The sequence below is a fragment of the Stegostoma tigrinum genome, chromosome 25 (genome assembly GCF_030684315.1).
Source record: "Stegostoma tigrinum isolate sSteTig4 chromosome 25, sSteTig4.hap1, whole genome shotgun sequence".
NCBI lineage: Eukaryota > Metazoa > Chordata > Chondrichthyes > Orectolobiformes > Stegostomatidae > Stegostoma > Stegostoma tigrinum.
The window spans coordinates 34,914,672-35,464,320 of NC_081378.1; the positions used below are offsets into that span (position 1 = coordinate 34,914,672).

At 40.2% G+C, this 549,649-nt stretch overlaps 8 protein-coding genes across 19 annotated transcripts; 1 reads left to right on the plus strand and 7 right to left on the minus strand.

The window, feature by feature from the left end:
* Positions 1–634: 634 nt before the first annotated feature.
* Positions 635–61,150, minus strand: slc26a4 (solute carrier family 26 member 4). Of its 5 annotated transcripts, none has more exons than XM_048554400.2 (22): positions 61,004–61,150; positions 60,656–60,735; positions 53,552–53,735; positions 45,926–46,065; positions 41,825–41,935; positions 40,586–40,767; positions 40,018–40,182; positions 35,782–35,934; positions 34,118–34,200; positions 33,820–33,967; positions 30,209–30,322; positions 27,794–27,871; positions 20,672–20,767; positions 20,067–20,173; positions 19,899–19,968; positions 19,712–19,804; positions 19,529–19,624; positions 17,171–17,401; positions 13,340–13,394; positions 9,996–10,141; positions 8,676–8,759; positions 635–3,804 (listed from the first exon to the last, which is right to left on the minus strand). In XM_048554400.2, the coding sequence occupies exons 2-22, from the start codon at positions 60,705–60,707 to the stop codon at positions 3,781–3,783; spliced, it is 2,412 nt and encodes an 803-aa protein (XP_048410357.1). In that variant the 5' UTR covers positions 60,708–60,735; positions 61,004–61,150; the 3' UTR covers positions 635–3,780. The 5 variants fall into 5 exon arrangements, with proteins under 5 accessions (XP_048410357.1, XP_048410360.1, XP_048410358.1 ...); XM_048554403.2 differs by lacking the exon at positions 61,004–61,150 and adding an exon at positions 58,284–58,334 and having other exon boundaries at positions 60,656–60,857; XM_048554401.2 differs by lacking the exon at positions 61,004–61,150 and having other exon boundaries at positions 60,656–60,857.
* A 10,899-nt stretch (positions 61,151–72,049) lies between these two features.
* On the minus strand, positions 72,050–112,835 carry bcap29 (B cell receptor associated protein 29). Of its 2 annotated transcripts, none has more exons than XM_048554634.1 (8): positions 112,771–112,835; positions 105,470–105,574; positions 102,104–102,204; positions 93,543–93,693; positions 86,901–87,036; positions 82,022–82,130; positions 76,622–76,722; positions 72,050–73,602 (listed from the first exon to the last, which is right to left on the minus strand). In XM_048554634.1, the coding sequence occupies exons 2-8, from the start codon at positions 105,559–105,561 to the stop codon at positions 73,567–73,569; spliced, it is 726 nt and encodes a 241-aa protein (XP_048410591.1). In that variant the 5' UTR covers positions 105,562–105,574; positions 112,771–112,835; the 3' UTR covers positions 72,050–73,566. The 2 variants fall into 2 exon arrangements, with proteins under 2 accessions (XP_048410591.1, XP_048410593.1); XM_048554636.2 differs by lacking the exon at positions 112,771–112,835 and adding an exon at positions 112,455–112,749.
* A 6,180-nt stretch (positions 112,836–119,015) lies between these two features.
* dus4l (dihydrouridine synthase 4-like (S. cerevisiae)) lies at positions 119,016–138,926 on the minus strand. Of its 2 annotated transcripts, none has more exons than XM_048554632.2 (6): positions 138,624–138,926; positions 138,402–138,523; positions 136,787–136,904; positions 131,377–131,499; positions 126,661–126,887; positions 119,016–123,494 (listed from the first exon to the last, which is right to left on the minus strand). In XM_048554632.2, exons 1-6 carry the CDS (start codon positions 138,731–138,733, stop codon positions 123,247–123,249), a joined length of 948 nt encoding a protein of 315 aa, XP_048410589.1. In that variant the 5' UTR covers positions 138,734–138,926; the 3' UTR covers positions 119,016–123,246. The 2 variants fall into 2 exon arrangements, with proteins under 2 accessions (XP_048410589.1, XP_048410590.1); XM_048554633.2 differs by having other exon boundaries at positions 138,638–138,713.
* A 248-nt stretch (positions 138,927–139,174) lies between these two features.
* Positions 139,175–263,746, plus strand: cog5 (component of oligomeric golgi complex 5). Its single transcript, XM_048554284.2, has 22 exons — positions 139,175–139,299; positions 140,566–140,705; positions 143,232–143,289; positions 148,052–148,106; positions 149,461–149,530; positions 161,509–161,629; positions 188,426–188,556; positions 207,601–207,766; positions 207,954–208,063; positions 210,039–210,116; positions 214,311–214,392; positions 223,052–223,256; positions 224,737–224,898; positions 226,323–226,422; positions 243,218–243,328; positions 244,605–244,667; positions 250,718–250,821; positions 251,005–251,236; positions 252,918–252,994; positions 261,084–261,210; positions 262,430–262,509; positions 263,182–263,746. Exons 1-22 carry the CDS (start codon positions 139,212–139,214, stop codon positions 263,294–263,296), a joined length of 2,475 nt encoding a protein of 824 aa, XP_048410241.1. The 5' UTR covers positions 139,175–139,211; the 3' UTR covers positions 263,297–263,746.
* gpr22a (G protein-coupled receptor 22a) lies at positions 173,368–181,165 on the minus strand. Its single transcript, XM_048554285.2, has 3 exons — positions 180,904–181,165; positions 178,534–179,478; positions 173,368–175,388 (listed from the first exon to the last, which is right to left on the minus strand). Exon 3 carries the CDS (start codon positions 175,357–175,359, stop codon positions 174,118–174,120), a length of 1,242 nt encoding a protein of 413 aa, XP_048410242.1. The 5' UTR covers positions 175,360–175,388; positions 178,534–179,478; positions 180,904–181,165; the 3' UTR covers positions 173,368–174,117.
* Positions 263,747–268,301: 4,555 nt separating the features above from the next.
* On the minus strand, positions 268,302–318,132 carry hbp1 (HMG-box transcription factor 1). The gene is made up of 11 exons (XM_048554081.2): positions 317,966–318,132; positions 308,107–308,299; positions 304,263–304,503; positions 291,567–291,699; positions 288,391–288,502; positions 287,929–288,044; positions 283,852–284,014; positions 283,576–283,720; positions 279,526–279,855; positions 272,013–272,154; positions 268,302–269,226 (listed from the first exon to the last, which is right to left on the minus strand). The coding sequence occupies exons 1-11, from the start codon at positions 318,038–318,040 to the stop codon at positions 269,209–269,211; spliced, it is 1,668 nt and encodes a 555-aa protein (XP_048410038.1). The 5' UTR covers positions 318,041–318,132; the 3' UTR covers positions 268,302–269,208.
* Positions 318,133–337,153: 19,021 nt separating this feature from the next.
* LOC125463301 (cAMP-dependent protein kinase type II-beta regulatory subunit) lies at positions 337,154–436,471 on the minus strand. 6 transcript variants are annotated; one of them, XM_048554422.2, is made up of 12 exons: positions 436,294–436,471; positions 425,909–426,204; positions 399,913–399,948; positions 376,993–377,045; positions 374,572–374,655; positions 367,838–367,944; positions 362,952–363,105; positions 359,462–359,563; positions 357,484–357,558; positions 348,284–348,349; positions 347,473–347,605; positions 337,155–338,750 (listed from the first exon to the last, which is right to left on the minus strand). In XM_048554422.2, the coding sequence occupies exons 2-12, from the start codon at positions 426,171–426,173 to the stop codon at positions 338,617–338,619; spliced, it is 1,209 nt and encodes a 402-aa protein (XP_048410379.1). In that variant the 5' UTR covers positions 426,174–426,204; positions 436,294–436,471; the 3' UTR covers positions 337,155–338,616. The 6 variants fall into 6 exon arrangements, with proteins under 6 accessions (XP_048410380.1, XP_048410379.1, XP_048410378.1 ...); XM_048554421.2 differs by lacking the exon at positions 436,294–436,471 and adding an exon at positions 426,446–426,562; XM_048554420.2 differs by lacking the exon at positions 436,294–436,471 and adding an exon at positions 426,391–426,467.
* Positions 436,472–489,498: 53,027 nt separating this feature from the next.
* Positions 489,499–493,527, minus strand: LOC125463383 (coiled-coil domain-containing protein 71L-like). Its single transcript, XM_048554631.2, has 2 exons — positions 489,996–493,527; positions 489,499–489,901 (listed from the first exon to the last, which is right to left on the minus strand). The coding sequence occupies exon 1, from the start codon at positions 493,191–493,193 to the stop codon at positions 492,630–492,632; it is 564 nt and encodes a 187-aa protein (XP_048410588.1). The 5' UTR covers positions 493,194–493,527; the 3' UTR covers positions 489,499–489,901; positions 489,996–492,629.
* Positions 493,528–549,649: the final 56,122 nt, after the last annotated feature.

The window sequence follows — 549,649 nt, forward strand, 5'->3', positions numbered from 1 at the left end:
TGGTCCTCTGCATAGTTTCAGTGGCTGCCTATCACCCACATATGCCAATGCCTTTACCAACAGACACCTCATAAGATTCGCCAGCACAACAAATACATTGGAATTCGCATGCTTTGGAATTCATATTGACTAAAGAGAAAATAATACTTGGCAGTAGTGAGGTGTCATCTCACAAGTCTGATGGGCGAGGCACTGAAATGTTCCCACTAGCAGATTAAATTCAAGATATTTCACTCACAAAACATCACAAGTATTCACATCGGAGAACAAGAACAATAAAAACAACCCATTAGCGCTGTGGATTTTGTAGCTCCCAAACGTAGATGTCTAGAAATTAAAATATTGCAGAATAATGTTCAACACCCAAAATATTAACCTGTCCACTATTTTAACGTTGGTATTAATCAGTTGTTTTTAAACCTGTTAATGCTACTAAGCAAGCAGACTGATTTATAACTGAGCACTAATCAACTACTATTTCTAGAAATTATCAATTTATGCATTCTACCAAATACGAAATTATCTGGAATCATTTTTTGAAGAAAGTTTCAATAACAGCAGATCATGAAACCTGATCTGGATCATTATCTGTGATTTAACTGAAAAGTTGTTAGAATGCTTAAAACTAGTAAAATTAAAGATTCATAAGTTCACTTTATTATTGAAACAACAAAAATATCAATTTCACATAATTCAAAAATCCAATTTTCTTTCATTAGAGCATTTAAAAAATAATCTTTGACAGTAAATACAACATTAATCAGAGGTGATCAATAATCAGAGTTTCTGGAAGGAATGAACTCATCCAGCTTGTCCTTATATTTCAGTTACATTTAAAATGTGAAGAAGTCATACAACCACTTCTCCAAATTCTTAACACAGAAAACAAGGTTACAAATGATTTTCAGCTGTCAATCTCACAATGTCCAACATTTGGGACTTACCCAACCAACTAATCACCAGAGGAACTTCCAAGTGATTAACACTCCTAATTGTCTCAAGCACAAAATGGGATTCAAACATATCAGCGGAATATTAATCCATATTTTAAAACCCACACCTTGTTTCTCCAAAAGGCAAGCTAGATATGCTTTTATCCACACACAAACCATTGTTTTTCAGTGAACATGAATATCTTAAGTGTGTTAATAAACAGAGCACAAACTGCTTTTAGTGGAGTTTAGTCCATTCACTATTCAAAGAAAATGCTCTAATCTCTAGTTTTATTCAGGATTTATTAACTTTGTATTACTTCTACCGTCAATTTTCTAACAGTCCTACTTCTAGTCACATTCTCTGTCAATCATCATTTCAAGACTTCAAGTTATTTATGCTTGCAATTTTCTTATCTTGAATGAAAATAAATTCAGCTCAAAATTCTCATTAGATTTTATGACTGTAAGCCCTAGAATGAGGCTAAATTATGTTCTTTGAAGGCTCTCCAATGTCATTTGGAAGTTGGTGTGCTCAGAATTATATATAATGTTGTAAATCACATCTTAAAACAGGTTTGAAACTGTTTGTTTTATATGCATCAACATACTTGTTGATAATACCACAGATTGACTGAACCCCTCCAAATTGTGATTGAAATGTCACATTCTTATCTTTTAAATGTTTTGAGCTAAGGAGCTCATGAACAATAAATCAAATATAAAACTAGCCATAACTGGTTACAAATGCATACTGGTTTTCATGTTTAGATTGGATTATATTGTTGTCAAGTTCCAAATTACATAGAAGAGATACAGTTCTCAGCAGCTGTCTTGCAAATTTATTTCCTTATACCAGCGAGAATTTTTTTTTGTTTTTACAAAGCTTTCTTGGAAAGATAGCACCCAATTAGGTGCCTTACGCTACATAATTAGACTATAAAACTTATCTTAGAATTCAGTTAAGAATATAGTGTTCAGTTAGATCTCAATGCTTCTCAAAGTTCAGACACCTGGCATTCTATTTTGTGGGTAAACCAGAAATAAAAACCAAACAAAATCAGATCCCACTTAACCAGTTACATCATTAATGCTTTCCAAAGAAATCTCGCCATCACTACTGCAGACAAAAATCATTTGACAGTAGCAAAAACTCCCAAATTAACAATTGTTTTCAAAATTTTTCCTTGATATTTATTGCATTTTTTTCCTACTGTATGATTAAAATATTATTTAAGAAAGACTGGCAGCAACTAAAAACACCACTAACAATCAAATTAACCCCGTAAGGATTACAAAGTATATTCTGAAAATTCAAAGAATCAGAATTTATCAAAATATAAGTTTTTACAATTCAATAATTCGATTTCTTCTTACCCGGCAATGTTCCATGCTGTGCTTTGAATTCAGTTCTGATATGTAAAAAAAGGGTCCAAATTGTGAACAATTCACTCAACCTACTGTGCAGAAAAGCATTTGGATTTGGATTCTTTGTATAAAATCAAAATCTTGTGTTTGGAATGTATAGAGGTCACTGGGACTCCCCTCGGTCAGGAACCTGGAAATCATGATGGGACAACAGTTGCAATCTTCCTGCAGATGGTCAATGAAGAAGCTCCATCTAATTATGGACAGCAGGGTGACCAGAGAAACCACAAACCTAAGCAGAGGATCTGCAGTGATTTCTGGCTGGCAGGCCCAATGAGATAAGTGAGTGCTACCAATGCACATAGGAAACAGAGGTCTGAAGAATTGAAAAAAACGTGCAAAACAGTAAGTGAGGCCATATCTTTCAGGCCATCATCATCATCAAGGGTAGCCTTTCCAACAGGACAGGCACGCTCCTCTTGAACCTGGCTCAGCAGCAAGTTGGAGAGGGGAAATAGAAGGAAGCCACACCAACAACCCCCCCACCCTCGTCAGGAGGCTATCTCTATTCACTGACCAGGACTTTAGACCCCAGCTGGCAACCTGTCTGCTGTTCGGAAGATCCTGACAGTATCACTGATTTGCTCCCCAGTGGTATTTAATTGACCCCACCATTTAAACACTGCAGCTAGTGCCTGTCGGACCTATCATTCAACATTTGGAGGCAGGATCAGCTGGTGGGCCAAATCAGACCTGCAGGGCTTGGAACATTTCTTAGTGTATATAAACTAAACTAATAACACAGAGAGGACAAAGCTTTTAGAAAGTAGAGTTCTATACCTAGTGAGAATTCATTGGTTAGATATCACAATGAAGGGTAATGTTGGTTCTTGTCGATTCAGGGCTCCTGGAGAGGTTGTTTTTGATATCTTGCTAGTGTGGCCTAAAAGGGTTTGCTCCTATGGACACTGTAATAATGACAGCAAGCCCCTCGTGATATTATAGGAAATGTGAAAGGGTGTTGACTACTTCTGCAGTTTTTTTTTCTTGAAAATGTTTTTAAAAAATGAAGGAATTACGCAGTCAGAAGACAACTGGATACTGGCAACTTGTGATTGCTGTTACAGCAGCTTTCTTTAGGTTACTCTACAGTGTAGCTTAATTTTTTGCTTGTTGATATCATGCCTCTAGTACCCATGCAAATGTTGTCCAGTATAATCAAGAAACAGTGAACAGCTAACCAGACAAATAACAACAAATTATAGTTACCATTACAGGAAAAAGTAATTCTTTTCCATACATGATGTACATAAAACTAAATTCTGAGGACTAAGTAGATTTTACTAAAAAATTACTCATGTTCCAACTGCGTAAGAGCTGCATATCATTGAAAACAGCACTGAATCAGTGTGTTAAATAATAACTATGTATAGATGGCCAGGGTATTCTCATTGGTCTGGGACATCTGGATGTGTGTTCTTTAATAGCTGAATCCACGATGGCCCTGGAAGAAATATTTGGAATACAGCATTATAATTCTTATCTCAGGGCAGTAATTTGAAATGCAACAGCCAAAAGAAAAGTCTAACATTACAATTTGATAGAAGGTGAAACATTCAGAATTTTAAAAGCAATTTACAACTGTTCATGACTACAAACTGATTTTCTAGAACAGTCTCATATCTAAGCCACCAGGCATAATGTAGCTAAATGGGACCCTTTTTTTTGTTTAGGAAGGGACATAGCACATATGATTTGCAGTCACAGGGACACTGCATAAGCTTGAGTAGTTTCATCCTTCTGCACATTTCGATAAGATGCTAAGAGAATAATTTACATGAATATAGTAAAATGTGAGGCTGGATGAACACAGCAGGCCAAGCAGCATCTCAGGAGCACAAAAGCTGACGTTTCGGGCCTAGACCCTTCATCAGAGACTTCATCAGAGTCTCTGATGAAGGGTCTAGGCCCGAAACGTCAGCTTTTGTGCTCCTGAGATGCTGCTTGGCCTGCTGTGTTCATCCAGCCTCACATTTTATTATCTTGGAATCTCCAGCATCTGCAGTTCCCATTATCTCTGATACAATTTACATGAATGTTATTTTTGACGACTATGTGTGCTCTGTTTCCTTGGTTACTGCTTACTGGTTCTGCTAAACTAGCACAGAAAAAAAGAGTGTAAACAAGAGGCTCCAACAGCAGCTCCACAAACTGAAATAACTGCTGTAGGCCAGCAAGAGGATGGTTAACCAATAGAGGTAAATTAAACTAAGCATTTCATGGAGTAAGGCAAGCAACTTGAAACTTCGTAAGTTGAGAACACAGGTTGTTCATATCTTGCTGTATAAGTAAACATTCATAGTATATTACTGAAGAAGTCAATGTATCACTTGTAACTGCTGGAAAGGAAGTTTAGAAACTGCATTCATACACACATGTTGGACAAATTCTTACCAGAACGCCAAGCTTTGCAGAAAGCAAGCCTGTTTCGAAATAATGCTAGATATCTAAGTAAACTCACACATCAACTACATTTCCTTGTCTTGAAGGGATTTTCCAATAAAGTTAATACATCTGAATTGTCATTGTAGCAATCAATGTAGCTAGTTAATCAATGATTTCAGGTGGATAACATTAAAAAGCAAGGATGCCTTGTCTATTAAACTACAAAGCTCTGCTTTTGCTAAAGATCATCAGTGCATTAATTATAAACTCTCTTAGAAATTTAGACAGTTTACCAATCTTATTTCTTTCAGAGACAGTTTGACACTTCTCAAGGTAGCTATTCATCAAACGCCATCTCAGATAGTGATTGATAATAGGCTGTGGAGGGCCTCACAGGGCCTTGTTAGCTTGAAAATCAACATTTGCACTATTCTCCAGGTAGCATTGGATAAGGTGATGAAACAGAAACCTTGACTCAGTTTATTGTTCAATAATGTTTGTTGGGGTTTCAGATCTCGGAATCTGAGGCACACTAAAATCCTGCTTCAGACACTCAGGTTGGCAAGGATTCTTTGATGCCCTGATGTGTTTGAAAGACAAAAGCTGTCTTCCACCTTATTCGGAAACTAGTTCAGTCATGCCCAGGTTATCATTCCCTCAGCATCATTTGCCCCATTATAGCTGGTTAGATAGTCCATTCTTCATGGGCAGAACAAGGTAGTTGAGAATCACACCTGGCTGTATCTTCACCCAATGCCCAATTACATAGAATAAGAGTGAGACACAAGGATATGGAATCCTGAATGATTTTCCTCCTCTTGGCCAACTGTTAAGACTTGTCACCTTTGCTGAGATCAGGTAACAAAAATCACAGATGAAAGAATTTAATCAGGGACCCCCATTTGGATGTTACGTGTTGCCATTAATAAACAGAGGCTTTCAGGAATAGAGAACTCAGCAAGGTTTTCAGAACACAGAATGTTAATGGAAAGGGGTTCTTCAGCACTTAAATTCAAAGCACTGCTCAAAGGATGGATTTTGGAAACAAAATGCAGGAAGAGAAGTCACTAATAGACTTCAGCATCGTAAACTGCCATCAGGGTTAGGAACTGACAATAAATGAGGCATAGCTTTTCTTATACTTCAGCCAAGTGATAACAAAGATACTGCTCCTGCTTTCAACCACCCATGAATTGAGTTTAGTTCTGGGTGAACGTCAATGTAAACACTAGCTATTGTAATACTCAGTTCTTGCAAAACAAATGTTTAATTGGATTCAAGTTGCCTTGCATAAATGGGCTTGATCTGTATATCAGGTCAATCCAACCTTTCCAAGTTCAAGAAACAGAAAAAGGATATTAGACGTAATTTTCTGACTGTGCACTCCAGTTGGAAGCTTTGCAGCTTGGAGATAAAATGGACCGTCATGTACAGCATACCTGTACAAATCACTTAAAATTGTCAGAAAATTAAGCTTCACACGAATTAATTTCCAGTGTGCATTCTGTGGTAGGAACTTAAAATTGGACAGTGGCCACAATTTATCCTGACAGTTCTAAAAACAGAGTAATGAGTATTATGAATATTCTCATTGCAGCTACATTTATTAACAATATACCACGCTACAGATTGTGAAAGCTAGCACAATTATGATTTTTGGCTTATTTGGTTTATGTTTGATTTATTTTCTCCAATTGTTTTATTGAAAATTTACTGCCAGGCTTGTGTTTCCCAGTTGCTCGCTCTCCTCCTCTTGCCTTCCTCTGAAGGAAACTAAAACCAAAATCTGACTTTTCCTTTCAGTGAAAGTTGACCTTTATTTCTGTTAGTAACAGCTATTTCTACACACGTGCTCTGTGACACCTCTACCATAACTACCACTTCCTTTGCCTTTGTTCTAAGATACCAGAGATCGCTATCTCCCTTACCGTCTAATGTTTCCTTTATTCTTCTTTCAGTTAGGTTTACCCAAGCCCAGCTTTCTTTTAATTGCAAAAACAAAATCAGACTTCTACTTCTCTTCTGTATTAAAATATCATATCAGACTCAAAACATTAACTGGTTTTCTGAAGAATGGCAATCTCGTGTCCTCAAAAAGGAACCTCAAGGCACTCCGATTCATATTTTAAAAGAAAGAGGAGCTTTGCATGTCTAACGTGGCATAGAACTGTCACGAGGAAGACAAACTACATCCCCTTCTCATAGCACTCAGCTGTCACATTGACACTTAAAAAAAGAAGGTACTGCCTGCCACTTTGACAGCTGCAGTCGAATTATAAGTTCTGTAAAGTCACTCTAAATCAAGTGTGATGTTAGGGTGTCAGGGTACCAGCTAAGCATGGTACAAGCTGGAGGGGTAGGGTGCTGGGGTAGGGTACCAGATTGGTAGGAAGTATAGTACCAGCTGGAGAGAGAAGAATGTGCCAGGGGTAGGACACCAGCTGCAGGGGGAGCATGGCATGTAAAGTGCCAGGTGGGTGGAAGTCCATGTAGGAAAGGGGTGGGTGCCAGGGTGCAGGGTGATAAGGTAGGTGACGCAGCATTCAAGCTGTGTCAGGTTGGTGGTTGGTTAGGTCCAATGGTAGCATGGGGAGGAAACTGGAATATCAGGTTGGGTCTACCTAATCAATTTGGGCTGGGTCACGTCCAGAAGAATGAGGACGTGGGCAGCATTGGGACTGATCCAGCGTAGCAGTAGCAGGTCAGGTGGGGTCCAGATAGGGGTGCTGGTGCTGATGCTGATGCACCCACATGTTTGAGCTGGGGGTTCAGTCAGGGTCTTGGGGACTGGTGAAAGGGATCTGGGGCAGGTGTAATTAATTAGAGTTTAACTATGTATTTAACAGTTTAACCTTTTGCTGATTAATTTTTTTACTTAAAATTTCATTAAAAGCCTCCAAATTCTGAGTTAAAGTGGAATGTTTCAAAGGTTTTCATGTGCAGGGAGAATTGCAAATGAGAATCTAGAAATTTCCCAGGAATTCTTTTATAATCTGCTGTGACAGCAATTTTGCAGAGTCTCCATGCACAACTCCCTTCTGAGGGGGGATTGATAACTGTGTTGCCAGCGGAATATCAGAGCCATTGTTACTTTCTCCACAGATGCTGCAAGATCTTCTTTGCTCATTCCTTCACTTTTCCTTCCCTCACTTCAATCTCTCATTCTCTCCTTTTCATTGTCTTTTATATCTATTTTAATTTTCCCTCTGCATCGAAAATTGCTGTCTCTTATTCCTAGTTTCCTTTCACCGTCCCCCTTAATACCTCCTCTCCCATTCACATTTAGGATTACAATGCATTATGTATAATACAGATAACAGCATCTAGCTTATTTTCCCCACAGCACCAGGAATCGCTGGAACCTTTGTTCTGCTACATTTTTTGAAGTTGGTTGTACTCTATTTAACTCAATTGATCAATCTTAACTCCACTTTCCTCAAGAGACTTAACTAACCAAAATCCAGACCAAAACTGATCTCAGTTTTGAAAATTCCAATTGAACATACTATCACACCTACAGGCCTGTGCATGATGTCTTATTTGTACTACACTTTAAATGATCTGTGGCCTATATGTTTAAAGTTCAAATTTTTGTTGTACGTCCTCATATGATGATGCATTTGTTCAATAAAAGTTAAGGTTACAATGAAACAAAGGTAGCTTTGAGATACAAGTGGCTGCTCTGGTGACATAGTGCAATATTATTTCCTGCATGTTGTGCACAATGTCACCAAGACTGTACTGTATAGTAAGCAGCTATATTTGCAACTTTCTCAATAAACTGATTCATTCACCTTTGAAACTTAGGTGCCAGCAAAGCGAGGTATGAGAAAAGGCTCATCATTCCAGAGGAAATTGTGCTCCAGGGAATGGACAGAGAACTCAGTTTAAGGCTACCATAAACAACTGACTTTAAAACCAAGCATTTACCTGATTTTGATCTTCCAATTCTTCCACATCATCTTCCTGATCTGACAATGGAATTGGTTCTTTGGATTCTTGCATGAGTGATATCTAAATAATCAAATTAATAAATTGTATAATTACAAAGCAGAAAAAGGCAGAAAATGCAGATATCAATGGCAGAAAGAAGGTTTATTATATCTGACAGAAATGGGATGACTACTTTTAACATCATATTTAGTACTTTGCGTTTTTGTCCTAAACTATACTCAATATAGCAAGGATATTTTTCTCAAGCATAATGGATAGAATGTTTAGCAACTAACAAAGCCTTACAGATTACAATTAATGACAGCATTCCGTGATAGATCTGCATCTACAGTACCATTGAGACTTTCTGTTATACTTTAGGCTTGTACAGCATCATTTGAGGATTTCAGTGACAAGAAACAGTGTAAGGCTGTCTCAATAATCAAGTACCTTCCAGTGCCACAACCACATCCTTGTAAATTGTTTCAGCCAAATGCAAGAAATTGGGTGGGGATCAGAATTCTCTCCATCTGTTGAGAAAGCTTCTAAGCTCTGGGTAGGGTTCCTAGTTAATTCAGAACTGTCACGAGTAATGAATTCTAAATGGTACTAGGAAACTTCTTCAAAACTGTTGGCTTTTTTCTGATAGTATCCTTATGTTTGTTTGTTTACAAGGGTTTGGCACACTTGAGTTAGTACGTAAAATGCTGATTCAAAAGCTGTTGTATTTTAGCCCAAAGACTTAATTTGTTGCTCACTAAACTTCCAATACATAGTGCCCTTTTGTTTCTTTCAGTCTGCATTCCTTTCTTTACAAATGTTCCACCTTTCACTATTCTACTGGTACAGGAGATCATGGGGTAATCTTACAATTATCAGTCCTAATGGATAGTCTCCATTGTGTTTCCTTTTTTCTCTGTAACCAGGTGCTCCTATCTGACTGTCTGCACTTTGCAGGATTTGGTCCAAAATAGCTAGCCTAAAAAGCATAACAAGAGAAACACACAAACAAAGCAAAATTCTAGTTCAATACGCAATTTGCGTTCCTCCCATAATCCAACTCTTCATTGTCTTCAATTCACTAATTGTCCACTGAATAGTAAAGGAATATTACTTCATGAAGTGAAATTAGTCAACAATAACCGCTGCAACAACGCAGGAGAGGATGAAGAGATTGGTTTTGCTCTACAGGAAGTACCTGAACAAGATATGCAAATAAACAGTTTGTGCTCCACAACACCTCGTATGGATCTGCTGCAAGATTCCAATCAATAGGACCAGAAAACCATTAGCTAATAGAATACAATTTTCTCCCACCTTGTCAAAAATAGGATCTTCTATATCTTTATACATAGTCTGAGTATGTATGTGAACAACAGCATCATGAACTGTGAGGTACAAGATGTCCTTTTTAACATTGTCATCAAAAAATCCACAGCTCTCCATTTTCTTCACAACATGGCCTGAAATTTAGAATGATTAAAAAGAAGTTAAAGTCGCAGATTCAATTTTAATCATAATACTTTTCAGTTTAGGGATTCTCTCGTTACACTAAACTTATTGGCAACAGTCTGAATATTGACCCCAAATTGATAGAGATGATAGTAAAAAACTAATTAAGAATCAAATCTTAGAAAGCTTTCTACAGATTAGTAATATTACAACACATTACAACACAGTAATTTTACAAAAATTGAGAGTATTAACCACAATAACTACCAGCAAATCTTGTGGGGCGTGATTGCTGTTCTAATGCACAGTATTATACTTACCTGACTCAGTCAAATTCAGGTAATTGTGATTGCTGTGGCTGCTGAGGACAATGCTGCATAATTCCTTGTAAATGTCAGAGTCCAGTTGAAAGACAGACTCTCTTTCTCTATCTGCTTTAGAACACAATCCTACTTTTCTAATTCCAAGGAAGCTGACAAACATGGTTGTTCAAATCTTTCATGGGATGTGGGTGAAGCTGGCAAGGTGGATGGGCTATACAACTGACAAATACCCATGTACTGAGAGGTTTGCTAGACCATTTCAAAGGACAGTTAAGCATCAACCACATTGCTGTGGGTTTGGCATCACATGCAGGCATGACCAAATGTGGCTGATTCCCTCCCACATTAGGGAATCAAATGGGTGGTTACCACAGAATCACAATCGATATGATGCAAAAAGAGGCTATTTGACTAATTGCACCTGCATCAGCTCAGAGCATTTTGTGTTTATGCCATTCTCCTGCCTTTTCCCCATCATCTTACACATTCCCTGATGACACTAGTTATATAATGTCACACATTCAAGATTTATTAGTTGAATTTAAATTCTACCAGTAATACGAGCAGAATTTGAACCCACGGCCCAGAACTATAAGGCCCTGGGTTACCACTTCAATGGCATCACTGGTGCATCTCCACAACGGTGGCCAAGTCTCTGGATAACCTGTGACTTCACCAAAACCAGCGAACTCAAACTGATCAGAGAAACAGGCAGCAGTGAGGACACTGATATTTCAGCAGAGTAATAGGTTTTGTAATTCATGATATAATGCATTTGCTCTCCAGATGAGAGAAAGGTTGTAACATAACAGGTGATAGCAATAATATTTCACCTTTCCAATTCTCTTACTGACTAAGTCTCCTGACGGGAATCTTCAGAAAAATCACATACAGATACAAGGAAACTAACCTCAGTATATTTGCTTTTCCACTTCAAAAACAATATTTTCAGGGAAGTACGTACTAAGATCAGCATCTTCCAAACCTGCAACATCCATTAACTTACAGAACAAGGGCAACAGATACATGGAAATATCACCATCTGCAAGTTTAACTCCAGTTCACTTGCCATCCTGACTTGAAGGGATATTGCTGCTATTTCTGTCACGGGAACTAGATCCTGCAAATTCCTCCTCTGCAAACCCATGCCCTATGAGGTAATGGTGAGATAACAAGGTGTAGAGCTTTATGAACGCAGCAGGCCAAGCAGCATCACAGGAGCAGGAAATCTGACATTTAGGGTCTAGACCCTTCTTCAGAAAGGTCTAGACCCGAAACGTCAGCTTTCCTGCTCCTGTGATGCTGCTTGGCCTGCTGTGTTCATCCAACTCTACACCTTGTTATCTCAGATTCACCAGCATCTGCAGCTCCTACTATTTCTGAGGCAATGGTGAGTTGCCTTCTTTGTCCAATATAGCTCAAGAATTCGAAAATGTTGGTTTTGCTAGTTGCACTCTCAACCCATGAGTAGATTAATAGAAAAAATCCTCCCTACGCTTTTTGAAGGCACTGATTCTCTTAGAAATAATGCTTTCATTGGCACTGATTGCAGTTAGTACTGAATGCATGCAGCTATTATTCATGCATTAGCCTCAACAGCTTCAGCAAGCTGTCCAAATACGGGGGACCTCACAGCTGTGCACAGTGCAAACCTCAGCATTTACACAGACACCTTCCAGATTGATTTTCCATTTAAGGCTGGTATTCTCAGCTCGCGTCTTCAATTTCCACTTAGCACTATCATGCATTACTTTGTTTCGTTGCGTATTATTTTTGAGAAACGACAATACAGTGCACATTAATATGATGTTGGGTGCCATGACACTAATTGGCATCATTTTGAGGCATTTTGTAACCACAGGTCATCATTCAAGCTCCAACAAATGACAATTGTAATTTTAGATCTTAAAGAGAATGCAACCCAACAGATTTATCTGCAGGCAAGCTGAATCCTGAGTTGCTCATTCCATTGCACACAAAGACAATTCTCAACTGGCTGGAGGAGGACAGTCAGACAGACAGGCAGACAGAGAGCGAGCGAGAGCGAGAACAAGTAAGCCAGATATCAAGGCACTGATCACTTAAAGATACTTTCACTGAAACATCTTTAGGGATATCCTCGAAACATCCTGAAGACAAACATCTCCACCGACTCATGATGACCAAACAAACAGGGAATTAATTCCTTCAGGAAAACACTAAAACACAGGAAGTCGGGAATATTCAGAAACGTCAAGGTGGTCGAGAGGCAGCACAGGCCTCTAACCAACTCACTGAACATACCTTTCAAGCAGCACCTGCTCTACATGTAGCAGAGTCTGCCATTTGTGCACTGGTCCAATCAGCCATGAAAGGCCCTGCAAACTGAGGTGAAAACAAGGTATCCTTGAAGCAGAGGGTCTGCCTGAGAAGAGACTGATAAGTGTATCCTATTTTGCGTATTTCTTTTACATTTATATTTGTGTTATTTGGCACGTTATTTAATCTAGAAACACTTGGTGCTGTACAGTTACACTAGTGCAACTTGCACACTAATGTCTGAAGAGGCAGTTTTAACAGAGATTCCCATTGGATTTCCCTCATTCACAAATTTAACTTAAGTCATGATTTTCAGGAATCCAACTACATCTTTAATACTGAGATCACTCATTGCATTTAGAACAGAGTGAAATCTATCAGTTTCAGGGTTGAGACAGGCACAATTCTCTTTCCTTCTTAGTCATTTCAAACCAGTTTGAAAAAAATAAAAGAAGCATAATACAAAGAAGAGGAGATAATGGCTTTGTGGATTTTTAAAAAATACACAAACTTTATTCCAAATGATTTCTCCTGCTAATAATTTAAAGATTAAGTGTCAATGAAAATGGAGTAATGAAAACTGATTACCATCATAGGCTGTCAAATACACCTTCACACCTATTCGTTCAAATTGTCTGATAACCTGAAAAAGAAAATCAGCAACATGTCAGCAGGAGTCAGTTAACCTGTGCAACAGCTAGGTTTTAAATATTGCTCAGGTAAAAAAAAATCATGCATTCAACACACGAATATAGTTGTATGAAATTGATGAGCTCATAAATTGGTTCCTTAGTACGAGTGCATAAAAGCAGTTAATAGTAATCAACATTTATACATTGATGACAACTAATTCAAGGCAATTAGACTTAATCCAGTTAGTTATACTCATCTCGGAGGGATATCAAGTAGTTAAAAACTTAGCAGAGAACTGTAAAAAGAGAACAGACTGGTGAGCCTATGGAATTCTTTGCCACAGAAAGCAGTTGAGCCCAAAACATTGAATTTTCTCAAGAAGGAGTTAGATGTAGCTTTTAGGGCTAAAGGGATCAAAGGATAAGGGGTACAGAGTACCAAACTGGAGGATCAGCCATTATCATATTGAATGGGACAGCAAGTTCAGAAAGGATCGAATAGCCAATTCCAATTTTGCAAAATTTTACAGATTATGCAAATGGGTAATAACAGCAGATGCAACTTAACATAAAAATTAATTGGGTGTAAAAGTGTGGAAATGAGAACATACAGGGAATCTTTGTTTTAGATCTCCCCTTTTAAATTTTTCTGTTTCAGAGTGATTTTGCCCTTTTGTGTCTTCTCTCCTCCTCTAGTTCCTGTTCCCCATTTTAACATCTCTTACTTCCTGGTACCATTTCCGGGCATTGTGCCTCTTATGTCAATGCATCATCAGCAGGGCTCTCGAATCAAATTGATGGAATTGGTGCAATTGTGATTGTACTCTTCAGTCAAAGATCATTCTTCTTTCATAAGAACAGTGCTTTAAGTATTGAAGCAAATTTTGTTCTCAATCTTTGCATTTTAAATTTCTCTAGTGTTTGTGCCTGCACTACTGGTAGAGGAATTCCTATGGACTTAGCTTTCTTAGTACTGTACTCCATAGTACTTTACCTGTACAAGTACCATAATTGTAAAACATATACTATATCTATGCAGTAATTTAAATGTCTTTAAGCTTCCTTCACTAAAACTTTCCTCGTTTTGATTTTCAAGTTATTTCGGTTAAGAATGCATATGGGATGGTAGCTCAGTGGTTAGCACTGCTGCCTCACAGGGACTCGGGTTCAATTCCAGCCTCAGGCAACTGTCTGTATGGAGTGTGCATGTTCTCCCAAGTGTCTGCGTGGGATTCATCCCACAGTCCAAAGATGCGTAGGTTAGGTGGATCTACCATGGGAAATGCAGTGTTTCAGGGATAGGGTAGGGATTGATTCTGGGTGGAATATTCTTCGGAGAGTTGGTGTGGACACATTGGGGCTGAATGGCCTGCTTCCACACTGCGGGGATTCCAAAATGTGGCACTAAGAGAGCTGATTCATAAAGTAGAGTGACGCAAATACCATGGATTCAATTTCTACACTGGCTGAGATTACTAAGAAGGACTGTCCTTCTCAACCATTTCCTTTTCCAGAGGCGTGGTAACCCTCAGGTTAAGCCATCACCAGTCGTCTCTCTCACTCTCCCTCATTTGAGAGCAGCCCTACGGTCTGGTAAGACTATGGCACGATATTTCACTTTTTATTTGCTGGGCTTCCCTCAGAAGCCTAACTCTATTTTTAACACAGACTCTATGGGAAACCCCATTTCCCTTACAAGTGTGCTTTTCAGGAACACAACCTTGGCTAAGTGAGGTCACTCTATAGCCTAAATGGGGAAATGCTAAACATAATTAAAAGCAAGAAAAGTTAATCCAAAAAGAAGAGTTGAGGTGCTGAGTTACACCACAACATTATAGAATCTAAATGCACACAATGTTATCGATACACAATGGTAGGGATGCCTCATTTGATAATGATTGGAATACAGATCTTATGTAGTTTCAACTCTCAAGCCTGCTGCATCATTTGAGATGATAGCTGATCATCTACCTCAATGCCACATTCCTGGGCTTTTTCCATATCCCTGAGGTTGTAAACGACCAAAACCTATTAACCTCTGCTTTGAATGTCATGACTGAACTTCCCAGCAGTCTAGATACACCACTCCATGTAGATTCCTCATTTCAATCCTAAATGGTTTGCCTGTGTTCCTGTGATCTAGGCCCCAAAGGGAGGGGGAAACATCATTTAAAGTAGCAGAGCAAATACAGGAAGGATTTTGTCAGTTTTCAGAAGAAACTCAGTCTTGAATAAATTTAACAACCCAGGCTCCATTGATTTTGGGGAAGAAATTTAGTAGATTAATGACATTAAGAGAAAACATTTCTCCTCCCTCTTAAAAAGGCAGATCTCTTATTTTTAAACAGTGTCCATTATCCCAGTCTCGCCATGCTAGGTTGCTGAGGAAAAGTACAGTAATGAACATTTTAAAGCTATACTTAAGACCAAGCTTTTTAGTTTACAATCCATACAGCTGAGAAAGTTAATGAGTGAAGCAATGGAGATGTTTGAATGCAGGAAGCTAAAATTTTAACTGCGAGTGATCCTGGCTCAAAACAAAACCAGAGCAAGATTAAATTTAAATTAACCAACAAGCAAATTCAGCACAACACCAAAGAAACAAAATAAGGAACAGTGGACATTTCAGATCTGAAACAGAGACAAACTGCTGGAGGGAATCAGCAGATCTGATAGCATCTGTGGGAAGAAAGCAGAGTTAATGTTGAGTCCCACCCAAACTGTCTATCTTCTTTTTTCTCTCAAGTGTGTTTTCCATTTCCTATTAAATGCATTTATCTTATTTTCCTCAGCTACTCCATGAGGTAGCAAGTTCTATGTTCTGACTACTCTCTTAGTAAAAAAAGATTGTCCCAAATTCTTTATTAGATTTGTTAGTGATTAGCATTCAGTTATGGCATTTAAACTTCACAAGACATAAAATACACTACCCTGAAAAATATATACAGCATCAATTGGAGTGCAGTATTCTAGGAAATAGGGTTAATAAGGAATATTCAGATTTTGTTTTAATAGAGATACCATAGTGAACAATATAGCAGAGCAGACTCAATAAGCTGGATAGCTTATTCACGTGCTTATCTTCCTATTAGAGGATTCAAAAGTACATTCAAAAATCCAAAAAGAACATTCAAAGACAGTGATTATCATTATTACAAATATACTCGTGCCAGGTTCTGAAGTAGAAGGTACAAGATAAATCTGTGTTAAGCTATGCTCAAAAGGGATGCAAGTCATTGAATTGGAGTTTAGTCTGCAGCCCCAATTCTAACAGACAATTCTTTCTAAATGACTCAACAATGTGAACAATGGATCATTGTATAAACATACAAATGGTTTCACCCTTCCAGGTAAGCATGACTGCATCATATGTACTGAAAATTTAAGAACTTTTTAGGAGTTTAGGGAAATTGCACTGGAAGTAAGAAATCAAGACGTTATCCCTCAAATACTTTTAATTAAAACTTCCCATATTTGAAGGAGAGAAAGTGGTCACGTGGCAATCAATAAATCTAACCGAAAATGCAGCGATAACTCACTGAACTGTTTCTAAAACCACATTACAATACTAGTTTTACAAAGGCAAACACTCAAAATCTGAATTAAAAACAAAATATGCAGGAAATATATATCTGTATCTGAGGGAGAAGAGGTTAAGTATTTTGGGAAGTACTCTTTACTGGATGTTAGAAGAAACCAAAAATTTTCATATTGCAATACAGATTGATGGGTGCGGCATTTCAAGTATTTTCAATTTTCACTCCGATATCAACAAATATTTACTCACCATTTTCAGGATTCTCACTCCTACAAGATCCATAAATGACACTGCACTAAAATCAAAAATAAGGCTATGAATGGTAACTTTTGGAACCAGGACTTTGATAGGGAGATCTGAATTCCAGTCAACTTTAATTTCCACTTCTTTTGAAGGAACATCCTGTTCTAATTCTTCTTGATATTCCTCATCATCTTCAAATGCCTCATTAGAAACACTTCCATCAGTAACAGTGCCATCCTAAAGAAGGACAAGCAAATTTTAAAAATTTTCTGGACAACCTATTACGTAGAACATTGTGAAATTCATCAAGTAAAAAAAGTAAAAAAAAAACTTTAAACTGCTAGATCAGGAGTTTGTTTTTATAAATAGCATATTCAAGTTCGAATTAATAAAAAAGTAAAGCAATCTTGTATATAAAACATATACATACACACAATATGGGCACAGTTTTTATTTAGCAACGTGCATTAGTACACAGGATTTCTAAAAAGGTGCTCAAGATCAAGAACAAAGTAAAAAAAATGTAGGGGATGCCAAAGCATAGAAAGCAGAAGATCTTGTTTGATCTGCAAGGTGAAGATGTTCATCATTTGTGGAGTTAAGTAAGTTTCTGGCGGGTGTAACTGCCACGGCTGATCAGTATCTGAATGATTTTGGTGCAGTTTTCAGCAAATTGTTGGTTTTGAATTTCCTCTGCTGCCATTTTATCTATCTTTTCTGTCATACAGTTGTTTTCAAAGACGGCAACACTGTTTTAAGAGAAGAACAAATGAAAAACTGAAAAATCTCAGGAGGTCAGGCACAATCTGTGAAGAAAATAAAGAGAGCTGACATTTCAAGTCGAAGACATGTCATCAAAATGGAAGGCTATCAACTTGAAATTTGACTCTGTTGCCTAACTTGCTGAGCTTTTCCAGCTAAGTTCATTCTTACTTCAGATTTCCGGCATCTGCAGGACTTCTCATTGCATTTTTCTTGAGGTGGTTGTGCCAGGTGTAGAGTTCCTGGAGTGAGCTTCTCCCAGAACTCAAAAGATGGTATCAAAACTCCTGGGTGAAACTTTTAGATTATCCTTCTCAGTTTAATTTGTTTCAATTAGAGAGGCCCAAACTCACTATAAAATATTCAATTTGGTGAATGAGTAAGGCGCATTCTGGCTGCAGCTGAATTTATTGTGACAATTTCAATATGGTATCGAGTGAGCATCACTGTGCCTTGCCTTCCGATCATCTGAAGGCAGCTTTAGTGGAAGTGGTTAAGCTTCTTAGTAGGACATTGGTACACAGTCCAGGTTTGACATGTATACAGCAGAGTGAGCAGAAGTATTGCCTCTATAGATATTCAGTGTAGGGGTATGTATTTCCACTCCTCTTTGTTTTCACACTGAATTAAAGTCTGTCAATAGGTTCCACTTGCTCTGATGGTTCTTTCACCTGTCACAATGTCAATTTTGGTTGCTCAAGAAGTGATAAATCAGAAGCAGAGTTAGCCATGAGCGCGAGAGAGGTTGTTAAAATAGGGCCATCAAAGGCTATTATGAGCAAACTAGTAGCTACCCATGCTGGGAGACAGGAAACTGAAACACATTAAAAAGCCCAGTGTTTGTAGAGGGGACATGTGGTACATAAAACAGGAGGTAATCACAGAGACAGGTCAGTGTGACACCATGGAGAGATCAGCAAACAAATGAAGAACTATTCAATCAACCAACTGTGGGAAGCCAGCAAAAATCGGCTGTGCAAAATATCATGCAGTGGAGAAGAATTTGCAGCATTTCGACTGTGTTGACACACATAGACAGTTCACTTTGACAGTCAGCAAGGAGAGTGCTACAGGAAATGAGACATTGGTGACATGGATAAATTGAGGTGGAAAAAGGGGACAACTTGGTGAAATAGGCTTGAAGTAGAATAAAATAGTGCCACAAATTGAACGCACACAAAGGCTTCACACTTACATGTTAATGCAGTCAAGCCAGAGATACATTGGTGCTAGTCAGAGCCAGAAGCAATCAGGATGGCTTTGGCACTTATATAATAACGAACATGATAAAACATTTGACCTACTTAAAGTCTACCATATACTGTTAATTAAGGATTCAACAATAGGTGCCAATAATGTATATATGAAATAGTGATTGGAAAGATGAGAAGCCATTGGTGGCAAAGTCGTGCCTACATTATTGCAGTAAAATGTACAGTCAAAATGATAGCAATCTCACTGAAATAGTTTGCAGGAGAGGCAATAATGAAAGATGGAATGTCTAACAAAGTTACTGAAAATAGAAAGGGAGTTAGAAAGCAGTGTTTACATAAAGAAAAACTTTTTTGGTTGCATAATTACAGCACCAAAAGTGTGATTTACCTTTGTGGTTTTTAATTGACCCTTCTTTATAAGCTTCTGAATCTTCTTCAATGCTTTGGTTCGTTTATTAAACACTCGAACTGGATTAAATCCAACCTGAAACAATTGCATTCATTGAATTTTTTTTGAGTTGACCATTTAATCTATTGACTATTGCACATGCATAATTGCAGATTTACTCACAGCAGCATTCACTTTCTCCTTAAAATAATCAACACTTCCAAAATATAAAGGAGATGAAAATTTGAAGATCTTCACTCCTGGTGGTTCAACAAGCTACAGAGTAGGCAGAAAATATACAGTTTTCATTAGTTTGTGTATGCATTCTATTTTAGAACAGCTTCTTGGAAACAAATTTAAATGTTCTTACATTTTTGTACTCCTTTAAGTTCTTGTAAATGTCAGTGCTTGGTACATTTCCGAAAGTAGTAGTAACAGGGCTAGAAAATTAATATTGAATTAAATAAATGAAGATTCCTGACAGAAAAATGATACTACTTAGTTTATCATTCTAATAAAATGCTATACAAATACTTACAACTGGGTTCGAAGTACAACAGTTAGAAGCTCAAAGCACACACCAACTAAAAGCCCCAAATCTAGTCCGAGAAGGATGGATGCAATCCACGTAACAACCCAGATCAGCTACAGAAAGGCAAGATAAAGAGTTAAAGAACATTGTTTTCTTAAAGTACAGGCTTAGTTTTTGGAAGACTCCTTTAGTTGACAATAGTATACCATAAATCTTGCAGCCATTTTATGATTAGAGTGACACATACACTACAGAAATAATGCACGAAATCCATTCGAGAGCACAATACTCCACTGAATAACATTTCTAAATATTACTGCAAATTTATAGTTTTTATTGCTTGGAATCTGCATGTACAAAATACCATGTGCAATCACTATTCACATGATATCCTGAAACTCCATTGCAATAAATGTGACAAATCAAGGTATTTGCAATATTCCTTATTCAAGATATCACAGCAAGGAGAATTTCTACAAAGATCTGCTCCAGTTAAAAGTCGAGGGTAAATACATACCACATACCAGGACAATCTAATTTTTAAAATAAATATGAAGTTTGTTTCTTTTTTTAAACAAAAAAGAAGTAAGTATCATTCATTAAATACTTACACAATCAACTTTGTTTTGTCTCCACAACACTGGAACATCAAAGGTTTGCCAGAACATTCCTTTCAGATTGGCAATGACAATTGCTGCCAAAACAGCCTGAGAAATTAGTTAAGAAAATGCATTTCAGGTATTCTGCTTCAGCATTTCAAAACACTAAGCTATCCAGCTGAATCATGATAACTGCATATTTATTCAGACACATCTTTCCAGTGTGGTGATGTTTTGCAACAAATCAATGGAAATAACTCATCATCAATATGATAATCCAATCCAATCTATTATGTTCATTAATTCTCAGCCATCAGTTACAGATATAATGCCAATTTCAGCGATCCTGCCTAAGCAGGTGGTGGTGAAATCAAGAGACACAGGTGGCCAACTGACTTCAGAACCAGTGAAATTAGTTCAAGAATTCAGTCCAAGGGGTGGCACAACAAAGTGGATTTGAGGCCACAATCAGGAACCGGTCATGAATGGGAAGGCAGGCTTGTTGGGCAATATAATGTCTGCAATATAAAATTTGACTAAATCCTTGGTGTATCTGCTGGTAAAGTAAAAGGACACTGATTTGCAGAAGGCAAGTTTTCTCTAGGGAAACTTCATATAAACAAGGAACAAGACTAAATTACTCCATGCTTTGGACCTGATCCATGATTCAATAAGGTCCTGGCTGATCTGATTTTAAACCTCACCTCTATATTTCCACATACTCCTCAATCTTTCATCCTCCCGGTAAATCGAGAATGAATCAATTGCAGCCTTAAAAAAAACACCTACTGCCTTTTGGGGAAGGGAATTCTAAAAGCTCTCAACCCTCAGATTTTTTTTGCATCTACCTTAAATGAATGAACCCTTATTTACAAAACAATGATCCCTAGTTCTTTTCTCAGCCACAAGAGGGAACATCCATTCTACAGCCCTTCCCCTCAGGATCTGTGTCTTAATGAAGTCATCTCCGATTCAACTAAACTCCAGAGAATACGGCTTATTTGGTCTTGCGTGTTTCATTAGACAATTTGCTCATTCCCGCGAACAGTCTAGTAAATTTGTCTGATCTGCTGCCAGCACATCAACATCACTCTGCAATTACAGTGACCAGCACCGAACACAATGCCCTGTATAATTGAATCATAACCTCTCCACTCAGGCATTCAATTCCCCTCACTATAAACCATAACATTTTATTGGCCCTGCTAATTATTTTCTCACTAAGCTCCTTCCTCTTTTACAGAAACCATTTTCAGAGCAAAAAAAAACGATTGTAAAGTTGGTTCCTCTCATCAGCAGCCATTACATATACTAGATAAATACCAAGTAATTCACCTATGGAGAGTGGCACGAGGAAGTCAGGGGAAATCACCTGATGAAGCATACAGCATAGCGGAAGGGGGAGGAGCAGCAAATGGAACACACAGAGGAGCAATACCCTACTGACTGGAATCCTGTCCCACTCTTCCTCGCGCTCTCACTGCCAAACACATCTACAAGGGTCAGAATTTTGTATCTGGCATTGTTGCATTAGTGGAATAGTGTCTGTTAAATGCCAGAAGTATTTTGTTCAACCCTACTGTTCTTTCAGAATATTCTTGCTGGTGTATCGCAGAATCTACAGGTATATATTTTTTCATTAACGGGATGAGGGGCATTGTCAGCATTTATTGTCCATCCCTAATTGCCCAGAGGGCAGTTGAGTCAACCACATTGCTGTGGGTCTGGAGCCACATGTAGACCACACCAGGTAAGGATGGCAGTTTCCTTCCCTACAAGACATAAGTGAACCAGATGGGTTTTTCCTTGATAATCGACAATGGATTCATGGTCATCATCCGATTTTTAATTCCAGATATTTATTGAATTCTAATTCCATCATCTGGCAGGATTTGAACCCAGGTCCCCAGAACGTGGTCTGGATTAACAGTCCAGCAATAATGCCACTTGACCATTACCTCCCCATACTAGGCCACTGACTCCCCATGTAATTCCATAATGAATGTAGAACATTCTTCCACAGAGCACAGACCGAATTTCACAGCCTCTACAAGATTGTATCAAAGTCAGAGATCTAAAGTTATGACTGCAATTGTTAAAATGTGAGACTCCAATGGACAGAGCTTTCCTTCACATAACTGGAGAGGCTAGATCATCACTTTGTGGGAAATAACACATTAAGCTTCACATCTCTCAACGACAATCATTATTTTATTCCCTGCTCATCCCAGAGGAATTCATGTGAGACAGATGACAGCCAAAGGTACATGGAGTAAGAAGATTGAGCAAGTACAATGCCAAACCCACCCCACCCTTTCATACGGGCACAGGAACTGACAGGCAAAGTGCTGGATGAGAAATATTGGGCCTCAGTAGTCCAAAGTCACCATTTCATTTACTCAGCCCAGTAAGGCAGCAGCAAGAAGAAGCAGACAAGTTAATTGTTAAAAGATGTTCTCATACACAATTACTAATGCAAAATACTAAGAAAACTAAGAAAACAGTAATACCACATTCACAGATCACAAACAGGGAATAAGCAAACATCCTTGTATTTTCTTTCATTCTAACATCATTAAATGTCTAAGAAGGACATATTCAACTGGAGACATGTAGGACAGTTTGCAATACAAGGCATATTGCTCGGCAACCAAAGTGACACTCAAGATCCTAGGAGCTTACAAGCAGGGGATGGCGGAGGGATGTTAGGTTAATTGTCAAGCTTTCTTAATTACAAAATGCATTTACCCATTTCTTTCTTCTGCTGCTCCTCCTCTGCTACTGCCCAAACCTATCCCTCTTGATTATATCTCGCTGATGACACATTTCTACAGAAAGCAGTAATTGTCTAACGCTTTTGGACATTTTGGTTCAGTCACAGTTCATGAATTTCTGACCTCTCCAAACAGTGGAATAGCTGCCTAAGCTTATGGTAAACTCCTTCGGCATCCTGTTCAGTACACAAGCCTTGGGTCTGTTCCACTTTCTCAATGTGGTACTTAACCAGGGCTTGTTGTCTCCTTGTCCCTCCAGAGACCTTCTGTCGAATCTGCCTGTCCCAATGGTGACATGATGGACCACTAGGAAAGTATAGGCACTGTGACCTTTACTAGATATTTACTGGTGTGATTCAGATCTTGTGGTCAAAGGCATGGTGGCTCAATGGTTAGTCCTGCTACCTCACAGCGCTAGGAACCCAGGTTCAAACCCACTCTTGGGCGACTGTGTGGAATTTTCATATTCTCCCCGTCTCCGAATGGGTTTCCTTCCGCAGTCCGAAGATGTGCAGCCTAGGTAGATTGGCCATGCTAAATCGCCCGCAGTGTTCAGGGATGTGTAGATTAGGTGGCTTACAGGGGGTTGGGTCTGGGTAGGATGTCTGGAGGGTCAGTGTGGATTTGTTGGGCCAAAGGGCCCGTTTCCACACTGTAGAGATTCTATGATCTATCATCTGGCAGTAATGAAACTGAGCACTTATCTCTCTGCTTATGGCTGTAGAGTTGCGTGTGTAAGTATGAGCTCATTATGTCAGGGATAATAGAGGAGTAAGCCATTCAAACTTTAACTCTTTTTCTACCATTCAGTAAGAGATTGACTGATCTGCCTCTGAACTACATTTGTCCATCATAGGTGCAAAATCCTAGATTTTTAAAAAAAAATCTAACAACCTCTCAGTCATAGAGCTGTATAGCATGGAAACATACCCTTTGGTCCAACTCATCCATGCCAACCAGATATCCTAAATTAATCTAGTCCCATTTGCCAGCATTTGGCCCAAAGCCCACTAAATCCTTCCTACTTACGTACTCATCCAGATGCCTTTTACATGTCATTGTACCAGCCTCCACCAGTTTCTCTGGCAGCACATTCTGTACATGCACCACCCTGCTCATGAAAAAGTTGCCCCTTAAGTCACTTATAAATATTTCCCCTCTCAACTTAAATCTAAGCCCTCTAGGTTTGGACTCCCCCACCCTGCAAAAAAGACCTTGGCTATTCACCCTACCCATGCCCCTCATGATTTTATAATCCTTTACAAGGTCACTCCTCAGTCTCCAACACTCCAGGAAAAATATCCCTTGACTATTCGGCTTTTCCCTGCAGCTCAAACCCCGGCAAGAACTTTGTAAATCTTTTCTGAACCCTTTCAAGTTTCACAACATCCTTCTTATAGCAGGGAGACCAGAACTGAATGCAGTATTTCAAAAGTGGCTTAACTAATATCCTGTACAGCCGCAACATGACCTCCCAGCTCCTATACTGACCAATAAAAGCAAGCATACCAAATGCCTTCTTCAACATCCCAATTACCTGTGATGCCACTTTCAAGGAACTATGAACCTGCATTCCAAGATCTTTTTGTTCAGCAACACTCCCCGGGACCTTACTATTAAGTGTATAAATCCTGTCCTGATTTACCTTTCCAAACTGCAGCACCTCGCATTTATCTAAATTAAAATCCATCTGCCACTCCTTGCCCCATTGGCCCATCTGATCAAGAGCCCATTATACTCTGAGGTAACATTCTCACCATCCACTACACCTCCAATTTTGATGTTATCTGCAAACTCAATAACCATAGTTATGATGTTTAAATCCAAATCATTTATGTTAAACAAGGAAAAGCAGTGAACCCAGCACGGAGCCTGGTGCACACTGTCACAGGCCTCCAGTCTGAAAAGCAACACTCCAGCTCCACACTCTGTCTTCTTCCTTCAGGCCAGTCTGTATCCAAATGGCTAGGTCTGCACGTATTCCATTTGAGCTAACCTTGTTAATCAGTCAATCATGCAGAACCTTGTCAAATGCCTTACTGAAGTCCACAAACATCATGTCCACTGCTCCACCCTCATCAATCCCATTTGTTACTTCTTCAAAAAACTGAATTAAGTTAATGAGACATGACTTCCCACACACAAAGCAATGTTGACTACCCCTAACCATCCCTTGCCTTTCCAAATCCACGAAAATCCTGTTCCTCAGGATTCCTTCCAACAATTTGCCCATCAACGATGTTATGCTCACTGGTCTATAGTTCCCTGGCTTTTCTTAATTACCTTTTTTAAACAGTGGCATCACATTTGCCAACCTCCAGTCTTTCAGCACCTCGCATGGCTATTGATGATACAAATATCTCTGCAAGGGGCCCAGCTATCACTTCCCTAACTTCCATCAGAGTTCTAGGGTCCACCTGTTCAGGTCCTGGAGATTTATCCAGCTTTATGCTTTTTAATGTGTCCAGCACCTCCCTCCTCTGTAATATGGACATTTTTCATGATGTCACTGTTTATTTCCCAACCTTCTCTATCTTCCATATCCTTCTCCACAGTAAACACTGATGCAAAATACTCATTTAGTGTCTCCCACATCTCCTGGGGTTCCATACGTAGGTGACCTTGCTGATCTTTAAGGGACCTATTCTCACCCTAGTTATATTTTTTATCCTTAGATGTATTTGTAGAATCCCTCTGGGTTATCCTTAGCCCTATTTTCCAAAGCTAACTCATGTGCCCTTTTTCTCCTCCTGATTATCCTCTTAAGTATACTCCGACTGCCTTTATACTTTTCTAGGGATTTACTTGATCCCCGTTGTCTCTACCTGACATAAGATTCCTTCTTTTTCTTGATGAACATCATAATTTCTTTGATCATCCATCACTGCCTACACCTATCAACCTTGCCCTTCACCCTACCAGGAACAAACTGGACTCTCATTTTTCTTTTGAGGCCATTTTCCAGCTGTCCCTTTACCGGTGAACATGCGCACCGCCCCAATGAACTTTTGAACATTCTTGCCTAATACCTTCATAGTTGGCCTTCCTTCAATTTAGAACTTTAACTTTTAGATTCAGTCTATCCTTTTCCATTTCTGGACTTTCAAAACTGACACCTCAATTTGATCATCAGTTAAATCTCTTCAATATGAGAGGAAATACACCTCTAGTCTGTGCAACCTGGTCCTCGTAATCCAATCCTTTTAAAGCCAATATCATTCTTGGGGTATATTTGCTGCACTCGGTTCACGGCTAGCATATCCTTGAAGTACAGCATCCAGAATGCTGTCCAAGCAGCATTCTGAACAAGTAGAACATAACTTCCACCTCTTTGTATTCTCACTCGTTTGAAGTAAAGGTCAAATACCAGGAATTCAGTTTGTGCTATTTATCAGTTAGTGCTGTGGTCCCCAATGCTGCTTTTTGTAGTTTAAAGAGCAAATAATAAGACCTGCTCCCAGGTAAACAAAACTTCTGCCATTTGTGTAACGCAGCAAAGCACTTGGGCAAAATGTTCCAGCAGTGATTGGAAGGGATCTAAATCACACTAACATTGAATGCTGTGGTTATCTTCATAACTGCAGCAGAGCAGTGCTCGTGGTGGACTTTGTATGCAGCTTGGGCAATAAACCAAGAGGAAATCAAATGCTAGTGACCAATGGAAGGCATGGTGGTTCAGTGGTTAGCACCGCTGCCTCACAACACCAGAGTCCCGGGTTCAATTCCACCTTCGGGTGACTGTGGGAAGATTGCACCCGTGCCAGCGTGGGTTTCCCCACGTTGTCCCCATGGGTTTCCACCGGGTGCTCTAATTTCCTCCCACAGTCTAAAGATGTGCAAGTTAGATGGATTGGCCATGCTAAATTGCCCAATGTCCAGGGATATGCAGGCTAGGTGGATTAGCCATAGGAAATACAGGGTTACAAGGATAAGGTAGCAGGGTGTGTCTGCATGGCATGCTTTTCAGAGTCAGTGTGGATTTGTTGGGCTGAATGGCCTGTTTCTACATTGTAGGGATTCTGTCATTCTAAAGTCTGCAATACTGATAGTGAACCGCTACAGGCTGTACTGTAGGAACAACCTGAATGAATCTTCAGAGGGATTTGAGAAAGCAAGAGGGAGGGGGATCAAATTAAGAAGCGGCATTAATTATGCTTCTGGTCTCTGGCTAGAAGGCTTCAGACATCACACTAAACCTTAACATTACCGAATTTATAGCTTCTGAAATTAGGCCATCAGGCCTGCCTATCCAGTTCAGTGAGAAATACGCCCAGAATACAGTGGCGAGCTTTGCTGGCAGATCTATGCTGAATCATCCCCACAGCTCTGTATGTGGCATGCCTTGAAATAATCAAGTTACCTTCTGCAGAGGTTCAAGTAGTTTTCCAACAATTAGGATAGCAATCATCACAATTACAGCAGATAAAAGCCCAGCAATCTGCAAAAACAAAAGAGAAATGTAAAAAACGTCAATGCTAACAAATAAAATTTCTGTTGCAGAGCAATAGTTAAAAAAGAAAACGGTACAAGTTTTGTGATGCTACATTTAACAACCTTTCAAATGGCTTCACAAGGTTCAGCACACAGTCAATTAAAAATCACAAGGAATTTGTTACCAACAGTGAAGGTGGTGTTTAAGCCCTTTCACTGAATCTCAGTGATACAGCATAGGCAACTATTCAGTGCACAAACTTGCACTGGCTCTTTGAAGGGGAATCCCATTCCCTTGCTGTTTCTCCATAACCCTGCAAAGATTTTCTGCTTCAAGCACCTTAGCCAATCCTCTTTTGGACTTTATTAATTCACTTGCTTCCACCATCTTTTCATCCATTGCATTAAACTCACTGCATAAAATAATTTATCCTCTCCTGCCCTCTGGTTTTTCTGCCTATTACTGTTGACCATGGAAACAGATACTCTATAAAAATCCTTCATGTTCTTGAACGTCTGTCAGTGCCCTTTCAGAGGGGTTTCCCAGCTTCTTAGAATCTCTACAATGTTGATACAACCAATTAGCCCACTCAGCCCACACCAACCATCTAAGTGGCATCATGCCCACACCCACGCCCCTACCTTACTCCTGTAGACCTGGATTTCCCACAGCCGATCCAACTAACCTGCAAATCGCTGGACTGTGGGAAGAAACTTGCACAGACACAGAGAACATGCAAACTCCACACAGACGGAAGTGAACCCGGGTCTCTGGCGTTGTGGGGCAGCAGTGCTAACCACTAAGCCACTGCCACTCTTCTCCCTCCATGTAAATGAATTCCCACATCTCAGATACCTTACTGATAATTTTACTTCCCCCTGCCCCTGCTCCAAGATTATGACATCCTTCTTCAAATACAGTGTCTAGAATTGGAACTATTGTCTGGCTGGGTTCTAACCAGAGCTTTGTAAAAGGTTTAGCATAACTTCTCATTCAAAGAAGAAAGCTACTCTGTGCTGGAAAACAAATTATGCTGGTTAGGCTGGAGAGAAACATAGTTAACATTTCAGGTTGGTAATGTTTCATCAATACTGAAGGAAGAGGACAGGCATGCAAGTGTTCTGGACAAGGATTAGGTCTTGGATAGGACAGAGGGCAGGAGAGATCAACTGAATATTTCATGTAAAAGCCAAAAAAAAATAGTAAATAAACAAAGATGGGTTCTGCAAGGTTAAAAAGCATCAACTGAATCAACATGAGGGGATAAAGAAAAGAAAACAAGCCAACAAACAAAATACCTAAAAAAGAACAAGATGTAGGCAGAGGTTATAATCCAAAGTTGAACTCAGAGTCTAAGAGGCTAGAGAATGCCAAGACCAAAGACAAGATGTTGTTCCTTGAGTGTGTGTAGAGCTTCACCAGAACACTGTCCTTGGCCATGGATACAAAATATCAAAGTGGGAGCTCGGTGCAGAATTATAATGGAGATAGCAGGAACTGCCGATGCTGGAGAATCTGAGATAACATGGCATGAAGCTGGATGAACACAGCAGGCCAAGCAGCATCAGAGAAGCAGGAAAGCTTGATGTTTCGGGTCAGGACCCTTCTTCAGAAATTTCTGGAGAAGGGTCCCGACCCGAAACGTCAAGCTTTCCTGCTCCTCTGATGCTGCTTGGCCTGCTGTGTTCATCCAGCTTCACACCGTGTTGTTGCAGAATTATAATGACATCTCCTAGCTTCCTGTTGCCCATGCATGGGCTGAGTGGAATTGTTTTGGAAGGATGACAGAAGTGTGCAAAATCAAATCAGGCACAAATGGGGGCTATGTCAACCGTAATGAGTAGGAGACTTTGGTCTAGGAAACAAAGTGATAACTTGGAAGGCATTACCAGAGCAGATTGAGAACTTGGAAGAAGGGAACAGAATCCTCACAGGAGGAAGGGTGTGAAGATATGTAGTCAAGGTAGATGTGGGAGTTTATGGGCTTTGAATAGAGTATTAAATTTATTATATCATTACAATCGTTGCTAGCATTCAAGCAACTGCCACTCATCATTCCTTTGTTTTCTCAACCAATTTTACATCCATGTGTCCAACACTCCTTTAATTCTGTGTGGTTCAATTTTGCTAAAAGTTGAGAACATGGTATATTATCAAACGGCTTTTGTAAAGCAACTCATTTCTCAAGCTTGTCATGTTTGTTCTTTATTCTTTCCATCATGTGCTGAATTGAATGTCCTCTGAACTGGCCTAACAAGTCACTTAGTTGTAAAATTGACAACATGGGCCATGAGATTTGCTGACAAAGTACAAGCGCGCATGTAACTTTTATTTATTCTTTACCTGAGTTTTGCCACCAGTGCTTTCCTGTACAGCTGTACGGGACAGAGCAGTGCCTGCCAAAAAGCTTGAGAAGCAACCAGCGAAAATATTCGAAATTCCGAGAGCAATGAATTCCTGGAAGATTGCACAATTAGATAAATACTCATGCAAATGATAGTTCAATTGGTGTCAACAGTCTTATCTTACTACTTTGATACAACTTGGTGACACGTTCAATGTGATTAAGCAGATTTTTCTCCTCAGAAGAACGTATATTGTCAGTTCACACAGTTGACAAGTGTTCACTTCTTATATTGAACCTGGAAAATCTCTACATAATTCTTTAAAATCAGTCACATTCACTTCTGTAGCACTCATGTAGGTTTTGGCAGATTCTAATCTTTGTTGTACCTGGTATACCTTTTCCAGTATATGAGATCCAATAAAAAATCCACATGCTTTGGGCCGACAGCAAAAGAGAGGCAAAATAACCGCATAAGTAAAACTGACTGCTTTACTGTCAATAAAAAGCTTCCAAAATTGAAGATGAGCCCAAAGATACTGCAGATCAAGTCTCTGTCAAGATACTCAAGAGACTGCAGGACTGAGGAGGTAACAGCCAGGATGGAAAAAGAAGAAACACTAGATGGAATATATTTGGATTTCCAAAATGAGTATGATAAGGAGTACTGCATGTAAGATTACTTCATAAGATAACAGCCCACAGAGTTGGTTTAAGGAGGTTAGTATGGAGAGGGGATTCGCTAGCTGTTAGAACACAGTTTTGGGATAAAACAGACATTTTCAGGATATCTGTCTGTAACTAGGAAATGCCACGGCAATCAGTAATATATGCTGTAAATAATCATGGCCCCAATAATGACTTGGATGACATAAGTAAACGTATTAACTGCAAATTTGGCAATAACAAGAGAAAGCAAGTAATGAAGTTGACAGAGTCTACAGAGGGATACAGCTGAAATGAGTGGGTAAAAACTCTGCAATGAAATACAACATGGGAAAATGTGAAATTGGCAGCAAGAAAAGAAGATCTGAATATTATTTAAAATGGTGAAAGACTGTAGAAAGCTGTAGCATACAGGGATTGGGGATCCTTGCGTATGAATCACAGAAGTGTCTAAATTCAGTAAGTAATAGGGAAGACAAATAGACTGGAATTCTCTCCCTATTGGCATTGTGGCTGTACCTACACCAAATGATGGCAGCAGTTTAAAAAGGCAGCTCACCACCACCATCACCACCTCCTCAAAAGCAATATGGCTGGGCTATAAATGCTGAGTCATGGCTGAATAGGCTGGGGCTTTCTACCCCCCCACCAACCCCGGGGCATCGGAGACTGAGCGGTGACTTATAGAGGTTTATAAAATCATGAGGAGCATGGATAGGGTGAATGGCCAAGTTAATTGTCTTAGGATAGGAAAGTGTAAAACTACAGGTGAGAGGGCAAGATTTAAAAGGGTCCTTAAGGGCAATTTTTCAGGCAGAGGGTGGCGTATGTGTGGAACAAGATGCCAGAAGTGATGGAGGAGGCAGGTACAGTTACAACATTTAAAAGGCATGTGAATGGGTACATGAATAGGAAGGGTTTAGAGGGATATGGGCCAAATGCTGGCAAATGGACTAGATCAGTTTAGAATATCTGGTCAGTGCAGACAAGTTGGACCAAATGGCCTGTTTCCATACTCTGTAACTCTTGGCCTTTATTTCAAAAGAAATGGAGTATAAAAATAAGGAGATAATGCTAAATCTATACAAGATCCTACTCAGATCACTGTGAATACTGTAAGCAGGTTTGGTCCCCTTATCTAGGGAGAGATATACTGACATCGGAGACAGTCCAGAGAAGGCTTACAAGATTACCACTGGGTATGGAGGGATTTTCTTTTGTGGAGAGGTTATGTAGGTTGAACTTGTACTCACAGAGGCGGCTTCCCTTGAGAGAGTCTAAGACCATACGGCTTAATCTCAGAATGAAGGGGTCATCCATTTAAAACAGATGAGGATTATTTTCCACCCTCTCAAAAGGTAGCCAATCTGAATTTCTTTTAAAAAACCACAGAAAGCTGTTGATGCCAGATCACTGACTATATTCAAGCTGAGATGACAGGTTGTAAATCAGTTAGTCAAGGAATAAAGGACTTGAGGATAAAGATAGGAGAGTGAAACTGAGGATTATCAGACAAATCATGATCTCATTGAATGGCAAATTGGACCTGATGGCTAACTTTTCCTCCTACATGTTATGGTTTGCAAAATCTGCAAGGAACCAAAAAAAAATGAACAGATGAAGCGTTACTTATACCTCCCACCCTGGTGGCTATCGAGAAAGCAATTGCAAGACAATAATGATGGCATGAAGGGCGGGTACGGGCTTCTTTTGTCTGCAGCTATGCACATGTTTCCAGTCCACTTACGATCCCAGCACAAGGTTGTGCCAGTTGACAACCAGGTAATGCAAGTGATTCAGGTCTGGAAAACTGAATGTCATTGTGTGAACTAAAGACTGCTAACTGGGAGTGTTCTAGGGTCATTTCCAACCTAGTCTCAAAGCCCAATTGGCTCCAAAGCTATGTTAACTTGAACAATCCAAAAGTAAATTGCAAAGTCATATTTTAAGGCCATGTTGCGTTAATAGATTGATATTGCTCAACTGACACAACTAACAAATCTGTGTGTTTGACTAAGTTCCTGCTGGGCTATTACAATAGCAACTGTTTAATTTATTCTCAAGAAGTAACATTTCCTGTCTTCTGATTGACTTTAGGATTATCACTCAAGCCTATATTTTCACTTTGAAAATATACTGGGTAGAACTTTGAATGGGGAATATGAGGATGGTAAACAGGTGGATATGCAAAACATCCATAACAGTTGGTCTCATTATACATTCCTGCACATGCTAAGTTCCACTGAATCTCTCAATCAAACGGCAATGACTCATCTTAAGATGACTGTTAGCTCTCAAACTGCTGTTTGAAACTATTCTGACTTGCAATTTTGTCAGGCACGACATTAGTTCATATTCCATCAAACTCTATTAATGTAAGGATTAACAACAATTACGAGAGAAAACAAATTTCGATTACTGAACTTGTTTTTAAAAAAAAGATAGATGGGTAAGTTTTTCAACACTTTAAAACTAAGCATCGAACTATAGAGACAACAGTAGAATCTTGCGTACTAACCATATCATGTACCTAACTGCTTATGTGTTAGCTCTACAGTTACCTTAACTTGAAATATAACTCAGGACTTTCCATGTGTCTTGTGACACCACACTTTGTTCGCTGTTTCCATGCCTATTTTTTCCTGGAACAGGTCAGCAAAGTCATAGCTTGAGCAGCACCATGCCACATCATGAATGACTTGCCAGGAGAGCCTTCCACTCTCTACTGCCTTCAACAGGCAGATTGGGAAGATTCACAGGTCATTAATCATATTTTATGGCCATATTATGAATACAGATTCCATGGCCATTGTGCCCTGGAGGAATAATCAACCCATGGATTCTGGCTCAGAGGCAAGGACACTACCCACTAAACCATAGGGTCTCCTTAACATAACTAAGACACCAAAAAGTGAATTGACACAATATTCAAACCCTCTTTTACCTGGTTTCCATCAATGGGATAGTCATGTTTGCTGCCAAATACTTTAGCAACTGAAACAGCCACAGCATATCCTACTATAGCAATGGAAAATGCTGATGCACCCACTTGACCAAAAATGCCCACATCTGGGCTTACTGGCGGCAAAAATCTGTGCACAAGAGCAAAATGAAACAAAAAGTTCAAACATTTCTGTGCTCAATCTGTCAAAAGCTTTCACATTCGTAACAAATACAAACAGCAGATTTAATGAATTGTGACATCTTGAAAATGATGTAATCTTCAAATTTAATCTTCTTACCCTGTTGGAATGTTGTTAATAATTCCAGCATTGTACTTCTCTTTCAAGTTAGCACCATAGGAGATCCCTGTAGCTATAATAGTCTGGAGCAAGCAAACATATGTTCAAAAATCAACCATGTTTATATATTGCTACTTCTCCCAGTATGTTCACCAATCATGTTCTAACTCTAACCTAATCTACACCAAGATCTCAAACTCCTAGGGTTGTATTTTAACAGCCTTCTGGAGACATTGTGGGAATGAGAGGCAATAAGATGGCACTGAGAGGAGACATAACAAACTTTTCACTGCACTCATTGGAGTGCATGTGACGAGAAAGGCTATTCTAATTCTAATCCGGAGGAGAGCTCAATGTATTCCCACTGACCTGGGATATTATCACAGGCTGGAATGACAACAGCGCAGCTGGCCACTGACCAGAGATGGACAGTCAATTCATTGTAATTAAAATAACTAATAAGCTAATAGAGGGTTATTTTGTGATCTTGTCAGGAATTTTTTTGGCACTTGAATTACCCCCTGCTGTGCAGTGAACAGTGACAGACTCCCAGGGAATCTTTCTTTCTGTGGACTCCATTAGTCACAGAGGGGACCGCTGGTCGCAATGACTGGTCCCTTGGTCCCAACAGAAGTGAAAGTCACAAGAGTTCCAGAGAACAATCAGCTGCTCTCTCAGTGGAGATACATAACTGGAAAGGACAAAAGTTGAGAAAACAGAGCTAGTGGAGAATTCATTCACTCCAAAAGCTCACCATGTAGACGCAATACCCCTCAACTGGCAGGTGGCCACATTTCCCTTGCAGCCATCACAACAGTAACCATTGGCAGTGATGCTGCTGCAGCTACAGATCTTCCCATGATCTAGCCATCACCTTCTTGCTGTTTGTGAACCAACCTGTTCAAAAGGGGATGCAAAGAACTTCATTGTCTGCAAAGAACTTTTGAGGTTGTAAAATGTTCTGCATCAATCTAAATGATTCCTTTATTTTTCCCAACTTAGTTAGGCAAGTAATTTTTGTCTCCATGAGCCTTGCACAGCCACATGGAAAGATGTTTTTAGCCAAGGAAAAGTTTGAAAAAAAAAACTGAACTTTTAAAAACAAGTTTATAAATGTTATCTACTTGGCTGCACAATGGAATCTACCTCATTAACAAACACACACGGTTGGTCAGAACACCACAGTGATCTGTGTAATAATGAGTAACTGAATTCAATCTTGGAACAAAATTCTCTGTTCAGAAAATAGACTAAGTTCTCCTTGCATTGTGAGGTACCAAGCCAAAGCATTTCACAGGTCAAACTGGATCATAAGGTCTTAATGAATGTAATAAAGCAGCAGGTGGGGAACAGAATAGATGTGACTGTCCCCAGGATTAGATGAAGTGAAAAAAAGGACAATTATTCCAATTGCCCTAGGGTGAACATGTGACAACAGTATTAGGTGATCTGATTAACCCTTCTATATTTGGGCATTCAATGTTAACATTTCTGTAAATAACAGGCACATTGGTGGAGTACCTAAGAGCTATCATTGTTACAATGAAACCAAATATCAGTGCGTTTAAAAAGATGAAAAGCCAGAAAAAGCTGACACTCTACCCTTACCTAAGGGGTTGACTTAAACTACTTCTTTGGTTTTACGACTGATTTAATTTACTTACCACTATCACTTCGATAGGAATAGGCACTTTAATCTTATCTTTGTAACGATTGTTGATTTCTTTTACAATTATACACACGACAAAGGTAATCAAGCCAGCAATGAAGTCTGCAATATTGGTTTGTCGAATATTCCGGAATATATCAATCAAAGTCTACAAAATAAATTTAAAAGCAGAAATTATAACAAATGCAGAATCTCAGCCAGAAAAGCAATTTGATACTTATGCCAGAGTTAGAGAAAGTGATATGAATTAAGTTTTCTTAATATGCTTACCCACTCAGCTGGCAACATTTTCTCTTTTTTGAATAGAAAGTCATGAATTCTGACCACATCACAGACTTGAAAATATATGTATTTACTGCAGTAATGAGGGTTTCCTGCATTGTTAGAAGTATTCTTTTTCAGATGTTAAGCCTACACCCTAATTGCTTGCTCAGCAGGTCATACAAGCTTCCATGCAACTTTGTAAAAAAGTTTGAAATACAGGAAGATTCCTAGGTATTTTGACTAAGCTCAGCAACATACAAACATGTGAATACATCAGGCAGAATGAGTGCAGCTATTTGATCAAGTCAACCTCACAACACAATAGCTGGACCAAGATGATTAAACACTATCCCTCCCCTGAATATGTTTCCACACCTAACAAATACCATGTTAGACTTTCAGATAATCGGATAATTTATTTTCTATTTATGAAATCTTGTCACGCACAAATTGATACCAGGTATGTCTGAAATGCCTGCACTTCAAAATAGTTAATTAGTCACAGATTTGAGAACATATGCAATTTGTTTGATAAATGGGCACCAGGTACTATCACATCAGATTGGGATACGAAGTTCTCCACAGTCAGATTGCCTGCCTGTAGTCAACATCAACACTAATGCATGATTAATGCAAGTTGGGCTTGGTTTCTGTACAGTTGCACTCATATGGAAGTATTTTCCATGGACAATAAGTGAACAGCAAAATTATCCTATCAATATTCATCATGCAAAATAAATGAAATGCATGCCCATCTTCTGATGACCAGCACTATCACCTCTCCTCGCTAAAAAAATTAAATTTGCTGTTCTGGACTGGTTTTCCGCCATTTGTCCATACACAAAAGCTTTCTTCGTTTTGACATTTATAGAATGGCTCATTGGAAGCTTCTTTATAGCACAGGTGAAATTAATTGTTGGTTTTGTGGTTGTGGCTAATGAATTTGTCTTTCCCTCTGTTCTGATGGTAATGAGGCCAGCCAGGAGGCCCTCAAAGAACTAGTTCCCTGCTTTGAACCAGGTTAACAGCCCCATCAGGGAGCCCTGGCTGACAGATATAGACAGGACAGTGACAGCTTCAGTCCATGCAGCTGGCTCTGAGGACGCTGGACCAGTGTCAAGTACTAAGCTTGTGTAAATAAACTGTGGCTTTCTGGCAGGATACCAGCCTCTGTTGAGTTATTTCAGTGGCAACGATAGAGAAAAAAAAAACTGTCCTGATGAAATTCACTTGAAACAGTCGTCTTTGAGTTGCGTAAGCATTTCTGGATCATGCTGTTATTTGGGAAGCTTGATTTGCTCAATCCTTCTGAAGACTGGGCCCAATATGTGGAAAGAACACTTTATTTTTTTCTCCCCTGGGCAAATGACATTGGAGCAGACAAAAGGCAATGATTGATTCTCCTGGCAGCTTGTGGATCTGCAGCTTTTTTCATTATTAGGAGCCCAGCATTTCCTGAGGTAGCAGAAACTAAAACCTTTCAAGAGTTGACTGATTTAGTTAAGGAATATTATGACCCCAAACCTCCAATTCTGAGACGCTACCAGTTTTACTCTACAGTTCGAGAAATAGGGGAATCCAAGTAAGGATCTTGGAGGTTAAGATGACAGGCAAAAGCATGTGACTTTGGCTAATCCTTAATAAGATTATAAGTGATCATTTGGTTTGTGGGATTAATGATGCAACTATGCAAAAGTGCCTACCAGCTGCAGCCTGACTGGATTTCAAACAGGCACTATAACTGGCTTTATAACCCACTCCCCCTCCCATTCTTTAGATGACATGTCCATCATGGGCCTCCTGCACTGCCACAATGATGCCACCCGAAGGTTGCAGGAACAGCAACTCATATTCCGCCTGGGAACCCTGCAGCCTAATGGTATCAACGTGGACTTCACCATTTTCAAAATCTCCCCTTCCCCAACTGCATCCCTAAACCTGCCCAGTTCGTCCCCTCCCCCCACTGCACCACACAACCAGCCCAGCTCTTCCCCCCCACCCACTGCATCCCAAGACCAGTCCAACCTATCTCTGCCTCCCTAACCTGTTCTTCCTCTCACCCATCCCTTCCTCCCACCCCAAGCCGCACCCCCATCTACCTACTAACCTCATCCCACCTCCTTGACCTGTCCGTCTTCCCTGGACTGACCTATCCCCTCCCTACCTATACTCTCTCCACCTATCTTCTTTACTCTCCATCTTCGGTCCGCCTCCCCCTCTCTCCCTATTTATTCCAGAGCCCTCACCCCATCCCCCTCTCTGATGAAGGGTCCAGGCCCGAAACGTCAGCTTTAGTGCTCCTGAGATGCTGCTTGGCCTGCTGTGTTCATCCAGCCTCACATTTTACTATAACTGGCTTTGTTGACATTAGAAAATGCCACAATTGGAGTGTATGAGTTACAGGCTATGCCAATGGAAGAGGACACATTGACCAGACCAACTGAGCTTGTGGGACATCATTTGAGGAGAGGCAATTACATAGCTTCACCTCAGGACTTATCCTAAACAGGTCAGCCCACAACAAAGCCCTAAAACAAAGCCAAGCCTTGGCCAAAAGGGTAACATTTTTGCCAGGATTCGGGTCAGTAGGCCAATGTGGTTGCTGCCAGTATGCAGGCTCAACATAGCGTAAGAGTCCCATTAGTCCTGAATTGGGAAAGAGAACCTCATAGACTAGCATCCACAAGCCAGAAGGGAGAAATGTGGGTTCCAGACACCCCAAGTGACCTACTTAGAAAACAGAGTTGACACGACCAAGTTACACCTAGTGGAAAATAAACTGAGGGCTCCCAGGTCTGTAATGGAGCTCAAGTCTTTCCTTGACCTGCTTAATTATTAAGGAAGTTCATACGTAAAATGGCCACCCTTACATTTGCTACTGAGAAACGGTCAGCCTTGGAAATGATCTCATAGCCAAGACACAGCCTTTAGGAAAGTGAAGCAGCAGCTGTCATCCTCGAAGGTGTTGGCACATTTTGATCCCAAACGAGATCTAGTGCTGACATTCAATGCCTCACTATATGGTATCAGGGTAGCGTTGGCTCACAGATGGCCCAATGGAAAGGAACATCTACTGCACGGACCTTTGGCTGACACAGAGCGCAAATACGCCCAGATTGTGAAGGAATATTTGGCAGTCATCTTTGGTGTGAGAAAGTTGCAACCAATTCCATTACAGACATAAATTTTCAATAGTAATAGACCACATCCCCTGCTAAGGGGTTAAACCCATGCTGCTCATAGCTTCAGGTCGAATTCAGCAGTGGACTCTCATTAGAAAATGTACAATTATAAGTTGAAACACCATCCAGGAAGCCAAGGACCAAATGTGGATGCCCCAAGAAACCTCCCACTGGCAGATATACCACTGGTGGTGCCACCAGGGGAAAGAGTTCATTCCAATTTTAAACTTTCTGGACACTCTTCCAGTCACTGCAGACAATAATAAGGACCTGACAAAACTAAAACTGGTGGTGCTAAGGGAAACAAAAGAACCATCACAATCAGCTCATAGAATACGAGCTCCTAACTGGGGCTGTTAATCTGGTCTAATCAGGGAGCCTTGACTGACAGCTATGAACAGCAGTGTCAGGGGTTCAGCTTACTCCGAGCTGGCTCTGAGGAAGCCAGACCAGTGTCACATACTAAGCATCTGTAAATAAGCAGTGACTCAGTGACAGTGTAGTGGCCTCTGTGCAGTTATTTCACCTCATTTAGCAATGTTTCTATATGGCTTTGCGGGTCTCTTTATGCAATGAGGATTATTTGTCTGTTAATTAGACCCAATTACCTAAATCTAAGTTTGATTTTGAATCAAAATCTGTTACAAAAAGGGACAAGGGCTTAAATTTGAGCAGTTTAAATCCTTCAATTCCTACAATTTAAATTATTACTGTCATTTTAATATTCAAAACAATTTCACATAATATAATTATTTGCTCTTGAACAAGCACAAGCTAATACTCACATATATGACCGAGAGAACACCCATGTAACTCTGTGTTGGTACGCTTAAGCATATTTTCAATTGAGACACAAAAACGTGAAATGCAGCAGCTGTTGTAAATCCTCCCACTAATGGAACGGAGAGGTATCGAACAATGAAACCAACTTGCAGAATCCCAAGCACAAGCTAAAATATCAAGGAAACAGCTGTTAATAACATTGTTTAAATGGTACATGAATAAAGCACAGGTGGTGGTCATTCGGCCCACTGTGTCAATGCCAGCTGTCTGAAAAAAGCAAACATAGCTAGTCAAACTAATGTACAGGTCCACAAATTCTCATCCACTAATACCCTTTTGAACGCTGTGATCAACTCAGCCTTCGCCACAGTGTTAGGCAGTGTATTCCAGTTGCTAACTACATGCTTTAAGGGAAACATTTTATCCTCATTTGCCCATCACCTCAAATCAGTATCCTCTGGTTCTCAATTCTTCTGCCAATAGGAATCGATTTTCCCCATCTTCTCTGGCCAGACCCCTGTGAGCTTTGTTCGAGGAGAAATATTAAGACAATTAAAAATAATATATTACCTGAATAATGCCAGCAAGAACAGTGACTGAAGATGCAATTATAACTCTCTGGCCATCTCTGGCAACTGTATCCACAAGTGTAGCATTGTCATCTGTCATGTTACTTGAAATCAGGAAATTTTCATCAGGTGTCATTGATAGAATCAAAGACCCTATCATCAAACTGGTAATTGGAAAAGGTCCTATGCAAAGTCAAGCAAATAAATTTATCTAAGACAGGAACAGAACTCATTCATTTCAAGTTATGGTGACTGATATGATATAATGGGAACTTTTAAACAGTAACACACCCATAATCTACAACGCTTTTCCTGATATAAAAGCTTTTCTTGAAGCTGCAAACTTGTTCTGGAATAAGATTTCACACATGCCTGCTCCCATCTTGTAGCTTATCCATATGATCATTCTTCATGCATGAACCTACACTAGGTATTTGGGACTTCCCAATGGAGTGTCATCCCAATGTTCACATGACGATTTTGCACTCTTGTACAGGAAATGTACAATAATATTTGATTATTTGAGCAATAATATTTTTTGTATGTGCATTCACTGACACTGATGTAATTAATCTAAATATAGATTTTGTTAATTTATTCATAAGATGTGGCGTGGCTGGCCAGGTGCCCAGCCCTAATTGCCCAGAGGGCAGTTAAGAGTCAGCCACATTGCTTTTTCTGGAATCACACATAGGCCAGACTAGGTAAGGACTACAGTTTCCTTCCCTAAAGGACATTAGTGAACCAGTTGGATTTTTAGCCAAAACCAGTTATGGTACATGGTCGTTTCATTAAACTGCAGATTTTTCTATTGAATTCCTGGCATAATTTGAACCTGTTTCCCCAGAACATTATCCAAGTCCCTGGATTAATGACCTAACAATAATCCCAATAGGCAACTGCCTCCCCAAGATTCGTGTTAGGGATGGACTTATTCTTGTTTGAGTTTAAAACTGACCTACCCAAATTTTGTCTGATCCCATAAAAATCAAAATGCCTCTATTAATTTAATAGTTGTTCAATTGAAGCTTTACCTCCAAAAGTACAGTTGAAACAAAAGACATCAATAATACCTGTAAAACACCAGCTTTACAATCAAATGTGCTCATTAACTGAGCCTTGATGAATAACTTCTCAATTCAGCATAATGTAGGAATTACATACTTTTATTTGGGTCTTAACATTTCTAGACCCAAGATCAAAACTAAAAGACTCAGAGGTTCAGCCAAAGTGTACTCACCAACAGCTAAATGTTTTGAAGTTCCCAAGAAGAAATAGGGCAGAATGGGGAAAAATGCTGAGTAGAGACCAAAACCAACAGGGACTTCAGCCAACAGAGCAAATGCCAGGCCTAAAAAAAAAGAAATATTTGGTATAATACTAACTTTCATCATCTTAAAGTCATAATGCAATTATAGTCTAATTGCAAGAAACAAAATAATTTGAGCTAAAATTTGTTTCTTTGACAAGTTGTTTGAGGTCCAGTCCAGTTTCATCACATTTCGGACTGGACCAGTTAGTAAGCTTGTTATGAAGGACCATAAAAATTTCTTATAAAATGAAATCTTACTCTGAGGCTAGTAAAATTTAGGTTAATACATGTATCTCATATTTAGTTTATTTTTATGGCTGTTTCACAGCACAGATTTGACATTGGTCTTTATCACTCACTCCCCAACTAAGAAGTTTTAGCTGTCAGTACAATTAACAAAAAAAAAGTGAATTTCGCATGACAAGGATCAGCGGAAAAGACAATTTGCAAAAGTATTGTACATCAGAATCCATCTGACACTATATATGGAGTCCTTACCCAATGCACCTTGGAGCCATAAGCCTTCTGTAGAAGTAATAATAATATGGTATTCTCATCAAGTTTTTTTCCATTTGCCACTTTTTTAATCAAAGTAAAACTGCTGGATTAACTCAGTCATGCAGCAACTTTGGAAAAAGGAAGAATGTGAACTTTTCAGGTTGATGGCCTTCTTTGGTACTGGCAACAGTTGGATATGTAACACATTTTAAGCCCATACCAGAGAAAGGGCAGGAAGGAGGAATGGAACAAGTGGATTGCAGAGGAGGAAAGTACACAAGGGAAGTTTAGGATAGGTTGCAAGATGGGGTGATTAAATAACAAAATGAATCATGATGCAAAAGAAAAGAGGTGGTAAAATAGAATAAAACATAACAGGTCTATCATCACCATAAACAACAGCATTACGACAGAATCATTCCCAGAATATGCTGTATGAACAATATTGGAGTAATGATTTCTGATCTGAGCTTGTTGAACTCATAAGCTGAGTCTGGAAGAACGTAAAACACCCGACTGATAGGTGATGTATTGTTCTTCAGGCTTCCAGTGAGATTCATTAGAAAAAAAAGTATAGGAAGCAAAGAGTTCAAAGTAGGATTGGAATGGAGAATCAAAATGACAAACAACCAAAATAGGTCAAGATCGAGCTTATGGAATTGTGGGAGATGTTCCAAAGTGATCATCAAAACTAAATGTGGCCTCTGCAATGTAGCAAAGAGAGTGAACAGCTAAAACATTAAATTGTTTCAACTTGAAAGAATACTTGAGGTTTTGAGCATTGGTAATCATGTAGGAGAAAAAGGGTGGGTGTTGCACTTGCATGGAAAAAACAGGAGATTTTGTGATAACTGCAGAGTGAACTATGGTGATGTGTTTGATCATATCAATGCACTGGAAAATAAGATGTTTAATTTGGAAGCTAGTGAGGTGGAAAGCAAGGAGAAAACAAACTCCATTGTGATTCTGGGATGGAGGTGAAAGTAACAGGAGAAAAAGTAGAAAGTTAGGTAGACTCGGAGCTAGGGTCCTGTTGACGTGGTGGAGGGGAATTCTCAATGGAGGAAAATATATGGAGGCCACAGTGCAAATAATGAATGCAGTATACTAACTGGAAAGTCGCATTATCAAAACAGATGTACCTAAGTTTGAGAAACTGGGACAACCGAATAGAATCTTTACAGAAAAAGGGACAGGAAGATTTTTTTCAAAGATAACTGTGGCTGTAATAGTGCTTATAGTGGATTTTGATCATTTTCCATCTGCATTTGAGGATTGACAAGTTAAATGAAGAAAAGGAAGAGATGGAAACAGGTAAATTTAACAATGTGCCAGTTCAAGGGGAAAGCAAGAAACCGCACTCATACAATGTGCTAGAAAAGTAAGTCAAGAAGAAGACGATCATTCTGGGACTAGAATAAAGAATGTCCCATGCTGTTGGAAGCATAGAATCATAGAGATGTATAGCATAGAAACAAATACTTCGGTCTAACTCGTCCATGCCAACCAGATATCCTAAATTAATCTACTCCCATTCACCAGCCTTTCGCCCATACGCCTCTAAATCCTTCCTATTCGTATACCCATCCAGATGCCTTTCAAATGTTGAAGTTGTACCAAGCTCCACCACTTCCCCTGGCAATTCAGTCCATACATGTATCACCCTCTGCAAGAAAAGGTTGCCCCTTAGATCCCTTTTAAATCTTTTGCTTCTCACCTTAAACCCTTGCCTCTAGTTTTGGCTCCATCCACTCACTTATTTAGATTTAGACCCATAAAATTTCCCACAGCAATACCTGTCATCTGGGAGAAATAAGGAAAGAGTCATAGAGGGAAGCTATTCAAAGTGGATAGGTTGTGGTTAGTCTTCTATTGAAGGAAGACACAGAGGGCCTGCAGACTTTGATGACTGAAGATTGAGAGGAAGCACTAGTTGTCCATAATAATAATAAAGAAAGAGATAGTTACAATAGGAATCAGGAAAACAACTGTCAAAGTGACAAGGGCATTGTGCAATTCACAGATGTGGAGATGTAGATGGAGAAGACAAGGCGTTTTCAGACCAAAAGGCAAGTTCCCTGGGACAAGAACAAGCTGAAACATTGGGTATGCCAGGCAGCAACTCCAAACAAAGCAAATGTAGGCATGCAGGCAGAGAATGGGGTCCAGGTGGGACAAAATTTCTGCATGGAGGAAGAAGGGTCCTCTGTGCTGGGAATGGTCTGGTGCAGGAATATGTTGATGGTGATGACCAGACTTCCAGCAAATAAATTAGAGAGAAAGGAAGAAGAGTTGAACATTGTCTCAAGCTCAAAATTTTGCTGGAGATAGGTCTAAGGGGATAAAGTTGGGCTTTTACTGGGAATAATTGTTGGGTGTGGTGTTGGGGAGGTCAAAAGATTAGATGGTATACTGAAACTCAAAAAGGTGAGACCGAAAAAGGTTAGAAGTGAAGGAGAAGGATGTTGTGAGGGTTATTTTTCAACTGTTACTGGTTTCAATCGGACTTTTTTTATGACTACAAATATCATTCTCAGAGAATTCTCATAACAGATCCAGTTCATGATTTTGCAAATGTAGGTCTGCAGCTAGCTTAACTGATGGTTGCTCAGGAGTAGGCTACACTGAATAACTACTAATCCATTATTAGTACCAGGGCAAAGCACATGACCGCCACTCAACATCTCCTGTGATGCTACTGTAAACAGTCCTGCGTCAAAAAATGAGCAATTTTATTAGACCGGACACTTCATAGATAAAAGCTATTTTGATCACAATATGGTACATAAAGTTATTCATGCACAAAATTAGGTCCCCACATGTGAACCCATTTTATTCATACCTTTTATTAACAAGACCTGAATTGATCATTTGAGGCCACCGTTAAGGTATTGTTGGGACAGTTTTAAAGTTGAAAAACTTGGTCTGTCAGCCACATGCCATCATTAAGTAAAAAAATGCACAATATTCAACAAAGAGACGAGTGTTATCCACTGTTCTAACCGGTTGATGAGAATGGACTTGATGCTATTTTGTGGGGCCACAGAAATGTAAAATTTAAGACCACCATCTTAGTTCCATTAGCTCAAAAAGTATTCCTTGGCAAGCTGTTGGCCTCAACCAAATTAAGACCCTTTTAGTTGTGATGAATGGAATGTTTACATTAGATTTCTTGTTCAGTTGCATATTAAGGACCTGCAATATTATTAGGGGAGGAAAATTGGATTAGATTCCATGTTCAGTAATAGATCAAGCGTAACTATACTACTCATTGCATTTAACCCTGTCACAAAGCGGAACAAAAACTAAGTTCAAATATAGAATATATACCACAGAGAAATTTGTTCTACTTCACTAGTTTGAAATTATCAATGTATCTTATTCAGTGAAGGAAACTAAAATTCTTCACCATATCCAGTCAAATGAGCAAAAACCAATGGTTACTGAAACTGTAGCTGCACAGAGCAGGTGCGTTATTATTTCAAAATATTCAACAAGTTAGATGTATTTGTATCCTGGAAACAAGCTTACCTTGTAACGTTGCCACCAGGCCAGTGCTCAGTCCAGAAATAATATCACCAGGCAACCATTCCTTCAATCTGTACTTGGGCAACCAATCCAATATGGGCAGAAAGCCTTTAATTATGCCCAGAACCCTTTTAACTGAGCAACTGCAGAGAAACAAAATCAACAAATAACCTACCTGAATTTAACAGATATCAAAATCATTGCTGTTCAGTTATGATAGACTCTAAAGTTGCCCTATCAAATCATGCAGTGGCCCTCACAATGATCGCCAGATACAAGATAAACAAAAAACAAAAAAAAACCCATCAACAGAATCCAATGGTATAAAGTATGACAAATAAAAGAAAAAGACATCTTGGGGACATAATTTTGTTATGATTCATAAAACACTGAAAAATAATAACTTTATCCCTTAGGTTTGTTTTAATTGGAAGTAATATTGAAAAGTAATGGAAGGTCTAGTTTGAGTGTAACATGAATGTTATTCTATTTAATTTCCTCTTTAAAACTCCTATTCTTCTATACTTTGTTAAACCAGAAATTGTTCAAGATCAATTCTGAACACCACAAGAGAACCAGCAAGCAATCTACCCTAAAAGTTTGGATTTTAGCTACTAGTCATACTCATCGGCACATTGAGCCTCACTTCCAAAAAATAATTCCCATATTCATGTGATAATGGGAACTGCAGATGCTGGAGAATCCAAGATAACAAAGTGTGGAGCTGGATGAACACAGCAGGCCAAGCAGCATCTCAGGAGCACAAAAGTTGACGTTTCAGGCCTAGACCCTTCATCAGAGAGGGGGACGGGGAGAGGGAACTGGAATAAATAGGAATAAATAGGGAGAGACGTATCATCCTCTGACACTTCCGCCTACAACGTATCATCCTCTGACACTTCCGCCATCTACAATCCGACCCCACCACCCAAGACCTTTTTCCATCCCCACCCTGGTCTGCCTTCCGGAGAGACCACTCTCTCCGCGACTCCCTTGTCCGCTCCACACTCCCCTCCAATTCCACCACACCCGGCACTTTCCCCTGCAACCGCAGGAAGTGCTACAACTGCCCTCATACCTCCTCCCTCACCCCTATCCCAGGCCCCAAGATGACTTTCCATATCAAGCAGTATGTTCATCTGCACATCTGCCAATGTGGTATATTGTATCCATTGCACCCAGTGTGGCTTCCTCTACATTGGGGAAACCAAGCGGAGGCTTGGGGACCGCTTTGCAGAACACCTCCGCTCGGTTCACAACAAACAACTGCACCTCCCAGTCGCGAACCATTTCAACTTCCCCTCCCATTCCTCAGACGACATGTCCATCATGGGCCTCCTGCAGTGCCACAAGGAAGCCACCCGAAGGTTGCAAGAACAGCAACTCATATTCCGCTTGGGAACCCTGCAGCCCAATGGTATCAATGCGGACTTCACAAGCTTCAAAACCTCCCCTTCCCCCACTGCATCCCAAAACCAGCCCAGCCTGTCTCTGCTTCCCTAACCTGTTCTTCCTCTCACCCATCCCTTCCTCCCACCTCAAGCCGCACCTCCATTTCCTACCTACCACCTCATCCCGCCTCCTTGACCTGTCCATCTTCCTGGACTGACCTATCCCCCCCCCATCTCCTCACCTATACTCTCCTCTCTACCTATCTTGTTTTCTCTCCATCTTCGGTCGCCTCCCCCTCTCTCCCTATTTATTCCAGTTACCTCTCCCCATCCCCCTTTTCTGATGAAGGGTCTAGGCCCGAAACGTCAGCTTTTGTGCTCCTGAGATGCTGCTTGGCCTGCTGTGTTCATCCAGCTCCACACTTTGTTATCCCATATTCATGTCATTTGTTTCTTTGTATCTTTATTATTCAAAAACAAAAAAATGTTCTTTGCTCCCAAAAATCACCTTGCATCCAATAATAATAATTGTAATTGTAACTGTTCACAGACCTCAAATTCTGGATTGTTCACAGATCCACCAACTACTTCACAAAGTTAAGTGACCCAATACAGAATCCATCCTATTCTCTCTGTGGCATTCCAAAACTGAATTTCCTATTTTATGTATTTATTTTTAAATATAATACGTGCCCTTTCAACTGACAGTACACAGTTGAACATGAGAAATAGAAAATGCTGGAAATATTCATTTTGGCATGATGATCTGTAGACAGGAAAACAGTAATACTGTTTCAGGTTGATGGCCTTTCATTACAAGTACTTTTCAAGCATTTCCTGTTTATTTATCTCATGTTCCCACAGTTCAGTCAGACAGGTGTGTGCAGTTTTGGTCTCATTAAGGATGGATGGAAATACTTTGGAGGCAGTTCAGAGGAGGTTTACGAGATTGCTACCTGAAATAAAAAGTGTTGTTCTAGATGAAAAATTGGAGGGGTTGGGCTTGTTTTCACCAGAGTGAAAAAATTGATTTTCTTGAAGTTTACGAGATCCTGGATGTCTGGACAAGATGGGCTTCTCCTTCTCTCTTCTTGTGGGAGAGATCAGAATTAGATGGCACAACTCAAAACCTGGGTCACCTGTTTAAAACCAAGATGAGGAGGTTTTCTTTCCTGAGAGGCTACGCAACTCTGAACACTGCCTTTGAAGCAGAATGTTAAATTTATTTGATTGGTGAAGGTAGAATGACTTCACACTGAACAAGAATTGATGATTAGCAGGGATAAATAGGAATGTGGAATTCAAAAGACAAACCTGCCATGATCTTATTAATGAATGGCAGGGCAGGCTTGAAGGGTCAATGGCATATTTCTGCTCCTAATTTGTAGGTCTGTATGTTAGTATTAAGCTCACACAATGGTTTAAAATACTTGGCTGATCCACATCTTTTCTTTTGTGCTTTATATGACAAGGTGGCACACCAAGAGCATTTGTATTTTGTGTTTTTGAGAACATCCATCTTTCCCAACCAGTTTATGATCGACATTTGACATTGAGTTGGGAGATTTGGTCCAACACCAGGGCCTTAAATCCCAACAGAACTGATAATGTAGATATGAGGGGTGATTTAGTTAAATTAGATTGAAAAACATATGACAATGGATACAGTACTGTCTTCTAGAGATTTGGAGTCCATCTCAAGTGGCCAACAGTGTCAGGATAAGAGGGTCAGGCATTCAAGGTTGAGAAGATTTGTAGCTTGGGTTGTTGGTGTGGTTGTTAATTTGCTCACCGAGCTGATAAGTTTGTTTGCAGATGTTTCATCACCATACTAGGTAACATCATCAGTGCGCCTCGGTGAAGCACTGGTGTTCTGTCCCACTTGTTATTTGTGTATTGGCTTGCTGAGGTGGATGGCATCACTTTCAAGTTTGTTTCTTCGTGGTTGGTATATGGGGTCCAGCTCCACATGTTTGTCAATGGACTTCCGGTTTGAGTGCCAGGTCTCCAGGAATTCTCATGCATTTCTTTGCTTGGCTTGTCCTAGGAATGGCTCCATTAATTGGCCTTATTGATTGGTGGTGCGTGTTCAGTGGGCTCCAATGGTCGATTCCTGCTTCAATTTCTTATAACCTAGTTTGTAAAGTCAAACGTGTTCCTTTTTATAATGCGTATAGAGCATAAGTGATGAGCTATTTTCTGTTGTTCAATCAGTGGCTATAAACATCAAAATGCTTCTTATAGTCTTATTTCCTTGAATTTTTTTGAAAAAAATCATTTCTTCATAACAGTATTCAAGTTTAGCAGCCACCAACCCATTTAAGGGTCTCAGTCATACAACAGAGAAACAGAACTTCCAGTCCAACCAGTCCACACCAAACATAATCCCAAACTAAACTAGTCCCACCAGCGTGCTCCGAACCCATACTGCTCCAAACCTCTCCTATTCACGTATTTGTCCAAATGTCTTTGAAACATTGTCATTGTACCCATATCCACAACTTCATCAGGAAGTTCATTTCATGTGTGGACCACACTGTGCAAAAGAACTGCCTCGTGTCTTTTTTTCCAAATCTCCCTCCTCTCACCTTAAAACATGTGTCCCCTAGTCCTGAAATTCCATATCCTAGGGGAAAGCCAACTACCACTCACTCTATTTACACTCCTCAGAAGTTTATAAACTTCTATCAGGTCACTTCTCAATCTCCTATGTTCCAGTGGAAAAAATCTTAGCCTTTCTCTACTCAAACCTTCATACCCAGCAACATCCTGGTAAATGTCTTCTGAACTCTCTACAGTTTAACAATCTTCACTATGAAATTTAACATCCCACAAATCACTCAGATTTTGCCCTTGCAGTAAGAACCATTTACACAAGGACAGAAAGTTTAGATGCAAGTTGAAAGGGAAGGAATTAAAGATACCTTTCTCTTCCCCTCTCCCAAACCCATTATCACCCAAGCTAGTGCCCCTGAAGTTTAACTGGCATCGCTGTACAATTTACCAAAGCCATTTTCTGCTGTTTGTCTGGTTACGACTACTTACCTTTCAAGTAGTTGGTATGCAGGGTTACCTGGAGCTAAATAAGAAGAATTCTTGTTGTTACTGACAGCCCTATCCATCCAGATTCTCTATGAGTGAGCAAGTCTAAACGAGTTAAGCACTACAAAACTCCAGATCACTGCAGAGTTGCCTGGTTGAGGTACTGAGTTATTAAGTTTACGAAAGAGGACATTTGCTTATAAACCACTATCATCAGACATGTAAAGTTAAACTACCTGAACAGGCTTTGATTTTTCAGTATGGTAGAAGAGCCTGCAGCCAATCTAACCTACCTTTTGTCAAAGGCTAATGTCATGTAAAGTTAAAGTTGCTATTGTTTATGGTAATCTCAGTCAGTTTGGGAATTGAACCCACACTGTTGGCATGACCGTGAATCACAAACCAGGCATCCAGCCAACTAAGCTAATCAAACCCCTCCCAGTCTTCAATGCAGTATGAGGCCAACAGTGCAGATTTAATACCTGCACTGGCCAATGTTGCCATGCATGTTCCTCTCAACCTCTCCCCTTGTCTAAGCTGAGGTGACTCTCAGGTTAGGCCACCACCAATTCGCTCTCTCTTAAAGGGAGGGCAACTCTATGGTCCGAAAGACCAGACTTAAAGATTGCTCATTTAAAGTTTTAGTAGGCAATGAGGAACAAAGAAGTTAACTTGCACACAAAGCTAGATAACTAAAAGTGTAGATTGAAATAAACCAGAAAACCAGAGGCTTACAATACACGGCTGGTTCATAAAAGAGGGGAGAACTTAACAAGGAAACAAAAAAGGGCCCCAAAAAGTGTATGGAAATAAATTAATAACATTCTAATTTAATCAACATAAATACCAGAGTGGTCAATAGTTAAGTAAATGAAGGACTAGAAGAGATCTTGTGGAAGCAAAGGGCATGACTAGCTACAAAATGAAATACTGGTAATATCACATGAAATTATTTACAGTGAATCTGTGTGTCTGTGACAGTTTCCACCTACTCTGTACCTAAACACCCTTGAAATGTAATATTAATTTCCTTGCTCTGGATATAGACTACGAGTTCTGGCCTCCTGTACAACCCCAACAACCTCCACATCTGACCACTTTTCTGGTTCCTACTATATATTCTAACCAGATACGCAGTAGCACAAATGGCAATTTGATGGAAAATTATCAGGGTCTGAGCAACGTAGACTACAGCAAGATTTGTGGCAGGGTCAGACAAGCAGTCCGTAAAAGGTCTATCGTGCCCCATCTTTTATGCATTTCTCTTACAACGAGGCAAAATTCTTGCTAGGCAGTGGTGAGTTACCAATTAAGGGAGAGTCGCTTTTCAAAAATCTCATTATCAACACAAGTCGCCTCATCACTATTCAGCTTCCAATCTTACCAAGTTCCCCAAACAAGCTAGACGTCAAGAATTCTCGGTGAGAACGCAAGTGTAGGTACCTGACACCTTAAGGTCACTGCTTGCTGCAGAGGAACTCAACTTTAGACACTGGGCAGCAACATCTCTGAGCATGTTCCACGAACACCAGCCACATATACTTCATGTTCGAGGGAACTTGCATCAAACATGTACCAGCCCATTACAATTCAGAGGACACCTCCACTTACAGGATACATTTGCACTTTGAGCTGCATTGGTAACTATCATTGTACTGCCGCTGCTGCTCAGGGTCATGCATCCAGCTCGTGGACTGGACCAGGGCACCTCCAGACTCTTCATTTGCTTCATATAGTGCTCATTCACTCAAACTACTTGGATGCTCATAGCATCCCTGTCATGCATTGTCTTTTTGCACTTTTACCTCTCAGCCAGATACGCTAAACTCATTTCACTACTGTCTTGCCTTGTTACTAAGTGCAGTCACAAGCCAGGAAGCTTGTCATGGTTCTCAGCAGTCGCCAGTCAAGTCAAGGGGATTAACCTTCAATCGAGGGTCTCAACAAGAAAGTTAAAGGTAGCCTCTGATACCAGTCCAAGAGCTTGGACAATCAGGGTAGTCAAAATCAGGATACTCTCCACAAAAGGTGTGAGAAGCTGAATATTAGGCAGCACACCATTATGTGGAGTCTTTCTGGCCTATTGTTGGGTGTTTTCCTCTTAAAATTAGGCATGTATTTGGGAAGGAGAGCAGCTGGCATAACTGTTACTTTTGGTGCAAGTGGGGAGATATCTCAACTGAGAGGGCAGGCAGCACAGAGTGTGACTGGTAGAACATGAACTTTGGCAGAAGCCGGCGCAGTAGCAGAGACTGAGTGAGTGTGACACTCAGTGGAAGAGGTCACTAGCTTCCTTTCTCCCATGTTGGGTGTTCCTCCGGGTGGCTGAGGCTGCACTGACCTTGGTGGTAATCTCAGACCAGGCTGGGAGGGTTTGGTATTGTGGCTTCCATTGCTGGTCCTAAGGGAAATGGGTGACCCACATCTGCACCCTTCCATCCAGCAGGGCCTCCTAATCCCCTACCCACAAATTGGGGGGCAATTTCCCCCATCTGCCATGTCCTGGTTCAATGTCAGGAAGTGTGCAGGGCAACTCCACACTGACAGTCCTTGCTGGGGTACACAATGGGATTTTAAAGATGGCGGGAGCACAAGGGATGCTGGTCTTTGGCTGACTTATCTGATCAGCGGTGAATTGTTCTGGAAAGGTCCACTGGAATATAAGAATAGAATTGAATATGTAGGATGCCACAAGCAAAGAAACAGGTAGTTAACAAGATAAATTTGGTAAGATACAATGAGAAATCTCATTGGGCCTTGCAGCAAATATTCCTCCAAAAAAAAGACAGAACTCAATGCAACTCTCTCCTAGCCAAACAAAAATCTCAAAATTCAGCCTAATTGTTTCTGAACTCCATTCAGCCTTTTCTGTTCATAACGTTACACTAAAATGCTTCAAATCAAATGTTTCTTAAGTGTCTTTACAATCATTACTTCCCATTATTAGGTTGTTTGAAAACTGCCTACTCAAATCAATTATTTCTTCAGATGTTCTTTCCAAATGACAGTATTAGATTTTTTAAAAAAGCTTTAGATTTAGTGGCTGGCAAATATAGATGACGTGTTACAGAACGCTGCTACTGAACTGAAGAGCAACAGGAACCTGTTTTGCTTTAGATTCGAGAATAGCGAGAGATTAATGGAGGTTTTACAGCGGCTTGCTCGGGACGTGGAGAGGCGGAAAGCTTCCTCTTACCTACATCTCTTGGCCAGTCGGTCGCGTACAGTCTTGGGGACCTTTTCTTTTTTCTCATTTTCCTCCAGGAAACTATTCTCGGAATAAACCGAACGCGCCACGAAGTAGTTGTGATTGGCATTTTCTGCTGTCGGCATTTCAGTCGCTTCAAGGCTGTCCTGTTCAGCGAACAGGTGACTGGACACTGAAACACAATGATCTTTTGGTTATAAACCAAGAGCATCCCGAGTTGGCTTAATTGAAGGCACTTCACTGCAGAGACTCTCAAAAGGATTTGCAGCGTGAACTCTTCCAGTATAGATTTGCAGTAAAAAAAAGTTACTTAGACTTTGCCATACTATGTAACCCACTCAAGTAACTAAAAAACCATCGCCCCTTCTCCCTCTCCAGTTAACGAGCGATGATTTTTGTTTTTTTTAAAAGTGGGATCATTTGAACAGCCACGTTCTCTATCCAGGAGTTTGTTTTAAAAAAATTGCAGCCCTTCCGGATAAACTACTTCTAGTGCAATGAACACAAGAGAAAACAGTCTGAACGTCTGCCATACCCAGAAAGAGCGCGTAATTGTGGGAGGCTTGTCTGGACTTTCCACAACACGTCAATTAATACTTGTCAAGTCCCACAGACACGGTGAATCCCAGAAACAATTTGTCTTCAATCAAACACTTGTGCAGCATATTCACGCTGCATCCCGGTGGAATTGAAAATTCTATTTCACTCCCGTACCTTTTTGGGTGAAATCCCTCTTGGAAAAATACAGTCACACATCGGCAAAGTAGGATTTTTTTTTAAAAATCCCCTCTACCTTCCAAACAAAACGAACACGTGGATGTCTCCCACCTCATGGCGAACGCTTTTAAACTTAATTCGTATTGTCGGTTTTGAGGGACTATTCTTCCGGAGAAATTGTTTTTCTTTTTTCTCTTCCCCCACCCCAAAAAAAACCCTATGCACAATTCCGACAAAGATTATCGACCCAATTCACTACGAGGCTTGACAGCTAAAAAGTAGTTACTGATTAAAAAAAATACAAACTGTGAAAATGAGTCAAGTAACAATCAGTTACAGAAACATAACGGGAGTAACGATCTTTTTTTTCTGATTCTTTGACATGATACATTTAGAAACTTTCTGTATTTGGTAAATATCTGAATGTGTTTTTAGCAGCTGTTCAAAACCCAAAGATATGTTTATATAAATTAGCACATTACCGCTGCGGTCTTGAACCTCGTTGGACGTTTTCATCAAAAGGGTAGATTTTTCTGCGGGTTTTTATATGGTTATTACATTTTTCTGTTTTATTTATAATGCATACACAAAGCAGCCTGCTCCGGATCAGGGGAGATTGGCTCAGGTCTGCGAGCCCCGCTCACTGCCAAACTTACACAGAGTAGCAACATGTTTACTCAAACTACTAACTGAAATAAAACACGTCAAACAATGGAAATCTGTTTAGGGGTAAAAATCATGTTGTTAAAAATCTGAAGTTTCCACCCAAATAAAAAGCAAAATGCGGTAAAAGGCTGAGACAGAAATTGCTCGAAATATTCAGCAGGCCAAGCAGCACCAATGGCGAAAGGAACAGGTTTCGTCAGGTGGATGATCTTCCGTTGGTTCTGATGATAGTAACATTAATCTGACTTGCTTCCTTATAGATTATTTCAGCATTTGTAGTCTCCCCGTTTCACTTCCCTTTTAAAAATTTATAATCCGCAATAGCAGCACACCAATACTTTGATAGGATTACATATGCTAAAAAGGACAGAGGAGTGCACAAAGGAAGAAGGCTCTCCCAGGTAAGGTTCTTAAATTTTGTGGATAGAACGGGGTTAAAAGGGCAACTGAATTTTCTAGATATGGTATTGGGTTGTATAATCAAAGGAAACAGCTACCTGTTCATAATAGCCAACAATGAAACAGAGGGTCATAGATTATTAGAGCTCGGTATGGAGAATTGAGAAAATCATGAACACCTAATCCAAAGACTTAAAAGCAAAATTTTATTAGAAAATTTCAACCACTTAGTGACAATTGCTTAGAAGTCCCCTTTTGAACTGTTCCTACCGTGTTTCTTTAGTATCCTGCACTTTTCACAGATAATTCATATTTTTCAAAACTATAATCTGAAACTATCTGTACTTAAAATTTATTTGCCGTATCTTGAATTAGTTATTCCAATTTAGCACTGAAAATTTTGTTGGTAGAATTTGTATATGTTGACTCATGGATCTGACTTTGCCTAATTTGATTTAGATATTGGAGGAAGTATCTTCGTTAAATCTGCCTTGGCAGTTTAGCTGGACTGTTCAGATCTCTGCAGTTACAAGGATTTATTGTCCTTGGATGTGGAGTGTAGCTTTGATGATGTGCAGCTTAGGGGCCCGTGAACCCTGTAGCCCTAAATTCCAAGAGCCTGTAATCAGTCAACAATGGTTAATTAACTATCATTCTTCTGTTCAAGAATTACTGTTCCCATGACAAACTTTTACTAACAATTTATTCTTAAGTTATTTCCCTCCAAAAAATTGCTCAAAAAACAATTTTCGGCATCTGCAGTTGCCCAAAAGAATAAATCAAAGTTATTTATTCTACATTTTTGAAGAGATTGAACTGACTTTCATCTTGTAAAAAGCTACATTTCTCTTTTCCAACAACAATTTTAGAAACAAAGTGCGAAACTTATGTAAATATGGTGATAAGGAGCGAAATTCTTTAAACAGACAAGTGAAATTATTTTATTCCATTTGTCTTTCTTTAGAATTGGATTCTGTTTGTATCAACAAATTCTAGACACTGACTTATACTTCTTCAGTTTGGAAATTTGGCTATAGTTTTGAAAAATATGAATTATCAGTGAACAATGGTAGTGTACAGTATAAACACAGTAAGAACAGTTCAAAGGGACCTTGTCAGCAAAATTTCCATGCCTTTTAATGGGACTTGTTGTTAAAGTGATCAAGCAGCAATATGTATATTTTAAGATCTTTTACCTTGTCAATCAGTTCTGTGAAGAGTGACAATCAAACAATTCTCATTTCTTCACCACACCAATGTAAATTATGAGCAGATTTCCTACCAGTGCAGCTGTCTGTTTTTAAGGAGGTGTTTTATGTGGAGAAACTTGGCATCATGAGGCAATTTGAACTGTGTCATCACAACTGTAAGGTAGGTGGCTCTTAAATTGATGTGGAACTGGTTCTAACTGTATGTGTGCTTGTGTCATGCTGCTATATAATGGATGTTATCAAATAACCAAAATAGTTTCTAGGTGTTTCATGAGAGGAACGGAGTGTATTCCAAAGAGAAGAGATTTTGGAGACGTAAGATGCACAACAACATGATACTGAAAGACTTTCCCAACATTAATAACCTTTAATATTACTTAAATATAGATTAGACTTGTATGTTAAGAAGGAATTCTGAAGGACAAGATCATTTTGTTGCTGCTTATTTCCTTCATTTCCAAATCTTGGCATTATTAATAAATGGTACACTATTGTAAATACTCTCCTCCAACATGAATGCAGTTGGCATAACCAAATTCCTGAGCAAGTTCAGACAGTAGTAGACTGAGTTTTATTCGATTCCTATTACCAATAAAGTTGTCAATTTAACTAGCTAATTTGCATATTAGTAATACTGTTTGGAATTGTTATGGATACTTTGAGAAAACTTGAAATAAATTATATTTCCAGGATAGCTGTCATACAAACATAAATGTTACAGCACAGAAGGAGGTCATCCAGCCTATTGATTCTGTGTCAGGAACTAAAACTTGTGAAGCTTTACCTAACCTTTTAAATCCAACCAGGCTTTGCCTTATGGCCTTATTATTATGCCACATAAATTAAGCAGTCTACCTAACTTCTTGAATATCAAGATGATTTTCACTATCCTCTAGACCTTTAGCACAGACCTATCATTCTTACTGCTTCTGTAGTCTATGTTTCCTTCTTATTTTCTTGTAAATACTGAAGTGGACAGATTTGTTATTTCTCAATATTCCATTTATCAATTTCTTCATAAATCTTTTATTACTTTCTTTGTAAGAGATTTCTGAGGAAATATGGCTGTACTTGGAAACTTAATGTAGTCATTTGTGAAGGCTAGTTTGCAAATACATTAAACATGTTTTACAAAATTTTGATACTCACTTGTCTCACTTCTGAACCTATTTCTTGAAAAATCTACCTGGTCTATCACATTAGTTACAGCTAAAAATATTGTTTGTATCCATATTCCTGTGCTTGTTTTCTTTTATTGAGAGGTGAAGACCTATAGTACAAACCAATATGTCTGTTACCGAAAAAGATAACAGGAAAGACAAAAAAAAAGATAAACTTGTTGAAACTTTAAGAAATGAAGAGGGATGGGTATGAAGCACAGTGCAACATAGTTAGTATCAACATTTGGGTTGAAGGGAGGAGGAGGAGGAGGAGCATTATTTGCAGTCAATCTTTTAACTCTCAGCTTATCATGTTGAGTATTTGCCTGACCAACCTGACCTCATCAAGGGCATAAAGCATGTTGGGCAGATAATTAGGTTAAAACTAAATTCCAATACTCAGGACATATTGCATTGTTGGAGGTACCACCTCTTGAATATCACATGGAGTCCTTGTTAGTATGCTTAGAAGGTCATGAAAAATCCGACAACACTATTCAATGAAGAGGAAAAATGTATTCTTGTGGGTTGTCCAACACCGCCAAAACAAATTATCTAATAATTTACCTTATTTTCTGTTAATGGTACGTCGTTGCACAAATTGGTTGCTGTGTTGTCCTGTAAAATTATGATGATTACACCTAAGATTAATTAGTTGTAAAACACTTTAGTATATGAAAGAAGCTGTACAAAAGCAAGGATGTTCTCTCTCTCTTTAGTATTTCCTCTATGGGTTGGGGATGAGCAATTTCCTACTTCAATGTGCTATGTAAATACAAGTTATTGTCGTCCAGTTCATGCTGAGCATTTAAATAAATACTTCAAAAATAGACCAGAGATTGAAAGTGTCAAATTGAAGTGATTTACTGTGAAAACTAAGTTGACAAATTTCAAACTGTTACAAGATAGATATAACCACAGTTCAATTGACCAACAATTCATTGACCTTGTCACAAGTTTTAATAAGTTTGGATATCATTGATTCTCATAGGTATTGGTGTCTGGATTGATCTGTTTTCTGTTGTGGATAGATCCAAACATAATTGACTAGGGCAGTTGAAATAAATGGCTAGGTTAAAGCTGCCATTATCAGTTACCAGGAATCAGTGGAATTATTCGGTTCCGTTTTTGTTCTTTAGTGAGAGAAACCAGAAAATATTCTTAACAGGCAGGGTCTGTCCAATGTTGGAGGAAGATGTTTTAGTGGAAAAGGTTTTATTAAGATCAAATTATATTAATCATGGCTTTGAAAGAATTCTCTTTTATGGAGACATTGCCTACCTTAATTATTTCCTTTGCTATTTTGGCTGGAAAGGAGAAAAAAAGGGGGAATTTTACATGCTGACTCATAATAACCGACAATAAGGGGGTGGGGTGGGAGCTGAGTTGCACACAAAGTAAGATTTATTGGTTTGAAAAGAAACGAAAGCAATGTTATAATAGAATGTTCCATGGAAGTAATCCATGTTCAAACTTTGGATACTTTTAAAAAAATGTTTAAGCACTCCATATTGAAACATTTAAATGCAGACTTACAGGGCTACGTTTTATAATTTAATAACATATTAAACCATAAGTTATCATGCATGGAACATCAAAATTCCAGGAATAAATTCTGTTCAGCTGTTACACTGATGCCACTTGTGATTTTACATCTAGCCTTCATGTGTCTTTACCAGCTCTTGAACTTCTTTCCAGAACTTTGAAAACCATCTCTTTGGTATACATTGTGTGCCCATTCCTAGCCTCTCCATTTTTCTCCCCAATTCTCCATGCTCCTGTATTGCTTTAGGTAGTAGTTGAGTGTGCTACAATAGGTGAAGTGTACTGTAAACATACACCACTGATGAATGACTTTTTTTTCAAAATTCTATAAATTTTACAATGCCATAATATGTATAAGCGTTTTGAAGATACAATGTGGCTATTTTCACTCAAGCAGGACATGAAATGTCAGAATAAATCAAGCTCCTCTATTAACCAGTTGGTAAGGGTATTTTAGAGCCAAATTAAGAATTCTTGGAGTCCTGTGCACGAAGAATGTTTGGTCTCCTTTCACATGCTCCTGTACAGCCCTCTCCCATAAAGTTTACTATATTTTAATAGATTATGAGCAGGCTGCTAGAGTGATTATACACTGCACTAATCAAAAAAAAACCCACTATTTTCTGCTGAAATTAGGTATGGTTACATATTTGTCTGGGGAACTGTATTCATTCGGCCATAATTTGTGAGCATTTCCACATGTAGGATTAGTCCGTTAATTTGAGAAGCTTCAAACTTAAATGCAGTAGATGGTAAGGATTCAATACCTCAGCAGGAACAGCAATTGCAGAGAGTGGCAATAAACAGGGAATGGAATAAAGATATTTAACAAGTTCCCACTCCTAAATGCAATCCAGCAAGCCTGGTTACCAGGCAAAAAATAGGATCAGCTCCACAGTCAATTTGCCTCTACTCAGATTGCTTTGGTAAAGTACTGGGAATTAATAATGCCTTCACAATTGTAACCTAGCAAGTATATCACCCCTCCAGCAGAAAAAAATGTTTTGGAAATCCAAAACTTTTAAAAATCATGTTTTTGCTTTATACATGCTATATTGGCTTAACAGTGCATTTTTTTCCTCCTAAAACAAAACATAGTGAATAAGTAACATTCTTAATTTACAGCATCAAATATCTGTGCAAGAATATCATAAAGTATTAAAACAATTGAAGAACATATGTAGAACGTGCACATATAGATTATTTTAAGTTACAGGATGTCAGTTAGTTTCAAAATTATCCATGAACTATTATTTGCATTACACTGATTTTAGCATAATATATAGACATTACAACTATAGCGAACAGTTTTATTTTAGTTGCTTAAACAACTGATGAAGTAACTATAAAAGCACAAACCTCTTTGACAAACCATATAAATATCAGGACTATACCTTGACTGTCTGTGGAGTCACGGTAATGTAAAGCGGTGACTGTCTGGTCCATATAAATTGCAGCGAAGTATTTATTTGTGCTGAAATTAAATGATGGATGAAATAAGGTTTAGCAAAAATAAGTACAGTTTATTTATTTCAGCACACAGGTTTATTTCCTTTCTGTACACTCTACATCATTGCAAATCAGCAACGTAACAGAGTCCTGTGGAGTAACACATAGTCGTGTGATCGCCAAATATATATATACACATGCACAATGTCCTCAAATTTCAGTTTTGATGCTTTTCAGTCAACCATGGTAGTAGAAGGGAGGGAATACAGCCACAAAAATACACAGTGTTGTACCTGAAAAATGCTGAGTTCAGTTGTTCTCAGGTTTACCAAATGGCCAAGGTGCCCAGGGTTGTTCAATGACTTCGACTGTTTCTTCAGCCATGTCAGAAGAATAAGTTGCTTGGAATTCTATATCTTTGTCAAGTTGAAGAAGACAACATCATCTTACTTTTTCAAGTAGGGGTGGATCTATTTTTAGGAATGCCACTAGTGCAGTTGCCGTATCCTAAACTGGTTCAGCAACATTCTTCGTCTTGAACCTCTTTAAGCTATTAACCCTTCTACCAATATGAAAAACTGAAAAATGCTGGAGAAACTCGGCAGGTCGGGCAGCAACTGTGCAGAAAGAAGATGCTGCCAGACCTGCTGAATTTTTCCAGCATTTTCAGTTTTATGTCAGATTTCTAGTTTCCATGGTATTTTGCTTTTACACTGACAGAATAATTGCCTTTTTTTCTTTCATTTGAATGGCAGAAATGGAGCTCATCAAAAGGCAGGTTTGACTAACACTGCAACATTTAATGGATTATTTTTGATAATATAAGAAGAATGACTTTCTGAGTTGCAGAACTAAGATTAAACATGGAGGTTATTGTGGTGATTTGGCATGCTCATTCCTTAGAGGTAAAATTGAACTGTCTCTAAAGGCTGTTCCTAATGTCCAGTTAGCACTGCAGCCTCACAGCGCCAGGGACCCAGGTTCGATTCCAGCCTCGGGTAACTGCCTGTGTGGAGTTTGCACATTCTCCCTGTGTCTGCGTGGGTTTCCTCCGGGTGCTCCGGTTTCCTCCCACAATCCAAAGATGTGCAGCCTAGGTGGATCGGCCATGCTAAATTTCCCTTAGTGTTCAGGGGTGTGTGGGTTATAGGGGGTCTGGGTGGGATGCTCCAAGGGGCGGTGTGGACTTGTTGGGCTGAAGGGCCTGTTCCACACTGTAGGGAATCTAATCTAATCTAATCTTAAAGTGGCCATTTTTTTTCAGTATTTAAATCATGAAAAATAAAGTCTGGAATGAACTTTTCTCCAAAACTACCCAGCCTTTTATAACAGAAGAAAGCATTTTTGCTTCTAAATAATTTCCATATTGTGGACATACCTCAAGCAAGCCTCTTCTGGTGACCGATAATCAAATCCAGCATTTTAAAAAAAACATACTTGTTAATTTGACATGAGCATCACTTCTAAGATCAGTGTGTAATGCATAATACAAATTGAGAAGATGAAATGAATCTGTTCTCTTAGACAGTTGTAATCCACCTGGAATATGATTATGCTTTAGAATTATTTTAATAAAACATATCAGCTTCCTATAAGAGTGGAATTTAAGTCTCAAGTGCCTTATCATGGGTTTGGTGTGATATTTAGGTACCACAGAGACCCTTGTTTTCGTTACATTGCAAGGGCACTGCTAGAGAATTGAAATAGAAATAGAAATTGCTGAAGATAGTCAGCATGTCTGGTAGCGCCTGTGGAAAAACAACTAGGTAAAACCATTTGTTTCAGACCAAAGGCCACTCAAACAGAACGATATTCTCTCCAAAATGCTGCCATACACAGCGCATTTCCAGCATTTTCCATTTTTTATTTTCAATAACCTGAATCAGGCTGGTTAGCTCAGTTGTCGAGATGGAGGGTGTGCAGTTTGGAATAACGCCAATAATACCAGCTTGATATTTGCTCTGGCTGAGATAGATTTGACGCCTGCCTCCTCTCTTAACCCCTGAAAGTGGAGGGGATGAAAACCATTATTGACAAAAACCTGCCAAGACAAATGCCTTTAAATGAAGCATCAATAGATAATGAGCCAAGGAACTACCTTTGGATAGACTTGATAAGCAGAAATTGAATGTTGTTTAAATAAATCTACCAGCTTGCTAAGTGCGGAATGACAGGAGGTGATCAGGATATCAGAATTCAGCTTGCTGTCACAAGAGGAACATGTTTTTGAAGAGAATTCAAATTGTTTCTCTATGGCTACCACTGCCGGCAGCACATTCCACGTGCCCACCATTCTCTCTGTAAACAACACACCTCTGACATCTCCCCTATACCTTCCTCCAATCATCTTAAAATATTATGTCTCTTCGTAATAGTCATTTCCGCCATGGGAAAATGTCTCTGACAATCCATTCTATCTATGCCTGTCATCATCTTGTTCACCTCTATCAAGTCAACTCTCATCCTTCTTTGCTCCACTGAGAAAAGCCCTAGCTCCCTCAACCTTTCCTCATAAGACCTGCTGTCCAGTCCAGGCAGCATCCTGGTAAATCTCCTCTGCACCCTCTCTAAAGATTCCACATCCTTCCTATAATTAGGTGACCAGAACTGAACACAATATTCCAAGTATGGTCTAACCAAGGTTTTATTAACCTGCAGCATAACCTTGTGGCTCTTAAACTCAATTCCCCTCATCCCAATGAAAGCCAACACACCATACGCCTTCTAAACAACTCCATCAACTTGGGCAGCAACGTTGAGGGATCTATGGATGTGTACCCCAAAATCCCTCGTTCCTCCACATTGCCAAGAATCCTGCCACTAACCCTGTATTCTGTATTCAAACTTGACCTTCCAAAATGAATCACTTCACACTTTTCTGGGTTGAAATCCATTTGCCACTTCTTTGCCCAGCTCTGCATCCTGTCAATGTCCCATTGCAACCTGCAACAGCTCTCCACACTGTCCTAACTCCACCAACCTTCATATCTTCGGCAAACTTACTAACCCATCCTTCCACTGCCTTATCCGAGTTATTTATAAAGATCACAAAGAGCAGAGGTCCCAGAACAGATCCCTGCATAATACCATTGGTCACCAAGCTCCACGCTAAATACTTTCCATTTACTACCACCTGTCTTCTATCGGACAGCCAGTTTTGTATCCAAACAGCCAAATTTCCCTGAATCTCATGCCTCCTCACTTTCTGAATGAGCCATGGGGTACCTTATCAAATGCCTTGCCAATATCCATATACATCACATCCACTGCTCTGCCTTCAATGTGTTTTGTCACATCCTTAAATAATTGAATAAAGCTTGTGAGGCATCACCTGCCTCTCACAAAGCTATGCTGACTATTTCTAATCAAACTGTGCTTTCTCAAATAATCATAAATATTATCTTTCAGAACTCTCTCCAATAATTTGCCCACCACAAATGTAAGACTGACTGATCTGTAATTTCCAGGATTATCCCTATTCCCTTTCTTGAACAAGGGAATAACATTTGCCACCCTCCAATCATCAGGTACTACTCCAGTGGACAGTGAGGACGCAAAAATCACTGTCAAAGAGGCAGCAATCTCTTCCTTTGCTTCCTGAGTAACCTTCAATATAATACGTCTGGCCCAGGGGACTTATCTATCCCCATGTTTTTCAAAATTTCTAGCACATCCTCCTTCCTAACATCAACCTGTTTGAGTATATCTATCTGTTTCATGCTGTCCTCACAAACATCAAGGTCCCGCTCACTGATGAATACTGAAGCAAAGTATTCATTAAGGATCTTCCCTACCTCCTCTGGCTCCATGCACAAGCTCCCTCCACTATCCCTGATTGGCTCTACCCTCACTCTGGCCATCTTGTTCCTCACATAAGCATGGAATGCTTTGGGGGTTTCTTTGATGCTACCTGCCAAGGTTTTTTCTTCCCCCCTTCTAGCTCTACTAAGTCCATTCTTCAGTTCCTTCCTGGCTACCTTGTAGACCTCTAGAGCCCTGTCCAATCCTTGCTTCCTCATCCTTTAGTAAACTTCCTTCATCCTCTTGACTAGATGTTCCACATGTCTTGTCATCTTCACCTTAGCATCCTTTCCTTGCCTCAGTGGAACAAACCTATCCAGTACTTGTAGCAATTGCTCCCTAAACAACCTTCATATTTCTGTCATGCATTTCCCTGAGAACATCTGATCCCAATAGGTGCTCCGTAGTTCTTGCCTAATGGAATTGTAATTCCTCCTCCCACAATTGAATACTTTCCCATACCATCTGCTCCTATCCCTTTCCATGACTATAGGTCAAGGTCAAGGAGTTGTCATCACTACTACCAAAATGCTCTCAATTACAAATTGAAATCTACAGAGAGATATTGATGGGTTAAATCAGTGGGCAAAGACTTGGAAAATGGAGTATGATAGGGAAATGTGAAGTTGTTCACTTTGTAAGGCAGAACAAATGAACAATATTATTTAAACAGAGGAAAACTGTAGCAAACTGCAACACAAGGGACTTGGGAGTACTTGTACATGAAACACAGAAAGCTAGCACACAGATCCAGCAGGTAATCAAAGGCTAATGGAATATAGGCTTTTATTGCAATGAGTCTGGAGTATCAAAGTAGGGAAGTCTTATTGCAACTGTGCAAGGTGATTGAGAGATCATATCTGTTGTACAGTAAGTAGTTTTGGTCCTCTTATTTAATGAAACATTCATTTCATTGGAGACAGTACAAAGAAGACATAACAGGCTGATCCCTGGTTTGAGGGATTGTCTTATGAGCAAAGACTAAACAGGTTGAGTTTCTACTCACTTGAGTTTAGAAGAGTGACAGGTGATCTAATTGAGATGTATAGGATTCTTAAGGGGCCTTCAGGGTACATGCTGAGGCCATTTATCCTCATGAGATAATCTCAGACCAGAAGGCATAGTTCAGAACAAAGGGATCCTTTGTAGAAGATTGTGGTAAGGAGCAGTTTCTTCTCTGAGAGTTGAGAATCTTTCTAACTCATTGCCACAGACAGCTGTGGAGCAGAATCCTTATGTCTATTTAAGGCTGTGATAGATAGGTTGTTGAGCAGCAAGGGAGTCAGGGTTATGGAGAAAGGAGGAAAGTGGACATGAGGAATATTGGATCAGCCATGATCCTATTGAATGGCAGAGCAGGCTCACAGGCCTGAAGAGTCTATGCCTGTTCCTATTTCTTATAGTTTTCCAAATTGTCAGAAAATAATTATGGATGAAGGCAATTCTTAGGTCAACATTGAATTGCATCTTGATTTTACTGAGTGTAAACAATTATGTCTTCATCTCTCTTACCTAAGGATGGTAAGTATGGTAGAATTCCTGCTCTTGATTCCTATCCAGTAACTCTACTGTAGGCACATGTGTACAGATATTGGATGGGCATAAGATCAGCATCAATTGCAATCCCCTTATTATTAAATAGTCTGATGGCATTCATTACCAAGATTTAGATGAACATAAAGGCCAATTTGGCAAGGCACCAAAGAGTAAACATCCCCTGCAAAATGATGTTCCTTCAGGACAGAAATGGTCTGAGGGGAAAAAAGATTTGTTGAAAATAATTTAATTTGCCTACAGGATCAGGATAGGAATTTCAACAATATTGCAGAAACAGTTGAGACAAATGGCAGAAACTTCAAATCATAGTTATAATCACAGCAAATACGACTTCTGATTTCCGATTTGTGTCCAGCGGTGGTGGAATAGTGATGCCCTGCATTGCTTCTAGTTCAATCTCTTGGGAAGAACAGTGAGTTAAGACAACAACCATTGCTTAGAAAATGTGACTTAGTTACCTCAAACAGCCTTGAGCATGATCTGGAGGTAAAGCAGTGGAATAAACTGCCTGCCTGGAGGACAAGATTATTTCACATGGATTGTAAATTAATAGACAGATATTTGAGTGCACAAGTCTACTTGTGTCCCTCCTGTTTTTATGTTTTATTGATGAAACACTGCTTAGACCTAAAGTGTCATTTCACTTCTTTTAGTATATGGTGATCGTTCCATTTTCATGTCAGATAGCAATGACAACATTTAGAACTGGACGCAACAAGAGTTGACAAGGAGCAAAATAAAACAAGATGTTCTCAGTTTGCACTCGAGTACCATACAATAGCCACTTCTGGACAGTTATTCAGAGAACAGGAAGATTGATTGCGCCACAGACCTGATTTTGGGGGGAAACAGTTTATTTCTTTCATGAAAGATGATCTGAGAAGTTATACATATATTTAAAACAGTGAATGTGAGAACGACAAAGCTAGAAGATTTTAAACTGAACTGAGAGTGTAGGACTAAAGGAATGCAAATTCATAGTCTATGATTAACACATTGGATGTCTAATCTCTATGTTTATTCCATCTGGTATAAAGGAGAAAATTCTCTTGAATCAAACTTATTAACAAATTGAATATTGCAAAAGGGGAAGTTTAGAATCTTTCTATTTGGATGAATTAATCTGAATCGTGATCTTTTTCATCTGTAACAATCATGTGATTGAGTGTTTCAGGAAATGCTGAGTCAGCAGATAGTTATTATTTAGGACTGTAGTTTGTTTACTATAGATTTGGACACTGATTTGAGCTGTCCAATAGTTCTATGAGGCAGTCAAATGTTAAACTGCTTTCACAGGGAACTTTTTTTCACAGGGAACGTCCAAACCCATGACAACCATATATTTAACTGTCAAAAACATTAATTCATTATCCAATTAAGCTGCATGGAAGGAAAATAAGTTTCCATAATTTTGCTTATATATGTCTTGTCAAGAGGTTTTTCAAAATAAACTGGCATTAATACAGGTCATTCAGATAAAATATGAACATTTTAAAATTTGTGAAGTATCGAATGTTTACAACATCCTCAGTGATAGTTAACCCACCCAGTGGGGCACTTCAGTTTAAGGACAGGCAGGTCAGTGATTGGTTTTTTATGAGGGGGCAGACTCAAAAGGAGACATTAATGAAGGATAGAGAACCATTGACACTAACATGGGCCAGAAGGGAAATTAGGGACCAGCAGTTTAAGACCATAAAGCATAGGAGCAGAAGGAGACTGCTTAGCCCACTGAACTTGTTGCGCCATTCAATGAGATCATTGCTGATCTGATAAACCCGTTGGTTTTTACAACAATCAACAGTGCCACCATGACAGAGTTATACAGCACGGTATCAGGTCACTATTAAACTCATGTTTTAATCTAGATTTTATTGAGTTCCAATTTCACCATTTGTCATGGTGAAATTTGAACCCACGTCCCCAGAGCCTTTGCCTGGGGTTCTGGACAGATTGTCCAGTGACATTATTATTTTGCCATCAGCTTCCTCCAAAGTGAACATAGAAGGGAGTAAGATTGAACAGAAGAAAGGGGTTACAGGTAGAGCCTGATACGAAGATGTGATCAGACAGGTAGGGGCCATCATGTCTCAAAAGCCGATCTTATGACCCCATTGGGGATTAACATCCTAATTGGATGTATTCTGCAAAGAATGAACAAAGTACTCAACAGATACATGAGTCCAACTGTTCTCTTGTTTTTAAGTTTACACTTGCTGTTAAATTCTAGACCTACTTGAATTGCCTACTTATTCTTAATTACATCCACATTATTTCAAACTCTTCATTATCTCTACCCTCCAAAAAAGACAATAAGATACAGGAACAGAATTAGGCCATTCGGCTGATTGAATGGTGGAGCTGACTCAATCATGACTGATATGCTTCTCAACCCCATTCTCATGCCTTGTCCCTGTAACCCTTGATCCTACTAATATAGAACCTATCTATCTGTCTTAAATACACACAATGACTTGACTCCCACAGTCTTCAGTGGCAATGAGTTCCACAGATTTGGCACCCTCTGGCTGAAGAAATCCCTTCACATCTTAGTTCTAAAGAGTCGTTCCTTCACTCTGATGCTGTGCCCTTGGGTCCTCGTCTCTCCTATTAGTGGAAACATCTTCACCACATCCACTCTATCCAGGCATATTATCAAGGGGATCAAAGGTAATGGGGAGAAAGCAGGAGAATGGGGTTGAGAAACTTATCAGCCATGATTGAATGGCAGAGCAGACTCGGTGAGCCAAATGGCCTAATTTCTGCTCCAACGCCTTGCAGGCATCTCAGTATTCTATAAATTTTAATTAGCTTAAAAATCTTAAAGTAAGGGAACACTTAGGAGGCAGTGATCATAATATGGTAGAGTTCAGTCTGCACTTTGAAAGAGAGAAGGCAAAATCGGATGTAATGGTGTTACAGTTATGTAAAGGTAATTACAGGGGCATGAGAGAGGAACTGACGAAAATCGACGGGAAGCAGAGCCTAGCGGGGAAGACGGTAGAGCAATAATGGCAGGAGTTTCTGCATGTAATTGAGGACACAGGACAGAGGTTCATCCCAAAGAAAAGTAAGATTATCCGGGGGGTGGGGTTTAGACAGCCATAGCTGACAAAGGAGGTCAGGAAATGTATCAAAGAAAAAGAGATAGCCCATAAAGTAGTCAAGAGCACTGGGAAATCAGAAGATTGGAAAGGCTACAAAAACGAACAGAGGATAACAAGGAAGAAATAAGGAAGGAGAGGATCAAATATGAAGGTAGGCTAGCCAGTAATATTAGAAATGATAGTAAAAGTTTCTTTCAATGCATAAAAAACAAACGAGAGGCAAAAGTAGACACTGGGCCACTCCAAATTGATGCTGGAAGGCTAGTGAAAAGAGATCAGGAAATAGCTGAAGAACTTAATAAATACTTTGCATCAGTCTTGACAGTGGAAGACATGAGTAATATACCAACAATAAAGGAGAGTCGGGGGCAGAGTTAGATATGGTAGGCATTACAAACGAGTAAGTGCTAGAAAGGCTAAACGGTCTAATAATTGATAAATCTCCTGGCCCCCATGGGCTACATCCTAGAGTTCTGAGGAAGGTGGCTGAGGAAATAGCGGAAGCGTTGGTTGTGATCTTTCAAAAGTCACTGGAGTCAGGAAAAGTCCCAGATGATTGGAAAATCACTGTTGTAACCCCGTTGTTCAAGAAAGGATCAAAACAAAAGATGGAAAATTATAGGCCGATTAGACTAACCTCGGTTGTTGGTAAAATTCTAGAATTCATCATTAAAGATGAGATTTCTAAATTCTTGGAAGTGCAGGGTCGGATTAGAACAAGTCAGCATGGATTTAATAAGGGGAGGTTGTGTCGCACAAACTTGTTAGAATTCTTTGAAGAGGTAACAAGTAGGTTAGACCAGGGAAACCCGAGGGCCCATGGTGTTCGAGATGAGCTACTGGCATGGATTGAGGATTGGCTGTCAGACAGAAGCAGAGTTGGATAAAAGGCTCTTTTTCAGAATGGCAACTGGTGACAAGCAGTGTCCCGCAGGGTACAGTGTTGGGGCCTCAGCTGTTCACTTTATATATTAATGATCTGGATGAAGGGACTGGGGGCATTCTGGCGAAGTTTGCCGATGAGACAAAGATAGGTGGGACAGGCAGGTAGTAGAGGAGGTGGGGAGGTTGCAGAAAATTTTAGGCAGTTTAGAAGAGTGGTCCAGGAAATGGTTGATGAAATCCCACGTGAGCAAATGCGAGGTCTTGCACTTTGGAAAAAAGAATACAAGCGTGGACTATTTTCTACTCAGTGAGAAAATTCTTAAAGCCAAAGTACAAAGGGATCTAGAAGTGCTAGTTCAGGATTCTCTAAAGGTTAACTTGCAGGTAGAATCCGTGATTAAGAAAGTGAATATAATGTTGTGACTTATCTCAAGAGGGTTGGAATATAAGGGCAGCAATGTGCTTCCGAGACTTTATAATGCTCTAATTAGGCCCCATTTAGAATACTGTGTCCAATTTTGGGCCCCACATCTCAGGAAGGACATAGTGGCACTGGAGCATGTCCAGCGGAGATTCACAAGGATGATCCCTGGAATGGTAGGCCTAACATACGATGAATGGCTGGGAATCCTGGGATTGTATTCATTAGAGTTTAGAAGGTTGAGGGGAGATCTAATAGAAACTTACAAGATAATGCATGGCTTAGAAAGGGTGGATGCTGGGAAGTTGTTTCCGTTAGGCTGTGAGACTAGGACCCGGGGGCACAGCATTAGAATTAGAGGGGGTCAATTTAGAACGTAAATGAGAAGACATTTCTTCAGCCAGAGAGTGGTGGGCCTGTGGAATTCATTGACATGGAGCACAGTGGAGGCCGGGACGTTAAATGTCTTTAAGGCAGAGATCGATAATTCCTTGTGAGATCAAGAATTTAAAGGCTATGGGGAGAGTGTGACTAAGTGGAGTTGAAATGCCCATCAGCCATGATTAAATGGCAGAATGGACTCGATAGGCTGAATGGCCTTACTTGCACCCCTATGTCTTATGGTCTTATGATAAAAAGTAGGAATTAATGGAAATCCAGATTCTAAGAACCAGAGCATCCAGGGAGAGACCAGTATGTTTAAGATACTTCCAGAGAGAAGTGTTATGGAGGAACTAATGAATTACTTAAGTGGCAAAGATAATTATGATGGGTATTATTGGCACCATATAAGATTAGTCCCTAAGATGAGGCTCTGGAGGATATGATTAACTGCACATATGTTACAGAAGCCCAGTAGGACTATATAAAGCACCATGATCATAGTTACCTAAGTGTCCAACTTTCTCAGTTGCTTCTTCTGACAGATGACTGTTATTTGGCTTTGTCCTGCTCATTTTGTACTACACCATCCAAAAAAAGCCAGGTGTATCCTTACGGATGCCTGTGGTTGCACAGCAGACTGCCTCTGCCACAGGCTGATAGAGAACCTGCGAGGGGAAGCAATTTGAAGGAAAGGAACAGCTGTGGTGGAAGCAAACATTATGTTTGATAAAAGAACCCAAATAGAAGTCATAGTGTTTTAATCAACCAACGAAACGGGGAAGGATTTAACAGATGATGATGCAGTTTTTATTTAATTAATTAATCTTATTTATCACTACTTGTTTCTCAAAACATTTCACTTCTTTTCCAGTTTACATTCAAATTTTCTCCCTACTTTGAATATGGGGAAGTAGAAAACCATAGCTGTAACTTCCATTATTTCCAAGTTTCAATACTGATTGATATAAGCGTTATTCCATACCAGCGAGATGATTCTGAGTGACACATTAAAAAAAACAAGTGAAGACTAGCAGTCCCAAGAGCACTCACCTGCAATAAAACGCTATTAGAAAAGATTTTAGATTTTTATTGTATGAGCATAAGACGCTTAACCAAAAATAATGCAGATTGTAAAAAACAAATCGACATGCACTTACTGGCAATTTGTATATACACCACAATGATCATGAAAATAATTTATAGTTTTATTGATTTTATATTTCAAACAAAAGCATCAAATCTGTTTTTTGTTTGACCTGTTACAGTCTATGACGGCAGGAGACAATAAGTATGTGATGGCAAAGAACTTTTCAGTGCACTGACTTAATTTATATTTACACCCAGTGGGAAGCCCCAACCTGAACTTCGTAAACAAAATTCTGTCAAGATACTTTGAACTTTTCAGAACAATTCTGGTGAAAGTAACATTAATTAATGAGATTTACAAAGTTTTTTAAAGAGTTCAACACATTGATTCCAACGAGGAAATTAACTATGTGTTCACATTATTATAATTACTAACTTTTCAGTTCAAGAGATTGAACTCCAAACTAAATTTTCACAGTATAGTGATATTTGTTTTCTCATATCCATTTCTGAATTATCTGCCAAAAATTTCAGGACAAAGCCCAGCATAAGAAGCTGCTTTAACACACATACCATTAAAGAACCACATCCCCTGACTAACATTAAACAATCACTTAGCCCAAGAAAGATTAATTTGAAGTTGCTCATGTTAGACACATCTTCTTGCATGCTGAGGGTTTTTGGGTACCATAGGTGCAAAACAAATTGCAACAACAAATATAAGTAATTTATCTGTAAATATCATCATTACTCAAGGGTCTCCTTTCCATTCTGGACAGAATGAGACAAATAAAAAAAGTTCAGCAACGGACATGAAAAGATTGCCTTGTTACTATCTATTGCTTTAGATAGTGACATTCTTAAACATACAACATACAACATGAACAAATTAAGACATGTAGTAAATGTGCCAAGTATAGTATTATGACTTTGTACCGCTTTGTGAACATTCACAAGGTATTGTCTGGAAAACAGAAGAGACATCTATCCCAACCAATGAACTTAGAGTGGTACCTCAGGGCTCTGATGGACGTTACCATTGTTATAGTTCCACAGAAACATTGTAAAGAGGGGACAAAAGGTGTCGTCCTCTTTCTTTAATGATAACAAGAGTCCCAAAGTGGTGTACAAATGTAGGTCCAAACAAAGTGGAGGAAGTTAGGATAATGGCACGTATACCTCTTTGGTCAAAACCTCTTGCATGAAGAATTTGACTGGGCCCTATATATGACATTGGATTTGGGTAATTAGAATTTGAAAAGGGATGGCATTTCAAATATGTAGTAAAGAAACTCAACTTGGGAAAACAGCTATATGAAAATGTTACTTCAACGTCAGGTATGTAAATGCACACATATACAGATTCATTGCATTTCTAGCAGATATCAGTTGTGAATGAGCCATATTCCAATTACTGTGTTATCCATATTCCCATTTTTCATGTATTAATGGAATGATGCACAACAAACTGAAAATAACCATCAATTTACTTTTTTTTTGTAAATACTGACTCACTTCACTTCTAGCTTCATTATGCTGTTAAGGAAACAAACAAATACAAATATTCTGTTGTTACAGATGATATCCAAAGGCACAAGAGAATACTTTTTGCAGTTTAGTTGCTCTTCTTATCAGTGGTGTCAACAAGACTCTGAAAGGGGTACAAGTAATAAATGTTAATAATTATTCAGTTAACGACAATAAATTAGTGTACACCTTTTCTATAAATTTTAGCATTAATTATATTATAGCAATCAGGAAGCTAATTGTTTCAGAAAATTTATAATGTTGTATTGTTGCTGGGAATTAAGCAACATTACTGTCAGGAATGGCTGGCTGTGTATTGACACTCTGCCTCTTTTCTCCTTGTCAAGTGATCACCTATGTCAGTACTGTCAACCATGGACACGTGGGAAAGCATCAGGCTCTGAACTACCAAGACTAAGGAACTAGCAATCAGCTATTCCAGAACACCATCACAGAACTTACAGCAGTTAATTATTTGCAGGAGTCTGGGAACATACCAAATAGTAGCAATGTCTACATCGAACAGCCAGATAATCTGTTGGCTCAGACTAAGTGGAGGATGGGAAGGAAGTTCCAGAAAAAGCAGAAAACACAGTTGAAGGCTGCCAAGGTTTTGGGGATATAGGAGGGGATACATTATATGTTAATCGAATTACTGAAAGGTTGATAAGAGGGTACTAAACTTTTCTGATGAAGGGTCTAGGCCTGAAACGTCAGCTTTTGTGCTCCTAACATGCTGCTTGGCCTGCTGTGTTCATCCAGCCCCACACTTTGTTATCTTGGATTCTCCAGCATCTGCAGTTCCCATTATCAATGAAATAAACAGCTATCACTGTTTTCTTCTGGCTGGAAGGTAATCTGTTTCTGCTTAAGTTGTAAGAGCATCACAGACTAATTATATTCTACCTATATTTGTCAATGCTTTTCAAATCTGTCTCTCTATAAATTGTTAAGGACAGTTCAAGATCTTTATAAGTCATCTTTTATGAACAGTGTCACTGTTGAATAACTGTAGCATGGAAAATATTATTATGAACATGATACCCAGAAATGAGATTCTTCCTTAAAAACACCAAATGCTTATTCACTGTTTAGGACATAGCTAAATGCAGTTCTACTGTCCCACTTCTTAACTCATTGTCATGGCTGTTTCATTTTTCAATGTGGCCCCAAAAATTAAGTCATCAGTCAGAAATCATACATCATATACTTTCAGAAGCTAAGCAACAGTCTATAAAATTGTACTGTGACACGTTAAAACTTAAAACGTCAAGGCAGCAAACAACTTTGAATATTTTGCTTTTTCTCCAGGTTACAAATGGCACAGTGGTTCAGTGGCTAGCAAAGCAGCCTCACAGCGCCAGGGACCCGGGTTCGATTCGAGCCTCGGGCGACTGTCTGTGCGGAGTTTGCACATTTGCCCCGTGTCTGTGGGTTTTCTCCGGGTGCTCCAGTTTCCTCCCACAGTCCAAAGATGTGCAAGCTAGGTGGATCAGCCATGCTAAATTGCCCGCAGTGTTCAGGGGTGTGTGGGTTATAGGGGGATGTATCTGGGTGGGATGCTTCAAGGGGCGGTGTGGACTTGTTGGGCCGAAGGGCCTGTTTCCACACTGTAGGGAATCTAATCTAATCTAACACAAATTCACAAATGATTTAAAACAAAAATCTCAATCATGAGGTGAAATTAAATCTTAAACCTTCATATATATGTATAACTAGAGTATTTTACTGGAAATATTTCACTTAGGTTATTGATCAAAAGTGATTTGAGAGCAGGAGTTCTTGCAGCATAGGATACCATGGATCACAGTTTGGATAAGCTGTAATCTTGGAGACTGTGATGGGTTGTTAGCAAGGACATTGGAAAACTAGAAGTCAAAGAAGCATAGCTAAAGTTTTCAGCTGCAGTGGGGTTACAGCAGGGGTTAAAATGGGCAGTTTCTGAAAATTGGAATAACGTAATGAGTATGTCACATATCAGAATTTCGTAGTAAGATCAAAGAGGATGACAGGAAATATAAATAAATAATATAATCCATAGTTCTAGACAAGGCTAGCTCAATGTTATGCAGAAGCTAAACTGAATTTACAACTCTGAACAAGGAATCTGCAGACAGATTGCTTTGGAGCTGAAAATTAATGGTCTGTTTGAGATCTTTCGAAGAGAAAAGTGAAAATGGTGACGGAAACTAGTTACACAGGACAGATTTGTCCATGGTGGGAAGGATGGTGGCTGAAGAGGGGAAAGCCACTGACAATGTCAAAAAGCATTCTGGTCAGACAGAACAGGTGAGAAGATCAGAAAGGCTAATCAAAAGTCACATATTAGGTGTTTTTAGCTGAAGTATGCAGCAACATAACTTGATTAATGGCTGACCATAGTGGATCTAAACCAGAAAGCAGAGTTAATTGGTTTAAGTGGAAACATGGGCATAAACCTTTGATCAAACATAAGTAAATGCATTTTGAAGGTGTTGACCATTTAAATTGAGACAGGGTATTTCTAAAAGGACCACACCATCACTCCATCAGAAAATATAAAAAGGAAACAAAAAAGTTTCTCTAAAACAAAATGTAAGTCTCTCACCATAGCATAAGCTTTAAATGATAATGAAAACTGCTAATTTTGTTTCCCATGTCTCTATTTTGTGGCATGCTGTTTGTTCCTGACTTCCTGCTTTGATTTCAATGTGGTAACTGTGTTCTGGGCTCAAAAATGTTACAAGTTATTTATGCTGCCAAAGAGAAGCAATGATGGAATAGACCCATAGCAGAAGTTGGTGCCTTTCTTCTGTTCTAATGCTTTACTACAGTTGTCAAAATATGAACCTAATTAATGACTAGAGTTGATTGACAGCTGTCACTATAAAGATACTTCTCTGCTGTTAGCCATATTCCTTTCTGCTTGATGCCAGAATATCTAGTCAAGGAACTGGTTCTGAATTCAAAGACTGCCAAGTCGTGACACCATTACTGTCAGTAGGGAGAGCAAAAGATTGTAAAGAGAGACAATTCAAAAATAAAAAGTGAGAAGCAAATTAGTGGTAATAAAAGTTAATAAAGTAGTTTCGATCTGGAAGTTAAGATATCTCTAATACTTCACTGTACTACTGTAGTAAGTAGGAGAACAAGTTTCTTTTCACCTGCATCTTGTCATGCTCCTGCAGAAGTCGGTCATATTCCCTAGTCAGTCCATCATATTGTTTTTTGATTGAAGCCATTTCAATCTTTGATTTCTCAAGGGCTTTGCCACAAAAATAAATAAGAAGGAAAAGTTAGCAATTAAAGTACAGAATGAAAGATGTTACCTGATTTTTGACTGAAATATACACAAACTGCAGTTATTTAATTCTACTTAGAAAACTTTCAATATGTTGCATAAATTGTCAAAGATTATGCAACACCAGCTTCTTCTCTGGCACTATTTTACGGAAAAAGAGTTGGGTTGAAATATTTAGATTAAAAATTAACTTCATGCTTATACCTTTTAAGTTATTTCTGCAAATAGATTCAATGTCTTGGTCATACCATTCTGATAACTCACTTCAGAAGAACCATCTTGAATGCTTACTGGACTTGACTGCCTTCTTTTAGAGTACTACATAGTTATTTGGTTCTGATGGCATTTTTTTAAGCAAAACACCACTGATTAGTTGATCACAAGGGGTGATGACCGAGAGGTATTGTTGCTGGCCTAGTAAACCAGTGAACTAGATAATGTTCTGGAAACCTGAGTTTGGATCCCACAATGCCAGATGGTAAAGTGAAAATTCAATAAAACCTGGACTTTAAAGCCTATTGACCATGAAACCATTCTTGATTGCTTTAAAATCTCATCTGGCTTACTAATGTCTTTTATGAAAAGAAACTGCCATCGTTCTCTGCTGTGGCCTACATGTGACTCCAGACCTACAACAATACGGCTAAGCAAGTTATTTGGTTGGAGTAACTGCTTAAAAGGTAAACAAAAAGAAATGAGATGGGGCAGGCTAACTGATACTGACTAAGGCACCAGAACAATAACAGCAAACAGACTCCTGTTAACCTTTTTAATCTCTCCTTATTAACATCTCGGGGCTAGTGTCATAATTGGGAGAGCTGTCCTACAGACTCGTCAAGCAACATCCTGATATAGAAAAAAGTCTCATGGAATCATACCTTATGCACAATATTCCAGACAATGCCATCATCATCCCTGGGTATGTCTAGCACATTGGTATACAGTCTGGAGGGAATTGCCCTAGGAGTCCTAAACATTGACTAAGTCTCAAATCACACACTGCTATTCCTGCAATCTCCTTGCCGTGGCTGATGTCAGTACTCCTCTATGTTGAACAGCACTTGGGTGGAAGCACTGAGTGTGGCAAAGGCACAGAAGGGCACAGTCTGGATGGGGCACTTAAATGTACACCACCAAGGAGTCTCAACAGCACCAAATGATGCCAATATCTAGTGAACGAAATTTAAAATAAAACCTCCATTGTGTTGTGCGGCACTATCACCATGCTAAATGGATAAAACTTTGAACAGGTCTAGCAACTCAAGACTAGGCATGAGTTAAACATTGCAGTTAAATATTCCAGGCTTCTTAGTATAAAGTAGAAAATTAAAATAATAAAGTTAAACAGTTAAATACAAAACACATAACATAAAAGTACACAAGATTGCAAATAAGTACTGAATTAATTACCTGAGTTGGCATTGAGAGTATACCTACACAACATGGGCTGCATCAATTCAAGATGGCAGTTTACCATCACCTTATCAAGGGCAACAAATGCTGGCCTAGCCTGTAATACGCACAGCTCAGAACAGATTTTTTTTAAAGACTGTGGAATTCTCCTTCCCAGGAACCTGAGGAAATTATGTCATTGAAAATTTTCGAGGCACAGTTAGACTTTTAATAGGCAAGGGAATCAAGGACTTCAGTGGGGGAGAAGAGGGAGGCAGGCAGACAGACAGGAAAGTGAGGTTGAGACTCCAATCAGATCAGCCATGATCTTGCTGAATGGCATGGAGCAGGCTTGAAGGGCTAAATGGCCTAATCCTGCCACGGCCTCTGTTCCCATGCAAGGAAAACTCAGAGAGTTCTCGCTTATTCTTTGCGACTGTCATATAGAAAAATATCTTCAACAAAAATGCAGGTAAATTACCAGATTAGAACATTCAGCACATATAGCAGGGAAAGAAAATACATTTGTTAAAGCTACATGGGTGATTGAAAAGCTGTCCAATTTTTGGATGTCAAATCTTTTTGTAACACTGGAATATTTTCACATTTTTGGACTGGTGATGTAAAGACATTGCAAATTATGCAAGTTTCTTGGTCACCTTTTGTCAATCAAGTCTTTATTACATGACCCTTAAATGCTTCCTAAATCAACACTATGCAACATTTTTCAACAAAGCTTTATCATTCAATACTGAAAATACTGACAGCAAAAATGGTAAACTTGTATACATTAACTAGGTAGGGACTTACTGGTTATTAACATGATCATAGTAACTGATAATATTTGACCTTCTGAAGGATAAATTGTTATCTCAAGAAAATCATTCTCTCTATGCAACACAAATAAGATCATATGTAGCTCACAACTTTTCCCTACACCTCCAAACAGGTAGGAACTACTTATTACTTGAATTGTTGATCCCTAAATAGATGCCTGTAGTCAATGCAAAGCTTTCCCTAAATCCCTTTTTTAAAAAATATAAACCAGTTCTTTTATTTCACACAACTGGCATTTGTAACTGTTATATTTGGCAATTTTATTTCTATTATAAATTACATATTTCATTTATAAAACTTTCCTACTCTAATACAAAGATCAAGATTTGAAGCTTTGCTCAGACAGTTCAAGTCAAAATTTTAACTTACTGCTATTGGCTAAAGATGATATAGTTAGAATAACACATCTATTTCAGTTTTTCAAGGAATTGGCAGCCAGACATTTGGCCAGCCATTAAAGCATGTGAAAGTGTGACAAAATACTTGCTCCAAGGGGTCCTTTTTGGGTTCAATGAGCTTATTCAAGATGAGCGCTATCAGCCAGGAAGACTGCACATTCAATCTTCAGACTTTGCTAAATTAAGTGGACTCAGCCTGGAACAGCAGTAGGGTTCTGTAATTGGTTTCAGCGTCACTGGAGCAGCTAGATTGATCAAAGAAAACTGAGTTCGCAGAAAGTCCTTTGGGTTAAGTAAATCTTGGATAAACCAAATGGAAATTATATTTATTTCAATTATAATCTTACAAATTCCATTGTCCTCTCTTAGTTATTCTTTTTCATTAGAATCAATACTTAAACTGATACAGACAAAATACAAATTCTTAAACTGATGTGTGTTAGAGGCAGAAACAAAAATACAAAATAGTTGCTGCACAAGCTACATCCAGTCAGGTCATTGTTCATTATGTCAAACTAACTCACAAGTGGACCAAATACTGCCAACTTTCTTTCTTGAAATAAATCCGAGTCTGCCTGAAATTAGCCCTACTTTGCAGTAGCAGCACAAGCGCTTTTCTCTACTTGTAAGATGTCATTATCAAGCCAAAATGACTTTCTGTGTACCGCACATGGGAAACAAATTTTGTGCTGGTGTGATATCAGGTAAGTTGGCCATACTTCCCAAAGACTGGTGGATGATGTCAAACAGCAGATCCACATAGCTAATCATGATAGGCAGAATATGAACTGTCCTTAACCAGCCTGTGCTTGCAAAGTCAAACTTAACATCTAATGTCAGACATGATTCCATGATGGCATGGCACTGGCTGAACAGTCAAGAGTGTACTAAAAATTACATGAACATCCAATTTAAGATCACCTTTCAGGCTTGCAATATGCAATCATTTATACTTGCTTTCTATATATTCGTACTCAGGACCTTGCTATCTGCAAGCAGGAAGAATATGTCCAAACAGTAGAACTTTTCTGAATTAGAGAAAAACATGGAAGGCAATAGTTCTTTGGTGCATTCTCAATGGTGACACCTCAATCAATCATGCAATTTGACAACTTGTTAGAACTCTTTTCTCATGCAGTACACATTATTGCTCCTTTTGAAACTTGGCTTTCTTGCATTTGTCCTGATGAGTGCAAGATGAAAAGCTTTAGCAGCATGTCCTTTGTTTTAGTAACACAACATTACTTTAGTTCTACTTGTAAATAAAAACAAAATACACTGATATAAGTAACTGGGCTGTCTTCTTCAATGGATTCTCATCAGCTACCTAACTGTAAGTCAGCTTCCATCATAAAACTGCTTCCTTCTTCCACTGAAAAGCAGCCTTCATAGGAACTGTGCCTGAACTTCTATTTCCCTTTGACTTTTATTCACAATAAGTGGAGAGAGCAACTCAAATTTCAAACTGTCCCCTCCCCTAGATCTGCCAATTAGGTTCCCTCCTATACTCAATGTGTGATTGTGAAAAAGTTAACTCTCTCTCATAACCTTCGAGTTCTCTGAAGCTTTTGGTATATTTGAATGCATCATCTTCCTCCAGTACTTCTCTTTTAGCATTAAGCTATCTGGCACTGACCTTATCAGGTTGAATTCATAGGTACCCTGCAGAAGTCAAAAGATTATCTGCAGTGGCTTGTCTTCCCAACCCCACAGTTACTTTAAGTGTTCTCCAAGCATTTATCCTTGGTCCCAGCATCTTCATTGTGGAATTGCATTTCCAGATTGGATATGCACGCTGATATTTATCAACAAGTACAACTGCCCCTCTTAACCTCTCAACTTGCTCTAAATTTTTAGACTGCTTGTTAGGCATTCACAACCAAATCAAAAACTTCCTTCAACTAACCATTGAAAGACTGAAGCCATTGTCTTTGGCTCCTGTCACAAACTCGATCCCTCTCCTTGATGACCATCTAAGGCTAAATCAGACCAACTGTAACCTTGGTGTCATATCTAAACATCAGTTGAGCACTGAATAATATCCATCTGTAAGGTCAGTTATTTATGTTATCTGACACTATTCATGCCTCAGCTCATCTGAAACCTTCACTGTGTCTTTGTTTGTTGATTATTTCAACGTCTACTTGGCTGGACTCCTATGTACACTTCATAAATTTAAGTTAATCCAAAACTCTGTTGCTCATAACCTCCCTTACACCAAGTCCCAAACACCATCATCTTTGTGCTTGCTGACCTCAAGGTGAAGCAATGCCTCAATTTTAAATTATGACCTTGATCCTCGCAACTCTGTAACCCTCTTATTGCTGTATTTTACTAATATTGGCCTCTTGGGTGGGCATTCTGAAATTTAGCATTGGCAGCCAAGGTCTCAAACTTTAGAGTTCCCTCCCTACACTTCTCCATGTCTCTTGCTTTCTACAGTGTTGCTTTAAACCTACCACTAAGCTTTTGTTCACCTGTTCTAATAGTGCCTTATGTGCTTAGTGTCAAATTTTCCTTGATTGTACTCTTGTAAAGTGCCATGTGACACCTGACCATGTTAAAGGTACTGTAAATGAAAAGTACAAAAGTAAATGGAAAATTGATTTTAAAATCTCAAAACAGAATAGTCCTACCTTCTGTGGTTTTCTTTAATTCAACCTTTAGATCCTTGATTTCTTTAATCAGCTGATTATTTTCCTCTTCCAGTTTCTTAATTCCATCATCTTTACCTCTATTTAAAGCCTATTGATAAAAACAAATCAGACATAAAAGCTTTAATGAGATGTGAAGTGTAGTGAAAAACAGAGATAACGGGAACTGCAGATGCTGGACAATCTGAGATAACAAAGGATTCTTAGGAAAAGGATTTTCTGATGAAGGGTCTAGGCCCGAAATGACAGCTTTTGTGCTCCTAAGATGCTGCTTGGCCTGCTGTGTTCATCCAGCTCCACACTTTGTTATCTCTGTAGTGAAAAACAGTTTGCGTTACATATCTTGCTTATCATGCAGGAAAATAATTACAGATGTAATGGTGATAAGGTTTCTTTTTGCCTTTCGATCTAGTTCTCTGGATCAATCTGGCAGCTGGAACCATCTATAAAGTTAGGACAAGATAGTAACTGGAGGATGTCAAAATCTAATAGCTGATTATTTTGGAGTGTAAGTGCAAATTCTTGCAATGGATTAGTATGCAAATACTTCAACTGGCATAACTGAATCAAAAAAACCATACTTGTTTCTAAGCCTATGACATTGTCAGATTTGAGCAAGGATAGGGATACTAGAATTTCGACTCAGTGTCCCTGGAATCTAGAATTATCTATACTTACTGAAGAATGTATGCTTTGAATAAAGATGTGACTAGGTTTTCAACTGTGGTAATGCTCCAAAATTCCTGCATACACTCACTGATTTGCAGACAATGTACAGGATCCTGCAGGCAGCTGAGGATCTGAAGTCTATTTAGTAGTTTTGGAAGAGTAAAACAAATTAATAAGTAGGAAGAGATATAGTTAATGTTATCATTCACACTGCACTGTAGTTATTAAGGGAGGGGTCTCGTGGCACAGTGGTAGTATCCTTACCTCTGAGGTTCAGGTTCAAATCCCACATACTCCAGAGGTGTGTGATGACATTTTGGAACAGGATGATTAGAAAATATATCCTTGTGTAACGAAGTTATCAGTCTCAGTTTTGATATTTACAATTGACAGCTTTTTGAGAGAGTTCCTGATTTGCACAATTATTTTTGTGAAGATACACTTCCTAAACCAATGTGCTCTTATTATGCAGGTGTGCATCCTTATTCGGATTATCGCACAAGAGGAAATAGATTCCGGTCTGCACTCTTAAATAGTTTGGCCATCTTGAGTAACATATCTAAATCACCACTTAATTTTCTACTTTCAGGCGAATACAGGTCGAGGCTTTACAATTTGTCATGTTATAATCCCGTAATTCCCACAATTTTTCTGGTCCATATGCACCATTCTAACTCCAGCACAGGTGATCTTCACAAACATTGTGCTGTTTAGCTTTTTCTTTAATATTGGGAAGTTTTTAGGGCCTGTAATCTTGTTGAACATTGTGTTGTTTGTTTTAATGTCATGACCTATTTGGCAGAATTTTTGTGTGGTCTGCCAATACTTGATGCCATTTCCCCTGTTGCACTGCTGCCCAAGGTCTGCACGGGGGAAGCTTCGCTCATTGGGCTCTGGATCATAGTATGGACACTCCCTGGTGGCATCTTTTTGAGAGGCGGTGGTGGCCCTTCTTGCAGGCAGTGCCACCTCCAGGGTCTACTTGGATGTAATGGAGTTGCTCCTCCTAGCTGGTTTCAGGCCTTGGCTGACCTCCTTTACAACCCAGTTGACAGTTTGTTGAGTCAAGACTGAGATTGGTGAGCTTTCCTCACCTCAACCTCTCCTGCCGAGGTGTCGGCGGGAACTATGGGGCTCCTGCAGTAGATCAGGACTCCAAGTCTGTGGAGCAATGCGCTGGAGCTGCAAAAGGATGAAGGCTATGGCTGCTCAGCACTTGAAGGGGAACATCATTAAATGGGTGATGAGATCATTCAAGAGGAATATAGACAACTTGAGCCTGTAGAAAACAGCCTGAGCAGGATTCATTCTACAAACTGTTGACTTCAGTCACAATTAGCTTTTCAATCCAAGTACTACTGAGCTTCGTGCTAGCCAGCATCTTGTGTTGAGAGGACAGGGACCACAGTGTGTTTGGATGATCCTAGAGGGGATGCCATGTTTTTTTTTTATTCATTCACATGGTGTTGGCATCATCTAGATAAGTTTCATTGCACATCTCTAATTGCTCATAAAGAACCATATTGCTGGATATCTGGATTCACATGTGGGTCAGATCAGGCTCCTAAAGGACATTAGTGAACCAGAAGGCCTTTCCTGACGATCAATAATGGTTTCGTGATCATTTTTAAATTGAGTAAAAATCTGGAATGCAAACTCCATCATCTGCCATGATGGAATTCAAACACAGCTCCCCAGAACACTAAGTGGTGTCTGGATTAATAGCAACAATACCACGAGGCCATCAACTGCGACCAACACCCCACTCTCCCTGCCACCCCAACCCACCATCACTGGCAGTGTCTGCATCATGAACAGTAGTGGGCAGCAGCTCAGGTGGGCAGTCTGCAGCCTGGTGAGTACAGGCCTGCTGGTGCTGACCTCAGCCTCCACTCTCAGATCAGGGAGGGGTAAGATATTCAGGCAATCATGAAGCATGATTGGCAGTGAGCAGAAAATAATATACAATGAAAGTTACATCTTCCTTTTATAATTTATTTCAAAAATTATTTCATTTACAAAGACGTAAGAATTTACCCTTGTGGATTATTTCAAATTCCAGGAATTATTTGTATAATAAGCAAGTCCCAACGGAGTCCAACTCCAGTTTTAATGTTGATTCCTACGGAATCTGTTTCACTTAAAGTTACAATTTTCAGGAACATGCAGTAAGACTTTCTGTATCCTCTTTGAAGTGCAAAGTCTAGAACAGATGGGGTCTAACTGGAAGGTGTTCGAGATATAGCATAACCTTTAGACCACTGTATTATCTGAAACTGTCTGGATAGTCAATCTTTTAATAAATCTTTCAAAATATTTTTAATACCTGTCCACCTGCTTTTTGATCATTTCTGTAAATTGGCCTCTAAATTACACTATTTATAGCTCTTGCATATGTTCTGGACTTTCTTGGGTCCAAAGTGAATGAATTCACACTTATCACACTGAACTCTATCGCTTCACTCCACCCACTTAATCTAGCAAAGCCCGTTGAAAGTTCAGAATCAATCTATCCTATTTATTGTGTTACACAAAATTACACACTCAACCCTAAAAATAAAAAAGACAACTTGGACAGCCATAATTAAAACAAGGTCAGAAATCACACAACACCAGGTTATAGTCCAACAGGTTTATTTGAACACACAAGCTTTCAGAGCCTCAGACAAACCACTAGCTCATCCAATCCTCAATATCCATGAAATGCCACCAGAAAGAGCTGAAGACAGCTGTCAATGCATTTTCGTTGAATATCTATGTATTGTTTGTGGGAATAACCTAATTGTATGTCTTCTAGGACCAAGGGTCCAAAAGCTTGTGCTGTCAATAAATCTGTTGGACTATAACCTGGTGTCATGTGATTTCTGACCTTGTCCACCCCAGTCCAACACCAGCACCTCCACATCATAGTTAAAACAAATATAAGATTCTTAACTTAAGTTATTCTCACAAACAAAGTATACATAGATATTCAATGAAAATGTATCTGCAGCCGCCTTCAGCTCTTTCTGGCGGAATTTGATGGATATTGAGGAGCGGATGAGCAAGTGGTCTGTCCAGTGGTCATCTGCACTGTCATCATTTTGGTAATGAGGACATTGTTTAGGTCTCAGGATCAAATGACCATGTGGTTGATCATGTGCCAGTGCTTTGATCATGGATGCCTCATGAATCTTGCACTTACTTTTTGTGTGGACCAAGTTTAGAAGGTGCTGTTGAAGTAGTCTCAGTGAGTCACTGCTGTGCATCTGAGGATTTGCAAAATGTGCTGAAAGTTGAGAAATCATCAGTGGTGGTCCATGCTTCTGACCTTACAATAGACAAAACGGCATTGATGACGGAACTAAACATGGTTGGGTCTAGCACACCACTCAGGAACTCCTACCATGATGTCCTGGGATTGAGATGGGAGCCAAGTGTTTGCAGTTTATCTGTCATACCTCCACAAGGTCCTGCCTGAAGATTCTGTAATGCTTAACTTCTAAATTAATATGGATTCTGTCTTTATTGTAGATTTCTGCAGCTAGCCAGATGGTGCAAAGGGTCTTCTCATTATCAAATGGATTAGTATGTCTTAACATCAAAGCAGAAGCCAGTCTATCACGTGTAAGTGGGCGAGGTGAAGAGAAAATCAGGATAGAATAGGTAGGGGCTATAGATAGGGGGGGGGTTGTTTTCACTGAAATTATCTTGTGTCATAAATACCAAACTGACTTCTTAGATTGGTAACTCATACATAACACCTGAGAGTTCTTAACATAATTCTTCCATTATGGGAAATTTACACCTTCAAAGCTTGTCAATGTGCAAGTTATTTTTGTTAAACATCAGTTATTATAATTTCAGATTCTACTAATGTCATTCTTGTTCATTAAGTTACAAAGACGAGAATGGCTCCGTCAGTAACATGTCCAGAGCTACGATCAAAGGTACAGATCTATTTCTGTGGGGTACTTCTCCTTGCTCAATGGGCCAAACGCTAAACGTTAATTCAGGCATTCAACATTCCAAACTAAGAACTTGCAAAACTGGTTCATTATTGCTAGGCTGGAACTTACATTGTGTGTTTGCAGTGCTCAACTTCAATGTTACTAAATGTCTAAAGATACCATGTACGAACTGCGTTCTGAATATCTTGCAAGTAATAGGTCATAATAAAATAAAGACGTTACAACAAATCTGAAAACATTACCTTTTTCAGTTCTTCATTTTCCTCCATGTACCTCTTGGCAGCATTATTAGTATTATCAGTTTGAACCTGAAGTGCTTGATTTTCTCCCATTGCAATTGCCAGTTCTGAGATAAGAGTGATCATACGTCTAAGGACACTATGAAAGAAAAGTAGGTCATTGTAAGAAAATGCCATAATTTTCATCCAATGGAAAGCTTTCACAGTTCAATGCAAGAACTGTTGTTTTAAGGCAAGAGCCTTCAAACTAACAAAGTCATGATGATGTTTCCAGCAGCAAATTATGTTTGAAAATTTGAGTGATGTTCAAGGTAGAAATCAGAATCTTAGAGATGGTATAAATAAGGTCAAAAGCTTATCTCAGGATGCCTCTAAATTTCCTTGTGGCTGCAAGGGTCTCTGAAGTCCATACAAAGCACCAACTTCCAGAACTGCTGCCATGCCATTTGCTAATTGCAGACACTGAGTGCAACTTAGAGAGAATGTTGCTCAGAATCATATGTGACACAAAGGTTGTATGCAGGCTGGCTGAATCACAGGTTACCTCTAGGGAATGAGATGGCTCAGGATTTGGAATGGTGACTGGAAAACAATGTTTTTTCAGTCTTCCTAATATTAAATTCAATAGGAATAACAAAAAAAAATTGAAGGTGGCAATCAAAAACTCCCAAACATATTTGTTTATAATAAGACTTAGTTCCAAGCCTATATAAGAGGGGGATGTGCCTTCTGTAGATTCGTGAACGCCATCTTACATTAGCTAAAAGGGTGTCTGGACATTTCTGAAATGGTGCCAACCTAGTGAAATACTATGATGTCTGTAGCAGGGCTGAACTTACAGCTCTGGTTCAGATGACTGAACTAACTAAAACTAAATATCAGCCTTCTTACAGCAGATATTAACTCATATAAGAAACTAACTTAAATATGCGCAATTCCCAAGTTTCCCATAAACAAATATATGTTGGTATTGAATCCAAAGTCTTTATACTTGCCTGAAAATTGAGGCCCAACATGAAAGGAACAAATGCACTCCAGGTCTAGTATGCTATTTTGTTAATGGTCTAGAACAGTTACTGGAAAATAGTTCAAAGGAATTAGGCTTAATTCCTTACGTATTTAGTACTATGTATACATCATGGGAGGCATCAATAGATTTCATCAACACTGTCTCCCAATGGTAACACCATTAAAGAGATTGAGAGAGTTGTTAGAAGTTCATTAAATTCCTGTTGAGTTATACAAGTTCCAGCAACCTCATTAGCCTTATTCTGAAATAATACGTCCTTTTCTAAAGGCAGCAATCGAATTGGCGTAAGTGTGATAAAAACACTCAAAGGAACTTCCATGTTTGTACTGAATGCTAAGTAACTCGGGTGGGGAGAGGAGAGAATTCAACTGTTGATCTATTGAAGAATACCATAGATGACAGGCATTCTTTCTCATTATTTTAACCTCCACAGTTTGTCAAATTATGACAACAATAGGAAGATATCATTACTTGCATCACAGGTTTTTCAAACTAGGTTCCATGGAGTCCAATGGATCAGCAAGTTGTCAGATTTATTCTGAATGGGGCAGAGCATGCCATATTGTCTAAGCACATACCACAAGTCATTTTATATTTTGCTTTTTTCCCCCTTTTCTTTCATATATTTTTAACTAGAAGATCCACATGCAGAAAAAAATGTTATTTCAATGGGTACCTGTCTTTTCCTTAGGGCAACTAATCAGGTTTCTAACAAATTAGGATAAGCATTTTAGGAGACATGTCAATAAGTGCAAAGGGGTGAGCTGGGGCAGACCTTAGTTCACCCAAAACAAGGAATTATTCAAGCACTACAATTAAGAGTTATCAGACTAAGACAACAATGCTGTAAAAAGACTGCATAAACTATTTCACATTGCTGCCTTACAGAAAGGTGGTTGCATGCTGGTGCAAAAGATGGATGCAGCACAAGCTCAACTTTCCCAGATTCTTCCAAACAGCAAAGGAATAACAATAAAATGGATTATGCAGTTCATTTAGCCACACACAGGTGTTAGAATTTACTGAAATTCCTCCAAGCAAAGTCAAAACTGTCACAGTAGACCGTGCATTTGGGATATACGTATGTAAAACTGCTGCACCTAAACTCCTAAGAAAGATAAATTTAAAATTATAAACTTGAAATTCTAGTATAATTGTTTGGTTGTCATGCACAAAAAGTGAGTCTGCTAAAATAATAGCTACCACGTGAGCAAGCTGAAATGTATTAAAAATCTAAAAAGAAGTTTGGAAGCACAATGTTGATTGAAATTAAACTTGATTATTGAAGTTTTTTCATTTTGCTTGAGAATATTCATTAATATTGGTTTAAACATTCTGATAGGTTGTTGCTGTTTCTACAAGTAACTTGTAATAGCTGTTCTTCATTTGTTGATTTTTGGAGATAAATCTAAACAGAAAATGGCATTAAAATCTTTCAAACTGCGATAAGATTAATCAGAAATAGTCTACAATAAAAAAAGGAATGATTATTTCTGATTGCATGGAATACAGCAAACACCTCTGAAATCCACCTTTCAAAGCCTTCTGCAAAAAAAATGCAGTTCTTTTAGCATAATGTACTGAAATAAAACATGCCAGTAAGTAAAGTTATTAACAGACATGCCCATTAATTAACAGCTGAATGTTAAAAATATTTTGCAAAATGCTGCAGACTTCATAGGTTTCCATCAATTGTAAAAGTGAATGCCATTGCATTCTCTCACTTCAAACTCAGAATTCACATCAACATTTATAAACTCCTGTTTAACTTCTGCAGTGTATGCAAGCAATAAAAACGTCACCTTCATTGTTGGGAAAGTAAAACAGACATTTCATTTTGGCATTCTACAGATGTAACACTTAAATATTCTCCCTTCTGCTTGTACTGAATTTCCTATATTTAGTCTTTGCATGGAACCTCTGGCTAAGTAGAATAAAAGACCTCCCTTTAGTTTTTGCGAGATTCTACAACTGGCGGGAGTGTTTGACCTGATTAAACCCTTTCATATCCCTGAACGATTAACTATGAACGCAGTGAAAGGAAAAAAAAGTGAAAAATTAGATGAATCAGTTTCTTATGAAATAAGTAAAATGTCCAACTTGATGTAGTTCATTCTTGTATTAAACTCAGGGCCAAATGCTATATTTATTGTTTGTGCTATAACAGGCTTTAAAACTAGTCTAAATTGGACTAAGATGCAGTGACAGAATACTAATTAATGTTGATGATTTGACATCTTTTACCCTGTCATGAGTTAGCACATGACCAATTTCAGGTCAAAGTTTAATGATATAAGTAACTGACACAGATGCCAAAGCTCTGGACAACTAAGCTGGTGTAAAACTCAACTAACTGATGGAGTTAATTTGATAAATCCTTGACAAGTTTTACTCAACTCTGTCACTGCATTAATTGTTGAGGTGGAAATCAAGATAGGTTTATACTAAGCAGCAATCTGAAGAAGGTATTTCTGACATTTTGAACACTTTGGAGAGGCTCATTGCTGATCTTGGCGCAGTTTTGGAAATTTTGTGCTTTCAGACAACAGAAGCACTTTATGAGATTACAGTCACTGGGTAAGATTTATAACAGAGACAATAGAATTTACAGATCAGAAACAGACAATTCTATACCATTGTTTATGCTTCATTCAATCTTTCCCCCAACATATTTTATGACACCAGCCATGTGAGCCTCAGGAAGCTATGGATTGTACACTGGTGATTGTTGATGTTGATATGTCACTTCTAATAGAAGATTGGTGAGTCTGTAAAGGTCAATTGAGATTGGCTGTCCCTTCAGCAACTGGCACAGTTGAGTTACTTGACGTGAGGTTGACTGATCTTTGTTCTTCACGTTGGGTTTCATTTTTCACTTTCTTGTCATTTTCTTTAATCCTTCGCTTTTTCCCATGCCTTTCCTGAATGCTTGCTAGCTGGCACTGCAGTCAGTGGTGAGGACTTCTCAATTACTGACTCTGATCCCAGTTAATCTGAAGTCTCATAAAAACATAAAAAATAGGAACGGGAGTCTTAAGTCTTCATGTGGCGCCCAAAGCCTGCTCTGCCGTTCATGCCTGATCTGTTTGGGTTTTGTATTCCATGTTCCTATCTCCTCTGGATAATCTTTGATTTCCTTACTGAACAAGGAATTCATTTATTTCCATCTTAAAAAATTCAATGATGCCACTTTGACCACCTTCTGATGTGGAGAGTTCCAAAGTCTCTCAACACTCAAAAAAAATTCTCATCTCTGTCTTAAAAGAACAAGCCCTAATTTTTAACAGTGTGCTCTAATTCTGGACTCATCCATAAGAGTGAAGACAGTTCAGGATCGTATATACTTTAAGCAAATTACCCCTCAGTCTTCTAAATTCCAGTGGAACCAAGACCGGTCTGTCCAACCTTTCTTCATAAAGCATCCCATTAATTCCAGCTATCAATTAGGTATGCCTGCTCTGAACCACCGCCAAAGCATTTGCATTGTCCATTAAATAAGGAAACCAGAATTATATACAGTATTCAGGATGTGGTCTATAATCACATCATCCATACTTTTATGTTCAACTCTTTTTGTAATAAAGGATAGCACTGTTACTCTTATTAATGACTTGTTTTATTTTCTTACTACACTTTCAAAGATTTACACAACAGAACACCCAAATCTCTGCACCTTATAATTCTGCATTTGTTCACCATTTAATATTCTACTTTCTATTCTTCCTGTGAAAATGAATAATTTTATATTTTGTGACAGAATACTTATGTGTCAGATTTTTGCCTACTTATTCAAGCTATCTGTCTAGAAACTTGAGCCCTCTTCAAACATACTTTCCTACCAATCTTTGTGTCATCTGCAAATTTAGCTACCATGCCTTCGCTTCACTCAACCAAGTCATTGATATAAATTGAATAAAGCAGAGGGCTTAGCGTGAACCTTTGTTAATGCAATATGTCCTACACCAGGAGTGACATGGTAAGCTCACTGTACAGCATGACTTTGTGAATAAAGCCACTCTCCAATGGGTCATATTACTCAGCCAAGGCAATCATTACTGACGACAAAGGGTAAGCATCCTGGAAATTCCTGCATAGTGTACTCCCATATCCAGCAATATGCTTAGCCAGGAAATGCACAATGTCTGAATGACTGGAGGTGTAAGTTGTAAAATTTTGTTTCTTTGCTGGCATTAATTGTCTTTACTCCCTAGTGCAAGGGAGGTTACACAAGCCTGGTATTGTAGGAGTTTTATATTTTCAGTTAGCTTGCAATAGATCCACACTTGACTTCTCAAACTTGAGATGCAGCCTTGGCAATCCTGATGCTGATTTCAGCATTAATGGACAGATTGTTGTTTATGGTCAATCAAATTTATGTGAAACTGTCGACTTCCAGATGGCCATTCCATGTGGCAGTAAATTCCACATTTTTAACACTTTGCGCGAAGGCAAAAAAACTTCAAAACAAGGAGCAATCAAATAGTCTGAAAACAAATAATCTGTGTTATCTAAATTAAACTCTACTGGGAAGAAAAGCAATATGTCATAGCTTTTGTAATGTTAACCAAACTAAAAATAATTGTTGATATCTAAAGAGTTTTGAGAAGATTTGTAGCTCAGGTTGAGGTTCTGGATTTGAGTTTGCTCGCTGAGCTGGAAGGTTAGTTTTCAGACATTTCGTCACCATTCTAGGTAACATCATCAGTGAGCCTCCGACGAAGCGCTGGTGTTATGTCCCGCTTTCTATTTATCTGGTTAGGTTTCCTTGGGTTGGTGATGTCATTTCCTATGTTGGTGATGTCATTTCCTGTTCTTTTTCTCAGGGGATGGCAGATTGGCTCCAAATCAATGTGTTTGTTGATGGAGTTCCAGTTGGAATGCCATGCTTCTAGGAATTCTTGTGCGTGTCTCTGTTTGACTTGTCCTAGGATGGATGTGTTGTCCCAATCAAAGTGGTGTCCTTCCTTAGCTATATGTAAGGATACGAGTGATGGGGGTCATGTCGATTTGTGGCTAGTTGATGTTCATGTATCCTGGTGGCTAGCTTTCTGCCAGTTTGTCCAATGTAGTGTTTGTCACAGTTCTTGCAAGGTATTTTGTAGATGACGTTCGTTTTATTTGTTGTCTGTATAGGGTCTTTTAAGTTCATTAGCTGCTGTTTTAGTGTGTTGGTGGGTTTGTGGGCTACCCTGATGCCAAGAGGTCTGAGTAGTCTGGCAGTCATTTCGGAAATGTCTTTGATGTAGGGGAGAGTGGTTATGGTTTCTGAGCCCGTTCTGTCTGTTTGTTTGGGTTTATTGCTGAGGAATCAGCGGACTGTGTTCATAGGGTACCCATTCTTTTTGAATACGCTGTATAGGTGATTTTCCTCTGCTCTGCATAGTTCCTCTGTGTTGCATATCTAAAGTTGATATATAGTTGATATCTAAACTTAAAAAAAATGCTTGCAAGACACTGGACACCAGCTAAAATCACGAATGTCCAAACAGAACCTACAGCCACAAATTTTGAGTGTGGTATTCCTATATTCTTCACCTTCCCCTATGTTTGATAATGGTTTTTGCCTTTTTGTGGACATCAAAAAATACAAAATTTTATTCATCATTGATACTTACAGCCAAAGAAACAGTGAAAATCCAGATATGTAAAGATTCCTTTGTGCCCTAAAAAGCTTCATGTTGAGATGATCATACATATTTGGAAGCATCTTTTCATTTTTTCCAATCGTTTGGCTCATTGAATATTTCCTCACCTCTCTAATGGCATCTACAAGAAGAAGCAGGTTGTTAAATATTTGTGACTAAACATGTGACAAATCAGTAAAGTTTACACTTGCTGACTTCAAGGTATACAAATATTTAGCTGGTCATACAAAATCCATTTCTAGAATCAAACAAAAAGAAAACAACGTAAAAAAAACAGTTTTGAGCTAGCATTCTGAAAGCAAAAAATGGCATAAAAGGCTGTAATGCAATCAGTGGGTTTAAAATCTAAAACAAGTGATATGTTTTACTCCTAAATAACGAGTTTCCTGAATTATTGCGTGAATCAAAAAAAAATCTGTACTCTTTGTGCCAAGGAAAAGTGACATTTTAATTACAAATTAATTGATTTTTCCAATTAATATTTTACAGCAAATACTGTCGAATGCACTTCACAAATGAATTCCAATATGTAAGTCCTCCCTTTCTTACTCCAGAGAAAAGCCAGTTTGATAATACTGAATCAGAATTGACTTGCCAATGAATCAGCAAGCTTTTCTCATACAATGTAAACAGTTGTTTCCTTTGATATTTGACATTCTTGCACCTAACTTGCTGAGTGCAAGACAAACACTTTGATCCCTTTAACCTTAAGAACTACATCTAACTCCTTCTTGAAAACATTCAATGTTTTGGCCTCAACTGCTTTCTGTGGCAGAGGATTTCACAGGCTCATCACTCCTCATCTCAGCCCTAAATGGCCTATGCTGTATCCTTAAACTGTGACCCCTAGTTCTACGTTGCCCGTTCATCAGGAATATCCTTCCTGCATTGATCCTGTCTAGTCTTTCTATGTTGTGCCTCCCAGGTACATCACTTCACAATTAACTGCATTCAATTGAACCTGTCATATGTTTGCCATTTCACAGGTTAGCCTTGGTCCTCCTGAAGCCTGCTATTACACTCCCCACTATTTAGATGTTGTGAAGTTCCATGTCAAATGCAAACTTTGACTCTACACTCCCGATACTGATGTGCATGTAATTTATATACAAGAAACTCAATGGCCATTGTACTGATTCCTTGGGGATCACAATGAACTGTTTGGTAATTACCAGCGGCAGCTACAGAAACCAATAACAATTATTTTAACATTTAAGTAATTGCTGTTTGTCAGTTGCCTTTTTGAGGCAGCAATGTTGCATCTTTGCCAGTAACTCTGGAACAAATAAACTTTTGAAAAAATAAAGCAATTAAGATTGCATTTTTGGAAATTTTATATATGCCAGAAAATTCTACAGGCCAATTTTGTACATTATTCAATGGGGATTAAATTTTGCATGCCCTACATTTTTTCTTCATTCCAGAGATTCCTGGCAGAGTATCCATTCTTTAGGCGCAAACTGAAGAAGTGAGTTTGCAGGATATTCAACATAGGGGCATCATAACTAAGCCCATACTGTCTTCAGTTAACATCCACAATCCAGCTACTTTCTAGCTGGGTCATTAGAATGACGAATAAGGAGAAGATCCTGGCAGAATTTCACACGCATAACCCAGGTGTGCAAAATTCAAACCATGTAGTGTTCCCACTGAGGCAGAGATAAAAAATAAAATCAGTGTAGCTCAAGAATTATATCTAGATCGCTGCTGATCTGTCAAACTTAGTATATGCTGTTTTAATTAGTTAATTGCTCATTTGTGGCTCTGGTCTCTGCCGAGCTTTTTTCTAAAAGTGTGACCAACCAAAGTGAATAATATTTTTCCTTTGCTTTGACTTTGGTTTAAAAAAAAGTGACTCAAGTAGTCACTGGATTGGGCAAGGAAAAACAAGAACAATTGTGTGTTGGGGATGGATCTTACCTGCCAAAGCCAAATATACACAAGATAATTCAACTTATATTTTGCGAAGTATTTTTAATGTGATTTTACCACATTCTATTACAAAACTAATTGGTCTACCTTATAATATTAAAAATATGACTTTAAATATCTGTGCTGAAGCACTTTCCAACTTTTTCACAAGATAATTGGAGGCCAAACTAAGTTTAGCAAGATTAGCACACTTTTTCAAATGAACATTCCTGACAGGTGGAGAGGGCAATACAGAAAGCAAAGTGAGCACAAGATAACAGCAGTTATTAAGGACAGTTTGGAATTTTTGTTATTCCATTAAGAAGGCATGAATCTTATGCTGAAACATTGTACATTTTTCTTTTGTTTGTTTTTTATAATCCTAAATATTGATGTTGGCATAACAACAAAGAATGTGCCAGAACAAGATGCTACTTCCAGAAAGCCCGTGAATGAGCTCCGAGAACAAACAATATTTGTTGCTGTCAGTATTTTGGGCCAAAACAGTACTCCAGTATCAAATTTTTTGTATCAAAATGAAGATCATACCAACTGATCCACAATAAATGCAGACTCAAATTGAAACAGGAATAATCTGCAAACTGTTCAGAATTACAGTTAATTGTTTCATTGTCACGTTTCTGAAATTTGGAGCATTAATTAAGCCAAGATAAGTATTCTTTGATGAAGGATCTAGGCCCGAAACGTCAGCTTTTGTGCTCCTGAGATGCTGCTTGGCCTGCTGTGTTCATCCAGCCTCACATTTTATTATCTTGGAATTCTCCAGCATCTGCAGTTCCCATTATCTCTGATAAGTATTCTTTAAAATGTTTTATCTTGCACAAATATTAAGACTTTTCAAGCTACTAAATTGGACAGCCTATACTGTTTCCACCCAACATCCACATATCTACACTTTCCAGAAAGAGCCATCGGGTAACAATCAGGAGTAGAAATCTTTAAGATTTTCTTTTCCCAAGTTTGGGAGCAATTGAACACAGAAGGCAAGGTAGGAAATTAAGAGATAATTGAGTTTGAAGAAAGGCATTTTGTTGGTAAAATTAAGAGGGTGGCCTTGATATAAACTTGGCATGTCCGAAATGGAAAAATATTAATTTTTTAAAATTATTCATTCACACGATGTGGGTGTTAAATGCATATTTTAACATAGCATTTATTATCCATCGCAAGTTGCCCTTGAACCAGCATTTTCCAAGACTGTTCTGTACCACTCCAAAGAAGAAGGCTGTTCATCATCACTTTCTCAAGGTCAGTCAGGGATGGCAATAAATACGGGCTTTGCCAGCAGTGTCCACGTCCCACGAATAAGTAAAAATGCTACTGCGCAGCATTTACTTGTTAATGGCAACTTCCATCACTATACTGATGAATAATAGTAGACTGCAGGGTTGTAATTAGATAGTTGGATACAGCACAATTAAGCAATGTACCAATTTATCATTATTGTAGCTGTACAAACAAATTTGCTGGAGGATCAGTAAGCATGTTATCATTACAGCCTAAACATTGTCAGGACCCGCTGCATTCAGAGCACATGAACTACTACATTAATATGTAGCACAGATTCTAGAGTTAAAATCAGCAATGAAAGCTTATTTTGTAGGTATAAGCCACGTAAAATAGCAGCAGTTTGACTCTAATCATTACCAGAATGGTGGAACCATTTGAGTCAGAAACCAGTGAAGGAATGGGCTTTGCTGAAGTTTGTTCTTAGAACCTAGCAACAACTTCCTTGTCACTGGGATCCCGTACAAATCACAAAAGGTAGTGGTGTCTATGTCCACTCTGCTGAAGGAAGGATTACTAATTAAAGATGCCACAGCAAGGGTAACCAGGGCAATGGTGTGTTCGAATGGCAGACAAATATATAATGCTGTACTACTGCATACTGGAGGTCACTGTAAAGTCACAAATGAATAATGGCTCTTTGCTGAGGCAGATGGAATCATACAACAAGAAACCCACTCCATGAGTGGAGAGGCAGAAAACAATGGCATACGTAGAGGGAAATGAAACATAAAACTAATATCAGTTTAACCATCTTACGGCATCAAATAATTGAAAGTTCAAATACAGTTCATCAATCTCAACTAAAATTCCTGATCACGTCATTTGAAAAACATAAGCATACCAACTTATGGCCAAATTGTATTATGTGAAAACTATCAGATAACCTCATATCTCAGGGCCCAGCAGTGATACTTTCCTCTGTATAAGAAGTGAGCCATTCAGTCCCTTCAGTCTATTCTGTCATTTATTAAATAATGAATGATCTGTATCTCAAAAAAAAATGAGAACAACTGCGGATTCTGCAAATCAGAAGTTGTTGGAAAGGCACAGTGGAAGGGCCACTGGACCCGAAATGTTAACTCTGATTTCTCCTCACAGATGCTGCCAGACCTGCTGAGCTTTTGCAGCAACTTCTGATTTTGTCTCTGATCTACCGACATGACTTGATTCTGCATACCTTGTATAAAATGCACAGTTTCAGACAACCTGCCCACCCTCATGCCTATTGAAGCCCAAAATGATAAATGAGTGGTTCAGAGACAACAAGGTGTAGAGGTGGATGAACACAGCAGGCCAAGCAGCATCATAGGAGCAGGACAGCTGACGTTTCGGGCCTAGCGCTTTGTTACTCCGTTAGCCCTATCTACCCACAACATTTCATGGCCCACACTGAGTGGGTAGCCTGGCAGCTATTATTCAAGCTGACACGAGGCAAGGGAAAGGAATTGGACCTCCTTTCGGAGCCCCCTCTCTCTATTAGAAACAACCCCACATCCAACGTGATACTTTATCATAAACCACCACCACCCCCACTACCACCCCCAACCCCAGTGCCTGAACCTTGGTGTTGCTGGCTAAACAGATTGACTAGTAAAGTCTCTAAGGTGGGGCTTCCTCCCCATATGGGAGCAGAATTCTCGGCCTTAGACAATAGAGCTGCTTTGAAATAAAACGGCTATGGGGACAGTGAGCTTTTTGGTGGGTGGACTCACAACTGACTTCTTAAATTGGAATGATGTGGAGAGGGCAAATACAGTGACCCTAAGACTCATCCATTAATTTTCCCTTTCTTTACTTTCTATTACTGCCAGACTGTGGATCAAAGTATTTGCACAAAATCAGCAAAGTTATCTCAGATTTTAAGTATTCGATGTAATCAGTGTAGGCAGTGCAGGGTAAAGTCCATACTAACAACAGAACATAAGTTTAAAGACACTAAAAAATTGATGAATAATGTTCAGCAGTGTAAACATTACTCAAACCAAGTTTAGCAAATTTAGCAATTTTTATAAATTCCAGGTATAAAGAGAACAACTCAAATTCATCATATCACTCAAGAACAACTTGCAATGATATCAAAACTGTGCTGATCAGAAATATATAGGTTTTCTGCTTCATCTTTATTAGCGCTGAATTGCAACCAATAATATATTATGATTTAATTAAAATGATTTCTTTACTATTGCAGAAAAATTGAGATGACAAGGTTTAGGTCTTTTAAATAGCTGAAAAGGCAACAATAATGTTGAAATTAGAGGGCTTAAAAATTGTAATTACAGGAATACAAAATTACCAACAATCACTTCTCACAAAATGCTGCGTCAATTAAACTTTTCAATATGCTGGGTAGATAGAAAACATCAACAAAAGGAATAAAGACAAAAAGGTTGAGTATTGCTGAAAATGGACGCATTTGTAAAAGCTTTTTGCCTTGCACTCATTATGACAATTCACAAGAATATCAATGCAAGGGGAAACCTAACATCTATACTTCATGACAGGACAGCACTGATTGGTTGCCAAGTGGAATTTTATTGGTAGAGGCATTTCCAGAGAATTCATGTCAATGCAAATCTTGCAACTTTTTGAAGTAATTTTTAAATCAACATGTTAGGACATGTTATGACACACACTCACATGTGGTAGGTGGGATGTGTACTAGGACATTCTGGCCCAGAGGCAGCAGGGACTCTACCACTCTGCCTTCTTGCTTTACTTTGTACATTTAATAGCAGGACAAATTAGCAACTGAGATATTCTTAAATGCAACAAAACTACAAAATTCTGCAGTAATCAATAGAATCAGTGATGCTGGTCAGGCTCTGACATTTACACAGATTATTTAAGGTCACCAAACAGCATTTTATGCAGCAAACTGGAATGGAAAGCAACTCAATCGACAGGAATGGATATGAAAGCAAATAACATTACATAATCCTGTCAACTATGAAGCATATCTCACAGATGATTACAGGAGTTGGAGAATGGCAATGTCAAACATTCTGAGAATTGTCATATTGATCTGAAGTAGCAACAGCTGAAAAGGAGATAGCAAGTTGTTCAGTGTGGATGTGAGCCCAGCTGTCACAGAAGCCTTGACATTGAACACTATCAGCAGAACAGAAAACACTGAACCATACTAATGTAAGTCCAGAGGGTATAGGCAGGTCTGATGCTCGAGGTGTAAGACCTACCCTGACAACCAAAAATATTAATGATGTCCAAACAGTTTTAAAAATATCATGTTTGGAAATATAAAATTATTATAAATTTGAGTGCCAAACTTGAAAGGGTGCAGAAAAGATTTACAAGGATGTTGTTGGGATTGGAGGATTTGAGCTCTAGGGACAGGCTGAATAGTCTGGGGCTATTTTCCCTGTAATGTCAGAGGTTGAGGGGTGACCATACAGAGGTTTATAACATCATCAGGAGAATTATCAAGGTCTTTTTCCCAAGGCAGGGGAGTAAAAAACTAAAGGACGTAAGTTTAAGGTAAGAGTAGAAAGATATAGAAAAGATCTAAAGGACAACTTTTTTCATGCAGAGGGTGATGCGCAGATGGAATGAGCTGCCAAAACAAGTGATGGATGCTAGTACAATTACAACAATTAAAAGGTGTCTGGGTGGGTAAATGAATAGGAAGTTTTAAACTGGATGAGCTTGTACTTCTCTACACTGAACTCCATCTACCACCATTCTACTTGCTATCAAGTTAGCCAGTCTGGAGAGCAGCACAGGTGGAAACAGTGTCCTATTGGAAATGACTGCTTTACATTACTTATTATCCAATATGATCTGGTGTTGTCAGATCACTCTCTATTTCTTCAATTAAAAAGTTGACACACTAGGACCTACATCTCTGTGAGACATATACTGCCAAATAAAGAGCATACATTCCTATTATCACTGTACTCCATTTCCTACCCACTAAGCAATGTCTTACCGGTGTGAAAAGGTTGCATTGAAATGTGTGGAACATTAGCTAATAGGTTCTGAAAATCCACAGAAGAAACATACGTAACTTTTCTACCACTTTTGGGAAAAGGAGCGATGTTATCCATTTGGCTTGAGAGGCATCCCAAGACAAATGATAGTCAATATAAATAGTTACTTGGCAGTACAGAATCTGAATATTGCTAGTAACTACATATATTGACACACAGGGATTTGGCTTTTGGAGAAAAGAAAGTGCAAAATGAACACATTTGTACAAACTTCTACATTAGAAGGTGTAGGTTAGAAGCTAGAGAATTTTGGAAAATTAGAACCAATGTATTGATTATTTCAGCAGACATAGCTTTTAAAAATCCTACAAAGAAGTCCATTAGGACCTGGGAACTTCACCGCTTTTAGTTCAAATAATTTTCTCAACCCCCTTTCCCTAATTAATGTAATTAAGTTCCTTTCCCCACACTGGTTTGGAATTATTTCTGGGATGTTATATGTATCTTCTACAGTGAAGACAGACGCAAAACACCAAATCTATCAATCGGCATTTCCTTATTTTTTTCATCATTAATGCCCCAGACTCAATCTCTAGAGCACCAATAGTCACTTTTCCTAATCTTTCTCTTTTTAAATACTTCCAGAAGCTCTTAGTAATTGCTGGCACTGCCACACCAAGCAGAAGGAAAGCACTGCTGATATTATCATTTCCCGTAATATTTTTAATGACTGAGCATTCACAGTTTGCTTGATTATACAAAACATTACAAACGTTTATAACTCTCTTAAATGGAGAAATTTCTCATTTCTGTTCGAAACGAGTAAATAAAAATATTACATCCACATTCATTTTTTGTATTCCTCCTTATTTCCAAGGGCATAACTGTTGTCGAGTACTCCACTACCCCAATGTCCCTATAACACCTTTGTGTTAATGCATTTTTCATAATATTCTCAAACTCAGTACTCAGATCCTTGATGTTTAGGTCACTTAACCGGCAGATGGAACCCCTGGCTAAGGCAAGTAAATCCTTCTTGCACATATATTTCTTACTGCTAGTTTTCTTTGTTTGAGTATTTTTGGTTAGAGATTCAATTTTAGTGCTGCTGGCTCAAAGGTGGCTAAATCTTGAACCAGAAAACCCAAATCGATTTGTTAGCAAAAGCCATCTTGATACATGTAAATTAATAGGAAAAGAAATGTAAATGTTAAATGTGGTTCCAATTGTCCATAAGAAAGGCAGGATCAAGCCAGATTTCAAAAAGAAAATCTAAAATATTTTGCTTTAGCACAGATCCAGCTTATAATTGCTTCAAAAATATCCTGAGAAAATGTGCATGTCTTTGTGGAAAACTCTACTTACCAAAAAACAAGACAACCAACACTATAATTATAGTGAGAAATGCTCTATTCCAGTAAGAAGCAATTTTCTCCCATAAACGGAAATTGAAAACTTTTAACCACCTGAAACACAACCACAAATCAGAATTTAAATTTAAGATCATCACCAAAGGAACAAAAAAACATAATTAAAAATGTGTTTGTTACATAGAATTTGCAGGATTGAAAGAAATCATTTAACGTAAAGGAACCACCTCCTACCATATCAGGACATCCACCTTTTTCCTTTATGTATTGATTTGGCCTTATCTTAAAAGTCATCTATGCCATTCGTTTCAATCAGTCTGTGTACCAGCAAGTTCCAAATTTAACCACTTTCTGTGAAAAGCGTGTCCTGAATTACGCATAAGATTCATTAATGACTATCTCATATTTTGTTAACTACGCATTCTAGATTCCTTAAAAAGGGATTTATGAAGTTGATTCTATCAACCTACTTCATAAATTTAAAAGGCCTTCATTGAGTTACCTTTCAACTCACCTCTTCCAGAGAATAGAGCTCATACTGTTAATTATTTATTGTGGGTTATTCAATTCTGTCATAATCATTGCAAATTATTTTTGCACCTTCTCAAGTGCTTTTATATTATTTCTTTAATTTGGAGACTGGGTCAGACTTGCCCGGACCAAAGCTTGGCTCAAAGGCATTAAATGGGCTTTAAAAATTGTGGGCAGAACCTGAGTCAGGGATTTCCTGTAAACAGCAGAAAAACAGCATTGTCAAAACTTAAGTCATTGGCTGCATTAGAATAGATTTTTTAACTGGACAAAATATTGCATGGTACTGTATAGTATTCAAAGACTTGTCCTGCTTGAAATTGGAGTTACTACGTGAAATGTGCCCTTTGTTTGTACTTTTTCCTCAAAAAAAGTTCAATCATGTGACTATTTCAAAGCTTGTCTCCAAGCTTCTGACTGTCTTCAAAAGGTTCTAACAGATACCGTTCAGAGGAAAGTTGTTACATAGTTGTTCAAGAAATGTAAATTTGTTTGCATATTCCCAATAGATACTGCTCAGTAGGGGTTGTTTATACAATTGTCCAGTCTGCTTGTTTACCTTTACATGATTTATGAGCTTTTGCAGGGAATTAAGTGGCTGTTCAAGTACATTTTGATTATTTTGACAGATCTGACACCGAATCACAATGAGATATCAGGACAGGTCACCAGCAACCTGGCCAAAGAGGTAGGTTGTAAGGAGTGTCTTAAAGGTAGAGAACAAAGAGCACATACGCAGCCACAGATACAGGTGTGAACAGTGGTCGCATAAAAAGTCAGAAAGTGCATGAGATCATATTTGGAAGGACTCAGAAATCTCAATAGTTTTGAGGATAGGAGGAAGTTACAACTAAGGCGGAATTTAACATGTTGATAAAAATGTTAAATGAAAGCTTTGCTGGATCTTAAAACAACCCAGATCAGGGAACAGGGGTAACAGGTGAATTAACTAAGTGAAAGTTAGGAGATGTGTAGCAGAATTTGGATTAGATTGAGGTTACACAGGGTGGAAGATAGGTGGCCAGTTAGAACAGCATAAAACAAATGAGAGATAACAAAAGCATTAATGAGAGTTCACCAGTAGGTGTGCTAAAGCAGTGACACAGTAGGTGAAGGGTCTAGGCCCGAAACGTCAGCTTTTGTGCTCCTGAGATGCTGCTTGGCCTGCTGTGTTCATCCAGCCTCACATTTTATTATCTTGGATTTTCCAGCATCTGCAGTTCCCATTATCTCTGACACAGTAGGGCAACTTTGTGAAGATCAAAGTAGGCAGCCTTGATGACGAAACTGTTGACTGGTTGCTTGTTCACATTACAGCAAATATAGCACCAAGTTGCAAACACATTGGTTAAACCTGTTGTTGGAAAGAGGGATAAAGCTGTTGCCAGATAGATGGCTACAGAATGGCATTTCTGGCAGTTATTATAGACAATTGTTTTAGTCCTCCCAAAATTAAGTATAAGGAATTTTCTACTCATTTAGAAGTAGATGTCAGATTTTGAGGTTGGTTGAGGTTATTATCTAAGAGCTAATGTTTCATCATCTGTACCTGGCTCACTAATCAGTCTGACATCATCATAGGTATGGGCTAATCAAGATTCCATGACAGTAGATAATATGTCTGTACCATACACCACTGTGTTTGATGGGCAAATTTTACTTAGAAAGGCAGTAATAAAGAAAAGTTAATCCAACGCATTTCCTGGAAACTAAGTTCACAGCTGGAAATTGTTACAATTATGAGAGTTAAGGGATTCTTATGTTTTGGTACTGTGTAATTTAGGATTGTAAAGAAAGGGAACCACATGACCATTTCTGAAGTCTGTCTGCCCATAGGCCTGGAGAGGGGCCTATTAAAGTTACAGGAAGACCCAGATTGTTTGCTGGGCAAACGAGTACAATGCTCACAAATGGCTATAATGGCAGCATAATCTATGTTTTACACTAGTTAGAACGGTAGCCTCCAATGTCCAAGCAAGGTTAAGAATGACGAGTTGTAAACAACTATGTTTTATATTCTTTATTTAGTTTCAAGACTTTCAAGAATAGTGCAGCAGTATTTCTTTCTGGATACAAGGTCTACATGACTCATGGTACCATAGGGATAGGCTTTGAACAGACAAGAGTTTCTAATAAATCCCCAAACTCTCCGACACAGGCAGTCTGCCAGAACCTTGCAGAAAGAGCAACTAGACCTAGAAATTGTCTGTGGTTCACTGCAAAGGAATGCATTTGGGAGTTTGTACTTGGATTAATAGGACCACATTCATAAGGATTTAAACTGAGGCTGGAAGGTTTGTTTCGCTTGCGCTGAAGAGATAACCTCCCAGAAAATCCCTACTATGAAGGTAACTTCTGTGGTTATAATTTACTAGGTTATAAAAGGAAATGAATGCAAGCAAACCCTTGGGAAAGAAGAATCACTTTAATCTAGCTGGGAGAACAGAATGTCCACTTAAAGTATGTGAATTCCATACATCTGCACTGGGTTCTTTTCAATTGTGATAACTGTAAAATTCAAATGTTCTATTCTATGGTTTAAAATGTTAACTTACCTCCATAAAAAATGGACTCAATAGTGCCTGTAGTCTGTTTGTCACAGTCGAAGACTTAACATGTGAATTCTTGATGATTCATTCTTTCAGCTCTTAATTAGAAGTGTTTTTAAAAACGTTTTTGGTTTCTAAGATCATGACTTTTGTCATATATTTATATGCCACAGCTCTAGTAATGTGGACAACATGTATGTGCATGAATTCTGATAATTCTGAACTAGAGAACAGATCCCACTTAGTTTAACATCATAATCAATTGTGTTTGGCAAACCTACCTTCGAGGGGAGATGAACGGTAAACACAGAAACAAAACGAAGCCAATTTCTGCATACAAGAAAGATGCAACAGCAACCCACTGCAATGTCATTTTACTTGATGACCTACCAGGAGAAACCACAATAGCATAATATATATTAGAATCAGTTCTTCATTTAAAGTATGACTTAATCATTGATGGCAATATCTATTTTCATTTTATTCCGAACTTGTTCATTGGATGACATGTTCAAACAGTTGCTGAGGACATTCAGTAGAGTGTATACCTCTGCCATGCGATGATACTACATTGACATAGCTATTTCGCGACGCTTTTCCCTACCTGGTTAATGCTCTATAACAAAAATCTAAACAAATTGAGGGCTTTCATCAGAAAGGCTTCACAACAATCTACATCCAACTAGCTGCTCTGAAAACACTCTTCACATTTTGACATCCATGACAAATTTGCATCAGAGCACCTGAGACAATCCATAACATTCTAACATGATCAGCAACATTCTAAGAAGTGTCAATTGTTGGTATCTTGATCTCAATCTTCACCAAAAACTAATCAGATCTTCCTTGGGTTGGGTCCTGTATGTTTAGCAGGTGTCATTGAAACCTGTTCATCAGCTTTTAACTTCACTTCTTCCAGACCGACAGGGGCAAAAATATTGCCATCTCCCACTTTCAGATAGTTTGTAGAAGTAATAAGGCTAAATCCTAATGCAAAGGGTTAGGTGCAATTACTTAAAACATTTGCTATAGAATTGAGCCATTAGCTTAATCAAACAGAGATCTTCAGAGTTTTCAAAATGGCCTTTATTGCTTACTTCAGACAAGTTTTTAATGTTCTACTTGATTCTTCTCCCATTTTTCCTCTTCTCAGGACACCGTTCTAACACTCTTCTCCATTCTCCCTCAGACAGTTTTAAATCATGCTGTTTAGTTACTGTTATGACGTACCTCTGGAGCAGGTGAGACCTGAACCCAGGCCTCTGGATCAAAGAAAGGAACACGGCCACTGCACCATATGGGCCCTTTCTTCTCCCTTACATGCTTGCTCTGCTTCTCTTGAAATGTATATCTTTTGCTTCAAGCACTGACCATTGTAGTAAAATTTGACATTATTACACTGTTTCTTCTAAATTCCCTCTCAGATTTCTTAGTGACTATTTATACTGATAGGAAAGAGCATGACAAGGGACTATCAATATACCCTGATGTACAAAGCCTAGTAGTACGTGCCCCCATGAAATAAAAATGAACCATATTGTGTCCCAATAAAATATCGCAGTTTAGCCCCACTCGGACATTTTAAATTTGCTTTATAACAGTAACAATTAGAATTGAAAATTCTAATAGTAGTAGTGATCAACTTGAGACAATTTTTCACATAGTACAGAAGCAATTTTAGACCACAGATTAACTCCAGCTGAGTCCAGGGCTGACAGCCCAACTTACTACCTCTAGTTTTCTTTTTGCCCTGCTAAAGTGATGTTTTCGTGAGGCTATATTAAATAAATTCCAGGGATTATCCAAGTCTGCAGTTTAAAATCTGAGGCAATGACGTGAATAACCCAGAAGAACACAAGAGAAATTTTCTTCAAGCACCTTTTGATTAACAAAAAAATGTTAAAATGTTGGGAATGAGGATTAAAAAAGAACATATTTGCCTGGGCAAGGCAGTGGAAAGCAGCAAGTCACGTGACAAAATAATTAGGTACCATTTGACATTTTAAATTAGCAAACATTCTTCAAGAAAAATTATCACGCCCCAACATGTCAGTGAGTAAATCTGGAATCATTATCAAAGATTGAATCCTTTAAACACAGAATCAGGTTTCTATCACTCACATAGCATTGAATTGGTCCAATAAAAGTCATGACCAATATTCTTGATGATGGTGCACTACCACACCCCCTGCATCCCCCCCCCCCGCCCCGCCCAACCAACCTGCAGCCTTTCACACTACTCTCCTTAACTCAGTTGGCTGAATGGCTAAGATGACAAGGTGTAGAGCTAGATGAACACAGCAGGCCAAGCAGCATCATAATTTCTGAAGAAAGGTCTAGGCCCAAAACGTTAGCTTTCCTGCTCGGCCTGCTGTGTCAATCCAGCTCTACACCTTATTATCTCAGATTTTTCAGGCTCTGCAGTTCCTACTATCTCTGGCTGAATGGCTAAGTTTGGTATGCATAATGACACCAACAGTTTGGATATATTTCTGGATAAATTGTCTAACATTCTGCTAGGTAGTGGATTGATTGAAGCCATCATTTTTATCATTCTCGGTAAATTCTATCTTCTCCTCAGGCACTTTCTCAAGTTGAACCCAGTTGGTGCACGTTTAACAACGTATTAAGGCCCTTAGCTGACCTACTTTCTCCAGGACAAGTGCCATCAGCCTTCTGTTCAAGTATTGACCTGGCTAGTCTCCATCTTTGTAAATGTCAGCTCTTCAAAACCGTTTCTCACATTCTATTGCACAAATTATCCTACTTGTCCACCATTTTGGGTAGCATGGTGTCTCCATGGTTAGCACTGCTGCCTCATAGCACCAGGGACCCAGGTTTGATTCCACTGCCAGGTGACTGTCTGTGTGGACTTTGCACATTCTCCCCGTATCTGCGTGGGTTTCCTCTGGGTTCTTCGGTTTCCATCCATAGCTCAAAGATATGTGGGCTAGGTGGAACAGCCATGCTAAACTGCTCATGGTGTTCAGAGATGTGGAGATTAGGTAGGTTAAAGGGGGATGGGTTGGTGCAGACTTGTTGAGCCGCAGAGCCTGTTTCCACACTGTAGGGATTTGATGACGATCTATGAATCCTATACACACTAATGCTCTCAATCCTCCAGTGTATTAAATTTTGAGCTAATTTTTGTCTATACATTCCTAACTCCATAATCTTTTCCAGCAAAACAAATCCTCTTCAAAATTCTTAATTTCTTTGACCCCAGATTCTTAGGTGTTGTGATGTTGACATTTCCTCCCTAATCTGCATGATGTTATTCATCTGCTGAAGTGCAGGTATGTGTTACTTAAAGATACCTTCCTCTGCAGGAGGTGGGGCCAAACCAAGGCCTCATGGCTAAGAGGTAGGAACACCACCAAGCACCATAAGACTTTTGTGTTTTGCTCAAAGACTACAAAATTGAACAAAAGCAAGCACCAACAATTAACTTTTGAGTAATTCAACTCAAGTCTAGAGGTTTAATCTTGCAGAAAGCTCAATCAAGATAATGAAAACATCTATAGCTTGAGTTGTTCCTGGAGATTTTATGATATAAAAAATAATTGTTTACTTACTTGTGTTGGTATCTATTGACACAAAATACTTACATATTTACGTGGAAAGAAGACCTCCTGTAAAATTGCTCATCAAGTCAGAAAACCCATAAGATCGTCAAGATGTTAACCAAAAATTAACTTTGAAACTCCTGTTTATTCCATCATTTCAATTTTGCACCATCTTGTGTAATTTAGGAAAATCTTTGCCTCATTTGCACATTTTGATCAGGCACTGCCAATGCAACTGTTTGGCTTATTCTTTTGGGTGGCCGACAGCTATGCTTGTCAGAAAACACTGGATCTCGTCTGATCGTGGAAGCTAAGCAGTCTCAGGCATTGGATGGGAATGTGATTGGGAATAGGAGTAGTAGTAGGCTTACAGCAATTGTGTTGTACTGCAGTGGTCGTGTCCCCACCCCTGAATTGAGAATCCCGGGTTCAAGCCTCATCTGCTCCAGAGGTGTCTAATAACTTTTCTAAATAGGTTGATTGGAAAGATAGGGTAATATTAAAAATATAGTTCTGGGTGGGGCTTGTGGTGCGGTGGTTGTACCTCCATTTCTGAACCAGGATTCAAGTTCTGCCTGCTCCAGATGTGTGCAATAACATTTCTAAAGAGGTTATTTAGAAAGTATCTATTTGACCCATTGAACAAGCTACGTGAAACCAGTTAGGGAGGGGATTTTCGGTGGGGTGGGCTGGAAGATGTTACTACGTTTCTGACACTGCAGACCAGGGATCGATACACCAGATCTGAACTAAGCCAACAGGAAAACTGATGTCCAGACCAGTGACAAATAGGTAGATTTCCTCAGTTCATTCAATGAGTAATAGCCAATTAACAATACTATAGCTCCAAGCAATAAGCAATGGAGTTATGCAAGACAAACCTCCTCTTTATACCCAAACAGTAATGTCAGGATTTGGGCCCTAATCCAAGCACGTGCTAAATTCAGATCGAAATAACAATGGTATTCTGCATAGTGGTCATCCAGTCATATTTGGTCTTCTCATTGGATAGGAAGTTGTATTATGACCCAATATAGAACACCAAATTGATAGAACAAGTAGCTCATTGTTTTGCAAGGGCTGTTAAGGACTTTGAAAAGAGGAAATAAAGGGAGATTTGTGTCACCTATGTTTGCATAGTGCTAGAAGAAAGGGAGAGTTGGGAATGATTAAACATGATTAAGAATGATTAAGGGTTAGACTGCCAGAGGTGGTAATCTTTTCAGAACGCTGTAATGGTGATGAAGAGGAAGCTATGCTCGGTGACAGTATCAAGTTGAGAGATGGCCAAAGTGATAACAAATAACCTGCTGAATGTGCAGGCTGGTAGAGAAGGGGAGGATGAGATCTAACTTAATCTTTGCCTAGACTAAAAGATTTCCTTTGTCACTGGTGGAAGAAAAAGGGTAGGACAGAAAAAGGCAGAAGCAAAGAATACAAGAATGCCAATTCCACAGTTCTTGCTTTATTATCAATTCTCAGCCCAATGGGGACATTCGAAGCTTAGGAGACTGGTGTAACAACTGTGTATAACTTGGCTTGAAATCCAGCCCATTCTTACGGGATCGTTTGTCTTTTCCTAGAAGGATCTACACAATTCAAAACTGCAGCTTCTCTTCAATTTGCATGAAACAAAACTGGCAACACTTGGTAGTTTCCATCAGATACCAGAGGAAAAACATGACTATTGTAGAGCAGAACTTTCTGGTCGTAGACATACTCACTGAGCCAGTGCATTTCACTGCAAACATTTCATCATCCTGCTAGGTAACATGATCAGTATGCCTCTGGTGAAGCATCAGTGTTCTGTCCCACTATGCCTGGGGTATTTGGTATTACTTCCGGTTTTGTTTCTCAGTGGTTTGTACACAGGGTCTAATTCAATGTGTTTGTGATGGAGTTCCAATTGGAATGCCAGGCCTTCAGGAATTCCCTGGTGTCTCTGTTGGCTTGTACGCTTATCAAGGTGTTGTTCCAGTCAAATTTGCGAAACTCATTGTCCGTGTGTAGCAAGACAAGTGAGAATTGGTTGTGTCTTTCGGTGGCTAATGGTGTTCATTTATCCGTATAGTCAATTTTCTTCCAGTTTAGTCTATGTAGTGTTTCTCACAGTCTTGCATGGTATTTTGTATATTACACCAGTTTTGCTGTTTTTGGGTATGAGTAAACAAAATAGGACATGCAAAGACTTGTGAGAAACACTACGTAGCCAAACTGGAAGAAAATTGACTACATGGATACATGAACACCAACTAGCCACCAAGAAAGACTATCAATTCTCACTTGTCTCACTATACACAGACAATGGGGAACACTAATTTGACTGTGCTAACACGTCGATAATTGCACAAGCCAAAACAGACTCACCAGGGAATTCCTGGAAGCCTGGTATTCCATCCAGAACTCCATCAACAAAAACAATGAATTAGACCCAATGTACAAACCACAGAAACAAAACCAGAAGTAATACCAACCACCCCAGCAAATACAGGCATACAAATAACAAGCAGGACAGAATATCAGCGCTTCACCACAGGTGCAGTAATGAAACATTTGCAACCAAACCCACCGGCTCGGTGAGCATGTTTATACCTCATCCACAACCCAAGCTACAGAAGTTCCCAATCTTTAGGCAAAACCTTTGTTTTAAGAATGGCATTTAACAACATTAGTTAGGAATAATATCAGCACCAATGAATGTTTTTTTTAAGTAGAGAACAAATGCAGGTCCAAGCATTAGGAATTCAAAGTTGAGTAGAGGTTAGAGAAATTGGATTTTAAAAAATTGAAACAGACCTTGTAACTTTCATTAAGTTTACAAAATTTGACCCAAATTGTTCATGAATGAATAATTAGATAATAGGAAGCACAATTAAAAAACTCAACTGTGGAATAAACAGGGAAATTGGGTTACAAAACAATAAAACTGTCAATTAGTTGTCAGATCGCACAACTGAAGCTGGGGAAAAAGAACTACTAGTCACATGGATGATTTTCTCAGGAAAAACGATCAATACAATCTGCAAGAGATATGATAGACTTGTCAATGAAAAGGCTAGATGGGTTCAACCAAAGCACAAGGTAAACATCATACTCTGGAGTTCTGTTTTATTGATGTCATATAGACATTTTCAATAGTATTCATTTCAGCATTGTACATGTTTACACATTAATGGGTGGGGGGAGCCTGAGGGCAAGAGGCACGGAAACATGCGCAGACTAATTATTATTCCAACTCAAGAGGCGAGGACTACCTAGCCCAAGATAATAAAATGTGAGCCTGGATGAACACAGCAGGCCAAGCAGCATCTCAGGAGCACAAAAGCTGACGTTTCGGGCTGATGAAGGGTCTAGGCCCGAAACGTCAGCTTTTGTGCTCCTGAGATGCTGCTTGGCCTGCTGTGTTCATCCAGCCTCACATTTTATTATCTTGGAATTCTCCAGCATCTGCAGTTCCCATTATCTCTGACACTACCTAGCCCAAGTCGGTTTTCCCCCTAAATTATTTACTTTTTAAAAAAATCCTCCTGTGGGCTCGCACCTCCAGCATAGCTGCACTAGAGATTCGAAGAGCACAGATTAAAAAAAAACTAGCAGAACTTCCGTGACTTTGCAGTTAGGTTTACCATTCAGCCTCCCAAGAATAAGTCTTTACTAAATAAGGGCATAATTTGCATGGGAGGGGACAATTGACACTAACCATTCTCCTCGCACGCATGAAAATCAACAACCACCAGGGAAGTGACAGTGAGCAAGACAGATCTCACGGCTTCAGGGCCTTAGAGGTAAAAGACCTGTGAAGCTCGCCCGTGCTGTGCTGTGGGGAGTAATGTGGGCCGCGCCCACTCTTCCACAACGGCGCCGGTTCTGCAAAGGGAATCTGCAGCGGCTCCTCCGTAACTTAATGAGAAATAAAACCACCAGGCAGCCCCTCAAACTGCGCCACAGTCTCCCAGCGCTCTGCGAACGGGTCTAAAACACCGAACAGACGGAAACTCCAGACAGCCCCGACTTGCCTTTTCAAACCGTTTCCAGCAATACTACCGAAACCAAGCTCTTACCTTGCGAACGGCACTGCGCCTGCGCGCGATCCAAATCGACGTCCCGCCCCCAAACCGAGCGTCGTCCTCGGCGTCAAATTACACCTCCATGTAGAACTATAGCCCGGTCCTCCTCATTCCAAAATCGTGTCCGAATCTGTGATGCGTTGTATAGGGCATTTCTCTCGACTGTACTGGTATTAACTATACCCTGAAAAAAATAAACCTTACAATGAAAAAATGGAATGAGCGTTCTCAAATGTTTGTCAATAATACCTTGTACCAGCAATTTTTTGGTCCATTTGTGTGCTATTGACATTGATCTGTATCAATTGACCATCAATAGTTGTTCTTCCAAAGTTGGTATTGAAATGTCATCCACAATGATTGGAGAGACCAGCACAATAATTCAAAATACAACGTTGAAGCATTTATACAATTAATGGTTGTGTTGTAGAATAGAGGGGCCTTGGAGTGCAGGTACATAGTTTTTTGAAGTTTGCGTCGCATCTCGGCAGCATGGTTAAAAAGGTAATGAAATGTGAGGCTGGATGAACACAGCAGGCCCAGCAGCATCTCAGGAGCACAAAAGCTGACGTTTCGGGCCTAGACCCTTCATCAGAGAGGGGGATGGGGTGAGGGTTCTTGAATAAATAGGGAGAGAGGGGGAGGCGGACCGAAGATGGGGAGAAAAGAAGATAGGTGGAGAGGAGAGTATAGGTGGGGAGGTAGGGAGGGGATAGGTCATTCCAGGGAAGACGGACAGGTCAAGGAGGTGGGATGAGGTTAGTAGTTAGGAGATGGAGGTGCGGCTTGGGGTGGGAGGAAGGGATGGGTGAGAGGAAGAACAGGTTAGGGAGACAGAGACAGGTTGGACTGGTTTTGGGATGCAGTGGGTGGAGGGGAAGAGCTGGGCTGGTTGTGTGGTGCAGTGGGGGGAGGGGACGAGCTGGGCTGGTTTTGGGATGCGGTGGGGGAAGGGCAGATTTTGAAGCTGGTGAAGTCCACATTGATACCATTGGGCTGCAGGGTTCCCAAGCGGAATATGAGTTGCTGTTCCTGCAACCTTCGGGTGGCATCATTGTGGCACTGCAGGAGGCCCATGATGGACATGTCATCTAAAGAATGGGAGGGGGAGTCGAAATGGTTTGCAACTAGGAGGTGCAGTTGTTTATTGCGAACCGAGCAGAGGCGTTCTGCAAAGCGGTCCCCAAGCCTCCACTTGGTTTCCCCAATGTAGAGGAAGCCACACCAGGTACAGTGGATGCAGTATACCACATTGGCAGATGTGCAGGTGAACCTCTGCTTAATGTGGAAAGTCATTTTGGGGCCTGGGATAGAGGTGAGGGAGGAGGTGTGGGGGCAAGTGTAGCATTTCCTGCGGTTGTAGGGGAAGGTGCCAGGTGTGGTGGGGTTGGAGGGCATTGTGGAGCGAACAAGGGAGTCATGGAGAGAGTGGTCTCTCCGGAAAGCAGACAGGGGTGGGGATTGAAAAATGTCTTGGGTGGTGGGGTCGGATTGTAGATGGCGGAAGTGTCGGAGGATGATGCGTTGTATCTGGAGGTTGGTGGGGTGCTGTGTGAGAACGAGGGGAATCCTCTTTGGGTGGTTGTGGCAGAGGCGGGATGTGAGGGATGTGTTGCGGGAAATGTGGGAGACGCAGTCAAGGGTGTTCTCGACCACTGTGGGGGGAAAATTGCGGTCCTTGAAGAACTTGGACATCTGGGATGTGTGGGAGTGGAATGCCTCATTGTGGGAGCAGATGCGGCGGAGGCGGAGGAATTGGGAATAGGGGATGGAATTCTTGCAGGAGGGTGGGTGGGAGGAGGTGTATTCTAGGTAGCTGTGTGAGTTGGTGGGCTTGAAATGGACATCAGTTACAAGCTGGTTGCCTGAGATGGAGACTGAGAGGTCCAGGAAGTTGAGGGATGTGCTGGAGATGGCCCAGGTGAACTGAAGGTTGGTGTGGAAGGTGTTGGTGAAGTGGATGAACTGTTCGAGCTCCTCTGGGGAGCAAGAGGCGGCGCCGATACAGTCATCAATGTAACGGAGGAAGAGGTGAGGTTTGGGGCCTGTGTAGGTACGGAAGAGGGACTGTTCCACGTAACCTACAAAGATGCACCCACTGCATCCCAAAACCAGTCCAACCTGTCTCTGCCTCCCTAACCTGTTCTTCCTCTCACCCATCCCTTCCTCCCACCCCAAGCCGCACCTCCATCTCCCACCTACTAACCTCATCCCACCTCCTTGACCTGTCCATCTTCCCTGGACTGACCTATCCCCTCCCTACCTCCCCACCTATACTCTCCTCTCTACCTATCTTCTTTTCTCTCCATCTTCGGTCCGCCTCCCCCTCTCTCCCTATTTATTCCAGAATCCTCACCCCATCCCCCTCTCTGATGAGGGGTCTAGGCCTGAAACGTCAGCTTTTGTGCTCCTGAGATGCTGCTGGGCCTGCTGTGTTCATCCAGCCTCACATTTCATTGTCTTGGATTCTCCAGCATCTGCAGTTCCCATTATCACTGATACATGGTTAAAAAGGTGATCGGCGTATTTGCCTTCATTGCTCAGTCCTTTGAGTATTGGAGTTCCGAAGTCATGTTGAGGTTTTTCAGGACACAGGTGAGGGTCTTCTGGAATACTGTATTCAGTTATCAGAAAGATATAATGAAGATGGAGAGAGTTCAGAAGACACTTACCAGGATGTTGCCAGGTACGGAAGGTGAGTTACAAAGGAGCCTTGGATAGGCATGTGTTGCTGTCCCCTCCCACGCAAATTATGCCCTTTTCACTGGAGTGTAGGAGGCGGAGGGGCAACCTGGTAGAAGTTTATAAAATAAATGGGAGGAATAGATAGAGCTAACGGTAGTTGCTTTTCCATGGGATGGGGGGATTTCAAGACTAGGGAACACATTTCCAAGGTGACAGGAGAGAGATTTAAAAAAGAAATGAGGGGCAATTTTTTTTTAAAGAGGGCGGTTTGCATGTGGAATAAACTTCCTGAGAAAGTAGTGAATGTGTGTAGAATTACAACATTTGAAATACATTTGGAGAGGTACATGAATAAGAAAGGTTTGGAGGGTTACAGACTAGGAGCAGGCACGTGGGAATAGTTTAGTTTGGGATAATGTTCAGCATGGATCAGTTGGACTGAAGGGTCTTTTTCCATCCTGTCTGGCTCTACCTGAACAATCTTCAGCTCGAAGTGTTGAGTGGCCTTGACCAGAGGTCCCCAGCAACATATGCTACTTTTCAGTTAATTTCATCCAATCTAATGATATCCAGAAACCTTTGGTGTCAATGGATACTGCAAAATCTATGGGCCCTGACAACATTCCAGTAATCGTACTGAAGACTTGCTACATTACTAAGCAAGCTGTTCCAGTGCAGTTAATTATCTGCCCAACAAAGTGAAAATTCACCTAGGTATGTCCTGTGTAGAAAAGGGGACAAATCCAACCCAGTCACTTACCACCCCACCAGTCTCTTCTTGTTAACCTGTAAGCTGATGGAAGGAGTCATCAAAAGTTAAGTTTTTCCCTTACTGATTAAGAACCCCTCTGTCTTAAATTCACTCAGACTCGGCTTCCACAGCCTTCTGCAGGAATGAGTTCCAAAGACTAACTACCTTTTGGCTGAAGACATTCCTCCTCATTCTCAGTTCTAAAGGGTGGTCCCTACACTCTGAGTCTGTGCCCTTAGGTGCCAGTCTCTTCGACTAGTGAAACCACCTTCTTCAGGTCCACTCTATCAAAGCCACTCGGTATTTTGTAAGTTTCAATAACAGCCTGCTTTCATCTTTCTAAACTCCGTTGAGTACAGACCCAGAAACCTTAACTGCCCCTCATATGACAAGCCCATCACCCCCAGGATCATTCTTGTAAATCTCCTATGGACTCCCTTCAACACCTACACATCCTTGCTTAGATATGAGGCCCAAAACTGCTCACAATATTCCAAATGCGGTTTGACAGCAGCCGTACAGATCCTCAGCAGTACATTTCTGCTTTTACATTCTAGTCTTCTTGAAGTGAATGCTAACATTGCATTTGCCTTCCAAAATGCCAACTGAACCTGTATGTTAACCTTAAGAGAATCATCATGTAAACTCGATCTTCAGGTCCCATTGTGCTTCACATTTCTGAAGCCTTTGTCTGTTTAGAAATTAGTCAGTCTCTAACCAAAGTGCATAACCTCACTTTCCTATATTGCATTCCATCTGCCACTTCTTTGCCCACTCTCCTAGTGAAGTCCCTTTGCACCTCTCCCTGCTCAATGTTGTAATTATGCATCTCTGCAGCAAGTGAGGGTTGAACCTGAGCCTTCTGGCTCAAAGATAGGGACACTACCAATACATCACAAGAGCGCTTAGTTCCTCAGCGTAGTATCTTAGGCCCAACCACCTTCTGCTGCCTCAAAGATCTTCTCTCCATCATCAGATCAAAAGTGGGAATGTTTACTGATGTTTGTGCAATGTTCAGCATTTGACTCCGCAGATACTGAAGCAGTCCATGTCCAAATGCAACAAGACCTGGACAATATCCAGTCTTGGCTGAAAAGTGGCAACTGGCATTTGTACCACACAATTGGCAGACAATTTAATTGCCGCCCTTTGACATTAAAGATGTTGCCATAACTGCATCCTGCATTATCAAATCCTGGGAGTTACCATTGACCAGAAACCGAACCAGACTTGCCACATAAATACAGTGGTTATAAGAGCAGGTTAGATGCTAGGAAATTTGAAGTGAATAACTTCACCTCCTGACTCCACAAAGCTTACCCACCATCCACACAGTTTAACTCAAGAATATGATGAATACTCACCACTGCCCACATGAATGGAACTGCAAAGATCAAAGAAGCTTGACACCATCAAGGACAAAGCAGCCTGCTTAATTGTTTGTGAATGGGGTGCCATTCAGTCACTCCAGTACTGACTTGCAGAGGCAGTAACGAGCACTATCTAGAAGATAGTACAGCTAGATGCACTGCAGAAATTCACAAGAGATTCTTTGAAAGCAACTTCCATACCCATGACCAATATCATATAGAAGGTCAACAGCAGCAGATATGTGGGAACAACATCACTTACAAAAGTTCCCTTCCAAGTTACTCACTAGACTGACTTAGAAATGTCTTGCATTTTCTTCAGTGTCACTGGGTCAAAGTCTTGGAGTTCCCTCCTTTAAATCGATGTGCTTTGGCCCAGTGTGAAAAATTGCAGTGGCTCATGAAAGTAGCTAAGTCTGGCCTATTCAGCAATGTCCAAATTCCACGAGCAAATTTAAAAAAAAATCTGCAGTCCATCAGGTGTACATGCGCCCATAGTGTTTTTAAGTATAGAGCATCATTTGTTTGTTATTGGGAAGTAACACATTAATTTGTGTAGATTTGGTTTACTTGAAATTCCAGCACAGATTTAACAGCTCAGACTACAACTGTGTGCAACCTCCTTGTAGCTTACTTCTGCTGGTCTGTACATAGTAGCCATGATGTGGCGGTGCCGTGTTGGACTGAGGTGGACAACGTCAGAAGTCACACAACAACATGTTATAGCCCAACTGGACTACAAATAAATTTGGACTATAACCTAGTAGTGTGTGACTTCTGACCTGGACATAGCAGTTAGTCAGGTCATTATACCCTGATCCTTGCTACATTACCACACCCAATTCTTGCAGGTGGCTTTCACTGTTCTTCTAGAAGGTGGAGACTGTAAACTTGTAAAGAGCTGTTGAGAAAGCTTTACTGAGTTGCTGCAATACACTTTGTAGATGGTACAATCAAATGTTGCATTTTCCTGGATGTTGCCGAGCTATGTGAGATCTGGCCTCACCCAGGCAAGCAGAGGGATTGCCGAGGAATATAAATGGTGTGATCACTGGTATCCAACAACTACAGTCATGTTCCTCTGTGTGTATTAATCCAAGCAATGTAGGATTTTTTTTTTTTTTACTTTAATCTCCATGAATTTAAACGTTTCTACAATTCCTTAATTTTGCACTGGGTTAAATGCCACCCTGACGTCAAGGACAGTTAATCTCAGCTCATCTCACCTCAGGAATTTAGCTCTTAATATTGAAATGCTATCAACAGAAGGAAGTAAGGAATACTAATTAATATAGATGTTTGTTACAGAAACTGAACTCATGAACAAATGAGCATTTGTATTAAAATTTTATTACAAATTTCAAATGAGGAAATATATAATTATGGCAATAATTTATTACAAGTTACAACATCTAAAGTATCAACTAAAATGTAACTGACAAGAATAGCCCCAAACTTGTTACAGGTAATACAAGCTACTAAACTGTGGCAGTGTTAAACACAATAATTTTCACATTATAGCACACAGTAAGTTAACCTCCATGGCTCTCTGGACCTGTATTTATTGTCCAGTTGAATTACCAACTATCACAGCCAATCTCCTATTTTCTGCAATCCTCAAAGTAGTGGTATTTACCACTATAAAAAGCATTCTGTTATTCTAAGGAAGAAATCATTAATAATGGAAGACAACAATTTCAGGTTTGGGTTTATAATTCAGGCCCATACACTGTCTATTTTATTGTAAAATGCAGGTCTTTCCACATTGAGATAAATGTCAATGTTTTCATTGGAGTATCAATGTTTAGTTAAGAAAAGTGATATTCAAAAAAAAAAGAAACAAATGCAGATACTGGAGATCTGAAACAAAAACAGAAATTGTTGATGAAACTCAGCAGGTCTGGCAGCATCTGCGGGATGAAAGCAGAGTTAATATTGCGAGTCTGGCAACGCTTCACATATGCATAAAAATGTTTTGTGCAGATTGATGCTGGGGAATGGAGCATCCTCCAATCCAGATAACCAGGGTTAACATTATGTATTGGCAAGTCAGGCATAACAAATCAGGCACAGAGCAAAGCTCTCTCCGACCATTCCCCAACAATGTAGCTCAAAAGGGCACTCTCCATTGCATCAGTCTGGGATTTTTTCTCCATCTTCCACACCAACCATCCTTTGCCTGACTGGAGGCAGTAGCAATGTTACATTACTTCTGCCCAGTAGAAACTAGAATAAAACTAGTGAAATTAGTTTATTTTAATTTCTACAGCCACCTGCCAGAGGAAAATTATCTTGTCAGTTTGGGTTGCTAGCTAGATTTGAAAAGGTAATGTCTAACTTATGACACCACTGAGTTCCAAAAACCATTGCTTCTTTTTCTTTAGGTCATTCTAAACTTTGGGAAAAGGCAAGGAAAGTAGAAAAATATCACAATTTCATAAAACATAGTGAACAAAGTTAATGTGCAAACATGTAATAAAACAATTAAAAATTATTTCACTCTTCTACTTCAGTAAAGTTCAGAAGTGTTTCATCCTAAAAATAAGTATTCATACAAAGTTGACTGAAATGGTGTTTTACTTAATCATCCATTGGACGACCAATGGAAATATTGGGCAAAACAGCAAGGACTGCAGATGCTGGAATTTGATATAAAAAGCACAGAATGCCAGAAATGCTCAGATGAGGCAGCATCTGTAGCCAGGGTCAACATTTTAATCATCAACAGCACTAAATGTTTCAGGTCTTTAACCTTCCAAGAAATTTGACAAAGTTGAATATAACAGGTTCTAATTAAGTACAGAGTTCAGGAAAGAAACTGGGGAGAAAGCAAGGTAAGAAAAATGGCAGAAGGAATGGTCTGTGATAAAAGGTGGAAGACACGAATAACTAAATTACAAATGGAATGACAGTGCACATTAAAGAAAGTCATAATGGGACAATTGAAGGAACCAAAGGCAGATCAATAAGATCTGTAAAAGATATCTGCTATCTAATTAAAAATAAGCAGTGCAATGGTTTAAAATTATTGAAGTCATTGTCAATTCACAAGCATGTAATGTGCTTTGTTGAAATAGGAGGAGTTCTGATTTGGGATTAAATTGAGTGTCATCAAAACTTTGAAGGATATTTAGTACAGAGAGGCTGGAGTGAGAGTGGGGAGGTGAATTAAAATGGAGTTACTGGGCAATTGTTACTTCTTATTCAATATACAGAATAGAGCATTTCTCTGCAATGTTAAAATGTGACATACTTAGGTTAAAGTTGTGCAGTTTGTTTTCAAAAAATTGTCTCATTGTTCCAATACTGCTGAGGTGAATAAAATTGGACCTGTAATTTTCCATTTGTACAGAACTGGAATTTTGTTTCAATAATGAACAGAACACAGCCTGAAGCTCTTACTGTGAAGCAATCACAAACATTTAAAGCTAGTAACCAAATTTTCCAATATATGTGCAAATAAAAAAAACTGCCTGTGTATGTCTGTGTACATAATCAATGAAAATTCTGACCAATGGTTAATAAATTTAAAACAAATACAAGTAGAAGAAAATACTCCCTTTAAAATCCTTTGGTTGAAATATTACATTCATTTTAAAAATAATGTTTATATTCACTCCCAGGATGTGGGCTAAGTTGCTGGGAGATGACTTGAGAATCAATCACATTGCTGTGGGCCTGGGTCACATGCAGGCCAGACCAGCTAAGGATGGCAGATTTCCTTCCTTAAAAGGACATTAGTGAACCAGATGGGATTTTCCTGACAATTGACAACAGTTTCATGGTCATCACTAGACTATGAATTCCAGATTTCCACGCAGAATTTGAACCCGGGTCCCTACATTAATAGTTCAGTAATAATACCACTAAGTCTCCCTTACTTTCACAATATTGTATTAAAATGTAAAAACAATTTAATTGTAATGCAATAACAAATCCAATCACCAACTGCCAACATAATACAACCACTTCAAAAACTACTCTGCTCCTCAGCTCCTAACACTTTGAGAGTCTCAAAAGTACATGTGACACTGATTGTGTATTGTCACTAAGGTTTGCTTATTTCTTTCTTCTACGAAATATCTTAGGATTTTAATCTACGTTAAATGACCGTGCACTGACCGTTTTTTTTCATATACTAAATACAAATTTAAAGGTTAGTTACCTTCTATCACACGTGATGGAGTGTGACGCCTCGCTGGAATAATAGGGTGTTTCTAGACATAAATATGGCAGTTAGCCCACTGCATTATATTCATGATGTAAAAAAGCTCAAGACCCTTTGGAAACAGATTTTATGCACAGAATTATCTCTATTCAGCATAATGAATTTCTATTCCATTGATCTCATGAATGGAGGTAGTTATTTTAGGTGTTTAGTTCATCAGAATAGCAGCATTAATGCTGATCAGAAATGCTGGGTCGGTGGGGTATTTTAGCAACTTTTAAATAGAAATCTTTTCAAAGCGTACAGTCTCACTTGTAAAGAAATACAAGATACACTTATTTTAAAATTCTGAATTTTTAGACAAGAAACCGTATCATAGAACTTTTGGCGAAGTATAAGCTGCACTGATTCACCTTATTCTTGTGTGTGATTCTATCCCCATCTTAACATGTGCCATTCCCAGAAATAGCCATTCACCAGATATCCATCAACCCTTTCACCTGCACCATCTTGAATGGTTGTTGTGAACCCAGATAAGCACGGTCAATCTTGACCTGCTGTGCATGGTTTCTGACATTTCCCCTGGACGTGGCAGATAGGGGAAATTGGCATCCTGCTTGTGACAGGGGACCTTACTTTGGGGTGGTACACAAGTTCCAGTCCCTGAGCTGGGTGTCTGTCCCTAAGCGCACAGTGTTCTTGATTTGGTGATAGTTGTCACTGCATCCCGAGGTTCTCATGTCAGATGCTTAATGGGGTACATATGGCCAGAACCCATAACGTTGGTGTCAGTATCTATCAATGGAGGTTTCTGCACAAACAATGAGCAAAATCACCAGGTATCTGCTCAGATTTGCACATCAAGATTTTCTGATGTCAGTCTTGTTTGGCTATTTGGTAAGATTGGAAGCTGAATATTAACGAAGCGAGTTGATCATGAATAAGGCATTTAACAAGCTCTATTCCCCTTGTTTGACAACTTGTGTTGCATTGTGAGAAACCCATCAAAAATACAGCGAAAGGGTTCTTGTGGTGCAGTGCAAGTGTCTCTATCTATGAGCCTGGGGAACTGAACTTATTTTTACATAATTAAAACTAATGGCAAAATACAAAATTTTATTTAATAAGAATCTGCGGATTTGTCATTAAAATAGCGTGAAAGACTGAAGTCCTCAATGCTACTTAAGAGTCTGTTGATGTTAAAACTACTGAGAAGGTAAACAGCTACCTTACAACCCTAGCTGATTCGAAATGTACCTGTAATAACACATTTGTAGTTAGTAACTTCTTTGTTACCACAGGAATTCTAGGTACTAGGTCAAAAGGTCATCTAAACTTGTTTTCTGCTCAAGGTTTGTTTACTAGGTCCCAGCAAGTGATTTTCTATCAAATCTTTTAAAATCTTGTAAAATGTGCAGCTTAGCAGACATTTTATTAAAAAAAACATGATCTCATAAACCATAATTGTCACAGAGATAATCGAGAACAGCTGACATACTTGATAACGCATTAAAGATTTTCTTCTCTTGTTTTGAAGTTATTCTTTCCAACATATACATCAAATGGTGATGAAAACAAGTGTATGGTGTTCCATGTTCCAAAGCAATGTCTACCCAGTCCCGAACACACTGTAAAGGGGTTTCTTCATATCCGGCAAACATAGCAGGATTTGCTAAAAGGCCTCGTGCAGCCATTACACCTGGACACAGTAAACAAAGGGAAATAGTTTAAAGGCAGACAAAATTGAAAGCGTGTGCATTTTTGACAAAACCTGACAAATTAACAATAGTGTCTTCCATCAAAGTGGCTAGATAATAAGGATGCACATTGCTAATTGCCAAGTGTGCTGAGTGACCTGGACAGTAATTTTCTCTGGTCAGTTTTCCAACTGCTCAGTCAAGTTTTTAATGCAAGCCAACTCAGACCCTCACAAGGACATAAGATTCTACAATTGCAGCTAAGTTGTCATAATTTAACTTTCTAGAACTAACAATCACAACACATTTAAAATGTCCATTACTTTCTTGGTCTTCTGGAGCCCATTTTCGTCATTGTACTTGTTGGTAGTGGAGGTGGGGAGGTGTAGTTATGAAAGTGGAGTAACTATATTTAATGGTGTTGGGAACAATTTTTATTACTCCGCACCCTGGCAGCTGCACCATCTGCAGTGAAACTGCAACTATTCAAATTCAGAAATGAACTTCAACTCTGGGTTGAAAGAATCATAGAATCCCTACAGTGTGGAAACAGGCCATTTGACCCATTGAGTCCACATGGATTCTCTGAAGAGAATCCCATTAAGACCCACCCCCAAACCCAATCTCTGTAACCTCATATTTCCCATAGCTAAACCGAGCCTGCACATCTTTGGACTTTGGTAGAAACGCACACAGGCACAGGGAGACTTTAAGGTTTTCTCTAAGCAGATTTGCAGCCTGGGTTGTGGATGTTGTGGTTGGTTGGCTCACGGAGCTGGTTCGTTGTTCCGCAGACGTCTCATTACCCTGCTGTGTAACATCATCAGTGCAGCCTCCAATGAAGCACTGTTGTGTTTTCCCGCCTGGTATTTAAACTCGAGTCCGTTGAACTGGATGACCTCACTTCCAGTTTTCCTTCGCAGTGGAGTGTATACAGGGTCCCTCTCTCTGTGTTTGTTGATGGCCAATTGGTGTTCTTGTATGCTTGTTGTTAATTTTCTTCCTGGTTGTCCGATGTAGTGTTTGTCACAATCTCTGCATGGAATTTTGTATATGACACTGGTCTTCTCCACAGTGGGTAGCAGATCTTTGATTTGGGTGAGCAGTTATCATAGGGCTGATGTGGGTTTATGTGCTACTCTCATGCCCAATGGCCATACGAGTCTTACTAAGACCACTTCTTACCTCTACGACCACTGGGCAGGAGAGTAGCACACAAAGCCACATGACCCTACGACAACTGCTCACCCACACTGGAGAGGACCAATGTCATATACAAGATTCCCTGCAGAGACTGTGACAAACACAATATCGGACAGACAGGGAGGAAATTGACAACAAGGGTACACGAACATCAATTGGCTACAAAAAGACACGAACAATACTCACTGACTGGAGTTACGCCAAGCGAGAGTGCAAAATCATGGGCAAACCATCATTTGACACTGAGACCTCTGTGAAACAATGCTCAAACCCTGCAAATATCATTAAGTCTGAGAAAAGTTAAACGTGCTTTCTAAGGTCTTGAAAAGTTTTTGGATGTCTTCCTATTCTTCTGCCTGTTTCCCTAGCTTGAAGACACAAAAGCAATAGAGATGTTCCAGGATTTCACACTGCAGTATGAAAACGTCAAAATTTGACTGCATAAGTGATGACATGCAGACTGTATTGCACTCATCTAAAGATAGACCAGGTCTTTCAGATTTGATTCTTAACATTTTGAAGACCTTTTAATGTCCAAGGTCAGGTTATCAAAAGTTGCTAACAGATTGCAAAGTTTTTTTTTTCTATTTTGCTGCACAACATGGCTTCATGTTTTTTAAGAGCACGTTGTAGGCCAATCAGTTACATGTGGCTTCCTCAACTATGCTGAAACTATGGTTATCCGAAATACGCAGGCAGGATCCCTGCTGTTCAACTTAGTGACTTTACGATACAAGACGCACTGCAGAATCACACCAGGGATTTTTTGACAGCACCTTCCAATTCCATAGCCCTTACAAACTAAAAAGATAAAGTCAGCACATGCATATGGCAGCACCATCATCTCCAAGTTTCCCCCCCAAGCCACATATAATCCTGACTTGGGGCCATATCACTATGCCTTCACAACCTCTGACCAAAAATTGTTACATAAAGGAATTGAGTACCAACATGCCTTATTATATTGCCCTATCTTTATATAGTATTATTAAAAAAATCAGTTCCGTGTTTTGTACATCTTCATTTAAAAAAAACACACCTGAACAGAAATGTTTGAGTGAAAAATAAACTCACTTTCAAGTAGATGGCAAATGTTTTGAGGAGGTGAATATATTGATAATTTTGTCATAAACACACTAAAGCCTTTTGCATTTGGCTCAGTGAGTTCAGTTTTAAGCCGCAGTCATACATGGCCAGGAGGATTTTGGTTCAGTTCCTGCTACTATGTGGGGAGTTAGCTAATCTCAGTTGAGCAGCATTAGGAACATCACATTTGCCTCAAAGCTATTGGTTTAACAAGAAGTGGTGGAGGTGGAAGAGTAGAACAAAGATTCCCATTCCTAACGGCTATTCAATGTACTTATTGGTTGCAAGTACAACATTTGGGTGTTAATAGAAAACATAATTGACTTTGCCTAAAAACACTGCTCCCATTACTAATGTACTGTTGGATTTGCTGCTAGGGGTGACTTATAACCTTTGGAGATATATTGCAACAAGACGTTTATGCTTCCATAAAAAGGAAAGATGGAGTTAAAAAAAAACAGAAAAAAAGTGACAAAACGTAATTGCTTTTGGATAAAGGCTAACATTTACTGTAAATTGGGCAGGGAACATCAAAATTCAACTACCATTGCTGCTTTCAATGGAGCAGATTAAATATTTAAGAGACATCAGTTCCAGTGCCAAGTATCTAAGATAGATAAGTGTTGGAAAGCTCAGTGAATCTGGCAACATAAAGTAACATTGCACGTAAAACATTTGCTGTGTTACTTTTCCTCAGAATTGCCCTCAAATTATTATTAATTAATTTTAAATGGTTGTTGTACTTTTTCCGAAGATTTTTGAAAGAGATTATTAAATAGCCTGTAAACAGAAGTTGTTTCCTTTAAACAGAGCTTATGAAAAAAGTATTAAATCTTAAAATTTTGGAGTTAGTATATTTTCTTCACCAAAATTCTTTACCATCAACTCCGGTCAACTGATGCACAGAATCAATATCTTTATGACTCCTTATATCTCCATTTGCTATTACTGGTATATTTAAATTTTCCTTAATAATCTTGATTGTATCATAGTGCACTGGTTGATGTCGTTCTTCTATTGTTCTGCCATGGACAGTTATCCAAGAGATTCCAGTCGCTTCAACCTTTCGACAGAGATCTACTGTTCTTGCTAGATCTTTGTGTATTCTGCAATGAAGACAAATCATTGAATACTACAGATGAATTTAAACCTGGAATTAATTGAATCATATATCAATCTTAGATTAAGTAATTTCAGAACAATATTTAAACAGTAGCAGTAAGACATATATGTGGGGTTCTCGTGTCTATTGAACAGATCACTGTCTTATTTGGTCATTGATGAATATCTATCTAGTACCAAAACCCCTCAAGTCCTGAAAGTCCAAGAGGAAGATCCATTTTACAGCCCTAAAGGAATCTGCCCAAGAGGAATTCCAAGTACAGCTCATGACCCATCTGGAAAATGTCCACATATCTAACAGTGGGATCAAATAAGGTAAGTTATAGCACATTCCTTGCCTAGACCATCGAGGTCGAACATTAACATTAACAGCAATTGTTCAAGGAAAATCATGTCGTAAATGTGACCTCTTAGATTAAAGTCGAGGAACCTACATTATTTGACAGAACAAGCAACGGTTGCAAATCAAGAAGGCAGTGTTCTAATAGCTCGAAGACAAATCTGTAAATCAAAGGAGAAGGGAAATCTTGAGATATCCGACACTATTTGATATCATGACTTACAGGATTTTTTTAAGCCACCTGGACCATCTACAGACTAAGTTCAATTGACAAAATCCCATTCACCCACAAGATGGTGTTCTTCTTCTCTGATTACAATATGATCCACCAATGCTTGACAAAACAGTTTCAGCAACTGTGAATTCACTACGGCACGAGACACTTCACAGGGGTGAATCGTCATTGATTGGAGTGTTGCATTAAGTAATCAAATTGATGATAAACGTCAAAGTTTGTCATCCTAATGCATCACACTTTTGGTTTTCAAAGCTGGCAGACTTTACCTCACATCCAGTACTCATGTAATCATTTTACAGATTGACAGAAAACCGAACTCTCCCTGTAACCCGACGCTCAAATAGAGACATGCATCATCAGAAATCATATATATGAAAGGAAATAAATCCTATTGTCCATTGTAGGCTAAATCCTGATATGCATATTCCTGAATCTCTACTTGCTGTGGCTGAGACAATCCTCTCAGGGATAGAGTGTGGACTTCTCTGGCAACAAAATCCAAGAACAATGTCAAAAACAAGACTAGGACTTCTTCACTGCGTTCAGCAACTTGGCGAAAGCATTTGATCCAGCAAATCACAAGGCACCGTTGATTGTGTTTCAAAGCTTTGGATCTCCAAGAAGCTTCACAGTTATGCAATTGCTTCATGATGACATGGCTACAACTGTCCCGAGTGGAACTCTGAAACAATTTACACCAAAATCTGGACGGGGTCAAATAAGGTTGTGTCATAGCTCCCATACAGTTTGCAGTCTAGCCAACAGAGGCCATTCACCTCCGATGCCAGTATTCAATACTGTTTACATGAAAAACTCTAACCTCAGTTGCCACTGAATCAAAACTGACCACCATGGATATATATGGTATAAAATTTGCAGGTAATCAAATTGCAATTACGCACTCAAGACCAGGCTTGAAAGCTACTCTCAATCTCAATTCCGCATTAAGTACCTTTGCCTGTCTTTGAATGTTGCCTATCAAGACACAAATCAATGCCCACCTGGTCAGTCAAACATTCCATCACCCATACAAGTTAAACAATGGCGGTGTATGATGGTGTGTCTGACGTCAACAAAAATCCCAACATACAAAGTGGTTGTCATTTCCATACTGCTATATTTCAGCAAGACTCTTTCTAATCCTGTGGCGTCAAATGGAAGGCCACATATACCTTATGTATGCAACGCGCGCGCACGCACACACGCGCGCACACACACACACAACGTTCTGGGGACCAAGGTTCGAATCCTGCCACGGCGGGTGGCGGACGTTAAATGCAGTAAATATCTGGAAGTAAGAGTCTAATGATGACCACGAATCCACTGACGACTGTAGGAAAAACCCATCTGGTTCGCTAATGTCCTTTAGGGAAGGAAACTGTCATCCTTATCTGGCCTACATGTGACTCCAGAGTCAACCACATTGTTGTGGAGCTGAACTTTAACTTTAACAATTAGGGATGGGCAATAAATGCCACCTAACCATCCCGTGAATGAATAACGAAGAAAAAAAATATAAATACATGTCAGTATCTCTCTTAAGGCTGGTTCCTCAAGTCACAAGGCAAACCACTAAGAAAATCAACTACAAATGCTGTGTCTGGATGGCTAAGAACTGTTGCCCACACCAAGTGCTGTTTTCTCAACTTCCAGATAGATAATTTTCCACAGAGTAACAAAGAAAATGCTCAAAGATATCTTGAAACTCTCCTTTAAGTATGGTGATGTTGACTGGGAGCAACTTGCTATCAACCTTCAAGGTAGGTGGTCTTATGCCTCCAAGCCAGCAGTATTTGGTTCAAGTCTCAGCTCAGGACCTGTGTCACAATGCAGCTAAATGTGTTGATTATCAATCTATTAATCCTTCGCTACATCTGTGGTAGACATTAAGAGCAAGAGTAGCCAGCCGTAACTATATGGTAGTTGCAGTGCAACAGTCCCCTGCATCAACAGACTCTATGCATATAGAGTCACAGAATAATAAAGCCATGCAACACAGAAACAGACTCTTTGGTCCAACTCGTCCATGTCGACCAGCTATCCTAAATTAATCTAGCCCCATTTGCCAGCATTTGGCCTAGATCCCTCTAAGCACTTCCTATTCATACACCCATCCCAATGCCTTCTAATTGTACCAGCTTCCACTACTTCCTCTGGTAATTCATTTCATTCACACATCAGCCTCTGCATGAAAAGTTGCCCCTTAAATCTTTTTAGATCTTTTCCTGCTCACCTTAAACCTGTACCCTCTAGTTTTGGACTCTGCTAGTCTGTGGAAAAGACCTTGGCTATTCACCCTATCTATCCCCTCATGATTTTATAAACTTCTTTACAGTCACCCCTCAGCCTCCAATGCACGAGGGAAAATGGTCCCAGTCTATTCAGCCTCTCCCTATAGCTCAACCCCTCGAAACCTGGCAACATCTTTGTGAATTTTTTCTGAATCCTTTCAAGTTTCACAACATCTTTCCTATAGCACGGAGACCAGAATTGCGTGTAATATTCCAAAACTGGCCCAACCAATTACCTATACAGCTGCAGCATGACCTCTCAACTCCTGTACTCAGTGCATTGACCAATAAAGACAAGCATACCAAACTTCTTCACTTCTCCTGTCTACTTATTTTCAAGGAACTATTAACCTGCACGCCAAGGTCTCTTTATTCAGCAACACTCCCCAGGACCTTACCATTAAGCATACAAGGCCTGCCCTGATTTGCTTTTCCAAAACACAGCACGTCACGTTTATCTAAATTAAACTCCATCTGCCACTCCTCGGCCCACCTGGCCATCTGATCAAGATGCTGTTGTACTGTGAGGTAACCTTCTTGGCTGTCCCCTACACCACTAATTTTGGTGTCCCTTACTTCCTATGTTCACATCCAAATTGTTTATATAAATGATATGTAGGTTCTGGCCATGAGAAGGCATCATCTTTGTTCTGAGATACACCAGTCATGCAAAATAGCAACAACTTGGTCATCAAGCTGTATCACACTTTGGGTCAGACAAGGCACAGCAGTGGCAGACAAGGTAAGTAGTAGTAAAAGCTGCATTCTGGAATTCAGTACCTTGTGTGATTCCTGCCTGAGATATCCAAACATCTGTGGGTCACAAAAATGGCCAAGTGACACAGAACTCATGGAAGAAACTAGTGGCCCTGACTGGACATTGTCTACAAATTGAGGAAGAGCCATTTATGCCCAGCAAAATGGGATTAGATACAAATGAAGTTTCTCAGATTTTGAAGAAAATCTTTTGGTAATGCCATTCATTTAGATTCATTGAGTTTTTGTAGCTTCTCGTTAATACTGCAGTGTCACAAACACTGTCACACCCAGTCAAACACATTGTCAGACAATGGGTAAGATGAGAAGAAAAGTACTTGTCTGATAAGACTCGCAGCTTTGAGTGATTGTTTTGCAAAGTTAAGAGCAACTTGTATGAGTTAAATTGAGGAGGACAATTATGCTGGAAAATGTACAACAAACGAGAGTGACATCTCCCCCGTTTCTCTGTTCTAGCTTACCATCACAGTAAAATAACAGAGCTTTCAAGCTGTTAAAATTTTGGATTTTTGTTCAAAGAACAATTAATGATGAGTGTGTAAAGCAAAGGAACTATGTTCTGCAACATTTATATGAAAATTTAGCTAGTTTCCGACAAATTCACACAAATTTGTTTCTTCCTATGTTAGGAAGATACCACGAAATCAATATTATGATAACTGTTCCATCTCCTACGCTGTGAAGAAGGGTCTCACTGTAAAAAATTTTTACCTATTTTATTAATCCTAGCTGTATAAGAGCTGCCTCATTTCAACATGAACATTTGTGTAAAATCATGCAATTATAAACCTAATATACTCTTGCATTTTTATCACTAAAGTATTTACCTTATCTTAATTGAGACTGAAAAATTAGGATGTTCCACTTGATTCCTGACCTGACGCACCATGTCCTGAACCAATTCTGGTTTATTTATTAGGCAAGCACCATATCCTTCTGCTATTGCCCACCTGTTAGAAAATTTAAATGTGCATTATGCATACTGCAATATCAATGAAATACAAAATAGCTGAAAAGTTGATAGATGTGTCTCACAAATTGTCTTTTCTTTAAATGCAACAGTAGATGGAGTAAAATGAGGGAAAATGAGGTTATTCACTTTAGCAGGAACAATAGAAGAGCTGAATACTACTTAAATGACAATTGACTGCAGAAAGCTGCAGCACAGAGAGTTTTGGAGGTCCCAGTGCACTATGCAATGGCCTATTGATCATTCATCCAGAGACCAGATAATGTTCTGGGGAACCAGGTCTGAATCCTGCCAGGGCAGATGGTGGTATCTGAATTCATTGTAAATCTGGAATCAAGAGTCTAATGATAACTACAAAACTATTGTTGAATGTCAGAAAACTTCACTTTGTTCACATGTCATTTCAGGAATGTAACTGTTGTCCTTAACTTGTCTAGCTTACAAGTGACTCCAGGCTCAGAGCATTGTGTTGACATTTAACTGCCCTCTGGGCAAGTAATACTGACCTAAGTAGTGTTGTCCACATCCAGTGAATGAATTTTTAAAAACATCTCAACATGCTACCATCCAAGTTCAGTAGGTAATATAGAAGGCAAATGGAATGATGGCCTTTATTTCAAAGGGCACGGAATATAAAATAATCTTGCTAAAACTATACGAGACACTGGTCAAACTACAGATGGAATGTTGTGAACAAGATCTGGTCCCATTATCCTAGCAAAGATATACTAACGTTGAAAGCAGTTGACAGAACACTCACTAGGTTGATCCCAGATATGGGGGATTTCTTCGGAGAGATTCGAGTAGGTGGACTTGTACAAGTTAGAATTTAGGAGAATGAGAGGAGACCTAACTGAAACATAAGATTCTCAGGAGATTTACAGGGTAGATGTAAACAAGTTGTTTCCTCCTGTGGGAGAATCTAGGATCACAGGACACAATCTCAGAGTAAGGAGTCACTATTTAAGACAGATACAAGGAGAATTCTTTTTCTCTCAGAAGGTGAAGATGGAATTCTTTACTACAGACAGCTGTCACTGCCACTTAAGTATATTCAAGGTTGAAATACAAAGTTTTTACTTAATAAGGGAATCAAGGCTATGGGGAAAAGGACGGAACGTCAAGTTGATGATTGTCAGATCAGCCATTATTTTATTGGATAGCGGAGTGGAGCTGGTGGGCTGAATGGCGTATTTCTGCTCCTATATTTTATAACCATACATTAAAGCAAAGTAATAGATTGCACACATTTGTAATACGTAGAACAGAAACAACATTTAAAAACAACTGGAAGCAAAGTCAAAAGGCAACACAAAACTAAAAACAGCAATACAAATTCTTGTGATAATGGGAACTGCAGATGCTGGAAAATCCAAGATAATAAAATGTGAGGCTGGATGAACACAGCCGGCCCAGCAGCATCTCAGGACCACAAAAGCTGACGTTTCGGGCCTGGACCCTTCATCAGAGAGGGGGATGGGGTGAGGGTTCTGGAATAAATAGGGAGAGAGGGGGGTGGGGGGCGGACCGAAGATGGAAAGAAAAGAAGATAGGTGGAGAGGAGAGTATAGGTGGGGAGGTAGGGAAGGGATAGGTCAGTCCAGGGAAGACGGACTGGTCAAGGAGGTGGGAAGAGGTTAGTAGGTAAGAGATGGAGGTGCGGCTTGGGGTGGGAGGAAGGGATGGGTAAGAGGATGAACAGGTTAGGGAGGCAGAGACAGGTTGGACTAGTTGTGGGATGCAGTGGGTGGAGGGGAAGAGCTGGGATTGTTGTGTTCTGCAGTGGGGGGAGGGGACGAACTGGGCTGGTTTTGGGATGCGGTGGGGGAAGGGGAGATTTTGAAGCTGGTGAAGTCCACATTGATACCATTGGGCTGCAGGGTTCCCAAGCGGAATATGAGTTGCTGTTCCTGCAACCTTCAGGTGGCATCATTGTGGCACTGCAGGAGGCCCATGATGGACATGTCATCTAAAGAATGGGAGGGGGAGTGGAAATGGTTTGCGACTGGGAGGTGCAGTTGTTTGTTGCAAACTGAGCGGAGGTGTTCTGCAAAGCGGTCCGCAAGCCTCCGCTTGGTTTCCCCAACGTAGAGAAAGCCACACCGGGTACAGTGGATGCAGTATACCACATTGGCAGATGTGCAGGTGAACCTCTGCTTGATATGGAAAGTCATCTTGGGGCCTGGGATAAGGGTGAGGGAGGAGATGTGGGGGCAAATGTAGCATTTCCTGAGGTTGCAGGGGAAGGTGCCGGGTGTGGTGGGGTTGGAGGGCAGTGTGGAGCGAACAAGGGAGTCACGGAGAGAGTGGTCTCTCCGGAAAGCAGACAACGGCGGGGATGGAAAAATGTCTTGGGTGGTGGGGTTGGACTGTAGATGGCGGAAGTGTCTGAGGATGATGCGTTGTATCTGGAGGTTGGTGGGGTGGTGTGTGAGAACGAGGGGGATCCTCTTTGGGCGGTTGTGGCGGGGGGTGGGGTGTGAGGGATGTGTTGCGGGAAACGTGGTCAAGGGCGTTCTCGACCACTGTGGGGGGAAAGTTGCGGTCTTTGAAGTACTTGGACATCTCGGATGTGCGGGAGTGGAATGCCTCATCGTGGGAGCAGATGCAGCAGAGGAATTGGGAATAGGGGATGGAATTTTTGCAGGAGGGTGGGTGGGAGGAGGTGTATTCTAGGTAGCTGTGTGAGTCGGTGGGCTTGAAATGGACATCAGTTACAAGCTGGTTGCCTGAGATGGAGACTGAGAGGTCCAGGAAGGTGGGGGATGTGCTGGAGATGGCCCAGGTGAACTGAAGGTTGGTGTGGAAGGTGTTGGTGAAGTGGATGAACTGTTTGAGCTCCTCTGGGGAGCAAGAGGCGGCGCCGATACAGTCATCAATGTAACGGAGGAAGAGGTGGGGTTTGGGGCCTGTGTTGGTGCGGAAGAGGGACTGGTGCACGTAACCTACAAAGAGGCAGGCATAGCTGGGGCCTATGGCCACCCCCTACACCTACAACCTACTACAACTACATCTCCCAGTCGCAAACCATTTCCACTCCGCCTCCCATTCTTTAGATGACATGTCCATCATGGGCCTCCTGCAGTGCCACAATGATGCCACCCGAAGGTTGCAGGAACAGCAACTCATATTCCACTTGGGAACCCTGCAGCCCAATGGTATCAATGTGGACTTCACCAGCTTCAAAATCTTCCCTTCCTCCACTGCATCCCAAAACCAGCCCAGTTCGTCCCCTCCCCTCACTGCACCACGCAACCAGCCCAGCTCTTCCCCTCCACCCAATGCATCCCAAAACCAGTCCAACCTGTCTCTGCCTCCCTAACCTGTTCTTCCTCTCACCCATCCCTTCCTCCCACCCCAAGCCGCACCCCCATCTACCTACTAACCTCATCCCACCTCCTTGACCTGTCCGTCTTCCCTGGACTGACCTATCCCCTCCCTACCTATCTTCTTTTCTCTCCATCTTCGGTCTGCCTCCCCCTCTCTCCCTATTTATTCCAGAACCCTCACCCCATCCCCCTCTCTGATGAGGGGTCCAGGCCCGAAACGTCAGCTTTTGTGGTCCTGAGATGCTGCTGGGCCTGCTGTGTTCATCCAGCCTCACATTTTAGTACCAATTCTTGTTCAGGGTTCTGAAGAACAGTCTCATTTGACTCAAAATGTTAAGTGTGTTTCTCTCTCTTCAGCACTTTCCAATTTTATTTTTCATAAAAGTAAAGATGTCATGCTGAAGCTATACAGGATACTGATGAGATAACATCTCAAATACCTTGTGCAGTTTTGGTCTCCTTACTTAAGCATCTAAATGCTTGGGAGATGTTGAGTGTAGATTGATACCTGGAATGAGGACGTTGCTTTTTGAGGAAAGGAGGTAGCTGGGTTTGTTTTCACTGAACTTTAGAAACAGCAAGGGATGATATGACTGAAGTTTATAAAATCGAGACTAGTCTTTATAAAGTGGACATGGAAAGGATGTTTACTCTTGTCAGTGAATCAAGAGTAAGAGGACACAGTTTTGAAATGAATGGTTGCTCTTTTAGGACAAAGATGAAGGGAGATTTTTTCTGAGGGTTATGCAACTTTGTAACTCTCCGCCTTGGAAGGCATTGGAGGCGATGTCATTGGATATTTTTAAGGCAAATGTAGACTGGGTTCTTATCAGGTTGTGGATATTGGAGCTAATTGGGAATGTGGAATTCAGAACAGAATTGAAAAGCCTGCTTACGTTCTCAATTCATAAGAATGTTTAGCAAAAAAACTGGTGAAACATTGGCCTTTTTAACTAGAAGACAAGACAATAATGAATGATGAAGTCATGACTCAAGTGTACACAGCTCTGGTTAGAATACTAAGATCTGGGCACTACATTTGGGAAGGATATTGGTTTTGTAGAGAGTGCAACACCTCATCTCTACGGGTTCTATTACAGCCATATTTAGAAGGCTAAATGGTGATTTGATTAAAATTTCAACATATAAAAGAAAACAAATAAGATGTGGGGAGAAAAAAATATTTCTGCTTGTTGAAAAATCTAGCACTGGGTTAACTGTCTAAAATAAAAAGGGCCAAACGCTAAAAGCCAAAGAGTAAAAGTTTTAACTCTATTCCACAAGCAGCAGTACATGCGCAATTAACGCTCTTTTAAAATCTGAGATTTTGGCTTCAGGGATACGTGGAAAAGTTGGGCAAAATCGCATCTAGTCATAGATCAGTCATGACATTGCTGAATGTTGGAACACTGTCAGCTGTGCTTCAGCTGCTAGCACTCCATCAAGGTTCTGTTCAAGTCCCACTCCAAGATGTGAGCATGAAAAATCAAGTTTGACACTGCAGTGCAGTGCGGAGTGATCACTGCACTGTTACAGATGCTGTCCTTTGGTTGAGGTATCAAAGAAAGACGCTCTCCACCCACACATATGGGCACAAAAAATATTATGCCACTATTTGGAAGAAGAGCAGGAATCATTCCCAGGTTCCTGGCCAATATTTGTAACTCAATAAACATCACAAAACAGAATTGCGGCTTGTGAATATATCCTGTTTGTGGTAGTTTGCTGAGCAGATTTCCTACATTGCAACAGTGACTATATTCCACAAGTGTTTAATTGGCTGTAAAGCACAAAGGTGCTTGCCGTAAAAAGCACTTTTTTTTTCTATATTTCAAATAGACCTGAGCTGAATTGCTAACTTCTGTTACTAGATTCCTGTAAATAACATAACTTTCAGCATTTACAGAAGCAAAATGATTATTCTTATGTTTATCCTACCTTTGTGGACAACCACAATTCAAATCAACACCATCTGCAAACGGAGAAACTATACAAGCAGCATCAGCTAGATCTTGCGATCGATTAGCAGCAAACTGCACAACCAGAGGATGATCAACTGTCAAAATAAAGTGTGTGACATGTCATTGTAGAATTTTCTTTAGACTATTTCAGTCAAGTTTAAGTTGTTTCTACCTCCTTTGGTTTGGCAGCTGACCCAGCAATCTTCTGTACTAAGAATGTAATTAAGTTGTGCCCCAAACTTGATAAACACTGAAGACTCTGACTGGTGATTAGTTCAACCTGTAATACCACGTTGGAATATCAACACTTTTAACAGGAACTCGTCCAACAGAGCAGGCGTCCACATTAGAAGGGCGTAGACTGGAGACCCACTCACAAGAGAACAAGTCAGCAGAGATGGGATATTAATTGAAACATAAATGTCAGTCAGCATACATACTAGATGAACTCCCTTCCTCTTTCGTATATAGTGACGAAGGACAGTGACTGAATTTAGCTATCTCATTGAAGATGGGTTCAAAAGCCTATATATTATTAACAGAAGGCCCCAAATGGAGCTGGTATTTGTATTAAAAAGTACTGCAGGTTGAGTGTGGCATGATAAGCATGTAGAAAATGTCGTTAGCGGTGTGTGGAGTTGAAGCTCGAATAAATACCAGCAGCTGTAATTCAAGTCCTATTTTCAGGCACAATGCGCAACCAAACTTAAATGAAACAGAGAACTGCAGGTACTGGAAATCTGAAACAAAACAGAATTCACTAGAGAAACTCAAGGGGTCTGATAGAATCTGTGGAGATAAAGCAGAATTAATGGTTTGGGTCCAGTGACCTTTCTTCAGAATTCAGAGGATTCTGCAGGGTCACTGGACTGGAAATGTTGGCTCTGCATTCTCTTCACAGATGTGGAAGCGCTTGTGTTAGACTGGGGTAGGCAAGGTCAGAAATCACATGGCCCAGGTTTATAGTCCAACAGGTTTATTTGAAAACACAAGCTTTCGGAGCCTTGGTGCTTCTTCAGGTGTTAGTGAGAGGGGTAGAATCAGACACAGAACTTAATAGTAAAAGGTCAAAGTTTCACACCATTGTCGAGAATGTACTAAACAAACTTAAGATGCTGTTAAATCTTTAATCAGTTAGAAAGTTTTAATTGACTAATATGTATATGTAAATCCCTGAATTCCTTTCAAGTCACAATCCTGAGAGAACTGAAGGTTTTATCACTGTAAAGAAGGGGTGACATTTTAGGTCAGACATTGCATGTTCTCTTCACAGATGCTGTCAGATCTGCTGAGATTCTCCAACAATTTGTTTTGGTACAATTAAAGTTAGTGTACAATATTGATGAGAAAAATATGTATGCTTTTAAGCTCTAGAAATATATTTCCGACTCCTTTAAAATAATTTAAGATACATAGTACATTGTATTCAGTGGGAAAAAAAAATCAAACAAATAACACTTTTGCTCAAACGGCATATTCAGCAAGCTGGAATTGGACAGAAAACCTTACTTTTGAAAAGCTAGAGAGTGTTGATTAGCTTGTTATAGCATTGACCATACGTAAAACAGCTGCAATTCAAAGATATACATTACCACAATTTGTTGTAAATTCACTATCTCTGGCCTTGCCGGATCTCAGGAAGGCAGACGCAACGATCATTGGGGTAAAACACAGCTCACAGTCATACTTTCTGACAAGTGATCGAAATGCCAACCTGAACAATAATGGCAGAAATATCTTTGAGTTCTTATGACAAACAAAGGTATGTAATGAATGATGAAACATTGTCGCCACGAGACAATCATATCACTCACTTTGAATATCGTACCATAGGGGCACAAATCTTCACAACGTGACCGGGCTGGAACAAATCGACCAGGCATCTTCGTTGCCAGGATCCGGAGGAAAAGTATTCACCGCTCATGAAAAATTACTCGCCACAGAATGGGGTGTAACTAGGCTAAATGACGTGACCGACGGTTAAATTAAAACCATCAACTGTTTACGATTAGAATCCACATTTGGAGGCCTGAACCCACAAATGCAATTCTCTCCTCTTACACCTGACCTCTGACCTCCACCGCATTCTTATGGAACGCGCTGTCGGCTCTCCCCGAGCCTGGAGCCTCATTTACTGCCCATTGGCTGCGGATTCCCCGAGCCCCCCGATGTCTCCGATGATTGGCTGCCCGTGCGGCAGGTCCATTAATGATTGGCTGCCCGTGCACATGACCTACCGATGATTGGCGACTCGTGTATCAGACGCACCAATAGCCGGCTGCCGGTCCTGCAAACTCACCAGTGATTGGTTGCCGGTGTCCCCTGGCCGCTTATCCTCAGGCTTCAAACCAAACGGTTAACCCTTTGCTTTCGGCGTTCGGCTTAGCAGATTAGTAGGCCGCATGCGTGAGCCTCTGTCAGGCTCCGCCAACATGGAAGGAAGTGGAAGTTGCCCCGTACGGGACTCGGTCAAGGAATTGCTTCTGGATGGTAAGGGTGGTCAGTCTGATTTAGCAAACTGCATTGTCACGGGGCCGGTGAATGTTGACCGTAACTTGTCCACCCATCAAAGCGTGAACATTTGGCTTTTACACTTTGGACTCCATTTTGCTTTCAGCTGAAGCTCCAATGTTTATAAATCATGTTAGTTGTGTGACCATACTATACAAAGTGAATGGTATAACGTCAGCTTTTGTGCTCCTAAGATGCCGCTTGGCCTGTTGTGTTCATCTAGCTTCACACTTTGTTATCTTGGTATAATCATGCATTATAAGTTGCTCCTAGATGGAGCAGGTGAAGAGTGCAAATAATTATGTGGCATCAGACCAGCCCTTGCTGAAGATTGCTGTAACCCTGAAGGAATCCACGTATGATGGAAATGAGTACTTCTTATTTTGAATATTACTTATAGTGAGAAGTGTTGCATTTAATCTACGCCCACAATATCACTGTTTGCAAGAATTGTCCGTTTCTTCAAATAGCTGCTACTCAGTTGACATTGAGATTGCTAGATTGAGTTATTGTAGAAATCATTATGATTGACCTAGTGGATGGGAACTTTTACAAATTTTAAATACACTTCTTAAAAAATCTCTGCTATAATCACTATGTTTATTCCTAGTACTAATTATGAACATTAGAAATGTTCGCAAATACTTTTCCACGTTTGCTTTCATTTGATGTTTCGTCGTTGGTGTTTCCACCCAATGTTGACAAGGTCTGTTTGGGAAAGATGTATCATGGGAGTTCTTCTTGCTTCTGCCCAGAGTATTGTATCTCAACAATTCATGTACTGACAGCCAAGTAGAACACTTAAATAAGGTCTTCCTGTTTAGAAGTACATCACCCTTCAGATGTTTTATAGTTTAGTTTTAAACGTTTTTGCTTCATATTTCAGGTGGACACTGGCAGTGGTTACCTGATATCCATCACCTATCACCACCATTCCGCCTCCACTCCTCTTCTCTCCCCCCCCCCCCTGCTGCCGTATGTTTCCACAATTTGTCTCTGCTCTCCTGGTTGAAATGGCAGTTTGTAGGTATGAAAGATCGAATTGACATAGACAGTGTACAATATTAACTAAACAATGAAAAGTTATTGAAGAATCACATTGCACAAGGGCAGAATTCTGTGTTCACAATCTATGTATACTCGTTGTACTGGTACTCTGGCCTAAGTCAATGTTGATGCACATGTTTCCAATGTCATTTTAATTTTGATTTAATGAAATATTTATAAAAACTTAACCTTTTTCAGAATGTTATTTGGACTTCTTGAAGGAGGGGTTTGATGTGAAGACCTATACTGCTCAATCCATTCATCAAGCAGTTATAGTTGAACAATTAGCAAAACTTGCCCAAGGAATTAGTCAGCTTGATAAAGAACTTCATATACAGGTAAGAAAAAGACATCTTGTTACTATGTGAGTGCTGTATCTGAGTGTTTTAAGAGGCAAGGCAAAACTAATGAGCTGTACTAGAAATGACATTGAAACTGTTGGCTTCACTCGCATTGTATCATGCTAAATATAGCTCATCTGTGAAATGGTGAATACAAGAATGATAGTGTAAGCCGTATATTTAGTAACCCCAACAGCATGGAAAAGTTTGTCGTAAAAAGCATCCCTGTCACTGTCGTCCATGTCACTGCAGTGCTCTCCTCCTTTTGCGGTTTGTATCCGTCAAGTGTTCAGGAAATTGCATTATTTCATGCTGAAATAAAAAAAACTTTCTGCTTATGAGTTTATTTCTGAAATTCAGGAGATTGTTCTCTTTGATTCATGCTATGAAAATCAATGTTAATGTTGCTGCTCTAATGGTTCTTTAGAAAAGGGTTTTATTTTGGGGAAAATAAAAACAAATATTGTATTCCTTCTATTGTTCATTTTTAGAGAGGAAAGTAATTGCAGAAGTAGCCTGAACTAGATTCTGGGTGCCAAAGTGCAAAGACAATGACTCGACCAAATGTCCCCCTCAGAGACGTCAAGGGGTTACATTAGTCTTCTATTAGAAAGTGTTGAGTTTTAATTTTTTTTGTTTCTTTCATCTTGCAGAAGGATTTTTAAGTGGACATTGTTTTATCTGTATTTTTATAATTTTAATTGACTTTGGCATATTTATGCCGATCATAATGATATTAGCGCTTGAGAGTTGCTACATATCAACTCCTAGTGCTCATGGTCAACATGAAAGATGAATGTATATGGCGGTTAGACATAAGGTAAGCAGCCTTTCCTTTAGCTAGGCTGATAATATGGCCTTAAAACTCAATCTCTGGAATGGACCAGCTATGCCAAACTGTTCACTTAGATAATGTGCAGACTACAGGAAAATAAATGCAATCACAAAGACAGATTCATACCAGATTCCCAGCCTAGAAGATTGCATCGATAGAGTTGGTTGCTCATCTTTCTTGTGTAAAATTGATTTGTTAAAAAGATATTGACAGCAGGAACTAAGGAACTTTGTGTTTGTCACACCTTGTGGATTCCACCAATTTTGAGTTATGCTATTTGAATTTAAGAATACTGCGCTACGTTTCAACAATTAATGAATACAGTTATAGCTGAAGTACCTGAATGTGTAGATTTGTTGCATGACATCATAGTACTATATTAGATAGAACATACAGAAATGTTAGAAAACTTGTTTACACAATTACAGTCAGCCAGGATTGGTGTTAAATCTAGCAAAAAGTATATTTGCAAAAGCCAAGGTGACTTTAGTTTTGGTCATTTGTGGGATGTGGGCTGGCTCGCAATTATTGCCCATCCCTAAGTGCCCTTGAGCAAGGCAGTCTTGAAACAATGCAGTCTGTGTGCTATCGGTTGATCCATAATACCCTTAGAGAGGGAATTCCAGGACTTTGATTCCTCATCCATCTTTGTCATTGCTTGAGAGATAATGGGAACTGGAGAATGCGACATAACAAAGTGTGAAGCTAGATGAACACAGCAGGCTAAGCAGCATCTTAGGAGCACAAAAGTCGAAGCCAGAAACGTTAGCTTTTGTGCTCCTAAGATGCTGCTTGGCCTGCTGTGTTCATCCAGCTTCACATTTTGTTATCTTTGACATTGCTTGACTAGTTTGTGAGACACCTCTCCCAATTTTGGCGCTAGCCCCCAGAAGCTATTACAGAGGGCTTTGCAGGGTCCATGTAACTGTTTCTGCTGTTGTCTTTTCTGGTGCTGAGGTCAATGCCAGATGGTCCATCTGGTATCATTACTTTGTGGAGACTTTATAGCAATTAATACAACTGAGTGGCATGCTAGGCCATTTCAGAAGGCAGTTGACAGTCAATCACATTGCTGTGTCTCTGGAGTTGCATGTAGGCCAGACCAGGTGAGGATGGCAGATCTCCTTCCCTGAAGGACATTAGTGCGCCAGATAGGCTTTTCTTGAAATCAGCAGTGGTTTTATGGTAATCAGGTTCTTTTAAAAAAAAATCCAAATTACACCATCTACCATAGTGGCCCCCAGATCCCCAAAACATTAGCTGAATTTCTGGATCAATAATCTAGCGGTATTGCCACTAGATCATCACCTCCCCTATTTAGGGCACGTTGTAGAACAACAATAGGCATCACCCAGAACTAAGTCTGTTTGTCTGTCTTTGATAGTGGGAGTGGCTAGAATCACAAGATTGGGTTTAAATCATTGGCTTTAATTTGATTACCTTGTTTAACTTTGCTCTGTAAAGTCACTATTATTAAAAAACTGTTGTATCTTTATTTAAGCTATAAACCTGGTGTCTGGTATTGGTTATTTTCAAAGTCTCTGGTACTAGTTATTACAAAGCTCTGGGTAGTAAATTTTTAAAGGCCATTAGGTATTTTAATTTTACTGCACCGCAAATACAGGGATAGGGAGAGTCATTTGATTTGGTGGTCTGTCTCTGTGTTGTAACATTATTTGTTTCTGCAGGTTGTTGCAAGACATGAAAATCTTCTTGCTCAAGCTACTGGCATTGAGTCACTGGAAGGTGGGTGCTTAAAAAAACAAATTTTGTACAGTGAAACCCTATACAACCAGGCACTCTGAAAAATCAAACACCCTCTCAGTTCAAAATTTCCAACATTTAGAGCAGGTCCAAGCCGTGAAATCATGAATGTTTGCAGTTTGCCAATTATGAACAGTTTTCAATATTCACAACATAAACACACAAAAAGTATATGAAAACAAGTGCAAACCACTTGTGCAATGGAGGTCTTCTTATTTAATATGCATAGTGGCAAAGAAACAATTATGTTGCTGAGATGGAATGCTTTCATGGCTTTCTCATGGGGCAAAGGGTGCCTTTTTTTTAGTGTCATGAAACTTGGATAAAGATATCAATTTCATGAAAGCTGTGAACTGCTGGTCAGATGGATGGTTGATGGTGGTAGATTACAAGGAAGCTTCTGATATTGAGGATCTAGAAGTTGAGGAGAGAGGAAGACTGATTTGGTGGCTTGGGAGATTGGTGTTCAGGAGGCAAAGAGAATGGTTTCTCATTTCTTTTTACCTTTCTTAGACTGTTGGACCTGAACATCCTCACATAATAAATGTTGGAACAAAACCATATTAACATCCTTAGCTATAGATGACACCACCATAGTAAGATTAATTTTTTTTTAACATTTACTTGTGAGATGTGGGTGTTACTGGCTGGATCAGTGTTTATTGTTGATCTGAACTTGCCCTTGAGAAGGTGGAAAGTGAGCTGCCTACTTGAATCATGGCAGTCCATATGCTATAGGTAGATCCACAACACTGTTGTTGGGGCAATTCCAGCGCACTGAAAGAGCAATGTATATTTCCAAGTCAGAGTGGGTTGGAGGAGAACTTGAAGATGATGGTGTTCCCATGTGCCTGCTCTCCTTTTCCTTCTAAATTGTTGTGGTTTTGGCCATAGGAGATGCTGGCTAAGAATCTTTGACTTTCTGTAGTGCATCTTCTGGATAGTACACATGCCGCTTTGCAACTTCTCATGTTATCTGGGGATGGTCACTGTGAAGGTCAAACCACCATCAGTCATCTCTCTCAGCCTGGTAAGACTATGACAACTTTTTTTTAGAGCCTCTAGAATGTCATTGGATCTGTAACTATCCAGGCAACTGGGGAGTATTCCATTACACCCCTGACTTATGCCTTGTGGATGGTGGACAGGTTTGGGAAATCAGGAGGTAAGTTACTCACTGCAGTATTCCTACCTCTGATCTGCTCTTCTACAAACCTGTGTTTAATGGCCATTCCAGTTCAGATTCTGATCAATGGTAACCCTAAGGATGTTGATAGTGGCAGATTCAGTGATGGTAATGCCATTGAATGTTAAGGTACTGGTGAAATAGTCATTGCCTAGTATTTGTGTGGCGCATATATGATTTATCACTTGTTAGTCCAAGCCTGGACGTTATCCAGATCTTGTTGCATTAGGACACAGACAGTTTAAGTATTTGAGGAGTTGCGAAAGGTGTTGAACATGATGCAATCATTGGTGAACGTCCCCACATCTGACCTTATGGAAGGAAGATCATTGAAGTAGCTGAAGATGGCTGGGCCTAGGACAGAATCCTGTAGAAATGTCCTGGGAGATGAAATGATTGACTTCTAATAATCTTAACTGTCTTCTCATGTACGAGGTATGATTCCAACCAGTGGAGAGTTCACCCCAATTCCTGTTGACTCCTGACTTTGCTAGAGCTCCTTGATGTCACATTTTGTCAAATCTAGCCTTGATGTCAAGTGCAATCACTCTCTCATTTCACCACCTGTGAAATTCAGCTCTTTTGGACTGGTTTCAACCAAGGTTGTAATGAAGTTAGGAACTGACTGGTCATGGTAGAACCCAGTTTTGGTGTCAGTAAGCAGATTATTGCTGAGCAGTGATAGCATTGTTTATGACATTTCCTATCACCTTTTCTGATAATTGACTAGACCGATGGGGCCATAATTGGGCATGTTGATTAGTCCTGCATTTTGTCTACATGACAAATTCTGAACAATTTTCCAAGTTGTCAGGTAGATGCCAATGTTGTAGCTGTTCTTGAACAGTTTGGCCTGGGGGTATAGTAGGTTTTGGTGCATGTCTTCAATACTATTGCAGGAATTTCATCATAGCTTTTGCAGTATCCAGTGTCTCCAACCACTTCTTGACATTATATGGAGTGAATCAAATTGGCTAAAGACTGGCATCCATGTGATGATTGGGACCCAAGTCTTGAGTTGCTAGATCTGTTCAAAATCTAAAACAGTCAGCTCCACAGAACGTGATTAAAGATATAATGAATGTGAAGGCAGGACGTTGTCACCATGAGGATTCTGCAGTGGTCGCTCTTAAGGATACTGACATCCACAGATGCATCTGTGGCAGGCAAATAGGTGAAGATGAAGTCAAATATGTAATTCCCTTTTTCTTCATTTCCTCACTACCTGTTGCAGACCCAGTCTAGCCGCAGTGTCCTGTAGTACTACACTGGATGGATCAATGGTACTGCTGCAGAATCATTCTTGGTGGTGAACATTTGACATTCCCCACCCAGAGAACATTCTTTGTCGTTGGCACCCTTAGTGCTTCCTTCAAGTGTGGCTGCACGTGGAGTATTGATTTATCAGCTGAGGGAGGGTAGTATGTGACAATCAGCAGGGGGTTTCTTTGCCCATGTTTGCCTTATTACCATGAGATTTTATGGTGTCTGTTTACCAATGTTGAGGACTCCTAGGACAACTCAGTCCTCACTGTTCCACTCTGCTGCTGGTTCTGCTGAGGCAGGACACCTCCAAGGATGGTGATGGGACATTGTGAGATATGATTCTAACTGGGTCAGGCTGCTTCTTGATTAGCCTGTGAGAAAACTCTGACAATTTTGACACTAGCCCTCAGATTTTTATAAAGAGAATTTTGTGGCGCCCTTTTTGTCCTTATTGTATCTAATGCCTACGTCAGCGTCCGATGGTCTGTCCGTTTTTAATTTCTTTCCTCCTTCCTAGCATCGGATACAACTGAATGGTTTACTAGGCTGTTTCAGTGAGCAATTAAGAGTCAAAGATAACAAAGTGTGGAGCTGGATGAACACAGGAGGCCAAGTAGCATCCCAGGAGCACAAAAGCTGACGTAAGGTTTCAACCGGCTCCACACTTTGTTATTCTTGGATTCTCCAGCATCTGCAGTTCCCATTATCACTGAAGCAATTCAGAGTCAACAGCATTGCTGTGGGCCTGGAATTACGCATTGGCCAGATTACCTAAGGATAGCTGTTTCCTTCCTTAAAGCCCATTAAATTATCCAACTGGGTCTTTCTGATAAGAGTCCGATGGTCATCATTAGACTGTTAATTCCAGAACCCAGGCAATGTTCTTGGGAGATAATGGGAACTGCAGATGCTGGAGATTCCAAGATAATAAAATGTGAGGCTGGATGAACACAGCAGGCCAAGCAGCATCTCAGGAGCACAATGTTCTTGGGACCTATGTCTCTGGATTAATAATCTAGCAGTAATGCCACTAGGGCATTGCACATTCAAAGGTGTTGCCCCATATTGTAAAGGCTGCATAATTTTCTTTCCTTTGTTTGGGACTATGAACTAAAACCATAAATTTTGACCAGGTGATCATTGGTTATGGGCAGGAGAAACATCTAGTTGCAAAGTGAAGGTGTAGGATATCATTCACTGTGTTGGCCTCTTTCTGTGAAAGTCCCAGAAAATCTCGAGTGATGGCCCCCCACTCTCTTCTTTCTCTGAAATTTCCTTGTTGAAAGGAGAAAAGAAACCTTGCTCTGAAAGGGGAATATTCTTAACCAGTGAACAACATACAACATTGGCGTGCAAACAACCTCATCTCATTGAAGACCTAAAAGGAACTGAAACAAAACCACTCATCAAATCCTGTGGGGCAATTGAACTGTTTGCCTTTTTTGCATCTTTTTCCTAACATTCATGTCTCATCTGCCTTTCTGTCTGTGAAGGTAGGGATTTAAGAAATAGTTTCATTTAAGTGGTGAAGTTTTGTTTGCCGTTCATATTCACAAATGAGACCATGAGCAGTTATTTTCTAAAGTACAGAGAACCAGTGACTGACAAACTCAGGTTAAAAGAAAGCAGTCAGCTAAACTGGGTTCTTGGATATTCTGACTAAAATTTTTTCACATTTTGTAATGGCTTTGGCAATATTTGGGCTTGATTTCCACTGCATTACCCCAACTGGTCATGACGATGTAATATTAAGTTAAAAGTTATGTATTCGAACATTGTGATCAAATCTGCAGGCATGCCTCTAACTAAAGTTCCTGCTTTTTTCTGTACATGATGTTATTGCTACTGATGTTCTGAAACGCTCCTGAGTGTGGTGGCAACAATACATACCATTCTCCTCCCCATCTTTTGCTGGGATCTGCTTGGCACTCTAGCCCTAAGGCAGACACCTTATCTTGCACAGGTTGCCGAAGTAGCAGATCCCAGGGCTTAGGATGTCCCTTTGTCTAAAGAAAAGAATCTTGGAATGACAACAGAAGTAGGGAACCTAGTAATCCAAAAAATGAGCTGACAACGTACTCAGCAGGTCTCTAAAATCAGGCATGATTCCAGGTGGGTGTGAAAAAACACAAGGGTCACTTCAGTCTTGCATCACATTGAACAATGCAATATTTTGAAGGGTTTAATCATTTACTTCTGTTACTGTGTCTAAAAGAACTTAAAACAATGTTTTAGGAAAATTAAAATCTTTGTTTGTATGCTGTTAAATAAGTTGATTGTCATGTATTTTAGGTGTCCTTCAGATGATGCAGACCCGGATTGCTGCGCTTCAGAGCACTGTTGACAGGTAGAGAGCTAGTTTTGCAATTTAACTATAATACACTACTGCAAAGTCTCCTTGTGCATGTAAAATAATCGTACCAGACGTCTCACTGCATCTGATTCACTGAACAGTTGTCCGCGATGACAACGCAACATTTGGAGTCTATAATAGGAGCATAGGAACAGGAATAGGCCATTCAGCAAGTCAGGCCTGTTCCACTAATCAGTGAGATTGTGGCTGATCTCTGGTATAATTCCATATACCTTTGGCTTATATCCCATTTAATACTATTGCCTAACAAAATAAGACTATCTCAGATTTAAAATTAACAACTAATCCAGCATCCATGCCATTTGTAGAAGAGAGTTCCAAACATCCATCACCCTTTGTGTAGGAGTGCTTTGTAACATCTCTGCTGAATGGTCTGGCTCTAATTCTCTCTCAATGCTATAGAATTCAAAAATCCCTGAACAGTGGTAGGAATTTATCATTATCTAGCCTGTTTTTTCCTGTTAATATCTTGAAGACTTCGATCAGATCACCCATTAACATTCTAAATTTGAGGAAAGTGCAATAATGGAAACTATAACAATAGTTATAAAGTGGCAAGTGATTAAAATAGAAAGCAGTGTTCTGATAATTTGCATGTGACTTGCAAAAATCATAAGCATGATGTTTAACTGCATTGTGTTTGTTAACGATATCAAAGAATATGGAACAATGGAGTAATTATGGTGGAATTAATTTTTCTATCAACTGGATAACTAGATTTGCAGTAGCCACTTGGATGAATAGTTCGTAATGTATACAAAGTGACTTCAAGGAGTAAGGAACCAGCCAGGGAACAGACTTTTTTAAAACTGGTTTTGCGTAATGAGAGAAGGTTAATTTCCAATTTTGTAAAATAGAATCTTTACCAGAGAATGTCATAAATTTGAGAATGATATATAATGTTTGGGACTGAGTACTAGAATCTGAAATCTGAACAAAACAAACTACATGTTCATAAGGAATGAGTTGGTTAAGGCATTTGGAAAATGAGGTTAAAACACATGGGAGATGAGCAATAACAGAGATTTAAAAATTAATGTTCAAATAATGTATATTTTCTTAAATAAAACTCGATTGGAAAATTTATTTGCGGTGGCTTACAAGAACATAAAGATGACATTAGATTAAAGGTGGAAGCTTATAATGTTGCTAAAACATTTTAAACCTGAGGATTAATTGCATTTTTAAAATCGGCAAATGAAGCCTATGCTCCTAGAATGTAATCAACTTCATAATTTATAATCTTCAGTTGTGCACAATACCTCCTGTTGAAAATGATTATTTGGCTGTTGGCTATTTCTGCTTTTTTTTGGTCTCTTTTCAACAGGATCAGAGGAAAAATTGTTGACCCCTATAACAAGATTGTTGCTCGTACAGCACAGTTGGCCAGATTACAGGTATACTATTTTGATGTACAGCTGTACATCAGTAATGCACATTAGATAGCTCACTTTATGCTTTTTCTTCCACAGAAGCTGCCAGACTCACTGAGTTTTTCCAGCAATTTCTGTTGTCGTTTCAGATTTGCAGCATCAACAGTCCTTTGTTTATCCAAAAGAAATCTGTTAGTTATACTAAAAGCTGCAGGTTTCAGGGTGCATACTCAAAAGTGGATTTGATACTTGGTGATGGGTAGAAAATATTAAGTACTCATTGGATGAATTACACTGAGTAACCAGGAGGACTGAGTGGGCTCTGGTAAATTAGAAATTTAACGTGGGAAGACAGCTTAGTTGCAATGTCACTGGGCTGGTAATTCAACTGTCATGCTCTGGGGACATAGATTTAAATCCCAGCTGCTGAATTTCAAATTCATTTAATATATCTGGAGTATAAAACTGGAGTCTGCAACGGTCATGATTATATTATCGTGGATAGTCATAATAACTGTATGGTTCGCTAATGTCCTTTTTAAGGAAGGTAATTTGCTATTCTTGCCTGGTCTGGCCTACCTGTAATTCCAGACTCAGTAATCTGGTTGAACAGCAGTAGGTTATAGCTCATGGTGTAAAAGGGTCAGTAGAAACAGATTCTAGATTGGCTGAGGAATAGGAAATAGTGTGGTTAATGAGTATTTTTGAGGTTTAAAAGTTTATAGTGGGTTTCCATACAGGTCAATATTGGGAGTTTTTTTTTCCGATGTGTTCTAGATATTGGAGTTCGGAACGGTTTCAAAATCTACAAATGTTGACAACATTTGGAGACATAATTATCTGTGAGGATAATGTAAAAAGCATAGAAATATTAAAAGTAGAGCAGGAATAGTAGATCTTCGAAAGAACATTGACAAGTTAGTGAAGTGGGTGGACAGGTGTTGGATGAAGTTCACTTGACACTTAAGCACAATGTTCATTGTCATAGGAATGAGTGGAAGCTATAAAATACAGTGTAATAGTCAAAAGAGGGTGCAGGAGCAGAGAGACCTGCAAGTGTCTGCATAAACCTTTTTAAAGGTGACAGGACGGGAAAGAGTGGTTCATGTACAGATTACAAAAATTTATTCATAGCAGCATAAATATAAGAGCGGGGATGTTTTGTTAAACCTGTGTACAATACTAAATTGCAAGTTAAATTTTAACTGGGGTGTTATGTAACATACTCAGTGCTACACTTCAATGCATTAGAGAGAGTATAGAAGAGATTTACAAGGATGGTTCTGCTTTGAGAATCATCTGTTATATGAAACTAGATTGGAAAAATTGGGATTGAGGGGTTGGCTGCTTAGGATCCAGTGGCAACAGAGTGCTGGGGATTGGCTGCAGAGTGCAGAATGTCTGGAGAGTTACATTATCTCGGTGCGTAAAGTTAGGATCTGGGGATCATATATGGTCTGGTGGTAGTATAGCTGGGGATGTGTGAGGCAGATATAGTGACAGTCTAATAGTTACTCAGGAGTTAGACTATGCACATAATTTATTAAATACAACTCCAATCTATTTGCATCAAGAAATATGGGTGGAAGTAGGATGTTCCAGCCTGCCTCACCACTTTATGTGATCATGGCTGATCTACCCAGGTCTCATCTACTCTCTGTGATAATGGGAACTTCTTTAGATTCTTTAGAAATTCTTTAGATGACATGTCCATCATGGGCCTCCTGCGGTGCCACAATGATGCCACCCGAAGGTTGCAGGAACAGCAACTCATATTCCGCTTGGGAACCCTGCAGCCCAATGGTATCAATGTGGACTTCACCAGCTTCAAAATCTCCCCTTCCCCCACTGCATCCCAAAACCAGCCCAGTTCATCCTCTCCCCCCACTGCATCCCAAAACCAGTCCAGCCTGTCTCTGCCTCCCTAACCTGTTCTTCGTCTCACCCGTCCCTTCCTCCTGCCCCAAGTTGCACCTCTATCTCCTACCTACTAACCTCATCCCACCTCCTTGACCTGTCCATCTCCCCTGGACTGACCTATCCCCTCCCTACCTCCCCACCTATACTCTCCTCTCAACCTATCTTCTTTTCTCTCCATCTTCGGTCCGCCTCCCTCCCTCTCCCTATTTATTCCAGAACTCTCACCCCATCCCCCACTCTGATGAAGGATCTAGGCCCGAAACGTCAGCTTTTGTGCTCCTGAGATGCTGCTGGGCCTGCTGTGTTCATCCAGCCTCACATTTTATTATCTCATCTACTCTCTTTTTCTACCAGTTCCTCATGGCCCTCAACTCCCCGATATTTCAAGTACCTCATCTTTTAAATACTCCTGTTGACTATCCTTCATAAATCCGTGAAAAGGAATTCCCAACATTCATTGCCCACAGGGAGACACACCTTTGTATTTCAGTTTAAATTAATATCCTGTTATTTTGTAAATGGGTGTCTGCTTGTTTGGGATTCTGTCATTCGTAGAATTGACCTCATTTTGAGTCTCTCAGAATTCCTCGTATTTCAATATCCCTTAGAATCTTGTGCGTTTCAATAAGATCACCCCCGGTTCCATGATGTGGAAGTGCTGGTGTTAGACTGGGTTGGACACGGTCCAACCTGTTGAAGGAGCAATGCTCTGAAGGCTAATGTTTTCAGTTAAACCTGTTGGACTATAACCTGGTGTCTTGTGATTTTGACCTAACCCTAGTTTAGCTGTTTTTGATAGATCAACCCAATTATGAGTCTACCTTGTAAATTTCTTGAACTGCCTCCAATGCTAGTAAATTTTTTGTCAAAATGGAGATTAAAACACAGAACTCCTGATGAAGCTCACCAACGACCTGCATCAGGCGTAATAAGCCTCCATCATTTTCACACTCCAACACCTGGCAATAAAGGCTGAAATTTGTTTTGTTTAATTACTTGCTTCACATGCTTGCTAATTTTTTGTTTCATGTGGAGGAACACTCAGATTCCCCGAGTGCTGCATTTTACTTTGCGGATTTTTTTCTCCATTTAAATTTAGCTTGCTTTTGATTCTTCCTGTCAAAATGCGTGGCCTCTCACTTTCCTACATTCAGCTTCAACTGCCAAGTTTTTGCCCACTCACTCACCTAATCAATATCCCCTTGCAGATTCCTTACATCCTCATCACAACATGCACCCCTCTCCGCCTACTTCAGTATTGTCAGTAATTTAGGCACATCACACTCTGTCCTGCATCTCCAAGCTGTTACAATAAGTAATTGAGCCACAAGAACGGACCGTTAGGACACTCCACTAATTATATGTTTCCAACCTGAAAAGAAACCCCATGAATCCTGACAATCTTCTGTGCGTTAACCAATCCTTAATCTGTGATTATTACGTTGTCTCCAATACAGTGAGCTCATTTCTTGTGCAATAACTTTTAATTTGCTACACTTTAATAAATGCCTTGAAAATCCAACTATACTAAATCTACCATTCCACCACCTCTTTTCCCCCCCCCCCCCACCCACCCTCGCTATGTTTAGTCAACTCTGCTTGCAATATCTTCAAGGAATTCTGGCAAGTTTGTCGAACATGATTTACATTTCAAAAAAACCACGTTGGCTGTATTTAATTGCATGAAGCTTTTTGAAGTGATCTGCTATTTCACCCTTAATAATGGACTCTAGCATTTTTCCAATATCAGATTTTTGCCCTAACTAGCCTATAGGTTACTGTTTTCTGTCTCCCACTTTTCTCTAATAGGGGCATCACAGTAGTGATTTTCCAGTCGACTTGTTGTGTAATGTTTCAACTAATGTGTCTAGCATCTTTGCAAGCACTTCCTTTTGAGACTCTTGGACGCAGACCTTTTGAATCATGCAGTCTAATTTGCTTTCAGTCCTAATAAGTTGTCAAATATTTTGTCCCTCACAATAGAGACAGTTGCATATTCTTTTCTACCTATAGCAGCTTGCTGATTAATATCTTTGGGATGTTTACAGTGTCCTCTGCCATGAAGATGCATGCAAAATATTGGTTATAAATTATTTGCCATTTCTCTGTTGCCCATTATCAATTTCGCAGTGGCATCTTTCAAGTATCCCATACAGTTTAGCTGCTGTATTTCTTCCAGTGTACCTGTAAAAGCTTTTGCGGTTTGTTTTATATTTCTTGCCAATTTACCTTCATAAACCGTTTTCTCTCAGTACTAACTTTTGTAGTCATCTTTTACTGGTTCCTGAAACAAATTCCGAATCCTGAGGCCTACCACTAATTTTTGCTGTTTTGTATGCTTTAATTTTTCAAAATTCTCCTCAGCCATCTTTGTTAACCACAGGTGTTTCAACCTTCTCAATTTGTCTTCCTTTTCGACTGGAATAAATGTTTGCTGATTCTTATGAAATATATTGGTAAATGGCAACTATTGCTTATCTACTGACCTTCCTCTTAATCTACTTTCCCAGCTCACTTCATATAACTCCTTCTTTATGTCTATACATTTGCCCTTCTTTAATTTGAGGACCCCAATTTGTTATTCCTCAAACTGAACTTGAAATTTTACCAGTTGTTTGCTACATGTTAGAAGACACTTAATTACAAGAATTCTTGTTGTACTGTACAAATCAAATTTCTATAAAGTTAGCAAATCTAAAATTGCCTGTACCTGACTAGTTCATGCAATATATTGCCCTTGAATCTCAGTTGCACTCAAATTTATCTCCAATATTACCCCTCTTGATCTGATCGGTCCTGTCCATATGCAGATTAAAATTACCCACGACAATTGTAGTGCCTTTATCATGCATCTCAGTTATTTTCCAGTTTATACTTTGTTTTATTTTTCTAGGGACTTGGAGATGACTTCCAATCACAACTTCTTTCCACCCCACCTGAGTTCACATCACAATCTACTTGGGACACTACTCCCCACACACTGATTCCTTTATCAATAAAGCTTCCTCATTATCTTTTTCTTTTTGCCTATTCTTGTGGTGCATCAAATACCCTTGGATATGAAGTTTCCAATCCGGGTCCCTTTACACCTATGTCACTGTAATAACCATCAAGTCATTTATTTATTTCTATTTGTGCCCTCGACTTATCTATCCTGTTACAATACTGTGCATTCAGATAAAGAGCCTTCAACTTTGACCATATTTATTTAGTCAGGTTGTAATTTCTGCTGCACACTTTTTCATGTCTATTTTTCCCCCTTCCTGTCATATTGTGATTATGGTTCCATTGTTGTCCTGCATCTTTGCTCTCTGCTTCTTTCTGATTTGTTAAACTTGCTTCAAGTTGAAGCCCCTAACCCCATGAATTTGTTTAAGCCCCTACCTACTCACCGTTGTTATACATCTTCCAGGATCCGGGACCCAGCATGGTTCAAGTGAAGATCTTCCCAATGGACCAGCTCCCTTCTTATTCAGAGCTGGTGCCAGTGCTCCATGAATTGGAACCCGTTTCTTTGAGACCAGTCTTTGAACCACAGATTTACCTGCCTGTCCCATGCCAATTTGCATGTACTTCAGGGTAGTGATCTTGAAATCATTGCTTTTGTGATTCTGCCATTAAATTGAACCTCAACTTGCTCATAATCCCTCAGTAGAAACCTTGTTCCTAGTCGTTGGTACCAGTGTGGAGCACAATAGCCTGATCCTCCGTCCCCACTCCAAATAACCTTCCAGCCAGAAGAGATGACCCAAACCCTGGCACCAGGTAGACAACATAGGCTACAGTATGTTTTGTGTTTGCTGAAGGGAACAGTATCTATTCTCCTAACTGTGCACTCTATTATTTCTACATTCATGTTTACTCTCCCACTTTAATGTCACCCTATGCACCATGGTGCTCTAATCAGTTCACCCATCCTCCCTGCAATCTGTGCCCTTGTCTCCACTGGGAGAAAGGACATTTTACCAATCAGATAAGGGTACTGCATGAGGCTACGCAAAGCTAATTCTTGATCTCAGAGTCTGCTTCATTTTGAAGTCATACCCTTGTCCCTGATCACAGACTAAACTTGATATTGTCAGTCTAAAGGGTGTCACTGTCTGTTGGAGGAGGAGAGCTTCCAAGCTTCGTGATGTGTTGTAGTGCCTGCAGCACAGACCCTAACTCATTAGTTCCAAGCTGAAATTCCTTGAATAAGCTATGCATTGCTACTGTGGTCACTGAGATTGTACGTGTATCTATCAGCTCTTGCAAGCTGCAGGTGTGAAACATCGCCTAGCCATCTCTATTCTATTCAATTCATTAATTTGAATGTTAAATATTAGAAATGTGAGTTTTTTAACAATACTGCTGCTGTAATAACATCTCCTAAATTAAAGTGCTTAGCTGCTCAAAGGAGATACTGAAGAAATACCACTAATAACCTAAATCAGTGCTGACTTACATTGGCAGGCATGATGGGCGGAATGGTCTTCTGCACCATAACAATTCTGTGACTCTTGGCAGCCCTAATAAGTCACTAGTACAAGGGCATTTACACGTGGAGAACAAATGCTGACCTTGCCAGCTCTATCCATCACCCGTACAAGAACAAAAAAAAATCTAAATCAGGAAGGAAGGGGAAAATATTCCTTCTGTAGCTGATACTGGCCTCATCCAATGAAAGAGTAAGGGAAGCAATAGAGGAATGTGGAAAAATAACTAAATGGAAAGTCTTTGATAGAATGGAAGTCAGGAAATATTAAAACACAAGAGTTCCTGTTATGGAGCCAAAGGCACCAAATTTTGATTGGCTAAATAACATTTAAAAAAAAACAGAAGATGATTTTGAAGGTGGCATAATATGGAGGACAATAAAGAGATACCATTCAAAAGCCAAATCCCAAGTGTTTGCTACTGAATCTTTTATAATGGACTCACTTATTATCCCCAGGCTGATGCCAGGCTAACTGGTCTATAACTCCATTTTCTCTTCACTAAATTTACATTTGGTCTTGCCAGTGTTGAGCAGACGGTGGTGTTGTTCTCGGGTTACTGCTAAACAACCAATGGGCCAAATTGATGGTGCATTTTCTATAATAATGTAGGTGAGAAATATTTTGGCAGATTTACAATAATCCTGATGGAAATTATTTGTAATGCAAGGTGGAGCAACCCACATACCCCTACAAAAATTATTATTTGGAACTCATTGCCAGCAATAACGTGTATGCTGGATGTGGGCATTACTTTTCAGTCCAAAGAATCTGAACAGATGGCCCAACCCAAGATAACGTAACACAGAAGGAAAGGGGTAATGAAGGCAATTTAATCGACATCAAAACATTTCAAAGTGGCACTGATTCAGAACTTTCTCCTGTTCTATTTTGGCTCTTTTTCAGTAATATATGCATACATGCCCTGGAAACTTGTAAAAGTTGAGCTTTATTAAATTTGAAAAAAATTGCAAAAATGCTGACAACATAGAATATCGAACATAGGGCTTGTACAGCACTCTACAGGCCTTTCGGCCCTTGATGGTTTCACAGGTCAGCACAACAATCTGAAGCCCATCTAACCTACACTGTTCCATTATCATCCATATGTTTACCCAATGACCATTTAAATGCCCTTAACGTTGGCGAGTCTGCTACTGTTGTAGGCCTTACTACTTAGTACATGCCCTTACTACTCTGAGTACAGAACCTACCTCTGACTTCTGTCCTATATCTATCCCACCTCAATTTAAAGCTATGTCCCCTCATGCTAGCCATCACCATCATCATGCGAGGAAAAGCTGAAATAAACAGCCTACGACTTTAATAAGACAGTCCTGAATGTGACAAATATGTTAAAATATTTTTGTCACAAGTTATTCAATTGTGCCTTAAACTGCGAGTATATTCAATATTCCTACAGAGGTACAGTTTTTTTTGTTTAGAAATTTTATTCAGAAATTTTACAAGTGATACAGGGATCACAGAGGGTATCATTAACTTTTGATAATTTTGGTACATTTTTCATGAATTTTGAACTTTATATTTTGGCTTTACCATCATTTATGTCATCAAAACAAAGTGTGCTAGATTGTTGATGAGTGCACCAACTGCACAATATTATCTGAGAAGAAATGTGACAAATTATGGAAATGTTTAGAACTGACACTGTAGCTGTCTATGTGATACCATTCAACAACTATTTGGAGAAACCAGAGAGAGCAAAATGAAGATTCCCCTTTTTTTTTAAACAGCCTGCTAAGGTTATAATAAGTCAAACTTCACAGAATAGATGATTAAGCCATACCCACCAAAAGAGAGTTGTGGGGGTGGTGGGTGAAAAACGAAAACCAGAAAAATTCAGTCTTATAAAATTCAGTCCAAGCTTCACATCCATAATTGCTGCCTCAGAATTTGCAACCCCAACAACTCGCCTTGCAATCCATAGCTTGGGACGCCCACCTAGCAAAGTATATATTTAAAGCATACATGTTGCAAATAAGACACATACAAAAGGTTGAAATGTACCCCTTTTGGTCATGAAGATATGTACTATTTGTCAAAATCAATATGAAAACTGGTGCAAGCCAATTTGCATTGTATTATGTCAAAGTCACTTCCTTGCGCGTTTGTTCTGAGAGCAAAATCCAGTCTGCTCATTTTGCAAAGTTTCTGTTGTACAATAGTACAAAGAATTATCTTAAGATGCACTTATTTATGCAAGGCTTTTTGGTACCCATTAAAAAATATTTGATGGAATGTGGGGATTGTTGGCAAGACCAGAATTTGTACTCAAAGCCTAATCTTCTTTCAAGGGTCACAGTGAACTATCTCCATGAACTGCTGTAGCTCATCAGTTGCAGGCATACCCAAAAAAGCTGCTGGGAAAGTATTTGGGAAAGTCCAGAATTTTGACCCAATGACACAATGGAATGGTGATATTGTTCCAAGTCAGTAGAGTGTGGCTTGGAAAAATCTTTGAGGAGGTGGTGGCATTTCCATGCATCAGCTGCTTTTCTCTTTATGGACATTCAAGGTAGCAGGTTTAAAAAGTGTTGTAAATAACACCTTGGTGAGTCGCTTTAGTGCATCTTGTAGATAGTATGCACGGCTACCACTGTATATCAGTGGTCTTTGACGTGCATGGCCACCTCTTTGATTGCACATGCAAATTCCATCTTCAGAATAGCTGGAAGAATACAAAATAACTCTACACAGTATAGTATCAAGAATGGTATTCTGTAGTTATTTAAGAGTCTGCTGTAAGTTCTACGCAATCACACTTGAATAAGGAAACAATGTTTCGCGTATGGGGATTAAAATTTACGAACAGCCAATTTACAAACACTCGTACCTATATACATCGTCCTGTACAAGAATGAATGAATAATAATTTTAAATATGTGACATATGTACATGTCCCTGTACTTAAGAACAGCTATTTTATGTTGCCCTGCATTGTGTTTCAACTTGCATACAAAATGACATGTGAATAGGCTCAACGGATCCTGTTCATAATCCATGAACTGTCTGTATGTATTAATCAAATGTACAATCTCCATATATAGATGGGGAGATGCTTTAAACTTAAAACAAAAATAATTACCGTTTATGTAGTACATTTTTGTAGGATCAGGATCATTTTAGAAAGACACTGGCGTAATGTTGATGTAACTGGACTTTGAATATGGAATATCAGGATAGTACTCTTGGCACATGAGTTCAAATCCCCCTCAGCAGTTGGTGAAATTGAATTCAATAATAAAAGAATCTATGAAAAGATGGTCTAATGGCAACCATGGCAGCATCATTTGCTGAAAACACATCTGATTCACTGTTGTCTTTAGGGAAGGAAATCTACTGTTCATCTGGCCTAAATGTGACTCCAGACCCACAGCGATTATGGATGACTCTGAACTGCTATCTGGGCAATTAGGGATGAGCAATAAATCCTGGCCTAGTCTGTTGCGCCCATAGCCCATAAATATAGTATTTTAAAAGACAACGGGGGGGAAAAAAGCAGGGGAGTCAGACTAATTGGATTATTGGTTCAGGAAGCTGATTCAGGCACATGGGCTCCATTGCCTCCTTGAGAGCGATATGGTTTTATGATCATTGGTTCTGAGAAACTTCTCATAACCTTTTAAAGTGAAAAACTTAAGCAGGCAACAGTGGCTGCCCATTTGTGAACAGCTAGATTCCATAGCACTAGTGAAATTAATTACTCAGTTGATTTTATGTGATGGTGATTGACGGACGTTTACTGATATGGTTGGTGGGGAAATCAATACTCTTAAGTGTGATGGAACTGTTGATACCCACCTGAACACTACACATGCAACAGCATGAGAATTATGAACAGGAGTTCACCATTTGACCCCACAAGCTTTAAGTTCATGGCTGATCTGATTGTGGCCTTGTGTCTCTTACTTGTCAGCACCTGGTAATCCTTGCCCTTCTTGTCAATCAAAAATCTGTCTATCTCTGCCTTTGCTGCTCTTTGCGAAAGACAATACCACAGTGTCATATTTCACTGGGAGTAAAGATTTATCCCGCTCCTGGTCTTAAATGGGAGCACCCTACTTTTTTTTTTAATTGTGTGTTCGAGTTCTAGACTTTCCGACAAGTAGAAACATCTCTCGGCATCCGCTGTGTCAAATCCCCTCTGAACTTGCATTGTTCAATAAAACCACCACTTGTTTTTCTAAACTCCAATGAGTATAAATGAACCTTCTCAATCTTTCTTTGCAAGGTAACCCCTTCAACTCAGGAATAAGTTGATTGAACCATCTCTGGACTGTTTCATTTGCAATTAAATACTTTCTGAAGTACAGAAACTACAACTTGACACAGTACTCTGGATGTGGTCTTCATGAAACCAAGAGCAGTTGTATAAACACTGACCTAATTTTGTACTTGATTTCCTGCGTAATAAGCATTACATTCCATTTCCTTTCCAAATTACTTGCTGTATCTACATACTAACTAATGCACCTCTGTTCTGTGGAGTTCTGCACACTCATTCCACTTGCTAAGAAGAATGTGAGATATAGCAAGACGAGTAGGCTAATGGCTGTGCTATTTGCAAAGATCTGCCCCAGGCATTAACTGCTGTTTTGTGCGAGCTCATCAAAGCCCTCAGCTCACTATTGTTTCAAAAATATGCGCACCTCTTCTTTAAATACTTTGTGTTTTATCTTCCACAGCTCTTTGGGGTAGAGAATTACAAACAATCATTACCCCTCCAGGGAGAAGAAAATTCTTCTGCATCTTGGTTTTAAATGAATATCCCCTTATTCTGTAACAATGTCACTTAGTCTGAGATTCCCCACTAGTCGAAAAAACTTCTCAAAAGTTGCCCTGTCAGATTCACTCAAGATCAATAAGGTCTTTTCAATAAAATCACCCTTAATCCTTCCAAACTCCGAACAGATCCATTACTGTTTTTGAATATGGCTCAACTGTTTCATTTTAATGGGGTTTTTTACAATTTTAAAATTATTCAATTTTACAATTATTGAGAAATTGAAAGTCAGCATTGCCTCATACTTGCTTGATTGCACAAAAATATTATGAAAACCCAAGAGAGACAATTCTAACTTATTCAAAAGTATTGTATCAAGTCAATGCTTGGTATACAAGTGATAATCAGACTAATGATGTATGAATAAGAAAAACAATGAAAGTAATTGAGACAGAGGTGGGAAGAAACGTATGTGGGATTTATGCTAATATTTTCTTACTTTGAGAAGAATCAACTTCTGTCTGATCAAATGGCGTTACTCTGACGTTAAAGAAGAGATTTAAGGTTTTGGAAACGATGAATCTTAATCATTTATGTTCTAGTTAGGAAAAGAGCATTATAATTCTTGATGGTATTGAGCAAATGGTCTATTATTGTGGGATTCACATGTGAACTGTACGAGTAAATGACATGATGAGGTTTAAATCTGTACGAGTTTGCATTTAAGAAAAAGAACATAATCTCACATCTTTTAAGACATATGAGCAATACAAGTTGAACTTTTGTAAACCTAAGAAAACTAGTTCACAAGGTCACAGCCTCCAAAATATTTAGCAAATCAGTATTTTTTGAATTTCATTCAGGCAGCCTGTGATTTGCTTCGAAGAATAATCCGTATCTTGTACCTAAGTAAGCGGCTCCAAGGTCAGCTACAGGGAGGAAGCAGGGAAATCACTAAAGCTGCTCAGAGTCTCAATGAGTTGGGTAAGTAAATAAACCTTTTAGCTGTCTTAAAAAGTCAGTCACTGCTTCTACTAAGTGCTTTTAACATTGTTATTTGATCTGTTTCAAAAAGTAGACTATTGGAATTGCAGCAGTGTCATCAACTCCATTTCATGAAACGCAACAGCCTGCGTAGATATATTTCCCTCTCCACCACCACCACCTATTAGGGTGGCACGGTGGGCTCAGTGTTTAGCACTACTGCCTCACAGTGCCCGTGACCTGGGTTCAATTTCACCCTCTGGCGACTGTGCAAACTTCACACAGTCTCCCCGTGTTTGCGTGGGTTTTGTCCGGGTACTCTGGTTTCCTCCCACAGTCCAAAGATGTTCAGGCTAGGTGGATTGGCCGTGCTAAATTGCCTGTAGAGTTCAAGGATGTGTAGATTAGGTGGGTTGTAGGGGAATGGGTTTGGGTGGGTTGCTCCAAGGGTCGGGGACTTGTTGGGCCAAAGGGCCTGCTTACACATTGTAAGGATTCTCTGATTCTATTCTGTGAACTCTATTCCACCTCGGGAGCCTACAGCCCAGTGGCCTAAATGAGGATTTTACTAGTTTCAAAATCTCCCCATCCCTAGCCTTGTCCCTGCCTCCTTGACCTGACACAACCTGCCCATCATCTCTTCCCACCTCACTGACCAATCCTCACACTGCCTACGTGCAGTCACTTATCACCATCCAGCCTACCTTCCCCAGCCCCACCCCTTCTCTCTTTTATTTCTGAGCTCCCCTCCCCGTCCCCATTTCTGCAGAAGGGTACTCATCTGAAACGTCAACTTTCCTGCTCCTCCAGGGCTGCCTGGCCTGCTGTGTTCCTACAGCTCCACACTGTGTTATCTCTGACTCCAACATCTGCAGTTCTTGCTATCTCAGTCTGTGTGGATACTTGTTTAGTGAAAACTAGGCCTTTCCAGGATAGTAGATGTTTGAGAATACAATGATATTATTTTAAGAATCAAGAAAAACATGCTCAGAAAGCAGTCACGAATCATTTCAACCCCCCACCCCCACCCCCACGCCTCCCATTCTTTAGATGACATGTCCATCATGGGCCTCCTGTGGTGCCACAGTGATGCCACCCGAAGGTTGCAGGAACAGCAAATCATATTCCGCTTGGGAACCCTGCAGCCCAATGGTTTCAATGTGGACTTCACCAGCTTCAAAATCTCCCCTTCCCCCACCGCATCCCAAAACCAGCCCAGTTCGTCCCCTCCCCCCACTGCATCACAGAACCAGCCCAACTCTTTCCCCCCCCCCCCCCACCCACTGCATCCCAAAGCTAGTCCAACCTGTCTCTGCCTCCCTAACCTGTTCTTCCTCTCACCCATCCCTTCCTCCCACCCCAAGCCCCACTTGCATTTCCTACCTACTAACCTCATCCCACCTCCTTGACCTGTCCATCTTCCCTGGACTGACCTATCCCCTCCCTACCTCCCCACCTATACTCTCCTCTCCACCTATCTTCTTTTCTCTCCATCTTCGGTCCACTTCCCCATCTCTCCCTATTTATTCCAGAACCCTCACCCCATCCCCCTCTCTGGTGAAGGGTCTAGGCCTGAAATGTCAGCTTTTGTGGTCCTGAGATGCTGCTTGGCCTGCTGTGTTCATCCAGCTTCACACTTTATTATCTCAGAAAGCAGTAGACCTGATTTAAAGATTTTGGGCTGAAGCAACTGTCTTTTTATAGGATGAAATCTAAGCTACGTGTCCTAACATAATAGTTTAAAATATTTGAAAAAATCTGCAGTGGAATGGCCATTATCACCTCCAAATTTCAGTTATTCAAATTATGACTAGTAGTTGATTTAATATAAAAATATGAATAAATGAAAGCTAATGAACCTCTGGTTCCACATAAGCCACAGCTCACAGGAAGATTTGTTTCCAAGATTAAATTTCCAAGACTCCATTGTATTTAAATTGGCACAAGACGACGGCTGTAAGTTAGCAACAATAGTTTTTTTCTGCCACCCCCCCCTCCCCCACCCCCCGCCTTAACTACGGCATATTTCATTAAAAACACATTAATTTACAAGCATCATCTGTGACATCACGTTTTACTGGTTTCTGGTCTGCTATGTTATCCATTTGCCTCATAGAGACTAGAAGCAGGAGTTCGCCATTTTGCCCTTTCAGCCTGCTCTGCCATTCAGCATGATCCGACTGATAATCTCATCTCGACGCCAGTTTCTCACATTCTTCCCATGCATTTAGATGCCTTTTAAATCTAAAAAGACTATTTCTTCATTTGAATATATTTAGTAACTTGGCATCTGCAGCCTTCTATGATAGACAATTCAACAAGTTCACTACTGTTTGAATGAAGAAAGATTTCCTCGTTTTAATCCTAAATAGTCAATTCCCAACTAAAGGAAACATCTGTCCTTCATTTAGTCTGTATACCTTTTTTTAAAAAAAAAATTATACGTTTTATTCTTCTGTCTGATTCTTTCAACCTCTGGTGAATACAGACGCTTCCAGTACTGACCTTGCCTGGCAAATATGCCCTCTTACACTAGTGAGCCAATCAGCAGCAACTGTGGGGAGAATTGGCCTGTGAATGGAAGTGTAGTTCCTGTCAAAGGTTGTTAGTTCCATGCATGGTACCAACTTTTTTTCCATTTGGCTGTTCTTTCATTCACTTTTGCTGGAATCACCTTGTGGGGGTGATATTGCTATCTGGCGCCATGAATTTGAATGCTGAGAGAGAGAACTAAGTCACTAAGACTAGACTGCAGAGCTTAAAAAGTTGAATGATCCTGCGAGGATGAAGAGATTTTAAAAGAGTTAAAGTCTTGGTGTGCAAGTAGTAGATTAAATTTGCAGGAGTTTGAAAGTAAACCAAAAAAAATTCAAGGCCATTTGTGAGGGTTTGGAGATAATCACTGATAGGAAAAAGTGAAGACTTTCATTGTAGACTTGAGTTCGAGCTTGTGAAGGGGTTTGGCAAGGAGACTGACGAGGGATCAGAATTGAACTTGAGATGGTGATGGCATGAACTCAGGGTTTCCAGAGTAGAAAGGATTCGAATGTATTTTCTGCATAAAGCATGGAAATGTTTGTACATTTTCCTGATTATTATTAAATCTTAAGTACTTTTAATTTCTGAGTAACAAGATCAAGGTGGGGGTGCAGAACTGTATTTGGAACAATATTGGTAGAAACCATGGATTGCAGCATGCTGTAAGGTCATTTGACTCATCTTATACAGCTAAGAAGCCCTTTGAAACAGCTGTTCAATTAATTTCATTCATCTACTCTTCTTCCATAAGAACTAGGAACCGGAGTAGGCCATTCGGCCCTTCGAGCCTGTTCCGCCATTCAATAAGATCATGGCTGATCTTTTCATGGACTCAGAACCACTTATCCGTGTTCTCACCGTAGCCCTCCACAGCCTCCAGTGCCCTGCTGAAGTTTTCCCTTTTCAAGGATGTTTATTCAAATTAATTTTATAACTTATTAAATCTGAATTGTGTTAGATTGCAATCCTGATTGATTATTTTTCTCTTTAGCCATGTTCCTTTATGTGGCCTCTAGTTGTCTTCCAATCATTGTGACAAAATATACATGTTATTGCTTTCTTCCTCTAACCTGTGCATCACCCAGACATGTAAGTTGGACAAGGTCAGGTACAGTTTGGACTAGCATTAAACAGTTATCCATTCAGTAGTTACAAAGGTTTTTCTTAATAAAGGCAGGGAAAATATGTGAAAAGAAGATTCTTTTAAAAAAATGACTTTATTATGAAAATGAAATTGGACCCGACCTGTTTGTTCGAAATTTGAGTTCTGTCACCTCTACAGGCTCTTCATTCTGCCTGAGATGCGAGACAAAGAAGTGGATGGTAGTGGCAATCCTCTCCATTCCTTTGGCTCCTGGATTGTTAACTTTAGCCTTTCCCTGTCTGCTACCAGCAACATGTGTGAATTTAATTTTTATCACCTTCTAAATTCAGTGATAATATTGCTGTCAACTGGTGTTGTTGATTGGCTCATCAGGTAGAAATAATGGCATGTCTTGGATACCTTTTTGTATTTAGCACATTGTAGCTCCTTGGGCTGACTCTGGCATCCATTGTGTGTGGGCCTCGCTTGATGATAAGGAGCACCATTGGTCCTTGGTTCCTAGTTCAAATGAGGTATCCTAACTCTCATTGTTGGAAGCTGCTTCTCTGTTCAGTACTGCTCAGCAACTGTGAGTGGTGAACTAGCTCCATCATTTTAATTGATGGCAGTCTCTAAAATTTGCTGCCTGCACCAATTCATGTTGCCTTCAATGACTGTGAAGTTGACAGTGAAGATTTCCAGTTCGACAAAGTTAGTAGATTGTAGTAAGAAGTCATTTCAAACTTGCCCATAAAAATTACAAAATTTAAGTGTTGCCTCATAATGTTGGGAGTGCAGATCATGTGCACTTGAAGTCATGTTCTCTGTCGTGGTAACTTTGTGTTAACATATTTGTGATCATTTAAATATCAATAAACCAAATCATTTCTTCATTGAAAGATGGTGTAGAAATGAACAAATACTGCAACCAGTGTGGAGCTGGGAAAGCACAGCCAGTCAGACAGCATCTGAGGAGCAGGAAAGGCAGCGTTTTGGGCTAAAACCCTTCAACAGGACTGATGCCCAGTTCTGACAAAGGATTTCGGCCTTAAGTGTTGACTTTCCTGCTCTTCAGATGCTACCTGACCAGCTGGGCTTTTCCAGCTCCACATTTATTGGCTCTAGCGTTCAGCATCTGCAGCCCTTACTGTCTCCAAATACTGCAACTTGTTTGACCTGTAAGGTAAGTATTTTGAGATTTTTGATTTTGACACCAGACCCTTCTTGCATGTTGTTTCTGTCCAGCTTAACATGTCAACTGCTAAAATATTTGCTGCTTTCCAGATTCAGATATTGTTTGAATCTTGACTGCACTGTCAAAAAAAATCTTTTTTCAACAGTAATTGGTGTGGATTAGATTAGAATGTGGCCATTTGCCTTGCGCAGTTTTTAAATTTTCTTCTGAAGAAGTATTTAAGATGATTATATGTGCTCACAACTCAATTGCATGAAATATTTAAGCTGACATGCAGTAAAATGTTTTTGTTTACAAGTTCACTTACACTTTAATGAATACATTTATTCAAACTGAGTGGTTCTAGATTTAATCCTAATTATGCAAATTCCACCATTTGATGCAGTGAGCATCGGAGGCGAGGGAGTGATCTTATAGAAGTTTATGAAATTATGAAGGGCATAGGTAAGGTGAATAGTGAAGGTGTTTTTCCACAATGGGGGAGTCCAAAATTGGAGGGCATAGATTTATGGTGCGGGGGGGTGGATTTAAAAGGGACCAGACGGGTAACTTTTGCACACAGCGGGTGGTGCACATAAGGACCAAACTGCTAAAGGAAATGATGGAGGCAGGTACAATTATAACATTTTAAAAGGAATCTGGATGGCTACACGAATAGGAGGGTTTTAGAGGGATAGGGGCGAAATGCCGGCAAATGGAACTAGGTCAGATTAGGATGTTAGATCGACGCAGACGAGTTGGACTCAACAGTCTGTTTCCGTGGTGTGTGACTCGACAACTGTATGACTAAGTCAGTTGTTTACCTCAGCTTTAAGTATGTTCCCATTATGTCACTATTGCCGACTTCAGAGTGTTGCTTTAATTTACTTTTCGTTCCAGTCTGATTATTGTATTGGCTCCCTCGTGTCTCCTCCTGACGCCTTTCAGTATAAACAAATATCAACTATAGACCAGCAAACAGTTGTAATTGCATACTTTGACTCTAAACATTTGATCAGTTCTACTGATCAGCCGGTGATGCAGTAGGTCAGCATACTTGCTGATTATTTCTAGATTGAATTTTCCAGCTTGCTTAGTTGATACGTATCTGAAATCTCGTTGAGCTACAAAATATCCTTATCTAGCATTTTTTTCACTTACTTCCTACATTACAGTAATCTGAAGTTAAATCTAAGCTAGAATTTCAGTGTTATTAACATTATGGAAATAGTAAAAGATAGTGAGAATACTTGTAAAATAGCAGCTATACATCCTCTTGACATTCAATTATTGATATAAATTGAATGTTATCATAACTTTAGGTATTAAGATCTTTTAAGACAGTAAATGTAACGGTCAGTATCCATCAACAGAAATCTGGTCTGTTGTTAGCCTTGTTTCTTTGTAACATTAATTGAGGGAGCAATGTCAGGCAAGTTGTACAAGAACCACTAGCTTTTCTCTGACCCACGGTACCTTTAATATTAACCTTGCTGAATATGTTATGTTACTTTAATGCCTAATTTTAAAGATGAATTCTTCAATACTGATATATTTCACCAGTCTAGATTATGCAGTTAACTGCTTGTATTGGTGTTGTCCCAAAGAATCTGAACCAGAAGCATATAAATCCAAACTGAGACCTGTTTGCGACATTGTTTGCTCTTGAAGTGGTCCTGTAGTGGTTTGCCAAATATAGCTTGTGAAACGAACGACTGTAGAATAATTTATTTAAAATCTTTGACTCTCAATGTTTGCATGTTTTATCTGATGAAAGGTGTATTTTAAATTTTGAATGTGGTTGAAAGGGACAAGTACTATAAGAGAATGTTTGTATGTACTAGTTGGGTTTGGCTCAGTTATATGAGTCTGGTCATTGATTGGGAAGACTTTGGTACAACTCTAGACATGTAATCTAAACTGATTCCACGATAGCATTAAAAGATCAACTTGTTCCAGGGATGGAAAAGATTCCCAATGAAGCATCAGGATTTCTGCCAATGTCTGAACCCACACACTTGTCTCAAAAACACTGACAAAACACATTCACTGGGTGTTGATAATAAAATGTGAGGCTGGATGAACACAGCAGGCCAAGCAGCATCTCAGGAGCACAAAAGCTGATGTTTCGGGCCTAGACCCTTCATCAGAGAGGGGGATGGGGTGAGGGTTCTGGAATAAATAGGGAGAGAGGGGGAGGCAGACCGAAGATGGAGAGAAAAGAAGATAGGTGGAGAGAGTATAGGTGGGGACGTAGGGAGGGGATAGGTCAGTCCAGGGAAGACGGACAGGTCAAGGAGGTGGGATGAGGTTAGTAGGTAGATGGGGGTGCGGCTTGGGGTGGGAGGAAGGGATGGGTAAGAGGAAGAACAGGTTAGGGAGGCAGAGACAGGTTGGACTAGCTTTGGGATGCAGTGGGTGGGGGGGGGAAGAGCTGGGCTGGTTGTGTGATGCAGTGGAGGGAGGGGACGAACTGGGCTGATTTAGGGATGCGGTGGGGGAAGGGGAGATTTTGAAACTGGTGAAGTCCACATTGATACCATTAGGCTGCAGGGTTCCCAAGCGGAATATGAGTTGCTGTTCCTGCAACCTTCGGGTGGCATCATTGTGGCACTGCAGGAGGCCCATGATGGACATGTCATCTAAAGAATGGGAGGGGGAGTGGAAATGGTTTGCGACTGGGAGGTGCAGTAGTTTGTCCGACCCCACCACTCAAGACATTTTTCCATCCCCACCCCTATCTGCTTTCCGGAGAGACCACTCTCTCCGTGACTCCCTTATTCGCTCCACACTGCCCTCCAACCCCACCACACCCGGCACCTTCCCCTGCAACCGCAGGAAATGCTGCACTTCCCCCCCCACACCTCCTCCCTCACCCCTATCCCAGGCCCCAAGATGACATTCCACATTAAGCAGAGGTTCACCTGCACATCTGCCAATGTGGTATATTGCATCCACTGTACCCGGTGTGGCTTCCTCTACATTGGGGAAACCAAGCGGAGGCTTGGGGACCGCTTTGCAGAACACCTCCGCTCAGTTCGCAACAAACAACTACACCTCCCAGTCGCAAACCATTTCCACTCCCTCTCCCATTCTTTAGATGACATGTCCATCATGGGCCTCCTGCAGTGCCACAATGATGCCACCCGAAGGTTGCAGGAACAGCATCTCCTATTCCACCAGGGAACCCTGCAGCCTAATGGTATCAATGTGGACTTCACCAGTTTCAAAATCTCCCCTTCCCCCACTGTGTCCCTAAACCAGCCCAGTTCGTCCCCTCCCCCCACTGCACCACACAACCAGCCCAGCTCTTCCCCTCCACCCACTGCATCCCAAGACCAGTCCAACGTGTCTCTGCCTCCCTAACCTGTTCTTCCTCTCACCCATCCCTTCCTCACACCCCAAGCCGCACCCCAATCTACCTACTAACCTCATCCCACCTCCTTGACCTGTCCGTCTTCCCTGGACTGACCTATCCCCTCCCTACGTCCCCACCTATACTCTCTCCACCTATCTTCTTTTCTCTCCATCTTCGATCCGCCTCCCCCTCTCTCCCTATTTATTCCAGAACCCTCACCCCATCCCCCTCTCTGATGAAGGGTCTAGGCCCGAAACGTCAGCTTTTGTGCTCCTGAGATGCTGCTTGGCCTGCTGTGTTCATCCAGCCTCACATTTTATTATCTTGGATTCTCTAGCATCTGCAGTTCCCATTATCTCTGATACTATTTTAACCTCACTGGGTGTTGATCTCCCTTTTTATATGTTGACAACTGACTGCAACATTTATTAAGTAATTGGCTGTGAAGCACTTTGGAGCATCCTGAGGACACAATAGACACTGTAATAAATAGTGTTGTTACATTGTTGCCTTTCACTGTGTTGAATTCAGCCAATTGTAATTGCGCCTTGGCTACTGGGAACAGTTCTACAGTTAAACAGTAATATTGCAAATTAGGAATAACTTTGCCCTCTTAATCTTTGTGGAAAAGTATTTAGGTTGACCTTAGATTTACTGTTTGTGTCAATCAATGTGTGTAAATTTGTTTATTGTTACAAGATTAGAATAGGACCTTGTACAGGTAAATGAAAATTATGATCTTTCATACAACTCGTATAAAGATAATAAATAACTAAAATAATACTGTTAAATATCTATTGCTGACTGAAACTTGTATTTAAATCTGTTACCATTGATATTTGGATCTCTTTGAGAATGATCCTGTTCATTCAGTTGTAGAACCAGTTATATTTTTTCCAATTCATTGCTCGGCCTGTAAAATTCTTGCCTCCGAGTAAGAAGGTTCAAGTTCCCCGGGGCTTGAGCACAGAAATCAAGGATAACAGTCCAGTGCAGTACTCGGGGAGTACTGTTGGAACTGCTTTCTTTTGGATGAAACTTTTTATCAAGACCCTTTTTTTTTCTCCCTCAGATACTCATAAAAGATCCCATGGTGCTATATTTTGAAGTAGAACAGTATGTGTGGTGTCTTGTCAAATATTTATTCCTTAATTAGTATCACAAAACAAATTACTGTGTGCAAATTGTTTGCTATGTTTACTACAGTACAACAGTAACTGTGTCTGAAAACATACTAATCGTTGTTTGTAAGACAGCTGATGTTGTATGTTTGAGGAAAGTGAAATATGAGTTTTTTTTCCTCTTGTGCGTTTCTTAAACTTAAAGCAATACAGTATCTACTGTGTGATTCAGAGACCGGTGTTTTTTATGTGTTGTTTTGGAGCCATAACTGTAACCAATGTGAATGTGGTGTTGAAGTTCTAGTTTGCATGTAAATTTAGCTATGTTGAGGACCACGTCTTGATTGCTGAGAATTTTCTGGTAATCTTAATTTTCTCAATGTAACTGTACAAGCTGCAAATAAAAAGAACACACCCGAAGTGCCCAGCAGATCTGGCAACTGAGAGTTGATAGTTTAGGACTAAATAAAAGCTGGAAAGAACTGCAGATGTTGGAAATGAAAAACAAGAACAGAAATTGCTGGAAGAGCCCAGCAGGTCTGGCTGCATTTGTGGGGAGAAATCAGAGTTAAAGTTTCGGGCTGAGTGACCCTTCCTCAGAAGTTAACTTTGATTTTTCTCTCAGATGCAGCCAGACTTGCTGGGCTTTTCCAACAAGTTGTGTTTTGTTTTTGTTGATAGTTTAGGTCTGTGACCATTCGTCAAAAGTGCAACGTAATCAGTTTTGAGCAACTGTGAGGTGAAGACCAAAGGGAAAGTTTGTGATAGGATGGGAAACAGGAGTTTAAATAATAAAAGGCAATAGTGAGTTTTGAGAAGATTTGTAGCTCGGGTTGAGGTTCTGGATGTGAGTTTGCTCGCTGAGCTGGAAGGTTAGTTTTCAGACGTTTCGTCACCATTCTAGGTAACATCATCAGTGAGCCTCCGACGAAGCGCTGGTGTTATGTCCTGCTTTCTATTTATCTGGTTAGGTTTCCTTGGGTTTCCAAGGAAACCTAAACAGATAAATAGAAAGCGGGACATAACACCAGGGCTTCGTCGGAGGCTCACTGATGATGTTACCTAGAATGGTGACGAAACGTCTGAAAACTAACCTTCCAGCTCAGCGAGCAAACTCACATCCATAAAAGGCAACTTTGTGCCAAGGTGGATGGGAGTATTGAGGGAAACAGTGAGGAAACAAAAAAAATGTCTATTATCATTGAGAAAGGGTTGAGAGAAAAGATCTAATCAGCAAATGAGCGTGAAGCAAATTGAGCAAAACTTGTGATTTAAAACTGTTGCATTCAGTGTTGAATCCAGAATGCTAAAACGTGCCCAGTTTAAAGATGAACAACTCCTCTTGAGCTGGTGCTGGTCACCGTTGAAACTTTTCAGCAGGTTAAGGGTATAAAGATCTGAATAAGGGCAAGATCAGAGAATAGAAATGACGAGTTGATTGAGAACTTGAGGTAAAACTCACGAATTGACAAGTATTCAGTAACGTAGTCACTGGATTTGGTATCCCCAGCATAAAGGAGACCCCTTTGTGAACAACAAATATAATACGTTAAGATGAAATCAGAAGAGCAAATTGTTGTTTCACTTCGAAGAAATATTTGAAGTTGTGGGCTGTGAAAATGGAAAACGTGAAATGAATTTTCTGTGCTTAGGTAGAAAAGGAAACGGATATTGGAGGTGTCTAAGGAGTGTGTCATGGTCTCATGGAGGACACTGTAGAGGTGGCAAAATTAACAGAGGGTTTTCCATTGCATGTGGAGGCTAGTCCAGGCCTCAGTCAGGCATTAGATTTTAAGTTGCTTTTTCAGTTTTTATTCATTTTGCACTTACTTTGAACCATTATGCTTGCATTACTTTCACATTATTTACAAGTACACTTTTCAAGGAAGATTTCAAAAAACATTACACAATGAGAGTACAGATTAAATGGTTTAATTAACAATGGTGAGAGGGTAATTTAGGCAGAAAGGGATAATCATCACCTTAACTGAAAAATTGAATTAAGTTAAACAGTGCTGTGATAGTCATATGACATAACATTTATAATAATGTGACATACTTGCATCTGCAGCAGGTAGTTACTTGATTCTCATATTAATTTGATACTTTGGCCAATAAGGTTGTAGACATGCTTACCAAGCTGGTGGTAAAATGTGAGGCTGGATGAACACAGCAGGCCAAGCAGCATCTCAGGAGCACCTGTGCTCCTGAGATGCTGCTTGGCCTGCTGTGTTCATCCAGCCTCACATTTTATCATCTTGGAATCTCCAGCATCTGCAGTTCCCATTATCTCTGATACCAAGCTGGTGGGTTTGGTTACAAACATTTTGTCACCTTCTATGTAACATTGTGAGTGCACCTCCGGTGAAGCATCGGTGTTCTGTCCTGCTTGTTATGCATATCCCTCAGTTTGTTGGGGTGTTTGGTACCACTTCTGGTTCTGTTTCTTAGTGGTCTGTACACAAGGTCTAATTTAATGGTGTTTATTAATGGAGTTCAGGTTAGAATGTTGATGTACGTTAGAATGACGATTGACGAACGTGAAGGATCCCATTACTCAAAAGCAGCAAAACCAGTGTAACATACAAAATACCATGCAAGGACTGTGAGGAAAAACTACATAGGCCAAACCAGTGGATACATGAACACCAACTAGCCACCAAGACACACGACCAATTCTCACTAGTCTCACTACACTCAGACAAGGGACACAAATTTGACTGGGACAACAAATCCACAACCGCACAAGCCAAACAGAGACATGCCAGGGAATTCCTGGAGGCCTGGTAATCTAACTGAAATTCTATTAACAAACACCATTGAATTAGACGCTATGTTCACACCACTGAGAAACAGAACCGGAAGTGGTACCAAACACCCCAACAAACTGAGGCATGGACATAACGAGCAGTACAGAACGCCGATGCTTCACCGGAGGTGCACTGATGCTGTTACCAACAAGGGTGACAAAAGGTTTGTAACCTAACCCCCCGGCTTGGCTAGCATGGCTACATCCTCGTCCACAACCTAAGCTGCAAATCTTTGGCCAATAATCTACTCACATCAGCGGAAACTTATCTTTTGACTAATTTATGAATTTTAAATGAGCTGTCATTTTTTTTTCTCTCCAGTATTTGGTGATGAGTCTTATACCCATATAAATTACTTCCAATCTGTTGACGTTTGTGTCTAAATTTGATATTTTATTGAAAATTACCTTTTGTTTCTTTTGTGATTTGACCAGGAGCTGCGGATTACTGGGTTGTTGTGGTTGCCATCAGCCTCAATAATTGAGACCACTTTTTTCTTCATTTTGGTTTTGAGTACGTTTTGAAATTTTTGCCTTGCAAATGCATATAGAAGAGGATGGAATACAGTTGTTCCGTAAGCCATGATCAGAAAGCACAGTCTTAATTTTACCATTACATCATCTAGACCTTTATATAGTATGACAATATTAAAAATCGATATAGGTGTCCAGCAAATAAGAAAAGTTGAAATAATTAAAAGGGACATTCGGAAAACCCTTTTTTGTCGTTCCCGCCTTTCACGATGACGTCTAACAGCTCTTCTTAGGGCAATTATTACTGAGACAGAAGTTCTTACTCCCAGTATTACATTGTGTCCTCTGTTACTGTCTGGTTGGTCAGTAGTTTCATGTTGTATTGTTAGTGGCATGGTCTTTTTCCCTTTTGCTGTTTTCTGTCTAGTTGAAAATCGTGAGCCTATTTTGATGTTCAAAGCTTGAAGTATTTTACTATACGTTATCAACATTACAACAGCAGTGAAAATAAAGATGGGAATCTGAATTAGAAGGTGATAATATATTCCCAGTTCATTGTGGTAGACATTTACACCAATGCAAAAGTGTGTATTATTTTGCCAGGTGTTTTCGTTACTTTGTAGACTAACAAAATTGACTTCTATAAAAGGAATTGTAAAAGCACAAAAGGACACAATCCACACTAATGTTAGTAAAGTTATTGCTCTTCCCATGGTCAAAATCCGATTAGCTGGCTTGACTGAAATGTCATAACGATCCAGTGTGATTGCTAAAACATTTACTGCAGTTGCTACACTAGCAAAAGAAATACAGGCTTCATGAAAATTGCAGATCAAAGCTGTTTTGCTTTCTAGTGAAACGAGAGTGACAATTATTGTAAGAGGAATGCATCCAACACATATAACAACATCCAGTATGTGCAAGTTCATTGTGATTATATTACTGACTGAATTAATCAAGTTTGACTTCATACAGTAAAGTAGCAATACTGTCAAGTTACTGCTGAGTCCTAATACAATTTCTAGTATGAACAATCCAGTAAGAGATGCCTGAAAACTTGCTGGGTAAGGAAGAGTCCGAAATGCATTGTCGTTGATATCATGTACCTCATCTTGAACTGTTAAGTTGATTTCTGACTGCATGGTGACTTGTAAAATTAGGTGAAAACACATTCTTTGTAGGTAATGGATTTTGATCAATCCTGAAAATGTAAACAAGAGCATTTAAGGATTACTGTGTCATACTAAGTTTTATGAAGGATGATTCTACAAAAATCTTGCCACTATTTTCTTTTTGACCATTATGTGTAAACTTGATTCAGAATTACTCAGGCTAATACTTTTCATGGTTTGGATTTTTGTTTTGTTGGTTGACTTCAAGCCCCTGTCTAAGCCACACACTGTATTAACTTGGGAGTATATCACCATTCTTCTACTGTTGCTGGATCAAAATCTTGGAACTCTCTAACAGTCTTGTGAATGCTGTACCACTTGGACTGCAATGGTTCAAGAGGGGAAGTCACCATGAAATTTTTGAAGGCGATCAGTGTTGGGCAACAAATTCTGACCTAGTTAGCTATGAACATATCTCATGAAAGAATAAGGTTTTCAAAACAAATCAATTACTTATTTATTGTTTTTTTAAAATTAGGAAGATATGATCAATAATAGTATTTACTTTCTGATGACTTCACAAAACTGCCAGGTTTAAGAGGGCACATTAGAAAGAAGCTTTTGTTTTAAATTTAATGAAATTATGAAGGAATTCATAATGTGTAAAATTTAAACATATATGGTAATGAATATTCAAAATCATTTTTAAGTCATATTAACTTTTTTAAAATGTAAGTCTTGTACCTGAAAGATGCCAGGACCATATTAATGCGGTAATTTGTATTTGTATGAGTATTTGTAGCTTTTAAAGATATGCATTCTAGGTCATATTATGCATATAGTAGTTCTTTTGCTTCTTCAAAAATAAATATTGGATGACGTGCATTTTTTTTCAACACAATCTACCTCAGCCTACCTATTGCTATTGTAATAAAAATGTAAGAGTTGTAAATTTTAAGGTGAAGCATTTTGTAACTGGTTTACAGATGCATAGCTACTGTGGTAACAGTTACACTTATTACTAAATTACTAAGATCTGAACAATCTAAATACAACATACACCAATAGAAACACTTTGTGATGTGTTATTTTCAAGGTGCTGTAAAAATACATTATTGTATTCTGTTAAATAGACTGATTAACAGAATTCACGGGAGGATATTATTTCAACTATTCAGTCAGCCCCAGTTATTTTAGTAACAGACAATAGATTAAATGGATATTTTGGGGTGCACTTTTCTCGCAAATATATTCTTTAAATCAATGCACCAAGTTCATACCTCCATTTAGATTAGAGGTGCTTACTTTGGCATTGCTGAAATTTCCTGACTCAAACTGCAACTAGTTTCTTAAATGCAAAAGATATACCATTGTGTAGTTTGCTATCGAGTGTAAGTGTTGTTATATTACAATTGTACTGAGCAACGTTTTCTTTAGTGTGCCTTTTTTAACTTTATGTATGGATGAATCGACAAGATGCAAATTCTTAAAGTATTTTCCCAATATTTTAATAAAATATGATTCTCTAGCAATCTCTCAACATGCCTAAATGGTCAAATGTACCAGTTTGGATTTCTAGTGCCATGAAAATCTGATGGCTGCTGAGTTAGCTAATCTCTGCAGCAGTGAGTACATACCCCACTGGGATAGGAAAGAAAATTATTGGTCAAAGGGCCTGCTCTATATCCCTGTCTAGTTCCAACTAATTGAGTAGCTGTTAGAAAAATAAACATTAATTTCAAATTTTGCAATATTATAAGTGTTGTGTTGCTGCCCTCTTCTGGCCATATTTAGACAGTAACAGGAGTATTGGAATTAATTATTAACAAGTATTAAATGTTGCAATTATGGGGTGGTTGTGAAAATGAAATTAATATTATGATTTGCTATTATCAGCTCTTTTTTTTTGATAACCATAATTTTTTGCTAAAACTTAATATACACTCGAGCCGGAATCATTTATAGTTAATCGAGACTCACGAGCAAAAAAAATGCTTTTTGGCTTCATATGAAAAATAGTTTCCGACAGAAGCTCAGCATTTTATATGGGGCACCCGGTCCATTTATGCAGAATAATAAATGTGCACAATCAACTACTCATTTTCGTTTTCTCAGTGAAGTCCCTGAACTCTAAGCCAGCCTTTTCCTGTTCTTTTCATTGGTCATGATATATGTATTCACAAAATGGTTTAGAATTAAATGGGTGTATTTAGAGTTTGAGGTCGTAGACATGCTCGCTGAGCTAGTAAGCTTGGTTGCAAACGTTTCGTCAGCTTCACTGGAGGTGCACTGACAATGTTACGTAGCAGGGTGACCAAAACGTTTGTAACCAAACCTACTGGCTCGGTAAGCAAATCCACAACCCAAGCCACAAATCTTCTCAAATTTTGCGCTTAGAGTTTATGGCTTGGCAAAATGTATTATCTCAGTGGCTTGGATTTTGCAATCAGCAAAGTGACAGCACTTCCTATGGACTTTGCAAAATCTTTGCGGACATGATATTTCAAACTCAGTGCCACGGATTTCCATTTTATTGATGTTAATTTAAATTTGGCATCAACTTGAGGGTATCTCCAAGTGTCCAACTGAAGCAATTTCATCAAGTAAGCAGCCAATCACATTGAAGAGCTCACATTGATGTCAAGCCCGGAACTAAAACTCTATAGGTTAACCATCACATTTTGCAAATTTCTTTGTGTGAAGTAAAGATTGGGACATGCACATGGCTTGGAGTTAAGATGAAACTTTTGAATGTCTCAAATCCGTGTCATAATGTGCACCCTGAACTACTCAACTTTCTAGGAATTGGTGATCTCACCAGATTTCTGAAAAAAAAAATAGATTATTTTAAATCTTGGTGCAATTTGTATTTGCTGTGATGAAATTTATAAGAATACTGTATGAAAATAATTTTATTTTCATTATGTAACTAATGAGCTGTATGATTATTTTAGAACAGATGAGATTGAGTTCAATGGACTAATGTACGTTTTCATGATTCTTCCCTTAAGTGTTGTATGTCTCAGGCACAGAGATCTGGAAGGTGGCAATTCCAGAACAAGCTAAAATGTCATTGTACAGTTTATGCTGATTATGCTTCTTTAAATTTTCTTAATTACTTGAGCACATACCTAGGGAAAACAGTACAGAAGTTAACAAATGTAGAAATACATTTCAAAATGAATTGTTTTTACTGTATATTTTTAATAGTAAATAGTTCCTTTTGTGGCTTACCTTTTCTCCAGAATTTTCTTTAGCTTCTAAAGCACCTGCCATATTCAAGTTGATTTCAAGAGTCTGATAAGCAATTAGGATACTTCATTTGACATTGGAATAGACTCCGAAACCTAACTATTTGTATTCCCCTACGTGGCAACCATTTGAGTTTGTGACTCCTATTTCATGTTGTGAAAAATTTGTACTACTATTCTTTGCAGTTACTAGAATAAATGCCAAGGTATTGGTGCTCTGGCCATTGAAGAAATATAAGCTGGGCTTTCACCACTGATATTGCACATACATTCCATTTCTGCCAGATTCCAGCACCTTTTTGTAGTTTCCTTTTAAATTTCGGTCATGTTTAACATTACTGATAAGTCCCAAACTATGCTATTTAGTAAATACAAGCCATATATTTCCAGTAATAACAGTTGTTGCACTCGTTGAAATTCTTTAATTGCTGAATATGAATTTTTTTCCTCTAATGAGATTTGAAAGTAGCTTGAATAATTGGGATGCAAAATTAATCTTCCGTAGTATAAAGCCTAAGGTAGGTTACAGGAAATTTAAATAAGCTGTTTACATTGCTGGCTTGCAAATTCTATTCTTGCATTTTTTTGGTTTATTTAATACCTCCTTAAGGAAGTAGCTTTCCATAATGTAATAAAGCGGCAATGAATACAAAGAGTATTTCATATTCTTAATGTCTTATCAAGATCAAATTAGACGATAAAAACATTCAAATTGTTGTGGGTTGCTTCATGATGTTAGACTGTTCCATATGATTTCAAATAAGCTGGACCATTTATGTGACCCCTTTTGATTGTCATTCTATGAATTGAAATTCAGGTTGCATACTGCAGTTAGTGACATGCATATCATCGGTGATGGGGTCTTGGAATTTCTGCTGCAGTTGTTAGGGGATTTTCTTTGGTATCATGTCCTTAATTTTTGCTTTTCCTACAAAAAGAGAAAGAACAAACTTAGTCAAATTGGGATGTGCGTACTTTCAAAAATGTAACTTTGTTAGTTGTTAACAAATTGTAATGATTGTATCATGTTTTGTAGGGAAAGAAATTGATTTCTATTTATCATTGTGTTGGGCCCATTATAGAATTCTTGGAACCGTAGAAAAATTGTGGCACAGAAATTCCTATTACCATTCAGCCCATTGTGTGGACCAGAGAACTGTAACACTGTTTGAACTGCTGTAATTAGAGAATTTGAATCTTGGTTCCTGCAATTTTGTGCTTGGCTTAGTCCAAAAACAATTTGATTAGTCTTGGTCAAGCATCTTGGGAAAGGAAGGAGAACAAGCTGTAGAGGAAACATTCTCATCACTCAGTTGTGTCTACAAATATGTTTGAGGAGTGACAGGAATACTTTATAATATCTCAACATTGCAAAATTACTGGTTGCTGAATGGAAGAAGGTACAATAGAGTAAGACGGGAGGGAGGAAATTATAAAAATAAAATGGGACATGGTAAAATAAACCAAATATAATGTCAGCAGAAGAATAAATCTCTGTGAAACTGATCTGCAAAGGATAAAGTAATAAAGTTGTGAATGAGTGCCAGCAAATTTGTGAATAGCAGTTATCATGTAAATATGTATGATTTAATATTTTGTTCTCTGTTTTGTAATACACATTACTAAATGAGTTTAAAATAATTTGAATATTGTGTGAAATTAATTGTTAAGGGTAATTCAGTAAATTTAATGTTACAAAAAATGAGAAAAATTGACTTGGGTGTAAACGTGTCAAAATGCCAGAAATTTTTTTCCTTAACGGTTTGGACTAGATCTGCTAATTTCCTTTGGTTTTGTTCATTATACAATGTGGTGAATCCAGTGAGTGTAGATTTGTATTTAATCCTCAGCTCTATACTTTATATGTTTAAAGATACAGCTGATGTATCCATGTAAAATTGAAGTAGAGGAAATAAAATTTTCCTTTCTGGAAATGATTTGTGACCTATGTAAAACCTGGTTTCAAAATTAGTGCTGCTTTAATGCCTGGTCATTTAAAGGACAGTAGCATTGACAATAGTCAATCACAGCTGTTTTAACTTGTTTTCAGAGCTCATTACACTTGCAAAGCATTTGCAATGTTCCATTATTGGAAAGCAGCATTTGACTGTACTTGTATTTTGGAATGTTCAATTTATTTATTTTATGGTGAAGGTTTCAGTATCCTTGCTTAATTCGATGCTTTGAACTTTTTTGTGTAACAAAAATTAAAATTCAGAAGATTCTTCAAATATTTCATTTCTGAATTATTTGTGAGAAACATTTAACATTTAATATAAACCAGTTTGTTTATTAGCATTTAATAATGTACATGCCTGGCTACTAAATATAACGGTAAATAAAGGCACCTTACCTTATCTGAAGATCAAAAGCATTCTGTATGCAAGCCATTTATGGTTGATCCTCTTGGTAATATATGAACAGTATGCAGAATAGTGTAAGAATTGCTACTGAAGCTGATCGTTTAAACAAAACCTGCTGATGCTGAGATTGTTAGCATTATAACTGTGATGAGCTTGTGAGCCAATGTCAGTAAGTTGTTGCTTTTCTAAACAGAAATCAATAAGCTTCTGAAAATATCCAGTGAAAGTGGCATGCTGCAGCCTTCTGTCTCAGGAGATCACATTCAGTTCTAGCCCTTTTGGAGTGGTAAGGCAGTATGAAGTAATTGTGGGCGGCATTCATCGAATGACAGCTTGACTCATTGCTTCTCTTTACTGCAGAGAATTGCAGTGTGTGCATTTGTTTTGATTTGCTAACCATAATGGATTTGACCAATTCATTGTGCAAAGGGGTGTGTACTGTTCTTCATCTGCACCCCTCCACCCCCACAACCCGCACCCAAGTTCAATAAATACTTGCTTTGATGCCTCAAAATGTTTAAAAGACCTAAATAAATTTGGGGTCCAATTGACCGAATCTAAAGAGAAGCGAAAGTATTTTAAAAATAAATCTGAAGATACAATTTTATTGATTTCCTTCTAAAATTAAGCATTTTTAAGCTGTTTAAATATTGTGACCAAGTGTGGCTCATGTTTTTCTTAGCTGAATTTTTATAACACAATTTTATATATTGTGTCTGGGAGATGATAACTATTTAGCTGAAGATCATTTCATCAATAATTTAGGCTAGTTGCCTAGTTACTCAGAGAATATTTTGCACATTTGTTACGTTTCATGATAGGACGTCAATGTACACTAGCTTTGGAAACTTATAATTATTTCATTTTGACCACTACCATGTGAAACCAAGAGTAAAAGTTTTTTTTATCTGATTTTGTGAGATGAAAATGTTCATGATTGGTAACAATCAAAGAAAACATTAGAAGTCGCCATTTGAATGGCATTGATTGTAAATTTGAATATCACATGGAAAGTGTGATAATCATTAAAAAAAAGTTTTAGTTTTACTTTTAAAGGACATTTTATGACACTTTAGATACATTAATTGTGTTTCCATAAATTAATCTTTCATTTTAAGGAAGGTTTTATAAGTTTATACATGGGAGTTGATTTGCATTTGACCTGAATTGAAGTTGTGATGTCACCATCTTAGACACCACACTCCAACAATTAGATGGTCATGGTTAATAGAATAGAATAGCTGTTAAAAGGATGTGATGTGGACCTCTGGAGATATTAACAATAAATGGCTTATGGTCCACTTGGTGGTCTGGACTGACTCAGGGGAAATCAAAGGCATTATAGAACAGTGAGGTGCTGTCATTTTAAAGAGTATTTATAGCACCGAAAGCGGTTTACCATTTTCATGCCAGTGTTTATTCTCCACGCAGTCCCTATCCCACCTATTTTGTTGAAGTCTATTGAAGAAGTACTTGTATTGGCTTCATCTTGGTTTCTCTAGCCACCGCTTAGTCACTATGATTCAAGCTCTGGTCTCCCTGCAGTTGGAAAGATCTTCATGTCTAGACTGTCAAATCTCTTCATAACTTTTAACTTTGAAAACCTCTAACAGGGCGTCTCTGTCCTCTTTCCTAATAGAAAAGAGCCTCAGCCTCTTTGGTATTTCTTGATGCAGTGCATTACGGTGATGTTATTTTGTTTAATGCTTCAATTTAATATAAGCCTATGAAATTTTTTAGTAAATAATTAAATGACTGGAGTAACATCATGCATGTGAAATAAAAACTAAAAATTCTGCAAATACTCAGGGCTGGGGTATCTGCAGGAAGAGAAACACGTATAATCTTTCAGGTTAATGACTTTTGCAGAACCTGAACATCTTGGAGAAGAATAGTGATTTAAGTGCAAAGGAAATGGGATGGAGGGAAAGTGCAAAGAGGAATGATCCATGGGGGGCAGGAATGATTATGTTACAAAAACAATGATTGTGTGCAGAGGTGAAAGAAACATTGGCATATCTGGTAGATGGAGAAGGTTGTCACATCCAGGAATATGAGCCAAAAAAAGTAGGTAACAGTGAAAGATGCTTATCCTCCATCCTTCGTTTCACTTGCCAGCCTTACTGCATTTACCGGCACAAGTCCTGGAGGAAATTGTGGTTAAGATTTAAATTATTAAACTTCATATACCTATGAGTAATGATGTAAAATTGAATTCTGAACTGAGAAATGTGTAGTGGAGACATTAGTAGATGGCATAGAAGAAAGATAGAATTGATACATAACTATGCTTGGACTGAAATTATTGATTATGTGAATAAATATTTCAGACGTATTGAAAACTAAATTATTTAGAATTTAATCAAGAGTGAAACAGATCAAAACTGTTTACTTCTGATATCACAATTTACAGGCTGCTCTCGAAATGGTAACTTTAATTTATTTCACAATGGTTAATGGTGTATTGCCTGCATGGAGAGCAAGTCCTTACTTAGTGAAAATGGTCCAAATTCAGTTTCGATCGTTGTCATGCCCACACGGCATTAAGAGAGTTCTTCTCAATGAACAAAACTACACTGTCTTTATTTTTAAATTGGCCTCTTGCTGATTAAAGAGCTACTGCTTACCACAAAATGTACAAAGTGACCACAGAATCAGAGAGGACTTATGGTGCAGAAGGATGCCATTAGGCCCATTGTGCCTGTACTGGCTCCTCAAATGAGCTGTTACTTTGTGATTCTTCTGTTTTATTGTCCCATACCCTTACTCATTTTTCCCCAGTCATCGTCTAATGCCCCTCGAAAGACTCAAGCTGCATCCACCATGTCCAGACAGGGTATTCCATTACCCTAATCACTCACAGTTTAAACAGTCTTTTTTCCTCATATCTCCCTTGCTTATTCTGAAAATCCCTTTAAATATGTACCCATTCATTATTCTTGTTCCTTTTACAAGCAGGAATATTTATCCCTATTTGCTCTACCCAGTCTAATCATGATTTTAAAGACCTGTATCATAATTCCTCTTTGCCTTGTCTCTAAGGAGAATAGTCCCAACTTCTTCAATTTATCTTCATAGTGAAGTTTCCCATCCTTGGATCTTTGTTGTAAATCTCGTCTGTGGTCTCTTCGATGAGTTCACATCCATCCTCTAATGTGGCACCCAGAACTGTACACAGTTCTAGAAATTTCCAGAAACTTCTAATGGACAAATTTAAACTATAGCTTTTGTAGGATTTAACACCCAAAATTGCAGGAACACAGTAGACCTAGTAAGCCAACTAGAGCAGAGACCTTCTGTCTACAAATCTGAGCTAATAACTAAAAGTGAGACTTATCAGACCTAGTTATGGTTGAAGTGGTGCTATAGACTCCACACTTATTTGCGACTACAGACTCCGGTTTGGACCAGAGACATCAAGTTTGTTTCATGCAGGAACCCTGTCACCTAACTTGAAACTGTACTGACCTGTTGATAGCTTTAATGATGTATTTCTGAACCCTCAGTTTGAATCTCAGTTTGCTTTGAAACATCAGAACAGGGAATAACACATACTATGCCAGGCTCAGCTAAACCTGCCCCTCATCTCAACTTTGCTCAAAAATTGATTTCTGGAAGAATACAATATTTGTCTGAAAGGGAACTAATTCTCTCCTTACAAGAAACACTTTATGACACCTTCAATGCACACATCTGCATCTACACTCCCATGAAAATGTAATTCTTCCAAATCAGCAAACTGCAATAACTTCCACCAGACATTTGATTTAAGGCTTCTCATGAATTTATGCTCATTGTTTTGTGTGATTCCTCATCTTCTTGCAGATATTTCAGTTAATTTGCTTGGATGTGTTATGATACAGCTCCAGACTGGAACCTGGATGTTCTGACCCAAGAATAGTGACACTATCACTGCCACAAAATTATGAAGACACATGATTGAGATGTATAATATTATAAGGGGCATGGATGGGATAGACAGGAAAAAGAATTTACCGTTGACGGAGGGATCATTGACCCAGGGCATAGGCAGAGGTTAGGTGACAGTGATTATCCATAACATCAAGTGAGAAATTGATTTGAGTGTGGTATGAAGAAGTCCAAGCAAAACTCGAGTTGATGGAATTGGGGCTAAACTGTCAGCTAAACGGAGTCACGCCTAGCACAAGGTAGTTCTGCTTTAACATGACAGTTGCGTTCTTGTGCTACCTTATGCTATGGAAAATTGCCGAATAGAAAATCACCATAGAAAATAGCACTGTAGGAAAATCGCTATGGAAAATTACTACACTGTACAGTTGAAACTTTGCATTATTCAAACTGCATCCACTATTCATCAGTCGTATTACAGCCGATTCACAGTGACAAAACCCGCGAGCGATGAAATTTGAGTGGTAGAACCTGTTTAAAAATAGGTTTAAAATCACAGATACATAAGTTTGCTCATGGATGTTGAATTTGGTTGCTACTTACTTTTCACACAGATAGGTGAATTGTTGAGTCGTAAACTCCACGGAGACAGAGGATTTGCTGTATATAAGTTCTAATCAACCAGTTCAGAGATGTTATTATACACATCTGGAGCAGGTGGAACTTGAACACGGGTCACCTGGCCCAGTGATAGGGAAGTTCCTCAAGATATTGTCCTAGGCCACCCAACGATCTTCAGCTACTTTACCAATGAGCGTCCTTATCATAAATTCAGAGCAGGGATGTTCACTGATGACTGCACAACGATTAATACCACTCACAACCTCTCAGATACCGAAGCAGTTCTTGTCCATATACAATCAGACTAGGGCAACTTCCAGGCATGGGCTAATAAGTACCAGGTAATGAATGTCCCACTCAAATACTAGATAAAGACTATTTCCAGTGAGGAATAAACTATCCATTGGACAATGATGTTCAGTAGCATTATCATTGTTGAATCCCCAACTATCAAAATCCTGAAGATTGCCATTGACCAGAAACAGAACTGAATTGGCCATACTGATGCCAGCACTCTCTTCTTTCAGTGTTTTCATTTTTGACTTAGAATGGAGTTGAAGTTGAGAATTGAACTTTGATTAGCAGCTTGTTTTTAAAAAAGGAGAACAAAAGCCAGATTTTTGTTGTTGCAAACTGACAAGAAGTACAAAGGGATCCGGGAGTGTTGGTCCAGGAGTCTCTCAAGGTTAACTTGCAGGTAGAGTCCGTAATTAAGAAAGTGAATGTAATGTTGCTGTTTATCTCGAGGGTTGGATTATAAAATCGATGTGCTTCTGAGACTTCATAAAGCTCTAGTTAGGCCCCATTTAGAATACTGTGTCCAATTTTGGGCCCCACACCTCAGGAAGGACATACTAGCCCTGGAGCGTGTCCAGCGGAGATTCACACAGATGATCCCTGGAATGGTAGGTTTAACGTATGATGAATGGCTAAAGATCCTGGGATTGTATTCATTAGAGTTTAGCAGGTTGATGGGAGATCTAATAGAAACTTAGAAGATAATGTATGGTTTAGAAGGGGTGGATGCTAGGAAGTTGTTTCCGTTAGGCGGGGAGACTAGGACCCGTGGGCACAGCCTTAAAATTAGAGGGGGTAAATTTAAAACTGAAATGAGACAACATTTCTTCAGCCAGAGACTGGTGGGCTTGTGGAATTCATTGCCACGGAGTGCAGTGGAGGCCGGGACGTTGGATGCCTTCAAGGCAGAGATCGACAAATTCTTGATCTCAGAAGGAATCAAGGGCTACGGGGAGAGTGCAGGGAAGTGATGTTGAAATGCCCATCAGCCATGATTTAAATGGTGGAGTGGACTTGATGGGCTGAATGGCCTTACTTCCACTCCTACATCTTATGGTCTTATGGAGATGGAAAGATATTGCAGATTAATTACTGTTCTGAGAATGTAGATGTTTTGATGTCAGGGCCTAGTGGCTGCCAGGATGTTGAATTGGTCAGTTAAGGGAAGACACATGCTGACCAGCCAATCTCTAAGAATACTGAATAAAAATGCAAAAAAAGAGTGAACTGAGCCAGACTCAGTTTTGGCAGGGAGCTAGTTTTGTGTTCAAAGTCTCCAGACTTTTTGGTTTTTGACTGGTTGGAATTATTGACTTGTTTGAAGTCCTGAGAAAAGAATCCCAGCCTTTAAAAAATAATACAAGCCTCCAGATGTCTGTGAAAGTTGTTTGCATTGTACCAGTGACTTCGGATTTGAAGCAAATAGGCAGTCCTACACGTCTGTAATACAACCCATCCTCCAAGAATTTTATGAATACCTGGAATCAATCGTTGGAACTGTTATCAAACTGGCTAATTATGATTCTTTCATCTTCTTTTATTAATTTATCCCTTAACTCTGTCTTCTGTGGTGTGAGAATGCAGGTTTATGACCAAAGATATTAATGAGATTGCCTTATAATTTATCTGTGTTCTGCTAAAGTTGCATCCTTAATTAAAAATTAACAACTTATTATTAAGTTATAAACTTTGTGTTCCACACACCTGTCATTTCTAAAGTATGGTTAGGAATAACTGAACAGTATTGAGGGTCTTTGAATGTTTTATTGTCACTGTGTTGCGAGTCCATCATTATGAGACTGATTTGGTTAATCTGCTTATCTCTGTGTCTTAACAACATGAATACTTTGGCGGGAAGAACTTAGAGGCGGGAATTCTGCAGTGAATAACTCCCTTCTTGTCTCCCCACTGCCTGTGCACCCATTAGAAGATGCAGTTTAGAGATAATGGGAACTGCAGATGCTGGAGAATCCGAGATAACAAAGTGTGGAGCTGGATGAACACAGCAGGCCAAGCAGCATCTTAGGAGCACAAAAGCTGATGTTTCGGGCCTAGCCCCTTCATCAGACAGCAGAAGATGCAGTTTAGGAGTTTAATGGAATACTGTCTGCTTCCCTGAATGTTTGTTTGAATTTGCAACGACATTGAAGAGGCTGACACCACCCAAGAGAAAGCACTTACCATGATTGGAACTTTCATCTGCCATTTTGTATATTCACTCCCTTGACCACACTCACGGTGGTAGTACTATGTTCCATCTAGAAGATGTACTGCAGTAATTTACCAAGATTGCTTTGAAAGCAGTTTCCAAGCCCAGGAACTCAACCACTTAGATGGCCAAAGGCAGCAGATGCAAGGGAATGCTACCAGCTGCAAGTTTCCTTCCAAACCCCCCACTATCCTGACTTGGACTATATCACTGTTCGTTGACTGTTGCTGGGTCCCATTCCTGGTGATTGCTTCTGAACAGCAATGTGAGTGCACCAAGCTCTGCAGGGGTTCAAGAATGTAGTTTGCTGCCAACTTCTTTAGATGGCTTAGTGATGGGTGATAACAATGCCATTTCCTATATTTGAATGAAAAAAAAATTGGACCAAATTTTTTGCATTGTTGGTGGAATAACAGGGCAACTTTGTATGATATTAATTTGTGATTGATTTTTACAGAGGCTAAGTATTGATAATTGCTCTATTTAAATGAGATTTACTGAAGCTTGTTTTACAGATTATCTTTCACAAGGAGTTGACCTTTCAGGGATTGAAGTTATCGAAAATGATCTTCTTTTTATTGCAAGAGCCCGACTTGAGGTAGAGAATCAAGCCAAACGATTGCTTGAACAGGGAATGGAGACACAGGTAAATGCCAGAATTTTGAGTTCAATTGTGATGGTTGCAAAAGATCATAAGATATAAGAGCAGAATTTGGCCAGTTTGTCCATTTGAGTCTGCTCCACTCATTGATCATCAATATATTTCTCAACTCCATTCTCCTGTCCATCTCCTCATAACCTTTTGACCCTTTACTAGTCAAGAACCTATCTGTCTTTGCCTTGAATGCAATTACTCACTTGGCTTCCGCAGCCTTCTGTGGCAATGAGTTCCACAAATTCACCACCGTTTTGGTTGACAGAATTTCCCTCTTCATCTCAGTTTAAACTATTGTCCCGTCACTCTGAGACTGTTCCCTCAGGTCTTAGTGTCTCCTACTAGTGGAAGTATCATCTCTACACTCATTCTGTACAGGCCCCTCCATATTCTCAAAGTTTCAACAAGATGCCCTCTCATCCTTTTAAATTGCATTGAGCACAGAAACACAGCCCTCAACCATTTTTCATATGACAAGCCCTTCATCTCCAGGATTATTCTTGTAAATTTCCTCTAGAACTTCTCTAACGCCAGCACATCCTTCCTTAGATACAGGCCCTAAAACTGCTCACAATATTCCAAATACAGTCTGATCAGACCCTTATACAGTCTCAGTGGTAGTTTTGGGGTGGCACAGTGGTTAGCAATGCTGCCTCAAAGCACCAGGGACCTAGATTTGATGCCAGTCTTGGGTGCCTGTTTGTGTGGAATTTGCACATTTTCCCTGTGCCTGGGTTTCCTCCCAGAAGTCCAAAGATGTGAAGGTTAGGAGGATTGGCCATGTTAAATTGTCCTGTAGTGTCCAGGGATGTGCAGGTTAGGTGGATTGGCCACGGTTAAAAGAAAACACTAGTGGTGTTACAGAGATGGGATGGGGGTGTAAGTCTGGATAGAATCCTGTTTGGAGGGTTTGTGTAGACTCAATGGGCTGATTGGCCACTTTCTTCACAGTAGTGATTCTGATTCACTAGGTCCCTGCTGATGTATTCTAGCCATCTTGAAATGAATGGTAACATTATATTTGCCTTACTAACTGCCAACGGCACCTGCATTTTAATCTTAAGAGAATACTTAAGAGGATGCGCCAAGACTCTGAAGTCTCTTATGCTTCAGATTTCCAAAGCCTTTCCCTATTTAGAAAAATGTCTACATCTCTATTTTTCCAACCACAGTGCATAACCTTACTCTTTCCCACATTGTATTTCACCTGCCACTTCTTTGCCCACTCTCCGAGCCTGCTGAAATCCTTCTGCAGAGTCCCTGCTTCCTCAACACTACCTGCCCCTCCACTTTTATCCTTGTGTCATCTGCAAACTTAGCAACAATGCTGTCTGTTCTCTTGTCCGGATGGCTAATATAAAACATGAGTAGTTGTGTTCTCAACACGTGACTGTTAGCTGACGTCCTGAAAAAGATCCCTTTATCCTTATGTCTTCTGTATGTAAGCCAATCCTCTGTCCATGCCACTGTCCTTACCCCTAATACCATGGGCTTGTGTCTTATTTAACAGCCTGCTGTGCTGCATCTTGCCAGAGGCATCTCAGTTATTGAAATAAGAGAATTTGAACAACACCGGTGTTCATTAAAGCACGAAAGAATATACAACAAACTTTGTTTTAACCAGCACTCGTGATAAACCGGCAAACAGATATCTTAAATACTGGAAGGTTACTGCATTATTGTGATCTCCACAATGTCCGAGTAGTCAGTTCAGGGTGCGAGTAAGAAGAGCCTCTGCCAATAACTTTTATGTAAAGCAAAGTTGCATAATTTTTAAGTGATTTATGCTGTATATAAAATTTCATAGTGATGTGTGTACCCCCGCGTTACATTTCAGTTATTTAGTGCGTGTTTTTGCATTGATTATGTGGACCTCTTTATCAACTGAATTATTTAATCAACCTCTTGGTCACTCCTGGTCCCTTGGTAATAGTTAATAAAATGGTTGCTGTATACAACTTATCTGTATTACATATTTTAACCTCTGTCATAATTTACTTTTACTAATCTTAGTGTCAGTTAATGCTTTTCTAGAATGGTCTTTGGCTTGTTAACTTGGGTTATTTTATTGCAAAATCTTAACACTAACCATCTGCCGTAATAAGTTATGGGACCAGGATTAGACCATATGCTCATCAAGCAGTTCTGCTATTTATTATGATTATGGTGGATGTCTCAACTCTACTTTATGCCCAAACCCATATTCCTCGATTCCTGAGAGATCAACAATCTGTCTACCTCAGTTTTAAAACCAATCAACAATGAAGCATCCACAGCCCTCTAAGATTGAGAATTCCCAAGATTCACAACCTTTTGAGTGAAGAAATCTCACCACCTCTCAGCTCCAAATGATTGAACTCCTTTCCTGAGCTGTGCTAAAATTTCTAGGTTCATGGACAAGGGAAGCAATCTCTTTGAATCATTAGGTTTCTGAAGGACTAGATACAATTTGACCACTTCTAAACCCAATTTACTTCACCTTTCAATACAGGGAAATCTCATCTCTGGAATTGTGAACGTTCATTGTCCTGTATCCAATGCAATTATGTGTTTCCTTAGATGTTGTGACCAATTATCTGTACAGTACTCAAGGTGTGCTCTCACTAAAACCCTCTACAATTGCAGTAAGAGTTCCTTATTTTTGTATACCCTCTCCTTGCAATTAAGCATCAACATGCTATTTACCTCCCTTATTACTTGCTCTACCTGCATGCTAATTTCCAGTGTTTCTTCTACAAGTATACCCGAGTCTCTGAGTGTTTCCACTTACACACTTCACACAGTTTAAAAAATATTCTGCTTTTCTATTTTTACACCAGAGTGAATCACTGTTACTTGCACAAATTAAATGCCATCCATCACCTTGGTGCCTACTCATTTAACCTTTCTATATATCTTGTTGCAGCTTTTCTGTGCCCTCATCACAACACGCCCTCCTACATAACTTATATCAGCAAGCTTGGAAACGTTACTTTCAGTTTCAGAGTGATAGAGATTGTAAAATGCTGAAGTCCTAGTACCGATCCAGAACCAGTTGTAAATCTGTAAAGGGAGGAGGTACTCCTTTTAAAAAAAATTACAGTCACCAGGGAAGTGCTACTGACCATTTTGTTGGAACTGTGAACTGAGTCCTGATTGACTGTATCCGAGGGACTTTAAAACAAGACCAGTGAGCTGGGAGACGTTCTACTTTAATTCTTCAAATTTCTCTAGATTCTGGGCAGGTTCCATTAGACTGGAAAACATTAAGTGTAACCCTTTTATTCAAAACGGAGAGACGGCACAAAATTTCAGAACTATTAGCTTAGTAGCTGTAAAGGGAAGGTGTTAGAATCTGTAATTAAATATGTTACAGCAGGGCTTTTAGAAAAGTTTAAGAACTATCAGCAGATAGTCAACATGGTTTTATGATAGGGAAATCATCTTTACTCAATTTATTGGAGTTTTTTTAAAGAAAGCCACATTTGTTGCAGACAAAAGTGTACTGGTGAATGTACTGTACTTCGATTTCTGGAAGGTATTTGTTAAGGTGCTACACCAAAAACAAAAACATCTTGGTATAGAGGGTAACACATTGATATAGGTAGAAGATTGGCTTGTTAACAGGAAAAAAGAAGTACATGTATGTGGGTCATTTCCTGGGTGGCAAGATGTAACAACTGGTATGATACGGGGATCAGTGCCAGAACCTCTACTTTTTACAATTTATGTAAATGATTTGGATGAAGGGACTGAAGGTGTGGTTGCTGTGTTTGCTGATGATACGAGGATAGGTGGGAAATGAAGTCGTGAAGAGGATGTAAGGTGGTGATAGAAGGATATAGAAAGGTTTAATAATGGTCAAGTATTTGGAAAATGAGTGGAATGTGGGGAAAAAGTGAAATTGTCCCTTTTTACTGGAAGAAAAAGAAATGTGACTTTCAAGAGGCTAAGTATGCAGACATAACAAGTAATTAAGAAAGCCAGTAGAATGTTCATAGTCATTGTGAAAGAAATTACGTACAAAAATAAGGAGCACATACTTTGGTTTCGAGGGCATTGGTTAGAATGCATTTGGAACACTGTTTATAGTATTCACATTCTTATTTAAGAAAGAATGTGAATGTGTTGCAAGAAGTTCAGAGATGTTTACCAGCTTAATATCTGGAATGGGAAAATTGTCTTATGAGGAATGTGTAGACAGAGTAGAGTTCCTGCTGGAGTTTAGAAGAGCAAGAAGCTAAAACATACACTTCGTCAAGACCCTTTAGGATATTGTAAGTGAAAAGGACCATTCACATAGTGGGAGAATCTAGAACTAGGGATCATGTTGAAAATAATGAGTCAACCATTTAAACCCAGGATAAATGTTTCTTCTTACATAGCTTAGTGAGTTTTGAACCGTACATCCTCAAAAGCGGTTGAAACAACACCTTTGAATGCTCTATAATCAGACATGGTTGTATTCTTTAAAAGTTAGAGTTTTTGGTGATAGGCAGCAATGTGGAGTAATTAGATCAGCCATGATCTTATGCCATGATGTTATTGAATGGTAGAGTAATCTCAAGGGGCCAACTGGTCTACTCCACCTCCTAATGTATATTTGTTGTGTAATTCAACTGCATGTAGAAGTTGACCTTGAATATCAGCATCAACAGAAAGATGAAATCTTTTTGTTACTTATGGTCATCGTGATGAGTTCAATAGTTTTAAGTACAGAGAGTTTTAAGAGTGACTATTTAAAGTCTTCATTCACTTGAAGTTCAAACATCAATGACAGCAAAGGTTACAAAAGATACAGAGTACATTGTGCATGGTATACAGCAAGATAATCAATCAGTAGTCTTCCCACTCTTTAAGTAAAAGAAAGTGCAACTTGAATGGTTTAAAAGAAGATTTAATCAAAGTTCTTACTATTTCTGAAAGATCTTCACAATGAGCAAAGTCTGTTTGACCCTAATTGGTTGGTCCATGCAGGAATCGACAATTTAAGAAAATAAGGGGTAAGTTAGGAGACGTTTCTTTGCACATAATGTGTTATGATATCGGAAATGGTTGAGGCAAAGACAATTAATTTTAAAGCAAATAGAATAAACATTTAAAACAGGAAGGTAAGTAACTGTAGGGATGTCACTGCACCGTGGGATTAGTAAAACTTTTCTATAAAAAGGTGGGTCTCCATTGAGCCTCCCCAATGAAAATGAACTTTCTTTTATTCTGAAAACAAGCTTTCACTTGGAAAAACGCAGAAAGCTGTTAATTTATTGCTAGTTTTACCAGCTTCATTAAGCACTAACGTAGTTATGGTAAATAGTTACATAATGCGAAACAAAAATATTCAGTCACATTCTGTTAATAAAAGCATTACTTGGATCAGTCAATCTTTTGTGATTTGAAGTCAGCACTATTTATATTTGTAAAGGGAAGGAAGCTTTAATAAAGAAATTTATTAATGTTATCAGATTTTTGTGTTGGTAGTTGGACATAAAATTCAAGTGGGTGGTTGAGTGGTCTGATTCTTGTTTAACACTTTTTTTTTATCCATTCTCTGTAACTCCTGATATCAGCCTGAATATGTTGGATAGAAACTAGGTATGATGTCTGAATGTTGGAGAACACGTGTTATGTCAGAAGAATATTCAACTGTGCTATTATCGTAGGTTCTTTCTTTCATGACTACTGAGTAGATTAGCAAAAACTAAGAAGAGTTTTTTTTTCCATCCACTTGGTTCAGATAGATGCACATGAATGGGGATAATTTTGAAGGACTATTTATTCCAGTGAAGCAAGTGTGTTTCCTTTGGGAATGATATTGTGTGGTAACTAGCCATTTATTAAAAAAAATCAATTAGTCACAATTGATAATGTCTATTGTTTGTAGCATTTTCTACTATTACTAATGTCCAATATTTCAGACATACTTGAATTTAGAAGTCCTTCTATGATGCAAACAGAAACATAACATGATGGAAATATTTAGCAGCTCAAAGCATATGTGGAGACAGAAGTAGAGTTAACATTTCAGATCATTGGCTTTAAGAACTAGGAAACTTTAAAGCCTCATTTTCAGCAGGGGTGGTGGGACATGGACAAAAGTAAGGTGTGTAGTAGAATGGAAGACAGTGGGGATTGAATGATAGAAGAGTTATTTTAAGGGTCATACTATCATTCTGAAAGAATGCATTTTGTAATGTACTTGCCCACCCTGTGTTTGGTCTTCCCATTGTTGAGGAGATGACGTCTTGAGTGGCGAATATAATACATTAAATTAGGAGTGCTATTAAGTTGCTGATTCAGGCCTTGAATGGTGAAAAGAGGTTAAAGGATGGGTGTTGGATTTTTAGCACCTGTGAAGCAAGGTACTGTGGGAAGGGGATTGGATGTCAAGGATATACCATTTCATTGGAGGCACTTTAGACAAGGTTCACTAGAATGATCCATTGTATGGAGAGATTATTTTATGAACAAAGACTGATGTTCGGCACCTGGAGTTTAGAAGAATGAGAAGTGATTTTATTTAAACTTATAAGATTTTTGAGTTTGACAGGTAAAAGCTAAGAGGATGTTTCCTCTCGTGGGATAGTTTGGGACCAGAGGGCATAATTTCAGAATAAAGGGTTGTCAATCTAAGACTGAGACGCGGAGGAATATTTTCTCCCAGAGTATTGAGAGTCTTTGAAACGTTTTGTCACAGGGAGCTGTGGGGACAGAGTCCTTGTTGTCTACTTGAGACTGAGAGAGATGGATTCTTGATCAGTCAGGGAGTCCAGGTTTACGGGGGAAAGAGCAGGAAAAGTGGACATGAGGAATGTCGAATCAGCTGTGATCAAACTAAATGATGGAACAGGCTTGAGAGCCCAGACTGTATACTCCTTATCCCACTTCTGTTGATCTGTCTCACAACCCCACATCTGCTTTCTTAGCATTATCCTCCAGCCATACTCTATCTCGCCCTCCATTGGCGTGAAAGTAATGATACTCCGAACACTTTTCTCAGGGTAGAGTCTGCCAAAACCTCCCCACGTTCCCTGTGCCACTGGTCTGTGTTTGTTTTTCCCACACTTGTGGTTGTGGGCCAGCATTTATTGCCTTTCCCTTCTTGCCCTTGAGAAGAGGGTGGTGAGATGCATTCTTGAACCGCTGTAGTCGATATATTGTAGGTTGACCAACGGTGCTGTCATGGAGAGAGTTCCAGGATTTTGACCCAGTGCCGGTGAAGGAACAGTGATATATGTCAACCAGGATACTGAGTGGCTTGGAGAGGAACGCCAGGGTGGTGGTATTCCCATGTATCCGCTGTCCTTGGGGGATCCTTTTGGACAGAAGTGGTCTTGGGTTTGGAAGGGCCTGTCTCAGGAGCTTGGGCAAATTTCTACAGTGCATCTTTGTAGACATATTGTAGTTGGTGCACACTGCTGCTACTGAGTGTAAGTGGTGAAGGGAGAGGATACTTGTGAGTGTAGTGCCAATTAAGCAGGCTGCTTTGTCCTTTTTTTAAATTGGCTCATGGGATGTGGGTATTGCTGGCTGAGGCAGTATTTATAGTGCTCCGTAATTGCCCAGAGGGCAGTTAAGAGTCAACCACATTCCTATCTGTCTGGAGTCACACGTAGGCCAGACCAGGTAAGCAGAGCAGATTTGGATGTTTTCGCTGGCACCTATGAGAGCAGATTTTTCCAATACATCAATAACCTCGTCAGTGCTGCTTCCCTCTCTTGTCTGGATTTGGAAAACTTGGAAAATTTCACTTCCAATTTCCACCCTGCCCTCAATTTCACCTGGTCTGTCTCTGACTCCCTTCCCTTCCTTGACATTTCTGTTTCCATTTCTAGGGATAGACTGCCACTAATATCCATTACAAATGCACTGACTCCCACAGCTACCTGGATAATACATCCTCACACCCCACTTCCTGTAAAGACTCCATCCCATTCTCTCAGTTCCTCCAACTCCGTCACATATGTTCAGATGAGGCCACCTTTGACGAGGGAGCCTCCGACATGTCCACCTTCTTCCTCAACGAAGGATTCCCCAGCTCTGTTGTCGACAGAACCCTCAACCAGGTCCGACCCATCTTCCACACTTCCACCCTCTTCTCTCCCACAACAGCAAGAGGGTTCCCCAAATCATCACCTACCAACCCACCAGCATCCACATCCAGAAGATCATCCGGCGCCATTTCTGCCACCTCCATTTCTGCCACCTCCAGCAAGATGCCACCAGTTTATATGCAGACAATAGGGAGGTGGATGGTGTAGGGAGTCAACAATAGGATAGAGCCCAAAGAGAGAGAGAGAGAAAGACAGTTGGACAAAGGAGTTGCTAATGATCAGGCTGGGACGTTGAATAATTGTTAGTGGGTACTGTTAGTGACTAACGACAGGGGGTGTGTAATAACAGGCTATGTGATAATGAGACCTGATGTATCAGGTGGGGGGCTGGGACATGGACGAGTTTAGGCCCTAAAATTATTGAACTCAATATTGAATCCGGAGGGCTGTAAGGTCCCCAGGCGGATAATGAGCTGTTGTTCCTCCAAGTTCTTAGCCTTAAAACTTCTGACATTGTATTCCGTCTATCACTTCTTTGCTCACTCTCCTAGCCTGTCCAAGTCCTCTGCAATCCCCTGCTTCCTCAATACTATCTGTCCTTCTCCCTATCTGTGGGTAATTTCTTTAGCGTAATTAACTTGGTTTATTGTTAAAACCAAGTCTGCAGCATTATGCTCATGTTTCCGTAAAATACCACCACGTCAAATAAATTAAGACACTGTGATGTATCAAGCCAGATTTAAACCTGCAATCTGACTTGTCAGTAGCAACTTCAGCTAGAGTCATAAACTTACTATATAGAAGATAAAGCAAGTAACAAATATGAAATATGTGATTACCATACATTTACAACTGAACAATTTTGAGTAAAAATTCTAGGTGCTTAAAATAAGACCAAGGAAGTTTTTTTGAGTGATTTGATTGTACTCTGGTTAACAAAGTAGAGCAAGCATTATAATTATCTAAATATGTTGTTTGACTTATTAGTTGTTTTGGAAGATTAAATGTCACTTCATCAGAGGCTTTTGGATTTAATACTTTACTCTGCGGTATAGAAATGACCTTTACATCAAAAAGAGAAACCTTGTATTCTTCGTAAATCTGAACTAAATGTAGCAGCTAATAACTTATAATTGGTATACAATTAGTTCAGATCTTGATAATGTTCCTTCATCTTGTCCTGTTTCATGTGAGAGAGGAAAGATCATACTGGGCCAGTGAATCAGCTGTATAAAAGGATTATGTTTATCTACACGGTGAACAACATTTACTGTAATTGAAAAAGACTTTTGGAAAGTAGTGACTGTTTCTAATTTAATCCAAATAAAATCTTTTCAAAGACATTGCAACCTCCGAGAACTGCATTTGTACACAGACTTATTTTCTGTCTTCAGCTCAAATTTGTGTTTATAAGCAGTTGACAGTATGATCTAAAATGCCAGCACCTGAAGATGTTACTGCATGCTATATAACATTTTAACAACAAAGCTGAAACTTGTTTCAGGAGAATTCTGGTTACCATTTTTGCCTTTTGGCAAGTGCTTACTACAAGTGCAGTTTTATTATTTGCAATGTTTTATTGCGTTAAATATATCAGTGTGTTTCACTTGGGTCGAATAGGGTTCTAAGGAGAAAAGAATGATCAAGAGGGATAGGGAGGAAATCTAGAGTTCAGTCAGGTGAAAGCAAGGCTGCTAATGATAGAGTGATTACCATTGGACATGCTGAGAAAGACGGAATTAGGCTAATGCATATGGTTATGATCTCTCTAGATGTTTAAATAACAATTCCAACACCCAGTGATTAACTAAAAAAAAGTACTTTTCTGATGAAGGGCCCAGACCCGAAACGTCAGCTTTCCTGCTCCTCTGATATTGCCTGGCCTGCTGTGTTCATCGAGCTCTACACCTTGTTATCACCACAAGTTTTTAAACAAAAACAAACATCACCGTGTATAAGAAACAACAAATGATGCAAATGTAAGGACTCATATTTTTATACGCAAGAATAAAGTGTGGAGCTGGATGAACACAGCAGGCCAGCAGCATCTTAGGAGCACAAAAGCTGATGTTTTGGGTCTGGACACCTTTTTCTGATAAAAGGCCTCAGCCCGAAACGTCAGCTTTTGTGCTCCTAAGATGCTGCTGGCCTGCTGTGTTCATCCAGCTCCACACTTTGTTATCTCGGATTCTCCAGCATCTGCAGTTCCCATTATCTCTGATACATTTTTAAACACAGTTCTACTTTTTAATTCCACCTGAGTTCCCTAATGCATAATGGGAACTTGAGGAATTAGTCACTTCTCTGCAGTACAAATGCCACTGCTCTCTGGGATAGATTTGGATTTCTTCTCAGTATTTCAGATATTTCAAAGTATGAGATTTCATGGGCTCTCTGCTACTTTGGCTTAAGCAACACTCCAGTTCTCCTTTTAACATGTCAGCTGTAGAATTCTCAACTTGAGTTTGAAGGGGGTGCGGGGGAGGAGAGCAGAAATGATACTGAGGTGGAGAGGGCTTGAACCCTGCTTGTCACCAACATCCCCCACCTCTCCTCCCCACCAACACCACCCACCCAATCCCAACCTGGCTTCTGGGTCCTCTCCCGTCCTCTCGGGAATTCCCACCATCTGGATTTCGTGTCCACTGTCCCCAACACTGAACCCCTATTCAAAATCATGCCTGTGTTCAAGCACATGCACGATACTGCATTTGCACATGACCTAGCATGTAAAGTCCACGTGATGATGCATTGTTTGGAACCATGCACATACGCATTCCGGACTAGGCACACTTGCGTAGTTGCCCATGAAATAACTCTTCAGAGGCTAACGTCCCAAGACTAAGCATCCTTATTTGCAAATAAATTGCCTTTGACAACAGCACTGGCTGTTACTGAGTCAGATATTCAGGGGGCCCAATATCCCTAACATTCATCCATTTATGTCAGCCATCAGATTAGACCATATTAGCAGTGCCACTTGGGGAACCCATTCTGAGTGTAGAGTGTGGTGCGGGTCACTGGACTCAAAGCAATAACTCTGTTTTCTCTGTACACATCCTGCCAGACCTGCTGAGTTTTTCCAGCAGTTCTGTTTTTGTTTGTTTCAGTCCTCCAGCATTGCAGTCGTTTTTGTGTTATGCAGGTTAATTCTCCCATGACATGATCCCTTCTTGCATGCCTCTATTATTTCCCAACTTGTATTTGTCTTACAGTGTGGTAACTCCCTGGGGTCCACCTGAACAACTTCCGCCCATAACTTTTTTTCTCATGCTATTTCTTATGCACAAATTTACTACTATAACACCACTCACCATTCTGTTGATGTCTTTCAGTATTAAGAATTCTATTCTGCTTTTTTTCCTGCCTATTCTTCCTGAATGTGAATACCTTTTGAATATTGAGTCCTCAGCTTGGTCATCCTGCACCTACACCTCTATAAGAGCTATCAAGTCACATTGATTTATATTTGTGTTGTTAACTTATCTGAATGCATGCAACAAGATAAACAGTCTTAAGTTTTGACTTTTTACCATTATGACTTATTCTGGTTCTGATATTTGCTGCAGTCTTCTGTCTTCACTTTCAGTCCCTTCATGTCATATTTTGGTTATCATTCATCTATTATTCTGCACCTTCATGGTCCCCTTTCTTTTTTTTTGAAACTTGCCTTCTTTTGAGCCCTGTTCCCCTAAAAATTAGTTTAAAGCTTTACTTGTGACCGTAAATATATGATTTGCCAGGAGAATTGGGACCCAGCACCAGTTAAATGAAGTCCATCTGAACTGAACAGCCCTCTTTAATCCCTCTTACTAGTGCAAGTGCCCTAATCAGAACGCAGTACCCCTCTAATCTTGTGTACTTTGTGAATTTGCACATGGATCAGGGAGTAACTGTGAGATTATCACACCTGTGATTCTGCTTTTGAACTTAGCCCCGAGCTGCCTGTAATCCGTCATTGGTACTTAAGTGAATGATAACTGTTGGTTCCTTTTGCTCCCACTCCAGGTCCCTCTCCAGCCCAAAAGAGTTGTCCTAAATCTTGGCATAAGTTGGGTGTTCTGGTTTGGCTGCAGAGAACAGCAACTGTTCCATTAACAGTGCTGCTCTGTATTACTACTACATTTCTCTTTTCACCCACCTCTTAAATGGTGCTATGTACCATGAAACTTTGGTCAATCCACTTATCCTCCCTGTAGTCTATGCCATTGCTTATGCTGGGAGCAAAACCTGGAACATAATGAATAAGGGTACTTGCTGAGGCTCCACCATTGCTAAATTCTTGATTCCAATATCTGGCTCATTTGCAGTTACACCATCTTGCCCCTGACCACAGCCCAAATTTGATGTTGTTAACCTAAGCTGTATGACTGTCTTCTGAAATAGTGTCTTGTTAATGTTCCTCCTCCGTGGTATCACAGTGTTCGCAGTTTAGATTCCAACCGATCTAATCTGAGCTGAAGCTTTTTGAGCAGCTCCAGGTAAGGGCACAGGGATTGCACCAGTATCCACCAGCTTCCACATACTACAGCTGCAACAGATCACCTCTCCACCCATTTTAATTCTATTAATTAATTTGGATGTAAAATATTTTAAAAATGAAATTTGAAACTGTATTCTTCAGTTGTAATACAGTCTCCAGGGTTTATTGCAAGCTTTTTAATTGGCTACTCAGGACAGATCAGGAGTCAAAGAAGAGCACTTAAAGAACATAGGCAGGGAGAGAAGTTGTAGTACAATTAAATTGAAGAAAGAGACAGGCAGACTCAATGTTTTGAAGTTCTAACTTTTAGTCCTCCAGGATGGAAGAAATCCAGAGCAGCTGGATGGTTCTGTGATGTCAGAACAAAATTAGAAACAAGTTCTCGAAATTACTAAGAAACTAAGTTGGAGACAAAACTCAGAAGTTATAGCTCTGTGGAGCTGAGAAAGCAGGAAGGTCACTGGCTCTGTGTTGGGTAAGTCATAATGGGTTTAATAGAACCCTGTGAGCAATCATGCTTTAATGCAGCTGAGTGAATAGAGTTGGAAAACCCCAAGCAATATTTCCTTGTAAGATTAGAGCTCAGGAAAGCCCAGGGCAGTTTTTTAGCTTGGTGATGCAGGCTGTGGCAAATTGCTCAAATTGTGCTGGCATGTAAGTAATGGAGTGCAGTTTTCAGAGTCAAGAGCAGCTTGAACCCAGGACAGGAGCAGTCGTTGAGGCTTTTCAAGTCGGAGTGACTGTTGAGAGGGGCTTCAAGACCAAATAAACACAAGGGCAGAATGGTAATTCTTTGAAAATTTAATGCAAGTTGATTTCCTTAACATCTGAGAAATCTGCACGATCTGCTCTGAGTACATTTGCAGTGTGATGTGTAATGTAAGTAAGGTCTTTGATCACAATATATTGACTATGTTTACCACGTTAATTCTAGATGTTATAGATAAGTTGTATGTGTATTGTAGAATGTAAGCTTGTAGAAGTATTGTTTGTTCAAATTTGTGGAAGCTTGTGGCTTTATTCTCTCAAATTTTTTTGAATAAGAAAAAGAAGAATACAGCGCAGGAATAGACCCTTTGGCCCTCCAAGCCTGCACTGCCACATTTTTACCTTCTATACTTCACTGACAGGATCCGTATACCTCTGTCCCTTTCCAGTTCATATATTCTTCCTGGTGCTATGTGAATGCTGCTATTGTGTCTACTTCCACCACTGCCTCTGGCAATGTGTTCCAGCCATTCGCCACCCTTTGTGTGAAAAACTTGCCTCGCGCAACTCTTTCAAATTCCACCTCCCCCTCGCACCTTGAACCTGTGTTCCTTAGTAACTGACGCCTCCACCCTGTGAAAAAGCCTTAGACTTTCCACTCTATCCATGCCACTCACAATCTTTTAAACTTTTATCAGGTCACCCCTCAACCTCCTGTGTTCCAGTGAAAACAAAACCAGTCTATCCAACCTTTCTTCATAGCTACTATCCTCCATAGCAGGCAACATCCTGGTAAACCTTTTCTGGACCCTGCCCAAAGACTTTCACATCCTTCTAGTAATGTGGTGACCAGAACTGTATGCAATATTCCAAGTGTGACCTAACTAAAGTTCTATAATGCTGCAGCATAACTTGTCTGTCCTGATACTCAATGCCCCTTCTAATGAAGGCAAACATGCAATAAACCCTTTTTTACTACCTGCAGTGATCTGTGGACCAGCACACCGAGATCTCTCTGCATATCAGTACCCCAAAAGGTTCTGCCATACACTGTATAATTTCCACCTGTACTTGACATTCCAAAATGTATCACCTAACATTTGTCTGGATTTAACTCCATCTGCCATTTTTCTGCCCATGCCTCCAACTGATCTTTAATGCTGTATCCTGATGATCTTCCTCACTATCTGCAACCCCAGCAATCTTTGTGTCGTCTGCAAACCTACTAATAAGACCAGCCACATTTTCCTCCAAAGCATTTATGTAGATCACGAACAGCAGAGGTCCCAACAGTGATAATAGGAACTGCAGATGCTGGACAATCTGAGATAACAAAGTGTAGAGCTGGATGAACACAGAGGCCAAGCATTATCTTAGGAGCAGAAAAGCTGACGTTTCGGGCCTAGACCCTTCATCAGAAATGGGGGAGGGGGAGAGGGTTCTGAAATAAATAGGTCGAGAGGGGGAGGCGGATCAAAGATGGATAGAGGAGAAGGTAGGTGGAGAGGTGGTTCCATCCCAGCCTCTTTAACTTGTCTGTCTCCGCTCCACCTGTCTTATCCTGTATCCAACTTCGATCCACCTCCCCCGTCTTCCTATTTATTTCAGAACCCTCTTTCTCTCTCCCCCCCCCCCCCCCCCCCCCAATCCCCCATTTCTGATAAAGGGTCTAGGCCCAAAACATCATTTTCCTGCTCCTAAGATGCTGCTCGGCCTGATGTGTTCATCCAGCTCTACACTTTGTTATCTCAGAGGTCCCAGCAGTGATACCTATGGAACACCACTAGTCACAGCCCACCATTTCCAGAAAGCAGCCCTCCCCCACTACCCTCTGTCTCCTATGATTAAGCCAGTTCTGAATCCATCTTGTCAGCTCACCCCTGATATCATGTGACTTCACCTTTTGTCTGCCATGAGGGACCTTGCCAAAGTTTTATTGAAGTCCATGTAGACAGCATCGGCTGCTTTACCCTCATCATTAATCATCTTCATCACTTACTCAAAAAATACAATCAAGTTAGTGAGGTATGACCTGCCCTGCACACAACCATGTAGTCTAGTGCCAATTAGTCGATTTGCTTTGAAATGCGTATAGATCTGGTTCCTGAGAATCTTTTTCCAGTAATTTCCCTGCCACTGATGTGAGACTCACCGACCTCTAATTTCCAGGATTATCCCTGCTACCCAACGGGAAACCGTTTGCTATTCTCCTGTCCTCTGGGACCTCACCTGTGGCCAAAGAGGATACAAAGATGTCTGTCAATGCTCCAGCAATTTGCACTCTTGCCTCCCTCAACATTCTGGGATAAATCCCATCAGACCCAGGGACTTACCTACCATTATACTTTTTAAGATGCACAACACTTCTTCCTTTTTAATAGCAACATGACGTTGAAACTCAACACTCCCTTCCCTGAGACCATCCTCCACCAATTCCTTCTCTTCTCTCCTTTTTATCTTCTTTATAGATTACAGGTCTGTAACCAGATCACAATACAATATAGTGATCTCACCCAGGATTGCAGCATAAATTTGCCAATCTGGTCAAGTATCATAACACAATTTGAAACTCGGCCGAGCTCCCCGAAGTTAGTTAATAACCTATGACATCATTAAATATCATTAATCTTCAGAAGGGATTGCAAGTCTTTACTTTTATTGATTCGGCCTTGAAACCCTCTTATGAACTTCATTGTTATAGACAGCCCTAATGACTGCTCCTGTTCTCGTTGAGCATTGTCCTATCTTGCATTCACATTCCTCTTGTCTCGGAAAGCCATTAATTATTCCCAGAAAACTCCCATTCTTGCCAAAAGTTTGTTTCACTCAGCAACAAACTACCACTTGGCTTTCCTTGAGCTCCAATTTTGCTCAGTTGAATGAAGCAAATATTGCTTGTGGGTTGTTAACTCCCATTCTATCAGCTGCACTGAAGTATTAATGCCAACAGGATTCTTCCAAGCCCCTCGTGACTTGCCCAACACCGTGACGTTCACACTTTCTGAACTCCATAGAACTACAAGTTCTGAATCCTGACTTTAACTATTAGTTTGTTACTGATTCCTAAACTTTCTCCTGAGTTGTTCAAGAAGCACATAGCCAAGCATCTGCTCTTCACTCCATCCTGCAGGAAGCTAAAAATCGTCACTCCTAACATGAAGCCTGCCCTGTCTCTTTGTCCGAATATTCATCTGACAGTTCTTTGACCTTTAGTCTCTACCTGTATTCTTTTGACATGTTCTTCCATGAGCAGCCCCCCGCTCCAAACCCCCAAACTGCCCTGAGCAACTTATTAAAAACCTTGTAGAAGATGGCAGTGATGTAGTGGTAACGTCACTGGACAAGCAATCCAGACCCTCTGGTGAATGCTTTGGGGTCATACGTTCGAATCCAGTAAAGTAAAATTAAGAAAGTTTGCTATTGGCAACGATGGAACCATTGTCGATTATTGCAAATAAACCAACTGGTTCACTAATGTCCTTTAAGGAAGACCTGCCATCCTTACCTGCTCTGAGCTACAGGTAATCCCAAATCCTCAGCAGTATGATTGACTCTGAATTGCCCTCTGACCAGTTTGAGATGGGCAATAAATGTATTGCCAACAACTCGCACCCCATGAAGAAATAAAAAAGGCCTCACCCCTATCAAAGTCCAGAATTAATTGTTGCTATCTAGTTACTCCAAGCATTCAACCAAGTGTGCTGTAAATGTTACGTTTTACAGAGATCACTGTCTACCCTGATATAATTGAACACAACAGGAAATAGGTTTGATCACCAGGGAGACCTGAGTTATCAGCATAGATTTGTAAACTAAGTGCTGCATTTTTGGATGATATCACTGAGGAGCAGCACGTGACAGGACCAAATATAGACCCTTGGAATAAGCCAGGGTTGACAGTGCAGGAGGGCAAGAGGAACCATTGCAAGTTTTACCCTGGTTATAATGAGATATATGAAAATGGAACCAGGCCTGTAATGAAAGATGGTGTCAACAAAGGTAAGCAAGTTGAGAAGCATTGGGAGGGATAATTTATTTCCTTGCTTGTTCCAAGTTAATGGACTTGCAAGTTTGTCTGTTTTTATGCTTTATTAATTTTTTTTGGGCCAAGATAGATGATTAGGGTTCAGTTTGGAAGAAGTGTCATATTGGACTCAAAACATTTTCTTTTATTGCCATGGTACTTTGCCTGTAGTTAGATTAATAGTCTTTTTGATTCTTAGTAGCTAGACTCACATGTAAAGAATGAGCATTTTGCATGTGATAGTAAAGAATAAAATAAAATTGTATGAAATTATAATTCACTGAATTTAGGGCAAAAGAAACAAATTTGGCAAAGAAATATACAAAAGAATCCTGTTGCTGAATAGAAACTATGCAGATTTGAAGTTGCAGATTGCTGATAAATATAGGACTGGTGAGTCTTTCTAGCTCATTCTTTGTTTTTAGTAGCAGTAGTTGATTAATATTATTTCTGAGATGTGTAATTTAATTTAACTGCCAACACCATGTTCATCCTCAGACAATCATGTTCCTGTAGTGTACAGACAACAGATGTTGAATAATTTCTGTGACCAATATGTCTCCATCTTCCACCATATCTCATTTGTTTTCAGTGCCAGACGCTGTGTGTCTGTTAATTGCTAACAGTGGTTTAGAACTCTGTCATTGTTTACTTAAATGTTATATTTGGATTTTTTGATGCTCAGTATTGTTACTAAGATTTAACAGTTAACAAATTTGGTGACTCCGTATTCATGAGATGTGACTGATGGAAGTTTCAGAAATTTGCTTATTTAAGCCAACTTAACATTTTATAACGATCATTTTGAATTATGTGGAAGTCTCATAATTAACAGTTTGAATTTTCATTATAACTTGTTAAAGTGAACGGACTGAAAGATTTTTAATATTAAACAAGCAGTAATGCTACTGGTTGCAGAATGAATAATATGTTTCAAATGAATTATTTTTGCCTTGTTGTCTTTAAACTTAGAAATTTGCATGATTTTACATTATGTTTGTCATGAGGACAGAATAAGTAGAAGTTGGAAAAAACCTTAAAATCTTTGATCCTGTTTCTCCATTCGGTATGATCATTGTCGACCCTCAACCTCAACAACATCCATGTCTGACCTTGCCTGAAATGTGAGGCTGGAGAAACCTTCTTGGATTACTGTGATCATATTTATATTTTAGCTGATGAATAAGGAAAAAATATAGATTACCTACAGATGTTTGAGTCCTCCTTTGATTGAATTTTCAGAATGTAATCCAGATTTGCTAGGAAGTTACCTCCTTTCCTCTTGTTTATCTGATTATGATTAGAGTTGGGGTGTGGCCAGAACAGAACAGACTGATTTGGTGGAAAGATTGCTGTGAAAAATGAAGGAAATACATATAAATCATGATCGATCTTTAAATCGATCATGCTGGAATATTTTGGGACCTATCTTTTTGTCAGAAATATTAATCTGAGTTATAAAAACTGGAAGAACTGCAGTTACTGTAAATCAGAAACAAAAACAGATATTCCTGGAAAAGCTCAACAGGTCTGGCAGCATCAGTGAAGAGAAATCAGTGTTAATGTTTTGGGTCCAGCGACCCTTCCTGATCCTTCAGTTCTGAGGACGGGGTCACTAGACCCGAAACATTAACATTTCTCTTCACAGATGCTGCCAGACTTGCTGAGCTTTTCCAACAACTTCAAATCTAAGTTATGTAAGCCTTGTTTCATAAGACTAAATAGGAACAGATCTAGCAGCTTAATCTGAAGTGTGGTTAACATGTGCTATTTTTTGTCTTTAATGTAAGAATCCTACACAGGTAGGAACAGCACTTCAAGTTTTCTTCAATCTTGGAACCTTAAAGGAAACCATCAACAGTGTAGTCGATGGGTATCGCTTGTCTCTGGAAGATAATATCAGTAGTGCTTTGGATATAAAACTGTTGACTCAACCTATTCAAGCAACCGCAAAAGGCAAGTTTCACTCTTGTACAAAAATTATATTGTAGCAATAGAAATACAATTTTCACAGTTACAATAATTTGAATGCTGACTTAATTTAGTTGAAAGGTAATGTTCTTAATTCATCTCAAAATTTCAATCATCATTACCTACTCACCCATTGTAATTTTACATTTTTTTTTGTTTTCAATATTTTCAGGACCCGGAAGAGCCACAATGCCAACTCCTGGCAACGCACCTGCATTCCGTGCTGCTCTTTGGACGAATATGGAGAAACTAATGGATCAAATTTGTGCTGCATGTGGACAAGTAAGCTTATTTTTTTTTGGTTAATGTAACTGGAAATTATGTAGTTTCGATTAGTAATGAATTCCTCCCCATTATTAAATTTCCACACGTTAGTAGCAATTGGCGTAAGTCTTTTGCTAAAATCACATGCGGTGCTTTATCTTTAGGAAGTTAGCATAGGTAGGTCATTTAATTTGCTTTATACATGTATGACTTTGATCAGGGGTGTGCCTGCACTGTTTTCTCCTGTAGTTGGCAGAAATTATCCATTTATGGAAAAAGTTAGATGTTGTGTAGCAGCTTCCTACCAAGGAGCTGACATTCTATTTTGTGACCTTCAGGTTTGCAGGAAATTATTGTGCTTCAGAGTTCCCTGATTTCTTGAAATTTGTATTTGTGGTTGCAGTCTGAAAAGTTATTCATTTCTTAATACCATTGAAATCTTGAGCTTTGCCATACCTTGAACAGTTCAAATTTAGTATCCTTGTTTCAAAGTCAGATGGTCACAGATTAGAATTTAAATCGCTACCCCGGTTTATATTTCAGTGTTAGCTGTGGATCAACCAGAAAATTATGGCTTCAAGTTCCACTTCAGAGGGGCCATCTTTTGACAAATGCTTGAACTGAAGTCTTGTCCACTCTGCTGGATATATTCCAAAAAATAGCAGCACTGACCTTGGTGTTTTTCTCATTGTTTATAGCTCTGATTTTGCAAAATGACTGCAATTGCTCAGAGGCAACTTTCTGTAATGTGTTTTAGGATATAGTAAAGTACACGTACAATTATTTTCTTGTCTTTTAAGATCTTTGTCATCAACTTTGCACTACGATCATTCTGCTGTGCTGGATTTTGGCTTTGACATTCACATTGAATGTAAAAAAAAATGCTCCTCAAAATTGACAGCAAAACCAAGATGTAGAAAAGACAATTATCACTGATAATTTTGAAGTCACATCTACTCCATTCTGGCATGAAGTATTGACGCAAGCAGTTTTTGTTTCAGGAGTGGGATTTTGTTGAAACAATTTAAGATTTAGAATGTTGATGCTCAGTTTCCTTTCATGTAAAGAACTTTGGGGATTTTGGCACTAAACAGTCACTTCTGGATGCAAAAGGAATCAAGCATGGACGGACAATGTTTGCTGTGCAACATTCTTTAGGTGGCATTAATGAAATTGTTCTCTGTAAAGGATTGCATAGTTTGAGAAACCTTGCATGTTTCTCCATGCCCTAAATACCTTGCTCCAGCAATTTTTGGTTGAACTTCCAATGTTTCGTGAAGTCATGCATCACTCCAGAGTGTCTTTGTCCTCAGCCAGCACCTAGCGCACAGGCAGTTTTTAACTTCTCCAGTTTAACAGCTGACATTGTCCAAATCAGTTTTCTATGCTTGGCAACAGGTTGCAGACATTTCTTTAAGTTTCTTTCACTATAGATGGTTATCTTGATTTTACCAGATGGTTGAGGCCATGAGTAGTGGTTAATTACTATGGCATGTTAAGCAAGTTGTGGGTTCTGATGTTCCATTTGTATTTGACTAAGATTGTTGCCCCATTTGTTTCAAGAATTTCTCGTGCTTCTTTGCACATTGATAGGAAACATCATTTATTCAAGATGCGCACGTCACAATACTAATTTCAAAGTAAAATATTGTAAATATCGTATAAAATATATAATTAACATTTTTCAGAACTGGTGTGGATTGGAGGTACTTTTTGTTTACTGTTTTCAGTCTCTTGATGTTGCTTATGATCTCAGTGCTGCTTTGATTCGGAAAATAATTATGGAATTTCTCATACCATGGAGTAGAAGAAAATACCTGACACATTGTATCATAGGGTTTTCCAAGAAACAATGGTTTATCCTTTGTAGTGTGACAACAGATTGCATTCAGTAATATTGAAGCTATATTAAAAGATGGTGAACCATTTGTGGTCTGATAATTGTCCAGTATCTGTATTTTTAGTGATAAATTGATGGTACCTTTACTTTTAGGTGCAGCACTTGCAGAAAGTTTTGACAAAGAAGAGGGACCCTGTGACACATGTCTGCTTTATTGATGAAATAACTAAGGTAACTCAATGAATTTCTACATGTTGTTATTGAGTACATTTAAAGGGAAGGTGTAGCAAAGTGGCAAAGAGATGATTTTGTACAGATACATTTTCAGCTCAGACACAAGACTTCACATTCTACTAAATTATTTGCATGTTGACAAATAGATATATAATAGATTTTTTTTAGTATATTTTCTTGCATCATTTTTTTTTAGTTGTTATAGACATTTTCCATCAGTTATGACCCACCTCTGGAGCAGGCTGGACTTTAATCCATGCCTTCTGGCCTAGAAGTGGGAATATGACCACTGCTCCACAATAGCCCTATTAATATTTTAAACCTTGATTATATTTAGATTCTGAAATTCGTACAAACAAAGACAAAGATTATTTTATAAGGTTATCTTCATTCTTTCAGCAAAGAAATGCTTACAGGCAAAATAACTGAGCAAATTGGTATCTGCTTTTTGATGCTGATGCCATATAGTTGTCCAAGAGTCCCTTCTCTTTCCATAGAAAAAGTCAAATATTATTGAAATACCGCATCTTGCTTTTTAAGAGAAGGAAACCCATTATAACAGGTAACACGTATAAAAATATCACAGTATGAATAACAATTTCATATATTTATTAATTTAATGTTAAAATAGCACACATTCTGCTGAAGTTGATCAGGACACAGATTTTTGGGAAATGTATATGGTTGACTATGGACTTTGATTTTTTTTTTGAATCATTATTCTAGATTTGTGGGGAGGCAAAAGCATGGTGCTATTGTCACTGGCCTGCGAGCTTAGAGACCCAGCTAATGCTCTGGGAATGCATGTTCAAATCGTGCTGCAGCAGATGGTGGAATTTGAATACGATAGATATCTGGAATTAAGCTTTGAGTGATCACCATGAATTCAGTGTTGAATGTTGGTTAAAACCCCATCTCGTTCACTGATGTCCTGTAAGGAAGGAAACTGCCATCCTTACCTGGTCTGGCCTACATGTGACTGCAGACCCACAGCAATGTGGTTGACTCTGAACTGCCCTCTGGGTTATTAGGGATGGGCAATTAAAGCTGCCTGGCCAAACAACACCCTGATCCCATGAATGAATAAAAAAAAGATAATTTTAGCCTCCTTATCATCCTCATGGATGCATCTCAGCTTTGCATATCTCTGAGAGTATCCTTGTCATGAGATCAAAATGAATTTCTGACAATATGTGAAAAACGTGTAAGCAACCTTATATTTACTCTTAAGTTCTGGAAATATTTGAATGCAGCACACCATCACATCAAACATCATGTTTCATTTCAATATTCAGCAAATCTATTAAACAGTTAAAAAATTAAATAATTACCTTCAGTAAGATTTAAAAATCTATGTAACTTTAATATTATTTTCTTGTTTTATTGAGCACCATTTTATAAAAGTCACTGTCTAATACTGAGCTTGTTCATCTGTAGCTAATTTCTGTGAATATATTCCTTTTTCTTTCCTTTCTGACTGTAGAAGTCAAGTTTATTTTATTTTTTCCAATGGAGTTTCCAGTTAGTCCTAAATATATTCTGATAACTTCGGTCAACAAACAGGTTCAGCCATTCCTTTCACCCCTTGACCTGTGTTTTTTTTTAGTAACTGTTTGGCTTCCAAGCACTTAGCTGTTGTCCAGTTAACTGAAGAATTTGCATGGTCTGTGTTTGCTAAAATGAAATTGGTTTGTTTTTTGACATTTACAACTCAAGTGTTATTTTTGCTAGTCACCTCTGGAAACCTGTAGAAAATAGTTTGTAGCAATTCAAAATCCAAATTGGTTTGATTAAGCAAGCAGTATGTTTGAATGATCAGGATTTTTTTCACAAATTCCAAGGAATAATAGCTTATAAATATAGGGGAAATGTAAGAATACTGAGTTTTGAAATTGTGTGATAGCAAATGATCCTAAACAACAATATACTACCCTGTGAAATAGATCAATGTTTCTTTAAAATTCCTTTAGAAGTTATTTTTAATTCTTAAGATTAGAAACAGCGTGACTGAGTTGTGATTTTTTTTTGAAAGTCACTGACGCAACACAAAATAAATATTTATATGAGCTGACACAGTTGTGGTATCTCTAAGATTTTTAAGCAGAGCAGCTTGATTATGCCTCTGCTCTTGGAAATAAGTAAATGGCTTGAACAATGCTGATATTGCTGACTAAATAAATATGTTATGCTTCTAATTTTAAGAACGATGTTCCCTCATGTATGCTTCATTCAACATTGTCATCGACAATAAAAAATGACAAAATGATTAAGTAATTCTTCATTAACAGATCTCTGGCACCTGTAAATGTAAATATGTGCACTTCAGTTTCTGACTGTTAACCTTTTCAGTATCTAAACTCTGATTTCAGTGAGGAGAGAGTTAACTATTTCCATTCCCTGGGCTGCCCAATCTACTCAGTCTTTCAAGTTCAGCAACTACTTGCAAATTTCCCAACAGCTGAAAATTCTGTAAGCAATAGATTCCACAATAGGTAAAGCTAATAAACAGTACAAGAAATTAATACATTTTCTTCCATTTGATTTTACTGCAGGGATGACCATTGTGTTGATATGTTTAATGTAAAGACAGGATGTATGGTTTTTGCCAATTCCAGCAGCTATTGTTTTGTATAAAATCAGACTAAAGAGAAAGGTTGCTTCACTTTTTTTGTTCAGAAGACTAAATGATTTGCAAACCCTATATATGTCTGTTACAAAAGTAGTATAATTCTGTTACACTCAATATTCCATCTTGGAAATGGAATTAAATATTTTTGGAGTATAACTTGCACTGTGGCTAAGAGGGAGCCCATTGACACACTGTACTTGGATTTTAAAAAGGCATTTAACAAGATGGTATGTAAAAAGATCTTGCAAAGTAGATGCACATGGTATAGGGTGCAACATACTAGCTTGGTTAGAGGATTAGCTGGCTTGCAGTAAACAGGGAATTCATAAATGGGTCTTTGCCTGATGCAGGGTGTGATGAGTCGGGTGCTGCACTGGGGCTTCAGCTTTTTACAATTTATGTCAATGACTTGGATATGGGGTATGAAGACCAAGCTAAGTTCACACCCGAGTCAAAGTTGGTTAGGGAATTATGTTGTGAAGAAGCTACAAATAGATATAGATGGATTTAGTGGGCAAAAATATGGCAGAGCCAATAAAATATGAGAACATGTGAATTTGTTCGCATTTGGCCAGATGAATATAAAAGCAGAGCATTACCTAAACTGAAAACAACTGCAGAATCCTGCAGAGTGATCGAGCGTATTCAAGTGTACAAGAGACAGATGGGCATCAGAAATGAAAATGGCAAACTCAGTCCTGTCGAACCTATGATGTCCTCATTACTAACATCTAGAGCTAGTGTCAAAACCGAGTTGAACAACAGCCTGGCATCAATATCACAAACCCTGGGTCTAGGATAATGGCAACTGCAGATGCTGGAGAATCCGAGATAACAAAGTGTGGAGCTGGATGAACGCAGCAGACCAAGCAGCATCTTAGGAGCAGAAAAGCTGACGTTTCGGGCCCAGGCCTTTCATAAGAAAAGGAGGAAGGGGAGAGAGTCCTGAAATAAATAGGGAAAGAGTGAGCGGCAGATCGAAGATGGATAGAGGAGATGATAGGTGGAGAGGAGACAGATAAGTTAAAGAGGCAGGGATGGAGCCGGTAGAGGTGAGTGTAGGTGGGGAGGTAGAGAGGGGATGTCAGTCCGGGGAGGACTGCAGTAGTGGGAGGGGAGATTTTGAAGCTTGTGAAATCCACATTAATACCATTGGGCTGCAGGGTTCCCAAGCAGAGTATGAGCTGCTGTTCTTGCAACCTTCGGGTGGCATCATTGTGGCATTGCAGGAGGCCCAGGATGGACATGTCGTCTGTGGAGTGGGAGGGGGAGTTGTAACTGCACCTCCCAGTCGCGAACCATTTCAACTCCTCCTCCCACTCCTTAGATGTGCTCCTAAGATACTGCTTGGCCTGCTGCGTTCATCCATCTCCACACTTATCACAATATCTCAGTGTGAGGGGGGACAAAGGAGATAGGAAGGAAAATATCAATACTTGACCAATTTGTGTTAGCTATTTTGCGAATCAGTAGACATTTTGGACAATGACATTCATTAACTTTTTTTCTGCAAGTCACAGGCAATTCATACCAATGCTGACAATTCATATTTATTTTCTCAGGACAATCAAGCAGACATTTTGTGTACTTTCTGGAACTCGGTTACAGAAATCTTGACTCTGAAATTCCAACAGGCTACAAATTGTAAGTACCTGTATTGATTTTATAGATATTTTCTAAATCAACCTGTTCAGCGACATCGTTACACAGTTCTGGAGCAGGTGGGGCTTAACCCAGCGGGAGCAAACACTACCACTGCACTACAAGTGCCACACCAGAATCCATCGGAAATTCTAAAGAATGAAATTCACTATGTATTTTACTCATTCTTTTTGTGTTATTTCTCGTATTTCTGTATAAAAATAAGGAAGAATAGCTATGCACTAAATGTGGGCAGTCAAAAGTAAAGAACAAAAGAGAAGCCATTTGGTCTGTTAAGCAACGTCCTTGCTAAAGCTTTATGCGTTTAGGCTTGTTCTGAACTTGTTTCAATTTTTTCAGTGGGAATATTCTGCACTCCTTCAGGCTAACAAATTTATATTGATGTACACAAACTAAGTACTCTCTTTCAGTTCTCTAGTATTGATTTTAAGGAGGTTATTTAACCAAAGTAGAATTTTTTTTTTATTTGAGTCAATACGTATTCCTGCATATTCACTTGACCTTTCGATCCTACTCCTACCCGGAATGTTCTTAAGTGGAGTTAATCCATACAACATTAACCGCTTTCACTAAGCAGTTGTTCCATGTATTCAGTATTTTGTGGGATAGAGCATTTCTGTTACTTAGTCCAGTTCCTGCTATGTTAATTCTGTGATTCTGCATACAGTTTGTATGGTCTATATAGTTAACATATAGTTAAATATGTGTCTATTTAATTATAATGCCACAATCAACCCCTTCTGTAGTATTCTGCTGAATCAGTTTCATTGTAGGATTGAGCAAAGTTTCAAAATTTCTGATTACAGTACATTTCATATTTGTAAAGTCTTCAAAATTTACGGTCATTGGTGATTAGTGACTTATTTGGCTTATTACGTAATAAGGTGGGAATTGCCCCAGTCCTTGCATACGCTTATTAACCATTACTTCACATGAACTATTTCCAGTCAGTGATAATTCGTATTCAAATCTCTTCTATGTCCATTAATGAAGATGCAATAATTCTGTACTGTTGTGGACTTTTCCGATTTTACCATTCCCTCGCACCTAGCTGTGAAAAAAAAACACGATTTATTCACATTCACAACTCTAACATAATCTGTCTCACTGTAGGGCTTTTTTGCTCATCAACTATGTTTTGAATTTTGGTTTGTGCCAACACCAGAATTCAAGGATTTGCAAATCCTGTGACAGATATTCTCAAAGTTGCTTCTATTGTTATCTTATTTTTTTTAAATCGAAGAAAGGAACACTGCTGTCCCTTCTATGTTCAAAGAAACATCCAATATCAATTCTACTGGATTTGAAATATTTCAAATGCCATGCCACTTCTAGCTCCACAGCAGCATGGGAATTGACTGGGGGAATAGTTCACGCTTCATTATGATCATTCATTGCTAAATTTCCCAGCTGATAATAAGTCAAAAATAATGTTGAGTAAAGTATTTAAATGTTAGGCAATTTTGTTTGCTTTTCTAGAGTTTTCAGATTATTTGGCTCCTCATACTGCTGTGCATCGGTGAGAGATTACATTTTCTTATTGAACATTAATCATAACATGTTCAACATTGAGTGGCAGGAAGATAAATTTGTGATATTGTGGTTCATTAGTAAATGAAACAATGAAAGCGTTACAGTTTCATATAACAAGAATAAGATGATGCTTTCAATATAAAGACTCAAATCTCTTATCATAGCCAAAATTCCTCAACAAAAATCTGTCTCTTTGATAATCAACTCAATTCTCAATTTAAGTGATGCAACTGGAAGCAATTTTCAGAAATTTATAGATCACCATTGCCCTTTTGCTTCATATACATGGATCAGTGAATCTAATTAGTTGCTTTAAATATATATTCCAAGTTGTAGGTTAGATGGAAAAGGCTCAAGGCAATAACTTAAGACTTCTGAAGAGGTGTGCTTTTTTGACTCGATGAAAAGAGGGACATGTTGGTGAAGCATATTTTCTTGCACTCATCAGGCCAAATATGAGGGTGTCAGATTTTAGACCACCATTAGAAATCTGTGATTATTTGAAATTGTGTAATGTAAGACCATAAGAGGCAGAAGTAGGCCAAAACATCTCTCCGTGTTCAGCAATGTTCAAGGCATATTTTTTTGCCTGCCATTTGTTATTTGTGAATGATACAGGGATAATTGCTGAGCATGGCAAGCTATCTTGCGAAAGATCAGGAGAAAGTCATTTATAAACAAAAATCTTGTGTTTATGCACAGCCTAGCATGTTTGTATAGCATTTTGACACCATTGTCAGTCGTGTCTTAAACTTGTTCACATCCAGTGAATGACTTTACTTCGTACATAAATAAGCATAATAGCTCTCTTGCACAAAGAACAGCAGTTAGGTGATAGACTGGATTATTTTTCGTTGTTAACATTTTTTAACCACATGTTGAGGAAGGATTATTGCCAAGGATATTAGGAGACCTCTGTGTTTTTCCTGAAAATTTGTCATCTTAAATATTCAGCTGAACTGCTAGAATATCAATTAGAAGGAAATTACCTTAACAATGCAGAATATACCTAACAACCCAGCCTCAACAGCCCTCTGCGATAAAACATCCCACAGCTTGCCATCCTCCGAAAAACCGTTTTCTCATCTCTATCAATGTAATTGGTGTTTTCTTACTCTGAAATTATGCCGTCTGGTCCTAAACTCTCCCACAAAGAGAAGGAACCTCCCTGCATCCATCCTATCAATCTCCCTGAAAAAATTTTTGTTTCAGTAAGGTTTCCTTTCATTCTTCAAACCTCAACGAGTGCAATTCCAACCTACTTAACTCCTTTCCTAAGAAAATCCTTTCATGCCTGAGATGAACGTTTGAACCTTCTCTGGATTACCTGCAATAACCGAATATCTTTTCTTCAATAAGGGGACAAAAACTGTTCACAGTATTTCCCCTCTTTGAATAAGGGTGTTTACACTGGCTGTTTTCCAATCCACTTGGACTTTTCCACAAGACTGTAAGACATAGGAGCAGAAATTAGGCCATTTGGCCCATCGATCTTCTCTACCATTCAATCATGGCTGATAAGTTCCTCTACCCCATTTTCCCATTTTCTCCACGTAACCTTTGATCCCCTTGATAATCAAGAACCTATCTGCCTCAGTCTTAAATGTCCTCAATGACCTGGCCTCCACCACCTTCTGTGGCAGTGAATTCCGTAGATTTACCATTCTCTGGCTGAAGAAGTTTCTCCTTATGTCCATTCTAATAGGTCTTTGCTTTCCTCTAAGGCTGTCCCCTTGGGTCCTAGTCTGTCTTACAAATGAAAACATCTTCCTAACATCCACTCTGTCCAGGCCATTCGGTAGTCTGTATGTTTCAATTAGATTCCCCCCCTCCCCCCCCCCCCCCCCCAACCCCCTCATCCTTCTGAACTCCAATGAGTATAGTCCCAGAGTTCTCAGAAGTTCCTCATTATGTTAAGCTTTTCATTCCTGGGACCATTCTCATGAACTTCCTCTGAACCTGCTCCAGGGCCAGTACATCCTTCCTAAGATATGGGGCCCATTCTAAATGTGACCTGACCAGGGCCTTGTGCCTCAGGAGTACATCCCTGCTTTTAAATTCAAAGCCTCTCAAAATAAGTGTCAACATGCATTTGCCTTCCTGACTACTGACTCAACCTGCAAGTTTATCTTGAGAGAATTTCAGACTAGAATTCCCAAGTCTCTCTGCACTTCAGACTTCTGAATTTTCTCCACATTTAGAAAATAGCCCATGCTTTTATTCTTCTTACCAAAGTGCATGATGTCATTTTCCCACATTTGTACTCCATCTGCCACTTCTTTGCCCACTCTCCTAACCTGTCCAAATCCTTCCGCAATTTCCCCGCTTCTTCAATACTACCTGAGGATGGGCGGGAGACACTACATGTGTAGTGTTTCAGGTTTAACCACTGCCTGAATATATGATTTTACTTAGCCGGCAGTTCCCTTGCGCTGTTCTGACTCCCGCCACTGAACCAAGGAAAGCTGCAGTCTCACGAGGTAAGTCTTTTAAACTGAAGGCTTACCTTCCCTGCTGCCCTTGCGCTCTCTCCCAACTCCCACTGCAGAACCAAGGAACTTTCCTGGATTCTTTGAAGATTGCTACCAGTACATCCACTGTCTCTGCAGCTACTTCATTGAAAACCTTAGAATGCGGTCCAAGGAATGTATCAGCTTTTAGCCTGAGTTCTGAGGAAGAGTCACTGGACCCTAAACATTAACTTTGATTTTTCTTTTCTTCATGGATGCTGCCAGACCTGCTGAGCTTTTCTAGCAACCTATGTTTTTGTTTTTGATTTACAGCATCGGCAGTTATTTCAGATTTCTTTTCAGCTTTTAGTCTATTAGTTTCCACAGTACTTTCTCTGTAATGATGGTTATTGTGTTTGTGTTTGTTAAATAACCCTCTTTAGTCTATTGATTTAAGTATTTTTGGAATGCTGTTATTTCCTTTTATAACGACTAGAAGGAAAATATTAATAAATTGATCATGCTTTAATTGGGAACATATAATTTGGTTGATTTGGGAATTTATATGCCAGTAGGCATAAGAAATGTAGATGCTAGCAAGTTATTTAATTTAAACTCCAAAATCATAAACCTTCAAATTCAATCAAAGAATGAAAGATTTTCTTCACAATTTTATTTATATACGTGTGCAGATGTACAGTTGTACTTACGTGGCACAGTTATTTCAATATGAATTAGCAGTTCTTTTTTAAAAGGAAACAAAAACAGAAATTGCTGAAAAAAAAATCAGCAAGTCTGGCAGCAGCTATGGAGAGAAAGTAGAGTTAATGTGTAGGGTTCAGGGGTCATTTAGTATTGTTTTAAAAAATGAACGTGATAAAGAATAAGGTTGGAAGCTTAGTGAAGAAATTTTGAAAATCTGGATAGAGCTTTCCTCCTAGTTTTTCTTTCATTTTCTAATTCATTTTATAATTCATTTTATTTGTTTATTTTCATCAGCTTTGCTGGCATCTTGCACTATATGTATTGGGCCCTCAACAGACTTGCACATAAATCAATAATGTTATACCACCTGTGAGATCCAGTTGGTGAAGTTTGATTAATATGGATTGTAATGAGGCTGACTTTGAAAGAGAGAGAGAAATTTTATAGAATTTAATGCACTTGAAGTTTTGTGGTTAGTCATCTATTTCAGAAAAATAATTCCACCTGGAACATTTTAAAACAATGCATATTCAAATTGATATGTGGATAAAAATTAAACTTGTGCATGAAGTTATTTATTCCTCATTCACACCTTCCATATTTATCTAGGTTTAGGAAAAGTGTGTTAATAATGTAAATTCTTAAAGTGGTGAGCCTATGACTAAATATTTGTACTTTGAAATGAAGCAATCACAATTCATTTAATCAAATTAGGCTAGGTCACTGAAATTAACAGATGAGTATTTTTAAAATCAAACTTTTGGGTGTATTGTAATGAAGGACTTTTTAAAAAATTTCCTCGCATGTTTAAGGTGTATTTTGTTGACTCATACCATCTACAGCTCGAGTTTATGTCAAAGTGCACACTGCACTGTATGCTATGTAGTGAGTCTTGTGATTGTAAACCATAATTTGAAAGGGAAACAGACATCTTAAATGCTGTTTGTAATAGTGACACTAATGGAAACTTTAAACTGAATCTTCAGTGGAGACAAGTGGAGTAACCAGCTGTTGCATTTACAGTAACATTGCTTTGTCCACCACAGGAGGTGACACAATATTGTCAACTTGGAGGATCCAGATCAAGTACTTCTAAGATACCAAGGCTTGACATTGAACTTCTGTCAAGCATTAATGATCGTCATCAAAACAGAGTTATTTATTGGTGTCAGCTTGTTAATATTATGACATGAAAACTCAGGAGTTGTAACACAGTTATGGGAAGTTATTTGATTATGGAACAAACGTGTTAATGGGAAGAAAGGTCTTGTAATAGTCTTTGTCATGAAGGACAAAATATTTGAAAATTAATGAGACTGAAGGCAGACAAGTTGCCAGGATGTGATGGTGTAGAACAAAGATTTTAAGGGTTGCAGAGATAGTGGAGGCATTGGTTGAAATGTTCCAGAACTCACTGGATTGAGACATCCAACAAATTGGAAAACCACTAATATGACCCCACCTACTGAAGAAGGAGAGGTGGAAATCAGGAAACTGTAGCCCTGTTGGGCCTAACATCTGTCATTGCGAAAATACTAGAGTTGGCATGAAGGAAAAATAGCAAGACATTTGGAAATGTTTAGTGCAATTGAACAGAATCAGCATGGTTTTGTGAAAGACAATTAATGTTCGATAAATTTGCTAGAGTTCTTTGAGGATATAACAAGCAGAGTTGATAAATGAGAACTGGTAGATGTGGGTGTATTTGAATTTCTGGGAGGTGTTTGATAGGTGTCAAACAGAAGATGCAAGCTCACAGTATTAAGGATAATGTATTACTAGCATGGGGTGAGGTTTGTTTAACGCAAGAAGACTGATGAGATTAATGAGCCTCTTTTAGGTCGGGAAGACATAACTGGTGCAGTGATACAAGATCACTCGGAGGACCTCAACTGTATACTATCTAGATTGAAGACTTGGAGGAATGGAAGAGTGTAACTTAACCATAATTGCTAATGTTAAAAATAATTGGTGGGTGGGCACATTGTGATGAGGACTCCAGGAATTTGCAAGGGGATACAGATTAGTTGAATGAGTGGGCAAAGATTTGGCAGATGGAGTTTACTGTCGGAAAGTGTGAGGTAATTCACTTTATTAACAAGGATCTAAAGACGAAATATTAATTAAATAGAGAGAGAAGTGTTAAAAAGTGAAAAATGGTGTAGCACAGAGGCTATGCATATTCTTGTGCATACAAAATTTAGCATGCTATGCAGCAAGTAATTCAGAAGGCAAGTGGAATTTTGACCTTTATTGCCAGGGTGTTGGGAGTTTAAAAATGGGTAAGTCTTGTTACGACTGTGCAGACTGTTGGCAAGGCTGCACTTGGAATACTTTGGACAGTTTTGGTCCCCATATTAAAGAAATTAAATGCTGGTGTTGGTAGCAATTCAATGTAGATTCATTGGGCTGATGCATGGGATATGTGGATTAACTTACCAAGAGCTGCTAAACAGGTTAGACCTTTGTTCTTCAGAGTTTGAAAGAATGAAGGGTGATCTTATTCAAACGTACAAGATTTTGAGGAGGCTTGACAGGGTAGATGTTGAGAAAATATTTCCCTAATGGGAGAATCTCAAACTGACAGAAATAGTTATAACATAGATAAGCTGCAGAGCTGGGCTGAGAGGTGGCAAATGGAGTTTAATGCAGACAAGTGTGAGGTGATGCACTTTGGCAGGAGTAACCAGAAGGCAAAGTACAGGGCTAATGGTAAGATTCTTGGTAGTGTAGATGAGCAGAGAGACCTCAGTGTCCATGTACACAGATCCTTGAAAGTTGCCACCCAGGTTGACAGGGCTGTTAAGAAGGCATACAGTGTTTTAGCTTTTATTAATAGAGGGATCGAGTTCCGGAACCAAGAGGTTATGGTGAAGCTGTACAAAACTCTGGTGCGGCCACACTTGGAGTATTGTGTACAGTTCTGGTCACCGCATTATAAGAAGGATGTGGAAGCTTTGGAAAGGGTGCAGAGGAGATTTACTAGGATGTTGCCTGGTATGGAGGGAAGGTCTTACGAGGAAAGGCTGAGGGACTTGAGGCTGTTTTCATTAGAGAGAAGAAGGTTGAGAGGTGACTTAATTGAAACATATAAAATAATCAGAGGGTTAGATACGGTGGATAGGGAGAGCCTTTTTCCTAGGATGGTGACGGCGAGCACGAGGAGGCATAGCTTTAAATTGATGGGTGAAAGATATAGGACAGATGTCAGAGGTAGTTTCTTTACTCAGAGAGTAGTAAGGGAATGGAACGCTTTGCCTGCAACGGTAGTAGGTTCGCCAACTTTAGGTACATTTAAGTCGACATTGGATAAGCATATGGACGTACATGGAATAGTGTAGGTTAGATGGGCTTGAGATCAGTATGACAGGTCAGCACAACATCGAGGGCCGAAGGGCCTGTACTGTGCTGTAATGTTCTATGTTCTATGTTCTAAAATAAGGAACAATAATTTAAAACAAGTGTGAAGGAATTTCTCCAACAGTCGTGAAGGTCGAGAATTATCTATCCCAGAGATCATTGAAAGTATTTTAAAAGGGGTTAGATAGACTTTTGAAATACCGAAGTGTTGAGAGCTATAAAACGTTGGCATAAAAGAGGTGTTGAGGCCTGGGACCTATCAGCCATGATCTTATTGAATGTTGGGACAGACCTGGGGACAAATGTCCTACTTCTGCTATTTCTTAAGTTCTTAAAATTATTCCAAATCCCATGATTTTTGCATTCATTAGGTCATAGAGAAATCTTCAATTTGAAGTCTTTAAGTATCATTCACGTTCAGAAAGAGTGCTGCTGTAACTGTGGTCTGTCCCTGAATTTAAAAGCCCATATTATGGAAAGAAAACTAACAGCAACAGAAAGGAAATGAAACTATGGTAAAGTAGGCCATACCCAGGGGTGAAAAATGTATTCGTGTTATGTAATTTGAAGGAGACAAACCTCTCTCTTTTCAGCATCCACATTTCTGAAGCAAGCATTTGAAGGAGAATATCCAAAATTGTTGCGATTATATAATGACCTATGGAAACGTTTGCAACAGTATAGCCAAAGTATACAGAACAGTGTAACAACTGGTGGAAATTCTGACTCACCCCCTGAACTACCAGCAGCAGAGGAAGACACACAAGACCTATTTATGTTGAAGAAGCAAGACCATGAGTAAGTTTATTTTAATTCTTCATGTCTGAATAACACACGATGTTGATCCCATTCTGGTCTTTCTCTTGGTCACACTTTATATCAATACATAGGGATCCATGCTTTTGGTTGTCCAGGCCCTAAGATCTGAAATTCCCTCTTTAAAGCCTTTACCTTCCTACATTCCTTAAAACATACTTGTTTAATGAAATTTCCCTTTCATAACATCTCCTTATGCAGAGAGGTATCTTCCTTTGCCTGATAGCAGTCTTGAGAAGCAGCTTACAGCGTTTTACTATGTCAACACAGCTATCAAATACAAAGAAGGGTCCCCATCAGTAGGCCAGAAAACATGCAGTAATCCCACCTTGACTCTTTGGAGCCCCGATCACCCAGCTGCAACTGGGTGAGTTAGCTGCTATTGGGGCTCTCATCCCATTTAAATAATGGGAGCACCCCCTGCTCCCAAATTGTTGGACCTTTTGGAGGGCCAGTGATGATTCAACAGTGCTACCTGAAGTTGTGGTTATTGCTGGTACTGCGCTCAGCTGAGGACATAGTCAAGGAAAATGCATGCAGTGACAAAAACAGGCTCTTAATTGATTTCAGATATGGTTTCTGAATGAGGAGGCTGTCTTCACCTTTGCTGCTGCTAAAATGTGATCCCCTACTAATTTATAAGCACTGTCCCTGCCTTCCAATCAGCCTGTAAAAGCCTGACAAAATCCAGCCTGATGTGTATTACGTAAAGATATATTAAGACTTAACTTTTCAGTTAAGTTGAGAAAGGAACCAGAATATGTATTAAGATTGTTTATTATTTTGTGAAATTTAAAGAAGTTTAGATTAGATTCCCTACAGTGTGGAAACAGGCCCTTTGGCCCAACAAGTCCACACCGCCCAGACCCATCCTCCTATAACCCACACATCCCTGAACACTACGGGCAACTTTAGCATGGCCAATCCACCTAGCCCGCACATCTTTGGGAGGGAGGAAACCAGAGCACCCGGAGGAAACCCATGCAGACACGGGGAGAATGTGAAAACTCCGCACAGACAGTTGCCCGAGGCTGGAATCAAACCCGGGTCCCTGGCGCTGTGAGGCTGCAGTGCTAACCGCTGAGCCACCGTGCCGCCCTGTGATGCTATGTGAACTAATATTCTTACGAATCACTTTGCTTTTAATAAGGATTAATGTGGTTGTTGGAATTTAGATTTCAACGATGAACAATTAAATATTATGTTCATCCTTTTATATTAATAATACAGTCAAAGACAATTATTGCAAGTTCAATCATGTAATGCTTAAACTGTTGAGTTAAGGTGAAGTTTCTTTGAAATTAGCATTTGATTACTGTGTAGTTGCTGCAGTAAAAATGGAGCATCCAATGTTAGCGTCTTGAAAGTAGAGCAAGTGTCCGTTTCAATATATTCAAAGAATGTAATTGCCATAATTATATTTATTAATATGCTAAGTTATAACAATCTCAAAATTCCTTAGCCCTGAGAAGGCCCTGAAAGATTCTCTTCAATTCTATGAGTCTGCTTATCTCTCGAAATCATTATCACGACTGTTTGATCCAATCAACCTTGTATTTCCTCCTGGAGGACGCAACCCACCTTCAAATGATGAGCTTGATAGCATCATTAAAACTATTGCAAGGTAAGTTTTGATGCAAAGGAAAAGGTGCACCAGCTTATTAACTGTCATTTTTTTTTGTTAGATAACACTTTTACAGAATGCTTTGAGACATTTTATTACAATAAAGGCACTTTATAAATGCAAGTTGCAGTTGTTTTACTTGAGGGCAGCTATTATAAAATTCACTTGAAATCCTTTTAGCAATTAGTTTTGACTGATTAGCAAGAAAATATTGAAAGGGCAAAATGATTAATGTGCTATTGATTACAACAAATATAAAATATGTTCTGCATAATGAAGTTTGATACGATTTGCTAATTATGCAAGCATTTCCCCCTATTTCCATTGTATTTTATGATTGATGCTTGCTAGTCATTTGTTTCTTGAAGTCATTTTCTTTTGGAAACAAATCATTAAAAATAGATCAGAATTCATTGGCCAAATGCCCAGTCAGAATGGAGCATAATGAGCTTATTTTTCTGTGCCTTTAGAGTCCATTGAAATTGAATTTACAATTACCTGAAACATGATTTCATTACAAATAAATGCTTGTTTCCTACTACAGCCACTCTGTTAAAGTGAAATGTGAAACATAACAGCAAGAAATGGGTGTATTTTTTCAAAAATGCCCCTGCAAGTTTTAAATTATCCAACATATCAGGCCTTCATAGCAGCTTGTAAAAGGACAAATTACACCATTCATTTCACTCCCTCAGTTCGAGTGAAATTCAAATTGATTTTTAAAAACTAGCTTCCTGTGACATTCACACAGGAATGGAAATGTTCAGAGCATACCTTATCGAAAGAAACTCATTTGTTGAGTAAAAGTTGGCAAATACACCAGGCAAGAATTTCTGTTTTTGTCATTACCTCAATATTTTCTTCAGGAGACATTGGTGTTTTGCTGGCTCTTGATTTCTGGGTCCTATTTAACACTCAGGTGCTCTCCTGAGGATTATTATTTATTTCTGAGGGTGGTAATATATGATATTCAACTTGGCTGGAAACTAATGCTTGGGACTGCTGAAGCATCCCAACTGAAGCTAATCTTGTTTTTGGCCTTGATTTTTGTGCAATTTTCATAGGGGCCTATGAGTAGCAGACATACATCCGCACACTGGAAGGTCTTTCCTCTTCAAAACGTGGGAGGGCCAATTGTAATGTCCTTTTTGCAATTAACCTCACCAACTCAGTACAGGCAGGGGAAAGAATCTAGCATTTTATTGTGCAAGGTGAGCTAGAGATAGGCTAGTTATCACTTGTGAAGCTGCTTGTGAAGCTATGGATATTCAGTCATGTAAGTTAACAAATATTGTGTTTGAAAACATATTTTTTAAAGATAACATAAACAGTCGAGAGCTTCTGATGTGACGTCTTTTAATCTGTATTTCAAACTTCACATAGATTTGGAACAACCTTTCATGGATTCTTCTTAATGCTTTCAGTGAATTTAATGTGGCCTCTGTGGATCCAAACTTGAGCCTGGCTGTTGCAAGGAATGTTGCTAAAACCATCCAGTTATTTGGAGTAAAATCTGAACAACTTGTAAGTATTGTATACCACAGTTACTAGAGTTAGTAATATATTAGGAAGAAAAGGAAAGCGTGTGATTTTTCTGAACACACATTAACCTCGATCTTTTGACTTGCATACAGATTCTGAAATCCTAATTTTAATTTTTTTGTTACCTTATTTTTAGCCATTTTCAGCATGGAATAATGCTTCATTTTTGATAATGAAATCTGATTTACTGGGATAAATTTCTCTCTACCATGAAGAGCCTGTTGTGGAGTCTTTGTTTAAAGAGAACAAATTAAGCAACAACATAGAGGTCATGCTGACAATTTTGTATTTGTAGCATTGATTCACATGACTCAACAACTGCAAATTACTTTTTTTCTTTGGATTTCTGTTTCCTCTATTAAGTCACTATAGTTAGACTAGATATGTTAGAAATTGATTTTCTTAGATCTATAGAATGCATTTTATTGATCTCTAATAAGGCTGAGTATGGAAATAATTTACATTTATAGTTGAAATGGATTATAAAATCTGTAAAGTGTTATTTCATTCAATGGGAAATACATTGGGACACAGACAATTTTTTCACCAATGGCTGTTCTGTACTTTAACTTGTTCCAGTGCATTGTTATCTTAATAAATAAATCATCGTATTGTTGCAATTTTTATTTTTATTATTGAACTTTTCCCTTAGTAATCCATGATTTTGGTTAGATTAGTGTTACAAATACTTATTGAATATTACCAAGAATTTTATAAGTGGCAGTACCTAATTTGTATTTTATTTATAGAGAAAGATTCCAAATTTATCTGATGTAGTTTGGTTATGTATATGCCTTGGTAGTCTAGTTGACATTCCAGCACAATAAACAGAATGACATTTCTGATAAGATTCAAACCTAACAAAAGATTGAAGATTGTGCTACATATTTGGTAGTGATAAACCCAAGGTGTATTTTAGTTACAGCCACACACAAAGCCATCTATGTTTATTGATCACTTGAAGATTTAAGCAGAATATGAACTTCACTCGTTTCAGTCTGTGAATGTCAACTTCTTACGTCATTACCTTATCCATAAGACAGAATTTAATAGACTATGAAGGTGAATTACCTTGTTGCACAATGACAGTGTGTCTATTTCTGGGTGAGAAGGCCTGGGTCCAGATCCCATCTGCTTTAAATGTGTGTCATAACACCCCAGAGAGTCAATACAAGGACCAAAAAAGCAGATTTTGTTTATATGATGTCCCAATCACAATCTTACAAGTCTGCCTTATTAGTATCTATTCTGTTTTCTATTTGCCAACCTACAGCAAACTCTGAAAGGCTAATTTTAATTATTAGATTAACCACTGAAAGTAATTATATCTGTGTCTCTCACAATCTTTGTTTTGTACAAGTCTTCAGTTAACTAACACATTTGGTTACAAACATATTACAACTAGTCTTGCTGGCCTGTTTTTGTTTAGAAAGTGCTATGAACACACTGAGATCGTTAACAGTTAATGGTTTCATGGATCAGCCTCTATTTGGATTAGGATTGTAAATGAGTTTGTGCATTGGTAAATTTGGAGCAAAACTTATTCAGTGCTAAGTCTTGATTCATAAATAAAACTTGTACAACATACAGTACATGATACTAAAAACCTGTTCTATAGTCAATTGCATTTGACGCTGCTGATTTTGATTTCTCATTTGACTATAATAATGGATTTGAAATGTATGTGTTGTCACTATTAGAAGGATGCTTTAATGGTCAGCATTAAACTGACAGTTCAATCTTCCTTGGAACTGACATCAAATTATTCTTTCTGACCCTGCTTAAATATAGATGAAATCTTTAAATCAAAGTAAAAATGCTGGAAATACTCCAATATGTCAGACAATATCTGTGGAAAGAAACTGAATTAGTGTTTTAAGTTGCAATGAGCTTTCATCAAAATGACTTGTTCTATTTCAGGTTTTTAGCATTCACAGTATTCTGATTTTGTGCTGAAGAAATTTGTCCAAGTTTATTTTGCTTCTGAGCTGATGAGATCCTCAAGCTTGCTGTAAAATTTCTGTAATTCTCCCATTCGGGTAGACCACATGTGAACACTTACTGGTCTAGAAAGAGCATAGTTGTATGGGGGACAATAGCATAAAGATACTTGCTGAATTAATAATCTAGAGGCCAGGCTAATACATCAGAGACACAAGTACGGAACTCACAATGGTGAAATTTAAATTAACATTAACAAATGTGGCATAAAATGCTAGTCTCTGTAGTGGTGACGTTTATATGATCGCACTGTTATTCACAAATCTTTACAGAAAGGAACATCTGCTATTCTTAATATGTAACTGCACACCCACAATGGTTGACTCTTTTGCATCTCCTGAAGTAACCTTGCAAGGCACTCAGTTGTGCCAAATCACTACTAACAGAGATGGCCAAGCCCAAAAGAACATATCTATTGTGGCAGGTGGTGAAGGAAAAAACAAAAGTGGGGGCGAAAAAGCTGCATATTTTTGCCTTGCTAATCTACTTGTTGCAGATGCAGCTGTCTATGATAGCATTTGTAGACATGATCACTGCATCGTTCTTATGGTGACTGTCTCCTATCTTCACATTGAGCATTGTGCTATGTGTGCTAACTTGGATAGATTCAAAACAGATCTACAAAGAACAAAAGAAGTATGGCACAGAAATAGGCCTTTGGCTCTCCAAGCCTGTGTCAATTATTGCTCCCTCACTAAACTAAAATAAACCTTCTACCCATATTCGGCCCATATCCCTCTGCTCCTTCCCTATTCCTGGAACCATCCGGATGCCTCTTAAATGTTGCCAACATGCTTACTTCCACCACCTTCTCTGGCAGTGTATTGTTGGCTTCTACCACACTTTGTGTGGAAAAACTCGCCTCACTCATCTCCTGTAAACTTTGCCCCCTCACCTGGAACCTGTGCCCCCTTGTAATTGAAAATTTAACCCTAGGATAAAGCCTCTGACTATCCACCCTATCTATGCCTCTCATAATTTTGTAGACCTCTATCAGGTGTCCTCTCAGCTGACATCTTTCCTGTGAAAACAATCCTAGACTTTTTAATTGTATCAAAGATAATAAGAACTGCAGATGCTGGAGAATCCGAGATAACAAGATGTTGCTTGGCCTGCTGTGTTCATCCAGCTCCACACCTTGTTATCTCTAGTCTTTTTAACCTTTCCTCGTTCCCGATGCCCTTGAAACCGGGCAACATCCTGGTGAGCCTTCTCTGCATTCTTTCCAAAGCTTCCATGTCCTTCTGGTAGCGTGGTGACCGAAACAGCACAGGATACTCCAAATGCAACCTAACAAGGGGTGTATATACATGCAACACGTTTTACCAACTCTTGTACTCCATGCCCCAGCCAGTGAAGGCAAGCATGCCAGATGCCTCCTTAATCACTTTGGCCACCAGTGTTGCCATTTTTAGGGAACTGTAGACCTGCACACCCAGATCCATCTGTATGTTAATGTTCCTAAGGGTTCTTCCATTAACACCTAAATTTGATCCTCCAGATGTATCACCTTGCATTTGTCTGGATTACACTCCATCTGCCGTTTCTGTGCCCAAGTTGCCAAACTATCAATACCCTGTTGTATCCTTTCACAGTCACTGGCACTATCAGCAACTCATCCAATCTTCATGTCATCTGTAAATTTACTAATCAGACCGCCCACATTTTCCTACAGATCATTTTATATATACACTACCAACAACAGAGGACCCAAGACTGATCCCTGTGGAACACCACTAGTTACTGGTCTCCATTCTGAAAAACACCCTTCCACCGCTACCCTCTGTCTTCTATGACTAAGCCACTTTGTATCCATCTGGCCAGCACCCCCCCCCCCCCCGAATCCCATGTGATTTTAGTTTTTGTACCAATCTGCCATGTGGGAATTATCAAATGTTTTACTAAAGTCCACTTTAACCACATCCACAGCTGTTCCCTCAACAACTATCTTTGTCACTTCTTCAAAAAATTCCATCAGGTTGGTGCGACATGACCTTCTCCGTATGAAACCATGCTGCCTGTCGCTAACTAGTCCATTTTCTTCGGAATGTGCATATATTCTGTCCTTCAGTATCTTCTCCAAAAGCTTCCCCACCACAGTTGTTGGACCTACCACCTTATAATTTCCTGGATTATCCCTGCTTCCTTTCTTAAACAAGGGAACAATATTGGCTAATCTCCAGTCCCCTGCAATCTCGTCTGTGGTCAAGGAGGATATGAAGATATCTGCTAATGCCCCAGCTATTTCTTCCTTTGCCTCTCAATAACCTGGGATAGATCCCATCTGGCTATGGTGACTTGTCTACCTTGATGCATTTTAGGATACCCAAATCTTCCTGCTTTAATTGACGTTCTCTAGAGTATTCACACACTCATCCCCAACCTCAGTATCATCCATTTCCTTCTCCTTGGTGAGTACCGATATTAAATACTCATTAACAATCTCTCCCACTTCCAGTAGCTCCACGCATAACTTCCCTCCTTTGTTCTTAAGGGGCCTACTCCTTTCCTATTCTCCTTAACCCTGTCTGCTAAAGACATTTCATGGCCCCTTTTAGCCTTCCTAAGTGTTTCAATTCCTTCCTAATTTCTCTACATCCTTAAGGGCTTTGTCACTTTGTAGTTGCCTAGACCGATTATATGCTTCCTTTTTCCTTTTGACTAAGTTTACAATTTTCCTTGTCAGTCATGGTTCCTGGACCCTGCTATTCCTATCCTTCAGTTTTGCAGGGACGTGCATGTCCTGCACTGGTCTTTAAAAACCTCCCACATTGCCAGACGTAGATTTGCTCTCAAATAACTGCTCCCAATGCCGATTTTCCCCAGTTCTTGTCTAATTTGGATGTAATTTGCCCTTGCCCAATTAAACACCCTCACCCAAGGGCCACTCTTGTCCTCGCCTATAACTACTTAAAATCTTCGTGGAATTATGGTCACTAAGCCCAGAATACTGTCCTACTGAAAGATCAGTCACCTGTCCTGGCTCATTCCCTAATACCAAGTCTAGTATGGCCTTCTTGCTGGTTGGATTGTCAACATACAGTCTCAAAAAGCCCTCCTGGACACATCTAACAAATCGCTGTCCATCCAAGCCCCTGGCTGATAGGGAGCCCCAGTCAAAAAGAGGAAAGTTGAAGTCACCCAGCACAACTACCCTGCTTTTTTCACCCCTTTCTAGTATCTGACTACATATCTGCTCCAAGGACTCATGTAGGCTGTTAGGAGATTTATAGAAAACTCCCAGCATTGTGATTTTACCCTTCCTATTCCTGAGCTCTGTCATCATGCCTCGCTGTGAGATTCCTCCGATTATATCCTCCCGCTACACAGCTGTGATGTGATCCCTAATCAGCAAAGCAACTGTCCCAGCCCTTTTATTTCCCTTTCTATCATGTCTAAAACAGCAATTCCCTGGAATGTTAAGCTGCCAGTCCTGTTCCTCCTTCACTCATGTCTCCATAATGGCAATAACATTATAATTCCGTGCAGTAATTCATTATCTTTGTTCATCTGTTTTTAACCTGCTTTACTTCTTGCTTTAAAGTAAATGTACTTCAGACTTCCAGTCCCTCTGAAGCCTTGCGACTTCCTTCGGCCTGCTCTTACCTTGTGCAATGCATATCTCAGTCTCTCTTTTGTCCCAAATCCCTGCACCTACTGGCCTGTTGTTCTGGTTCCCACTCCCCTGCCACACTTGCTTAAACACTCCTGAAGAGCTCTAGCAAACTTCCTGCTCAGGATATTGGTGCCCCTCCAGTTCAGGTGCAACCCATCCTTCTTATACAGGTCCCACCCTCCCAGAGAAGACATCCCAATGATTAATATATTGAAAGCCCTCCCTCCTACACCAGCTCTGTAGCCATAAGGTCAAGTGTACTCTTTCTCTGTTCCTAGCCTCAATAGTCCTGAGATTACTACTCTGGTAGTCCTGCTTTTTAGCTCCTGACCTAATTCCCTGAATTGTCCTTGCAGGACCTCATCCCTCCTCTTATCTATGTCATTTGTGCCGATGTGGACAATGACTTCTGTTTTCCCTCCCGTTTCAGGATGTCCTCCACCCACTCTGAGACATTGAGGACCCTGGAACCAGGGAGCCAACACACTGTCCTAAAGTCTTGTTCATGGCCACAGAAACACCTGTCTGTGCCCCTGACTATTGAGTCACCTACTACTATCTCTCACCTGGACTTTGCCCCAACATGCTCTACAGCAGAACCAGTTATGGTGCCGCAGGCCTGGCTGCTGCTTATACCATCTCCTGAGAGTCTATTCCCCCCCCCCCCCCACAAGTATCCTCTGTTTGAGAGGGGAATACCTTTAAGTGACTCCTGCACTATCTGCCTGTCACCCATCTATCTGTCTGGACCTGTGGTATAGCCACCTCTCTAAAGCAGGTGTCTAGCACTCTCTGTACCCCCTGTATACACTGCAGTGTGTCCAACTACCTCTCCAGCTGAACCACGCAATCTGAGAGGAAATGCAGCTGGTCACACTTCCTGCAGACATAGTTGTCAGGGACACGAGACTGCTCCCTGATTTCCCTGACAGGAGGAGCATACCACTGCCCTAACTGCCATTTCCACCCTTAACTTATTTAAAAAAAAATGAGTCTTACTTTGACTGTCCCCATTGCAGTGTTTTTTCTTTTGTTAGATAAGGTTGGGGGCTGAACACTGCACTAATGCAGTGTTTCAGGTTTAACCACTTCATGACACTAGTTCCTCTACAATATTCAGACCAGCCTCGGTGACTGGAGTGCCGTCTCCCGGAATTGCTCTCAGTGATGTTTGTACTGCCGTCTGATTTGATCTAGCGCCATCTCGAGTTCAAGAGGTGCTTTGGTACTCCTGCAGAGGCAGAATTGTCTATAAGAATAACATGTAAACTAATTGCCTGATATACACCACTTATCCATTACCATCACCAGGAGCTTAAGCCTAAGTCAATGAAAGGTGTAAGACAGCATGCTAAGAAGACCCCTGGGGCATACCTGAAAACAAGGTGTTAACTTGGTCAAGCTATACCATAGATCTGTATACATGCTAAAGAGCAGACGTGAGAGATCAAAATGATCCAACAGATCATATCAAAGCTCTGCAGACCTGTCACATCCAGGCCCCCATTGTAGTGGGCATTTGAAGAACTAACACGAAGGGGAAGACTACAAATTTTCAATGATGAGAGGAATCCAGCTTTTTTGTGCAAAAAGTAAGCCTGAAACATATACAGACGCCTTCAGCCAGAAGTACCAAGTGTTCAATCCGTCTCCTTCCTTCTGAAGCCCTGCCATCACAGATACCAGTCTCCAGCCAAAACAATTCATTCCATATGAGATCTTGAAATAGTTGGTGGTGCTGGACACAACACTGCTTTGGACCTGATAACATTCTGACAGTACACCAATGAAGGTACTCAAGAAGTAAATGTGCCCTTGAGAGGCTGTTCCATTACAGTTTCAACATTGGTATCTACCTAATAACGTAAAAAATCGAAATAACAACAAAAGTGGTGGAGAAACTCAGTGAGTCTGGCAGCATCAGTGGAGAAAGAAATAAACAGAGTTAAGATTTCAGGTCACATGCATCCCAGCTGTTCCTGTGGACAATCGCATCATGTTAGGATAAAATTAAAAATAAACAGCTGAATGATTGTAAGTGACTCTGACTAAATGTCTCAACTCATCCCATTGAGCTTTGGAGAGTGAACTGAAGTCATTCCTCACAGGCAGATTTTCGGCTGGAAATGTAAGAGTTGGTGTGTCTTCACCATGAACACAGCACTGAGTCTGCCTAGACTCCTCATAGAAAGAACCATGCTGTAGCTGGGAGTGTGACTTCACACTGCAGTCCTCGAAATAGGCAGAGAAGGTAAGTTTCAGTTGGTGAGCAGTATACACGTCCAATTCACCACTGTCCCCAAAATTGGGGATGTAAGAGAATAGGGAAATGGCACAGATATTAAGTAAACATTTTCGCTTATTTCATGGTGGGAAACAAAAAATAAATACCAATTCTGGAGAGCAAATGGCCCTGTGAGAATAAGGAATTTTAACATAGCATAAATAAAAACAAAGAGGAGCAAAATGCTGGTGCGATGTTAGAGATTTGAATGTGAGTTTGTTCGCTGAGCTGGAAGGTTAGTTTTCAGACGTTTCGTCACCATTCTAGGTAACATCATCAGTGAGCCTCCGATGAAGTGCTGGTGTTATGCCCTGCTTTCTATTTATCTGTTTAGGTTTCCTTGGGTTGGTGATGTCATTTCCTGTTCTTTTTCTCAGAGGGTAGTAGATTGGCTCCAAATCAATGTGTTAGTTGATGGAGTTCTGGTTGGAATGCCATGCCTCTAGGAATTCTCGTGCGTGTCTCTGTTTGGCTTGTCCTAGGATGGATGTGTTGTCCCAATCAAAGTGGTGTCCTTCCTCATCCGTATGTAAGGATACTAGTGATAGTGGGTCATGTTGTTTTGTGGCTAGTTTGTGTTCATGTATCCTGGTGGCTAGGTTTCTGCCTGTTTGTCCAATGTCGTGTTTGTCACAGTTTTTGCAAGGTATTGCAAATACCTTTTGGTATTACTTTTGCAATACCTTGCAAAAACTGTGACAAACACGACATTGGACAAACAGGCAGAAAGCTAGCCACCAGGATGCATGAACATCAACTAGCCACAAAACGACATGACCCACTATCACTGGTATCCTTACATACGGATGAGGAAGGACACCACTTTGATTGGGACAACACATGCATCCTAGGACAAGCCAAACAGAGACACACACGAGAATTCCTAGAGGCATGGCATTCCAACCGGAACTCCATCAACAAACACATTGATTTGGAGCCAATCTACTACCCTCTGAGAAAAAGAGCAGGAAATGACATCACCAACCCAAGGAAACCTAAACAGATAAATAGAAAGCGGGACATAACACCAGCACTTCATCGGAGGCTCACTGATGATGTTACCTAGAATGGTGACGAAACGTCTGAAAACTAACCTTCCAGCTCAGCGAACAAACTCACATCCAGAAACTCAACCTGAGCTACAAATCTTCTCAAAACTCGATAGAGATCTGAGTTCTTTTTAAAAAAAAAAGTCCTGGTGAAGCTCAACTGGTCCGGCAGCATCTGTGGAGAGACTGGCCTAGAATTCCAAAGGAGCCAGCTTAATGCGGTGGTGACAGGAGTTTGAACGTTAATAGGTTTTCTGGTAGAATGTGAATGTAATTTTGCCAGTACCATGAACAGAAAAGCTATTCCCAGTAATGGAGACAATAAAACAATGGTTGAGAAGCATGACAATTGAACAGGTTCATTCATGTCTTCTAAGGAGGGAGATTTGTCATCCTCACCTGGTCTAGCCTACATGTGACTCCATCCTCACAGTAATGTGATCAGCTCTTCAGGATAACATGAACAAACATTTTCTTTCTGCCTTCATGATAGAGGAAACAAAACAAAATCCAGAGTTAGCTGTAAACCAGGAGGACATCGTACTTGTCCTAGAGGAAGAGCAGGAGATGTTCAGACATTTTATCTGTTATTGTTCGCTTGTGAGTAGTGGGTGTTCCTGGCTAGGCCAGTATGTTATTGCCTGTCCATAGTTGCACTCGGAAGGTGCTGGTGAGCTGCTGCCTTGAACTGCTGCTGTTCATCTGCTGTAGGTTGACCCATTCTGCTCTTAAGGAGAGAAGCCCAGGATGTTGACTCAACAACACTGAAGGAACGGTGATATATTTCTGAGTCAACATTGTGAGTGGCTTGAAGATAAACTTGCAGGGATGGTGCTTCCATGGATCTTCTGCCCTTGTCCTTCAAGATGGAAGTGGTCATGGGTTTGGAAGGCAATATCAGGGGAGCTGTGTTGAATTTCTGCAGTGCATCTTGTAGACAGTACACATTGCTACTGAGCATTGGGTGTGTACTGAGTCCTTGTTTCAGGATGTGGTGCAAATCAATTATACTGCTTTGTCATGGATGGCGTCAAGCTTTTTGACTGGTGGAGCTGCACCCATCAGGGCAGGTGAAGGATGTTCTGTCACACTCCTGACTCGTGCCGTGTAAATGCTGGACAGCTGTTGAGGAGTCATGTGATTCAGAATTCCTTAACCTCTCACCTACTCTTGTAGCCACTGTATTTATCTGGCTAGTCCAGTTAGGTCTGTGGCCAATAGTAACCCTGGGAAATTGATAGGAGGGGATTCAGTGATGGTAACGAGTATCAAGGGTTAGTGGTTAGATTGACCATCTCCAAAAAGAGACATTGCCTTGTATATATGAAACAAATGGTACTTGCCACTTTTCACCATAAGCCTGGATATTGTCCAACTCTTGCTGCATTTGACATGGACTGCTTTACTACCTAAGAAGTTGTGAATGATGTTTAATTTTGTGTAATCATCGCTGAACCTGCCCACTTCTGATCTTAGCATGAAAGGAAGGTCATTGACTAAGTAGCTAAAGATGGTTAGGCCTAAGACACTACTGTGGGGAACTAAGGCTTCTGTGGTACAGCGGTAATGTCTCTGCCTGTGAGCTAGAAGACGTGTATTCAAGTCCCACCTGCTGCAGGTGTGCATCATAAAATTTCTGAATATGTTGATTAGAAATACATACCTTTGAAGAGCCCTTACACAGATGTCCTGGAGCTGAGGTGACTGACCTTCAACATCTGTAGCCATCTTCCGAAGTGCATTGTCCTCCATACCATAAGGTTCCATGTCTCCCATCTGGGAATCTTGATATGAACAGCTTTATGGTCCAGCTCCCTAATCTGGGAATCTTGGCATGAACAGCCGGAATGGTCCGACTCCCTAATTTGGTTATCTCGTTGGTAACAGTTGATAGGCAGGCAGTTTTCAGTCACCATCTCTACCAACTTTACAGGTGGGGGTGGGGATTAATGACCACATTTGAATTTGTTTAATGGAGGGGATTAATTGGGAGGAGTGGGGATGTTGGTGGAGTTAGGGAGTATTTATTCTAAGGGGAATTGTCGGTTTGTTATTAATTTTGTTAATTTGTTCATTGTTGGGTTAAATAAATTTGTTTCTTGTTACTTTTACATTGGAGATCAGGGATTTTCTTTTTTCTTTAACCATTCTTTTAATAGATGACAAGGGGAAAGATGAGCGGGGAACCTCTACTCCTGTCATGACAGATAGGAGCTCGTCTTTTTAGTTTAATTATCAGAGGTGTTCAGCCATTCCCTGTCATAACAGGTCCAGCATGTGAGTAGGGGAGGTTTAAAAGGGATGTGGGAGGCACGTTTTTCACACAAATAGTGGTGAGTGCCTGGAACACATTGCCAGGGATGGTGGAAGCAGACACAATAGCAGCTTTCAAGAAGCATCCCACCTGGATGAATACGTGAATTGAAAGAGAACAGAGGGGTACAGATCCTGTAAGTGAAGACAGTTTTAATATGGAAGGGCAAAATGTGTCAATGCAAGCTTGAAGGGCTGGAGGGCCTGTCCCTAGCTGTATTGTTCTTTGTTCTTTGACTCTTATTCAGATCTCTGGAATATTCTTTTTATTTAAAAAGAAGTGCCAAGTTATGTCCCATCCACAAAAATCGGAACAAATCAATTACTGCCCCACCAGTATACTATCGGTTATCAGCAAATTGATGGAAATTGGTCGTGACAGTCCTATAAAGCAGCAGTTACTCAGCAGTAGCCTTCTCATAAAAGCAAATCAAGATAAAATGCAAGGATTTTTAAGCTTTCAAACTTAATCCAAAAGATTGGGATACGTATAATATCACAATAGGTAACCTTATCATTGACCTCTCACCAATGATGAATTTTTCTTAGTCAAATTTGTTACTAACTTTTAAGCAGTTCTTGCAGTTTTTCCACTCCTCATATTCACTTCATGATCTTCGAGTAAACTTGTGATATGCATCATTTGAATACTTCAAGATTGGTTGTGAAGTTAAATAATGCCATCATTTGTCCAAGATTCTTCTCAAGGACCATAAAATATTTAGATTGCGTATCAATGATTTGTTTGTCTGAAAAGTGAAACGATCTAAAGACCAAAAGTATTTTCGGAAGTGGACCCATGGAGATGCGGAGTTCTGGCTTTTAGGGAAAAAGTTTCACTTAGTTCCTGTGAGCTTGAAAGCAATGGATTTTTTTTTTCCCAAAAGCCCAGACTCAACATCTCCATGGGTCCATTTGGGGCCCTTAGAAAAAGACTTTGGTTTTAGGTCCATTCAGGTTTAGCGTAGTTTGTTTCCAAAGGATGCAAACAGACCCAAATGGATTATTGTGTACTTAGGAAAATAAAGCCAAGAATACCCTCTTGTTACGAAAACTCGTTGGTTCAGAGTTTTGCGAATGAAGGATTCCTGACCTGTACTAGTAAGTCTGCAGTCCAGGCATGGGGGTGACTTCCAGAACCAGAAGCCAATGCATTGGTATGCTAACAGTTTAAGGAGATACAAAATAGCCTGTTCCTTGTTTTGATCCACAAATATTCTTTTGGGAAGCGGTTCCAAATAATGTCTTTGAATGCTTCCATTCCATGTCGCCACCTTTGTCAGTTTGATTTTCCCAAGCTATGGGAATATTAAAGTAAAGTCACCCATGATTAATGTACTGCCTTTTCTTACATGCCTTCATTATCTCCTAATTTATTATTATTTCTACAATATTGCTCCTGCCGAGGAGCCTATACATTGCTCCAACCAGTGCCATCTTCCCTTTGTTATTTTGTAATTCCACCCATATGGATTCTACATTTTCCAATTCAAGATTATTTCTTGCTATCGTATTTGTTATAATTCATATTAACAAGGTTACCCCACTACCCTTTCCTTCTTCCCATCCTTCAAAAAGTCACATATCCTGAATATTTAGTTCCCACCTTTTTGTCTTCGTGTAACCATGTTTCCATAATGGCTGAGATCATACCTATTAATCTCTGTTTGTACAGTTAATTTACTTATTTGTTTCATATCCTTTATTTTGTATTGCTTCTCCTTGTTCTTCTGATTAAAGTGTACCACTTTACATTCCTTTGCAATAAATTTCATCTGCCACATCACTCCATTTCCTAGCCTATTAACTTTTGAAATCTAACATTATCCTTCGCACTGTTCCCAACACTTCTAAGTTTTGTACCAATCTCAGTGGTCCAGGATTGTCCAAGCTAATGCGAATTTTATCCCAGATTATCATTTCTAAAAGTTTCTCTACCACTGAGCTTAAATTGACTGGCCTGTAGTTGCTGGGTTTATTCTAGCCCCCATTTGAATCATTTGGAATTCTCCAGTGGCACCATTCTTGTACCTGAGGATGAATGTAAGATTGTTGATAGTGCCTTGGTGTTAATTCTCTCTCTCTCCCCCACTCTCTCTGAATTCAGTATTCGATCCAGGGTTATTTTGTCACATGCATCTAAGTACAGTGAAGTTTTGTTTTGCACCCAGGACAGGCAGATCATAACATACAAGGACATACAGATCATAGGGTGTTTAGCCAGAGTGAGGCATATAAGGATATGGCTGCACAGGAGATGCATGAAAGCAAGATAAACATTAGATTTGAAATTTGGAGAAGTCTATTCAGCAGTCTAATAACAGCAGAGAATGAGCTGTTCTTGAACCTATTGTTACATCTATTTAAGCTTCTGTGTTTCTGCCCAACGGAAGAGTTTGGAAGAGAGTATTACCAGGGTGGCAAAAGTCTTTGATGTTGGCAACCTTTCTGTGGCAATGAGAAGTGTAGATGGAGTCCATAGATGGGAGGTTGCTTTTGTGTTGATCTGGGCTATATACACAATTTTCTGTAGCTTATTATGGTCCTGGGCAGAGTAGGTGATGTGCTAAGCCATTTTGAGCCCAGATAGAATGCTTTCTGTGGTGCATCTGTAAAGGTTAGTGAGGGCCCTTATGAATATGCCGAATTTCCTAAGACTCCTGAGGAAGAAGAGGTGTTGTTGTGACTTCGTGACCATTGCATCTATATGGGAGATCCAGGACAGATAGTTGGTCATATCACTGTTAGGAACTTGACGCTATAGACCCTCCCTACCTCAGCTCCAATGATGTAGATAGGGGCATGTCATCCTCCTTTCTTCCTGAAGTTAATCAGTTTTATTTTGCTGATATTGAGAGAGAGATTGTTATCATTGCATCCGACACCAACACTCCTCTCCTTCCTGTATTCTGATGCATCAACTGATAACACAAGTGTGAACAACATGTCATGTCATTCTGTCATACTCTTTTTTCTGCTTCATTTTACTGCATCCTTTTGACATCCAGGAAACTGACTTTATTTTTCCTACCTTCCCCCTTTGTGGTTGCTAATGTACTTGTACTGTTTCCACTTTAAAGACAGCTCAATGTTCAGTTAGTTATACCTGCCAATGCTTGATTCCAATTTGCTGGATTTTCACCCCAATTAATTACTTTTACTCTGGAATGCTGCTTATCATTTTTCATTGCTAATAGGATACCTTGGGACAGTGATCACAGTCCACTTAATGTTCCCCTATATCCATTCTGTGTACCCCATGGATATCTTTTAATAGCAAAAATAAAATGAATATTGAGAAAATGTATCCACTTGTGGCTGAGTCTAAAGCCAGAAGTTGTTATTGACTTAATTGGGAAGAGTGTGCAGATAATCCAGCCCCACTATTCCATAAGCCATCATAAATATGAAAAAAAAACCACAACTGAATCACCAAGGTGATAGAATTTATTTTACTGTTAAGACAAAAGTAATTTGCACTAGGTATTGTCATTAACAGGAAGATAACTTTGTTTATTGGAAGAAAATCTATTTAACAATTGCCAGAGAAAAAAGTCACTGATCTACCATAATGCGACTTAAATTATGCCCCTTTAAGATCTTAATCACGCAAATTTGCTCACACATGAGATAGACAAAAGAACGATAGTTGGATAGAAATATTACAGGGTAAAGTATTCTGTAGATCAGAAGTCCAGACTGCAAAAGAGTGAGTTACTTCTTTCTGTTCTTTGTGTTTTAGATAGTTTTTAGATTCCCTACAGTGTGGAAACAGGCCCTTCGGCCCAACAAGTTCACACCACCCCTTGGAGCATCCCACACAGACCCATCCCCCTATAACTCACACACCCCTGAACAGTATGGGCAATTTAGCATGGCCAATCCACCGAGCCTGCACATCTTTGGAAACCAGAGGACCCAGAGGAAACCCACGCAGACATGGGGAGAATGTGCAAACTCCACACAGACGGTTACCCGAGGCTAGAATTGAACCACATTTAGTAATTACAACATATTATCTGCTAATTGAAAATTGTTCTTTGATCAGATAGGTGGTCAAGTGGGCATTGGTCTTTTCTTGTATTGGAATTCTTTGTTTTTCGGGTCTTTAGGTTTTCTGTTTTTTTACTTGAACAGGGAGATGTTTTCTGCTTTCTGGATATCTTTGGCTAAAGTGCACCTACAGATCTGTATCAAATTTCTGTGATGATAGATTCCTGCTGGACCAATCTGAAGGCTGTTGTCAGGCAGTTTCTTCTAAGCTTAAAGCTTCCTGGTGTCTCTATTTCATAATGTAGTAACCTCACTGTTCTAAAAGCACTTTTATTTTGTGCAGCTAAAAATGTGTGCCACACAATCCTACTTGGTTTTCAAGTTGAAAAACTCTCCTGATATTTTAACCGTGTTCAAATTCCATTCCCAATTTCTAGTGCAAAAACAACAATTTGTGATCCTTTATAAAGTCAAGTATAACATAGTAATGAATTTAATGGGAATTTTGGGAGAAATGTTTGCAGAGTGGTAAGAATGTGGAATGTGTTCCCGTAAAGGAAAGCTGGCATTAGTGGCAGAAATCCATCTTGAGGAAGAAAGAAATTGAGTGGCTATTTTTGTTTTTTTAAGTGTTTAAAAGTGCTGAGAGGATGCCTCAAACTTTGAGAGCTCACTCTCACTGCCCTAATGAGAATTTGAATGTTTCTTTTCATCGATAATTAGTCAATGCAGCAAAAGTCATTATTGGATTGTTGCTGCTGGCATGTTTCAGGGTTGAGACCTGTATTTGGTGCCTATGTTGGCATGTCAACCCATAATGGAAAATGGTGCCCATATGTCCTATTTATTTCCTGCTGTGTAAGATGCCCAAGTTAATGTGAATGCAACTCCACTCTCATAGTCATTTAACCTGGCTGTTTAATTTTCCTGGTTTCCACATTCATACTTCATCAGCAACATACAATGTATTTGCATAGGACTTCTATGGAAGATAAGATATGCAACGCAATTTGCAAGTTGATAATTGATTTAGATGTTGAATAGAAAACGAGGAGTTGGGTGATCATCAAGCTCACTGAATGTGAGGAGTCTTTTGAAAGTACCATGAATGTAACAAGGCTGTGAGGTTTAAGGAGAGAATCTTAGTAACCAGGAACACAATGACTTAAGGTTTTTTTTTGATGGGAACAGAGGGGAAAATTAAACTTGAGGCAGAGGATGATGTTGTCATAATTGATGGCAGTAGAAGTGTGGAATGAGGATTTCAGGCTGTGAGAATAAGGTAGTTATGGAGGAAGGTAATTGAATGCAAATAGGCTGTCTTGTGATGCACTACATGTTAACATTTATCAGTCACATAGAATACTCAATCTGCCTGGTCAAACTCAGCTGAAGTGAAGAATGGGAAGCACATTGAACAAAACCTGTGATCTAAATTGATGAAAACCAAACAATCTTGTCCAGTTATAAGAGTAAAGAAACATGTTATACCTAATTTAATTTTAAAATTTGTTTTTGCAGTTGTCCACACAGGGCGATGCTAGTCAAGTGATTGGGCCACTGACTGAGGGACAGAGAAGGAATGTAGCAGTGGTGAATTCATTGTACAAATTGAATCAGTTGATGTTGAAGGTAAGAATTGAATTTATTACTGCATGTCTGTGGAAAAGAATGAATGGTATAATGTCAGCCATATCGTTGTACCCATGCAATAAATTTTGAATTTTCCATTTTACAACTTGGATATTTTTTTCACTTGTTTATCTTGATCTGGAGTAATTTTGAGAAATAATTTGAAGTGAAATCTTTCAATTTAGCCAAAAGAGCTGTATTTTCAACTGGAGCAGTTTCACTATAGAATTGCACTATGCTGGGATTTTCTCCTGATATAACAGTCTCGATTCCAAGTAAAAAGTGCTAGATACGCTCTGACTGGTATAGCACAGACAGAACCCACTCTTGCTGTGGAATGGAATGAGACAGAGTCAGGAATTGATGATACAACATTAAAGTAATTAAAAAAGTATACAAAATATTCTTCTATATTTCTAGCCTGTTCCATGACATCATCTTGATTAGGTGTGATGTCAGAAAACAGAGAAATGGCCGGTGTTGGACCCTGTCTGTCAGAACGATTGTCAGTGAAACCTGTTGAAACCCTAGAACGTATCACCACATCTGTTCTCTTAGTAATTAGGGTTGACAGAATTCAGGCAAAGAAATAATGCAGTTTACCAGACCATGCTGCTGTTTAAATATGGAAAGGTTGTTAAAGCTTGGCCATTGTTCCCTGCCTTGGGGTAAGGTTGGGCTGGTGAGTAGAGGTGTGAAAAGATTTTTGATACAAGATTTCAGTGGGGGGTGGAGGTGTAGTTTTGATAGAACATTGTAATTAATTTATTTGTTCTGACGCTTTTACCAAACTGATTTATTGAAGCCTAACACCCTAAGCCTGCTTTTAACTGCAGTGCAACAGGCAAAAGCTCAATAATTAGTAAACTTGATCATGGTCATTTTTTTTCTCATTAGTTTATCCTCCACAGAACATACGATACAGCTTCAAAAGTAAGGAAGATATCAGTATCCATTTAAGAACTCTCCTCATTGTAGTCCAGGAACCAGTGATCTTGTTTTCTGCCTTTACAACATGATTGTAATCTTAGTCAAAGTTTCATCTGATTTTATTATTGTTGACACATTTGGAATATTCAGTGCAGTTTTGGGAATTCTGTTCTTAAAAATATATTCGATAAGGTGCAGAATAAAGTTAATGAGTTCATAAACTTGAGTTTCTAAGTGACAAGAAATAAGATGAGGAGGCAGTCCTTTAGTGAAAAGGGGATTGAGAGGAGATATGTGTTCAAAACGTCAGCAGCGAGTATTACATATCTATTGCTTGCTTTTCCAGGTATTATCTACATTGACCTCTTTACCTTCAGCTGCTGAACAAACAATTAGAACGGCTTTGGAGGTAAATTGCATGCTTTTTTTGACTATTGGATTACTGAGTCTTTTATATTCATGATCACGAATAGAAGGATTACAACACTGTTTTTGGTTTTTCCTTTGGGGTTTTTTTGAGTGGAAAGATCAAATCTGGAATTTACACCTTCATTTTCAAAATCTCATTTACACAGTTCGTCTGGGATTACTGCTGATCTTCCACTGTAGCTACAGTAGCCAATTGGAAGAGTCTCCATCCAAGGACATTCCAAGAGCAAATGTCATTTTCATCCTCTCCAAAGTGAGAAGCATTGTGTGGACAGTTGCAATGTATATCTGATCCATCTGATTCATTAATGTATCCTAACAGCCATCCTCAGGAATACACTTCTGATGTATCATAGTATAAAATAGCACAACAACTTTTGGCAGCTTCTTGCAGGAGTTATTCTACTAATTTCAGTGCTCAGTTTTTACTTCATACCTCTGCAAATTTCTCCTTTCAAGCATTTATCCATTTCGTTTGTGGATGTTAATACTGAATCTGATTTCACCAATCCTTTCAGACAGCTTTTAAAAGAATTTGCAACATAGAGTCATAGAGCTGTACAGTACGTAAACAGACCCATCAGTCCAACTTGGTCATGCGGACCAGATATCCAAAATGAATATAGTCCTATTTTCTGGCATTTAGCCCATATCCCTCTACACCCTTCCTATTCATGTACCCATCCAGATACCTTTTAGATGTTGCAATTGTACCTGCCTCCACCACTTCTTCTGGCCGTTCATTCCATAAATACACCACCTCCTGCATGAGAAAGTTGCCCCTTGGGTCCCTTTTTAAATCATTCCTCTCACCTTGAACCTGTGCCCTCTAGTTTTTGACTCCCCTACCCTGGGGAAAAAATTCTTGGCTATTCACCCTATCTGTGTCCCTCATGATTTTATAAACTTCTACAAGGTCATCCCTCAGCCTCCGATGCTCTAGGGAAAATAGCCCCAGCCTATTCAGCCTCTCCCTATAGCTCAAACCCTCCAACCCTAGCATATCCTGGTAAATCTTTAGTTAACCCTTTAAGATTTCACAACGTCCTTCCTACAGCAGGCACTTATGAATTTTTTTTTTCAATCACTTTAGAAGGCAACCAGTGGTTACCTATCTTTCTGCCATTGGAAATAAATTATTTTTATTTACTCATAATACGACCGTTCATGATTTTGAATACCTTTTGTAAACTTTCCTTTGAATTTCCTTTAAGGAAAACAGCCTCAGCTTCTGAGAACCTTCACAAAACTGTGTTAAATATCAACTGGCATGTGTCTACCTGTTTCGCAAGCCTGTCTATACAGTGCTGAATTCTATCACTATCTTCTATATTGTTAACTGCATTTTGGAATTACATGCTGCATATTTAAGTCACTAAGTTATATGAAAAGAACAATGGCCCAAATAGTGACCCTGTGGAATAGCACTGTAAACTATAAAATTTAGCATCACCACTTCTGTTTTCTGTGCATTAGCCAAGTATCATACTGCCACAATCCTTTCAATCTCATAGTTTTTATGAAGAACTTAATGAAGCCAAAAAAATTTTCCTTTGTCAAATGTATTCTTTCATTTATTCGTTCATACTTCCCCAAAAGCCAGATAATTTTGCTGGAATTACTGTCTCAAACCATATTCTCACCACTGGCGCACTAACTGTTCTGCCATTTGTTACGTTTATCTTTTTTTTTAAACAAGAATATGACATTTACGGTCATCCGGACTCCCCTAAAGCAGCATGAATGCTTTCATTCCTGGCCTATGTCAACTTTTTTTTTGCAATCTCTCCATGAACAATTTATGCCTGTTTGTGCTGAATCTTATGCAGTTTTTAGACTATGAGAAGCAGTTATCATTATCCAAATTATTTGCATTATGAATAAGGAGGGGATGTAGATGATTTGGCCCCTCTGCCATTCAGTTTGATCATTATTGATCTGATTTTAACCTCAAATATGCATTCGCAAATACCCCTGATTCCCTTTCATCCTCTTGCTCAGTAAGAATATATCTCCTGGATAATAAAATGTGAGGCTGGATGAACACAGCAGGCCAAGCAGCATCTCAGGAGCACAAAAGCTGACATTTCGGGCCTAGACCCTTCATCAGAGAGGGGGATGGGGAGAGGGAACTGGAATAAATAGGGAGAGAGGGGGAGGCGGACCGAAGATGGAGAGTAAAGAAGATAGGTGGAGAGAGTATAGGTGGGGAGGTAGGGAGGGGATAGGTCAGTCCAGGGAAGACGGACAGGTCAAGGAGGTGGGATGAGGTTAGTAGGTAGATGGGGGTGCGGCTTGGGGTGGGAGGAAGGGATAGGTGAGAGGAAGAACCGGTTAGGGAGGCAGAGACAGGTTAGACTGGTTTTGGGATGCAGTGGGTGGGGGAGAAGAGCTGGGCTGGTTTAGGGATGCAGTTGGGGAAGGGGAGATTTTGAAACTGGTGAAGTCCACATTGATACCATTAGGCTGCAGGGTTCCCAGGCAGAATATGAGTTGCTGTTCCTGCAACCTTCGGGTGGCATCATTGTGGCACTGCAGGAGGCCCATGATGGACATGTCATCTAAAGAATGGGAGGGGGAGTGGAAATGGTTTGCAACTGGGAGGTGCAGTTGTTTGTTGCGAACTGAGCGGAGGTGTTCTGCAAAGCGGTCTCCAAGCCTCCGCTTGGTTTCCCCAATGTAGAGGAAGCCACACCGGGTACAGTGGATGCAGTATACCACATTGGCAGATGTGCAGGTGAACCTCTGCTTAATGTGGAATGTCATCTTGGGGCCTGGGATAGGGGTGAGGGAGGAGGTGTGGGGGCAAGTGTAGCACTTCCTACGGTTGCAGGGGAAGGTGCCGGGTGTAGTGGGGTTGGACGGCAGTGTGGAGCGAACAAGGGAGTCACGGAGAGAGTGGTCTCTCCGGAAAGCAGACAGGGGTGGGGATGGAAAAATGTCTTGGGTGGTGGGGTCGGATTGTAAATGGCGGAAGTGTCGGAGGATGATGCGTTGTATCCGGAGGTTGGTAGGGTGGTGTGTGAGAACGAGAGGGATCCTCTTAGGGCGGTTGTGGCGGGGGCGGGGTGTGAGGGATGTGTTGCAGGAAATACGGGAGACGCGGTCAAGGGCCTTCTCGATCACTGTGGAGGGAAAGTTGCGGTCCTTGAAGAACTTGGACATCTGGGATGTGCGGGAGTGGAATGTCTTATCGTGGGAGCAGATGCGGCGGAGGCGGAGGAATTGGGAATAGGGGATGGAATTTTTGCAGGAGGGTGGGTGGGAGGAGGTCTATTCTAGGTAGCTGTGGGAGTCGGTGGGCTTGAAATGGACATCAGTTACAAGCTGGTTGCCTGAGATGGAGACTGAGAGGTCCAGGAAGGTGAGGGATGTGCTGGAGATGGCCCAGGTGAACTGAAGGTTGGGGTGGAAGGTGTTGGTGAAGTAGATGAACTGTTCGAGCTCCTCTGGGGAGCAAGAGGCGGCGCCGATACAGTCATCAATGTACCGGAGGAAGAGGTGGGGTTTGGGGCCTGTGTAGGTGCGGAAGAGGGACTGTTCCACGTAACCTACAAAGAGGCAGGCATAGCTGGGGCCCATGCGGGTGCCCGTGGCCACCCCCTTAGTCTGTAGGAAGTGGGAGGAGTAGGAACAGCAGGAACAGCAACTCATATTCCGCCTGGGAACCCTGCAGCCTAATGGTATCAATGTGGACTTCACCAGTTTCAAAATCTCCCCTTCCCCAACTGCATCCCTAAACCAGCCCAGTTCGTCCCCTCCCCCCACTGCACCACAAAACCAGCCCAGCTCTTTCCCCCCCACCCACCATCCCAAAACCAGTCCAACCTGTCTCTGCCTCCCTAACCGGTTCTTCCTCTCACCCATCCCTTCCTCCCACCCCAAGCCGCACCCCTATCTACCTACTAACCTCATCCCACCTCCTTGACCTGTCCGTCTTCCCTGGAATGACCTATCCCCTCCCTACCTCCCCACCTATACTCTCTCCACCTATCTTCTTTACTCTCCATCTTCGGTCCGCCTCCCCCTCTCTCCCTATTTATTCCAGTTCCCTCTCCCCATCCCCCTCTCTGATGAAGGGTCTAGGCCCGAAACGTCAGCTTTTGTGCTCCTGAGATGCTGCTTGGCCTGTTGTGTTCATCCAGCCTCACATTTTATTATCTTGGAATTCTCCAGCATCTGCAGCTCCCATTATCTCTGAGAATATATCTCCTTCTGTTTTGAGCTTAAAATATTCAAGGGCTTTGCTTCTACCACCTTTTCAATAAGATTTCCAAAGACTTGTGACCCTTTGAGAGAACACTTTCCGTTTTAAATGTGCGATCTCTGATTTTGAGGACTCCTAGTTCTTCGTTCTGTTATAACATATGCTTTGCACATCTATCCTGTCCAAACTCCTCAGTGTCTTGTATATTTACTCGGGATCTTCTCTTTCAATCCAGATATAAGTCTAGCCTGACCAACTTTTCTCCTTAACCTAAACCACTCATTTCAAGTATTGGTTTGGTAGCCTTTCAACTGTTTGCCACACATTTACATCCATCCTTAAGTTAAGTGACCAATACTGAGCATAATCTCACTCATTTTCTCTGACTCCTCGCATAACTTCCCTCCTTTTTCCTTGAGTGGGCTAACCCTTTCTCTAGCTACCTTCTTGCTCCTTATGTACGAATAAAAGGCTGTGGGATTTTCCTTAACTCTGTTTGCTAAAGATATCTCATGACCCCTTTTAGCCGTCTTAATTCCTCGTTTCAGATTGGCCTACTTTCCTGATATTCTTCCAAAGCTTCATCTGTTTTCAGTCACCTAGACCTTGTGAATGATTCCTTTTTCCTCTTTGCCAGTCTCTCAATTTGACCTGTCATCCATGGTTCCCTAATCTTGCCCTTTCTATCCCTCATTTTCACAGGGACATGTCTGTCCTGCATTCTAATCAACCTCTCTTTAAAAACCTCCCATGTATCAAATGTGAATTTACCCTCAAACAGCTGCTCCCAATTCATGTTCCCAAGCTCCTGCCAAATTTTGCTATAGTTGGCTTTCCCCCATTTCAGCACTCTTCCTTTCGGACCACTCTCCTCTTTGTCCATCAGTATTCTAAAACTTACAGAATTGTGATCACTATTACCAAACTAATCCCCTATTGAAACTTTAACCACCTGGCTGGGCTCATTCCCCAACACTAGGTCCAGTATGGCCCCTTCCCGAGTTGGACTATATTAACTGTCCTAACTATTTTTGAGTCATCAGCAAATTTGGCAACAGCATGTTTGACTTCCTTGTTCCAAGTCTTTTATATAAGTTGTGAGCAGTTGACATCCTATCACCAACCCTGGTTGCACACAATTTGTTACATCTTGCCAACCTGCAAAAGGCCAACTGTTTCTATTAGCCAATTTTCCATTCATGACAATATGCTTCCCACACACTGTGAGCTTTTATTTTCTGTGGTAACCTTTTATCAATTGCCTTCTAGAAATCTAAGTACAGTATATCTGTCATTTATCCATAGCACATGTTACTTCTTCAAAGAACTCTAATAGATTGCTTAAACATGATTTCTCTTTCTCAAAACAATTCTGCCTGCTTGAGTAGCTTAAACTAATCTTAATGGCCTGCTATGACTTTTTAATAATAGTTTCTACCGTTTTCCCTAAGACAGTTATTGAGTCAACGGATCTGCAGTTTCCTAATTTCTGACTCACTCCTTTTTTCACATAAGGAGTTAAATTTGCTCTCTTGTAATCAAATGTAATTTTGCCCAAACAAAAGGAGTTTTAGAAAATTCAGATCAAAATGTTATCAATCTCATTAGCTACTACTTTTTGGATGAAGTCCGTTAGTACCTGAGTACTTTCTTACTCCCCTCTCTCGCAAGCTAAAAATAAAATTTGATCATATTATGGTCGCTGCTGCTGAAAATATTTTAGTGTCAAATTTAAGAAAAATCATAGTCTTACAATGATTAAAGGCTACTTAGCACATTCTTAATATCAAATTTCAATTTTAATATCTTTGTTTTCACTTTAGACAATTCAAGCTCTCATGGGAAGTGCAGTCCAGCCATTACTAAATTCGGTAGAAGACTCCATTGAGGCCATTATTATCACAATGCACCAAGAAGACTTTGCTGGGTAATTACAAAAAGCAAGTTCAGAGTAACCTAACGCAGAGTGTCTTCATTGTAAATCTGTTTTGAATTTGACAATGTACTTTAAATAAAGGAAAAATTAAAATATTTATAGAATTAAGGTGAGCTTACCCATTGTTTGCCCCTGGAAGGATAGTTTAAATATGATTTATATACATTTGTATAGGTCTTCATCTGGGAAGCCAGAGGTCCCATGTTCTCTTTACATGAAGGAATTGCAAGGCTTTATATCACGTATCATGAGTGACTACTTTAAAAACTTTGAGTGCGTGGACTTCATCTATGACAATGCAGAAAATATTGCGCAGAGAGCGATTCAGTTATTTATCCGTAATGCAAGTCTATTGAAATCATTGGGTGAAGGAGGTAAAATGAGATTAGCTGCAGATTTTGCACAGGTAAGAACAAATAACATGTATTACTTTCTTCTTTGTCTTTGTCTCTGTCTCTGTTGATTTTATTTTACGATTTCAAAGTACAAATTTAGTGCAACACAATAGAATGCAAGATTAAAAATACTAAAATTATACTACATGGAGAATCGGGTGCTGTAGTATAAAATGAACAAACTAAGAATCCCCAAATCTGTATTTTGATAGACAAAATTATTTAGTGAAACCGTGTTCTTGAAGAAGATTAAATTAACTGTGTCCTAAATTCATGAATTTTTAGAATTTCGCTTGGCTTGGATAGTGTCAGAGCTTTGTCTGTGTGACAGTTGATCACGTTTTTGTTGACATTGTGCATTTAATCTACAATCTTTGCCATTGTTCCTTTTCTCTGTATCGTGATCTTTGCTGGCTCCAAACATTGATTTTCTCTCAGATCTTCTTGATACTCTCCATTCCACATGCCAAAAGGCCAGCCCACCTAATAGTTAGGTAGGCTCTTAATTTGGTTGACTGTAGCTGAGGAATTGAGAACAAAGATGGTAATCACGTCCTGCCATTAAATCTAGAAGGATTGGTGTGCAAACCCATTATTCTGAATTTCCCAACCTCGAACCTGCACTTGGTACTGCCTTTCAATTAATATTTAGTCTGTAATTTTGTCTTTTTTGGATATATAGCAGTGATATTGATGCGAAGGATAGCAAAGCAGAATTCTTTTTATGGACATCAAACTTGATGTTCACAGGTATGTGGGTATACTTATGTAGTAAACGTAAAATGTTAATGTGCAGATGTTGCAAGTAATTAGGAAGGCAAACAACATGTTGGCCTATACTGCAAAGGGACTGAAGTATGGTGAGTGCAGTTTTGGTATTCATATATAAGGAACATGCTTGCCTTGGAGGCAGTCTAGCGATAGTTCACTAGGTTGTTTTCTTAGATGAGACAATTATCCTATGAGTAAATTAAATCTCTACTCGTTGGCGTTCTCAAGAATGAAAGGCGATCTCACTGAAACACACAACCTTTTGAAACAGCGTGGTTTTTTTTAAGCTCATTTATAGTGAACACATTTGTTGCTCATCCCTGGCTATGGATTCTAGAACACAGGGCACAGGCTCAGAATAAGGGGTCAGTTATTTAAGATAGAGATGAAGAGAAATTTCTTACATGTGAATCTTTGGAATGCTAAGAGAATGGTGGATGCTTCATCATTGAGTCTTACATCTAAAGGTGAGATTTTTCTTGATCTCTCGGAATTGAGCTGTGGGGAATGGAAAGGAAAATGAAATCTGGACAGGCACTCAACCGTGATTGTACTGAATTGCCGAGCAGGCTTAAGTCGAGCTATTTGATCCAAGTTGCTCTTATTTCTTATTCTTATTAAGGTTGAGTAATATTAAGTGTGACAAGACAGATTTAGTTTAGACCTTAAATATTTATTGACATATCACTTTTGCTGGCATGATAATAGTAGCATCCATTTTTTTATACAAAGACATTTACTTACTCATCATACAATAGCACAATACATGCTGTTGTGTATTCTGTATTTGTGGGTTAATGTGTAAACATCATAATTGTGTCATTTTTTTAAGTTCAAAGGAATAAGAAAATCTTGCTTAAAAATTGGTTTTATATTGTATATGTTTGGTTAGAACTTGTACATTATCTTGCAATCTTACAGATGGAATTAGCAGTGGCACCTCTTTGCAGAAGAGTATCAGATCTTGGGAAATCCTATCGATTACTGAGATCATTCAGGTCAGTCTAATTCTAATTAAACTGGGTTTCAAGGGATTATTTATAATACATATCTTTTTATTTCTAATTGAAGTAATATGTAATAAGTTTGTTTTTCATACTTTATTCCGATTATATATTGTGGATGAATATTTCAGATGTCATAAATACGCTTTCTTGTAATGTTCACAATTGATTTATTATTGTCAGAACATTGTGTGAAAAGCAATGAATGCATTTAGTAATGATAACAGTGATGGTGAGTTAATAGGGTTTTTCCACAGAATGTTATGTACAAGGTGCCAACATCACAGGTAATTCTTAGTTTTTTCTTTGATAATTATGTATTTCAAAATAAGAGCACAAATCTGATGTGTTTCCATGAGCTGACACTGAGGCAGCTGTTTCATGAAACATAAAATGCTTACAGTGGAGAAAGAGATAATGCCGTCTGTCATGCTGTCTGTGCTGGTTCCTTGTAGCAACTAGACCCACTCCCCTTTCTTTTCACTGTTGTGCTACATTTTTCTTCACATTTTGAATCATTATCCAATTGCTTTTTGAAATCACAGTTGAATCTGCTTCCACCACACACTCTGCCAGTGCATTCTGCACATTACTATTCACAATTTTAAACAAAAGATTTTCCTCATATCTCCTCTGGTTATTTTGTCTGTCATTTTGGTGTTATCAATTCTCAAAGTGGGAAATGTTTCTGTCTGTCCAGAGCCTTCACAATTTTGAATATCTCTGTCCAATTTCCTTTCTACCGTCTGTTCTGAACATGCCCAGCTTTGCCATTCTGTCCCCATCATTTAAGTGCCTCATTCCTGGAACAATTTTTATAAATCTATTCCACACTCTGCTGCCTTCACAAATTGACACACTATTTCGTTTAAAGTCAAACTAGTAGTTCATTGTAATCTTTTTGTTTTGTTATTTGTAAAAACCCATGGCTCCAAATGCCTTTTTAATCGCATTCTAAGCCTGCCCTGTCAAATTCAACAATTTTTACACGGTAACCTGAGCTCTCATTGCTTCTACACCTCTTTGGAAGTGTATCGTTTATTGTATTTTGTCTTCCCTCATTCTTCTTGTCAAATTGTGTCAGTTCAGACTGATCTAAATTAACCCTAACGCATCAGAGTAATACAGCACAGAACCATTCCCCTAGGTCCGCACTGACAAAACATTGCAATCTGACCTAGTCCCTTTTGCCAGCATTTGGCATATATGCCTCTAAACCCTTCTTATTCATATATCTATCCAGATGCCAATTGAATGTTGTAACTGTACCCACCTCTACAACTTACTCTGCAACGTGCCCATCCATCCCATCAGCGTAGGTCCTCTTCACAGTTCACCAGACCTGCAAATTCTGAATTTGTGCCCAAGTCACCAAAGTCTGTCATTTACGTAGATGTCGGAAAATAATGGGTAGAACACCAATCTCTGGGGAACCCCAAAGGTCCAGAAACCACCATTCACCACTATTCTGTTCCTCTCACAGCCAATTTTGAATCTTTGATGCAGCTGTCCCTTTTATTTCATGGGGTTTAGCTTTATTGATAAGGCTGTTATGTAGCACTTTATTTAGATGCCTTCTGGAAGTTCTTGAATACATCATCAACTCAAAGATTGGAAAGGGTGTTTGGATATGTTGGATTAGTTCAGTTTGGTTGTGCATGCCCCAAAGTCTCAAACTGACCCTCTCAAACAATTGCTTTAGATTTGATAGGACGATTCTCCTTCATCAGAACTCTCAAATTACATGCACAATTTACCAAAAAATCTGTGCTAGCTTTCCTAATTAATTAGGTCAAAACTAACAGTTATTTGGATTATAAGAAAATGTTAAATACCACATGAAAAGCTTGTTAACAAAATTGACTCATGGGGTAGGAACGGTTGTTTCCATTGCTTTCTGGGGAAAATAATTACACAGACTAATGATCTTCTGATAGTAAAAAAAAACACATCTCCTCAGGAGGTGTGGGATACAGGGTGATTGGCTGTTTGGATTCAGAATTGGTTGACTGACAGGAGGCAGAGAGTGGTTGTAGATGTTAAGTATTCTGCCCAGAGGTCAGTGCTGAGCGGTGTCCTGCAGGGCTCTGTTCTTGGGCCTCTGCTCTTTGCAGTTTTTATAAATGACTTGGATTAGGAGGTTGAGGGGTGGGTTAGTATGTTTGCTGATGACGCAAAGGTTGGAGGTGCCGTTGATAGTATCGAGGGCTATTGCAGGCTTCAGCGAGACATTGACAGTATGCAGAGCTGGGCTGAGAAATGGCAAATGGAGTTCAACCTGGATAAATGCGAGGTGATGCATTTTGGAAGGTCAAACTTAAATGCTGAATATAGGATTAAAGGCAGGATTCTCAGCAGTGTGGAGGAACGACGGGATCTTGGTGTTCAAGTGCAGAGCTCCCTCAAAGTTGCCACCCAAGTAGATGAAGCGTATGGTGTTTTGGCTTTCATTAACAGGGGAATCGAGTTTAAGAGCTGCGAGGTTATGCTGCAGCTCTACAAAACCCTGGTGAGACCACACTTGGAATATTGTGTCCAGTTCTGGTCACCCTATTATAGGAAAGATGTGGAGGCTTTGGAGAGGGTGCAAAGGAGGTTTACCAGGATGCTGCCTGGACTGGAGAGCTTGTCTTACGAGGAGAGGTTGACTGAAGTCGGACTTTTTTCTCTGGAGAGAAGGAGGAAGAGAGGTGACCTGATCGAGGTGTACAAGGTAATGAGAGGCATGGATAGAGTCGACAGCCAGAGAGTTTTCCCTAGGACAGGATTGACTGCCACGAGGAGTCATAGTTTTAAGGTGTTCGGAGGAAGGTATAGAGGAGACGTCAGGGGGAGGTTCTTCACCCAGAGAGTTGTGAGCGCATGGAATAGTTTGCCAGTGGTAGTCGTGGAAGGGGAGTCATTAGTGACACTTAAGCGACTGCTGGACATGCACATGGACAGCAGTGAATTGAGGGGAATGTAGGTGAGGTTATATTATTTTTGGATTAATGTTCTATGTATCTCCATGTTAAAACACCAGAAGTCACATGACACCAGGTTATAGTCTTCAAGGACTGCAACTTTCCCCCCACAGTGGTCGAGAACGCCACATCTGCGTTTCCCGCAACACATCCCTCACACCCCGCCCCCGCCACAACCGCCCAAAGAGGATTCCCCCTCGTTCTCACACACCACCCCACCAACCTCCGGATACAATGCATCATCCTCCAACACTTCCGCCATCTACAATCCGACCCCACCACCCAAGACATTTTTCCATCCCCACCCTTGTCTGCTTTCTGGTGAGACCACTCTCTCCATGACTCCCTTGTTCACTCCACACTGCCCTCCAACCCCACCACACTTGGCACCTTCCCCTGCAATGCAGGAAATGCTACACTTGTCCCCACACCACCTCCCTCACCCCTATCCCAGGCCCCAAGATGACTTTCCATATTAAGCAGAAGTTCACCTGCACACCTGCCAATGTGGTATACTGTATCCATTGTACCCGGTGTGGCTTCCTCTACATTTGGGAAACCAAGTGGAGGCTTGGGGACCGCTTTGCAGAACACCTCTGCTCGGTTCGCAATAAACAACTGCACCTCCCAGTCGCAAACCATTTCCATTCCCCCTCCCATTCTTTAGATGACATGTCCATCATGGGCCTCCTGCAGTGCCACAATGATGCCACCCGAAGGTTGCAGGAACAGCAACTCATATTCCGCTTGGGAACCCTGCAGCCCAATGTTATCAAAGTGGACTTCACCAGCTTCAAAATCTCCCCTTCCCCCACCGGATCCCAAAACCAGCCCAGTTCGTCCCCTCCCCCCACTGCACCACACGACCAGCCCAGCTCTTCCCCTCCACCCACTGCATCCCAAAACCAGTCCAACCTGTCTCTGCCTCCCTAACCTGTTCTTCCTCTCACCCATCCCTTCCTCCCACCCCAAGCCGCACCTCCATCTCCTACCTACTAACCTCATCCCATCTCCTTGACCTGTCCGTCTTCCCTGGACTGACCTATACCCTCCCTACCTATACTCTCCTCTCCACCTGTCTTCTTTTCTCTCCATCTTCAGTCTGCCTCCCCCTCTCTCCCTTTTTATTCCAGAACCCTCACCCCATCCCTCTCTCTGATGAAGGGTCTAGGCCCGACACATCAGCTTTTGTGCTCCTGAGATGCTGCTGGGCCTGCTGTGTTCATCCAGCCTCACATTTTATTATCTTAACCAGGTTATAGTCCAACAGGTTTATTTGAGATCACTATCTTTCAGGCACAGCCCCTTCGTTGGGTGACTTCCGATGAAGGACCTGTGCTTCGAAAGCTTGTGATTTCAAATAAACCTGTTGGACTGTAACCTGGTGTTGTGACTTCTGACTTTGTTCATCCTAATTCAACATGAGCACCTCCACGTAATTTTGAAAGGGAAACCTCTTGTTCTTGAGCTGTGACCATTAATTTTAGACTCGCCCACATCAGAAAATATTGTTCCCATATCCTCACATGTAGGATCACAACATCCTGGTGAATCTCCTCTGCACCCTCTCTTTCGAGCCATCAACATCCTTACAAATCATCAACCAATCGTTCATCCATGTTAATGTTACTTCTTGCAACATATGCTTTTATCATGTGTACAATAGAACATAGAACATTACAGCACAGTACAGGCCCTTCAGCCCTCGATGTTGTGCTGACCTGTCATACCGATCTCAAGCCCATCTAACCTACACTATTCCATGTACGTCCATATGCTTATCCAATGTCGACTTAAATGTACCTAAAGTTGGCGAACCTACTACCGTTGCAGGCAAAGCGTTCCATTCCCTTACTACTCTCTGAGTAAAGAAACTACCTCTGACATCTGTCCTATATCTTTCACCCATCAATTTAAAGCTATGCCTCCTCGTGCTCGCCGTCACCATCCTAGGAAAAAGGCTCTCCCTATCCACCGTATCTAACCCTCTGATTATTTTATATGTTTCAATTAAGTCACCTCTCAACCTTCTTCTCTCTAATGAAAACAGCCTCAAGTCCCTCAGCCTTTCCTCGTAAGACCTTCCCTCCATACCAGGCAACATCCTAGTAAATCTCCTCTGCACCCTTTCCAAAGCTTCCACATCCTTCTTATAATGCGGTGACCAGAACTGTACACAATACTCCAAGTGTGGCCGCACCAGAGTTTTGTACAGCTTCACCATAACCTCTTGGTTCCGGAACTCGATCCCTCTATTAATAAAAGCTAAAACACTGTATGCCTTCTTAACAGCCCTGTCAACCTGGGTGGCAACTTTCAAGGATCTGTGTACATGGACACTGAGGTCTCTCTGCTCATCTACACTACCAAGAATCTTACCATTAGCCCTGTACTTTGCCTTCTGGTTACTCCTGCCAAAGTGCATCACCTCACACTTGTCTGCATTAAACTCCATTTGCCACCTCTCAGCCCAGCTCTGCAGCTTATCTATGTTATAACTATTTCTGTCAGTTTGAGATTCTCCCATTAGGGAAATATTTTCTCAACATCTACCCTGTCAAGCCTCCTCAAAATCTTGTACGTTTGAATAAGATCACCCTTCATTCTTTCAAACTCTGAAGAACAAAGGTCTAACCTGTTTAGCAGCTCTTGGTAAGTTAATCCACATATCCCATGCATCAGCCCAATGAATCTACATTGAATTGCTACCAACACCAGCATTTAATTTCTTTAATATGGGGACCAAAACTGTCCAAAGTATTCCAAGTGCAGCCTTGCCAACAGTCTGCACAGTCGTAACAAGACTTACCCATTTTTAAACTCCCAACACCCTGGCAATAAAGGTCAAAATTCCACTTGCCTTCTGAATTACTTGCTGCATAGCATGCTAAATTTTGTATGCACAAGAATATGCATAGCCTCTGTGCTACACCATTTTTCACTTTTTAACACTTCTCTCTCTATTTAATTAATATTTCGTCTTTAGATCCTTGTTAATAAAGTGAATTACCTCACACTTTCCGACAGTAAACTCCATCTGCCAAATCTTTGCCCACTCATTCAACTAATCTGTATCCCCTTGCAAATTCCTGGAGTCCTCATCACAATGTGCCCACCCACCAATTATTTTTAACATTAGCAATTATGGTTAAGTTACACTCTTCCATTCCTCCAAGTCTTCAATCTAGATAGTATACAGTTGAGGTCCTCCGAGTGATCTTGTATCACTGCACCAGTTATGTCTTCCCGACCTAAAAGAGGCTCATTAATCTCATCAGTCTTCTTGCGTTAAACAAACCTCACCCCATGCTAGTAATACATTATCCTTAATACTGTGAGCTTGCATCTTCTGTTTGACACCTATCAAACACCTCCCAGAAATTCAAATACACCCACATCTACCAGTTCTCATTTATCAACTCTGCTTGTTATATCCTCAAAGAACTCTAGCAAATTTATCGAACATTAATTGTCTTTCACAAAACCATGCTGATTCTGTTCAATTGCACTAAACATTTCCAAATGTCTTGCTATTTTTCCTTCATGCCAACTCTAGTATTTTCGCAATGACAGATGTTAGGCCCAACAGGGCTACAGTTTCCTGATTTCCACCTCTCCTTCTTCAGTAGGTGGGGTCATATTAGTGGTTTTCCAATTTGTTGGATGTCTCAATCCAGTGAGTTCTGGAACATTTCAACCAATGCCTCCACTATCTCTGCAACCCTTAAAATCTTTGTTCTACACCATCACATCCTGGCAACTTGTCTGCCTTCAGTCTCATTAATTTGTCAAATATTTTGTCCTTCATGACAAAGACTATTACAAGACCTTTCTTCCCATTAACACGTTTGTTCCATAATCAAATAACTTCCCATAACTGTGTTACAACTCCTGAGTTTTCATGTACTTGGAGATACTTTATGAAATGTCATTTGGAAACCAAGGACACTACATAAACTGCCCTATCTCTCACATCCGCGTTACCTCATCAAAAAAAACTCAAACTAGTTAAACACAATTTCCTGGTCATGAAACAAGATAGATTCTGCTTGATTCCACCATTATAATTTTCTAAATATCCTATTTTAATGTACATATTTATAGTCATTTACCTGTGACAGATGTTAGACTAACTCCTGCTTTCTGTCTTCTCTTTTGGGGGGAAAAAAATGTGGTGCTGTATTAACTATTTTTTTGTTTTGAAGTCTTGAGATGCAAGCCCTCTGGTGCTGATACGGTGGCGACTGCGAAGAACATTCTTACACGCAGTGAATGATAATGACCTAGAACTTGCTGCCTCCAATAGTAGTGGAAGCAGGGATGATCAGTGATTTCAAAGTGTAGAGGCTTGAGACAAATAAACTTGCTACGGGGATAAAGTGAGAGAAATGGGACTATCCGGATTGCTGTAGAGACCCAGCATACACATTTGATGGGCTGAATGTATTCTTTTTGTGCTGTTTCGACTGAAGCAAACATGCAGTGAATTTGTGGTCCTAAAACAAGAGCCAAATGATCTGTTTTTTAAAATGTGATATTTACATCAAAGTAAGATTTGAGTTCCCCTGCTCATTAACATAGTGCAACAGAATCCATTACATCCAATTAAGAGGGCAGATGTGCATCTTGTCCTAAAGACAGTACATTATAGAAGTATTCTTTCAGTGCTGCATGGGGTGTCAACCTGAATTGTGTGTTCAGGTCTAAGGTTGGACTTGTACCCAAAACCTTTGAACTTAGTCAAGAATGCTACCACTCAATCATGACTCCAGCTGATGATTTAAAATTTGCAATTTGAACAAATCACTCAAACAACTGTTGGAAATATAATTAAATAATGTAAAATGTGAACAATAGGTGAGAGAAAAAAAACACCTTGGTTTTTACACCTATTTAATACTGTCCCATCTATATACAAGATAGGAGATACTTTGTTTGTCAAGAACATACTGTTGCAATAAATTTGCTGTTCTAGCAATGAGCAAGCTCAGCACAAATATTGGAAAGCTTTGCTCAGGAAGCAGACCATCTCATAATAGGAGTAGTCTTGTAATTTAATTGTTTAGAACTGTATCCAGAACATTTTTGTACACGTTCTTGAAATGTTTTCTACTTCACAGACCATTACTCTTCCAGACAAGTGAACATATTGCTAGTAGCCCAGCTGTAGGGGATATTGTTCCATACAGTACTATTCTTCATTTCCTGTTCACTAGAGCACCACCTGACCTGAAGCCACCACACCAGGTATTCAAAGAGCTGACTAGATAATAACCACTTAATTGCTTTCGCTTTTTTCTTTTCTGGGTAATTAATGTAACTGTTAAATTACAGCAGTAATGAAGGTTGTTTGTGTCAGTTGATACGTGTATGTAAATTCAAAATGAAATTGTTTTTGTTTTTTTTTGTTGAAGCTGTTTTTACCTTGCTATAAATTCGTACTATAAAATGTTTTATTCCTCATTAAATATACTTCCATACCATAGAACTTAATCCGAATTTGATTTTGGGAAAACCATGTTAGCATTAAAGTCAGAATTAAGAATTTGGAGATACATAATATTAGATCTCCTTTTTATTCCAATAACTATTCATATGCTAGGTTCTCAAAATAGCATTCACCCAAATGATAAAGTTTTGTTTTTAAAATTGGTTACTTCAATTTAGCTTCGTCTTAAAAGAAGCTAACACACTGACACAGATATTGAGGTTTTCTGCAGCAGTCTCTATCTTAATCCTGTATCCAACTTTTCCCAGGGACAGCAAAAAGCTCCATTTGGCTTTGATGGGGCTCAGTGGTTAGCACTGTTGCCTCACAGTGCCAGGGACCGGGTTCAATTCCACCCTCTGGCAAATGTGCAGACTTCTGCACGCAGACATCAGATGACTATCTGCATGGGTTTCCTCCTATACAAGCTAGATGGATTAACCATAGTGGGAGGGGTTGGTGTGACCTCAGTGGGTTGAATGGCCTGCTTCCATGTTGTATAATTCTAACTCCTGTGGTTATGTAGAAGAACTACATATTTCAAAGAATGAAGACCTTGCATTGTAATTAATCATTGCACAATGTGCAGGAAATGACTTCCATAAAGTTATCATGATCTTATTTCAAACATCTATTATTTTACACTTGAATAAGTTAACTGAATATTGATAGCAATTATAAAGTTAAGGCTGAATATATTCTCACTGTTGAAAAATACATTGAATGGATGTAAAAGCAATAAACTGTGCGAGTGTTAAGTCTGAGCGCGTGTGTCAGCTCTAGTTTCAAAGGACCCAGCTAACAGCTTGAAAAGATTAAACCAAATCAGGAGCCCAAAAGAGGGTGAATACATTTTTACTTCAACACAAAATTACAAAAAGGTGGAAGAATATCTTAACACTGTAATTTTACTGCCTATTTATTATTACAATATTATAGTTATGTAACCATAAGACAACTGTGTGACATTAATTGCAGAGGGCAGAGTGGTCTATAGCTCGGTATTCTCAATGGCTTGATGATCATCCATCAGAAAAGGATCGACTAATTCTCATCAGGTAATAAATACTTAGTTTCTGGAATTCTGCATTATTACACATGATATGGAAATAAACTTTTTAAAAATTCTGAATTTGAGATTAGATACTGTTAAGGACATTAAAATAATTGATAGTCTAGCTTTTCAAAACTTAGGCTTAGTTTTTCTTTAAAATGCATTAAATTAGACAAGTTGGTGGGTTTTCACTGTATGGCTAGTCTGATACTTGTTGGAACACAACTGTGCAGTGCCTGGAAGTGGTTGCAATCTGACCTTGCAACATCCCAGATGCCTTGTGAAAGTCAAGTATTTTCCACTTGATGGCTGGAAAATTTAAGTGAGGATCACTTGTCATGCACCTCTTCACACTGAGTAGCAAATGACACAACGTCAGTATTGACAGTTTGGAAATACTTTTTATTTCCTCTCTCATCTAAGATGAAAGCAAAAAATAGTTTCTTGTCCAGATTCCTTGTCCAATGTGCTTAGCTCCTTGTTGTTTCCCCTCAAGAATGTTATCAAATCTGTTAACCTTTTCTCAATCTGACATAGCATAACCAAGCTTGCCCCTCCTATGATCACCTATTTGAACAAATTGTTAATCGTTTGTGTTTTTTATGTTGTAATTGAAGTTAATGCATACTGTGTTTGAAAATCCTAAAATGTGTTTACAAAGTTTTGTTTTGTTTAGGGGTGCTCTTGAAGCTTATGTTCAATCGGTACGAGCAAGAGAAGGAAAAGAATTTGCTCCAGTATATCCAATAATGTTGCAACTCCTCCAAAAGGCCATGATCAATATACAATGAGGCTCTTTTCCCTCCGAAACAAGATGTCTCCGTACTTGAAACTTCTTGCCTGCAATGTTGGAATAACCGTTTAACGTAAAGATCAGTTTCAAAGCGAACAGTGATTTGAATTTTGGTAATCTTTAGTGGGAAGTTTCCAAGTAGTTTATTCCCTTAAAATCATAGTTACAAAAGAACTGTTAATTCATTAGCCATTTCGTGCATTGGGTCTCATAAACAGAACCAAGATAAATTGTGTTGGTGGCATTAGTTGAATAAGTGTAGGTGAAGAAACCTCTGCTTCTCTTTGTGCAGCACTAGTGGAAAAGGACTTGATTCAACACTTCAGTTATCCGGTGCAATTTTTTAATACGATCAAATCAATCTATACGCTCTTCTAGTTTGAGCTATGTACATCAAATCAGCTGCTGTGGGCTGAGTAATTTTTCTTGATTTCTTTCTTTGCTGTCAGCATACATTTATTAATAAAATATTGTTTTCAATAAAGTATAACAAGATTATTTAATTTCCATTGGCCCAGATCTTTCCTCTAGCATTGGAGAAGGTACATGTTATACAGACTGCAATTTAATCTACTTACTTACTTACAATTTTACAAAGAAGCTTTGTTTCCTGCATCAGCAGGTCCAAATTGTCAAACTAATTCCAGTACAGCCACACCCCCTTGTCATACTGTGAAAACAGATAACCTAATCCTCCCTCCACTGACCCCTTCGCCCGCTTCCAACACAACTCGGCCTCCTACCTTCCCTCGACCTCTTCATCTCAAACTGCTGTTGAGACATCAACCGCCTCAACCTCTTCACCCCTCTCACCCACTCCAACCTCTCCCCTGCAGAACGGGCTGCCCTCCGCTCCAACCCCAACCTCACCGTCAAACCCGCAGACAAGGGCGGCACAGTGATAGTATGGCGCACTGACCTCTACATCGCCGAGGCCTAACGCCAACTCTGACACCTCCTACCACCCCCTCGATCATGACCCCACACCCGAGCACCAAACCATCATCTCCAACACCATTCATGACCTCATCACCTCAGGGGACCTCCCACCCACAGCCTCCAACCTCATTGTTTCCCCAACCCCGCACGGCCCGTTTCTACCTCCTTCCCAAAATCCACAAACCTGCCTGCCCTGGTCGACCCATTGTCTCAGCCTGTTCCTGCCCCACCGAACTCATCTCCACCTATCTGGCCTCCATTTTCAACCCCTTTGGTCCAGGAACTCCCCACCTACGTGCGTGACACCACCCACGCCCTCCACCTCCTTCAGGACTTCCAATTCCCTGGCCCCCAACACCTCATTTTCACCATGGATGTCCAGTCCCTATCCACCTGTATTCTGCATGCAGATGGCCTCAAGGCCGTCCGCTTCTTCCTGTCCCGCGGGCCCAACCAGTCCCCCTCCACCAACACCCTCATCCGCCTAGGTAAACTCGTCCTCACCCTCAACAACTTCTCTTTCGATTCCTCCCACTTCCTACAGACTAAGGGGGTGGCCATGGGCACCTGCATGGGCCCCAGCTATGCCAGCCTCTTTGCAGGTTACGTGGAACAGTCCCTCTTCCGCACCTACACAGGCCCCAAACCCCACCTCTTCCTCCGTTACTGTATTGGCGCCGCCTCTTGCGCCCCAGAGGAGCTCGAACAGTTCATCCACTTCGCCAACACCTTCCACCCCAACCTTCAGTTCACCTGAGCCATCTCCAGCACATCCCTCACCTTCCTGGACCTCTGTCTCCATCTCAGGCAACCAGCTTGTAACTGATGTCCATTTCAAGCCCACCGACTCCCACAGCTACCTAGAATATACCTCAGCCCACCCACCCTCCTGCAAATATTCCATCCCCTATTCCCAAATGCTCCGCCTCGCCACATCTGCTCCTACGATGAGGCATTCCACTCCCGCACATCCCAGATGTCCAAGTTCTTCCAGGACCGCAACTTTCCCCCCAGTGGTCGAGAACGCCCTTGACCGTGTCTCTTGCAACACATCCCTCACACCCCGCCCCCGCCACAACCACCCAGAGAGGATTCCCCCTCGTTCTCACACACCACCCCACCAACCTCCAGATACAACACATCATCCTCCGACACTTCTGCCATCTACAATCCGACCCCACCACCCAAGACATTTTTCCATCCCCACCGTTGTCTGCTTTCTGGAGAGATCACTCTCTCCGTGACTCCCTTGTTCGCTCCACACTGCCCTCCAACCCCACCACACCAGGCAACTTCTCCTGCAACCGCAGGAAATGCTACACTTGCCCCCACACCACCTCCCTCACCCCTATCCCAGGCCCCAAGATGACCTTCCATATTAAGCAGAGGTTCACCTGCACATCTGCCAATGTAGTATCCTGCATCCATTGTACCCGGTGTGGCTTCCTCTACATTGGGAAAACCAAGCGGAGGCTTGGGGACCGCTTTGCAGAACACCTCCGCTCGGTTTGCAACAAACAACTGCACCTCCCAGTCGCAAACCATTTCCACTCCCCCTCCCATTCTTTCGATGACATGTCCATCATGGTCCTCCTGAAGTGCCACAATGATGCCACCCGAAGGTTGCAGGAACAGCAACTCATATTCCGCTTGGGAACCCTGCAGCCCAATGGTGTCAATGTGGACTTCACCAGCTTCAAAATCTCCACTTCCCCACCGCATCCCAAAACCAGTCCAACCTGTCTCTGCCTCCCTAACCTGTTCTTCCTCTCACCCATCCCTTCCTCCCACCCCAAGCCGCACCTCCATCTCCTACCTACTAACCTCATCCCACCTCCTTGACCTGTCCATCTTCCCTGGACTGACCTATCCCCTCCCTACCTCCCCACCTAAACTCTCCTCTCCACCTTCGGTCCGCCTCTCCCTATTTATTCCAGAACCCTCACCCCATCCCCCTCTCTGATGAAGGGTCTAGGCCCAAAACGTCAGCTTTTGTGCTCCTGAGATGCTGCTGGGCCTGCTGTGTTCATCCAGCCTCACATTTTATTACCTTAGTCTGGCTTCAGTTCTTGTCAAATACATTGCTGGGGGATGTGAAGGACAATGTTCAGCTTCATGCTGGGGAGGGGCAGGGTCGGCAATGTTGAACTCTTCGACATTGTGGGCTGCAAGTGAGGTCAGTCATGAAGGAGGGAGAGGGAAGAAAAAAAAATGCTCAACACATCCTTAAGACATCAGCACAGAACTCGGTCATTCAGCCCATCAATTTGGCTGTGCGATTTAATAAGATGACAGATGATCTGATAATCCTCAACTCTAGCTTCCTGCTTTATCCCTGTAAAAATTTGTTTATCTCAGCCTTGAAAATGCTTAAATGACCCAGCCTTAACAGCCCTCTGTGGAAAAGGATTTGCAACCATCAGAAGGAATTCCTCAATCCCAGACAACATTCACTCTTCTGACATCAAGTGGACAGCACCTTGGAATTATGGAAGGCGAGTCACTAGACGGATGGAGATTATTGCAGGTGCTTTGAAACACAACAGATTTACTTTAAAGATAGACTTTTATTCCGAGTATAAAATCAACAAAACTGCAAGTAAATCCAAGTCTTATGCAAACAAGCTACTCTTTTTAGTTCTGGCCATCTGCTTTTACAGCTGTTGGAATCTCAGAGCAACCTCAATAGATAGAACTTAAACGTTTCTTTAAGTATGTGCATTCTAAGACTTCATGTTAACTCATGGCCCAAATCTTGCAATAACAGAGAGAGGAAAACTGAAGATTTTTGATAATCTACTTTAAAAGGTTGGACCTTCAATGATGTCACAGGACTCCAAGATAATGGATTTAAAACTGTAAAAATTCTCATTGTGCACAAATATTTAAACCGAACAGCAAGTTCCCATAAATATCAAAGTTATTGTACAATATAAACTAAGATTTTTAAACTGACCATTATTTGATACAGATGAAATACAAGTTATACATACAGCAAGTGTTTTAGTCAAAATTACTCGGTCATATGTTTTAACAATGAGACACATTTTATGACACCAACGAATAGATGAGTGTTACTGTCTTTAATTACTTAAGTTGTGTTTTCTGCTCAGTACTTTTTTTTGTTGCATTGTTATCAATTATTTCCAACATAACTTTAACATTAGGAATTGATGAAGGTGAAAATCAAAACCAGCTTAGTGTTGCACAAGATAAATAGCTCTCTTCTTCAACTCTATTCATTTTTCAGTACAGCATACCTCTCCCTGCTGAGCTTATATAGTTGAGGCTTTTGAAATCTTAAGCATGTGTAGGGTACCTATAGAACCTAATCAGTAAGTTCCAATGCCCTCATCAGCCAAAGTGTTCCCAAGCAGCTTTAGAATTTCTTAACAGTAAATTACTAATTACAGCAAGTTAGGGAGAGAAAAGTGCATGTCGGCCATGACATTTTCCTTCAACTGTCCATTAAGACCATAAGACAGTAGTAGAAATGCCATTTGCATTAATAGCCACTTGATGCATTAAAAATTTAATTGTACTATCACCCTACTAGCGTTCATACTACATTGTTGTCAATTCACTAAACCACAGTACCTTTTGACTTCAGTCAAATGCATGTGTCTCTCAACTATCTCAAACTCCATGGTATTATTTTATTACATCTGTCATGCCCTTTTCATGGTTCTGATACTGTGTGTAAACAGTACTGTAGTATCCTGTATTAACTATTACTTTAATTCCATATATAAAACCAGAACAGACTTGTCTCCTCCAGACTTGTCTCTTCCATCCAAGTCGAGGACTATTTAAATATTCAACGAATAACAATGGCAAATAATTTTTCTGAACATGCATGACTTCTTGAAGCACAGACTACCACCATTCCTACAAATATTCAGTGCTTGATTTTAAAAAGTGAGCGCCAATTCCATACTTAACCTAACCTTGAACCCTCAACTATGTATTTTGGAATAAATATTTCAAATGTTGCACATTTTGTATTGAATACATTTATGTTCTGATTAAAACAATGGTTTTATGACAGTAAAAACCAGCAGACGTTAAAATTTTACAAATTTATTTTAACTTGAATACAATAAAAATAGTTTGTACTTTTGTGCAAGAGTTCCTGTGGGACAACAGCATGTATAAAGACATAAATTTACTTGAGTTAAAGCAGTTGCATAAATGTTGATCTGTGACTGTATTATCAACACTGCATGGCATAAATGCCATTCCATGAGAATGTCACATTGCATGAGTCATTTTCATGTGCTCGCTTTTCATAATGTTGCAAGAAACATTAAAGTGCAATAGTTTTTAGCACAATTGTGGCCCAAGTGCTGCTTGTGCCCCAATTCTGAATACAAGCCTCGAGTTTTATGGCAACTTTAGTTGGCTAAAACACCACAAAGTAAATTTGGGAGTATCCCTGCTACATATACTAATTCCCCCACCGTTTGCAAATAAAGTTAATTGAATTAAAATTGTGCAATATAGTGAGTGATACAGATCATGATACAACAGCAGTTATACAGAACTTTAAACTTTACCCATTTACAATCTTAAAAATAGACATCTTTATATACCTACTTTTTCCTCCCTTACCTTAGCACCACAGGATTTTAGTACAAAGTTTTCAAGCCTAAAGCTATATTTACCTGAAATAACCTTTGACTGAACTTTGGAAGAACAAATATTATGGCCATTTACAACATGCAATAGTTTTAGAAAAGTCAGAAAGATTAAATGCTTTGATTTACAACAACTCAATTTCAGCCATTTATATAAAAAGCAAACTATACTTATTTTATTACAGTTGTCTAAATATAGATTTATCACACAAAAGAAATCTCAAACTTAAACGAAAGATAGATACACTGAGTCTTTGCTCACTTGCATCCAGTTTTCTAAGTTCATTCCAAATGGTGAAAGTAGAGGATAAAGTGGGTCTCAAAAGCTTTCTGGTCACTGCTGCTGAGAACCCTGTGTTTTTAAAGAAATAAAATAAGGTTATGGTAAATTTAAAATTTAAAAATCAGTACATTTACAGGAACATTAAAACAGGGTTTCATTCCGACATCCAACTGAATTAATAAACAATGTACATTAATGGAAGGATGAATTATTACAAATTAGTTATCCTGAGCTTCAATTCATAGAAGCAAATAAAGGGAATAAGGCAGCACACTCCTAATATCCTTAATCTAAATTTTAAACAAACTGCAATTTTCACTGCAGTTGTTAATTTGAAAATTCTATTGTCATATCTCAGTAACGTAGCTAATGTGTTGCTCAAGCACAATATTATTTATTAGAACACAGTAGAAGGTGGGGATGGGAGGGAACAGACATAAAACATTTATCTAGATAGGAAATGTAAACAGGGAACTGAAAAATTAAAAGGAATTTAAGAGGAGGAGAAACTGAAGGCAGCCTTGTAAAGGTCTGCTAATGGAGTACCAGCAGGTTGAAAACCAAACGGAAATGCACAAGGAATGAATGGCTCAGATTTCAAATCTTGGAGTTGTGAGAGCTACTTGTACATTAGACACAAAGCTAGCTCACAGATACAGCATATAGTCAGGAAGGCTAGTGCAATGTTGGCACTTATTGTTGTGGGGGGGGGGGGGGGGGGGGGAAGAAGGGACAAGTATAAGAGCATGATCCCTGGTATGGAAGGACTGTCTTTGAGCAAAGGCTAAACAGGCACTCTGCTTACTCGCATTTTGGAAGAATGAGGGGTAAGGGGCTTGACTCAGAATAAAGGCATGCTAATTTAAGTCTGACATGAGAAACTATTTCAGGATTGAGCGTCTTTGGAAAAGACAGCTGTGGGGGCAGACTCCTTGTGGTTGAAAAGCTGAGATAGATTCTTGATTGGTAGGGGAATCATGGGTTACAGGAAATTAGGCAGAAGGAATGCTAGATCAGCCATGATCCTATTGATTCCTGTTTCTCATTAAAATCAGTGAAAGGTCACCTTTATTCAATGAACTCCTCAGTGATCCTTTCCATGAGATCACAATGCCAATGCTCATTATTTTACCTAAAATTTGGTCACTTAAACCCAGAACAGCCTTAGGCACAGCGGTTTTAAAACCATTTCTAATTGATATCTCATTCTCCATACTCATCTGCATTTTCCAACTTTGACCTAGGAGCATCAGTTTACATAGATTCACAATGGTACCAGCAGCAGTAAAGTCTTTAGTCATCTTGCCCTGGCAATCCCTAAACTTCTTCATAAATGCCACTCATCTACCACAGCTTCAAAAATCTGACTCCTCCTCGTCATTTTCAGATTTCACCAACTGTGAAATGCCTTGGGACATTAAAAACACTATGTGTAAGGGTTATGGTGCTTCTGGGAAAAAAAAAGTGTGTTTGGCTGAATTGAGATGTATAATGTTGTCAGTTATCAGTTTTTTGCGATTTCCACTGAAATACACGACACATGGATTTGGGAAGGCAAGGGAATAGCTCTTGACCAGCGAGTGATCAGCAGCAGTCGTCTAAGAGGTGTGTCAATGATGGTCATGTTGCAGTTGCTGAAATGGATGAAGGACTGGAAGAAAAGTTAGAATTGAGATGGCTCATGAGGAAGGAGAAGAATTTTGAAGAGTTTGGTCACTAGCAGGGAGATGATGTCGACGGTCTCAAAAGATAGTGAAACCCTGTCATTATTTAGGATTAATATTGGGCAAGTTGTTGAAGTGGAGTCTGAAGGCAGCTCGTAAAAGTAGGCAACACAGGACAGTTGAAGTCACCAAGTAGTTTGTAGTATAAAAGGATGGGAGGTGTATAAAACAAGTCATTCAATGACTCCTCTTTAAAAATCTGTGTAGTTCTAACATTCACACACTTGTAAGTTGACTTTGTAAAGTCTAAATTTCAGTAAAAGTAGTAAAATCTTGAAACAGTTCTATCATGCAAGTGAGAACTGTCATTGCTTAATGAACTTTGCAAGTAAGTTATGACAGTGATTATGACAGTGATTTTTTTAATAACCTAAGACATCAAATGTTAATGAAACATGGATCATTAGAGAAAAACTAAGCAATGCAAATATAACTGGCTTGTATTGTACTTCTCTAACAAATTGATTGTTGAATCCACAATATTTATGAGAAAAGACATTAGGAAAATATCTACAAACAAAAAAAAATCGACTAATTAACCTGTTCAACTCAAACTCAAGTCTCCTGGCCTAGAGGTAAGGACACCACCACTACACCACAAGAGCCTTGTAAAAAGGTGTTTTTATATTCCTAGAGGACCATCATACCACTTTCGCTCAATTTAGTTATCCTATAAATTTATTAATTCTTTACTGGAGTTGTCATCAAGATCAGTTCCAATAATATTTTCTAATGTAAAAATTAAACCACTGGAGCTTTCAGAGGAGACTCCACTTCTTAGACATTTGGTTTAGAATGACATAGTTTTACATTGTCCGTGAAACTTTGATCCTCTTGGTGAGATTCTGCAAAACAGGCGTGATGGTGCTAACAGCCGTTCCTAACATTTAACTCTCAAAAGCAAGTGGTGTCTGAGGAATTTAGTAGAGATAAACCAACACCACAAGGCATTCAGCATTAAACATCATGACCAACTAATTTCTGTATTTCTGCAATAAAAGAAAGAGATTGCTAACGATTAGTCCGAATACAAAACTTTCCCCTACCATTATTCCAAAAGAAAAAAAAATTCAATACAGTTGCTTGATGGAACATAAATGTTTAGATGTATAGACTATTAGATACACTCACAGAGTTGCTTCGTTTCCTTTTCCAGCAATCTGGATTAAGGCGTTTTTGTTCCTCTGCCAGAGCCTTGGCTTCCATTGTATAAATTCTCCTCTCTTCATTTTTCATCATTTTCCACTTGTCACCTAAAATTACACTGATGGCCCTGCAATACACACAATAGTTGTATCACTGGGCTTAAAAAACGAAACATTCAGTGCATACTTTTGTATTTGTCTGTTGAATAAAATCTGATCGTACTGGTTTCTATAACACAAAACTATCAATAGTCTAGTAAATAACTTATGTACTGATGATACAAAAGTGCATATTAAAATGCAAATATTAAATGCCTCACAATATTATAAGTTGTTTTGAACTTGGCATCTTTAAGACCATTGTTTAAAATTAGATGCACTAAGTCCAGATTTCAGTGATTTTCAATCCGCAGAATGCCCTTTAACTGTTTGAATTTTATTTAAAATAAAAACTTATTCTAATTCTGGTTGTTAAATGAATATGACATTGCCTCACAGCATTCCAACTTCAGCTGGAAAATATGGTCAGGACCTTCCAGTAATCATGCAAAAGCATCTAATCACTTGCCATCTACACCAGTCAACGTACTTTTAGGCTCAGAGGGAAAATTATCAATAGAAGATCTTTGGTGAAGGAAAAAAAAATACATTTTTAGGAAGATAGCAGTAACGTTTCTATTTTTAATCACCTTTCACTTTTTGGAAAAATAAGCTTTTTTCTAATGCTGACAACAAAAATGCAATGGAGATCACATCAGATTACCTAAAGTAAAAAAGCAAGCACCTTTTAAAAATCCACTGACTGCTCTGCTACTACAGCTTTCTTTCCAAAAGGAATTTTGTTTCTACCACTCTATCATTTCAGTAAAACTAATCTGTTTAAAATCTCAATTTTCCACTCAAATCATAGCTATGTTCATAAGTGCATATCATTTCCAAACAAAGGCTACCTACTTCAACTTCGTAAAAATGCCTGCCTCTGCCAAATGGGCTGCCAGACTGTAACCTGTGCCTTTATCTCTGATTCCAATGCTAAATTCCAAGTGTGTTTGATTGTTTCGTACTGTAATATATACTGAGAAGAAAACTCGAACTTTATTAAATGAAATCTTCATACTCTACCTCTGGTAAGGATTGCGTTCCCTCAGTTTCCCTGTCTTCATCTGTTCCAAGTATGCAACCTTCCACCAGTGTTCCTCCAACGTAATCTCCTTTTACTCAAAGATTCCATTCCCACACTTCTGCCCTCACCCTTTCCCTGGACAGGGATAGTGCTTTCCCTTAAGCTCACATTCTACCTCACTAGTCTCAAACTCAACTAGATCCATCTGGCCCTTTAAAACCCCTCCTATTCACACACCTGCCCAAAATGTCTTAAATATTGTAAACTGTACCTGCATTTACCAGTTCTTTGGCAGTTCATTCCATGTACTTGTATTCTGTTTGCTTTGCTCAGCAGACAGAAACCACTTACTCCCTTCACCTTGAATTTACACAGTCATAAAACATTTCTATTCCTCCTTCACTGCAAGGAAACAACTCATGTACTGAGCTTTCATGTGTTCACCTCAACCCCTTCTCCATTTCAATCAAAACTATAAATACCACCATTTTCCAACACCTTCAAGTACCTAAAAATTCATATCGGACCCAAAACGGTAACTGTTTCTTGGCCTATAAATACTGCCAGACCAGCTGTGTTTCTTTAGCATTCTTTACAGTTACTGCAAATGAAAGGTTCAATCAGTATGTGATGTTCAAGGAATCAATACCACGAAGTAATTAATTGATGGTCTGCCATTTAATTAAAAAGGAGGACAAAAATTCTTTACAATACTGTAACTCTTTCATTTTGGGCCAGACTGGTTTGTAAGGTGAATGCAGGAGAATACTATAAGCAGGGATTAATAACAATTACTGCTAGTTTATTGAGAGGCAGTGGTTAACAGGAAATAAACTAGTATGTAATTATATAATTGCTAATATCTCAGAATGCATTATATTTTTGAAGAAAGCAAACTTCAATCCAAATAAGACTATACAGCAAAATTGCAAAATACTTTACACTTGTTGGCAAAACAAGCATAACATTTTTAAAAAAGTGGATAAAGGATCACTCTGCAGATTGAAATCACACAAATCAGTGATTTCAAATCAACCTTCATTCCCAAGTTCTCAGAAATCTCAATACTAACATTCCAATTGCTCTGCTAACTACACTAATGACTAACTATCTACTAACTACACACAACAAAATGACCAAATATTTTTTCAAGCTACTGGTCAAAAAAAAACTAGAATTACTGAATACCACAACAATTTAAAAGAAAAGCCTAAAACTTGGAATATGACAGTTGTTAGAGAAGCAGCTGTGTAGAATATGTAAGTGGTTCTCTGATGACCTCTGGTGGTATGGCAATAACCGTGTTGAACATTTTCTACAACTTTCTTTGAAATTTGGACGTGTAAACATGAAGCCACAAGTGCCTAATGTCAAAACTAATGAGCTTATGATATCAAGTCAGATGACCTAGGTGCAAACGTGGTTCTTCATTCTTTAAACTGTATACATTCCCCATATATCAGAGTACAGGCCTGCTTGAATTTGGGAGAATCACATGCTGAGGATATTACAAACACGCTGCATCATGTTGTCTCTTACTTTGATATTGTTTGAAAAAAAAACACAAATGTCTGCACTACTTTCTTCTACAACTGATCCTAAAGCACCATATACACTGGCAAGGAAAGCTGCAAGTGGGTGAGAAGTGCACAGCATTAGATTGCTGCTTTTTCAGCATCAACCACAGCCCATACAGTCATAACACCAATCATGGTGAGGAAGGCCATAAATCTGAAAAAGAATCACTATGTGCCTCTCTCTCCCTCTCGAGATATTCATTCAATGCTAAACTGGATGTTACTGAATTTCTTACATTAAACGGTAGTTGTTAAATACCTTGCAAAATGGAGGAAATTTGGCAGTTGTTTCTCACAGTAATGCCTGCCTCTTTGTAGGTTACGTGGAACAGTCCCCTTTCTGCACCTACACTGGCCCCAAACCCCACCTCTTCCTCTGTTACATTGATGACTGTATCGGCGCCGCTTCTTGCTCCCAAGAGGAGCTCAAACAGTTCATCCACTTCACCAACACCTTTCACCCCAACCTCAAGTTCACCTGGGCCACCTCCAACACATCCCTCACCTTCCTGGACCTCTCAGTCTCCATCTCAGGCAACCAGCTAGAAACCGATGTTCACTTCAAGCCCACCGACTCCCATAGCTACCTAGAATACACCTCATCCACCCACCCCCCTGCAAAAATTCCATCCCCTATTCCCAATTCCTTTGCCTCCGCCACATCGGCTCCCGGGATGAGGCATTCCACTCCCGCACATCCAAGATGTCCACGTTCTTCAAGGAACGCAACTTCCCACCCCCGCAGTGGTTGAGAACACCCTTGACCGTGTCTCCCGCATTTCCCGCAACACATCCCTCACACCCCGCCCCTGCAATAACCACCAAGAGTATCCCCCTCGTCCTCACATTCCAACCCACCAACCTCCAGATACAACGCATCATCCTCCGACACTTCCGCCATCTACAATCTGACTCCACCACCCAAGCCATTTTTCCATCCCCACCCTTGTCTGCCTTCCAGAGAGACCACTCTCTCCCCGTGACTCCCTTGTCCGCTCCACACTCCCCTCCAACCCCACCACACCCGGCACCTTCCCCTGCAACTGCAGCAAGTGCTACACTTGCCCCCACACCACCTCCCTCACCCCCATCCCAGGACCCAAGGTGACTTTCCATATTAAGCAGATGTTCACCTGCACACCTGCCAACGTAGTATATTGTATCCACTGTACCCGGTGTGGCTACCTCTACATTGGGGAAACTAAGTGGAGGCTTGGGGACCGCTTTGTGGAACACCTCCGCTCGGTTTGCAATAAACAACTGCACCTCCCAGTCGCAAACCGTTTCAACTCCCGCTCCCATTCCTCAGATGACATGTCCATCATGGGCCTCCTGCAGTGCCACAATGATGCCACCCGAAGGTTGCAGGAACTGCAACTCATATTCCGCTTGGGAACCCTGCAACCCAATGGTTGCAATGTGGACTTCACAAGCTTCAAAATCTCCCCCTCCCCCACTGCATCCCAAGACCAGCCCAGCTCGTCCCCGCCTCCCTAACCTGTTCTTTCTGTCACCTATCCCCTCCTACCACCTCAGGCCGCACCTCCATTTCCCACCTACCAACCTCATCCCACCTCCTTGAACTGTCCGTCCTCCCCGGACTGACCTATCCCATCCCCACCTATCTTCTCCTCTATCCATCTTCGGTCCGCCTCCCCCTCTATCTCAGAACTCTCTCCCCATCTCCATCTCTGATGAAGGGTCTAGGCCAGAAACATCAGCTTTAGTGCTCCTGAGATGCTGCTTGGCCTGCTGTGGTCATCCAGCTCCACACTTTGTTATCTTGGATTCTCCAGCATCTGCAGTTCCCATTATCTCTGAATTAATTTATACTTGCTGGTTTAGATTCTGCATGGCTCAGTGGACAGTATTGAATCCAGTTAGTTGAAAGAAACACTATTCCTTGTCCAACACTTACCAAAAGGTCCTGAGGGGACACTGCATGGCCTGGTAACAACAAAAAAATACCAAAAGTTTCAAAAAACCCAGAGCATCTGTAAACCTAATGAAAGGCATCTGCCATCCCTTCATTGCTAGTTGAAAAACACTGCCAGTACCAAGACTTCTCTCTTTTCAAAAGAAGGGGTGACTAGTAGAAGCTTCTGATTGGCAGTAAGGAATGAAATATGTACAAATTTCTTTCCTTATTAGAGTTCCAGAAACAGTAGGTATATATTTAGGACAGAAAATTTAAACTCAACAATGCAGGTTTGGCTACTGTGCAAATTATTGAACTGGTAAAAATTATGTAGCCCTACCTGAGCAGTTTAGGCACCAAAGTCATGGCACTTTGGTTGGACCATTTTTAAACTGTATCCTGTTTGTCTTGTCTGAGTTTTATGTGTTTTCACATATGAAATAGATGCTTCTTAGTGCCACTGACTCATAGCAAAACAACCAAGAACTATTAAAATTTGCAAATGGAGGCATGTCCAAACAGAGGTTGTGGATTATCCTTCATTTGCATACACTGAAGATTCATCCGTCATTCAAAAGAGGCCCACAAAAACTAGAGGCTATGGCATGCTTGCTTCTTATATCTCAAGAAGTAAATAACATCATCCTGGTACCTGAAGAAATTCATAGTTTTTAAACTTTGTGAACAATAATATATAGAAACAAAACAGAAAAATGAAGGAAACAGATGAACAGGCAGAGATTAATGGTCTTGCCTGAAGTAAATATTCAATTCCCTACAAAGTGGGTAAATACTTGCCCAACAAGTTGTTTGAACAGTGTCTTGAATCTAGTTCCTTTGAAGAGTCAAAAGGGTAGCACCTGAAAGTACTGTTAGAATTGGGTTTCCCCACAAATTACAAGATTGTGAAGCACAAACCACAGCATTAGGCTGATGATGGCCATGACGATTTGATACCAAATTTCTACAAATGCAAAGTCATGCAAGAATTCCAGGCCTGTATTTGTATATATACACAAGATTTGTATAAATTGGCTGTTTGAATACTTTAAGTACTTCAAGAATTCACACTCTTGGAGGCAAAAGGATATGAACTCAAAAGATTTCACAATTAAGACTTGAAATAAAGTTGCTAGATTTACAAGGGAAACCAGCACCTGTCCATAATTAATTAGCTCCCAGATCATGGATATATTCATCTGCTATTTTTGATGTATTCATGGCATTTGTGCTAATAGAGTATCTCCAGATCTAAGTGGGATTATACATGTATATTTTTCATCTCAATAGTCTAAAATCCAAAAACTCAAAAAAAAGGGTCAGTCTTTCCAAAACAGATTTTAAACCAGTGTGCATCCCCGGAGTGTTGATGCAAGTTTCTTACTATAGCTTTCAACCAGAGAGAAAAGAGTTCAACAGAATCTGGGATGAGCAAGTGTTTTGTTCAAGTTTGGTTTCTGGGCAGTCAAAATGAAACCTGACCGGGAACAGAAGCAAGAGAAGTTTCTCCTGCAAAATGGAGATTGTTCAGAGCATTATGGAGATGAGTTAGTTACCTCAGTGAAAGGGTGTAATTTGTGAAATTATCACAGCAGAAGTGTTCAGATATAATTCTGCAGATTATTAGAAACAGGAAAATGTCTAAGCTCTCAGTTGTAAGAGTGGTCACGGGAAAAGGCTTCTCAGCTTACATGACCAAAACCGGGAAGGGGCAGTCAAACCTACAGATTTACTGGGGAACAAATTTCCCTAGATTGATGATTAACTGCAATATGATGGCATTGTGGAGGAGAGGGGTTTTTGTTTGCAGCGTGTTTTGAAATATTTCAAACTTATGTACATAGCTTCGATTATTTTATTTTAATTTTTGTGTTACGAACTTGTTTTTGTTTTAATCAAATCTGCAGCTTAACAAGCTTGTCTTTCAGTGAAACACTGCCACATTAATTAAAAAAAAACACAAAAGGACCTGTCAAGCTAGATTTCATAGTGATAGCTGTCTTGTCCGGTAGTAATAACAGCTGAGATCAGTATACTTCGTTGTACTACTTGTGTTATGATCCAGCACATCCAAGGTAATAAATTCATTAGCAACATCAGGCAAGCCTTTGAGTATTCATTGTTTTGAGGAGTGATTTAAATCACTATGTAACTGCAATACCAAACCTTTAACATAATGTGCATTATCAATTTCTGTTCCATTGACAAACTCAGGAGGCAGAAGTTCTGCATGGATCTGAGCACTGAAGGTGTCAACTCTCGACATGGAAACTACACAGTGTAGTTTATCTGGACCTAGTAGAGCCCAGCAGATTGATGTATGGCGGATAGTTGATTCAGAAGGATAGTAACAAGCATCTCAATGGAACACAGCATTACAGGGATGTTTCCCCAACATAAGTCATCCTTGCCAGGTCCTTTGTCAAAACTCAACAAAAATTGGGCATATTCTCTGTCGTGGTAGCAAGTGAGGGAAAACTCTGATTTGGGAGGAGTTAGAGACACAACCACTTACCACGAATTCCCCCTGCAACAAATCAGAAATGTAGTCAAGAATGAAATAATGCAATCCTCTAAAATATTTATTGGCCTTTTTGACTAGTTTTTATAACTATTGTATTGCAAAATATATCTTAGAAGCTAGTCATATGAAAGCAAAAATATGATAACTGGAAATACTACAGTACCTCTGTTCTTCCCACCATCTCCCCCACCCCACACACAATAAACAGAGGGACTGCTACAGCAAGAATTTATCTGAAAGCAAAAAACAAAGTCTTTGTACAAATGCAACAGATAACACAACATAATTTCTTATGAGACTTGTGCTTCACAGTATGAAACCTACAAGATTTATAACTGAAGTTTACATATTACCAACCTGTTATCCTTTCCTGGGTACATCTGAGTGTATTCAACTCGATACTTTTTGGCAAAGAGCATGAAGGCATTCATTGGTCTCTTGCATTTGTTATTTGTAGGAGATGTGGTGCTCAATGTGCTTGCTGTCCCTGAGGTTAGACTTTTACTGGATTTATTATATGAATTACAAGGCAGGTGTGGTGATCCAGAAGGCACAGAGCCAGTGATCTGTTCTGATTTCTCACAGTCTGGACTGCTGGTACTTCCACTTGTCTGAGAAGCACGACGCTGGCGAGCCATACTACTTAGCACATAAACAGCAGAGGAATCCAGTGGTGTAAAGTCATAGCTGTAACACAGTGCAAATAATAATTAATTGTAATTTTACTAAAATTATTTCCAAAAAATCGTAGCTTATTAAGTTAATATATGCCTTTAGGTATTGCATGACGGAACTCCTATTGGTTTGTCATGCACAATTAACATGAAATCACTACATATTAAAAATTTTATTTTAAATTGTTTTTTCCACAGATTGTGCGTGCTCTTGGCTAGGCCATCATTTACAGCTCACCTCAATGACCTTCGGAACTGGGTGCAAGCCATATCTTGCATCTATCTGTACTTCACGTAATCCTTTCCCTATTTCTCCATTATCAAGAAAACTGCAACTACACCTTCCTACCAGTGATGCTATAGCACCCCAATTTCATAACTCACAGCTCCACACTCTGCACGGAGGGAGATTCTGGTATTCCACACACTAACTCTCCAATTCCCAAAATGCAATCGTTTTTTCTATTTATATTACGGAACTCTTGGATGGGTGCCTCCGGAGGCTTGGGGACCGCTTTGCAGAACACCTCCGCTCAGTTCGCAACAAACAACTGCACCTCCCAGTCGCAAACCATTTCCACTCCCCCTCCCATTCTCTTGATGACATGTCCATCATGGGCCTCCTGCACTGCCACAATGATGCCACCCGAAGGTTGCAGGAACAGCAACTCATATTCCGCCTGGGAACCCTGCAGCCATATGGTATCAATGTGGACTTCACCAGTTTCAAAATCTCCCCTTCCCCCACTGCATCCCTAAACCAGCCCAGTTCATCCCCTCCCCCCACTGCACCACACAACCAGCCCAGCTCTTCCCCCCCACCCACTGCATCCCAAAACCAGTCCAACCTGTCTCTGCCTCCCTAACCGGTTCTTCCTCTCACCCATCCCTTCCTCCCACCCCAAGCCGCACCCCCAGCTACCTACTAACCTCATCCCACCTCCTTGACCTGTCCGTCTTCCCTGGACTGACCTATCCCCTCCCTACCTCCCCACCCACACCTTCTCCACCTATCTTCTTTACTCTCCATCTTCGGTCCGCCTCCCCCTCTCTCCCTATTTATTCCAGTTCCCTCCCCCCATCCCCCTCTCTGATGAAGGGTCTAGGCCCGAAACGTCAGCTTTTGTGCTCCTGAGATGCTGCTTGGCCTGCTGTGTTCATCCAGCCTCACATTTTATTATCTTGGAATCTCCAGCATCTGCAGTTCCCATTATCTCTGATACAATATTATTTTGAGTTGGTCTGATAAATTGTGCCAAACTGGTTACACTTGAACATGACATAATCATTAGAAAAGGTCTAACAAAAGTGTCCCCTTTCTTTGATGGTTTCCAATGATTCAATCTGGATAGTGAGCTACAGCTAGTGTGTTACAATTTGAAACATGTATAGCACAAAGTTTTAATTAACTGGCACCTGTGGGACCAGGGGTGTGCCAGTTGATCAAATATTCCAGAAAATCAAGAGGTCCACATAACGAACATAAACACACACACACACCAATAAAAATGTAATGCAGGAGGTATACCCATCGCTGTTACACTTTATTAACAGCATACATAACTCAAACAATAACGCAACTTTATCTTAAATAAAGTTTATCGGCCAAGAGCTTTCTCACTCACACCCTCAACTGACTAGTCAGACATTGCAGTAGAGAATGGTATTTTAGGAGAAATTGACTCGAAATCAAATCAACTGTTCATATTTCATGAGGCCATTCAATTGAAGAAGTATATTTTCATTGAGGCAAATAAATGAAAAAATCTATTTGGGCAGAATATTACATTAAACTCTGTGGTATTTGGAATACGTAATTTTTGCCAGTTTATTAAGTGCGCTGGTCCAAACAAAGTTTGCTATTGTCACAGTTGACCTAACAGGATAGCACCGTTTACACAGTGCTGTGAGCAGGACAATGCATGCTTATTGTCTACTTGTATTGATTAGGAGGAAGTAGATCTGTATACTTGAGCAAAAGGAAATTTTGCTATGAATAAATTTATACGTAGGAATTGTCAAATGAAAACTGCTTATGTAGACCCGTCACAAGGTAATTCTATCATCCTGCCAGAACTGCACTGCCCAGCTCCTTCCATTCTACGTAAAGTAACCATTTCTTTGTCAGCATATAATGAATTTTTCAAACAGAAAAGCAAATGAGACAGTGAAGAAAACGTAAGAAAAATGAAGAAAAAAAGAGTCATGGATTGTTCGTCACAGTTGTGCCTTGCACTAAATTGTAACTCATTTATGTGTCAAAAATATTTACAGGGCTTTATCAAAACGGCAAATAAAAAATTGATTTTTAAAACTATTTTTTGCTCCAGAAGAAGTATCTTGAATTTTGACTATTTTTTGCTCCAGAAGAAGTATCTTGAATTTTGGGTCTTTAAACACAATCTAGTGCCCAATTGTGCAGACTCTTATATAATAAAGTGTGAAGCTGGATGAACACAGCAGGACAAGCAGCATCTCAGGAGCTTTTGTGCTCCTGAGATGCTGCTTGGCCTGCTGTGTTCATCCAGCTTCACACTTTATTATCTTGGATTCTCCAGCATCTGCAGTTCCCATTATCACTGTGAAGACTCTTATGGTTGGTGGGTGTGAAAATTAAACATTGCAAACAGCCTTGGAAAAACAGTAACAGCTTAAAAAAAGTGTGTTCAACTAAAATAACGACATCCATCTAAACAGGGATCTTCCGAACCCTAAAGCACGGTTTACTGCAAAATATTATTGACAATTACCAAAGAAAATATAATTTGCACATTGTATGGAGATATGTGCAAAGGATTAAATTTAGCACAGGAAAATAATTAAGGTTTACATACATCGTATATATATTTTGAATATTTAGATTTTCATCATTTCAAAATGGCTTTAGTATTTCCTGACTTAAATTTTCCAAACTTAGTGTGAGAGGAAATGCAGATTCCAATGCAAGTGTTCAGTGAATTGTGTCAAATTTTTAAACAGTTAATATGGACAAAAGAGAATTAGGCTAATTGTGTGAAATTCTGCCTGTGCTTCTGAGCAATTCCTTGCCCTCTGCTTTGCAGTCCTCTGAAGACATGTGCCAAAATCAAAAACTTAACACATGGTAAAAAAATATTGATGAAAATGCATATCACATCATTTTATGGCTCATAACATGGTTTCACCAATGCACTGCATTACCAGCTTAACACACTTGGATACCAAAATAAACCTCTAACTAAATCAATTAACATTTCAGATTAGTCAGCAATTGTAAATCACTGCAACACTGTGTATTTAAGAAGTACAATAAAGTAACCTTTGAACCGATGAAACTAAGTACAACCGAGGATCAAGGTTCAAATTTTAGCTCAATTGCAATATTTATCCTGTCTTTGGTTCTCAAAAAGAACATTATAGCTGATGTTAAATTTTGAAATCTAATACAAATGGATTTCCAGCTATATCTGACGATTCCAACAAAACTAATGATTAAAATAGTACATAAAGTCAGTCTTACAGATAATTTTAGGAATATCCATTTTTAACATCTTTGAGGACATACATCTTTACTAAGTAATTTTATGATTTTAATACCGGTATGAGATCGAGTTAAAGGGGAACTTTTAATCCAAGCTGTTTATATCAAGGATTTGAGGATACATTGTATTATGTATTAAACTCAAAATATCATTTGTAATTTAAAACATTATTTGCTAATAAATAACAGATCCAGACAAATATATTTTATCACCTCCTAAATGTGTCAAAAACGCCAGAATCATCAAAATTGTTGGCATCTGGATGCCCGGGAGGTAGACAGACATCTCCAACTTCCATTTCACAACATGGAATTCCATGATGAACCACTGTTAAACTGGGATAAAAGGAAGACCATCCTGTATTTAAAGAGAAAAGAAAAATAAAAAAGTAAATCAATATTCCAGAGTTTGGCAGAAAAATACTTTGCAATCGGTGTCAGAATGATAATCAGCAAATAAAATTACCATACTAACAGTATATTTCTGACCTTTGTTTTTTACATAGAAGGGATGGTCCAATCTGCACTCTGCAATTAATTTGCCAATTTGTGACTTGCCAGGGTCAAAGGTTAACTTCAGTACTGAACGTCCAAAGGAAACAGTTTCTGTGTGAGCCACTAATTTTAGCCCTTCAGATCCAAATCTGTATTTCTGTGGAGCAAAACAAAATTTTAACATTTCATTTAGCATACACAAGACAGTTCATGAAAGAAACATCTCCATTTCTGAACAGTCTTCCCTCTGTGACAGTGTTTATTTATTCTTTAATACAATTCCAGGCTTAAGATCTTCCCAATTTATGTGACTCAGTACAAAAGGGTTCATATACTCAATGAATTTCTGTATAAGCCTAAATAAATATGTTGGTTGGTGGGGTGATTTCTTTACAAAAACTTTAGTGCACAGGAGATACATGTTGCAAGATATACCTTAGAAATATTAGATGCAATTTAGTGCACACACAATGGGAAACAACGTACATAACTTTACACAGAATATCATAACACTTGGAGAAACTGACATGATTAGTCCATAAGACATAGGATTGGAAGTAAGGCCATTCGGCCCATCGAGTCTGCTCCACCATTTAATCATGGCTGATGGGCATTTCAACTCTACTTCCCTGCACACTCCCCGTAGCCCTTTTGTCACTAAAGATGTGCAAGTTAAGAATGTGTGTTAGGGGCAGTTATTTGTGCTAGTTTCTAGCCTTGAGGAAGTGGAAAGTTAAAAATTAAGTTGTTTTGGATCATCTTTTTTCCATTCCACTCTCACTATCATACAAGGCTGTCTAGTGTACAAATTATTTCAAAAATATTTTCATATTTATTTGAGAAAGTTAAAAATATGAGTTGGAATCAGACAGTAAGACTTATGTCACGGTAGCACTATTGCTATTTTATTGCAGTACACACCGAATACAACTACTGATCAAAATAAATCCCTCAGGTCTAACTAACCCTTTCCAAATATAGGTTCAGACTAACATGGCCAGGTTATTGGAAGAAACAGAACATACGCAAGAAATCTATTTGAACGTATGGTTAAAACGCAAAGAAATACAATGCATATGAAACATTTGAGTCTGGGTTTGCACTGTGATGAAAAAGGGAATGAAAGACTTCCATTTATCAAGAGTCCTTGGAATTTACTTGAAGAATGCCCTGCTGAGAGGTTTAGCAGTTCTGTGGTAAGAACTTTACTTCCTGTCATTGTGCAATGGGTTGCAGCATTCTTCAATGTGGATTCCCAAGGTGCAGCAATATTGTCACCAAGTTATCCAAGTAACCAATTACATTAAAGAATTTGTACAGTCTGCCAACCACACTAAAAGCAAAACACTTCAAAAAAATGAATATGTTGAACCAAGAAGTCTAAAGTGAAGGCAGAAGCCAAAACACTGAAAACACTCAAAATTATTATAAGTTAAATAAAAAAATCTTGCAATTGATCTTAATGGTGACATTTAACAATACTTCACAAACATGAAATGTACATTTTTCAGGTGTCATTCAACAACAGACATTACCCAGATTATCTTTGAAGATCCAGTTATACCTAACTGCATGAGGATCAAATTTTTCATGGCGTTGTCAGTGGTGTTGTAAGAATGGCAAAGGGATTGCTAGCTCCGTTGGTTTCTACAGATGGCCTGCAGCAATGCAGTAAGTGACAACTCACAATTTTAGGATTTCTGGGTCAATTTGTGCTGTGCTATATTCTGAACCCTGACATTTGACCAAAGTCTCCAGTAAAATTATGGCCATATTCACAGCAAATTAGTTAGTAAATCTCCAGAGGAACTGTTCACATTAGGCAAGAGTAATTTATCCTGCAATCACCAAAGTCATATACGATGCAACACAAAACTAAAGAGATATTGTGGATTTCATGCTCTTTAAAAGATGATAAAATGACAATGTTCTGTGGACACCAGGAAAAAGTTTTTCTGCAGATGTTCATGCCAATTAAATGGCAGGATTTTTAGCAAACCAGGTTGACTCTGATGAGTTGGCACTGCAATGGCAAATAAGCTAGAGATGACTGTAGTCTATTTTGTTGGGTGGTAACAGTCATAATAAATAGATAGATGTGTACGCATTGCACATGTTTAAATGCAACTTGCCATTCTCTGACTTGTTTTGCAATTCAATGAGTAGAATCAACCTTAGATAGCAGGAACTGCTGATGCTGGAGAATCTGAGATAACAAGGTGCAGAGCTGGATGAACACAGCAGGCCAAGCAGCAGAGGACCAGGAAGCCTGATGTTTCGGGCCTAACATCAGCCTTCTTGTCCTTGGTCTGCTGTGTTCATCCAGGTCTACACCTTCTTACATCAGTTAGTTTAATTTTAAACAAGGCAGGTTGATTCTAAGTTTGGCAGCTGTCATTCATTATGAACTGGTGTGTTCCCCATGACAATGCCTCTACCAGTTACAGCCTACAAAACTACTCAATCAGCACCCTCCTTTCAGCGTGAAATGTTGTCTTCCCTTTTCTTTGGTCATTCTTGGAAATTGTCCCAAGTGCAAGATGAAAAGCTTCAACAAAATATCATTTTTCAGAAATATTCAAAATCTGTTTACTTGATCCTCATTACGCATGCATCTGCAGGCCTTTCTTTAGTGACTCCATCAACAGGTCCTGACGGCTTACACCATACTTCCAGTTCCATTGGCACCAATAAGGGATTGCCATTCTAGCGCGAATATTGTTATCCACAGGAGACCCATGCCACAATGCCACACAGATACTAAGGATTAAGTAGCAGATAATAAGTACTACCAACCAGCTACTTTTATAAGGTGTTTAAACCTATCTACATTTTGACACTGATTCATAATGAGTGCACATCACAGGACTTCTGAAGTCTGGATTCCCTATGATAGCCTGCTAGTTAGCAGGCTAGAATTTGAAAGGTTTTCCTCAATTAAATTTGTAGACGATCCACATCAAAAAAGTGATGTATTCATCCCCTCTGCCAGCACTTTCGTTAAATTGACAATTGGTGTCAAGAACAGATTATAATACAGTCAGTCCATATTTCACGCGAGTATGGACACAATGAAACAAAGTTATAAAAAAAAAAATCAACCTTTGAACTCAAATTGTTGTTTTGGAGATTTTGCTCTCCTTTGAAACAGGTAAATTTCTGTCTCACCACAAGACCTTATCTTTGTCCTGGAAATCCTGTTTCAAAATTATTTATACATTCTCAATGAATAAACTCAATGCACATGACTTTCACTCGTTTTACTTTTTGGTAAGCTAAAGAAACAATTTTGCTTCCATACTGAAAAAAGACTTCACAAATACACTTTTACAAAAAAAAGCATTCAACCATTAAAACAAAAGATGTATTATGATGCCTTAAGAACTGAATTTCTAAGGCTGGAACGTTTAATTTAAATGGATTCTGCTTCTTCCTAATCATCCAAGGTATTAAGATAGTCAAAACCACACTGAAGACAAATAATTGGAAATTAAATTATAATACACTAATTATACTTTTCCATTAAAATATTACATACTTAGGCATGTGTAACCAGCACACTTTTTTTTTTCTCCTTGCCATTTTGATTGTGTGTGCAGCCTGATCTGGTGTAAAACAGTTATGTTAGGTTATCAACCTAATCAGTGCAATTTAAAATGACAAAACATATGAATTCTGCTTTGGTTTTGAAGTATGTCATTTATGTTATGAGCACATCAAGCAATTATATTTCCTTTCTCTAATCAAATGGAACAGGTAAAAGTTTGTACATCAAAGCAGTATTTATTTCCTGAAATGAAGAACTAAAACTGGCTATAGACTAACAGCGATTGAGTCACTAGTTTTCTAATATTGAGAAGAATCACTACACACCAAGATATATAGCTTCTCAAAACCTTTTTGATCAAGGATATTAATATTTTTAAAATAAAATACCAACACTTTAATATGCTCCAGTAAAATATGAATAAATATTTCATTTTTTATTAATAGTTCTACTGAGATGTTGTAAATCTATTCCATCAAGTTTCCAGAAATTAATCTAGAAGTCAAGACAAATAAAATGACCACCTTTTGTGAATGGTTCTTCAAGCCTTTTTCATCTTCAGAGTTAATTTCCAGTTTTGCAAATTCTTCAACATCCTGCCAATCTTTAACATCACCCTTCTGGAAGCGCAGACGTGTCCCTATAAAAACAATAAACAGTAGGCTACAGATAATATACATTTTATATCAGTTGTAATTTGTATAAAATACCTATAGCTGCCAAAATTAAATGCCATTCTCACATTCATGACTACCAGTCCAGCTTAGGTTGCCACAAAGGATGCTTTCTACACCTTGTTACCTCTTCTTCTCAACCACTCCCTTGAGATGCAGTGAATCTTAGTTAAACCACCACTAGTCATCTCTCTCTCTCATTTTAACAAGACAGCAGCCCTATGGCAACTTTAACTTTACCCAACCAAAAATATTTCCGTTCATGGCTACAGAAGTATTAACTTTAGTAAGTCATTACAAACTCAGTCTTACCTTTCATGAAACAGTTCCAAGCAGTTTGTGGCCATGAGTGGGACCATCCAAGTTCATCATCATCAGATAGAGAAGACATACAGAAGATGTCAGACTCTGATTCACTGTTTGCCTGATGTAAAATAAGGAGAAAAGTATTTTCTTACACTAACTCCACAATGGTAACATTAAAAAAAATGCATGTACTGATATCCTGACACTTTCCCCTTCAATTGGTCTGCAGGCTCTTTTAGATACTGGGTGAAGTTAATCTTCAATTCAAATGGGAAAGCCTCCCAGATGGCACAATACAAATACCTTAAGAATCACAATTTCTAGGGTAAATGATTAGCATATTGTAATATTTATATTATCAATAATACTACTTATTTCCCCAAAGATTAGACAATAACATGTCTATAAATCAAGTACCAATGGCCGTGTTGCTTGCCTGGGCTCAGGAGCTCTCATCTGGGCTGCAGAGGTACTTGGTCTGGGAGGAAAAAGATCTAGATGTCATGGTACACCTAACTACCAATGATATAGGCAGAAGGATGTTCTGATGATGGAATATGATTAGGTATGGGTTAAATTAAAGAAACAAAATGAAAGAAGTAATGATCCCTGGAGTACTACCTGAGCCATGTGCAAAGATTAAACAGGCTGAAAGAGTGACGTGGGAGAAATGGGTTTGAATTCATGGGACACTGGCATCAGTATGGGGGGAGGAGGGAGCTGTTCTCATGGGACCAGAGTCCTGGTGAATCGCATAACTGGGGCTATGAATAGGGCTTTAAACTGAACAATAGAGGAGTGCTTTCCGCTGCATGGCAATTTTAAAAGGGGAAGAGCTCAGAGGTTAAAGTTTCCAGAACAAGTAATAGGACAGAGAATATGCAAAGGGTCAGGAATCTAACTTCAGGCACAGCAGATAAGGGGACAACTAATACAGTACTGAGGAGGTTGTACTTAAAAATTGTGCAACGTATGAAACAAGGTGAACAAGCAGATCGTGCAGACTGAAACTAATGTTGACTATGTTGCGGGTACCACAGCTGGGAACTAAAGAGCCAAGGATACATGTTCTATCGGTAGGCCAGGCAGTTGGGGAAGAGACTGCCTTGTTAGTGAAAAAACAAAATTGATAGCAGTAAGTGATATAGATTTAGAAGGCATAGAATCTGTGTGGGTAGAGTGGAGGAACCGCCAAATTATTAAAACAAAAACAATTGTCCTATTGGGAATTGTGTACTTGCCACCTAGCAGTAGTCAGGATGTGGGGGTGCACAGAAAGAGCACGCAAGAAAGGCAATACTTCAAAAAAATCATGCAGCTCTTCAAAATACAGGTGGACTGGGAAAATCAGGTTGGCAGCAGATCCCAAGGGAAGGAATTTGTCCACAAGATGGCTTTGTTTTGGAGCAGAACTTTTTTCTATATTCTCAATTTAACGACATGTAATGAAGCAGACTGGATTAGAGGGCTTAAGGTTGAAGGAACCCCAAGGGGCCACTGACGATAGTGAGAGGATTAATTCTGCAGGTTGAGAGAAAGATGATTAAATCAGATGTAATGGTATTACAATTGACTAAATGTAACTACAAGGACATGAGGCAGGAGCGGCCACAGTTGATTAGAAGGGCAACCTAGCAGACGGTGGAGCAGCAATGGCAGACGTTTCTAGGAGTAATTTAGGAGGCACTGCCGAAATTCATCCCAAGTAGAAGAAACATGCTAAGGGGATGATAAGCCAACCATGGTTGACAAGGGAAGTCAGAGACAGCATAAAAGTAAAAGAAAAAGCGTATAATATGGGCAAGATTAGTGGGAAACAAGATGATTGGAAAGCCTTTTAAAAAAAAATCAGAGGATAACTAAAAAAGTAAAATAATAAAAAGGTCGGGGAGAAGATGAAATGAGAGTAAGTTAGTAATATCAAAGAAGATTGCTTGAACTGAATTTTTTTAAAGATATCTTAGAAGATACAAGAGAGAACAGCGGACATTAGATGGCTGGAAATGAGGCTGGAAAAGTAGAAATAGCGAAAGAACCAAATAAATTCTTGGCATCAAATTTTCACAGTGGAAGACACCAGCAACATCCCAGAACTTAAGAGTCAGAGAGTAAAGGTGAGTATGGCCGACATCACTGAGAAGCTGCTACAGAAGCTGAAAAAAAAAGAACCGAATCGAAGGGACTACACCCCAGCATTCTGAAGGAGATAGCTGAGATTGTAGAGACACGAGTTGTAATCTTTCAGGAATCACTGGAGATAAAGATTGTCACAGAGCACGAGAAAATAGCAAATGTTACAGCTCAGTTTAAGAAGGCAGGGAGGCAGAAAGCAAAAAGCCCGTCAGTGTGACTAGAAGCAGGGCAGCTGCAAAAGGACTTGGACAGGCTAGGCAAGTTGGCAAAGCGGCAGATGGAATAAAATGTGGGAAGTGTGAGGTTACGCACTTTGGTATGAAGAAGAGGTCTGTGCCTATTTTCTAAATAAGAAATGCAGGATACCTAGAAATCTGAAGCACAAAGACACTTCGCAGTCCTAGTTCTGGATTCTCACATGTTAACGTGCAAGTTCAATTAACAGTTAGGAAGGCATATGCAATGTTATCATTCAGTTCAAGAGGGCTAGAATACAAGTGCAGGACTAGACAATGCTCCGGTTTGACCGCATTTGGAGTAGAGAGAGCGGTTTTGGGTGCTGTCTCTAAGGATGGAAGTACTGGCACTGGAAAGGGTCTAGAGGAGATGTAGGAGAATAATCTAGAGGATGAAAGGCTTGTCATATGAGGAGTGGTTGAGAACTCTGGGTCTGATGTGATTGAAACTTGAAGAACGCTGAGAGGCCTGGATACAGTGGATGTGGAGAAGATGCTCCCATGGAGTAGGAGAGACTAGGAACCAAGAAACAGCATCAGAGTGAAGGGATGACCCTTCAGAACTGACAGGAGATAGAATTTTTTCAGCCAGAGGGTGGTTAATCTGTGGAACCCACAGCTGAAGAGGACTGTGGCAGCCGAGCCACTGAATATATTTAAGACAAAGATCAAGGATTATGGGGAGAAAACAAGATAATGGGGTTGAGAAACCATCAGCCATGATCAAATTGTGAAGCAGACTCAATGGGCCGAATGGCCTAATTCTGTTCCTATATCTTATGGTCTAAATCCAACCAAGTCAAATAAGCATACCCTTTCCCGCTTTATAGTGGTCTGTTCTTCCCAATGACTAGCAGAGAGGTTGATTTCACTTTCTGAGAGAGTTGGTGGAGGACGAGCATAGGAATGTAAACTTTTACTTGTGGCCACTATATGCACTGGAGCTCTGAAAAAATAAAATATAACCGTAACAATGTATGAAATATTAAATGTACAGCATTGTTTACTTTGTTGAACAAATACAGTGCAGACTCTTAGTTTAACAAGAAACTTCCATTAAAATGATACAGTCCCTCTAGGAAAGAGAGTGAAGCTAAATTGAACCTACCATGTCGAATAGAGCCAGAGACAGAAGATTTCATAAAAAAAAATAACATTTTTACATTAAAAGATAGGGATATATTTTTAAGTTATTCAGTACTAACAGGTAAGGTAAGGGATGTATGGGCATACAATCTATTTATTCAAAGCTTTTTCCAATTTAAAAAATAAATTTCAGCTATATGTTAAAATCTGCTTTATTTCACAAATATATGCACAATTTAGGTCACTGCTCTGGCTAAGCTGCAAGATACCACAAAGGAACATCTCTAAAAAAATGAGGGGAGATCTTTTAGAAACATGTAAGATTATGAAGGGAATAGATAAGGTGGAGGCAGGGAGGCTGTTTCCGCTAGCAGGTGAAATTTGGACTGGGGCTATAGCCTCAAAGTGAAGGGAAGCAGATGTAGGACTGACGTCAGGAGGAACTTCTTCACCCAAAGGGTTGTGAATCCGTGGAGATCCCTCCCCAGTGATGCAGCTGAAGCTACCTTGCTGAATTTTTTTTTTTAAAAAAGGAAGTCTAGATAAATTTTTGAAAAGTAAAGAAATTAAGGGTTATGGTGAGTGGGTGGGTTAGTGGAGCTGAGTCTCAAATAGATCAGCCATGATCTTATTAAATGGCGGCACAGGCTCGAGGGGCCAGATGGCCTACTCCTGCTCCTAGTTCTTATGTACACATCCTCAGATCATGAGAAAAGACAAAAAAAAAGGTGGCATGTCCTGGAACAGTTCTACCTGATACTTAGGCTCACAATTTAAACCACCCACACCACAGCCCCCATCCACCCCCCCAAAAAAAAGAGCTTATTTGGAGTTTAACAATTCTCAAAAATCACATGATCATTGCTACATCTGCTCATTCAGAAACTGAGCTCCAAGTTATTGCTCACTCTTTCTCCAAACGATATGACAAAATGGACCTTACATAATTCCTTTCCAAACAGCTCCTCCAGCAAAACAACCCCCAAAGTCAAGGGACTGAAAGTAGCACAGAAATTTCAAATAGTGGCACAATTCTTTAAGGCACTGCCTACCCCATATTTGACCGTCTGCAGATCATATATTGGACTTATCAGTCATTTCAGAGCTCAGGAAACTGGAGTGGAAAAAAAAACCATTCTCAATTCTGAGAAACTGCCCAAGTAGAAGCAGCAACACCTGGGTTGCACATGCCTTTGTTGCAACTGGTTTTCCAATTGTTGCACAACATTCATGTTGCTGTTGGACCAGATTAAAATTACATCTTCCACTTGTTCAAATGGAGTGGCTCAGGTGTACTGGGGACAATCCCATAGATGGGTGACACAATCTCACTTAGCAGAGATAGTAAGAACTGCCAATGCTGGAGTCAGAGATAACATAATGTGGAGCTGGAGGGACACAGCAGGCCAGGCAGCAGAGGAGCAGGAAAGTTGACATTCAGTGTATGAAAATTTTCTGGAGAAGGGTTCTGAACGGAACCATCAACTTTCCTGCTCCTCTGATGCTGCCTGGCCTGGTGTGGTCTTCCAGCTCCACACGGCATTATCACAATCTCACTTAGCTCTTCATAAGTCAAAAAAAGCGTTTAAATTTTTGAGCATCTTCACAAACAATCAAGTAAATGGGGCAATGCTCTAAATGTAACTGAAATATTCTAATCAAAATACTGTAACACTGATTTGAATCACTAATAATCTATAATTAAAGACTACACCATTTTCTTAATCTTAGCTAATGGATACTGATTATTAAAATTTCATATTGATATGTATGACTCACATTTATCCACATTAAATGTATACATCTTTTATTCAGATTATTTGATTAACAGCACAGTCAAAAAACTCAGTGCCCACAAATGTACACTCTTCCACAAGAACCCAAGAAAAAGGAGCCGTAGGCCATTCATTCCCTCAAGCCTCTCCTGCCATTCTTCAAGACCAAGGTTCAATTGTCCCAGGCCTCAAATCCTCTTTCATGCCAGGTTCTCAGACCTCAAAATCAATACTCAAAGCAAATTTCAATGTTTCCAAAAAGAAAACCTACCTCCATTTTAAATACTTCAGCCTCCACAATTGAGTTAAAAAAATTCCAAATATTCACTACTCTTCTAGGAGGAGATTCCTTCACACCTCAATTTTAAATGTATTCTGTAACTACGTCCCCTCAGTTTGAGTGTATCCCACTGGCAAAAATATCTTTTAACATCTATCCCGTCAAGACCCCTCAAAATTTCGTATGCTTCAATAAGAACCGACTCATCTAAACACTGATAAATTAAGGCCTAACCAATTTGCCTGTTCTTTGTACAGCAATCTCTACATCCCCATTTTTGCAGCAGTAGCAGGAGTGGTGTGAGTGAGGACCAGAAGGCTGCCAAGAAGGTAAGTTCTTCATTTTGGCTGCGGAGCTGAGTGGGAGCGGTTGAATTGCGCTAAAGGTGAGTGCACTGATATCTTTGGGCAGTGGCTAAACCAGAGACACTGCGTGTGTTGTGGCTCCCACCCGCCTTTCTCCTCTAACCAAAAAAAAACTGACTCTGGTGTGTTGATAAGGTAAGGTTTTACTTTTGCTTTTTTGAAAAAAAATGTGCTGGTAAGTAGAGTGCTTGGTAAATTTTTTTCCATTTCATTCATCTATTATTTGATATTATAGTAGGACTAAGCTAAGCTTGAGTAAAAATAGCAGGAGATCCCAGACCTGTGTTATGCTCCTCTTGCTCAATGTGGGAGCTCACAGACACGGCTGATGTCCTTCACTCCTACACGTGCAGGATGTGTCCAGCTGTAGCTCTTGTTAGAGCACATGATGGCTCTGGACCTGCAGATGGACTCACTTTGGAGCATCTGTGATGCTGAGGAAGTTGTGGATAGCACGATTAGCAAATTGGTCACACCGCAGATTAGGATTGCTAAGGGAGAAAAGGAATGGGTGACGAAAAGACAGAAAAAGCAGCAAGGCAGTGCAGGTGTCCTGTGGTCATTTCCCTGCAAAACAGATATACAGTTTTGGATACTGTGGGGGGAGATGGTTCACCAGGGGAAGCAGCAGTAGCCAGATTCATGGCACCGTGGCTGGCTCTGCTGTACAGAAGGGCAGGAAAAAGAGTGGAAGGGCTATAGTCATAAGGGATTCGATTGTAAGGGGAGTAAATAGGCAGTTCTGTGGTTGAAAACGAGACTCCCAAATGGTATGTTGCCTCCCAGGTGCACGAGTCAGGGAGGTCGCATATCAACTGGAGGAGATGAAGGGGGAAACGTGAACAGCCATCTGTTGTGGTGCATATAGGCACCAATGATGTAGGTAATAAACAGGATGAAGTCCTACAAACAGAATTTAGGGAATTAGGAGCCAAGTTTAAAAAGTAGGACCTCAGAGGTGGCAATTTCAGGATTGCTACCAGTGCCACATGCTAGTCAGAGTAGAAATGAAAGAATAGGCACGATAAACGAGTGGCTTGAGAGATAGTGTTAGAGAGAGGGGTTCAGATTTTTGGGACATTGGGACCGGTTCTGGAGGAGGTAGGACTATTACAAATCAGACGGTTTACGCCTGGTCAGGACTGGAATCAATGTCCTGGGGGGTGCTTTTGCTAATGCTGTTGGGGAGGGTCTAAACTAATGTGGCAGGGGGATGGGAACCAAATGAGAAGGTTAGTGGACAGTAAAGCCTGTAAGGAACTAGATAATGAAGTCAGTGTGACTAAGGGGAAGAGTAGACAGAGGGGTGATGAATGCAAAGGGGCAGGTGGTCTGAGGTGCGTTTGTTTTAATGCAAGAAGTGTAGTGGGTAAGGCAGATGAACTTAAGAGCTTGGATTCGTACCTGGGAGTATGATGTTATTGCTATTACTGAGTCTTGGTTGAGGGAAGGGCAAGATTGGCAACTAAATATCCCAGGATGCTGATGCTTCAGGTGGAATAGAGAGGGAGGTAAAAGGGGTGGAGGAGTTACATTACTGGTCAAAGAGGATATCACAGCTGTGTTGAAGGAGGGCGCGATGGAGGACTTGAGCAGTGAGCCTATATGGGCAGAGCTCAGAAACAGAAAGGGTACGGTAACAACACTGGGGCTGCGCTACAGGCCTCCTAACAGCAAATGTGAGATAGACATACAAATATGTAGACAGATTATGGAAAGATATAGGAGCAAAAGGGTGGTGGTGATAGGAGATTTTAATTTTCCCAACATTGACGGGGATTCACTTAGTTTTTGGGGGTTTAGATGGAGCAGAATTTGTAAGGAGGGTTTTAGAGAACAGTATGTAAATAGTCTAACTCGGGAAGGGGCCATACTGGACCTGGTGTTGGGGAATGAGCCCAGTCAGGTTGAAGTTTCAGTAGGGGATTACTTTGGGAATAGTAATCACAATTCCTTAAGTTTTTCAATACTCATGGTCAAAGACGAGAGTGGTCCTAAAGGAAGAGTGTTAAATTGGGGGAAGGCCAATTACAGCAAAATTCAGCAGGAGCTGGGGAATATGGATTGGGAGCAGCTTTTTGAAGGTAAATCCACATTTGATATGTGGATGGCTTTTAAAGGGAGGTTGATGAGAATGCAAGACAGACACGTCCCTGTGAAAATGAGGGATAGAAAGGGCAAGATTAGGGAACCATGGATGACAGTGAAATTGAGAGACTAGCAAAGAGGAAGAAGGAAGCATACATAAGGTCTAGGCAACTGAAAACAGATGAAGCTTTGGAAGAATAATCAGGCAAGTAGGACCAATCTGAAACTAGGAATGAGGAGGGCTAAAAAGGGTCACGAGATATCTTTAGCAAACAGAGTTAAGGAAAATCCCAAAGCCTTTTTATTCGTACATAAGGGGCAAGAGGGTAACTAGAGAAAGGGTTGGCCCACCCAAAGAAAAAAGGAGGGAAAAAAAGAGAAAATGAGAGACTGTTAATGAGTACTTTGTGTCAGTATTCACCAAGGAGAGGGACATGACGGGTGTTGAGGTAAAGGATAGATGTTTGATTACTCAAGTCGGCATGGTGTGTGTGTGTGTGTGGGCGGGGGGGGGGGGGGGGGGGGGTGGGGGAAGAAGGGAAGTGTTAGGTATTCTAAAAGGCATTAGGGTGGACAAGTCCCCAGGTCTGGATGGAAACTAACCCAAGATGCTGAGGGAAGTGAGAGAGGAAATAGCTGGGACCTTAACAGGTGTCTTTGCAGCATCCTTGAGCACAGATGAGGTCCTGGAGGACTGGAGAATTGCTCATGTTGTCCCCTTGTTTAAGAAGGGTAGCAAGGATAATCCAGGTAATTACAGACCAGTCAGCCTGAAGTCAGTGGTGGGGAAGTTGCTGGAGAAGATAGTGAGAGATAGGATCTATCTGCATTTGGAAGAAAATGGACTGATTTGTGATAGGCAGCATGGTTTTGTGCAGGGAAGGTCACGTCTTGCCAACTTGATAGGATTCTTTGAGGAAGTGACAAAGTTAATTGATGAGGGAAGGGCTGTAGATGTCATACACATGGACTTCAGTAAGGCGTTTGATAAGGTTCCCCATGGTAGGCTGATGGAGAATGTGAAGTTGCATGGGGTCAAGGGTATATTAGCTAGATGGATGGAGAACTTGCTGGACAACAGCAGAGTTGTAGTGTGAGTTTCTCAAAATGAAGAACTGTGATCAGTGGTGTTCCACAGGGATCCATGTTGGGACCGCCATTGTTGTGATATACATGTGAGCTGGAGGAAGGTACAGACGGTCTGATTAGCAAGTTTGCAGACGACATGAAGATTGGTGGAATATCAGATAGTGAAGGTGACTGTTGGAGAATGTAGCAGAATATAGATAGATTGGAGAGTGGGTGGAGAAATAGAAGATGGAGTTCAATCTGGGCAAATGTGAGGTGATGCATTTTGGAAGATCCAATTCAAGAGCGAACTAGAGGGTAAATGGAAAGGTCCTGGGTAAAAACTGATTCACAGAAAGATCTGGGTGTTCAGGTCCATTGTAGCCTGAAGATGGCAACGCAGGTCGATAGAGTGGTCAAGACATATGGCATGCTTTCATTCAGAAAGAGTATTAAGTACACGAATTGGCAGGTCATGTTACAGTTGTATAGGACTTTGGTTTGAGCACATTTAGAATACTTCATACAGTTCTGGTCGACACATTACGAAAAGGATGTGGATGCTTTGGAGAGGATGCAGAGGAGGTTCACCAGGATGTTGCCTGGTATGGAGGGTGCTCGTTATGAAGAGAGGTTGAGTAGCTTCAGATTATTTACATTAGAAAGACGGAGGTTGAGGAGGGACCTGATTGAGGTTGACAAAATCATGACACGTGTAGACAGGGTGGATAGCAAGAATCTGTTTCCAGAGTGGGGGACCCAATTGCTAGGGGGTCACAATTTCAGGGTGAGAGTGAAAAAGTTTCAGGGAAATATACACTGGAAGTTCTTTACGCAGAGGGTGGTGGGTGCCTGGAATGCATTGCCAGGGGAGGTGATAGAGGCAGGCACAATAGCATCATTTAAGACGTATCTAGTCAGATACATGAATGGGCAGGGAGCAGAGGGATTCGGGTCCTTGGAAAATAGGCGACAGGTTTTGGTAGAGGATCTGGATTGGCGCAGACTAGGAGGAACAAAGGGCCCGTTCCCGTGCTGTAATTTTCTTTGTCCTATCCCAGAAACCAGTCTAGTGAACCATCTCCAGTTTAAATAAAAGAGCAGAGAGATAAATGTTATCTACATACAGCTGGAGGTCAAGCAAAGCAGCCAGACATATCCATGCATATCTCCCTTAAACTTTGCCCCTCTCAGCTTGAAATCGTGACCCCTAGTAACTGAGCCCCCCACTCTCTGGGGGAAAAAATTGTCTTGCTATCCACTCTGTCTGAACTACCATTGCCAATACAAGGACTGAAGCCACTGTTCTGTGCCACACCCTAATCATGTAGCAACTTACGAGGAGTTACGGCAAACTGGTGGAATGTGGAGACATGTGGCCGAAAGAATTTAAAATGCAGAGAAGTGTAAGCAGTATTCAGGACACTAGAGGGGCAGAAAACATGATCAAAATGGTTTCAGGGATGGACACCTTCAATTAGAGATTTGTCGTCCCAGTACAGCTACAATTTTGCCGTCTGCCTGGCAAAATGGAAAATGGATCAGTTACGTCCTGTCCAGTGTAATCCTATTTGATTTTACATTTTTGGTGCAGAATTCTTTTAAAAACCAGAAGTCAGTGGTCCTTTAAAGATTTTAAGTGGAGGGGTTGTGCACAGCCTATTCAAACCTTTGGATGGCAGATTACTGAGCAATTTAGTAGCACAGTGATCCTGTCCACCAAGAGAACAAATTCAAACTGTCAAATTATTGTCTAATATATATTTTCTAATTAACTTGTTCAGAGATGTTATTCTGGAACAGCTGGGACTTGAACCCATGAGGCACACAATTACTGCACCACATGAGGCCTTCCACCAGCAACGTGTGGCTGGTAATGCTAAACCAGCTGCACATTCTCAATAACTTGCTCACCAATACTGGACCATTTCACTCCAGACCCAATGCAGCCTTCTTCATTCACACAGGTTTCAATGGCAAGGGGACAATGAATGCTCTCTGCATCAAGACACAATGTTACAGACTAAAGCATCAAGCAGCCAAAATAATATTGAAATCAAGGGAATTGGGCAAAAACTCTCTGGTGTCTAGCACAAAAATGACGACTGTTGTTACTGGAGCCAATCATCTGAGCCCCAAGATATTGTAGCAAGTGTTCCTCTGAGCAGCATCCTTGGCAGAACCATTTTCCACTTCAATGATCATCCCTTCACTTTAAAGGTCAACGGTCGAGCTATGAACTGATCGTTGCACTCCGATTTGGAACTATACCCCTGACTGTCACTATGGAAGGAATTTTAACCCAAAAAGTCTTTGTGTACCTACGCTGCATGGACTGAAACAATTCAAGGTGGCTACTCACTAGAGTAATGGCAACTTGGAATGCATAACAGATGCTGTTGGCCTTGCCAGTGACAGTCAAATCCCAGGAATGATTTATAAAAATGCTTCATGTTGTAGTCAAACTTTTACTGACTGTGTAGCTGTAAAATACAACTGAAAAGCCACATATATGCACCTAAACTTACTTTACAACATTATATTAAAGATAGACATCTTTGCAATTCTAAGAAACCTACTGTCTTTTTATTAATGTTTGTAACCATCCAGCTTAATTTGTTTTAATCCACTTGGGCATTCAAAGGCTGAGACATGCACCAACTATCTTCTTGTACTGTACATTCAAGTGCTAATATTTACCACACTATAGCAAGTTTAGTGGTCTAAGCTTTTATCAATTTAAAATTCAATTTCACAAATCCCCTTTCAACCACAGAAAAAGAATCTCCACCCTATTAATACATTGCCTGCTTAACAGAGTCAATTTTCTCATGTACACCATTAAAAACATTAGCAACAAAATGAATAGTCAAGGCATAAACAAACAGATTAGGGCTGAAGTTAATGTGAAAATGTTTAAATTACTTTAAATCTTTGTAAATATTGTGCAGCACACTCAATGGGCCAAATGGCCCGTCCTGCTCCTTTCTTTTATTCTTATCTCTTAAACCACAGAAGCAAATTATTACATTTGGAGGAGGAATGGGGCTGACTCGACTGCTTTGCTGAAAGCTAACAAAAACTCAATGGGTGAAATTACCTTCTTCTGTGACCTAATACCTGTGACCAATATGCTCATGTACTGTAGCCACTGGACAAAGCAATTCATAGAAAGACTCAAGTATGGAATGGAGGAGTTGTTCAAGGGTCATCAAAAGCAGTCGATGTACTGGAAGCAAACAAAGAAGAATGCCTAACTGAAATATAAAATAGCGGTAGTAATTGCTTCAGATAATGTAAGATCAAAAGAAACAGGAGAAGGCCATTTCACCCACTTATCCCCCACTATCATTTAATATGATTGTGCTGATCTGATCATGGTTTTAACTCCACATTCCAGCCTGTACCCACAACCTTCAATTTGCGCCAATCAGAAAATCTATCTAATGCAGTCTTGAATTCTTCAACAACACAGCTTCCACTGAGTTCTTTGGAAGAGAATTCAAATGACAATATGACCCTTAAAAGAAATTCCTCATCATCACTGACCTAAAAAGGGAGGCTGCTTATTTTTAAACAAAAACAGAAATTGCTGTCAAAACTTAGTAGGTCTGGCAGCTTCTGCAGGAGGAAAGCAGAGTTAAGGTTTTAAGTCTGTTGACTCTTCATCAGCTTTTAAATTTTGCCTTCTAGTCCTAGATTTCCCTACAAGGGGAAACATCTTCCCAGCATCTATCCTGTCAAGCTTCCATATGATCCCATATGAATGTACGAGATTCTCGTTCATTTCTCTAATCTCAAATATAGGATGAAATTGCTTATCCTTTGCTCTTAAAGATAACCCCCTTCATCCCCATAATTAACTAAGTGAACCTCCTCTTGCCAATGCCAGCTTATGTTTCCTCTACGTGGCCAAAATCATTCACAGTACTCTCGGTCCTGTCACACCAATGAGGCAATCGTAGTTGTCACAAGAATTCCTTATATTAACATGTCCAACCCTCATTCGATAAAGGTCAACATTCCACTAGTTTTGCTAATTATGTGCTGTAACTGCATATTAACACTTTCAAATTCATATACAAGGGTACCCAGAGCAAGACCGGATGAAATAGGAACAGAATTAAGCCATTCTGCCCATCAAGTCTGTTCTGGTTCTCAACGCCATTCTCCCAGTAATCTTTGATCCTCTTATTAAATCAAGAATTAATGTCTTAATTACATTCAGTGACAGTTTCCACTGGTTGGAACTCATTGCTTAAGGCGGCTAAACCTCTGGGTACAGGGAGCAGGGGTTCATGTTCCTGGATTACTGGGACCACTTCTGGGACAGGGGCGACCTATACAAGAAGGACGGGTTGCACCTGAACTGGAGGGAACCACTATCCTCGCAGACAGGTTTGTTCATGCTATTCAGGAGGGTTTAGAGAGTGGCAGGGGACTAGGAACTAGATCAGCAGGTAAGCAAGTGGAGGGACTGAGGGGAAGTAGATGTTCAGACCAGTAAGAAAATAAAAAATGACAGCATGGTGACTCACTGGTTCGCAAGGCTACCTCACAGCGCGAGGAACCGGGATTGGATTCTGGGCGCACCTGTGCGTAGTTTGCACTTCTCTCGTGTCTGCAATGGTTTTTTCTGGGTGCTCCGGTATCTTCCCATGTTCAAACAAGTGCAGGTCAAGTGCCAATAGTGTCCAGGGATGTGTAGGTTAGGTGGATTAGCCATGGGAAATGCAGGGTTACAGGGATAGGTTGGGGGAGAGTCTGGGTGGGATGCTCTTTGCAGAGTCAGCATGGACCCAACAGGCTGAATGGCCTGCTTCCACACCATAAGGATTCTATAAATTCCACCTGATCTCAGTTGTAAAGGGTCATCCCTTCACTCCAAGGGATGTGTCCAGACTCTCGTACTAGTGGAACCATCTACTCCATATCCACTCTATGTAGGCCTCTTAGTATTCTGTAAGTTTCAGTCAGATTCCCCCTCATCTCTCCAAACTCCATTAGTACAAACCAGGAGCCCTCAAATGCTCTGCAAATGACAAGCCCTTCATGCCAGGCATCATTCTTGTAATTCTCCTTTGAGCACCCTCCAAAGCCAGCACAACCTTCCTTAATTACAGGGCCTAAAACTGCTCTCAATATTCCAAATGTGGTCTGAGCAGAGCCTTATACAGCCTCAACAATACAGCTATTGCTTGTGTTCCAGCTCTCTTGAAATAAATGCTAAAATGATAGTTTGGAAGGCAAATGCAAAGTGAACCTGCATATTAACCTTCAGAGAATCCTGAACTAAGATTCCCAAAGTCCTTTTGCACCTCAGATTTCCGAAGCTTTTCCCGTTTAGAAAACAGTTTACATCTCTATTCTTCTTACAAAAATGTACGATCTCAAACTTTCCCACAGTCTATTAAATCTACCACGTCTTTGCACACTTGCCTAATCACGTCCACGTCTACCTGCAGCCTCTCTACTTCCTCACTACGTGTGCCACCACTTATCCTTATGTCTTGTGCAAACTTAGGAACAATGCCCTCCGTTCCTTTGTCCAGATTATTAATGTATAACATGAATAGTTATGGCCTCAACATTGACCCCTGTGGAACTCCACCAGTCACCAGCTGCTATTCTGAAGAAAGACCTTTTTGTCCATCATCCAGATGTCTTTCTCCATTTAAACAGTATTCTGCTTTTCTATTCATCCAGCCAAAGTGAACAGATTCCCATGTCCCCACATTTGTATTTGACAAATGAATACACCTTTCCTCTCAGTAAAGCATGTTGACTCTGTCTGGTTATATTATGATTCTCTAATTGTCCCACTACTATCTCATACTGATGGATTCCAGCATGTATGTCAGACTAGCAGACCTATACACACTTCATTCTTTTTCTTCCTTTCTTGAATAGTTGTGTTACATATGCACTCCAATCTGCCAGGACCTTTCCAAAATCTAAGATTATAACCAACGCACCCAACATAGCCATAGCCACATCCTTGAAGACTCAAAGATGCAAGCCATCAGGTTCAGGAGTCTATAGTTCCACGAGATTTTTAAATACTTTTTCCAAGGTAATTGTGATAGTTCAGTTTCTCATTCTCTCTCTTCCCCAATCACTCCCTCCCCCATTATTCTGAGTTTCATAGGATGATCTTTTATTTTCTACTATGAATACAAATATAAAAAGTACTTGATCAAAGTCTCTGCCATTTCCTTATTTCCCACTATTTGTCTGCTGCAGGGTAAAACAGATTAGTGCTAAATTTAGCTACTTCTTTTTATATATTGGTAGGAGCAGCTTTAACTGTTTCTTCCTAATTATGTTTCATTCTACAATTTCTCCCTTTTGTGAGTAATTTGTTACTGGTTGTAAAATGGGGGCCAATCACTAATCTTTCCAGCATTGAGAGTCTTTTCTTTCAAGTGAATAAGACCCTTAACCGTTAGTCACGGATGGTGCATTTTTATGATAAAATATTTCTTTCTCAAGAGAATACTTCTTTTTGAGAGAGTTAGGAAATATTTTCTACTTTTCCTAGTCCACTTTAGCCAACTCTGGCTTCATACACTCCTAACTGTGCTTACTTAAGCTTAAGGAATATGAAACAAACTCAAAAGAATGCAATACTCAAAGTGAATGCATAATTCAATCAGGTTATTCATGCCTAGAGGCTCCTGAATGAGGTTGCAAATTAACCTGTTATATACACATCATCAGATCCAGAATGTTATGTTGGCTGATTGGTTTCAGAGCTTATTGTTCTAAGAAGCCATCCCAAAGTGACCAAAATTCATACATCTTCAGTCATTACAAAGTGTTCGTCTGGCTGATATTATAGACAAACCTGTCATAAAATGTGCACTGCATGAGAGGACTTTGTGGGCTAGTGGCTATATTAGCCAGTTCAGTCAGCCAATTTACATCAGATTCACTTGTAAAAGGTGGCAAGGCACTATCAGGTGATCTAGAAGTGCACACGGTACGAGGAGACCTCGGGCATTCTTGATGAGACACTTCACTGCTTAACTGGAAGGCTGCAGGTATGGCTCTGTCAGTCTCTACAGCTCTCAATTCTGGAAGATCGTCTAAAAACCAAACAAGAAACACACAAACTCAATATTCATTTGTTCACGGTCAGACAATGTGCAAAAGAAATTACTTTTCTTAAATCTGTGCATCACTAAAATGTTGCAGCTGTAAAAATAATTTGAAGTCACTGACACTGAGTAATGCATTACGTGGCAGGCAAAAATGCATAAAACAACCTTAAAGATAGTCAGAACAGCATGTGCAATTCCAAGATCTTGTGCTCACAGGAAGCAGAGGTCTAGATTAGGGTGCAATTGCAGAACTTCAGTTCTCTTCACCAGGTCTCCCTCAAGCACTCGGTTTAACTGATCGTGGAATCAATCTCAGTCTGCCATACTAACCAACGCTAAAGCAACTCGGAGTTGAATGGTTTATTCCCGTCCCAGTTTTAATCAGTAAAGCTGTTGCATTTAAGTCTGTGACATGTTGCCCAAACGCATAGGAAGTAGTGAATATTTTGCAGTTAACATCTGCATAAGATAGGTAGAAAATTAGACAGACATACTTAATAATAATTTCCATATTATAACATTTCCTAAAATCAAATTACGCTGCTCAAACTGTCCTAACACTTGAAATAGTAATGCTCACCTAATGCAAATTAATTTTAATGTTCTCACACTTCTTTTCAAGTTCGTCAATGTCCCTGCCACTTCCCATCTCTGTAAATATCTCCAAGTCTACAGCCAGTGTTCCTGCCCTTCTCCAGTTTTCATCTTACACCTCCTGGATCTTAATGGACCCATCAGTGGTGGCAGTGTGCTTAAATGCCTTGGCCCTAAAATCTGGAACTCCCTCCATAAACCTCCCCATCTTTTTATCCCACTTATAAACACTCAAAATCTGCTTCTAACCGAATTTTTGATCAACTGTCATCATATTATCTTGTGCCTCCTTTTGTAGGATATTGGCCTGGTAAATCTCCTTGGATGACTTTATAAATTAAAGACACTACATAAATGCAAAGGTATGATTTTGTTCATTGAAAGGTACTTGAATCAAAACCAGATCAAATTTTAAATTTCTTTTTAGTCAATCACATTTTGCAGCTAAACACCTGTTCTATTGGATGAATATTTTGCATTCATTTGCAAAGTTTCAGCAGTCTTTGGTGAGAAACAGTAAAATGTTATTATTTTCCATCCAAACACAATGTAAATTTTATGTTAAATTGTTAGAATTACAGGGTATGTTCACTGATGGTAAAAGAGTCGTTGTTCCATATATATAAATAAATTTATCCATTATTGATACAAATTGCACTTACTCAACACAAATCTCTCAAACAGTTGCAGCCTCCTCCAGTATTTGTTTTCTGAACTATTCTAAACTAAAGAAGCTTGTTCTTATCTTGTTTACAATCAAATAGGCATTGAAAGTCATCTTCACTCCCTGCATACAAATGAATATCAGTATCCTGCCCACCTGACAGGAACCTGTTGATGAAAAGCGAGGGAAGATGAAAATGAAAGCTTAATCTTGTCCAAATTCACTACCCCCACCACGAAGGAAATACTGAATTTATAATATAATGAAAGAGAGAGAACGGGCACCTTCCCTATGAAAATAGCCTGGACATGTATGAACATATTCTATTAATCAAAATCCTAGTTAAACAGGCGCTCCAATGTTCCTATTTCAGAAATTCCACACTCCTTTTCGTTGACTACATGTAAAATGACCTCGAATGCAGACTATCAAACAGGTGGTGTTGAACACAAAAGGAAGCAGATCACATTTCATCTATACAAACTAAAATGATGAGAGTTAACACTAAAAATGAAATTAATCAATTCTTTATGACATCAAGTTAAACACTTTACTGTTCATATTTTGATAGAAAGAACATCTCCCCCTGTGCAGCCTATAAAGAACTGATTATCAAAATGATTTTGGACAATATCAATTTATCTGGATTAGAAAATTGCTCATGGCCAGGGACTAATTAGTAATCTCATTCAGAAGAATGACAGAGTTACTGGAGGTGTAAAAGGTGTTATAGTGGTAGCTTGGGAGCAGTTTTCCTGAAAAGACATTATTAGACTACAGTTCTGAGGACCCAAAACGTTAGTTCTGATTTTCTTCACAGATGCTGCTGCACCTGCTGAACTTTTCCAGCAACTTCTGTTTTTGTTCTTGATTTACAGCATCCACAGTTCTTTTGGTTTTTATTATTAGATTAGAACTTAGGGAGTTCTCCTCTGCATTTGCTTGTACAATGATTGACTTAAAAAACGATTTATGCTTACACTATACACCTGAAGTTATTTTCTGCTTCCATAATAAGTGAGACACTGACATCAAAACAAAGAACTTTCAGTGATAATGGGAACTGCAGATGCTGGAGATTCCAAGATAATAAAATGTGAGGCTGGATGAACACAGCAGGCCAAGCAGCATCTCAGGAGCACAAAAGCTGACGTTTCGGGCCTAGACCCTTCATCAGAGAGCTCTCTGATGAAGGGTCTAGGCCCGAAACGTCAGCTTTTGTGCTCCTGAGATGCTGCTTGGCCTGCTGTGTTCATCCAGCCTCACATTTTATTATCAAAGAACTTTCAGTATTTGGTGATTTAACCAAATTGTGGGAGAGAACAAAGTTGAAGTTCCATACCCATGCAAAAGGTCAAAGAATAACTTATGTCCGAATATCAGAATCCAAATGCAGAAACCTCTTTCTTAAAAAAAAAAGATGCACTTAAAGGGGAATTGGGTAAACACGCAAAGGAAAGAAATTCAACAAAATATTGATATGGTTACATCATGTTGGTTAGGAAGCATGTTTGTTTGGTGCTTAAAGAACAACACAGACCGGCAGGACCAAATATCCAGAAACTCAAAATCTAATCCATATAATCTATAATTAAAAAGGCACTAAATTAGACCTATACTTGAAAAAAAAAAGCTGTTCTGTTTTTGATAGCTGTGTTTTTAAATTTAACCAGTTGTCCTATGAAACCTACATTGTTACTTTACCAATTACCTGTGTTAAATCTATTGGGACTGCAGCAGGAACAGATATTCACAGCCTGTTAATAGACTGGTGTAACATTTGCTATATATGGAAGCCAGTTAGAGCATTTTGCTTGTGCAGCTTTTTCAACAAAATTCCCCTGCCTTTTACCTAGATATAATACTTTTCATCTTCCAGTGTTCAGTAGTTCAATAGTATAATTTAACTACAATGATAGCTATGCTCCTAAAATCTCTCAACTATGTTTTTCAGAATTAAGTGAATACACTGTAGTACACATTATTATTGTTATTCCTTATGTTTTCTTGAAGAATGATAGGAGAAGCAAATTATTATAAGTGAAGCCTAGAAACTCAACTCAGCTTGATATTACAGTACAAAAGACAAAGCAGGCATGTGTTGGAACCATACATAATAGTAAAATCATTCACAACAGAAAACTCAGTGCATGTGATCTTAAAACTGCTAGGTTTAGACAAATACAGCATTGCTACATTTGTTACTAAATGCTTTTGATTTCATGTGCAAAGTAGGGGCAAACTTTCAGCTTTTGACAATTTACCTAATAAAACACTGGATCAACATACAGTGCAACAAAAACATCTCAAATTCTGTAGAAATGGCTCACCATATTCCATACTCTGGTCATTGTTTGCATTTCTCGGTGAGGAGGGTAAATCTTCATTACACTTTAATAACTCAATTGAATCATCCATCCCAGAAATTCTCTTGTCGACAACAAACTGAACTTTCTGCACTCTGTTAGGTGTGCATTTCGTTTTCATGTCCCACACCATGTTACTCCATTGGACGTCAGTTGACTTGAACAAAAAAAAGGCAATGAACATATGAAATATTTAGAAATATTATACTTGTGGCTCAGATTTGAGAAGGAAACTATATCTAAGAATGAAATCAAATTTGAGATTTTATTTTGACATGTTCAAATGGAGAAAATAGGACACACAGTAATAGCGCAAAAAATGAACAGAACATTCTAAAATCAATCATTCCGACAGATAGTTGACGGCAACAAAACCACAGAATTTCAGGTTTGTCTCCCCCACCCACCAGCACCTTCACACACACGCCCACAACAGGCTATTTGAGCTTGTCACTTCACAGACAGCAAGTGCCAGCATAAGCTACAGGTAGAGGAACATTTCAGGGAAGAGGATCATAGCTGTAGGCAAGGCAAACCTGTAACTGTAATCTGTCACCTTACTATACGTGGTTTACTTTTCATAAGTGTGGAAACATAAAATTGAACAAAAGATTAAAGTTATGCATAGTTTATTCCTTCACAAATACATTTAATACGGAAAGAAATAAATGGTCTTAAGATTGTACAATTATAAAACATAGAACATAGAACAGTACAGCACAGAACAGGCCCTTCAGCCCACGATGTTGTGCCGACCATTGATACTCATGTATGCACCCTCAAATTTCTGTGACCATATGCATGTCCAGCAGTCTCTTAAATGACCCCAATGACCTTGCTTCCACAACTGCTGCTGGCAACACGAATAAAATTTGCATGAACTGCAATTTGTCAATTAGGTGAGGAAATGTACATGGACAGATAATGAACTGTAGAATAGCTGAGAAGTAAATTTCAAGTGAGTAAGACATTTGAGGGTTCCTTTCTCTTTAAAGACAGGTAACCAATTGTGGAATCGCAAAACGGAATTTGTAGTCATACAAAGGAATTTACAAATAACAAAAAAGTGTGGTGGCAGAGAAAAAGAAAATGATTGCACCAAAATCAGCAAAAACACTTCTCCATTTTTCCAACTGTTATGAAAGTGAAGAAAGACATTGACTGTTAGAAAAGATGTATACTATTAAATTCTTCCATCCAACAATTTTTTCCACTTATTTTTGAAGTCCCTTCATAAATGCAGCATAACTAACAATATCAATTAAAACTAGCTGGTAGAGATGTCAACTGAGCTACTGGTAGTCATGTTATTTTGCACCAGCTGTGTTATTCCTCATTTCTGAAACAGCCTAGTTAAAATACTATAAAGATCACTTGATAATTTAACATTTATAATACTCCTGCAATATCATAAAACACCTCAAGGTGAATTACAGGAAAAGCATAACACATGATAACATTGAGCTACAGAAAGGGATTAGGTCAGATAACCAAAAACTTGGTCAAAGAGAAAGGCATTAAAAGGAGACAGGAAAGAGTGCACAGACACATTACCAGAGCTTGGGCCAATGCAAATGAAGACACTGCAACCAATGATGGTGCAATCAAAAGCAGGGATAAAAAGGCTAAAACAGAGGGGCAAGGGAGACACGTACCTTGAAGATTTACGGGGTTGCAAGCAAACACAGGTAGGGGAGGGGTAAGGCCTTGGGGATTTGAAAATGAGGATGAGAATTTTTAAGCAAGATACTGCCTGACTAGCAGGGCCAAAAGTAGCACAGTGACAGCAAGGATGACGGTTTTCAATCAATCTCATCCCCTTGAGCTATGTGCAACAGTCTTAGAAGACCTCAAGCCTACAAATAGGTACATATAGAAAAGCACCCAAGAGTGCAATGGAACATCAAATCCAAAGGAAATGAAGGCACAAAGGTTTTGTCAGCTAATGAGTTGAATCAGGGCCAAAACCAGACAAAAGTTGGAACTAGACAGTCTTACTACTGGCATGAATGAGATCGGTACCTCATTTCTCACTCTAATGTGACAGCAGGGTTGCAAACAGTACTAACAGAGAAAAGTTTGGAATCAGTAGCAGACAGACGGAATTTAGAGCTGGAGACAAAAAGCAATGGCTTTAATCTTCCTAACAGTTAATTGAAGGAAATTTCTGCTCATTCAGTACTGGATATGCAGTCTGATAATTTAGCAACAGTGAAGGAATCAAGAGAGGTTGTGTTGGGTGCAGCTTGGTGTCATCTGCACATGTGAAACTAATAAGGAGCTGGCAGATAATATTGCCACTGGGGACGTGTAGATGAGAAATAGGTGGGGACCAAGGATAGATCATTGGCGGTCAGAAGGAGCAGTACATCAGCAGGAAAAAGAAGCCATTGCAAATACAATTAGATAAGAATGGAACAGAGTAAGGACATTCAAACTAGCTGGGTAGCAATGGAAAGGAACTGGAAAATAGTGTTGTCAACCAAAGTTTGCATTTATCACCATCACACAGGATGCTGTGACTTTGATAAGAGTTTTCAGGACTGCGACAGAATGGAAACATGATTTGAAGAATTTAAGCATGGCATTCAGGAAAAACTGAAATGGATTTTGGTGCCAATAATGCATTCAAGGATGCTGGAGAGGAAAGACGCTGAAGAGAGATACTTCTCATTGGCAAAAAAGGAACTCTGCTCATGTATCAAATGCAATACCTAGCAGAATATGTACAAACTACTTACATGGCTGTGCATTTCATAAAAACTTAGCACAAAGTAAATAGTAAGTCATGCCTCAGACTCAAGACTACTGTAAGAACATTTCTCTGAGAGGTAGTTTCAGATTTCTTAACATCCCTTCCTTTATTTGACAATTTATTTTAGTGAATAGGAGAAACATTATAGTAATAGCACCCTCAAGAAATAAGGTATACACATTTTAGTTTTAAGTTAAAAAATACTAAACTCACATGCGCAGCACTAGCTTGGCAAAGTTGTAAATTATACCAAACTAAAAACTCCCCACTGAGGTAACAAGGATGCTTTTTTAAACAAAACACTGAACAAGTTATGAGTGATTTCTAGTTTGAAAGAATGCAAATATCTTAAAGACATATCTTGCCACTGACTTCACATTCTAAAAAATCAACACTTTCCTCACATTTCAAGAGAATATTCAAAGATAAAATTGCGCTGAACACTACAGATGCCATATTACAAGTGCTCATTGAGTTTATTATCGTACTTGTTTTGTCTCTTTTTTCAGTTCTCCAACTTTTCCATTAGAAGATTTTTCAATTTTAATATGACAAACAGCAGTCTTACAAAGACATCACTGATTACAAAAAAAATGGCAGGCTACAAAACATTCAAAATGGTTTCTCCTTATTTCACCAAACTTCCCCATTTCTTGTCACATTTTCATACCCCACCCCACACAAAACATCTGCCAAAACATGCTGCAGTAAAATCTTCCTGCACATAAGGCTCAAAAGATTAATGGGAGACAAAATGGATTCAAGTTTGCAATGAGGCACATCTAAGTGTCACTAACAATTCAACCACTGTAATAGTCTCTCCCTTCTGTATCAATACCAGACTGTCTAACAACAAGGAGTGTTATTTAAAACCAGTATATCTTTAATGATGATTTTAAAGAAAGACAGTTCAAATGTGTAGAAAACTCAATTCTTGCCCTCACGAAAATGAAGTTGATCTGATCAGATTTGTATGGAAAGAGGAATTTTCTCATCAGATGTTGAGTTTCCACACCCACCAGATAATTTATCAAGTTTCGTTAAATTTAGTAAAAACAAATGTGTATTTTAATAAAGTTATAAAGCGCATGAAAATTCAAAAGCATCACCACTGAAACAGCACACCAAATTCTCAACAACAATGAAGGATGGGCACGAAACACTGGCCCAGCCAGTGACACCCACGTCACTTGAATGATTTTAATTTTAAAAACGAACCTCCAACACGGCATTCCAAACTGGGTGTTTTAGCCTGCACAGCCATGCCAATCACTAAAATATCATAGTAAACCATTCTGTATGTCAGTAAAGTTGTTATTTTAAAATCAAAGTATTCAGACATGTTATACCACATCTCCAGGGCAGGTGGGAATTGGAACCTGATCTTCTGGTCCAGAGGTAGGCACACTACCACTGTGCCACTAGACCCTCTATCACTAAGGTTTATCAAATTGATAAAAATATAGCACAGTTGTTTTTCTTTTGGAGATGGATGCTGTTCCTGGTTATCTAGTTAGGTGGATGAGTGATTTTGGTGCTTCTTATAAAATTCAGCTCATCTCCTACACTATTTTTATGGCTTTTCTAACAAACATTAATGTACACATTGAAAATTCTGATCTAATAAATGCTTAGAACTAGCAAACTTCATAAAAACCAATCAGCTGAAGATTGGAAATGTTGACTTTAAGTGTCTACCTGAAAGGCAAATTTGAACGGTCTTGCTCCAAAAAATTTTTGCAGAGGGGTTTGGAGACAGGGTTGCCAAATGCTGTAATCAATCACTTAGGAGAGCTACCCTTTGGCACATTTATTTGGTCAGCATAGCTGTTGTGTTAAGGGAAAGTATACAACATGTAATTCCACTCCACCTACACATTAAACAACAAAATGAGCAAATTTGTGAAGCCAGCTCTAGTAATGCAACCTTTGCCTCACGGTGGGCCGAGACAGGGTCTCGAAGTTTTTATTCAGAATCACCATCCACGGTACAGCTGCTCTCTTACTCCCACATGGCAGTACTTCAGTTAAGTAAGAAATGATAAACAGCAATCAGCACTGTGAAACCAAAATCTTGACAGTTGTGGTTTGCACTTTCAGTACAAATATTCTTTCTTTCCTTAGCATATTACATAACATTTACAGCAAAATTTAGATGCAGTTCAACTTGAGTTCTAATTTAGTGATCAGATGCTGGCCCAAGATGATGTTATATATCATTCAGTATGAGTAACAAGAACTGGGAATTCATGCATAAAACACCTGTAAAACAATTAGTGCTGAATATGCCTTCTGTCATATTATACCAACCATGTGAACTTGAGAGTGTGTGATATGCCATGCATCTCCATCTAACCATTCTGCATCAAAGTAATTATTCTCAAAATTCTGAATTAAGTAATTTTTGTTTCCTAAATCAGTTGAACATATTTGGTGATGTCAGTGAGCAATAATTCCCAAATCTTGATTAATATACATCTAACAACATTATTGTAACCCTGAGTGTTTTGAAATGGTCACAAGTGTCAGATTTCCTGCATTACTTACACAGATGGATTTATTAAATACTGCATTTTGTTATTCATTCAGGAGTTTCTTTTATCACATTTCTTACTACAGTATGAAATATTCTGCAGGTCAAAGTACTGATTTGGGAGTTTCACAAGGAATTCCATCAACCCTTCAGTTTATGATACTGAACAAAGTAAAGCCAATTAATGAATGTTATGGTTTTGTTTTTAATTCACCATTAAAGGTGACAGCATCACTTTTAAAACCTCCAAGTCAAAGACGACATAAATAGGACAAAACAATGGATTAAACATTCAAAATATAGCACCAGGGACCGGTGTTCGATTCCTGCCTCAGGCAACTGTCTGCGTGGAGTCTGCACATTCTCCCCATGTGCGTGTGTTTCCTCCGGGTGCTCCAGTTTCCTTCCACAGTCCAAAGACGTGCAGGTTAGGTGGAATGGCCAAGGTAAATTGCCCATAGTATTCAGGAATGTTGAGATTAGGTGGGTTATAGGGTGATGGGTCTGAGGGTGGGATGCTCTCAGTGTCAGCGTGGACCTGTTTCCACACTGTGGGGTTCTATGATCTGTGATTTATGAAAACAACTGGATTGCTTTCATTTGAAGGAGTTGGTTTCTCAGTCCAAAATGCCATTGTCTGGCCACCTGATCTAAAATAGGCACAACATATGCACCAATAAAACCATGAAAGGAGTTTGCATAAATTATTTGAACTGGTTGATGGCATTATTAACAAGCAACCTGGGGGATAAATTGAAAGCAAACCATAAGCCTAAATTCTCTATTGGTGATAATGATATGACTGGCCAATTTACCGTATTGTGTAAACGTGTGATGTTCTGTAAATCTTAAATAGAGTATATTAAATTGAAAATGTCTAACTGTATATGTACCTGACTTGTTAATTAATCACAATACAAACAACCTTTCAAAATGTCAGCCTGGATCTATCTCAGTAAATTCTTGGCGGCGGTGGGGGGGGGGGGAAGGGGGAAGAGAGAGAGAGAGAGAGATAGAGAGAGACAGAGAGAGAGAGAGAGAGATAGAGAGAGACAGAGAGAGAGAGAGAGAGAGAGAGAGAGAGAGAGAGAGAGAGAGAGAGAGAGAGAGAGAGAGAGAGAGAGAGAGAGAGATAGAGAGAGAAAGAGGTAACATTTACATAACCCAAAAAAGTTAATTTTCATATCTGGAATCACTCCCTTGAATTATTTCCTGAATTGCTGTTCCTTATACATACAGATTAACTCTGGAGTCTTAACTGTTGTCTGAGCTGTCCACCGGAGAAGGCACCAGGTACAAAACATATTACAATTCTTTGTACTTCTTGAAGTAAAATCAGAAAAAATGCAATATATTACATCTTTACTGCAAAAATGTTGCCACATATGTCATAATGCTGTTATTGCCAAAGCAAATTGGCATTAATAGACACGAGCAGTAGTAAGTTTGATAATTGTATTGGTGCACCATTATACAACAAACACCCCAACCTTTTAATACCCCCCGGTTCCCTTTTATTTAACATTACCAAAGATTCATTCAGTTCTCAGTCAAACACAAATGCTTGCACACACACATTTGTATTTGAAAACAGTCTATAACCTGCATATAATTTAGTCTATAAATCTACTACCTACTTTGATGACCAATACAAACTCCAGAGGACATGTGCATCACACTGCAGTAATCAATTTATATCAGATTTTTCAGGTCTGTACCTTTACTTCTACATTTAATACAGAGGTTGTTTTGAACCTTAATTTTCAAACAGCTGTAAATTGAACTCTTTTCTGAAAGGTAACCAAGGAAGTGATTTCAAATGTAAAAGTTAACTCTTTTGGTTTATACAAATTGTTTCCTTTTCCCCCCCACAATATCTAATAACATTGATCCAGGCTGACACTTTAAAAGGATGTTTGCGTTGTGATTAATTAACAAGTCAGATACATAGACATTATTATTTTAATATATCTATTTAAGGTTTACAGAAGACCACACATTGTGTCAAACGGTGACTTAGCCAGTCAATTACAAACCAATGGAGAATTAAAAGTTTTTTGGTTTATTCCACAAGTTGCTTGTTAATAATGGCATCAACCCATTCAAATACTTGATTTTCATTTGCTGTTTTCTCCTCTTCAACTTTTTAGTTACTTAATGATTTGTTTCTCTTCTACTTTCAAAGCTCAGGAGCTGAAACATTAAACCACTTTGTTTATCAGGTCTATTTTAAGCAAGCGCTAAATATTTCTAGAAATTTATATTTCTGGTCTTTGCAGTACTCCTATTGATGCTGACAGTTAATCTCAGATTATCCAACAATAATCACAGCAAAACAAATCAATATATGCCATTATTACACCCCTGAAACTAGAAACGGCTTCTGCACATATGCAGAGAAGCAAATTCAGATGTTATGTCAACAATCCTACAATTGTTTATAGAGGGTACTGATGAAATTGCCCAGACTACAAACAAGTAGAAATCACAAATTTGACAAAAAGTTAGTTTTGTTGCTGTAGGGGTCAGTTAAGACTGTCTTGCAGTCTAAGAGAAACCAGCAATTCAAACCAAGGACCTGCCTCCTTGACCTGGCCTGTAACAAAATTACATTAGGAATCAGCAACTATCTAATAGTTGAGGATGACGGATAAAGAACAACAAAGCTGGAAATAAAAATCACATTGTCAAATACGGTGCAATTAGGTTTTAAAGTGCACTGAACAACACCACAAACTTTTTTTTCTTTGCTTCATATACCTGAAGAAATCAAACAATAAAGGGCAAATGAAATTAATATATTTGGCCTGGTATTACTTGTGGGATAATAGGGCAACATGGTGACTCAGTTGTTAGCATTGCTGCCTCACAATGCCAGGGACCCAGGTTTAATTTCAACCTTGGGTGACTGTGTGGAGTTTACACATTTTCCCCCTTGTCTGCATGCATTTCCGCTGGTTGCTCATGTTTCCTTCCACAGTCCAAAGAGGTGCAGGATAGGTGGAATGGCATTGGCAAATTGTCCGGTAGTGTCCAGGGATATGCAGGCAAGGTGGGTTAGCTATAAGATGGGATGGGGGTGGGGAAAGAAGCTAGGACAGGGTAGGATGCTTTTCAGAGGGTCGGTGCAGACTTAATGTGCAGAAAAATGATAAATAAAAAACTCTAAATTTTGCCACTGGGTAATAATATGGTAGATTACTTAGCTTAAAACTTGTGGTCACCTATAGAGTAGGTATTATTTAATTCATCTGAACATTTATTTTGTTAATTACCATACCCATTCATTTTAATTTTGAGTAAACAGTTACACAATGCAGCACCATTTTAAACCAGTAGACATTTAACCACTTTCCTAATACAGCCTGCCACTGATTTTTTTAAAATTGCACAATTTGCAACAACAGTCCTTTTTTCAGAAGTTTTGTAATCCAAGTATAACCTTTTGGGCATGTTTATTTTGATTATTCAGAATATCTTGAGTGCGTTTACGACCTGCGTCACTCAGATCTTTAAGCTTCCTTTCCTAACATCTCCCTGATGTCAACAACCTTTGAATACTGGGTGTTTGGCAGGGGGGGGGGGGGAATGGAGAAAGAACTGCTTCAAATTAGGAACTTTAAGCAGAGCAAACAAAAAGTCATTTGGTTTTAATTCTCTCTCTCGCTCTCTCCCCCACCCCCACCCCAAGACCAACCCTTAATATTGAGGGGAACTGTAGACAGTAAACAAATGTCTGGATCCTGTTCACAAACACGGAGAAACTTTAAATACTTCATCATGTGACGCTCACACCCAGGCAGTGCGCCTGCGCGTCAGCTCATTCATTCAGAACTGCGTAAGAGGGCAGTTTAATTACGAATCGAGCTAAAATCTTTCCCATACACGTTTAAATATTGATATATTTATGAATAACTCTAGTGTCGTCCTCGATACCGTACATGTCAGCCACAAACTGCGGGCGATGTTTAAGCCCACAAAGTACCGAGCCATCAATCGGGCTTTAAAAGTCCTGGCAGTCGGCAGGAAGTTTACAATTTTAAAATGAAAGGAAGTCGATCGCAATTTTAAAAAGTGGCCTCGGCGACAAACATTTGCCCCAGGACCGCCACACATCCTGTAAACTTTTCTTTCACCCCAACCCCTCATCCTAGTTTCCCTTTATTGTTGAGCCACCAGACCCCCAATCAGCCTAAACATCGAAAATCAAAGACAGGAGAGGAAACAAAAGCTGAAGTGAGTTTAGAGCGAGGGATCAGGGGTAGCCAGTTAGCCTGGCAATCGGTCCCAGGTCCGATGGCTCTCATGAAATGAATGGGAGAGACGTCACCCATTAAAAACAACCAACTTATCAACAATAAGGGACACGTCACAGTCTCACTATCAGTGGGGGATTCACTCTCTCCCTCTACCCACACACAAGCTGCTGTGTCCCGCATTTACTACCTACAGCTGAACAGAGTGCGGACTCAGGGCCTGACTTCACTGCTGTTTACATTCCCACCCTTACCCCCCCCCCCGCGAACTTCACTCACCAGCTCCGCCGCCATTACCGAGTTTCCACCGAGCGGCGGGGGCAGGCTCTCAACCTCGACAACCCGCCTGCCCATTGGATCGCCGGCACACGTCAATCAAAGTAAGGCATGTCGCCCATTAGAGGACGGCAGAGGTCGCGTCACAGATTGGAATGAACAACAGCACGCCGGGATAGGGCCCTTCACCCCGCCCCCCAACCCCAAACCGTGTTTACAGTTCCCGGATGGCTGGTGTTCCCTGGAATTTCCTTCAGTAGTTCAATCCGATTGGCGAACCAGTAGGCCCGATCATCTTCAGCTCCTCCAACGCTAAAAACGTTCCATCCAGCTTTTAAGTTCAGCTTCAGCAGCGTGCGTGACTCCTAAGATGTTGAAGCAGTCCGTGCTAATAAGCAGTAATGCCTCAGCGACATGTCGATAAGTGATGAGATTCACAGTGTAACACAGTGTGGAACTGGAGGAACACAGCAGGCCAGGCAGGAGAGTTTACGTATCTTCAAAAGTGAAGAAGGGTCCCAACCAGAAACATCAGCTTTCCTGCTCCTCTGATGCCGCCTGGCGCTCCTCCAGCTCCACACTGTGCTATCTCTGACTCCAGCATTTGCAGCTCTGACTGGCTTGTAAGGGTCATAGCGACTGGTTGCCCCTGTTCCGCAGCTACGTTCGTGCCCGGCTGTAGTTGGAGAGGGAGCACGCGGTGCAGATGACACAACGGTAGCTGGAGAGGCAGGTAGTGTTGGGGAGCCTGCAGGAGGAAATGGACAGACCTGGAGAGAAGGCAAAAAAGTGGTAGATGCAATAGAACGTGCAAAATTATGAGGTTATGCACTTTGGTACGAAGAATAGAGGTGTAGACTATTTGCTAAACAGGAAAAGTCTTTGGAAACCCGAAGCACAAAGGGAATTGGGAGTCCTAGTTGTAGATTTTTTAATGATATTATGCAAGTTCAGTTACCAGTTAGGACGACAAATGAAATGTTAGTCCTTCATTACAAGAGAATTAGAATACAAGAGTAGGTTCGTACTGCCCAGGCTGTTTTCAGGCTCTCTAGCTAGAATATTGCAAGCAGTTTTGGGTCTTGTATCTAAGGAAGGGTGTGCTAGTGTTGGAGGAAGCTCAAAAGATGCTTACAAAGATGATCCATGGGACGATGGTCTTGTCGTGATGAATGGATCTGTACTCAATGGTTTTCAGAAGAATGGGACGGGGGGGGGGGAAATCTGACTGAAACGTACAGCATACGGGAGAGGCCTGGGTAGATTGAAGGTGGAGAAGATGTTTCCACTTGTGGGAGAAACTAGGACTTAAGGGCACAGCCTCAGAATGAAGAGATGTCTCTTTAGAACTGAGATGAGGAGGAATTTCATCAGCCAAGGGGTGATTCCGTGGAACTCATTGCCACAGAGAGGTATGGAAGCCAAGGCATTGAATGGTTGAGCAGATCCGATGGGCCAAGTTGCCCAATTTTGTTCATCTCCTTTATGATGTCTACCGTTCATCATCATGCCTTTACAGAGAGATTAACGCTGGAAAAGGGTAGAGGACTTTATTTCCCTTTTCAACTCCGTTTTGAGTTAGCATCCTTCCTCTCGTCCTAACCTTTGGATGTATGCATTGCACTTAACAGTCTTTGCACATAAATTATTCAGTTAGCAAAACAAAAATGATTTGCTTGTGGTCATCAATAAATTTTAAAAGTCACGGTTGATTTTGTTGAGGGTAATAAAAGAAATGTTCAGTTCTGTGTAACAGCACTTTTGGATATACAAGACACACGTAAAAGGGCTAGGTAATGGCCACGTCCAACGAGACAAAATGCAACCACTACCAGACCCCCAACCCTTGACATTCAGTGGCATGATGGCTAATTAATGTTCACGGCATCGCCTTGAGCTGAAAATTAAACAGATAATAACACCATGTGATTAATAAACAGGTCAGTGGCTATGTACTTTATGGTAAGTAATTCATGACCTGACTTCATAATAGAACATAGAACAATACAGCGCAGAACAGGCCCTTCAGCCCTCGATGTTGTGCCGATCTGTGAACTAATCTAAGCCCATCCCCCTACACTATCCCATCATCATCCATATGCTTATCCAAGGACTGTTTAAATGCCCCTAATGTGGCTGAGTTGACTACATTGGCAGGCAGGGCATTCCACACGCTTACCACTCTCTGAGTAAAGAACCTGTCTCTGACATCTGTCTTAAATCCATCACCCCTCAATTTGTAGCTATGCCCCCTCGTGCAAGCCGACAACATCATCCTAGGAAAAAGACTCTCACTGTCCACCCGATCTAATCTTTCTCTGATCATCTTGTAATGTCTGTCTATCACTTGCATGGAGAGGTATGTGATGGATTAGTTGTCCTGTACACGACAGAATGTGGCAGCAATAAACCCAAGAATTCAACACCATCCAGGACAAAGCAATTTGCTTGACTGACACTGAGTTAAACATTCAGTCTCTCCCATTGGTGCACAGTGCCAATGTTGTTATATCATCCATTGTCACCATTACCGTGATTAGTTTTCAATTTCATAACTGTTAAATCTTCCATCAGCTGCCATGGAGCTTTCACCTGGGCATATGGATTTTACTAGTTCAGTGACATTACCAGTATGCTAGTATCTCGCATTAGATATTCAGATACACTAGCAGTACATCAAGCCCTGTATCCATTTCTTCTAGGGTTGTTTTCTTCATTTCATTTGGATGAAGCTCTTTTCCATTGTACTTTGGCATTGAAAATTGCTTATTTGTGTACTGTTTCAGAAAGAAACAGAATATTTAATTGAGAAAGGAAAGGGGAAGAAGGAGGTAAAGATAAAATACACCAAAAATGTAACCAGGTGAGTTTTTTCAAAAACATGTTTTTGCAAGGTATGATGAAGTGGATTTGGGATTTTGCAGGGATTGAAGGATTGCCCACTGGTGGCAGAACAGGAAAGTTGCAGATCAAACAGATAGCCAGCACTGGAACAGCATAACTATTTCAATCAAACTATTCAGATGTGAAATACCAGCAAGACAGGGAGGACTTGAATCTGGGCCTGTAGGCCCAAAGGTACGGACACACTGTGCTGCAAGACCCTTAAATCTTTTGTAACGTTTCTGCTTCATTTTGAACCAAGGATGTTTTGTGTATCAGGTAAATATTTAACAACTACGTTACTGAAAGACAGCACATCAGAAGAACACATACTCAGACAAGATCATGGAAAGTTATTGGGCAAACTGTAGAAGGGTCTGAAGACTATGACTTAGGAATTCATACTGTTGGAGATTTGAGGCCTCAGGAACTCGGTGAAAGTAGGGTTAATGGGTATTCATAATCTAATACTCAATGCTGTTGGGACACAGAATCTGATTAGTTTGACTCTGCAAAGGATGGAAAGAATTTTCCTTTTGAGTTTCAGCAGTGAAGTTACTTAAGAAGAGAGACAAATTACCAAAAGTGAACCAGACATGAAGGGTGACCTAGCTATAGTAGATAACTTGAGCATTTTGTTTTTTTTATTTAATTAGTGTGGATGTCACTGTCATGGTCAAAATTTATTGCTAAATTTTAACTGCTCTTCAGTAGGCAAGGATAAGTTGCCTTCTTGGATGATTGGCTTGCTTGGCGATTTCAAACTGCATTTATGTGTCATGCATTGCTATGACCCTGGGGTTACATGAAGGTCAGATCAGTGCCCTCAAGGACATTAGTGTATTACATGAGTGTTTATTAACAATCCAGTAGTTTTCATGGATATGATTAATGACATAAGTGTTTTTATTCTAGATTTATTTAAATTTCCATTTTATGTGGGTAAATTTGAACTCTGATATTTGGATTATTGGGTTTGGCCTCTACACTAATAATCCTGTAGTGTAAGTGGGCTGGGGGGGGGGGGGGGGCGGTGATGACCTAATGGTATTATTGCTGGACTATTAATACAGAGACCCAGATAACATTCTGGGGACCCAGGTTCAAATCTCACCTTCGTAGATAGTGGAATTTAAATATCTGGAACTAAGAATTTAATAGTTTGTTGATTATCAGAAAAACCCATCTGGTTCACTAATGCCCTGCAAAGAAGGAAACTGTCATCCCTACCTGGGGATGTTTTCATACCTACCTGGTCTGGCCTTCATGTGACTCCAGACATTCAGCAATGTGATTGGCTCTTAACTGCCCTCAGGGCAATTAGGGATGGGCAATAAAGCCGGCGTACCCTCATCCTGTGAATGAATAAAGGGGAAAAAGCACTATGCTATCCTGGGCCTCCTCCAGTGTCACAATGATGACACCTGTAAACTGGAGGAGCAACACCTCATATTCCCCCTCAGGAGCCGACAGCTGATGGCCAAAACATGATTTCACCAGTTTTAAAATGTCCCCACCCCCAGCTTCATCCCATGTCCAAGCCTGCCTCTTTGATATGACACAACCTGTCCATCTTCTCTACTTCCTATCCGTCCCTCCCACCTCACTGACCAATCACCACCACTCCCTGACCGCACTCACCTATCACCATCCCACCTATCTTCCCCAGATCCATCCCTCCTCTCTTTATTTTTAAACTCCCCTACCCGTCCCATTTCTGAAGGGTCCTGACCCAAAAAGTAAACATCCCTGCTCCTCTAATGCTACCTGACCTGCTGTGCGTGTTATCTCTGACTCTAGCATCTGCCGTTTTTGCTACCTCTCACTATGCCAACATATTCTGGATAATGAAACAAATCTCAAAATCATGTCAATGTTGAAAGAAATTAAAAATGATTTACTTTTGTTGATGTGATGCAGGAAACATTGAAATAACAAGCATAGTGTGGATTAATGGTGCATTGAGGGAGTTAGCTTACATTCGGTTTCATCAGCATTCAGATGAAATCTTTTAGTAGATAACATTTCCAATGGATAGCATATCCTTGCAACCTGGTACATATGTATGTTTTAGGAAACTGAACTACATCCTTGTGAAGACCTGGTCAGTCTCATTATCAGTTCTGATATGTTCTTAATATAGGATAGTGTGGCCAGTGTGTTAGGGCAGACTGTGTTCTCTTGGTATTGGCTTTCTAGAAGACGTCTGCCAATGAAGTTGTTGGGAATCTCTTGTTAGCAAAGACCTTAAATAGGTGCTCTTCTTCATTGTTCTGGCATGTTGCATTGAATTGTGGCCCATTTGAATAGTGTCCTAACACTTTTCCTTTGTAGATTTTGGGGTGATTGCTGTGGAAATTAAGGATTTGGTCATTGTGGGTTGCCTTCATATATTTCTATGGTATGGAATTTCCTGTTGGTCATTCGTTCTACCCTGATGTCTAGAAATGGAAGTTATCTTCCTCTTCTCTAGTGAATTTGATCACGGTGAAAACGTTGTTGATGAGTTTGTGTGTTTCTTCTAACTTGGTGTGTTTAATGATGACAAATGTGTCATCCCCATATTGGAGTCACAATTTTGACTGTTTGAGGGGGAAGGTAGTGCATTCCAGCCTTTGCGTGACTGCATCTGCACTAAGTCCTGGGAATAGGTGACCCCATAAGTGTGCCATTGGTTTGTTTGTATATTTGGCCATTACTTATTTGTGATCTTCTGGATTGCTACATTTCATACCATAGGAATTTCATGGGCTATCCTTTACATTTCTTGATATCTGATCACTACCACCTTCCATTCTTAATCCACAGGTCTGTTAAGAGATCTCTGCTTTCTCAACACAATCCTATTTTTCATTTAGTAGCAATCTAGAACTCTCACCTTCAACATCTGTTTGAACTAGATTACTTTATTAAATCCTGGAATGGTTTGATCAGAGAAGGCTGAATGAACACTTCCTTTCAATTATCTAAATTCCCCAAAGAAATTTTCAGATAGATAAGTATCTGTCCATGGTGCAAATTGGATTGAGTCATAGGCTTTGTTCAGTCAGTTTGGGTCACTATAGATGAAAAAAAACATTGCTGGAACTTTTCCAGTAACTGCTGTTTCCTTGACTTCACTTGGCTACCAAATCATTTCCAAAGAGAAAACTAACCTCGTCAAGGTAAACCATGGACAACCACTACAGTTATCGCTTCGGATATCCCGTGCCAATCAAGGTGCACCAAAATATCCCCACTAATATTAATTAAAACTCTGCCATTCAAGTGACTCTAATCGGAACACCAGACATTTCATCAACAAGATCTGGTGATTTCTAAGAAATGGCAGTAGGTTTGCTTGCCTCATTTAGGAAATAAAGAATGGCTTTTCCTTTTGAATCCTCTACCACTCTCAGGTAGTTTGTTTAAAATACTTTCTTGACATCAACAGCAAAATGCTTAATTTTCCATCAAGTGTTGAACATTGATACGATACTTGTGAGTGAGGAGGGAGAGGCCTATTAACATGACTTATCACTCGTTAATATCCTCCTTATTTTTTAATCATGCTTCATTATTGAGCAGTTTCCCAGTCAACCACACATTGGATAGAAGCTAGACTCAGAGTTCCTGACATGAAAGTCAGACCAGTAACCTGACATCTCCAGTTTGCTGATTCCTGTTACATTGTTGACACTGAAATAACTGCACAGAGGCCGGTATCCCATCACCAAGTCACCTGTATTGTTGGCTTGCTCGCCGAGCTGGTTGTTTATTGTACAGACATTTTGTCACCATGCTCAGTAACATCATCAGTGTGGCCTCCAATGAATTGGTATTTATATGACACTTCCGGTCTGTTAAGTTGGATTGTTTCATTTCCGGTTCTGTTCTGCATGTGTTTGTATAGGGGGTCTAATTCCACATGTTCATCGATTGCAGTTCGGTTTGAAAACTGGGCCTCTAGGAATTCCCATGCGTGATTGTTGTTGGCTTCAGCTAGGATGGTCACGTTCTCCCAATTAAATTGATGGCCTTCATTGACCAAGTGCACTGAGATCAAGGAAAGTTTCTCATATCATTTTGCTGCCTGCTGGTGCTTGTGTATCCTGATGGCTAGTTTACTTCTGGTCTGACCCATGTAATGTTTGCTGCAGTCATTGCAAGGTATTTTGTAAATTACGTTGGACCTGCATGTCATGCGTATGGGGTCTTTAGTCATTGTGAGTGTTTGTTGCAGTGTCGCTGTTGGTTTGTGTGCTACCATGATTCCCAGTGGCCATATGAGTCTCATCAGTTCTGATATGTTCTTAATAAAGGGTAGTGCGGCCAGTGTATTGGGGAGTACAGTTTCCTCTTGCCATTAGCTATCTAATAGGCAACTGCAGATGAAGTTGTTAGGATACCTGTTGTTAGCAAAGACCTTGTATAGGTGCTGTTCCTCTTTCTTGTGTAGTTCGTGTGTGTTGCAATGAGTTGTGACCCATTTGAATAGTGTTCTAACACAGCTTTGTTTGTGGATGTTGGGGTGATTGCTGTGGAAATTGAGGATTTGGTCAGTGTGGATTGCCTTCGTACTGACTGTGGTTTGGAACTCCCTGTTGGTCATTCATTCTACCCTGATGACTAGAAATGGAAGTTGATTGTTGTCTTCCTCTTCTGTCGTGAATTTGATCCCGGTGAAAACTTTGTTGCTTCTAACTTGGTGTGTTTAATGATGACACGTGTCATCCCCATATCAGATCGACAATTTTGACTGTTTGAGGGGGAGGGTAGTACATTCTAGTCTTGGCATGACTGCATCTGCAATAAGTCCTGAGATGGGTGACCCCATTGATTTGTTTGTAGATTTGGCAGTTGAAGATGAAGAGTGTGGTAAGGCATAAGTCCTGTAGTCTGTGCTGATAGAGATGTTTGGATTCAGCATTCCTGCTGTATCTTGTATTGTGGCAAGTGTTTCTTTGGCTAGTGGTATGTCAATGGAGGTGAATAGTGCTCTGATGTCGAAGGATACTATAATCTCATCATCGTTTATTTTCATGCGCTTGAGGTTGTTATGGAATTCCTGGGTTGAGTGAATGGAGTGGGGTGATCTGTTGACCAGTGTTTCAGTCTCTGTTGTAGGTCCTTGGCCAGTTTGTGTTTAGGTGTGCCTGGTAAGGAGACTGTAGGTCTGACGGAGATGTCTGGTTTGTGTACTTTGGGTAGTCTGTAGAAGTGGGGTTGTTTGAACCATCTGGTGTCATTTTCATGTAGTCTGCCTTGGTTATTTGTCCTGCATTTATTCGTCTCCTTCCATTTGGGTGATCCTATTTGCTAGCCGTGGTGTTGGGTCTATCTCCATCTGTTGGTAAGTCTGTATCTGCAAGCAGTGCCTGTGCTCTCTCAATGTAAGATATCAAGGTGTAGAGCTGGATGATCATAGGATGCTGCTTGGCCTGCTGTGTTCATCCAGCTCTACACCTTGTTATCTCAGATTCTCCAGCATCTCCAGTTCCTCCTATCTCTCTCAATGCAGTCTGGTTTGTTCATAGTGATGGTCATGGGCCCTTTGTCTGCTGGTAAAATTATGATGTTCCTGTCTTTCTTGTATCCTTTGAGTGCTTTTCTCTCTGATGTGTTGACGGTCCCATTCATTCCTCCCTTTCAGTATAGGGATTATAGTTTGTCTGATGATTTGATGTGTGTCATCCGTGAGTTTTATTACCTTTTTAGTGCAGTTCCAGAGCAGCCATGACATCTATTCTGTTTGCATCTCTGTGGTTAAATTTTAATGTCCGTATTAGGATAGCTTTCTCAGTTTCTTTAAGTGGTCTGTTGGATAGGTTTCTTATCCATGCGTCTGGTTTGTTGTTGTCATTGTCTTTGTGCTGAAGCAGTTTGGTCAGTTTCTCCTGTATTAGTGCACTTCTTTGTTCCAGTCCTATGTTGTTTGATGATGATTGCCTTCCAGGGTTGTAGTCCATTGCTGCTTGGTTTTGTTTTGGTATCATGATTTTTGGCATGAAATTTTTCACTCATACTTGTAGAGCCAGTTATGGACATCCTTGATCATTGCCCGTAGCATTCTCCGGCCATTTGTTCAGCTGTTTTGTATGCCTCTGGGTTGTTGAGTGGGGGTTTGTAATTAATGCTGCGGGGCAGTACCTGTTTCCTGAGGCTTTCGTGGAAAAAGTGAAATTGTCCACCAGTGGTGCTCAGTCGGTTGGTGAAGGTTTGTCATTGATGGGCCACTTTGAGCGTGTTCCACCTGTATCTGTTTAAGGTTCCTGCCAACAAGATTTGTAGCTCGGGTTGTTGATGAGATTGTTTGCTTGCTCGCCAAGCTGGCTGGTTATCGTACAGACGTTTCATCACCATGCTAGCTAACAACATCAGTGGGGTCTCCAATGAAGCAATGTTCTATTCTGCTTGGTGTTTATATAATCAGTCTGTTGTTGGGTTGTGTCATTTCCAGTTCCTGCACTGCATGGGTTTGTATATGGGCTGTAATTCCACATGTTTGATCATTGCATCACGAGTTGAAAACCAGGCCTCTAAAAATTCCTGTGTGTGTCTGTGGTCCTGATCCAACTAAAAATCATTATGCCAAAGCACTACCGACCAGCAATGGACTATAACCCTGGAGCAGGCTATCACTATTAAACAACACAGGACCAGAATAAAGAAGAAACACACTCTACAGGAGAAACTTACCAAACTGATCCACCACAAAGACAAAGATAACAACAAACCAGACTCATGGATAAGAAACCTATCCAGCAGACCACTAATAGAAACCAAGAAAACGGTCGTACCTCACAGACTAAATTGTACCTGCAGAGACACAAACACAACAGACTTCATAGCTGGTCTGGAAACTACACTGAAATGTAACGGACTCATGGACGAAACACACCAACAATCAGACAAACTGTATTCGCTGTAATGAACCAAAGGAATGAGTGGGACACCCTCAACACATCAGAGAGAAAAGCACTCAAAGGACTCATGAAAGACAGGATCATCATAATCCTACAAGCAGACAAAGGGGGCATGACCATCATTATGGACAAATCAGGCTACATTGAGAAAGCACAGGCGTTGCTTACAGACACTTACCAACAGGAGATAGACCCAACACCGTGACCAGCAAACAGGATCACCTAAACACTGAGGAGTTGAAAAATGCAGGATAAATAACCAAGACAGACTTTCTTAGTGCCCACTCAGTTCCTGCTTACTTCAGTGCTCACAGAATCATGCCTTGCCTTAACTTGCCATCCTTTGCTTTGCCTTTTTGCACTTTGCCCCTCAGCTGGAGCTAACAAGTTCACAGAACTTATATCTTGAATTGTATTTTAGCATGCACACAAAGTCAGACAACTTCTCATAGTAGTCAACAGTCACCAGTTAAAGGGTGGATATGTTGCTGTATGGTAACATGATCCATTAACTTCACACCGACAATATATGTTGGCAGCAAATGCACCAGACACACTGTATGCGCTTCAACGCAAAGTCTGAGGAGCGCAGACCTCAGTCAAGTTGAAAGAGACATCCTTCAGTCTTGAAGGTGGGTGTGGGATACGGAATCCAAGAACTTAACTTCATTATCAGTCACGGGGCAAGGCACAGTCAATCAGTCACTTGGGTACTCATGGTCAGGATAAGCTTGTGGTTGGTCGGGAAAAAGATAGCGGGCACCTCATCACCATTTGGCTCCTTCTGATCTATTTGGGGTCCTTTCCTCCTAGAATGAGGCAAAGGAAGGGACTGACTTAAATGAAAGTATTTGGCACAGTTGTTAGTGCTGCTGCAGTGTGGAGGCAAGGTAGTGAGGTTCTGAGTAAGTGAGTAGGCCATGTAACCATGCAGGCTTTGTAAGGTGGAGGATTCCATGGCTAAATGCAAGGGGAAGGATGTTGAATGCAGTAGGGAAAATGGTAGAGCATAAGCCTTGGTGGGAGGTGAGTGCAGCAGCAGAGACAGAGTGAATGTGAGGTGTAAGTAGAGAATATAGTGGGACTTAGCTTGCAGAGTGTATCAGGTCATTGTCCTTCTTACATAGAAATGTGAAAAAAAAACAGGAGCAGGAGTAGGCCATTCAGACCTTCTAGCCTGCTCCACTGTTTGATAAGATCATGACTTATCATTCAACTCAGTACCCTGCTCCTGCTTTCCCTACATCCTCTTTGATCCCTCTCCATCTTCTCTGATCTCTTCAGCCCTAAGAACTATTATTAAAACCTCCTTGAAAATATTCATTGTTTAGCATCAACCATTTACTTGTGACAGAGAATTCACAGGTTTACCACTCTTTGGGTGAAGAAATTTCCCCTCATCTCAGTCTCATAACTTATCCCTTACTCTTATACTGTGACCCCAGTTTTTGGCCTAACCAGTCATCAGGAACATCGTTGCTGCATTGACCCTCTCTTGTTCTGTCAAAATTTTATGAGTTTCAGGGAGATTCCTTTTATTGTTCTAAATTCTGATGAATATAGTACAAACTGATCCAGTCTCACTTCATACGTCAGCCCTGCCATCCCAGAAATCAGTTTAGTAAACCTTTGTTGTGCTTCCTCCAATAGCCAGAACATCCTTTCTCAAGATAAGTAAACACAGTACTCCATGTGTAGTCTCACCAAGACCTTGTGTAATTGCAGCAGGACACCCCTGCTTCTGTATTCAAATCCTCTGAATATGAAATGCAAAAATACCATTTGCCTTTTCCACTGTCTGCTGAACTGCCTGTTTACCTTGAGCAACAGGTGCACAAGGGTACCAAAGTGTCATTTGCACCTCTCCTTTTCTCAATATATTGCCATTCAGATAATAATCTACTTTCCTGTTTTTGCTATCAAAGTGGATAAGTTCACATTTTTCAAAATTATACTTCATTTGTCACGCATTTTCCCACTCACTCAACTTAGAATCACAGAATCCCTATAGCATGGAAGCAGATGAGTCAGCCCATTGAGTCCACACCAACCCTCTGAACAGCAACCCAGACAGACCCTGTAAGCCTGCAATTCCTGTGGCCAGTTCACATGACCTGCACTTCTTTAGACTGTGGGAGGAAACCAGAGCACCCTGTGGAAACCCACGTAGACACAGGGAGTGTGTGTGAGGGTGGAACTGAATCTGGGTCCCTGGTGCCATGAGGCAGCAGTGCTAACCACTGAGTCACCTCACAGTTCATCTTCATGACCAGCTTATGTGAGCTGCAAACCTGGAGATATTAGATTTAGTATCCTGATTGAGATAATATGTATTGAGTAGCTGGGGTCCAAGCACTGATCCCTGCAGTACTCCACTAGTAACTGACTGCCACTCAGAAAAAGACCTGTTTATTCCAACACTTTGTTTCCTGAAAACCGACCAGTACATTACTTCCAATCGCAAGTGGTTTAATTTTACACGTTAATCTCTTAATTGGAACTTGATTGGAAGCCTTCTTTAAATTCAAATAAACTACATCCATGTATCATGCTCCATGTATCAACTCTTATCAGTTAAATCCTGTAACAATTCCAGTAATTTGTTGAGCATGATTTCACAGACTGTTTGATCCTGTCACTATTTTCCAAGTGCTGTGCTTTTAAATTTTTTTCTATTGGACTCTAGTATTCTCCCTAGCAATGATGTCAGGATGACCAATGTATAATTTCCTGTTTTCTCTCTACCACCTTTCTGAAATACTCAGGTGACAGCAACTACCCTTTGATCCATAGAAAGTGTTTCAGAGTCCATAGAGCCTTGAAAGATGCACCCACTATTTCCAGAATGACTTCTAGGATAGATTATCTGACCCTGGGGATTTACAGTCCTTTAATGCCCCTCAGCTGGGATTAGCACATTGCTGGCTGGGCTGGCATTTATTACCCATCCCTAGCTGTCCTTGAGAAGATGACGGTAAGCTTCCTTCTTGAACTGAACAGATGTGTGCTGTAGGTAGACCCTCAATGCTGTCCGTGTGTGTGCCAGGACTTTGACTCAAGTGACAATGAAGGAATGATAATATATTTCCAAGTCAGATGGTGAGTGGTTTCTAGGGTGGAACGTGCAAGTGGTGGTTTTCCCATGTACCTGCTGCCATAGTACTTGAAGATGGAAATGGTAGTGGACATGGAAGATGTGTCAAGGAGACCTGGTGAATTTCTGCTATGTGACTTGTTGATGGTACATATTGTTGCTAATGAGCATTTGTGATGGAAGGACGGTATGTTTGTGGATGAAGTGTCAATCATGTGAGTTGCTTTGTCCTGGATGGTGTCAAGTTTCTGAGTGATGATGGAACTGTTGGAACTCATTCCAGGCAAATGGGAAGTATTCTATCATACTCCTGAATTATGCCTTGTAGATGATGGATAGGCTTTGGGTAGTTGAACAAACTAATTTACAAAATTTGCTTGGTAGAACCTATTTTACAGATTGGGGGAAGGCAGAGGACTCATGGCATGCTTCAGGAAACAAGTTACATATTTTAAAATAAATAATCTGCAATTAGGTAGCAACTTTATAATGAAATTAAACATGCACAGGAGACATGTGACATTACTGCATTCTGTTTCACTGTTCTTTTCTTCCCCTATAGTCAAGCTGGGTGTGGTTAAATCAACTCCTTCCATCAAGTTACACAAAATTTAACGGATGACAGGCCAAAACAACTGGCTGGAAGTACAACCTGCCAAAAAAAAGACATTTTTGAATGAAGTAAACATCATAAATCTAAATCTGATAAACCACTACTTCTCACTGCTCCATGTTTTAAAATACCTGCTGTTTCCTTTATATGTGATGCTTCCAATCATAACATTTCCAATAAAAATATCGTATATTATGTTGTTTAAAACATTTTCACACAAAGACTGTTTGTACTGTCCCACATTTCAAAAAAAATGAAAAACTGCCCTTTCCAAAATTTATTATATAGTATGTAGTGAAACTGAAAAAACAAACCTGTTTAATCAGACCTTTTACCAGCATCTTCAAATTTGAATAGTACTAACTGCTGAACTGTTTTCTTCTACTCTAGAGTTCTCTTTTAGAATAAAAGATTTTCAACTTTGTTAGTTGAAAACATCGCAAAATATATAAACAAGCAAACAGTGTCACTTCTCCCATTTACTAAGGGGTGCAAACTTTAGGGTGGAAGGCCAAACTGCAGGAAAACAAACTCTGGCCATCTGACTAATTTGGCAAAAGTTATCAGATGAATCACAAAGAGGACACATAATTTTCTACAGATGTGGAAATTTTTTTTTGGATTCTTTTGTATTATAAAATTTGTTAGGACTAGAACTGTTATTAGAGCAAAATACTGTAATCAATTTCATCTGTGACTTATTTTTATTGGTAAGCATTGGCTGACCAACATTTATAATCATAATAGGCAGCATTTGCTCTGTTTGTCACCCAAATGTGTTCTGGACAATTAAAGAATTATTTATAAAATTATTCTTAATCCAGTCATTCGTACATTTAGATCTTCCAGACTTTTGAGTTATTGGAATGTGCTACAAAGTCTTCTACAATACAAAAGCAAAGTACAGTGGATCCTGTGGACCTGAAATAAACACAATGCTGGAAAAATGCTCAGCAGTTCGGCAGCCACTGTGGAGGCATAAATAGAGTTAACATTTCAAATCACGATGACACTTCTTCGGAACTGAGGAGAGGTAGCAATGTGACTTTTTTTTAAATGAAAAAGTGAAGAGGAGCAAGTGGAAGAGAAGGTAAGGTAAGGGAAAGGTTAAGGTCTGAGGGAGATTCAAGGTTAATAGTGCCATAAAATAAAATGCAAACAGGTAATGGTTAGAGTTCCAAAGTAGATGTTCACAGGTGAACAAAAATCAACTCTGAAAATAAACAAAAATGTGAAAACAGGAGATAGATACATCATACATCATTTCCTACATCATAATCAATCTCCCAAGGTCATGCCCACACATTTAACCAATCTGTATCCCTCTGTAGACTCCTTGTATCACCCTCACTACTTTCTTTCCCACTGATTTTCCCTGGTGCACTCCAGTTACAGGTTGCCATCAGCGTTCCCCCTAATTAGATCTGAGGTGACTTCCAGAATCGATGGCAATGCTGCGAATGCCATCGGCACACCAATCACATGTACAGACCCTTGGACACACATCCACTCAGCTCAGAAGGAACATTGGTTGCCATCCTGCAAATGCTCCCTTTATTCCAACTCGCTGTCTTCTGTTAATTAGCTAAGCCTCTGTCCAGGCTCATACACTACTCCCAACATCAGGGGCTCTTATCTGACTGAGTAGCCTTACCTGTGGTACCTTATCGAATACCTTTTGGAAATCCAAAAGTACAATATTCATCAATTCTCCTTTAAGTGCCCTACTTGTTACCTTTATTAGGCACGAATTCCCCTTCATGAAGCCCTGTTGACTCTGCTTGATCATATTATACATTTCTAAATGCTCTGCTATTACATTTTCCCAATGATAGATGTTAAACTAACTGGCCTACGGTTGACTTTTTTTTTTGCCTTTTTTTTGAATAATGTACTACAGTGGCAGTTTTCTAATCCTCTGGGACTTTTCCTGAATCAGAAGATTCATGGAAGATTACTACCAATGCATCCACTGTCTCTGAAGCTATTTTCTTTGAAATCTTCATATGCAATCCCTCAGCGACAGAGGACTGAAGGTCTGTGACCAGTGGTATGCCGCCACTATCAGTGCTGGATCAGGCTGCTTTATGTCATTTATGTAAATGATTTGGACGTGAATATAGGCCGTGGTTAACAAGTTTGCAGAATGACACCAAAATTTGTGGTGTAATGGATTGTGAAGAAGGTTATCTCAGAGTACAACTTTGATCAGATGGGCCAAAGAGTGACTGATGAAGATTAATTTAAATTAAGTGTGAGGTGTTGGATTTTGGTCAGGCAAATCAGGGCAGGGCCCTGGGGTGTGCTGCTAAGCAAAGACAGCTTGGGGTGCAGGTTCATAGTTCCTTGAAAGTAGCGTTGCAAGTAGACGGGACAGTAAAGAATGCATTGAGTCTAAGCGTTGGGATGTCTTGTCGCAGTGGTGCAGGACTTTGGTGAGGCCGCTTTTCGAATACTGCATTCAATTCTGGTCTCCCTACCATAGGAAACATGTTGATAAACTTGAAAGGGTTTAAAAAAGATTTAAAAGGACATTGCTGTGGTTGGAGGAGTTGAGCTATGGGAAGAGGCTGAAGAAGCCAGGGCTATTTTCCCTGGAGCATCAAAGGCTGAAGAGATTTATAAAAGCATAAAGGGCATTGAAGGGTGAATAGCCAAGGCCTTTGTCCCATGGTATGAGAGTCCAAACCTAGAGGGCATAGGCTTAAGATGAGGGGGTAAGATTTAAAAGGAACCTCAGAAGCAACTTCTTCACGCAGAGGGTGGTGCATGAACGAAATGAGTGGCCAGACGAAGTGGCGGAGGCTGATACTATTACGTAATTTAAAAGGCATCTGAATGGACACATGAATAGGAAGGGTTGAAGAGGGAGTTTGGCCAAATGCTGGCAGTTGGGTGTAGATTAACTCAGGATATCTGGTCAGCATGGATACGTTGGACCAAAGGGTCTGTTGCTTTCTGGTGTGATCGTATGATGCATCAGCCTGTTGCCCCATTAGTTTCCTCAGTACTTTTCTCGAGTGCTTGTTATTTCGCTTTACTTACTTTTTATTCATTTATTCCAACACATTTGAATTAAGAGTTGTTGAATATAAAGTTTGAACAAATGAGAAGTATTACATACGAAAAACAAGTTGAGCAACAGGTTGCAATACAGACAGGTGACACCTATCAATAAACACTGAATTGATGAAACAGATGAGGATTTTTTTCTTCAGAAGAGACTTATGGGTATGAAGATCTTTACGAAGGGGATGTTTTCACTTCTACAAGAATTCAAAACTAGTAACCTCAAATACAATCTAGTCACACAAACAATAAATTAGTAATCGAAGGGAAATTTCATTTTACGGACTGCTTAGAACAAGTATATGAAAGAGACAGAATTAAAATGATAGTGAAAGGCTCAAATCAGATAGAAGGAATGAAAGGGGACTTGCTTGTTGTACATGTACTGGCACTGTCAGTTGGGCTGAATGGTCTTTTTCTGTGTATGTTCTATGGAATTGGATTGCCTGTGGCAATGGCCATTCATAGAATTTCATTCAATTTTTTACAAAAAAGTGCTGGATCATTTCATTGGCTTCTGGAAAAAGAAAAACAGACTTTTTAAAAAGAAAAGAAGCTAACGTACAAACTCCAACTTCAGGAATTAAAATGAAGCAAAGATGAACGATTAATGAAATTCCCAAAAAGACACAAACTTCATGATTATTTGGTATGATAGTGAACGATAGATTTTGTTTTTGAAGTCTTGATCAAAAATTTTCTGATTTTTCCTCTTTCAGTTTTTCTCATATTTACACAGGATAACAGTGCTGGTTGATCACATATCAAGTCTTTGTTGAATTTGGTAAGTGGCTTTACAGCTGGATACCCTTCCAAACGCTAAATCTTCATTTATCCGCACTCTGGACTCTCACTAATACATGTTTGTTTTGTGCACCAACAAGCTGCATCCTTTAGTGGGAGCAAGTTCTGGGAAAGGATTCAAACCTAATGCTTTCTGGTTCAGCGGCAGAAGAGCTATTTATCATTCTAGCTCCCAATAACATGGAAGCAAAATCATTGACTAATACTGAGTCAGTAATTTTTCAGGTTCAGTTCATTGGTAGGTTTTCAGCACAAGATATAGCTTCCATTACACCTGGTTTGTTATAATTATGAATTTTTCCACATATATAATTCAGTTGGTTTCCTTTTTGTATTTTGTCGAGAGTTCTAAATTTTGTTTTGACTCTCAGGAAATTTGAGCAGGTGAAGATACATGTTCATGCCACATTTATGCAATATTTCTATTGCATTCTTAACAGATATTCCATAGCACTGCACATTGTGAGACAGAGATTTCACACCAGTGTATGCCCTTAATGATAAATAATAGATATGTTTGGGGTAACACTTTATGATAAAATGTAAAGATTTGGTGGGAGGACAAAGAATAAATGGTTAACATTTCACATGTTAATTTAACTATGTTAGGAATTCTAGAGTTGAAATATTCCCGATTCTAGTTTGTAGCTAATGAGCACAAACATTCAAGATAGTTGGAACTTGAAATGCCTTCAGTAACGATTGACTGTGTTGTATACGCTGTCTCAAATGTCCAAGTAAGTACTTATTAACACTTACATTTATCACAAATTGCAAAGCCAAATAAATTATTTTGTTCACAACAGCGTTCCACAAATGCGAAGGTAGTGGCATAACCACTGGACTGATAATCTTGATGAAACTAAGCTAATGTTCTGAAATTTGAATTCAAGGAAAATCTGTAATGAGCAGCTGTCCCGAATGCTACCATGTAACCACTATTGATTATCTTAAATAAAAACACTATCTCGGTGACTAAGAAAATCTGCCATCCTTACCTGGTTTTACCTACACATAAATCCAGACCTATAGCAACATGGTTGGATTCTTGCCTAACCTCTAGGCAAGAGGGGAAATGAAATAAATGCTGGCCTCACCAACAATATCCACATTCACATGAACAAACTTAAAAAAAATTCTGGGTCCTGATTTTCTAACGGCCAGATAATGTTTCTGCAGCATGAATTGAAGTTGTGCAACATAGCAGCCTCTAAGCAAATGGTACAAAAAAAGTTGATTCCAAAAAATAATTCGCTTACACCTGGAACATTCCAAAAGTATCCATTTAAAGTCAGAATTCACAGGGTTCCACTGCTATTAATTAAAAGTCACTCAGGCCAGAAGTTAAACTGTTAAAAAAAACGCATTTAACTCATGAATAACTGTTCACTGATTCTTCCAAATTACTACACACAATCTCACCTACCCCCTCTCCCAAGACCCTGATGTCTCACTCCACCCTTTGGCCTGGCAGCACCTCAAGGGTCCAAAACTACTATCTCCTGCCAACAGATCTGACCGTCTCACCAAGCAAATTTTGGGTCTCAGTCCCTAAACAGGTGGCCAGTGAGATTAGAGAACTGCATCCTATATTAGAGAAGTTTATTCAAGCATAGTTTCTGCATCAATTGACATTCCTGAACTAAAACTACATATGAACACAACGGGATTCTATAGTTCTCGGAGATTCACTTCCTATGTAATGAGGAACTGTTTATTTTGGCAGCTACCCAATTATCTGAATTATGCATAAGACACTGTACGAACAATGAAATTACTGGAGACCAATTCAGAACTTAAAGAATCAAGAAGAGGGTTATAAACCTTTAAAATGTTAAATGCCTGCAACAGATGAACACTTTAATTTGATCCACTATGATACAATAAATTTTCAAGTGTTTAAGTCCATATTTTATTAGATGCATATCTTCTAAAAATGCCTAATCGTACTCAACATTGCTAGATTGCCAAATGGTTTTTAATAACCAGACTATAATCCAGCACAGTACAACAGTGTTACACGTAGCTTAATCAAATAACTAGCCCCAGTAAATAGTCTTTAGTAAATATCTTCATTTAAAATGTGCGATTTTGGTGATCAGTGCTAAATCCAACGAAACATTCTAGATATGTGGCAAGATTACAGTTAATTAATCCAATGATAAAAGGCAAAAGCCATGTAGATGTTCTTGTGACATCCACTTTAAAACATTACTTACATTGTGATGAGTTATATAAATGGACTAATTGTTTTCTATTTTGGATTAAAAAGAAAAAGGTGCAAAATATGATGGTGAAAGAAAATAAAGTCCTTTCCCTGTACTTTAGCAAATACTGGCATTTAGACTCAAAGCCACAGATCAAACAGTTTAACAGTTCTGAATCCAGTCATTGGGTCAACTATAATGGTAATTACTTGTATGTGTGACATCAGAAAGGAACTAATTATTGAATTATCCCCTCCCACCGGAATTCAACTTTAACACACAAGTCAGATTTAAATCACATCACATGGTTCTATTCAGCTACAGTGTCAACAAGTCCTGAATGTGAGATCTCACGAAGTAGGGAGAGAAAACAAATTAAGATTTTTCTTTAAAATTAATTTTCAAAATAAATATTTTTATAATTTTACCTTATCATACACACATTTCTTTGGTGAAATATGTTCCAATAGTTGCCATTTTTGAATTTTCATTCTATTATGATCCACGACAGAATTCAAACAAAAAAAATCTTGTTCACAATATAGTCAAATATTTTGGCATGGAAATTAAGCTTACGTGATGGAAAAAAAGTGCAGCATTCAGTTCCAAACAGTGAAATCCACTTAAATCTGCTATACATCTCGTGTATAATTAGTGGGACTTTTCAAAGTAACTAGGTTTCAAGTTGTCAAATAAAGTTTATTAAGTAACATATATTTAAGTTAAAACACACTATATGCAGGATCAACAAAGTCATATATTCCTATCCTTTCTTTGTCACTGCAGATCCTCTGTTGAGCAGTTTTATTTAACAATTTCAGATATCAACTCATTTAAAATTTTTAGTCAAATATTTATCTATTATTTAATAACCTGCATGTTTCAGAAAATTGTAACTAAAAGCTACATTATAGGCTATCACTATATTGCAGTGGTAATAATTCTGTTTTTGGTTAAAAAATAAGTAAACAGAATAGCTCCAAAAAATGCTTCCCTTCTATACAATTCAATGCACTTTTCAGTGGGAATCCACATTTTCCACAGTGATGCATCTTAATGGTGTCCTTCAATTTTCTTGTTCATACACCAGGATCAGTGAGATCCATATTCGTTCCAAAAAGTTCCACTAGTTGCTCCTCATAATTTGCAATATTTCTCTTCATAATATCCATACAAGGACCAAGCAGTCGCTCAAAAGCTTGCACATCCATAACTGTAGAAAAAAATAAATGGCCAGGCACAAGAAAAGAAAGTTATTCTAACTTTAAAAGGTTTAGTTACTGACATTTCACATCTTGTTTGTTGTCATAGGGCAAAGGTTCTCAAACTGGGGTCTGCAGAGCCCTGGCAGCCTTTCTGGGGTCCACGTTTCATGGTTAGCCCATAGTGGCCATCGCAGACAGCACAGGCAAGAGTAAGGAAGTGAGCTATAGCTTTAAAAAGACTGCAGTTGACCACTCCCTTAATGATTTCTCCATGTTCCGAGCTGTGCTGCTACCAAAAAGCGGACAGCAAAGATGCCTGCTACTGTAGGTAAATAATTGTTGTCTTCGCAATACTGTAATTAAATTAACTTGTTTGGACATATGGAACTTCAACACAGACTTTCTGACCCAAACCCAAGTACATTGCCACAGTGACATAAGAGCCCTCAGAAGCACTGTAATGAGCAAAATAAAAATATTTCATTGTTCATTCAATTGGGTTTTATACAATAGCCTGTAGACTAATTGTTCTTTTGAAAGAGTGACTAACAAAATGTCTCAATATCTATTTCCTGAGCATGCTCTATCTACAAGGTCTTAGAGACAATTATGTGTCACTAATTACAGAATAGCGGAGAGAAAGCCTCTAGAACATTCTACGCTTTATCTTTTTGCCCTCAAGGATAACTTATGGCCAAAGTATTTATTTTTCAGAAAGCCAATCTCTGCAGAGAAATTTGATTTGTCCCTCTTTTCCAAAAGAGAGCGAGTATGTTTTGGAGAGAGATAATAGGACTATTTAGAGAGATAAATATTTATACTTCTAAACTACCAGCTGGGTATGCTTACCAATTGTTATATTGTCATTTAATAAAACTTTATTTTGGTAATACATCAATAATTGTATTTATTAAGAAACCTGATTGATACATCTAGTTGTTTAAAACCTAATACAGATTAATTGTTCAAATGGTCATCTGGGTAACTGGAGCAATGATCCGAATTTATGTTGGGAACACCTAAACTAGTGGGATGAGAGAAACTGTGCACTCCTTCAGCCTCAGTCAGAACAGTGTTTATGGAAATGTGAGCAATGAAATTAATCACCAGCACAAACATCATAAATTACAAACTCCAAATGATTGCCAACCATGTCCAATAATTCAGTTTTTAGTGTTTGTTGCTTCAAACTACCTCTTCATACACCTTTTTACAAAAAAAATTATATCAATCACCAAAGTTCATTTTCAGAAGTCACATGTACCTATCATGTTATTCCAATCGCTTGGTTTGTCGCCAGCATTGCCTTATTTTTAATTTTTTGCAATTATTTCTCTGCCTCGTTTAATCAGATTATAGAACATCCCTTCGCTGGTTATTCAGCTGTTGGCACTTTACTCACTGTCCAATGCTCTTGGTCACCTGCAGAGGCTTATTATCTGACACTCCATTCACACCAGTTGTATGATTTTTTTGATGTCTCCGCCTATAAATTCTGTGCTGGTGTGCTCTTTCCTCTCACCGCATCTGAAGAAGCGACTGTGCTCTGAAAGCTTGTGATTTCAAATAAACCAGTTGGACTATAAGTGGGTGTCATGTGACTTCTGACTTTGTCCACCCCAGTCTAACATCGGCACCTCCACATCAAAGTTTATTTTGGCAAGGGCAAATGTTTTAGTGTATTGCATTTAATGATCGATTAATGTTTGAGTGTAACCCTAGTGTAAGATATTGGTTTTGTTGTATTGCCAATCTGTGTCACTTCTAAAACTAATTTATTGTAATTAAATCAGCATACATACAAATCTAGCCAATTTCACACTACTCTGTGCACTACAACTGAATTCAGTATGGGGAAAAGCTTAGTTGGTGAGTTAATATTAATTTGTTGAAGGTCAAATATACTTCCCGTGGTATAGTGTCATTGTACGTTGTAAATGATTTGGTTCTGAAATCAACAGGATGCATCTGGGATTCAATTCACAATGAAAGGTGCCAGGACCTGCAGATATTGCAGTTTTCATCACTACTTCCTTAAATATTTAAAATACATTTGACCCTGGCAGGATAAATAAATTTTGATTTAGGAGGGATTTTACAGTGCACCTTATTAGAACTGAAGTAGCTGGGCTCCTTAAAATGATAGAAACCCATGCTTAAAGACAGTTAAGTGGTTGGGTACAGAAGTCACTGTTGGGCAAAGATCTTGGAGGTCTGCACAAAAGGTTTAAAAAAAACCTAGCAGGAACACTGGCATGACTGTTCAAGGCTGCAGGAGGAACTGACAATGGGCAGGGGAGGATATAGTCACCATGGTGTATGCAGGTACCAATGACATTGGCAGGACAAGGACAGAGATTCTTCTTAGCCAGTAAGAGCTAAGCTTCAAATTAAGAACCAGGGACAGAGTTTTCCCACACCCTGAATAATGTGAGCAGTTAACTGCAAGATAAAAATGGCATGATCACAAACATTAGATTCCTGACACCAAAAAAAAGTCTAATTTTCTATTCAAGGTGGAATTGCAAGGGTAGAATCTAACTAATGAGGGGCAAGAGGCCTATTTGCATGCATTAACATCTTGTTATTACACGATGGCACAATGGTTAGCACTGCTGCCTCACAGCACCAGGGGTCTGGGTTCAATTCCAGCCTGGGGCAATTGTCTGTGTGGGATTTGCACATTCTCCCAGTGTCTGCGTGGGTTTCCTCCAGGTGCTCCGGTTTCCTCCCACACTCCAAAGCTATGCAAGCTAGGTGGATTGACTATACTAAATTGCCCAGCATCTAGGGTGGGATGATGACAACGACCACCTAATCTTGCTTCATTTATATGTACTTTGCTCTTCTCCCATGCAGCAGAGTGAAACAAGGTGACAATTCCCAGCATGAAAGTCAGAGTAGGTATTTAGCAGCCCCAGATTGCTGCTTGATCCTCTGGTCTTTCGCCTTGGCCAGCATCTCAGGGAATTCTCCATGGGCAGTGACTGCCTGCATCCTGCTGCGACAGTGGCTGGCATCAGACATGCATCATCATGACACATCTCCAACTCACCAAGTACAGTTCTCCACGTCAATACTTTGGAATATAAATACACCTTTCTTAGCAATGATAACGCCAGACCACTTTGTGTGCACAGTATACAGCCGGGTCCATCTCTGGCCTTTTCATTTGCTGGCTTAGTGCTCTCTTGAATATTCATGGCATCTGTGTCTTGCCTTGAACATTATATGCTTTACTGCCTCATTCAGACCTTAAAGCCTCACAGTAATTCTGTTGAGCCTTGCCTTATAGCAGTTAGCAACTGTGATGCCTATCAGCAGTGTTCACTCAAAGGATTGGACATGATATGTTGTACACAAACATGATACATCAATGTCATATCTGTACAGCGCATGCCAGCAACTTACATGACAAACATATAATGTGCTTCAACCAAACAACAATGTCTTAAAGTCTAAAGAGAGTCACCCTCAGTCAGGTCAGCAGGACAGCATTTCTTTTCAGCCCAGGGGACTTGGGCACAATCCATCAGTTGCATGGGATGGTCAGGGTCAGGGGTTCCATATCATGGAGTGGGCCACAGTTAGTTCTGCAGGTCCAGTGCAACCAGTTTGGAAATTGCAGTAAGTCCATCAGGGAGCTGGACAGAGATCAATCACAGGCCTGATCACTCATCATGTGGGGCTGTCCTTGCAAGTTGGTCAGTGGGGTGAGCCACGGTCCTGGGGCAGCTGTTCACTGAAAGTCAAGCCAAGTTATCACTGCGATAAGGGAATTGCGGTTGTCTGTAATGGGAATTGGAGACAGCATGCTGAGATACAGAGGGACAATAACTGTGACAGGGGCAATTCAACATCCAAGGTTGGGAGACAATATTATACTGCAAGACAAGTTCCTGTGGAGGGGGAGTTTGGTTGGTCAGTGTTCATCACTACCCTGGCTTCAAGGGGGTGGACAGTGAATGATGATGGTTAGCATAGCTATGTTGTAGATGGGGTAGCAGGAATAAAGCTGGGTTTGAAGATTTGAGTGAAAGAGCTGGGTGAAAAATGTGTAGAAACTCAACAAATCAAGTCATTAGGGACAACAAGGAAGAAAAGGGACAATGAAAGATTGGGGAGTCCCCTACATTAAGGGGTGAAGGATAAGACTGACACTGCAAAGTGTGTCCCGTGTTGCTTTCCATCCTCGGCTGATTTCCAGTTGTGCAATGGAAAATGAAACACGGCTGTGACCACATCCAGAGTGCATGGAGTAAGTAGTTTTTTTCTATAAGAGTATGTGGACTCTACTTAGGAGCAATGTGATGCCCTTCAATTGCATCAATTAGGCTTCCACAGTATAGAGTGAAGACGTGTAATCACAGAGTCCTGCATGCTGAGACCAACTATGAGATACACAAATCCTAACCACAAGCAATCTTCACCATGTCATTACAAATTGACTAGTTATCTTTGAAGCAGAAATAGCCACAGGCAACCTTAAAAGTTGCATCTGCAGGTCACAATTCACAAAGACAACAGAAGACCTCACAAGCTACACAGAAGGTACTGAATCAATTGCCTCTCACCTTGAACTGCATGTATTCCTCAACATGCTCTAAAGACATGTCTTTCTTAGATGGTGGTACGAGGGGCAATGTGTCAGTAATGTAACAATCTCATTCTATTGGTGCAACATAGTTTGTGCTGCATACATCAGAATAAAGGTCCACTATGTCAAAGATCCACGTATAGGCATTCCATGAGCCACCTTGTTGGAGTCCTTGCATCTTGCACACTATTGAAGATGAGGTACAACCACAGCAGGGGTTATCACTGCAGTGCAACAAAGGCATAGAAAAATGGGAGAACAAAATGAGGCAACAGCACCTCCTGAATACATGAATAAATTAGTCTATGGTCCTATTAGGATGCGGAGGAGGTCTATCACCCTTGATGCCATTTTCTCCAGATGAGCGAATAGCATTACTACCACACATGATCATGGCACACCATCATGGAACTGTGTCATCTAGAATGGGACCAGTTACCGGTTCTGGTCAAGCTGACAGCGGAGTAGGATACTCCAATTGCAGCTCCTCCACTCCAGTCCCTTCTCTTTTATCCATTTTTTCTCCCATTGGTGTCTCAGGTGGTCCTAGCCTGGTCTCATGCAGCTTTCAGCCTGGTCTCTTGTAGTAAGTTGGCTGGCCTCAGTAGCAACTTGGCTCAGTGAGTGCATGGATCCTGCCTGGGCGTGTCCCGAGACGCCGGGATATCAGAATGGTGGCAGTTTCAGCAGGAGCGATCAAATATGCGAGTGTGTTGTCGAGAACAGACGGCACAGCGAGATAAGCAGAGGACTCAAAGACTGTTGAACTTAACTTAGTCCTTTATTTTCCAAGTTTAAGCTATGAAAGACTTTAATGTAAATGGTAACTATTTTTCTACAATTCTATGAAGTAATACTTAACTTTTTAAACTCTTGTTTCTCATACTATTTTGTACCAAAACTTTTTTTGTACCTTGGTACCGAAGATGACACCATGTGTGGTGACATTATACACTTTTCACTGCACTCTTGTACTTCATTACACATGACAATAGTTTCACTTTTGCCATCTAACTCAAAATATGGTCTTTGACATCCTCAGCCAACTGACACGGACATCAGTAAATTGCACCTCTACTGGATGGCTCAACATCCACCAAACTGTCACCAGCTGATGAACGGTCCAAACGGGCACAGAAACTGAGATAACAAAGTGTGGGGCTGGATGAACACAGCAGGCCAAGCAGCATCTCAGGAGCACAAAAGCTGATGTTTCCAGCCTAGATCCTTCATCAGCAAAGGGGATGGGGGAGAGGATTCCGAAATAAATAGGGAGGGATAGGGAGGCGGGCTGAACATGGATAGACAAGAAGATAGGTGGAGAAGACAGTATGGGTGGGGATGCAGGGAGGGATAGGTCAGACCGGGGAGGACGGACATGTCAAGAGTGCGGGATGAGGTCAGTAGGTGGGAAATGGAGGTGCACCTTAGGTGGGGGGGGGGGGGGGGGGGGAATAGGTGACAGGAAGAACAGGTTAGGGAGGCGGGGATGAGCTGGGCTGTTTTTGGGATGCAGTGGAGGGAGGGGAGATTTTGAAGCTGGTGAAATCCACATTGATACCATTGGGCTGCAGGGTTTCCAAGCAGAATGAGTTGCTGTTCCTGCAACCTACAGGTAGCATCATTATGGCACTGCCGGAGGCCCAGGATGGACATGTTGTCTAAGGAATGGGAGGGGAAGTTAAAATGGTTTGCGACTGGGAGGTGCAGTTGTTTATTGTGAACCGAGTGGAGGTGTTCTGCAAAGTGGTCCCCAAGCTTCTGCTTGGTTTCCCAAATGTAGAGGAGGCCACACTGGGTACAGCGGATGCAGTACACCACATAGGCAGATGTGCAGGTGAACATCTGCTTGATGTGGAAAATCACCTTGGGGCCTGAGATGGGGATGAGGGAGGAGGTGTGGGGGCAGGTGTAGCACTTACTGCGGTGGCTGGGGAAAGTGCCAGGTGTGGTGGAGTTGGAGGGGAGTGTGGAGCGGACAAGGGAGTTGCAGAGAGAGTGGTCTCTCCGGAAGGCAGACAAGGGTGGGGTCGGAAAAATGTCCAAGTGGTGGGGTTGGATTGTAGATGGCAGAAGTGTCGGAGGATGATGCGTTGTATCCGGAGGTTGGTGGGGTGGTATGTGAGGACTAGGGGGATTCTCTTTTGGCGGTTCTGATGAAGGGTCTTAGGCCCGAAACCTTTTGTGCTCTTAAGATGCTGCTTGGCCTGCTGTGTTCATCCAGCCCCACACTTGGTTATCTTGGATTCTCCAGTATCTGCAGTTCCCACTATCTCAGGCACAGAAACTGAGCTGTTGCATGAAGGTGGAATCCTTTATCAACTGGTTCATAACAAGGAAAAAGTGGTGAGGCAACTCATTATTCTCCATAGTCACAAGTGTCAGTGGCAGTTCATGATCAAATGAACAGCAAGCAACAGAAAAGATGGACATGTTGACCAGAGACTGGAGTTACTAGCAGGGGCTGATTTCTGATATTGTTGACAAGTGAACTTTGGCTGAAGTAGAGAACTGACTTCACCTCAGCATGGGAGCCCTAGTTAACAAGTGAACTCAAGTGGTCTCTGCAATGAATTTTACAGATGGAGCCCAACTGTAACAAGACCAGGCATGTTCTCATACCTACAGACATCTTCAAGTTCACCACTTTGTAGCTAATGTTGATACATGATTGGTTTGTCCATTTTGGTGTTCTGTGTTGGGTTCATCAAGATCAGGGCAGAACTCTGAAAGCAAGATCTTCCAGGAGCGTGGCAAAGTCTTGGCCTTTGCCGAGAACTGGACCACCTCCCGGCATCCAGAGAACGATGAACAGGGAGAACCATACTCTGCGTAAGCATCTGTACACTTTGCCTCAACACAGGTAGCCAGAGGAATTTCCGGAGCTGGTTTTTAACAGCATCCCACATTCATCCAGAAACTGTTTACCATACATTTTCTTTTTTGGACAAGATCTAATCCTTTCCTTGGGGCTCATCATACCAGGTGAATGATTGGACAAGCCAGGTTTCACAGCAGGCTTACTATGAAATTCTGGATGGTGTCCAGGAGGACAGTGAGAAGCAGCCAGTAGAAAAGCATTGAATAATTACAAAACTGACAGGACTAACCTTTCAATCAGGTAATCGTCAAATCAGCGCATCAGGGGCTGGAATAAGACACAATGTCTGGGACTGTCAACCCAATACAGTCAATGTAGCTGGTCACGTGGCCACACCCATGTTGTTGGGGAGACCTCTCTCAGCCCTGAAACATATTAGAGGATGACCTGCCAGAAGGTGACAGCTGAAGGAACAAGCACTGCTTTTCACATGAGACCTGAAGACCAGACTGCTCCAGATTGAGTGCTTCACTAAACAGCTTGTAAGAAACAAGGAGTGAAAGATTATCCCAGTCAGTGGGAACATGGAGTAATCAGATCAGCCATAATCTTCCCAATGGTGAAGCAGGCAGAAGGGGCTGAGTGGCCTACCGCTGGCCCTAATTTATACATTTGTGTAAAACTATTGACATGAATAAATATAGAAATTACAACACAAACAGATCACTTGGGTGAGCTAGTGTATGTCATTAGTTATGATCCACCCAACCTTCCTCCCACCTGATCATTCCCTTTATATTCCTTTCCCCTCCCCTACAACTGCTATCATGATTCTTCCTGAACATACTTGTACTGTTTATCTCAATTACTCCAAGTGTGAGCAAGTCCTTTTCCAATCATACACAGAGTAAAGAAGGCTCTCTTTAGAATGCTGTTTTGTGGAGATGAATCCAACGCAGTTTACACTTCATGCATCAGGATGCATCACTCAGTTCGAGTATCATCTTTTGTTTCCCATTTTCTCCAGTATCATGTCTATTTTGTACAGTGGAGACCAGGACTGTACATATTACTTCAAGGTGTAGTCACCAATATATATCTAACTGTGTCTTTGCTTTTTGATTTATTCCTCTTAAGTAATACACATTGGTCACAATTAATTCATTACATTTCTAACATGTGAAATTTTACGATAATCATTCACTTACAGAAAATTATTTCAACAGAAAAAGTGTTTGACAAATTTCCAGGAAACCATTAACCAGATGTTCCCCACTCTTCTTTAATAGCCCCTAAATTGCTAACGACTTACCGAGACATTTCACGTTTCCTACAGCATAGGCAGATGCTGCACGTGGCTGATTTGCTACCAAAGCAAGTTCTCCAAAGTATTGCCCTCTTGAACAGCGAGCTATTTCCACTCCATTGTCTGCATCAGGTTTGGTCTATATTAAAAGAAAAAGGAAAAGTAATTTTCAATATTTGCAAATGTAGCTAACAAAATTTGATGAAACAAATATTAAGTGATGGCTACACAGATTCTTCTTGACAGGCTGAGTATCAAGAGCAGTTCACAATTAGGTTATGGAACATATAGAGTTTGATTTTTGATCAAATGTTCAGGCTCAGATTTAATCAACTTTTATTCTTTCCACAGATGTTACATGCTACATACCCACTGTTTCCAATATTTTCCATTTTGGAGGTGAGCTTCATACCACATCTGCACCATTTCTATGGCCGCTGATTTTCAGCTTCCTAATATTGACCAACTTCACCCATCTCAAAACAACTGTTATTGAAATAACCAATTATCGCTTTGATGCCTCTAGGCTTGACAATTCCAACACACTTTTGGCTGGTCAAATGAAGTTCTATTCATCCATGATCTCTGTATTTGCAGGCCTACTTTGACTCCTAGTCAAGCAACAACTTGACTTTAAGATTTTCATCCTTATTTTCGAATCTCTCCATTGCTTCACCGCTCCTTATCTCTATCACCTCCACCATCCCCACAACCAAAATTGAAGTCTATACTAACCTAATTTTGGAATGAAAAATAAATTGTGCAATTAGTACTTCAGTTTATCTTTCTAAAAAAAAACTTGAGTAATTGTATTTACCTTGTGTTTCATAGTTATCCGAACTTCTCCAGATTCTACAATATAAAAACAATCAGCTTTGTCTCCCTAAAGGATGAGAAAAAGTCAAATCTATGAATAATGAAACAATGAGTTTAAGAGTTAAAAATTAGAGGATTAAAATTATTACAGCACAGGAGGCCATTTGGTCTATCAAGTCTCCGGCTCTCCTCAGTCTTGCAGATTGATTTCACAAGTGCCCATCCTATTTCCCATTCTAACCTAATTACCTCTATTTTCAACATCAAGTTCCAAGTCATTACCACTGAATAAAGAAATCTAACACGCACGCCATATATTCTATCCAAGACTTTAAATCAGTGTCCCTAGTCTGTGTGCAGGCAGCTACTGGGAACAGCACTTACATAAAAATATCTAAACCTGCCAATCTTGCATATCTCAAATCAGATCTCCCCTCAAACTACTTTGTCACAAGGAAAACAAACTCAAATTACCACAGTCTACCCTTGTAACTAATTTCTTTTTAAATCATTAACAGGATGTGGGTGACTTTGGCTAGACCAGCGTTTATTACCGAAAGGCCAGTTAAGAGTCAACCACATTGCTGTGCTTCTGGAGTCACATGTAGTCCAAACCAGGTAAGGATGACAGTTACCTTTCCGAAAGGACATTAGTGAATTGAATGGATTTTTCAAACAAATGCGTATTGATCATCATCAGATTCTTAATTCCAGAAACTCATTCATCCAGAGAACTATTTTGGTAAACTATATAGTACAAATAACTTTGACACATTAGTAGTGTCAATGGAGGGTAGTGATCTTAGTGGTACGTACAAAAAAAGACTCAGCTTCTTCCATTGGATGGATATAAATCAATCTGACACATTTCTCATAATCAAAAGGAAAAATTATTAGGAAAGAACAGCTACCCACTGTTCTAACGCTGGTAGCTCTATGTGATGAAATCTTGAACAGATGGTCCAATTTATAATTTCTTACTATGATCCAGTCTTGTTAAACTGGGATTTTTTTGTGGGTTGGGAATAGTGCAGGGAGGGAGGGGAAGAAAAACACACATGAAAAGGACGGGAATGAGTGAAAGCAGCAATTTAAAGACTCCAATGGATCTCTCTAAGCGGTGATGGAAAGGAAATGCCACTAACAGTTCTAACAGATGCTGCAAAGCGAAGATGGATAAGGCTCTTATGTTTTCAATATTATAACTGGGCTATACAGTATGGAAGGATACACAGCTGATTTGATTTTGATTTTATTGTCACATGTACTGAAATACAGTGAAAAGCCTTGTTTACAAGCTGTATAGGCGGATCAGAACAAGCGAGGATGTACAGATAAAAGACTTAGATGCATACAGGTTACCTTATTTGAGGCTACAGTCCATTCAATAGTCTCATAATGGTTGGAAAAAAACTGTTTCTGAACCTGCTCGTGCGTGTGTTCGGATGTCTGTATCTTCTGCCTGATGAAGAGGTTATAGGAGATCATCACCAGGGTGCGATGGGTCTTCGATGATGTTGACCACCTTTCCGCAGCAGCGGGCCGTGTTAATAGAGTCCAAGGATGAAAGGTTGGTTTCTGTGATGGTCTGGGCTATGCACACCACCTTCTGTAGTTTATGGTCTTGGGCAGAGCAGTTGCCGTACCAGGCCAATATCCACCCAGACATTATGCTTTTAACGGTGCATCTGTAGAATTTGGTGAGGGACCTTATGAATATGCTGCCTGAGGAAGAAGAGGCATCGTTGTGTCTTCTTGGCTGTCACATTTACGTGTGAAGTCCAAGACAGGTTGTCAGTTATTGTCACTCTGAGGAACTTGATGCTCTTTGCTCTCTCAACATCAGTTCTGTTGATGTAGATGGGGCGTGGTTGCCTCCTTTCTGTCTGAAGTCAATGATCAATTCTTTAGTTTTGCCAAGTTGAGTGATGGATTGTTTTCATTGCACCACGTCACAAACCCTCTATCTCCCTTCTGTATCTTGACTCATCATGGTTAGACCTCCATCCTACGGGGTCATCAGCGATCTCGTAGATGGCATTCATTGAGAATTTGGCAACAGAGTCACAGATGTACAGAGAGTACAACTGGGGGCTAAGGATGCATCCTTGGGTAGGGGGCTCCAGTGTTAAGTGTTATTGTGGAGGAGCAGCAGTTACCTATCCTCACTGATTGTGGCCTATGGATCAGAAAGCTGAGGATCCAGTTGTAGAGGGCAGAGCTGAGACCAAGGTGTCTCAGTTTTGAAATGGGGATAATGGTGTTGACTACAGCTCCGCCTTAATTGAGCAGGAGTCTGATGTAGGTGTCTTTGTTGTCCAGATGTTCCAGCAACGAGTGCAGGGCTAGGCATATGGCATCCTCTGTGAATCTGATGTGTTGGTGGGCACATTGTAGGGGATCAAGGCAGGTTGGAAGACTGGAATTGATGTGGGCCATGACAAGCCTCTCAAAGCACTTCAATAATCATGAAGTCAGAACTATTGGGCAGTAGTCATTAAGGCACACTTCATGTGCTTTCTTGGGTACGTGGATGATGATGGTCTTCTTGAAGCACCTGGGGACTTTGGCTTGTAGGAGAGAGAGGTTGAAGATGTCGGTGAATACCTCTGCCTGTTGGTTCGCAGCATCTAAGTGCTCAGCCAGGGGCACCATCAGGGCCCTCACTTTCCTTGGGTTGACTCCCAGGAAGACCGATCTGACTTCTGACAGGGTGACAGAGGGAACCAGTGTATCTGGGGCCGTCAGGGCAGGCATTGCCATGCCGGTAGTATTCTGCTCAAACCAAGCATAGAAATCATTGAGTGCATCAGGAAGGGATGTGTCATTTTTGGCTGTCTTACACTGTTTGATTTTGTAAACCATAATGTCATTTAGGCTTTGCCATAGATAACGTGCATCTTTTTGCTAGCTCTGGGCCTCTAACTTGGCCTCCCTTATAGCTTTGTGGAGGTCATATCTGGATTTTCTGTATTTGTCTAGGTCACCCGACTTGAATGCTGCGTGTCTGGTCTTCAGTAGAGACTGGATTTCCAGGTTTATCCAAAGTTTAGGGTGGGGAAAACTCTGATTGACTTCCTTGGCATACTGTCCTCCACGCATTCGCTAATGAAGTCAGTGACGGTGGTGGCGTGTTCGTCGAGGTTTTCAGTTTAACACTTGAACACGGTCCAAGACCGCTGAGTCCAAGCGCTCTCAGAGACGGTCTTCTGCTGCCTCAGACCAGCACTGCACTTCTTTTCGTGAAGGATTCTCCATTTGAGCTTCAGCTTGTAAGATGGGAGGAGGAACACAGTGCTGTGATCGGATTTTCCAAAGTGTGTGTGGAGAATTGAGCAGTAGGCATCTTTGATGGTCATGTAGTAGTGGTCCCGAATGTTCAGTCCTCTAGTGGGGCAGTAGGCTATCTTTTTTAATGATACATATCCACCCAACTGAGATAGACAGCAAGAACCTGGTTGGTAGAAGGCTGACTATGATCACCAGCCATCAAATTAAATGTAATGAAATAGCAGGATGACTTTTCAACAATCAAGGAGACCAACAATAACACCACAGCCAAGCTGGACTCAACACGCTCACAACAAGTGAGCTAGTGGATTACAATTCATGAGAATGTGAAATGGTCCCTCTGTAATGGGTATTGCTGTTATCTGTTATCTAGCACGTCTTTTTCAGCAGCTATTCATTCATCGCACAGAGCTCCACTAATCTGTCAAGCCAACATAATGTTCTGCTATATCCTTCTGTTGCCAACCTTACAGCTGCAATGTAAACGGTGATCTGTCAGCCATAGTCAGCTGGGCCTCCTGCAGACTGGTGAGTATTTTTGTCCACCCCATTGCATAAACTATTAAGTTATCCAAAAGGCTGCCAAACAATGCAGGGTTCTAGATATTATATCTGAAAATTAGCAGATACAGCTCTCAGTTACCAGATCTGCTGCACACTCTTACACAAGGCTATTCCCTCCTCAGAGAAACATACTCATGCGGAAATGGATTTAAACAAGTTAGTTTGCACTCGGCTTTTTTCTCATAACAATCAACAATTTCGACAGTAAACCAAGGATGGAGTGTTAAACCTCACAACGATGTACATGAAAACTGACAGTATCGAAGAAGGTCCTTTACCCTGCAGTGGAAACTGCTGCAGTTGTAACGTATATCTAACACAGAAGCTCTAAAGTTCAGCCTCCTGTTCAGGAGAAAATTTATGCTGGGCAATGTACTATTTATTAACAGCAGCAGTGTACACAGAGTCAAGATCAATTATAGTTCGAGGCAGTGGAGCATTTCTACCTCATTTCCTTCCTTTAAGACAATTTCTTAAATTCTGATCAAACTTTTAGTCATCCAAGCCAGTATTTCCTTATGTAAATTTCCTAGGATGGTGACGGCGAGCACAAGGGGGCATAGCTTTAAATTGAGGGGTGGAAGATATAGGACAGATGTCAGAGGTAGTTTTACTCAGAGAGTAGTAAGGGAATGGAACGCTTTGCCTGCAACGGTAATAGATTTGCCAACTTTAGGTACATTTAAGTCGTCATTGGATAAGCATATGGACGTGTATGGAATAGTGTAGGTTAGGTGGGCTTGAGATCGGTATGACAGGTCGGCACAACATCGAGGGCCAAAGGGCCTGTACTGTGCTGTAATGTTCTATGTTCTATGTAAACATATCAAACTTGTGATGATTCAGGACCTTAAAAAGGTGCCACATCAGAGGACCATGAGAAGGAAAAGGAGTACACCATTTGGCCCCTCGAGCCTGCTCTGCCATTTGCTAGGACCATGGCTGATACAACATTATTCACATCCACATTCTTGCATTTTTCCTGTAACCCACAGTTCCCTACTATCTCAGCCTTAATGATACATAAGGAATCTACCCCTACAGCTCTGTGGCAAGGAGCTACAAGCTCTCAACTCCTCATTTCAGTCTTAAATTGGTGCCACTTTCTTCGAAGACTATGACCTTTGATAGTAGACTCTCCCAAAAGGGAAAAACCATCCTCTCAGCATTAACTGTGTAAAGCCCCTTAAGAATTCTACATGTCTCAATGAGAGATCACCTCTCATTCTTCTAAACTCCAGTCAGCAGACTCCCATCCTGTATAGTCTTTGCTCTTAAGACAATCCCTCCATACCAGGCATCATCCTCACGAACCTTCTCTGAATTGCCTCCACTGAAATTATACGCAAAATAAGGGAACCAAAACTGTAGTCCAGGTGTGGACTCAGCAGCACTTTGTACAGCTGCAGCAAGATGTCCCCACTCTTACACTCCAAACACCTTTGAAATAAGAGACTACATTCCACTACCTTTCCTGATTCCATGCCACATGTGTGTGTTGGCTTTCTGTGTTTCATTTACAAGTACCCCCAAGTCCCCTTGTGATGCAGTTTTCTTTACTTAAATAATGCTGTTCTTCTGCACTCTTTTCCAAAATGAACAACTTCACATATTCACACATAATAATCCATCTGCCAATTTTTTGCCCAATTATTTCACCGATCAATATCTTTCTGTAAACTGTTTGCATCCACCTCGCATCCTGCCTTTATCAGTTTGTGTCTGCTGCAAATTTGGCTACAGTATATTTACTTCGTCCCTCCAAAGCATCAATACATTGTAAACAGTTATGGCCCTAGCACTGATCTCTATGTAACCCCATTGGTCACAGATCACCAACCTAAAAAACAGAACCCCTTAACCCCACTCACTGTTTTCTACCCCTGAGCCAATTCTCAATCCAGGCCAATATACCACCTCCAACACAGTGGGCTGTTATCTTATGACTTACCTTTTATAAGGTACCTTGCCAAATGCCTTCTGGAAATCCTAACTCAAAACATCTATTGGATGCTCTGTATCTGCTCTGGTTGAGACCCCCATCAAAAGTAATAAATTAATCAAACACGACTTCCCTTTCATGAAGCTATGCTAAATTTGCTGGATTAGATAACATTTTTGTAACATGTTCTGCTATTACTTCCTTAATAGTTGAAACCAATACTTCTCCAACAATAGATGTTCGGCTAATTGGCTTATAATTATCCAATTTTTGCCTCCCATGTTTTTGAATAGGCTGTCACATTGGCAGTTTTCCAATCCTCTGGTTCTTCTCCGATTCCAAGGGGTTTTGTAAAATTACAACTATCTCTGAACCCATTATCTCTGAAACTAACTCTTTTAGGATCCTGGGAAACAAGCCATCTGGATCAGAGGGCTTACTTGCCTTTAGTTTGTTTACACAGTCGCTATTGCTGTCACTATATAGTTGTGTTAATAGGTTTAGAAAATACATTTGGGAAGTCAAATTGAGATAAACTTCAGGTAATCAAACACTAAAAGGCTCATTGTGCCATCTTAGAAAAAAGTAATAATGCTGAGGATAGATTGCATCAATTCAACTTGTGAATGGAAAACCTGAATCCAACTTTAATGATTCCCTTTAAGTCAGCTTGTTTAAATAAAGGAACCAGCAGAGTCACAATTTTTGCACAGCTGTTACTCTATTTTAAATATTTTTTGATATGCTGCATAAACAGATCAAACAGAAGATCACGGATGAGTGAGAAGAATTGATTCCTTGTAACTGTAAAACATTAAATGTTGCATGAACAGAGATACAAGAGGGCACTAATGTATGGAACAATGGATGGAGACAGTGGAGTGAATAAATTAAATCCAATGGTTTTCCTGTACCATAGATTGATCAGAGTTCAGCTTCCCAGTAGTCTGGTAATGCTGTCGAACTTATGATGATCCACCTTTTGATCTCCTGCACGAGAAACAATTGATCTTTCACTCTCTGTGGTCCTGAGTAGAATGCTGTTTCGAGGATCAGCACTGGATCCATGGATGAATGTTCTCTTTTCTACACCATAAGGTTCTAATGATCCTATGAAAGCCAACTACACTGATTTTGGCAGCATTCTGCCACTCTGGCAGTTTTCTTGCAGATTTTACTGGCCATTAACAGGAGATTTTGCACTGGAGCAACAGATTGACCTGGACTCAGGAAGGCCAAGCATGCTTGTCCCATTCTGCAAACAGACCACAAATCCACGGGAGGCTGTTTAATCAGGAGCACCAGACTCTGTTCCTATACATCTCTCTCCTCCATTACCCACCAGGCCAGTATGGTTCGTTCAAACGTTGTTTCTTTAGCTGAGCCAATGTTTCGTAGGAGAGTCGTAGTCCCACTGCTTCTAACACCACTTACCAAATGGGGTCCTATGATAAGACTACCTCTAACCTATCCATTTGCCAAGCCCCAAAGCAGACTTTGAACTTCCGTCTAAACCTGGAGGTGCTGCCCACAACTCAGCCTCCTGTTCAAGTGCAAATTATGTTCAATCCTCCTGCCCACAATTTGAGTCAAACAGAAGAGCGAAGCAACGTAGAACAAAATGACAAATTAAACAAGACAGACACAGAAAAAGGAAAACCAGGATTCAGAGGTTGCAGAGAGCTAGCACAGTGCAGTTGTGTTATTACTGAACTGCAGTACTGAAATGGTTTTTAATCATACAGACTGCAATGAGAATAACTTAAATTTATCCGAAATGGAGCCTGTATTGGTTGGCTTGTAGATTTCATAGCTTTAATTAATAATTAATAGCTTTAATATCACAAATTTAGTACAGTCACCATCATATTTAAATCAGAGATGTTGAATGATACAACACAGAAGGCTGCATTTTGACCCATCTTTCCAAAGTTTACTCTTTGGTAAAATGTCCAATTAATCCCACTCCCTTGCTCTGTTTCCAAAATCTTGTTAATGTTTTCTCATTAAATATTTATCCAAGTTTCTTTTTGAAAGTGACTAACTTCAAGCTGTGCATTCTGGAACACAGCAATGTGGTTTATAAAAATACATTTCTTGTCACTCGAGGTTCTTTCACTGAATCATCTTGAACTTGTACCCTTTAGTTCCTGTCCCTTCTGTCTCTAAACAGCTTTTCCTTATTTACTTTGGAAGAATTACTTATCACTGGCAAACAATTTGATCGAAGCCTTAAGAACATGAGAAAGGGGAATAGTCAATTCAGACCCATGAGCCTGTTCTTCCATTTGATGTGATCACGCCTAATCTCATCTCAGCCTCAACTCCACTGTCCTGCCCATTCTCCATGCTCCTTCAATCTATCACTAATCAAAATTCTCTCTTCTCTAAAGCTTTCCAGCATCCACCAGTCTCTGGTGTGAAATCTACAGATTCAGGACTTTTTGATCAAAGCAATTTCTCCTCATCTGTGTTTTATATGTGCCACTCCTTATCCTCAGACTCTAATTTTCTCTGCTCCAAACACAATCCTAGCTTGTCCAGTGCAACTAATTAACTGACTGACATTTCTGATTCTTGGTACCATTCTTCACAGAGTCACAGAGGTCTAAAGAACAGCAAAAGGCCCTTCAGTCCATCGAATAGGTGCCAGTCAAAAACAACCCACCGAACATTCTAATCTCATTTTCCAGAACTTGGAATCCCAGGAGCTCTCCTAAATAGTGCTTAAGTGTTGACAGTTTCCGTCTCACTCATCAGTGAGTTCCAGACTCCTACCACCTTCAGTGAAAAAAATTTCCTCACATTTTCTGTAAACCTTCTGCCCCGGTCTTAAATCTGTGCCTCCTGGCCAAAGATCCTTCCACCAAGGGGAAAACGTTCCTTCCTGTCTACCCCTCATAATTTTATACATCTCAATCATGTCTTCCCTCAGTTTCTTCTACTCCAAGTAAACATCACCAGTCTGTCCATTCTTTCTTCACAGCTAAAACTCTCCAGCCCAGGCAACATCCTGCTAAATATCCTCTGCAACTCTTCAGTGCAATTATATCCATCTCATAACATGGATTCTTGAACCGCACACAATACTCTCAGTGGTCTAAACAACTTACATACAATTCCAGCATAAGCTCCCTGTTCTTAAACTCTTTGCCTCGGCTAATAAAGGTAGCAAATTTGAGTTACCATTTTTTAATCATCATAAATAAGCAAAAACATTCATCTTGGGTCAAAACGCTCCAACCATTCAAAATTGAAAACTGTAGACCATCATTGACAGAAATATATTTTACCCAGTAAATAGACACCTTTTTAATCTTAATGTCTCAACTGTTTAAAATTTCTACGCTTTTGCAGCCACATGAATTAAATTCAATGCAACAGAAGGAAGAGAAGACGAGCACCTGAGCAATTATTCGCTCTTCATCCTGGTACGTTTTACTTCCGAATACATCGACTACCTTCATTCGTTCCCCTAGCTTAGGATTTGAAACAATCAATTTGTTATTGGTTGCACAGTTTCACACAAGTATGAGCAAGTTTGAAATGCAGGATATTGCAGATGCTGGAAATCTGATAGATAGAGATAGAAAAAAAGAGGTTGGAAATACTCACCAGGTTGTGGCAGCATCTATGGACAGAAACAGAGTAAATACTTCAGGGCTGTGATTCTTTCCCAGTTCTGATGAAAGGGCACAGACCCGAAATGCTACCTTCTTCTCCACAGAGACAGTCAGAACCTGTTCAGTATTTTCACTACTTTCCATTTTTACTTATGATTAATTTCGACCTCAAGCCTATTGTGTCAATAGTTTTCGAAAGAAATTGGTGAATAATAAATATTTACTCCTTAAATCTGTTCTCAGTATTTCAAATCAAGAAATACATAATCTGAAACAAAACTGAATTCTGGGAAGCCCAGATTTGTCAGCTGTATCAATTTACATTAATTAAATGTTTTTTTGTTTTGATTTTAAAACCAGACCTTTAAGCTCAAAAGGACAAAATTATAGTTTCAATAGATTATCCAAACACAATTCATTAATATAATGAAACAAAGAACTGCAGATACCAGAGATTTGAAACACAAACAGAAGTGTTAGAGAAACTCCGCAGATTTGGAGCATCTGTGGAGAGAAGAACAGAGCTAGCATTCAAAGTCAAGTAAGCCTTCAATAGAACTGAAAGCAGCTGGGAAATGGTGGGATTTCTGACTATGAGGAGGGCATGGGGTGTGGTGATGTGTGGTTGAATGAACTATGAGTTAATGGATTTGTCATGGATATCAGTGGCCAGCCTATCCCTAGAAAGGTAAATATGAGGATTTATACTCAAGATAATTGTAGAAGTCAACCGTGATAAATAGGGCCATCAGCCATGTTTGACCTATGTCTCATCCTTCTGCTGTCCCCCCTTCCCTTCCCTCCCCTCCCTTGTCCTCATCTTACATCCCAACAACCGCCATATCCAAAGGATCATTTCCACCACCTCCAGACACATTCCCCTCCTCTGCTGCCCCTTGTCAGTCCCATTCTAGATGGAGTGTTCCCACCAACACACGCTGTTCAATTGCTTCCCCACTCCCAACTGCTCCTCAAATCCCCCTGGCTTTTCCAGAAGGTGCAACATTTGCCAGTTTACCTCCTTCCTCGTCATCCACAACCCCAGATACTTCCAAGTGAAGTATCAATTTACCAGCACTTATTTCAATCTAGCCTACTTTGCTACTCACAACGTACATTGGGAAGATGAAATGCAGACCTGGTGACAGCACCGCGGAACCGTTCTGCTCTCTAAAAACGACTGAGCTTCCAGTTGCCTGCCACTTCAATCCACCACGTTGCCTTCCAACATTGCTGTCTCGAAGCTCAACGCAAACTGGAGGAACACCACCTCATCTTCTGCTTAGATACCTTAACAGCCCTCAGGACTCAACACCTACCTCCATGTTTGCCACCCACCCTATATCCCAGGAACTGTTCTGTTCCCAACATAGCCAGCGCATTTTCAACTATTCACACTTCCCATTAGCGGGCAGAAATTACTCCTTTCCCAGCTTACAGTCAGTAATTTCTCAGTCTGTTTCTGTTTCTTCCTCTCTCTTTCTGGGTGCCATCTCAGTCTATACAGCTCACTCCTTTGTCTTCTCCTGAGCCACACAGTCTCAACCTCAACTCCAAACTAAACCCCATCATCAACATAACTACCATTCTTTCCCAGGCGCTTTCACTTCTATTGGAGGGTCACTGCAATCAAAACATTCATTCTATTTTTATCTTCACAGATGCTGCCAGACCCGCTGAGTTTCTCTAGCACTTTCAGTTTCTGTCACAATTCACTGGTACATTGAATCAAAATTTGCAACTAAAAAAAATTACTTACTTCTAGCGATTTCAGAAGGGGAAGCGACTGGACAAATTCTTCGTACAATTTCCTCTTTTTGGCATTGTTTTTGACAATAATTCTACGAAACGTTGTCCTGTCCTAAAAAATTGTACCCAATTAAAAATTTATGCAGCCAATTTAAAAGGGCAGAATTGTCTTCAGTTTTATTAACGTGCAAACTTTCTTGAACACTTCAATCAAATTTCACCAACTAGTATATAGTGGAGTACAATACGTTAACACAATTAGCAAAAATTAGGTAAAATTCCTTTTCCCTATTGAATTCACAACCTTACCTTGGTCGTCCCAAGCATATCAGCAATGCCAAAGTTAGCCACAATATGGTGTACGTCAATAGCCTAATGCATATCTCCCTCCAGGTGAAAAAGTGCCTCAAGTCACTAGATTTGACATTGAAAGCAGGGCTGAATATGTAACTCATTGTCATGAAGCTAGTTCTCCGCGAAAAGTTTAGGTTTCACACACTAAGACGGCATTAGTTCAAGTGCCTAACTATCATCATTATCCTTTACAGTCAATATGTTCTTTGTTCTGTTTTCATTATGACATATTTTACTAACATTCCTCTAGTTGTCTCCAGTGGACAAGTAAATTTACACTGTAACAGTAACATATCTCAAATATTGGCTTCCCCTCCCACCTCCCCACTACACGACCGAACATCCTGGATCACTGCTAAACAACCAAAGACGTCTACCGCTCCATCCCTTGTCCACACTTTGGAAAATCAGATCAGGGCGCTGTGTTCCTCCTCCCTGTTTACAAGCAGAAACTGAGAGGGGAGGATCTTTTGCAGAAAGAAATACAATGCTGGTCTGAGGCAGTAGAAGAGCATCTCCGGGATTGCTTGGACTCAGTGGGCTGGACCATATTCCAGTACTCAGCAGACAACTTAGAAAAGTACACAACCATTGTGACAGAGTTCATTAGCAAATGCATGGAGGACTGTGTGCCAAAAAAAAGTCAATCTAGGTATTCCCCAACCGGAAACCTCAGATGAACCGGAAAATCCATCCCTACTGAAGACCAGGCATGCAGCATTCAGGCTGGATGACACAGACCTAGAAAGGAAATCTAGATATGACCTCCTCAAAGCCATCAGAGATGCCAACAGGCACTACCAGACCAAGTTAGAGGCCCAAAACCAATAATACAAACTCCTGTTGCCTGTGGTAAGGCGTAAATAACATAAAATGGGACACAAAATGAAGCAAAGAAGGGTAGCGGACAAAGATGCACTCAATGCTTGGTTACAGCAGATTGGCAGCAGCATGGTGTCATCTGTTCCCTCCGTCAGTGCTGCAGACATCAGCACGGTCTTTCTGGGAGTCAGCGCAAGAAAAGCAATGGGCCTGGCCAGAGTCCCCGGCCATGCACTTAGATCCTGCGCAGACCAGATGTCAGAAGTATTCACCGACATCTTTAACTTTGCCCTCCCACAAACTGAAGTCCCCACCTCTTCAAGAAGACCACCGTCATCCCTGTGCATGCAACATGCCTTAATGACTACCGCCCAGTGGCTCTGACCCCCATAATCATCAAGTGTTTCGAGAGGCTGGTTGTGGCCCACATCAACTCCAGTCTCCCTGCCCATTTCAGTTCCCTGCAATTTGCCAACATGTCAGATCCACAGCAGATGCCATTTCCCCAGCCCTGAACTCATCCCTGGAACACCTTGACCACGAAGACACCTGCTCATCGACTACAGCTCAGCCTCCAACACCATTATCCCTTTCAGACAAAACTTTAAGACCTAGGTCTCGGCTCTGCTTTCTGCACCTGGATCCTCAGCTTTCTGACCCACAGCCTGAAATCAGTGAGGATAGACAACATCGGCTCCTCCATGCTAACACTCAATGCATCCTCGATGGAATCCAGTGTTATCAGCCCCCAGCTATACTCCCCCCGTACACCCATGACTGTGTTGCCAAATTCTGAATGAACGGCATCTACAAGTTTGCTAATGACACTACTGTGGCAGGATAGATATCAAACAACGATGAGTCAGAATACAGAAAGGAGATAGAGGGCTTGGTGACATGGTGCAATGATAACATCTCTCTCAATGTCAGCAAAACTATAAGATCTGATTGCTGACTTCAGAAAGGAGAACACGCCCCCATCTACATCTGCAGAGCAGAGGCTGAGAGGGTTGACAGCGTAAAAAGTTCTCAGGAGTGACGATAGCCAATGTTCTGTCTTGGACCTCAAATATAGATGTGATAGCCAAGAAGGCAAAAAAATGCCTCTTCTTCCCCAGAAAGTGCAGGAGATTTGGCATCTCCTTAAGGACAGCTACACCATAGAAAGTATACTGTCCTGCTAAGCCAACTGTTCTGCCCTGGACCCTGAGAAACTACAGAAGGGTGTATGCACAGCCCAAGTCATCATGGAAGCCAACTTCCCATCAATGGATTCCATTTGCAACTCTCATGGCAGCCTTTCTGTGGCAAACATCAAAGACCATCCCACCTCTGTAATGCTCTCCTACAACTTCTTCCATCAGGCAAAAGTTACAGAAGCTTGAATACATGCACCAACAGGTTCAGGAACAGCTTCTTCCCTACCATTATTAGGCTGCTGAATGGACTCTGTAACTTCAAATTGCGTTCATCTTGTTAATGCTGTCCTCGCCTCCTGCACGTCCTGCATGGTGTAACCTGTATGCCTTACTCCGTCCAAGTATTTTTCACTTTATGATCTGTTGTCCTTGCTTACCATGGTCTGCCTGTACTGCCCACAAACAAAGCTTTTCACTGTACTGAGGTACAAGTGACATTAAATCAAATCAAATCAATCACTGCTATACTTAGCAAAGATTTCATCTTTAACTGCTGTTTGTTCTTTCGCTATGTAAAATGTCGCTTCCAAAGATGTTGTGAGATAAACCAATCATTTTGTTTTCCTACTTGACTCACTAGCCACTTCCAAGTCACACACTTTCTTGAACATGTTTTCATTCTGCCATTGGCTCTGGCTCAAAAATCTGGCCTCCCTACCAAACATCACTGAAGCATCATCAGGTCAAATACTTAAGTGGGTCTAGGAAAAATGCACCAAAGTGAGTGATAAATGACCTTGCTTGTCATGGTTTCATGCAGTCAGGGATAGGTGGGTATAGCAGGAAAAGAAACCAATATTTTTCTACCACTTCTGTACTGTCAGATGCATTCTAAGCTGCCATTAAGCCAGAATTTTCCTTGTAGAATATGTCAAAAATATGGAAGAGCATTGTATCACATACTGAGCATTTTAGGATCAGTAGGGTAATCTGACACTATTATTGCAGAATCTTTAAATATTCATTCTATTTTAATGGGCTGGTTTCAATTCGGTGAATAATTGTTTTCGGATAGATGACTGTTATAAGATTTTCAGTTTTTCAACATGTCATGTATTAAACTTCACTGACTGGACAACACAAAATGCATTCATTTATAAAATCCAGAAGTTTGTGAACACTTACCAGACCCCACAGTGCTCCATCGGAGGTAGCAATGATGGTAGCTGCTCTGGGAGTATTATACATCAATGCCAGCTCACCAAAGCTGCCACGATTATCATAGGTACCAACACATCTTTGCATTCCATCCACATTGACAAATATATTGTACGTTCCCCTGTGAAATGTCAACAATAATTTATATTAAAGAAATGCTTCCTTGCATTTCAACAGCAAATCAACCTGGTTTAAATCAGATATTTGCAACAAAAAATAATTCAGGATTACCATAGGCTCTGAATTGCTGGAGAATGCACCAAATCAGGCAAGTAGTTATGGCCGAGCTGGTTTTGAAAAAAAACAATTCAAGCTCTTCTGAGATTGTCTGAAAATGGCATAGCCCACACCCCAACTCTCCTGATGGAACTGCTTCCCTTCTGGAGCTGCAGGCCCTCTGACTGGGCTGGCAGTCTGGAGAACCCAGCAGGCATGCTTAATTGGACAGCAGAGACAGAGACACTTAACAGGAGTTGTCTCCCATAGGGTCAGGCTAATACAAGCGCCTAGAGTGACGACCAGGAAATAGAGCATAAATACACTAATTTATAAACGTATAAAACTAGCGCAGAAATGGACTTCTCATTCAGCTTCTCAAGTCTGCCTCACTGTTCAGTAAGATCATGGCTGGAACAATTTCATATTCCATTCTTATCCCCAATAACCCTGGATTCCCTTGCCTCGCAGGAATCTTTCGTCCTCCACTGTAAGAGTATTCAACGTCAAGGGCTCTTGTAGCCCTGTGTAAGGTCCCTACTCCTGAGCCTGGAGTACTGGCTTCAAATTCCACCTGCTCCAGAAATGTGTAATAATATCTGAATACTTCTGGATATTTTCGACATCAAACTGTTTAATGACCTGGCCTCCCCCACTTTGAAACAGGGCATTCCAACTCCACACAATCCTCAGTGACAGAAAAGAAAAACCTTCTCCTCATCTCTGTCCTGATAGAGCGACCCCCAATTCCGCACCAACTCACAACAGGAAATATCTTTTCCACATTCACCTTGTGAAGACTGTTCAGGGTCTTATACAGTTTTTTGAGAAGATGTGTAGCTCGGGTTGTGGATGAGTTTGGTATTTATAATCACTTCTGGAAGTGATGCCAACCACCCCAGCAAACCGAAGCATGTGAACAACAAGTAGGACAGAACACCAACTCTTCACCGGAGGCAGACTGATGATATTACCCAGCAGGGTGACAAAACGTATAGAACATAGGACAATACAGTGCAGAACAGGCCCTTCGGCCCTCGTTGTTGCGCCGGCCTGTGAACTAATCTAAGCCCATCTCCCTACACTATCCCATCATTATCCATATGCTTATCCAAGGATTGTTTAAATGCCCCTAATGTGACCGAGTTCACTACACTGGCAGGCAGGGCGTTCCACGCCCTTACCACTCTCTGAGTAAAGAACCTGCCTCTGACATGATTCTTCAGATAAGCCTAAAACTGCACGCGATACTCCTTGTGTGGTCTCACCAAGGTCCTGCACAATTGCACTAAGACACCCTTTGCTCTTGTATTCAAATCCTCTTACTATGAAGGCCAACATCCCGTTTGCTGCCTTCATCTCCTGCTGCACCTACATCCTTACTTTCAACAAGGATGACTAGATCTCACTACATCTTCCCCTTTCCCAATCTGTCGTGATTCGGATGATAATCCGTTTTTCTGTTTTTGCCGTCAAAGTGGATAACCTCTAATTTCGAGATGTTACATTGTATCTCCCATGCATTTGTCCACTCACTCAACTTGTCCACATTACACTGAAAAATCCCTGCATCCTCCATAGAGTTCACCCTCCCACCCAGCTTCATGTTGCCTGCAAACTTGGAGATATTGCATTTAGATCTAAATCATTTAATGTATATTATGAATAGTTGGGATTTGAATACAAGAGCAAAGGGTGTCTTACTGCAATTGCGCAGGACCTTGGTGAGACCACACAAGGAGTATCATGTGCAGTTTTAGGCTTATCTGAATAAGCATGTTCTGGCAATGGAGAAAGTGCACAAAGGTTTACCAGACTGATTCCTGGGATGGTAGGACTGACATAAGAAAACAGAATAGATCAATTTGTACTACATTCAAAGTTTAGAAAAATGAGGGTGATCTCATAGAAACCTATAAAATTCTAACAGGATTACTCTCTGGGCAGGGTAAATGCAGAAAAGTTGTTCCTGATGACCAGGAAGTCAAGAACCAAGGTCAAAGCATGAGGATATAGAGTAGGCCATTTAGGACGGAGATGATGAGGAGTTTCTTCAACCCCAGAGACAGGTGAGCCTGTGGAATTCTCTGCCACAGAAAGCGGCTAAGGCCAAAAGACAATGTTTTCAAGGAGGTCTTAGATATAGTTCTTAGTGGTAATGGGATCAAACTATATGGGGATCAAAAGAAACTACTGAATAGGATGATCAAACACAATCATACTAAATGGCCTACTCTTATTCCTATTTTCCTCGTGTCTTTGTTACCAATTACTAACTTGGTTTAGGATTGCAAATTATACTCGAGACATTGAGATACTTATTTTGACCCAGGAGTGGATGCCATCTACAGCTTTAGCAGCCAAGTGAATAAATCAGTTCAAATTTTGGACAACAACAGATTTACAAACCACTTGTAAGGAAGATTTATATAATGACAGATACCTGAAAGAAATAACAAGCTGGCAGCATCAGAATTATGCATTAGTTCATGTACGAACTTTCGCTCAACTGCAAGTCACTGGGAGCCTAAGGTTAGATTGGTGCCACAAAAAAAGTCATTAATGTTCAATAAAGCGTGCTCCAACCTAAAATGGAATTTTGCAATGCATTTGGATCTCTTAATGACACATGTTGCTCAAGTAAATGCTCGGTAACTGCTACAACGTTGGGGTTAAATGAATAAAACATTTGGGACATTTGAGTCCCAAGAGCTATTTAGGGTTGAAAATCATATCCAGTTCATGAACAGTTAATTCTCAGAGATACAAAATCCATTGGAGGTTGATCAAATATTTCTTGGATAGGACCTAGGCAGGAATGGCTATGAAACTGCACTTTACAAAGTTATGCCAATTTTGTAACAATGGGAAGATGCGGGGTGCATTCCAAAGTAGTTTGCAGCACAGTGATAGAATGATGCACATTCAAAGCAGCCAGCAGGGGGCTTAACTAAACTAGACACAGATTACATAATTAAAATGTGTGTAGTTTTATTTTCAGAATGAGCAATAATGACCACAGGGAGAGTCATCCATAAAATGATACAGGCTGAACAGTGATAGTGAACACATTTTATCTTTGACCAAAATAATTTGACCAAAACTGGATGAACACAGCAGGCCAAGCAGCATCAGAGAAGCAGGAAAGCTGATGTTTCAGGTCGAGACCCTTTTCAGGAATGGGGGGGGGGGAATAGAAGATGGATAAAGGAGAAGGTAGGTGAAGATGAGACAGACAGGTCAAAGAGGCGGGGTTGGAGCCAGTAAAAGGTGAACGTAGGTGGGGAGTTAGGAAGGAGATAGGTTGGTCCAGAGAGGATGGATAGGTCAAGGAGGCAGCATGAGATTAGTAGGTAGGAGATGGGGATGGGGCTTGAGGTGGGAGGAACGGTTAGGGAGTCGGAGAGGAGCAGGCTGGTTTTGGGATGCGGTCAGGGGAGGGGAGAAGGGACCGCTTTGCGGAACACCTACGCTCGGTTCACAACAAACAACGACACCTCCCAGTCACGAACCATTTCAACTCCCCTTCCCACTTCTTGGATGACATGTCCATCCTGGGCCTCCTGCATTGCCGCAATGATGCCACCCGAAAGCTGCAGGAACAGCATCTCAAATTTCGCTTGGGAACCCTGCAGCCCAAGGGTATCAATGTGGACTCCACAAGCTTCAAAATCTCCCCTCCCCTGATCGCATCCCAAAACCAGCCCAGCTCGTCCCCGCCTCCCTAACCATTCCTCCCACCTCAAGCCCCACCCCCATCTCCTACCAAGTAACCTCATCCCACCTTCTTGACCTGTCCATTCTCCCTGGACCGACCTAACCCCTCCCTAACTCCACACATACACTCACCTTTATTGCCTCCAACCCCGCATCTTTGACCTGTCTCCTCTCCACCTATCTTCTCCTTTATCCGTCTTCTATCCACCTCCCCCATTTCCCTATTTATTTCAGAATCCCCTTCCCCTCCCTGATTTCTGAAGAAGGGTCTAAGCCCAAAACCATCAGCCTTCCTGCTCCTCTGATGCTGCTTGGTCTGCTGTGTTCATCCAGCTCTACACCTTGTTATCTAAGATTCTCTAGCATCGGCAGTTCCTACTTTCTCTGTAACATATTTTAGGGTCAGTTAACTTTAAACCATTTGTCTAAACTATTCACAAATTTGCATTTTTATACTTTTACGATACAAGCAGGGACAGGAACTAGATACATCACACAGGAAAGTCTCTGAAGTAAAATAAATCACGGCACCATCATCTCTCAGCTCAAAAAACTTCTGCTTTGAGTCTTAAGCCTTCCAGAGATCACAGTGTTCAGTGCACAAAACAATGGATTACTAACTAACCTCACAAGCTATTGTTTAATTAGTTATTGAGATGACAAAATTGCAAAGGGTGGCTAATGACAATGAACTTGATGAAAAAATGTTATTGTAGACAACTAAAATTTGTGACATCGATCCATGTTTATCAAATGGTGACCGAAAAAGAATGTCTTCATCCAGGTAAGAAAATACATCTTTCTACCCAATCAAATCCCAATTAGTACATACTCAATATTGAAAGTTAAATGTTTTATCTTCTTAAACAATGTACATAAACCGCATTCAAAATGGAAAATAGAATTTATAAAGCATTTACCTTTCAATAACATAGAAGTTATCACCATCATCCCCTTGATCAATAACATGCTCACCAACTTTGACATGCATTTCAAACATGGCATCCAATAGCTGAAACATTTGTTCCTATAAAAGACAGAGGTCATCAGAACACTGCAACTACTAACACAGTGTACCACTTGTACAATAAGTGAAGAAAAAACAAATTTCAACTCTAGCATGGAGACTGCTATATAGAGCAGGAGATGGGTATGCCTCAAACTTTGGGATGCTTTCTATAAAAATTAATAGTGGCATGACATCTATGCTAATGGTTTATTGAGTTTTATATCAAAAAACAGGATATAAAATTTGTACGTTTGATCCTAAATAGCAGCACTACAAATCGGCATTTACATCTCCAGGTTTGTGAAAGATCAGAGTTTCTTGTCCTGGTTGCCATCGGCCAGCTTTTACCAAAAAGTGTCCAGATATGAATAGGGAACCCTTGCGCTAAATAGCTCCCTGATCCTGAACACTTGTTCAGACATGAATAAATGGCAACTTATCCCCTCGGAAACACACTCTGCAAATGGTTCACATTTTTGGCAAAGGAGGAGGAAAACAATAAAACTGAAGAAAAACACAGACAAAAGATGTACATTGGTTCTGCAAGCAATGATTTATTTCTACTCATTGAAATTAATTTATGGCAGCAATTCATAGAGAGATGAGCTGCAGTTGCCAACATCTTATGAAGTCCTGACCTTGTAAAAGGCTGATGACTTGAGCACTGCCCTTGTGTAGGGGATGTTACACTAGCATCTAGCAGGCCAACAATATATCCGCTAAACTGAGCAGTTTTGGATTGTAGTTCCACAGACATTTCATTACCCTGCTGGGTAACATCCTCAGTGCAGCCTCTGATGAAGCATCGGTATGTTTTCCCTGCCTGGCTTTCAAACTCTGGAGTCCGTTGAGCTGGATTACCTCGCTTCCCATTTCCCTTCACACTGGAGTGTACATGGGGTCGAGTTCTATGTGTTTATTAATGGCTATCTACTTGGAGTGCCAGGCTGCCAGGAATTCCCGAGCCTGTCTCAAGATTTTGGTGTTGTCCCAGTCGAGTTGGTGCTTCTCCTCATCCATATGGATTGAGATGAGTGAGTATGGGTCGTGCCTTTTTGTAGCCAGTTCGTGTTCATGTACTCTTGTTGTTAGTTTCCTTCCTGTTCGTCCGATGTAGTGTTTCTTGCAGTCTCTGTAGGGGATCTTATAGATGACATTGGTCCTGTCCATGGTGGGGAGTGGGTCTTTGGTTCGGGTGAGCAGTTGTCGTAGAGTTAGTTTGGGCTTGTGTGGAAAACCGGAAAGGAGGTAATCCAGCTCAACGGACTCCAGAGTTTAAAAACCAGGCGGGAAAACACACCGATGCTTCATCAGAGGTTGCACTGATGATGTTACCCAGCAGGGTAATGAAACATCTGTGGAACAATGAGCCACCTCAGTGAGCCAACCAACCACAACATCCACAACCTGAGCTACAAATCGACTCCAAAACCTTAGTTTGAAATTGTAATCCACAAGAAAACAGAATAATCTTTTCACTCCCTTGTCAAGTAGTGCTACAAATGTTAGTCTCTCGGGAAGTGTAAAACTAATGAAGTTGCATTTACATAGCATCTTTAGGACAAAATATTTTTGCAATTCAACCAATTTGAGTACATCAAGCACAAATGACCAGCACAAAGATAAATTAACAATCTATTTGCTGATGTTGATTGAAGAATGACCATTGTCAAAACACAAGGATAATTCTCTAGCACTTGGTCAAACTGTAGCTTTGGATTTTTCCAAGCAAGCAGATAAGTCAACATTTTAACATCTCCTCTAAAGAATGGCATATTTCCTCAGTCATGCACTGAAATGTCAGCCTGCATTGTGTGTTCAAATCCTTGGAGTAGGGGTTCCCACATCTTCAGGACCAATTGGAGTACTCTAATCAAATCACAGTTGTGATCTAAACAGCTGTCTAATTTATTAAGGATGACAGAAATGTGTGCTTGTGAAAGCTATAATTCCAAATTTTTTTTAAAAGAAACTTGCATGTTTCTTTGCCTCTGCATTGAACTGATGTTGAATTGTACAGCTTGGATTCACAGCAACAGCGAACCTGGCCTGCTCCTGCATGGCTGATCCTTTAGTAGTCTCAACTGCACTTTCTTGTATGCTCCTCCCCAACTCCCTTGTCAATTGAATACAAAAATCTAGCTTTGAACATGTTCGATGACAATGACACTGAAAGAACTGCGGATGCTGTAAATCAGGAACAAAAACAGAAATTGCTGGAAAAGCTCGGCAGGTCTGGCAGCACCTGTGAAGAAAAAATATCAGAGTTAACATTTCAGGTCCGGTGACCTTTGCTCAGAACAGTTCTGAGGAAAGGTCACCAGACCAGTAACATTAACTGACATTTTTTCTTCACAGATGCTGCCAGACCTGCCAAGCTTTTCCAGCAACTTCTGTTTTTGACCGTGTTCAATGGCACGTTCTTCACTGCTTTTTGAGGAAGAGAATTTCAAGAGATCAACTGTTAGAGGAAAAAGAAAGTCTCTCATCTCCTTCTTAAGAAGCGTATCTCTTATTTTTAGTCTCCTCCATCAGTGGAAACATGCTTCTGGTAGCCATTCGTTCAATGACCCCACAGGATCTTGTGTGTCTCAATAAGACCATTTCCCATTCAACAGATGGCAACTGACCTGCTGAGTTTTTCCAGCTTCTCTCTTACTCTAATTTCAGATTTTCACCATCTGCCACATGTGCCCTATTCTATATGCAATTACTTTAGCAGTGCTCTACCAATGCTGTTGGCTCCTTACACCAGGAGTTCTTGTATTGTGCAGCAACATTTGAAGTAGCACCTTATCACGTACATTTTAAGAAAACAGGAGACTCATCTTCAAATTCTGCTTGATTGGCTTCTTGTTACTTCTCAAAAACTGCTATCCTGCAATAATCCGCTTGATTGTGGATTCTCTAATGATTTAATAATAGATTCTATAGTTGGTTTACCACTCATGCTTTATGAATCTTATCAAAAGCAAATGGTAACTGAGTCAAATTCATTTATTTTGGGTGGGGGAACTTCTTTAAAAATTTGATTATAAATATTATAGCAATGCTTTATTAACGGGAGGTGCAGAATTCTATTCTGCTTTATGCACATGCAATGAGCAATGTTAAGTTTAAATGGCCAGAACGTAAAACATTTTCACCTTTACCTAGCATTCTCACTTGTCAAAAGCTCTTGCATATCTCCGGATGATGTACTCGGCAGTCGCATAATGAAAGCACAGCCAAGTTTTCTTAGCAGTTACCTACCTGTCAAGCCTTGACAAACCTAATGTAAATCAAACAGGAATTCAATATTGAAGAGTGCTTATAAAAAGTGACCATTTTGAGACTTTGTTTCGTAGTTTGATCAACTTCTCCATTTTATCATGTGTGGCAGGACAAGGCCCTTAAATGGTCATTAATTGGCTACAGGGCTTCAACTAGTCCACAGGAAAGTGAGTCGCTTGACACTGCATCTGTCACAGGTAAATATCGACTGGGGCAGGTGGAAGGATCAGAGATAATGGGAACTGCAGATGCTGGAGAATCCAAGATAACAAAGTGTGTAGCTGGATGAACACAGCAGGCCAAGCACTGTGCTGTGCACAGCACCCAATCATACACTGCCTACCTGCCATTGCACATCTTTGGGTGGAGAACAGAGACAGAGCGAGGACAAGAGTCAAGAACAAAATAAAGCTGAAGATCACAGATAAGCCCCCAGGCAATGTTGACCGCCTGTCCAATTTCCAATGGCTAGGAAACAAAAATCTCCTTAAGTATTCAACATGAAGAAAAGACTCTTTCTCCAAGGGCCATTATTACCTAAGTCAACACAGTTCATCTAACACCAAAAAAAACTTTGGATCTCTTGTCAAACTTCAGAAGGTGGTGCTTTAAAAAGTGCCTCTCAGTTTTTTTATGACTTCACATTTGTAAACGTGACAGAACTTCATCAAGTGCTGGCATATTTGAAGGTCTTACTAATGTAATGAATAGCTACTCAAACCAAAGAAAATGCTGAAATACTCCAATTCAGCAGCATCTGTGGGAAGAAAAACAAGGTTAACCTTTCTGGCTAATGGCTTTTTGTCAGAAGACTGAAAAGAAAGTGTTGCATTAGCAGGCAAATCTTCTGAGACATGCTAACTGTTCACCTGCTTACTGATCTCAGGCAGGTCCAAAATTTCACCTTGGGTATCTGTCCAATATTGTACAGCTAATCATATCTTTGTGTACTTAGTGTCACTTTGTGATTCTGATGGATCACTCCCTCAAAATAATTGAAGAAAGCTAACTTGCTGTTAGGTGTTATGATTCAAGCTGGTGGCACTACAGGACAAGTCAGATCCCAGAATAAAATCTGGTTCGATGGATCATATACACTTTTGAAAGTAGTTTAAGACAGCAGTCTTTCACTGAAGCATAAACACACAAGGTAGCAGATTCGATTTTAGCAATAAAACAGAACATAGGTGTTTATTACATCAAAAGTAAACCAAAGTATCAAAACATAACCGTTTGAAAATTTCAAAACACCACAAAACATAGTCTCATATACTCCCCAGTGCCATTTTACAGTTAATCAAAATCCAGATAAAATATCCTTCCTGTTCAATCTCTGTGTGTCTTCTCACGTTGGGGCTCTATCAGCTGTGAAGCCTTTTCCTTGAATACTCTCAACCGAGGTCTAGGACTTTCTCAGTTTTGAATAATTAATTCATGATTCTAATCAAACACTCTACATCCGGTAGGTTTCATTTTATGAAACCTTTCCATTAAAGGAAACTTCTCTTAACAGCTCTGAACAATTGCCTTCTCTAAGAGAAACTATACTTGCATCTGAACCCAATCAGGTTTCTTTTGAACTAATTTTTGATTCAAGCTTGCTGATCCTAGATTCTGCAACAGCTAATGGCTTAATGCTTTTATAGCCTAAACACCTACAATATAAACAAACTTCCATTTCCAATCCAGAGGTCTTTCTAGTCATCTGTTCCCTGATACATATAGTTTAAAAGTCAAGGTTCTACAAAGACTGACCAAATGAATTTTTGAACCTCTCAACAGAAATAAAATCAACAACCATATATAATTACTTCAAAATTCACAATATTTAAAAAGTATCAATATATATGAAAATCATACACCTTTGATTACTAGACTTGTAATTAGGAGGTCCAGATTAATGATTTGGGTACATCTGTTTAAGTCCTATAAATCTCTGAGTAAAACAGCCATTAAACTATCACTGATTGTCAAATATAGAATCCGTCTAGTTTATTAACATCTTTAGGGAAGGAAATCACCATTCCTACTTAGTCTGACCGATATGTGACCCCAGACACACAGCAAATATAGTTCACTCTTAACTCAGTGAAACCATCTAATTAAAGTCATATTGGATTCGCATTATTAACTGTTTCACTTTCCACAGATGCTGCCAGACCTGTACAGTTTCTCCAGCATTCTCTATTAACATTTTAGAAATCACATGATTGATTGTGATGCTGTAGGCCCTGCTGGGGTTGTTGTTGTTGTTTTTAAATAGTGACTATTGAGAGGGTTTTTATTTTATTTGGTTCAACTGGAGGGAAGCTTGTTATTAACAAACCAAGGTTGGAAGCAAACATGCCATGAACAAGCTGTCCTGATAATCTCTCCCATTTGAGAGGAAAACCCTTAATATTAATTCAGCGTGAAGTCTATTGTTATTTTCAAAAGGAATTAAATAAAAATACCACAATCATACTTCCAGCACAAGTGATTAGTTGGAGACACTATGCTCATGGCTGCTAAAATGGGGTGTCAAAATGAAATTTGATGATCAGCTTTGTTTACTGTTCAGTGGACTAGGAAAAGGACATTATGGATGAAAGTAAGCTCAGAAAGCACAACTGAACAACAAGAGAGAAACTTAAGTAAGATACAAGTTTAGGACCGTGAAAGAAGCAGGGGGAGCTGAATAGATGGTCTCAAATTACATTCTAAACACCAACGAATGCACGGAGTTCATGAACTTTGTTATTAAGTTAAAACTCTGGCTAGTTAAAGCCAGTCAGTAAAAAGATTCAGCAACTTAAGTTCAGAGGTTGGTCTTTTAGTTAAAAAAAAAACTTACTTAGGTTACAAACAAACAATCCAGGTAAATTTACGTTTAATCACCACCCCTTGTTTCTGCAGTTTATTTGAATTAGGTGATTCCTTGGGCTGACTTAATGGTTTTCTTCAAAACAACGAAGGAAACTGAAAATGTATGAGGCAAACTGCCCTTTATCCTGAATATTCAAAACATATTTGGAAACAAAAAGGAAGTTAAGAAAAATCTGTTCATTGAAACAGAGTTGTAAACCAAATTTCAAGGGACAGAAGATCAAGGAAGGACATCTATGAAATGCTTGAAGAATAAAGAATGACAGATGGTGCAAAGTGAGGCAAAGAAAAAAAGTGGGTTCATTTGCACGATACTCTTTTCTGGTTCAATCATTCAGTCCATGTTCACATTAGTCCTTCATTCACAGAGTAAAAGGGTAGAAATCAAATCATTTACATGGACATTATTTTCTTCTGCAGTACAAGTGAAGAAAATCTTCACATAGCTGAAACAGTTTACATTTGTGTTATTTCTTGAAAAGTCTAAACTTTTATCAAAGGTCATACCTGATCTAAATTCTTAAAAAGAAGAATGTCTTTACATGCATCTTGCAATCTTCTTCTTTGTTCATCTGTTTTGGGATGAACAACCTATAATGCAGAAGGAAGATTGCTGTAAAAAAAATCTACAGCTTCATATTAAAACTATTTACCAGTTTTTATTCAATAGGTTGAAAACTGTTCCTACAACATTAAAAGGTGGCATCTCTTCACTGCCTCAAAAAATAACCACTTAGATTGCCCATCTCCCACAATTAGTACAACGTGCTTTGTACAAATATTTACCAACTGTTTTCTCTACTTCTGATTCTTTCCCTTGCAAATAGATTCAAGCATTAAATAAATATTCAAAATGTTAAATTAATTACTATTTTAGAATATAAGACTTAGTTAACTTCATTGCATTTTAACAAAAACAGCAGCTAACGTTACTGTTAATTATTAGTGCAGAATCTCAACAGTTAGGTCAATTATTCAGCAAGGTTTAAACTGACTGAAGAGGTTCAATTGATAACAGCATGATACAAAAGGCAATAAAATGTGAGGCTGGATGAACACAGCAGGCCAAGCAGCATCTCAGGAGCACAAAAGCTGACGTTTCGGGCCTAGACCCTTCATCAGAGAGGGGGATGGGGGGAGGGAACTGGAATAAATAGGGAGAGAGGGGGAGGCGGACCGAAGATGGAGAGTAAAGAAGATAGGTGGAGAGGGTGTAGGTGGGGAGGTAGGGAGGGGATAGGTCAGTCCAGGGAAGACGGACAGGTCAAGGAGGTGGGATGAGGTTAGTAGGTAGCTGGGGGTGCGGCTTGGGGTGGGAGGAAGGGATGGGTGAGAGGAAGAACCGGTTAGGGAGGCAGAGACAGGTTGGACTGGTTTTGGGATGCAGTGGGTGGGGGGGAAGAGCTGGGCTGGTTGTGTGGTGCAGTGGGGGGAGGGGATGCACTGGGCTGGTTTAGGGATGCAGTGGGGGAAGGGGAGATTTTGAAACTGGTGAAGTCCACATTGATACCATATGGCTGCAGGGTGCTGTTCCTGCAACCTTCGGGTGGCATCATTGTGGCAGTGCAGGAGGCCCATGATGGACATGTCATCAAGAGAATGGGAGGGGGAGTGGAAATGGTTTGCGACTGGGAGGTGCAGTTGTTTGTTGCGAACTGAGCAGAGGTGTTCTGCAAAGCGGTCCCCAAGCCTCCGCTCCACCCTGCAGCCATATGGTATCAATGTGGACTTCACCAGTTTCAAAATCTCCCCTTCCCCTACTGCATCCCTAAACCAGCCCAGTGCATCCCCTCCCCCCACTGCACCACACAACCAGCCCAGCTCTTCCCCCCCACCCACTGCATCCCAAAACCAGTCCAACCTGTCTCTGCCTCCCTTACCGGTTCTTCCTCTCACCCATCCCTTCCTCCCACCCCAAGCCGCACCCCCAGCTACCTACTAACCTCATCCCACCTCCTTGACCTGTCCGTCTTCCCTGGACTGACCTATCCCCTCCCTACCTCCCCACCTACACCCTCTCCACCTATCTTCTTTACTCTCCATCTTCGGTCCGCCTCCCCCTCTCTCCCTATTTATTCCAGTTCCCTCCCCCCATCCCCCTCTCTGAAGAAGGGTCTAGGCCCGAAACGTCAGCTTTTGTGCTCCTGAGATGCTGCTTGGCCTGCTGTGTTCATCCAGCCTCACATTTTATTATCTTGGAATCTCCAGCATCTGCAGTTCCCATTATCTCTGATACAAAAGGCAGTTCACTTCTCCCATATAAATAGCAAAGTGCATTAATGTTGGGTCACAGCACAACAAGTTTTTGGATATATTTTTGGAATTATTGAAAATTTTTCTTTATGCTTTCTTGCTATAATTTTTGCATTTTAACACTTCATTCATCATAAACCGCCCAGGACCACATGGACCAGACAGCCATTCAATAAAGCCAGCTACTGTCCTCTGCTGTTCTCTCCTTTTATTAAGGCACGAACTTGCACATACTTGGCTTTCAGTGCTTTGCTTTAAGGCAGTCAGCAAACGGCAGCAGCCAAAACACAGTTACCGAATAATATAATTGTAAAAAGGTAATCCTTGTTATCTCAAATGTTATTTTCATTTATATGGTGTATCTTACTTTTGTGCACACCTGAAGGTGTGTGGTTTACATCTTTGAGACATCTGCTACACTATTCCTCCTTGCAAATCCTGACTCAAGTCTGCAGCTCACCACAAGAGCAACTCTCTCTCAAAACTTATATGAACAGATTTTTTTAAGGCAGAGAGATTAGGCCACTGCAAAGTAGTGTTTGCTAAGTTGCCTCCAATAGAGAAGACAACAGCCTGTAGGGTTGGATGAAGAAGCTACATTTTTAATCAAAAATAAGGTTTGTTTGCATTCATCCACAGGCTGCATGTTTTCATTTTCCAAATAACGTTGCTTACCCGAGGTTCCGTATCCTCCTCTTCCTCATCAGGGTTGAAAGCTTCTGCACATACTAAAAGGGGATACACTAAGATTAATATGAATGGATTGCAAAAATGACTAATTCAAAAGGACAGAATTCTAACATTTGATTGATAGCTTCATTTTATTCGAGCATTGAGACGATTATTATTCAACTGATCAGAAATCTCATTTTTCATTAAATGGGATTTCTAGCTTGTTATATTGAGTATAATCAGACATTTTTGAAAAGAGTGAGCATCCTAACAGCTTGGATACAGAAACATTACAAATAAACAATCACAGAATCAAACTATACCATAGCAGATATTCACTTGAACAATTTAGTTCATTTGACAGGGTCATTTTTCAGGAGCAGCAAATTTTACTGAAGACAAGAGAATGTTCAAAAAAACTTCCTGTTAGCTAACCAGAAAGCTAATTGCAATTGTGAAGCACACTTATACATTCTTAGCTCACAACTGAAGAGTTTTTAAAACTTCATTCGCTCATGGGCATCACTAGCAAGGCCAACATTTGTTACCCATCTCTAATTGTCCCTGAACTGAGTGACTTGCTCGGCCATGAAGAGGGTTGTTCAGTCAACCGTTACTGTGCAGTCACATGAAGGCAGACCGCATAATGATGGCGGATTTCCTTCTTTAAAAGGATATTAGTGATCCAGAGCAAATAGTTTCAGGGTTACCACTACTTGTACTAACTTGATATTCCAGATTTATCACCTGAAATTCCACCAGCTGCCATTGTGGGATTTCTACCCCTGTTACTGCAACATTAGTCTGACGTTGTGGTTTACTAACTCAGTGGCATTACAACTGTGCTATCATCTCTGACAATATAAACAGGGTGCTTTCATTAAAAAGGAAAACATTTGAATTCCTAAACTTGTCAAGCTTTCTTAATGGCAGAGGAGGAAAAGTATTCCACAGTATTTCAATGACATATCCATTACTTTCTGTAGGAATGTGTAGGAGAGTCCAGATGCAATGGATTATGCTGTATATTGTTTAGCTTTATAGATATCACTTGGTATTGTCATATAACTCAGTAAGAAGGTCAAACCAATTGGTAAGAATCATAAGGCCTTGGTTTCATTGCATTCCTACTTCTAAGCATGTAATTGATCTCCCATGTACAACGATAATAATGTCACTATTCAATTAAAGCCTGACACACTAAATGAATCTTCAAACCTACATTTTAAAAAATCCAATCTTTTGCTGCCAATAAAAAATTCATCCTTAATTCCACTCCAAACAGCAGTGACAAAAAAAAAACCGAGGCCGCAATATTTTAACAAAGTGTGCAGCTGGATGAACACAGCAGGCCAAGCAGCATCTCAGGACCACAAAAGCTGATGTTTCAGGAAGGGTCTAGGCCCGAAACATCAGCTTTTGTGCTCCTGAGATGCTGCTTGGCCTGCTGTGTTCATCCAGCTGCACACTTTGTTATCTTGGATTCTCCGGCATCTGCAGTTCCCATTATCACTGCCGCAATATTTTCAGTCGTTTTCTAAAAACAAGTTCAAACATCCCAAACCACAGTTGACAACAATAAGGAACATTGATGAGTGTGAAATATATATACACACATGACTAACCATGTTCGGAGATTCCTCCTTAATGGTCATTCCCTGCAACCTTATCTGTATAAGAAACTGGCTCAAATAGACCTGAATGGGCTAATTCAAATTTGATGCCCAGTCTCAACTTAGTAAGACACTTCAGAAATTTAGAAAATAATACTCAGACAGGAATTGAAGATTGACAAATAAAGTTTATCATCCTGCCAAACATAAATTTGAGAGGAAAAGACATCAACAAATTAGTTGAGTGTTCAGGCAGGTGATTATCAAATGATGAGTTTCAATGCTGAGGAAGCGAGAGTAATGCTATTGGGTAATAAGAGCATTGAAAGACAATATAAAATAGGAGGTACGATTCTGAAAAGGAGGTGCAGGAGCAGAGGGAACTGACGTACATATCTATTTATCATTAAAAGTGGCAAGACAAAAGGAGAGACCAGTTTAAAAAGCTTACAGCGTTCTCAACTTTATTCAAAAGGGCAAGGAGATGACATTGGACTTCTATGAGACACTAGTACAAGACCTCAGCTTGGAGTATGCTGTACAGCTGTGTGAACCACATTATGGCAAGAGGTGGGAATGCATTGAAGCTATTTACAAGAATGGTTCCAGGGATGAGAAGCTTCAGTTCTGAGGATACATTGAAGAAGTTGGGACTGGTCTCCTTGAGAGAAGATGGCTGAAATGGGATTTGATCGAGGTTTTCAAAATCATGAGCAGGCTGGATAGAGTACCTGGGAAACTATTATGTTTATAAAATGAACAAGAATAAAAGGACCTAAAATTTAAAGTGACATGCAAAAAAAGCATGCTGCGAGAAAAAAAAAACCTTTTCACTCAGCAAGTAGGTACAGAGTATGGAAAGCACTGTCCGGAAGTGTAGTGGAAGTCGGTACAATTGAGGTATTTGAGAGGGTGGTGGATGATTAGTTGGATTGAAATAATGTACAAGGATATCGGGGAGAAAACAGAAGATTGTCTAGTGCCAATGATGCTTGTTTGAAGAGCTGGTGCAGGCACACTGGGCTGAATGTCCTCCTTCTGCACTGTAACAATTCTGCGATTACGACAAATGTTTTATTTCTATTCATTTGATCCAATGGTTGTTATTTAATGGCAGAAAAACAAAGCATTTATCTGAATGCTGCCCAAAGCTTTGTTTCTTTTTCCCAAAGTGTCTAAGTCAGTCACAAATTTTCCACTTATTACTAGAATACAGTAAGATTCAAAAGTTGTCTGTGCAGCAAATTTCACATTCAATCTCAAAAAATGCAATGTTAGAAAGATTGTTTCACCTTTACCAACATGGAAGTTGTACCTCATCCTATCTATAGTTCAAAAAGTACTAAGTCAGTCAGTCAGTCAGTCTACTACCAGAATCTAAATAACTTGGATTTGATAAGTCCATAATTAAAGATAGGTTTTAAATTTCTTAAAGCTGAACGCAAGACAGATACAGAATTTCCAAATATGCTCTTCAGATGATTTCTCAAAGCCTTTGTTTGCAGCCAGGTTGAAACTAGAGGCTAAATCTTTCAGGTCCTTACAATAGATCTTAACACCAGAAGTTGCTAATATTTAGATTTCCATCTGTAAAGAGAGGTTGGCTCCTAAATGGATTATAAACAGAAATCTTTGGAGCTTCAGTGGAATTGTCAGAAATAGAGCAAAATGTCAGCCAGTTTATAAAGGTGTGAAGTGATTGCCTTATCACCATAACATAAATAAATCTCTTTTCCCCTTGGCAACAGGTGCCTTTAAAATTTAAGGCTTTCTGAATGCCAAAAATGTATCGTCAATGAGAAGCTAAAGACTTTCATTCGCATTGTTTCTTCCAAGACCTGAACTAGCTGTCAGAAAAAAAATCCCAAAAAGAATCTGTGTTCAAGACAAATTCTGCAGCATAGCACTCTGCACAATGGAAGAGCTACAGCTGTTTGTTTTATTGATCTAAAAGTTGAGTTTTGGCGGGTATGTTTTGAAATGAAGTTAAATATTTTTCAAATCATTCCAACCTAGAAGTGAATGTCTCAAAAGGAGAAAAGAAAGGATGTTGCTGAAAAAGGTCAAATCCATTAGGATGACTAGCAGTAAATAACAAATAACATTCATGTTACTCAAATACTCCATCCAACAAGAAGAGTCAATCTTACTCCCCCTGACATTCAATGGCATTCCCATTTTCAAACTTCCACCATCAGCATTCTACAAGGCATCATTACCATGCAATAAAAGTACCGGGCCAGATGCTGGGTCCAGTACCATCTACAAAATGCAGGAACTTGCCAACACTAACTACGTTTGTGAATTTAAAACCCCTACCAAAAAAAGTGGCAACAGCAGCAGTTAAACGGGAACACAAAAAACTGCCACATTCTCATCCATGTTCTAGACAGTTCCAACCTCAAAATATAGAGTCGTTGCTTCAGCAGCACCGAGTTAAAATTGTGGAGCTCTTACTGAACAATATTGCAGGAGCTCCTTTATCATATGAATCAAAATGTTTCAAGAAAGCTGCTTATTACCACCTTCAGGACAGGCAATAAACATTGACTTTCCAATGACACTCACATTCCGTGAATGAACGAATAAAGAGTTACCACCAAGATGACACTTGGACTGTTTGAGCGAAAGGGAGAGGCTGGAACTACTCGCCATGGAACATTGGAGGCTAAGTGGCAATCTTATAGAGATTTATAAAATCATGAGGGGCAATGGTTAAGTTAAATAGCCATGGTCTTTTATGTAGGGTAATAGAGTCCAAAACTAGAGGGCACAGGCTTAAAAGGTGAGAAAGCATTTTAAAGGAACCTAGGGGGCAAATTTTTCATGCAGAGGATGGTGTATGTATGGAATGATCTGCCAGAGGAGGTAGTAGATTTAACAACATTTAAAATACATCTGGATATATATGTGAACAGAAAGGGTTTAGAGGGGTATCGGCCAAATGCTGGCAAATGGGAATAGATTCATTTAGGATATCTGGTCAGCATGGATGATTTGGACTGAAGGGTCTGTTTCTGTGCTGTACAACTACTATTCTGTAGTTTCCTGATGTCTCTTAAAGCATTTAATCAATCTTTCTTGATAAAATGATTTGAACTAGTGTCTTGTTAAAGTTGTAACGATGTGTCCATTCACGGGGATGCCTTAAACAGCTAAAATACATCTCCATCTTAACGGAGATAATGGGAACTGCAGATGCTGGAGGATCCGAGATAAAGTGTGAAATTGGATGAACACAGCAGGCCAAACAGCATCTTAGGAGCACAAAAACTGACGTTTCAGGCCTAGACCGTTCTGATGGCCTTTTGTGCTCCTAAGATGCCGCTTGGCCTGCTGTGTTCATCCAGCTTCACACTTTGTTATCTCCCATCTTAACGATATTTCTTTGAAGTAATGTGTAATCTGCATGATGACAGAGCCAGAATTTCATTTTATATAGATCATACTGGAAATATATTTGAGACCTTCTATGGTTCAGATCCTTCCATTCTTTCTCTCCTTTATGTACAGACACTTATCATTTTGGTTGATACGGCTGACAGGTCACTGAACATGGCATAAACATCAGACCATAAAATGTGAGGCTGGATGAACACAGCAGGCCCAGCAGCATCTCAGGAGCACAAAAGCTGACGTTTCAGGCCTAGACCCTTCATCAGAGAGGGGGATGGGGAGAGGGTTCTGGAATAAATAGGGAGAGAGGGGGAGGCGGACCGAAGATGGAGAGAAAAGAAGATAGGTGGAGAGAGTATAGGTGGGGAGGTAGGGAGGGTATAGGTCAGTCCAGGGAAGACGGACAGGTCAAGGAGGTGGGATGAGGTTAGTAGGTAGGAGATGGAGGTGCGGTTTGGGGTGGGAGGGAGGGATGGGTGAGAGGAAGAACCGGTTAGGGAGGCAGAGACAGGTTGGACTGGTTTTGGGATGCAGTGGGTGGGGGGGGGGGAGAGCTGGGCTGGTTGTGTGGTGCAGTGGCGGGACGGGACGAACTGGGCTGGTTTAGGGATGCGGTGGGGGAAGGGGAGATTTTGAAGCTGGTGAAGTCCACATTGATACCATTAGGCTGCAGGGTTCCCAAGCGGAATATGAGTTGCTGTTCCTGCAACCTTCGGGTGGCATCATTGTGGCACTGCAGGAGGCCCATGATGGACATGTCATCCAAAGAATGGGAGGGGGAGTGGAAATGGTTTGCGACTGGGAGGTGCAGTTGTTTGTTGCGAACCGAGCGGAGGTGTTCTGCAAAGCGGTCCCCAAGCCTCCGCTTGGTTTCCCCAACATAGAGGAAGCCACACCGGGTACAGTGGATGCAGTATACCACATTCGCAGATGTGCAGGTGAACCTCTGCTTAATGTGGAATGTCATCTTGGGGCCTGGGATAGGGGTGAGGGAGGAGGTGTGGGGGCAAGTGTAGCATTTCCTGCGGTTGCGGGGGAAGGTGCCGGGTGTGGTGGGGTTGGAGGGCAGTGTGGAGCGAACAAGGGAGTCACGGAGAGTGGTCTCTCCGGAAAGCAGACAGGGGTGGGGATGGAAAAATGTCTTGGGTGGTGGGGTCGGATTGTAGATGGCTGAAGTGTCAGAGGATGATGTGTTGTATCTGGAGGTTGGTGGGGTGGTGTGTGAGAACAAGGGGGATCCTCTTTGGGCGGTTGTGGCGGGGGCGGGGTATGAGGGATGTGTTGTGGGAAATGCGGGAGACGCGGTCAAGGGCGTTCTCGATCACTGTGGGGGGAAAGTTGCGGTCCTTGAAGAACTTGGACATCTGGGATGTGCGGGAGTGGAATGTCTTATCGTGGGAGCTGATGCGGCGGAGGCGGAGGAATTGGGAATAGGGGGTGGAATTTTTGCAGGAGGGTGGGTGCGAGGAGGTGTATTCTAGGTAGCTGTGGGAGTCGGTGGGCTTGAAATGGACATCAGTTACAAGCTGGTTGCCCGAGATGGAGACTGAGAGATCCAGGAAGGTGGGGGATGTGCTGGAGATGGCTCAGGTGAACTGAAGGTTGGGGTGGAAGGTGTTGGTGAAGTGGATGAACTGTTCGAGCTCCTCTGGGGAGCAAGAGGCGGCGCCGATACAGTCGTCAATGTACCGGAGGAAGAGGTGGGGTTTGGGGCCTGTGTAGGTGCGGAAGAGGGACTGTTCCACGTAACCTACAAAGAGGCAGGCATAGCTGGGGCCCATGCGGGTGCCCATGGCCACCCCCTTAGTCTCTAGGAAGTGGGAGGAGTCGAAAGAGAAGTTGTTGAGGGCGAGGACGAGTTCGGCTAGGCGGATGAGGGTGTCGGTGGAGGGGGATTGGTCGGGCCTGCGGGACAGGAAGAAGCGGAGGGCCTTGAGGCCATCTGCATGCGGAATGCAGGTGTATAGGGACTGGACGTCCATGGTGAAGATGAGGTGTTGGGGGCCAGGGAATTGGAAGTCCTGGAGGAGGTGGAGGGTGTGGGTGGTGTCACAGACGTAGGTATGGAGTTCCTGGGCCAAAGGGGAGAAAATGGAGTCCAGATAGGTGGAGATGAGTTCCATGGGGCAGGAGCAGGCTGAGACGATGGCTAAGACCAGAGCAGGCAGGTTTGTGGATTTTGGGAACGAGATAGAAACGGGCCGTGCGGGGTTGGGGAACAATGAGGTTGGAGGCTGTGGGTGGGAGGTCCCCTGAGGTGATGAGGTCATGAATGGTGTTGGAGATGACGGTTTGGTGCTCAGGTGTGGGGTCATGATCGAGGGGGCGGTAGGAGGTGGTGTCAGAGAGTTGGCGTCTGGCCTCGGCGATGTAGAGGACAGTGCGCCATACTACCACTGCGCCACCCTTGTCTGCGGGTTTGATGGTGGGGTTGGGGTTGGAGCGGAGGACTGCCCGTTCTGCAGGGGAGATGTTGGAGTGGGTGAGAGGGGTACGTCCGTGACACCACCCACACCCTCCACCTCCTCCAGGACTTCCAATTCCCTGGCCCCCAACACCTCATCTTCACCATGGACGTCCAGTCCCTATACACCTGCATTCCGCATGCAGATGGCCTCAAGGCCCTCCGCTTCTTCCTGTCCCGCAGGCCCGACCAGTCCCCCTCCACCGACACCCTTATCCGCCTAGCCGAACTCGTCCTCGCCCTCAACAACTTCTCTTTCGACTCCTCCCACTTCCTAGAGACTAAGGGGGTGGCCATGGGCACCCGCATGGGCCCCAGCTATGCCTGCCTCTTTGTAGGTTACGTGGAACAGTCCCTCTTCCGCACCTACACAGGCCCCAAACCCCACCTCTTCCTCCGGTACATTGACGACTGTATCGGCGCCGCCTCTTGCTCCCCAGAGGAGCTCGAACAGTTCATCCACTTCACCAACACCTTCCACCCCAACCTTCAGTTCACCTGAGCCATCTCCAGCACATCCCTCACCTTCCTGGATCTCTCAGTCTGCATCTCAGGCAACCAGCTTGTAACTGATGTCCATTTCAAGCCCACCGACTCCCACAGCTACCTAGAATACACCTCCTCCCACCCACCCTCCTGCAAAAATTCCATCCCCTATTCCCAATTCCTCCGCCTCCGCCGCATCTGCTCCCACGATAAGACATTCCACTCCCGCACATCCCAGATGTCCAAGTTCTTCAAGGACCGCAACTTTCCCCCCACAGTGATCGAGAACGCCCTTGACCACGTCTCCCGCATTTCCCACAACACATCCCTCACACCCCGCCCCCGCCACAACCGCCCAAAGAGGATCCCCCTCGTTCTCACACACCACCCCCACCAACCTCCAGATACAACGCATCATCCTCTGACACTTCCGCCATCTACAATCCGACCCCACCACCCACGACATTTTTCCATCCCCATCCCTGTCTGCTTTCCGGAGAGACCACTCTCTCCGTGACTCCCTTGTTCGCTCCACACTGCCCTCCAACCCCACCACACCCGGCACCTTCCCCCGCAACCGCAGGAAATGCTACACTTGCCCCCACACCTCCTCCCTCACCCCTATCCCAGGCCCCAAGATGACATTCCACATTAAGCAAAGGTTCACCTGTACATCTGCCAATGTGGTATACTGCATCCACTGTACCCGGTGTGGCTTCCTCTATGTTGGGGAAACCAAGCGGAGGCTTGGGGACCGCTTTGCAGAACACCTCCGCTCGGTTCGCAACAAACAACTGCACCTCCCAGTCGCAAACCATTTCCACTCCCCCCCGATTCTTTAGATGACATGTCCATCATGGGCCTCCTGCAGTGCCACAATGATGCCACCCGAAGGTTGCAGGAACAGCAACTCATATTCCGCTTGGGAACCCTGCAGCCTAATGGTATCAATGTGGACTTCACCAGCTTCAAAATCTCCCCTTCCCCCACCGCATCCCTAAACCAGCCCAGTTCGTCCCGTCCCGCCACTGCCCCACACAACCAGCCCAGCTCTTCCCCTCCACCCACTGCATCCCAAAACCAGTCCAGCCTGTCTCTGCCTCCCTAACCTGTTCTTCCTCTCACCCATCCCTCCCTCCCACCCCAAGCCGCACCTCCATCTCCTACCTACTAACCTCATCCCACCTCCTTGACCTGTCCGTCTTCCCTGGACTGACCTATCCCCTCCCTCCCTCCCCAGCTATACTCTCCTCTCCACCTATCTTCTTTTCTCTCCGTCTTCGGTCCGCCTCCCCCGCTCTCCCAATTTATTCCAGAACCCTCACCCCATCCCCCTCTCTGAAGAAGGATCTAGGCCGGAAACATCAGCTTTTGTGCTCCTGAGATGCTGCTGGGCCTGCTGTGTTCATCCAGCCTCACATTTTATTATCTTGGATTCTCCAGCATCTGCAGTTCCCATTAACTCTCAAAAACATCAGACCATTGCTTTTTGGCTCAGTCAACAAAAGCAAAGCAAAAACTTAGGTTTGGGATGGGGGTGTGGTGGAGGAATCACGTGCAAGTTGAATAAATCACTGAGAAGAAAGCCTTGTCTTGGGTGTGGAAATCAAAATATAGTTGGTCAGCGTTTGTCATAAAAAGACCCTCAGAAGGAAAGGTAATGCCAAAAGCAACCTGTTAAAGGGATTAGCTCTTGGCTGATTTCTCTTTCCACACCCCACTCCTGTCCACCCATGTTACGTGAAAAAATGGGTCGTTGAGCAAACCAAGTGGAATTTATTTTGACTGTTATGTTCCAGCTAATCACCATTCACATCTGGCCTCAACATATAAAAACACTTCCCAGTTCAGTCTTGAAAAGACGGGAAATGTCCATGTGAAGGAATGTTTCAAGGACATGATAAACCCAGACAAACAAGCTATTGCCTTTTTTTTGCACATCATTGTGGCTTCAGATGACAGACATCATTTGAGCCCAAGTGCGAGTCATTAGTTCAGGATGGTATTCAATTGAAAACTGAGGAGGCACTGCCACACGAGACAGCAGTCACTGATTCAATTGGCTGTCTTACTGGCTAACACCAGATAAGGAAACAAGGGAGGTAAGCAAAGTACAGACCTGAGAAGTAAACTCTACAAGATTTATGGACAAAGTGAAAGCTTGGAACAATCTAAGATGACTGGCCATACAGCAAAAAAAATTTTTCAAATCAATACTGAACTGGTCTGAACCAAGGTTAAGGTCAACAAAGGACTGAAATCCTCCTTGAGAGAAAGTGGTGCATTGGCCTTAAAGCTAAATTGATGATATTTATGACAGATCTTCTGTTCATGTAACAGTCAACAACTTGTTTATTTACATTTGGCACTGCTTCACAAAAAGATGTGAAATGAATTTACCCTTTGTAAGTTTAGGGAATCACATGTACACGTGAAATTATAGCCCAGAGAGGATAACTATTAATGGTCACAACTCCTTAAGCCATGCTATTTTTTTTTTGGGGGGGGCGGGGTGGAGGGGGGGGTGGTGGTGGAGATGCGGGGTGGAGGAGAGGGAGGGCACAGTAGCTCAGTGGTTAGCACTGCTGCCTCATGGCGCCAGGGACTCAGGTTCGACTCCGGCCTCAAAACGACTGTCTGCGTGAAGTTTGCACATTTTCCCCGTGTCTGTGTGGGTTCCTCCAGATGCACCGCTTTCCTCCCACAGCCCAAAAATAGCAGGTTAGGTGGATTAACCATGGTACATCCAGGGTTACAAGAATAGGGTAGGGGATGGGACTGGACGCTGTTCAAAGGGTTAGTGTGAACTTGATGGTTGAATGGCCTCCTTCCACACTCTAGGGATTCTACGAACATATATGTAGTGTGACTGTATATGGTTCTGAAAGCACTATTACATCAACTTAAAAAGAAAAGTTGGGAAACCCCAGAAATATCTCTAGCATATACCAAATTTATAATACCACCCAGAAAAATGACAGAAAACAAACTATTTTACTCCATGTAATTAACAATCTTTATTTTTATTAGAAAAACAATGTTTTTTAATACACCATACAACAAAATAGACTCGGCTCATTGCTGTTGCTTAGAAATACTACTGTATTTTTCTAACTGTAACTCAAAAGAATTGTATATTATCAATAGTGAAACCTACTAAACACAAGTTTCACTTAGTTGCAGAAGTTTCCCTAACAAGGAAATAATATAAACATGTCAAAGATAATTTTAAAAATCTCTTCAGTTACAGTACAAAGTGAAACTGACTACAATGAAATTTAAAACTAATTGATGGAAATGGCAGATGTATTCTATTTGTTTATAAAGTGAAAAATCCAAGGAGCTATGTGATTTACAAATTCTGTATGATTCTTTTACAGTAAATTTCCCATTCATTCAATTTTGACCACATGAGCTTTGCATCTATTTTGAGATACAAATAATAAATCTGACCCTGACCTTCAAGATAACTCATGATGAAACATGCCATTTTGCATTTGTATGCAATGTCATTTTGTTTTTAATCTCACCTTTCTAACTCCTACAATTTTAACATTACTGTATTAAATAAGCATACAAGTAATATGCCAAAAGCTAAACATTTCATAATGTGGCTATCAACCTGAAAGAATGGCTTGGGTTAAAATGACCCTATCCAGATTGCTGTCAAGTTTAATAAACCATCCAAATGCACAGTATTAACATCATGTTGCTAATCAATTAATGAAGTTACCATTTTATTAGTGTGTAGATTGTAAACTGATGTTTTTTAAAAAAATATATTCAATTCACTTAAATGCTTTTATAAGTTCGGAAAAAGATGTACCAACATTTGACATCTCTTTCATGTATCCCTCTCTGCCATCAAGCAAATCGACTTATCCCACGATCACTGCTGAATTTAAACCTCACCTCTGCTTTTCCAACCCTTCCTCACTCATATCCTTCAATCCTTTAGTGTTCTAATCCTATCAATCTCAGTCTTAAAAATATTCAGTGATTGAGCAGTCTGTGCCCCCTTGGATACAGAATTCCAAAAGATTCACAACCTCGAGAAATTTCTCCTCATCACAGTTTTATTTCGGTGATCCTTCATCCAGAGATAAGGCTCCCTAGCTGCAGACTCATAAGCCAAGGGAAAAGAGCATTTTGAGTGAGTGGCATCAAGTTAAAAAGCTCCTTGCAGGCATCCAGCTCAGGCATGACAGGTCTGTGTTCCATGGATAAATAAAAACACACAATCTACAGTGCTGCATCTTCATTGTTTGCCCTAATATCAAAGATATGTGGAGCTTAGCTTTCACATTGTCCATAATTATAGGCTAAAAGTTTACCTTTTTAAAAATTTCTTTAAATTTCTGGTATTTTCCACATTTGGTATAAAATAAATAGCAAAACGTTGACTATTTTGAAATGAATTTTATAGTGTAATAAAAAGCTCACTTTAAAATTCAGCCCATTATTAGCACAAAATAACAGCGTTGCTATGCTGGAATGACTATACTTCATAAACAACATAAGATGATTCTGCATTTACTGACAACCTGTCTGTCAGCTCCATATCCCCTTATGCTTTACCTTCAGTGAGTGCCATCTAAACCAGTGGGTATTCAACCATTCATACAATTTGTCTTTTAATTGATGTCAATCAGCAGTTTAATTCCTACTGTCGCAGTGGGTAAGAGATCCTCAGCTGTTCAATAGAAGGTCATGAGATAGAGAAATGATATCAGGTTACATTAGATCAAAGCTATCTTCATTATTATGTTTACATATTTTTTAAAAGAGAGAGAGAGAGAGAGAGAGAGAGAGAGGAGAGAGGGGAGAGAGGGGAGAGAGAGAGAGAGAGAGAGAGAGAGAGAGAGAGAGAGACAAGCACAGAGACAGACATAGGGTGCACTGGTGTTGAATTTTGTGGGTGTAGCTATTTACTGATTATATGAAATGAAGTATCAATAGCTTGAACACAGTGAAGTTCAAGTTTTGGTAACGTTGGGTAAAGAGGACTTTTGATTTATACACTTGCCTGTTTTATGGACTAGATCAGAACCCCTCAGAATATTTTAAGAAGGTAGCCTAGACCCGAATTTTTTCTTACATAAAACATAAAATCATGTTTCTTATATTAAACATAAAGTGCCGTGTTCCAGATGCAATGCAACTGATCAAACTACTTGGTGTTAAGCTAAACACAACATATTTAAATCCCTACAGTTCAAACAAAACCAAAGTAAGAGGAATGTAGAATAACTTAACTCTACTGGAAAACTCAGCAGAACAACAGACACTGTAACTATTGCTAGTTAGCTGTTCTAATATTGTAAGATCCCATAAACACATCCTTTGACTATATGACAAATTCAGAAAATAGATTTTGCCTCATACGCAATTTAGTAGCCTCAGAAGAGAACCCCTAACTTTTGGCTGTAATCAAGACAGGAAAAATAGCTTCCACTTCTTCAAGCCCCCAACAGCAACTGCTTCAAGCTAAACCTATGAGTGGAAAAAAAAGGTAGAAATCTTTGTCTATGAGAATTGGCCACATCCAGCCAGGCAGTTTCTATTGTTCCAACTAAAAAAAACCCAAGGGCACACAAGCTGTTTCTCCTAGTGGCTTTGATAGATTACTTGGTACCTTCACCTTACAACCTCTCTTCAAAAAACAAAAACCAGGACAAAATAACATCTTTAAGACACAGTACCATCATATCCAAAAGTAAACAGAGGCTTGGCTTTTAAAACTGTAAAAACAGTTCCAAAATAAATAGTGCATTTTGCACGATGGCCAAATCCATTTCAAATAGATCCCCATTAAATATACAACTTTTCAGCATCTTAGAACTAAAATGACACTTGGTGCAGTAATGAAATAAACAGGAGTTAAATCTTTGCTGTGAAGAAATTATCCTCATCTTTAAATGCCATATGTACAAGTTCTTACAGCAAATTTTATGGAGTTTTAATGCAATAGACTTACTATTCTGGAAAAAATGGAAACTGGTTACCCCACCATTTCTTCTAAAAATCAATTTTAAACAACATAGCAAACTTAATTTCCTCAGATCACGAAGAAAACATTACATTTGAAAATATGATTAATCTCGTTGAAATTGATTTTAACATCAGAGCCAACACAATGTCTCAACATTTCCATCGATGTTCTGGATGGCTTTGTATGCTGATGCTTCAAGTGAATTCCAACACCACATGCCCATTTTAATTACTCACCTCAAATGAGCACTGTAGTCTACATTTAAAAGCTCCACTGAGAAAACTGAATTTCCAGCAATAAAAATACTTGAACTTCTGTGATTATAGTTTTTATCCCGCTACAATAGTTGCTCGTTAATAAAGTATTCCTTAAATTTTAGGGCAACACGGTGGTCAGTGGTCAGCACTGCTGCCTCACAGCATTAGGAACCCCTGTTCAATTCCATTCTCAGGTGACTGTAGGTTTCCTCCAGGTGCTCTGGTTTCCTCCCATAGTGTAACGATGCGCAGGCTAGGTTGATAGGCTATGCTAAATTGCTCATAGTGCCCAGGGATGTTTAAGTTACGTGGGTTAGACATGGAAAATGCAGGGGTAGGGGAATGGGTCTGGATGGGATACTCTTCAGGAGGGGCGGTGTGGACTTGTAGGGCTGAATGGCCTGTTTCCGCACTGTAAAGATTCTATGATGATTCTATGAATTTCATCCTTTCCTTCATTGACGGCTTTCAAGTGAACAGTAGCTCTATCTACATCTCTGCTACTGTTCATGGTTTGTTAGCTGTCATATAGTCAGAGCTGCACAGCACAGAAATAGACCCTTTGGTTCAACTTGTCCTTCTTGACCAGATAGCCTTAATTCATCCAGTGCTCTTTGCCAGCAATGGTTCCATACCCCTCGAAACCCTTCCTATTCATATGCCCATCCAGATGCCTTTTAAAATGTTGTAATTGTACCAGCCTCCATCACTTGCTCTGGCAGCTCATTTCATACACGGAACACCCTCTATATGAAAAGGTTGCCCCTTAGATCTCTTTTATATTTTTCCTATCTCACCTGAAGCCTGTACCCCTCTGGTTTTGAGCACCCTCTCCATGTCCCTCATGATTTTATAAACTTCTACAAGGTCACCCCTCAGCCTATTCAGCCTCTCCCTATAACTCAAACCCTCGAAACCTGACAACATCCTTCTAAATCTTTTCTGAACGCTCTAAAGTTGGGAAACTTCAACTGTGCCTACAGTTTGTGACAAAAATGTATAATGTCATTTTGATTTTAAAGTAGAGGAAGAATAGATGTGTGCTTTCATTTGTCAGGGTCTTGTTTTTTAAAATAGGTGTTCAGAAAGTCACTAGGAACAGTGAACTAAATGATGATCATCAGTTTGAGTTCCACCACAGCAATTCACCTCTGACCTCAAACAGCCTTGGTTCAAGCATGGACTAAAGAATTTCAGAGCAGAGGCTGGTTTGACTTCCCTTGACACAGAGGTCACATTTGACCAACTGTAGAATCAAGGAGCCCTAACAAATGTGAAGTCAATGGGAACTGGGGGAAAAAAACTCTCCGCTGGTTGAGTCACACCTGGCACAAAGGAAGGTAGGTGCAGTCGCTGGAGGTTAGTCATGTCTATGTCATGCAACTTGTGAGGGTCCCTCAGTGTAGTGTAGGTCAACAAATATCGTCAGCTGCTTCAATGACTTTCCCACTATCATAAAAAAAGGTCAGAAATGGGGAAAAGCGCTAATGATTGAACAATGTTCAGCACCATTCACAACTCCACAGATTCTGAAGCAGGCCTCTTCAAAATGGACAACATCTGGGCTTGGGCTGAGAAGTGACATGTAACACGGAACATCTTTGCCATATAAATCACTATCTAACTACTGCCCCGTAACATTCACTGGTGTTACCATCACTGAATTGCTCATCATCAACATACTTGGGGTTACCGTTGACCAGAACTCAACTGACCCACCATATAAATAAATAGAATGGCTACAAGAGCAGGTTAGAAATACTTCAATGAGTAACTCTCCTCCTGGCTCCCCAAAGCCTGTCCATCATCTACAAGGCAGAAGTCAGGAATGTAATGGAAAGCTCCCACTTACCTGGATGGGTGTAGCTCCTAAAACAGTCAAGAAGTTTGACAGCATCAGGAAAAAAAACCTGTGTTTGTCACAGCAGCGTGTACCAACTTCAAGATACCCTGTAGAAATTCACCAGGCACCTTATACAACATCTTTCAAATCCAAGACAACGCCTTTATAGAATGACGATGGCAGCAGATACATGGGAACACCAACACATTTGACTCCAACACACTCATTTACATTTCAGAACAATGTGTCATCTTTCCTTCGAGATCACCAAATCAAAATCCTAGAAATTCTGTTCCTGCTGAAATTGTATGTCTACCTGCTGCACATGGACTACAGCAGTTCAAGAAGGCAGATTACCACAGCCCACTCAAGGGTAACCAGGAATGGCAATATGTTTGTGCCAGCCAGTACAGTCCACACCCCATGAATAAACTTTAAAAAAGCAAAATTAATCAATTTCAGTAGATTGTCAGTGTTGCAATATTATACTTCATAATAAATGAAAAATACTGGCTCTCTCCAGGTAGAATTGCGTGCATCTCATAGTTCACAAAACCTTCGCTATAAATCTGCATTAACTTATTGGCACACTATCACCTCAGAGTGATGGGGTCATAGCTCCATTATCTGGCACAGGTTAGACGGAATTGGAAGAAGCATACATTTGCACTGATCTCTGAAACAGGTCACAATATGAAAGAAGTATTTTACCCAAGTCTCGATACAGCTAATCATACACTTTTCTCAGCATTAGATTTAGAATATAGATCAAAAGGTTTCTTTGATAAACATTAAAAGTATTGATTTGTTAAAAGAAACCAAAGACGAGGCATTAGTTAACACAATTTGTAATAGAAAAATATATTGTTCACCCTTCTAAATAATCCAAATCACCACACCCACAGTTCAGGTAACGGAAATAAAAATGATTTCTGTCTGCACTTTAAAATGTAAAACAATTTCCGGCCAATAGTCATTCTTAAAGGCAAACAAAAAAGGTAAAAAATGAAGCACAGAATGTTCTGAAGTCATTGGTCTGATCTTCGTATACATGTGATCAAGTCAATAATCACATATTGTTGACTCTTGGGCCTTAAGTGACAGCCTGCTCAGGAAATAAAGTATTGAGAAATTCTCTCAGTCACTCTTCCAGAAGAACAGTCATCCTGATCTCACAGCAAAACTTACCTCAGATACCAAGACAATTGAGCTGAGAAACTATATTCTCTTCAGGCAGCTTCTTCCCAACTAATTCGAAATAACCAAATACTTTCAAAGCCCAAAGCACTATTTGACAGCTCCAATAGGAGTCTCCGGTAAAACAAACAAACAAACAAACAAACAATTATTGTGAATCAAATGACTCAAGAAATGTTTTGTAAATTAAAGGTAGTTTTCAATGCCCATATTTTTCAATGACTTTATTCTGAAACCAGTCCAGATCCACACAGAAATTGAAACATATCAATTTTTCATAATCTTTCAAAAATAAACACCTTAAAAGAAATATTTAATATGGATCAACCTCATACAACATTTGAGTGCAGTAGCCAGGGACTGTTTCATGGATGAGGTATTAATTCAAAGTTCACTCTTTTTTTTTGTTGATCAATCCATTTCGTCAGATTTGTTTATTAACAGTTAAGTGGTTATCTGGGGCAGTCAATACTTTTATTCCAATGATGAGAGACACTTTCAAATGCGTTGCCGTAACACAATATACACAGGCTACATACAAAACTTTAACAATTGATTGGAATTCTTGCCGTAACTCCTCTTCTGCAATATCAAAACATAAAAAGAATCCAAAATATCCTCAGTGCTCATAAACCTGAGCAAATCAACTTTCAATGTGTATAGGTCCTTCATGAAACATATAAAGCAATGAGGGGAGAGGGGCCTAAAGGCATGCATAATTGGCTAATTGAGAAGTTTTCTAGAAGACGGGAGCAGATTAACAAAATACAGCATTCTCAAATCCTTGCATCAAAACAAGCTCAGCAAATAAAAAGCAGAGTAGTTGCTAGGGTGGTTGGAGTGCAAGAGATTGTGCATCAAGATCGGGTATTCCCTCTGTCACCAAGGGATAAAAAGATTTAAGAAATGGGGAGGACCAAGCCCTGAAGCATCAATATCACATCCATCTGTGCAGCTGCTTCAGAAGTTCCACTCATTTTCCCAAGCTTTTTTTTTCCATCCTTTATCCTCATCTCTCCCTCTCCGGTCATAGAATTGAGCAATCTTCCAATAATTAATCATTTTAACCAGATTAAAAGGAGGAATTAAGTTATATTCTGTTTGATTATGGCTATCAATAGAAGAAACTTTTCGGTAAGGAAGAAAGCCATTTGGTCGAGGTTGAAACTAATGTTATTAGTTCATAATTTTGTTGGTATTTCAATGATTCAGACAAATGTAAAGACTTAGGCTAACACGCTTTGAGGCAAAAGGGAAAATGTTTTGGTTTCATAATACTGCAGCATGCCTATAGGATGTGTATACTTTTACATATATTACTTTGGAATTAGATTCTGTTGCTTTGACTTTCTGTGATGTACCATTTGGGATGATATAGTTAATCACTAGGTGGTGACATCAAATGGTCTAAGCAGACACACAGATTATTCATTGGTAAGGATCTGTGGTGTTGGTGAAGGAAGAGGGAATAAGCAGTCATAAAACGGATGATCTTACAAAAGACTGACATGTCAAAGAATTAAATCAGGAGTCTGTAGGAAATGTAATCAGTAGGATGACCATTACATTTAAAGAAATCAGTCAGAAACTGGGCACAGAAATGGGAAGGCAATGGCCTAGCAACTCATGATCCCAGTGAAATTCCACCACGGCAGGTAAAATAAAAATATTGAGTTAGGAATGTACTGATGACCATGAAATCATTGCTGACTGTCAGTCAAATCTTTCTGGCTCAGGCAAGGAATCACAGAATCTCTACAGTGCAGAAAAAGGCCAGCCGATCGAGTCTGCACCAACCCTCTGAACAGCATCCCACACAGACCTACGCTATCCCCATAAACCCGATTTAACACGACCAGTGCATCAAAGCTGGTGGATGGTGACATTCATTTTGGGTTCCATTAGGGCCACTCAGCTCCTGACCTCATTACAGCCTCGGTTCAAACATGGACAAAAAAGTACTGAATTCCAGAGGTGAGGTGATAGTGAAAGCCCTTGACATCGAAGCTACATTTGACCGAGTCATACAAGTTTTGCCAGCACTCTTCAATGCCACAATGGGTATCAAGGTCAAACTGTCCAGTGGTTGGAGTCATACCTGGCACATAGGAAAATAATCATGGTTGTTGGAGGTCAGACTTCTCAGCTCCAGGACATCTCTGCAGGGGGTCTTCAATGTAGCATCCTAGCCCCAACCTTCTTCAGTTGCTTCATCAATGACCTGCCTTCCACGATAAGGTCAGAAGTGGGGATGTTCACCAATGACTGCACAATGCTCAGCACCATTCATGACTCCTCAGACACTGTAGCAGTCTATGTTCAAATGCAACAAGATCTGGACGATATACAAGCTTGGGCTGACAACTGCAAGTAATATTTGTGCCATACAAAACTAATCTACCCACTACCCCTTGACATTCAATGGTCTTACCATCACTGACCAGAAAATCAACTGGACTCACCACATAAAACCGTCTTTAAGAGCAAGTCAGAGGCTAGGAATAACACGGCCAATAGCTCACTCCTGACTCCCCAAAGCCTTGCATCACAAGGCACAAGTCAGGAGTGTGTGATGGAATACTCCTCATTTACCTGGATGGGTGCAGCTTCAGCAACACGCAAGAAGTTTGACACCAAAGCAGCTCACTTGCTTGGCATGATATCCACAAGAATCCACTCTGTCCACCACTGGTGCTCAATCACACTGTGTGTACCATCTACAAGATGCCCTGCAGCAAATTTACGTACAAGATGATGAAAGGCATGGATAAAGTGGATAGTCAGAGACTTTTTCCCAGAGCGGAAATGACTATTTTGAGGGGGCATAATTGTAAAGGTGATTGGAGGAAGGTATAGGGGAGATATCAGAGGTAGGTTCTTCATACAGAGAGTGGTAGGCGTGTCGAATGCACTGCCGGCAGTGGTAGTGGAATCAGATACTTTAGGGACATTTAAGCAACTCTTGGATAGGCACATGGAGGATAGTAAAATGTCGGGTATGCAGGATAGAATAATAGGTCGGCACCACATCATGGGCTGAAGGGCCTGTACTGTGCTGTACTGTTCTACGTTCTACGTAATTCACCAAAGGTCCATAGACAGCACCTTCCTAACCCATGATCACTTCCACGTTGAAGGATAAGGCAGCAAATACATGGCAACACCATCTGGGAGTTCCCCTCCAAGGCTTTAACTATTCTCACTTGGAAACGTATTGCCATTCCTTCACTGTCGCTGTATCTAAATACTGGAATTGCCTCCCTAAGGGTATTGTGGGACAATCTACAGCATTTTGAGTGCAGCAGTTCAAGTCAGCATTGGGGTGGGCAATAAATTGCTGGCCAGCCAGTGACACCCATGCCCCAAGAGTGAATAAAAATATGCAGTTCACATAAAACTGTTTAGTGCCTCAAAAACACCTGGCCAACCCAAGTTTACTTTTCATTTGCATCATGGCCAGAGGGTAAAGAAAGAAATTCTAAAGAAGGCTGCACTCCCTTCTATATTCTCAATTTGAATTCCATTTGTTTTAAAGCTAGACAACTTTCCTGGATTCAAAATGGCCAAGAATCATAATTTGATCATATTTTCAGAAGTTCCTGAAACTTCTGCAATCCATAGACATTCCAACTAAAACTGGCACAAAAAGATCCTGGAGCTGAGCTCTCTGCCTCCAGCCAGCTCTGGACAAAGGAAAACATTAAAAAAAAACACTAGGCTAAAATGAGACCCAATGCTTTTATTTAAGTTGTCACCTCGCAATGGAAAATCTGACATGGGAGGTAAAGCTACGCTGTTAGCTTGAAGGCTTTCCAATCATCTCACCAAGATGGGTGAATTGGAGCTTGAATTACACAAACATGCAATTTTGGAACTCCAAATTTAATTGCTGTTTGACCCCCAGAAGGAAAACAGGATACCAGGGTGATCTGGTAGCCTGTCTTGAACTCTTCATTTCTCTCTAAATTGCTGGCTAGAAAAAAAAACACTTCACTTTGCCTTTAAAAGGAGCAAATCCATTGCACCTGCATAAGCAAAGACACATTCATTGGTCAGCTAAATGTATCCCACATGAACTGATTGTTTTACTACTTCTGCACTGACCACAAATTTTAGTTTCTAACCTCTCACTTCTGCGCTGGGCGAAATGTTTAAAAAATTCCAAAGTCAGCCGACTCAGTTCCTGAAAATGCAATATGTTTCAATGACAGAATTACCACAAAATTTCTCAGGATACCCAGAAAATCTGTCACGGTGTATCAGGGGAAGAAATGCAAAGGAGTTTCTTTTCCCCCTCAAATGGAACGTTGGAAATATCACCCATTTAGTTCCAGAAGAAGCACCTCTCTTCTGCCCATTTCAGGGTGGTGTGAAACTGAATGCTTCATTGAATCAATTTGAAAAAGCAGGAAAGAAAGGTCATATTTTAGGAAGGGACAACAAAATTTGAAATTGTTTCTCCTAGCAGGCTAAAATGGCAGAGATCCCCAGATGACTGAGTAAACACAACACATGATGTGGTTCAAGGCATATTGATTAAGATGACCCTAAACTTGACCTCTCCACTTTATGCCAACTTCCCCAAGTTCTGCAAAAGTTTAAAAGTCACCATAGTTCTACTGAACCAAAGGGGTGCTCACTCCTTAGAGAGAGAATCGGTTGAGAAGGAGAGTCCTTCATGGCAACTTCAGCCGGTGCGGGAATTCAACCCACACGGTTGGCATCACTCTGCATCATAAAGCAGTTGGCCAGCCAACTGAGCTAACAAATCATTAAGGAAATATTTAAGGTATTTCCAAGCTCTTAGGAACAGTCATGCCATAATGAATCAGCAATGACAAGTGTTATAGTGAACAAGACACCCCGAAAGGAGATATTTCCTTCAAAAATACCAGCTGCCAACTTGTTTCTCATTTAAAATGTAACTAATCATCCTGAACTCCAGTCCTACTTCGTATTTGAAGACTGCCTGAGCTATCGCATTTCACAATGCAGTCACAAAAATAGAACATTGGTACAATAGAAACATATCATATAACCTGCACTTTCAGCTAACTTGTATTCTGACACATTCGACCCAAAAGTCTCTTAGGAATAATCAAATTTAACCATTTCATTCTTTGTAGCTTATACTTTTGTTCTATATATGAAAGTAAGAAGAAACTAAATTATCAAGATTAAAATCAATCCTAATCCTAAACACAAATATTTTACACTTCTGACCACATAATTAGGACATCAAGCCTTTTTAAATTGTCAAACCTATTTACAGAATAGCTTGCTGCCAAGGGTAAGACTATAAGTGATAATTGATGAAAGCAAATATACATGAGTCATTTACATTAAATCAGTAAGTTAAAAGTCATTTCCTTAGCCATAAATTTTTCCTTTATCAGAAGTGTACTACTAAATTTGCCCATCAGTATTTCATAAATTCTGCAGTGTTCTCAGCTGCTGAACACTATTATATTTTAGCTGACACATTGTACTACATAATTCCAGAGGAAAATATTGTAATGGTCCACTGATTGAGTGAAGTGCAGAACTGTCCTTAAGCATACAACACTGTAATTAGACAGTACAAAAATTAACTAACTTCTGCAGTATGAATTTCATTTTTCCTCCCACAATCCATATCATCTAAGGAGAATTATAAATACAAATTGTATTCCTACCAGATACTCGTCGAGTAAATCTGTTTATCACTGGAGCTGGAAAACAAAAAGGGAACAATACAGTGTTTTAGCAAATACTTTTGGAAATTTCACAGATCAATTCTTTGCTCCGTCAGTGATTTGCATTAAGAACCTTAGAAAAGCACATTTATATTGAAGAAGATGTTGCAAAGATTTACTTTTATTTTATACACAATTTTACTGAAAGTTTAAACATTCAAGGAAATACATTACTGTTATCATTAACACAAAATCAGCGCTTAAACAAATGACATGCTGTCCACATTTCAACAAGAATTCCTTGAAAGTTTCCACTCAAGATTCACTAAGTCACTGTGTTACAAAATCAGCAATAATTCCCGCCAACTGTGAAACCAGGAACTATCACTGCTGTAAAAGTGAGGATGATGTGGACTTGTAAACAGAAACACAGGGTCCATTCTCTGGAAAAGGTGATAATGAAATACAAAAACAGGAAAACAACATCTTCATGAAATAACAGGACCATGAATCAGTTAATCAATCATTGTGTCATTCATATTTGTACTAGCTTTAAATTTCCACCACTTTAATCTGATTTCATTGTATTGTTTGTGAGGCTGGATGAACACAGCAGGCCAAGCAGCATCTCAGGAGCACAAAAGCTGACGTTTCGGGCCTAGACCCTTTGGAATTCTCCAGCATCTGCAGTTCCCATTATCTCTCATTGTATTGTTTTCTCATTTTTCATTATTGGGACATTTAGCCAATTTGTTTCTGAATATCAGAGATAATGGGAACTGCAGATGCTGGAGAATCCAAGATAACGAAGTGTGGAGCTGGATGAATACAGCAGGCCAAGCAGCATCCGAGGAGCACAAAAGCTGACGTTTCAGGCCTAGGCCCTTCATCAGAAAAGCCTTTCCTAGGCCCGAAACGTCAGCTTTTGTGCTCCTCAGATGCTGCTTGGCCTGTTGTGTTTGTCCAGCTCCACACTTTGTTATCTCTGTTTCTGAATATCATTTAGCATCTACCTCAATAACTTTAGAAGATAAAGGATCCCACTTTCTACAAACCCTACGTTGCAAACAAACAACAATCTTGCAACTTTCTCCTCATTCATGGTGATCATTCTGGAGTTTATCACTTGTTATCAAACAATAGAAACAATTCTCTTCTACTTCTAAAAATTATTCACAACTTCCTTTAAAGAGTGACCAACCTTCACGACTGACTTCATGTTTGAATCCAGTGAGATTAAACTTTGAAAATTCTTTCCTACAATAGCCCATCATTCCAGTGAATCCTCGCTGCAGCCTTTACAATGAGGTGCCCCACTAAATTAAACACAGTACATCAAATAAAGCCTAACAAGTGACCTATACACACTTTCCTTTTGCATTCAATGCTGCACATATTAAAAAAACTCATTTCTTATTTAAATCTTGCCTTTGCACACTTCCTTTCTTGACTCACTGTGAAAAGAACTAGCACATTTGTCCACATTAAACACATATCTACAGGCATGTCTTGTGTAAACTCAACATTTTATTCCTAGTCAGACAAGCTTAACTGCAATTACTCTATTTACCATTTCAAGATGCGTATATAATGAATAGAAAAGAAAAATTGGTCTGAATATGGATCCATGTGTACATTATCAATTGGCATTATGCGAGTGGCAAAGTACTCAATTGTCTCCAGTGTTAAATTTGAAATCAGTCAGACATTTCCGAATAATTTATTTCGATATTAAAATTTAAAAATTGAACTCGTGGCACAGTGTGCCAAAGGAAGCACCAAAATCAAGTCACGCACTGGCTGTTTATTTTGCTCTTCCAGAATCAAAATCTAACCAGGTAAATACAAATTTTGCTGCAAAGGGGGACCTCAGTTCCTGGCAACCAAGATCTATTAGCAAGATTATTGAAGATTCTTTAAGTAAGTAAAAAGCGCATGGATTTTAGCATGGCTTTCCACCAAGACTCCCATGGTGAGTTAGTCAGGAAAATACAATGCTGATCAAATGTTGAAACAAGATGGCTTTAAAGCACACTACAGGATAATGGCTACCCAGTCAGATCATTTCTTCCTGTATATCTCACATTCTCATGGAACTCTCTGTTCTGAAACATGCCCAATCTTACCTGAAAAGGTTAAAGTCATAGACATTTACAAGCACAGGAGGTGGTTGTCATTTGGCCCATTCTATCTGCAAAATGTCTTACTACACCGTAGGCAAAATACTGCAGGAGCTCGAACTCAAAGAAAATGCTGGAGAAACACTGTGGTTTGGCAGCATCTGTGGAGAGACAAACAGTGTTAAAATGTTGCAAATGTGGTATGACTTCACAACTGAAGCAGTTCTGAATTTTGAGCTCTTGAAGACTCATGTCAGGCTCGAAGTGTTAAATTCTCTTTCTCTTTGCACAGATCCTGCCAGACCTGCTCTGTTTCTCCAGCATTCTCCTTTGTTTCTGACCACACAAAGCCCATTTTCCAGCTGTTGACCCATAGCCCCAGAGGCAACCACAATGCAAAGTGAACATATATATATTTATATATGTTGTTATCTGGGTTTCTGATGAACTACTTTTTTCTTACACACAGTTGTAGACTTGCACCACACTCTGGCTGAAAAAAAATCTCTTCTCTTAACCTTCTCACCTTGAAGCTCTGTCCCCTAGTTAGTGACTTGTTGGAGAAAAAAAAACACCTTCCTCACCACCTTATCTATGTCCCTCAAATCTTCTACACATCTATCAGGTCAGCCTATCCAAATCTTTCCTCAGAACTTAGAAACTTCAGCCCAGGCAGCATCTTGGTAAATCGTCTGCATACATTCCCATACATCCTGCCTATAAATAACATGACCAGAACTGCATGCAGGGCTCCTGTTGTAGGCTAAACAGTGTTACATACAGCATCAGCAAACCTCTATTCTGTTGTTTTGTATGCCTTTATTGATGAAGCCAAGTATCCTTCTAAACCACCTTATCTTCTTGTCCCATGCAGGAACCAGCGTCTTTCTTATATATCTTTGTTTAAAATCTAATCAGAGCCTGGCAGTTAACTGTCAATCATCAACTGTTACATGGCAAAGTTCTGCCACAGTCCACTTGCCAACCAAGCAAAATCAGTACACTCTTTCAGTACAAGTGATGGTTTTCACTTTTATTGGTATTCTTGGAAATACTAAATGTGACAATTATTAAGTGCGAGATGAAAAACTTTGACAAAATGTGTCTTTTTCTGAAATACTCATTTACATTCATTTGGTAAGACAGAACTTAAAGTCTGGCTAAAATTATGAGGCTTTGTACTCCAAGTGTGGTCTCAATAATGTGCAATTTTGATCTCTGTATTTAAAGAAGCATTTACTTGGATTAGAGGGAGTCAAAGTTCACTCAATTGTTCCATGGGATGACAGCATGAGTAAATTGGACTATTACGCTCTGGAATTTAGAATAAGGAGATTTCACTCAAACATTCAAGACTATGAAGGGATTGAGATTGGAATCTTTTGGCTTGGAAATCAAGGACAAATAGACACATTTAATTTCTCCACCCAAAAACGATTGTCAATGTTTGGCATTCTCCATCCAAGATGGATGTAGACATGACAAGATCAGTCATGATCTTATTGAAGGGTGCTGCAACTACAGTGAGCTGTACAGCCTTTTATTATGTTTTTCCATTCTTCTGAACTATCTGAATATACATACTATTGAAAGGCTATGATGTACATGTCCCATTAATTCATAATTGAGTAACTTAAAACTATACCATAACTATTTCTATAAATATTTATAATTGCAATGTCAAATATCAACAATTATCCATCATGTTAGAGTTACACAGTTCCCACCAAACTGCTAAACATCTTCTGGCTATCTGCCTAAATGTTCACTCTCAGCATTCTGTAGTCTGGATGTTTCCACAAAACCAGAGGCTTGGCCCCACATGTATTCTTAGAACTCTGTGCACCAGTTTCTCAGCAGCTTCCCTCAGAATCCAGAACAAAGTTCTCCTTCACCCAATATAATCTCTGCTCCCTCATGTTCTATCCAGTCTCAATCTCCACAAAACTTTAACTGTACCTTGCACTAAACATTTTAAGCAATTGTCCTCAACTCTGACTCTTCAAAACCTCCATGACTTATCCTGTTGTGCCAAGCTCCTGCAAATTTTAGCTTGTTGCAAAATCCTTCTAATCCTGTCCCATTTCTTCATGCCATCCCTAGCTGTGATTATTCACCATTTTCCAAGCTAACTCATCAATAGTTTTTTGAACCTTCTTCATCCCTGAAGGAGCCACACTAAGCTCTAAACAGCTGAGTCTCTGCAGCTTCCCACTCACCGTCTCAAATTCCTTAACCTGACTGCGTAAACATATTCTTTCACTCACCAACTCCAAGCCATACTGCTATTAGATTTTATTCCTGTCCGTTTTCAGTTCAGTTTTCAAAGGAACTTCTTGTCTACTCTTTTCCCCTTCACCTTCACTATAACTGTCAACATACGTACAATACTCTAAAGACATCCATTTATTTTGAGTTTGAATATGTGTTGTCACATACTGAGACACAATGCAAAATATTGTTTTGCTTACATACCATATAAATTGCATCAGGGTAGCAGAACAGAGTGCAGAACACATTCAGAGTCATACGGTATAGAAACAGACTCTTCGGTCCAACCAGTCCATGCCGAACATAATCTCAAATTAAACTGGTCCCACCTGCGTGCACTAGGCCCATACCCCTCCAAACCTTTCCTACTCATGCACTTATTCAGACGTCTTTTAAACAATCTAACTGTGCCATATCCACCACTTCCTCAGGAAGTTCATTCCACATATGAAGCACATGGTTGTCAAAAACTTTCCCCTTGTGTGTTTTTAAAGCTCTCTCCTCTCACCTTAAAAATATGGCCCCTCGTCTCGAAATCCCCCACCCTCAGAAAAAAGATACCTACCATTAACCCTGTATCCCTGTCTGTATCCCTCATGATTTTATAAGCCTGTATAAACCCTCTCAACTTCTTATACTCCAGTGAGAGAAGTCCCAGCCTTTTTTTATAACTTGAAACTTCCATACCTGACAGCGTTCTGGTAAATCTGTTCCAAATGCTCTCCAATTTAATAATATCCTCCCCATAACAGGGTAACCAGAACTGGATTGAGTACTCCAGAAGAGGCCTCACCAACGCCTTGTACAACCTCAACATGACCTCCCAACTCTCAAACTCAAGGATCTGAGCAATGAAAGCAAGCATGCAAATGCCTTTTTAAATCATCCTGTCTATACATGACACAAACTTTAAAGAATTATGTACCTGGACCTTAAGGGCTCTCTGTTCTACCACATTACCTAAGATCCATTAATTATACAATTCCTGCCCCCGTTTGCTGTACCAAAATGTAAGACCTCATTGCAGAGAAGATGCAGAAAGAAATAAAAGATAAGAATTACCATTTGAGAGGTCCATTCAGAAGTCTAAGGTAAAGCATGCACAAACACATCTTAAAGGTAGAGTGGATTTTTGCTTTGCAAAATAGAATCATTGAATCCTGAAGTGTGGAAGCAAGCTATTTGGCCATCAAGTCCACACGGATCCTCTGAAAAGCATTCCACTCAGATCTACCACCTACTCTATTCCTGTAATCCTGTATTTCCCATGGTTTATCCACCTGTCCCGCACATCCCTGGACTCTATGGGCAATTTAGCATAGCCAATTCACCTAACCTGTGCATCTTTGGACTGTGGGAGGAAACTGGAGCACCCATAGGGAACCCACATAAACAACAGGAGAATATGCAAACTCCACACAGATAGATGGTCTTCTGAGGTTGGAATCGAAACAGAGTCCCTGGTGCTATGAGCCAACAGTGCTAACCAGTGAGGCACCACACTGCCCTGAGTATGAGGACTAATAACAATACCAAATAATAGGACACTCTTGAAAGTTGAAAACAGGATAGCACAAATTGGCATTGCACAAAGAAAACATTGCAATTCTCCTTGACCTGCAAAGCTGCAGAATTCACTGTAATTTGACAAATGGCTTTTCGTAAATCTGTATCTTTCCAGTGTGGTGAACATTGTTGGAGGTTTACTGACATTTGATTATGGAATACAGAACAAACTTTCACAATAATGGAAAATCCAGCCAAATTCATGTCCAATTGCCTCAGAATTCTAGGAAACGTAGCACAGAAGTCTTTTTTCAAAAATTGGTATAAAAATAGACATGTTTTTCCACAAGTTACATATCAGTATGAAGAGAATAGAAAAGACGTCTATCTCTGTAAGAAAGCCAAGATATAAAACTGTAAACCATCAAATCTGTTGTATATGTATTTTTGCCTCACTCAGTGTTGACAGATGTTTTCTTTTCCCAAATCCCTTTCTCTTGACATTGCAATTAAAGCCTCTCAAACAAAGAAGCATCAGCTCATTGGTTAATTCTGCTCCAAATCATACCTCAAAACAATGCTTCCTTCCCTTGTATTTAGAAACATTCATGGACATTATTTTAACATGTACTCTCACACATGAACCCTGAAATTTAAAACCATACGATCAAATATCCATAATTCAGGAGGTATTTATTCAAATAATTAGCTTAAGAGAATTGAACCATATATGGACAATTGCTTCATGTAGGTTTTCTATGCTGTGGGATATTCAGACCCAATTGTACCAAGTTTGGTAAGAGCACTAAACTTAATTAAGCAATGTACAATAAAAGGTTCCATCATCAGTGCTATCCTGCTCAGTAACACTCAGTTTAGGTTCTGCCAGGGCCACTCAGCTCCTGACCTCACTGCAGCCTTGGTTCAATCAAAAGTACTGAATTTCAGGAGGTGAGCTGAGAATGACAGCCTTTGACATCAAGGCTGCATTTAACCAAGTACAGAATCAAAGAGCCAGAGGAAAACTGGAATCAGTGGGTAATCGGGGGGAAACTCTCCTCTGGTTGGCATCATACCTGACACAAAGAAAGATCTTTATAGTTGTTGAAAGTCAATCATCTCCAGTCCAGGTCATCTCTGCAGCAGTTCCTCAGAATGGTCTCCCAGGCCCGACCATCTTCAGCTACTTCATTAATGAGCTGCCCTCCAACAGTAGGTCAGAAGTGGGGATGTTTGCCAATGGCTGCACAATGTTCAGCACCATCTGCAACTCCTCAGACACTGAAGCAGCCAATGTTCAAATGCTACATGATCTGGATGACATCTGGGTTTGGGCTGACAAGTGGCAAGCAACATTTGTATCACAAACACCAGGCTATGACCATCACCAATAAAGAGACATTCTAATCGCCATTAGGTGTCAAGGCGTGATGTTGTCATCTCCGAATGCCCCATTGTCACCATTCCGAGGGTTCCTATTAACCAAAAACTCACCTGGTCTAGCTATTTAAAGACAGTAGCTATAAGAGCAGATCAGGTTAGGAAGACTGTGGTGAGTATCTCATCTCCTGAGTTCCCACAGCCTGTCCACTTTCGACAAGGCACAAGTCAAGAGTGTGATGGAATACTCCCCACGTGCCTGGATGAGTGCAGCTCCAACAACACTCAAGAAGCTGGACAGCATCCAGAACAAAGCAGCCATCTTGACTGGCACCACATCCATAGGCATCCATTCCCTCCATCAAAAATCCTTCCAAATACACAAACACTTCCATCTCGAAGGACAAGGACAAGGACAGAGGAACATCACCACCTGCAAGTTTCCCTCCCAATTCGGAATTATATCACCATTCCTTTACTGTTGCTGGGTCAAAATCTTGGAATTCCCTCCCCAAGGGCATTGCAGGTCAACTTACAGTACATGGGATACAGCAGTTCAACATAAGGCAGCTCAACAGCACCTTCTCAAGGGCAACTAGGGAAGGATAATAAATGCTCACCATCCAGCAATGCCCACATCCCATGAGTGAAAGAACTGCAAAGGGTGGATAATTAAAATTTTGACTGAACATATTTTTAGAATTAAAAGTAAAGAACTGTGCCTGCCAGATTGCAAAGTACTGAATGAAGAAGCCAGAATTAAAGAACGCAATGACAAAGGTTTACCGGACAGAGGTCCTGCAGAGTGAATACAGGGAGTAAGAAAAGAGGTCAAAAAGTAGGACCTCAAGGATAGTAATGTCTGGATTACTACCAGTGCCACATGCTAGTGAGGCAAGAAATAGAAAGATTGGTCAGATGAATGCTTGGCTGGGTTTCAGCTTCTTGGATCATTGGGACCTCTTCTAGGGCAGGGATGGGTTGCACTTAAACTGGAGCAGTACCAATATCCTCACAGGAAGGTTCACTAGTGTTATTTGAGATGATTTAAACTAGAGTGGCAGGGGGCTAGGAACCAGAGCAAAACGTCTGAAAGTGGAGGGATTGAGGGGAAGGTAACTGTTAGGACCAGTAAATCAGAAAAAGACAGGCAGGGACACGTAAATGAACACAATGGTACTCGTGGGCTTAAGAGTGTTTATTTCCATGCAAAGAGTATTATAGCTGAGGCAGGCGAGCTTAGATAACAAAGTGCGAAGCTGGATGAACACAGCCGGCCCAGCAGCATCTCAGGAGCACAAAAGCTGATGTTTCAGGCCTAGGCCCTTCATCAGAGAGGGGGATGGGGAGAGGATTCTGAAATAAATAGGGAGAGAGGGGGGAGGCGGACCGAAGATGGATAGAGGAGAAGATAGGTGGAGAGAAGAGTATAGGTAGGAAGGTGGGGATAGGTCAGTCCAGGGAGGATGGACAGGTCAAGGAGGTGGGATGAGGTTGGTAGGTGGGAAATGCAGGCGTTTTTCAGGCTGGAGGTCTCTAACTAGTGGTGTTCTGCAGAGATCTGCTCTTTGTGATTATATATAAATGACTTAGATGAAAATGTCAATGAATGCGCAAGTAAGTTTGCAGACAACACAAAGAAAGGTGGACTTGTGGATAGTGTAGAAGGTTGTCAAAGAATACAGCAGGACATAGACCCACTGCAGATATGAATGGAGAAATGGCAAATGGAGTTTAATCCGTATAAACGCGAGGTGCTACACTTTGAAACATCAAATGTTAAGGAAAAGTATACAACTAATGGCAGGACTCTGAACAGCATTCATATGCACAAGGATCTTGGGGTTCAAGTCCATCGCTCCCTAAAAAGTAGTCATGCAAGCAGATAGGGTGGTAAAGGCGACATATGGCATGCTTGCCATTACTGGTTGGAGAATGGAGTATAAGAGTCAGGATGTCATGTTGCAGCTTTATAGGACTTTGGTTAGGACACACTTAGAATATTGCATTCAATTCTGTTCACAACATTACAGGAAGAATGTGGAGGCTTTGGAGATGGTGAGATGGTGTAGAAGAGGTTTACTAGGATGGTGCCTGGATAAGAGGGTATGAGCTATAAAAGGAGAGGCTAGAAATACTTGGGCTGTTTTCTCTTGAGTGGCACACAGTCTGAAGGGAGACTTGATAGAAGTCTATAAAATCATGAGACACATAAATAGGGTTGACAGTCAATTTTTTTTCCCCAGATTTGAAATTTCTAATAATAGAGGGCATACATTTAAGGTGAGAGGGGGAAAGTTTAAAGGAGACATGAGTGGTAAGTTTTTGTTTACACAATGGTAGGTGGTTCTGACCGGGGGGCGGGGGGTGGAGGCAGATACAATAGGGGCGTTTAAGGGACTTTTAGATAAATACCTGAATATGCAAGGAATGGAGGGATATGGACCAATGGCAAGCAGAAGGGATTAGTTTAATTTGGCATCATGTTTGGCGCGCAACATTGTGGTCCTTTTCCTGTGCTGTACAGGTCTATGTTCTAGATTGACAAAATTGCCCCCAAACAGCTGTAAGAGTAATGCTGACTGCAGATCTGATTGATTTTGCTGAAACAATGAATCTGCCCTTGATTGACAGCTTCCAGAGTCCCTACCAGTGCACAATGGCAGAAGTGTGTACTATCAACAAAATACTGCAATCACTCTCTAAGGCTCCTTCAACAGCACCTTCTAACTTGCTGCCCTTACAGTTACAAAGGACAAGGGCAGCAGATGCACAGGAACACCACCATCACCAATTCCCCCTCCAAACCACACAACCATCCTGATGTGGAACTACTTCTCTATATTTTCACTGTTGCTGGGCCAATATTCTGGAATGTCCTCCCTAATAGCATTATGAATGTAGCAATACAAGAGCTGCAGCTCTTCAAGACAACTGCTCATCACCACCTTCTCCAGAACAATTAAGGATGGGCAATAAATGCAGGCTTAGTCATCAATGCCCACATCCAACAAATTAATTTTTAAAAACATGGGATTTCACTGTAGTAGAGGAAACTGCAACTTCCAGCGAGCATACATGTTTCGTAAGATCAGGAAGTTACTGTTTTTGCTGTTGTCATCCTTTAGAAGCAGTATTAAAAATTGGCATCTTGAAAACAACTGGCACAAAGTTTCTGAATCTGCATGATTTATACCAAATAATCTCACCTGAAATGTAAGGTAAAACTGAAGTAAAAGGTTTATCACTGTCCAGTGAAAAACCTTCACTATTTCCAAAACAAGTTCACTATCTTGTAGAATTAACTTTCACAACTAGGCAAGCTCATTCCTTCAGATTTTTAAAACTTGTTGGCAGTTTAAAAAGGGCTTTTTCTTCAACTCTTTTCAACTCTCTCACAATTCAGTCTTAATTAGCCTCTTGATTTTGCCTGCTCTCTGAGATTGACATTGCTCTTCCTTATTATTTATTCAGGATTTGCACCCAATGTACAAATTCAAATTGTCATGATGTTGTAAAACTGGAAACTTCTATTTAATTTGATGAGGGTGGTGTACAACTTTTCAAAAGGGCACAGACTGGTGAAATTGGCAGACAAGTCGTAGATGAAATTAAATTCTGGGAAATGTGAAGTGTTCAATTCGGGTCCCCCTGCTATATGGGAAATGTTGTGAAACTTAAAAGGGTTCCCAAAGATTTACAAGGATGTTTCCTGGATCGGAGGGTTTGAGTTATAGGGAGAGATTGAATACGCTGGGTTTTCTTTTCCCCCCCCCCCGGAATGTTGGAGGCTGAGGGGTGACCTTCTAGAGGTTTATAAAATCACGAGGTGCATGGACAGGGTGAATAGCGAAGATCTTTTTCCCCTCAGGGTAGAGGGGGTCCAAAACTAGAGGGCATAGGTTTAAGGTGAGAGGGGAAGAATTTAAAAAGGGACATGTGGGCCCAGTTTTTCACATAGAGGGTGGAACATGTATGGAACAAACTGCCAGAGGAAGGTGCAATTAAGGCAGATACAATTACAATATTTAAAAGGCATCTGGATGAGTACACAAATAGGATTTAGAAGGATATGTGCCAAATGGCGCCAGATCAGTTTAAGATATCTGGTCAGCATAGACTAATTGGGCCAAAGGGTCTGTTTCTGTGTTGTATAACTCCATGACCCACCTCAGTTGAGGAACAAAACCGATATGATGAGTACGATTCTATAGAGGATGCAGGAGCAGAGAGATCTGGGTTTATTTGTGTGCAAATCATTGAAAGGGGAAGGTAAGTTGAGACACTCTTCCATCAAAAGGGACATACAGTACAAATGCAAGGGAATTCTGATAAACCTGTATATAACACCATTTCAAAGTCAACTGGGTTAGTGCATCCAGTTCTGGGCAACATACTTCAGGAAGCATGTGAAGCTATCAGGGAGGGTGCAAAAATATTTCCAGGGTGAAGGAACATAATTTACATGGAAAGATACAAGTCAAGGCTGTGTGGAGAAGACTGAAAATTGAAAGGAGATTGGTAGTTGTATTAAAAATTATGAGTCATCTAGACAGAGTAGATAGAAAGCATTCTCACTGGTGGAAGGATCTCGAACAGATTTTGCACAGATGCAAAAACAGCACTGGCAGTATGAGGAAAAATAACTTCAATGCTTAGCAAGTGGTTAGAGGCTGTAATACAATGCCTGCGAAGATCAGGTTAACAAAGACAAAGACAATGCCAAAGACACTGAAAAGAGAATTGGATCAATATCCGAGAAAGGAAACATAGGCCTGTGGTGGGAAGGCAAAGCATTGACAGAAGGTGAATTGGACCTGTGGAGGGCCGGCATAGAGACAGTGGCTAAATGGTCTCCATCTGTGCTGTAAGCATTCTATGATTCTATTATTACAACTGACACTTCCTGGTCCACACACTGCAGTCCTGGAAGGATATTTCATTCTAATAAATGTTCCACGCACAGGTCCCTGTTTCCCTTTAAAGGCACTGCCCCATTGTGATTTGGTAATTACAGCAAGCTTCAATGAAAAAAAAACACATCACCTGGAACGTTTGTGAGCAGGTGCAACAAATGGCTTGTACTGTCCACTTGCCATTAAGATTAAAGTCTGGCTCAATATGAATCTCAAAAGATAACCTTGTGATAAAAAGTGTATCCAATTATCCATATGTTAACAAATTCCACGAACAGCCACTGCAAAAACTTGATATTTGTGACTCTCAACAACTTATAGCTGATGGGAACAGGCCCACATCTCAATATCTGGATTAATGAAGCATTTGCTGCAAAGGCCAATTAGTGAAAATCTTCCAGCATGATATAAACCCATCAACGGCAAAGAATGCATAGGAACGTAGAGCATTCAGTCTATGCCACAATTCAATATTATCATGGCAATTAAGAATCGTAAAGTAACCCACCATGGTGTTGCACACAATTTGATGCAGTATGTCACCTAAAGCTACTCTACAAATGTCAATTTCTATTAATGAAGTAAACAGTATATCCGTTTAACATCACCTGTTTCACTTTGTTTGCCTTGCAAATCCTCTTCGGTGGATAACATTCTTGCATGATCTCTCCCCCAACTCTTGCCAACTCCCCCAGCCACCACCAGTTGCCACCCTCTAAGCTCTGCCTTGCACCTAGACTTGCTTCACACCCTCTGTCCCTAACTTGGCCTTTGGACTCTTCTCCTGAGCTTATACTGACACTGTATGTCATCTGGTGACAGAGATTGATCAATGCTGGCAGTCCCAGGGTTTAAGCTGAAACCTGAACCAACTGATTGTTGCCACTAGATGGAGCCTGCTCAACCTAAAAGCACAGTACTCAATGGTGAGTATTTTTTCCTGGTATATGTTTTCCTTCTATAGAGTTAGGCATTGCATTTTGCCAGGTTCTTCAGACATGAATGCACAGTGTCACATATGTATAGTACAGTATTTGAATTTGTACACAAGTTTCTTCAAACACTCCCCATAAATTCTGGCTTTAACATTAACTTAATGGGAATCAAAGTAACTTCTATTAAAGTTGCGATTTTCAAGTCCACAGCAACAATTTTAAAAGTTACTTACTCTATTAGGAAGTAGTCATACAAAAGCTAAAGATGAGGGACTCTCGCTATTTGTTTGAAAGTCTCCTAACGAGCAAAAGATGCAACAAATGTACTTGCACTTGATCTTAAAATTAAAAGAACAAAGAATCTTGTGTAGCAGAATATTTTGCACAGTCTAATTGGCCTGAAGTTAGAAAATCGTAACATGTAGGGTACTGGAAAATTAAAGCACAGAATGGGGAATAGCATTTTTTAAAAAATCAACTGCATCCATAAAATGAACATAAAACAATTAAACAAAAACATTCAAAAATAATTGTGAAGTTTTAAAGCCACTGGGTGAAATGTCAGCTGTATTTGCACTGAAGTTTCTAATCCACTGGAAGTCTGCAATTAACAGGGGTAATTTATAACCAAAAGCGAATTAACTCTAAAATATCATGTTCAGCAAGGGTGCTGTCTAAATGTCAACTTAAATGCCAAGCACAGAAGGTATTCTCAGCTTCGTTTTTTTGGAGCTCTGCAGGTAGGTTTGAGACACTAATAGTCTGCTTTCAAGTCACAAGGTGAAAGATAAATGCTCATATGCCTGCAACATAAACTTATCCCCCCAAAAAAATTTACTTTTCATAAAGTCTTAAAACATCTCAGCCCGAGTCAGTTACTATTATATGATTTTAATATACTGCCAAGCAAAACAAGATACTTGGGAATTCTGTACTGCTGATTTTAGTACTGGCCAAGTGACAGATAATGTTTCCCACTAAAGGGAAATAAAAAGGGAATCCATTTTGTTCTTGTACTTTGGGTTTAACATCCTTTTATGGAAATCTTCAAACTCTTGGTGGTTGCTATAATTCACCACTTGTATATGCACAGTTTCCAAGACAGATATAAAAATGTCAAGACATGTCAAAAACAACATTTCTCACAAAACTAAATTTGCTCTCTCAGCTGAAGTGCAGAGTGTTATATCCTTGAGACTTCGCTGGATTAGCTGCACTTGCTCAACCTTCTGTAAACTATCGCAACAAATGGTTGACAACAGAGACCTCAGCAAGTCAACACAAGTCCTACTGTACACAACACTTACCCTCACCACATTCCTGTACTGAAGTGAAATCTGGACTGTATCTATTACTCAGAACAGAATTTCCCTTGCGCCATCAGTAAAGCTTCCATCATATCATCCAGATTCCATGGGAGAACACAAAACAAACAGGAGTGTTGCCAGCTCTATGAGCAGTTAGACCAAAATTCTTGCAAAAATTAACTATGATGGACACTGCACCCAGATAGTTGAAAAGCATTCCCCCACCAGCTCCTCTTAAGTTGCCAGAGTTCCATGGAAGGACGAAGAAACCAATATAAAGACACTGTGACAGACTCCTTGAAAGACAACAGCATTGGCATTAATGACCTGGGAGCAGGTTGCTGCCAGCTGTTCAAAATGATAATGACTTGGCCATTTAGACATGAAGCATGATGCAGTTCAATGCCAAAATAAGGAGGTACAGCAGTATATATACACTTCAGAACCTACTGGCTTGTGCAAATCCTGCCCCATGTGCCCAATATCTGTGAATCAAGAATCAGATTGTCTCACATGAAGACCCATTGCAGAAAATCACTGCCCTGAGTAGACAATTCAAGGGCAATTAGAGAATCAAACTCACGGACCAAAATAAAGCTTTCAGTCCATTTGGCATTTTAAACTTGCAGCAAAGAATACAGTCATTGCAGTAACATGGAGGCTATTTAAACATTCTGACATCTTGTCAAAATGCCCTTGAACAGAACATTTCTCACAAAACATTTTCATAGCTGTGCAAAAATGACATAAGCAGAATGCACCAATAATTGAACAACAACTTCAAATGGATTAAATGTTATAGAGAAACATCTGAATTGGATAGAGAAAATTGTAAGATTAATTGAAGGGCTCAAACAACAATGTATGAATGGTGTATAAGAGAGAAATTATAATCCCTGTTTTCAACAAATTTTCAAAAAGTCCAAACAAGTATAAAGGAAACAAACTTGCTGCTCCCTTTTCAGAAATATGGTACATTGAGAACTCATTGTGCATGCCGTTTCACTGTATAAAACACCAGTCCACTGCCTGCATATTAAATTGGAATACATCATTATTTCCACATATTACACTAAGTGCCGCATAAGTATTTCGAGTTATCATCTGACATGGCTCGGGGAGCACATTTTGGTTGAACTTCACTCTTGTGGCTAATCTATTCTCTCAATCCATCAATGAGTTTCCACTTTGGCATGTGTTCTAATCCACAGGATAATCTGTGCAAAACAAACTGTGAGTCACGTCCTTGTTTAAACTACAATTTCCCAAGTTGATGTAGGGGCTGATGTACCACATTTTACTACAGGCTGAGTATTGATAGTCAGGTCATTAACATCACTCCGATAGCATTATCTGACTTGACGGGAAAAAAAGATGAAAACCTTTATTTGCCATTTGTTACCAACACATTTTCTTTCATAGCACAAATATTTAAATAACAGCTTCTGAATAGCCTAAATAATTTAATTTATCACTCGTATGTTCATGAAAACAAACAGTTGCAACATATACTTTGACAGCATGAGACTCAATCAAGCCACAATTGTAGCCTTAGCATCTACATTAATGAATCGTCACTAGCTACCACTTACACTATGAATTCAAGCATCAAAGACATATTTTCCCAATAACTTCATACACACCACTAATTAATATCAAACTGTGAATCATAAACATGAATAATTTGACACTGAATTAAAAAGAAACTGAATATGAAATAACCAAATTTGTTTACTCTGTCCCACACACATCCAGATCACCAGAAAAGAAAAAGTGTGCAGTTCAAGTATGACAGAAATGTCTGTTGGAGGTAAAATGTATTCAGGAGGGACTAAATTTGTAAACAATTTGATGCCAACATTAAAAAAAATGACATGTATTCCTCATTAACCGAGACTGAATTTTCAAAGCTGTTCTACCATGATATCTCTTTCGACATATCTTTGGCCAACTTCACCAACTCATTCACACCTTGTTTAGCAACTGCCTGTTATAGTTCCCATCCAAGAGCGGAAGTAAGCAATTCAGTCCAAGTCCACTCTGCCATTCAATGAGAACATGGCTGTTTAGATAACCTACAATGCTATTTTCCTGCCTATGTAATGTGTCTATCTTAACTATGAATAGACCTCTGTCACAAAGGACGCCACAGATCCACTATCCTCAAAGAAATTCTTCCTTGTCTGTCTTAAATGGGTGACCTCTTACTCAGAGATTATGCTACGGCAGATTAAATGTAGTATAATCTCAGCAGAATGACACTTGGATTGTGTTTCTGCTTTGTTTGCAAGCAAGTAATTGCACTCAACATATGTTCAACTTTAACATTTTCATTAAAAAGAAATCAACTTTCATATCCAAAAGGAAAATGTTCTATTAACCAGCACAAGTGGGAAGCATATCAACATGTCAACACTTCACTTATTTCTATTCGTTAGGGTGCCTCTTGACATACTGAGGAATGGTAAATTGTGAAGTTTTATTAATTCACCTGAGAACAAATTTATCAACAAGCTTTTTCTAGTAAGGACATAAAGTTCACCCAGGAGTAAGCTAATTTTAGAAGGGAAAAAAATTCACTAAGAAAGGATGCAGATCTACAATTAATTTCAAACATTTCATTGCTGTACAGTAGTCACTTAGTAAATTAAATAATCATCAATACAATTTTTAAAAATGCCAGTTGGTCAAAGTTCCTTTAAAACTTGAGTAGCTTTACATGACCAATTGTCAGGGCACACATCTCTAAAATACTAATGTGCTTATGGCTGGCTGTATGTAGACTTTACCATGGAGCAAAGATGATGTGGTATCTTCCAAGCTGAAGGCTATATATTCATGAAACTTAATGTGACCTGGATGTAACAGAACGAACATTTAGAATATGAATGTAATTTGAACAGGCTCTGAACTAATTTAACTGGCAGAAATTTTGCAAATTTGACCTGGGATTCGGGCCAGTTCTCTGGATACAGCCCAATTCAGTCCAATTGAACCAGCAAAAACACTCAGAAAAATCAAGTGCAACGGGTTTTGGACATAATTTACATTTAAAATTCCACAGTTGGTTCAAAGGGTTTTGCCCAAATTGGGCTGATGAAGTGAACAGAAATGAACAGAGACTTAACCAGCAAAGTACACTTCAGACTCTCATAGTGCTGTGGTAGTGGCCCTACTTCTCAGCCAGGATACTTGGGTTCAAATCCAACATAATATCTCTGAACATGCTGATTCAAAAGTGTCTGTTACTATGATAAATGGGGGCTGTTGTGGTGAAGTGATAGTAGCTCTGTCTCAGGGTAGAAGGTCTGGATTCAAGTTCCTCCTGCTCCTGAGGTGTGTAATAACACATCAGAACAGATTGATTAGGGAAATATGTACAAGTACAGTACAACCCCAGAGGGATCAAAAAGTTGCAATGGCACCTTTCTCTTTCCTACATAAAAAAATCTTCAATCATCACAATCAATAATAGAATACCTTGCAGCAGAATACCTGTACCACAAGTTGTTAAATATTATTCTATGAATGAAGACCTCATTACTGGACAGTTATTTCCTTTCCTTGCAAGATAGTAATATTACTGGGTGTCTTAGATGCTTCAGTACATTACATACAAGCTTAAGTGGAGTTGAACATTTGTAAGCATTTTGACAGTAATTCACTGACATAGTATCTAACTGTCACACTACGTATATCTAACATGCAGTGGGGCATCAAATGTAGGTCAAAGTATGTGTCATTGTAATGTATGTCTTACTGCCCTTGGCATGTTGAGGCTCCAGTGACTAGGTGCAAACGGTTTAAGGATATATTCTGGTTAAGCTCCATTTTGTTCAGCTTTATGTATTTTGTAGCTACACCAATTTGCTGTTAGTTGGATTTATGCCAATATACAAAATACATAGAATGGTAAACACAATCACAAATAATGTTTCCATGTCTTGCAGTTAAGCTCCTGCCAATTGTAAAAATGTTTAAATATTGATTTCTGGAATATTTTGATCAGCGCCTCCAATATTACTGCAGCTACTTCCTTGAAAACGTTTCGATGCAGGGCATTAGGTCCTGTCAAACTATCTGCCTTTAGGCTCATTGTCATTTTGAAAATGACAGAGACTATTAAGATCTTGCCTATGAGCACTTCTCTGTTGTCTTTAGGATGTTTACTCGTTCCTATCAACTCTTTCACCAACCACTAGTTTTCATTGCTTTGCATGGCTTGTTTTTGATTGGATACTAACAATGAACACCTCCATTACCATGGGCAATTCATCTTTCTCAAGTTCTCTTTTTTGGCTGGAATAAAGTTTTGTTAATCCTTACAAAATATTTGCTTAAATGTCTACCACTGCTCATATACTTCTTTTCCCATTAGTGTTTTTCCAGACATTTTAGATAACTTCTTCTGTCATTGTGTGCTCTTCTTTTAAACAAGCACAAAAAGATGAGACCCAGGCTGCCCTTCCTCAAACTGAATTTTAAATCACAACCAAGTTGTGATCTCTAACCCCTACAGGATCCTCAACTACCAGATCTCCTCTTAAAATCTACCTCACCACACATGGCTAGACCTAAAATAGCCTGTTCCCCATGTCATTTTGGCCAACTACTGCATCTAGGAACAGCCGTTGATGCACTCTAATTCATCTGCCATATTACCCTTGCCAGTTGGATTTATCCAGTTATTATACAGAATAAAATCATCCATGAACCAACTGTAGTGCCCTTCCTTTATGCTGGTATTATTTCTAGAATATACTTTGTCTAGCAGTAAGTCAACTTCTCAGGGGCCAAGAGTTGAGCGCATTGAATATAGTAGTTGGGATGTCATGTTGCAGCTGTACAGAACATTGAACACAGTATTCCAAAAGTGGCCGGGCCAATCTGGTCTCCCTGCCAAAGGACAGATGTTTAACTTGAAAGAGTGAAGAAAAGATTTACAAGGAGGCTGCCACAGTTTGGCGGGGGGGGGGTGGTTTATACTACAGGTAGAGGCTGAATAGTTTGAGGCTATTTTCCCTGGAGCATCAGAGGCCAAGGGTGACTTTATAGAGGTTTATAAATTAGCGACGGACTACAATAGGGTGAATAGCCAAGATCTTTTTCCCCAAGATAGGGGAGTCCAAAACTAGAGGGCATAGGTTTAAGGTGAGGAGGGAAAAGATTTAAAATAGATCGAAGGCTCAACTTTTCCACACAGAGGGTAGAGGGTGTGTTTGGAATGAGCTGCCAGAGGAACTGCTAGAAGCTGGTAAAATTACAGCATTTAAAAGGCATCTGGATGGCTACATAAACAGGAAGGGTTTAGAAGGATTTAGACCAACTGCTGGTGAACAGACTAGATTTTTATGTTCCTATTCATTTGTGGGTTGTGCATGTTGCTCACTTGCCAGCATTTCTTGCCCATCTCTAGTTGCTCTTGAGAAGGTGGTGGTGAATCTATGGGTTGTGGGTTGCCCACAATGCCAGTAGGAAGGAATGCCTGGATTTTGACCCAGCAGTGAAGCGATGGCAGTATACATTTCCAAGTCAGGTTGGTGAGTGGCTTGGAGAGAACTTGAAGGTGGTGGTTTTCCCATGTATGTGCTGCTCTTGCCCTTCTAGCTGGAAGGAGTTGTAAGTTTGGAAGGTGCTGTCTGCAGATCTATGGTGAATTTCTGCAATGCATCTTGTAGATGGGCACACTGCTGCAGCTGAGCTTCAGTGGTGGAGGGAGTGGATGTAGTGCCAGTCAGCAGGCTGTTCTGTACTGGATGATGTCAAGCTTCTCGAATGTTGATGAGGCTGTACTCACCCAGGCAAGTGGGGACTATTCAATCAAACTCCTGATGTGTGCCTTGGGAGGTGCTGCACAGACTTGGAGGAGGAGTCAGGAGGTGAATTACTTGCTGCAGTACTCCTAGTTTCTTGTAGCCACTGAAGCTGTGTGACCAGCCCAATTGAGTTTCTGGTCAATGATAACCCCCAGGACGTTGATAATGGGGGATTCAGTGATGATAACACCATTGAATGTCAAGGGACGGTGGTTAGATTGACTCTTATTAGTGATGGTCATAGCCTGGCATTTGTGTGTTGCAAACGTTGGTTACCACTTGTCAGCCCAAGGCTGTAAATTAGCCAGATCTTGTGGCATTTGGGCACCAACTGCTTCAATATCTAAGGAGTTGTGAATAGTGCTGAACATTGTGCAGTCATTAGCAAACATCCCCACTTCTGACCTTATGACGGAGGGAAGGTTATTGACGAAGCAGCTGAAGATGGTTGGGCCCAGGACAGCTCCCTGAGGAACTCCTGCAGAGATGTCCGCCTATCGACAACCACAACTATCTTCCTATCTGTCAGGTATGACTCCAACCACTGGAGAGTCTGTCCCTTGATACCCACTGATCCCAGTCTTCCTCTGGCTCCTTGATGTCTCACTCGGTCGAATGCAGCCCTGATGTCAAAGGCTGTCACTCCCATAGAACACAGAACATTACAGCACAGTACAGGCCCTTTGGCCCTCGATGTTGTGCCGACCTGTCATACCAATCTGAAGCCCATCTAACCTACACTACTCCATGTACATCCATATGCTTGTCCAATGATGACTTAAAGTTGGCGAATCTACTATCGTTGCAGGCAAAGCATTCCATACCCTTACTACTCTCATCTCACCTCTGGAATTCAACTCTTTTATCCATGTTTGAATCAATGCTGTAATGAAGTCAGGAGCCGAGTGGCCCTGGCAGAACCCAAACTGGGCATCACTGAGCAGGTGCTGCTTGATAGTACTGTTGATGACACCTTCCATCACTTTACTGACTATCAAGAGGAGACCGATAGGGCGGGAAATGGCTGGGTTGGATTTATCCTGCTTTTGTGTACGGGACATACTTGAACAAATTTCCATATTGTCAAGTAGATACCAGTGTTGTAACTGTATTGACACAGCTTGGCTGAGGGAGCGGCAAGTTTTGGAGCACAAGTCTTCAGTCCTCTTTCTGGAATGTCATCAGGGCCCATAACTGTTGCAATATCCAGCATCTCAAACCGTTTCTTGATATCACACAGAGTGAATCGAATTGGATGGAGACTGGTATTCGTACTGCTGGGGACTGCTGGAGGGGGCTGAGATGAGTCATCCACTCAGCACTTCTGGCTGAAGATTGCGATGAAAGCTTTAGCCTTATCTTTTGCACTGATGTGCTGGGTTCTTCCATTGTTGAGGATGGGGATATTTGTGGATCGCCCTCCTCCATTGAGTTGTTTAATTGTCCACCAACATTCACGACTGGATGCAACAGGGCTTAGATCTGATCTATTGGGTGTGGGTTTGCTTAATTGTATCACTTGCTGCTTATGTTGTTTGGATTGGAAGTAGTCCTGTTTGGTAGATTAACTTTGGACATCTAGTTAGCATGGACGAGTTGGACCAAAAAGGTCTGCTTCCACACAATACAACTCTATGACTGTCACCTATGCTTTCCACTCAACTGATTCTAGAGAAGAACCAATTTTCTGAACAGTTAGGAACACTGGCTGATCTTAATAAATTGTTATATATCCAAAACTGAACATTTGATCAGAAATACAGAATTGTCTGTGTAACAATTAATGGCAAACAGGCCATTTTACGATATCACTAAATCATGCAGTTAGACAGAAAAGATCTACAAGTATGACTTAATGCGGAGTTCTCAAATGTTCCAAGTAAAATTTATGCCCACAATTAACATCAATTGAAAATTTCATAGGTGATTTATCTTACTGCTACTTGCAATGTATTACCACACAAATTGGTGCCACATTTTCCTGCATTAAAAACTTAATTGCATTTCAAAAGTAATTCATCAGCTGTAAAGTACTGCAATGCACTAATACATAGAAAAATGTTGCATTTACATAGAATGTAAGATGAACAGCAATTTGCTATAAGAAGGTATATAGTTTCATGAACAGTTTCGGGGTAACACTAAATGCTGCGCACAATTGGATGCAATGGGAAATTTAAAACTGTTCATTAAATCCAGTGTTAGCTTGGTCCAGTCTCACCATAAAAATGTAGCAAAATTGTCTTATCAGCCAATATGAAGGATGGGTTTAGGAGTGCATTTGAGGAGCAACACTAATCAAACCCAAAGATGAGGTCCCAACTTGGTGAAGTTATGACACTGGACTAGCTGAACGCCAATGAGCAGAAGAGATAGCAAAAATCAATGGCTCAAATCAAAGTTCTGTAGTCTTGCCACATCCAGTACTGAACGTTGGTGGACAATTCCTCTCTACTCTTACCTCAGGGAAGGAAGGCCACTGATGAAGCAGCTGGCGATGTTTGGGTCTAGCTGACTACCGTGAGGAACCCATAATATCCTGGGACTAAAATGACTGATGACTGATAAGCATGACCATCTTCCTTTGTGTTAGGCATGATTCCAAGCAGTGGAGGGCTCCCCCCTCCAATTTCACTGGCTCCAGTTTTTCTAGGACTCCTTAATGCCACATTCAGTCAAATGTTGCCTTCATGTAAGCACTTCAGTACTTTTTGCAAAATATTCCCTTTCTATAAGGGATGCAGTCCCTCCTCATTAGGCCAGCATTTGTTACCTATTTCTAATTGCCCTTAAACTCAGTTGCTTTAGAGGACAGTTAAAAAGTCAACCATGTTGCTTTTGACCTGGAGTCACACTTGGGACAAATTAGAAAAGAATGACAGATTTCATTCCTTAAAGGCATTAGCAAATCAGACTGGATTTTAGATGCTATCATTATTACAGTACTTAGATAAGCTTTATATTCTAGACTCATTAATGGATGTAAATTTCATCAACTGCCTATATCTCCACAGCTTTAGCCTTGAGCTCGGGATTATTCATCCATTATTACCACAATGCCACTGTCTGCCCCCAGATCACATGAGGAGGAACTCCCAAAGTGGCCTGCACAAAAGTGAACGGCATTCTGCTCTGGTAAGTCAGTGAAGCTCCACTCACACAGTGCTGAAACTCCATTGGCACTAGCCCAGTTCAACTAACTCACCAATAACCTTTTTTCAAGAGAGGAAGTAGAAATCAGGCAACAGTTTGAAGGCTACAGATCAAATTTGGAAAAACATGTAAAAGATGACTAAAAATTAAATTATGGGAACACAACCGATGAATTCCAGGAGTTTTGGAAGTACTGGGAAAGATAGGCTGAAGAACAGAAGAAAGTAAAATAAAGTTATAAAATTATTACGAAAATGAGGCAATGTTGTTATGAAAGCATTTCAAAATGCATTGACTACTGATACTATAGCAAAAATTCCACTTTTGTATTTCATGACTGTGGTTGATTTTTAAACAAAACAATATGGTTAGCATCTATGTTTGCTTTTATTCCAAAAAAATCAAAATTGGGTAAGCAGAGAAGTCAGGTCATCTGAGTGGGAAACTAACAGGTTGACATCGGTTATTATGTACTGTAACCAAAATGAGAACAGCTTGACTGAAATGTCTAAACTTTGTGCTAAAATAAGCAGATGGCAAAATGACATTTGGAATTACAGGAGTGTAACATGTGGCAATGGCTGATCTGATCTGAACTTCGAGGACATCTGTCTTGTCATGTTTAATCAGGTTCAGCCACATATGTAAAAACAGCATTAAAATTAGACCAGCAATGTGCATCCAATGCTCCACCAATCCAAGATATGCTATAATTAGCACACTGATAATGCCCCGATACTGCCTCCTCTTGATTATCCTGCATAAAAAAATTGACCTCTTTGCAAAACCCTTTGATCAGCTTCCTGTTAGCTCCTCCAACTCAATTTTACCTGCTAATATGCTCCTGTAAAGTGCCTACGAACGTTTCTACATTGCTTGTATTATATAAACATTACGTTAGCATTCATTGAGTCAACTCTGTAAAATAATTTCCTATGACCAAATAGAATATGAAAACATCCTCGGAGACACTGGAATATCAACACTGGCAGAAGGTTAGCAAGTGAGAAAAAAATTAAGAATGGTTAGGATAAAAAAAGTGATGTATTATACAAATATAATAAATTTTACATTTGTTTGTTATTTTGAAATAGGCAATATTGATTCCTGCCATTTAAAGACAACACTTGGTCTCAACTGTCCTCATTCATTTCTTTAGGAAATTAGCTGATCCACTTTGTCATATTATTTGCTTCCAACTACACATAAATGATTGGAACATTCAATTTAATATCTGATGAATGAGGTTGAAATAGTTTGTCACTTCTCACCAAACCTCTAACTTCCAATTTCTTATAAAGAGTTCCCTTGTTTACTGATAAAATTTGAGGCACAAAGCTCAATTCATTACTAGTGAACATACCTCCTTAACTGCTGGCTCCCTGTTAAATTACAGATATTTATTTCTTAAATTCACAAACAAAGATTGTGAGGCCTCCACAATTTCTACAGTCCCTATGAAAAACTTTAAGTACACCAGTAGAAATGGCGCTATGCAGAAGTTTACACCCTTTTTCCTCTGTCAAGACACTGTGAGATACACATGATGAAAACAAATAGTGCCAGCTGAAACATATATGCAGAGTAGCAAAGAATTCTACATAACATAATGACAGGAAGATACAGTGATATAACTTGGGTCTCTCCTCAGGGCCTGGGAGCTGAGTTATGGGCACAGCAGCAGAAAGAACACCAATAAACTAATGGTATCGAGCAAGATGCTGAGGTACTGACTTCAGTATATAGGATGGTAGTATACACTAATGATTTATGTTAAATCAAAAGGTTTACAACTGTGTGATCTCTGCATGAACTGAACTTTTCACTTGGCAGTTGCCGTATTTCAATTAATTGTTTAATCAGCCTTCTTTCTCAGTTTGTTCCTCACACTATTCCCAAATTGGGCATTCCATTTTCTTAAAAAAAAAGAAATATATCAAAAACCATTACCCAGCAGGATACACAGTCTACTTTCAATGAGTTGTATATTAATTAATCACTGTCCCCAACTTACCCTACAGTGAAAACAGCAACAGACCCTAGCCAACACTGTTCATATTCAGCATGCATTTTTACCCCCAAGATAAAGTAAAATGTTCCAGGCCAAATGCTAATTTTGTAACTGAAGATTAAAATTGCGTTCTTTGGTACCCTGGACCCCAATTACCGAGGTAACCCTTAGACAAAGCCAATTATGTGGAATTTAAATACAGCCACGGGCCATTCGGTCCGGCCGATCAATGCCAACCCCAAACTCCTCCCAGTCCTAACTCCATATAACACGTACACAAAGCAATCATTCGGGCCATCGTATATGTCAGAGAGGGGTGAGGAATGGGAAGAATCTTGTGTGAAGCTAGTGTCCACTAGCTGGGTTGAATGTTTTAGACCTTACACCTTAGGGAGAAAGACAGTAACTATTGTGCTTCCCATTATCCGCAAATATTTTGGGGGGGGGGGGTGGTAAATGTCCCCTTCTCATCCCCAAAGCCCTCTCACACAGTTCAGAGCAAACCCAAAGAGAGCAAGGAATAAGTGCAAAGACACTGACGTAAACAAAAAAGTTTGAAATGAAAATCTACACGATCGTACCTTCGAACTCCTCGTCCTCCTCGTCCTCGCCGCCGTTCTCCGAGTCGGTCTGCATTGGCTCGTCGGAGAAGTTGACCGCCTTGGCGGCTCGGAAAGGGCCGCCGCTGCCGTTCTTGCCATGAGCGAAGGGCAGCTTCTGGCTCGCCTGCAGCTTGCTGAAGTACTGCACGGCGAAGTCGACCAGATTGGCCGGCTGCTTCCTCAACACCTCCACAGTGAAGCTCTGCAGCAAGTCTGTCAAACCAGCCGGGATTTTAATGCTCATTCCTATGCTGCGATGCACAGGGAGTTAGCTACTACAAACAAGAAAAAGATACAATGTATATGTGTAGCAACTATAACTTTTTTTGCTGAACAGACCTAAATGGTGACTGCATGTGAAGGACAGAGTTGACCCTGATATATTGCTGGGGGTATACCGCTTTGCTGAGTTAAACTGTCATTATCTATTCCCCACCCCCTTCTCCCGGGCTATCCCTTACCACTTTTCAATGGCAGAGTGCGGTATATAATTCGCAGCATCTTGCAAAGACTCACCGACTCCCAGCTACACGTGATGCCAGAAACCATGGAAACCGCCTAGGCCTGGAATTTACGTCGGAATGAATGACAGCGCAAGGGGAACAGTTTCTGCTTAAAGCGGCGATGTTTCACAGTCTGAGTTACTGCAGACTCCTGCAGTGCTGGCTGGAATGAGAGATACCGCAGCCGTGGATCATGTTTCAGCGGTAAACAAAACAGAAAGAAACAGCTCCAACTGCAACAATAATGCCAACTCCACCGTCTCGTAAATCAAGGGTCTTGATATAAAGTCAGGAGTGTTACCATCTTTCAAAACACTTGGTTTAAAAACCTTACCAACTGGTAAATGTCGGTGTCAGAACACCGTATGTTAGAAAGATGCGCCTCAAAATACTTGGGTTTTATTTAATTGAATTTCTATCTGTTATCCTGGCACATCTAAAAAAATGCAGTCACCAATGTAAGAGGCCATTTAGTCCATTGTGGCCCTGGCAGCTCTGACCAGTTCTTTTTTCCCCTGTATTTATATTCATTTACAGGATGTGGGCATCGCTGGCTCGGCCAGCATTTATTTTCCATCCCTACTTGCCCAGGAGGCAGTTAAGAGTCAATCACTGTGGGCCTGTAGTCCCATATAGGTCAGACTAGGTAAGGATGAAAGTTTCCTTCTCTGAAGGACATTAGTGACCCAGATGGATTTTCCCAACGATCTTGAAACGATTGTCATTTGACTTCGTTCAAGACTTTTTTTAAAAAAATTGAATTCAGATTACACTGTCTGTCATGGTGGAACTTGAACCCAGGGTGTACAGTAGAAAACATTCTATCTGGATGCATCACGGTGTGGTTTGGCAACTGCTATTCTCAAAACCACAAGAAACTACAAAGAGCCTTGACCACAACCCAGTCCATCATTCAAACCAGCCTTCCATCCATTGGTAAAGCTTAGCAAGTCAGGCAGCATCTATGGAGAGGAATCAGAGTTAACATTTCAGGTTGAGTGACCCTTCCATCCATTGACTCCATCTATACCTTCTGCTGCCTTGGAAAAGCAGCCAACATAATGAAAGACCCTCCCAACCTGTGAACCCTCTCTTCTGTTGTGCAGAAGTTACAAAAGTTGTATACACACACAAATAAATTCAAGAACAGCTTCTTCACCACTGTTATTAGACTTCTGAATGGACCTCTCAAATTTTAATTTTAATGTTTCTCTCACTTTCTGTGTACCTTCTCTGCATCTGTAACATTGTATTCCTCACTTTGTTCTTTTGCCCTATGCAGTTCAAATAGTATGATCTGCCTGTTCTGCACACAAAACAGAACTTTTCACTGTACCGAGGTACACGTGACAAAATAAATCAAATCAAATCAGAGCATTACCAAAGTCTCCGGATTAATAGTTTCACCATAATACCACAGACTACTGCCTCCCTATGGAGGTTTCTTCTTCAACTATATCGCTTTTCCAACTTCTTCCAATTTTTGACACCACTTCTTGCTGATGGTTAATAGTTTAACTAGTTTCTTACAGACCTTCAAACAGCTTTTAGCCAAGGTGGCATTACAGATAATTAAAATCCTCTTTACACCTTCTTTCTACGCATAACACACATGTATGTACACACAAATTCAATTCTGTAGGTGCTTCATCATACAGATCATCAAACAGTAATTAAAGAATACAAAAATTCTGTCTCATCTTTCCTGTCCAGGTCTTATCAGACAATGAGAACAACTGAGATTCCTGCCCTTGCTTTGTTAGCTCCAGCCAAATTTCCCATCCGCATCTAAAGCCTCACCTTTGACCTTTCAGCAATAGCAGTCTGTAAAATCCAGTCAGAAACTGTAAATTTATTGATCAATTATCAAGAGCTGGCATGCTTGGGATGAGCAATTTGTATTTAGTCGGTCCTCTTAACATATTGAAATGCCCCAAAAACTTCACAGGAACATGACTGCACATGATGGAAGATTTGCTTGAACAATTATCATTCATGAGGGGTGAGAAGCAGATAGTATCAAGGGACTTTCAGTATTTAGGACATTGGCAGCTAAAGGTACAGTCACCAATGATGCAGCAATTAAAATCAGAGCCATAAGGTCTGGGTTCAAGACCTATTTCTTGAGCAAGTGTGTCAGAATACACTCAAACAGGTCAGTTTTTATTTCTGTCACTGCACAGATATACTTGCTTGATCGCCAATACTAGATGAACAGCAGTTTCCTACAAAAAAAATAAGGAAGACAAAGGCACCACCTTTGATCCCCACCACAAACTCTGTTCCACAACCACAAATTCCAGTCATTCTCCAGCTAATCATCTGAGGGTAAACCAGTATGTTTACAATTTTTGGTATAATACTTGGAACCAAAATGAGCTTCCAAGGAGATAAAGACACTGAAGCAGAATATGTCCATATGCAGCAAAGCTGGACAGTGGGCAGGCCTGGAGTAAGTGCAAAGTAACATTCACACAAGTGCCAGGCAATGACCATCGCTAACAAGAGAGAATCTAAACATCATTCTTTGATTATTCACTGGCACCATCCTCGCTGAATCTTCTATTATCAATATCCTAGGTGGGGTGGTTTCCATTGACCAGAGGCTGAACTGGACTAGCTGTAAAGTTTCGTCGCTATGGATTCAGATCAGAAGCAGGGAATTTTGTGGCCGGTAGTGACCTTCTGTCTTCCAGAGTCGGACCATAATCTACAAAGCACAAGTCAGGAGCATGGTGGAATACTATCCACCTGCCTGGATGGATGTCACTGTAAAATCACTCAAGAAGCTTGTCACCAAATAGGAAAAAGCATCCCCTTTGATGACACCACATCCACTACCTTGAAAATTCATTCCCTTCACCATTGAGACACAATGGCAGCAGTGTGTACTATTTGCAAGATTTGCAGAAATTACTGATCACCTTTCAAATTCACTACCTCAAACACCTGGAAGAACAAATGATGGCAGATGGATACAGACAAAACCACCCGAAAGTTCCACTCTGGGGTGCACAATGGCCTAGCTATAACAATGTTGCAGTTCTTCCGATGTCGCTCTGTCAAAATTCTGGATCACCCTTTCTAGTGACACAGTGTTCATATACCAAAGGGACTACAGCTGCTCAAGAAAACAGACCATCACCACCTCTCCAGAGCAATTAAGGATAAGTAATAAGTGCTGCTGGCCAGGAATGCCCACATCCCATGAAGAAATAAAAAAAAGTAAACCCATCCCATTGGTAAAAGAATAGGCCACTCAGCCTATCACATCAGAACCTAATTCTAGATAATGGTTGTTCATCTTCTAAATGCTGCATTTTTGTACAATGCCCATATCTCTTAATGACATTATTCTACAGAAACCTATCAATTTCTCTGCTGAACTTGCTCAATTGTTTGAGTTTCTACAACCTCTGAGGTAGAGAATTTCAAAAATTCACCAGTCTCCAAGTAAATAAATTCCTTCTCATTTAAATGACCTGTCTCTTATCTTGAGATACATCCCCCAGTTTTAAAGTCACCAGACAGGGGACACATGCTATCCATAATGATGTGTCAAGATCTGTAAGAATTTTAAGTTTCAATAAAATCACCTCTCATCCTTCAAAACGGCCACGAGTAGAGGCTTGGGGTTTTTTTTCAGTTTCTTCTCATAAGACATTCACATCATCCCAGCAATTAATCTGGTGAACTACCACTGTACCCTGTCCATGATAAGTCCTTTATTCACTCATGGAATGTGGGCGTCGCTGTCCGGGCAGCATTGCCCATCCCTAACTGCTTCAGAGTCAACCACATTGCTGTGGTTCTGGAGTCCATGTAGTCCAGACCAGGTAAGGATGGCAGATTTCCTTCCCTAAAGGACATTGGTGAACCAGATGGTTTTTTTCCTGACAATCAACAATGGTTTCATGGTCATCATTTAACTCTCAATTCCAGATTATTATTGAATTCAAATTCCACCATATTCCGTTCACTGAGCACTTTAGAGATGGAAACTGCCATTCTTACCTGATCTGGCCCACATGTGACTCCAGGCCCACAGCAATGTGTTGACTCTGAACTGCCCTCTGGGCAATTAGGGATGGGCAATAAATACTGCCTGGCCAGTGATGCCCTCATCCCGTGAATGAATAAAAGAAAAAAAAGCTTCAGTAACACCATCCAACTCTGCCCTATCTTATCTCATCTGCTGTTGAAAGATTTCTTCATTTCTTAATTCCAGACTTAACAATCCAAACTCCTGATTAATCTCTCAAATTCTTACCCCCATTAACTTAAGGTTATCCAAACTCTACTGTCCACATCTTTACTCACATCAAATCCTGTTCATCCATCACCCCTAAGCTCAGTGACTTACACAGGTTTCCACTTTAAACAATGATTTGGTTTCAAAATCTGGGCACTGACACACATGGAAAAAGATGAAAGTGTTGGAAGCAGTACAGAGAAGAGCAGTGAGGCTGAGCCCTCATCTTTGACATCTATATATTTAGAAAAGATTGCAAGACCAATCATTTTCAGCCTTCAAAAAAACTAGATCGTTGATCTTATTGAGGTATGAGTTTGTAAGTGGTATCGATTCAGGAAATTCAGAGAACGAAATTAGAATGCAACGTTTGGAATAAGGTTCACCTTCCAACTAGCAAAGGGAGACTATGGGACTGATATCTGCAAGCTTTCTTAGTACATGTAGCAATTAGATGCATAGAATGGAGTCCCAAATAATGTGGCAAAGTGAAAAACTCAGAACAATTACAGCATAAGCTGAATGGTTAAATTGGGGCTCATGAACATCTCCTATGTTGGAAGGATGAAAATTATCAGCCGGTCTCCTCAATTATGATAATCTTGTGGAATATTTCAGTGTAATCTTTTCTTTTGCGTGAAGAAAATCAACATTTTAAAATAGCCAAGTCATTATTTTGTATTTTGTTGCATTCCATTCTACACACAGGCAACTCGATTGCACATGTTTTCCAAAGGTCATTTTGAGCAACCAACTCCTCTGGGATGTTGAACATTAATGAGTGGAGACAGATCTCATCAAGATTTGCCAGTGGCTACTGATGTCTAAACAGGAGTCACAAATAAAATGGCTAATTTTCTTCTTTTAAAAATACATTCCGATATATCAAAGCGGAAAGAATGTTATCACTTCGCTCCACCCTAGGGCTTGCTATAGGACTTTCTTGCAATGCAGCATAGCATATAGGCCGATACACAGCTTCGTGAAATAGGTGAGCTGCTTGTGGAGTTGTGCAGATACAAGGAGCTCATTCAAGCAGCATTAATGAGACTTGAGACTCAATGTTTGGCTTGTCTCAACTATTTTAGCTGGGTCATACACTCTGTGCACAATGTCCAAGTAGAGTTTCTCAACAAATTTCCACGGACCTTCCCATCCCACACAAAAATAGACTCGTTTCAAAATTATCAGCTCAATGTCTTTGCATCATTTAATCTAAAGACAATAGAGACCCACAATGAATATTGGCAGCAATGACTCAGTTGGAACAAAAAGCATGGTAAATATCTATATATCTGAGAAAAACTGAGTCTGATAAGAGAAGCGTGAACAAGCAAGTAAATTTAATCTAAAACAGATATTGTCGATGGACTGGGATGTCTTCGGGCAGTAAACAAAGTTAAGTTGCATCTTAGGCAAATTTCATGAAGTGATAGATAAGTAACATTACAAATACATTTGTCATGTCTTTTGGCATTTGTAAGATATGTCTATCCTTACTTTGACACTGTCCTGTGATATATTGCTTTCATACATTTTCTGATAATATATAGAGTGGCAATAGTGGTGCTTTGTTGACATAGAAACGTGGAGCAGGAGTGGGCCGTTCAGCCCTTTGAGCCTGCTCTGCTATTCATTAATCATGGCGGAAACTCTATTTCAATTCCATATTCCCACCTTTTCTCCATACCCCTTGGTGCTTTTAAAATATAGTTTTTTTAAAACTCGTTCTTCAATATATTCAATGACTTGGCTTCCACTACCTTCTATGGCAGAGATTTTCACAAGTTCACTATCTTTTTAATGAAGAAATTTTCCCTCATCTCAGTCCTAAATGGCCTACCCTGTATCCTGAAACTGTGTCCCCGAGTTCTGGACTCCCCAGCCAGGGAGACCAGGCTGCAGTGCAAAAATGTCAACTAACAAATTCCATGCTCCACTGGGTTTTAAGACGTAAGCACTCTCTTATAACTCCCTTTCCTCCCCCAAAGGTCCTTACAATAATTTTGTAGATTTTTCTCCAGAATCACCGATGTTACTTATGAAGTTACCATTAGATTTCACAGAGTCTTCTTCTCTCAGACTTCTGTCTCTTCCTGGTGTGGCCAGCTTTGGTACATTTATTAACTTAAAATATTCCTGCTGCACATTTCAACAGCTCTGAGGTGAAGGTTTTCTTCTGGAGTGCTGCTTTCAACCTACAGCTGCTCCCGTGAGCGCTGCTGACCATATGTTTTTTTTCCTGGTTCAGCTGCTGACTGACTGACTGTGTGAGCTAAATGGCAACATCCTCAAAGTGGAAAATCCACTTGTCTTCAAAAAAAGCTGCAAACAGATTCTATCTGTCCACCATTATTCACTTTGTTGTATTGGGATCTTGGTACCAACCATGGGTGGCTTATTGTTCAGACAGTTCTTTGGCACCAATGTTCCTACTTTTAACTTAAAACAATTAACCAAACTAAAATTTGGGGAATTTACAGCTCCTGAAGTCCACTGTGTCAAGGGTCAAACTTACAAAGGTAACTTACAAAATTTGAATTAAATTTTAGTTTGAGGGTGATGATGTTGTAACCCCACCCCAGCAATGCCCACCAGTCATAGAAGTCCTGAAGCACAGCAGAGGACACTGTGTGGTGCCTCTCATCTTAGCATTAATGTAACTGTGAAGGAGAAGCAGGCAACCCATCTACAACCCGCTGCCCTGACCAGTTAATAGCTGGGATAATAAAATGTGAGGCTGGATGAACACAGCAGGCCCAGTAGCACCTCAGGAGCACAAAAGCTGACGTTTCGGGCCTAGACCCTTCATCAGATGCTCTCTGATGAAGGGTCTAGGCCTGAAACATCAGCTTTTGTGCTCCTGAGATGCTGCTGGGCCTGCTGTGTTCATCCAGCCTCACATTTTATTACCTTGGATTCTCCAGCATCTGCAGTTCCCATTATCACAGTTAATAGCTGGCTTGGCTAACTCAGGAGCATTTTCAGGGGGAGATCCTACAATTTATCTGCCTCTCCCAAACCAGGGTTGCAAAGAACAGGAACGTAGGGCCATTGTGAAAACAAAAACTCGGAAGCAGTTCCTTAGAAAACAGGAAGGTGTCTAGAATCTATTGCAATCTAAATATATATGGCCCACAGATTCCTCAAGGTCTCAAACATCACAAGTAGCCTGCAAATGCATAAACCCACTTAATCTATGAATAGGTGGGACTGCAGTCCTCTTTTCAAGATATTTTCCCATTCAACTAGTTCAAGGATGTTGTCATACATCACTGGAACTTAAATTTAGGCCTTTTGGCTCACAGATATGTGTACTATCACTGCATCACAAGAGCCGTATCCTTGTTGCTATGCTCAGTCTAAGGGCCGAACTAATTAACAGAGGTGCAGATAGAGCAGAAGAGATACTTAACATGAAGAGACACTTGTGTTGCTCAACAAGGTGTTGTTTATTGCACAATAACAAAAGGTACAATTATCATGAACTAATTTGGGATAATTAAAGTGATCATGAGTCAGGTGCCTGCCTCCATTAGGAGCTTATGCAAAATTGTCCTGAGCAGTCTTGAGTCCTACCACAGTGGAGGGAGTGAGCTTGAATTGAATAAAAATCTGGAATTAAAAGTCTAATAATGAACATGAAACCATTGCTGGACAAAACCCAACTTGTTCACGAATGTTCCTTTACGGAAGGAAACTGCTGTACTTACCTGGTATGGTCCACATATGACTCCAGGCCATCAACAATGTGGTAGACTTCCAGTTGCTCTCTCTGAGCAATTAAGGATGGGTAATAAGTAATAACCTAGCCAGAAACACCCTCATCCCGTGAATAAATATAAATAACATGTCGGATTGTGTTGATTAAAAATATCTAGACATATTTATTTATTATTTTAACCAAACACTTAAACACATCCAATTTCCTGCCAATATCCAACTGTATGTAGAATTAATTCATTCCTGTCCTGACCTATTTCATCTTCTGGTCCTTAAAGCCTCAAATTGAAGATTTGTGTTGTGCATCTGTGGACTGAGAAAAACGGAGTCAGAATTTCAGTTCTTTGACCTTGTAGCAGAATGGAGTCACTGACTCGATAAGTTACCTTTATTTTTTTCTCTCCATAGATGACTGTGAAGTGGCTTGGGACATTTTCAATTTAAAAGCATTATTCATTGAAGCAATTATTATGATTTTAACTAGTTTCAAGTAGAGTGGACTGAATTAGTGATCCCACTACCTAAATTAAAAGAAGCAAAATTCTATATTCTCACTTTTGATCTTACCAAATATGTAGACCTAAATGTGGCCCTTTGATTCTGCCCACTGAAGACTCCCACTGAAACCAAAAACTTGGAAGCAGCTCTTTAAAAAAAACAGAAAGGGTTCTATAATCGACTACAATCTAAATATATACGGCCCACGGATTCCTCCAAGTCACAAAACTTACTTGGACTGCAAATCCACAAATCTACTTAATCTTAATTAACAAATACAATGAAAAATATATGCTTTCCTAATGTTGGTATAAATGATTCCATGGGACTGCAGTCCTCTTTTCGAGACATTTTCCCAATCATCTTGTTCAAGGATGTTGTTACACATTGCTGGAACTTAAATTTGGGACTCCTGGTTCAGAGATATGTGTACTATCACTGCACCACAAGAGCCCTATCCTTGTTGCTGTGCTTTGTCTAAGGGCCAGACAAGTTAACAGACATGTGAGACAGAGCAGAAGAGATCCTAAACATGAAGAGACACTTGTGTTGCATAACAAAGGGTAGTTTAGCTGCACAATGGCTCAAGTCTTCTTTGCAGAGGTATTTGTCCCGATGTTAAATTTGTGATGACGTTATAAAAGTTCTGAGACTCATGCTGACTGCTTGAGTTTCCTTGACTTGTAGGCCTCACACTCATGCCCCAAAAACAAAAATCAGGATGCATTCTTTTTCTGTTCATTGGATATTTTATCCAAAATTCAGATTCCTAGACACAGGACATGAGTGTAAAAGTTATAGGCTTTGTCAAAGTATATTGTGTCTTGCCTATTTACCATTACTTCCTTATATGCCCTTCAGTTAAGCTTACCTAGCATTCAATGAACAAAATCAATCAGAAATGTATGCTTTCCTAATGTTGGTATAATTGAACAATTCTGAAACATAGCACTATCGAAATCCTGTATTAAACAGCCTAGAAACAACTTGTGAATATTTTGTTCGGATCTTCACAATTTATGTCCATTTAAATTTTGCATATAACATTGAGTTAAATGGAATAAGTGTTTAAAAATAGCTTTGAGCCCTTACTCCAAGTAAGATTTCTGTTCCAATAACATATATAAACCCAACCAGAGTGCCCCACATACTTTCTTCCACAGTCCCCCTTCCCCAGGGGGAACTCATTAAGGATCTGCTTGAAATACAGAAGGACATTTGCTACAGTCTCTCATTTGTTCAATGTTTTCAGGGTATCATATCCCTAACCCCCTTAGAGACCCCCTTTCTGAGGCCTCGCACATACCATTGTTTGGTTCACTACAAAGAAAGATAGCAATTAAGACAGTTTCATACACTTTGTCAGTATTAACACAGAACCTACTCACCCCATTCAGGAAACATTCCAATGGCATGAGACTTATTTTAGCACTAAGATGTGATGTCCTGAAAAGTTACTTGGCATTTACCAAGGAATAGAATAAATATAAAACCCAGTAAACTTGACACATAGAATTCTTCAGAAATCATGTACGACATCTGTCATGTAATTACTGTGATTGCAGTATAACTTGCACTGCCATTGTTGACATTTCAGGATGATTAGCACGGCATTCTGGTGCTCATTAGAATAATAACAAAATACAACAGATGATATACCAAATTCAGGCACTAGAATTTTCCATGCAGTTGGTTGGCACACACACAGCTCAATTGTCCTTCCCACACACTGGAATAAATCATACTTTCCAATCAGCAGCTGCATGACTTCAGCTCGTTGAAACTTTAAAGTATCCAATCAGGATCCAACAGCGAGAACTATAATTTAGCATTTGACAAACAGGAAATGACCCTTTCGATTCCCATATTGCATCATGTTGATGGGAATCCAGATGTGTTAATTGGAAAATTGCAATCTTATGGCTCAAAAAAGTACCAGTCATCTTGCTTTCTCTAATCCATCTCCCTCTGCACTGTTAGTGCTTAGTTCTCTCAGTTACAATCCTTAAACTAATCCCAAATCTTCTGATGTAAAATGTCTTTGTTATATGATACAAGGATATTTTCTTAGGATGTAACTAAATATTTGCATCCTCTTTCAAAAACCCTTCAGGTATAGACCTATTGTTCAACTTAAACCCATTATTTCACCGATTGTTACAAATTTATATCTTCTTCAGATCTTTGCCTCCCACTCTTACACCACACACACGCATACAATTGCATTTCCACTGCGACTCTATGTTATTACTGCCTTCAAGATACCAATAAAAGGATTATCCCTTGCCTCTGATCTTCAACAATGACACAGTTTCTCTTCGAGATCCATCATCTACCATTTTTAACCATCAGTCTCTGTCCCTAAAAGATCCTGCTTGGATATTTGTGCATGACGACATCATCAGGAAAGTCTTTTCATCTCCCTCTATCTTCCAGAGGGACCACTCCCTTTTGACAAACCCACTCTTCAACAACCCAAACTTATAACGATAGGATTGTAATGAGGTAAACCAGGTGGACCTCACAAAATATGAATTTCCTGATTTGGGCTGTTAACCTGGTTCAATCAGGGACCAGTGGCTGGAAGATAAAAGCAGGAGTATCAGACATCCTGCTCACTCTGAGAGCAGGCTCTAAGGGAGCTAGAATACGTGTGAATAAAGAGTGGCTTGGTGACAGATACCAACCTCTGTGGAGTTATTTCAGTGGTGATGAGAGTGGGATTAAATCTGTGACCATGCAAAAGCGCCTATTAGCTGAAGCCCAGCTTGACATCAAATAGGCACTGCAATGGGCTTTGTCATTGAAAATGCGGCAAATGGAGCATGTGAGTTGCAGGATATTCCAATGGAAGTGGACACCCTCACTGGTCCACCTGAGCTTGGGGAACACCATCTGGGTGAAGGCAATTACTTAGGGCATATCCTGAATAGTGGGACTCTAGGTCAGCAGGCAGCAAAACCCTAAAACAAAGCCAAGCCTTGGCTAGAGGATTAAAATTTTCTTCAGGATTCAGACCAGCAAGTCATTGTAGTTGCTGCTGGTATGCAGACTTGAGACAGCAAAAGACTCCATTAGACCTAAATCAAGTCAGATAACTCATAGGCCAGTATTCAGGAGAGTGCATACCCTGAAAAGTCCATTGACATCTGATTTGGAACAGTTAAACTGCTTAGCAAAATCCAAATCAGAAGCAATCAAAATAAGCATCTGGTTAAATGGTCACCTGGTTTTAATGGAAGTCGATACCAGCAAGGTCATTTCATTGATCACAGAACCAGTCCTTAATAAAATTCACTCCGGACTCTAAACCTTAAGTTTGTGCAATACCTTGACTATACTGAGAGCCTATACCAGGGAATCTTTACAGATTAAAATACAACTTCAGTTCCGGTCTCTTATGAAAAGCAGCTGGTTCAGTTAACACTGATCATAGTAAAAGGCTCAGGCCCAAGCTTCTTGGGTGAAACTGATTGAGAAAGACTCACCTAGATTTATTCAATATTTTTTGAGTAGAAAATGGTGAAGTCCTTCCTTAGTGAAGTCCTAATTAAATGCCTGGAAGTTTTTCAGGAAGGTCTAGGGACTGTCAAAGGAGTCAAGGCCAACTTGCATGTTGACCAGGAAGCAATTCCATGATTCTGCAAGGCATGCACAGTGTCATTCACCTTACAATTAGTACCCATAAGGACTCGTACCAATATAAAATGCTGCCACCTGGGGATTTGTCAGCCTCTGTAATTTTTCCGTAGATGATGTAAAATATTTTACAATGTCTTCCTCAGGTCACCATTTATCTCAGTGATGTGCTAATGACGGGGAAGACCAGTAAGGAGCATTTAGCGAGCTTGGACATAATCCTTAGACATTTCTAATATGCAGGCACATGATTTACAAGGGAAAAAAATTGTGTTCCAGGGGCCCCAAGAGACTTGAGTGCTACAAGTTGACAAGACAGATTACACCTGTTGGAAGATAAAGTGAGGGCAATCACAGGTGCCCTGGCTCCTATGTCTTTACCAGAGCTTAGGTATTTCCCTGGACTAGCAAATAATTATGGAAGATTCATACATAGCCTGGCCTCCATCCTGGCGCCTTTGCATCAACTCTTGAAAAAGGGTCAGCCTTGGAAATGGTTGTGTAGCCAAGCCATATCTTTCAGGCAAGTGAAGAAACAGCTCTCATCCTTCAGGTGTTGGCCCACTATGATGCCAAGCAAGATCTGGTTTTGACATGTGATTCCTCCCTGTACGGTATTGGGGTGCTATTAGTTCATAGGTGGCCCAATGGAGAGGAATGCCCAATAGCATATGCATCCAGGACTTTTGCTAATGCAGAAACGGGGAGATGGTGGCCTTGTGGCATTATCACCTGACAATAAATCCAGCAACCCAGGTAATGTTCTGGGGTTCCGGGTTTGAATCCCACTGTGCCAGATGGTGGAATATGGATTCAAACAATATCTGGAATTAGAAATGTAATGATGATCATGAACCCATTGTCAATTGTCAGTGAAACTCATCTGGTTGTCCTTTAGGGAAGGAAATCTGCCATCTTTACTTGGTCTGGCATACACTCGACTCCAGACCCACAGCAATGTGGTTGACTCTCAACTCTGGGCAATTGGGGATGGGCCATAATTGCTTTCAGTGATGTCCACATCACTTGAACAAATATTAAAAAAGTCAAAACATAATATGGAGCATAAATTTGCCCATATGGAGAAGTATAGCTTGGTGGTCACATTTGGAGTCAGGAAGTTGCACCAATAACTCTATGGATGTAAATTTCTAACCATAACAGACAACAAACCCCTGATAGAGATAGTAGGAACTGCAGATGCTGGAGAATCTGAGATAACAAGGTGTGGAGCTGGATGAACACAGCAGGCCAAGCAGCCTCAGAGGAGCAGGAAAACTGATGTTTCGGGCCTAGTCCCTTCTTCAGAAGAAGGGTCTAAGTCCAAAATGTCAGCTTTCCTGCTCCAATGATGCTGTTTGGCCTGCTGTGTTCATCCAGCTCTACACCTTATTATCTCATAAACCCCTGCTAGGCCTACTTAACAAGAGCATGGCAGTGCTGCTCATAGTTTCAGGTTGAATTCAGCAGCAAGCTTTAATACTAAGTATGTATAATTATAAGTTGGAACAGCTTCTGAAAGGCCAAGTAGCAAATGCAGATGCAATGAGCCACCTCCCACTGGCAGTTACACCAGTGGTACTACCACAGGAAGAGTCTGAAATGGTTTTAAATTTTCTGGACAGACTTCCAGTCACAGCTGAAAATATCATACTTTGGAAGCACAAAGATCAGTTCTTGGCAAAACTAAAACAGCTGATGGTGATGGGGGATATCAGAGCTGAAACCTTTTTGGGCCTGGGGAGACCAGGTCACAGCAGACGATGGCATATTATTATTGGAAGCAAGAGTAATTGTCCCAAGCAAACATCACCACCAGATACTGGCTGAACTCCACCAGTGTCATCCAGGAATTTCCAAAGTGAAGATTGTGGTGAGAAGTTATGTTTGGTGGTCAGATTGAATACAGACTAGACTGCATTAGTGGGGGCAGTGTCCAGAGTGCCAACAAGGACAAAACATACTGCCACCAGCTCCCTCACATTTGTGGGAATGGCTGGGTAAACCCTGCATTCGGTTACATATCGACTGTGTAGGTCCTTTCATGGGTTCAATGTTCTTAATCATTGTGGATGCCAACTCAAAGTGGTTGGATATGCATGCAGTTTATTTGTCAAACACAGGGACAACAATAGAAGAACCACATGCATCGTTTGCAATATGCAGATTCCCGGAATTGTTAGTCACAGACAATTGGACATCATTTACCAGCGGGTAACTTGAGAATTTCCTAAAGTTGAATAGCATTTGACATAAAAGGACAGCTCATTCCATCAATCACCCAATGATCAGGCAGAAAGAGCAATGCAAATTTAGAAGGCAGGCTTAAAGGAACAGCCTACAGCTTCACTAGATACCTAACTCTCCCAGTTCCTAAATGATTATAGGACAATCCTACAGGGATAGCTCCAGCAGAGTTGCTCATGAGGTTAAATTCGATCTTCCCAGATAGGTAGGGGAAAGGTGAAATGGCATCAGGAATGCCAATGCAGGATGTAAGACTACTAAACAAGAGAAACAGTTTACTTCAGGGGTTGAAATTTGGTGTTGGAACCACTGGAATGGCCCTGCATGGATAAGATGCATGGTTGCCATGAGGTCAGGTCCAGTGATGTATAAAGTTCAGTTAGGTGAGATGGTCCTGAACAAGTAAGTGGATCATATGAAAGCTGCAAACTTGTGGGCGCAAAATGTGCCCGGCTTCTCGAAAGCCTTTCCAACTTTTCCAGAATCTGTTAGTTCTCCCTGTCCATTGAGCATTGCAGGTACCTCGGAATCTGGGATGAACATGGCGGGTGTTGCTGTCTTAATGCATTTGCTGCCTTAAGAAGAGAATGAACTTTTTCTGCCACAGCATGGGTGCAAGAGGTGAGCTACTGTGTGTTATGTGCCACCCGTATCCTAGGCAAAGTTAGAGGAACCTGACCCAGTACTAAAACATTTCAGGAAGAGCTACAAAAAAATGAACTAGCCTTTGTCCTCCAACACAGAGGGGGATGGATGTAGTGACTGAAATGAGATCAGCCAGGTGGACCTCATAGAATATGAGTTCCTTGATTGCGGCTGTTAATCTGGTCCAATCAGAGAGCCTTGGCTGGCAGATGAAAAACAGGGGCATCAGACATCCTGTTTAATCTGAGAGTTGGCTCTGAGGGAATTAGATCAGCGTTGATGACTTTCCAAGTGTGATAAAGAGTGTCTCACTGATGGGATACTGAGTTCTATGGAGTTATTTCAATAACTACCTTTAATAAAAACAGAGGATGCTGGAAAATTGCAGCAATTATGGCAGCACCCAAAAAAGTAAATTTAATCCTGCCCCAGTTGTTGGTTTGAAAGCGAGGGGGAAAGGTTCTTAAATATGGCAAACGGCCTGTCCCCTGACTACCCACTTATAAATACAGGTTACAAATTACTTGGTTTTCTCAAAGCATTGTCTTAAAGGAAGCAATGGATTTCAAAATTGAATATTGCGAAGCTGTTTGAACCATCCCATGTAGAAATATACATATTTTATCTTGGAGTTTTTATAAGGATCTGAACTGGTTATTACCATGAATATTCAAAAATTTAAGTACAATTCATAATTTATTATAAAAAAATTGACCTGATTTTATGTTAGTTCTGTTTTCAATAAAGTCAATTTTGCACAGATTTGGTAAATGTAAATCTCTACAAAAAAAGGACAAATCACCATTCTTTCAAATTACATAAAGAAATTATATTTAAATTTCTGTATGTTATTTGGCCTTTAATTTCAGTTGGTCATGTGACACTTGTGTCAATATACTTATCGAGTGGAAGCCATTTCTCATTCATTCACCACCCTTAGAACAGGATTAAACAGATTCAATTTTTTTCTCTCTTTCAAAATCTGAGAGTCCAACCAACATCTTTGATAACTGTGTGATCTTTAATGATTGAACAAGGATGTCTGCATTTCTTAAAGTTTAAAAAATAAGTTAATGAAGTTCCCAGACAATCTAATAGATTACCTGGAAACTCAGAAAGAACGCATTTTCACCAGACTATATTATGGTCACTGGCTGACCACACTGACTTTCACATTGTAGATTTTGTCTATGTTTTATATGAAATTCTCGTTTTCAACCTAAAAGCCATCCAGCTTTGGTTCACTTTACAGAGCAAGACCTCCAACTCTCAGCATCAAAAGAGGCAGTGTTTTCCATGTGCCCTGCTGTGTCATTGCAAACCATTTTTTCACTTTCCATCCTCATAGCCATTCTCCCTTTCATGAATCTGCAACCCATTAGGGATTGTCACCTTGTCATACTTTCTGACCCCATTACTCTGAGCAGACTTTTGTTGCGCCTATAACCTATTCAAACTTCCATCCCTATACAATGTATAACCAAATAGACAATTAATTGGTCATTGGAAATCATTTAGACCATAAGACATAGGAGTGGAAGTAAGGCCATTTGGTCCATCAAGTCCACTCCGCCATTTAATCATGGCTGATGGGCATTTCAACTCCACTTCCCTGCACTCTCCCCGTAGCCCTTGATTCCTGGTGAGATCAAGAATTTATCAATCTCTGCCTTGAAGACTTTTAACATCCTGGCCTCCACTGCATTCCGTGGCAATGAATTCCACAGGCCCACCACTCTATGTCTGAAGAAATGTCTCCACATTTCCGTTTTAAATTTACCCCCTCTAATTCTAAGGCTGAGCCCATGGGTCCTAGTCTCCCTGCCTAATGGAAACAACTTCCCAGCATCCACCCTTTCTAAGCCATACATTATCTTGTAAGTTTCTATTAGATCTCCCCATAACCTTCTAAAGTCTAATGAATACAATCCCAGGATCCTCAGCCATTCATCGTACGTTAAACCTACCATTCCAGGGATCATCTGTGTGAATCTCTGCTGGACATGATCCAGGGCCAGTATGTCCTTCCTGAGGTTTGGGGCCCAAAATTGGACACAGTATTCTAAATGGGGCCTAACTAGGGCTTTATAAAGTCTCAGGAGCACATCACTGCTTTTATATTCTGACCCTCTTGAGATAAAATTTGCTGCAATGATGAATAAAGCTGTACTGGGGTGGATGGAAGAGTGATTACAGTTACCACAGAGAAAGTCATCGATGTTTTGAAAGATGTTTTGGCATGTTCCACTCCACTCTCTTTCTTTTAAGCATTCATTAATAACTACCTCTGTGCTTAAGCTCTCTGCCATCTAAACTTACAGCTCATTGTCTGATTCAATCTCAAGTTTTGCTTTATTACAAAGCACATGCTGTGTAAATGTGAGTTGTTATAAATGAGCATTCATCATGAATTTGAGTTGCAAATGGAATGGCAAATGCAGAACATGGAGTGCTGAGGAAGATGGCGAATCAATGTTGTGCTTGACACATTGCTTGAGTAAATGTGAATGAAGAATATGTAGTTTTGTATTGCGTTCATGTCAATATGATTTCAAAGGGAACGCATGGAGGGAACTGCGTGTATATGTGCATAAGTCATTGAAGGTAATAGAGCAGCATGAGAGACTGGCTAATAAAGTATACAATATCATAGGCTTTATCAATAGAGACAATAAGTAAAATGCAAGAAAGTTACACTTTACCTGTAGAAAATGTTGGTAGAACCTCAACTGGAGTATGGTGTCTGGTTTTGGACAGCACATTTCAGGAAAGTTGTGGAGCCATTAGATAGGGTACAGAAAGGATTCTCAAGAATCATTCCAAGAATAAGGAATTCTAATGACATCGAAGGATTTAGATTTAAACTTTAATCAAGTACTTCTTGTTATGGATCAGACCAAACCTTCTCAGAATATATTAAGAAGATAGTCTGGATCCTAACTATTTTCTAATTTGATGGTAAGCATAATGTGTTGTGTTTGGATACAATTTGATTGGTCTAACTACCAGGCTTGAAACAAAATACACTTTATTCACACAATATAGTTAAAATACAGACAAAATAAAAATGAAATAAAAGAATTTGTTTAACTGTAACTCTATTGAAATGCTTAACAAAATAATATATAAAATAACTATTATGAATTAACTGTTCCAATATAGTGACATCCCACTACGCACCCTTAGCAAAAGTAATTTCAGTAAAATATACGGTCTCATATGCAATTTTAGCAGCAGGAAGAGGACTCCAGCTTTGATTTGTAACAGACAGAGGAATAAGAGCTTCCATATTCAGCTTCAACACCCGGCAAGTGCTGCTGAAGGCTAAAACTAAAAGAAATCCTGGTTCTGTGAGAGCTTGACCCCACCCACTCAGGCTGCTTCTATTGTTCCAACTTTGAAAAAAAACCAAGGCCTCACAAGCTGTTTACTTTATTGGCTTTGAAGCAGACTGCTTGGTACCTCTGTCTCAACTTTTCCTCATTAAAAAAAAGGACAAAATACACCTCTTAAAGCCTAATATCATCCTACTACTAAATACATCTTTATATTTATTGTCATTGAGAATTCAAATACTTTGCAGTCATTGCAATGGCTTTTAAGAGTCTAACTGTAAAGTAATTGATTGTTTTGTATACACAGGATATGTATCTGTTTTATATTGAATCTTATAGTGTCATCTAGTGGTAACATTGCATCAGTCCAATCTAAGAATCTTGGTTTCACTGGGAATTTGTTGATAATGCATCAAATAGTTACCATTGTTTTTATAGTCTCCATTTAGTTGTGTAGTTTCATTCCTGCATCACTCATTTAATGGCGTCTAGTGTAATTGTTCTTTTAATTGATGTTGCATCAAAATTTATATTAAGGCATTGCATTGGCATTTAAGCAAGCTTATATATTTTCATTCTTTCAACAGTGGAAGTAGATATAAGGAATAAAAAGAAGTACAAGCTTTTCAATTTTGATTTGTGATTTTTTAAAAATTCATTCATGGGATTTGGGTGTTGCTAGCTGGGGCCAGCATTTCTCAGCCATCTCTAGCTGCCTTTGAGAAGTTGCTGGCAAACTGTCATGCACCATTGCAATCAATTGGTGTAGGTACGCCCACAATGCTGCTAGGGAAAGGGTTCCAGGATTTTTACCCAGCAAAAGTGAAGGAATGGTGATATGGTTTCAAGTCAGGATGGTGAAGGGCTTGGTGTGGAACTTAAAGGTGGTGGTATCCCCAAATATCTGCTGCCGTTCTTCTTTTAGAGGGTAGTGATGGTGGATTTGGAAGGTGCTGTCTAAGGAGCCTTGGCAAATTTCCGCAATATGTCTAGTGCATAAAATGCACAGTTGCTATTGAGCATCAGTGGTGGATGGAGTGAATGTTTGAAGATAAGGTGTCAATCAAGTGGATTGCTTTGTCAACAGTAGCTTCTCATGATGTTGGAGCTGCACTCATCCAGGCAACTGGGGAATATTTGATTGCACTCCTGACTTGTACCTTGTAGTTAGAGAACATGCTTTGGGTAGTCAGGATGCAAGCTACACACTGCAAGATTCCTTGCATCTGATATGCTCTAGCAATAATAGTATGCAGACTCATAGAGTCAAACAGCATGGAAACAGACCCTTTGGTCCAACTTGTCCATGCAGACCAAGTTTTCCAAACAAAACTAGTACCATTTGCCTGCATTTGGCCCATGTCCCTCCAAACCTTTCCTGTACATGTACATGCTCAAATGTATTTGGCTACAACATGAGGGCACAGCCTTAGAGTAAAGGGAAGACATTTTATAAAGGAGATAAGGAGAAAAGATAAGGAGAAACTACTTCAGCCAGAGTGGTGAATCTATGGGATTCACTGCCACAGAAAGCTGTGGAGGACAGGTCATTGAGTACATTTGAGATTGAGATAGATCGGTTCTTGATTATCAAGAGGATCAAGGGTTACAGAGAGAAAGCAGGAGAATGGGGTTGAGGAACTTATCAGCCATGATTGAATGGTGGAGCAGACTCAATGGGCCGAATGGCCTAATTTCTGCTCCTTTGTCTTGTGGTCTTATGGTCTTATTTTAAATATTGCAGCTGTAGTTGCATCTACCACTTCCTCTGGCAGTTCATTCCACACACAAACCAATTGTCCTCATATCTGTTGGATCTACCATCATGTTAACTTCCTGAATGTTTGTGTATAAGATCACACTAACCCCTGGACAATAATATTCAATAATTTCTCACCATTTTAAACCCAAATATTCCGTTTTTTTTTCACTTCTTACTACAAAAGCAAATCACATTTCACCCCATTATATTTTATCTGCCAATGTTTTAAGTATAATTCACATGATACAGACAATCAAGTGGATGATATGATGGGATGTAGCAAACTATGCTATACTCAACACCTTCATGCTGCAATGTTCTAATATGCAGTCAGAAAATGCCCTCCTTCAGGGACAAACTGCCCTCATTGGGTCCGGAAGTGTGGACTGGGCAGGGAATGGGGATTTTAATATGTCACTGAGATATTTCATAAATTTCTCCCTCAAGTGGACATTTCTCCACATTATATTGCATTCACCAATTATTTGCCCACTGAGTAAACCTATCCATATCTGTTTTCAGCCTCTTTGTCCATGCCCCGAGCTTTCTCTACCCCATGTGCGTCTAGTCAATGGAACTGGAGACATTGCCTTGAAACATAAAAGATAGAAGCAGGACTAAGCCATTGGGTCCCTGAGCCTACTTTTACATTCAATACGATCACGACTGATCAAACCCTAATCTCACCGTCCTTCCATATCCCTTGTTCCCTTTAGGCAAAACACGAATTCTAGATTGTGCATGAGAGAGAGAGATAGAGACAGAGAGACAGATAGTGAGATTATGCATGAGAGAGAGATTGAGCATGACAGAGAGAAAAATTGTGCATGAGAGAAAGTGACAGTGAGATTGTGTACTTGAGAGAGAGAGAGGTTGTACATGAGAGCGTGAGACTTATGTACGAGAGAGAGAGATTGTGTACAGTAGTGAGATTGTACATGAGCGAGAGTGAGATTGTGCACACAGAGAGAAAGAGACAGCGAGAGAGAGATAGTGAGATTGTACAGATTTATGACCCCCGACAGTGAGAGACTTCTGTATCACATACCATATTGGAATCAGATGCAGTGTTTGGGAGCAGGACATGGCACATGGAATTACAAAGACTGTTCAAGTGCCTGTTAAGAACCAGGAATCTCTCCCAGCTGAACCATTTCAATTTCTGGTAAATAGTCACCTTCAACATGTTGATGGTGGTGATTCAGCAATGGCAATATCATTGAATGTCAAGGCATGATGGTTTGACTCTTTCTTGTTTCAGATAATCTGACACCTGTGTGACATGAATGTTACTTGCCACTTGTCAGCCCAAAGCTGAATAATGTCCAGGTCTTCTAAATTTGGAATGCTTCAGTATCTTTGTACTGGGGGGAATATCCAACCAGAAAGTAAAAACACTTGCTGAATCGATTTCACAAAAACAAACCGTCATTTCAGTGAATACTTATCAAAGAAGTCTTTCCATAATTTGTTGTAGGATAATTTAGGATTATTTTCATTAGAAAGACGGAGATGGAGGGGGGACCTGATTGAGGTCTACAAAATCATGAGGGGTATAAACAGGGTGGATAGCAAAAAGCTTTTTCCCAGAGTGGAGGATTCAATTATTTCGGGTCATGAGTTCTAAGTGAGAGGAGGAAAGTTTAAGGGAGATATGCGTGGAAAGTTCTTTACACAGAGGGTGGTGGGTGCCTGGAACGCGTTGCCAGCGGAGGTGGTAGACGCAGACACGTTAGCGTCTTTTAAGATATATTTGGACAGGTACATGGATGGGCAGGGAGCGAATGGACACAGGCCGTTAGAAAATAGATGACAGGTTAGACAGAGGATCTTGATTGGCGCAGGCTTGGAGGGCCGAAGGGCCTGTTCCTGTGCTGTAGGTTTATTTTGTTTCTTTGATAGTGAAGTTTTTATTGCAAAATATACAGATTAACATACTTCAACATAAGAATGAAACTATATAAATGTCCCTCGGTATTAAAGTAGATTTCTGATTACAAAATTTGATATAATTTATTTTGCAAAACAATTGTATTACATAGATTTCCTTTGGTATAAATTTATTGTGATTATAGTTGTTGAATATTTTCCTTTCAGACACATTGCTGTATATCTGTCAGAAGCCTGTATATCAAACACCAACAATGAAACCTGTATCAGAGATAATAGGAACTGCAGATGCTGGAGAATCCAAGATAATAAAGTGTGGAGCTGGATGAACACAGCAGGCCAAGCAGCATCTCAGGAGCACAAAAGCTGATGTTTCGGGCCTAGACCCTTCATCAGAGAGGGGGATGGGGTGAGGGTTCTGGAATAAATAGGGAGAGAGGGCGAGGCAGACCGAAGATGGAGAGAAAAGAAGATAGGTGGAGAGGAGAGTATAGGTGGGGAGGTAGGGAGGGGATAGGTCTGTACAGGGAAGACGGACAGGTCAAGGAGGTGGGATGAGGTTAGTAGGTAGGAGATGGAGGTGCGGCTTGGGGTGGGAGGAAGGGATGGGTGAGAGGAAGAACAGGTTAGGGAGGCAGAGACAGGTTGGACTGGTTTTGGGATGCAGTGGGTGGAGGGGAAGAGCTGGGCTGGTTGTGTGGTGCAGTGGGGGTAGGGGACGAACTGGGCTGGTTTTGGGATGCGGTGGGGGAAGGGGAGATTTTGAAGTCCACATTGATACCATTGGGCTGCAGGGTTCCCAAGCGGAATATGAGTTGCTGTTCCTGCAACCTTCGGGTGACATCATTGTGGCACTGCAGGAGGCCCATGATGGGCATGTCATCTAAAGAATGGGAGGGGGAGTGGAAATGGTTTGTTCCTTGTTCGCTTGTTCGCTCCACACTGCCCTCCAACCCCACCACACCCGGCACCTTCACCTGCAACTGCAGGAAATGCTATACTTGCCACCACACCTCCTCCCTCACCCCTATCCCAGGCCCCAAGATGACTTTCCATATTAAGCAGAGGTTCACCTGCACATCTGCCCATGTGGTATACTGTATCCATTGTACCGGTGTGGCTTCCTCTACATTGGGGAAACCAAGCGGAGGCTTGGGGACCGCTTTGCAGAACGCCTCCGCTCGGTTCGCAACAAACAACTGCACCTCCCAGTCGCAAACCATTTCCACTCCCTCTCCCATTCTTTAGATGACATGTCCATCATGGGCCTCCTGCAGTGCCACAATGATGCCACCCGAAGGTTGCAGGAACAGCAACTCATATTCCGCTTGGGAACCCTGCAGCCCAATGGTATCAATGTGGACTTCACCAGCTTCAAAATCTCCCCTTCCCCCACCGCATTCCAAAACCAGCCCAGTTCGTCCCCTCCCCCCACTGCACCACACAACCAGCCCAGCTCTTCCCCTCCACCCACTGCAACCCAAAACCAGCCCAGCCTGTCTCTGCCTCCCTAACCTGTTCTTCCTCTCACCCATCCCTTCCTCCCACCCCAAGCCGCACCTCCATCTCCTACCTACTAACCTCATCCCACCTCCTTGACCTGTCCGTCCTCCATGGACTGACCTATCCCCTCCCTACCTCCCCACCTATACTCTCCTCTCCACCTATCTTCTTTTCACTCCATCTTCGGTCTGCCTCGCCCTCTCTCCCTATTTATTCCAGAACCCTCACCCCATCCCCCTCTCTGATGAAGGGTCTAGGCCCGAAACGTCAGCTTTTGTGCTCCTAAGATGCTGCTTGGCCTGCTGTGTTCATCCAGTTCCACACTTTATTAACATTGAAACCTCATACCTTTTACTGTTTTGATCATTGCAATTTTGCATAATTTGAAATACTGAAATAATGTTGTTCTAACGAACGCGACTTGTTGGAGGATGTAGTAATCGATGGTGAAATGTAGACTTGTTTATAGTGTAAGTTTTTTGTGGTCCCAACAAGTAACCATGTAAGGCCTGTCAGTCCTGATAAATTTTATCTGTCCTTGCCATAACTGCCTTTGTCATAACCGTCTTGTTATGCAACCTAATATAACACAACAAATAAGGATACTTTGTGGTGTTACTTAGCAGTCTTGGCAGAAGGCAAACAAGATAAAACAAGAGCAAAGAGCAAAATTCCTAAGAAAAATATACTTCTTCCATTGGCAGTTCAAATTGCAATGTCAAGTCAAGAGGACCTCCAGACATATAGCAGAAGTGATGCCAGCAAGCATGTCACCAAACTATTCAAACAATCCTGTGCACTGCAAACCAGGAAATTGAAAGCACCGATTACCCCTCACTTATAACTTAAACGTTCAGATGGCAAAATAAATTATTTCAATTGGGTTTAGAAAGAAATAGAAATATCAATAAGTAATATTTTAATATTATTTGAAATGTTGAGCCATTGTACGAGAAAAATATAATGTACTACAAATATAAAATTAGTTTTACCAGGCTGGTGAGGGTTCTCAACAATATGAATGTGATACACAGCTTAAAAAAATTCTCATTCAACAGGGTGTACCTTTTTCAAGGGATGACACAGGATGGCTAACTAAGAGAAGTTTTTCACAAATTCACAGTAACCTAGGCATTGACTTTTGGGATACTTCAACAGCCAGTCTTTGTCACTACAGCAATTCTGCATTTTTGCGTTATTTTTCATTTCAGCAGTCTCATTAAGTCATTGTCAGTTTAAGTACAGAAATTTTGATTGTTTAATTGTCATCACCAATGCAAAATCCAGACCATTAGCAACAAGTAAGATTAAGATTGTGACTCCTTTTATTGACTCCAATCAAACTTCAAATGGCTTCATTATTTGCCGGAGAAGTTGCTGCTGTGAATTATTGTTTGGAGGATGTAATTGCAACAGAAAAAAATCATGAAAAGAAAAATCATCCATGTTGAAGTTGTTCTTTGCCTGGACACATTCAACTATAATTAACCAATTAATGTTCAAAAGTCTGCCCCATCTTTATGCCAGAAGTTCTGGCCCTCCACAGCTGGCAATTTTGCAATCTTTGTTTCTTTTATCTCAGTTTCTTCTTTCCAACTCCTTTCCATTTACCCACCTTTTCTACTCCCATAACCAGCACTGGCCCATTGCAACTGGATAATCTCATCAGCAATGCCACAGAAGATACTTTTGTGTCATTTTTTTAAAAAATGATCGAATAAATAAAGTTAGAGATATGACAAATATAGCCAATCTTTCCCCAGTGTTCAGGAAATACAGAAGCATAACTCTGGGGATTAGATTAACTTGCAGGAAGAGTCCTGTAATGGAAGCTATTCGAAAAAGGTCATTTGGGGTCACCTACTGAAAATGAAACAAGGGTCAGACCTAAATTTGTTGCAATATTAACAGCGCCAGTAGATGAAGAATTTGACAAGACAATGTTTGAAAAAGTTACTGCTCAAAGGAAAGCTGAAGAGGTCAAAGAAGAAGTTAAAAGCTAAAGACAAAATTAGCCTGACAACAGAAACCAGGGAATGCTACATAACAATAATACACATTTGGCAGCAGGAATTCATGGGATCCAATACAGTTCACTTCAAGGTATCCAACATATCTCACTTCAAGCTATTCTTCTGCTCCAGGGATTTATTCATGATCTTGATTGCAGCATACAACATTACTGCTGCAGTCTGTTCTCTAAGGCACACAGAAGCAGTCTTCCTTAAAGGAACTGCTGGAGGCTGATCACAAAAAGCTAAGTTTAAAACCCTGATTGTGGAGCCAGGAGGAGCAGGCATGATCTTTTTTAGATTCACATTAAAAGACGTCTGTCAGTCAGTGCCTAGCCCACCCCAACCCTCACAACCATCACTGCCCCTTCCTGAATTCACTGTTGCCCCAGTGACAAATATTCAGTGGCTCATCAGTTTTGGTGCAGAGGTTTCTATTTGCCATTCCATTTGTGTCCAAAGTCAGGCAGGAAGTAACTTCAAAACAAATGCACACTGATGGATCAATTTTAGTTCACTCAGAGTTATTTGGGAGACATATGGGAGTTGCAGCAATTAGTGGAAAAGGTATTAAATCCAAATAGATGAGTGAGGGAATGATTTGAGGTTTCATTGAGAAAAGGAAGAATTTCAGGTGAGGGAGAATACTTTCAGAGGATTAATATATAGACATAACGACGGTCTTTACTTGCTGTCTCCAATGTTGCCGGTTCTGACTTCCTCTTTCCTCTTCTCGTCATTTCTTCTGGGTCATTTCTCTCCAATTATTCGAAATATATACTTTGTCCTTCAATTATTCTGAAATACCTTTGGTATTCTATTCTTTTACATAGACGTAAAGAAATTAACAGCACAGTCGGAAGTTATTCTGCCCATTGTGTCCGTCCCAATCAACAAAGATCTGGCTATATCCATTCCATTTTTTTACCTCTTGGCCATTTAGTCCTGGAGCCCATGAAAACAAATGTGAATATCTAAATCTTGCAAGAGTTTCTGATTCAACCATTCTTCCAGGCAGTGAGATCTAGACTCCCACAATTCTCTGATAGAAAAACCTCTTTGCCTTCTACCTTTTACCATCAATCAATGTCTCTTGGTTATTGACCGATCTATTCATGGAAAAAGTGCCTTCCTATCATAATCTTATACGTCTCTATCATATTCTCTTTCATCCTTCCCTGCTGTAGGAAAACAATCCAATATTTCCAAATAGCTCAGACCCAGGCGCTCAGGCAGCATTGTGGTAAGTCTCCTTTACACCCTCTCAAGTGCAATCATATCCTTGCTATAATGTGGTGAGCAGAACTACACCCAGGATTCCAGTTGTTACCTAACTAGTAATTTATACAGTTCTTGCATTAAATCCTTGCTCTTCTCTATGCCTTGGGTAATAAAGGCAAGTATCTCACAGGCCTCCTTAAGCACCTATGTACCTGCCCTACTATCTTCAGCAATCTATGGATATGCGCACCAAAGTCCTTCAGATCTTCAGTACTTTCCAGCGTCCGACCATTCAGAAGGAAATTCCTTCGATTGTTAGCCCTCCCCCAGTGTATTACTTCATATTTATTCAGATTGAATTCCATTTTTGATTGCTGTGACAACCCGATCATTCCATTGATAAATTTCCTGCAGTTTATGATTATCCCGCTCACAATTTACCAGTCTCCCAATTTTCTTGTCATCTGCGAACTTCTTGGTCATAGGCCCTACATTTAAGTCCAGATAATTAATGTATACCAACACCGAGCCCCGTGGAACACCACTGGAAACTCATTTCCACTCACAGAAACATTTCTCCCCATAATCCTTTGCTTCTTGCCTCTGGCTAATTTTGGATCAAATACACCATTTTATTTTGGATCCCACAGGCTCTTACTTTCTTTTCCAGTCTGCTATTCAGAGCTTTATCAGAAAACATGTTAAAGTCCATGTAGACTACATCAAATTCATTACCCTCATCGACACACCTCAAAATATTTGATCAAATTTGTTAAAAACAACCATCATTAATAGGTCCATGCTGACTATTCCTGATTAATCCAAATCTCTACAAGTGCAGATATATTCTGTTCCTCAGAATTCTTTCTAATAGCTTCCCATCGCCAAGATTAGTATGACAGGCTTGTAATTTCCTGATGTGGTCTAGCAACCGCCAGCCCAAAATTGGATATTCTAAATTGACCCAAAGCCAGAGAAATCAGGCCTGTCAGAAAACTAGCCAAACCAAATTAAACGGCAACCAGCAGCTGTTGACTACACAGAGGGCAAAGAGGTCACAGAGGTTCCAGGGGAACTAATTACAACCAGCCGGAGGGTTGTATGTTGGAGAAGTTTTGGTCAGAATTCTAGGCATCTTGACTTCCAGGCAGTGCCTGAGGCTGTGCACTTCACAACTCTCAGCATGGCAACAGCAAAGGGTGTTGGCATGACTTCTTTGGGTGTTTCAACCATATTGATGACTCCATTGTTCAAAGGCCACAGAACACTTTAGAAGCTCCGGAGTGAGGGGGAGAAAAGCACCCATGTAGAGGCCACCTCCTCAGTGAAGACATGTGGTACATGACTATGTGGCAACCCAAAAAGACCCAGGAGAAGATCCATCCTGACCTACAAACCCACATTTGTGGAAAAGAGCCACCCTTACCATGTAGAAGAGAGAAATTCCAACATCCCAATTCAAGTATGTGGGTCATTGTAGGTAATATCCTTTCAGACAGATCGAGCTGGATAGAAAGTATATATTGTGGGAATTTGGGAAATGTTCACATGCTGTTTTTAATAAGGAAAATTTTGTTAATAAAATTGAGATGAAACGCAAACTGAATATTATATCCTTTGTCCATCTTACTGACAAGAGCGTTTTGGCAAAATGAATTAGTCAAAATGTCCAAAGTGTGGACAACACAGGTTTACCCCTTCCTTCAAATTTCGAGCAATGGAACAATATTAGCAGTCTGCCAGTCCTCTGGAGCTTTACCTGTGGCCAGAGAGGATTTGGAAATTACTGCCAAGGCTCCTTGTATCACTTCCTTTGCATCCTTCAAAAGCCTGGGATGCATCTCGTTTAAGGCTGCAGATTAATCCACTTTTAAGGCCATTAAATCTGTTACTACTTCCTCCCTCAGTGTTCATTTCTTCTAAATTTCACAGTCCTCCACCCTGGTGTATATACTTGTGTTGTTTTTTCCTATTGTAAAGACTTTATTGAGGACTGTGGCCCCATGTACAAATTACCTTTATGGTCTCTAAAGGGTCCTAATCTTTTCCCTAGCTATTCTCTTTCTTTTTCAATGTTTACAAAGCTCCTTTGGTTTTACCTTCATTCCACCCACTAATTCTTTCTCATGCACTCTCTTTCCTTTCCTGATTTTCTTTTTAAAATTTCCTTCTCCACTTTTTAAACTTCTTGAGGGCCCTCGGTATCTCCCACAGAGCTCTTTTCTTTCTTAATACTCATCTTTATTTCCCTTGACCTCTAGGGATTTCTGGCCTTTATCCTACTGTTTTTACCAATCATATTTACGCTGTACTCTTGCTATTGCGTCCTTGAAACCTCCCACAGCCATCACAGTTTTATTTGCAAGTTGTTGATCCCAATTAGGCCAAATTGTATCTTACATTAGTAAATTTAGTCTTTTCTCAAAGCTTAGAATCTTCATTCATGGCCTATCCTTATTATTTGCTATAACTATCCTAAATATGACTGAGTTGTGGTCACCGTCTCTAAAATGCTCCCTTTTTGATACACTTCCCACTTGTGTGGGACAATTCCAAATATTAGGTCCAGAAATCTCCCAGCTCTTGTTGGACTTTCGATGTACCCTCTAAAAAAGTTCTCCAGGATGCAATTTTAGAATTTTGTTCCTTCCCAATGTTGTACAATAAAACTATCTTAGCTTATATTTGGTTAGTTAAAAGTCTTATTATTCTTACACCTCCAAAATTTGATTACACATTTGATCGTCTGCTTTTCCCTGACTGTTAGATGGCCTATTGAATACACCCAACAACATGTTTGCTCCTTTGTGTTTTTTACTATTCTACCTGACTGGCTCCATTTGATGATCCTCCCAAAACATTATCCTGTCTCACTGCAACAATTGATTCCATGAATAACATTGCCACCACTCTCCTCTTCTACCTCCTCCCTATTTTATCTGAATACTCTATAATCAGGAATATTGAGCTGCTAATCCTGCCATCTTTCAGCCAAGTCTCCATCATAGCTCCCAAGCACCTCATTGTGCTTTCAGCTCTCCTATCTTATTCCCAGGCTATTTGCATTAAACATATTGCCCTTAGCCTTGCTAGACTCATTTCTTTCACATCTAGCCTATTTTTCTTCTGTCTTCCGCACTTACTCCTAATTTCGTCTTAGTTGTTCTCTCTCCTCAATTATTCGTCAGGATCCCATCATCCTGCTTCTCGGGGAAAATTAGTGGCATGAAGCTTCAGTCATTACATATAATCTGCATCTTTGAAAACATGTCTTCACTTGCATTGCTCTCGCATCCTTGCATTGTCCTGAAATGACATGAGAATGTTTTCTGAAGTATAAGATGTGGCACATGTGCAAGTAACAAAATAATATGCTGCATTTCAATTTCACGCCTTGAAAGCTTCATGAGCAGCAAAGTGAATGACTGGGAATTTCAGTCAAGGTATTACATATGAATTTTGTGGACCCTGTGGGTAACAGTAAGATATGAGAGGGAACCAGGACATGTGATGTCCAATCGGTTAAACTCACTTATGCAGTTTCTCAGAATGACTTTGAAATCTGTCATGAACTGACAGGCACCAGGAAGAAAGGATCTGTCCTTGGTGTGGTGTGCTCAAAGCTTTGCTACAACATTTAAAGTTGTAAAGTGAGCATTTGCCAAGACACATGTTAATTTACTGTGATTGTGGAGCTGAATGGAGGGAACAGATCCACACTTTGCAGCCCATAGTACTGGAAAAGTCAATGAGGATGCTCAGGATTGCACCCTGAAGGCTCATTGCATTCTGCAACACTACTGCAACAGTGAAGGCCTATGATGCACAAACAGCAGTCTCATTCACTCCTGATGACACATACATCTTTTGCACAAGGACTGTTTTAATGCAAACATCCGGGAGCAAGAGGAGGTGAAAATATTCATGGTGCCACAGTGGCTTTGGTCCTAACATTGAAAGGTTTACACACACTTTAGCCAGCACAGAGGTGAGGACATAAGAACTATATTTGGAGGGAAAAGTCAAAATTTTATTCCATCGACATATATAAAAAACAAGTCAATCTTTGAGGATAAAACAAAGAACAGTAGATGCCAGAGATCTGAAACAAAAACAGGAATTGCTGCTGAAACTCAACAGGCCTGGCAGCATCCGTGGGAAGAAGGCAGTGTTAACATTTCGAGCTTGAAATTGCAAGCTCAAAGTACAACATCTCATTTTCCACTGGGGAACTCTGCGACACCTAGGACTCAACCTCAAGTTCAGGAACTTTAATGCCTGATTCCAACCTACCATGTTTTCTACCCACCCCACAGCGAGCCCTGTTATGACATAGGTTGCTTTTAGCACAGTCACCTACTCCTAGATCTAGTTTCACATTACATGGATTGCTTTCAGTATGGTCACCCATTCACTTTTAAGGCCATTAAATCTGTTACTACTTCCACCCTCAGTGTTCATTTCTTCAAAAATTTCACAGTCCTCCACCCTGATGTACATACTTTTGTTGACTCAGGCCACCTTCTCATGCCCACATTAGTCATCCTGATTTCATGTAAGATGGTTCAGGAAAGTGTCAATGTGACCTTGACGTGAAACAGCTGCTAGGAAGCCCTCTGCCTAGCTTCCTACTGTCACCAAACCTGCCACACCAGCCCTTTCCCAGCACCACTCATATTCTGTTTCAGGACATGGCAGAAATGGCTTAGAGTCATTGAGACTGTGTGCCTCAGTAAAATGGGGTCATGAGGACTTAATGAATGTGTCTCGCTCCATTGATCTTTGTTGACCTGAGAGATCATAAAGTATAAATCTGCCACAATGTACCCACTCAGTACTTCATTGGATCAGGTCAAAGTTGTATGTATGAGGTATACTGAAGTGTTTATTTTGTGTGACAGGAAGGTAAATGGGTAACATTGTGTCATCACTGGACTTCTGATTACTGGAGTAGCCCTTTAGTTGGCCTTACCTTCCAACTCTGAACTACACTCTTTTTCAACAAAACTGTTGCTTACTCCACCCTCTTTGGATGCAAACTTGTTAATATTGAATGCTTATTATGCATTTGATTTTTGGATCAGTATGGTGAGCTTTAGAATTTACATTCAATGCCCTGAATAGTAGGCTCCACCTGTGACCCACGCTATCCCCCAACCATTCTTCAGCTTTCCTATTGCATTATGATCCCTGATGATCCTTCACCCTCCCCACATTTCAGTTGAACTTCATTATGTTACCATCAGTGTCCCAACTTTTACCCTTCAAGACCCTTACTATCAAGGTTGTGGTACCTTTGCTGATCACACACCCTCTACATATCAAGGTCAAAATTACCTTTGATCTCCTCTTTGAGACTGTCCAATTCCTTCCTCCATCTTAGTCGATCCTAGTCTAATATTTTCAGGTTTTCTCTATGACAGTAGCCACTGTTCAACTAGCAAATAAAACCAAGCCTATCAATTGTCTTGAGTTGCCTGCAACCTTAACAACACCATGGACAGACTGTGAAAACTTCATCGATGATGCATATCCACATCCCCTGAGTGAGCATGGCCCATCCTTCTGACTGAATTTGCAAGAGAATGCTGATTGGCCATCCACAGACCTGGATAGATTTTGCTTGACTTTCAGGATTGACAGTGGTTTATTTCCATGACTAAACAGTTGCCATCTAATCCCTGCAATTCATCATCTGCTTTAATGGCCAAACTTTCAATCTAGAAACTGTCTAGCTCCTGAACTGACTGTGGCAGTACCCGACGAACTGTTAGCCATCTTTACCCACTAAATATGCCTTCCCTTTTGCATTCACCTATCATCATACTCTTCATGCACATGCATTGTGTTTGCTGACTACACTGCTGGCACATGTATTATCTCTGACAATGACACTATCCAGCAAAATTGTACTCCCTATTTCACATTGATGCTACATTGTTTCACACAGCTATAGGTTCCCGCCTTGTCTTCTGTGTTATAGTGCCATTCTGAGACAAAAGTTACTGACTGACCCTATCTGTAGGAATGCCATTCATGAAGCTGAAGCTGGTGAACCTCCATTCTCCTAATGGGTGAAGAGATGGGCCGGAGACTAATCCTTTCTTATTCCCGTTGATGTATCTATTGCAAATATAGAGGTGAAGTTTGAAGACAAATCCCAACGAGAAGGTCTTGGAAGATACAGCCAAAGCTACATATTGACCAGGACTGGAAGCCAAAGATCACCAGGTAAATGCTCAGTTGAAAGATTCACATTTCTGAAATGGTGAGTATCTTCATTGGACAGAAGTTAATTGGGAAGATGAAGTTAATTCTGATGATTTGTATAATTAATGCAAGGGAGCCAGTTTGATCAGTTGGCTAGCTTGTAATGCAGAGTGATGCTAACGGCGTGGTTCAATTCCTGCACTAGCTGAGGTTACCACGAAAGAACGTCCTTCTCAACCTCTCCCCTCAGCTGAGGTGTGATTACCCTTAGGTTAAACCACCACCAATCATTTCTCTCAGACAAGAAAGCAGCCTTATGCCCTGGTAAGAGGATGGTGACTTGAATTTAAAAATAATGGAATTGCAGAAGTAATATATCAGATTCTTGCCAACTTACAAGAAGAAAGTCATCTTGCCCTCTAAGCATGATGGATTTAAATGCAAATGTTTATTTCAATAGTGAGAACCTGAGTTATGGAGTCTTGACCGATTTATTCGTTACACTCGCTATTATTCTTGCCGGTTCAGTGAGGGTAAAATCAGCCCATTGTTTTTGCACTATCTTGAAATTCTGCACTTAATTTCACTTAAAGCAAGGAGTGAAAACAAAGGAATGAGCTAAATCTGCTCCATTTAATATACAGCCATACAAATGATAGATTTACATAATGGCTACACTGTAGGGCCAATGTTAACCCAGTCTACTTCAAGGTTACTGTTAGAAATTAAGCCTTATTCATCTTGCATTCCTTGTATCACATTGATCTCTCACGTGTTCTTACTGAAAGTTTATCTTAAATGGGTAAAAGCTTGAGTTAAATTACAGACAGAAGAATTTGATAGAAATGTGTACATGATAGCATTGACCTCAGTATTTTATAGGTTAATATGTAAACATCCAAAGCAATGTGACTTAAATCATCAGAAAATCAAGCTAACATTTTGAATTATTTTACCAGTATATATTTGCAAAAGGATTAATTTCAAACCCGGGATTTTGTAAACTCATACTGAGATGTGTATGTAAATTCTTCCTATGAAGCCACTGCAGCAGAAATATATCTTTTGTCACTATCTTATCATTAATTGTACAAACAATGTTAAAGGTAATATTTCTTATTTTTCTTAACACCCACTGCATAGTAAATGCCTAATAAACAAGAAAGGCAAGTCTTCAGTCACGTCACAGATGCAATCAGCCATATTTCTAATAGTAATGTCTGGGATAATTAAGACTTGATTCCACGTGGTTTTTCACTGCCATGGCACGTTAACAAAGCAGACAGAAGCAAGCACACAGACAAAGGCCAATACTGGCAATGGCAACCGCAGCTGTAATTCTGGCGTACATAATTCTCGCAGGACAGATGGGACAACCATTTGAAAGAAAATAATGTGTGTACTTGCCAATTTTTAATTTAGCTTCATGGATTAATTGCTGATTTTAAACAACATTTTCATGCTGTTACAAAACTTAGTGTTATTAGAATTATATTTTAATCATGCTTAAATGGAGACCTGCAGAGAATCAAAAAATCTCATCTTTTAAACTAAAATCACTGTAGATATTTTTCTGTTAAATTCACCCAACATTTTTATTTGTTTACTTTTCCTGTTTTATTGCAACCCATGCAAAAAGCAATGAACACAGTTCCTTCCTCCAAACTGGGAAATATTCTATTGCACACATTTGAGTTTTCTGTGACAAACGGGAAGACAAAAATATATATGTAGATATTATTGACTTGGAAGTTCATAAATTTATATTAAATCTGTTGAACTTATTATTCATTTTTAATGGTCAGACTATAAAAATAAAAGCCATTATATTTGTTGAAATTGCTTTAATTAGCTGACTTGCTCTCCTGGTAAGTGTTCCTCAGCTGGATTTAGTACAATAGGACATCACAGATTTCTATAATTAGTCTCAAGAGGGTTTCTAATCACAATCTTTAGCTTGCACAGCATTGCTAGTTGCAGTATAAAATTGCAAGATTCATATTTTATGTTAATAGCAACTTTTACCATGAAGCACCAAGTGGACAACAAATATTAAATTTTCATGCACTGTCGTGCTCCCTTCTGATTTTACCTGTTGCCCTTAATTAAAAACAAATGGCAACATTTTCCTTTGCCATATTCACTGGACCCATGCATTGTTTATTGGAGCTTGCTGGGCATAAATTGGCTGCTTTATTTCCTGCATAATAACAGTGACTATCCTTCATCGGCTGCAAGATATTTTAGAACATCCTAGTTATGAAAATCAAGTTATCTCTTTTTACATTGTTTTTTATATAAAATGGTGCATAATTATGCTTTCTATTTATGTTTTTGTATTCGTATTGCGTAATGTTTCTAGTATGCTACTCATGAATTATGCGGAATAGGTGTGTAGGCTTTCTCAATATCCTAGTACTTACTAATTATCTTATGAAAGCAGAGTGAATTTTTCAAGAGATTTATTAAAATAACTTTTTTTTGCTTCTCCTGGGTGACAGCTTAATTTAGCTTTTCAAGGCTGCCCCCTCATTTGAGATCATGGCTGACCATCTCCTCGAAGTCACTACCCTGCACTATATTCACATGCATTACTGCCATTGTTCTCCAGAAACCTATTGATTTCTGACTTGAACTTGCTCAATTATTGAATTACCACAGTCTTCTGGGATAGAGAATTTCAAGGATTCACCAGCTTCTGAGCAAAAAAAACCCTCTTCATCTCAGTTTTAAACAGCCTGCCCTTAATCCTGAAATTATGTCCCCTGGTTCTAAAGTTGCCAGCCAAGGGAAACATCCACCCTGACATGCCCTGTGTGAATATTGTAGCTTTCAATGAGATCACCTCTCATTCTCTGAAACTGTGATGAACATAGATCCAGTTTCCTTAATCTGCGTTCACAATACAATCTCACTACCACAGGGTTTAATCTGGTGAGGCACTGTTGCATTTCCTCTCTGGAAACATATCTTTCCAAAGGTAAGCAGACCAAAGCTGTACACAATACTTCAGGCGATATCTCACCAAGACAGTAACAATTTAGCAAGTCAGCACACAGAGATGCACGCTGAAATATGATGGTGCATCCTTATGCACAACACTGTGTCCCTTTCTCCAGCACATGATGGGATGCTCTGCACACGACGTGCATCCCAACACATGATGATACGTCAGTTTTCAAAAGCTGCTCACATCTCCAACCTGCAGTTCAAATCTGACCTAATGCTCCTGCTACTACATGACTGTAAGCATTAATTCACCAGAACAATACTTACCAAACCATTTTCTCCACAGGATCTTGGCCCTACTGAAAAGAGAGGTTTCTTCTATTTCCCTCAACCCACAAAAAAACAGAGACAAAGCTTCAGTCGGTGCTTATTCATGTATATGCAAGCAAGTTACATTCTTCCCGTGGGGAAAGTGGATCTCCCCAAGCTATTACAAAATATTGATTTTTATACTATCTTTCCATGGCTGTTACTTTATCTGAATATACCAATCACCAATAATACATGTGATTCCATTTATTCAGTCATGGTCACATTCCATCTATGATGTTTGAAAAGTAAGTTAACACCAGGGCACATGCCCGGTTAGGAGAAGCGGTAAGTAGATGGCCAACTGCCATGGCTTTAACCTTGTTTTGATGGGATACCTAATCCTCATAGGATGTCCCAGTCAATCTCTTTATCACCCCAGTGATTTGATGTCTTAGGGTGGCATATCTGACCTTCTTCTCAAGGGAAAACAGCCATGTGCTCTGGGCTTAGCATTTCACTGTCCTGTATGATTCCTTGTATCTCTCAGACTTAACCATTTGTTTGAACCCTTTCACCTCTATTTGTGCTCTGTTTATTCTGTTAAAATGTCTGAACATATGTTGAGCTAATTTAATTATTTTTCCTAAGCTATATTACTTGCTCCAAATATTATCCTACCTAAGATTTATTACACCTTTATTTTAATTTTTTTAATCCTTCAGTGTTGCAGACTTTGTAGTACTTCTCTAAATACTAGCCGTTGCCTCCATATCATCAAATTGTTTTCTCAAATTTTTGAATTCACTCTAATCACCTTGCCACTCACATCCTCATATTTTTCTTTGCTCAGATTTCAGATGTTAGTATAATTTATTGTTATTTCTTCAAACTGGGATTTTAATGCACCAATATGCAATTAGTGTAAGAAGTGCTGAGAGATGTACTGATTATACTCAGAACCTGCATCTCTAAATTTTTTACTGCTGATGCCATTTATCCCTATGAGTGAATGACTCTAGTTTTGATATGGCACTGTTGAATTCAGTTTGCAGGGTGTTTTGCAAGGAGATTCTTGAATTGTCCATTTGTTCTTGTACATTCCCATTTCAAAGCAGAATCTGTGAGGTCTGAATCAATAACCAAGTAAAAATATTGCTGTGCTACATCAGTGCACACTGCAAAAGCCGACACCTTGGCCTCTATCACACCTTGAGAATAGTAACTCGTCTTTTCTTTTCTCTTATAATTCAATAAAGTGCACTGAAGTTTGTTTGCATGGTTGCTGCTTGTTTTAAGTCATGATGATAAGCACAGTGCTATGGCCTGGCTTCTTCCAAATCATTTGTAAGCTTCGTCCATAGGTTTAATACAATCAATGCAAAGGAAGGAGAAATTGAAAATTACTTAAATTTGACACCTTGATGTTACACAAACAATGTTCAGCACACATTTTGCCTTAATAATATGTCAAAATTAGAAATTGTTATTAATTTCCTTTGGTGTCATTTATATATAATTTTTAAAAAATGTTCTAGAAGTGTCTTCCTACAACTGTTTGGTCCCTCCAACACTTAAATTTTTGGAACAGGAACAAGCAGCAAACATAATCAAAGCACCCTCCGATCTAGGTTATACTCTCTTCAACCCTCTTCCATTGGGTAGAAGATAGAAAAGATTGAAAACACGTACCAACAGATTTAAGAACAGCTTCTTACCTACTGTTCTCAGACTTATGAGTGGATTTCTCATTTATTAGAATTGACCTTTCTCTGCACCTTTTCTGTAGCTGTACGGCGATATTCCACATTCTGGTCTATTACCCTAATGTACTTATGTAAGGTATGGTTTGCCTGGTTAGCACACAATACAATACCTTTCACAGTATCTCAATACATGTGACAATAAGAAATCAAATCTCATCAAATATTTGAGCCAAGGCTGTAATGAGGTCAGGACCTGTGTGGTCCCAGTAGAACACAAACTTAGCATTAAATAAGCAAGTTATTTCTAAGCAAGAACAGCCTTTTGACACTGCTGCCAATGCCTTCCATCACTTAACTGATGACTGTGAGCAGTCTGTATGGGCTGGATTTGACTCATAAATAGTCAGGTTGGATTTGACCTGGTTTTTTGCCTGCAGGTCATATGAGGGAAATTTTCCACATTGTCAGGTAGATGTTCAAGTTGTAGTGAATGGTGTGCAACAGAGATTAGTGTTGGGGCCTCAACTATTTAGAATTTCTAGAAATTACTTGGATGAATGGTTGGAAGGTATGTTTGCCAAATTTTCTCATAATGCAAAGATTGGTAGGAAAGTAAGTTGTGAGGACGACATTGAGAGACTACAAAAAGATGTAGACAGGTTACATGAGTGGGCAAGTGTCTGACATTCCTAACACCTCCACTTGAGAACTGGAGATGATCAGTCTGTACAAAGTCAGCACAGATGCTCCTCCATTGTCCATATGACTCATTTCATTCCTCCATTTAATGTTAAAATAGCGAGAGAGAATCCCAAAACATAGCAATATTATTAACTTTGTACTTGTTACTAATTTGAACTTTCATTACTGTAATTAGCAGGAAGCTTTGCAGAAGAAAATCGTATGGGATGTTAGCTAAATGGCAGGAAAAAGATACCAAAGTCATTGTGCATTTGAGGCTGGAATCATGTTATTTACAAATCCTACTTCCCGCAATATTAAATAGCTTGCAGAGAGGTTGGCACTAATGATCACAATGCATTAAGACTGCAAGTTAGCAATAGTCTGAAAAATATCAAGGAGAAACAAGTAAAACTTTCAATAGGAATGGCACAAATTGCACTGGACCAACCTCATGGGACTTCCTATAACCAGCCTTTTTAGCTATTCACAGTAAATTCTAAGCATGAACTGCCTCTCCCTGAAAAATGTGTAAGATTTAGCGAGTTTCAAACAGGGCATGGGAAATTTTAAGAACACATTCTAAGATTTTTTGAGATCTTTCTATATGTATCACATTATAAATATAATTTTAAAATGTATATAATTGAGCAAACAAGGCAATTTAAAGAAACAAGCAATTTAATTGGTTTACAATGTGACAGTGCATCTATTTCAAAGTGGTCATGGTAGAAGTAAAAGTCATTTGTTTGGTTGTTTTTCCACCGCTATTGCATTTGAGCAAATTAACAGGGATAATGAGAAGATAGCTAAAACCAATAAACTGTGCAGATATTTAAGGTACTTTATGTGAACACATATTCTGAACAAAGAGATAGATTTCATTTTTCCAACATTGATCTGCATGTCAGAAATGGAAGACAAACTGTTAGTTGCTCGGAGAACTAAATTTGACAAGTGATTGAACAAAAAAAAATGATATAAGTTGACTTTGATTTGATCTAAGAAAAAATACTGTGGATGCTGGAAATCTAAAACAAAAAAGCTTGGAAAAGTAAAATACCTGGAAATAAAAACAGAAATCCCGAAAGCACTCAAAGGGACTGACAGCTGATAGATAGACGGAAAGAGTTCAATGTTTCAGGTTGACAACCTTTCAGATTTCATCAGACCTGGGAAATGTTAGAACTATAATTGGTTTAATGCAAGTGAAAAGATGAAGTGCAAAATAGAACAAGAGGAAAGATCTATGTTCAGTGAGAGAATGCAGAAATTAAATGATGGAAGGTTTGACAATGGACAAAGGGAGTTGTAATGAAGCAAATAAAGGAAAGAAAATGAGTCTAGAGGAGGGACAAACCACAAATGATAAATAGCAACCATTGAAATGAAAAATGAGTGAAAGTTGAGGCTAAAGGTGAAACTCACACGGAGAAAGGAAACAAAGTGGGGGCTGAGATTACAATTTGAAATTGAGTCCAGAAGGCTGTAATCTACTGCATTGAAAGCTGGAGTTTACTCGGGTTTACATTTAGCTCCATTGGAACACACTGGAGCCCAAGGCAGAGAGGCCAGCAATAGTGTAAAGTGAAGAATTAAAATGACATGTGATCGGAAACTCAATGACCTCCTAGGGAACTGATTGGAGGTGTTCCACAAAGTGCTCACCAAACTGTGTCCGATCTCCCTGCTGTGGAGAGGGAGATTGTGTACACTGAATACAATATATTAAATTGAAAGTGTTTCAATTTTATTTCAAGGGAAATAAACTTCAGTTGTGAACTTCCGTGAAACTGATATGCAGAAATCCCTGCATGTAAATTCCCAGTTAAAAGTGATATTAGGCAGGTGTTAACTCATTTGTCCTCCATACATCATTGTCAGTAAATTAACATGTTAACAAAGTTGTGTTGAAATTAACAGCAAAGCTTATTCTGACCATGAGAAAACAAGAAAAATGCTTACTGCAACTCAGCAACAACAGAGAAACATCCAGAAGAATAAACATGGGAGCAGTGAGACAGAAAAAAATGCAAAGATAGAGAGAAAGTGAAGAAAGGATGACCTATCAAATGAAAAGATTTTCATTACTTTCAAGGACGTGAGAAGTTCCAGTTTGGTTTCCATAGACAGCACTAACTCGAATGGACTTGAGTATTAAAAACACAACAGGTGTAGTGCAAGAAAAGTACTGTTTGTCTTATGACAGGAAACTTCCCCTTTTGATTTAAATGAATGGCAAGATGAGAGGGGTTATGGGAAGGTCATTTAATTTCTGCTGTTAGCCTTTGATCATACACTGAATATGTAATCTCCGCCACTGGGGATTTGTTTTATTCACAAATGATCATTACCCCTCAGGCTACAATAATTTGGGATGATTTTTCCATTACAATGCCACAACTAATCACTGTGCACCATTTTAGGTTTCAATTCAAAGTATCTATGAAAATCACCATATTTTATTTCGGGTCAATACAACTATTCACACAAATTATGCCTCGTATTGCATTATTTAAAATTGTTAATTTGTTCAAATTATTCTGTTTTAATTTTTCATAGAAAACAGCAGCCAAGGTTATTCATAAACTAGCCTTTAATTAAGCAACAATGTCAGTTTGGTACCTTTAGTCAACCTTTTATGTACTTCTGGAGCAGTTGCAACTCGAACCCAGGCATCTTGGCTCAGTTGTAGTGATACTACCACTTTGCAACAAGGTTAGCACACAGTTGGTACAGTGGCTGATTTACAATGCAGAATAATACCAACAGTGGGAGTTCAATTCTCACACTGGCTGATGTTGCCATGAAGGTCTCTTGAGCTTGCCCTTTGCCTGAGGCGTGGTGTCCCGCCAGTTAAACTTGCCAGCAGTCCTTGCCAGCAGTTATGTTTCTCTCTACTAAATATTGGGAAAAAGTTGATTTTAAAAAGCAATCACTGTAACAGCAGGTATTTTGAGAATATGAGCAAACTGATGGGGAAGACTTGGTCTCTGTATCTCTGGAGCTAATGAAATTGTTTGGCCACATTGTCCTCCTGGGTCTTTCCTTCAATTTAAGCAAGGACAAACAGTTGAAGGGCCATACAACAGAAGTATTGAGGGATGGAACATCTAGATAGTGTGGAGGAAGATAAATAGTAACAAGACTCAATTGTACTTCATTGAAATGCAGGATCATAAACATGGATTAGATTTCTAATACGCAGGAAATAAAACTGTGATCAGGAAGGTGATTATCGGTACAGAAAGAGATTAAACGTCAGGGTGAAGAGGCAGACAGAATATGTTGCTGCACACATCCAGTCCTCACTGTCCTACCCCCATGGTAAGCCTCATAGCCGATCCCAACCAGAGGGTGCTCTAAAGAGATGTTGGAATTGTGACAGGGCTGGGCACTTTAACCGACTGTCAAAAGTCACTGAAGACGGCATACTCTGTAATGTGCTTCCCTTCTCACCAGGTAGCAGCTGGAGTGGCAAACAGATCCTCTTTGGAAAATAAGGTATATTTGGTTGAAGGCGGCCTCATGGGAAGTAGGAGCAGACAAACAAAGGATTCCTCAAGCCAGTGTAAACCACAGGCTTTATTCCATGTGACTACTGTAAATACTTCCTTGTTTAACCTTAATTTCCTTTCACGTTCACAACAATCTAATCTAGAATCCCTGCTTCATGATCTTTGGGTTGTCTAAGTCTTGGCTAAGTCATGAGAATTAAAACTACATGTTGAATGTTGTGATACTTGGTGAAGTTTCATTTCCTGTAACACTAGAGGAATTTAGTTTTGGGGAATGGGGCGCAACTCAATGTTGGGAGTGGATGGGAGATCATCCCCTCTACCTCGCACACCCAATTTTTGTGGCGCTTCCAAGAAAGCAGTGTGCTCAAATTGTATTTACATAAATGTCATGCAATCTTAATGTGTTCTTGTGGAAAACTTACAATCCAGACCAGGACTTGATGATCAAGGAAGTTGCATTATTAATGCAACCAAGAAGGTTTAGCATTAACCTGCAAATGAAGTCAGTAACAGTAAGCAAGATTTCCAGTCAGTCAATGATAGAAAGAAAGTTGGAGCCCCGAGCATCACTATCCATACCTCCAGACTGCAACATATATGTAAAAATGCATGTTACCATCGGACTCCATGAGAGAACACCAACACACTGCCATGTCAATACCATGTAACTTCCACCAGGTCACACTGTGCAGGTTTCATTATAGTTGACTGTAATACAAATTAGAGAACTTTAGAGGAGGGAAGACCCAGTTGGAAAAAGAAACAGCCTAGTCACCTGCTACACTGAGTGAATCAAGCCAATTTAATCCAGGGTTACCTCTGGTTGTATAAAATTCAAGAATCAGGCATTAGCAGCAATAGCACAACATTTACCCCATAATAGTAGTGCTGATAAAAACAGGTCACCATTACTGTCGTACAGACACATGGGAAGTAGAGGAAATTGTAAAATCTATCAAAGCCATGTTTTAAAAAGTGGCCTCCTTGCTTGCTTACCAAAAGATTAGGTCAGGGTTTAAAATGGACTTGAGCAGTTGATTCAGTGATAATGGGAACTGCAGACGCTGGAGAATCCAAGATAATAAAATGTGAGGCTGGATGAACACAGCAGACCCAGCAGCATCTCAGGAGCACAAAAGCTGACGTTTCGGGCCTGGACCCTTCATCAGAGAGGGGGATGGGGTGAGGGTTCTGGAATAAATAGGGAGAGAGGGGGAGGCGGACCGAAGATGGAGAGAAAAGAAGATAGGTGGAGAGGAGAGTATAGGTGGGGAGGTAGGGAGGAGATAGGTCAGTCCAGGGAAGACGGACAGGTCAAGGAGGTGGGATGAGGTTAGTAGGTAGGAGATGGAGGTGCGGCTTGGGGTGGGAGGAAGGGATGGGTGAGAGGAAGAACAGGTTAGGGAGGCAGAGACAGGCTGGACTGGTTTTGGGATGCAATGGGTGGAGCGGAAGAGCTGGGCTGGTTGTGTGGTGCAGTGGGGGGAGGGGACGAACTGGGCTGGTTTTGGGATGCGGTGGGGGAAGGGGAGATTTTGAAGCTGGTGAAGTCCACATTGATACCATTGGGCTGCAGGGTTCCCAAGCGGAATATGAGTTGCTGTTCCTGCAACCTTCGGGTGGCATCATTGTGGCACTGCAGGAGGCCCATGATGGACATGTCATCTAAAGAATGGGAGAGGGAATTGAAATGGTTTGCGACTGGGAGGTGTAGTTGTTTATTGCAAACTGAGCGGAGGTGTTCTGCAAAGCGGTCCCCAAGCCTCCGCTTAGTTTCCCCAATGTAGAGGACGCCACACTGGGTACAATGGATGCAGTAGAGGCTTGGGGACCGCTTTTCAGAACACCTCCGCTTGGTTCGCAATAAACAACTACACCTCCCAGTCGCAAACCATTTCCACTCCCTCTCCCATTCTTTAGATGACATGTCCATCATGGGCCTCCTGCAGTGCCACAATGATGCCACCCGAAGGTTGCAGGAACAGCAACTCATATTCCGCTTGGGAACCCTGCAGCCCAATGGTATCAATGTGGACTTCACCAGCTTCAAAATCTCCCCTTCCCCCACCGCATCCCTAAACCAGCCCAGTTCGTCCCCTCCCCCCACTGCACCACACAACCAGCCCAGCTCTTCCCCTCCACCCACTGCATCCCAAAACCAGTCCAGCCTGTCTCTGCCTCCCTAACCTGTTCTTCCTCTCACCCATCCCTTCCTCCCACCCCAAGCTGCACCTCCATCTCCTACCTACTCACCTCATCCCACCTCCTTGACCTGTCCATCTTCCCTGGACTGACCTACCCCCTCCCTACCTCCCCACCTATACTCTCCTCTCCACCTATCTTCTTTTCTCTCCATCTTCAGTCCGCCTCCCCCTCTCTCCCTATTTATTCCAGAACCCTCACCCCATCCCCCTCTCTGATGAAGGGTCCAGGCCCGAAACGTCAGCTTTTGTGCTCCTGAGATGCTGCTGGGCCTCCTGTGTTCATCCAGCTTCACATTTTATTATCTTGAGCAGTTGATTGCACTGTTCCAACTTCTAAACATCACAAAGGTTCAATAGCTGGAACCAGAGTAAAGAACAAACAGCATTCTATGTAACCTATGTAAAATGATGTCAGTATTACTATAAAGATATCACCATAATATATATGTATGTTATGGTAAAGATACAGAAGTATGCAATCAGAAATTCTAATATAAGGGCTGTAAATTATAAAGGCAGGCTCCAAAGAAATAGAGCCATTTCCTTAAAGTAGTGCAAAAGGGATACGATCAGAGTTTCTAAAATGATGGCTTCGACTCAAAATGAGCTCAAAAGGGAGACTTGTCAAGGATATGGATTCACTGTCTAAATAACAAAGAGTTAGCTATGGGATAGGAGCATTCCTTTCACAAATAAACATGTACTTGGATAGGATCCACTCCAGGCCCTTAAAAAGGGAATTTAAGATTCTCACAAGAAGGGGTCATTTCCAGTTCTAGACAATAAACTGCTAGTTAATTGCTAATTGTGAGAAGTTATTGGGCTACCTAAATTAATTGCAGTACCTTTTGTCATTTTGACCTATCTGGGAGATGTGTGATTAAGTGAGATCATGTCCATGGTGTTCATGGTTATACCATGTCTGGATGGGACAGCCTGCTGCTCAATTTTTAGACCAACAGTTTCCAACCTTTGGTGATACAGGAGGCAGCTTCACAGTAAGGAGGAGGAATTCTCTCAGTCAAACCTCTTGCAAGGCTTCTCTTTCATTCACAAACTTCCTGCACACTCTCTCCCATACCCATGTGCTCCAGTCATGTAATCTCTCTGGTGCTCTCTTCATTCCACTGTAAAATTAAGCCTCACTAGCAAGACCACAAGTAGATTCCAAAGTCTCAGGTTTTCCAAAATGTGTGCAGAAACATTGAAGTAGCATTGTCTTTCTGACCTCTGCTGTGCTCCATTCAAATTCAACTGATGGTTTGTTTACACCTTTGCTTGCCCTGCAGAACATTAGCCTGGGACTTTGACTACTTTATTCTGACCAGGATTTCAGCTGCTATCAAGTTGCTTTTTGATGTGACACAGTTGTGGTGAAAGCTTCACTTGCTCAGACGCAGAATGTGTTGGCCACCACCAAAACAACTTCTGACTCCAGCTATCACCCACCACTTCAAACATGATGTGTCTATACTCATGGAAGAATCTTTGGGCTTGAAATATTTGCTCTGTTTCTGTTTCCACAGATGCTGCTAGACCTACTGAATTTCTCCAGCACTTTGTTTTTATTTCAGATTTCCAGCATCAGCGGTATTTTATTTTTACTCGAAATGACATACTCATCTGTCACATTAAAAATTACTAGAAATATTAGGCTATTTTAAAAGTTTAGCTGTATTATAATTTATATATTGTTGAAGAGGGTTTTCCATGAACTTGCTTCATCAATCAATATGATGAGGGCTTCAACTTTGATTTTCCCCTGTTCTCTGTATCTCAGCTTTATGTATACTGAACAACAGAGCATCCATCACCCTCGAGGGTTTTGACTTTTCCCAGCAAACAAGAAGTGGCTGTTTTGCACTAAAAATTCTCCAATACATCGGGGAACATTGACATCCCAATTGAGAGAGAAAGAGTGATGTCAATTAACAGCTCAAATTATCAGTTGTACATATATGTCGTGATGAAGTCTAAGACTGAGTTCATTGAACAGAACCAGTTTGGAGCTAAATCATAACACTACCTTACTCCAGAACTAATGGAGAATCTCTCAGACCAGTAATTCCTTAGTAAGACCTATATTCCTGGTTCATTATGTAGACCTGCTTTAGGAAAACTTAGAGAACGATCATGCTTTGTAGAGTCTTCAGTGGGAATCTTCTGTGGGCAGAATCAAAGGGCCACATTTAGGTCTACATATTTGGTAAGGTCAAAGGTGAGAATATAGAACTTTGTTTCTTTTAATTTAGATTAGATTCCCTACATTGTGAAAACAGGCCCTTCAGCCTAACAACTCCACTTGGAGAATCCCACCCAGAGCTATCCCCCTATAACCCACACACACCGCTGAACACTACAGGCAATTTAGCATGGCCGATCCACCTAGCCCGCACATCTTTGGACTGTGAGAGGAAGCTGGAGCACACAGGGGAAACCCACGCTGACATGGGAAGAATATGCAAACTCCACACAAACAGTTGCCCAAGGCTGGAATCAAACCCAGGTCCCTGGTGCTGTGAGGCTGCAGTGCTAACCACTGAGCCACTGTGCCACCCCGGTAGCGGGATCCCTAATTCAGTCAACTCCACTTGAAACTAGTTAAAATCATAATAATTGCTTCAATGAATAATGCTTTTAAAATGAAAATGTCCCAAGCCACTTCACAGTCATCTATGGAGAGAAAAAATAAAGGTAACTTCAAGTCAGTGACTCTGTTCTGCTACAAGGTCAAAGAACTGAAATTCTGACTCCGTTTTTCTCAGTCCACAGATGCACAACACAAATCTTCAATTTGAGGCTTTAAGGACCAGAAGATGAAATAGGTCAGGACAGGAATGAATTAATTCTACATACAGTTGGATATTGGCAGGAAATTTGGATGTGTTGAAGTGTTTAGTTAAAGTAATAAATAAATATGTCTAGATATTTTTAATCAACACAATCCGACATGTTATTTATATTTATTCACAGGATGAGGGTGTTTCTGGCTAGGTTATTACTTATTACCCATCCCAAATTGCTCAGAGAGAGCAACTGGGAGTCTACGACATTGTTGATGGCCTGGAGTCATCTGTGGACCATACCAGGTAAGGACAGCAGTTTCCTTCCATAAAGGAACATTCGTGAACAAGTTGGGTTTTGTCCAGCAATGGTTTCATGTTCATTATTAGACTTTTAATTCCAGATTTTTATTCAATTCAAGCTCACTCCCTCCGCTGTGGTAGGACTCAAGACTGGGTCCTCAGGACAATTTTGCATAAGCTCCTAATGGAGGCAGGCACCTGGCTCATGGTTGCTTTAATTATCCCAAATTAGTTCATAATTGTACCTTCTGTTATTGTGCAATAAACTGCACCTTGTTGAGCAACACAAGTGTCTCTTCATGTTTAGAATCTTTTCTGCTCTATCTTGCACCTCTGAATTAGTCAGGTTCTTATACTGAGCATAGCAACAAGGATAGGGGTCTTGTGGTGCAGTGATAGTACACATATCTCTGAGCCAAGAGGCCTAAATTTAAGTTCCAGTGATGTGTAACAACATCCTTGAACAATTTGAATGGGAAAATATCTTGAAAAGAGGACTGCAGTCCCACCTATTCATAGATTAAGTGGGTTTGTGCATTTGCAGGCTACTTGTGATTTTTGAGACCTTGAGGAATCTGTGGGCCATATATACTTAGATTGCAATAGATTCTAGACGCCTTCCTGTTTTCTAAGGAACTGCTTCCAAGTATTTGTTTTCACAATGGCCCTATGTTCCTGTTCTTTGCAAACCTGGTTTGGGAGAGGCAGATAAATTGTAGGATCTCCCCCTGAAAATGCTCCTGAGTTAGCCAAGCCAGCTATTAACTGGTCAGGGCAGCGGGTTGTAGATGGGTTGCCTGCTTCTCCTTCACAGTTACATTAATGCTAAGATGTCTTTGAGAGGCACCACACAGTGTCCGCTGTTATGCTTCAGGATTTCTAAGACTGGTGGGCACTGCACCCTCAAACTAAAATTTAATTCAAATTTTATAAGTTACCTTTGTGAGTTTGACCCTTGACACGGTGGACTACGGGAGCTGTAAATTCCCCAAATTTTAGTTCGGTTAATTGTTGTATGTTAAAAGTAGGATGAAGGAACATTGGTGCCAAAGAACTGCCTGAACAATAAGCCAATCGTGTTTGGTACCAAGATCCTAACATAACAGTGAATAATGGTGGACAGATAGAATTTATTTGATGCTTTTTTTGAAGACAAGTGGATTTTCCACTTTGAGAATGTTGCCATTTAGCTCACACAGTCAGTCAGTCAGCAGCTGAACCAGGAAAAACAACATATGGTCAGCAGCGCTCACGGGAGCAGCTGCAGGTTGAAAGCAGCACTCCAGAAGAAAACCTTCACCTCAGAGCTGGTAAGATGTGCAGCAGAAATAGTTTGGGTTAGGAAACATACCAAAGCTAGCCACACTAGGAACAGACAGAGGCCTGAGAGAAGACTCTCTCTGAAATCTAATGGTAACTTCAAAAGTAACATCAGAGATTCCGGAGGAAAATCTACAAAATTATCGCAAAGCTCTGTGGGGGAGGAAAGGGTGTGATAAGAGAGTGCTACCTCTTAAAACCAGCATCATCACCATTGTTAGTAACGTCCACAAGGCACAGATACCAGGGGCAGAAAATTGTTTTATATTGAGGCCATAGTATGGAAAATGTGTGGAGTTTATTCACACCAATAAAAAGGGCAAATCTACAAGATTTGAAAAGAAAACTAACAAAATCACAAGTCTACAAGAGATAGTAGGAACTGCAGATGCTGGAGAATCTGAAATAAAAAGGTTTAGACACTTTCTGAAGAAGGGTATAGGCCCGAACCGTCAGCCTTCCTGCTGCTCGGCCTGCTGTGTTCATCCAGCTCTACACCTTGTTATCTCAGAACACTACAAGAATGTTTAGACTTTGAAAAGAACAGGGCACATTGCATTTAAACAAAGATTTTTGTGGAAAAATTTTAGTACATCTGCAACCAACTAACTTTATTTCAAAAATTGTGCATGGGATTGTTTTATGTTTTGGCCTTGAAAATTTTGAAAGTCTCAAGTACAAGAAATACTACAACACATACAGCAAACAAGAATTGAAAACGCACGTGATTCACAAACAATACAGGCACTTTTGGGCCCGAATAGATGTTTTGGCCTCAATATGCTTGCTGTGGAAGAAGTTTGACTAGTTTTAAGAGAACAAGAGAACTTTTTCAGCAAAAAAAATTCAAGGAGCAATAAGTAGATGATCTAATTGGACTTTCTACATTTTTGTGAATGGAATTCAAAGAGAAGAATGAAGACAATGAGATTACTAATGTTGCTGTAAGAGAATTGTTTCATACCATCAACAGAAAGCAAATTACAGAACTGCTCGCAATGAATTTCATTCCTACCCATACCAACGAACATGCAATTTGTGTCTCTGAAAACATTTTCAATGCCAATGGCAAAGGTGGTGCTGTGAGAGCAGCAATCCTGCAAATAAGTGATTATTGTGCAAGATTAAAGCACATGGGCTAAGGGGAAGAGTGTATTGAGATGGATAGAAAACTGGTTGGCAGAAAGGAAACAAGGAATTGGAATTAATGGGTCTTTTTCAAATTGGCAGGCAGTGGGGTGCCACAGGGATCAGTGCTGGGGCACCGGTTATTCAGAATATATATTAATGTATCAGATGTGGGAACAAAATGTAACATCTCCAAGTTTGCAAATGATACCAAGTTGGGTGGGAGGGTGAAGTGTGATGAGGATGTAGAGATCCTTCAGCATGATTTTGACAGGTTGGGTGGAGTGGGCAAATCAATCACAGATGCAGTATAATATGGATAAATATGAGGTTATTCACTTTGGAAGCAAAAACTAGAAGGCAGATTGCTACCTGAATGGCTGTAAATTGGGAGAGGGGAGTGTGCAGCAGAACCTGGTCATCCTTGTGTATCAGTCACTGAAGGTGCAACAGGTGGTAAAGAAGGCAAAGAGTATTTTGGCCTTCATTGCGAAAGGTTGAGCACAGGAGCAGTGATTTGATGTAGTTACACAGGGCCTTGGTAAGGCCACACCTAGAATATTACATGCGGCTTTGGTCTCTTTTTCTGAGGAAGGATGCTGTTGCTCTCTAGCGAGTGCAGATATAGCACTTGGACAAGTGGGGTCAAAGGTTATGGGGAGAAAGCAGGATTAGGCTAGTGAGTTGGATGATCAGCCATGATTGTGGTGAATGGACGAACAGGCTCAAAGGGCCAAATGACTTCCTCCTATACCTATCTTCTATGTAACTGACTGAGGGTTTGAAATATCAAAAAGACAAACACTGAGGCCGAATTAAATTGACCAAGCTCATCAGCAGGTTGAAGAGTAAAATTTATGTACTTCAACTCAGATGTATCAGGACAGATTTCCTTGAACTATTTTTTTTCTATTCATTTGTAGGATGTGAGCGTCACTGGCGAGCCAACATTCCTTGCCCATCCTGGTTGCCCTTGAGAAGGTGGTGGTGAGCTGCCTTCTTGAACTGCTGCAGTCCTCCTGTTGTGGGTCGACCCACAATGCTAGTAGGGAGGGAATTCCAGGATTTTGACCCAGTGAAGGTGAAGAATGGTAATATATTTCCAAGTCAGGATGGTGTGTCACTTTGAGGGGAACTTGGAGGTGATGGTGTCCCCATATATCTGCTGCCCTTGTCCTTCTAGCTGGAAGTGGTCCTGGGTTTGAAAGGTGCTGTCTGAGGATCTTTGGTGAATTTCTGCAGTGCATCTTGTAGATATATGCAGTGTTGCTCCTGAGCATCGGTGGTGGAGAGAGTGAATGCTTGTGGATGTTGTGCCAATCGTTGCTTTTTCCTGGCTGGTGTGAAGCTTCTTGAGTGTTGTTGGGGCTGCACTGATCCTGGCAAGTGGGGCATATTCCATCACAATCTTGACTTGTGCCTTAGAGATGGTGGACAGGCTTTGAGGAGTCAGGAGGTGAATTAAATGAAGATGAGCTGCATACAACTCCAGAGAAGTCAATTCAAAGTCCTAAAGTTTCAGGACGTAACCAAAAAGATGAAATTGCCTGACCTGAACAAACAGGATATGAGAAAAAAAATGCTGTTCAAATCAAAAGGCAATTTCTTGTTCCAGAAATCCAGGATACCGCAAGAAATAAAATGTTTGTTTCAACAGAGCAGCCAATTTTCATTATGGAGATGCATGAGTTTAAGGTCCCGAAGATAATGTATAGGCACAACTACCTGAGTAAGTAGAAAAGAATTCAGGAGACTATATGACTTCCAGGTGAGAAAATGGAATAGTGATTAGGTTTTACAGGAATCACATCCTCTATAATGGACATCCAAGTGATAAAAGATCCTACGGTCGAAAAGATTCACAAATGCACAGAAACAAGTTCAACAGCCCTCAAACCAAAGATCTGGCAATCTTCCAAGTCAGAAGAGAATACATTCTGGTAGAATTGTGCAACCTCCATACTACTACATTTGTGAAGTCAGAGACCTGGATGGAGTTAAGGTGATGGTGAATATTAAAATAGTCATATAAGTGAATGTATAAACGTTAACTGTGGGGAAAATAGGAGAGAGGAAAATGCATTATCAAGTAATGGTTCTTAAAGAGTTAATGTTAAAGTTCCATTAACTGCTGATGAAGTCACGCAGTCCTTGGGTAGAGATACACTTAGCCTTGAACGAGGTCCTGATGGTGACAAACATGGCATAATGACTCAAAATAGTTGTGCTGGCAGCAGCAACCATAAAACACCAGTGGTTGGTACCCAGAGTTCAATACAACAAGACCACACTACTTCAATGATGAGTACAGAAGGGCAAGCAGGAGCATCATGGGTATCCCTAAAAACAGTGCCAATCTGATGAAGCTATGACACAGAAGCTAAACAGCAAATGCAAAATGCTATAGATAGAGCAATAGAATCATAGACCCAATGAATTGAATCAAAATCCTGTAGTCTTGTCACATCCTGTTATGAATGGCAAGGGGTAATGAAGCAACTAAGTAGAAGAGGATTGTCTAAGAACATATTCACCTTCTATGATGATGAAGCTCTGCAACTAAATGCAAAAGATAAAAGTGAAGTGTTTGCAAGCATCTTCAGCAGCAAGCTCTGATCTGATGATCCATCACTGCCTCATCCTGAAGTTGTCAGCAGCACAAATGCCAGTTTTCAGCCCTATTGATTTATTTGTTTTGAAATCAAGAAGTGGCTCTGTATACTGTGCACAGCAAAAGCTATGGGCCCCAATAACATTAAGCTGTGAAACTGAAGTCTTCTGCTCAAAATCACCTGCACCCCTATCCCACAATATACAGCTACAACAGGAACATACACCCAACGCTGTGTAACATTATCGAGGTACGGCCCTGTTGTCAAAAATAGGACAAACCCATGTGACCCATTAATATCTAACCAGACTACTCCCATGCAAAGTAACAGAAGGAGTTGTTGACAGTGATATCAACAGCACCCACACAAAATAACTGACTCACTGATTTTCAGTTTCAAATCCTACAGCCTTAGTATAAATATGGACAAAACAGCTAAATTCCAGGTAGAGAGGAGGGTGTGGTTGCCCTTGACATTAACATGGTATTGAAGAAGCCTTTGCAAAGTTGGAGTCAAAGGAGTTGGGGGAAACAAACTTCAACTGGTTGTGTCAAAAGGAAGATGGCTATTGAAGGTCATTCATTTCACCGCCAGGAACAGATCAAGTAGTCCAGTTAGGAGCATGTGGAAAACATCAAATTTCATAAACTTTTTCTCATTCATGACAAGACTGCCAGCAAAGCATATTACAATTTAATGTTCTAATCTCCTATATTTCCAGTTATGCTTAAAATAAATAACATGGTGCTGAAACAAATCATTTGATTTGAATGAAGTAAATTTGAACTGAAATGCAGAGCCTATGCATTGATAATTACTCTGGATACTATGCAATAGCTAAGAATGGGATCAAACTAGGAAAGAGCCTCAGATAAAATACAAGAGGAAGATGGGTGTGGGCTGTAAGGATAATGTAAGGATTTCAAGTTAAAAAAAACACACTTAAGTATATTACAGTATTTAAAGAGACTAAAACTTAAGAGAAGTGACATTTGGTATAAGATAATTTGAGAACTGTAAAGATCATGTCTTTTATTTTTCTGTATTTTTGATTGTGGACTATTTTTCAAAACAAAACAAGTATTGTGGGAGGAAATACTGTTTGTTTTAAAAGCAAGTTATTAACACTTTGTATAAGTTCTGTGTATACTTGTTTAAACATGGTGTGTATGCATGTATGTGTGCACGTGCGCGCGCGTGTGTGTGTGTGTGTGTGTGTGTGGATGGATGGGGGTAGTTATTGCAGAAGGTCTGAAATCTGGGTGTGTATCTGGAGGGAAATTAGGCTGGAAACAAACAGCTGATTGGTCTGTGAAGTAGTGATCAGTTATTGATGACAAAGGCCCCCTGCTTGCCTATAATTATGTGATGCATTTCCACGTGGCTGACTGCATGGAAATGATTTTATGGAGGGTAAGGAGAGGTGAACAGAGTAGCTAAAAACATTTAGACCTCTGGAAAGGGAGGTGCTGTCTTTTCTGTGCAGCAAAATATACTCAAAGCCCAATGAAAGCCAGTTTGCTTTCCCACTCCAATTCCTGTCAGCTGTGGCTTATAACCAACAAGTCAGAGACTTTAACTTATGAACCAGTCACTTTATGCCTCCTGCAAGCAATTTAAAGAATCTGGAGAAATGAGCTCAAGGTGCAGCAAGTGCTGGTAAGCCATAACACCACTTTTTTAACCTGACTGTTTGCGCATGTATGTGTGTGCGTGTCTTGTATTCTCCACAATTCTACCATTACAGCACCAGCACTTTATCCCCAAGGGCAAATGTACACATTTTAGATTTCTTTCTTGCTTCATGACGTGTTGTGCCATCTTTACGTGTTGTTTGGCTAATTCACCTACTCTGTTTAATCTTTCTTTCACCTCAGATAAATATTCCAACTGTGAGATCTCGGACTTCGGGCCTATCAACTTTTCCGTCATTAATTTTAAAGGCCATCTTACTTCTTGTGTGAATACCACTTTAAATGGCGTAAACTGAGTTGATTCATCTGGAGCATTTCTAATAGCAAATAAAATAAATGGGGTATCTTTATCCCAATCATTTGGGTAAGCTTGGCAGTAAGCCCTCAGCACTGTCTTTAGGGTCTGATACCAACTTTCCAATGCTCCCTGGGATTCAGGATGGTATTACTAGATTTAAATTGTTTGATGCCTAAACTATCCATGACCTCCTTAAATAATTTGGCAGTAAAATTAGACCCTTGGTCTAACTGAATCTCCACGGGTAGTCCATAATGGGTAAAGAAAGCAAGCAACTTCTCTGCAACCTTTTTCACCTTAACATTCTGTAATGGAATTACCTCTGTAATTATCCATTAACAAATGCTCGTTCCCACTTTTGCTATGGCAAAATTCAACCACAATAAAAATGCTTCTGTATGTTAGCCTGAGTCTTCCTCATTCCTAGATGGCCTCCTACAGGTAATTTGTGTGTTATCCACAATACTTTCTGTCTGTATTCTACCAGCATCACAATCTTCTTAACTTCTGCCCATTTCTCATCTGCACTAACCTGCCAAGGTTCTGCCTTAAGATTTTATCCTTGAGGTAATAGAATTCTGAAATACACTCTGATTCCTTTTCCAAATAGGCTTTATGATACAAATCCTTCATCATCTCATCTTTTTGTTGTAACTCCATTAATTATTCAGAACTAAGCACCTCTGCCTGATCTTCTACCTGCTTAGGTTTTTTTTCTTTACCATCTCAAAAAACAGAGTGTCAGCTAACTGGGTCTCAACTGTTCTTCTTGCTCTTTTCTTTTCCGTTTGTGCTTTAACTTATGGCTGTGGGATCTTGTCACCACACAGCCCAGAAAAATTCCAGGGTATTTTTTTTTAACTCCTCAGTTCCCCAGTTTTCTTTTGGCTTTTCCACCGCAATGGGCATTACTCCCACCAGTGATCCAGCTATATCGTTACCAAGTATAAACTGTATTTCTGCAACAGCCAATTATTCCATGACTCCTCCAGTATTGATTGGATTTTCTAGTCTTATCTTACACAGGGGAACACCTCTCCTCTCCACTCATACCGCAGATTATCACTTTCAAGTGTAATACTTCAGAAGGAGTGCAATTATTTTCGACTCTTATTATTTAGAGATAGACTTGCTCCTGTACTTCTCAATATTTTAACACCTTTACCTGCTCCCCCTTTTGTACCTGAGTAAACCTTACCCACACAGGTCAGTTCTTTGAAAAGGAAGATCGGGTGTTACCTTACTATCCAGCCCATGACTAGGCTGTGCACTCTCCTGCAGGCCCTTGACTTATCTTATGATTTCCTTCACTACCTCACCTAATCCCAGGGATTTAGCCTTTTCTTAAAAAGACATCCTTTTCACAGTGTCTTTCTTAAACTACCAGCACTGTGGCTTTGTGTGTCCCTCCTTATTGAAGTGAAAACACCTGGCGTCTTTCAACTTTTTTCCAACTTCCTGGGTTTCTTTTCTCACATGTGGTTGCCAGTGTGATCTACTTTGTTTTTCTTTGAAGGATCTCCTTCTTTCCCAAATTCTGTCTCTCATGGAATGAAATTGCTGTTGGAAGCTAGATTTTGATTTATGCACTAATGCGTATTCATCGGCCATCTCTGCAGCTCTTCTCACTGTTTTAACTTCCTGTCCCTCAATATGAAAGTGAGTTTTTAAACTCCTCCAGCAGAATAATGTCTCTAAGATATTCTTTTCTATCTTTAATGCTCTCATCTATCTATTGAAGTTGCCCTGTTTAATTCTTTCAAACTCAACAAAAGTCTGACCTGGTTCCTTTCTTACATTCCTGAAACATTGTCTATAGCTTGTTTTACTTCTTCATATTCTCTTAACATCTCCTCTGACAGCACTGCAAACACCTCATTAGCCCTGCCTAACAACTTGGTCTGAACTAACATTACCCACATAGTCTCTGGCCAGTTCATCTGTTTAGGAAATTTCTCGGAAGAAATGAAAAACACTTCTACGTCTTTTTCATTGAATTTAGGTAATGTTTGGACATATTTGTATTTATCCCTACCAGGTCTTTGGGTACAATGTGTTTGTTCATCATTGCTATCCTCTTTACTGAGCCGACCTTCTATCTTCACCTCCATCCTGTTATGTCAACTTCACTGTAAATTGTCAACTTTTGAAGTTCAAACGTCTCTTTCACTCTTTCCTCTCTCTTTTTCCTTTCCTTCTGCTGGGGTCTTCCTCTCCTTGTCTTTTTACTCTGCAAGAACAATTCTTTCCTTTTCTTTGGCGAGGGCTCTTCTTTCCCGTTCTTTTTCTTCAGCCAGGAGTCTTTATTCCCCTTCTTTATCTTCTCATTCCAATGGCTTCATTTACAATTTAAATTTTTCTAACTCCATGGCATGTGACTGTTTGATATATCTAAATGCTTAGCTAACTCAATTACAATTTCAGTTTTCTTATTATCCTTAGTTTACCCAAGTTTAATCTGTTTGCTAATTCTACAAGTGTTCAATTCTTCTGTCTTTCTAAGCTTTCTTGGCAAATTTGGGAAGTATCTTCCACCCCCAGAACCTCTCCAGCAATGTTAAAGAGCCATTTCCCCACTTTTGATTTTATCAACATTAAGGAACCGAAATTTAACAGATTTTTCCACTTCTCGCTTAAGTATTATTTTAAAGGTCTAGGACACTAATCCCGAAGTCTGTTTAAATCTGCTGGGACCTACTGTACCCTAAGTTTGTCCAGATTTGGACAAATACTGGGTAAGCCCCCAATCTGTTATAAAGTGGAGGTTGACACCCCTCTGAGAACTAAAACCAAAACACCCAAAGAGGAGCACCTCATCTTATAACCTGTAACAGGGGTCTAAAAGGTGGTGTAACCTACTTTTCAGCAGTTTCTACTGGTTAAATAAAATAAACCCCTGACACTTTAAAATCAACTAGTAAAACTTATTTATCTAACTCTCACAGTGAACAAATTTACTAAACTATTAACAATCCAAATATACCCCCTCTAACTACTAATTATTCTGGAACAAAGCAAGATTCTAATAGTATGCAGTTCCAATAAATACAACTCCTACTTATTTAAAAATAAAAAATAGAATTTAGCCTCTCAAAGTGACTTCCGAAATGTTCTGTGCCTTCTCTGTCAATTCTTTTGTCAGAGATGCCTTCTCCATCAATTCTCCTGTCAGCAGTATTAACTAGCTGTGCCTTGGTACTGCAGTTATTTAGATAGTGTTTTCTCTAAGATAGAGGAGGCTGTGAGAGGCAGTGATTCTCTTGATAGCTGAGGGCCATTCTCCTCACTAGCAACTCCTCTCAAGTTATCCCTGTAGTTGCATGAGACGTCGTCCTATAATCAAAGAGGAACTGGGACAGTTTGGTATCTAGTGAAGCTGTTGGCTCTTTCTATAAGCCTGCCTTCAGAGTTTGGGCTGCTCTTTCTGCCAGACCGTTGGATGATGGATGGTATGGAGCCATCCCTATGCAACAAATCCCATTTGACTTTAGGAAATACTCACATTCTCTGCTGGTATATGACGGCCCATTATATGTAATCAACATTTCCAGGGGCTTGTATATTGCAACAAATGCATGCAGTTTTTCTCTTGTCACCTGAATTTGATTAATGAGCTCTATACATGCCAAACCATTTTGAGTGGCTGTCCACAATGGCTAAGAGATTGAGCCCATGAAAGGACCTGCATAGTTGAAGTGTAACTGAGGCAGGATTTACCCGGCCATTCCTAAAAGTATGGAGAGCTGCTGGCATGCGAGGCACTGCCCCACCAGTGCAGCTATATCTACATCCAATCCTGGCCACCAGACATAATGTCTCACCAACATTTTCACTTTGGGAACTTCTGGATGACGCTGGGGGAACTCAGCTAGTATCTGGGAGGGCCTTTGGTTGGGACTATCGTTCTTGGTCCCCAGCATAATAAGTCTTCCTCTCTGGATATCCCTGGATCCAAAAAGATTTCAATCCTGGTTGTGATGGTCCTTTAGTTTCCCCTATCACCACCAGGTTTATTTGTTTTGCCAGGAATAGATCATTCTGCATGCAAAGTCTGATATTGTCAGCTATGATTGGAAGTGTGTCCAGAAAATTTAAAATCATTATAGACTCTACCAATGGTGCATCTGCCAGCAACAGGCGGCTCAGTGCATCTGCATTTGTTACTTGGCCCCCCAGACAGTGCTCCAACTTGTAATTACAGACACTTAGTAACAGGGCTTACCACTGAATTCACCCTGAAGCAATGGGTAGCACTACCTTGTCCTCTATAAGTAGACCTAGCAGAGGCTTGTAGTCCATTATTATTTATTTCTGTAAAAGTATTGCTCAAACTTCCTGACATGAAATATGACTGCCAAACCTTCCTTCTCTGTCTGGATGTACTTATGCTCTGCATTAGCCAAAGTCCCAGATGCATACCCTACTGGGTGTTGCTCTCCATTGGGCCACTTATGAGCTAATACAGTGTCATATAGAGACGCATCACATGTCAATACCAGGTCTCACTTTGGGTCATTGTGTGCCAACACCACACTGGACAACAGTTGTTTCTTCACTCTCCTGAAAGCAAAGGCTTGGCTATGCAACCATTTACAAGGCTGACCCTTTTTTAAGAGTTGGTGCAAAGGTGCCAGAATGGAAGCCATGTTATATACAAACTTATCATAATCATTCATGAGCCCAAGAAAAGATCTTAGCTCCTTCAGACATGGGATCTGAGGCTTCTTTGATCACCCTCACTTCATCTTCCAACAGGTGTAACCCAGTCTTGTTGACTCTGTAGCCTAGGTAGGTCACTAGAAGTGGTTGGACCACATATTTTTCCCTAAGGCACATTTCTCCACCTAGAAGAAATCTCTAACGACTATGTCCAAGTTCTCTTAGTGCTCTTTATTGGTCTTTCCTATAATCATCACATAATTAGATAAATGGAAACCTGGGTTAGACCTTGAAAAATGTTCTCCATCATCTGCTGAAAAATTGCAAAGCTGATGATAACCCAAGTGGTCATCTTGGCTATTGGTACAAACCCTTAGTGGTTGTAATTGTAGCATGCTTCTGGGAATCCTCGTCTAACTGCAACTGCATGCACTCATGGCTCATGTTCAGTTTCATGAAAGACAGCCCTCCTGCCTACTTTGCATATAAATCCTCAATTGGGTGTTTATCTATCTGCAAAAAGCATTTTACCATTCATTTAAAATCTCCATAAAGGCAAACCGACCAGTACTGCCCATTCCACAAACTGGGCTGATATGACAATTCTTTCGCTTTCCAGCCTTCTGACTTCAGTCTCTACTTTTACCTGCAAGGCAAATGGCACTGGTGAGGCCGTGCAGAATCATGGAGCTGCTTCCTGGTCAACATGCAAGGTGGCCCTGGGTCCTTTGATAGTTCCTAGACCTTCCCAAAAAACCTCCAGGTATTTTATTAGAACTCCACTCAGGTAGCCACTTTCTAATCGAACGATGTTGAGCCAATCTAGGTGAATCTCTCTCAACCAACTTCACCCCATCAATCTTGGGCCTGAAATTTTTCCTACAGTCAGTGTTAACTGAACCAGCTGCTTCTCATAAGAGACCAGAATTGAAACCTTAATCCATAAAGATTCCTCTTATTCTAGCTGATGTCTCACTCAAACTTAAGGGTTAACGACCAGAATGAATTTTGTTAAAGACTGGTTCTGCAATCACTGAAACAGCTATGTTGGTAGCGACCTCCATCAGAACCAGAAGACCATTTAACCAGATATTTGTTCTGACTGGTTCTGATTTTGATGTTGCGAAGCAGATATAGGTGGATTTTCCATGGTGTGCACTTTCCTGGATACCAATCTAGGAGCTCTTTCACTAAAATTAGGTTGAATGGGGCTCTTTTGCTGTTTGAGTCTGTATTCTGGCAGCAGCTACAATGGTTTGCCTGACTGGATTCTGAAGAAAATTTTAACCACTTGGCCAAGGCGTGGCTTTGTTTTGGGGTTTTTGCTGTGGGCTGACCTAGAGTGCCTCTGTTCAAGATATGTCCTAAGTGAGGCTACACAATTGCCTTCACTCAAGGAATGTTCCTTAAACTCAGTCGGACTGGAGAGGGTGTCTTCTTCAAATGGAACACCCTTCATCTCACAGGCTCCACTTGCCATATTTTCCAATGGTAAAGCCAGTTTTGTGCCTGTTCGAAGTCCATTAGGTTTCAGCTAGTAGGTGCTTTTGCGTGGTTACATAATTAATCCCATTTACCAAACAGACACTCAGAATATCGTTAAGGGTTAAACCAAAGTCACATGCTTCTGCTAGTCATTTTAACCCAGTCAAAAATCCCAATACACATTCCTCTGGTTTTCACATTGCCAAGTAAAACCGATAGTGTCTCAGAATTAGAGGAAGCTTGGGGTTGTAATATTCCTTAATTAAATCTATCAATCCTTAAAAGGTTTGCGTTTCTGGAGCCTCAGGGAAAGTTAAGCTCCGAATAAGTGAAAATGCTGCGGGTCCACAAGCTTTCAGGAGAATTACTCATTGCATCTGCCCCAGTGTCATTTGCCCAGTAACAATAAAGCATTCTTTCAACATACCGGGCCCAGTCTTCAACAGGATCAAACAAATCAAGCTTCCCAAATAATGCATAATGCCAGAAATGCTTACCCAACTCAAAAACAACTGTTGTGAGTAAATTTCTGCTGGAGCATGTTTTTCTCTCGTTACCACTGAAATACCTCCACACAGGCTGGTATCCCATCACAAGTCACCCTCCATTTACACATGGAGAGTCCTTGACACTGATCCAACTCCCTCAGATCCAGTTCTCCAAGTGAATAGAACCTCTGACAATCCTGTTTACATCTGTCAGCAGGGCTCCCTGATTGGACTAGATTAATAGACCCAGTCAAGGAGCTCATATTCTATGAGGTCCGCCTGACTAACCTCATTTCATAAGACCATAAGACACAGGAGTGGAAGTAAGGCCATTCGGCCCATCGAGTCCACTCTACCATTTAATCATGGCTGATGGGCATTTCAACTCCACTTCCCTGCACTCTCCCCATAGCCCTTGATTCCTTGTGAGATCAAGAATTTATCAATCTCCGCCTTGAAGACTTTTAACGTCCCTGCCTCCACTGCGTTCCATGGCAATGAATTCCAGAGGCCCACCAGTCTCTGGCTGAAGAAATGTCTCGTCATTTGTTTTAAGTTTATCCCCTCTAATTCTAAGGCTGTGCCCACAGGTCCTAGTCGCCCCACCGAATGGAAACAACTTCTTAGCGTCCACCCTTTCCAAGCCATACATTATCTTGTAAGTTTCTATTAGATCTCCCCTCAACCTTCTAAACTCTAATGAATACAGTCCCAGGATCCTCAGCCGTTCATTGTACGTTAAACCTACCATTCCAGGGATCATCCTTGTGAATCTCCTCTGGACACGCTCCAGCGCCAGTATGTCCTTCCTGAGGTGTGGGGCCCAAAATTGGACACAGTATTCTAAATGGGGCCTAACTAGAGCTTTATAAAGTCTCAGAAGCACATCGCTGCTTTTATATTCCAAACTTCTTGAGATAAACGACAACATTACATTCGCTTTCTTAATCATGGACTCTACCTGCAAGTTAACCTTTAGAGAATCCCGGACAAACACTCCCAGATCCCTTTGTACTTCTGCTTTACGAATTTTCTCACCGTTTAGAAAATAGTCCATGCCTGTATTCTTTTTTCCAAAGTGCAAAACCTCGCATTTGCTCATGTTGAATTTCATCAGCCATTTCCTGGACCACTCTCCTAAACTGTCTAAATCTTTCTGCAGCCTCCCCAACAACTCAGTACTACCTGCCTGTCCACCTATCTTTGTATCATCGGCAAACTTCGCCAGAATGCCCCCAGTCCCTTCATCCACATCATTCATATATAAAGTGAATAGCTGAGGCCCAACACTGAACCCTGCGGGACACCACTTGTCAGTGGTTGCCATTCCGAAAAAGAGCCTTTTATCCCAACTCTCTGCTTTCTGTCAGACAACCAATCCTCAATCCAAGCCAGTAGCTCACCTCGAACACCATGGGCCCTCACCTTGCTCAGCAGCCTCCCGTGAGGCACCTTATCAAAGGCCTTTTGGAAGTCTAGATAGATAACATCCACTGGGTTTCCCTGGTCTAACCTACTTGTTACCTCTTCAAAGAATTCTAACAGGTTTGTCAGGCAAGACATCCCCTTACTAAATCCATGCTGACTTGTTCTAACCCAACCCTGTACTTCCAAGAATTTAGAAATTGAGAGGTTGAGATGGACAATTAATAATGGTCCTGTTACTGATACCCACATTCCAGGAATCAATAAAAACAGCATCACAGACTCTGTCACCTCTGCAGTGAACACTGGAATCACCATCCTGGTTCCTTTATTTGTCAGGTTCATTTGTAAAGAATTAATGATTGAATACTGAAATGAAGACAATGCTCTGCGCATAATTCCAACTTCAAAAAAAGATTAATTATATTACTTTGTATTATTTGTTTCACAGTTGTGTTCTCTATGGACACACATCACCGTGCACTATCTGGGAAGGGACAACATTGTAGAGTTTTTCAATCAGTAGGAAACACATGACAATGCTGAATCACAAAAACAGAACAATTTTCAGTTAAAATAACTGTCCATTTTATTCAACATTAAAAATTACACCATTTACAAAAATGATACAAGAATTTACAAAAAAAAATCTTTAAGCTATTGAGGTATTAACATAGAAACAGTAACAGGAGAATATCAACTGGAGGAAAATCCTGGAAACAGACTGAGTATGGTCAACACCACTGAAGTATCAATTACCATAGTATCAAAAAGACTGATTGTTCATAATTCAAAAGTTTTGCGTCAACAAATGGCCAAAACCACTTAATACGAACTTTGGAATAGGAATGAAATGTAAAGAAATAGATTGATTCTCAAGCAGTGAAGGGCTCTCTTTGTAGGACTTTTACTTCACCCAGTACCAGGTCAGATCTTGACTTAGACTGCATTCACACTGTAAGTGCACCTGTAATGTTACAGGTATAATTCAAATGTATCTTAAGTGAATAAGTTATAACTAAAAATTAAATTTATTTTGAACTGACGAGCTTTTCACATACCTTCCTATGAATTTGACCACGGTATCATTGAATAATGTCAGCACCATATCCCTGAATTTGTTCTGTTGGGGTGGGGCAAAGGGGGGCATGTGGTTGGAATTGGGTAGTAGAGGAGCGAGAAGGAATGTGTTTAATTCATAATTGTGCTTTCAAAGAACAGGTATTCATGAATAGAAATTCCACTCAAACCATCTATCTTACGATCCTACATACTATTTTTTGAAACACTTCTTAAAACTACCCATTTTAGTACTTCAATTACAACGTATTCCAAAGTCTATAATCACAAAGCAAAATTTGTACAAAACTGCCAAAGGTGAGCCCCTTAATAAAATAGTGAAATGAAGCTTCAATTTCAGAAATTGTTCAGTGAGGGTAGCTTCTATTACAATTTTAACATTACATTATAGATTGGTGTTTTCCTTACGGATGACAAGATGTTAGCAAACTGTTCTGTTTGGTAGGACCTTGAAGTAATGGAATACAAACCCCACCTGTGTTGTTCATTTTCTGCAATTTTGAAGAGATTATTTGACTAAAATAGAAGTTTAAAAATTGAGGTTTCAATGTTTCTTTACTAATAAGAAAGGCAACTATGGAAAGCTGAATTTCAGTTGTTAATTAGAAATGTAAACTCCACCACAAAACTCATTATTTTTGGAAAGTGCAAACAATATGATGCAATGGAAATTCTACTCTAGTATTCCCATCTTCACTATCTCTTAGGTGCTCACCAAGTAGTTCTACTGCATGGATTTGCACTCAGTCTGTGCACTTAATCATGTGAAAACAATCCATATATATTTGCTGAAAAAGGTTAGTCAAAAATATACAACCTCTGAATGCTCACCTAATTCTGCGGTTGCAACATTGAGCTAAAGGTTGATCTTTTGTTCTGATAATTCAAACACATGCTTCCAAAATGGTAAATTAAGCAACCTGTTTAGACCAATTTCAAATCAGAACCAACCTAATGCTTTCACCAATCCAGGGCAGGACACTTTGGTTTCAGTACTTGAACAGATTTACTTTGAATCACAACACAGCCTTGCTTTCTTTGAATTCTAACTCCCACTACAGAAACCTACATCCTACCGTGAAGACATAGCACATGAATCATCAGGAAAACAAACAATTTTTGAAGTGCATATAAAAGGAATGCAAAAATGCAAGTACATACATATTTTTTCCATTTTAATGTTTAATTTGGAATAGATAGCAGGTCCTAGCTAAATCCCAAATTTTATTGTAATGAGATGACACAAGCTGTCATAGTTACTAACAAACACATTTGTCCCACTCTTTTCGAATTGATTGCAGCACAATGACTTTTAAAATGGAATTCCTGCTCACTCTCCTCTGAACCTCCTCTAAATAATCAGAATCCATGATACCACAACAGTGAAATGGTCTTGGCCAAATTTCTTGCATTGGAGCTCAACTCAAAGCAGAATTTCATCCCCCTTCCACAATTCATTTATGTTGTCTCTAACCCAAAACAGCCATTGAAAGGTTCTCAGTGGTTCACATCTACAAACACCGGGGAAAATCCGTCTCCACCTTCAACTGATCTACGCTAGCAAACATCAGCATTAGGAGCTCAGGTTTTACAAACTGAATTGAAACTAGCCAAATTTATTTCACCCTTGAGTCTTACAGCTAAAACAGAATTTCTGTCTGGATAGTGAACCCCAAAACTCAAAAGTCATTGCTCAATTCATGAAATGGCTTGCTGAAAATCACTGCACTCTGACAGCCAGAGATCAGAAAGTACTTATGGAGGTACATATCCACAATTGCTACTCTGCAGGTTGGTTATCCACTCAACTGGCATTTTTCATGGCCATTGGACAATCAATGTTCTACGCTAGGTTCAGCTTTCTCTTGCAATCCAAAACAAGTCGTCTGATTAACAGTTGAACTGTTCAAGATGAACTGGACAGTGCAGTCCAGTTTCAGTCTCAGTGCAGTTGCACCTTGGAACCAGATCCAATCAGCTTTGTCTTTCTTGAAGCCACAAGATTCCATCATAAGTAAAAAATGCGAGAATGGTGGGATACCACAAAGTATTCTCAATTCACGTGATCACAAATTTGTGAAACTAGTGATCTATAAGCTGCAAGCTCCAGCAATTTGAAAATTATGGATGAACATTCCAAATAGCAAAAGAAAACAGAGACAAAGGAAAAGGTGTAGCTGAATGTTGCAATCTGATCCTCATTGCTAAAATGCTGCAATTTCTCACTAGTCCTACCCACTTGTGATATTTCAACGTTAACTGCATTCAAAGCTCTGTAAACTGAATATATCCTTGAATCACTATTTATCCTACTAGCTTGCCGAATTGGGTTGCATGTATACAACACCAATCGCAGAGAAAGAAGGTGGCGAGCTGAAACACAAAAAAGTGAAGTTTAACAAGTAAACAATAAGTATAGAGTGCTACAGAAAAAGTAAAGGCCGTTAAAAATAATTTAAAACATTTCCCTGAAGCTTACAGTTGTTGAATTCATAAACATAATAAGTCAATGTAGGTTCGAAAAACCAATTTCTATTCTGTTTCCCAAATTCTTCAATCATTTATTTATGATCTTTTCTTTTTTAAAAAAAAGTGTCCCATCATCCGAAACCTCATCACGGCACTCTCACAGGTCTCAATCTGATCACGGGCGACAAGTTTACTTTAAGAATTTTTTGAGCCCTCTGACGTGCCTTGGAAACACTTTCATCTGAAGATGAATCTTCAACTTTTATGGTTGGGAAGTCGAATGGGCGAGAGGCAGTTGTTTTGCTGGACAAGTTGCCTCGCAAAACCCGGCTGACGACCTGGGAAGGTGAGGTCTTTGTCAGGCAGCTTTTGCGTTTCTTGGTGACGGGCTCCCCCGCATTCCTTTGTTTCCTTCGCCGACTCCTGGGCGCCCTCTCGGTGCTGGGTTTGACTTCAGCCGTGGGCTTCGCTTCGGGCACCGTGGAGCGGCACGAAGAATAACCGTACACGTCCTTGCTGCGGAGGATGACCGGGGTGAAGCCTTCCTCCCTCATGCTGCACAGGAAGTCCCACAGCTCAATCTCCGAGTTGTGAAAGTCGCTGCACTTGGGCATGAAGATCTTGAGCGCATCCTCCAGTGCCTTTGTTCCCGCGAACACCATCTGTGATCTGGAGTAGACCACCCGCTCCTCGCCAGCGAATACCGCCATGGCCAGGCTTTGCGCGTACACTGTTCCCAATTCCTCCCACCGACACACACACACACACACACACACACACAGAGCAAAGAGAGAACCGGGGTCTTTGCCAAGGGGTGAAGGGAAGGGGGGTGTCAGCTTTCTCCTACCCCGCCTACACACATACCCCCAACATTAGCATTGCCAGCAGCGGCAGCAACAACAAAAAGAACCCCACTCACAATTTTCTCAAGATATCCCTGGGAAAGGAAGAACGGCCTCATCCACCGCCCTTTTATAAACAGGAGCCCTACCAGTACGTCAGCTCAGTGACTCCACCCAGCCCCCGATCAACAAAAACAAGGAGGCTAGCCACTCACAGCGTCTTTGAACAGGAGGACAACTCAGTCAGGAAGCCTGTCTTCAACACTGGCTGATGGGGGCCAGCGAGTCAGGCAAACATATGGATCTCGGTTCACCAACAGAAAAAGGACAAAAATATTTAGCTCAGGATCATCTAGAGGTGGGCGGACAAGAGGGGGTGTAGAAACAGAAGTCACTCAGTCAGTCGACGTTTCAGGGCCACTGCCTCCCTTTCTCGAGACTCAGATGCTTTCTTTCCAAAGCTTTTCCAAGTGCAATGTATCAAAACCAAGAAAGTGTTTAAGCTACAGTGTAACTGTCATTGATGGCAATATGAAAGAACTGCTGAAGGTTGGATTGTGATCAAACAACAGTCATCCCAATCATATGGTGAACGAGACTTCGCAAGTTTAATCTCCTCTATATGCTTGATACTGTATTTGAGACTTCGACCGTTATGTTTTAAAAACCCTTTCAATTGAACCAATGGGATTTCCGGGTAATAAACTACAACTTTTTTTCGCAGTGCATCGTGAAACACCGCACGAAAATGACGAGGAGAATTTTAATACATTGATAATCCTCGTCAGAAATTGTCTAATATTTCTTTCAGTGCATATCCAATTTATAATTTAGACTCACTAATTACCATTTAACACCCGCAAACAGTTTACTACAACCTGCCCTCCAGCCATCTCAACTCTGTTCAGTTATGTGGAATGAACATATGCCAGAATTCTTGTTTGCAACAAATTTGTCACTCATTTCGCTTTAACATGGTTCTGCTGTTGACAGTTAAATCTAGACTTAAGACAAAATAAAACCTGGAAACTGAAAATGTTAAATAAACATAAAATGCTGGATATGCTCAGAACAGGCAGCAACTGTGGAGAGAGAAACAGAAATACTGTTTCAGGTCAACACCCTTTCATCAGCTCCGTTTCTCTTTCCACCGACTTAGGTTGGGCTGTCAACCCAACTGTGTATTTCCATCAATTTGTTTTCATTTCTATTTTGTCGAGGTTTATTTAACATAATTGAAGATGGCTCCATAAGATTAAATGGATTTGCAAGTAAAATAACCAGAGGCTATTTTTCTCACTTTGATCATCATTCTCATGCCTAATGGATTTCTGATCTTGACATCTGTATGTGAATTATTCCTTCAGTTTTCAAAGTCAACCCTTTTGCTTTGTCAATGAATAATGAGACCACTATATATCGTCTTCACTGACCTCCCAAAGCATTAAATTATGTAACGCGAAGTGGTCTATCTAAACTGTTGAAGAAAACTGCCTGCCCAGTAAAGACGTGATGAAGAGGGATCTGTTCCGACGCAGATAACAAACGACTAGCTTTGACAGGGCCACATTGGAACCCGTCAAGATCCACAACAAGATAAAACAGGAATGCATTCTAGCACTGACGTTTGCATATTCCCATTGCTGATCTCATATGCCTTTAGTTCAGCCACTGAGAGTGTCTACATACATTAGAGAACTGATCGAAAGGAAATAAGCCTTAACCACATGAGCTCCAAGAAAAAAAGTGCCCCAAGCCCTCAGCAGAGAATTGTTCTCTTCTGTGAAGTGTTTGATTAGACAATAAATATCAAAAACACTTGTTATTCTTGCATCATTCAGGATTGATAATGAGATGCTGGTGGTGTTGGTAGTTTGACATTTCCAGGCTTTACAATCACCAGCAATCTGTCACTTTATATTTGAAATCAACAGGTGCAGCTTTTATTTCCAAGCAGAGTAAGAGAGTGTGCAGCAACAATCTGCAAGTGTACCAAGCCTGACGGCAAACTTTGGCATTTTTCTATGTGTTACTCTTCATTATTTGTTGATCATTTTTCATATGTCTTTCCAGACAACATACATGTATTAGATGGTTGAGAAGCATTTTTTATGAGCTTTATTTATTAACTTTAATTAATCTAAGTGGTCTTCTTACATCATGTCCATATAGTAGTCCAAAAGATATAAATCCTGTGTTCTCATTAGGAACATCCCTAATAGCAAATAATAACAAATAAATTCCTATTTCTCAATCATTAGGACATTCCTGGCATAAGCTCTAAACATCGTCTTTAAAATTCAATGCCATCTTTCCAATATGCCTTCAGATTGTAGGTAATATGCAGTAGATGTAAATTGTATAATTCCTAAACTAGCCATTTGTTTTTAAAATATTTGTGACATAAACTTTGAGCCTTGATCTGACAGTATTTCTTTGGGTAATTCATATCTTGCAACAAAAATTGAACAAACTTTTCACCTACCACTTTTTCAGTAATTTCTCCTAAAGCACTTTGAGTCACAGAGTTATCCAGCAAGGAAAGAGACCTTTTGGCCCAAATTGTTCACAGGTACCAGACATCCCAATCTGGCCTCGTCCCATGTGCCAGCACTTGGCCCATATCCCTGTAAATTTTTCCTATTCATACACCCATCTAGATGCCTTTTAACTGTCATAATTGTACCCACTTTCACTACTTCTTCTGGCAGGTTGTCCATACATGCATCCCCCTCTCTGTGAAAAAAGTTACCCCTCAGTCTTTTTAAATCTTACCCCTTAATCCTATGCCCTCTGGTTTTGGACTCCCCACCCTAGAAAAAAAGACCTTGGCTATTAACCCTATCTATGGCCCCCATGATTTTAAAAACTTCTACAAGGTCACCCCTCCGCCTCTGACACTGCTGGCCTATTCAGCCTCTCCCTGTAACTGAAACCCTCCAGTCCTGGCAACATCCTTCTAAATTTTTTCTACACCCTCTCAAGAGTAACAACATTCTTCCTACAGAAGAGCAACCGGAACTGAATGTTGTATTTTAAAAGTAACCTCATCAATGTCCTGTACAAATACAACATGTCATCCCATTCCTGTACTCAATGATCTCACTAATGAAGGCAAGCATACCAAACATCTTCTTCTTGTCTACCTGTGACTCCACTTTCAAGGAACTGTGCACCTGCACCTCGAGGTTTCTTCGTTTGGCAACACTCCCCTGGGCCCGACCATTATCCTTATAAGACCTGCCCTAGTTTGCCTTACCAAAATATAACACCTCACATTTATCTAATTTAAACTCCAGCTGCCACTCCTTGGCCCATTGGTTCATCTGATCAAGGTCCCAATGTATTCTGAGATAATCTTCTTCACTGTCCACCACACCATCAATGTTGATGTCATCTGAAAACTTACTAACTATTCCTCCTGTGTTCACATTCCAAATCATTTATATAAATGACGAAAAGCAGTGGACCCAGCACCAAAACTTGTTGCACACTCCTGGTAACAGGCCTCCTGTCTGAAAAGCTACCACCCTCTGTCTTCTACCTTCAACCTAATTTTGTATCCATTTGACTAGCTCCCCTAGATCCCATGTGATCAAACCTCATTAACTAGCCTACCGTATGGAACCTTGTTGAACGCTTTACGGGAGTCCATATCGACAAATGTGTACCGCTCTGCATTCATCAATTTTCTTTGTCACTTCTTCCAAATGAAAATCAATCAAGTTAGTGAGACATCATCAGGAAATCTTGGAGATACATCCATAACAGTTAAAATATATTGTATTCCATTTCTGGTTTTAAGTAGGTGACCTACTCAATCTTATAAGGCTCCCCCTCTCTCCCTATTTATTCCAGAACCCTCACCCCATCCCCCTCTCTGATGAAGGGTCTAGGCCCGAAACGTCAGCTTTTGTGCTCCAGAGATGCTGCTGGGCCTGCTGTGTTCATCCAGCTTCACACTTTATTATCTTGGATTCTCCAGCATCTGCAGTTCCCATTATCTCTGATACAATTTTAACCTCACTGCTAAGCCTCTTCCAGGGATGCCTAACCTGAAAAAGTTACCCTCCTCCCTCCGGACCAACCTCAGGGAATCTCTCTCCCACTGATCTTCTTTTCTCTCCATCTTCGGTCCGCCTCCTATTTATTCCAGAACCCTCTCCCCATCCCCCTCTCTGATGTCTAGTCCCGAAACATCAGCTTTTGTGCTCCTGAGATGCTGCTTGGCCTGCTGTGTTCATCCAGCTTCACACTTTATTATCTTAAATAATAAATCTCCATTATGAGATAAAAATTTACAAGAAAAACAGTTAAATTCATAGAAATAAAAATCATTTGCTACCAATTCAAAAACCAGAAACTCAAATAACATCAAAAATTGCATATGAAAATCCCACAATTTACACATAATCATATTACACATTAATTCAAAACGATAACACTGCATTTGCTCCACAGATGCTACCAGCAATTTCTGTTTGTGTTTTGGATTTCCAACAACTACAGTTTTGTTTTGTTTTATGGCATTATTACAGCAGTAACAGATTCACTGACATCATTTGTGATCAATGTGTCTGATTTTAATACGCTTCAGAATATGTAAAAGGGCTCTCACCTTCTACTTTCATTTATACCTCTGTTTGAATGTTCGCATGCTGGAGATGAAGATATTATCTGCAGAAACAAAGTTTGAAGACAATTGTTATGATCTGCTGGAGTAGCACACTGTACATCAAGCCAAATATGTTGCATCTAAATTCCAAATTAGCTTACCTACTATTTTTGTGCAACAGTCATTAATTTGGTTTTGTCTTATGTTTATTTTCTTGCAGTCAAATCTTATGTTGATACTATCATTTTAATTTTTTTCTTTTGTCTCACAACCAGATGAAAAATTTCCTTAATTTATGATTTTTAATGATTTTTTTGCTGGTTCTTTCAAATATCAGACATGTTCCAAACTGTTAATCCCTTGGGCCACCTGGGCCATCTCCAGCACATCCCTCACCTTCCTGGACCTCTCAGTCTCCATCTCAGGCAACCAGCTTGTAACTGATGTCCATGTCAAGCCCACCGACTCACACAGCTACCTAGAATACACCTCCTCCCACCCACCCTCCTGCAAAAATTCCATCCCCTATTCCCAATTCCTCCGCCTCCGCCGCATCTGCTCCCACGATAAGACATTCCACTCCCGCACATCCCAGATGTCCAAGTTCTTTAAGGACCGCAACTTTCCCCCCACAGTGATCGAGAACGCCCTTGACCGCGTCTCCCGTATTTCCCGCAACACATCCCTCACACCCCACCTCTGCCACAACCGCCCTAAGAGGATCCCCCTCGTTCTCACACACCACCCTACCAACCTCCGGATACAACGCATCATCCTCCGACACTTCCGCCATTTACAATCCGACCCCACCACCCAAGACATTTTTCCATCCCCACCCCTGTCTGCTTTCCGGAGAGACCACTCTCTCCGTGACTCCCTTGTTCGCTCCACACTGCCCTCCAACCCCACCACACCCGGCACCTTCCCCTGCAACCGCAGGAAATGCTACACTTGTCCCCACACCTCCTCCCTCACCCCTATGCCAGGCCCCAAGATGACATTCCACATTAAGCAGAGGTTCACCTGCACATCTGCCAATGTGGTATACTGCATCCACTGTACCCGGTGCGGCTTCCTCTACATTGGGGAAACCAAGCGGAGGCTTGGGGACCGCTTTGCAGAACACCTCCGCTCAGTTCGCAACAAACAACTGCACCTCCCAGTCGCAAACCATTTCCACTCCCCGTCCCATTCTCTTGATGACATGTCCATCATCGGCCTCCTGCAGTGCCACAATGATGACACCCGAAGGTTGCAGGAACAGCAACTCATATTCCGCCTGGGAACCCTGCAGCCTAATAGTATCAATGTGGACTTCACCAGTTTCAAAATCTCCCCTTCCCCTAATGCATCCCTAAACCAGCCCAGTTCGTCCCCTCCCCCCACTGCACCACACAACCAGCCCAGCTCTTCCCCCCCACCCACTGCATCCCAAAACCAGTCCAGCCTGTCTCTGCCTCCCTAACCGGTTCTTCCTCTCACCCATCCCTTCCTCCCAACCCAAGCCGCACCTCCATCTCCTACCTACTAACCTCATCCCACCTCCTTGACCTGTCCGTCTTCCCTGGACTGACCTATCCCCTCCCTACCTCCCCACCTATACTCTCTCCACTTATCTTCTTTACTCTCCATCTTCGGTCCGCCTCCCCCTCTCTCCCTATTTATTCCAGAACCCTCACCCCATCCCCCTCTCTGATGAAGGGTCTAGGCCCGAAACGTCAGCTTTTGTGCTCCTGAGATGCTGCTAGGCCTGCTGTGTTCATCCAGCCTCACATTTTATTATCTTCCAAACTGTTAATGTGGTTTTCCATGTCAAATTCTTCTTAAAGTATGACTGTTGAAGGTTCTATAAGTTTGCAGAATGGTTTTAAGAGGCAAAACATCGAACCAGCAGCATCTGAGAAAGAGTTCTCATCATGCGAATATTCAGGGGAAACAGAATTTGTAACATGCACTGCGAGGAGCCATATTTTTAAACAGCAGTTCATAGATTAGTACTTCCAGAAAAGAACAGGATTCACACCACCTTGACAAACTCTAACAGAAGGACGGGTTGCACGTAAACTGGAGGGGAACCAACATACTGACAGGGAGGTTTGCTAGTACTACTCAGGACGGTTTAAATTAGAGAGGCAGGGGTCTGGGAACCGGAGCAGCAGGTCTTCAAGTGGAGGGATTGAGGGGATGGTATATGTTAAGACCAGTGAATCAGAAAGGAAGGACAGGTAGAGAAAGTAAGTGAACATGATGGGATTGAGGGGCTGATGTGTATTTGTTTCAGTGCAAGGAGTATTAAAGGTAAGGCAGATGAGCTTAGAGCCTGGATCAGTATATGGGACTATGATGTTGTGGCCATGACAGAAACTTGGCTGGCAGAGGAGCAGGAATGGCTGCTCAATGTTCTAGGGTTTTGTTGTTTTAGATGAGATACAGGGGATGGTAAAAGAGGTGGAGGAATTACATTATTAATCAGGGAGAATGTTACATCTGCACTGGACAGGACTTACTGGAGGGCTCATCCACTGAGGCAATATAAGTAGAGCTCAAAAATAAGGTGCAATCGCTCTGACTGGATTATACTATAGGCCTCCCAACAGTCCCCAAGACATGGAGGAACAATTATGTCAGGAGATTATGGAAAGATGCAATAAAAACAGAGTTGTCATAGTGGGTGACTTTAATTTCCCAATATTAACTGGGCCTTCCTTTGAGCAAGAGGCTTAGACAAGGCAGAATTTGTTAAGTGCATCCAAGAAAATTTCTTGAAACAGTATTTGGATAGTCCAACTACAGGAAGGGCCATACTGGACCTTGTATTGAGTAATGAGCCCAGCCAGATCACTGACCTTTTAGTGGGAGAGCATTTTGGAAAGTGATCGCAACTCCTAAAGTTTTAAGGTAGCTGTGAATAAGGATAAGTCAAGACCTGTGGTAGGGTACTAAATCAGGGAAGGGCAAATTATATTAGTATTAGGCATGAGCTAAGGAGTGTTAACTGGGAGGAGCTAGTCCACATTTGACAGGTGGGAATTGTTTAAAGATCTGCTATTGAGAGTTCAGGACCAGCATGTTCCAGTAAGGAGGAAGGATGGCAAGGTAAGGGACCCTTGGATAATGAGGGAGGTTATAAATTTAGTCAAAAGGAGCAAAAGAAGTGCAAATAAGGCTGAGAAAGCTAAAATTGGACACAGCCCATGAGGAATATAAAGAAAGCAGGAAAGAACTCAAGCAAGGAATGAGAAGAGGGTGAAGGGGCCATGAAATGGACTTTGGCAAGTAGGGTTAAAGAGAATCCCAAGGTATTCTATAGAGACATTAAAAACAAAAGGATAACTAGGGAGAAGGTAGGACCACTCAAGTATGAAGGAGAGAACTTGCGCTTGGAGGCAGAGTGTGTGTGTGAAATACTAAATGAGTACTTTGCGTCAGTATTCACCCATGAGAAAGATATGGAGGATAGTGAGGTTTGTGTGGAGCATGAAAATATGCTTGGGAATTTTGAAATCAAGAAAAAAGTGGTGTTGAGTCTCTTGAAAATCATTAAGGTGGATAAGCCTCAGGGCTCCATCATATCTACCCCAGGTTATTGAGGGAGGTAAGAAAGGAGACTGTTGGGGCCTTGGCCAAGATCTTTGTATCCTCATTAGCCACAGGAAAGGTCCTGGAGGACTGCCAAGTACCTAATGTTGTTCCTCTATTCAAGAAGGAAATTTGGGATAATCCAGGAAACTGTAGTCTTACATCAGTGGTTGGAAAGATTTGAGAGAATTCTTAGGAATATGAACTACCCGCATTTGGAAAGTATGGCCTAATTAGGGACAGTCAACATGGCTTTGTGCAGGATAAATCATGTCTGACAAACTTGATTGAATTTTTCGAGGAGGTGACGAAGGTGATCGATGAGGATAGAGCAATGGATGTTGTCTCAATGGATTTTAGCAAGGCTTACAACAAGTACCCTTATGGTAGGCTCATCCAGAAGATTTAAATGCATTGAATTCACAGTGACTGAGAACTGGCTTGCCCATAGAAGACAGAGGGAAATGGTGGAAGTTTGTCTGTCAACCTGGAGGTCTGTGACTTGTTGTGTTTCACAGGGATCTGTAGTGGGACCACTGCTGTTTGTGATAATGTATACGTGAGTTGGATGAAAATGTAGATAGGTGGGTTAGCAAGTTTACAGACGATACAAAGATTGGTGGAGTTAGGTTATAGTGTAGAAGGTTATCAAAGGATACAGCAGGATATAGATCTGTTCCAGATGTGGACAGAGAAATGGAAGATGGAGTTTAATCTGTGCAAGAGTGAGGCATTACATTTGGAGAGATCAAATGTTAAGAAAAAATATAGGGTTCATTGCAGGACCCTGAACAGCACTGACATACTGAAAGAAGGATCTTGGGGTTCAAGTGCATAGCTCCCTGAAAGTGACCACACAAGCAGATGGGGTGCAGAAGAAAGCGTATGGTATGCTTGCCTTTATAGGTCAGGGAATTGAGTGCAAGAGTCAGGATGTCATGTTGCAGATTTATAAGACTTTGGTTAGTCAACACTTAGAATTCTGGTCACCACATTACAGAAAGGATGTGAAGGCTTTGGAGGGGGCACAGAAGAAGTTTACCACGATGCTGCGAAAAACTTAAGTTGTTTTCTCTGTAGCAGCAGAGGCTGAAGGGGAGCTTGATCAAAGAATATAAAATTCTGAGATGCACGGATAGTGTTGATGGTCAGAATTATTTTTCCCTGAATTGAAATGTCTAAAACCAGGGGGCATATATTTAAGGGGGAGGGGGTTCAAAGAAGATGTGAGGGGCAATTTTTTTTTCCACAAGAATGGTACGAGTGTGGAGTGTGCTACCAGGGGTGGAGGTGGAGGCAGATATGATAGGGGCATTTAAGAAGGTTTTAGATAAGTACATGAATTAGCAAGGAATGGAGGGATATGGACCATGAGCAGAAGAAGGGATTAGTTTAATTTGACATCATGTTTGGCACAACAGGTGGGCCAGAGGGCCCATTCCTGGGCTATGTTTTATGTTCTATTTTTGATATCAAATGTTAAATTTTTTCAAACAAATGGTACCAAAATTTACCTGATGCTCATACCAAGGTTCATGTACAGCAGGGGCAGATTTCTATACTAAACAATGACTATTATTTACCAGAAGTAATTCAACTACAGCTACAAATAAATAGATATAAACCATTGGTATACATGTACTAAGCAAAACTCTAACCCTCTTTGCATACAGGCAGTCAAACAAATAGAGAAACTAGGTTACTGGTGAAATAAGAGATAATGGGAACTGCAGATGCTGGAGAATCCAAGATAATAAAGTTTGAAGCTGGATGAACACAGCAGGCCAAGCAGCATCTCAGGAGCACAAAAGCTGACGTTTCAGGCCTAGAGCCTTCATCAGAGAGAGGGATAGGGTGAGGGTTCTGGAATAAATAGAGAGAGAGGGGGAGGCGGACTGAAGATGGAGAAAAGAAGATAGGTGGAGAGGAGAGTATAGGTGGGGAGGTAGGGAGGGGATTGGTCAGTCCAGGGAAGACGGACTGGTCAAGGAGGTGGGATGAGGTTAGTAGGTAGGAAATGGAGGTGCAGCTTGGGGTGGGAGGAAGGGATGGGTGAGAGGAAGAACAGGTTAGGGAGGCAGAGACAGGCTGGGCTGGTTTTGGGATGCAGTGGGTGGAGGGGAAGAGCTGGGCTGGTTGTGTGGTGCAGTGGGGGGAGGGGACAAACTGGGCTGGTTTTGGGATGCAGTGGGGGAAGGGGAGATTTTGAAGCTGGTGAAGTCCACATTGATACCATTGGGCTGCAGGGTTCCCAAGCGGAATATGAGTTGCTGTTCCTGCAACCTTCGGGTGGCATCATTGTGGCACTGCAGGAGGCCCATGATGGACATGTCATCTGAAGAATGGGAGGGGGAGTTAAAATGGTTCACGACTGGGAGGTGCAGTTGTTTATTGCGAACCGAGCGGAGGTGTTCTGCAAAGTGGTCCCCAAGCCTCCGCTTGGTTTCCCCAATGTAGAGGAAGCCACACCGGGTACAATGGATACGGTGTACCACATTGGCAGATGTGCAGGTGAACCTCTGCTTAATATAGAAAGTCATCTTGGGGCCTGGGATAGGGGTGAGGGAGGAGGTGTGGTGGCAAGTGTAGCATTTCCTGCGGTTGCAGCGGAAGGTGCCGGGTGTGGTGGGGTTGGAGGGCAGTGTGGAGTGAACGGCAGGAACAGCAACTCATATTCCGCTCCCTACCTCCCCACCTATACTCTCCTCTCCACCTATCTTCTTTTCTCTCTATCTTTGGTCCGCCTCCCCCTCTCTCCCTATTTATTCCAGAACCCTCATCCCATCCCTCTCTCTGATGAAGGGTCTAGGCCCAAAATGTCAGCTTTTGTGCTCCTGAGATGCTGCTTGGCCTGCTGTGTTCTTCCAGCTTCACACTTTATTATACTGGTGAAATAAGCCTATTTTGGGTAGTCAAGCCCTTGTTGTTTGGTTGCCTTTCTTTGGGAGATTCCACTGGTTTGTAAGAAGTACAGAATAACTAATTCACTTGGACAGTGACTCTTATTTGTCAATTCAAAAATCACAGCTCGTAGAAACTGGTACAGGAAAGGTAATTATTTTCTTTACGTTTAAACTGCGGTTTTACCGCAGAGAACAGGCAGCTTCTGCTGGGGAGAACAATGGCACACCATTCTGTTTCTCTTTCTGTCTGTCCCTCTCTCTCTTGGTGTCTGTGTTTCTATAATTTGTTTCCAGTTCTAACATGCTCAGTTATTTGAAAATCAATCAACTTTACTTGTAAACAATTCTTTGGCTCTTTGTCATCTTCACATTACAGGAACCCCTAGCCACAAAAAAGCAGAGTTGACAATAGGTATCAAATTCTTTGCAGTGAAATTATGCAGCCATCTTGGTAAATGCTTGTTTTTCTTATAAAGCTTAGTTCTTCCTCCTTGCAGCCCACTGTTTGTCAAGGCACAAAAGTAAAAAGATGTGATTCTTACATAACTAACTAAGACATGAAAATGCAAATACAATTTGTATTTTAAGCAGCTGCTTGTGACAAGAGCAAAGACAATAAGGATGCCAATCTGAGGGACTGGGGAACTCCATCTCTGTCTGCAAAGAAGGAAAAGCACTCAGTCACAATTTGGATTAAACAGGAATATCAAAACATTTTAAAAAATCAAAGGATAACTACAATATTTGTGATTTCCTGATGATCTGAGACATCAACCAAACAACTCTGTTCTCAGGTTAAAACCTTACACACTAAAGACTTTACACTGTTTATATCCTTAAGCTTCTATGTATAATGGACATCATCCCTTCGTAATATTGTGACTGTGCATGTGTGTGTCTGATGTTATGTCTTTTATTATTTTATCTCGTGGTTAGGAGATTGTGACATTTTCTACCACTTGAAAACAAAATTAATTGGGTTCTTTCTGCTACAGTGGAAATTAGATAACTATAATTGGAGAGGTACAGCCTTGAGCTAAAAAGAAAATAAATCATTCCAGTGGCAAACTTTGGAATTTGTAAAAAGGGAAGCCAATTCACCCCTCCCTGCCCGGTCATAACTTATTATTATGGATCAATATTACAAACATTTATTCAATTGTACAATGCCAATTTCTTGGTTTTTCTTTTGCAGACAGATCCAACCATTTAAAGTACAAGAAATCAGTGATTTTTATACCTTATTCTGAATAGGATTACATATCTTTTGTTTAAGCCACGAGTAATAATAACAGTTGCACATACAACTGATTTATGCAGTAGTCAGAGTTCACTCAAATTATGCACAAATGTATACCACAAGTATAGTTGCTCACAAACAGCATTATACCCAATGGATCTGTGTCACTTTTTACATCTGCAACATTGCTTTAAGTAACTTATTTAATAAATTTAAATCTTAAAGAAACAAACCTTCACTAGACATTCAGAATTCACTTGTGGCGCTGTTCTGAATCAATGATCAGTTTATGGCTGTAATTGCAGGCAATATTTTGCTTTTCTGCGGAAAGCTTCTTTCAGAACCGTGCTTTTAAGAAGGGGAAGGATAAATCCATCAACTATTTCCAACTGAACCTAAGTTTTGTGGTATGGAAACTTCTGGGGACAATAATCTGAAACAAAATAATTGGCATTATCAAAAATAGAACCTAAAAATTAAAATGTGGATTAATTAAAGGAAAGTATGTTTGACATGCTTGATTGCATTATTTCATGATCTAATGCAGCGGATTAGTGGGGGAGGGGTTTATTCATTTATGCTCTCTCGGGAATTAGAAATCATGGTAAGGCAAGTAATAGTTGCATATTCCTGCTTGTTCTTGAGAAGGAGGTAGTGATCAGCTTTCTTGAACGACTGCTGTCCATCTGATGTAGGTACATGCACATTGCTTTCAGGAGGAAGCTGAGATTTTTGACATAGCAGTAATGTAGTCGATGGGAACAGCAAGTAATTAGGAATGCAAATGGCTTAATCGTCTTTATTAAAAGGGAGTGGAGTATAAAATGAGGGAAGTCTTGCTTTAGCAGTGCAGATTAAAGGGCTAAAATGGTGTTTAATAAGGACGAAACATGGGCCTAAAATGTTTTCAGTGGTCATCTGACCAAAGAATGAGACTAGCTTCTGGAACCATGTGGAATAAACAAGGACCTGTGCACTGAAATTACAATCTTTTCTAAAGGCATTGATATCAGGCAACTGAAATAGCATCAAGACATTCATATTTCCTGTTTAATGCACCCATTTTTGAATATTTCACATGTTGGGAGATCAACTGTTACCCAGCTTGGACAGACAATGGAGCTAGACTCCAGAATACACACTGCCCTAAAATTTGACGGCTGCTTTTGACTAACAGGTCAGTGAAGACTTTTAGTTCATAAAAGCAGAAGGCATATCTCTTTCTTTTTGTCTGATTCTCTTACTCTCTAGGGAAATTAGCAGCTTGAGAAAACAACCATTCACTGTGTCTCAAAGATATCTCCACATTTTGCTACTGCTATGGACACAAGTCAGCAATAATTTGAAAGTGGTCTAAGGTTTAAAATCTAAAACCCTAAAGACTTTTAAACTTGCATAGACTCATTTCTTCTTTTCTGTACTATTTTTTCCTTTAAACTTATTTCCCGTGTTTCTCTATGCTTAGTGTTGAATTTGTCTTTTTTATTGCTTTCTCTCAGGATTTGTTGAAAATAAAATTCCCCTTTCCTTCATTCAAGAATATCTTGGTAATTGGCTCCATCATTTTCTGGTGAACTCAGTTTTAATTGAAGTGGGATAGCTACGTGCTAAAATTAAATCTAAAAAAAAAGTTTCAACTTGCTGAGATGGAATTAAAAAGGAAGCTAGTTCTCTCTTCCAGACTGGAACAATATTTGCATTAGAAATAATTCAGAGGACATAATAAGCCTGATTCCTGGGTTCAAGGTGTCATCTTAGGAAGAATGAATTAGCAGGTTAAGCTGTTGCTCATTGGTATTTAGAAGAAAGTGGTGACTTTATTGAATAATACAAGATTCTGAGATGGCTTAACAGTAAATGCTGAGGGGATATTTTACTTTGTCTTGGAATCTAAAAGAAGGCACAGTTTTAAAATATGGGATCTTCCATTCAATATAGAGATGGAAGGAATTTTGTCTCTTTAAAAGTTGTCAATCTTTGGAAACCTTTACACAGAGCAGTAAAGGCTGCATATTGAACACATCTAGAGAAGAGTTAAGGCCATAATCAGATCTTATTGAATAATGCTGCAGCCTCAAGGGGCTGAATGACCTAATTCCACTTTTATTTCTTATGATCTTATGAGTTGGACTGTCAAAGATGTTTGATAATGGAGTGAATTGTTTAGTCTTCTTCATGATTAGAACAAAGATTGTGATGAATAACTTCCTTTGCAACATATTGTTCATAAGACAAAAATCCGGTTGCACAAAGCCTTGGTCATTATGTGAAAAATAGTGCTATGTTCCTGTACCATAAAATATTAATGGCAAACATTACCATTGCGTGATGTCATCAGCTCATGTGTGGTTCAGGTATAGGATACAGTGATAAAAATGTGCGTACACCAGCTGGTTTTAATAACATTAGCAGCAAGGGTTGCATTGTTGAATTTTATTTTGGGTCAGCGAATTTCGTGCCAAGGACAAAGGAGATTTATTTTTTCGGTAATTTACAGCAAGGAGATTGAAAGAGAAAATTAATTTATTCAGCAAACCAGTGAATTTTGTCTGAAAGACAGAAGGCATTTATTTAGTCAGTCATTTATAGAGAGAAGAAAAGCAAGACAGCGAGAATGACAGTTGCTATGGTTACGAGTAGAGCTCACTGATGCTGAGAGCAAATGCACAGCTGTTAGATTTTTTTCAACTGTGGTTGGCTCATGGGAAAGTAGTTCCAGTTGGGTTGGAGTCTCACTTCCATGGAATAAATTTTACACCCCATGGAGATGTAGCAACTGCTGCTTGCCACACAGTCCTATTGATCACATGTAAAATTGAGACTAACGAAAACAGTGTGATAAGAATATTACAACCATCAAATAAGTCGCTTGGACAACTCCAAAGTAATCACAGTCATCATAGTGTTATGACCGACTTCCAGAGTGAATGTACATATTATTACACATGGCTGACTGAAACATACACTATTTATAACACTTCTAATTGACAACAACTGAATGAAAACAAAGCACCTGTTTTGCACAAATTCAGAAGCAAAATGCTGTTTTCACTCAAAATCTAAATTAAAAATAAAAGTTCTGTAGAATAGTCATTGACATGATTTTCTCCATGGCTGCTGCCAGACCTGGTGAATAATTGTTTTCATACTGTTTCCTCTTCTTATTGCTTATTTTGCAAATTTTTAGCCAAAAAGAATCAAATTGCTGCAGCTTCATCATCTTTTGTTTGTTTTTCATTCTGATTGGGTGTTATGCTGGTGACAATAGTGTTGTGCATGCTTGAGACTGAATAGTACTTTTAATGTCAGATGCCAGATAAGCCTAAAAAAAACCTTATACCGAATGCTTAGAACATCGAACATAGAACACTACAGCGCAGTACAGGCCCTTCGGCCCTCGATGTTGCACTGACCTGAGAAACCAATCTGAAGCCTGTCTAACCTACATTATTTTATTATTATCCATATGTTTACCCAATGACCATTTAAATGCCCTTAAACTTCGCGAGTCTGCTACTGTTGCAGGCAAGGCATTCCATGCCCTTACTACTCTCTGAGTAAAGAACCTACCTCTGACATCTGTCCTATATCTATCAGCCCTCAATTTAAAGCTATGTCCCCTTGTGCTTGCCATCTCCATCTGACGAAAAAGGCTCTCACTGTCCACCCTATCTAATCCTCTGATCATCTTGTATATTTCTATTAGGTCACCTCTTAACCTTCTTCTCTCTAATGAAAACAGTCTCAAGTCCCTCAGCCTTTCCTCATAAGACCTTCCCTCCATACCACGCGACATCCTGGTAAATCTCCTCTGCACCCTTTCCAATGCTTCCACATCCTTCCTATAATGCTTGAAGGTGTTACATATTTACAAGATATTTGAAGGAGTTCATAGCAGATTATAGTCAGCATATTTCCACCATAGCTCAGAAGATGTCTTTTTCAATATCTATGATCTGAAAACTCCTCAATGAAACAGCAATTTACTTAACACTGGAACAGGAGCAGGCTTGATTGCTCAGTTAGGTTCATTACTGATCATCTACTGCAATGCCATTCACACACGCTATCTCCACATCCTTTGATGTTATTAATACACAGAAATGTATTGGTTTCTGTCTTAATCCTATCCAATGACTGTGCTTTTACAAACTTCTAAGGCAGAAATTGAGAAGATTTACCACCCTGTGAGTGAAATAATCTCTCCCTATCTCAGTTTTAAATAGTATATCCTTTTTCTGAGATTACGTCACTTGATTCTTTCCTCATCGGCCAGCATGAGGATGGAGTTATTTTTCAAAATTATCAATTTTTACTGGATTAAACAAGTGAGGTATTAAACTATACCCCGTTTGAGTGTGACCAGGAAAGATGATGGTTCAGTGACACCTTTACAAGATTTGTAATTCAGATACATAGGTAATGTTGTGGGGAGGGGGTGAGATGCAGTCACACTGCAATAGATGGCAAAATCTGATTTCAGTAGGTCTAATGATGATGATGAATTGATTGCCAAAAAATCCCATTTGGTTCAGTAACATATAATAGGGAAGGAAGTTCTGTCTTTACCTGGTCTATCCTACATGTGACTCTCGACCCACAACAACGAGTTTGTTTTGCTATGCCATTTCACAGTTTATCAGTTGTATTTACTACTGCAAAACCTACAGAAAGGATCAACCACCTTTCATTAATCTCAGTGACAGAAACAAAGAGCTTTCAGAGAATATAACGGTATACAAATCTCTGGGACCTAATCTAATGTATCCCAGAACGTTGTGGGAAATAAGGAAGGAAATTACAAGATCTCTTGTAGAAATACTTGCAACATCTACAACTATGGGTGGGGTGCCTGATGACTTGGTAGGTGACTAATATTGTACCTTTGTTTAAGAAAGGTTGAAAGGAGAAACTGGAGAACTATAGACCTGAGAGTCTGACTTCGGTTGTGGGTAAGCTGTTGGTGGTGATTATAAAAGATAGAATTTATGGACATTTAGAGACAGAAATCGATTAGGGATAGTCAGCATGGTTTTGTGTGAGGAAAATCATGTCTCACAAACTTGATTGCAATTTTTTGAGAAAGTTACCAAAAAGATTGATGATAGCAGAGTAGTAGACATTGTTTATCTGAATTTTAGTAAAGCTTTTTACAAGGTTCTGCATGTAGATTGGTGAGTAAAGATAGGTCACGTGAAATTCAAGATGAGCTTGCCAGTTGGATACATAGTTGGCTTAACACCATGGGACAGGGAATAATAGTGGAGAGTTGCTTTTCGGACTGGAGGCCTGTGTGCTGTATGACTCTATGAATATATAACAATGGCAAACCCCAAAGCCCTGTTGACCATGCAGACACCTCCATTTGAATATCTGGGGACTGCCTCATGGCCTAGTCAAGCAACGGCTCAAAATAGTTACACTCGAGAATAATACCTTACAAAAAATGTTCCTGTTAACATCACCATACTTTGGTACGTCCTGAAACAATGGGCACGACAGGCTAAGCAGAGATGGCAGCACTGTCATTTCCAGTGGAGAGGACACTGCTCTGGGACTCACCAACATTGATTCTAAGCCCAATAAGGTCTTATTGTATCAGGTCAAACATAGACAAGGAAACATTCAGTTATTTACCACATTCTTTCCACCCATAGCTGATGAATCCATACTCCAAGTATAACACTATTTGAAGAAAGTGCTGAGAGTGGCAAGGACACAGAATGAACTTTGGCTGGGAGACTTCGGTGTCTATCACCAGCTGTGGCTTGGCACCACCCTGACTGATTGAGCTGCTTGAGACCAGGGCATTGCTGCTCAAATGGGTCTGCAGCAGGTGGTGAAAGAACCAACAAGAAGGAAATGTAAACTTGGCTTTATCTTTATCAGCCTGCTGGCAGTATCAGCAGGAGCAACCACTGCAAAAACCTTGTGGAAACAAAGTCTCATGATCATATTCACCCTCCTTCATGTCGTGTGGTACTACCACTTTATTAAATGGAATAGAATCACAGAATCCCTAAAATGTGGAAGCAGGCCATTTAGCCCATCAAGATCTCCAAACAGCATTCCACCCATACCCAACAACTCTATTTCCCATGGCTAATCCACCTAGTTGTACATCCCTGGACAATTTAGCCCAGCTAATCCAACTGACCTGCACATCTTTAGACTGTGGAAGGAAACCGGAGCACCCAGAGGAAACCCACACAGACACAAGGAGAATATGCAAACTCCACAAAGTTGTGTGAGGCTGGAACTGACCCTGGCTCCTTGGCACTGTGAGATAGCAGTACAAACCATTCAGCCACCGTGCCAACTGCACTCAAACACAATTTGTAACCTCATGGCAGGACACAATTCCCAAATCTACCATCACCATTAGGTCAGTGAATCAATTCTGTTTGAATGAGAAGTGCAGGAAGGCATGCCAGGAGCACTACCAGGCACACCTAAAAAGGTAGTGTCAACCTGGTAAAACTACAACATTTGCATGCCAAATAACGTAAGGAGCATGTGATACACAATTCCATGACCAACAGATCAGAACTAAGCTCTGCAGTTCTGCAACATCCAGTCGTGAATGGTGGTGAACAATTGAAAAACTCATTGGGGATGGGGGCACAACAAATATCTCCATCCTTAATAATGGGAGTCCATTTCATGAGCACAAAACATAAGATGGAAACGTTTGCAATGATCTTCAGCCAGAAGAGCCAAGTGTGTGATCCATAGTGGCCTCCTCTAGAGGTTCCCATCATCACAGATGTCAGTTTTCAGCCAATTTGATTCACTCCATATGATATCAAGAAATGTTTGGAGACACTGGATATTGCAAAGACTAGGGGCCCTAACAATAATCCAGCAACAGAACTGAAGACTTGTGTTCCAGAACTTGTCACTTACCTTGCCAAGCTGATGGAGTACAGCTACAATACTGCCATCTACCAGACAGTATGGAAAATTGGGATCAAAAGCAAAGTTGCTGGAAAAGCTCAGCAGGTCTGGCAGCATCTGTGGAGGAGAAAAAAAGAGTTAATGTTTCGGGCCCAGTGACCCTTCCTCAGAACTGATAGTGGCAGTGAAAACGTCAGTTTATACGCAGAAAATAGGGAGGTTGGTGGGGTAGCGAATAAGAGATAGAATAGAGCCCAAAGAGAGAGAAAGACAGTTGGACAGACAAAGGAGTTGCTAACAGTGAGGCTGGGATGGTGAATAGTTGTTAATGGAGACTGTTAGTGACTAACAACAGGAGGTATGTAGTGGCAGACTATGTGGTAACAAGGCCTGGTGTGTTGGGTGGGGGCTGGGACATGGGGGAGTTTAGGCCCTAAAATTATTGAACTCAATATTGAGTCCAGAGGGCTGGAGGTTCCCCAAGGAGAAAATTAGGTGTTGTTCCTCCAGCTTGCGCTGGGCTTCACTGGAACACTGTAGCAAGCAGGAGACAGAGAGAGTGGCCAGGGATCAAGGTGGTGCATTGAAGTGGCAGGTAGTTCAGGGTCTTTTTGGTGGGCAGAACGTCGATGTTCTACGAAGCAGTCACCAAGTCTGCGCTTCGTTTCTCCAATATAGAGGAGACCACATTGTGAGCAGCGAATGCAGTAGACTTGGAAGTTCAGGTGAAGTGTTGCTTCACCTGAAAGGTATGTTTGGGCCTTTGGCTACTGGGGATGGAGGAAGTAAATGGGCAGGTGTTGCACCTTCGCTGGTTACAGGGGAAGGTGCCGTAGGGCTGTGGGGAGGGGTTGGGGGTGAAGGAGGTATGGACCAGGGTGTTCCAGAGGGAATGGCCCCTGCAGAAGATGGCCAAGGGAGAGGAGGGGAACATGTGTCTGGTGGTGGCATCCTGCTGGAGGTGGCGGAAATGGTGTCTGATGATCTTCTGGATGTCGATGCTGGTGGGATGGTAGGTGAGGATAAGGGGGACCCTATCGCTGTTGCGGGAGGGAAGCGAAGGAGTGAAGGCAGAGTGCGGGAGATGGGTCGGACCCGACTGAGGCCCCTGACAACAATGAAGCCGGGGAATCCTCGGTTGAGAAAGAATGTGGACGTTTCAGAGGCTGCCTTGTCAAAGCTGGCCTCATCTGAACATATGCGACGGAGACGGAGGAACTGAGAGAATGGGATGGAGTCTTTACAGGGGTGTGAGAATGTATAGTCCAGGTAGCTGTGGGAGTTGGTGGCTTTGTAATGCATATGAGTGGCCAGTCTATCCCCAGAAATGGAAACAATGGTCCTGCCTGGACAGACCTGTTTGTGGGTTTTTGGCAGGAGATAGAAATGAGTTGTGGGGGGTTGGGGGACTATTAGCTTGGAAGCGGATGGGGGGAGATCACTGGATGAAATGAGATCCATGACTGTAGTGGATACAATGGCCAGATGTGCCATGGTGGAGTCGCATCTGCTTTAGGTTTTCCTTCATTTTTGGCAATGTGGCAATTTTTAGTTAACTATCATACCATCTAAATAATATGGACTGTATGATTTGTGTATAATATCTTATTTTATTCACCAGGTAAACATGCATTTGATAAGATGTTGCTAGCATTTTTAACTGCACGGTTCCAGAGAATTTCTACTGGCGAGATTTGTTTTGCAAGCTGTTTTGTAGGATTAGGATTTCAATTGTAAACTGAGTGGCACTTCTTTGCAAAGGTCAAGTGCTTCACCTTCAATTGTTAAACTGATGCATTTGCATAATGTCATCAAACCGTCTACAGGAACTGCTCAATTTACAGATAGTGATAATCAATCATGTGATAACAGAAAATGACATTCATTACTCTGCAGTAAACAACTGCCTGAAATGCCTTAATGCCCCAAAATGAGATTTCCCTATTCTTTTTCCCAGCTAAGGCCAGAAACAGAAACACTTTCAAGTCCAGAAAAACAAATGAATGATTAAAAAGCTTTAAGTATTGACAAAGTTGTTAGCTCAGCCTGTGGATGAGGTTGTTGACTTGCTTGCCAAGTTGATTTGTTTTTGTTCAGACGTTTTGTCACCATGTCAGATTCATCATCGGAGCCTCCGATGAAGCGACATTATTCTACCCCGCTTCGAATTTATTCACCATAACAGGCCAGACAGTATAAATTCCAAGCGAGGTAGAATAACATCGTTTCAATCGGAGGCTCCACTGATGATGTCACCTCACATGGTGACGAAACATCTGAACAAAAACAAGCCAGCTCAGTGAGCCAGTCAACAACCTCAACAAAAAGCTCCCTATGTATATCCAGTGAAAATTCAGTAGAAAGATCTGGGGAGCCAGATAGGCCGAATAATTTGAAACAGATAAATAGACATTAATAAGGAGTATAATAAATTCCATAAATTACAGTGAAATATGCTTTACAATAATCCCTGATGCAATATTTCATAGAATCCTTACAGTGTGGAAACAGGTCACTCAACCCAATAAGTCCACACTGACCCCCAGAGCATCCCACCCAGACCCATCCCCCTACCCCTATAACCCACCTAATCTGCACAACCCTGAACACTATGGGCAATTTAGCATGGCCAATCCTCCCAGCCTGCACATCTCTGGACTGTGGGAGGAAACCGGAGCACCCTGAGGAAACCCACACTGACACAAAGAGAATGTGCAAACTCCACACAGGGTAGAATCGAACCATGGTTCCTGGAGCTGTGACGCAGTAGTGCTAACCACTGAGCTACCGCACTGCCCTAAACTGTGGTTTAGGTAAAGCATGCCTGCGTTCTTCTTATTTTGGCTTCCCAACATCACTGCAGTACTAGTTGACCACTTTGCCATAAACCAGCAGTCTTTGGAATTGGCAGATTGTCTTCCAGCCACTGAACTTTCTCATTCATCTGGGGCTGTGATTCAGAGCATAGCGATCTAGAATCATCTCCTGCTCCTACAGTCTGCTGGGAGTGTATTAGAAGCATTTACAGGTTAACAGTCAACCTGTATGTTAGATGTATCATGGATGTACCTTTCTTGGCCATCAATGCTTAGAGTGAGACTGAACTCTGGAACTTACAGCTGAAAAGTAGGACACTAATCACTATGCCACAAGACCACCATGTTATAAGTCTTCACTCGTTCCCTTTTGTTGAACTCTATCAGTAGAAATATAAAGTACTTCTCTGTGTAAATGCTTCTAATGCACTGAAGGCAGGCCATATGAGCAGGAGATGTTCTAGATCGCTATGCTCTGATTCATAACCCCAGATAAATGGGAAAGTTCAGTGGCTGGAAGACAATCTGTCAACTCCAAAGACTGATGGTTTATGGCAAGGTGATCAACTTGTACTGCAGTGATGTGAGAAGCCAAAATAAGGAGAACATAGAACATGGAACATTACAGCACAGTACAGGCCCTTTGGCCCTCGATGTTGTGCCGACCTGTCATACCGATCTGAAGCCCACCTAACCTACACTCTTCCATATACGTCCATATGCTTATCCACATAGACATGTTTTACTTAAACCACTGTACACAAATTTCATAGCTTAAAAGAGTTCAACATATGAATGAAGATGATCAAGTAAACAGTTAATCATTTGGTTCATGAATTATTTTAGGTATTCTCTTGGAAGAAATGAGATATACCAATACAGCAGTAGCACATGGAATGAAAATCAGAATGAGAAACAATTGTTCACTGTCTGTGGCAGGTTTGGTTATATTGAATTTAATGTGCTTCAAGTCACCTAGAAGAATCGTTGTGCTGCTGCTTCTTCAAGTGTAAAACTCTTAAGATTCAATAAAGAATTTACAGATGGTTCTTAATGAACCTCTAAAGGGACCAAAAGTACTGTCACAAATACTTCAGCATGGATGCACTCCAAAGGAATCTTCTGTCAGGTTTTGCTTTGACACATTCACGGAAGAAGCCAGTACTGAAGATATTTTAGATAAATTAAGTAAACATAGAAACATAGAAGATAGCAGCAAGAAGAGGTCATTCAGCCCACTGAGTCTGCACCACCATTCATAACAATCTTGACTGATCATCCAACTCCATAGCCTAATCCTGCTTTCTCCCCATAACTTTTGATCCCATTCGCCCCTAGTGCTATATCCAGCTGCCTCTTGAATACCTTCAATGTTTTGGCATCATCTACTTCCTGTGGTAATGAATTCCCCAGGCTCACCACTCTTTGGATGAAGTAATGTCTCCTCATCTCAGTCCTAACTGGTTTACCCTGAACCCTCAGACTGTGATCCTGGTTCTGAACACACCCACCATCAGGAATATCCATCGGGAACGTCTACCCTGTCTAGTCCTGTTAGCATTTTATAAATCTCGATGAGATTCCCCCTCATTCATCTGAACTCCAGTGAAAACAATCCTAACCCAGTCAATCTCTCCTCATTTGTCAGTCCAGTCATCCCTGCAATCAGCCCGGGTAAACCTTAGCTGCCCTTCCTTGAAAGTAAGAGCATTCTTCCTCAGATAAGGAGACCAAAACCGCACACGATATTCTAGGTGTGGACTCACCAAGGCCCTGTATAACTACAACAACACATCCCTGCCCCTGTACTCAAAATCTCTCTCAATGAAGGCCAACATATCATTTGTCTTCTTTAACGCCTGCTGCACCTCATGCTTACCTTCAGCAACTGGTACACAAGGACGCGCAGGTCCTGCTGCACACTCCCTTCTCCCAATTTACAGCCATTCAAGTAGGAACCAGCATTCTTAATTTTTCTTCCAAAGCGAATAGCCTCTCATTTATCCGAATTATACTGCATCTGCCATCGATTTTCCCACTCACCCAACCTGTCCAGATCATGCTGTAGAATCTTGGCATCCTCACAGTTCACCCTCCCACCCAACTTGGTATCATCTGCAATCTTGAGATGTTACATTTTGTTCCTTCATTCAAATTATTTATATATATTGCGAATAGCTGTGGTCCCAGCACCGATCCCTGTGGCACCCCATTAGTTACTGCCTGCCAACTTGAAAAGGACCCATTAATTCCTACATTTTGCATACCAGTTTTTTATCCAGCGATGGTAGGAACTGCAGATGCTGGAGAGTCTGAGATAACCAGGTTTCTGAAGAAGGGATACTGAGGCTGAATGAATTTCCCACCATAGTACCAAATGAGATCGGAAAATATAGCACTGTCCACGAAACAAATTTCCAGTCAACAGTGTTTAGTGTGCCCTTGGGCAACAGAAGTTACATTTTAACTGACCAATAACAATGATGATGATACCGCAACAGCTCAGATCAACTGTGGCACATGCATTCCTAAGTGGAAACAAATTTTATTATTGAACCAAACAAAAAATGAATTAATTGAATTGAGAGCAACGAAGAAAATTATCCAATCCATAACTTCGGAGTACATGTAACACAAGAAATTGAAAGTTAAGAATCATAGAATCATATAGCACAAGCCATTATGCCTGTGCAATATTTCAATTCATCTCACTCCACCAGCACTTTTCGCATAACCCTATAAATTTTACTTTTTCAACGATAAATCCAATCTCACAGATTATGGCTCACTGCTTGCTTGCCATACTCCACTGGTCTCCATCAATACTTAATGCTTATGCCAAGCCAATACAGATCAATGTTTCAGAGATAGTAAGAACTGCAGATGCTGGAGAATCTGAGATAACAAGGTGTGGAGCTGGATGAACACAGCAGGCCAAGCAGCACCAGAGGAGCCGGAAGGCTGACATTTGGGGCCTAGACTCTTCTGAAGAAGAAAAGTCTAGGCCCGCAGAAGAGTCTAGGCCCGAAACATCAGACTTCCTGCTCCTCTGATGTTGCTTGGCTTGCTGTGTTCATCCAGCTCTACACCTTGTTATCTCAGTTTTCTACCATTCTCAGTACACTTCCCCCAATCCCATGCACTATAATCTTGCACAATAATCTCTTATGCAGGACTATGTCAAATGCTTTCTGAAAGTCCAAGTATATCATGTCGACTGGCTCACTCTTGTCAACTCTACGAGTTACATCTTCACAGAATGCCAACAGATTTGTCAAGCATGATTTCCCCTTCATAAATCCAAGCTGACAGTCTGATCTAGCCATTGTTTTCTAAATTTTCTGCTATAAAGTACTTGATAATGGATTTGAGAATTTTCCCTACTACAGATGGTAGGCTTACTGGTATACAATTCCCTGTTTTCTCTCCACCTCACTTTTTGAATATTGGAATGACTTTAGCTACTGTGCAATCTGCAAGGAGTGTTCCAGAATCTATAGAATCCTGGAAGATGACCATCCATGTATCCATAATTTCTATAGCCACGTTCTCAAGTACTCTGGGATATATCCGCCTTCATTTCCATCAATTTTCCTTGCACCATTTCTCTACTAATATTGATCGCCCTCAATTCTTCCTCTCACTAAATCTTGCATTCTCCAACATTTCTGAAATCTGATTTGGGTCCCCTTTGGCGAACAGAGAACCGAAGTATGTATTTAGTTGCTCAGCCATTTCTTTGTTCCCGATTATACACTCCCTCATTTCTGTCTGTAGGGGACCTACATTTGTCTTCACCAATCTCTTCATGTACCTATTGAAACTCTTAGCGTCAGTCTTTATGTTTCTTGTGAGCTTACTTGCGTACTGTATTTTTCCCTTCTTAATCAATCCCTTGGTCCTTCTTTGCTGAATTCTAAACTGCTCCCAATCCTTAGACGTATTATTTTTCTCGGCCAATCTATAAGCTTCTTCCTTAGATTAGATACTATGTCTAACTTCCTGTGTAAGCTGTGATTTGGCCCTCTTACCCATTTTGTTTTTGTGCCAGACATGAGTTAACAGTCATTGGAGGCTTCCATTCATTTTTTTTTTACATTTACCATTGCCTATCCACTGTCATCTCTTTAAATAACTCTCCCCATTCTATCAAGTCCAACACATGCCTCATATCTTCATGGTTTCCTTTATTAAGATTCGGCACCCTAGTCTCTGAATCAACTACTTCACTCTCCACCTTGATAAAAATTTGTATCATGTTATGGTTGCTCAGCCCCAATGAATCTCTCACAGCCAGATTGGCATTGATTCCCTTCTCATTATACAGTACCCAGTCTAAGATGGCCTTGCCTCTCATTGGTACCTCCACATATTGGTCAAGAAAACCATATCATATATATTCCAGGAATTCTTCTTCTACAGCATTGTGGCTAATTTGATTTGCTCAATCCATGTGCAGATTAAAATCCCCCATGATCACCAATATACCCTAATCACATTCTTCTCTAATTTGTTGTTTAATGCCATTCCCAACATTAACACTGCAGTTTGTGGGTGGAGCAATGTTTTTTGCTCCTTGGCATTTCTCAACTTTACCCATACAGATTCCCATACAGTCAGAGCTAATATCCTTTCTCGCTGTTGTGTTAACTTCCTCTTTAACCAGCAATGCCACTCCGCCAACATTTCCTTTTTGCCTGTCCTTCCTAAATATCGAATACCCTGGGACATTCAGTTCCCGTGCCTGGTCACCCTGCAGCCATGTCTGAATAATCCCAATTATATCATACCCATTTATATCTATCTGCACAATTAGCTCATCCAGTTAATTGCAATGTCCATGCATTAAGGTACAAGGCCTTCAAGCTTGTCTTTTTAACATTGTTTGTCTCACTCTTATTTTTCTCAATAAACCTGTTTGAATTTTGTCCTTTGTTTCTCTGCCTATAGCTTTTCTTATTCCCTTTTCTACCTTTTGTTTATGTCCTTGCTGCCTCCTTCTCTGACCCCTTATGTAGGTTCCCATCCCTCTAGCATATTAGTTTAAACCCTCCCCAACCAGTCTGGCAAACACTCCCCCAGGACATCAGTCCCAGTCTTGTCCAGGTATAACCCATCCAATTTGTATAGGTTCTACCTCCCTCAGAACTGATTCCAATGCTCCAGGAATCTGAAACCCGCCCCTGACACCATCTTTTCAGCCATGTATTCATCTAATATGGCTTGTCATTTCCTGTTCAGACTGGCACATGGCACTGGTAGTCATCCTGAGATCACTACCTTTGTGGCCCGATTTCTTAGCTTTCTGCCTAGGTCCCTGCGTTCTGCTTTTAGAACCTCATCCTTTTTTTATACCTATGTTGTTTGTACTGTTGTGTACCACCAACCACTAGTTAGTCACCCTCCCCTTCCAGTATGTCCTGTACGCACTCTGAGACACCCTTGACCCTAGCACCAGGAGGGTAACATACCGTCCTGCAGTCTGATTTGCAGCCACAGAAATGCCTATCAATTCCTCTTACAGTTGAGTCTCCGATAACTATTGCCCTGGCACACTTTTTACCCCTCCCCTCTGCAGCAGAACTTACTGTGGTGCAATGAGTTTAGCTGCTGCTGCTTTCCCCTGTGAGGCCATTCCCCTCAATAATATCCAAAACGGTATATCTGTTTTGCAGGAGAATGGTCACAGGAGATTCTTGCACAACCTTGCTCTCTTGGTCTGTCTGGTAGTCACTCATTCTCTCCTGCCTGAGAGTCTGAGGCTGCGGTGTGACAACCTTGTTATACGTACTATCCACAATACTCTCTGCCTTGAGGACACTTCACAGTGTCCCCAGCTGCCACTCCAACTCTGAAACTCAAGCTACCAGGATCTGTAACTGGAGGCACTTCTTGCACACATGATGAACTGGGGGGAGGGGCTGGAACTATCCCCGGCCTGCCACATGGAGCAAGAGAAGCAAGCCGAGACTTTGAGCTCTCCTGCCATGGTTTACCTCTTTAAATTACACCTTGGAGCGTACTTTAGATTAGATTAAATCAAATCCAGTTATCTATAGAGATAGTAGGAACTGCCGATGCTGGAGATTCTGAAATAACACAGTATAGACCCGGATGAACACAGCAGGTCAAGCAGCATCAGAGGAGCAGGAAAGCTGACGTTAAGGGTCTCGGCCCTTATCTATAGCCCTTCTTTCCTGGTCCATGTACTATCTTTACAGATTAGAAGCCAAAGAAAGCACCATAAGCATTAGAATTTATCTGACGGCAGCAACTGGAGAAGCAGAGAGGGCAAATTCTACAGAGTGGCAAAGAAGAATTTTTGGAACTATTTCAGTTTTATTAATATCAATTCAATGTTAATTTATTCAGTATTTTATATTTTACACAAGTTATTCAGTAATATTTATTCTGTAATCCAAGATGGCACCAGAATATGGCAACATTATCCATTTTTCACTATCGGTAGGCACAAACAACAATATTAAATAAATCTAAATTTAATTATGGCCTTGTTACCACATTACCACCTACCCCGGTACCATTTGACTCTCTTATTATCCAACAACCTGAAATGACTCCACAGATGTTGGTATTCCATCAATAAATCACCCTTCATTTGGGCATGGAAAGTCCTTGACACTGACCCAGCTCTCTCGGAACCAGCTGTCAGATTGAACAAAATGTCCAGCGCTCCTGTTTACGGATGTCAGCCAGGTCTCCCTAATTGGACCAGATAAATAGGCCCATTCAGGACTTTATTTTCGATGAGGTCCATCTTCCTAACCTCATTACAATCATTAGATCCCTCCCCCACCTGAGTCTTAGGCTTTTTTTTTGCAGCTCCTCCTGGGGTGTTTTAGCACTGGATTAGGTTCCTCCAACTCTGCTTCAGATTCAGACAGCGTGCTTGCCTTTTGTGCTAGGAGCGTCTCAGTAGAAATTCATTTTCCTTTTCAAGTGGCAAAGGTGTTGATGCAGTGACATCTACCATGTCCATTTCAGATTCTAACGTCTCATCGATGGTTGATGGAGAGGGAGAGCCCACGGGCTCTGGAACAGTTGGAAAGGATACCAAGGAGCCAGGCACTGTTGCTCCTGCACCAATTGTGAGACTGCAGCTTTCATATGGTCCACGTGCCTGTTCACAATGTTGCATCTACCCAAACTTTATATATCATTGGACCTGACCTCGCATCAACCATGCCTCTTACCCATGCAGGGCCATTCCAGTGGCTCCTACACCAAGTTTCATTTCCTGAAGTAAACTATTTCTCTTGCTTGGCTGAGTCTTGTCTCTGGCATCGACAATTAGGATGCCATTTCACTCTCCCCCCTCTGATCCGGGAAGATCAGATTTAACCTAGTGCAGAGTACTTTCCCCATTAGAGCCGTCTCTGTTGCAGCTGGCCCTGGAATTACATGATGGCTGTTCTAAGGAAGGGTCATTCAACCAGAAATGTTAACTCTGATTTCCCTCCACAGATGCTGCCAGACATGCTGGGCCTTTGCAGTAATTTTAGTCTTTGTCTCTGATTTACAGCATCCGTACTTCTTTCAGTTTTTATTTAGGAACTGGTATCTAGTGAAGCTGTAGTCTGTTCCTTTAAGCCTGCCCTCCAAGTTTGGACTGCTCTTTCTGCCAGGCCATTAGATGATGGATAGTATGGAGCTGTACTTATATGAAGAATACTATTCGACTTTAGGAAATACTCAATATGGTTTTAAATATCAGACTTTGGATGCGGAAAGATCCGTTCCTGCCAAAATTGAAACTGCTGGTGGTGATGGGGGTAACCAAAGGATCATCACAATCAGAATGGAAACCTCTTTGGTTCTGGTAAATGATGGCCCGTTATCTGTGGCCAGCACTCGTTGTGAGTCTGTGTATTGCAAAAAATACATGCAGTTTTACTATCAATGTTCTGTCCTTGACAAATGAACTCTATACAGCCCAGATAACCAAGTGTGAAGCTGGATGAACACAGCAGGCCAAGCAGCATCTCAGGAGCACAAAAGCTGACGTTTTGGGGAGGCCACATGGGGATGTCTACATCCAATCCTGACCACAGACATAACTTCTCACCACCATCTTCATTTTGGAAACCCCTGGATGATCCTAGTGGAGTTCAGCCATTATCTAGCAGCAACCTTTGCTCCCGAATCACCCATGCTCCCCATAAAAATATGCCATTCATTACTGTAATCTGGTGTCTCCTGATCCAAAGAGGTTTCCATTCTGATTGTGATGATCCTTTGGTTATCCCCATCACCACCAGCAGTTTCAATTTTGGCAGGAACGGATCTTTCCGCATCCAAAGTCTGATATTGTCAGCTGTGACTGGAAGTGTGTCCAGAAAATTTAAAACCATATCGGAATCTTCTGGTTCTGTATATGCCAGCTAAAGCTGGCTCAATGCATCTGCAATTGCTACTTGGCCTCCTGGATGGTGTTCCGACTTATAATTATATTTACTTTGTATTAGAATCCAACGCTGACTTCCACCTGAAGCCGAGGGTGGCATGGCCTTGTCCTTTTTAAGCAGGCCTAGCAGGAGTTTGCAGTCTATTATTACTATGTAAATGTATTGGTGAAACTTCCTGACTCCAAATATGACTACCACACATTCCTTCTTGCAGCGTATTTAAGCTCTGCATTAGCCAACTTCCTGGATGCATACGCTATTGGACATTCCTCTCCAATTGGGCCACACACAAATTAATGCTACCCATGTGGGAGGCATCAAATGTCGATATCAGATCTTGCTTGGGATCATAATGTGCCAGCACCTTAGATGATAATAGCTGTTTCTTCACTCCCGTGAAGGCCATGACTTGGCTACATGACCATTTCCAAAACTGTCTTTCTTTAAGAGTTGATGTAAAAGTGCCAGGATGGAGGCCAGGTTATGTATGAACTTCCCTTAATAAATCACCAGCCCCTGGAAAGGCCTAAGCTCTGGCATAGACGTAGGAGTTGGGGCACCTTTGATCACCCTTACTTCATCTTCCAACAGGTGTAAACCAATCTTGTCAACTCTGTAGCCCAAGTCTGTCACTTGGGATGCCTGGAACACACACTTTTCCCTCTAAGGCATACAAGAACCTGGGAGAAATCTCTAAGGTCTATGTCCAAGTTCTCTAAGTGATCGTTATTGGTTTTCCCTGTACTTGACACATCATTAGAGAAATGGCAAACTTGGTTAGACCTTGAAAAATGTTCTCCATTGTCTGCTGAAAAAATAGCACAAGCTGACAAATCCTTAAGAGTATTAATTGTGTCATACTTCTGGCAATTCTCACCTAACCTCAATTGCAAGCGCACATGGCTCTTGTCCAGTTTCATGAAGAACAGCCCTCCAGCCAGTTTTGCATTTCAGTCCTTAATAAGAGGGATTGGGTGTTTATCCATCTGCAAAAAGCATTTTACCGTTTATTTAAAATCTCTACAAAGGCGAACTGACCCGTTGGTCTTCACAACCAGTCCCATTGCCCATTCCACAAACTGGGCTGATTTGACAATTCCTTCGCTTTCCAGTCTTTTGACTTCAGTCTCTACCTTTGCCTGCAAGGCAAATGGCACTGGTGGGGCCTTGCAGAATCATGGAATTGCTTCCCGGTCAACATACAAGGTGGCCCTGGCTCCTTTGATAGTCCCTAGACCTTCTCAAAAAACCTCCAGGTATTTTATTAGAGCTACACTCAGGTAGCCATTTTCTAATCAAACAATGTTGAGCCAATCTAGGTGAATCCTTCTTAACCAATTTCACCCCATCAATCTTGGGCCTGAGGTTTTTACTACAATCAAGGTTAACTGAACCAGCTGTTTCTCATAAGAGACAGAAATTGAAGTTGTAACCTTAATCCATAACGGTTCCCCTTATTCAAGCTGAAGTCTCGCATAAACTTAAGGGTTAACATCCAAAACGAATTTTATTAAAGACTGGGTCTGCAATCAGTGAAACGGCTGCAGCGGTATAGGCCTCCATCAAAACCGAGTAACCATTTAACCATATGTTATTTTTGACTGGTTCCGATTTGGATGTTCCTAAGCAATTTCACTATTCCAAAACAGATGTAGGCAGACTTTCCATGGTGTGCAGTCTCCTGGATACCAGCCTATGAGTTCTCTCACTCAATTTAGGTCTAATGGGGTTCTTTCGCTGTCACGAGTCTGCCTACCAGCAGCAACTACAATGGTTTGCCAGCCTGGATTCTGAAGAAAATTTTAACTGTTTAGCTGAGGCCAGGCTTTGTTTCGGGGTTTTACTGTGGGCTGACCTAGCGTGATCTATTCAAGATATGTCCTGAATAAGGTTATACAATTGCCTTTGCTCCAGTGGTGTTCCCTAAGCTCAGTTGGACTGGCCAGGGTGTCCACTTCATTTAGAATACACTGCAACTCACATGCAATAGGGTCAATGTCACTTGTCACATTTTCCAATGGTAAAGCCAGTTTTGTGCTTGTTAGAAGTCCAGTTGGCCTTCAGTTAGTAGGCATTTTTGCTTGGTTACATCATTAATCCCAATATCCAAATGGTCTCTCAGCATCTCATCAAGGGTTAAACCAAAGTCACATGTCTCTGTTGGTCGTCTCAACCTACTCAAAAATCCCAATACAGGTTGCCCTGGTTCTTGAGTTGCTGAGTAAAACCGATACCATTTTAGTATTAGAAGAGGCTTGTCATCATACTATTCCTTAAATAAATCCATCAACTCTTGAAAGATTTTGGTATCTGGTGCCTCAGGACAAGTTAGGCTGTTAATAACCAGAAAATCTGTGGGTCCACAAGCTGTCAGGAGAATTGCTCATTGCTTCTCATGCCCCACTGCCATTAGCCTGGAAAAAATAACACATTGAGCTCCAAGATGTTGCTTGGCCTGCTGTGTTCATCCTGCTCCACACTTTGTTATCTCGGATTCTTCAGCATCTGCAGTTCCCATTATCTCTGATCACATTCTTTCCACATATTGGGCCTCAGTCTTCCATGGCAGGATTGAAAAAGTCAAGCTTCCCAAATAATGGCTGATGCCAGAAATGCTTATCCTAACTCAAAGATGACTGCTGTGAGCAAATTTCTTCAGGAGCATGCTTTTTTCTCATCGCCATTGAAATGATTCCATGAAGACCAGTGTCCTGTCACTACATCACCTCATAGACTGGAAAGTCCTTGACACTGATCCAGCTTCCTCAGCACCAGCTCTCAGAGTGAACAGAACATCTAACTGTGTTTCTATCTGTCAGCCAGGGCACCCTGATTGGACCAGAGTAACCCCCCAGTCAGGGAACTCATGTTCCATGAGGTCAACCTGACTGACCTCATTACAATCACTACATAACCTATCTATTGCACGGGCATGCCATCTCACTACACTATATGAGCTGTTGCTCAAGATGAAGGTTTCTGCCATTATTCTCATTAAGTGTAGGGAACTAGAGGGCCTGATTGTCTAATGTGTTAAAGGAAAACTATGTCCTGCTCTGACTGGAATTAACAAGCTATAGCTTATTACATGTAATTTTTCTGGAGACTGAGAGCAGGAACAGACATTAGATCTCCATCTTAAATGGGGCAGCCCTTATTTTAAACTGTGTCCTCTCATTCTACCACTTCCCCTAAATTTGCAAAGAAACAAAGGGAAAGGATTTCAATAAGTAGAAATCACAAACGAACCGCATTTTCTAAAAGGTTTTTCTCTTACTTTCTGCTTTGCATGACAAAAACAATAATTAAGAAAGACAATCTTTCCTATGTTTTCCTATATAGACGATCAATCTTTCTGATAGGTCAATGCCACCTGTTCCATCAACATCAATCCCTTCAATCAAATCTCTGATCATTGTCCAGTTTCTGAGTGTGAAGAAAGGATTCATTCATGAATGAGTCATTAAATTCTATCTCAAAACTACGTTAAGATTCGACAGCGATTCATTGATCTACTCTGAATTTGTAACTTTTTTCCTGAAACCGTCAACATGTCTCAAAATGAATTAAAGCTGACTGCATTTGTCAAGTCAGCAGCGACCATGCAGATGTTTCCACATGAAAAAAAAATGTGCAATGAGTCATTTTTAAAGGGCATTGGACAGATAATGGAGCAAAGAGACTGTGAAGTCAATCATGAAATTTCATGTCCTAAAAATGGCTGGTGGAATATTTCGCAAGAATCTCTGAGACAGTCCCATTATGTTGTCCACTGGAAGTAAATTCTGACTTGCTGCAACATTTCATCTTTCCCTTTTTTTTAACTTTTACCACTATTCAGGGAACAATGTTAGTGTTAAAGCAATTTTTGGCAACAGAGTATGTTTGATTTATGTGCCAAGAATTGGCCGGTTCCTAAATTAGAGATGAAAGAACTTTGTTGATATCTTTTTGAATACAAACAATCACTTGGATGTCTTCAACACCTATATGGAGAATAATGCATTAATATCGAGAAAATTATACCGTTAAAATCACAATTGAAGAGCATTGTTTAGTGGAGCACTTTGAAAGGAAGATGGTCAGGACACTGGTTTGGTGCTGGGTTGGGGGTGTGTGGTAGGTGAAAGGCAGCCATATATAATCCTGATTTCTGCATATATTTTTCATATAAACCTGTTACACGGCCAATTAGCTGGACAGTTGACTTGTAGTGCAGAGTGGCATCAACACTGCTGAGTGTATTTGTTATAGATTTGTTTAATTCAACCATCTTGAACAGAGATTGCACCTCAACAATATATGGAATCGATTGGTTAAAATGTTATCTAGAATCACTCAGTTGTAAGCTTTGAAATAAGGTCAGGAAATATGAAAGGTTCTTCAGGTTTGCTTATGGTTTGGGGATGACAACATGAGGTCACAGGAGTGGATTAAGTCACAATGTTACTACAGATGTACTATCTACAAAGATACCCTTGCTGCTAAGCAATCCTTCCATGAAAACAACACAAATTAAATTGGACATGAGACATGATAACGCAATGGTCTTTCAAAATCAGTAGATTTGCAAATTACACAATTAAGACTTATTATTCCTATAACAAAATCTAGCATTTCTAATGAGAATGTTGAAAAAACTAATTTCATCAGGTGACAATAGTTTGAGAGAGAAAAGACAAATTCTCTTGAAGACAAAAAACAAAGGTTAACCTTTTTTTTAAAAAACACACAGTTGCATGTTTTTCGCCAACAGTCACTAACCCCTTAAGAAACTCATAATGTGTGAGGTGGTTTTGAGATGTGATAACACATGAATGCAAATCTTGATGAATACAATTGTTCAGTATTAAATAATCCAATCAACATTCTATTCATTACTATTGCATCTATTACATTCATTCCTGAACCCCACTCCGCCCCCCAGTATAGAAGCTCCTGAAGTACCACAAGGTAGAGACTGTACATTCACTTACAAGGAATTCATTGCCTCAATGATGTCCAATTTTTGTGATGCTCTGTGAACTAACGATTTAATTGTTGAAGTTTAAGAGTACTCTCTCCCCTATGCAGACCCTCTCTCCCCTTCAGAGACCATCTTGTTTCCTCTGCAGCCCTTCTCCCTTGATTTGCCCCTTTTACGCCCCTTTACAATCCCTCATTCCTTGTTGCAGCTCCATCTTCAAACTCACTCTCTCTCTGCAGCTTATTTCACCTTTTTGCAATCTGACTTACTCAGAGCCTTCTCCCAGTTCCCCAGGCTGCTAGCCTCACTGTTTATCCCTCAACACCTGCACGCCACCCCTTGGTCTTGGCTTCACTAGTCTTGCTTCCTGAACCTACCCCATGGCCTCAGTTCCTTAGGCCCAGAAACATCACCTTCTCCTGACTCTGTGGGCTGTTACGACTCTGACAGCAGGAGTGCATTGGTAATCAAGATTCTATGAAATATTCTAAAAGTATAGATGTTCAATTGAGTCATCAAAATTATTAAATTGCTTTATCTATGATTAAAAAAGTACTCAAACCAGGTTTAATCCACAAACACAAGAATGTATTTTTTCATGAAACAACTTATTCTTTAACAAGTGACAAAATAGATTATCAACTGCTACTATGCAGCCTTAAACTATACCTCATGTAACCCACATACACACATATGCACAATCAGGTACACAAACAGTTCCATAGAGTTATTAAGGGTGGAAAAAATGAGGCAAAAAAAAGCAAGTCTTGTGTATCAAGAGTCTAAATCACAAAGGTGGAATGAGGTGACTTTCTGACACTTGTTTTTCATCAGCGAGATCATGTTGCTATTAGTTGCAGGGAAATCGAAGATCCTCAGATCTGCAACTCAGTTAGACCAGTCTTTTATTAAGTTAACAGTTAGTTTCCAGAGCCTTTGATTGTTGTCTTTTATTTATAGATAGAGATAGGGAGAGAGTGCTAATTCCTGGGCCTTCCACAGGAATTCTTGAGATTTTGCATCTACACACATATTTGTGAATTCTTTTGTACCAATGGATCCTGATTATTTTTATAATGGTTGATTTTTATTTTTCATAGTTAACTCAATTAATTTGATTATACCCCTTGACCATTCTAGAACAAACTTAGTCTTTCTTTCTAACCTCTGAATGGGTGATGGGTGAGTCCAGGACCAGAGGACACAGTTTAAAAATAAGGGGTAGGCCATTTAGAACAGATTTGAGGAAAAACTTCTTCACCCAGAGAGTGGTGGATATATGGAATGCTCTGCCCCAGAAGGCAGTGGAGGCCAACTCTCTAGATGCTTTCTAGAAAGAGATAGACAGAGCTCTGAAAGATAGTGGAATCAAGGGTTATGGGGATAAGGCAGGAACAGGAAACTGATTGTGGATGATCAGCCATGATCATAATGAATGGTGGTGCTGGCTCGAAGGGCCGAATGGCCTACTCCAGCACCTATTGTCTATTGTCTATTGAAAGTGTATGCTATTTCCTGCCACCTTCAAGTATGTCATCTGAATAAAGATCAGGAAAGATTTTATTTCAAGATGGTCTGTCTGTACATCTTCAGACACCAAAATATAAAGTAAAACATCTAAGATTTACCCAATGTTTTGGACATCTTCTCTCTTCATATAATGATCTCATTCTCACCTCATTTTGCCTTGCATCATCATTAGTTTAATCAGTTAATCGCAATCCCTTTGTTCATTTCCTCCCTTTCAGCTAGCTCTGTACTTGGTTGAGAGTTCCTATCTTCTATATCTTCAGTTCGCATCTCCATGAGTTATTGGACACTTGCCAAATGCATTTTTTTTCAAGAATGGGTTGTGGACAAGTATTCTCTGACAGTACATTTTATATTAAATACTTTATAACAGCACTTGTAAAATTTGTTTTTACAAGATGCCAAATAAAATGTTTCTTCTCTATAAAAAGAAATCTTCATATTTAGATTTTTGCTGAAATCACTATTGAAACATGGAAATGTATGTATTAAGTAAATTTATGAGATCTGTTGTCCCAACAAGAATGAGACTTGTTGCTCATTCTGAACAAGTCTCAATATTCATGTATGGTTAATTTTAGAAGACAAAATTAATTGTTTGCTCAGAAAGCAAGTGCTCCTGAGCAAGTCTGAGTTTAATAAACTTTTATTTCACCATTTTTCTATGGCAAAAGGGTCAACACTTTCAGAATTTGTCAGGACAAAAGTGTTATAAGTATTTCACCTTTTGCCTTATTTGAGAAATTTACCTTCTCTGCTTGGATGCCACGGTGACTCAGTGTTTAGCATTACTGTTCCCGTAGAGTCAGGGACCTGGGTTCAATTCTAAACATGGGTGACTATCTGTGTGGAGTTTGCATGCTCTCCCTGTTTCTGTTGGGTACTCTGGTTTCATTCCATAGTATAAAGATGTGCAGATTAGGTGGATTGGCCATGTTAAATTGCCCTGTAGTGTCTAGGGAATTAGTCATGGCTAATACAGGATTGCGCATCTGGGTGTGATGCTTTTCAGAGTGTCAGTCCAGAAATGATGGGCTGAATGACCTCTTTATGCACTGTAGGGATTCTGTTTGATGTTCTTTATTTTGCTGTTGGTCTCTATGGGCACAGCTTGTGGATAACATTTGGCATGTGGATGAATTTTCACAGTTGCCAGAATGATCTGAGGGTAGGCCATGTTCCAGGCAACAATGCTCTGCAAATGTCTTTGTCTGCAATAGTGAGTGAAATTAAGGAAAAGACCCTCATACTGATTAGGGAGTTATAAGCATTTTGAGATGTCAATATTGTTTTATTCCCCAACCTGTAGAAATTTCAAAATATGCTTAAGAACGCTTTGGAATGCAGGTACGTAGCACTGATCTCAAACTTAACATTATAATTTCCACCTTAACCACGAGATTGTCATATTGCATTTGTACCATTGAAGTGTTATGGGGAAATGCCTCCTAACTACTGTTGTGAGCTTGGTTTTCTCATAAGTGACCCTGGTCACCCATTTGAAATGATGTACAGTCTTGACTACCTCGGGATCTGGCAGTTTTCTTGCAGTTTTATTTAAAGATGGGCAAAAATTAGCAATGACAGTTTTTACAGATTTCTGTTGGTTTGCCTGAAACATTTCAAGTGGTCTGACTCATGGTGGGGCAAGCTTCTATAAGTATTTTGTCTATCAGTTATTCTTTTAGCAATTAACCTAGTTAGGGCACATTGATTAACAATTAAGGCACAGCGTTAATATAATGAGTACAAAGTCACACAACAGGGATCAACTTACCAACAAGAAATAAGATCCATTGAACAACCCACTCTTTCCAAAGACAGACCTCCTACACAATAAGTTTTTAGTCAGCAGCTGAAGTTTCAAAACCAACTTGATGTTGAATATTTTGAATGGGTAGTCACAAAAAAATTATTCTTCCAAATGTGTGAAGAGTTCAAAAATATGCAAATAGAGAAAAATAACCAGAAATAATGCATTAAGACAAAGCTCATACATATCAAAAAGAGTTTGGGACGAACTATTAATCCAAAAGCAGAATGGATTCTTTAAGCCTAAAGAATTGACAGGGAAAGCAGAGACTTTATAATCCATATTTTGTTCATATAACCACTATTTGATAAAATGTTTCATTGACATAAATATATTGATGCACAAAATTGCACCAAAGTACATTTTTGAATAGTACACAAAGGAAGAATATATTCATTATTGAAATCGAATGTACAATGACTTTATCCCCAAGAGCATGAGGATCCTAAGCACACATTGCATGAAAACATGCCAGTCTTTCAGTGCAATCATGCCCTCATTAGTATTCAAGTCAGATAGAACGTTGCTGGAAAATTGCTTCTTCAATTTTATCCAGGACTGGCAGCTTGAAAGAAGAAGATCATCAGATGCTCAGCACCAATGAATGTGGCACTATCTTTAATTAGTAAACTCGATTGAAGTTAATTGAGGGGGCCTAAATTAAAAATCAGAGTATTGAAGAGAATCAGGTTCCAATCCTTTTTTATTTCTGATGAATCACTAGGCCCAATTTGCACGACAGTCTTTTCATTGCTATGTGATTGGTGTTGAGATGCACACTTGAAAATGTACCTTTCCCTCAGCAGATATCAAAATGAAACTTGAACCTATTTGTACCTGCCATTGTTTTGATTGTAATCTGCTCTTAAAGAGGTTTTGTAATAAACTGAAGTGAAAATTGACTTGACACTGATTCTATATCCCATAATTCACTATGATCACCATGGAAACACTGCCGTCTTTGACAAAATTTGTATTCAGATAGCATGGGTACCTTTTTGCACTAAATGTGCTACAACTCTGAAATCATCGTATGGGACTGTGCAAATTAGCCTGCAATGAAAATAATGCAGTTGGTGGCAATTCTCAATCCTTTGTGATAAATAATCCAAAATTTGTTTAGTAAGTTGTTAGAAGATAAAGCAAAGAGCAGTTGCTATTCCTAAGTTATTAATTCATCTTCTCAATTTGGTTTTAGTATGGCCAACAGTTCAATTCATGGTAATACACAAAGCCTAAGGGACTCATTCAATGCCGTTTATAATTATAGCTACAAATACATTTCATAAGATGTTTATTAAATTGACCAACTATGGAGATTTCCATATCATTTCAGGATTTAAATTTTTTACTACAAGGTGAGTGTTTTTCATATTTTTGACATAAATATTACATACGCAAAGATTATTTTGGACTGTGCAATTTGATGCCAAATGAGCAATTTATTTTGTAAGGTCACTAGGGAAGTCAACATTATTGGGAAGCTATCCTATGTCAGGCATCATTACTGAAGTCTACAAAATCCATTATAACTTGACCAAATGCAAAGCAATTTGTCTGCATTCAGCTCTTCCAGCCTGAAAAATGCACAGATATACAGGCAACAACATTGTCTTGATTGCAATGAGGTCAGCCAGGTGTTCCTTATTATCAGATTATCAGCCCCAATCAGGGAAACCTGGCTGACAGATAAAAACAGGAGTGTCAGACATCCTGTTCAGTTTGGGAGCTAGCTCTGAGAAACTGGATCAGTGTCAAGGACGCGCTATATGTAACTAATGAGTGGGTCATGGGATACAGTCCACTGTGGAGTTATTTCAAACATATTCAAAAATCTTTGCTGATGAAAGAGAGGTTATAGGAGATGCAACAGTTTGCAAGGACAGAGGAAAGTACACACATCATAACATTAACAAATATAGAGTACAGGAGAAGAGGTTGGTAGGTGAACTATTAGTTCAGTAGCTAAGCAAACATGTCCAAAATGTTTCTGCAGAAAATTATTCACATGGATCAAAAAACAAATATAGAGTTCTCTTGGTATTATCGCCTCAGAACCAACCAATGCCAATATTTTTCCACTAGGTTACATTGCTTTTCTAGACTTTATCATTATAATAGATCATAGAATTCCTACTGCGTGGAAACAGGCTCTTTGGCCCAACAAGTCCACACTGCCCCTTGGAGCATCCCTCAGACCCATTCCCCTATAATCCACCTAATGTGCACATCCCTGAACTCTATAGCAATTTAGAACATAGAACATAGAACAGTACAGTGCACTACAGGCCCTTAGGCCCACAATGTTGTGCTGACCTATATCCTACTAAGATCAATCTACCCTGCATACCCTACATTTTACTATCTGCTATATAGTGATCCAAGAGTTGCTTAAAAGTCTCAAAAGTATCTGACTCCACGACCACTGCTGGCAGCACATTCCACATGCCCAACACTCTGTGTGAAGAACCTACCTCTGACTTCTCCCCATACCTTTCTCTAATCACACTAAAATTATGCCCCCTCATAATAGTCATTTCTACCCTGGTAAAAAATCTTTGACTATCCACTCTACCTATGCCTCTCAGCATCTTGTACACCTCTAACAAGTCACCTGTCATCCATCTTCGCTCCAATGAAAAAAGCCCTAGCTCCCTCAACCTTTCCTCATAAGACCTGCCCTCCAATCCAAGCAGCATCCTGATAAATCTCCCCTGCACCCTCTTCAAAGCTTCCACATCCTGTAATGAGGTGACCACAACTGAACACAATGTTCCAAGAATGGTCTAACCAGAGATTTATAGAGCTGCAGCATACCTCGCGGTTCTTAAACTCAATTCTCCTGCCAATGAAAGCCAACACATCAAAAACCTTTTTTACAACCTTATCGTCTTGGGTCACAACCTTAAGGGATCTATGAACGTGGACCCCAAGATCCCTCTGTTCCTCCACACTGCCGAGAATCCCGCCATTAACCCTGTATTCTGCATTCAAATTCGGTCTTCCAAAATGAATCACTTCACACTTTTCTGGGTTGAGTTCCATCTGCAACTTCTTTGCCCAGCTCTACATCCTGTCAATGTCTCATTGCAACACATAACAGCCCTCTATGCTGACACGACCAACCTTTGTGTCATTGGCAAACTTACTATTCTCCGCCACCTGCAATCTGACCCTGCTACCAAGGATATATTTTCCTCCCACCTTTATTTGCCTTCTGGAGGGACTGCTCTCTCCGCCACTCCCTCATCCACTCCACACTCCCCACCAGCCTCACCATCCCCTTCACCTTTCCCTGCAATCGCAGCAGGTGCTACACCTGCTACTACACCTCCCCCCTCACCTCCATCCCAGGTCCCAAAAAACCTTTCACATTAAACAGATGTTCACCTGCACATCTTTTAATGTGGTCTATTGTATCTGCTGTTCCCAATGTGGCCTCCTCTACATCAGGGTGACCCAACTGGAGGCTTGGAGACCACTTTGTGGAGCACCTACACTCGGATTGAGACAAACAACAACACCTCCCAGTCGCAAACCACTTCAACTCCCCCTCCCACTCCCTGGATGACATGTCCATCCTGGGCCTCCTCCAGTGTCACAATGATACCATCCAGAAACTGGAGGAACAGCACCTCATATTCCGCCTTGGAAGCCTACAATCGATTGATCTCAATGTGGACTTTACTAGCTTCAAAATCTCTCATCCCAAGACCAGCCCTCCCTGTCAACCCTGCTTCCTTAAACTGTCTGTCCTCTCTCCTACGTATCTGCTCCTCCCACCTCACTGGCCAATCCCCATCCCCACTTCCTACCTACACTCACCTTTACTAGCTTCATCCCCACCTCCTTGACCTGTTCATCTTGTCTCCCACCTATCTGCTCCACCGCCTACCTAGTATCACCGGCACTCACTCTCTATTTATTTCAGAGCCTCTCCCCTCCCCTCCCCCAATTGCTGAAGGGTCCCAGCCTAAAATGTCAACTTTCCTGCTCCTCTGATGCTGCCTGGCCTGCTGTGTTCCTTCAGCTCCACACCTTGTTAATCCACCTTTCCACTTCCTTATCCAAGTCATTTTTCGAGATCACAAAGAGCAGAGGTCCCAGAACAGATCCCTGAAGAACACCAAGCTCCAGGCTGAAAACTTTCCATCTACTATTATCCTCTATCTTCTATTGGACAGCTAGTTATGTATTCAGACAGCCAAATTTCCCTGAATCCCATGCCTCCTTACTTTCTGAATGAGCCGAGCATGTGGAACCTCATCAAATGCAATCCTCTGGAAGAGTTTCAGAACCACAGTTTCCATTTCCTCAGGCATCCAGTGCTAATAATGTTTATGTTTTCTCTGCTTACACCACTTCCAAATTTATCTTTTATTCATTTACCACACTCTTCTGCCTTACACTATTGTTCCTTTTGTCACTGAATTACTTTATGACTTCCCTGTCTTACAGCCCTTTCTTTTTATTCCAAAATACTGCCTCACAGTGCCAGGGATCTGGGTTCAATTCCTGCATTGGGTGACTGTCTGTGTGGACTTTGCACATTCTCTCCATGTCCACATGGGTTTCCTCCGACTGCTCCTGTTTCCTCCCAAAGGGCAGGTGAGGCGGATTGGCCATGGTAAACTACCATGTAGTGTCCAGGGATGTGCAGGTTTCGTGGTTTGCCATAGTAAAATGTGGGGTTTTGTGGGATGAGTGGGCCTGGATGGGATGCTCTATGGAGGGTCAATAGGCCAAAAGGCTTCTTTTTGCACTGTAAGGTTTCTATGATTCTACTCAGTGGGTCTGGTAGCAGCTGTGGAGAGAGAAACAGAGTTAATATTTCAGGGTGACAAGCTTTGTCATAATTTTTTTTCTCATGGCTCTCAGCCACAATCACATGGAGCAACATTTAACAAGGCTCCAGAAGCCAAATGGCCTAACTCTGTACCTCGATTTTCTGGTCTTATGGACTTTCTCCTATCATTGGTTTTTCATCAACTGTAAGTCAATTCAAGGATGATGTCTACTCCATTCACAAATTTCTGTGTGGGTCTTTGTGTGACTGAATGGGCCAATTCTCAACCTGCAGATCTTTGGACATACAGGCCAAGATGTCCCATGAGGCAGTGAGATCCATAGTGCAGGATTTGCTCTCTTGCTGGGAGATGGAATACCATGTCAGAAAATGTGAGGTTTTGCACTTTGGTAGGATGAATAGATGCATTGACTATTTTCTAAATGGGGGAAAAGGCTCAGAAATCTGAAGTACAAAGTGATTTAGGAGTTCTGGTTCAGGATTCTCTTAAGGTTAAAATGCAGGTTCAGTTGGCAGTTAGGAAGGCTAATGCAATCCTAGCATTCATTTTGAGGGGGCTAGATAACAAGAGCTGAGGCTGTTTCAGGCTCTGGTCATACCACATTTGGAATATTGTGAGCAGTTTTGCGGCCCGTACCTAAGGAAGGATATCATAGAACCCCTACAGTGTGCATACAGGCCCTTTGGCCCAACAAATCCACACCAACCCTTCAACCATCCCACCCAGACACATCCCCCAATAGTCCATACATCCCTGAACACTATGGGCAATTTAGCATGGCCAATCCACCTAAACTGCACATCTTTGGACTGTGGGAGGAAACCGGAACACCTGGAGAGAATAGACACAGGGAAAATACACTAACTCCACATGGACAGTTGCCCAAGGGTGGAATCAATCCTGGGTCCCTGGCACTGTGAGGTAGCAGTGCTAACCACTGAACCACCGTGTTTGCTAACCTTGGCTGGAGTCCAGAGCAGGTTTTCAAGAATGATCCCAGAGATGAAGAGTGTGACACATGATAAGAGGTTGAGAATTCTGTGTCTGCACTCAATAAAGTTTGGAAGGATAAGAGGGATCTGACTGAAATTGACAGGACACTGAGAGGCATGTATACAGTAGACATGGAGAAAATGTTTCCATTGTTAGGCCAGACTAGGACCCAGGGACACAGCCTCAGTGAAGGGACAACCCTTCTGAACTCAGATGAGGGGGAATTTCTTAAGCCAGAGAACTGTTGAATCTGTGGATCTCATTGGCACAGAAGGCTGCGGAGACCTAGTCAGAGAGTGTAATTAGAATGGAAATAGATATGTTCTTGATTAGTAGGGCGATCAAACATTATTGGGAGAAGGCAGGAGAATGGAGTTGAGAAATATGTCAGCCAAAATCAAATGGCAGAGCTAGCTTGATGGGCCAAATGGCCTAATTCTGTTCCACGGACAGATGGAATCTATTTAAATGTTAAAGGAATGTTATAAGCAGCAGCAAAGAAACGGCACATCATGGCAGACTAACCTTAAGTAGTTCCACTGAGCAGGATATGAGTTTATTCATTAAATTTAGTCATACTCTGAATATTACAGCACAACAGGTGGCAAGCAATTAAAATTTTCCATTAATTTATCATGCATAGATTTAAAAGGGACGTTAGGGACAATATTTTCACACATAGGATAGTTCCTATGTGGAATGAACGGCCAAAGGAAGTGGTAGATTGTAGGTTACATCAGATTACAACATTTAAAAGACATTTGGATAGGTACATAAATAGGAAATGTCTAGAGACACATGGGTCAAACACAGGCAAGTGGATCAATTCTGTTTGGGAAACTTGGTTAGCATGGACGCGTTGGAACGAAGGGTTGGTTTCTGTGCTGGCTGACTCTATTACTCTATCTTATGGTCTGATGGTCTTATAGTGTAAAACAGAAGCAATGGAATCAGCCTCCACCATTCCTCTGAAGTGTACACTGAAGAACTAATGGGCTCCAGTTCATTTTTCTCATAAAATATTCTGCCATGAAGAGGCAATGGGCTTCAAAACAACTTTGACTCCTAAATGCATCTCAATCGACAAAATAAATTAACAAGACCTGCTAAATTGCTTGTACTTTGCTAAAATACCACTGGATGGCAGCAAAGCTACTTCAGTTTTTTTAATACAACAAAGAAGACTGTCCCTTGTGAATGCAAAGCTTGATCAAATCTGGGACAAGCAATTCCTAGAAAGTCTTTTTTTTGTTTTACTTCACATGTAATATCACCTTATTTCCCCTTTTATCCTGTCCTGACAGCAGAGATCTTGCTGGAATCCCATGGTGTCAGCGTCCCTTTACCCATTCTGCAAGTGAGAATTTAAAGGGTTAGATAATGAAGACAGAGTGCACAGATCATGCTTAATTGCCTTGAGAATGGAAGATCAACAGATGATCTAAATGCCATGTTTGAAAAAGATCAAGGGTTTGAGAGGGGAAAAAGAAACGTTTTCTCTTATGGCAGCAGCTAGGAAAAGGCTGAAGTCAAGCTACCGTTGGGGAGGCTAGGCGACCACTTTACACAATGCCTACATTCTGTCAGTGATAATGACCCTGAGCTTCTTGTTGTCTGCTACTTCAATACATCATTGTGTTCACTGAAAATATGTTTTGCATATCCAAGTCAAAATTATTAATCTAACCAGGAGGAAGTAGTAACAACACTGACTCCAAAATAATGTCAAAAGTCATATGACACCAGGTTATAGACCAACAGGTTTATTTGAAATCACAAGCTTTCAGAGTGTAGTCCCTTCGTCAAGTGATGTGAGATAAAGAAGAACACAGACACAGGATTTATGGGCAGAGAGATCGAGGGCAGAAAGATCAAAAGTTCATACAAATGTGTGAGTGGAGTGCCAAATAATAAGTCCCTGCAAATGATCCAAAGGGTTAGGTGGTGAGAAAAGCATCAACAGCTGAATAACAAGCGAAGGGATGACCTATAATCTGATTAAATGAGGCAGAGAGATAATTATAAAAAATTTAAAATAAGGTTGATGCTAGAGACAAAACAAATGACGCTAATAACATGATAGGTACAAGAGTCACAGCTAAGTGTTTACCCAAGGTCATTAATAATCCAAACTGTACAAACTAATTAAGGTAGCGAAATCATAACAATTTATCCAGGTCATGGTGGCAAAGCAGGACAATAAGGAAGATTTTACAGATATAGAACAGTGTGGTGGGGTCATATGTAGCACAGCATGAACCCAAGATCATGGTTGAGGCCCTCTTCATGGGAATGGAACTTAGCTATCAGTTTCTGCTTGGCGATTCTGCTTTGTTGTGTTTCTCGATGGCTACCTTGGAGAATGTTTACCTGAAGATGGGAAGCTTAATGTCCTTGACCGCTGAAGTGTTCCCTGACTGGGAAGGAACAATCCTGTCTGGTGATTGTTGCGCGGTGTCCAATCATCCATTGATATAATGTCTATCCAATATATCATGCCTCGAGGCATCCTTGCCCGCAGCATATGAGATAGACAACGTTGGCCTAGTCCCAGTTGGGGAATACTGTCAAAAACATTCAGCTTCCGATCTTCAGGTAAACGTCCTCCAAGATGGGCTTCAAGATACACAACAATTGTACTGCCAGCATCAACTCACACCAAAACTTTATCAAAGAACTTAATCTAGTTCATTAAATACAATTTTGCTTCAATACATCCATGCTGATTTTCCATTTATTGATTATATACCACCAGGGGATAATTATTTATTTTGCAGACTAATGTGCAAGTTTCTCCACCATGGATGCAGGGCTGATTGTCCTGTAATTACAACACATCTCCTACTTTAAGATAACACGGCGTAGAGGTGGATGAACACAGCAGGCCAAGCATCATCACAGGAGCAGGAAAGCTGACATTTCGGGTTGAGACCATTCTTCAGAAAAATGTTCTGAAGAAGGGTCTCGACCCAAAACGTCAGCTTTCCTGCTCCTCTGATGCTGCTTGGCCTGCTGTGTTCATCCAGCTCTACACCGTGTTATCTCAGATTCTCCAGCATCAGCAGTTCCTACTATCTCTATGTATCCTACTTTCCCTGATTTCCTATCTCCTAAAAAGCAATCAACCAAGATCCAATTAAATGGTAGGAAAGGTTTGACCATCTCCATGAAGTACTCAGGTTCAATGAAGCAATAAGTGTCAGAAAGCTATTCAATAATGTTTGGTGTCAGGGTTAATTCTAATCTTGTCTTCAATTGACTTTCACAAGATGTATTTTTTTTTAAGCAGTAATTAATTGACAACAATTGGGAATGAACCCAGTTGCATTTGTTTTCTAATCCCAAGCCAAGGTTACTATAGCCAATAGTAACTCCCTACTAATATTGTGGTAAGATCAGCTCCATTAACATGCAGCCAAGATCAGACTTAGATGTCATCAATCATGTGACTGCGAACAAATTTACCTACTGTGTAATTTCACATTGAGCTGCCAGGTGGTCTTATGGAAATATAGCACCCCCAGGTGCATAAATGGAAAATATTAATCCCAGTGAACAAACAGCACCTTCTGTTCAGCATTTCTCTTTTTGAAACATCCCAATCATGTTGTTGGAAAGTTTTTCAAATCCAGAACTTAAAAATACTTCTTTAAAGGTAGTCGGTGAAATCATTAATCATTTTTCAGTGCAATTAAGAGCAACAATATGAAGTATCTGTGGACATGTGTGTAGAAAAATAAGTAGTAGCAGCAGGAACAGGCCACAAGACATGCAACATCTCAAGACTGCTTCAACATTCATTAAGATTATGGTTGATCCTTGGCATCAGTTTCATTTTTCTTCCCATCGCCATATCCATCGATTCCCTTAGAGTCCAAAAATATGCCACTCTCAACCTTGAATATGTTCAACAATTGGCATTCACCGCCTTCTCAGGTGGAGAATTACAAACTTTCAGAAGACTCTGACAGTGGAGAAATTTCTCATCTTAGTTGTCAGACCATGCCACTTCATTGCAGACAGTCCATCTGAGAAATAGTCTGTAAGCATCTACCCTGTCAAAGCCACTTATAATCTTGTATGTTTCAATTTCATTGAGATCACCTTTCTTTCTACTACCATTCTACTCAATCTCTCTTCACTAGATGCCTCTTTGATACTAGTAACAATTAAGAGAATTTACATGTCAATTCCCCTCCCCTGACAGAAGATGAAAGCTATATATAGCACTCCAGGTATAGCCTTGTCAAGGCCATACACAGTTTCAGCAAGAATTTCTTACTCTTCTACTCCAGACCCCTTGCAATAAAACAAACCATTTGTCTTCCCAATTACTTATAGTACCTGCTTGTTAATTTGCAGTGTTTCCATTACAAGGATATCCAAATTCGTCTGAATACCAACATGTTAGTAGTTTTTATAACCTAAAAAATATCCACATTTCTATTCTTCCACTTAAAGTGAATAATTGTATATTTCTCCACATTGTATTTCATTTTTCATCATCTTTCTGAATCACTTAGCAGAATCTATGTCACAGCACCTCATTAGCCTTTGGTCTATTAATCTGGCAATATGCTAGATAATTTCATTGGTATCACAGGAAGTCTGGAATTATTAAAAGCACGGAAATATTTTTAAAATTATGCTCTCCTGCCCTTTAAAGTACCCTTCGGAGAAACTTAGGCTATAGTGCCAGTTTTCCAAGCAGTACCACAGATAAAATGCTCTGTTTTTTTGCCAGTTCATATAGTTAAGTTAAAGCACAAATACTTCACATGTGCTATCAGAGAGACTGAATGAATAACAAGTAATGCACAAATCATTTTGCAATCAGGATACACCTGCAATAATGATGAGAAAGAACTTAACAACTGAATTGATATAAATGCATCATTGGAGAAAATGGGCAAGTTGATGTCTCATGTTCCTGTTTGGAATTTTACAGTTTTGTGTGATAAAGCAGATGTTGATCCCCCTCTGAGAACTAGAACTGAAATAGCCAAAGAGGAACACCTCGCCTCATAATCTGTAAAAGGAGTGTGAAAAGTGGTGTAACCTGCTTTTCAGCAACTTCTACTAGTTAAGTAAAATAAATCCCTGATACTCACTTTAAAATCAACAAGGAAAAAGGATTATTTACTAACTCTAACAGTGAACAAATTAACTAAACTATTAACAAACAGAATAAATCCCTTCTAACTATTGACTATTCCCAAATATAGTAAGGTTCTAATGTTGGAATAAATACAAGGCCAACTTATATAAAAAAAAGTTTAGACTCTTGAAATTACAGCCAGCTTACGTGTCTTCTGAAATGTTCTGCGCCTTCTCCGTCCATTCTTCTGTCAGGAATATTAACTCGTTATGCCATTAGTACAGTTGTTGTAAAGATGGTGCTTTCTCTAAGATATAGCAGAAGCTGTGACAGCCAGCGATTCTCTCTTGACAACTGAGAGCTGGTAGCTCTGGTGGGTGGCAGTTAGTTCTGTGTCTTTGTCCAACTGACGCTTCTTTTATACCCGAAAGAACTTATCAATATTTCTTTTAATAGGATTGGTCCTATGTTGCCAAAACCATCAGATTTAAATTTAATTGGTTTTTGGTATCTAACTGTGTGGTTCAAATTGATTGACTAAATTCAAAAGTCCGTTGTCTTGGTTAAAAAAAGACTGCTACTTAGCCTGTCAATTGTATGGGCTTTTGATACAAAGTTTCAAATCAGGCACTCTCCATGTCCTTCCAAACTTTCAAGCTGCTGTTCAAGACATCCATTTTAAATCTCTTAACACAGAAAAAGCACAACATCTTTTAAAGGGATCACGCAATGCTTTCGCCCCAGCACTTTACAAACACCAAATTCTAACTTCCTGCCTCCCAATCCACAAATACTCTACCCAACTCTGCATCACTTCCTCTAACAGTTTGGAATGCTGCAGGGCAGCACAAATCTAAGAAACAAAAATAATGGAAAATCCAGACAGTAGCAAGCTCACTTCATAAAACAAAAGCCACACAATGTATTGCTAACAGAGTGATATTCTGGTGAAAAATTCTGTTCTCGGTCAGCTGTGAATCCATCAACAAGTAGAGGAGTCAACAGTAAATAAAATGTCACCAACGGCTGCTCTGGCAGTATATTTAGAAGAGATGCCAGTCCTGAAGCCAAAGTGAACCATAAAACTGAACTTGAACATTTCATACATGATATATAAGTACATGGTGGGTGTCAACAATTTCTAGTTAGTTAGCTCTTAAAACACTCTAATTTATTCAGTGTACTAATGGGCTTGCAGCACCATCGTGATAATTATTATGATGAGTGTGGCCAGGAGATTCCATAGAAATGCTTTTCTTTACTATTTATTCATTCACGGCTTGAGGGCTATGCTGGCTAGGCAGCATTTATTGCCCATCCATAATTGCCAGGAGGGCAGTTAAGAGTCAACAACATTACTGTGGGTCTGGAGTCACATGTAGGTCAGACCAGGTAAGGATGGCAGTTTCTTTCCCTAAAGGACATTAGTGAACCAGCTGGGTTTTTCCAACAATCGACAATGGATTCATGGTCATCATCAGATTGCGTAATTCCAGATATTTATTGAATTCAGTTTCTACCATCTGCCGTGGCAGGATTCAAACCCAGGTCCCCAGAACGTTAACTGGGTCTATGGATTAACAGTCCAGCGATAATACCACTAGCCCATTGCCTCCCCATAGTGATACATAAGCCAAAGGTATGAGGATACTTTAGTTAGAGTGCATTTACACTCAGAAGATTGATCTGAAAGGTTGAGAGTCCCCTGGGAGTCCCATTTACATTCGGAGCCACGTTCTGGACATTACAAATGACAACATCAGGTAACATGTTAAAACAACAACGTTATTGAATATAATGACAAATGTAACATAACAATTATCGATGTGTCTACATACATTAAAGGAAAGTCCACTTTATTATTGTAGGAACACTAAACCCAAATTAATCTAACCAGATTCCTAAAATGGTTAAATAAGCCTTGGTACATACATCACCAAGTCTCCAACCTTTCACTGGTGTGAATTCAATGGTCAGTAACTTTGACAAAGTTCCTTCCTCCACTGTCATCTTCAGAGGTTGACTGGCCTGCTTGGCTGCAATAGCGTATCCTGGAAAAGGTGTTCCCTTTAATTTCAAATTCTGGCTCCATTGTCGTTTTTCAATGCCTTTTTCACGTTTTCCCAAAACAAAGTGATTTTATCAATTCTTTCTCACAAATTTCACAAGATCGCCAGTCTTATCAGAACTCTGTATGTTTACCTGACCTGTCATTGTTTCTATTGTCATCAGGTTATGAGCAAATTGCCTATCCAGATGGTTGTTCATCCTAGCTGTGTGTCTATTCATCGTCCTGGTTTGTAGTTCAAGGGTCATCAGGGCCTATACAGTAAGAAGAGCTAAAATTAATCTAATTTTCTACCAACTAAAATAAAGTACTGCAGATGCTCGAAATCGGAAATAAAAACAAAAATGCTGGAGAAACTCTGCAGATTTAGCAACATCTGTGGAGAAAAACAGAATTAATTCTTCAAGTCCAAAACAATTCACCTTGAGAACTAGGCTGGAAAATGGTATTTTTTATCTCGTTGACAGAATGGGAGGACGACTAAGTGGAACAGACGGTGAGGATGCTCAGAGTGAAACACTAAGAGAGAAAATGGTGGGTCCACTCTGCTGACAGCAAAGCTGACAAGACATAAACAAGATGGGGGTTGGGGGTGGTGGAGGTTGGTGACCTGGTTTTTGAAAGGACAATCAACTTGAAGCTCCAAGTCATTCTTACAGTTAGAGCAGGGATGTTTCACAAAGCTGTCACCCTGTCTGCATTTTCTTCTTGCCAATTTAAAGAAGACCACATTGTGAATGTAGTAGACCAGATTGAAAGAAGCATTGTACAAGTAAAGTGGAGAAATTGTGACATTTCCTTGGAGAAGGCTGAGAGGAAACTTGATAAAGATATTTAGAATCATAAGGTATTAAAAGGTAATTAAGGCTTGAAATCACCAGGAGGTGGTGGCAATATGATAATATCACTGGAATAATAATCTAAATGCTCAAGCAAATGTTCTGGAAATGTGGGTTCAAATCCCGCCATATTGAAAGAATATTTGAATTCAATAAAAGTAATCAGGAATTGAAAGCTAGCTTCCTGGTAGCTATCTTGCCACATTGTAGGTTGTTGTTTTAAAAACCCATCTGGTTCACTAGTGTACCACCCTTACCTGATCTGACCTCCATGAAACTCAACTTCAGTAAGGTGGTTGACTTTTAACTGCCCTCTGAAAAGGTCCTAGCAAAGCACTCAGTTTAAGAGACAATTAGGCTAAGCCAACAATGCCCACTTTCTATGAATGAATATTTTAAAGCAAAATTATTTCAGACTATATTAAACATATAATCACTGAAAAGAGGAATGCCCACAGGGTTTTAAGCAGAATAAAATTGACAAATTCTGTTAAGATTGAACAATTACATTCTTTCACATTAAGTTACTCTCAAGAACTTGGCATCATCAGCAAATGAAAGAGATACAATGCCTATATTCTAGTTTTATTTCAGAAAACAAGTAAATATTTTACTGAGTCTCTTGTGGTGCAGTGGCAGAGTTCCTGACAATGCCCCAGCCCTGAACTGGGAGTCCTCAGTTCAAGTCCCCCCTGCTCCAAGGGTACGTAATAAAAAATTCTGACCAGGCTGATGAGAAGAATAGGCTATATTTGGAAAAAAAACAAGTAAATGCTTTGCTAATGGTATTTAGAATATTCTGAAACAAAGTCTGGTTTGTTTGTAAGCAATATAATTTCTAGACTTTGATCAGTGAAACAATATATTGATTGAATGTGCACAGTTGACTCACATTTATACAATTTTTATTTTGCACTTGCAAATGTCGAAATAACTTTTAACATTAGCTACTCTTTGATTTTATGGTTTTCTGCATTAGTTTTATGTTGTACAATACAAATAACTTTTCCTCTCTGTTCTTTACTTTAAAATAAATTATTCCAAACAAACACTACCAAGATGAAGAACATAAACAGATGCCCTCGAAAAGAAAATAACTGATAGGTGTTTTATTTATTTCGGAATGTGCCTCAATTAAGCAAGGCCTGAGACCATGAGTTCATGAGAACAGGCCATCATACATTCTAATAAATCAGCAAAGGAGATACCATAAATTGGTTTGCTATCTCAATGGTAAGTACCAAAATTCAATAAAATAATAGGCAAAGCTGTAATAAACAGGGATGCCCCCTGCCCTTGTAAATGACATCTTAAAAGACCAATTAGGGGTCTTGTAGATTTCTCAGATTCTCCAGCGTCTGCAGTCCTCATTATCTCTGATCACAATTTTAACCCCACTGCAAAGCCTCCTCCAGGGATGCCTAACCTGAAGAAGTTACCCTCCTCCCTCCGGACCATCCTCAGGGGATCTCTCTCCCACTGCAACTCTCTTGTAATCCTCCTGCTCTCTCCTGATTTATTTCAGAACCCTCTCCCCATCCTCCTTTTCTGATGAAGGGTCTAGGCCCAAAACATCAGCTTTTGTGCTCCTCAGATGCTGCTTGGCCTGCTATGTTCATCCAGCTCCACACTTTGTTATCTAGGGGTCTTGTAGAGTAATGGTGCTGTCCCAACCCTGAAACCAGAAGGCCCAGATTAATGACCCACTAGCTGCAAAGGTGTGTGATGAAAACTCTCTGATCAGGTCGACCCGAAAATATCTAAAAGACCAATGAGTAGATAATGGGAAATATCAGTTGGTGACTGTTATTAACAAAAAAAGAAACCAATCAGAAATTGGACGTACAGTACCTAGGCAATCCAAATTTCACCCTAAACTGTTTATGAATTGTGTGCGCATCACCTAGGCAATTAAGAGTCTAATCATGCAGTGTCTGGGCCAATCAGGACTCCAAAACGGTTTTAATTATGTTATGGAATGTGGCTCAGAAAGAGTTAATAAAGCTTCCTTTTCTGTGGTAATGTGCGCAGAAATAAATTGTACTCTAGTTAGCTGAGAATAATGATATTTTTATGGAGTAGCTTCATCCGCCATCTGGCTAAGTGCTGTTTCCGTTGCACTTATTTTTGATAACTTAATAAATTGGTGAACATTTGTTTGTTCTAAGTAGTATTGTACTCAGAGTGAGCCTGAATCTTGAAATTAAGGTTAAATAGATTCAGAATCCTACAAGGCCTGGGCAGAGTAGTTGGGGAGGAACTGTTCCAATTCATGAAAAAATGATACAGAACAAATGGTACAGATTTAAAGTAATTGGTAAGAAGACGCAATAGTGATATGAGGAATGACTTCTACACAATGAGTGGTTAAGTTATAGAATGCACTGACTGATGTATTGATTGAGACAGGTCCAATTGAACCAAGGGAACCAAAAGGGAATTGGACCAAGAAGGAACAATGTACCGGGTTATTGAGATTAACTAAATGAATTCATTTGGAGAGCTTGTGTAAATGCAATTAGGCTTATTGGCTGGCTTTTTTTCTTTGCTGTAGTGATTATGATTTTTGAAGTGCTGGACATTGCTATAGTGAGGGAACCAACACTGACGATAATTGACTGCAGACCCCAAGTATTCGTCCAAGAAGTTGCTTTATGTAATGATGTAGTATTGTCAGTTACCTTAACACAGTTTTCAGAGAGGTACAATATATGGGAGACAGGAAACAATGGTATTCATGATAACAAAGTGTGAAGCTGGATGAACACAGCAGGCCAAGCAGCATCTCAGGAGCACAAAAGCTGACATTTCAGGCCTAGACCCTTCATGTTGGTTTGAGATTCTAATGATCATTTGAGTCAATGGCTATTTGGAAGCTCTTGCTATGCTGTAAACAAACTAATGTGGTGCCCATTTTCAAAACTGGTAACAAAATTCATAACTACAGAGACACCACCATTTCACATTTTCCTAACAGAGTAACTACAAACCTGAAGCTTAAATATACAATAACCTGTAGTCAAAATAACTTAAGTTGGTGGGTTTGTAGTGGATAGTGGTAGACAGCCTAACCACAAAAAAGCGGAGTCAGAGATAGACCAGGTGAAAGTGAGGAGGATATTTGGTAATGGTAGGGGTTATGCTGGGCCATGGATTTACAAATTATGTTTGAGTACAATTTAGCTGTTGCTGATGGCCCACAGCATCTCCGGGAATACCTAGTCCTGAATTGCTAAATCCATTTAAGTCTACTCCATTTGGCATAGTAGTAGGTATTTTGGGATTGGTTAACTCAGTTGCCTGGATGGCTGGCTTGGTTTACACGGTGACATGGATAGCGCAGGTGCAATTCTGATACTGGCTGAGATTACCTTCTTCTCAACCTCTCCCCTCATCTGTGCTGTGGTGACCCTTTGGTTAAATCACCATTCATCATTCCCACTGAGGTCTGGTAAGACTATGGCAACTTTACCTTTTAGTTCCACAATCATGACACAGAGTATTCTCAATGTGAAGAAAGGACTTTTCTCCACAAGAACTGCACTGTGATCATAATGCTGTCATGGACAGCTGCATTAGTGGACAGCAGCAGGTACTGTGAAGTGTGAAGGATGAAGTGAAAGATGTTTTGCCTTCTCCTTAGTTCTGCACTGGATTGTCTTCAATTCTTGCTGCAGTCCCAGTCTAGCAGCTGTGCTTTTTAAGGACTTAATTAGCTCAGTCAGCGGTGGTT

Excerpts from the sequence above, each read along its gene's own strand:
- slc26a4 (XM_048554400.2), bottom strand. The coding sequence starts at position 60,707 with ATGGACCAGACAGTCACCGCTTTACATTACCGTGACTCCACAGACAGT. Across the intron at positions 30,323-33,819 it reads ATCCCATTGATGGAAACCAG|GAATTCATTGCTCTCGGAAT; the intron begins GTAAAAGAGGGT and ends GCAATCTTCCAG. Across the intron at positions 3,805-8,675 it reads AATTGGAAGATCAAAATCAG|GGCCATCGTGGATTCAGCTA; the intron begins GTAAATGCTTGG and ends TATTTCTTCCAG.
- bcap29 (XM_048554634.1), bottom strand. The coding sequence starts at position 105,561 with ATGACATTGCAGTGGGTTGCTGTTGCATCTTTCTTGTATGCAGAAATT. Across the intron at positions 93,694-102,103 it reads GTTGGTTGTCTTGTTTTTTG|ATGCCATTAGAGAGGTGAGG; the intron begins GTAAGTAGAGTT and ends TTCTTCTTGTAG. Across the intron at positions 76,723-82,021 it reads ATTAAAGAAAACCACAGAAG|CCCTTGAGAAATCAAAGATT; the intron begins GTAGGACTATTC and ends TTTGTGGCAAAG.
- dus4l (XM_048554632.2), bottom strand. The coding sequence starts at position 138,733 with ATGAGCGGTGAATACTTTTCCTCCGGATCCTGGCAACGAAGATGCCTG. Across the intron at positions 136,905-138,401 it reads TGAATTTACAACAAATTGTG|TTGATCATCCTCTGGTTGTG; the intron begins GTAATGTATATC and ends TTATTTTGACAG. Across the intron at positions 126,888-131,376 it reads TCAGTCTCAATTAAGATAAG|AATACACAAAGATCTAGCAA; the intron begins GTAAATACTTTA and ends TCTTCATTGCAG.
- cog5 (XM_048554284.2), top strand. The coding sequence starts at position 139,212 with ATGCGTGAGCCTCTGTCAGGCTCCGCCAACATGGAAGGAAGTGGAAGT. Across the intron at positions 149,531-161,508 it reads CACAGTTGGCCAGATTACAG|GCAGCCTGTGATTTGCTTCG; the intron begins GTATACTATTTT and ends AATTTCATTCAG. Across the intron at positions 252,995-261,083 it reads CGATTACTGAGATCATTCAG|ACCATTACTCTTCCAGACAA; the intron begins GTCAGTCTAATT and ends TCTACTTCACAG.
- gpr22a (XM_048554285.2), bottom strand. The coding sequence starts at position 175,359 with ATGTGTTTTCACCTAATTTTACAAGTCACCATGCAGTCAGAAATCAAC.
- hbp1 (XM_048554081.2), bottom strand. The coding sequence starts at position 318,040 with ATGGGCAGGCGGGTTGTCGAGGTTGAGAGCCTGCCCCCGCCGCTCGGT. Across the intron at positions 308,300-317,965 it reads CGGTAATGGCGGCGGAGCTG|TCAACTGACGTCCAATGGAG; the intron begins GTGAGTGAAGTT and ends TTTTTGTTCAAG. Across the intron at positions 284,015-287,928 it reads TGAAGAACCATTCACAAAAG|AAATACAGATTTGGATCTGA; the intron begins GTGGTCATTTTA and ends TTTGCTCCACAG.
- LOC125463301 (XM_048554422.2), bottom strand. The coding sequence starts at position 426,173 with ATGAGCATTAAAATCCCGGCTGGTTTGACAGACTTGCTGCAGAGCTTC. Across the intron at positions 348,350-357,483 it reads AAGAGCGAATAATTGCTCAG|GGAGACAAAGCTGATTGTTT; the intron begins GTGCTCGTCTTC and ends CTCATCCTTTAG. Across the intron at positions 347,606-348,283 it reads GGATAACTATGAAACACAAG|ACCAAACCTGATGCAGACAA; the intron begins GTAAATACAATT and ends CTTTTAATATAG.
- LOC125463383 (XM_048554631.2), bottom strand. The coding sequence starts at position 493,193 with ATGGCGGTATTCGCTGGCGAGGAGCGGGTGGTCTACTCCAGATCACAG.